This window comes from Indicator indicator, chromosome 20 (genome assembly GCF_027791375.1).
Source record: "Indicator indicator isolate 239-I01 chromosome 20, UM_Iind_1.1, whole genome shotgun sequence".
NCBI lineage: Eukaryota > Metazoa > Chordata > Aves > Piciformes > Indicatoridae > Indicator > Indicator indicator.
Window position 1 is genome coordinate 15,209,146 of NC_072029.1, and position 576,716 is coordinate 15,785,861.

At 41.0% G+C, this 576,716-nt stretch overlaps 3 protein-coding genes across 3 annotated transcripts; 1 reads left to right on the forward strand and 2 right to left on the reverse strand.

The window, feature by feature from the left end:
* Window positions 1-8,333: 8,333 nt before the first annotated feature.
* On the reverse strand, window positions 8,334-10,347 carry HTR5A (5-hydroxytryptamine receptor 5A). The gene is made up of 2 exons (XM_054390210.1): window positions 9,610-10,347; window positions 8,334-8,666 (listed from the first exon to the last, which is right to left on the reverse strand). The coding sequence occupies exons 1-2, from the start codon at window positions 10,345-10,347 to the stop codon at window positions 8,334-8,336; spliced, it is 1,071 nt and encodes a 356-aa protein (XP_054246185.1).
* A 20,764-nt stretch (window positions 10,348-31,111) lies between these two features.
* Window positions 31,112-70,274, forward strand: PAXIP1 (PAX interacting protein 1). The gene is made up of 21 exons (XM_054390101.1): window positions 31,112-31,198; window positions 34,783-34,917; window positions 36,070-36,113; window positions 39,379-39,442; window positions 40,160-40,273; window positions 42,335-42,979; window positions 45,740-46,463; window positions 47,209-47,303; window positions 48,239-48,334; window positions 48,862-48,999; window positions 50,231-50,352; window positions 50,987-51,171; window positions 51,315-51,358; window positions 52,116-52,183; window positions 52,558-52,660; window positions 53,526-53,694; window positions 54,854-54,954; window positions 55,611-55,745; window positions 55,829-55,904; window positions 56,480-56,579; window positions 69,671-70,274. Exons 1-21 carry the CDS (start codon window positions 31,112-31,114, stop codon window positions 70,272-70,274), a joined length of 3,849 nt encoding a protein of 1,282 aa, XP_054246076.1.
* Window positions 70,275-87,487: 17,213 nt separating this feature from the next.
* DPP6 (dipeptidyl peptidase like 6) lies at window positions 87,488-462,965 on the reverse strand. Its single transcript, XM_054390267.1, has 26 exons — window positions 462,765-462,965; window positions 245,229-245,343; window positions 235,237-235,335; window positions 217,297-217,391; window positions 214,562-214,636; window positions 191,752-191,804; window positions 177,359-177,440; window positions 163,465-163,585; window positions 136,352-136,506; window positions 135,197-135,294; window positions 130,362-130,485; window positions 129,481-129,519; window positions 125,627-125,734; window positions 124,960-125,051; window positions 124,635-124,682; window positions 122,619-122,737; window positions 103,324-103,371; window positions 98,939-99,037; window positions 96,584-96,653; window positions 94,456-94,650; window positions 93,549-93,603; window positions 92,524-92,629; window positions 91,657-91,715; window positions 89,290-89,362; window positions 89,117-89,190; window positions 87,488-87,634 (listed from the first exon to the last, which is right to left on the reverse strand). The coding sequence occupies exons 1-26, from the start codon at window positions 462,963-462,965 to the stop codon at window positions 87,488-87,490; spliced, it is 2,550 nt and encodes an 849-aa protein (XP_054246242.1).
* Window positions 462,966-576,716: the final 113,751 nt, after the last annotated feature.

Here is a 576,716-nt window from a genome sequence, read left to right on the forward strand (position 1 = left end):
ACAGAGCCTGTGGGAAGCCAGCCACTATCTCCTTACCCTTCTGCCTGCCTCCAGAGCTGCCTCTTTTCTTTTTGGCAGGCTCCATGCTGCATGCAGATCCACGTCGTCATGTACAGCTTGGGGTGAAAACACAGCACTGCTCATCTTCTTGCTGGTGCTGATGCTGGGAGCCTGTGATGGACAGGAGTCCTGCTGTGCTGCATGGGGTGCATGCAAGCTTCTCTGCAACAAAAAGTGAAAGGGAAAGGCCAAGGCTGAGAATTGTTAGGGTTGGAAGGGACCTCAAGGATCATCTAGTTCCAACCCCCCTGCCATGGGCAGGGACACCTCACACCACAGCAGGTTGCTCACAGCCACATCCAGCCTGGCTGCAACAAACCTCCAGGGATGAGGCTTCCATCACCTCCCTGGGCAGCCTGTTCCAGTGTCTCACCACCCTCATGGTGAAAAACTTCTTCCTAACATCCAATCTGAATCTACCCATTTCTATTTTTTTCTATTTCCCCCTAGTCCTATCACTCCCTGACACCCTAAAAAGTCCCTCCCCAGCCTTCTTGTAGCCCCCTTCAGATACTGGAAGGCCACAATAAGGTCTCCTCAGAGCCTTCTCTTCTCCAGACTGAATAGCCCCAACTCTTTCAGTCTGTCCTCATAGGAGAGGTGCTCCTGCCCTCTGGCCATGCCCTCTTTTCCTGAAGAAGTCCCTTTCTGTGAGGATCGTGTCTACTTTATGGATTTGAGTGCCTAGAGCCCAGAGCAAACATGCATTTCAGAGGCACACTGGTGCGACCCACCAGCTTTTTATTATCTCATTTGATCTGAGGCATGGCTTGTTCAGTTTATGAAGTGATTCTTTTCACTATAAGCCCTTGAGTGGAGGAGCAGCCCTGACTCCAGGAACACCACCATGGCAGCATACAGGTTCCACCAAGTCATCAAACATCTCCTCTGGGAACCTCTGAGAGAAAAAGCAGGAGAAGTATGGGGTGTGGGGTGGGAGCTGCTGCTCAGCTGGGACCGCCAGATGGAAGGATGAGGAACAGGAGGGTGTCCAAACCAGCTGCTTCATACCCAAATCAATTATCCAGTGTAACCTGAAGGCCAGGCCACGTGGAGTAGTGGCCAGTCTGTGTGGCAGAGATGTTGTCTTGACCCAAAGCTGGGGAAACAAAGGCATAGCCTTGTGTAGGACAGTCAGACATCAATGGTTCAGGAATCACCCAGGGACTGCAGTGTGGACATGGCGGGTGGGCACATGCTGTCTTGAAGTCTTGTGAATGAAAGTGGTGGAGAAGCTGATCTGAGGAGCTGCAGTAGATTTGCTGTCAAATAGGTTTCATTTAAAAGTTAGGTGCTGTGTTCTGCATGCAAACTCTGGCCACTTCTGGGGTTCCAGGAGAAATTTAAAGCGTTTGTGCTATTTATAGTCTTCTCCAGGTGTCTTAAATGCTCATTTTAATAAGAAACAGCCCTGACACTCACTTTGGTTGGCAACTATTAACAGTTTATAAAGTAGCCCTAGGGTTTTAGTCAGGGTAACGTGCTCTGAAATCTCTGCTAAGATTGGGATTTGTGCTACAAAACTGTGGGAAGCAGAAAAGTGTGGCTGAGCGCCACATCATCTCACCTCAGCACCTACCCACTTCCTTTTTAAAAGCCTCAGAAAAGCTTAGTTGCTTAACACTGTGGGCTTGCAGTTTCTGTTCAATTCCAGATATCGAGTAACCCCTTGTGCCAGTAAATGTACTTGCACTTTGCAGCTGCTCTACTTCTCCTGTCTGTTTAATATTCGCCCTGGCGCTGTGATGTGCGGGTGGAAGGTCCAAGACGCACGGCAGGGGCATCCTGCTGTAATGCACCTGCAAACTTTGGCACCAGGCGAGCAGCTGAGGGGAGAAAAAAACCATCACAGACCTGCAACTCCCAGGCAATTGTGCAAGAGGCTCCATATGCTCTGGTGCCCACCAAAAGAGCCAAGTTTGGCACTGCATCAGAATTATTTTTCCCTTTCCTTGAAAGCAGGTCTCCATTGAAACTGCAAACCTCTGTGACCCTGAGCTCTGATTTTACCTTATAAAGTCTGCCTGGCAGGAGCACAGCCAACCTGTGGGGCAGGATACAAGACTATTAGCAGATTGAGAAGGGGATTGCAAGGTGATCACATTAATTTTCACCACCATCTATTTGCCACAGACTCTTTTGAGCTGGAAATAGTCCCGCTTGGTCCAGTTGTGCCAGGTCAGGGAGATGTTACAGAGGCAGCATCCTGACCAATGCCTGAAGAGCTTCCTGATTTCCAATGCAGCATCACAGGAGAGCAGTAGGAAGGTGAGACACATGATGGACCTTAGCAAAATGAGCCAGACCAGGCATGGTTTAACCTTTGGGACTGCCCAACCAGGTGTCTTTTGAAAAGCCAGGTTGAACCATTCAAACATTGAACCATGCTAACTCAGACAGGAGGAAGCAGATCTTTGGATGTTGTGGGACCTCAGCTGTTGATTTGGCACCTTGAACACAGAGGAGAGGGTTTTTTCCTGACAATTAAAAGTGATAATTTTGAAAGGTTACCCTTCTCTGTACCAGCAGCCAAGGTGGGACCTGTGCATAACCACAATGTAGTGATGGAAAGGGACAAGGAAGAAGCACTGACATCAGGTTGCATGAGGAATAAAAAAGGCAGCATTTCACAGCAATGCTTGAACAAACTCAGAGACCTGGCCAGCAGCAGGTAATTTAGAGTGATATAGATTTCCACCCTCCACAAATAGCAGGAGGAAGGGGATTGAGCTGGGCAGGGTGGATGCCTAAGCCATGCAGAAAATGTGTCCTTTCCCAGAGAGGTAGTCAGGGCTGGGGAATTTCCCCCCTGCAATTAGGGCTGAAATGGATTGGGGAAAGTTTTTCTGCTCTGTTTTGCTTCCATGGCAGGGGCAGCCTGGCCAGGTTGGGTGTCACCAGATGCAGGGAGGGCAGGTAGAAGTAGGATTATGAACTGGTTTGCCAGCAAAAATCTGAAGTGATGACACAGGCCCTGTTTTCTTTTTCCCCATCTTAGTTGCTGTCAGAAAACAGTAGTGGGTGAGTGGGACCAACCCCTGGAGCTGCACTCAGCCCTACTTGGTCCTATCCACCAAACAGGTAGTTGCAAACCAGATGGGGGCTGGCATTGCAGAAACTGTTGTCCCCACCTCAGAAACTGATAATAACAGCAGTGCATTGAGAGATCCAGAGAAAAGGCCCATCTGTGTTGCTTTTTGGAGGGATTAGGGAAAGCATTTGACTTGGTCAGCATGGGAAATCACACAGATGAGAGAAGTGCAGTGCTGAGGCTGACTGCCTGGCAGTGGTATGGAAGGGGAACAGCAAAAATGCAATGAACTGAAATCATAGTCTCCCCTCCAGTGACCAGAATAAAATCCATATATGGACACAGCTCCTGCACACATAAGAGGCCTACTTGTCCACAGAATACAGAACAGTCCCCTGTGTTCAGCTCCTGATGCATCCAGATGCAGCCATGCCTCCTCACCTGCAGCAAGGGTCCCGTCCCGCTGCTTCTGGGTTCATGACTTTCCCTCATGCTGCAATAAAATGCCCCCAGCCTATCTGCATCCTCATTTCTCTGTACAGGTGACTTCACTTTCTGTATTTACACCTTTTGTCAGTCCAGGAGTCATCAGCAATTATTGGACAGGTTGAACCTCATATTGGTTTCTTCTTCACTTTTTCATGGAAATGTTGAATACTGTCAAGTCAGATCTGTTACTGAGGAGTGAACACTTCATAGTGCCATCAGCAATGAGCCATGCACTGCAATCAAAGACAGACATCAATGTGGTTGATTTTAATTATATTTACTTCCTGTAATTTTAAATTCATTGAGTCCTTTATCAGCTGTTCCACATTTTTGCCAAGGATCAATTTCAAGCTGCAAATCAGTAACAGCACTAGCCTTATAAATACCTGGATTTCCCAATTTGCCCTTTTAAAATACTGGCACAACTTCATCTCTCTTCCAGTCTTCTACAGCTCCCTCAGCCCTTCAGTGTTACTGAATAGAATGGTGATTTAAAGAGCTCTTTGGCCACCTCTTAAACTCCATGATTATGATGGCAGTTTCATGATGTTCAGCCAGGGTGTATCAGGGCAGTGTGTTCAGCAGTGGGGATGCAGATTTTGCCATGGATATTTCCCCCACTGTTCCCACAGGGAGCATTAATGATGCCCTTACTATGTTCACTGCGACTTCACTGGTGTTGCAGTGTGCTGCTTTACCACTGCCTGTAAAATAAGGGATCCAAGAGTGAAATGGCAACAAGTCCCTCATGAACAAAGCAGCTCAAATCACTACATTACAAAAGTCACTTTAACACTTTGTCAGTTGTATTCCACCACAGCAATCACTGGAACTAAGTCATTAATTATCTTTGCCATGTGAAGTGTCTTTAATTGCTTGCAACTTTACTTCCAGGAAACTCCCACTTTCAGCTGCTGCTGCCAGCTTAAAGGCCACGTCTCCCAGTGGCAGTTTTTTAGGAAAAGTCCAAGAAAATTAACAGGAGATGAAATCATGCATGGCCCACCTGTGGCTCTGCAGGATCACTATGCATCCTGGAGCCACCTGCCTGACCTGCCTGCATTAGAGAAGAAAGGTCAGCAGGATGGGGGGTGAAGAAGGAAAGTGATGAAGCAACCTGTCATGTAATCCAAGGGCATTCTTTTGTGACCTTTTCTTCTCCCTAAAAAATAAAAGAAATACAGTAGGAGACTGCCTAGAGAGCTGCTACTCCTTGAGCCTGGATAATGTGCATTCAGGTCTGCAAGGAGACATCCAGCAGAGAGCATTCAGCATGCACTGTAGCTGCCCTAGCTATCAAGCTCTCATACAGATGTTCATTGAACTGCCAGAGCGTTGGGAAGAAAACAAATTAATTTTAAGTGGAAGAGGGTTAGTTAAATCTTTTCTGGAAGTATTATATAGCCATTAAACTGTATAGGAAACTCAATAATAATGGGTAATGATGTCCTTCCAGGGAATTAAATAGAAGCCCAATTTGAAATTCTGCTTGGCATTCAAAGCAGAGCATTCCACCTTCCTGATAGAGGATAAACATTTACCGATCAGTCCTCTCAAAGCCTCAGTGAGGCAGATCTCTTCACACCACTGATTCTGTTTAATAAATGGTAACAAGGAGGCACAACATAACAGCCTTTGAAGCTAGGGGTCATGCATGTCTTCAAACATGATTTGGGGCCCCGGGAGCCCACTCAGCATCTGTGTTTGAATATTGAGAGGTTTGTAAAAAGCCTCAATGGCAGGATGAGAAATCAAGGGTTTTTTGTGCCCCTTCACTGTTTTTGGACCATCATGACATGGTTTGATATGATTCTTCAGCACAATCTCCAGAATACTGGTAGTTTTCCTACATGATCACATTACATTGCAGGAATGATATTTAGATAAGTCAATAGTCTTAAGTCTCAGGTAAGAGCAGTAGGAATTAGTCCATAACATAGCTGCTAATTAAGTCAGGATTTAAAGGAACAAAACTTATGACCAAGTGAAAGTTGTTATTTGCAGAAGATCAATATGGATTGCATGGGACGTGGGTTGTCAGATAAATGAGGATGTAATTTACAAGATGATGGTCTGTCCATGACTGCAGACAAATTAGATTTTAGTGCCATTTTAAGATTCTTTCCTACCTCCTTGTCATGAATAAACACAGGATATAATGAAAAGGAGCTTCATCCCCGCACTGAGCTGCAGCAAAAGCAGGGATTTTTCAGTTTAATTTTTGTCTGTTTACACAGGATCCTAATTTGCTGTTGCAGCTGATTCCTGTGTAAGGATCCCACAGAACACAGATAGAGAACCTGCAATACTCAGCAAAGTGCAAATAAAACCAGCAATGGAGACAGCCAGGACTGAAATAGGGCTGTGTAGACATGATGTTATGTGTTAAAATGATGTCCAACTTCCTGATTAATCTGTGCTTTAGTGATTAAAGTGTTACCATGGTGGTCTAAGAAGCAGTCTTCTCCTTTCAGGCATCATCAGGCTTAGCTGAAGTTCTGGCTAGGATAAAGAAGCGTTTTTTTCCAACTCATTTTTGGCTAAACAACCTTCAACACAACAAAAGTAGTAAGTTTCCAAAAATAACAATTCTGCATTGGTGATTGACTGTCCAGACAAAGCAATGCAACCTTTATACCCTCAGTTAAAAAAAAAAAAAAAAAAAAAAAAAAGTAGCTCAAAAGTTCACTACTATTTTCATTATGCCAGAGATGTCACTAATAGCACTTTAAAATATGTAACACAGAGAGAGTGCTCTTCACTATCTGTAGAAAGATTAGTCCCTGGTTAGTTCAGACACTCTTTCAGGGGAGTTAGGAGATTGCTCCCATCCCACCTATCTTCTTCTTGAATTATTTAACATTAAAACCATGCTTTTACAAGACAAGGCATGCTAGATAAAGTTCAGATTTGCTTCAAGTCACTGAAAATGTGTCGACTGCTTTCAATGAGGGCAGGATTTTACCTAATATCTCTAACAGACTTTTATAAAATTGTGTTGAAAAGGATCTCAAGGGCCATCCTGTCTCTTCTTTTGCTGCAAGGCCAGATCAGCTACAGCTCTGCCAGTCCTGACAGATGTTTGTCTAACTGGTCCTGAAAGAATTGGAATATTTGATAGCACCTTGAGCTCTGCTTCCATTTTCACCTGTCCTGAGATACAAAAAGGAAAAAAAAAAGTAAAAAAAAAAAGGACTTATTAACCAACTCTACCAGGATTTTTGATTGGTTTAATGGACCAGTGTCAATTTTAACATCTGATGTCTCACAATCTGCTAATGATGAGAACTAATCCTACTCACCCCCCAAGGGAGCTTTCCCCTGATTTATTGACCTTTTTTCCCTTTTATTTCTTCTTTTTGAGATATCTGAAATGAAATCCTGTTGTTCTAATTCCCATCTTGTCTTTTTTTTCCACCATTTGAGTTCTGGGCTGATTTCAGTGGCTGCCCCATAAAAAGCAATAGTTAAAACTAATGTTTTTTTTTTTTTCATCTGTCAGCCTTCCAGCAGGGCATCACAAAGTGCATAATTTTAATTCTAGGAGTAAAATGCCAACTACTATAACTAGGTTGGCAACATGGAAAGGCAGAGAGACAGCAGAACAATAATGACCAGGCAGGACTGACACCTTAGAGGGAAGGAAGAGAAGTAGGCAAAAGAAGAAATATTTAAGTCTGGTCCTCACTGCAAAGCACCTCTATGGTTTGGTTATGCTTCCAGAATGAAACATCACCACACATTAAAGGCCCTTTGCATACAGTCCAGTACTCACAGAAGTAAAGCAGGGTCCTTGCTTTGGTTTCAAGAAGATCTGAATTGAACTCAGAAACAGTAAAATACTGCTCCTCATTGACAGGCAATTTGAAATACCCTCCTTGCATCTGCAACATAGGAAACCCATCCCATGGCTCCTCAAAATACATTTGTGGTTCAGAATGGGAAACATAGGCACAAGATTAACATTTACAGCTGATGTTTCTGAAAGTAAAGATCAGAGGCAGATGCTTACATGTAGCAGTCAGAGACCAAGAGGTGGATTTCCCATGCATCCTCTCCCACCCGGGGTGCACCATGCATTAAACTTTCACAACAAGTATTGTTTTAAAAAACTCACTACACGGAATCCAAGAGCAAATATACAGTTCATTGTTGCCAAAGTATGTGAGAAAATGCTTTGTACTTGGAGTCTGCTCTTAGCCCTTACTGAGCATTTTATTCCCCAAATGCAAACACTGAACAATCCCTACCGGTGAAAGAGAAGACAAATAGCCTTTCCAGTCAAGCCATAAAATATTCAACTTCATATATAATCACAAAACCTTCTGACATTAAAGGGTCTCAGCTTTCACAGGGACAAAGCTGATCAATGCTGCAAGATACTAGCAGTGGCCAAAGCAGAGTTCAGCTGTGACTCTGCTAGAAGACTCCTCTGCACCATTACTGCCACCAAACATAACGTCACTAGAAAATCAGGAGGAAAGCAGTGGGACACTGGAAGAGGAATGCTGTGCTGCTGGCCAGAGGAACCTTTATGTGCTATTTGCAGTAAAAATAGCAAGTAACGTAGAGGCTGGGATGGTGAGTCCATGAAGGAACCCACCACACGGACCCACTGCTGGGACATACAGCCCATGGGAACACCTGTTTAGCATCACCTTTGTATCCGTGGCTTCCAGCATCCTCAAGATTTTGGTAGGATTCACTGAGAGTTGAAATCAGCTTCCTGGGACAGCAGGAAAGCTTGTTCTGCTCAGTGCTGTCTAAAGAATAGGTTCCTGAAGGCATTGTTATAGTTTTTGTTGAAGGCAGTGTAGATGAGTGGATTAAAAAAGGAATTGGAATAGCCTAGCCATAGAAAAATACTCTTCCAAATGGGTGGGATGTCACACGAGCAGAGGGGGTTGATGAGCTCCGTGATGAAGAAGGGGATCCAGCAGAGGACAAAGACCCCGATAAGGATGCCCACCATGAGGGCAGCTTTCTTTTCCTTCTGCTCTCTCCATGTGTCTCCATCTGTCTGGAATGTAACAGTGGCATGACGGACAGTGAAGACCATCTGTGGCTGCTGGGCAGCTTCTTTTACCTGCTGATCACAAACACAAGTTGCACAATATGTGCCTTAGTCAATTGACCCCACATGGCGGTACACAACCAATCTACACGAGTGATGGGCAGAGCTCACAGGGAAATGCCCACCATCTACATCACACTCTAATGAAGAGGAGAGCGGTTGTATGACCCTCTTCTGGATAGCAGAGACTATTTTTAAGTAAAGCTCAAGAGAGTAGTGATATATGAGCACGTGGAATTGCTCACACAGCATCACAATAAGATTATTTCCCCATTTACAATCAGATCAGGAGAACAGGCACACAACCACCTGCTGTGCACAGAAGTCTCCTTGGTTTCTCTGAACTCATTGAGTTTAAGAGTCCTCCTTAGCAGGAGAGGGAAGAAAATAAGCATACATTTCCTTCCTTCCCTCAAGAAGTCTTTCCAGTGCACGGTCACCGTGCCTGGGATGAATTGACACGATACAGACAGTTAGGAAGGATTTACAAGGATGTTATGCACCTGTGTCTTCTGTGTGGGTAAATTCACAGCCAAAGTCACAGTTGCTGGCCAGGTTATCGTCCCCAGTGGAGATGGGATCCCATCCATTCACACCCCCACGCACCTCCCCACAGAAGGAACGGTGACCCCTTACTCATGCTTGCGATCACTGATTCAGCATTCCATGGGGGGATGCCTGTGAGTCACTGCACACCCACGTGGCACCCAGGCTCACCAGCTGGCCCAAAGTTGCTTTAGCTATACCTTGTGTGCTCATAGCTGGGAACTCAAGAGTCAAAAGATCAAGCTTGCAAGCTTTGAAGTCAGCCTTCCCTTGAAAGCCTCCAGGATTCACAGGGCTTTGGTGGGCTGCAATTTGCTTGCACACTTTAGCTCTAAGTTTCCCCTACTGCTGCAAGGGCTTGGCTACTTCAAGCAGTTGACTAGAGCAAAACACAACTGAGAAGACCTACCTCCAGGGCTTCTGGTGCAATGGGGGTGATGGAGTTGCTCTTCCGAGATCCAATGCGAAACTTGGCAGCCTTGTAGATCTTCCAGTACACAAAGAGCACCACACAGAGGGGTAGGTAGAAGGCGCCAAAGGTGGAGAAGATGGTGTAGGAAGGCTCCTGGCTGACTTGGCACTCCTCACTGTTCTCTGAGTAAGTTTCTCCCCAGCCAAAGAGCAGGGGGGCCAAGGAGATGAAGGCAGAGAGTGCCCAGGTGAGGGCAATCATGATGTTGGAGATGCGGCGCCGGGTGCGGAGCGTGTACTCCAGGTGGCGGGTGATGGACCAGTAGCGGTCAAGGGCAATGGCTGTGACATTCCAGATGCTGGCGGTGCAGCACAGCACATCAAAGGAGATCCACACCTGGCAGAGCAATCGGCCCAGCCGCCACCGACGCCCTGATAACTCGTGCACCAGGCTGAGGGGCATGACCAGGGCCGCTACCATCACATCAGAGATGGCCATGGAGGCCACCAGGTTATGGGGCACCCGGTGGAAAGTGCGAACCCGAAGGATGGTGGCCAGGACCAATCCGTTCCAGAGGAACGTGGCCACCACCAGCATGGCCAACAGGGTGAGGACCAGGACGCTGAAGACAGAGAGATGCACCCGGCTGCCATCCGGGCCGCTGGAGGACCCGCTCCGGTTGCCGGCATCTGGCGTCGTCTCGGCGAAGCAAGTGAGGTTGAGCAGGCGCTCCATGCCGGGGGCTCCGGGGCAGCCGCGCTGCGCGGGGCGAGGCGGTGCTAGGCGGTGCTGGGCGCTGCGCAGTCCCCGCGCCGGGGCGAGGAAGGGACGGGGGGCGGTGCCGCCCTACCGCGGGCGCGGAGGATCGCCGGACGCCCCGAGCTCTGCGCTGGACGCCGCTGGGGTCTTCATACCCGGGAAGAAGCAGAGTCCTGCGTCAGCCGCCTTCTGCCTGCAGCCCCCGGCCCGCCCCGGCGCTTCAGCCCCGGCGGCAGGAGGCGGCGGCTCCGCGGGCGCGGCGGGGTGCGCGGCTGCGGGGCGGTGCGGAGCGGAGCGGAGCGGGGCGGTGCTGTCTGCGGCCGCGACAGCGGAACCCAGCAGAGGAGCGGCGGCCTCTGCGGAGGAGTCGGCGCTGGCGGATGGCGAGGCTTTGGGCGGGCAGGTGAGTGTGTGCGTGTGTGTCCCGCCGTGCGCTGGTGCGGAGCAGGCAGGGGCTCAGGACTGGGGCGGCTCGGGGCTGGAGACTTCGTGCTTAGTCATTTCAGTGAGCGAATTGTCCGTCGGAACCAGCGCTGGGCGCAGCGGGGCGAGGGTAGCGCCGGCAGCCCGCTTCCCGCTGTCCGCTTCCCGCAGCTCCCCGCCCGCACCGTGCAGGCTGCAGCCCCGGCTTTGTCTGCGCCGCTTGTCCTCCGGGTGGCTTCTCCCCTGCGGGGCATATTCTGTATCGAACACAGAAAGTTCTCACCCTGAGGAATTGTACCTGGGCTCTTCTGAAAATACCTCAATGAGGTGCCATGGGAATTCTACAGCTCCTTTCTCTGCTGGAGCCTGCGTCCAGTGAACCCGTTAGCAATCCTGCTTATTCTGTGTACGGGCAATGTGGCAGGGGATTCTTTCTTTGGGAACTTCTGCTCCGGCATTTCACAACTTGTTAGCAATTGGCAGGCATTTTGTTAGAAATAATCCATCACTTGGCTGTTGTTATAAATTGCTGAGTTACTAGCATTAGCCATTAAGGTTGAATGTTTGAGTGTTTCACCTGCTTATTGTGATGAGAAGTGGGATTCTGGGCCTCACAGAGGAAGGCAGAATTTAAACCCGTTGAGCAGGTTTCCCATGCACCATCTCCATGCAGGGATGCCAGCCAGCTCCAGCCTGCCAGCTCTGGACTGTGTTCAGGCAGGGCTGTGCCAGTGCTGGCACCTCATGTCTCTGAACAGTCCTGGGATAATGGGTCCAGAGAGCTTTTGGGTCGGAGCTGACACTTGCTGGTAAGCACTACCACGAGGCTCATGTCTGCATCTCCTGTGGGGAGAAGGAAGGGCGAGCATTAGTGTTAAGAATCAGTGACAATAACATTTGCCAGTGAGCTGCACTTTCACAGGCCTGAGGGAGAAAACACAAATGCAGGAGATGTTCAGGGGAGTACCTGGTGCATACTGCACTTGTGGTGTGTATAGAGAGTAAAACCAAACTGGTGCTTCTTGCTCTCTTCTGAGTCTCTCTGGACGTTTTAATGAGAAATAGCAAAGTGACATCGACAAAGGCTAATGAAACAGGATGTTTTCTAATGCTGCTACTTGTTTCTCTGCACTACCAAGTGAAACATGAAGCAAAACAGGTCTGAAAACTTGTTTTGGTGGAATGGGAATTCCCTGATCTGGACTCATGCTGTGCGATGCTGTGCTATTTGTCCTCAGAGCCAGAGAACAGAGCCTGCCTGTTGTAGTTACTAGAACAGGTGTAGCCTTGTAGACTATAACATAATACTGGAAATACACTGCCATCTTTTTGGAGGACAGATGATTATTTTATCTTTTATACACAAGAATACAGACAATTTTGGACAGAGTAGGTTTTATACTTACAACTCAAAGGACAAACAGAGTTTCCAGGACTTCCTACATCCTCCTGATTTAAAATTCCTGCTTTGCAAGGTGCCAAACGTACTTGACTGTCATTTAATTGATCAAAATACTTAGCACCTGCTAAGACTGATAGCTTTTCATTACATGGGCCTTTCCTAGAAATGCCTATGAAACCCAAAATTAACAGAATCCACCACAAATTATGGAATATATGCTCCTGAAAAGATTCTGGGGTTTGTTTACTTCAGGAACTTTTGTTTACTTTTGTTTACTTCAGATAAAACATACGTTTAAAAGGAAATTGCCACAAAGTGTATGAAATCTCAAGAAGTAAAACTGGATTATGTTCTAATGAAAAAAATATTAATATTTTCATTATCTTACTTACTGGACTTTAAAAAATATCCATTAGCAGATTCTGGAGTTGAATGGATCAGTTGAATACTAGCTGGGAATAGAAAATGTAGACAAATACATATATATATATATATATATATATATATATATAAAAAATATATTGAAATACAAGGCTCTGCACCTGGGGTGGAAGTATCCTATACAACAGGACAGGCTAAAGACTGACTGGGCAGACAGCATTTTGCAGAAGAGGACCTGGGTGGCCACTTGGGCAAGAAGTTGCACTTTGCAATATGCCATTGCACATCCTGGAGCATCCTGGCCTCTAGAAGCAAGGGCACAGCCATCAGGCTGAGTGATGTAACTGTTTCCTTCTATGCAACAAACCATGGAATTTTATGTCCAGTTTGGGGTTTCTCTGTACAAAACACTGACATACTTGTCATGCTGTGTCTGCTGTGTCCAGCTCTGGGCCCCCAGTGTAAGAAAGACATGGAACAGCTTGAAAAGGTCCAGAGGACAGCCAAAGGGCTGGAGCACCTTTTCCAGGACAGGCTGAGAGAATTAGGGTTGTTTGGACTGGACAAGGGAAGGCTCCATGGAGATTTTATTGAGGCCTTCCAGTACTTAAAGGGGTCTTCAGGAAAGGGGGAGGGACTTTTTATCTGGGAGTGTAGTGACAGGGTGAGGGACAAGGATTTCAAACTGAAAGATGTGAGACTTAGATTACATAGTAGGAAGAAATTCTTTACTGTGAGGGTGGTGAGACACTGGAACAGGTTGCCCAGAGAAGCTGTGGACATCTAAACCCTTAAAGTGTTCAAGGACAGGTTGGATGGGGCTTTGAGGACTAGCAGAAGATGGTCCTGTTAATGGCAGGGGGGGTAAAGTAGGTGATCTCCAGAGGTCTCTCTCAACCCAGATCACTCTATAGTTCTCATTGTACAATCTTTATGTACTTTGGCTGAATGCATCAGGTTCTGGGGGTGGCTGAATGTTGGCATTTTTAAAGACAAAATGCTGTTTACTTTACATAGATTAGTAAGCTCTTTGGGTTTCTCAGAACTGTTGATATTTATAAAGTGAGCGGAGGGCTGGGAGCTGTAGTGAGTGGGTAACATTTGTGGAATGATCACACCTGTGAAAGTCTCTGAGAAAAGTACAATATAGCATATGGGTTATCTCACACCTGCATTGATTCAGAGGAATTAAAAGTGTCTAGACTTCCCTAGATTTATCAGGGTTCCCTCCAGTAGAGACATTAAATGCTGCTTGCTTCTGAATACCATTTATGGGATTTACCTTCCAATTCTAAATGTACTGTAGATGATAGATGGAGGCTGGGAGGGAATTCTCAGCACAATGAGTGTCACTGCCTATGTGCACATCTATGTAGTATCTGCTCTGGTGTGCAGGGTGAATGGAGTAACACTGTAAATCTGCATGCAGATCGTTTCAACCTCTGCACTTTAACTGGCAGCAAAGGGAGAGGAGATGGCTCACAAGATGTTTTTGCTGGGCATACTTAATGAATGAATGAGATTTCAGTCTACAGGGTAGGTGGAGCTGTTAGGTTATAAAAGGATTAAAGGAACACATATACTTGCTGTATAATTCCACCAACGCTGAAAGCTCTGCTCATTTCCAGACAGGCTGCACATGTAAGTGTACATCCTGTCAAGGCAATTTCTAAAACTCAGGTAATCATCACTTAATCTCTGTTTACTGTTCATCAGCTCCAGCTCACACTTTTTACATCCAGACATGCTGTCTGAATACACTTGCAGACCACTCACTCCTCTCTTAAACAGATAAAATGCACAGATTGTAAGGTTGTTCTCACATTCTCAGAGCCCATCCACACTTCTGATCTCACTTTACTCTTCCAAACCCAAGGTTTTTAGTGATGCCCACTATCAGCAGTGTGTTACCCTTTCAGGATGCCCCCACTTCAAGTGTCCTGTGGTGTCAGGACTGTAATTTTAGGAGTGGAGAGAGTGAATGCAGAACCAGAGCTCTTCATGGCCACACACCAGCTTTTATGAAACTTATCTCTTTGCCTCATTATTGCCAAAAGCTGTCTTAGGTGCAGGGTAGTAGCTCTAACTGTGAGGAAGACTGGGTGATACCCTCCATCTCCAGTAGTCCATGAGCTTTAGCTCATGTATATTTGAGGCACAGGCAATCAAGGTCCAAGGAATCTCACTTGAGGCCACAAGTTTAAATCATGATACTTTGCATCTCATGTAAGCATTTAAAATGCCAAGTAAGTGGCTAATCTGGGCAGCTGTCTCTCAGATTTCTTATACTGAACCTGGTTAATAGTCACATATTTACTGGAGCATGAATTTACCTGAGGTTTTCTAGCATCCCAGCCAAGTGCCACAACAATGGGGGAAAATGGAGTCTGCCTTTCTCTCCCAGTAACATGTAATCACTTGCTGCAAAGTGGAGCAAATTCTACTGACTGAGAAGCAAAGACTAATCCTGCTGTGTGTTAGCAGGTCTTGTGGGAGTATGTTGGAGCAGGAATGAGGACCTGAGTCCCCCATGTTCCCACAGCGGCCCAATGATTGACCTGTCTGCTACACTGGGTTCTATTGTTGCAGCTGCTTATGAGGAACTTTGAAAAGTCTCTCTGTCTTGGGGTAGAAATTAAAACAATGAGTTGAAATACTGGGAGTTTTTTTATTTGTATGGCCGGAAAACTTTTTCTCATTCAGCTTCTAATGGCAGGTCTTACTTGGTTTAGGGCATGCAAAGCTTTCCTTTAGGAATTGCCTCAGTGACATAACTAAAATGTTTAATTCTGTGATAGGAACAAAGCAGAAGAATAAAAGCTGTTCAATAGAACAGCCTCTTTGCTATCCATCTTGCCTATAGTCCTCTCTTAGGCAAACTCCCTGGTAAGTGGTTCAGCCCTTGTGCCTCTTGAATTTGGCCACAACCTATTACAAGCCAGCCTAAAGAAAGAATAGGCTCCTTGCATTACTGTGTATATTTTGGTAAATGGACTGCTAGGAGTTTTTAGCTGTCTTCTGTCTAACATGAATTAACTTCTGCTGGAATTAAATCCTTCATTATTGCATAGCCAAAAACATATTCATGGTCAAAGGACCAGATGGAAGGTAACTTCGTAAAGTCTTAGGGCAACTCCCAGGGCAGTTAAAGTTGTACTTGGTGTAAATAAATGAAATGCAAATATCCTCTCATACCTTAAGGGACAACATTAATCATGGGTGTAATTTCAGAGTCAGTGGAGCTATGCTAGGTCTCACCCTGGCTTTTAGTCAAAGGTGCTTTGCAGAGAGTGGTTATGACAGTAATGCAATAACTTGGAGCCTGCCTCAGGGGGTACTGCCCTCATAAGACATCCACAGTTTTCATTTATTACTCCACTGACAGCAAATACTTACACATATATACACCAGCACCTGTGATCTTCTCTACCTGTTGTCAGTCCCTAAGAAAGAAGCCTTTCTCTTGACTCAGATGGACTTGGTCTCTGCAGACTGCTTATGTACCACACACACACGCAAATCCATGTCTGATATAATAACTATAATATAAACATGGTATCCTGCAGTTTTGTCAGTCATCTGGAATAGCAAGCCTGTAGAAAAATAATAAGAAACTGTGTGTGGGAAGACTAGGTAACTCTAACTTAATACTTGAGCTTTGGCAATCAAAGCTGCCAATGGAAACTATCAGGACTATGCCAAGGAGACAGATGGCATGATGACAGCAAATGGATGGGTCTCTAAAACTCAATTATCATTTCAGTTCAGACCTGTTTTCTGTATGCCAAGTTGTGGAAGAGATTTGTGTATCTTGAGCTTTATGCATTTTGGCAGATAATTTGCATAGGTGTGAAGCGACAGGAAGGCTGTGACAGTGGTAGGCTGAACACAGGTTTTTCTGATGCCATTTTCCAGATTACCTTCCTGTTACCTTGCAGGTATAAATTTCTGAACCTGCATTTATGTAAATCCATCTGTAGTCTGGAATTGTTCTTTCAGAACTCCAGAGGCAAAATGTTTTGAGATCCATTTACTACAGGAAGAGCAGAAATCGCTCTAAACAGTTTTCCAGGCCGGCAGTTCTTTAGCTTTTTTCTTTATACCTCCTTCCATCCTCATCCTGCTCCAGCTGGCTCCTTAGCAGTGTGTTCCCATGCCCATGTCTTCCTGGACTGGAGTACCTTATACCCAAATTGCCATCACCTTTAGCAATCAAAACTGGTTTTCATATTGTAACAACGTGGCAGTATGTACAAAAATGAGACCACTGATGTCCATCATCAAGGGATGTCTTTTCTTCCACTCCAATAGCCTATTTTTTTTTATAAGTCTCTGCTTGCTGATTTTTCCATGGAGATACCTGAACAGCCACAGCCACATCTCTACCTGCCAAACACAGTATTAGTAGTTGTGCAGCTTTCTCTGCTTGAGTATTGCTGATGAGTGTCTCAGATTCATATTCACATGCTGGTTCCTTCCAGCTGTGGAATGTTTTCCTCCCCCTGATTATTTGCTGTACCTGCCTCTGCCTGCCCAGGTCATACAAATCACCAAAACTGCAGTTAATTTAAGTAAATTTCCAGTATTTTCAAGCCATGCAGTGTGGCAGGTTATTAGAAGGGAAGGCTGTGGGCTTTTACTTATTTATATTTTACATCTGTGTTGCTATTTAAGCAAGTGAGAGGCTCACACAAAATGAGAGGAATTATTTACAAGTTAGAAAAAGTTGAATGGTGGGATATGACCACTCATTTTCTTTCTGTAGCTAAAATGAGGCTGTTCCCATGCCTTTACAAGAAAAGTGTTTGCAGATGTCTCCTGGAGGCTGACAAAAACCTTGCCTCTTGATCACAGGCAAGACAGCAAACTTTTCCAACTATTTGAAGAGACAGCTCTTTTTAAAGGACCCCAGATATCATTTATCCCAGAATTTGGCAGTCTCATGTTACAAATACTTTATTTTAGCCCCTTTTACTGCAGCAGACACCTGATTAAGCAGTGTCTTCTTGCTACTGCTATAAAATTCTCTGAACCCATGGGATGAAAGTGGTTGTATAAATGTGTCTAAATGCCTCCTATATTTTTCAAAAGGATTTTTATTAGTGGCATCATTATATTTTAAAACCAGTGTTCACTATTTGACAGCAAAATGTTGCCAATGTTGCCAGACCTTTTTTTTAATTGTCTGGTAATGTATTTTATTATAAAATAGCAAAATTTCCTCCTCCCTTTTTTTTTCCCTGGTGGTGGTCCAGTGGTTTGTGAGCTGCAGCAGCTCACCAGTGGTTTGTGAGCTGCAGCAGCTCACCAGTGGTTCATGTTCAGCTCTCACACTGGGGACAGGACATGTCAGTGGGAACATACTCATGCAAGAGCTGGTGGTGGGAAAGCCAATCCAACAAGAGTGGCTCAGGCCAGCATCTCAGAGTTACTTGGGGTACAGCTGTGCACCCACTCTTGCCTTGTCCTGCAGTGAAGCCACCAGGCTCAGAGAGAGCTGCTGGCATCTGTCACCAGTGAGTTTCTCCTTTCTTCTCAGAGCCCTGCCTTCCACTTTTCTTCAGATGCCTCAAAGTATATTTCTATTACAAGAAAGCTGTAGAGGGACTTTTTACAAGGGCTTGTTGCGATAGGATGAGAAGGAATGGATTTAAGCTTGAGGAGGGTAGATTTAGATATTGGATATCGGAAAGAAATAAAGGGTGGTGAGACACTGGAACAGGTTGCCCAGGGAGATTGTAGATGGCCCCTCCTTGGAGGTGTTCAAGACCAGGTTGGATGAGACCTTGAGCATCCTGGTCTAGTGGAAGGTGTCCCTGCTCGTGGCTAGGGGAGTTGGAACTAGATGATCTTTAAGGTCCCTTCCAACCCAAACCATTCTGATTACATGATTCTATATGCAATAGATCATGTAATTCTCATCCCTGAGGAGATTTTCATATGGGACCTGAAAGGCAAGGGACCTGGCTGGCCTTGTTAAGCAGACTGTCAGCATCCTTCCTCCTCCACACCTTTCATCATCTTCAATATATGCTGATGCTTCTCCTTTCTTCGAGAGGCTGAGGGAGCTGGGTCTGTTTAGCCTGGAGAAGAGGAGGCTCAGGGGTGACCTCATTGCTGTCTACAACTACCTGAAGGGAGGTTGTAGCCAGGAGGGGTTTGGTCTCTTCTCCCAGGCAACCAGCACCAGAACAAGAGGACACAGTCTCAAGCTGCGCCAGGGGAGGTTTAGGCTGGAGGTGAGGAGAAAGTTCTTCACAGAGAGAGTGGTTGGCCATTGGAATGTGCTGCCCAGGGAGGTGGTGGAGTCACCATCCCTGGAGGTGTTCAAGAGGGGATTGGACGTGGCACTTGGTGCCATGGTTTAGATAGTCATGAGGTTTAGGGTGACAGGTTGGACTCGATGATCTTTGAGGTCTCTTCCAGCCTTCTTGATTCTATGATTCTATGAATAGTTGACATGGTCAGCTTTGAAAACATGACCATTAGCAAATGACCTGGCAGTAGGGTTATAAATGCAACTTTGTAACCAAGATCAATAGTTCAATACCAAAATGAGGGGAAAAAAAAAACCCAACCACATTTAACATTTTCCGGTTTTAAAGCATTTCATCCAACATTCACACATGCACCATGTTCTATCCCTTAGTTTTGACTCCTAGCACTATTCTCAGTCTTCCAGAGCTGCCCACACACATATGGGGTCCCCATCTCTCCTGTTTTGGTCACAGTCCAGCCAGTCCGTCTGCCAGTGCTCTGTCCTCCTCCTGCCATCATCCCTTCCGCAGCAAGGCCACACCTTGATGGCAGTCTGCTGCTGGAGTCCAGGGCTTGATATGTGTGAGGAAGAGGCACAGTCTCTGTTACACTGCAGGTTCTCCATTTCAAGGAGGTTTTCTTGCAGATTTTCTGGGTTTATGACAGTTGTGACTATAAGGAATCATCAAGCCCAATGTCCTTGCCCCAGGCAATCCCTCCTGCCCAGAGAGAGGCATGCCCCATTAAATCACTGCATTGCACTCTCAGGTTCATGACAAGTGCTACAAAAGAGTACTGTGGCTTGTGGAGAACTGCAGGGGGTTCATTAGGGTGCATCTTGCAAACAATTACTGCTAAACACTCAGCTGGGGTGTTTTACATGGGTGAGGTTTAGTGCAAGGGTTGTGTAAACAGAGTTAGCCATCGACATGCCTAGCATCTGTTATAAAAGATCATGGCAGCTTCTTTCTGTGAGCATCAGTGAAACGTGAGGAAATAGATTTCCTTAAGCAATCTATGGCTCTGGATGCATCTCTACCGTTCATGGAAGGGATGAGATTTAACAAGTGCAGGGTTCTACACTTTGGGCACAACAACCCCATGCAGCACTACAGGCCGGGGACAGAGTGGCTGGAGAGCAGCCAGGCAGAAAGGGACCTGGGGGTGCTGGTTGATAGTAGGCTGAACATAAGCCAGCAGTGTGCCCAGGTGGCCAGGAAGGCCAATGGCATCCTGGCCTGGATCAGGAACAGTGTAGCCAGCAGGTCAAGGGAGGTTATTCTTCCCCTGTACTCAGCACTGGTCAGGCCACACCTTGAGTCCTGTGTCCAGTTCTGGGCTCCTCAATTTAAAAGAGATGTTGAGGTACTGGAATGTGTCCAGAGAAGGGCAACAAAGCTGGTGAGGGGTCTGGAGCACAAACCCTATGAGGAGAGGCTGAGGGAGCTGGGACTATTTAGCCTGGAGAAGAGGAGGCTCAGGGGAGACCTCATTGCTCTCTACAACTACCTGAAGGGAGGTTGTAGCCAGGTGGGGGTTGGTCTCTTCTCCCAGGCAACCAGCACCAGAACAAGAGGACACAGTCTCAAGCTGTGCCAGGGGAGGTCTAGGCTGGATATTAGGAGGAAGTTCTTCACAGAGAGGGTGATTGCCCATTGGAATGTGCTGCCCAGGGAGGTGGTGGAGTCACCATCACTGGAGATGTTCAAGAGAAGCCTGGATGAGGCACTTAGTGCCATGGTCTAGTTGATTGCTTAGGACTGGGTGATAGATTGGACTGGATGATCTTGGAGGTCTCTTCCAACCTGGTTGATTCTATGATTCTATGATTTCAGAGAGGATTATTATTGTAAAATGTAGTAACATCTTTCATACAGCTGAAATGTTTAAAATGTAGATATCTAAAGCCTCTGGAACTGCTTAGTAAATCATAGAATCATAGAATCAGTCAGGGATGGAAGGGACCACAAGGATCATCTAATTCCAACTCCCCTGCCATGGGCAGGGACACCTCACACTACATCAGGCTGCCCAGAGCCTCATCCAGCCTGGCTGAAAACACCTCCAGGGATGGGGCCTCAACCACCTCCCTGCACAACCCATTCCAGGCTCTCACCACTCTCATGGGGAAGAACTTCTTCCTCACATCCATCCTGAATCTCCCCACTCCCAGCTTTATTCCATTCCCCCAGTCCTATCACTCCCTGAGATCCTAAAAAGTCCCTCCCCAGCTTTCTTGCAGCCCCCTTCAGATATTGAAAGGCCACAATAAGGTCACCTCGGAGCCTTCTCTTCTCCAGACTGAACAGCCCCAACTCCTTTAGTCTGTCCTCATAGGAGAGGTGCTCCAGCCCTCTGCTCATCCTGGTGGCCCTTCTCTGGACACCTTCCAGCATGTCCATATCCCTCTTGTAACAGGGGCTCCAGAACTGGACACAGTACTCCAGGTGGGGTCTCACCAGAGCTGAGCAGAGGGGGAGAATCACCTCCCTTGACCTGCTGGCCACACTTCTCTTCCTGCAGCCCAGGATCTGGTTGGCTTTCTGGGCTGCAAGTGCACATTGACAGCTCATGTTGAGCTTCTCATCCACCAGCACCCCCAAGTCCCTCTCCTCAGGGCTGCTCTCTAGCCAGTCACTGCCCAAATCTCCAAAAGACATCCTTATCTGAATCAATCTTTCATCCCTTTTTCTGAATAATAATACTCCTATAGTAGCTTTTACATCCTTTATTCACCAGAGTGAAGAGAGACATGGGTGAGCTTTTTTTGCTGTACAAAAGCAAGACCAATCTCCAAGGTATGCTCAGTAAGCAATCAAGTCAGCCTATTATGAGAAATTACCCTCTGCAAATTGATACACTAAATGGTGATGTACATGTTTCTGTTCGTGTCAGCTTAATGTAAAGAGAGCTAGATGCACCTCCCTGTATAGCTCTCTTCCTTCCCTTGCCCTGAGCTAGAACAGGAATATGCACACAAACCCAGCATGGGTATGTAACCTTTTGATATTCACCAACTGGATTATTTATGGATGTGTGAGCCAACTCTCAGCGTGTAGGAGAGCCACGTGGTAGCTGTGCTCTTCTGGGGAGGGCAGATCTTCGTGTATCCTGTGAGGGACCTAAATATTTGCATTGATTAGATCCCAGTTGGGTGCTTTAATCATCTAATTGTGATGAGCACTGTATGAATCACAAGCATGTACATATAAAGCATCAAATGCGTAGAGCACTGCAACTAGATGGTGAATATGTTGGCCATTGGAACATGCTCAGTGGGACATTTTCAACACAGACCTATTTCAGGAACACATCCTCATTCATGACTGTGTTTAACTTCAAGTATGTGCTTTAGTCCTATTGAAATTAACAGGTTCTGAGGATAGGCTTAGACCTAAAAGTGTGATTTTGGAGCATCCCTGACTCAAAGGTAAAGGTTGGGAAAATTGTCACACAATACAGGAGGCAAAAAGCTTAGCTGGTAGACAAACTTAGCTATGGGAATGTCCTTTCCCTCTTACTAAAAAAAAGAAAGAGTTTCCAGTTCTATTAGTGTCACTTAGTACAAACAACACTATGGAAAATACTACACATATAGAATGAGTTAAATCAATTGACTACTATCCAGCCACAGAGAATAAGAATGTGATCATAACTGCAAGCAGCAAAATGGTTCTGCCTAATAGTTAAACATCAGTAAGAGCTGCTGTGTCTAATAGAATGCAGATCTCATTATCTGTTTGTTCTGTGCATCCTGAGATAACTGTTCTAGTTGAAAAGTATAAAAAATTGATTTAATTCCCTGACATCTTGGATACAAGAGGGTCAGGTTGGTCTCGTAACAAATAACAGCTTGAGGCACGTGGAAAGGAGTGTAATTGAAGATAAGGCTCTAGCAAGATGAGTGGAAAATGTAATAAAGAGTTCAAGGATACATTAAACAAATGTATCCTGGTCTTCACACTGTAATCACCTATGTGTGCCATAAGGCAAACAGCAAATGTAATTGACACCCTGAAGGAAGATCATTACAGCTTTGGTGCTTGCTGCCTCATGCCATGATTTCCTCCATTGGCAACATTGAGAATTCAGAGCTGGCAAATCCTGGAACTCTGTGGCTGCTCTAATTTATATAGGGAACTCAGCAAGCTCTGTAGAAACCCAGGGAAGTTTTCAGTGGCTTCTTTGAAGGTTAAACCTGCATCTGTGAGTGTCTACCACAGTGTCATAGATTAAAAATGACCAACACTGGCAAGAATATGAAGGAAGGAAGATGATGGTCCCTTAAGCACATAGGAGAGCTAACAAGTTCAAGTTGTAGTATGCCAAAAATCAAAAGAAACACTTCTTCATAGCTGGTGTCTTGGAGAGGTTCAGTGTGATCATGTTTTCTTGCATGTAGTATAGCAATTGTCCCTTTTCTCCAGTTCCTGGTCAGTTTCAGCCATATCTGACCAGGCTGTAGAAGCATCAGGGATATGGTATGTGTGAAATCCTCCAGGAAGCAAAAAAACAGAGCTAGAGCCAGGAGTGGCTTGAGAGTATAAGCAATATGTCTGCATCTGTCCTGAGCTTAGCTCTAATGAAAGAAGTCTTGACAGTGAGACCTATTGCTTGGAATCCCAACTTCTGGTAAGTACTGGGTAGTTGAGATTGTTAAAACAGACTTACTTAGATAATCTGTAATTCCAGTGGGGTTTTTCCTGCCTATAGGAGTAGTAGACAGTTAGGGGCTTAAGTAACAAATGAGTTACTTCATAATGTTTTCTGCTTGGCATACTAAATAAGCAAAAAGTTCTAGCTATCAATCTGTAATTAAAGAAGCTGGCTCTGAACTCATGCTAAAACTACTGATCAGCTACGAGCAGCAGTGGATTCTTCATCTGTTGGTGTCTTCAGATCAAGGTTCAATATATTTCAGGAAGTTCCACTTTAACGAACCAGTCACTTAATATACTCAGCTCAGAGCAAGAGTATTTTGGGTGAAATTTAAGGGCATAATAAAGATTTGACATGCATAATGCCAATTTTGTACCTTTCCAGAAAAATTCATTTTTTTAACTCCAGGTTTCTTTAACTTTTTTTGTTTTGTTTCAAGCCTGAATGAATGAAAGCCCAGGTTTAAAGGAAAATTTCCATTTTCTGGGTTTTGGCTGGTACCAGTTTACCCACCACATTTCATAAACACTTTTTCTTGAACTCAGAAAATATACAGAAATTGGTAGGTACCTTAATAGGAGCAGAAGCAGACTTCTCCTGAGATGCAAAGAACAGAGCCTATACATGATGTTATCACATTTTATTTGTGGCTATTATTTCCTTTTGCTCAGAGCACTGGGAGGACTTGCATTCTTCTTCTCTGGTGCATTACAATCAGGTCCAGAACTCATTAAGGAAGTATTATAATGTTATATATATATATGTATGTGTGTACCTAGTTATATAGGGTTATTGGTAGTCTGAGGGAAAGAGAAAAAAATCAGCCTCATTTACAGACTTAGATCAGATATTAAGGGAAGCCCTCTTAACCTTAAGGAATTTTTACAACACTAGAACAAAATATTGGGAAAGTTACATAGATGTTATCACTGGAAGTTTTAAAGGAGAAGGATTACCTAAGGGTTCCTCCTGCTCTTCCCCCATCCATGCTGGCAGCTCCTTTCCACTGTATGTGTGGAGCTGTGCATCAGTCTGCATAATTAATGCCCTTATTAGCTAAAAACTTCTGTGCAGCCCTCCCAGCAGACCTACTTCAAGCAAGCCTTGTAACAATGTGGTGTCATGGTACACTTATCATAGAGTCATAAGATGCTTTGAGTTGGAAGGGACCTTTAAAGGTCATCTAGTCCAACTGCCCTGCAGTGAGCAGGAACATCTTTAACTAGATCAGAATGCTTAGAGTGCAGTCCAACCTGACCTTGATTGTTTCCACAGATGGGGCTTCAGTGTTTCACCACTCTTACTGTAAAAATGTCATTTTATCCAGTCTAAATCTACCCTATTTTACTTTAAACCCATTACTCCTTACCCTGTCATTACAGGCTCTGCTAAAAAGAGTGTGCTCATCTTTCTTATAGGCTCTCTTTGAGTATTAGAAAGCTGCTAAATGGTCTCCCTGGAGCCTTCTCTTCTTCAGGCTGGACAACTCCCAGCCTTTCTTCCTGAGGGGTTCCATCTCTCTCATTTTTGTGGCCTTCTTCTGGACCTGCTCCAAACTGTTAGAGAAAATGTGGGCACAGAAGCAAATTTAGACATATGTAACTCCTGTCATTACCCTGTGTACCATCCCACTGGCTGTATTTTGATCAAGGTAGGTACAGTTGCAGCTCATGGCTGTTTCTTTATCCTTACAATGTGACACTACAGCTCATTCACCTTTTCCTGTGGGCAGATGTATTCCTTACCAACTGTTAGGCACATGACAAGGGATTCTTAGTGCAGCTGTGGACTGGAAGAGAATTGAAAATTAAACTATTAGTTCCAAGAGAGCCTTTTAGGATTCAATGTTGCAGCACAGATAGAAAGAAAGTTTTAAATTATAAATCATATTATAGCACTACATGTAGTCCCACTGAAGGAAAAGGAAGCATGCATAGACAGCTCAAGCCACAGAAGAGCCTTCTGTGTACCTATTTTGCATATTTTGGTTCAGATTATTAACCCAGCTTCTTCTTCACATTAAGAGATCGGTGTGGTGATAGTGCAAGAAGGGTGCTTTTTGTGACTTCTCAACTTTCCAGACACACTGAACCCAACAGCAGCTTTCTGTTAAAAACTGGGTACTCAGTGAAGATGTATTTTATTGGGAAAGTAACATTTAGAGAGCCAGCTGCTACCAAATGAGTATGTATTATTAATGAAGGACTCAGAAAGCCTTCTGTTCCATGGAGTAAAACAAATATACAATTTAATCTAAGCTCTGAATTTAATTAAATGCAAGAACAAAAAAATCAAACTGTTGTTTTTTTTTTCATAAGCAATTATGCCTAAATATGATATTGTAAGTGCATATGAATTTTTCATATAATCCTTTGTGCACACAAATAAGGCATTTATGTAACCAAAGACTAATTGTCTGCACAAATCTTGTCAACTCTCTGGGCTTTCACTAAGTGCAAGCAACACCCATTGCAAAATAAAGATCACTTTACAGCTTTCCTGGAAACATGGTCACAAACTTCTGTGTACAGAACTCTCATAGATAAGACATATTGGATGTTGTGCTTAGTGTGTTTATGGTACAGATAATGTACTATTCATAGATCACTGAAGACTAGGTGATGTGCAAAGTCTCTGTTCTGTCTATGCACCAGAGTAAGGCCAGAACTAAACTTGTATTAAGGCATAATTGATCTCTGTGAGTGTTTGCTTACATGCAACTACACTGTTGTGTCTGCCTCAGAGCAGAGACTTAAAGTAAGAGTCCAGTCTTGGATGTTTCTTGGGTAGATTAAGATTCTGCCATGTGCTCAGCACCTCTGCAAGACTTAAGTTCCATTGAACTAGTCTCATCCCTGGTTGTGATCAGACCTACCAACCGTTGCCAGGCTCGACACATAAGCATGCCACCATGACTGAGTGTCCCATGTTACATCATGGGCACAAGTCCAGTGATGTGACAGGGAAAGACTGAAAACCTTTCCGAAAAAGAGTGACGTGACTGGGGAGAACAGGTACTGTTAGAAGCAAATGTATCATTGAGGATCCTACAGCCCAAGAGAGACAAGGCTGCAGCCAGCAGAGGCTGAGCCTGTATTCCCAGCCAGCACACATACAGAGGCACATACATACACTACAGACATCATGACCAGCCACACACATCACAGACACTCAGAGCACCCACACCAACACAGACAGGACCAATGGTCTTATCCTGCTCCCTCTCTGGCTGGACAGTCTGCAAGTCTGCTAGTGAGAATATATAGAGACATATATACAAGGTGGGTCCCTCCAGAAGCTGCTCTCAGACACAGCCTGTCCAGTAGCTGGACCCTCAAACCCAGCCTCTTCAGTTGTGGGCATGTGAACATAGGGACCCCAAAGCTGCAGCCCTGCTCCAGTTGGTGGTACAGAGCATCAGACACACACAGCTGGCCAAGACTTCTCAGGTCCCATAGGTAATCACCTGTGCTCTTGCCCCTAGAGATACATAGGTGCTCTTACACCCAAAGCTGGTCCTTAGAGACCCACTGAACCCCTTTGTTTCTGGGCCATGTCACCTGTTCACTTCCTGGTCCAGCTTGATCTGGGTCTGATACCTCTACTGGGACAGCCCCAGGAGGTACCCAGATGAGGTAGTTGTACCTTGTGTTGGGTTCCCACCCCACAGTGTACTCCCGTGTTCCTCTGTCTTGTGCAGATGGGCCTCAGGGTGGTCCCTGGGTGGGGCTGAGGGCAGCCTGACAGGCTCCTCCTGCCATTGTCACTCTGAGCTGGAGCAGATGAGGTTTATCTCACAACCTACCAAATCTATACTGAGGCCAGATATAGGTGAGCACTTCATTCTACACCTTGCTATAACTCAGCAGTTGGACCAGCCCACTGATTTGGCTTAGTTCAGAAGCAGAACCCAGAATTTATTTCTGACAAATATGGGGAGTGTTTTTCTTGTTCAATAACACACTTTTTCAAACTAGTTTTCTATTCTTAATATTCATAAATTAGATCACATACATGATACAGAAATCTGAGCTATTCATTTTTTGGTTAGAAATAGTCTAATTACTAGAATTCAAATAACTTGTTGACAAGTGATTCATGAAATACAACAAGAAGTAAAAAATACAATCATTAATTTAATTCTACTGCTTACTTAGAACATAATTAAAGAGGAAGAATTTATGACTCATCAGAATAGTCTTTTCTCCTGGGATTGGTCATCTTGAAGCTAACAAAACTGTGGATAAAAAAAAAAAAAAAAGAAAAAAAAAAGATACTTCTATGTCAGAAGACTATTATCACTGCTGATGCTAGAACAGCCATTCAAAGTGACCCAGAGTGCAATACTGAGATTAACAGAAGAAGTTCTCAGGGGTCACTAAAATTATTAGGTATCTGAACTTCTACTAAGCAAGTTTTCTGTAGACCTGTTTCTGCACATTGTTTCAAGGTGCAGACAGGAATACCTTTGCTTTGGCTGTACCACATAGGTTATGTACCTGACATCTACTCAGTCACAGACAAGATTTTCCCAGTCCTTCTTTCACTGAGGACAGCTACAGAGCCCTGTTCAGAAGCTGCTTTCACAGGGCTTGACTGGCATTGCGTTACGCTTCCATACTGTGGATGGAATTAAACATGGTTTGATTTTTGTCATCATTAGTCAAAAAGAACAATTCTGGTTGACACCTTATTAGTGGATATCTTTTTGGTGGAAAATTTCAGTGTTTTAAAGCAGTGATGTGACCGTGTATGGCTAATATAAGATATACTGTGGAGAACTTTCAAATTGTGGGTATTTAAAATACTGAATTAATCTCCTATTTTTATGATTTGATTAGATGAATAAACAGAAGATCCAAAGTGGCCCAACCTTATACTGCAATAGCACAATTTCAGCTGAAGGTTTGGGAAGGGGCATTATAATTAAAAAACACGTGCTGGTTGTTTGTATCATGCTTCATTGTCAATATTAGCATAGCACCTGGTTTGAAATACTTGTAACCTTGGAGCTGTATGAATAACTAAAAGAAATGTGGCTGTGGAAAATCCAAAGGATAGGACGGCCATGGGAACTCATTAGAGCACCAAAGAAAATAGGCTGAGGAAGGAAATCAAGAGGACAAATCACTTCGGTTTTCTTTGTGTGGAGTGGGAATATGCAATAGCATAAGATGAGATATCAGGGAAGCACTATTGTGAGAAGGGGCAATTTAGAATCACACTGAGAAAGAAGATAAAGCCAAGTAATAAATGACATCATGAAGAGAAAAGAATTCAGAGGAAAATATGGAACAAAAACCTGAGAGACAGTGATATTTATGAAAGAAAAGAGGTGAGAATTACCAGTGCTGGAAGATGCAGATGATTTACAGGGACACTGAAATCCAAAAGCAAGGGACTCGGGAAGCAATGATGTTAATGATATCTGACAGATAAAGAAAAACACTTTGCTGCAGGTGAATGAAGATTTTGGTGAAAGCAGTCCTAATTTAGTGGGAAGAAGTTAAAATGGATCAAAAATGGATCAGGAGAAGTTAAATTTATGGAACAAAAAAAAGCAAGGGCTCGAGTTGGGGGTATGGACAGCAAATATAAAGGAAGGCAATACTCAGAGAAGCGTTTTTCAAAGACAGTCCTGGAATACTTGGGGCAGAACAAAATGACCCCAAACAAGAATCATTGGAAGAGATAGAAAGTGAGATGATAAAAGTATGGGATGAAAGGGCTAAATGGGTTTCAAAGCAGATGGTTATTTCTTTTTTTTTTTCTTTTTCCCCCATACTATGAAAGAAAGTGTGTAATATACAAGTTTAAGGACTCTTAAACTTGATTTTTACTTAAACAGAAAATTGTAATTGGGTGGGGAGTAATGCAATAAAACCTGCAACCAAAGGGTAAGATCTCTTTCTAGAATAGGAAAAGAACAGGTTGATAAGCTGGATATGTCATAGGTAGCTGGAGTAGAGAGGGGTCTTATGGAGATTCAGACCAGGAGAAAGGCAGATGAAGTGCTTTCCTTGACAAAGGATGAGGAGGAAGTTAGGAACTTGTATACTTTACATTTCACTTAATCTCTCCCCAAAATACTGGATGATAATAAATTGGTTATAAACAGATTAATAGTTTCTCCTAAGTATGTTTCAAGAATAACTCATGTTAAAGAAATCTAATTTTCCCCTGGGAAAGTGTGACAAGTCTTGTAGATAGGAAGCAAACAATAGGTATCCAGTAGTAAAAATTTTGATGCCCTTTCATAATATTGCTTTTAAGGGAAATATTGCCCATGTAAAGGTAGTATGAGGGATCCAAAAATCCTTTGGAAAGCATAGTGCAGTGTTTAAAATGCACCAGATATACTGGGCTCTGGAAGTATTCTATTGACTATAAAGGTGATGATGGCAGTTTATCTTTTTACCATTTTTAAAACCAATTTTTAACCAATTTTTACCTTTTTTTTTTTGTTTGTTTGTTTTGTTTTTACCAATTGTCCCCTCCAGGCTTGAATGGTTTACTGTTAACATTTTGAGGGATAATGTCTGATTTCAGCAGTCAGTAATGAACTGGATGCTGGAATATGTGTAGCACCCACTGAGCATGCAGAAACTCCCAGCTGGAAAGCCTAATGTTGTTTTTGAGAAATGATTGTATTTTGAAAGGTTCTTGAAGAATTGCAAAAATGACTTGAAATTAGACAGCACAAAATGTTGTATGTGCAGCGTGTATACTAGGTTGTCACAGCTTGCAGTGCCAAGGCACTGTTTGCCTTCCCCACCGAAAAGAGCAAGGAGCCTGAATAGTGACGAAAATGGGAGAACCACGGTCCTTGAGTCCTCGCTGTCACCGTGGTTTTGGTGCGAAGAGCGCAGCTTCAGCCTCGCTCGGGCCCCTCAAACCACACATGGCCCACGTGTGGGACTAGGTCTCTGGAAGGGACACGGAAACCTTCATCTGAGGGGGCCGATGGCCCGCCCCCACTGCTCCCCTGGGCCCTGTCAGAGCCCGTTCGCCTGCGGAGTTGCAATAAGCGAAGACAGGCCGCACCCGGAACACTCGGCGGTAGCCACCGACACTTGTAACAACTGCCGTCCTCGCCCACACGGCGGGAGCGGCGGGGCGGGGCCTGGGACGGCGGGGCGGGGCCTAGGGCGGCCCTTCGAGACGGTGCACCTCCTCCCCCGGCCCTGGCCTGTTTGCCAATGGGCGGGTCCGGGTATCCCCGCTGCCCGCCTCTGTCGGTCGGGGCGAGTCCATTGCATTCCGTACGGGGGGGAAATTCAGGTTCGGATGCTGGCTCACGATCCCGTTCAGAGAGAAGGAGAGGAGCAGAGACAGGGCCTGTGGATCAGGACCTGATACTGTCCTGCGGCAGCGGAGGCGGCTGATAGGATAGGGGAGGCTGCTTTGTGCGGGCGGCTCTCCCCACCCCCTTTTACCTCCCCTTCGTCCCGGCGGGGAATGGTGTGTCCCAAAGCGCGCGCCTTGCTCGCGCGGTTCGGCGGCTTGGTGGGGGGAGGGGACGGGACGGGAGACCCGGGCCCCGGCGGCTTTCTACAGTGAACGCGGGGTGCGCGGGGAGGGGGCGCGGGGGGGCCCGCGGCACTGTCGGCTGGGACCATGTCGGCGGACGAGGAGGAGCTGAAAGTCCCGGAGGATATGTTCAAAGATGTCAAGTTTTTCGTGGTGGGAGACATCGACCCCAAGGTACCAGGTTCACCTCGGCCCTTCCCTCTGCTCATTCCTGCCTCCCCCCTCCCCGCGGGGGTGCACTGTGGGATCGTCCAGCTTCTCCCCACCCTAGCAATTCCCGCGCGGGCTCGAGCCTCACGCGCCGTTTGGCAGCACGCGCCCTGCCGCCTTCCCGGGAACGCGCGTGGTGGGGGGTGGGCAGCGCGCGCCTTGAGGGGGTATGGGTGGATGCAGGGTAACGGCCGGTAACGTCCGCGGCCAGCGCGCTGCCACCCGCCATGGGAGCCAGCGGCCCCGGCGCGCAGGCCCCGTAGGCGCCTGAGCGGAGGAGGGGCGTGCGAAGAGACTTCCTGTTCCAGACCGGGCCGGGCGGGCAGCGTTTTCTACTTGCCGCTCCTCTGCCCGGGCTGCAGGGCGCTCCGCAGGGCCGTTTTCTTTACCCCGAGCCGGCCCTCCTGCCCTCGGTGTCCCGCCGTGCCAGACGCAGCCCCTCCCGTCCCCGCCCCGCCCCTGTATCCGGATTCAGGACGGTGACAGGCCGCTGTCTGCGTGGGGGGGTTTCAAGAGGGAAGGCTTGGCGGGGTCGCCCCGCACCACACGGACGTGGCGCCCGCTCCCCACCCGCCTATGTGTGCGCCCCACAGGATAGACACTGACCCAGGACCTTTCGGACCCTCTGGGTGCACAGAAGTGCTGATGTGGTGAAGGTGTCATCTCCATATTTTGCCTGTCCACATCCAGAGGAGGAAAGGAGCAGAAGGTGCCCATTCAGCCCTCTGGCCTAGGGCAATACCTGGATGACAAAGTTGGCCTATTATGGCCTAGGGCAATACCATGGATGATAAAGTTGGTCTTATAGTTAATAACACCCAATCATGTTGGGTGAAGGTAGTTATAAAAAGTTTCTGTGGCATGTTCACTTAGAAAGGTGTTCAAAGTGTACAACATCTAGCTTTAGGACATCACCTTCCTGCAAAAATAAAGTCTGCTTTTTCTTATGTTAAAGTTTATTTTTCTTAGTGTCATTACCTTAAGGCTTTGATTTGCTCTAAATTAGGTACACTAAATTCTCTGTTTGTGGATGGCTCACCTGGGTTGCAGGCAGAGGCCAAAGGTGGCTCTGTTAGAGTGGCTAAGGTCAGGCATGACACTGTACAGAACTACCGGCACGGCTTCCACGGTCAGGTTGTGCAGGGAGCTGTTTGGCCAGAGCCTCCTCACGAATGATGCCTGAATTTCAGAAGTCCTGTGGATAAGAGTATCTGCAGCCAGATGGCCTGTTTAAATACTGCCCCACTTGGTGCTCTGGTTTCTGAAATGTCTTGCTGACCTGACACAGTGTTACATGGAGGCCAGAGCTTGCTGCTGTCTGTGCTACTGCCTGTACTGGTGAGCTCTTGCGAGCTTGGGGGCACCAGAAAGGGCAGAGTCCTGCCTGGGTTGGGTTGTAGACCTGATTCAGTGCAAGGAAGCATGTTGTGCTGAGCTTGGGACAGCTCTTGGTGGGTGCCTTTGTCTCCTTGTCTGCAGGTGCTCTCTGTGGTACCCTTGAAGCAACTGTAACAGGAGGTGTATTTATCAGGTGTGTTTTGAACTGAGGCAGGAAGCAGAGATTCTAAACTGAACTCCACAACTACCTTTTAAAAACAATTCTTAAATGTTGTTACATTATGAATATGAAAATTACAAATACTTTTTTTTCACTCTTTTTTTTTTTTTTTTTGCTTTGTATACAAACAGGTGCTAGCTTGATTGTGAAAAGAAGTTTCCCCCTTCTTTGAGGGAGGAACACAGGTTGATCAGCTTAAATTTCCAGATGGCTTTATGGAAAACCAGTTATCTTAATAAGTAATAAAACAGGCCTAGCACAAGTGAGCACTAATCAAAACAAATCCAAGAGTAAGGAAAAAAAAGTAATATATATTCAGGTGAATAACTGTGTACCCACTACCTGTTAAAACATATGCATTACAAGCTAGAAGGGAAACAAAAGCCTGGAACTGTGCCTAGATGTTCTTTGGCAAACAAGGGAGAATTAGGTTGTTGGCACTCAACAAAATCCATTCCGTTGGGATGTGCACTTGGCTGCTCACATCTTAGAAGGGATGATGAGTAGATGTCAGCTATTATTTTTTTTCTAATAAATGCTTTTTTTCTGCTTTCCTAAAAGATGTAAACTCAAACCATCATGCTCTGGTAACACCAGTTAAATATCAGTATTTCATACAGAAAGAGATAAAAAGTAATGCAGTGCAGCATAAAGACTTTGAGCCGGATATTTGGTTTCTGCTTATCTCTTGGTTTATTATTATTTTATTTTTTTTTAATATGCCTATTGTCTTACTTCATAGTTTCGAACTATTCCTCTTGTTTCTTTCATCACATCTTACTTCATAGTTTTGAACTATTCCTCTTGTTTCTTTCATCACAGATTATAGTGGGAGAGAAAAAAGATACAATTTGTATGCCCCCAAAAAGGGAAATTTCATATGCTGGATGTATGCTAACAGCTAAAATACAGCATTTTTGCAATGATTATATTGGGGCTTTTCAGCATTTTTATTTTATAGGTATATGGTTGATACTAGTATGAGTGAAATTCATTGGTTGTGCAAATGAAACTTTTCAGTCCAGGTACTGCTTAAACCAAAGAAGTCATGTGTTGAGAGGAGTTTTGAAGCTGGCATAAGATAAATGAGTCCTCCGTCATGTCTTTTCCCAACATGTCCACACTTAATGTTTTCCTTTCTCAAGATAGTTCTTTCAATTTTTTTTTTGCTTGCTTTTTTTTTTCCTTTTCCTTCTCATACCAGTTGGGTATTAGATGGGTTTTCTCCTTGGTTTTTCTGTCTTCTTTTTTGCTTGCTTTGTTTTTTGCCTTTCCTTCTCATATCAAATGGGTATTAGATGGGTTTTCTCCTTGGTTTTTCTGTCTGGCAGCACTGTTTTGGAGCAGTTGAATGGCTTCTTCAAGGTTACTTTTATGCTGTGGGATGAGGTATATTGATTTGATCTAGAAATATTACAATCAAATGGGTTTGCTGAAGGTGGAATTCTTTTCTTAGCTGTTAAATGAACATTCTTTTTTTTTTTTTCTTTATCCAAGTAAAAGCTAGCCAAATCTGGAAGAATCCCTACTGAAGACATCATAATGTACTCTTAGGATGTTACCTTTTCTAAACTTCAAGCTTTTCTTTTAGGCAGATGCAAACATTTCCAAAGCTGCCATATACAAAACCAAACACCGAGAAGAAGGGCTCTGCAACCCTGCCTGAAAGAAAATCACTTGGAAATATTTCTTGAAGAATAAATGTTTGGGAAAAAAATTCTACATTTTCCAAATTTCTGCCCCAGCCTGAATTACTTTGGAAATTAAATCCTCCACTTGAACAATTCAAATATGGCAGAAGTGTAAAGTATTGGAAGTCCAGTTTTAAATGACTGCATTTGACAACTTCAGAAAGAGTGCTAGCCCCTTATAGGAGGACAAGCAAGAAAGTCATATGCATTTGTCTTGTGGTAGTGTATTCTGGCATTAATGCTTTTCTGAAATAAAACCTGCTAAAAATAATTGACTTCTTGTTCTGTTTTGGGTTTAGGTTATTCAACTTCTGAAAGCTGGAAAAGCAAAGGAAGTCTCTTACAATGCACTGGCTTCACATATTATTTCAGAAGATGGAGACAACCCAGAAGTTGGAGAATCTCGTGAAGTTTTTGATCTCCCTGTAGTAAAGGTGAATGGCTCATCCATATATTGTTAAAGTCCTGGCATGGCTACTTCATTATTATAATAGAAAAGACTTATGTTTAGACAATGACCAAAAGCAACATATCTTTAAAAATCTTTTTATCTTGTTACACAAATTTTTGTTCTGACTGACAGACTAATGTTACAATTCTGTTCTCTTTTTTCTCTTCTTGCTCTGTGTGGTGTGGCATTTTTTATTTTATTTTTTTCCAGATATGGTGTTCTTTTAGCTGTACTTTAGAAATGTTTGTGATGAGAAGGTTCTTAGAAGCTTCTGGCAGTGTAAAATAATTTACAATAAGTAGTAAACTGCTGAGGGTTTTTTTTTAAACACATACAATTAACATTTGCAAAATTATTTTGCCAATTATGCATATGTGTGGTATGCTAATTTTAAGTAGTAGGAATTTGTAGGAAAATATTTTCTTTTCTCTAGATTTTAGTTTTTCAAGATAGGGGTGTTGGTATTTTTTGTCTTAGTTTAGGGTTTTTTGTGTGTGGTTTTGTTGTGTTTTTTGAGATTTTTTTTTTGGTGGTTTTGGTTTTTGGTTTCCGTTACGGAGTGGTGTGGGTTTTTTTTTTTTTCTGTTTTGGTTTTTGTTTTCTTACTCTTCCTGGAATTACCAGTATTTTGTTACTATCTTGCAACACTGAGGTATTTTTCCGTTTAAAGACTCTGGGTTTCATGTTTGAAAACGTGAATTTGTCACTTTGCAAGTCATGAGTACCCAAATTTGAGGGTTTTTTGGGGTATTTTTGTGTATGCTGTTTCTTTTGTTGTTTTGGTTTTTTGTTTATTGGTTTTTAATTGCTCGTAGAGCAGGTAAAAATACAATAAGAAAAGCCAAACCCATGAATAAATACTGTAAATGGTTTTCCTGTTGCAATAAAAGGACAAGGGAAAGCAGTCTTGCTCCCATATTGTGCACAACCTTTGAGCACTTTTCATATTACCTCTTACAAATGAATCAGAGCAGTCTTTTTTTGTAAAGGCCTGAGCACCACAACTGTGAAACACTTAAGCTTTCAAAGCCGGGAGATACATGTTGAAACTAGCTGTAGTCCGGACTAGGTAGGTAGTTTGTATTTCATACAAGCAGACCAAAGTTTTTAATCTCTTGTGGGTTTTATTTTTCAGCCTTCCTGGGTGATCTTGTCTGTTCGCTGTGGAGCTCTTCTGCCGTATCCTTTAAATTCAAATTTGAATCAGTTCTATCGGAAACATGTTAAAATAGGTACCATAGCGGGATTAAAGACTGTTTCAAGTATGTACAGCTTAAATTTTTAAAGTGATAGGATGTGTACTGCCTGCCAAGATTTCAGTGTGCTTGGAGCTTCTTTAGTTTACTTCGTGTTTCCTCTCCCTCTGGCTATTTTGGATGCTTAGTAAGCACTTGTAAGAAAACCATCATCAAATGGACTTAAAACATTTTAGCTGGAAGTTGATAATTAATTGTCAGGATCCAGGAAGAACACTGAAGTAAGGGGACAAATGGTGGTTCAGAGTACAGTGGCCTATTCTGCCTTTTCTGGAGGCAGAATTAAGGGATAAATATGCAATAATTCATATCAACACCATATTATAGGTGACACTTTACAAGCAGGTAGTGTCATATTCCCATTTCTGTGGTAGTCTGTCCTTGCCTTTGGTAGATGCTTGTTCATGTTTGGCTGGATCTGTGTTTCCTAACTTGTTTAGAGCACATATTATTGCATATGGATGGGATATTGTTGCCTGTTCTTTTCAGCTATTTCTGTTTTATCTTCATGTTCACCTCTGGTTTTTTTTTTTGGAGGGGTGGACAATAGGCATGGCGACAATGCTGTTACTACAGAAGAAAGATCAGGCATGTTTTGCTCAGACCATTCACAATAAAGATTGCATGGAAAAGCTGAAGCAGTACAGAATGAGGATAGCAGGTGGCATGTCTGTAATGGAAAACAAGAGGTGTTAGATGCAAGAATCCAGGTGTTCGTGTTCAAAATTCAGGTCTTAATGTGGTTCAGTGATTGAGAATTCATGTTTTATACCTGGTATTCTAAACTATGTGCCTTTGCATCTAGCTGTGTCTCAACTGTTTTGGAAATAGTTTGTATATTCTCTGCTTCACCAAGAGAATTCAGCACAGGGAGTAAGCTGTAGAAAGGGAAGGCATTGAATTACCAGGCAAAATGTTATCCTGAGATCCTTCCAGCTGCTTTGATCACAATAATCAACATGTCAGTAGGATTCAGCAGTAGTGTGAAACACTTGACAGTCATGGATAGTCTTAACTACTGAAGCAGAAGAAAGATTTTTCCATAAATGGCTTGGCTTCCAAATAAAAAAAATGCACCGAATATTACATGGCAAAACCCAAATTAGCAGAGTTATCCCTGTGTTAAAAGTGCATTGATTATTGTGAATTGATCCAGATTGGTGATTTTTCTCTTTTGAATCTGAAGATAAATGTGTTTATTATCTTTTCATCATCAGGAAGGGAGTATCTGGTTGCTTATGGCACATCTCTGTAAACCTTCTTCCTGTTACTGAGGACTGGTTGGAAACATAGCTTGGAATTAGTGACATTTTCAGGTGTAAGTAATCTGGCATTATTTCATTAGTGTTGGTCTTTCCCATGGAGAAGTTGTACTGTTAGAAAATTAGTCTCATGTCTGAAACCAGGAGTTTTTAAAAGGGTACTTTAAGAGCTGATATTGTTGCATATCCAGAAGAGAAATCAACAGGTAAACCCACTGAGTGATGAAGCACTTTCTAACTAAATTGTAGCAATAAATGTGTGAATGTAGCCCTCAATGGCTACTGCAGAGGAAGTCTTTATTGTGGATATATAGGAATGGCAAAGTGAAAAGCCCAGGTCTCAGTAGTATCATGTTCTTGAATTCAATGTAGGAAGGAAGTTTTGTAGACCTGTCAGCAATAAATGTGCCCTTGGTCCTCTGACTTTATTCTTTCTAGCACTTCATGTCATTAGAACCTGATGGGTTTAGATTTTATTCTTAGCCTTACTCTGCTCACTAAAATGGGTCATTAAGTCTTTAACTGTCAGTCTCTTTACAACTTCTAGTGCTGTGGCATCTGGCCTTTCATTAGGGTTTTAGGTACTACCATAATGAAAAGAACACAGTAGTTAATATGAATAGCTTTCTTTTTCCAATTGATTTAGTTTAGACCCTGTTTAGGTAGAGGTTTGAGATTCCACATTTTTGTCTTACGTTTGAATTTGGAGATGTAGTACTCAAAGTGGTTAAGTAAAGGAAGGATTGTTAGTGTGTGAAAACCTCAGTTATAGTGTTGAAAGGGGGACTGCTGATTTTTAAGTCTCTTGATAGCAACAAAAGTAAGAATGTGGAAGGTTTATTTTTTCCATGGTCTTGTACATATGAAAGAAGGTCCATTTTTTTTGTTTTCCAGACCTACCTGGAATGTTGTTGTTGTTCTGCTTGTAACTGTTTTGAGAGGGTCTGTTTCACTTCTCTTACAGTGCCAGCTGCAGTGAGACTGGTGGACCTCTTAAAAGTTAGATGCTGAGCTGTGGCTGCTTTATATGCTAGGAGCAGATGTTAAGACATGGAGTAAACAACTGTACACTTCTGAAAGATCCAGTACTGTATCTACCTTGGATGAGATACTGAGCACAACACAGTGAAATTCAGGATGTTCATCAGAATTGAACTTCTTGGAGTATTCTGGATAACGGCAATAGTCTATTAAGTTTTAAAGTGCTCTGGGCTTTGTTGTCAGCTTGTTGTGTGTTGTCTCAGCTCAGAATTGAAGCATTGCTCATGCATCTCTCAACAGCATGGGGAAAAGAATGTTTCATTTCAAAAATCTCTGTGTACTTTTAACATAATACATGATGTTCCTGTAGTCATTTTTTCAACAAGATGTGCATGTACCTTAGACACAAAATTGTAAGAGAGTGTAGAAAATGAAGTTACAGGCATTGGATGGTCTTTCATTCCCAGGTCAGTTCTGTTAAGCAATTTTCTCCCCTGTTTCACAAGACTCCTCCCATAGTAGAGATACTGAGTGCTTCGCTATTGTGTTGTTAAGAGTTTAGCCCCATAACCTTGTTTTGATTTATCTGAGCCACTCTAGTAGAGAGAACAAATTACTTCTTTTTTTTCATTTGGCAGCCTTTAAAGGATTTGAGGATGTGTCCTCTTAGCTTAAACACTTCAATTCTGTTTTTTTCAGTTTCCTCTTGCAAGTCGTGTTTACTAGGTCTGTAAAAAATTCTCACTTCTCTTTTTCACATGCTATTTCATTTGTCTGTCTCCTTCATGCACCTGAAACAAATACACATCGCTCCCAGAGATTTTTTGAATGGTCAGGTACTTGATAATGACTGAGAAGTCCTATGCACACTATTTAATTTCCTTCTGATGTCCCTCAGGAAACTTTCATTTAAGTTATTTTGCATCCTTGACTCCTGCTTTCCAGTGTAAATGGCTTTTCTCCAGAATCGTGTCAGATCTTTTTTGGAGTCACTGCCTGTCTCTCTCAGGTAAGAAGTGAACCACCTTACTGCAGTGTACAATATGTGTGTGATGCTTTGTTGTCTTGAGGAGAGATGCTAGTTTTTCTGTTGTAATTGGAAAGGTAGTGGTACTTTAGTGGCTTTTGGTCATAGCCAGCTCTGTAGACCTGTGAGTGAGTGCGTGCACAGACAGAACAGCATCAGGGCTGAGGTGCTAATGGAACTTGTGCATATATATGCTTTAGACTTCTTAGAAATTATTCCTGTAATCTTGTTACTAATTTTGGATGATAATGGCTTAGATACATGTGGCTTTCTTGGCAGGGAAAGAGAGCATTGCTGTGACACGAATTGTTAGAAACAAACACTTCAGGTGTTTACACAGATGATTAATTTGGTCTATTTGTTAAAAGTCTGTTTAATGAGTTTAAACAGGTTGCCTAAGATAAATAATTTCTTGTTTGCTTGATCACTAGCTTTTTTTCTCTTGTGTATTAGTGTTGAATTTTACAGGAGTGAAAAATATTTTATCTTTCTCTGTGTTTAATTTTGTATGATTTTTATTTTTTGTGTCTCTTTGTCACTCTCTCTTCTTAGTAACTTCCATGCTAATTTTGTATTTAAAAGTGAGAGGTAATACTTTAGCCAGACTTGCAAATGGTGTGTCATGCATTGCACTAAAATTCTTCCAGCAGGAGGCAGCTGGTTGCATAGAGCTAAAAGGCTTATTTACCTTCCCTTTAGGTTTCAGATGAGGACCGAAATACACTGTGGGCTTTGATTACATTTTATGGAGGGAACTGCCGGCTGAGCCTCAATAATAAGTGTACTCATTTGATTGTGCCTGAGCCAAAGGGGGTAAGAGTTTATTATATGTACCATTCTTCTTGTTGTAGCTCTCATTTGCTTTTGAATAATCCAAAAGTCTCCACTTCCCTGAAGTTAGGATTCTTAAGGCTGTTCGTTAGTCTTGAACAGCTGAATTCAACAGGATTATGCATTGCAGCTATTCATTTCCTCTTTATTTTCTGCGTGACTTTAAGCCTGGTGAATTCAAAAGATGTCCCATTTCATATCATTATTTGTATTTCTGGTTGAATAAGGTGTTCTATTCTCTATTCTGTTCATTTTAACCTAGTTTTGACATGTCTTAATCATTTATGGTTGGGATTAGTAAATCAATAGATACAGAATCAGCAAGGAAAAATTAAGAACAACGTTGAAAAATTGTGTAAAATGCCCTTTGATGTTACAAGGGAGAAAGAAAGAGAGAGCAAATGGAGGTACAGGTTTGTTGGGTTTTGAGGTTTTTTTGGTGTGGGTTTTTTTTTCCCTAAAAAAACCTAACCTCTCAAGATCCTTCAACTCATTCCTCTTAGAGATGGTAGGATAAAAAGTGCACAGCATTCCTGTCCAACTGCTGATAAACGAGTCCTACTTCGCTCCCATCATGGCATCATAGTGTATCTTGAGTTGGAAAGGACCCATAAGGATCATCGAGTCCAACTCCCTGCTCCTCACAGGACTACCTGAAACTAAACCATATGTCTAAGATAGTTGTCCCTATGCCTTGAACTCTGACAGGCTTGGTGCCATGACTACTTCCCTGGGGCATCTGCTTCAGTGACTGACCACCTTCTCAGTGAAGAACCTTTTCCTACATCCAATCTGAACTTCGCCTGATGCAGCCTCATTCCATTTCCTCATGTCCAGTGGCTGGCACCTCCCACCTCTGCTGCCCCCCTTGAGGAAGTTGGCAATTGCCCAGCTCTCTGGTCCATTCAAATTTCTCTTGAAAGGCCTTTCTGCCCTAATGGGAGGTCCACAGCTCCTCCTAATTTGGTATCATCATTTGACATCTTTTGTCTGCATAGGAAGTCAAATGTTGCTGTATTCATGCAAATAGAAAACTGAATCAGAAAGAATGAAAACTCATATCTTCAAATAAACTTAGTTTCATCTGTAATCTCTTTATTGCCTATGAATGACAGTCTCATTGTAGGAAATAACTCTAGAGGATCATTAAATTAAATTAATTTCCTCTGAATGTGCTGGCTGTTAATTTATATTGTTTGACATACAAAGAAAATCTCAGTTCAATCACTTTTAAATATTGGATCCTGAAATTAGTTTCAAATCTTTAAAAGAAAGTAATTTTGGTTTTTTGTCCCACAGTCTTGGATGTTTGTGAGGGCTTTCCATGAAAAAGGATGTTTGAATAAATAAAGCACTGAATCTGTGCCTGATTCTTAGGAAGGGAAACAGTGAAGGTTTGCCATTTATATATACATTAAAATGATGAAATAATAAGGAAGGAGATAGTGGTAAAGTTTTCTACTTTGTCAGCATCCTGAATTCTCATTGAAATCGAGTTAGCTCGTATTTGGACAGACGTCTAACTTCCAAGTTGAGGGCAATGTAAGAGTTTGCAGCTTCTGTGGTGTATGGAAAATACTTGAACTCTTTTCTGATTTGTGTTCCTGTTGGAGTGCATTTTTTCAGTGATCACCTTGTAAATGTTTCTACTGTATGATGAAGTAGTTTTTTTTTTTTTAAACTTCTGCAATGGAGGAAATAAAAGTACAAACTGTGTTTAGACACACTTCAGCTGTGTCTTAGTATTGACTGTGATGTTTGAGCTACTGGAGTTATAAAGGCTATTTCAGAACCAGGTTTCATGATTTTCTATACCTTTGGTGATTGGGTTTGAGAAGAATTTGGGTAGTAATATTTTTGCAAGTGGAAGTGAAGTGGAAGAGGAAGTGAAGACTTCCTCTGCTGCAGTTGTGCCTTCTGAGTCTTTTATATTCTGCTTGTGGAGGAGTTTGTTTTAATCCCCTGGAATTTATGATTATGCCCTGCCCTCAGAGTTACTTGGGATTTTCTTTCCTTAAATAAAATATTTTTTTGTTTCTTCAGGAAAAGTATGAATGTGCATGTAAACGGGACAGCATTAAAATTGTGACACCTGACTGGGTACTGGATTCTATAGCTGATAAGACTAAAAAAGAAGAGATTCCTTATCATCCTCGTTTAAATATATACGAAGAGGAAGAAGAGGAGGAGGAGGAAGAGGAGGAAGAAGTAGAAAATGAAGAACAAGATTCTCAAAATGAAGCTAGTACTGATGAAAAATTATCAAGCCCGGTGTCTTCTAGAGAAGGATCACCTTTGGGTGATCAAGTTTTTTCACCAAGATCTACTACTGCTGAAAAGGCAAAAGGGGAACTGATGTTTGATGATTCTTCAGATTCCTCTCCAGAAAAGCAGGAAAGGAATCTGAATTGGACACCGGCTGAAGTCCCACAGGCGTCTGCTGCAAAGCGCAGGTTGCCTCAAGGGAAAGACTCTGGGTTAATTAATTTATGTGCCAATGTCCCACCAGTGCCAGGTAATATTTTGCCTCCAGATATGAGAGGCAATCTAATGGCTTCAGTACAAGGTGCCCAAAGTTCTGATCGTCAGGAGATGATGGCCACGTGGAGTCCAGCTGTGCGGACGTTAAGGAATATTACTAATAGTGCTGATATTCAGCAGATTAATAGACCATCAAATGTAGCACATGTAAGTGTTGGGATTTTCTCTATAAGATATTGGACTTTCTCTTAGGAACCTGTTGTATTCAAGAGCTTCAGTTTTGTATTTATTTTTCTTTAAATATACAAAGGAGTAAAAGTTCCCCATGGTACTTAGACCTTGTGGTTAAATTACTAACCTCCTAATAAGCAACTTCATTCCTAGCAGGTTCACAGAAATGGGAATGCCTTGGTTAAAAAATGCTTGGAAGAGTAAAACTGTGTTTAGCATGGTTTAGAGTTTCAGTATTTATTTCTTGGTAAGATAACAAAAGATAATAATTCAGTAGTTTAAAAGTACTTGGCTAGTTCAGGAACCCTGATTTAATACCCTTCAAGCTTTTTATTCAGCAGTGGGAATTATTTGTGCTATAAAGACATAAAACTGTGAAATTGATTGTTCTCACAGTAGGTTCAGTACTATACTGTGTTGTTCTGCTGGGCATCATTAAGTTGTTATATAGTATAGTCAGGATTATGATGCAGAAGTCCTAACTTACAAGCACTTATGCCACTTGTATAGTTGAAATAATTACAGCTTTTTTATTGAATTTATTTTCAGAAGAAATTAAAAAAGTGAGTGAGCAGGCACTGAAATAATTTCCAGCATTGACATTCTTAGTAGATGTCCATGGGAAGGAAGCAGGGAAAAGTAGGTGCTGGTAAATGTTAGACATATCTTTTACTTAATTAACCATACTGGTGCATTTATTTGGATATTCATTTGATGGTAAAGCTTTTAAAGGTGCCTGAATAATATTGAAGCTTGCATCAAGTACCTGAACAATATTGAAGCTTGCAGCTAGTACCTGAACACAAAAGGTAGAGTTCTCTCAGAACTATGCTGGGTTTGTTGTCTGACTTCTCTATATGAACTGGAAACACAGAGTTCATTTTAAAACTGAATCTTGGATTCTTCTTAGTGCTTTTGGGTAACAACTGAGCAGAACTGCCAACATCCTGGTTAGTTGGCCAGTCCTGGCAAGTTGGCTGATTGTTTCATATGTCTGAATACCACATCTTCCACAACCCAGTCACTGTACTATCAAATACTTTTTAGTGGTGTCCCTGTGGAAGTATTTTTCTATATGTAAAATTGTGCTTTGGCTAGAGTTTGTACTCCAGAAGTTTGTTAGACCAGGGACTTGACTGTGGTGTGCAAATACTGTTCCTAAGTGCCATATCAGGCTGCTGTGTAGGTTGTTGTGCCAGCTGCAGCATGTGGAGGAAAGCTTTGCATTTAGACTTGTGAATTTGCTTCCTGCAGGGAGGAATAATGCCAATTCTACCTATCTCCTTACAGCTTCCCTCTAGCTAGGTTACATTGTGCTTTATATCCTGTTTGAGTACCAGTTGTGGGTGGATTTTGTGTCTTGGAACACAGTCTTGGAAAGTTAATGTTTAATTTGAACCTCAGTTTTCTGCTGAATGGCAAGATCTGTAATATTAAGGCATTTTGCAGATACAGAGTTATTTTCTGAATACAGCCCTAAGATATTTTTGGAAGTTATGCCCTTTTATTTTTAAATGCACCCTGAAGCTTCTGCAATTTTGACTTCTGGGACTTGATGTGGAAAGTGGCATGAAGATGTCTCCTCACTCTGAGCCACAGAAACTTTTTTTTTCTATTGGTCATGTTTTAGTTACTGAATGTTTATGCTGTGGTGCTATCTAGACGTTAGTGATGGGTGATGCATTGATAGTTGTGGTTGTAAATGTCTGCTCTACCAACATCAAAAATTACTTAGATGAAACTTGAGACACTTTAAACTGCATTATTAAAAATAAAACCACTTGAGCCATCTTTGATGAAGAGTTGATTGACAGAGAGAGATGCAGTTAACTGGCTTTGTGTTTTAGTGATGCACTGTGATTCCTGTCTTGCACACACACGTCACTGAAGTTTACTCTGTGTGTGATGAAATAGTGTGGGTGAAGCTTGGCAGGAGTCACCAAAGCAAATTTCATGCTTAAAGACTTTATGAATGGCAAGTCTAGAGTTTCCTATTGCTCCTTTTAATTTTTAATGGGGAACTCATCCTCATCTATTAGGAATTTGCCTCATTTTCCTTTCTCTGATGCTCTAAAAACTCACTTGCTGTCTCGAGTTTGCTTAGACTGAAACAGTTTTTCCCTTAATAGTGAGTTATACACCCAAAAAAGAAATTAAACTGCGGATTAACTCAGCATTCTGCATAAACTTAAAAATCTGTTTTTCTTAAGTATTCATAGGTTATTTTTTCCCCAAGAAACTATAAGTTATATTTTGAGATTCAGCTTAAAAAATAGAGCTAAATATTCCTAATTTGGTTCAAAAGAAAATGTATTAAATTCCCATGTTTGAAGCAGCTAATTAGTAGAGGCATTATTACCAAATTTTAAGTTAAGGAAAACAAGGCTGTGGAGCTAAACTTTGAACTTAATGGGTCAATAGGACTGTAAAATGAATATTACACATGATCAATGTGATTATTAATACAGTCTTGGTAGTCATAATGCTATTGGAGATATTAATGATGCAGGGACAGGTTTCAATCTTAAATTTTGCTAAAATGTGCATTGCCTTATATTAGGAGCCAGGTGTAGCTCCACACTTGCCTTTTGCTATTACCAGTTACTCGTTTAGTTTACTGTGCATTTAAGCATAAGGATCATTTCTTTTGAAAAATGTGTTTTCCCAGTAGTTCTTTAAATATTTTTAAGACTGAATGGCAACAAAAAAGTCACAAAACTAATCTTTGTTTTCTAGATATTACAATCACTTTCAGCACCTACAAAAAGTTTAGAACAACAAGTAAATCATAGCCAACAGGGACATCCAAATGCGGTGCTGTTTAGTCAAGTGAAACTAACACCAGAGACACATTTATTACAGCAGTCACATCAAGCACAGCAGCAACAGCACCATCCTCTTCTACACCTTCAGCCTCAACAACTTATGCAGCTCCAACAGCAGCAGCAGCAACAACCTCAGATTTCCCAGCAGTCTTTCCAACAGCAGCAGTCTCATCAGTTTTCACAGCAGCAACAGCAAGTCCATCAGCAGCACCAGTTCGCACCACAGCAGCTTCAGTTTCCACAGCAGCAGTTACATGCTCAACAGCAGCTACACCGTCCTCAGCAACAGCTCCAATTCCAGCAGCAGCATGCTTTGCAACAGCAACTTCATCAGTTGCAGCAGCAGCAGCTACAGCAGCAACAGTTGCAACACTTACAGCAACAAAATCTGCAACAACAACAGCTGCAACATCAGCAGCAGCAACTACAGCAGCAGCAGCTGCAGCAGCAGCACTTACAGCGGTTACACCAACAGCATCAGCAACAGCAAATGCAGAATCAGGCAGCACAGCACTTAACTCAGGCACCTCAAGCACTACAGCATCAAGTTGCTGTCCAGCAGCCACCACACCACCAGCAGCAACAGCAACAACTGCAACAGCAGCCACTTTATGGACATGATCCAGCAGTGGAGAGTTAGTAATTATTGCCTTCTGATCCTGGAAAAATGTGGCTAATGATATGACATTATCTGGGTTGGAGTATCAAAAAATAAAGCTGTGTTTACAGTATAGGATTGTAAGACTTAGAAATACCATTCACAGGCAAAGAGATTTAAATTATAACTTAGGACAATCTAGAAGTCTGAAAAGCAGGAGAGCACTGAGAACATTCTCTTCTCAAATACAGACTTCATGCCACTAGCATAGAAATTATACTATGAGAGAACAGTGTTAGTCTATACATGCCATAATTGTTTATTGAGGGGAAGGAGGGGCTTTCAAGCAGCATAACAACTGGAAAGACAGCTCAGATTTTGGAAATGCTAGTAAATTAATGGAGATTTGGTATCAGAAAGTTGTCATACCTAACTTTGAATCCTGCCCATGCTTTTTGATTGTTTCGACTATTCGTAGTTAATTTGTGTAAAAGAGTGATCAGTGCCACTTCCTTTGGCACCTTTAGCCCCTCTTACTGCATGAAAAAAAAAACCTGTCCAGCGCAAAACCAAACCCTGGGCTGAACTGTGCCTTTAGATGTGGCTGTTAGCTTTCAAATTTTGAATCCTGTGTTTTCCAAGAAAAGTTTGCTTCAAAGTTGAATGACATTTGTAACCTGGTAATAGAAAAGATTAGTGTAGCAAACATGTTTTGAGATGAACTCTTCAGACTTGTAAGTATTCAATTTTTTTTTGTTCTTTTATGTGCCAAACTCCTCCAGTTCCAGAAGATTATTTCCTACTGGGCTGTGTCTTTGCAATTGCTGATTACCCAGAACAGATGTCAGACAAGCAGCTCTTAGCGACCTGGAAACGGGTAAGATTCTTCTGTATTTTAAAAAATCCCTGTGACAACATGATGCCATAGTAACTAAATTCTAAAAGGAATCATTGGAAGTATTTCAGCACTGCTTCTTTTTCTTTTGACATCCTTTTGTGTAATGTTTGAATTACAACCTAAAAAAATACAACTGACCAGAAGAAGTAAAAATGCTTTAGATGAGCAGCCTGGTTGCATCAGGTCTTAGTCAAAACATCAGCTAAGTAAGTAATAGCCTTAGCTGTTTCCCAACTATTTATGCTTTTAATCAGGCAACTGTGGTGCAGCAAATGTGATACAGCATTGCTCTCTATCTTTAACATGATTGTATAAAATGACTTTTTTTTCATATTTTTTTTCCTTATAATTTTGGCATGTAGTAGACTGTGAGGTATCCACCTGACTGAATAAGATGGAAGAACAGAGTGTTTCTATTTTTTGCCAACTTCTATTTTTCAGAGAAATCTGATTGTATCCTTTCCTAAATGAGAGGACTTTGATGTTCTTCAGAAACTTCTGATGGATTTTATAGTTGAATTTTCCCTACAATTTTACATAATCAAGTAAGCTGTTGGTATTTTTAACAGCACTTGTGTTTATTGCTGAGATAGAATGGAATAGTTCATAAAAATTTGTTTAATAGTTATACTGCAAAAATAAAAAAATGTGAGGTTTTTTTGTGTTTATATATTTTTTTTAATTCAGTCTGAAAAACAGACTCTTTATAGCTTAGGGAGAAGTGCATATTTAATTTTGTTTTCTCCAATTTTTTTTTCCTTTTCCAAGGTAACTTTTCTGAGGGGGAGGGGGGGAGGGTAACTCTTCAGTGAAATGGTGCTAATGGTGGCAGTGTCCTAAAGGCTAGACTTTCAGACTGCTCAATTTAAAAATTTATTATACGTATTTGAAGTTTGGGGTTGTTCTCTTACCAGATCATTCAAGCACATGGTGGGACAGTGGACCCTACCCTTACAAGCAGATGTACACATCTTCTTTGTGAAAGCCAAGTCAGTAACATGTATGCTCAGGTGAGTGAGCTACTAACATGCATTTGTGCATGCTTTCATGTTATTACTGGAAAAGTAGGGCTTTCCAGTATGCACTTCATGCTTAGATTGCATATATAGGCTGGATATCAGGAGGAAGTTCTTCACAGAGTGATTGCCCATTGAAATGGGCTGCCCAGAGAGGTGGTGGAGTCACTATCCCTGGAGATGTTCAGGAAAGGACTGCATGAGGCACTTAGTGCTATGGTCTAGTTGATTGGATAGGGCTGGGTGATAGGTTGGACTGGATGGTCTTGGAGGTCTCTTCCAACCTGGTTGATTCTATGGTTCTATAAAATTAAAAGTTTTTTATGATTTGTGGTTTATGGTATAACAAACTTCAGTAATGTGTGTAGTAGATTGATTGTAGAGAACACTGAGAAAGATGATGTGAAAAGAAGGATCCTGGGAAAAACGATTAAAATGGAAGCTTTTTGTGGTAGAAAAAATGTAATGTCAAATAAAGAGATATTTTGGGTTTTAAAAGCTGTTTGTGCATGTATTCATAGGCTTTAAGAGAAAGGAAGAGATGTATTACAGCACATTGGCTGAATTCAATCCTGAAGAAGAAGAAAATGGTACCGCCTCACCGAGCCCTGCATTTTCCAGTGGCATTTCCACCAGGAGGAAAGCCATGCTCTCAACATGTAAGAAAGAAAAACATACTTCTAGAGAATGCTTGCTTCCTTATATGAATAGTATTAAAATGTAGCTAGAAAATGCTTACTGGAAGCAAAATGCACGTTTCTTTTGTCTTGGAAGAAAAGCTTCTGTTAATCTGAAGGTCCTCTGTTGTTGAGGTGCATAAATACTGGGTGATTCAGAGTGCTTAGCAAGTCCTACCGAGTGCTGGGATGCAAAGATTACATGAGCTACATACAGCAAGGTGGCCAGGCCAGCATGTTTAACAGTATATTCTTCCTTTACTGTAACCAGTATTTTGAGTTGGTTTTCTTTTTGTTCTTGTTTGTTTGTTGGAGTTTTTTTGAGAGTTTTTTTTTTTTCCGGGTTGATATCTAGAAAATTCCAGAAGAGGAAGCCCTTGCTATTAGTTAGAAAGGAGGAGGTCAGTCTTGGGAAGTTGAAAGATAAACTTGCAGTTGAATCCAATGCACCGTGCAATACTCTGTGCAATATAGAACAAGATGCCAAAATATGTCTTTGTTCTGGATGTAGTCTTACAGGCTGAAGGCTTTGCTACAAGCCTGTTCTAGAAGACAGAAAAAGAAACACAGGGTTGGGTAACTTAAAATATAATCACAGCATGTGAACACAGTGGTTAGTAGTAAATGTAATATGTAACATAATAACTACGCTTTATTGTCAGCAATAAAATTGCTTTTGCCTTTTCTTGAATAAAACAAGAGAAGGGCAAAACTGAAAACTTGGCAAGGCTAAGGATAAGAATGGAAGAAGTGTAATTACTCTTCACCACTTAGGATCACCTGGCACAGTTTGTTTGGCCTCATGGCCCAGTAGAGCAGAGCGTTCAGGATTCTTAAAAGTAGAGTAGGGCAAGTAAGTGTGTTTCTCTGTCTGCTTGAATATAAACAGGAGAAAGAGAGCAGCAGGAGAAAGAGGTAAGATATATGAGAAGACTTTCTTAGTAGAACTGTAGATGAGAGAAAACCGACCAGAAGAATGTGTATTATTCTTCCCAAGTCAGCACTTGTGCTAGAAACCTCAAATTTTAAGGCATAAATTAAATCAATTTCAAATTGTCCTTTATGTATCCTGTAAGCCATGGTTTAACTGAGTGCCTACACGCCATAGTTACAGTACCACATGTTCCATTGTATTGTAAAAAAGTTAGTAAGAGAGAGACATTTCCAGCAGGAGTGTGTTTTAAGTACTATCTATGTCTCTTTCTGTCTGTAGATAATCTCTGTGACGGGATTTGTTGATAGTGACAGAGATGACCTCAAACTAATGGCCTACCTAGCAGGTGCCAAATACACAGGCTACCTGTGCCGCAGCAACACAGTTCTCATCTGCAAAGAGTAAGTGGTTTCTCTGCAGTGCTGGCTTTCACAGGTGCCTGGTGCCTGTTAGTGCTTTTCTTGATGTGAGCTTTTCATTATAAAAATGTTCATTTTAATCAATTTTGCAATTTGATAGCAGTAAGCTTACTGATGAAGTTTCTTGAACTTAAGTACTGCATGCTGTTAGATGATAAGTTGTGCATTCTGAAGACAGGCAAAGCAGAAGTAATTTTTAACTTCACAGTTTTACATTATTTATCAGTGATGCAGTGATGTTACATCTTCTATAAATAAAATATCCTTAATTGTTTTTTTTTAACTAATTGTTTTAAAACATTGAGGGAGGGGAAAAATTCGTTTAAATCCAGGTCTAACATGATTCCATTTGAGGTGAAAATTTGCCCCTGACTGACTTTTTTCTAGCATGTAAAACAAAAGTATTTTTTCAGGATACTTGTTTTGTCACAGTTGAAATAGGTAATAGGCCAACACAGAAATATTGATCTATATTCTGTTAATCTGAAGGTCCTCTGTTGTTGAGGTGCATAATACTGGGTGATTCAGAGTGCTTAGCAAGTCCATTTATTGTTAGAAGTTGCTATTTCACCTATTTCATCAACATAACCCTTTTTCTTCATCTCTGAACAATAAGGCCCAGTGGCTTGAAGTATGAGAAGGCTAAAGAGTGGAGAATCCCCTGTGTAAACGCACAGTGGCTCTGTGACATACTGCTGGGGAACTTTGAAGCCTTGCGGCAGATACAGCACAGTCGGTACACAGTGTTCAGTCTTCAAGATCCACTTTCTCCTAGTCAACATCTAGTTCTAAATCTTCTGGGTAAGAGTTTCAGTCTCAGCCCCCTATGTTGTGTAGCATTTTTATACGTACCCATTTAATCAATAAAAACACTTCTGTGTACAGAAGTTCTGTGTACACTTCTGTGTAACGGCTTCATTGTTGTTTTGTTATTCATTTCCTAGATGCTTGGAGAGTCCCGTTAAAGGTATCACCAGAACTATTAATGGTATGTTGAGTTACTGTATATATACAGCTATTTTTATAAGGTTACTCTTCAATGTTTCAATGTGTGAGCACATGTATATGGTGTGAACAGTGTGCCAGAGGGAATTACATAGGCCTGTATTGAACCTCTTGGCTGTAATTTTGCTAGGTGAAAAAGGAATAGATGTCACATGCTCATGCAACTGAGAACAGTGGTTTCAAGTTGCTCAGGCCAGCCAGAGCCTAAAAGCTACATTTCTTTAGTCCTAAGAAAATGCTCTAGTGGCTGATAGAGTGCTGGGGAAGCAGGAATGCCTATCCACTAAATACCTGAGCATCCACTGTAGCTTCTCTTTATGCTGTTAGGAAACCTGGGTGTTTAAAATACAGATGCCAGTATTTTCTGTTGATGTTTAAGCACCTGGAAGAATATTGCAGTCTATCTACCAAATGGACAGTTTCACAGTCTCTATGGGATTTCATTGATGAGTATCAGCTTTATTTGAAAGAAAAAAAGAATCCCACTGTACTTTAGTTGGTGTGCACTGACATGGTTACATAAGTTTGTGGAGATGCTTTGGTTAATGTTCAGCTTTGCCTGGAGTTGGTTGTGTAAGGTGCAGTCAGTGCACCAGTGCACACTGTAGTGTATCATTTTAATTTGTGTTTAATTTTCTTTAATATAGTTTTAGAATATCAGTGTATGGTTTTCCTCTTTCAAATATAACTTTGTTTCCCTGCTCAATGCAGATGTAAACATGTAGATGATCTGATTTCAGGGTGTGAGGTTGCCTTTGAAACCAAAGCAAAATGAGTCCAGTCTTCAGCCGTCTTCCAAAAGAGCAAGGTAAGAACAGGGAGCAGTCAGTGCCTGTAGTCCTTTAACTTTTCCACAGAAGTGTCAGCTGGCCATCAGTCTGATTCCATCCTTTCCCCTGTTAATTGAAATAACTATCAATGGTTTTATGCATAATGCCAGTTACTGAACTGGCAGGAATAAAATAGTAACTAGAGACTGAAGTACTAAGAGGACTGGGAGAGAACAAAAACAGGAGAAAATCTCTTGTTCTCAGAAAAGCAACTTTTTCTTCAGAAGAAGATTGATTATGCCTAACTCTCATTCATCTGGATACTTCTATTCCAGTATTCCTCACTGCAAGTATGCTTGTCTTGTTTAACAATAATACAACTTTGATCCCAAACTTCACATCTGTTTTGTAGGATTGAAGACCTACCACCACCTACTAAAAAACTCACCCCAGAATTGACACCACTGGTGCTTTTCACAGGATTTGAACCTATGCAAGTTCAACAGTACATTAAGGTGACTTTCATACTTAACTCCTGTGAACTACATTGAAACATCTGCTAATTTCAACATCAAGAAAAATGTTTTTTCTGCCTGAGACTTGATTAGCATGCATCTAGTGGATAAATCCCTGTACTTAATGGGGCTGCACTTAGTGTATGTTTAGGTGAAATGAGTTTTATTTGGTAATTGTTCTGGTTCAGTTAACTGCTTTATGCTTCTGTGGTACTTGAGTTTTCTTTACCTATGGTTATTTTTAAAAGCAGGAAGGCCCATCCATTTGTTTTCAATTCAACAAACTTTATGCCCAAATTTAGCTGAGAAAAGTAGTGATGGTTGTACTGGATAAGACCCAAGATTCTTCTAGTGTAGTTGCTATCCAAAGGGAAGTAGAAGTAGTTATGCTGCATCAAAAATAGATGTGAAACTAGTGCATTTAAAGAGAACATGTTTTTCATGAGCTGCTTTTCTCTTCAAAGGCTGGCAAAGTTTAGTTTGCTGTAGCTACAGTGTATATTACACCTTCCATAGAAAAGAGCAAAATTTTACTACATTTTCTGCCTACTTTAGTTGCACATTTCACTTAAGATTTTAATTTGTGTCCTATATTTCCTTGCTTAAAAAAACAACAACAAAGAACCCTAACCCAAAAAAAAAAAAACCTGCAGAAGGTGAACAGGGCTTTCAGTCATGGCAGATGAAATACCTGGATTTTCAGTGGCTCTCCTTTCATCAGCTTTGCTAAAGGACTGCCTGTGATGCAGAAATCTCCTTCTTTAGGAGCTTAGTTTTGTTTGATGGTGATGTTACAAGGTTTCATTTTTCCCTGTAGTTTTTAAAGGACTGTTTCATTCTGATGTGTGTTTTCTGCAACTTTCAGAAACTGTATATCCTTGGAGGTGAAGTAGCAGAATCTGCCCAGAAATGTACCCATCTAATTGCAAGTAAAGTGACCCGAACTGTCAAATTCCTGACAGCAATTTCTGTAGTCAAGCACATAGTAACTCCAGAGTGGTTAGAAGAGTGTTTCAAATGCCAGAAGTTTGTTGGTAAGTTAAACTAGTATCAATTACTTATGGTTACATTACTTTTGAAGCCCCAAATACTTTCGGTTTCAGTACATTTTCTGAAGTGTTACTTGTAAGGAACTGAGCCACTGTACAATACACACAAAAATGTATTAATTAGTACTGTAGTTAATTAGTATTGTAGCTATGTTGGAAGACACCAACTTTGTGTTTGCACTGCTTTTCTGTTGAGAACTGGAAAGAATAAAATAGATGGTTTTGGTCTGTTTGACAAGGGTGTTGGATCTGAAGAAAAATTTCTTAAAAGCTGATTATGTGTTTTATGATTATTTTATGCCTTTTATATAATTTATTTGTAAGGAGCAAATATGTAGCATTGCTGCTTATCATCACAAAGACTTAACTCTATGAATAATTTACCAATAAAACAGCAAACATTTTTACAAATCTGGAGAAGGCAACTTCCTTGGTTCAGCATCACTGAACTGAGAAATCAATCCATTTGAAAGCTGTTAGATAAAGAAAGTCTGGGGATTTAGAAGAATGACTCCTGATCTAGTAGTTGAAATACTTGTCTACTGAAATTTAGTCTATTTGTAGCTAATGGGCTGTCTTCACTTTTATACCTCATACAATGATGGAAAAATACAGCAGTTGTTCAGAAAAATTGTCCTGCTGGTTTTCTCTGTCTTATGGAAGGGTATTAACAGCAACTCTTGCATGTTTCTGGAGTTGTTCTTGGAAAGACCAACTTAATTTCTGTATAATTATGTGTGTGTGTCTTTAAACTTAAGTGTTTTGAATTAAATCTTGATTTGGAGATGTCCTTGACACAGCTTTTTGTGGAAAGGTGAAGTTAAGACTGGAATTCCATCCCTAATTAAATAAAACCAAAATCACAGGACAAGGGAAAGAGATGGAAAGTTTGATCTGTTAAGATTGTGTGAGGAGTTGAAGATAGATACACAAGTGTAAAATACAGAAGGGTTTTTTTTTATTCCAAGTAATCATGGTTCATCCTTGACATTCACCTGATAAAAGGCAGTATTAGAATCCTGTTAAAATTAGTGTTTGCCATTTAGTGTCACCCTCCCACCAACATTTTCTGACCAGATTACATTCTGAGTTATGTGGATGTTCATGTCTTCTGTGTGTTACCTCATCAGTCCTTCTTTTTCAGATGAGCAGAACTTTGTGCTCAGAGATGCTGAAGCTGAGGTGCTTTTCTGCTTTAGTCTAGAGGAGTCTCTAAAGAGAGCACAAGTAGCTCCGCTGTTCAAGGTATGCACTTCGAAAGGACATTTAAATACTAATGTTTGCAGCATTGGGACCATACCTTTTGTAGCTGAGGGCAATAAAACACACTAGATAGAACATGAAGCATGTTTTAAATTTTAGTTTGTCAGTTTATGCCTATTTCCTGCCTTAGAGAATTTAGAACATTGCTCCATCGTTTGTAAAATGCCACTTAGGGAAGGGACTCTTTTCAAAATCTATTTCTTGCTTTCTTATTTGATTGCTTTCCTGCTTGCTTTCTTAATTAGCAACACCAGCCTGGTAGTCAAAACACTGGGCCATAAAAATGAGGGTGAGGGAGCTTGCACTTTAGCTAAGGGAGTTCTAGTCTGATTCTCCTTGAAGACTGTTCTTGCCACTAGGCTGTTTGCTAGGATGGTGGCTCTGATTAAAATAATGTTACAGTATCCAAAGCTCATAGAGATTCTTCAGTATAACTGAATTTGGGACTTTTTCTTGAGGCAAACCACCTAAAAAGTGTATTTTTGCAACTCAGTTTAAATACTGTATTTCACTCAGTTTTGCAGTGGAAAGCTTGCTCCATGATTGTATGAGAAGAGTCACACAATAATAAAACTGAATGCGTTGTGGAAATCTATTAACAAAATTTTTTTTTCTTACTCATTCTTGTCTCCTTTTAGGGAAAATATTTTTACATTACACCTGGAATTTGTCCCAGTCTTTCCACCATGAAAGCTATTGTGGAGTGTGCAGGAGGAAAAGTGCTCTCTAAACAGCCTTCTTTTCGAAAACTCATGGAGCATAAGCAGAACAAAGTGTGTAGAACATTGCTTTTTAAAATTTACTAGCAATATCTCCCTGTGTTATTCTGAGCTTACGATTAGTTTCTTTCATTTAGAGTTTGCCAGAGATAATCTTGATTTCCTGTGAAAATGACCTTCATTTGTGCCGAGAATATTTCGCAAGAGGCATAGGTATGTATAAGCTACCAATGTATTTGGAACAGCATAGCTGGTGTTCTGGTTTTTAATTAGCAGTAGTAGTAGAAGTAGTATTTTACAAGTACAGACACTTATTGAAGCTTTCAGATAGAGGAATACATGGTCTAGCCTGCAAACCATGAAGAAGCCTGAGCCAGCTGATTGATGGGTATATCTAATAGAGGTATTTTATAGCTAAGTCACCATAAGTCCCTGAAACAAGAAGCTTAAACCTGGAGCTTCAGTCCTGTGTGAGGCAAGGTTACTATCTCAGTATTCATCAAGTTAGTTAAGGATTTGGGGTTTTTCACCTTAGCTATTTTTACTTCATTTTAGAACCCCAAAGCATGCTGTGTTTATTAACTGAGACATACATGAGCAAGTCTCATATTTGCAGTGTGAAATGTGTGATGGCTCACAGTAGGGCCCTGGGAGTGGTGTGGCAATACAGCCTTATGCCCTTGTGTGAAGAACAGAAGGATCAGAATGGCTTCTCCTGAGGCATGTACAGAATGAAGGAAAATGTCTTTGTAGGGTGCAAACTGAATGCTTGGTTTTGGTATTTCTAGATGTCCACAATGCTGAGTTTGTTCTGACTGGAGTACTCACTCAAACGCTGGATTACGAATCATATCCTTTTTGTGTAAAGACTGTCTGCTGTTTGGGGAGGTGTGGTTTACTGAAAGTTGTTGGGTTTTTTGTTTGTTTGTTTGTTTTTAATTAGGAACTAATTATTTAGAATTTCTCAGGCTGTGTAGTGTTTGCTTGATAGGAACATAATAATTTAACGTCTACGAACCTAGAGTAAATTCCAAGTGGAATTAATTCCTGAAAGGAGATCCTTTGGTGGAAGTGGGAGGTAGGGTTGTTAGAAAGTGGTAATAGTAGACTATTAAGCAACAGGAAAAAACATACCACCCAGGACAGTATTTATCATGAGTACTTGTAGATGAGGAAAATAGCTTTTTACTGAAGCAGATTATTAACCCTGTCTGTTAAATGCAGTGGAGGGACCAGTAAGGGTTCTGTGTGTTTATGCATGTTTTCCATATAACTTCTCTTTTGCAGTCATTTCCAGAAGTTGTTTTTTCTTACCTAACACACATATAAATTTACTTGATGGCTAATAAAATGCCTTACTGCTTCAGAATCCTTGGAGCTGTTCAGCCATCGTACAAACCAACTAAAACTTCCTGTGGATGCTATGTTCCAGCTGTTTTCCTAGGGATGATGAGCAGTTTAAAGCAGGAAAGCAAAAATTAAACTGCATCTTTTTTAGGATGTGTAATTTTGTTACGCTGAAACATAATTTACTATGTTTTGTATTATACTACTGTTTTGAAAGAGCCCACTTCAGGTATCAGGATTAGCCCCTTTTTAACCATTTTAATGTAAAATTATGGTACTTCAGCCAAAAGTGTCATTTGGATGTAAGAAGTCAAGGGCTTGCTATATTAAATTATGGATGTTGAAGATGAAAATGTTTTGTACTTTATTTTTATTTCTTATACTCTATTTTCTTTTATATTGATATTTTGCCCACATTTTAAATAAATGTACTTTTAAATGTTTTACTCAATTTTAGTGGTGCTTCTTCTTTTTTTTTTTTTTTTTTTTTTTTTAATACTGTGCAACAGTGGCACTCTGGTAAGAATAAATTACTCAAAATTTTTTTCCAAGCAATGTAAAATTCTTTTAAGCTTAATCAGCAGGTGTGTTTTAAGATATGAAATCCCAGTGCTTTATAGGGAAATTGTTGTAAGTGTATAGATGTGTTCTTAACTGAAACAAAGAAGCAGCTTGAAGGAAGGGAAAACTATAACCTTGCCTATCACACTGTTGTGCAAACTTTTGTTTGTATAGTGAGTTTTACTAAAATAAATACTAAAAAAACAGTCTCCTGAATCTATATTCAGTTGTATTTCTAATAATCTGACTTTACCATTTTAATCAGTTTAGATTCTAGTAGATTTAAAAAAAAAAAAAAAAAAAGAGATATCCTAAAAGCATTTATTCTATGATCAGCAAGGCATTCAGCTCTGGTAAGGGAGTGCAGATGTTCCCTTGTCTGTACCACACCTTGTGAACCATTCACAGGACATCTCCAAATGCAAGATCAACAAATACTTTAAACAAGACCTTATCCCGTTTTTTTTTTTTTTCCCAAGCATTTTATGGAAAATATTTATGCAGAATCATTTGACAGGGAAGCTTTTATAAATACACTGTCACTAAACAAAGGTAAACTGCTATTTTTTAGCTTTCTATAAAGCATTCTACAGAGATACTGCCAATTTCAAATTTCTTTTGTGCTCCGGCTCTCAGTGTAACTTCACCTGGTAATTTGCCCACTGTTTCTGTTGCCTTTCTTTCCTCTTCCTCAGTTCAGTATAATGCTCAAGTGAATTGCAAATTCAAGCTGTAAGAACACAGCAGTAGTAAATTTGAAGATATGTGAAATCCCACAGAGGTCAGTACTGTGCCTGTTAGTGCTGGCTCTGGCTTCCTCAGCAATCCTCATTTTGTGGTTTCTGTCATAAGCAGTAATGGGCTGCATGATGATAACAAGAATGGTAACATTTCTGTCATTTTTTAAGTTGAAAAAAATATAAATGAGAATGTTATGCTTTGGCTCCAGATGGTCTTGGGTGAATGGGAGGTTTAAAAGGTATGGTACAAGGTGGAAGAAGATGGTACTTTTTCCCAAGTACCATGTATTTGTGACAGCAGAGATACTTGCTTTTTCTCAGTGTGATGTTCAGCTCTCTGTAATAGTCTTCTTCATTACAAGAGAGAGATTATGAAAAAGTCTTTAACATGGAGACCTGGAAGTTGATGACATAATTTTGCACTTTATATTTTAAAAATAGTAAAAAGAGGAGGGACTGCAGTGAGAGTTAATTGTTGCGTGATGAGTTGTTGTACAAATGGCTTAAAACTGTTAAGATCTGTAGACCTGGTAGCTTTGGTGTCCCTTTACTGGCAGTGGAGGGAGAGAGTATCTCTGAAATCTGACTTCCAGACTCCTGCAGAGAGCAGATCTCAGCTGTTTGGCAAACTAGTTTAGATACCTATGTTAGAACATAGAAAATAGGTGAGCTGAATCCCACCCTGAAGAACATCAGTAGTGCATTGCATAAATACTGTTTAATGGAAAGAAAAGTAACATCTTTTTATTTTGTTGTGTCAGCTTCAATACACTTCAGAATGTATTTAAGATTTATATACACTCCAGAATGTATATAACATTTAAATTATCTAAATCCAAATGTTTGGCTTTAGACTGTCTTCATCAAACTAGTTACCAGATTGCAGAAAGTTTGGGTTTTTGTTTTGTTGGTTTTTTGTTTTTTGTTTTTTTTGGTATGCCTTTTCCTTTAAAACAGATACCAGCTATTCTAGCTTTTGGACTTTTGAAACAAATGTGATAGACAAAACATCTTAACTTGAATAAATCCTTTCTACCTGTCACACATTCAGTAGATCATCTGCATGCTTCAAGTGCTGTGTTGCCCTATCAAATGTAAATACTGCTTTCTGGAAGAGATACACAAATCAGCAGCACTGTTTAAGTGTGTTGGAAATCAAACACAAGGTGTGTGAATTTACAGGACTGGGTTCTAGAAGCTAAAAGACCTACTAAAACAGCTTTCTGCAGAATGGAACTTGGTGGGAGAGTCAGAAACCATTTCTGAACCTGTTAGCACGCTCTGCCTCAGCAGCACCAACTGTTGGACTCAAAACTGCATTTATGCCTCAACAAGAGTTCTCACCTTCTTTAGGATTAAATCCTTCATGTTTTCTTACAACAAAGCAGTGCTGAGGGATGTACAACACTTTTGACAAAGACTACTAAAGGTAAGAGACATGTGAATGCAATAGCATCTGAAAGGTAGATTTCCTCATGAAAACTATCCAAAATGCTGTCAGCACCCAGAGAAGCTTGAAGAAAACTGAATGCAATCATAGAACAAATGAACCCTGTGGGAAACGTGAGTGGTAATGCATCTGTTTCATCATCAGTGGAGACAGTGTGTTTATTCAGCCAACATACAAATATGACTGATTTGATTAACCTTTCAATTAGAGTGAAAAACAGAACCTGCCAAGAAAAAGTCATTCAGGAACCACAGGAGCTGTCCTTAGCCAACTGGCTTGCACAGATGTTACTGTGCATGTGATTAGTGCTAGAGATGAGGTATGCTGGTGCTAGATTGCTGTAATGAACATGCTTGTCCTTTAGTGGAAGGTTATAATGCTTAAGTGTCTATCTGATCCTGTTTCTTGCACTCAGGGAAAAAAAGAGTAACTTTTGTGTTCCTTAGTTGCTTGCAGAAGGGTTAGGTCCAAAACACAGGCTTGTGTTCTTCGTAGAGAATCTATCCTGATAGAGTAATTATTTAAAGATAAATATAGAACATGGCCATAACAGTGGAGACATTTCCTTAGTTATCATTTGCAAGTCAAGGAGATGATACCCACTCGTTACTCTGCAATGTTCTTTGTCATGAGACATGAAGCAGGCTTGTAGAAGAGAGTTGGAGAACTGCAGCTAGGAGAGAGTAGGTCAGGTTTTTGGTACCTGGAGGAATGGAGGCAACATAACCTCTATGGACATTTGGTTTCTGATTTTTCCACCCTCAAGGTAAATAAGCTATCCCCATACCTAATCAGAATGTCCATTGTTCTACAAGTGGCTATTGATGCTGATTGCATCACCATGTGCCTTTTATCATCTTTCCAGTCTCCTGGTAGGTAGTCAGCAGTAGCAGTGTAGGCTACAGGTGCTTCCTTCTTGTTGTTTTCTTAAACACTAGTATGGATTCTGAAGATAAAATGCTTTCTAGTTGTTAAGGTTCCCAGATGTCTCTGAGGCTAACTAGTGCTGGGGCATGTACAGGCCATGGACCAGCATTTCTAACAGCAGGGGTACTACCCAGTGCACTGCATTCTGATGCCAGTGGTGGTACTCCCACAGTCAACACTGAGCTTGCTGCCCATCCAAGCTCTTCAGAAGAGAGCACAATCTGGAGCAGGCTATGCTAGCACCGGGCACTTGGGTTAGGAAAGTGCTTGTCTTTTGTTAAAAAAAGCAATCTGGTCTTGAAATATAACAGGCCCCTCCTGAGGGAAAGGCACACTCGAAAAGCTTCCACAGTGGGATATAGGATCTTTCCCTAGAGGAATCCAAGTGGAGAGCAAGTCTGTGAGCCCTTGGGAGATGCTCAGAGCTCTGCCAAGGGAATTTTAACTTACAGAGTAAGTACATAGACAGTTGGGAAGAGACACTTGGAAAATATATCCCCACCCTTATCAATATGGTACATCCCTTTGATCCTCAAGCAGCTTTTTGGCAGAAGGAGACCAGGCTGTGTCTGCTGTGTCAGTCAGGGGGGGCACCAAAGGAGATATATCAGACCCAACTTTGAGTGAACCCAGGTTTCCTCTACAAAAAGAAAAAAGAAAATCAAACCAACAAATGAACAAAACACACCCCCAATCCTATTTTAAGCATAAGAGGGCAAATTTTATTGGCATGTCAAGGAAAACTTTTAAATTAAACATCTGCATCAAAGATGAAATGGTTTCCGTCCCTGCTCTCTATTGCTTTAAGGATCTGGTCCTTGCTTGGTTTCATTCAGCTCGGGATGCTGGAGTTATAAGAAATTGTTCAGTCCTTTGTTTCTTTCCAGATACCAAAAATATTTTAAGCAATGATAACCTCCTCACTGTTTTCATGGCTTTTGGAATTTATCATTTAAATCTGGTAAACACACATCTTTTTTTTTGGACAACAAATATGTCCTATAATCCCTCTGTGCTATACAAAGACTGTGAGAGAAGACAGAGAAATGGGTTTGTCAGAAGACATCTGCACTTCAGCTACACTTGGGAAGTGAGGGTAAACCCATGGAGCCCAAAACAATTGGGAGCCCAGAGGCCAGGTTGGAGCAGAGAAGAGGAGAAGAGCTCAGTAACAGACCAGCCAGCAGTGCAGGTGAAGGCAATTAGCCTTCCCAGGAGAAACCTTGAAGGAAAATATGTGAGTATTTCAAACCTGCTCAGACTTGTCTATGTTCTGTTAAAGCAATAAAATATTTTCAAAGGAGAAAAAATGGGAGAGAAGAATTTGATGTTTTACGTGATGGTGGCTTCTAGTCCTGCATGGGAAGAGCCAAACTGGAGCCAGTAGGCCAGCCTGGAGATAGTCTCCAGTTGGGAAGGATTACAAAGTTAGAGTGCTAGCTGAACTGGGGTTACTGTTGGCTGTGTGCATCAAGGCATTGACAGACAGGAGGTAAACCAGCTTCATTTTGCCTGCAATGAAGTGCTGCTGTTTAACTTAGGTCAAGTGCATCCACAGAGCTCTTCTATGGTAGTTCTCTGCAGTGTTAAACCTGAATATTGCTGTAGCTACAGCAGTACTACACCTGAGTGCACTTCTGTACTCTAAGCCCAGCTGGAGGAAAGCCTGCAGGAGGGACCCCACAGACATGACTGAAATGCACAGTGAGGAAAAGAGTGGAAATAAAACAGTTCTTCCACTTCCAGAATCCTTTAGCTGAGAGGCTTAATGGTTACCATTCACATCACCTAAGGGGAGAACTCAGACGAGCTGTGGTTCAAGGCACATTTAAATCACCTCTTTAACAGAGATTCAAACACTGCAAACCCATCTTTCCTATTTCTGATTCTGCCTGACCTGAATGAGAACAAGACTCCCATCTCCCTGGCAATACCAGCATCTTTGCTTCTCATGCAGTGGTTTTCAAGTCTGTGCTTACCTTCCCATTTTACGCTGCTTTTCACTCTCGCCTCTTTTTCCTTCTGTCCAGAGAAGACAGAAATGGTCATGTATTTAACTCTCATTGGGCTGAAAACTGCTTTACCTGGCCCCCCAAATGCCACCATCTTCTTGACAGAGAGCCCAAAGCAATATATAAGCCATTCAGGATATTAAAAATGCTACTGAGGACATTAGCAGTAATACACTTTGTGTCCTCCGCCTCTAAACCCTCCAGGATGCTGTCTGCAGCATGAGCAACAGCTCTCATTTCCTTCTGTGCACTTTGACTTTTTCTGTGCCTCACATGAGCATGGGGTCAGTGCACTGCTCCAGAGAGGAAATCAAGCAGTTTGCTCACTGCTAAGTTCCCCAGAGCTTTGTATTTTTTTTCCAACAGAGTTCCCAACCTATCTGTTTGATAGAGCCTTTCCCTCTCAGTCAGCAGTGTCTGATACGGCTTCATTTCCTCTCTTACCATCCCAAGAAGTTTTTTTACAGTAAATTGCATTTCTACTTCCATGGAACAGACAATATAATAACATGTAGTTATTAAAAGGAGTATCTCTCTTGATCTTGGAGACAGAAGTTAGGTAGAAGAAAACAACGTTTGTAAAACACTGATTTGGTTTGCTGTAAAGTAGCAACATGCTTGGAATACAAACTGATCAAATGCAGGCTCCACCAAACAGCTATTTGTGGTGAAATGCCAATATCAACAAACCCTTGGAAGCACTGCTGCAACGACCCAGAAATGGCAGAGAAAACTTTATGAGGGCAGATTTCTCCTCCTAGAAGAGCTAATAGAGGTGATCAAAGTGGCCAAGCTATGGATCATGTGTGCACCTGGAGAAAAGCTTTTGTTACTGAAAGCTCCTCTACTTTATCTGGTGATACCCTCTGATTAAGTGAAAGATATCATCCCTCCCAACACTTGCTCCCCTACATCTGTGTGAATCCCTGAGATCATCAGTCAGGCAGGGGCAGTGCAATGGCAGGAGAACAAAACTCGCCCATGGGCTAGAGCCACGGTGTCTTTCGGTGCAGATCATTTCAAATGACAAACTCTTTTCAGAACCATTTACGTCACATGGATGTGAGTCCCAGGGACTTTCTAAGAACCAAGAAAGGTATAACAGCTAAATGGAATACTTAGCTCAATATTTGGGTCAGTCAGAACAAGGAAATGCAAGAGATGTGATGATGGATGCTGGGATGGCTCTGAAGAACTGAGTCATCAGCCTGAAGCTGAAACACCTGAGCATCCTGTGGAGGCACAGTACTACCCTGCTTGCTTTGAAAGAGATGCAGGGATAATGCCAAGAAGAGTGGAAACTTTGTGCTAGTGCTTCTGAGCAATGCAGGAAAATGTACCCTGCAAACACCTGTGCTAGCCCTACTGAGAGAAGTTAAAGTTCCTGCCTTAAGCATCTCCTACATGAGTGGGCTAAGAGAGAGGGGAGAAGTGTAAGTGTCCTACAAAGGGCAGTCAGGAAAATTACAGCATCGATAGCACCATCCTATTAAATCATAAAGCACAGCAAAAGAAATAAAGGCAGAAACTAAGCATTTTTTTCTGCCTACAAAGAACATAGTTCCATTTCTTCACCTCTGAAAAATCCCCATGCCAAAACCTGACTTACACTGTTGTATTTTAGTTGAAAAAAGATGGTCCCTGGGCTTCTCTGCCAACTTCCCTTTCAGTGCCATGCTCTGCCAGCTTGTAATGAATCCCAATTTCAGTATGGATGAAAACTCATAATAACTCAGCAGCATTAAAGATGAATAACAATAATCTCTGCCTCACTACTTCTGTTCATAACACACAGAAAATGTGCAACTTGCTTTATTACAACAGTGAATCTGTGTAACAATGCTGTCTGCATGGAAGAAAATACTGACAGCCTGGTACAGTGTGATCTGTTGCAGTGTGCTGTTCTTTAAGTCCTGGCTGAATGTTTGTCACCTGTCCTCTTCCAAACTGCAGGTCGAGACAGATTCCTGGTGTCTGAAAAGTTCTGCAGTCATTCATCATCCACAGCTTCAGGCTCTGTGAGTGATAAATTACCAGGTAACACACAGGTGGCAGAGGTTTCCATCATAACTATTACTTGCAGCTCCTCAACATACTGTTCCTCCTACATGAACAGGTACTGCCAGCCCCTTTTAAAGACAGATGGTGATAGTGTCACCAAGTATGTATTACAGGCACAGCAACTTGCTGCTTTCTCAACAAAACTGACTGCAGGTCCAGGATCCTGTGACTTTGTCTACATGTAGCCCATACCTGGGGCTGAACTATAGCAGTTGTTCTATCACCTAATGACCCCTCCCCAGTAGAGAAGGAGGATCAGGAAAAGGAGAGAAAACCCACAGGTTGAAATGAAAATGGATTTATGAAACAGCCAAATCAATACCAACGTCAACACAAGGTAGATAAAATTATTTTCAGGCCAGCAGAGGTGCATCAGTCACACTGAACAGGAAGGCAGTCCTTGAGGAAAAAAAAAACCTAAGAAGGGAGCCCTAGCAGGAGACTCTTTTATCAGCAGAACATCTCTTCCTTTATAGTGAGTGTGATGCTCATGGTCTGGGATATACCTGTGAGCCAATTCCAGTAGGCTGTCCTGGCTGACTCAGAACTGCTGATGGCCTACAGCTGATGGCTGGCCTGGGATTCTGTCCCAGCAAAACCAGGACCAACTTCTAACAGGAAAGAGAAGATAATTTATGCTCTGTGGTCATGGCAAGGGCAAGGATGCTCCCTTCTGGAAGGAGGAAGGGAATTGCAACACATCTCCCTGCCATCTGCCACCTGCACCTCATCTCTCTTCCTGCTCTGCTCTTTATGTTTGACTTGGGGCTCCTCATGCAGAAGCACAGCCAAATCCTCAGCATTAAAGACAGCCCTGAACATGAAAGCATTTTTCTTTAGGACAGCATAAGGAAAATATGCTTGGAGGGGCCAGACTGAGCAGTGGCATCTTGCTCTGGCAAGAGCTTGCTAAGCTTGTTTATTGTGTTTCTTGAATTTCTTGGGCACTGCAGGCTGGCAGAACACTGTGTTCCTGATGTTCACCTCCTGCTACACACTTAGAACAAATCAAAAGCTGGTGAGAAGCAAGCCCAGGTTGCTTTGTTTATTAATTGAGATTTATTGTTTATATATCCACCATCACAACTTTAAATGTGTGATGTTTGCCAGACACATATGTCCCTCCTGTATGAATATATTTATTTATTTCCAATGCTAATGAGCATTAAACATTTATCTAAAGCTCTATAATCAACTCCCATAGGCTGCTGAGACATTCATATACTGAGACTCCCAAAGACAAATCCTTGTCTCTCATAAAGCTCACCTGCCATAAAGCTCTTGAGTGCAAGACCATGACTCTAGTGATGGACAAAGTCATTTTCATATTCCTCTAGGCTCTCTGTCCTCTCTGATGCTCCTGCAGCATGCAGAGTTGGTTATCTGTGTGAGGACCATCTGAAATGATGTAGTTCACTTGAGTGATGTGAACACCAGCACTCAATATTGCCACCCCAGAGGGCTTGGGATCCAGAGGCAGATTTGAGATTTATGACACTTAAGGCACATATTTGCTGTCTAATTTTGAGGAGGTTAAACTTTAAGCATATTTTCAAGCTTTTCCTATCAGAGTTAGGAATATGCTTTTAAATAGAGAATTAGATAACTAATAAGTTTGTGTTATTCTTAGAATCACTGAATGGTTTGGGTTGGCAGGCACTTTTAAACGTTATCTTGTTCCATCCCCTTGCCATGGGCAGGGACATCTTCTACTAGATCAGGTTGCTCAAAGGTCCATCCAGCCTGATGTTGAACACTTCCAGAGATGGTACATCCACAACTTCTCTGAGCAACTTGTTGCAGTGCCTTACTCTTACCATAAAATCTTTCGAACTGAATGCAGTATTCCAGGTGGAGTCTCACCAGAGTAGAAAAAAAGGAGGAGAACCTTTGAACTGCTGGCTGTGCTTCTTTTGATGCAGGCCAGGATGCAACTGGCCTTCTGTGTTGTGAGCACATATTGAGAACTCATCATAAACTTTTCATCCACTAGTGTCCCTCAGTCCTTCTCTATGCTCTCAATCCAGCAATTGCCCAGCCTTTTTATACTGCATATTGCCCCAATCCAGCTGCAGAACGTTGTGCTTGGTGACTTCAGCTGTAGTTGAAAATATAATTGCCACCACAGCCACAGTGAGCTGTGGAGGTGCCAGCTTTTGCAGTCTTAGTATCTCTTCCATGTGCCAGGCTGAAGGGAAAGCTTTGGAAATCTTACTCTCTGTGCTTAGCTGTCACTGCTGGGTGGTGAGCTCTTCATAAGACAGAGAAAGCAGGATTCATGATTGTAATTGAATCCTTTAAAAAAAAAAATCCTGTTGTATCTTGGGTATGAAATGCCTAATCAAATCATGTTTACAACTCAGCACCAGGCTGCTAATTTGCTTTGATTTAGAACTTAAAAAGATAATTGCAGATGTGTGTGCCTGCGTAGGTTGCTGTGAAAAGTCTTTCTTCCTTGTTTAACAAGCAGCCTGGTAATATGGACTGCAGTAATTTGACTTCCTTTTCTCAATATGATGGATTTTAGTCCCTCTGTTAGAGGAAGAGATGGAGACAGGAAATCTGTGTCCTCACACCAGAGGCATGGGGTAGAAGACGGGGAGCTGAGAAGCAGCTTCCTCTCATGGGATCAATGGGATTCCCCTTGCCCTAGAAAAACCCTCCTGGGAAAAGCAGGCACAGATGCTCATACTTTACAGCTCTGCTTTTAATAATCTGGGCAGCAATTTAACAAAGACACTTTCCCCCCTCCTATTTAATGTTAATAAAAGTGGAATGAGCTGAAACTTGCAGGTGACGTGGTATAATTGTAATACATAATAATTCCTGTTTATCAGAATACTTTTCTTTGGGCTTAATTCCTGACTTCAGATGGCCACAGGGATGAATCCCTGCTGCCATCTGCTTGTGCCCTGCTACTCTTTGTTGCTGACCCTTTGCAGCTTCTCACACGAGCAAAAGCTGCACAGATTGGGCTGTGACTGCAAGCCTGGAGAACAGCTCAGCTGCCATGTTTTACTGTCTATTTACTTGAGGGTAACTCCACAGATCACCTTGCCTTGTGTCCAGCTGAGACTCCCTTCCAAGTGTTTGGCACCTACCTGGTAGACACCTGTGGTTTTTGAGTCCAATTAATCAGATCAGCTTTTAGGATCTGATCAGGTGTCTGGTGAAGGAAGACTTCACACTAGGCTGCTTATCCTGGCCCCTAGGCATCCATGTTTGCAAGAAAACAGTAACTATGGACATGAAAGTTCAGCAAAAATAAGGACTTGATGGCTGCTCTCAGCAGCTCCTTCTTCCTCACTCGTAAATCAGCAGCAAAGATCATGTCAAAGGGACTGCTGAGGCAGTGCCGCGGTGGGGTTGCACCGACTGTGGGTTGTTGCAAAAAACTCAGAATGAAGCTCAGTTGGTGCTGCTTCCATGTGTGCTGAAAGCAAAGGGAGTATTGTAAAGAACATCCCTGGATTTTACTGTAACCTTTGTCTGTCCTTTCCTTCCCCTGCCAACAAAAATCTTCAGCTGTCCTTACAGGCAGCAGCACCACTGCCATCTTCCACGGGCTTAATCACATGCAGAAACATGCATTAAAATTCAGAGATCTTCCTTCTGATCTTGCTTGCAAGGAGACAAAAATCACTTTTTTCTGTTCTTCAGGGATGGAAACTTTCTCTAGAGATAGTTCTTGTTATTTTTTCCCCCCACTCATGGACATGACAGTGATTAAGTATTTCAGCTGTCCTGAAGAAGCTAAAATGACTAGTTCTGAAATAATGTTATCACATACCCAGCCCTGCTCCCTTCACTCCCACCCCAACGTCCTAGTGCATTCCAGGAGAGAAGCTGTCATCCCAAGATGGTATCTCAAAGTCTACAGTTTGTGTGCCTAAAGCAGGATGGTGAGATCCAGATGCTCTGTATAAACAGCAGGAGAGTGCTACCTGCCAGGGTCCTTCAGCTTATTTGCTGCAACACCAGGCTCCTCCTACCCCCAGCTTCAGGGTTCTTTTTTGTGGGTTTCAGATTTCCAGATGTGGATTTAGCAATATCTGATTTGTGGGGTGAATGGTTGTCCAAGTCCAGGCTTTGGTGTGACTGATCCATTTTTAGCTGTTACCTCTCCCTGTAAATGATGTTTGTTATAAACTGGTCTTGCATTATAATTTTATACGAAAGTGGTGCCAGCTGAGGAGATGCCTTGTGCTGAGTGGTTTGGCTGCTCTTGTCCCAGGAGCTGTGGAGAGCAGCCTGGGTACCATGAGACAGCCCGGGACCATGGCACAGGCAGTTGCCAACCCCAGAGCTGCCTGCAGCAATTCAGACAAGGATATAGAAAGCAGCATCCAACTTAGGCTCAGCAGGTGGAAAGCCAAATATAGGTGGCTGGGTAGAATTTGAAGTGTGAAGTTTTTTCTTTATCTGCTCTTCTGTTCAGTTGGGAACATTGGAAAACATGGAAAGCACCATTTATTGCATCCTCTGAGCCTGGAAATGAACCACTGAAACACTGGCCTCTTTGTTTATAGGGAGCATGCAGTCAAAGTGTCAACAGCTGGTGTCTGGGCCAGCCACGAGTGGCTTTGACCTGGAGCATTCACCTGCAGGACCAGGTCAACGTGTCTCTCGTGGGTCGAGCTGATGCCACCTGGCAGGGCTTTCCTTTCCTTGCACTACCCCTTCCCACAACCTGATGCCAGCCCAGAGGATAGACCATCTGCGGCCAGTAGGGGACATTCCCAGGTCACCAGACAGCAAAACTTGTTTGCTCTTAATATGAATTAGGTCAGGAGCTGAGAGACTCTTCTGCAATGTATTCAATCCCCCATTTACAGCAATATTTTCCCCTTGAAACTCTGTTTCTCATGTTTACCGGTGCAGCAATGCTTCCCAAGCACTTACAAGAGGTAGTCGGTTTCCTCTGCGAGGATGTTTTTGCACCTTCCACCAACTGGAACGGCAGCGGCAGGAGCACCGGGAAGCGGCGGCTTCGCTCAGCGCGGCCTCTGCTGCCACCTGCCGCCAGCTCCTCTCCGGTCCTGCCCTGCTGCGGAAACGACGCTGCTCCGGCCCGGCCCGGGACGCGGGGCTCCCTCCTGCCGCTGGCTTGGACTCACGGGAAAAGCAGAAAAAAGAAAAAAAATTCCTGGTGCAAATGCTACCACAGCTTCCAGGAGGTTGTTTCCAGGGAACCCCTTTCCAGGGGAGAGCTGAGGGATGCGGCAGTGTCTGCCTCTGCTCATCCTCGCCTCCTCCTGACTTTGCTCACCCCAAGGGAACGTGGACAGTGACAGGAGCTTCTCCATCAGGAAACATAAAAGCCCAGACTGCTTCTAACACCGCAATAAAACGCCAGGACATCCCGCGGATACCTCCACCAACTGATGGTGTTTCCAGTTACAGCGCTGGTAGGGTGGCATTCAGAGAAGTAGCCGTGTTTTGGAAGAGGGTCCCCACTGAACTCGACATTGAGCTGAGAAGCTGAACTGCCTTCTGAGAACTGCTGGCACAGCTACTGCCTTCGGGTGCATGAGTGTGGAGTGGGAGCCAGAGGATCTGCTCCTAGCCCCATCCCTGCCACACAAGCCCTGCTCAAGCCTCAGCTAAGGCTTCTCACCCACCTCTGTCTATCTGCAAGTTTCCCTGGTGGCAGTGCCTGGCTCCCATCACTTCCTGCAGAGTCTGACGTGAGACCTCCTTCATTATGTGTTTTTGGTTCCTTGAGGAAAGCTCTGTGGATTGTAATCACCAAGTGCAGACAGAGGTGACAGGCTGAATCATTCCTTCTGTCCTCACATAGTTCCCTGCACCACAGCTTCCTGAGGTTACAAACCTCATTCAAGGCACTGGCACCAACCTCCATGCCAGGATACTGGGCACTGCATGAGTCAGTGAATTTGAACCTTTTATGCTAAGCTTGAGCTTTACCCAGCTGTGTTGACCATCAGCTAGCAGCCCTGTATCAGTGTAAGGCCTGGGATGGAGGGGGGGAGTTTATGAATGAAACCTACTATGTCCTACAGCAATGTGAATTTGTGCCTATGGCTTTGAACTACTTGTCTGACTTCTTTTCTATTTAAAACCAGAGTGGTGGTGTTTAGGAAGGTAAAATTTCATCTCTTTGCTCATTCCATGAGAAGGAAACAGTTCCTAGAACAGCAGAACAAACACCATCTGCTTTCCAGGGACCGTATGTGCATTTCACAGCTATGCAGTAAATGTTTAGTCTTTCACTGAGGACACCTAAGGCTGTCATTCGATGCAAGTGCTGTTTTCACACAACTTGGAGCTCTCTATCTTTGCAACCATTATGTCCACTAATGCTGAGCTGTGGGTTAGGGAACTGTCAGGGCTGGGGAAGGGAGGAAAACCAACAAAGAAATCAGTCCGTGCACCTGTGAAGAACAATTGCATAAGCCTTGCTTAACTAAAAACGTGACTACCACCACCTCCTGGTTTCCCTCTCTTTCTCTTTCTTGTAGTTCTTTTTCATTTTTAATGGGATAGGCACATTTCCTGATTGTGTGGCTGAAGTGGTCTTTAACCTGTTTGACTTTGTTAGCGTGGTGAGGAGAGCTACAGAGCAGCCAGTGAGTTCTAGGCAGCCTTGTTTGACCCTGGGCTTAAAGACTTTTTCTGATTTAATTAAATATTTGTTTGTTTGTTGACACAAATCACATATTCCTCCATGAATATTCACAACATTTTAGGAGTTTTAAACAAAAATCAAAGCAAATTTGAAAATTAAAGACTAAACTTCGTAGGGAGATGCATTCTGAGAATGGGAAGAGATGGAAGGAGTGAGCACTGGAGCATGGTTGTGGAAGCTGAAGAACTTTCTACTCAAATCCTTGCCTGAACTCAAGCAAGGTATGGTTTGCAGTTTGCCTGCATTGAGGTGGACCAGGTGCACACACTTAGCAAATTTGGTGGTTTTGTGAAGACATTTAGAGCCACACAACTGGTAAGATCTTAATTCCTGCTTTGCCTGTGCCAGCTCTCCTGAGCATCGTCTCCACCTACTCAGAGCGTCAGAAATGAAGATCAGAGCTCTGCTGGCTGCATCCTTTATCCGCATCAGCAACATGAAGCCTGAGAGATGGCCTGGAGCCTTCTCTGGGACACATCCCTCGAGTTTCCCTGGTCTTGCGGGAGTCTGGGGGTTCCCAGAGGAGGCTCTTTGCTGCAGACGTCCACTAGATGGAGCGATGCCTGAGCCGCCGCAAACTCGGGGACAGGCTGGCATCTGGTTTTAAAGCCAGGGGAGGCAGCCACCTAACGCAGAAGGTTTTCTTTTCCTAAGGATTCTTTACAAAAGGAAGGCTTCACAGCTGAGGTATTTCGCCATCCTATGTCACAGGATGCTGACAGCCTCCTGCTATGTCCTTGGGCCTGCTGACTTTCCTCAGAGACCCCTTTAGGGCAGGTACCCCTGCTGTGGTGCACCATTTTTGGGGTGGTGCTGCCGTGCATCAGGGACATCCTTCCTTCCTGTTTTTTTGCTGCTGAATGTGTGCATCCATTTGCCAGGGTGCAATGACTGCACAGGGCTCTGACCTGCATGGCCCCATGCAGCAGGTCAGGGGTCCCAAGCTGGGTTCCTGCCAGGGTCCATCACCCTCATTGTTCCTTCTGGAGTGGCTAGTGGCTCTGGAGAAGGGTGCCAGCAAAAATGTCCTATGATGAAAGCAGTCTGGGAGAGCCTGCCCCTGGACTTCCTTGCCCTGCTGTTAGCTGCACATCAGCTTGCACTCTGAAGTCCTGACACGTCCATGTTCAGAGGTGTCCTGTGGTGTGGGCATATGCTTCAAGAGCTGCAGTGTCAGGCTCTTGTGGAAGGCAATGTACACCTCAGAAGTGGTCTGTTGCCAAAATGCAGACATAAGGCTGCTGAATCCCAGACCTGGAGGAGAGGTGCTGGTGTGGAGTGAGAGTGTAGATGGTGATGCTCTTGTTTGACAGAAATTCTTCTTTTCTTAGAGATGCACTGTGAGAGTGACAAATGGATGACTAAAGATGAAAAGTAAACAAATTGGGGTGAAATAGAGAGTCACATCCAGCTGCAGACCAGCAGTGAGCTGGCTTTACTGGCAGGTTTCACTGGGCAATGCTGTGTCATTTTGAGTACTACAATTCTGAATAGTGTTGTGTTTCATAAGGTAAAGGTTGTATGTGCCCAGTCCTGCAGCCAACTCTCCCCTCTGAAAATGCCAGTGGTCAAAAGATAAATTCATCTGCACAGTAAAGAGGGTGAGAGCTGTAGGTACCCTTAGCCCACATACAGAATAAGGAATAACAAGAGCTTGGGCAGCCCGAGGCAACATATTTCAGAGCTGACAAGCTGGGAGATTTGGCTTCCTTCAAACATACCTGGTCTCCCCAGTGAGTAATGATAATAGGATCCAAGCAGGGAATCAGACATCAAGAGAGGCTGAAGGTTATGGCACACTATTCAGATGAGCTGGGCCCCTGGGAGGCAGCTGCTTGCTAAATCTGCTCAAGTTTTGTCAAGTAGGTTTTGAAAACTTTAACTGACCTTGAAGGGTTGGGACTGAAGGAACATTGATCTGTGGGAAGTAGAGACCATTACTCTTGCTCTGCAGCACTTCAGCTAATCATTGGGGCAGAGCTTTGACTCATGGGCCTTGCAGTTTGATTGCATTTCAGTTCTTGTCCCAAAGACCTTTTGTGAATTTTATGGATGGGAACAGTTTCACCCACTAGGAAAACACAACACATTGAGGGTTGCAATAATTGGGTGACAAAGAAGTGACAAAACCCTCAGCAATAATTGGGTGAGAAAGAAGTGATCATTTTGGCCACAGAGAAGGACTTTTTTAGGCAATGCATACAGACAGATATAAGAACATGTCTGGGAAACTGGGATGACCTTTCCCATGGTTCATCATGGGGTCTATTCTTGAGATATACCCCCTGATGATCCCTCTCTGCAAGATATCTATTTTGTTTTGCAGGAGATGTGTGGTGAGAACAGGATTTCAAGATAGCCTCAGCTTTTTCATTGGGTTTCTGACCCAGCTGAACTTTGCTGAACCTTGAATCCTAATGTGGAGGGACAAAGATGCATGATGGAGAGCTTTTCAGTCTCGAGTTTACTGGTTATTTGTAATTTAGATGCAGAGGATGGGGGAAAAAAAAAGCCAAAAAAATTCAATTCTTCAAAACTTCAAGTATTGATTTAGAATTACATCATCTCATGAGGGATTGTGCCTGTTATCTCACTAAAATGCAGCAAAAACATAATCAAATCCCTTCTGCCTCTTAAGTTTAGAATGAGATTAAGTTTACAGTGGAATGTTTGCTGTGATTCAGCACTAATCCATGACTGAACTTCAGCATCATGACAGCGTGCTTGCTTGTCGTCTTACCATAGTGATATGGGAGAGCAGACCTGCACCAGCAGGATGTAAATGGAATGAGCCACAGGACAGTTTCCCCATCTGATTCTTGGGCCTCCTAACATGGCTCACTGCTGTCCTCTTTCTGTTTCTACTACCAGGTCTTTTGTGGGCTGTGCAGGTGATGCCAAACATCGACTTTGTGTTTCCCTCTTATAACTGCTTAAAACCTGAAGTACCTTAACTTCTTCTCTGGAGTCCATCATGCTTTTAGGCTAAAGGGGCATCCTGAGCATGGGGGTGTATGTGCACACAGAGAGAGGTGTTGGGCTATTGTTCTAGAGCTATCAGCATACAGTCATGGAGAGCTGTATCCTGTTTGATTGCAAACCTGCTTAATAACGAGTGTCCAGCCACAAAAATAGTCCTAATCAGTTAACTCTGAACCAGAAAAAGTCTGATTTGGCTTTGGTGCTCCAGCTCTTATGGGTGGGGTTAGCAGAGAAGAAGAACATTTTCCTCAGTTCACAACTGGAGCATGCCTGATCTTCAGCCATTGAAAAATCATAAATGTGACCCCCCCCCCCCCCACACCTCACCTTGTCATTTGTAGAGGCTACACATGATGGTGTTTGTGCCTACAGCACTGTGCTGGGACCAAGGGTTGTGATATCTGCCCAGGGATCACCCAGAACTGGGCTGCAGCCTCATGTGCAGCTGACCCTGTGCCTTGGCTGTCCTCCAATTCTAGCTGCACTTTGTGGTGGGTATAGTGTAAAACAAAGCTGTCTTGCTTTACCCTGGGGCATTTTTCTTGCTGTTGGTGGGAAGAGTTTTGGCTAATGCAAGTGCAGGGAAATGCCAGTTGCAACTCAGTTAATGTATGCTAAGTAAGCAGTTTCATTAGCTAGCAGTCAGTCTGCAGGATAATTTCCTTAGTTTTATGTGCATCATTACCTCTCCTTTTATTTATACAGGAATTACAAATTTCAGGTTTTCCCTTTTCTATTTCCAATGTATCCTCCCTGCTTCCTTTCACTATCATCCCTCCCCTACTTGCTAATGATATCTTAAAGTGACCTCTGAGTTGCCCTAAATCATAGCAGAGACTAGACTAGACTAGACTAGAATATTTCAGTTGGAAGGAATTTACAATGATCTTCTAGTCCAACTGCCTGACCACTACAGGGCTGGACAAATGTTAAAGCACATTGTCCAAATGCCTCTTAAACACTGGCAGGCTTGGGGCACTGATCCCCTCATATTCTTCCCTTTTGCACCTCTTTTCAAGGAATTTGGATGTTCATGTGCACAGACATGTATGTAACCATGCCAGTGCCTTGCCCTGCATAAAGTCTGTGCCAAAATATACCCTAAGCTCTTGCCTGGCTTCTTTCCCCACAGCTCAGGATGCATCTGTGATTGTGTGGTTTGAGGGTTAGATTGCTGAGATGTTCCTCTGGTGAGACCAAGCATGTGGCAGCCCAACCTCATTAAAAATTGTCTTCTCCATGTGGTTCATATTTTGCACTTTTCAGTTGAGGGTGCAGATATTATCTAAGCTCCTTAACAGGAGCTAAAGAGGTCCTGCCTTCCTTACCTCTTCTTCCCATTGCTGCTGATTAAACTTCCTGCTACTTTGAATTTGTTTGTTTGTTTTTTCCCCCTTGCTAACGAGGGGCTGCTGATGTGGGCTCATTTCCAGGCAGTGTGCTGCCTCATCTGAAGTGAAAAAGGCTGAAACCTCTCATTCAGAAAGCAAAGACTAGTTGATTGGTTGTGTTTTACCTCTCTGAAACTCAGGGTTTGCTTTATGGAGGCTTTTTCAAAAGCAATTCATGCACTGTTAGTTTGAAAATGTATTTGCAATAACTTACTTCTGGAGCTTTTCTGTTGTGCTGTCTGTGTTGGCAATTAATTATTGAGGCAGCTTATTTACAGGCAATGCTTACTATCTTCTAGCACCCTCAATGAGATGTGAATAGCAACATTTTGGTTTTTATTGCTGGCACAGAGAGGTAGATATATCCTCTTTCAGCGTATGCTTGTATCTAAACAATAACTCTGGTTCAGCCTTGGTTTTAAAAAAAAGAAAGAGTTAGAAATTCAGCCTTTGAAATCACACCTATTGGCCTTAGACTTATTTGCTGCTGCTTCTTTAAAGGTTTTGTTGTTGTTTACTCTTTAGGAGCAAGTTGTTCCCACTTCCAAAAGGAAGGGCTCTTCTCAGCTCATCCCATGCTTCAAGGCTACTCTCTCTATAGCTCCTGCATTGGAACATTTTGCTTTCAAAAATCCCAGTCCTTTCCAAAAAATCTTGCCTTGCCTTGAGAGGCAATTCAGAGCTGCTCCTGGCACTCACCTGGAGGCTGGGCTGCCCAGCCTGTGCTTTCTAACTGTCCATTTGACTTCTTTTGGATGGTGCCTTTGGTAATGACTGTCACAGCTTTTCCTGCCCTGCTCTGCTGCAGATACGTGTCCAGTTTGTGTGACTTGCTGTGAAATTTGCTCCAGTGATTTATGCCCATGGGGAGAAGTAAACCTACCTGGGAAAAGAGGCTTACCTTCATCTGTGTGTGCATGAGACATGGGGATTTAGTCTCTGCAAACCAGCAGGGGTTTCAAAGCCATGCTGGAAATGTTTAAATAAATAAGCAGCAGGGCTAGTGTTTCCCTGTCTTAACAGATCTGAGAAGGGCCTTAGCCAGTGCCTGCTGAAACCTCTGCATGCTTCCCCAGTGGCTTGGGATCTATTCCAGGCTGAAAGTGAGTGTGCTGGAGTTATCCAGCAGCTATGGGAGATCTGCAGAGCTGTAGCACAAGGGAGATGCTGACATGTTATCACAACTGATTAATGTCATCCATCAGTACCTGATTAAAATGAGCAGAAATGTTTTTGCTTCCTGTGCAGCAGAAGAGCTCTCTTGTGCAGAAAGTGCATCTCTTAATTACCCCTCTGTAAACCCTCAGCAAGGCCTTGTAGCTTCATTCCTCTCTGCTGTAATTACTTCTTAATTTCATAAGTGCATAAGGTGGGATAATAGGTGTGGCCTTTGCTGTTTGCCTTTTTTTCCCTTTCATTTATATCAGAAGCATCTTTCATCCAGTACTGGAATTGCAGAAGACAATCAGACAGCTGTTCTTACTGCCAGCAGCAGGGCCACACTCTCATCTTTGCAGGGTGGGGGACTTCAGGCTGAGATTGCAGATCCAGTGTTCACAGTTGGCTTGTTGCTATTATTGGCTCCTCTGAGCTCCCTCACTCAGATTCTGGGTTTTCACCCTGGCTTGACTGGTGTCAGTCACAAAGCTTCTGTTGGCTTCAATAAAGTCAAAATTTCATCCACTCTTTTTTATTTTTAATTTCTAGTGCCATTGCATGTTTAATTTGAATAGATACAGCTACATTTTAAAGGATTGGCAGCCTGAGTACTTCAACCACTTAAAGAAGTGTTTCATTGGGCACCTGAGAAAGTGTAACCTTGGGGCAAGAGCTGATTGTGGCAAGGAATCCCATGGGAAACAGAGATGGCTGGCATTGCATATAACAATAACAGTAAAAGGGTTAATATATATAACACGGGGGAGTGTCTGATGCTGCATGGTGAGATTTGGACAGGGTTGTGTGAGAGGCAGAAAGGCACAGACAGCTTCAATTAGAAGATGCTATGCTCCTGAAGTTTTGGCATGCACTCACCAAAAGGTATCAAGGATTTTCTTGGAAATCAAAGTTAAAAGTGAGTTTTGACTAGGACAAATTCATCTCCATTTACAAACTTAGTCCAGATCACAAATATGCTTTGGAAACCATGATCCTCATTGTCTCCACTTTCCACATTAGTTCTCATCAAAGAGGGTTCTTGGGACACAAGTGTGAATCGCATTTCGTGCCCCTTGGAAGCACAACATTAAATCCCTGTGATGTGGCAAAAAGGAATCACAGGAGTTGGAAGAGAACCTCTAGAGATCATCGAGGACAACCCCCCCTGCCAGAGCAGGATCACCTAGGGCAGGTCACACAGGACCTGGCTTATGCAGACAGCTACTGTCCTGATGTGACAGACTGAGGTTTGTTGCAAGCCAAAGTTCACCCTGACGCTCCTGTGTGAGTGAACAAATTAACAGCCCAGAAAAAAGCAAAGACCACAAATGACTTTGTCATCTTTCTGGTAAGAGCACATTTTGGTCAGCCATGCATGAGACATGAGAGGCTCATAAACCCCAGGCAGACAAAGCACATTTTATCCCCCAGAAGCACAGGCTGTTGCAGCCTGATAGGAAGCACAGCTCCTCAGGGAGATGCCCAGAGGCAGGACTATGCTCTCAGTAGTTTCTCTGGCTTACCACAGTATCAAAACATTAAGGTTGCAAAATAGTCACTTAATGGCTCCAAAGCCCAAATAAAGTGCAGTTAGTGTTCTCTGTAGGTTTTTTTTAATTGATAATTTTGATGAGCAAACCCAACCACACAGGAAATCCTACCTTAAATTCACAAGGACAGCTCTCAATTCTTGTGTGCCTTGCCCAAGACAACTTACAGTTCACAGCAATGTCTCTTCTGTCTCTCCAGTTTCTTGCTCATGCATCATTGCCACTTGAAAAATTTCCGGGGGGGGGGGGGGGGGGGGGGGGGGGAAGAAAAAAAAAAAGATTTCCCTGTCTTCCTTCCTTCACCCTCATTTCTAGACATGGTAGTTTTTTAAAACTTAATTGTCCTAATTGCCTCATTAATGCCTGTATCTTAAAGCAGGACAGTGTCCTGTGCTAACAAACTGCTGGAGCTCTGACCTGTTTACTGGGGCACAAGGGGATGGGAGGTTGCAGAAAAACTTTTGGTTTCAACACAGGTACTCCTGTTTCATGGACATGCACTTACTGACTTCTTGCACACCTTCAGTGTCTTCCCCCTCTTCAGGAGGACCAGACCTGTTCACACCCAGGAAAATGAGACCTTTGCTCTTGAACCAGCACTACTGATGCTGCCTCTCCCTTTCCATACCAGCCCCATGCAAGGGCTGAGCTCACTTGGTATGTGTGGAGTCAAGGCTGTATTCACAGCCAGACCTCTTGCTGCCACATCCAAACTGCCTGAATAGGAAAATGAGACCCTCAGCCACACTGAAATGTGATGCAGCCCCAGCTTCCTCTTATTTTATTCATGAGAAAGGAAGGAAAAGGCAGAGCTGGAAGGAGTCAGCCAGTGTAGATGTGAAGCTGCACCATTTGGGGACCACTAGCAATCCCTCTTTAAGTGATGTGCTCTTGCTCTTGTGCAGCATCGCTGGCCCTGTTTGTGGAGCTTCACAACACACAGCCCTGACTCAGAAAGGCTCCAGCTGTACAACACCCATGGGATGAGTGTTATGGGAGATGCTTGAGCTACTGGCTTTGCACAAAACCCTGGGATACATCTGTGCACAGGGCACTGACTGAGATGTTTCTCCTGCAGCTCATCAGGAAGGAGGCATGAGCCCCAGCAGCTGCTGCTGGAGGTTGTGTGCTTGAGTTGAGACCAGCCAGATCAGAGGAGATGGGGCACAAAGCAGGGCAAACAAAGCTCACCTAGTATCAGGGAGGATGATGAGAGGACCTGCAACATCATTGCTGCATGCTTTGGGGATGTGTGGGGCTGGTTTGGGCTGCTCCATGTGCATACAGAGTGCACACATCTCCATGGTATTAGATTCATCAGAGCTATACCAAGAGGCCATTTCCAGAACCCCACCCCCAACCCTCCCCCCCTTTTTTTTTGGTGCTGTAAAAAAACCTCATCCCCAGATGCATGTGCCATCATAAAAGAAAATGGCATTTCACAAAAAACTTGGAGAACACTTGTACCTAGCAAAAAAACCCCATCCAACCAAACAAAAACCAACAAAAAAAGTCCAACACATGAAAGAACTTCGCTGCTTTGGAAATGGTTTGGTAGCCTACTAAGAGCAAAAAAAAAATAAAAATCTTTCTGAAGTAGGTTCCTGAGCTGCATTCATATCTCTATTATCCCCACATTACATTGCTGTGCATGAGATTATGAGCTAATGCCTTTTTCATGTCTTCTTCAGGACAAGGTGAAGAGCAACATTTATCTCTGGTCACATCAATTCTTTGGTGAACTCAGCAGCAAAGGTGATATTTGCTGCCCTCATGCTGGAGACTCGACTAATGAGGCTGAGTGATTTATATGTTAAGAGCAGGGAAAGCTGGAGCTTCATACAAGGGGCCCTGGTGGGAAATTTGCATGAAAATTTCATGCTGTTCACTCACAGGAGCCCTGCTTGGCAGTGGGGTCCCTTCCCTGCTGTGCTGCCCTTTCCCCTTTACTGCAGGGAGCTGCCCCACTTTGCTTCAGCAAAGCCTCTAATAGAAATCAAACATGCAAAGGTGGTGGTGTTCATTTGTTTGTTTGTCGAAAGTCATGGAAACAAGAAGCTGTTGTTTATTTAAAAATAAAAAGAAATGGAGTCTGGAGACCTGGGAGGCCTTTTGACAGTTCTGCCTGTTCTGAACCACCAGGAGTTTTCTCTGCTGCCATTAAAGGCTGAAATTAACCTCCTACAGATTTTGGAGAGGCAGAAAAACAGCTTCCCAGTTCTGAAACAAAGGAGTGGACCAAGCTGGGCTAGCAGGAGTCCACTGTCTGGACATGAAAATCGTTTTGAGTTTAATTTACCAAGTTGGGCTTTAGATTCTCAAATGGGATTTGCTGAAGGTCTGGTCATACTTGTGTTTTGTCTGACTTGGTCCTGCCTGCTTGACTGGCCAGACTAAATCCTTTTCCTGGGGTACACTAACATCTATTCTAGATAATATTCTTTGTTTTGGTTCATGAATGGTGTGGGTCCAGGCTCTATATTGCTCTATGCTGGGCTGAGCCTGTGATCATTGCTGGCCCATGGTTGATGGTTGCTTTCTCCCCTTACCCTGGGTGTCCTGGAAAGGAAAGCAAGGTTTGTGGCCTGAATAGGTACTAGATCTCCACTGGGCACAGAGAAGCCAAGGGGATAATTGCACTGAGATATCTATCCACAGGCTTGCTTGTAGATGACTTAAGAACTACATTCAGGATTTCCTGGAGGTAAGCAGCCATATCCCTGACCTCAATCCACCAAGCAGTTGGCCACAGTCTCTGGGTTTGCCTTTGGCACTCGATGACCGTTAGGAGAGAGAAGTGTCTTCAGAAGTGAAAGCCCAGGATGACTTGGTTTAGTTGATTAGATGGTGTTGGGTGGTAGGTTGGACTTGATGGTCTCAAAGGTCTTTTCCAACCTGGATAATTGATTCTGTAATCCTGTGAAATGGTGGTTCCTTGCTGGAGACATGATTCCAACTGCTGGGCTTCATTGTTTAAACAAGTCTAGCTTATGTTCTGCATGGGGGGTAAATGTAGGATGGTTGATTTAATGACCATTTTGGCAGCCCCTCAGAGCGCAGTGCTGAAGCAGAGACTCCTTCCAAGAGTTGCAGGGGACCGCACATAGCCCCTCTGAGCACTGACATGGAGCTACCTGCATCCATCCCTGTGTGAGGCTCAAGGCTTTAGGCTATTTTTGAAGCAGAGGCAATTTTAGTTCTCGTTAGTGCTCCCAGTGCCAGTTGCCTTGGGGGCCTGTCCAGCAACTGCACTGCTGAAACTCCTGAGTAATTGATACCTTCTAAAATGGCACCTTCAGAGCAGTTGACTGGCTCCTGCGATGAGCTGCTGAATAATTGAAGCAATATTTGTGGGTTTTGCACTGAAGTACTAACAGCTGTGGTATGTTTTGATATTTATGAAGCCAAATAAATTATGGATTAGACAGTGCAGTGAGCCCAGCGTGATGCTTATTACTGCTGGAGTGCTGGAGCTGATGGTGTGCTATTCATCCCCTTTTGCTTCCATTGTTCAGCTGAGTATGACTGGTGTCTATTACTGGACTTAATAGAGCTTGCTCACAGGTTTAAGTTCTAGTCCCTGAGAGCCAACATCGTGTTTTAATTTGTTCTTCACTCCACAGATTTTGAGAAAGACAAGCTGGGACGAGATTTCAGGGTCACAAGGCACTGCATTAATTCACAGATGTGGAGATGGTTGTTTCTGCAGTGATGGAAAGGGGCACTAGGAGAACTAGCAGCAAGTCTTGGCATTGAACTGGAAGTGATACAAAATCCAATCTTCTCTGTGAGCTGGTCTGTGGGTAAATAGTGTGTGTCTTCTCGAGGATATCTCATTCATTGCAGGAACTTGTTCAGAACTAAGCCAGTGCTCATGAGATTAAGCTCTTCATTCCTCTTTCTATTATGCAGGACAATTTTGTTTTGTGGATTTTTGCTTTGCAGGTGATCCAACAGATCCCCCAACAGCACAAGCTGCCCGTTGAGAAGGGATGGGAAGGGAGGAAATAAGCGTTCAGAGCAGCAGATGGCATCCTACCACTCAAAAGCTTCCCTGACACTGTAGAGTACAATAAATACACAACAGCAAGTGCCTGTGTTCTGCTTATTGCAGCAGTAAGCAAGCCTATAGAAAGCTGAGGGGTTTGCTCATGTCTTAGAAGTCATTCCTTCACAAATCTAATGCTTTCTTTGCTTTCTCTATTTCCTTGAGTGAAATGAGATATCTGTAGCTGATCTATTCACTTGGGCATGCCTGGTGCACACAGCCCATGCAGTGTGTGCCTTCCCAAAGCACATATTTGGAGCTGGCTGGCTGAATTGGGCCCTTAAAAGACCTATTTGTCTTCTGCAAAGAAAGTCATAGGAAGAGCCTAGATGGAATGTCTCAGCTGCAGCAATGTTCAGTGCAAACATATACATTTAATTCCAAGAAAACAGCTGCCACATGTCCAGAAAGTATTCTGACACTCCAACTTTTTCTTAAAAGCATCTTGATACAGAAGCTCTCAGGTAACCCAAAGGCTCTGCAGGCAAAGCAAGCCTTTGGATCCAACGAAACGCTTCAGACAGAGATTTCTTCCTCTGCTTTCTTTTCTGAAGATATTGAATAGGGGAATGAAAGCTATTTTACCTTTAAAATCATACTGCAGGAAAATGCAGAGCTTTCCCACCTGTTAGTTATCCAGCTAGAGACTGCAGATGGTTATGGGGAAGATTGTGCTGAGTTTGTGGTTCCTGTCATTGTGCTGCAGGATAAAATGTTCACCTTTTCCAGCAAGGAGGAGGGCATTCCCATCAGCTTAAAGAGTTGTATGTCACTATAAAGTAACACAAAGAGTGCATTTATAGTGAAAGAAGGAAAAAAAAAATCTGGAGGAAAGTTTGCTATTCCACAGGAGTACTGGAGCACAGTTTGTGCTTTCCTGGGGCCTTGTTCCAGCTAAATTTGCTTTTTACTCTTCTCTCTTAACCATGAAAATGGACGTCCTGATTGAAGCTGCTATCCCAGTGAGGAGACAGAATGCAGTTTCATTTAATGTGAGGCTTTTAATGAATATCTTGAAGAAAGAAAAAATAATCAATTTTATACAAAATTCCTGAATCTTCCCCTTCACAGCTGCCGGCAATGCAACTGCTGCAGCAGAAATTGTTGCTTACAAAGGGCATTGATTATTGTGGCCAAATAAAGGACTCACAATCACAGGGAGGGTGGTCTTGTGCCCTTGTGGGATGGGAGAAGACAGTTCTCCTGGCCTAGGGCAAATCCAAGGCTGAAGGGTGGGAAACCTGCCCCCAGCTGCCTCATACCAGTGTGAGAATGGCGGTAGGGATGGTTTCTCCTCTCCCATTGGCCTCTGTTTCCAGACATCCTTCCACTTTCTCCCTGTTTTCTTCAGAGATGGTCAGCCAGGGTGAACACTGCTGAGGGTACTCAGTAAAAAGAATATCTTGGGCCTTCCATTTCTTGACCTATAGTAGAAAAACCAGACAGCGTTTCAGGTTGTTACCATTGCAAATACAAACCCCAAGAAAACAAACCAGCTGCAGACAGCAGCTGGCTTCTGGGGCTTGCTTTGGAGATAAAAGTCTTAGTTCTTATACACACACCACAATGTTCTAAGAACAAACACAGGGCTGCACTGATGGTGTGGCATTGAGACAGTTGAAGATTTGCCTCTGTTAGCACACACCAAAGATGTTGGCAGCAGCTCCCAAAGAGCAGGATCATCACTTACCCAGCGTTCCTGCCATGCCAGCTAGGAATTTCCTCCTTTCTCCTTGGATCTGGAGCTGAATTAGAGGAGGATGGCAAAAAGGAAGGAAGGCCAAAGCCTTGGTTTGACATACATACTTGCTCAGTGACCTGTATAGGTGAGCTCCTGGTGCCTGCTGTCGGTGACAGATGATGTCCTGCTCAGACCTGTATCAAACTGATGGATTCTTCCAACAGGAGAGGCATGAACCTCCCTGGGTTTTAATGTTCCATCTGTCTGCAGCATCTGTAGCAGGCAGTGGGATGATAGTGTAGGATCCTTCTCAACTTGAAACACCGTGTTGGTTGGCCACAGGCCTCTCTTGCTCATCCTGTCCTTTGTCAATATCTGAATATTATGATATGGTCTCCTATCCTTCCTGAACATCTTCACCCTTCCCTCTGTTAGCTACGCTGTATTTACCAAAGGAAAGGCTGAGGCTGCAAGGTGGATGATTTGCTGGCAACAAAAGATTAGAGTAAGTGTCCGTGATAGTTTCTTGGGTTTGTTGTGAAATGTTGTATTTCTCTTCCTGTGAATCTGGTTCAGCCAAGTTGGTTTCATCTGGTGGGATATCACCCTGGACATTCATGAGATACAGCAAGTCAGCAGGTGCCACTGGAAAGCATCCTTGTCACCTTTGTACCTCCAAGTGGCTGCTTAGCCTCACAGTCTTGCTGCATGATTTAGTTTTTTAGAGTTAAAAGGTCTTTCGTGTTGTTATTAGGTCTAGAGAGACAGAGATTTGTGCAGATTTAAATCTTGCATAACATTATGGCTTGAGGACAGAGTATTGCAGGGGGGTAGTGAGCAGGCTGCCAGCTGGGGCTAAACCAGCACCTGGGATGAAACCACAACACCTCCAAAGTACTTGCCACTTACCATGGTGACACCATTTACCAAGGTCACAGACAGACTAAATGGAAATGTGTTTGTATTAATAAAGCCTTGTTTTCATTTCTCTGATCTGCAGCTTGGGATCACTTCAGCCAGGAGCAGCACTTCCAGCAGCTTGGTGCTTCTTTAAGTACTTCACACTAAATAAGAGCAGTAGCAACCAGGGTGGTAAAATAATGTTTTATTCCATGAATGAACAAACACTACCATGCCACATCCTAAAAGTTCTTTCTACAAAAGATTGTGGACAGAGCAGATTTTTACATTTCTCGGGTCAAGTTCATTGCAGGCTCTTGAGCCTGTTCAGTGTAGCAAAATCTGGACACGCAGCATTCTTATTGTCTATTTGGCATTTTGCCAGATAAAGCAGATTTATATCATAGTTCTTGTTCACACAATGTTGATGCACTGTAAATTAAAGAAGATAACTAGGAAATCAAACTAGGTAAGTTCTGTAGTTTATCAATATATATATATTTTTTTTCCCATGATGGTCAAAGTACAACCAACATTCAAAGCTTGAAATAAAGATAATGATAAAAAAAGACACACTAAAGAACACAATGGAAACATCATCATTGCTGCCAGGATGTGAGTTTACCCACAGTACTATGTAAAAAGTAGAAACTGTCATTGATATTCGAGCTGTCAAAATAAGGAAAGAAATTACATTAATTGTTATAGTTCCAAGCTAGTACGTCTAAAGAGTCCTGATCAGCAAAGAAGTGGTATTGCATGCATGCTGAACACAAGACTAATATTGGATTGGGGACTTGACAAATAACTGCCTTACATTCCTTTATATACAACAAAAATGAAATATACAGTATTAATACTGGCTGTACATTTGGTCAGAGTATTTTACAAGGAGTGACACTAGTCAAAACTCTTACGACGTGGTGGGTGAGTGGAATGGAATGGAGGTTGGATTTCCCTCTGAGAGCTGAATGCTTTCACAAGAAGTTTTAAAAGTTGCTTTGCACCACCATAATGAAGTGTTAGATATTTTAAAAGGAAAAAAAATATACTCCCCTTTCTTGTTTTCTTTTATGCTTGGAAAGACTAGTGCGAGCAGAAGAGATGTTTAAATGTGTTTGAGATGTGCTAATCATTTACCTGGAATAAAATTAAGCTGCAGATGGCTTGTGCAATAAAATCTCTGCACATTGGTTCTGTTTAAATGGCTTCATGAGATGATCTGTGAATTACCTGGTACAAATTCCTGCTACCATAACCTCATCTAGATACTCCCCGACAGGATGCCAACCAATTGTTCCAATACTAAAAGAAGAAAAAGAATAATTGTGACCATCATATATTTTTCTATATCGTAATAAAAATATCGTTGTGTGCAGCTGATTTAGCTTTAGTTATGTGCATATTTTCCAAGGCTGCCAAAGAAAATACTCCATGAAGCAAAGGATACCTTGGGAACATTAATGTGAGATTTTCTTTGCTTTATTGTAACATTTTTTTTAATGTCTGAGTACCTTGACCCCATGCCCTCTTTTAGACCCCTAGGGTCTAAAGTGAGTTGGTTAATTCACTGTTTTTTCCCCATCCAGAACAAGCTGAGAAGCTAATAAGATAAGCACGAGACCCAATGAAAACAGAACTAAAAGCTATACAAAATTAAGAAATAATTCCAGGAAAGTAAAGATCAATGTAGCTATAGCACTATCTAGTACAATTGAATTTGTATGTCCTGTAGCAGTGACAAACTTTCTGAACATGGGAAAGAGCAGGCAAATATCTATGAATCAGTAATCTTGAAAATAATTGTGCTATAATCTTTTCCATGTATTAGGTTAGAGAATTTTTTTTTCTGACACAGTGTGATGCTGACTACAGTAACCTTAATATGGATTTCACTGCTACTGCTTGATTGCTTGAATGCAAAGAGACAATTAAATCTTCCAGTCCTCGAAGTGGTGTCTTGGGGTGTCCCATCACACTCAATGTCTTACCACTTTCCAGCTAGAAGTCACTTCGTGGCAAACAAAACACAAAAGGAAACAAAACAAAAACGGAAAAAAAAAAAACCCAAACACCACAAACAAACAAACAAAAAGACCAAAACAAAGAAAAAGAAGATGTTGGTTGTGATGGATTAATTTCAGACAGCAGTTTCTGCTGAGTTCCCCATGCTTAATGTTCTTCCATTTAGGAAGGAGTTGCTGTCAAGTAAAGCAGATGAGCTGCTTTCAGTTTTCTTTAAATACATGCTAACAACGTGACATCTCTTTCTTCAGGAAAAGGATCCAGTTGCATATTGTTAGAGAGATCTGCCTTGTGCTTAGCACGGACAAGTGGAGTTAATCGTCGTCCTCCTCCTCTTTCAGTGGGGCTAGTGGCAGTTTGTCCTGAACTTGGAAACACGATGCAAAGAAGTTGACGATGGAGTTGTACAAATGCTGCTCCAGTGCTGCATTGTTAAAGTAATGGCTTTCATCGGGGTAAATCTGCACAGAAACAGGCAAATGCACACTGTTAGGAGCTTCAAGTCTCAAGACTGACCAGCCATATCTGCAGCTTGAGCTGGCCTGCAAACCTACTGCTTCTCCTCAGCACCATGTGTCTTTCTGCAAATGCACATGAGGTCCAGGGTAACCCAAGCACCACAGTGCTCTGAGTGCAGGCTTGCATCTTCCTTGCAAAGGAACTTCTTTGGAAGAGGATTTTCTGTTTAACACCATTCTGAGCAAGTTCAAGCTAAGCAGAACAAGACCACACTTGCAAATAACAGTTCTTGCTCCTTGTGAAAACTGAAAAAGAACTCTAGTTAAAGTCTGTGGAGCCTGTGAATTCCGTTTTACTGACTAAAATGAGGAAGAGGAAATGCCATTAAGTAAAAATCAAGCTTGCTGGAGAAGTAATTAAATAGAAAAAAAGTGTTGGAAGATAGAAACGAAATAGTTTAAATGCAACTTTCCATTTAAATGGAATAGGTAACTTCTGTGCATGTTGAAAAAATAGGAGGGGATCATAATGGGTGGTCCAGATTGGGATATTGAAGGGGAAAAAAATTAGTTTCTAGGGCTGGAAGTTTGCAGGCAGGACTGAAGTGTCTCACTGCTGCTCTGAGTACCTCAATCCAAGATATAGATCCCTTATCTCTCCATTCAGTCCTTAACTAATCTTGGATGTGTGTCGAACCCACGGTGCCTTCAGGCTCCAACATATTAATGCTTCTGCACTGGGAAGTGTGTAGGCCTCCTCAGTCATTGTAGTACTCACCAGAGCTGTGCTGGGCTTACTGCCTAGCTCGGATGTCTGTGCTCTATCCTGCCTGCCCTTGGAGCACGGTGGAGTGAGCAAACCCATCACATGAAGCTCCTCAGAAGTGCAGCCAGAGGGAGCTGGTATTCAGTGAATCAAGCACTTGTAAGACTTGGGCCACTGCAGCACAAGGGCCGGTACTGTGAGCTGTAGCATGGTCCCTGGCACAGACTGAGCCTGGGCTAGAAGCACTAGACTGTGGATTAGGATGTAGCAGAGGGTAGGGACTATCCCCATGGGTGGTGGATGGGTTCATTTTGGAGGCTGTACTGGCTTGGGACATTCAGCAAGTCAGAGACGTAGCTCAGTGGAAAGAAGGGCTTTCTAGACCAGAGACCAGAGCATGCTGTTTGCAGTGGCATGTCAGATTTAAGAGACAACTCTTTCCCTAAAATTTCTGGTTGGTTTAATCCCGATTTTGGCCTGTTGTTCCCAAAGAAAGCCAACCGGCATCATTTCCTTAGAGATATGTCTGTAATTTAATAACTGTTCTACCACTGTCCAAACCAAAACTGCCATATACACAAGGACAAGAGTGCACAGGAGCACACTATGCACTGCTGCTATTTCTACAGCCAGGCTGTGTTTGCTTTTCAAAGCTTGCTTTTTAATACCACTTCGAGTTCAAACTATTAAATATGAGAAAAAGGAAAAACATACTTTACCTGCAAGCTGTAATTAGCCTTTTCCCTAATTAGGTGTGTGATAAGGTCTGCAGTATGCTGAAAATGGATTTTTTCTGTAAAATACAAATTACAATCATTAAAGAGGCAAATTTAATTAAGAAAAATCAAAGTCATCCCAACGCATAATGAGCTCAAATGATGGGCAAACTTACCATCAGCAGTAGCATGAATGATCAAAAATGTCTGTTCCTTCAGTGATGAGACTCTGTGTGCTAATTTGGTGATCTGTGAAGGAAAAGGTGACAAGATTAAAAATCTTGCTAGAAATTAGCCATTTACATGGAGAAAATAGAAACACTTCATTCCACTTTGTAGTTTGTCATAGGGATAACCAGCAGGCATCAACACAGGCTGTCTTCTGTTCTGATAATGTTTACCAAAAGTCTGAACTGCAGAACACATAAAAATGTCAAAGTGAATTTCCAGTGAATGCAAAACACTGATGAAAAGTGTGCCCGAGTGCCTATGCCTAAGAACTCTTCAGAGAGCTGGAGTGACTTTGGTATGGTTTGAAGGCCAACCTCAAGGAGTTTTGACAGCCAGGAGGAGGATCTGATATTAAATTCAAGTGTTCACTGATGAGAATGTCTTTGCCCCTGACTGTCTATCAGATGCATAGAGGAAATACAAAGCTGAGGGACTGGAAATGGCACTGGGGTAGAGAGATGAAGGACATCTCCACTTTTCTCTGCATTATTCAAAAGAATACAAGTCTGAAAGAGAATCCAAAAGACTACAAAATGTCTTTGAGAGGCAAAAGGAATGTATATCTCAAACCACAGATGTTACTGCTTTATAGGGACAGGGAAGAGTATCTATATCAACTTAAACTCATGTTTCCTTTTCTGTTTAAATGCACATGCCCTAGCTCTGCTTCACTTACATGAGTTAATGTATTTTTGAGTCAGGACAATTTGTATCAATCCTATCTTTTACAAGTTTTCATCTTCCTGCTGTCTTACGTGGTTTCCACATAAGACAGGCAAATGTATGCCCAACAGCAAGAGACTTTCCATGCCTGGCTATGGAGGTCCAATTAGCTGACTAAAAAATTTTGGCATGCATTATTAACACATGGTCACTATCATTTTACATTACAGGTTAATGTAAAGATTTAGAAGTTAACACCTCTGAACATTAGAAGTAGCTTTGTGTATTTCCTTGGTGCTAGAGGCAAGATTTTGGAAATTTTGGTGGATGCAAGCCAGTTCTGGCTTTCTTGCAACTCCACACTCTGCATGGACTTAGAAAGTGTTAGCATTTTTTCCAGGATGTCCTCTAATCTTCACTCTTTTGTTGGACTAATGAGTACTCTCATCCTCAGATTCCTGGCTTTGATGCCTAAGTCTTCTGATGGTGTATGCCAATATCTGGCACTTCTTCCTTTCTACTCTCTCAGCTGTAAGCTGCCACAAGAATACTCTATTGGAGTCTACATCATCTTGAATTACTTCACCTTCATAAAGTTCATATTGGGTCCATGGGTTAGGAACATTTCTTCTCCTTAAGCAATTCATGGTTTGTCTGTGATGTGTAGGAGATATGTATCAGTTAGGGTCCATACCCAGAACAGCACCATGCTCTTCAGAGAGCTCAGGTGCTGTTCCTGGCAGCTATTCCCAAGTCAACCAAAAGGACCACTCTTTGCTCAGGCCTGATTTTCAGTGCACAAAGAGTGCTCTCTTTTCTTTTCCCCTTGCCTTCACCTCTTCTGACCTGCCTTCAAGTTTCTAAAAGGACTAAAAGAGTTTGCCATGAACTAGAAATCATGAGTAAAAGTATTTAGATAGCCAGAAAAAGCTTCCAGTGCAGGGACACAGGGTACTACCTGCCTTCTCTGTAAGAACTAAGTGTCAAAACTTTGCTGCCTTCATGTCTTCAGATGAAGACAAGACTTAGTAGGCATAACAGTGTCTTCTGTGTAACAAAGTTTGGGTTTGTGACTACTCTTTATCAGGTTTTTCTTTCAAGTAACTGAAAGAAAGAAGGCATCAAATGTCATCATATGCATTAAACAGTATCTTCATTAGCTGGTGCCATGTCTCCTTTCTCATGTCCTTCTTAACTCGGGCACAGAGTTCTGCCCACCTGAAATATCACATCTGTGTTTACATTGAAAAACCCAAGAGAAGCTGTGCTTCACTTGACTTTGGGTCAAAAATTATACCTTAGAGGGGCAAGACCCTTTGGATGTACTTTAAAGGAGGTCATGACATCATGTCTCCTTGGGCACATCTGAGTCACTCAGCTTCAGTTCTTTCAATCTGTAAAACTACAATAACTGTATTTACCCAATTTAGAGAAGCAGGCATGAAGACTGATCAATAAAAAACCCCATATCCATCACTATTCTCAAGACAAGAAAAGTAGTAATCAGGATAAAGGACACCTTGCTGCCTTTTAAATATAGTGAGTCCCTCTTGTATGTTCTTTGTCCCTCCCCCAAAGGAGAAAACATTGAGGAAGAGCTACCACCCTGGTCACATTTTATCAGGGAAACACAGTGTTTGTGCAGTTACCTCGTATGCTCTGTTATCAACCCCGTGCAAGCCCAAGTATCTTTCAGAAAAGGCTGAAGCTTGAAAAGAAAAGAAGAAAAGATCATAAGCAAGTACACTGTGGCTTCTTAGTCAAATATTGCAAATGCTAAAAAATACCTTCTTTCCTAGCATTGCCTTAGTTACACAGGACACAGTTCTAAGAGTTTTTTGAAAATGCACTAAGAATATGCATGAAACTGGAGTCTGTCATTATCATTGTGTATGGTTTCCAAGTAAGTCACAGGGAGCTTTTTTCCCCCCTCTTAATGCAACTGAGATATGAGAGCAGAAGAACCCTATCATGTTGTGTCCTTTTCTCCTTTGACCTGGGGCCATCTCCATCAATAGGCTCCTACAAGCTTGTTGGTCAGAGGGATAACTGTATGGGACCTGAAGGCTGGCTTAACATCACTGAATTTCATGTCCTATGATTTTCACTGGCACTAAGTGCAAAGGGAACTGGTGTCCCTGGGAGGAAGTATGTACAGTGGAGTACTGTCAGAGAGAGGAGGAGGTGGGCAGGCTGGACTACAGCTCCCATGGATGGATGGTTGAGGAAAGAAAGAAGCGGGTTCAAGGCATTGGTGTACGTCAGTGTGAGAGGCTGGAGTGGTATACAGCCAACTTTTTATTCAAAAAGGAGTGAGCAATAAAACTGACCACCACTGGTGACTGCAACATTGCTCTTGGGCAGAGAAAAAAGGGTTTATCTCTAGTCCTAAGAAGACACGTAATACAAAACAAGCAGGATCCTGGGGAAGAAAGAGAACACAGCTGGGACAGGTTAGGGCAGAAACTTAATTTGTAGTCAGCAAGAGAGACTGTAGGCTCTGACATGGGGTTTACCATATAGTTTGAAGTCTGACAATGGGGAGAGAGCAGCTCCACAGGCAAACACCTGGTTCTCTTCAACAGCTGGAAGCATGTAAGCACTCAGGTAGCCACCATAATCCTGGAACACAAACCAGGCAGAGGTGTCAGTGGTCCTGCCATGAGGCGTTGCTGCTTTCGATACGTAAACACTGCAGCTGAGACCTTGCAGCAAACTCTCAGCCATTATACAACACTTAATATCTTGCCCCAAAAGAAAACATAAAACAAGGGACATTTCCCTGGCTTTAGCAGATGCATCTGAAGATGAGCTGTCTGCTTGTTGCAGCTTTCCAAAGGCTTGGAAGGGTTGTGTGCTTCAGAGCTTGCCTCTTTTCATCCCACATTATGGCCATGGGGCTGATCAGATATGTCACTTCTCCAAAATATTACCTTAGTCTGCCATTATTTAAAATGGACATCACAATTACAGCACCTGCCACCAGCCTCTTAACAATTCCCTGCAGAGATGCTGCTGCACAGCACAGCTCTCCTCGCCCACTCCAAGTCTGTATCTCCCACAATAAACAATTCCTCTCCCAGTCCCATTCACATTACAAGCCCTATGTGCACTTGGCAAGTGCTGTTTCCCAGCCAGACACACACTGTGGTGCCACTCAGCCCCAGAAATCAATACTGTGGTTATATATTTTTAAGACATGAGCTGGATCTACCCACATTCCCACAGGTCTTAAGGGGCAAGACAAAAATGAAATGAAGGTTTGCAGGGGCGGGGGAGAAATAATTAATTATCTGACAACATCTGTTCTGACAAATAGTCACTTTCTGCACTTGGAAGTTCATTTTAAAAAATTGACAATTACATTGATAAAATGAGAGCTTTCATCTTGAACGTCTCTCAGGGAGAAGCAGCCTGTCTCAAAAATAAATAATAATAAAAAAGTCACCACTGACACAGTCAATAAATCAGAATTTTAGCTCAGCTGCTTAGCCACATCAGCCAACTACGAGAGCACTGAGGAACAACAGGAGAACATTACCTTCCCAAACACACCCACTCGCATTTTGTCAACGTAATGCTCCTTCAGCATGGTCCTAGAACATGAGAGAGGAGAAACAATGGGTTAAAAAGATTTTTTCCCTTAGATATAGCAACATGTGATTTTTATCAGCTTGAATTAGGGGTGGCTGCAGCAAAAGGATGCAGGCAATTCTGAATTCACACTTTTACATCCTCCTTCCACATGAGTGAAAGTTTGATTTAATCTTGCAACCTGTTGTGCTGGACTTGGCCAGGAAAGGGCAACAAATGCCCTGCACTACCTTTGAGAGTCACAGAATCAGAGAATCATAGAATGGTCTGAGTTGGAAGGGACCTCCAAAGGTCATTTAGTCCATCCTCCCCTGCAGTCAGCAGGGGCATCCTCAAGTAGACCAGGTTGCCCAGAGCCCCAAGTCATAATGAAGCTGATGCTATTGCACTATGCTGATAGCATTTTCATCACGATTATGTGCTGAATAAATCTGACAATATGACAGGAGCTGACATTCAAGGTTTTGCACTGTTTGTTCTGTTTTAAAAAGGGCTTAAGGATGTTTGTTTTGCCTTGGTTTGGTTGTTTTTTTCTTTTCCCCCCAATGGCAAAAAAATTCATCTAGGAGCTGATATTCAAGCTTACTTCTCTGTAGCTGCATGACTGTACAGAGCTAAAAATAAATAAGCTTTGAACAGGTGACACAGATAAGTGTGGTCTAATTTATCTCTGTTTAAGGCTTGTTTTTCTCCTTCTGCACTGGCTGGCATGACACCTCTCTCAGATGACTCCATTGTCCTTCCCTCCCATCTCTTTGCTCTATCGTACACACTGTTAAAGCGATCAGGACTAATGACAGCCATTGGCTAATTATTATTAATGACTTAGTCTCTTCAATAACAGTGTCATTCACCGGACAGCTTCCAACTGGTCCTTCTCTTCCAAAACACCCAGCCTCCTCTTAACCTCGTGCAAGAGCTTAGTGCCTTGGAAGCCACTCCCGCGGCCGTCGAACTTCAGCAGGATGGCATTGTGCGAGCTGACCATGACGCTTTCCCACGTCACCTCGAATCTCTCTGTTACAATCTGGCTGCCAGGTGTCCCATCTCTGAAACAGAAATAGGCAGTGAGCAAAGGCAACAGCACCAAATATGGGCCAAACGCCCTTCCCCGAGCTGTGAGCTTGCCATGGCAACGTGGGCAGGCAGCTCCTACGTGCATCGTAAGGCAGGGAAGATTTCCAGAAGTGGAGACCAGACCCTGCAACAATGATGTGCAGAAGGCTGGTTGTGTGGGATGAATTTTGGGGATGGGGTGGAAGCTTCAGGTTGGTTTCTGCCTCCCTCCTTGTACACCAATTATTGCTGCGCTAAGCTGGGCTTTGAACAAACCCTCACTACCTCGGCAGATTCCTCCTGTGAGTAAACCAGAGCAGGGATACAGAGGTCAGTTGAGTTTTCCCATTTCACACCTGCTCTAATCCAGATCTATTTTCTGTGTTCCCCAAAGATGTTATTTTACTGTTGGAAGGGTTTCTGTGAAGAGCCTGGCTTTGGGGTGCACTGGCACTGCCAAAGTATGTTGGATGAAGCTTGCAGACATTGTCTTTCCTTTACCGGCAAGCACTGGGGTTTCATTTACTGCCCCCATTCACCCAGCCCAGACTTTCCCTTTCCAACACGGCTCTTGAGAGCAGCTGTAGATGGAGCTGTCAATCACTTCTATCACCACTGCTACACACAAATACAGAGGGAAAAGACACTTTTAAAGCGATGAAACTAACAGCCTAAAAATGCCCAGGTTGGCCCAAAATTGGAGGGAGGTGGGCAAGATTCCCTCTTCATCCTTCTGCTCAGGGTCTGATCCTCTGCAAGGCCACTCCTCTTGAAACATTGAGCCCATTTCAGCCAAACAGCTTGGAAAAATCAAGAGATGATGATGGTGATTACAAGTAATATTTTAGGACTGGGATTACTGTAGAGCCACTGGCACTTCCATCTACTTCTTGTATTTTTTTGGGGTTCCTGGAGACATCAGACAACTCATGGCAGGATTTGAATGTGCACATGACTTCAGGCATTTGCGTTAATTCAAGCAAGACCCAGGCACATCCAGCTTCAGAGCCAGCCTAATCAAGTGCTGTTAGCTTGATGAGTACCAATCTTCCTCAAGCACTTGTATAATGAAGTACATTTTCTCTGCAGTAATTTTGTGATGTAATGACATGCTTATTGCGGTGGTTTTGTCCTTCATGGAGGGGTGTGGTGTTCAAGCACTCATGTGGCATTCGTCACTCCTGCAGAAGGCTTCTCTTCTGTGGGGTGTTCCCTGGCAGAGAGTAAGTGAGGAAGTGGGACACAGCTAGGGCCAAACTGGTTCTTCCAAGGTCTGACTTCTCTCCTCTAGTTTCTTTTCAAATTGCCAGAAAAAACCTCAGTAATGTGTATTGTTATTACTAAATGCTGCATAAATAAATACCCATCTGCTATGCCTGCCAGAGGAAACCCTGCCTACCTAATATAAATGCTAACATCGTGGAGATCTTCAGATGTTTCCAGCTCTCTTTTTACTGGCACTTACATGGGAAGGATTGCTGCAGGAGGGCATCTGAAAATTAAGCTGTAGTAAGGCTGACTACATCCCACTCTAAAACTACTTGTGACGTTCAGGGTGACTGACCTGAGCACTGGGACAGAAAGTCAACACCCATCTTTTATTCTCCCTCATCCTGTTTCTGCCCCCAGAATTATGCAGTTACAAGTGTATGTGGAACAACTATAAAACCCTACTCTGCAGGGTTTTACTGGGACACCCTCCTGAGAGCTGAAACCTTGGCTCAGACATGGGTGAGAAGTCACCTATGGCCAGCCTCTCCCGGCTCTGAGGTAAGACGGGGGGTAGGGGTAGCAGTGCTGGATGTAGGCATTAAAGTGGTCTGACATTCATTGTACAAAACATATTTTAAAAGGCTCTGCCCATAGCTGAGGTTTCCATGCTGCCCTAGTAATATGCACAGAAAGAAAGGACAAGTGAGAACTTACACGACCAAAAGCAAGGGGTAGTGTGCAGTGTCCGAAAATGTTGCTGGCTTCAAAATCTGCATTGGCAATTCTAGGCAAAAAAACCCAAACAAATAGGAACATGTCTTTACTGTGGGAAGGATGACGTAACTCTAAAGATTTTTCAGGTGGTTTGGCCGCTTGTGAGTAGGAACAAAACAGCATTTCATCAGAAGCACTGGTAAATAACACCTTACAAACGCAGATGTTGTCAATGAAAAGACTCATATTATGATAGCCATGGTGACAAGAAATGTAAATTGAGAGTACTGTGTGAGCTGTTCACTCATGCATCATTTCTACAGTGTTCAATTAACATCTGGCAATAGCTATAATTTTCCTTTTTGGCAGCTGGGTGACTGATGCAGCCAGAAATCAATATTTCAGGCTAGCAGAGGAGCGGGAAAATCAGCGATGAAAACAGTAATTTAAAACCCAATTAAGTCTGGTGGCTGGAGGGAGAGAATAGGATTATTTTGCTGTAATGGTGTGAAGAACAGATAGAGAAAACATGTGTTTTAATCCTAACTTCCAGAGGGCTTAATTTTGCTCTAAAGCAGGAGGTAGCCATGCTGAAGCCCATAGTGGTACCAAATCAGAGCAACTGAGGGACACGCTCACCAAAGCTTCACTTAACTGCTTCCTATGGCTTTGTACCAATAGCCAAAAACCCTGCCACACAAAAGCTTTTTGCATTAAGGGGAGCACATTTATTTTCAAATGTTAACTGCAATCCAGATTAGCAAAGGCCCAGCAATTAAATCGGTATTAGGAGTGTTGTCAGTAGATTAATACACAGATTAACTGTGTGGTTTAAGAGGTTTGCTTTGCAATTATTGTCTGACACTCTGCCTAATTAGTTATTCCATCTGAATGCTAATGGCTGCAAATTGGATCAATGGCCTAGGGACAGACAGCCAAAAAGGCCATTGCTTGACTTTAAATATAACTAAGCACTACGTGCAGTGCTCCCAACGCTGTCCAGCCTGAAGCTGTTAAAATACAGGGAAGGCACAGAAGAACAGCTGCACAGAACAGCCACATGGCTGTGGCCAGCTCATATTTATTACAAACACACGTATTTTAGGTTAAATGACCAGAACTGCATTTCAGTGGTACCTGCAGATAAGAAATTTAGCATCAAGCTATCTCTAATAAGCTGCAAGTGCCACTACGAATTGGCTCAGGTTGAGAATAGATGTGATCTTTATGATAGGTCCTTTCCCCATCTTTTTCTGCCCTGGAACTACACATCTGTTCTGGTTATTTTCTGCATTGGTTTATGTTCCTAATGCCCATTTGGCAAGCAGAACATTGTAGAGCCATTATGAGCCTTTCCAAATGGCAACTGTCTCTCAGTCTTTGGTTCACATTTTATAACATTGGGTAAATCAGTACCTTGTCATCCCTCACACCTCAATAGTTTGATTTCACTGCATCTGATCTGAGAGGTACATTCCTTTCTGGCATAGGAAATACTATGAGACCAGGTTCTTCCAGTTGGATTTTGTTTGTTTGTTTTTTAGAGTTGCCACCATAGACACACACGCTGGGATTTTTGGGAGCCATTGCACCACTGTGTGGATTTTCCATATATAAGTAAGAGATTTGCTTACAGCCAGAGGAGAGGGTTTTGGGTTGTTTCAGGTAAAATTACAGATTCTGGAAGAAAATGCTTACATTTGGCTGTTTGCCACCAGGCTTTCCTCTTTCTCTCTGGCATATAGATACTTGGGGAGTGATTACACAAATAATGTACCAGCTGCATATCTAAACTGCTCCAAGTTTCTGCTTTCTTCACTCCACGTGAAATCTCTTGGCTTTTCTCATAAACCTGCTTTTTTTCCCTACCCTATCAAGTGACGTGACTTTCTCAAAGAATCCTGAATGGCTCTTGTGGTCTCTTATTCATGAGTCATCTTCATTCACTGCAGTTCAGTATTCTACAATGAAAGGTGGTCAGCAAGCACATCAAACCAATCTCAAATAATAGACCAGGCCAGCTAGGACAAATGCTCCAAACACTGAGGGCACTACATTGTGTCATTTCCCAGAGTGTTTTGTTTTGTTTTGTTTTTCAACAAAGAAAATTTTAAAAGGAAAAAACCCCACAACCCAGCCCTATCATTTTGTCTTTGTTCAGCTGCATTCTCATCAAATCCTGTCTCTGTAATAACCTCCTGGAGTAGGACATCCTAAGAGAGTGCTTTGCAAACTGTGTGAGTTTACTGAGAGCCAAAGTCATTTTTCCTCCTGCCAGTCTATCCAAGATGACTGTATCATTTTATAGCAATAGCAGTGGAAAAGAAAATCAGAGACAGGAAAGGTGTTACTTACTGTAATCATCTATCTTGATTTCCATGTATTCCACCTTCGGCATTTGCCTGTCATTTACAGCCAGCTGCACATTTTCATTTACCTCCAGCTCAAAAATTTCTGAAAGAAGGACAAGATCAGAAAAACTTTTGGCATTGTTTGTGAAAAAGCATTTTAACATTTTATAGCCACTTTAATATTCGTAACGGATAGCTAATTCAGTTAAGTCTTTGAAGACCCTTCCAGGTTCTTCTTTGGCAAAAAGCTATATTCCTGAAATCAGTCACATTCAGCTGCTTTCCAGCAAATAGGAACACAACCTTCTGTGTTGAGGCAGTACTATGGGTCCCAGTTAGATATCTACACACTATGCATACTTGCCATGCAAAGCCAGATATCAAATTAAGAAGTCCTCAAGTCCATGCCCAAGTTACATCTAATAAATGGGAAAATGGGAGGAGACCATGGAGGGCTTCAGGACAAGGTGGTGCTGCTACACAAGAGTAAATCCGTGAAAAGGAAAGCCATGGGCTTCCTTGAGAGAAGGGTGGACAAGAGAAGAGTGGAGCGGAATAGATAAAGACCATGCAAGCCTGCAAAGTTAGGTTTTGGAGAGGTCTCGGCTTTCATAGTGTTTCAAGGATTGTTTATTTTGTTTGTGTGTCCTATCCAAGGACACTCTGGGCCTGAAATAAAGGAGAGTTCCTCCTTCTCTGGATTTAACCTTTATTCTCCACATCCTGGCCATGTGCACTAACCATTGAACCTTTTCTAGAAAAAGTAGCCACTTTCAACATCAGAAAGAGTAAGTCCTTTCCAGACAGTGAGGAAAGTGCCCATCTTTGGGAGACATTTCAGCTCATATGTTCTAGGTGGTGGGAAATGTCTCCTGGTGATGGTGAGGCTCCTGAGCCCCATGAGAGAGGGATTCAAGGGCCTGGGGGATCCCATGCTAGTGGCAAAGAATTCCAGTCTGGGGAGCCCCTTACTGTGCTCATCCCCATAGCATCAGGCTGGATTTGAACAAGGGAGAGTCAGGGCATTATCTCTGCCATTTGAATCCAAGGAGAGTTTGAGGGTTTGCACCAAATTATGTGTTTCATTGACTGTAATTTCCCTTTTGAGACACACTGATAAATAGATGTGTAACTGCAGCTCCTCAAATAAAGCTCCCAGTACCTGATTATCATGCTCTCATTGCCCATCTCTGCTGAACAGGCAGGCGCAGCACAAAAACATGCCCTTCCCAGTGAATACATTTCACAGATCTTTCAGCAGTAGCATATTGGTTCAACGACTATTCACCCTGCTTCTGAAAAGCCTGGCTCCTTCTCTATTGAAACCACAACCCCCACAAAAGTGCCAAAGCAACAGCTTATTACGTTTAGTTAAATATTAAGATTCTCATTTAATTATGGCACACACAAGTAGCTTTATCAGCAGAAAGGGGCTTGCCACGTAGGGGAATTCAGTCAAGCTGGTTTATTTGTTCATATAATTGCATTCACAGAAAGCCAGGAAGACTGTGGAGGAAATAAAAAAGATTGGCATATCTCCTAAAGGACTTTCTTTTCTGATTTAGGACCACAGGGAGCTTGAGTCTGTGGAGTACAAATGGTCATTGCTTAATTAAATGTAAGCAGGCTATAATATTCAGTGCAACTCACTATTATCAGATTATTGCAGAATGCAGAGGCAAACTCCCTTTATAGAGTAATGGGCTCATATTAAATAAGTAAATTCAGTAAGATGCATGGCCTTTATTCAAAAGAAAAAGAATGGTGTGGAAAAAAAAAGGGAATCAAGGGAAATGCTAATCATATGCAGAAACTCATGAATTTCAGCAGGGGATATGTTCTCTGCATGACTAGATCAAGTTCTCTATGTAAGAACTGCTACACATATGCATCTGTCAAAAAGAAAATTAATTTTGGTGTGTTTTGTTACTTTTCCAAGCCCTTCATTTGCTGTTCCTGTTTTAGAGTATCTCTCATTCATTCACATACACATATGTTAGAGGCTGTAACACAGCTGATGAGAGAACTATCCTGCACATGCTGCTACAGCCAGTCAGCCATCTGCATGTCTATGGGAAAACTGACCTGTTGTGTTTAAGGGAGGAAAAAAGAAAGTGACTTTGGAGCTACAGGCCAGAGCTAAGGAACTCTCCTGGACCTCTGGCAACATCCTCTGTGGGCTGAAGAACCTTGTGGGCATCACCTGGGCTGCTCTGGAGTTACCCTTAGCAAGGGCCCAGGTCTTTGCTGGGAAGAAGAAGAGCTGATACAACTCTGTGCACAGAGTGAGATAGGAGTGCTCAACTGGTGCAGAAGAACTATGTGCCTGCAATTTGCTTTCAGTTACTTTGCAGTAACTTCAGTTACTTTGCAGTAACTTCGGTTACTTAGCATTTAAAGTAATTTTAAAAAGCAATTCTTGTATTTTTGTAGACTAGCTATGAGTGCCAACGTTTGCACATTTATAGCAGAAGTAAAACTACACAAGGTACCAGACCAGTACATGGAGCTATACCCTCAGCCCACTATGGTCAGCAGCCAGAACCCTGGCTCCAGTGAGAGGCCTTCTCCAGACACCAGTCAGCTCCATCACAGCACTTTCATCTGGAAATTAGAGACCAGTGGGGAAACTGAGTTATGAGGAAATGAAATATTTATCTCCTGGTCACTCTGTAAGCAAGGTGATGGCAGATGGCCTAAGGCATGGTCCAGGGTATGTTGTGTTGCTTTGCTTCGGCAAAGCAGCTGCCCTTAGAGGACAGCCATGCAGCATTGTATTGCTTTAACCTAAGTTGTTCCAAGATGCTGCTAGATTTTATGCATGTCTTTATCTGCCAATAAACATTTTAACTGGAAAAAATAGTGGAAAACGATGGGAGGAGAAGTTAGAGTTAAATGTACAATACTTCTCCTTAGCAACATTTGACACTAGATGGAACAGTACTAAATATTTCTGTTTCAGTGACAAAGGATGCAATACACCACATCTCTGATTCTAATAAAATGCAATCAGAATTTGGGATTGCACTCAACACACCCTGCTTATAGGCAGAAATGGAACAAACCAGGCAACTCACAGACACTGTATAAAGCAAGATGGATCCTGTGGGTTTTTTCTTACATGTCTTTTTGCCACAGGAGTCTTTCCTTTGACACTTACCACCTTCAGTGGGAAATGAAGCAGCTCAGCATTTCATAGAAAACCTTTAGTTTGAGAGTCAGACTCCCTGGTTTGCTGTGTTCCTGTCAGAGGCAACACCACTCAGTTGCTGTAAATCCATCTGAGCTGAGCTGACATGATTCCCAATAAACTGGCCATGAACAGATCAGCTAGAATAGAGGTGTTGCTTATCATTTAGCTCCTAACAATGCCTGAAGTCCCTAACTTAGGGACTGGGCTAAATTCTACATTCAAGTGAAAGATTAGGATCTACCATCAAAGTAACAGAAGCAGATATATCTTGGTTTCACTCAGTCCCACACCTTGCTTTGAAGTTTCCTGAGACTCAAGAGAGAGAGAAAGGAGCACCTTTAAGACCCATGTGGAGAAGAGACAGAGATGGACTCTCTATCTGAGGCTTTGTGCCACACTGACTTGGGATAAAAAAAATGATCTTTCTGGATAATTTGTTTTGCTACATGTGTGAACCCCATAAACCCCCTGGCTCTGTGGGTTCTACAGAGAGTCCTAACCAGTCTGGCAATGGCTACAGACAGTAGTAAAGATCTGGAGTAAAAAAAAAAAAAAATCCTGTATTTGTAATAATTCCAGCTTCACACTGATGGAGATGTGAATCATTAGCATGAAAAAGCCTTACCAAACAATAAGTGCTACAATCCCCATGAACAGATCAGGAAACCAGGCAGAGGTACAGCTCATGGGGCTTATTCCTCTGTGTTATCTCTTTCAACCCGACAATCCCTATCAGAATGATTTAAAAAAAAATCATAAAGCCAAATATTTGTTCTTTTTTGAGTAGGAATGAATATTTGTGAAACAGTAACAAAAAGAATCAATCATAGAATCATAGAATCAGTCAGGGTTGGAAGGGACCACAAGGATCATCTACTTCCAATCCCCCTGCCATGGGCAGGGACACCTCACACTAGATCAGGCTGCCCAGAGCCAGAGAGTGATCTGGACAATGCAGTTTTTAAGAAAGTTGATAAAAAATATCATGGCCAAACCTCTGCCTTCATAACCCAAAGAGAAAGCTTTTTGTGATAGCAGCACAAGAGCTCTGTGATTCCCTTTGACTTGCAGAAGATTTGGATTTAGGAAGAGTCTGGGCTCCCCAGTAGTTCAAGTTCACCAAAAAGCAGCTATAGCTTAGTGTCCTGCCTGGCTACTTTTCTCTGAAGAATTGCAAGGTTCAAGTCCATTCTTACTCTGTGCATCAATTGTGTTGTGAACAGTCACCATGGGGACTCGGGGACCTGGAAAAGAAGAAGAGAAGAACTCAGTTAAATATCTATCGAAGCACACACAGATGCACATGAACCTGGCTTTGAATTCCACAAAGCTGAAGACTCCTGAGACTCACTTTCCATGCAAGAGTAATCTAAAAAACAAATCACCCTGATATTAGAAAGAGTCTGTGAATAAATGACAGTCCTGTAGACTCCAAGACATGCGAGGTTTCAAAGCTCTTTCCCAACGGACCACTAAATGCATCTTTCCCTAATTTGTAAACATTAAAATTAGCACAAACACAATTAAATCACTTGCTTTAAAAATTCTAATGACATCCAAAGATCACAGCACAAAGCACTTACATTTTGTATAAGGCATTTACATTTCGTATGCTACGGATAAGTGTTGCTGTTTTGCAAATGTTTTGACTTGTTCTGCGTTTTTATTTATTTATTTTTAATGAACCTTTTTTTTTTTTTTTAAATGAATTAAATACCAGTTTGGCTTTCACACTAAGAAAAAAAAGACCACTGTCTTAAAATGCAGCATTTGAGTACTGAAATCAGGTAGTATTATAGAAAGAGGATTATCATTACTATGCAATGCACCAGTGAAACACAGAATTCATTGCCATGGGATGCTGCAGTCTTTGGGATGCTCTAAGTCTTTACCACAGGATGCTATAGCCTGCAGCACAGGATGCTTGTAGGATGCTACAAGTGGTCTGCATTCAACTTCTTGTTAAGCAAATTTGTAACTGTCTGTATAAAAGACCCATGGAGGAAAGGTGGTTAGAAACCATGATTCCTACTTGCCCTGGCCCTGACAGTCTGCTGGCATGCTACTGGTATGCAGCAGTAACCTGCTATTGGGCTACACTGAATATCAAAACTCCAAGGTTTTTTAAGCTTCAAAATTGGACAGCTTACAGAGGCTTGATATTCACTGAGATTCAAACCCCTTTAAGATGTCTTGAGTCCTTCCACTTACAAGCAAATCCTGCGTTATCACCAGTCATGTGCACCAGAAATTTGTGTAGAGCTGGCTGAGAAGTCCCTGAAATGCTGTAATTGACAGTATGCACACAACTGGCAACAAAAATGGGTTATTGTGAGTCAGTCATACTGCTTGCATCAGTGAAATAAGTCCCTGAGCACAAAAAACCAAAGAGAAAGCTATGATCATGTGAATGTTTTCCCCTTGCTGCCAAGACACAACCTGCCATTGCATGCAATCAGGAGTGTTTAATGTAGAACTTACCTACAGAGAGGAGGCAGAAAAATGTTTTAGTTATCATTAAGCTGACTGATATGGCAGCCTGACTTTTGTTTCCTAACAACTGAGAATTTTCTTCACGAACAATCAAATTCCTTTGTGCCATTTACAGTGAGGGTGGTAAGACACTGGACCAGGTTGCTCAAGGAGGTTGTGGATGCCCCCTCCCTGGAGTTGTTCAAAGCCAGGTTGGATGAGGCCTTGAGCAACCTGGTCTAGCGGAAGGTGTCAGTGACAATGTCAGGGGGGTTGGAACTAGATGATCTTCAAGGTCACTTCCAAACCAAACTATGCTACGATTCCATGATTGTCCTGGAATGCAGCTGAATATAATGCACAGAGGAAAACCTTTCTTTACTCACCAGGATTGAGCTGAGTTTACCTTTCTACTACCAATATACATTGATGTGCTGATCATACTTATTTATAAATGTGCCCTGCTTTTCCCCTGCAGTCTCAGAAGCCAGTCTACTGGAAAAACAACAAACCTAATAAACAATTCATCCTGGCCATGATAAAGATCATCACTGAAAATAAAAGCAGTCCTCCCAAATGACTTCAACCAGAGCTAGAGCAGTCCTTTAATTAACACAAAAATGCCTAACAAAAAGAAAGGAATAAAGAGAAGAATGCAATGCACAGAACCCTTTTGTTTTCTAATTTATCTTTATCTTTTTGTTCTGGCACTAGAAAAAAACTGTGAAAAACAAATAAATAAAGAAAAAAGCCAGTATGTGGTTTAGAAAATTCTATGCATTATATATTTGTTTTCTTAGTCTTTCACTACCTTACTGTCCTCTCCCCAAATCAATGTTTTAATATGAGGCCCATATAAAGATATTCAGTTTGAAGTAATGCCAAATAAAAATATTTTAAAATATGCATCAATACCCTTGAAAAAGTAGACTTCTGAGTTGCTCAGTTTTAATTTTCAACAAAGGAGACAAGAAGGTAAAGATAAAAATCTACAGAGTAGAATCACCAGGTTTGTGAGAAAGATACTCCTGATATTGAATATCCCCAAGAGTGCCATTCCAGTTAATCAATTCATTTGACTTGTAAGTGAGCTGAAAATCACTAAGAAGAGAAATAACTTATTTTAGGAATTACATAAATTGCAATTGCAATTGCAATTTTTAAAGTAAAATGACCTAGTTACCTGCCACCCTACGTCTCTTGGTACACACATGTAGAAAGTCTTTCCACACTCATGAGTCAAGTACCTCATGCCTGACAGGGATAGAACAAAGTTCTTGAAATCAGGAAGTGTCTATTCATTAGCTGCCTCCTCTACTTTATTGTTAAACCCATAACAGTGTGACAGTCCCATTACACATGCCATCTGGCAAATGCCATCCACTGTCATTTGCAGATCTGAGAGTGAAACCTAATTTGTTCAATGAACTGCTGGGAGCTGACAGAAGCAGAGCGAGGACATCCTCTGCTCCGTGCCTCCTCTCTCCAGAGCCTTTCCAAATGGGTTTTGACTGTGACTCCTGAGCCCTGGCACATTCTGCTGCTTCTGTTCTTTAATGAGTGCTGATGAACACCTGTGTCTACTTGTCCCCCTTGGAAACTTTGCAAACACTTTCACCCTTGCTTACAGAGGTCCTGAGTAGTTAGGAGCAACAGGTGCAGGCTGGACTTCAGTAAATAAAGTAGATGTTGAACTGCTTTGTCCCCAATGTGAAAAGGTAAGAGAGACTCAGAACATGTCCTTCTCTGGAGACTTTCCAAACCCACCTGGATGCATTCCTGTGCAGACTATCCTAAGTGATCCTGCTCTGGCAGGGGTGTTGGACCTGATGATCTCTTGAGGTCCCTTCCAACCTCTGATATACTGTGAGACTGTGAACCTGGGTGAGTGCACCCCAAATCAGGGGCAGATCATTTATGGCATGCTGAGGAGATGATGGTGCTGTGAATTTTTTCCCCTGGTCCTTGCTGCAGCTGGGTATTTACAAACCACTGTCATACACCCTGAGGTGTATGACCTGACATTGCTGCTCCCTACCATCTCCTCCAAAATTTTTAGGATGTTCAGTGGCACCTTATGGGCTCTGTGACCCCATTATCCCTCTCTGCATCCCTCTGGCAGGTGCAGGACAGGGTGTGCTGGAGTGCTATCAGCTGGAACTGCTTCACTCAACTTGCAAGCTCTGCTTCCCTCTTCTCAACTCCATCCTTGCACCAACTTTAGTAACTTGGCACCAGTTTTAATGCCTCTGATTTATTTATGAATCATATTCATTTTATGACCCTTTGATTTATAATTTAAGAGAAAGGAACAAAACAATTGACAGAAGAATTTTTGTATGTATAGACACACTCTATAGTGGACAGACATGCAGTTAATAAAGCAGCATAAATCTGCAGTTACAGGAATGAGATTTTCCCTTAGTACAGTTAAAAGTCTGACTTCATCCCAGGGCCTTTGACTTCAAAACCACTCCTGTCATTATCCACGCCAGAAGTAAATTAAGCCATATCACCACAATGACATGGGCAAATTTATCATCAAGGAAGCACTACCTGCTGGGATCTGAAAGTGCACAGAAAGTCTGTTCCCCAGTAATTTGACAGAAAAAAAGTATGGCCATGGCTTGTCATCAATTTTAAAAGCAGCTGTCCTTACTATTTCCAAGAGGATTCTGTTTAAACACTATCAGAAAGAATCTGCCTAAGCTATCTAAGCAGTAAGGTGTAGATTTCCAGAATAAAAACAGAAAAATCATACAACTTACAACAAAATATCTACCAGATATTTTGTTTTGTCATACTTTTAAGACAATATTCCACATTATTCCTGATGCTTCCATGATCAAAACAGTGCAAGGAATTATATCAGTTACAGCTTTGAAATTAAAATAGTGACTATAAAAAGAATATGAAGTAAAATTGCAAAAAAAAAAAAATGTGTTTAAAAAGGAAAAAAAAAAAAGAAAGAAAAGAAAAAGGAATTGTCTTATTCTTCTCATCCATATTCTCAAAGGCTTCACTGTGGCAGACAATTTCAGACCAGAAGCTAAATTCACAGTGTGTAAACAATGAAAATTCAAATGCTCTCTGCCAACGCCACCAGCATATCTCTTAAGCGCTGATGAATGATTTAAAAGAGCAGCTGCAAGCGATGGGAGCTGAGAGGTCTGGCTCTGCACAAGTGAGATAATTGGCAACAGCCATCTCTGTGTACAGATTCCAGATCTCTTTATTTGCTAATCCATGAATTATTTATACCTGCCGCACAAAGTTCATATGTTGGGGTGATATTATCAGCCTAATAAATAAAGACATGGAGAGCTCTGTGAACCACTGCTTGCAATTAAAATGTTTTCCCATTTACAGTATTTTCCAGTCCATGCTACAGATAGATGTTCGTGCTGTTTGCTTTGGCAACCTTGTTGACACAAACATCAAACAGATTTGTGCTGCTCTTCACCCTCCCCAAGGCATTTAATTTTTCAATCTCATCTTTACATCTTCAAATGTAACTTCTCTTGTAAAATAATCGATACTGGCTTGCTTGTTCTTGGGCAACAAACCACGCTGATGGTGCTGCTTGTCTCTGCCCATCTGATATTAGCAATAAATGTGCTTTATGTAGAGCAGAAATAAGTCTGGTGGTTCTGAGGCAGCGTGATGGTTTGAAACCGTCTTTTTAATTTTTCTTTGCAAAGTTGAAGCAGAGAAAGCTAAAGAATGTAAATAAGTCACTGTTGGGTGTAAGAAAGCAAAATAATGATTGTTCTAAACACTTCCATTGGATAGATAGAAATGTTTAAGAACCACTACTCAAAACAAAGTTGGGGCAGTCAGGGTCTGAGTTCACAACTTGCTGGGCTGTCTGGCTGCTGCTGCTGCTTCTCTTCTGGTTGAAGCTAACACACTGACCTTGGTGAGCTCAGTTAACAGCCTCTGCTTTTAACTCTCTCTGCTTTCTGCCAGTGGGGTCTGGGGGGAGGAGGCCCCTGGGAGAGAGGGCCCTTGGGAGGACCCCTCAGGGGAAGCAAAGAGAGCTTGGTTGTACTTTTCTGTTGATTGTATGTATTTGTAAATGTTGTGAACTGTGTATATTTGTACATATCCATTGCATTTCATCAGAGATTGTAGATTTGCTTGTAAATACAGCTTGCATTTGCTTTCCAGACTGAGCTAGCCTGGTTATTGTCGGTGTGGGGGGATTTCAGCTCTCACACTGGTACAGGCAGCTTTGGTTAGCCACACCTAGAGGGCAAATGAGCAAGAGATTTGTCCTTAACTGCACTACACAACAGAGATCTGAGTAGTTCATCAAAAGGTTGCTCACATGAAGGAGCATGGTCAGGTCCTCAGTCCATTCCACAGGATTTTGAGATGTGCCTACAAACAGTGCTGTGAGAAGCTGGGCTGACACTAACTGGCTCCATCCTGCTGTCTGTTCTTTAGCACAGAAGAATATGGGAACTGGGTCTGAGAAGCCCCTCCCTTGCTTCTTCAGGTAAATGTGTGTTATAAAAGTCTTAACAAACACTCTCTAAATGTTACTTTTTTCACTGGTGTAATGCCTGCTGGTGGCTCACTTAATTCCTACTGGTGTCTCACTTTTCTGGTAGGAGCTGCCCTCTAACTTGAAGCTATACAGGCTGTCACTTCATCTTTTTAGGATTGCTTCAATAAGCTGTTTTCTACTAACCACAACTATTCCCATTATAGTTAGTCATGTGTCCCCAAAGCTCTCACTGAGTAGGATAAACTAGATTATTTTAGCTCCCTTCTGTAAGAGGATGTTCCTTTTCCTCTCTTGTAAGAGTGTTTTATATTCAGTTTCTCCTTGGGGACATTGGAGGTTGGACTCAACGAACTTTAAAGGTCCCTTCCAACACAAAACTTTTTTTGATTCCTAAACAGAAATGACCAGAACTCTGCTGCAGAGAATGTCTTAACTGGTCCTTATATAGTGAAACTCCTACTTGCCCAATTCTACAGAACATTGTTTACCTGCATTATCCTACAAGAGCATTTGCCTTTCCCATGATCACAGCAGGCAGGCAGTTTGCAGACATCCAGTGATCAGCATTGGATACTCAGGCACCCATCTGCTCTTCTGAGGCATTTCTAACTCTTGAGCTTCAAGCGTACAAGACAAATTCTTGCCCTGAGTGACTATGTGTTTAATTTTGTCCTTTATACTATTAATTTCTCCCACTCCAGCCAGCCAGCTTCTCCAGTATTTCTCTTTGCCTTCTGATGATGCTTATCAGCTTTGTGGTCTTAATAAATTCCATTAACAGTGTCCAGCTTTGGATTCCCAGGCTTCCAGGGAACAATCTAAGCAAGGTCCTAATGAACCCTGCTGCTGATCTCCAATTAGCCTTATATTTCTCTTCATCATAATCTACTGCCTTCTTTTATTTAGCTGGTGCTTGACCTTCTTTTACAATTCTTTCACTAATCCCCATCCTCTCCTTCTTAATAAGTATCATCCAATGAGATATCAGAGGGAGCTGAGTGAAAGCATTTCCTTCCTTTCACAAGGCTTTGGCTAAGGGTTTCAAAAACAACACAATAATACATGTGGATGGTTCCTTCCAAAGAGGAGGGTAGAAAACCTACAACCTTCAAGAAACACTGCAGGTACATTCATCCATTATAGTGATAGAATCAGCAGTAAAAAGGAGGTAGGTTAGGAGAATTTGCTTGCAGAACTCCTGAACCTAGTAGTGCACCATGACTGTGTGCCTGGAGACCTAAGTACCAGAGGTAAGATGGAGTCACTCCAGGTGGTGTGGGGATCACCAACTTCCCAAAAGGCTATGATACTTTGTTGTAGTACACTGGTTCAGATCTACAGATAGAAGAATTAATCTTAACAGAGAAATCCCCACACCCAACTCTCCTTTTTCCAATGTCTGTTCTATTTCTTGCTATTTGTAATTAAATCCCTCATTAATTTGTCCCATTTCAATTCAAGTTTAATCCAGGCTTTCTGCAAACTTTGAGAAGAGATGAAAGCAAAAAGTTTAACATTTTTCCCTCTTCTTAAAATACAAATTTCCTATTGGATTAGTACATGCTAATCCTAAGAGAAATATAATGTGAAAGAACATGCCTGACATCTTCTGTATTCCCTGCCCACCTTTGACAGTCTCTGGATAATTCAGGATGCTTAGGGAGGCTACACGTGGAGGTTTTGAAGACAACACCAGACACAGCCCTGAGAAACCTAGTCTGAGCTCTTCTCTGACACTGCTTGAAGCAGGAGGTTGCACTACAGACCTTCTAAGGTTCCTTCCAACAGGAATTCTCTTATGACTTTGTGATTCCATGGTTAAAACATATCACAAATGACAATGCCATGATAGACAGACAGTGCAGCCAAGTCCTGGTTGGGCTGTGGAAGGGGAAGAAGAGTGCTGCAGTCCCTGTCACTCTTCCCAGCATCTCTAATAAACATACTGCTGATACCTTTAAGGGAAAAATATTTCCTTGTAATGGCAGCATGAAAGAAAACACTCTCCTCTCAGTGCTACTTAAAATTCACTAACACTGAGGGAATAAAACCCCACTGCATATTTTGTGTTGGTAAAAGCTTAGTATAAAGAGATTTAGGTAATCTTAGTTTATGTTTTATCACAAATAAAATTCTCTTGCATCTCAATAAAGATAACCCAGGTAGTTAAGTAATAACTAATGCTGGATATTAACTTTAAAAACCACAAAGAACTCATAAATAACCTCACTCTTCATTGTTGGGTTATGACGCTCTTTTTGTCTCATGGGTTCTCACATTCAAATATCTATCCTTAAGGTACTGATTATATTAATAAGGGACGAAACAAGCATTGTGCAAACTGAAAACAAAAGCCACTAATAAACCTTACAGCTGGTCCAGCTGGCAAAAAAAGGTGAAAGAAGCAGTTTTCCTTAGAGGAAGCTTTAAATCTTGTGGGATGGTAACATCTGTACTATCCACTGTAGAATAATGAGTTCGGTCAAGGTTGCTCATATAGCTGGAAATAACACACATGCACCCTAGGCTCAACATGCAGGAGGCCACTGCCTGATTTGTGAAGCTCCATTATTTGAAGCATTGAAGGAAGCCTGTTGTCATGGTCATTTATCTCCTACGAGTGGAGTTCAGATAAAATTTTATATATATGGAATGACCAAGTGCCAAGAGCCTTGGCTGCAGGCAGATGATAGATCACCTTCCTCTGGGCAATGTCAGACAGCTCATATTTACAAGCAAGAGTCAAAAAGAAAACAGGATCATGGCATGTAAAAGCAAGGAACATATAGTGCTTTGCAGAATTAAGTAATTTTAAAGGGAACAGGAGTTTCACTTTCATTCCACATTCTTTTTTTTTTTTTCTCCTTCCATGCACTGGAAATTGCAGGCACTCTTTATTAATTTAATTATTAAATATTAATGCATATTTTTTCCACTTGTTTTATGTCACTGAGTATTTAGGGGTACTTTACACCTCATTAAAAATGTATAGCAATACAGTGAAATATTTTATAACACAGAAGAATGGTCTACTTGAAGGAAGACAAAACATACCTGGAACATCCCCAAAAGCCATTGTGATGGTGGTGGTGGTGGGGGGGGGGAATTTCAACTCACACTGACACAGCCATCATTTAAATGAATTTTAGATTACTTTGACATGTCATTAAAAGTTGATAGAAAAGAAGTTCTGTTTCAAATTCCAAACCACTAGTGGCATTCTCTCTTTTCTTGGAGTTAATGGTCTTGTGGTACCTTCTGTTTGTGGAAAAGGGACTTTTCCATATCAGTCTGCTATTCTGAAGTCATATGAGAATGTGAGGCAGAGAGAATAGGCTCTCCCCACTCCATCCTGCTTTTACCCATGGGATTTCTGACCCATGAACTGCACACAAAGGAGCTGAGATGCAAGAGCCAACCTTGGCTGTTAAGTAAGAAAGGGAGTCAAGTGAATGCAAATGTGAATTATATAGTAATTATAATATAAATAGGGCCCAGAGATTAAGTCTGTGCATGCTTTCAAACAGCAGAAACTAATTTAAGCTTTATAAGCCTCAGGAAAAGTTCCAAAAGGTCACAGTTTGCCTGGAAGCACTAATTACAGCATCCTGCTACCCAGTATACAAAACCCCAAGTGTTGTAATCACCCTTGTATAGGAAACCATCCTGGCCACAACAGATAACAGTCACCCAGTGACCTAATCTGTCTTCTAGTCCTTGTGGACATACAGTACTGTGGTTCTCCAAGATGTGCAGAGGCAAAATACTATAAAGTGCTTTATAGGTGGTTATGGCATGTCACAGCAAGGCAAGGTGAGGCAGAGAAAGGCACCATGAGTTGGGATAGCAAGGTGAAACCACCTTCCCCTGAGCCTCCTCCTACTGGTCACCACCTGGAAACTATCACTTATGGCATCTGCAGTATGGGAAGTGTTTATAGTTGGCTCCTAGCCTTGGCTGGAGTCTTCAGAGCTATTGACATGACTACACTCAAAATGTGGTTAGCAGCTGGTGTATACCCCATTAGTAAAGTCTGGGAAGCAACCTTTCACATTTGTGTACCTATTGTGCTTCTCCATCCCTATGCTCTTGGCTTGGTCAGTAAAACTCTCCAGCACTAGTAGTTATTTCAGCATCTAATTAAGTCTCTTTAGACTACCTCCATGGCATCATTTATTATGATCCTTGCCAAAGGTCACCTGAATTGCAAAGCTCTGGCTCTCTTAGCAGGACCAGCTGCACTTAGAAAGCATTTACTTGAATTTCAGAAAGAAGTGCTCTGGAGACTCTCTAAGATGTTTTGCCATTACCATGATGGGTAGTTTTATGATATTAATAGTTGACGCTAAGTTCACATGCTGCAGAAATACTGCCAGGCAGCAGGCTTCCCATCTAAGTTTAAGGAGGGATTAAATGTAGGCATTTCTCTCCTGTACATCTAATGTTTGTATACACATCATCAAGCTTTCCTCAGATGTCCATCAGAGATATTCTAAGCCAAGTGGAGTGCTTACCTGGAGAGGTTAAATAGGAGCTTCAGCTTTGTCTCTCAAAAGCAATAAAAAGAGCTACTTATTTAACCTGGGTGTTATCAACAGAAAACCCTCCTAATGAAACACTCCCCCTGCAGCATTTAACAATCACTCTTTTCCTTCTTCAAAACCTTCTTAGAAGATCAATACCTCCATACCACTCACCAGTGCACACACATACATGTCTAAGGACCCTCCAAACAAAAAAGAGCTGTAGGATGATATTCCCCCTCACAGATGCTCTGAGTCTCCCAGGTCCTGACTCACTCACAGTGCTCTAAAATGATCTAATACATAATGATGTGCTAAAGCCACAATGGGTTATAATATTTTTCATCCCTTGTTCAGGAGACCATTGTCTCTCTAAAGGGCCTGAGCAATGCTGTGGTGGCACAGGAGGCTGATCCCATCTTGGGACATGTCATGGGCTACTCTGCTGCTCTGTGTACCTCCAGCTCCTGTTGTGGCTGGTGGGAATTAAGAGCATTCAGCACCTGGGAGGACTGTCCCCACAGTTCTTAAAGCCTGTGATGTAATTAGAGGGTAGTTATTGAATTGTTATTGAGACAGAAGTTCATGTGATGCTGTGAGCTAACAGCAAAGTGTGCAGCCATGCCTTGTTAACTCCTCACTCCACTATGATTTAATCACTTTACATGCTGGTTTTGTTACAGGAGTGCTCTCCTGCATACTAATAGCTGGGTTTCTGCTGGGAAGGTTCTTCTGCAGTGAATAGACTGAAGATTCACTGAAAGTTTCAAAACCACTTTGGAAATGTATCCATTTAAGGAGCCTCTATGCTCCTTATTGTCACTAGACATCTGAGCATTGAAGTCAGTAATGGATTTTATTATTTTCACACCACCTCTAGGAAGCTGGAATTACAAGATCTGCTTGAGTTCTCAAAAAGAGATTGTGACAGAGAAAGTCAAGCTCATGTGTCTTGCATTTTGCAGCTAGCTAGGACTTCTCAGAGCACTGTTACCAAACATGTCTTTGAACTCTCTCTGTCCAGATACAGGCTAATAAATTAAAACAACTACTATAAACCCCACTTGACTGTAGATGTATATGTCATAGGTGTCTGACTTCAACTCAGGATACACAGAATCCATAACATGATTACTTTGCTGCAGAAAGAGAAAAAGAAAGTAATCCACTTAGGTTTTGCAGATATATTTGCCTAAATATTGAGTTCTGAAGAAAGGCTGAGGGACTTGGGGCTTCCTAGCCTAAAGAAGAGAGGACTGAGGGGGAATCATAGAATCAGTCAGGGTGAATCTTATCAATGTTTACAAATACTTACAGAGTGGGTGACAGAAGAATGGGGCAGTCTCTTTTCAGTGGTGTCAAGTGATAGGACAAGAGGTAATGGCACAAAATTGAACATAAAAAGTTCTATCTAAACATGAGGAGGAACTTCTTTGAGGGTGGTAGAGCACTGGAACACGCTGGCCAGTGATGTAGTGGAGTCTCCATCTCTAGAGTCATTCAAAACCCACCTGGATGCCATCCTGTGAAACCCACTCTAGGTGAACCTAGGGGTTGGACTAGATGATTTCCAGAGGTCCCTTCCAACTCCTATCACTCTGTGATTCTGTGAGTTGCTTTATAGTTCATAAATAGCTAAATATATTCAGGGAAGAGCTAAGCTTCATACTTTCATTAATGCTTGCACTGATTTTACCTCTGCATAACAACTTAGAACAATCTGGTTGCAGGAATGCTATTGATATTGCTATTGTGACATGCAAGATTTCTGTATCATATATAAGGCCATACATGAGGAAGGTAGGTAGGTTTTGTAGACAAAAGGTTGCTTTATGAACTTGTGCTTCATGAATGTCAGAAATCTTACATCAATTTACACAGCTCCTGGTGTCTGCTTGTCCACAGCACAAAAACATTCTTGTCTCCAGGTTCTCCATTGCTTTCCAGGGATGGTAGGTCTGGCCCAAATGGCACAGGTTAAAAGGTCTGATTAAATGAAGGAATTGAGAAAGATGTAGAAAGAGGTTCATTACTCTCCTGCCTGAAGGCATGAGCCAACCTTTTATAGCAGGAGCTGGGCAGACTTGTCCCTGATGGGTACATTATTGCAAAAATCCTGAAGAGAGTAATTATGCACCATCCACCCTGACAGAGCTAGGCACATTTCTGGTCTGTTCCAGTAGCCAATGGTGCTTTTTCTTGGAGTGCTATTTTGCAATATGAGGAAGGAAATAGGGGTCATGATACTTGACTTACAATTTGGCCATAGGCAAACCATTAATTGCTGCTCCAGCTTTGCTTCCCACGTGGTAAAAGCCTGAAAATGATCATTTAGGGCAAGGTTGCAAAGGGTTTTACATATCTTTCTATAACTCAAATTTAACAGTGCAGTATTTGTTTTACCAACACTTCTACTGCATCTGCCCTGATCAATCTCAATATGGCATTATCCTGACATACTAAATAATACTAAGCTCTTCCTGTTCAAAGAGACATGGATGTACAAATTACTGCCAACAATATTTCTGTGATGATTGTCATATTAATGGAGAAACTGAATCAAAATGTGATTTGGTTCACTGACAGTGAAAGACAAATATCATGATCTTTGTAACTGAGGCAGAAAGGATTCAGAGACTTATTCAGAAAGCAAACCCCTAGCAGTAGAAGCCCCTGCTTGTTGGTTGTTTTTTGGTTGGTTTTTTTTCTCTTTGTGCTGAATAGTACAGACAAAAATTTCTCATGAGTGATATGCTAGAACTAGTACATCTTTGTAAACATATTGGGTGATTAGAAGTTCTATCTCTAGAATTTGAAGGATTTTCAGGGAAGAAAGATCTGCAAACTCAGCATGTCAGAAAGCGCAGATGAAACTGACTGAATCCATAAGAAGATGGGGAAACTACTACTGCTGTGTTATTTTGTTACAGTGAAATTCATCAAGTCCAAGCACTTTATTGGTTTAATTTAGCTTTCCTTTGGAATGCATTCAAGCCTATCCAAAGCAGCTGGCAATCCCATGAGACAATAAAATACTAGGGGATTTTTTCAAAATAAATATTCCGTAAAAAGACAAAGTCTTTATGCAGTAAATGACATCTAAGTATAGCCACAATGATAGAAACAATGCCCAGAATGTTATGTTTACTCACATTTAAGAAAAACTCATGGGTTTTAAATCCTTGAGCTGAACTATGCCATTGGTAATGGTGCTGGATGTTGGTGTTCTAAAGGATGCTGCTACCCACCCAGCTGCTGGTTGAGCTTATCTCATGCTGTACAGCACTGGGATATGCAACACATGAGGCTGCATCAATGACCTAATATTTCCACTTTCTTGACCACTTCCAGACTTCCTTAAAAGGTCTTTCTTCCCGCCGCCACCCCCCCCGCCACCTCCGCCCCAGGAATGCTGTTTAGGGTGTTTTAGTAATAAGCCCTTGCAACGTTTTGAAAAGGAAGCAGGAGAGGTTCTAGTTAGCAATCACTAACCAGGCTTGGAAAGATTGCACTGATCAAGGACATGAGCCCTGTTTTGAATCCTGCTCCCCACAAGCATAAATGCTGAGCTGATGCCTTCTCCTGAAGCAGCCCTCATTGTAAAGTAATGATTTCAGCTTATGTCTTTTGTAACTTACACTCATCTACACTCAAATATTCTATGTATCATAGAATCATAGAATCAATAAGGTTGGAAAAGACCTCAGAGATCATCAAGTCCAACCTATCATCCAGCACCCCATGACTAACTAAACCATGGCTTCAAGTGCCATGTCCAATCCTTTTTTGAACACCTCCAGGGACAGTGACTCCACCACTTCCCTGGGCAGCACATTCCAATGGCAGATCACTCTTTCTGTGAAGAACTTTCTCCTCACCTCGAGACTAAACTTCCCCTGGTGCAGCTTGAGACTGTGTCCTCTTGTTCTGCTGCTGGTTGCCTGGGAGAAGAGACCAACCCCCACCTGTCTACAACCTTCTTTCAGGTAGTTGTAGAGAGCAATGAGGTCACCCCTGAGCCTCCTCTTCTCCAGGCTAAACACCTCCAGCTCCCTCAGCCTCTCCTCATAGGGTTTGTGCTCCAGACCTCTCAGCAGCCTTGCTGCCTTTCTCTGGACATGTTCAAGTGTCTCAATACCCTTCTTATATTGAGGAGCCCAGGCACCCTTCAGAAGTGCAGACCTTTCTGTGTGGGCAGGAGCTCATGCCATGACCACATCATTGCACAGAAAAAAACTAGATCTGCAAAATTATTCCAAAATGTGGTTTTAGACTTCTCCGTCCTGGAGGGCTGAACCTTGCAAAATCATGCTTTGGACTCTGCAATGTTAAAATGAGGTTAAAAAAGAGGTTAAGGCAACGTGCCACCAAGCAGAGGCAGATGATTTCATGAAACTTGGTAGTGAAATTCTTTGCTAACAAAAATCTGGAAAATAAAAGAAATGAAGAGTAACAAAATGACTTCTTAATGCTCAGAATAAACCTAATAAGCGGAAGCAGCACGCAATGCTCCTAAGTGTTCCCATGTCCAGATGGTGTTTCCATATTCCACCAAAAGAAAGGAAAGATAATTTAATTCTCAAGAAACAGTTTAAGGAGATGAGAAGGTTATAGCCACATGCTGCCTCTATAAAGAAAAAACGTGAAGCACTTGTCTTTAAAACTCATAAATACACAGAGAGGATGAATTACATGCACAGCACTTCCAGGAGCTTGACTCAGATTGTGGCTAATTCGCTTGCATTACTTCTGTGTTAGCCTAAATCACTCCCAGAGGAGATCCTCGGCTTGCCAAGTTTCCCTACTCTGTTCTTTTGCACCACTTGTTCTCTGTATATGGGACTGAACCAGAGTTTTGTCTGGCAGGATCTAAGAGCTATAAATCCTATATTTAAAGGTTTCCCAGACCTATAGGCATCTTTCAGCACTGCAGGGCCAGGAGTGTAGCTACAGAGCTGTTGTCATCACACTGCTGGCTCAGAGGGCATACTTTGGGAAAAGCAGATGAATCTCTTTCCTGTTGGCTCTTTAGGTATTTTATCAAGCACAGCTCAGTTACAACATATCATTTTGCTCTGCAGCTACAAAATGGCCTGCTAGGAAAGACAGAAATGGCTTCATTCCTGTTACCCATGATTACTGATCCACAGCATCTAGGCTAAGCTACTGAAAACTTCAGTGCTAGAGAGGACATCTAAAGCAGGTGATAATACTTTGATATTTTTATTAGGAGAGTCCATTTTTCTTTCTTCAAAGAGAGAGACAGCGTTAAAGTCATCTGACCTGCACAATAGTGGCAGTAAAGTCTACCAGTCAGCTACAAACACAGGTTCTACAGAGACAATCTTCAAAGAGTTAGGATGAACAACTGTTTCTGGAAAAGGAGGAAGACCTGAGAGACAAATGAAAGGACAACACATAGTGCATTGGCAAATGGGCTTCTCTGTCACCAGCAACCACGCCAAATGTGACAATAACTTTCTCTTAGCCCTCATTACCTCCCTCCTCTGTGTAACTAAAAATGATTAAACTCTTCTTGTTAATGCATGATTATGGAGAATTTTAATTAGCAGGCTGGTAGGCATCCCATGAACACCCTCCCTTATCATTTTCATCATGTATTAAATGGCATGAATTGCAGCAACACATGCATGTGTCAGAGGTCTTCCTCACTATTCTGCTTACCTCACAGCTAGAAAGCATTAACCCTTTGTGGGGAACCTTTCACCTCCTCAAGTATATTGAGCTGACCAAGATCAGCTTAGGGCAGGTCAGGTGATGGAGAACAACCAACAAAAGGATGCTACAATGCCTCTGTCTGCAATAGCAGGGACTTGAACTCCAAGATCTGGAACATCTGGATTCCATTCTGTGTGGTCAAGCAAATGCCTCAGTGACTTCACACTGTAAGCAAACCCATGCTGCAGAGTGTCTCAGTACCAGTTAGCCTGCAACAGAAATTGTTGGAGGTCCTTTCTTCCCCCATGAACAACCTCACTAGGACTCAAATTCTAATAGTGCTGGCAGGTTCCACAGGGGAAGGAGGCATTCAAAATAAGGTACATCTATTTAAAATGCAAATACTAAAGCACTACTCAGGTGACTAAAATGGTAATTGCTGATTAGGCTTTATCCTTCAGATGAGAAGGAGGTACCACCTAAAAATGGACTTTAGTGCTTTATTGGCTCAGTGTCACTCAGCCTTGCACAGCACATCTCTGAGCCCCTCTAAAGAAACAGCAACAAATTGCTTCCAACAACCAAATCTTGCAATTTCTTACCCTTTTCTCTAGGCAATTGAATTTTACATCGTATTCCAGATGAGAAAACTCTGTCCTCAATTAGATTTATGTATAAAGTAACAAAACCCTTCCACCCAGATCTTCATTCTGTGTATCTTAGAGGGAATCAGTAGCAGTGCCTGTGCTGGTTTACGAGAGGAGATGGAAGTACAAGCCTATATTTTATGATGAAAATGACAGCAGGAGTGACCTTGCTCCAGCACATATTGCTTTTTCAACAGTGTCTAGAGGAGATAATTTAACAGCAGTCTGCAAAGCATCATGTTTCCTCAGATCCTGCTACAGTAATTCAATCATAAGCATATAAAATTAGATGAAAAATAAGGTAACTAGCCTTCTGGGACTGTGTGATTGCAATAAATGCTGCCTCCTGACAGTAAGCATTACATTGTCCTCTTGAAAGAGAGGTTACCTTTCATTATAGTGTACTTCTTCTCTCACTTCACTCTGTGCCAGGTGGCACTGCTGTTAAGCACAGGCTGCAGGACAGCAAAACCCCCTTTAAGGCAATTATATGCTGCATCTAAGGTAACAATTATATGCTGCATCTAAGGTAACAAAGCAACGAGTAGGAAACTTCTAACTCTTGAAATTTAGGATCAAAGAGCAATGCCAGACATTTCTTGCTCTTTGTTTGTTATTGGTTTTTTGTTTGTTTGTTTTAACATAAAATATATGTTTTCCCTTTACATTGTCTTTCATTTAAGTATCAGATCCTTAATCAAATCTTACAAACCTTGCCATGTGTCAACCAGGTTGGAAAAGACCTCAGAGATCATCAAGTCCAACCTATCACCTAACACAACCTGACAACTAAACCATGGCTCCAAGTGCCACATCCAATCTTTTTCTGAACACCTCCAGGGATGGTGACTCCATCACCTCCCCCAGGCAGCACATTCCACTGCCAATTACTCTTTCTGTGAAGAACTTTCTCCTCACCTCAAGCCTAAATGTCCCCTGGAGCAGCTTGAGACTGTGTCCTCTTGTTCTGGTGCTGGTTGTCTGGAGAAGAGACCAACCCCCACCTGTCTACAACCACCTTTCAGGTATTTATGGAGAGCAATAAGGTCTCCCCTGAGCCTCCTCTTCTCCAGGCTAAACAAACCCAGCTCCCTCAGCCTCTCCTCACAGGACTTGTGCTCCGGACCTCTCACCAGCCTCATTGCTCTTCTCTGTACACTTTCAAGTATCTCAAGAGGGGCAGTCCCTTTATTGCCAAACAGACTGCAGGCATTCAGCAGAGACTACTTATCTGCTCTGTCACAGAATACACTTTTTGTTATGTTACACACATTTATTTTCTCCTGAGCTGTTGAAATTAAGGCATTTCTTGTTGGCTTACTGCTTTTGCAACACTTGTTCTAGAGCAGCTTCAGTGATAGCAGCAGACAACCAGCATGCTTGCACCATATCTGTAATTTAGGATAATTAAGTAGAATCCAATGACATAGGATTAAATGCTACGAAGTTCCACAATTATTCTTAACAGAGCTGGAGGAAGCCAGCTTTTATGACTCTTCTTCTGAAACGTTCTCTATTCTTAGCCTTTTAGACACTCTAAGGCACTTTCAGCACAGGAACTCTCTGTTGGACCTGTAGATGACTGTGTTGAGGTAAATTTGTGATCAATGAGCAGTGAAACACCAGATATTTGTATCAGTGTGAGAGCCGAAATCCACCTCCCACACTGACAAGAACCAGGCTAGCTCAGTCTGGAAGCAAATGAAAGCTCTATTTACAAGCAAATCTACAATCTATAATGAAATGCAATGAATGTGTACAAATATACACTACTCACAACATTTACAAATATGTACAATGAACAGAAAAAATCACAATCAAGCTCCCTTTGCTTCCCTCAAGGGGCCTCCCCCCTCAGCCAGAAGGACTCCCCCCCAGACTCCCCTGGCAGAAGGCAGTCAAGAAGCAGAGAGGCTGTTAGACTTACTTAGTCAAGGTCAGTGTGTTATCTTCAGCCAGAAAAGAAGAAGCAGGCAGACAGAAGCCCAGCAAGCTGAGACTGCCCAATTCCCCAACCTTGTTTTGAGTAGAGATTCTTAAACATTTCTACCTCTCCAATGGAAGGGTTTAGAACAATCATTATTTTGCTTTCTCACACCTAATAGTGATTTATTTACATTCTTTCACTTTCTCTGCTCGAACTTTGTGAGAAGAAAAATTAAAGACAGTCTTAAAACCATCACAATATTCTCTACTCACACTGCCCATTAGGTAGCTTTCTGAAAAGTGCCTTTTCTTGGCAAGCTGTCTTTTCATTGTAATTTATGGACTTTGAATCCCCCTGTTCATGGTACTGGTATGAGTTGGGTGCATTTGGAATTCAGTCCCAGTCACCCACAGGTAATCCTACCTCTGACATTTTATGACTTCTAGGTTTTGTTCGTACTTTAACTTAAGGATGTTTGGAGTAGTCATTGACAGTCAGTATGCAGAGCAAAAGACTGCACACATCTGCTTTCTGGTTGACAGTCCAAATACACAACAGAAAAAGGAAACCAGCCAGTGTTAAGAGTAAAGCTTTAAAAGAAAAGTGACCCAGATATTTGTGGCTAGTCTTTAAAAGCTGCCCACGTTTACCCAGGGTATTTAAAGATATCAATGTCAGCTCCAAATCCCATCCTCAAGCACGACAACTGCAACAGCAGAGCTCAACATACCTTCACATGTCAGTAGGAAGTACTCCAGATTGTGACTGAAGGATGCACTGAAATAAGTGCAGTTTTCAATCAGATCACAAGACAGACACCGCCTGTTGAAGTTTCCATTCGTGCTTGCACTGAAAAAGTTAATACAAGTCCATGAAGGTCACTGAGTAAATGTTATTTGCAAGCAACATTACTTGAATCTTACTGTACTGTAGAACAAGAACATTAATATAATGTGTCCAACATTAGTAAGAGGCAAAGCATTTCCATTTGGTTGAGCTTAAATAGCAGCAATGGCTTTTTTTTTTTTTTTTTTTTTTTTTCCTGAATGGAGAATATATAAAAGGCTAGAGATGTCTTTTCAGCAAGGTCAGGTGCTCATGAAGGAAGGTATAGTTTTTAAAAGAAAATGATGGTTGCACTTGAAGAGGAAGTCATAACTTGGAGGATGAATGTATGAAACAATGAAGAAGTATTTCTACACCTACATATATTACAACAGACAACAAAGAGCTGGACTTGCTTTATATAAGTTTCTTACTGGTTGCCTCACTGGTCTGATTTGCTAGCAGCTGCCTCAGAGGCCACATCCCTTTCTGTGGGGTTAATAGTTGTTACTGTAATACCCAAATGGAAAGGAAAAATTGTATTTAGGGATTTGGTTTTGCTGATGGTAACATGACCTGTCCACAGAAATGCTTTGTGTCTACTGTATGTTGAAGATTAGATACAGAGTATTAGCAAACATTAATTTGTAACATTTTGCACTGCTATAGCATTTTTAAAATTGAAAATGCTTCAAGAATATTAACTAACAGGTCTTTCCAGATGAGTGTTTTTGATACCATTTAAAAGTAGAAAGAGATGAGGCTGAACCACCTTCTGAGGGCCACAGCGACTGAACTGAGTAGCTCTTGGGCTCTTGTTCAGGCTCAAACTGTGTCTTTGAGTTAATCCTGTTTAAAGCTACAAAATCAGACACAGAAAGCAACACCCTCAAACAGATCTTCATCTGATGCAAACTGTCAGAACTCCAGTGGAGCTCTGTTGATGAACATATGTCAAGGTTGCTGCTGAGTTGACACCCTTGGGCTGGGATGAGAGACAATCAAACTATCCAGCACCGAAAATAAAATACCTGATGTGAGGCCAAGATCACTGTGCAATCAAAGTCAGGTCAAGGACATTACCATTTTGAGCATCTCTTTCCCTGTTGCCAATGTGGGAAGGTGAGGTTAATGAGGCACCAGGGTGAGATGTATGCCAAGAGTAGCAAGGGATGGGAAGCATGAGTTGACTCATGCTAGCGGCTCTTAAGCAGCTGTGCCTAGACTTAGGTTTTAGGACAAAATGTTCTTCCCATTTTAGTAGAAATGAATCGTCAATACAAAACAAGTCATTCCAAAACAAGTATTTAAAAGTTTGGGTTTCCTCCCCTTTCTGATCTGCTTGCACAATATTTCATCATAGCACTACCAATAGCTCACTATCTATCACCCTTTTACATTTCATATAGTTAGGGAGGACACAAAAGTCATCTGGAATTGCAGGAAAACATCTGCAAACATAACACTGTTATTTCTTTTCAATCTCATGAAGAGGTGAGGTGCTATCAAATTTCCATGAAAACTGCTTTCTGGAAGTATAAAACCAGTTTACAGCATTAGCTAATGCAATTCTGAATTCTTTCTAGTGTTCTGTTGGAAAGTTTTGTGACAGTTTATCAATTTGAGACTAACTTTAAATTTGCAATAAAATGAGAAAATTGCTAAACAGAAACCATTTCCAAATGTCAAGCATTTTGTTCACCATTGTTATGCTGTTCTGCCTATCTCAATGACACATTGCAAGATCTTGCAGTGCCATTAAAGACAAACACATAGGAAACAGTTTCTATTGAAGTGGCTTATGTAGTGATTCACAGAAGACTGCAATAAGAAAGAGTTTCTATTGAAATTGCTTATGTAATGATTCACATAAGACTGAAAAAATGGGAGATTCTGTACCTGGAGTTAGTAAAGCACATACCTGTACAAATGTCGTCTCCTTGGCAAATCTTCTGTGCTGTGGAAATAACTGGGGGGGAAAAAAAATAATCAAAATGCTCTTTAGTTGAGTGTTCACAAGTGTTTCAGAAAACATCTAACTCAATACTTTTTTCCTAATGCATCAGTATTTTTTGCAGGCCAATAAAGGACTATTTCTAAAACTGGCTAAGCCAAAAGAGAGACAGGTCCCCCTGCTCTCTTATCTCCAATTCCTTAGGCTCATACATTTCAGATGCACTGCAATTAACCCTACAGCCCAGGGCTGGACAAAGGAAGGCTGATTTGCCAGACCATAGTTTACTTACATTTTATGCCTCTTTTCATCGTATGCCAATATCTTTGTCACATCCCAGTCACCAGATGTAATAGATTGCAAGTTGTCGCTGCTACTATTGGGCTGCCAGAAAGAAAAGAGCACTAGATTTCTTTATTCTTAAAAGAGATATCCCAGCAAAGCTTCTCTTCTGAAAAAGGGAGCTCTGTTGACTCCATAGCCTATTAAAAATAAAGCATGCTTCTCCAATTTCCACCCTTGCCCCTGCATAGGAATAATAGAGAGTCAAAATCATTTTAACCATAACTCCATTGAAGATAATGGGATGAATTCAGCACAGAACAGCTTCAAACTCCTTCCTCTAATCCAGTGTGCCCGTGAGCTTCTGATTAATCCTTTATGGCAGTGCAGGGATTTACTAATTTACATACAACTAAGAAGGCATCAAAAAACCTAAAACCAAGTGATGATATTGTTTGGAAAGAGACAGTGTGGTGACCTTTCGCTTCTAAGTATCTCGTGTTGAAATTCATGTTCTCTTATGCCCAATAAAGCGTCACTTGAAGGTTTCCTTTTAGGCACAAGACCCACATTCTACACTTGCACCTCCAGCTTTGCTGATACAAGCACAGATGCTACTTTGTGTTGCCTTCTGCTTCAGGTGAGACCCAAAGCAGGAGCAAGAGTGAGTGAATCACCTGTGATGACGACATGGCGATGTGGTAGAAATTCCCACGTCCTCCCTGAGGCATGGCGCGGACAAAGAAAAACTTCCGACCATCCCTGGAAAAAACTGGCTCTTCATTCTGTAAGTGGCAAATATAAGAGTTGTGTTAATGGTTCATTCGTTGTACTCAAAACTGCTCAGCACTGCAAGACCCCATGAAATGAATTCCCAGGGAGATAGAGAGTGCTTTTCAGCAGCAACCTGAAGCAAACAAAAATCCCGTGGAAAACAGGAGAAAGTTTTGAAGATTACTGCTTCCTCTCTTGGGAAAGCAGACATCGTTCAGCTGTGAGAAAACAGGGAGACAGGTAGCAAGGAGAGCTCCTTGGCTTATAAAGTCAATTTTCATTTGCAAAGCAAAAAGAACATGTGTCCAGCTGACTACTCGGGGCAGTTGGAATACAGCCTTCAGAAATGGTTTGAACCTCGCTGGCAGAAGTTTGGCAATACCCTGCTGGAAGAACTGATCTGTTCCTGTTCCTTGAGGAAACACAAGTAACAGCATCTAACTGCTCTCTCTTCCTACTTCCTTACACATGCTTATTTCAATGAATTATTGAGGAAGGGGAGGACATCCTGCAGAACTGTCTCTGATTCACGGCTCCCAGGTGACCATGATGATTGACTTTTATTGAGTGACTAGAACTTTCAACCAGAGACAGAGGAGACTCAATAGAAGGAAATCAAACACTACACATGACAAGCAAGCATTTCCTGGAAGGGTCTTTGTCTTAGTTTTGCACAGAAACCCCAAAGCACATAAGAAGCCTCCACTACAGGAGATGGTTAAAGAACAAATTACAAAGGAAAGCAGCAGGATGGTCCATATGGTGTGACACAGTAACACTGTACCAAGGGAAATGGCTAGAAGAAGCTACTTCAGAATAAAACAGGAGATGAACCTCTCCTGTGATGTCAGGCTTTTCTGGGAACTGAGTGAGTCCGGACTTCCCTGGTCTAGCTTCTTGGATTCTTCTTCTTTAAAGGCAATCAACTGGAAAAATGTTGCCCAGCCTCTTCTGGGTCATCCTTTAGTTCAGAGCTAATCACACACTCTGGCAAGCATCCAGATACCACACTGAACCAGGAAGGACTTGATTGTGCAGGGAGACTGACAGCTAATATAAAAACCTACAGCAAAGAAATGAACACTTTTATTTCTCATAAACTAATGCATTATTCTCACTGTATGCTCCTTTGCTCCCAGTTATTTACTGATTAATTATTTTCCACTATTTATCAGATTTATCAATGCTGTATTAGGTGTTCAAACAATTTGTTTTCCTTTTTTTTTTCCTCTTGCTTAGGTTTCTAGAGTATTTTAAAATATGCCCATTTACAGCTTGTTGCAGCTCTATGAAATATTGGTTTCATTTGTTTCTGACATTGTTCTGGAACCTGAAACATGAAACTGTATTATTTCCAAATGTCTTTTGTGGCAGGAGAAACCTCATTGAAAAACAACTGTGATAACTTGGGCAAACCTTCTGCTTGACAGGTTTTCCTTTACTGAAGCAAACAGCAATGAGTTCACTCTCCATTTCTGTAGCTGTACCTATTAAATTATGTATTCCAGTAATACATCTCTGCCAGTGAGAGCAGGTATGATGCAGGTTAGCTGGAGGTTCATTCAGAGTTACAGGGGAAGGAGGTACATGACATGGATGATAAATACCAGGCTTTAACACCCAGCTGGTATTATGAGACTGCTGGTTTGCATGTTCCTGTTGCTGCAAAGACAACACATTATTACAGTCAGAACTTTGTTCAGGATCTTGATAGAAGTGGTGACTTATCCCAGATGCCAGATGGGGGAATGTTAGGCTGAAAAGCTTTTGGAATAGGATTTGATACTGTAGGGAGCTACACCGGGCAGGTAATTAAAAGATTCTGCAGTTTGAGCCTTTGGTTGACCGCTGCTGACTGAACTCTATAGCACTATGTGGTGGGCTGAAATAATTTAGAATAATCATTATTTTCCTTTCTTACACCCAATAGTGCTTTATTTACATTGTTAGCACTTTCTGCTTAAGATCTGTGAAAAATTTTAAAGGCATAGCCCTAAAACCAGTACACACTACAACAGATAAGCTGTCCTTGAAATCGGTTTAATGCTGGCTAAAGAAAATACTTCTCCTATGCAGCAAGTAGGGAATTTTTCTAAGTTTTGGCCACAGAAGGCTTATGGAAGCAGCTGGTATCAGGTCCATAGAAGGATTGAACAATATGATGATTCATTAACAGATCCTATATAGACATTCTCAAATGCCTGTAATCATTTTACTGTAGATGGTTGTGAAATATGGGAGGACTGGGCTGCAGAAAGCAGCCAGCTCACACCCTGTCCTTAAATACCAGCAGCTGCTCTCCTCTAAAGACAGAACAGTGGAGCTGAGGGAGCAGTGGTGAGACTCAGCAGGACACTTCTTAAGTCTTTATGACTATTCTTGTCTTTTTGCTCAGCTAGATCTCTGTATTTAGACAAATGAATCTTCCCAAACAGTCAATGCCAGCCTCAAGAAATCCTCTGCTTTATGCAGATGAAGGACAAAGCTGTCCTCATGTCAGCTACACATAGCAATAACTCAGTGCTCTCAGACTCAAGTATAAAGGGAAAAAACAGTAGGGTAACTCTTGTGAGATTTCACAGCAGTTTGAATTGAAGCTTAAATCTGACTAAGTGTGGGTCCCTGATACCATTTGCCTTTCTGGGACCTGAGTTAGCAGTTTATTTGCAATGCTTGAAGCACAAAATCTATTTCCTCTGTAAAACAATTTTTTATCTGGATCAGACATAGCCTGTTGCTGTAGGACAGCCACTGGCATATTGTTCTTGCTGTGAACTGATGTATTGCAGTTTCTGCAGGTTCTTGGAACCTCTGAACAAGGTGTGACAAAATATGAAATGCTTTAAATCTGGACCTGGAAAAAATATAGTCCAAGATCTTTATCTGACATGCTACTACCCATCTGGTGTTCATATATCCCATGAAAAACAGTTCAGTGTTTTGGCTGAACTGGTGTCATCAGCTTCTCCTTGAAGAACAGCTTAATCAAATCCGAGGTCACATCACAAACTGAATGCTGGGGAAGTGCTGTAAATTTTCTTCCAGAGATTTACATTCTGGAAATCCAGACATTTTGAATACGCATATGTTGAAACAAACAAACAAACCAACCCACCACAACATTTTCTGGAAAAACAAAAACAAACACAAAACCAAAAACAAACAAAGAAACACACCAAAACCCACAAAACCCCCCAAACAAAACCAAACCAAACTCAAGCCAGAAACAACCCCAAACCCTCATAAATCAAAATTGCTTGGGGGTTTAAATTTTCTTTCCCCCTGCCTTTCTTTCTTTCAGGATTTATATTAATATTTCATTTGGAAGATAGGAGCACATTGCCATGCAATGTATTACACACAAGTTACAGCATCAGAAGAATAAAGTGACACAGTTGTCTGTTAAAATAGGATATTAATATCTGCATCAACAGTCACAACAAGCAGTATGAAAAACTACCTCTGAGGTTGAGGAGTCTGACACAGGTACTTTCAGTGGGGGAATTTCCAGCAGCATCAATGTTTTGGCTGTTTTACATCCAAATAAATTTCAGGCTATGAACTGTGGGACCTAGCAGAGAAGGTGACCTCTTCAGGAAGAGGAAATTATTACTGGGAAATTGTTTTCTATAATATAAACCACACCAACTTCCAAGTATCTTTCTCTGCTCTGGAAATTTGTTTTTTCTTTGGAAGAGAAACAAAGAAAGACAAAAACCTACCAAAAACCTGACCACAAAGAGAAGATCACTATTACCTGTCTGTGCAGCCAGCCTTCACTTTCATCTTCATGTTTCTAAAACAAAACAAGACCATTAAAAACCATACCTCAGATGTATTAAATTTTGCTTATCAGTGCAAGAAGCAATTGGATTGAATGGCAAAACTTGTGCAGAATCACCAGGAAACTGCTTAAAAATCCAGTAACTGCTCCCCTTGTTATTCCTCTCTGATGAATAAGAATGTACCTGTTCAAGAGAATATTTTACTCATACTCAACACATGAATGTACAAGATATATTATTCCCCACAGAAATAAAGCCTAAGAAGCAAATAAAGGCTGAATTAAAAGCAGTTAAGAAAAGATGCTGCACTGTGTGCTATGGACAGTATTGCATCATTTTTTCAAGGGACATACATATTAGAATACTTTTCTACTGTGGAAGCATCTATGTGAGTTTAAAAGATGTTATCTGCAAGTACTTACACAGATTATATCAATATGCCTTTTACATTAGTAGGTGTGTGACCTACTGTAGATGATCCTGCTTTGGCAGGGAGATTCTAGTAGATGATCTTTCAAGGTGCCTTCTAACCTCTAACATTCTCTGTGGCATTAGCAACTTTTAGCTAAATATCTATAATGCCACTTAACCAGAATGTTGCACAGATGCTCAGGTTACAAACTGTTGATGTGTGCTTGTGGATGCATACAGTTACACATAGAGAGAGTGTGCAGGGACAGACTGTTCCTGGCTTTTTAAAAGGTGTGGGGAAAAAGAAAAGGTTTATATTCTGTGTCTGCCTAAATAAATGTGTGCCAGTTGACTTGTTGCTGGCTAAGATAACTGAAATATTTTCTCCTTGCCCAGGTTATGAAAACTGATGGCAAGTGACCACTTGTTTCCTCTCTCCTACCTTTGTGCAGACTCCTGTGGTGGCATCGCAGAGCGTCAGGATAGACACATTCTGGGCCCTGTTCAGCCAGTTTACTGCCACCTTGGTGCTGGTTGCCCATTTCACCATGGTGATGTAGTAGTCCCTGCAAACACAGACAGACACATAATAAATCACAACACTGACATCCTAACGAATTGTCACATGAAACAGCAGTCAGAGGCTGCTGCAGGCAAATGGTCCAGGAGAGATCTCTGGTTATTAAGAATGCTGCATTTTGATGTCTTTAGGCTTCCTTATGTATGGATTTCAACCCCTAAAAATGACAATTTTTAGGGCTATGCAGGTGTTTTATCTGCCACTTCTGAAAATCATTTTCAAAGAAGAGAAGAATTCAGAGATAAAGAATCTTTCAAGCTATTCAGTCTTCCAAGAAGGACTGAAATGCCTGGAGCTACAAATGCATGCACAGGTGGAAAAGAAATTGCAAACAATTTCCAGTCTCAGCACACTAACTGGCTGACAGAACCATCGTTGTCAATGGTTGGATTCTTTGTTATGAAGAGTTAGTGGCCACTAAATATGCTTACTTAACATAATAACATCCTGCATTAAAAAAAAGGAAAATGGCAAGAAGAGACATACAGGGTTTGGGTAAAGCAGATGCAGTTGGTTGCCATAAAGACATCAGCAGAGATGTGACAGCTTGCATTGGCAAAATCATCATCCCACAGTCCCTGTACCATCCTCTATTGCTGGACATATTCAGGTTGTAGTAATACTTGGAGTAAACCACCAGTGTGGGTTCCACAGCCCTGTAATCAATATTCCTGTGCAATAGTGAGCAATGGAACCACTTAGACTGGTCTGGAAAATACAGAATCACAAATAAACACATCCGTGATCACCACCTCAGAGGCAGTCTGTGATGGTACTCAAAGATGTGCACCTCTGCAACAGTTCAGGGCTTCGCTTTGTCTGCAGGGTAAAACTGGCTGAGCTGACAAAGCTGGGGATGTTATAACACACTGCTGGGCTATGCAGGACAAAGACATCCTGAAATTATAGCATGACTTCTCACAGCATACAGTCTATTAAAAATGTATTAGTTCATTTGTTTGCTATAAAATATGTATAAGGAATTGTTGCTCTCTTTGGAATTAATGTGCTGTGTCACTTGAGAGTACTTTGTGTGCTGGCAAGCGCCCCTGAATATACTGAAAAGAAAGGGCAAGAGCAAGAAAAGCCCATTTGTCTAGCAAAATAACAAGTTGGAAATTGACTTTGTAGTTTCCAGTAATATTTAGTGTCTGAATCTGGCTGGGGAAAAATAACAAAAGACATAAACAATTGCATCCACTGCACTGGAAGGCAGAATGCTTCCAGGTGAGACAACAGCAGTCTGAAAATTCAGTGCTTGAAATAAAATTGTAATTTTCCTCTCTGTCAACAATGGCAGAGGCCCAAAGAGGAAAAAAAAACCAACAAAACAAAATTAAACTGTGTAACAATCTCTTCTTTCTCTCCAAATTTAACTGAGCAGATTCAGTCTCCCCAGAAAAGGGTTTAGAATTTAGTGCATGTTATAGCTTGGAGCATTTTTTTCCAGAAATACAAATTAAAGTGCGAAGGACACCTATTCAATTTTTACATCTCTATCATCATTTGAACACAGTTCTTTCTCTGGAACTTTTGATTACTACTTTAGGTCAAATGTTGTCTTCTCTACCACCCCAGAGATTGGCCCAAAGTCTCAGTTTCTCTTGGAAGCTTCTCCCAGCCATCAAACCCATGGATATCCCAGCCAGAAAAGAACTGCAGATACTTGTACAGTTGTTACTCTGGTCTCAGAGTATTATAGAGTCTTCAGTTTACTTCACATCTCTGCTGTTGGACAGCTGAGTTTTGTTTCCCATTTTGCAGAGGAAAATGTGGCGATTCATCTCAGTTCATTTTAAACCTCTAAAGCTCCAGCAGATGCACTGGTTGAGCACTAAGCGGGGAGAAGCAGGGTATTAATGCATTTCCCAAGTCTTCCTCACCTGACCTGTCCCAGATTTGATACAGAGCTGATTTAAGGAGAACACATTTCTTCCCATAGAGCAAATTCTAAACCTCCTGGTACCTGACCATTTTGTAGACATATACCTCAGGGCAGGTCACACTTACCTAAAGGAAAGCAATAACTTTTTGGAGCCCCTACAGGAACAACACAACTATGCTGAGCTTTTCAATCTATCTCCCCATCCCACTGAAGACATTGGGGGTTGGGTTTGCAATCATCTGAGACTGGTCACTGTGCAGCACCCTTATTGATATCCTAACTTTACTTAGCTATTTTCTGGAGGTAGGAACCTAAAATATGAAGTACAAAGCTACAGAATGAGTACCTGAAGTACAATACCAACAATAAAGCCATAAACAAAGACCAGACAATGATGTGGCCAAGGAACAGGAAGCAAGCCCAGCACACAGTTTGTGGGGCACAGAGATTTCCTGCCTCTGATTCAGACTTCAGTTGTCTGAGTTTCTCCATTATTTATCTCTTCATGATCTGTGCAAGCACCAGTGATGATTTCTGCACTCAGGGAGGATAACGTCTTTTGTAAGTTGCCACCTAGGGTGCAAACATGACACGAGAAATAAGCTGGATCATGGTTGGATCATCCAAATCTGACCACTTGATGTAACTCTTGGGGTCCAAATGTTTTCACTAAAATAAAAAATGTCTGTCAAGCATTAAATTTTATAATACTTCCTCCTTCCCCCCCCCGCCCCATTGTAATTTCCATTCCTTCCCTCCACATTTTTTTTTCTCACAGAAAAGCATGGCATTGGAGAAAATTTGGCAAAAATGTTCAGAATTAAAGATTTTTTTTTTTAGGGAACAGTCATCAAAATTGCACATTTTCCTAAAAAATTATGGTTTTCTGTCATCAGCTTTACTTTTTTTTTTTTTCTTAGTGAAAAATATCCCACTTCTGTGGGAAATTTCTGACTGACTTTAATTCTTAAAGAAAAAAGACCTTGGCATATCTCCACTTTATTCTCAGCTTAATTAATTGTACTCAACCACTTTGCTCCAGACAAAAAGAAGACCAAGAAGTACCATTCTGTCCATATATCATCTGTGTGAACAGATTGAGCACATTGAAATGCTTCAGACAGGATGGCTCTGCGTGAAGATCCTTATCACCAGCTTCCCCTGCTTCTTTGGAACTCCCTTCTGTAACTGTACAGTGCATCCCTCTTGTCTATTTTAATGAAATGTTATCACACTAATCCTCTCCTTTCAGAAAAACATATGCATAATGAAAATGCCCCCCTATTGCTCTAGCAGCACTACTTACAACACGCCCTAGGGATGGCAATTGCCATGGTTTTGATGAAATATACAGAGGCTAATTAATTATGACATATTTTGCATCATTTTGCAACATTGATTGAACCAAATAAATTACAGCCACCCATAACCATATAGAAAAATGTATTAGCAACACTTGGATCCTGCAGTCTGAAATTATTACTGTAATGAAAACATTTCTGAGTCTGTTTACAAAGCATACTAGCAAAAGAAGAATGATATTGTCTAGGAGCTACACTATGATGGGTATACTGGGATCCCAAATTGCTGCCTGTTGTATAGAGATCTGAAGTGGCATTTTTGAAAGGCAAGTGCATTTCTGCCCATTTGGTTTGGTCACAGGTCATACAGCTTTGGTTGCATAAATGGATGTAGGGTATTCTACAGTTATTCAGTGAAAACATGTTCTGAGGCTGACACTAGCTTTCCCAGCAAAGAAAGGCAACTCTCACCATAAAGAGTTTAGTATCCTCTCATCAGATGACTACTCAGCCTGTCCACAGGCTTTATATATTTATCATGCACAGCAAAGATCACCCCTGCACCCTCCCCTGCCCTCTAAACTGCCTTGTTTCATTACCTCTGTGCTGTACCTCTGTTTTTATTCGTGCTGGAATTACAGATCCAGAAATCTAATTGAGCAATCAGTGAAAAACAGGTGAACACACATGTTGGTTGGATACTCCTACACTAAGAAGTGATGAGCCTGGGACATCTTGCAGCATTATATTTGGAGGGGTGACTGTGGATACCTCTGATTTCTGGCCTGCTATAAATCCGTGTTGAGTTTGCATCAAGATTACTGAAATCTGGATTTGGTTCCTAATCTCTGGGCTTTCCAGGGAGGAGTGCCATGCATTATCTAAAGCTGCTTTTCTCCTCAACAATATGATCTTCCTTTCACAGACCCATAAACCTAGCTGAATCACACGCTAAAGTTCAAGTCAAATTATTAATCCATTGCTGAACACAGACTTAAGCACTTCATTAAAAAAAGATGTCTCAAGTAGCTGGCTGAATTGTGGGCCAGCTTCTAAAATCCACTTGCCCTAAACCTGGCAAAGAGCTTTTCTTTGGGCAATGCATTTGCAAAAATGAAGCACCTGGTTTCACTGCTGTGTTCATGCCATGAAGCAGTGAGCTTGTGTTTATGTGTTACGTGGCTGCCACGTGTCTGCTCACAGTCTTTCATATAGGCTGCAGACAATGTTCCTTCTGCAATGGGAATTAATGTGTTCTTATGAATTTGGGGACATGCTGGCAAGTTCTCTAAAAATACCTATACCCTGAAGTCAGTCTGATTTAAAGTAAAAAACCAATAATAGTCTAGAAAACACAACTAAGAAGACAAATAATTTGAAAAATTTTAAGCAGATTTACACAAAATGAAACTCTTCAATAGTGAGAGAGATAGGTACCATAAAATGATCTTGGAAAAAGTTAGAGTCCAAGAGATTTGTGGTCCAGTATCCCAGGGTGAGCAAACACCTACCTCATTCTCTGATCATCTGGGGGAGTCATTTCCCGGTCATGGGTAGGTCCATTCAGACCAATGACATGCAAAGAAATAGTTGGATTTTCCATTCCAGCCTGGATTTTAAAATAAGAATAAATTACTACACTTTATACAAGACAGTATGGCTTTGATTCATTACATCCTTATGAATTATAAAATGCATTTCCATTGTATGGGGTTGTGGACTGGAGTGCTGTGGTCATTCACAGGGAGACTGGAACTCTATTGATGTGGCAAGGAGCTGTGAAAAGGTTGGTAGGCACAACCAGGAGGTAGTTTTACTTGGGACAACTTTAGCCTTGGTAAAATCTCTATTTTTCATGGCAGCTAGCATCCCCTGCTGCCCAAAGCTTTTCACAAAACCTGCATGTATGTGGATAACTCTCCAGTTAAATTATGGTTCAGTTTGGACCAACATGTGAGGTCTTAGGTGACCTGACACCCATAAAATCTGACTTCAGCATGGTATACATCCTCTGCTGTCTTACAGCAGAAAACCCTGGTGACAGCAGCACAAATACTGGTAGAGGTCAGTGCTAATGCTGTGTTCCCACTGTGGGACTGTTCTACAGGCTTCTGCAATCACAGAGAGATTGGCTCTTAAGTTTTTTTTTTTGTCCTTCACTATGTTCTTCATAATGCTTAGGCACAATGTCTCCAAAACTATACTACCTCCTCTGACATCAGGCCATCCTGGATGGATGGACTTGGAAACCTATACATTGAATTTTCTTTCTGTATTAAAGAAAATACACCTAAATGTATAGGTATGGGTCCAAAGCAAGAATATTTACAGTCCATTTTATTAAAGAAAATAAAAAGAAAGAAAATATACCTAAATGTATAGGTATGGGTGCAAAGCAAGAATATTTACAGTTCATTTTCATTATTTTTAGAATGACTAATATTTAAACCAGAAAACTGCACTTTTACAAGTGCAACTAGAGTAACAAAGACCACATTCACTGTGGAACAACTGATTGTCCCTTAGATGTTTATTTTCACTGCTTAGGAATGTGCACTATTAGACAGTCTTGTGCCTGGGCTTATCAGAAAAAGAAATAGGTGTTTGTTTTTGTTTTTTTTTTTTTTTGATAGAACAACAGGACTATTTGTTTTATTTTCCCTTACCTTTGGATAATGATATGTTTTAACAGTAGGGTAAAGGCTGCCAGTGTATACTGGGATCTCCATGGTGGGGACTCGGGAGGCATTAATTGTTGCATATGCTAACCTGGTGCCATCAGGAGACCACCAATGAGCAATATGAGTCTTCAAGATCTCCTCTAATGAAAAAAGAAGACAAAAAAAAAAAATAACAGAAAAAGAGGCTATTAGACATAAATTACTAGTTAGCAGTAAATGAAACAGCATAGACCTGAAAATCCCAGTCTAATCACAGCACAGGGAGGATGCCACAGGAATACCAATGAAAAAATATTCATTAAATTACACCACATGCACAAATGAACACAACTGATAACAATTATTCTAAATATATAGGTTATTAAGCATAATTATATTGCTGAAGAAACATCAAATTATTCATATTAGTGCACATATTCATTCCAGCATAACAGGCCCTGACACCCCTGCTATGTGTCCTGTAGGATACATGAACATCTACCTGTGCATGTGTAGGCAGTGCTTGGGTTCCTACCTGCCTGTGGGTTCCTCATGGTAAGACAGAACTGCAGTGACTGAGCTTTAGTTCTCCCACAAAGAGCTCACACAGTCATACCAGACATGTATCAATGGATTCAAACAGCATTTATACTTAGATATAAGTGCTTCAGCTACAATGTACATCCTCCTAAGATCTATTGCCAGTTGGAAATAAACAAAAGTAGCAATTTTATATAAGTTATGCAATGCTGGGATTTTAAAACACTTTACAAGATACCAGGCTTTGCAGTCTGTGACTTGGATACCACCTTGACTGTTATCCCTGTTTCATTTTTCAAATCACTTTTGCAAAGCAATTTTCCATAAGTAACCAGGGTCAGAGACTGATCATTTTTAGCTCTGAATTTTGGGATTACAGATTTTTTGTTTGTTTGTTTGCTACTGTTGGAAAGGTACTCAGAAAGATGCCAATAGAAACATGTCAGAGTTCCAGTAGGTAAGGTGAAAACCAGATTGCCACAAAAAAGAAATCAGTTTCAAGATTGGCAAAACCTAATTGTCATTAAACACAATTTCAAAGAACTTTTAATTTCTAATACTTCTTCATTACAAAGATGACTTCAGCTTATAGAGATACAGAAAAGCTGTAAAATTCACTCTTTGTCCAAAGTGTCTCCAGCTACTGACATTTGGAAGACACTAGGTTGGCTTTTTAAACCTCTCATTTTGCAAAAGGCAATAATGTAATCCATTTTCATTAAGAGGGTGAATATCATATGAGTCATCCCTATTTAAACCATAGCAGAAGGGCTTACATATGCTGTACAGATTGATGGGCAGGAAGACAAGTCCCATTACTTTAATGTGAGAACAAGAATTAGAGTGGCTGCAGAGTGTTCCTAAGCCTTCACCCACCACTGAAACCCTGCTATACAAGTTCAAGCATCTCCAACTTCTGCTGTTATCATTGGTCAATGCAAAAAGGAACGAGGATTTTCAGAGTTCAGATCTACCATGTTCCCACACTACCCTGTGATGACCTCTTGATCCAACCAGCATGTCTCTCTGGTCTGAAGAGTAGAAACTCACCTGTTTTATTTCTTAAAAAAAAAAAAAATCTTGGAGGAGTGATCCTTGGAGAGCAGAGAGACAATTACATTCATCAAATGGACACTTTTGTTACACCAGATCTGCATGATGGCTTAGGATAAAATTCAAGGTGCCATTAGAGAGGGTGCAAGAGAAAATCACCCTTGATAGTTATGCCTTCTACAAATAGCACATTAATACTTCATGGAAACATCTAAGTGAGGTTTCAGAAAGATGTCTTAGGAAGTTGCAGATACTAACACAAGAAAGTACAACTCTGGCAAAATTGCTTTGCTGCATTGTGCCACCTGTTGTGTGCACATTTAAAAGATACTGCTTTTGACTTTTAGATTGGTTGCTCATTAAAGAGACAATTAAGAATACAAAGAAGAAAGGAGTAAAAAGATTTGGCAGATGAATCCTTGACATTTTAACATTAATTAGGAATGACTTTATTCAGCAAACATTTTCTCCAGGATCTCAGATTTAATGAAGCAGTTCTGATGAAAGTCACATGCCAAGAAAGGCTTTAGTGCAGGTTCTGTGGTCCTCTGTTAATGAGATTTAATTGTGGGAACCTTTGCCTTGAAACAAAGCCAGGACCTTGTCATTAAGAGAGAGAGATCAGTTAGTTTTAACAAACCAGAGAACATTCTTGTGAAGTATAAAATGTATTAACATCAGAAAGTTTCAGCTGAAACTAAAAATTTGCAGACATTTTGTTCTTGGGGACACTTTATTCTTTGTGATTGCATTTACCACATGCTCAGAACATCAGCTGCATTCAGTACTCCTGAGTCTCTCTAAAGTCACTTCAGAATCCACTTCACATACATTAGAAATTAGTGTTTTCTTAAACACCAAAGATCCCCTCCACATATATAGCTCATGACATCCTAGCTAAGAGTATGAAGTGATAATTGATCAACACTGTTGCTCTCTTCCTCAAAACCTGCAGTTGCTGGGTGCTACATGGGACATTCAGTCATCAAAAATAGTGAGAATGATGTGTGCCTTAACTTAAAAAAAGGACTGTTCAGATTCGGTGGCACATAAAACCCTTCTACAGGAGTTAGCAACCAGAGAAAGACTGGTCCTGAGAGCTTTTTTAACTGCTAATATCTTCCTAATACAGAAGGCCCAGGAAAAAATATAACAATAAATGCAAAAAACCCCTAACCTTTTCCAAGACAAAAATGACTCATGGATCCATACTGCAGTTAAACAAGAGATCTTCAGGAGAGCTGAATGGTATGTCCACCTCTGGTGAAGCTCCTTGTGTTACACAAATGAGCTGCAGTTAACAACTGCAGGTCATTAACTTCAAAAAAGTAACTTCCATTTACAACAGCTGAGCAGGTGGCCTTGGAGACCGAGCAGAAAGGGTTTTTAACTGCATCTAGAAAAGCAGAAGCTTTTTGCATCTCAAGAAGCCAAAACAAGGCTGTAATGGGTAGAGGCACTTAGGTTTCATTTATTAAATAGAACAATTTATTTTATACTGTTAACATTCCCTTCTTCTTCCAGATCTTGCATTTTCTTCTTCAGCAGGAAATCAAAACAATATTGTTAATGTTGTGCCCACAGAAGACAAAGATGGAAAATAAATTGATTCTTCTCTGAGCAGGTGCACACACACACACACACATACAAACATATCTAGTTTTCTGCCAATAGACTAATTCATTTCAGAATATTTAAATTTTTACACAATTTTTTTACACAAAGAATGATGCAAGATTTTGTCTGACAGGGGCAACTTTTCCTTCTCTGTTATTTATTGCTGATGTGGTAAAGTGTAGCAATTCCAGGAACCACAATCAAAGGAGGTTTTTTTGTGCCATGTATTGTAGATGATGCTCAAATCATTAAGTATGTGGTGTGCTGAAGAAATTTTGCTGTTTTATTAAAATTGTTAATAAAAAAGGAATCTGAAACAAAAGGAAATTAAAGCCTAGCATAAAGGCCATGGCTTACATTAGGAAAGAAAACTCAAAAGAATTTGTCAGTAGGAAGCATCAAAAGAACATAAGAGAAAGAGAGATCAGAGAACAGAAAGGGGGTCTAGGAGAGGAGAAAACAAAGACTTCTGAGGTAGAGAAACCCCAAGGGTTCTCATAGAAACATCAAATAAATACAAATGCTTATTTGACAGCTGTCATCTATTTTAAAATCAATTACTAGATCATCTCAAACCACCAACCACACATCCAAATCGATTACTATTGTATAGTTTGAAAGCAACTATTTTTATCCTGTTAGGCAAAACACATTCTTCACGTTGGCCTTCACTGACATGTGTTTCAGGGATAGCTTTAGAAGAACACCATTTCAGCTTTCATACATACCCAAGTAAATTTTTCTCTCACTTGCTGCAGTGTACATCTACACTGACTTCCATTAAGTCATTTTAATAGTTATGAAATAGGTGTAAAAGTATTGATGTGTATGCAAATAGTAGAAAACCATTTTATATTAGTGCATCCAATCCACATTTTTCTGTATTGACATTACTGATGTCAGCAACAGCCCTGCAGCACTATTGATTTCCGTGGAGTTCATCCTCTTTCTCAGTTGTGCAATGGAGACAAGTGGAAAAAAAGCCATTTTGCAGGGCCATGAAAAAATTCAACAACCTTTTGTAGAAAAATAAAACATTTCTTGGCAGATCCCAACCTTCAGGTTCAGCCTGAAGTCCCTCTGTGAGGATGACAACTGTTCTCAAGGTATTTGTGCAGTTGTCCAAAGGATCCTTAAAGAACCATGGCTTGCATTGCTCATCCCAGTGACCACTTATTTCCACTCAAAACCCACACCCACCTCTGCCCCTGACAGGCAACAAGCTCGTGAAGAATAAAATACTACTTAGTTTCATGGTGTTTTTGAGGGTGTGCTTTGGGAAGCACATTTTAAATATCAAACCCTTGATCCACAAAGCTCACCACCTGATGGCAGCAGCATCATGCAGCAGCGGAGCCAAAGAGATGCGGGCAAGGAGCTCTCATGTGTTTGGCAGCCAGGAGAAGGTGGCAGCCCCTCATCTTCAGGAAAGGAGCCCAGCCAGGAGATTTGCATCTCCTCAAGCACAGGGAAGGTGTGGGCTGAAAGTGTCATTAATTTCCCCTTAGTCATGCAGTTTAATTGCTTGAACATATGTTGTTTCCTGCCCGTGCAGCCCTGCAGCCCCTTGCTTATGCAGAACATTGTGTTGAGGCAGTGGGTGAAGGTCTGACCAGTGCTTCCTGCTTCCCCATGCCCAGAAGCTGAGGATCTGGAGAAAAGCTAATTTCAGCAGGATGGTTCACTCTAGGCACTGAGGATAACCCCATGGGATTCTTTACGTGTTCTGTGTGGTCAACAAGGTTGTGTCTTACCTCCACATCTCTTATGTGGGCCCCAGAACTGTTGCATGGCCTGAGCAAAGCCCAAGCTTGGCAAACAGGCAAACCCCACAAAATCTGAAGGCAAATAGGCTGTGGTCCATCTTTGTTTCTGCAAGGTGAAGTTGGTTCTGTGTAACAACAGCACAAGTGGCCATGCTGCAGCAGAAATGTCACCAGTGGTTGCTCTCTGATACCAAGTGAGGACCCCAGAGGGAAAAACACAAGGATGAAGAGTAAACAACGTGCAGCGGAGCTGTAGTGTACACATCAGAGGCAATACTGCCAAGCAGCCTGGCCAAGTCTAGACCACTCCAACTTGGACTCCTCATTCATATTTCCAACTACCAGCAATATCCACCATTGTTTTTTCTGAGGACAATTTTTAGGACACCTCTTCCCAAGGAGCAGGACTGAGATCATGTTAGGATGGCATCCATCTGCTGACAGACAGAAGAGAGTTTCTGAGGCTACTCATCTCACCCACAAAAAACCTGCTGGTTTAATGCTTGTGGTTTGTGTTTTTCCCCTGGTCCATTGATTCTTCTAATTTGTTCTGTTTCCAACACTAAAGGATCCTGTGGTTGTTGTACGAGTCAGGGCATTGGGGTGCTGTTTATTGACAAATTACTGCCAGATATTCTTTGCTGTCTCAGTAGGCTTGGAGGGCTTCAAAATGTTGGTGGTATTGACTACCAACCTGATCTTGTCCTCAGGTACATCCTGGCAGCTCCTACCAGAACACAGACAGAAGGCTGCAATACCTAAGAAACTATGAGTGTTTAAAATCTGCCTCACCCATCCAAGTGGATTTGTTGAAATGAAAACACCTAAGCAAACAGATGCACACTGTGTGATGTTCACAGAGAAATATAGGCAGGTTCTCACAAATAAGATAAGAATTCACCTATTTGGAAATGGCCAGAGGGGCCAGGGGCTCCTCCAGAACATTTTCCACCCTGACACACTGAGCACATTCAGCTGTACAAATCCCACTTGGATGGTAAGTGGCCAGGTAGAGGAGATGTCCATCAGGTATCACATGGATCCAGAAGCAATAAGCAGCTCCCCAGAAGGTCTACTGTCTCCTCCAGAGCAACTACAGCAGACAGGCAGGCAGAGTTACCACACGTCATACATGATGTCACACTGTCCTGAGGGTGCATCAGTATTCCAGGTCCTGTTTTGCAGTAAATATTGTTCTCTTTGGACAAACACAACAATGTCAAACTCCCTCCATATCCCCCTTCTGCTCTTCTAAGAAGTTTCATTCTCTGTGCTTCTGGCTTTTTCTTCCCTGTGCACCATCCTTAGCAATCCTTAGTTGTTTGCTTTCAAAAGCATTAATGATTAATTGCTCACAACATCTCCTAACAATTAGCAGGTTTCCTCCTCTGGTGGTGTGAGTGTTTGAGACACGGTAAAAATCTCTTGGACCGTTCTGGCTAAACTGTCATGCAGACACTTCATCAACACAGGCAAGCCTGTGATCTGTCAGGATGTCCAGATGTGATCATGAAAAGGGGGACTGAATTACGAAAGCAGAAATATTTCTCACAGATCCCATTGTCAGATATTCCTGTTCCTAACACTCCAAAGAGCAAATGTATGGAGAAAACCCAACAGCAGTGGCACACTGCTGCATGCCACTAATGCATAATAAGAATGTATTTTTCCATCATCTGGCATAAACACAGCCTGTTGTCAGCTCTCCATGAAAGCTTGTTAGCTAGAGGCACTAAATCTGTAGAAACTTTTCCTGGCAAAAGTATTCTGAGTAATTTGCACTGCATCTCATTGCTGTAGGTAAATGTTCATTGCAAGGACATATTGTACCTTTTCAATTGCTAAGGACCTAGACAAGACAGAACTCATGTTGCCCAACTGACTGAATGCAGCAGCTTTTCTTATAGTCAAATAATTTTTTCCCCCCTCTTCTGTCACTAAACAGGTTGCTATGACTGGAAATACAATTTGCTTATCTGTGCAATGCAGTGAGACAAACCAAAGCTTTCATTATATGCTGACTATTCCTCTATTCAAACCTGCTCAACTAGCTTCCACTTCACCTTTCATTTAAATTAAAATTTACAGATTCTGCCCACCTAATCTATGGGTTTTGTGACAGGAGGAAGATGGACAGCCAACCTTGACACAAGGGATCCATTTCAATAGCTACAGACACATCAAGAAAGTTAGTGATCACAAAACCCTCTGAATTTGACTATCAAAAATTCATTAGACGATTGCAACAGCTCAAGAACACAAGTGCCCAAAAGCAATCTCTTTCAATGTTTAATAAAGTAATACGAGAGATAAAAAGATTGAACAGCCTGATATTGCTATTAAAGAACTTGATTCTTCCACCCCATGGACTTCTATCAGCACTTGGTGCAACCTCTAACATGATTGATACACCCTGAGCAGCACCTGCTAGTCACCTAGCAGCAGTGTTAAGAAACCTCAGTCAATATTGCAAAATACAGCTCTGCTTTATAAAATGGGAACTATAGCACACTGAATTTAGTTCAGTTTCAAGTTTCTTACCCAGTTTAAACTGCTGCAGTCATTGAACAGCCATTACAAACCCACTCTGAGTTTATATTGCCCTTCTATGGCAATATTCCAAGAGGTTTCAACCTGAACAGGGATTCAGGATCTGGCCAAATGAGAGATTTAGCTCAATAATGACTCAGAGGATGAATCTGATTTTACAGTACTGAATAATCAGAGGAACTACTGAGATCAACGGAGTTACCCAGGAACAATAAAAAAAAAAGAGAGCAGGATGAAAACAGAATTCAAATTAGCTTATAGCAATATTTCAGAAAAAGTATTTTTATTAAATAACAGAAGCATTTATTATTAATGACAGTAATAGTGTATAATAAGGTTATGCCACTGATGAATCAGTGTGGTTTGACTGTGTTTATTAGAGTGCTGGCACTCGCATATTAAATAGGAATTCTGTTCTTCCTAGGTGCAAGTCTTGCAGGATCTTCACTGTGGACTCAGATAAGCACACAGAAAAGATAAAAATACCTTTAGCATAATGTCCACCCACCAAAATACCTCTTATCTCTACCCACCACAAAATACTGTTATTTTCCATGTTTTATAGTTTCAGATTGGTGCATAGCGATTCTCAATCTACCACCTGGAACTACTCCATCTTTCTCCAGAGAGCTGCAGACCTCAGACTAAACCCCACCAATGCTCAGAAGACAATTATGGTTGGTTTGGGTACAGGTGATGCCTCCAGCTGTATAGCAACAAGAGGAAAGCCATGTGGTACCCTCCACCCAGGGCAAGGGCATCAAATCTGTGTAACTCTGATCAACACCTACAGCCCAGAAACTCCCATAAGGAGTTTTGCACATAGAATCATGGAATCATAGAATTGTTTCAGTTGGAAAAGATCTTTAAGATCAAGTCCAACTGTCATCCTAACCCTACCACTGAACCATGTCCTGAAGTGTCATGTCTACACATTTCTTGAACACCTCCAGGGATGGTGACTCCACCACACCCCTGAGCAATGTATTCCAAAGCCTGACCACCCTTTCAGTAAAGAAATTTTTCTTAATATCCAATCTAAAACTCCCCTGGCACAATTTCAGGTAATTTCCTGTATTTCTGTCACTTGATACTAAGAAGAGACCAATCCCCACCTCAGGACGAGGTAGTAGTAGTTCAAGTTCAAGTAGTTTTAAAGAGCAACAAGGTCTCCCCTCAGCCTCCTCTTCTCCAGACTAAACAATCCCAGTTCCCTCAGCCACTTCTCATAGAACATGTTCTCTAGACCCTTCATCAGCTTTGTTCCCCTTCTCTGGACAAGCTCCAGCAACTTAGTGTCCATATGCAGACTGCCTCATAGGGAGCATTAGCAAAACACGGATCAGTTTTTGCAGCCAACAACCAGGAACCAGGTAAAAGCCCTTTTTGTAAGGCAGTAAACACATGCCCAGACAAATTCAGGAAAAATTCAGGAAACACCTTCTCTTCTAGTGAGGTGGAAAGAAAGCTATTGTGAGTGTTTCCATTCACATTTACAGAGGACTAATGGTCTGAAGACCATCAAGGGCCCTGGAGGGGCACCAGTGGGATGACCAAGGTGGTGTCACCCAGCTCTTGCTCACGAGAGGGGAACTGCAGGGGTTTGTCAGGCATGGAGGACTCTGTGCCTTGCCCAGCAAAGGCCTAGTCTGTGACGTTTCTCATCACAGGCACTACTCCCACATCTGTCTGTATTTGCTAACATTTTTATTTTTTTAATTTATGACCTTGTGATTTCCTTGGAGAATCCAAAGTTTGTGTCCCCAGCAACTGCTGGGTTTACTTTAAAGCTACAATAATTATGATTTTCTAATGAGAGTTTTAATTGGCTAGTGAATTAAATACCACATGAAGCTAACTATTCATACTGGCAGTGAAATTCCAGAGATTTCTATTTTTTTTTTTAATTTTGTTGTAATAATTTGAGTCTTCTATTCCCTGTTGCCACTTGTTTCTATTAGTTGTAGGGCAACTCCATTATTTCCAACTTTTTCATTTCAGCTGACAAAAATCTCATCCATAGACCAGCACACAAAAATTTCTGCAAAAAACCTAATACACAAATTCATAGAAATGTACAAATAAATACACACACAGAAACCCACACAGTAACAACAAAAAGAAAATCTTTGCATAATCGGCTCTAAAACTGCCAGGAAAAAAAAACCCTTATTAAAAATGAATATCATAGGAAGGCAATTAAGAATTTTAAGGGAAAAAAAAAACAAACACAAACCCAAACCCTGATTAATTAACTGCAAATTATAAGTATTACTTGGCATGGCATTGTACAGAACAGTATCAAATTACTAATTATCCTGGCCTGCTTTGTTCAAGGATCATGAATGTGCATTTTAATTTACACTGAAGTCAGCTGAATATACTGAGGACCAGCATGCAGAATTTCACAGAAATCACTGGGGATGAGGGAAACTCCCCCATTACCATACAAATGGCATGCACAGAGTTATAAATGACACACACTGGATCCAGCTTGCATTGTTCCTGAGGACAGAGCAGGCAAATACCAGAAATCATATCAAAGCTTATGACCCACCCCATAATAAATGTAACCCATACCCCCCAAATCCCCACCTACCAAAGATAATTTTGTCTGCTGGTTTTGGCTGATTAAGGGTGACTTTGGAAAAAAAACAACCTGCTCTTTTCCTTTCCCTTCTTTATCTGTTGCCTTTATTGGCAGGATGGAGATGGCTCCATTTTTATCTACCCAATGGCTCACATCACAAAACACATTCCAAGGCTCTCATACCCTGCTCTACCCTTAAACACTTCATATGTAGTATGGAGGACAATTCCCACATAAAAGAAGACTCATCATAGCAGCTCTTTTTTGCCACTGCAATATTTTTACCACAACATCCACAACATTAGCAGTTTTGCTGTGTTGAGATCACGTTGAGACCTCATTATACTCTGCAGCAGTCCTGGGATTGTGTCTGCTTTTGTGGGGTGTTTGCTTAGCATGAAGCACAACCAGGCCATAGGGCATACCAAGCTGGTAAGTACTTTCCCACCTTCAGACTATAAAACATATGCTTTGAAATGCTTCTAAACATTCAGATGTGAAATGTTATCAAATGGCAAAGGAAACACCACTGTCCTCTCTGAGTGAGCTGTACTCTCCCTGCCCTTTGCTGTTTATCACTAAAAGTAATTTTTCTAAGTCATGTTATTCCTGGAGTATTTGGATGTAGGTTACCCTCAAAGACAGCAATTTAAATGTACACTGCACTTGCTTCTAAAGCTTCCTTGGATGCTTTTCATCTTTTCATGGTAACTTTCTCCCTGGAAAACACAGGAGCTCAGGGCTGGCTGAACATCCTTTCCCACAGATGACACACAGTTGTAGCAATCCCCCACATGTGCACTCTGCCCAGCTCCTACAGGGACAGAGGCCCCATCTGTGGGAATGTCCATCAGAAAGGGAGGCTGTGATTTACTCTTTGGACTTCTTCAGAGTGATACGTCTTTGTCATTCCCTCCAACGCCTGAAGATTGTGTTCTCCACTCTGTGGCTATACATCCCAAATATGTTGTTGGCCCATTAGGTATAAGGTTTCATCATTACCAGGCTTAGCAGGAATCCACCAGTATGGAAAATGATTACACAGATCTTTAGTATTTTTCAGTGAACAGCATTTCTTACAGAGTGCTAACAGGGTGGCTGGTTTCTGTTTTGCAGCCCCTGGTATACTGCTACAAACACAACCACCTGCTTGACTAATTGCCTGTAAATTATCTTTTTGTATCTTATGTACTCAAAGAACTGGATTAGTGCAGTTTTAAGTACAAACCCATAACTGGCCTAAATAATGTATCTAGTGATACATACTAATTAAAGATCCAGGTTTTGTTTTTCAATGTAATATAAAGAAACATATCAGTGTTATGCTTGTCCACTAAGGACTATGTTCCAAGGAGCCAAATTCGCTCATGATTAATTATTTCCCACTCAAAACCAGACATCTACTCAGGAGAACTGTGCAGCCAAGAACCTATTGTATGCTTTCTTTTTCAAGTGTTCAGCAAAGCAGACTGTTTCCACTAATCTAAACTACAAGCTTAAAATAAGGTCATACAGGAGAAGTGGCTCTTGATCTTCAGGCACATTTTAGCTACTACATTGAAGGCAAAGTCTAGTTTATTTTCTCCATGAGGAGAACAGGCCAAATATGGGACAGTGCTGATCAGGGACAGCCCAGGGATGACCCAGGAAAATTATTTAGCTGGAATCAAAGTCAAATGCTTTGTGATCTGTTGTTTACTACCAAGCACTCAGTGGAGCTGCATTTGTAATATTTACACAGTCCAAGCAAATAATTCCTGCAGTAGCACACCACTTCTGGGAGGGGAACAGAAAGGTTGTCTGGTTAAATCCCTATCTACTAAGTCAGGAACAGTGCTTGGGCTTTGAGCAACATGGCTCCATGTGTCATGTCACTGTTTTCTTCCTCTCCCAGGAAAAAGAGATGTGGCAGGACTGGATCTGCAGTGGCCCTTATGAAGACTCTTTGGGGTGGAGGAAAACAAACCTCTTGGCTTCTCCACTTTTCCTGCAATTTCTCTTCAGGCTGAGGTACCATTCAGCAGAGCTCTCCTGTGTGATCTGCTCATTAAAGATAATCTTGGGCCTCAGCACTGAGTAGATCATGTACTACAATACTTTCAAATAGCAGCTCACAGTAGAAGAAAATTGCTGTTACACCTGCATTTCAGTTTTACTACTCCCACTTCTCATCTGGCACAGCATGCTGTCTGCTAACAGAGCCAGAACAATCCCATTAAAGTTATCGCTTCTCCTATTCCTATTCCAGGTTATTATTCTGTCTTGCATCATTTTAAATCTCAAAAGCACTGAAACATTTCTGACACATGCCAGGCTTTCCTGGTTCACTATTTGCCTGGTCAGCATCAGTTCAAACTCTTCAAAGGTCAAAATCAGAGGCCCCAAGTTCTTAAGTAGGCTCATAAACAAGAGATGCCCCACATGCAGGCTTGTGGTGCTCTTACTTCAACACCATAACATTTTAACTGAGTTCAGCATTCCCAAGAAAGTGGTTTTTAAAAGAACCCTGAGCTTGTGAGTGGGCAGAAGGGAACTTCTTGTTCATCTCAATATGTTGTCACTCGAGCTGCACAAGCAGAAGGATGCCAACCTCTTCTACTGCTGCTCTCAGTCTGGTATTTATCAGTGCTGCTCACGAGCCAGAGCAGTAGCTTCACTGACAGACCTGGTTAAAATGGAGAAATCCACAGGGAAATTCCCAGATCCACTCCCTGCTCCATAGCACTGGACAACAGCCACATCAACTCCCTCAACCTTTTCTTCACCCTCCCATCCCATCCATTTTTTTTCTCCTCAGTGGCTGATGAGACTTCTAGAGTCATACCAGACACCAAATATTAGAGAAAAGGGCTGAAAAGCAGGAAATTATCCTAAAACACCTAAATTTTCTGGTTTTGGAAAATGATTTCTCCAGGCTATCATTATGCATGAAACAATCTGGGAATGAAGCACTAAACACAGGGCTTTTAGATCCTTATCAAGAGACTCTACAGATATAGACCTGGTGCTGGGGAGAGAAGGGTAGAGAAGAGGGAGGGAAAAAAATCCCCAAGATAATTTGAAAGCACCATAATGAATCCTTTCCCTCATCATGTACTGTAACACTGTGGCACACCTCCAAGGGGCAGCACAGCCTCAGTTATCACATCTAAAAGCATTAAGCTACCAGGGACACAGCTCTTCCCTTCTCTCCTCACCATTTCCAGCCTGCTGGTGATGCTCCAGAATAATGCATTAAGTCTCTGGGTTAGTATAGGTCAGTTCAATAATCAAGGGAAGTTTAATTTTTTAAAAAGTGAAATCGAATCATTTAAGTCATCTCTGTGCCTACAGTCTGAGGCAGGGACTGGAAAATCAAAACAAATGCAATAAATACAATGATCTCCAGATAGTTCCCATCAAGTAAGGTCCATTTCCATGTCTGTTTTCAGGCTGTTGCCTTCAATTTTAAAAGCACAATAGCATGAAAACACAATGCTTTGCTTTTAGCAACTGTTTTTCTTCAGTTCTGTTTCTTACCAGTCTCTCCAATCTTTAATCTAACTATTGTTAAAGTCTCCTTTAAGGAACTGTTTTTGATCTAGTTTTATACATTAGTAATTGATGTTGATTTCCCCCCCGCTATTGTTAAATCAAATACAAGACAATGACTCAACTTCAGAGAAAAGCAAAACTAATGTAGGAGGCAAATGCATGTGAGTCATATGTGCAAAAAGGGAAGGACTGAGGTGATGTGTTTCTGTTTTCTGGGATTTCTAAGTTGGGTAAAAGCCCATCCACCTCTTCATGACACAGTAACAAACTGGCAAAGCTGGGGCAGCTTCAACAGCAGGCATTTGCCTTCTGCTGGTAGGGTGCCCCATGGGTTGGACAGAGTCCTGCTCCTGTTGAAATCATATGGGACCAGCCCAGCCTTTCTGCACAGTGACTCACGTAGGCACATCACTCCAGGCATGCAGCTCTCATGCCCTGTGACCAAACCTTGAGGGGAACTGCCAGGGGTCAGTACTGGAGGCAATCTCAGGAATGTGTTAAGAACAACCAGATCTGGGTTTTCCTGTAATGCTCTGCATTTTATTTGGTGTGTAGAGGCCAAACTGAGACTCTTCTCACCTCAGTTTTGTGTCCCAATTTCTCTTACCTCATCTAAAACCAGGTCAATAATTGTGCCTCGGTTTTCCTGTTTCTAAAAAGATAGTAATTCTTGTTCTACCAGGACATTATGTGAGGTTTTATTAATTGATGATTACAAAAGGCATTAAGATCAAGACAGAGTAATTGCCTTGGTGAAGGTCATAATTAGACATCTACCAAGAGACATGGCTGAACATCATCTGTGATGCTCATTTAATGTCATTCTTGTATTTTAGCTACAAGTGTGTGGGTGCTGAGGAGGAGAGCTGTTCTTACAAAGGTGATCTCTGGACTTAGCATGAAATGGGAGCACTTTGTTACACTGACACCTGAACAACCCTGTGGAAGTAATGTTACAGACATTAAAGATGAGAGAAAGATTCACATCACAGTGAAATCAAAAAATGGAGCAGGACAGACTTCTCTGAAGGGAAAGTGAGCGAGGTCATCAGCAATGCCTGGCATGGGAGGAGAGGCTCACCCAGCTCTCCTTGGCTGCGGGTCAGCTCAAGGGCCAGCATTAATCTGATCAGAAAGGGGATTGTGAAAAGCTCATCCGACTCAGGCTGTGAAATCATGCTCTGGAATCCTAATAATTTCTACAGCAACCAGTTGTCATGTCATGAAGAATGACGATCGAAAGTCGAAGAGGAAAGAACAAGCTGACACACTTTTGTGAATCCCAAATCCTGCTGTGGGCAGAACCCGAGGATTTCCTGTTTAAAAAACAATTACATTGCTGTACAACATGCTCTGGGAAGTTCTTTGTGAAACACTAAGGCTCACATTTCTAAATGTGATAGAACTTGGAAGTACTGCAGGATTATCAGAAGAGCTTGAGAAAAATCAAAATGAATGCAGAAACTCCGGAGACGATTTCAAGAAGACATGCAAAAGAATGATGGCTTTTTGTACTCATAAAAGCTTAGAAATGACCTCATTTTAAAAGGAGAACTTTGGGGTAATTCTTTTCTGCACTCTGATCACTTTTCCACTGAATATTTCATGTAACAGAGCTCTGAATTAAAAAGTAAAAAAAAACCAACCACCAAAACCAAACAAAAACCCCACCCACAAACACACCACTGAAGAACCCTCTGTGCACACTAATCAAAAGCAAAACGGGATTGCATCTCACATTGCTTCATTCTAATCAGGATGCTATTTGCATACTATATTTTTTTTTCCAGCAAATCATGCAGATTTCTGACTGCAGCTCTCCTATCGAATCCTGACAGTCAGGGTTGCTGCTTCTGCCTCTCCACGGTCTTACCACATGGTGGCAACATAACTTTCACCTCCCTGCTGAGGAGGTGAGTTGCTAGATTTCCTCCTTCATTACTTCTTACTCGCTCTAATGATTATATCTGTAGGTGGCAATTACAGTCTCCGAAGGTTCTGCTTTCCATTTCCTCTATAAATTTAATAGAGCATTGTTGGGTTTATTTTTCAAATAAACTCTGCAACATTTCCAAGGGCATTAAGCTTTGTCATGTAAGAGTTTTTTCTGTCAGCTAACACAATATTGCATGTTTCTCTGATCTCTAATGAAGTTTTGAGGACCACTCTGGAATTATTCTGTTTTGCCAGCAAGTATTCACACGTCTTTCTGTATTAACTCTTTCCCTCCAAGATAGTAAAGATAGTACCTCTCTCTTTGAGTCTATGTTTCTTTCATTGCCTTATTGGAATTGGGAGAAAAAAAAAAAAAAAAGGAATCTCAAATGATTTAAAAGTAGCTTTAGAAGTGAAGGAAAACATCTTCCATCTCTACACTGTTTTCTGGTCTCTGCAGTCCTCAGGACACCAGGACATCATTAAAAGTTTCTACCATCCACCTGGATTCAGTTCCTGCTGTCCCACACTTTATACCACTGCAGACCAGGAGCAGCTGTAGCGTTTGCAACCAACCCCACTGCAGACATGTGATGCAGGCAGGCACCTGGTGTCCCCAGCCTGGCACACAACAGCCAACACATCCCTGGCCACATGTATTTTACTACCTACCATCTGAAAGTTTTAAGATCATCTTTAAAATACACTATTTCCCTCCCCTTTCCTAATTACTGGTAACTCTGTGGAATAGCTTCTGCTGCAGACCTGTACCTACTGAAGACTGGAAAACAGCTGGTGCAGAAGCTAAGCCATATGGTAGTTACTTACAGCAACATAAACTAATTGAGTGTTGAGGGTGATATAATTCCTGAGTGCTTTATCTTTTAGAAACTGCTACTGTGTCAATCTGATCACTTTAATGATCTGTCCTGGTTCTTCAGTCCTGATCCAGAACAAAATCCATATGGAGTCACCTCCATCTCCTAGTTGGTATCAACCTTGCAGCCACAATGTGCATAACTACTTTTTCTCAATTTGAAAAATACATAGTACTGTAATGCCCACATCTGTCATGTACTACAGGTCTGAAAACCAGTGGTGAGCTGGTAGCTCAAGGCACTGGTGCAAACAACTCATCTTGTTTCCCCAGTACCAGCATCTGAGCATGCTGGCCAGGACCTGAGCTTGTGCAACATCAAGCACGTGCAAGACAGGAAGGAATATTGAAGGTCGTTTTTCACATACTGAGATTTAACCTCATGCCTGTTCTGCTGGAGGAAAAAGTGGACTTGAGTTCTGTTAGGGCATTCCTTGCCTTCAAGCCAGGCCTTGGTTGTAACTAACCCTTTGCATTTCACTCTTCCAAAGACCTGCTCCAACCTCTGTTTTCAGCTTGTACTGGGATTTGGAGTTGTAGTTTTTTAACTGCACTTCAGTTTGGTTCCTTATCTTTTTTTTTTTTTTTCATTTTCATTAGGAGAGCTGACATCCACAAAGTATGAGCTGACAGCTGTCATTATTCCTAATATTCTTTTGATTTTCCTACTAATATACAACAATGGGTAGGGCAACTCTCTAGTGAGAATCACATATCTCAGCAGAATCATCTCTTTCATGTAGCTTTCACTTGTTCTGATTTGGACAGAGCACATTTATTTTTGCCTTCTTATTTCTTACAGCAGATTTTCTTTATTCAGGCCAAGGAGCAGTGAGACAAAGAGAATAGCTATTTAAACAGTCTGTTGCCCCTGAATTTCCATAAGCAAAGCTGCATCAAGGAAGAACTGCTGCATCATAGAAAAAAAAAAAAAAGACAGAAGAGTATTTTTCAGGTAAAATGGATGGAATTATGCACTATCACAGAATCAATAAGATTGGAAAAGACCTCAAGGATCATCAAAGTCCAACCTGTCACCCAAGACCTCATGACTATCTAAACCATGTCACCAAATGCCACGTCCAATCCCCTCTTGAACACCTCCAGGGATGGTGACTCCACCACCTCCCTGGGCAGCACTATCATCCATTTTCTATGGCTGTCTTTCAATTTGGTTGTGCTTTCTGCCCTTTTAATCACTTCTTTATTGCAGCCCTTTTATAAATATTAGGCTTGGAGGTTTTTTCTTTTTCTTTTTTTTTTTTCTTTTTTGTTTAAAGCATATTTTCCGACAAAAAGTTCATGGACACTCTAAGAAGAACAAAACCACCACATTCCTTCAAAGAAACACTGAGGCAAATGTAAGTTTATCATAACAGTAGGCTCCATTCTCTATTTCTATCTTGTACAAGCACGTTGTGTGTATTTGCCCTCTTGTATATAAACCCAAATATCTGTAACTTCTGAAAGGATATTCCAAAAGCTCCTGCAGTGACTTTGTAATCTCAGAGCCACCTGTCTAACTGCAAAGAGATCAGAAAAAGCCATTGAAACTATAGATGAAATTGTATAAATATAGGTCTAGTAGGGTCTTCTAATCCTTTCCTTGCACTGAAATAGGATTGATGTTTATCTCAAAAACCTATGTAAAGAAGCTCTCTAATCCCTGGGGCTATTTAGTCTTGAGAAGAGAAGACTGAGAGAGGATCTGATCAGTGTCTATAAATATCTGAGGGGTGGGTGTCAAGTGGAGGGGGCCAGGCTCTTTTGGGTGGTTCACACTGATAAGACAAGGAACAATGGGTTCAAACTAGAACATAGATTTCACAACATGAAGAGAAACTTCTTTACAGTGAGGGTGTCAGAGCCCTGGAACAGGCTCCCCAGGGGGGTTGTGGAGTCTCCTTCTCTGGAGACTTTCAAAACCCATCTGGATGCATTCCTGTGCAGATTACCCTTAGTGATCCTGCTCTGGCAGGGGGTTGGACCTGATGATCTCTTGAGGTCCCTTCCTGCCTCTGATATACTGTGAGACTGTGATAACTGACTCTCAAAAATCCCTGAGGACAGAGATCCCTACAGCATCCCTGGGCAACATGCCCTAAAGGATATATTTTCCCCCAGTATTTGTGTACACAGTTTTCATGCAAATTAACTGAACTTCATTTAATCTTCTACAGCATTCTACAGCCTGGAAGACAGTTATGTGTGTTACAATTATACCAACACAGAAATTATGCCTTTTTCTTTTATTCACAGCGAACCTGATCCCTTAAATGCATTCTCCATCATATTAAACTAAACATAAGACCATAGGGATGGAAAACATAGCTATCACATTTCAGTGAATTTTAAATAGTCTCTAACATTATCACTATTTTTTTTTTCTGAGAATAATATCAGCTTGAAGTATTTCCTTTGTAAATCTGACAATGGACAGAAATCATTTTTTTACAGCAAGATCCTTGCATTCAGGCACCTTGATGCAGATCTTGACTACCACTATTAGCTTCTGTGGAGTTATTCCAGACCTTCCTGGCATAGGTCAAAAACTATTATGCAATATTTAAAGTGCTAGTATACTAATTAGTTATTAAAAATACCAGCATAATCAGAAAATGGGGACACACATCTCCAACAGAGTATTTAGCCTGAGGCTACTGCAATGAATTTGGTGCAGAGAAATTGAACTCATGTACAAGCAGAAACCCCTAATAGCTCTGTTACACAAGTTTTAATATATATTTTTTGGGGGAAATATTTAACTCAGTGACAGACTATTTTCAGGTACCTACCAAGTGCTACTTTCATAGTCTGATACTGTTCTATGTATTTTATTAATCATTTCTTCTTTTTTTTTTTTTTTTATTCATGTATTCTTGCTTAAGCAGAACAGTAACTAATTTGGTTTAATTTGGTTGCAAACTGGGTAGCTCTTTTCTCACATGTGGTAACTGAAGAGGTAACTGCATCCCTGACAAAGCAGTGGCAATGAAATAATAGTGGAAAAGGGAAGAGATTTTACCACAGCAGCTGGTTAAGTTTTGTGGGAAGTTGCACATCTCAACTAAATCTGCAGAGATCAAAAAACTTAGTCTGGATTTAAACTGCTGTAATTCAACACAATTTGTGCTCTCATGTTTGCTATATTGACTCAAATCTATTCACAGGAAAAGCTTCAAATACATTTCAATGTTCTCTTTAATCACATAGCCAAGCAGACCGGAGCAACTCACTCACTATTCCTTGCAATGCAGACAAGTGTTGCCTTAACTTCAAACATTAAAATACTGGCAACAGCAGAGTATGAAATTGTTACTTTTGCTATTACTGAAAGTCTATAGAAATCATCCAACAAAGAAACAATTTCATCCAGCTAAGAATGAATTGAAAGAGACTGCATGGAACTATAAAAACTACCTAAAATATTACAAAAACAGTTCAGACTTTTTAAAAGTCTTCTCTCTGGCTGTGAGCAGGCAGGCATTATATCTGGAAGCACAGTAGCTAAATCTAGAAAGGAAAATTTTCTTTTCCCTTATCAGCCTGAGTTGAGCTACTTTCATGGTTCTGCCTCCAAGCACAATGCCAAGAGAAGCAGCAAAACTTAGAGCTCTTCCTGAAGAAACGTATTTTAAAATGGGACCTCTGTGAAAGAAGAGTGCAAGCTTCAGAACAAACACAAACAACTTCACCACTGAACACAGAATCACAGAATCAATAAGGTTGGAAAAGACCTCAAGGATCATCAAAGTCCAACCTGTCACCCAAGACCTCATGACTATTAAACCATGGCACCAAGTGCCACGTCCAATCCCCTCTTGAACACCTCCAGGGATGGTGACTCCACCACCTCCCTGGGCAGCACATTCCAACGGCTAACAACTCTCTCCATGAAGAACTTTCTCCTTACCTCAAGCCTAAACTTCCCCTGGTGCAGCTTAAGACTCTGTCCTCTTGCTTTGGTGCTGGTTGCCTGGGAGAAGAGACCAACACCACTTGACTTAGAATGCTGGCAGCTGTTGGCTGACCAGCAACATTGGGACAGACAGCTAACTGGCTTCCTTCCACCACCTCAAGGAGATCACTGACCACAGTAAATAGTATTCTGTTTTTCTTCCAAAAGCCATCCCGAAGGCTGAATGGTTGTGATCCAAAAATCAGAGGATGACAGGTGTTGGGCTTGGCTGGCAGCCCCTTTCCAAACAACCTTCTGCAGAAATAGAAGGTTAAAGACTGGGCTAGAGCTGGCAAGGTTTATCATGGTGCAGTGCTGGATTTTGAAGCCAGTCCAGATAACAGCACATTTTAAAGTTTTCAGGAGCTTGCTGATTTCTAGGCAGGAATTCACAATGTGCATTGTACATGGTTCAATTTTGCCTGACATTAGCCAGCTGAGAAGGGCCAGAAGCCTGATGATGCAGCCTATAATGTGAGCTACCCTGTGATAGGAGAACCTCTGCCAAAACAAAAAGATGAGGGATTTTCTACCAAACCTTTCCTGATATGATCTGGTGAAACTTGAGGCTCTCTTTTCCTCTGCTCTAACTTGAATAAGGCAAAATAATGTTGCACCTAGTTCATCTTCCTTGCAACACAACTACATACAGTGGAAATACCTACTTCAAACATGGCTGAGGCCAAGAGCTGCTCTTCATTCTTACTTTGACTGTAACCTAAATAGCCAGATTTTACACATATTTGCTATAAATGAACATGCAAATAAAGGTGCACCAAAAAAGTCACCTACATTTTCAATAAGCAGCTGAAAAGAAGCTAACTGGGAACTGCATGACCCCAAGTGCTACACAACAGCTGCATATGCTGAATGGGCAACACTGAATGATGTTCAAAATGTGAAACAGAGGAAAGCCTTCTGTTTTACTATGGTGTCAATGTCACTGAAGCACCACACTGGCTATGCTACCTCACATGAACAGGCACAGAAATGAGCCAACAAGTTCTACACAGCTTTCCTTTTGGTACAAACTTGAGGACAGACTAATTTTTAGACTTCAGGTACATTTGTGGCACTATCTCCACAGTTCCAAATGTTTCCCTACCTCCTTTTACCCCATGGCAGTTAAGTAGAAATGCAATTTTATCTGTGTCCATGAAATATTCCTTGTGACTGAAAATATGAAAGATCTTAAAAACAAATTAACATTTACATTCTTTTTCTCAGTGATTCTTCAAAAAGGAGTAATTTGTAGTCACATTAGGGCTGGCCCCTTTTACTGTTTGAAGTCCTGGCTTTAGCATTCTTTTGTAAGAGATTTATTTATCCAGAGTATCTTAAAAAGATTCAGTGATGACTCAGTCTAATTCTTCATCTCATCCTCCCCCGACAGGTCTTGGAGCTATTAATTACTGGGAAAGGTTAGCCCTACACTGTGAAATATGAGGGTATCTGATCTCCTTCTCTGGTGACACTAAACAGGAATTAGGAGTTACTTGCTTTCAGCCTAATTATGAATGTCGCTTTTCAAATTCAGGTATAATTTGATCATCAAAGTTCCTGTTTCCAAGCAGAAGCTCAATGTTCTCATATTATACAATGAAAAATGGACCACACAGACAAATTAGGTAAGGCACTGTTTCAGAAGGCTTATCTAATGATTTCTCAGTATTAAGACCATTTCCAGAGTCCCAGAATTAACACTTCTCAACTTAAGAAACATTTCTACTTCGCTTGCAAAAGATACTGCTCAAATAACTGCTATATGATTTGGCAGCTCCTACCAGGCACTGAACCTCAGAGACCAGCCACAGATGTTCTAAATATACCTTCTGATTTTTGTGACATGTTGATTAAATTATGGATAAGATTTTTCTTTATTACTGTGTTCTCTTTCCTCCCCTTTCAAAGTCTTGAGAAGGAACAGAACCACTATTAGCATGATTCAGCCCACGGCTTTGAATGTGTGGTTCCCATAACCTCAGGATGAGTTTCAGGGAAATACATGGAGGGGAAATGGGAGCCTTTACTAGATCTTGCAGCAAAAAAAATTCTGCAGTTTCATTGTATTAATGATGATGACATCCTGGCCTCTCCCACCAGGTGTCACTGCAAAGTCACAGAAGAGGATCTGTTGGCGATAACATAAATACAGGCAGAACGGAGATTAATAAGGCATAGAAGTCATTGCTCCTCCTCTTGATCCTCAGCTAAAAATAAAGCACAGTAACGCTGCTGTGCATTAGGCTTAACAGAGCAGAGTATCAGTTTTAAAGGATGGATACATATAGCTCATGTTGTGTAAGAGTTTTAAACGTGTTGTGTGAGCTGGGGCTGGTGCCTGGATGCCAGATGTGGTTCTCGTTGACGTGAGGCTGAGACATCCAGATGACTTGTCACAGACACGGCGTCAGGACTAGGTCTGGAATTGGGATGCTCACTCGGAGATGGCCTTTAGAGACTCACATTGTTTCTGACAGTGACACGAGATGAGAGAGAATCTCACAGGCAATTATTCCTTTTGCAACCAAAGCCCCTAAATGCCAAAAATGTGATCTGCAGACCAATAGCTTCTGAAGAACTACTTGCTCATCTGATGACACATACAGCAAAACACAAAGAAAACTCTCAGTTTCATACTGTATGGATGGGATAGTCCCATCAACAGGTGAAAATCCTTCCTTCCCTTCCTGCAGTGTTGCATCCTGCTCCTCCATGATTTCTAAGCAGCTAAGATGTTAATAAGTTAAGTAGCTCTCCAGAGGCCATGTACCTCTATATGTGACCATGGACATGCTCAAAAGGCCCCTGTCCAGCTCAGTCATGTCAAGGGACCCTGAATCACCCTGCTGGGGTGTCCCTGGGTTGGCAGCAGCAATATGGAGGGAGACCCTCCTGCCCCATTCCCCAGGATTTAGCATCACACAATCCCATATTCAATGGGCTTCCAAACTTCAACACAGGGACCATACAACCTTCTCTTTGTTACTTATCAGGACCACACAGTGACCTTTGGCAAAGCCCCTCACTGCCACCTTTCTCACAGCATCTCCCTTGGTAGAAAATGAAGATAGTTTGACAGAATTAATTTCTGTTGAAGAGTTCTCTAACAAAGGGTTTAAACAAAATTAATTTTACCTGCATTTTACTTTTTAAAATGTAGATTACTTTTATTAAAGTACTATCTATCTATGTATATAAAGAACATAAATACTTTTATTCCATCACTTTGAAAGGACTCTGTGCTCTACCTCCACTTGTTTGAAAATTATCCTTAACATTCATTATTGCTAAACATAGCCTCAAACCAACAACAATCATTGAGCAAACTGAATTATAAACCACTCTTTGCTGATGCTATGCATTTAAATGCTTAGCTGGTTTCAGCTGCAGAACTTTAAACTCTCTTTTATAGGATATCACTCCATTTTAGTATAAGCATCTATCATGCATAGCTCTGAAAATGTTAAGTCAGACTATTGAAACGTTGTCAATGCTTATTTTAGTAATAAAAGCCATTTTTAATCTATGCTTTCATGTTACAGTAATCTATATATCAATCTATAACCCTCCAGCTAAATGAACTAAGTAGATTAAGCTCTGATTGATTTGAAATGTTTTTCACTGTATTATCAAAAGTCTACAGATCAGCATAAATACCTCGAAGAAATTTTTTTCCCCTTTGGCAGATTTACAAAAGCAGAGCTTAACTTGAATTGAAATGAACTTCTGTATTTTTCCAGGGTAAAAAGCCTGTCAAATCAACTCTAGATCTGCTCTGCTTCTGGACTTACTAAAAACCCATGATTAATAGTACAGTGCATCTATTCTGTCGTGACAAAAGCAACCATGTTAGGAAGAAAAGCATTCCCTCTAGGCCCACCATTCATACCAAGTGTCAGGAGCAACCCCAAACAGTGGCACTGCTGGCACTGCCACCTGCATACCGCTGTACAAACAGCTCTTGGAAAGGGTGGAGGGAGTTTTTTTGATGTGCTCTTGCTGATTGTTTTAAACTGTCTTACTCAGACAGAAAATGAAGAATTATTAGGTTTTTTTTAATTGCTTTTAGGGAAAGTGAGAAGCAGGTCATGAGCTGTCATAGAAACAGCGTGGGCACTGTGAGGAGGTTTGGCTGCCACTGCCGGAGGTGGTGAACTTCAGCAACAAAAAGAACACACGAGGGAAGAGAAGTGTGCTGAACTTGCTGTGATCCTGTGAAGCTGCCTTTCTCGCAGCTTCTTTGCAGATTATCTGCTGGAGGTAGATGCACAGATGGAACAAGATTTCTACATATGCTCAGCGTTCATCTCAGTTGCTTGCTGAGATGGCAGCAGTGCAAACAAACATGGGTCTGAGCATCCCACTCAGCTCTCTCAGGAAGGTGGAGAAGACACATCTATAAACATCATTGGGCATGGGGGAAGAGGAAAAATAGCTTTTGAGGTGGCATTGGAGGCAATTTGTGAAAATAAAGGGGTCCGTCACAGTGTGTGGGCAGAGCATCTCAGCTGCTGCTAGGGTAAAACTTCAGCTTCATCAACGCCTGAATTCCCATGGACTCCAGTGGGGAAATGTTTGTTTCCCGGTGATCCTTATCCATTTACCACCACAGAGTACTCAGATTCTTCTGAGATTCCACTTCATCCTTCCATGAATGCAGAGAGCTGACAGCTGAACACTGCAGATCCATCGGATCTCACAGCCCCTCAGCTTGTTCAAGCATCTCCCGTGAATCCTCAGTCCTGACTCCAGTTACAGATACATCTCCATGAGGACTACATGAGTGATACAGAGCAAGAGAAGGAGCTCAACTCACACAATCCACCTCTGGATTCGATTTTGGATTCTTTATTCCCTCACTTGGAAACGTTTATATCTGAACTTTTCCTGTGGGTCCATCTACACCTTGCTGGTGTAGTAAGAGAAGCTTTGATTTCAATATAAACTACACCTGGACATGAGGTGACATTTCCAAAGTGATGCTATATCCAGACTTAGTGACCTGCTTGGTATAACCAGACTGTATTTGATCATACATTCCTTATCCCAGTATGCTAACCTAAAGCTAACGAGATAGTTCCTTATAAAGGATGAACCTGAAAGTCAGTGTCAGATATTGCCTGAGCAATCCTGTAAGTGAATGAAAAACCATGTCAGCAAAATGAGGGTCAGCACAGCCTTACCAACATGCATGGAGTTCACTGGCTTGACAAACTCCTCTCAGCACAGTGCTGTGTCTGAGACTCTACAAGAAGACCTTATGCACTACATGATGTATAGCAGCAAAATACAAGTACCAGTACACACAGTTGACCTACAGGCTTGCTCACAACTTCACTAACAAATTAAAAAGTAGAGAAAAAAATTAAAGAAAATTAGCACATTATAGTTTCTTAGCCAGTCCTCTGACTACAAGGTGCTTCACTAGGAGGACAGTCACTTGCAAATATTCTGTGGCACCATGTAACAGTATATTCAGATATTAAAAATGATCTAAACCATTGTCAGATTTTTTTCACTGATGTGTTTGGTAGGTTTGTGCATTTATTTATGGGACCAACTTCTCTGAGAGTGGCAAACAAAATGAATAATTTTAATTCCCTCATATTGGAGTCCAACAGCCCCAATTTAGCTGTGATACAGAGTAATTTAAGGCATGATTCATATATTTACATCAGTTAATTCATGAGTGGCATTTTACAGCCTATTCTGTTCCATTAAGCCTCAAAGAACTAGGAGCAGCCAACAAGGCACAGTTAATAGATGTATCTGGACACTTCTTTCTATAAAGGTAAGAAAAGTTTGGGACTGTGTTGGGATCTGCAGGAGAAAGCATGACTTTAGATGGGGAATGTGTCACAGGAAAGAGACACTGTCGACTCCCAGACCCATGAGTCTTGTGAACAAAAAACTGCTGGCAGCAACAGCCAGCAACAGAGAGGGATGCATGTTGTATGCATCTTACATATATTTTTATATATATTAGATATGTATTTTTTTTTAATTTTAATTCCAATAAAGTAATAGCTTAAAAGTTAAAACATCTTCCATGAGGACTGGGGATGGCTGGGATCTTTTTCTAAGCTGATGTGCAGATGAGGTTATCTTGCAAGCAGGTTATCACAAATACCTGAAGGACCATTTGACAGCAGAAAGGACTAAAATAAAGCAGTGCCCCAGTGATGACCTTCTGCCATAGCAGGCCCATTTTCAAGAGAAATAAGCCAATTACTGTGAGGACCTGTCTGCTTTTTGAAAATTTTTAGGTAGCTAGATCTGGACAGCTTCCAGAGCCCACCTAGTGATGATGAAAATAATCATGTAAAATAGCTTCTTTGCTTCCTCCTTTAAAAGAAAACCCTTTTCCCTCCCCATTTCTGTGATTTGAAAACTGGCATGTCTATGAGTGATTGCAGGTGCCATTAAATAATGAAGCAGCTCTGTTCATTAAAGCTTGGTGATTTATTACCTTTGGACTAAGGGATAGAAAAACAGCCTGAAAACAGAATTCTTACATCATTTCACATTATTTCCAGTCCAGCACTTCAGACAATGGTTAGAACATCAACTTTTTTGCTCCATGGTCCAGCAGTCCCCCAGAACTACAATGCTGACCATCAAATTCCAGACAGTTCTGCAAATCTAGACTGCAACTTAAACTCATAACTACCTGCTGCCCTAAATGTTGTGTCCTACCTTCATACAGCCAGTCGCTGAGCCCATTGAAAATGACACCTTCCTTTCCTGTGGAGACCACTCGGATGGCTTGTTTCCCCACATGTGCACAGTAGTAGATGTTATTCTCAAAGATAAATATCTGGTTTGAAAGGAAAAAGAAAAAGGAAACAGCATTAAGCAGTGGCTGAATTACAAGATATTGCATTTTATGCGTGATAAGACAAGGAACAATGGGTTCAAACTAGAACACAGAAGATTTCACCTCAACATGAGGAGAAACTTCTTTACAGTGAGGGTGACAGAGCACTGGAACAGGCTGCCCAGGGAGGTTGTGGAGTCTCCTTCTCTGGAGACTTTCCAAACCCACCTGGATGCATTCCTGTGTGGACTACCCTAAGTGATGCTGCTCTGGCAGCGGGGTTGGACCTGATGATCTCTTGAGGTCCCTTCCAACCTCTGATATACTGTGAGACTGTGACTGTGTGCATTTTGCTTTCACAGTATTTGGCAGTACAAAACCACACATCACATTTTTATAGTGTCTTTCATAAAAAAAAAAAAAAGGATTTCTAAAGCTTGGTTCCAATGCCATCAGCTAATAGAAAGGTGCAAATGTACAACAAACTGAAGCCTCAGTTCTTTGATGCAAGCTTTATTTTTCTTGCTCCTGTCTTCATTTCAGCAATTGAACAGGGAACATGAAACGAAGAATGCCATTGCTCAGGATTTTGGGAAAGCGGTCCAGGACACAGTAGCAGTTTGCAGATCCGATGGTGGTGCCATGTGGTGAATGAACTGGCTACTGGAAACTGCTTAGTGCTTGTTCCCAGCTGCTCCTTAAAACACAGCTGGCAACCTATTACATAAATCTGAATCCAGTTTTTAATGTGGATCCAACAAGACAACACGTGCTGTCAAACGGGCTGTGACTGCAGTGTGTTGGTGTTTGGCTGAGGAGCAGGTGCACATGTTCCAAGGACACAAGTGGGTGTGGTAGACCTCCTGCTCTTTCCCAGTTCCCAAGGCACCTTCCTACAGGAACCGGGGTGGATGAGATGAAGACACACATGGGGTCTCATTCCCCTGACAGCACAGATGCAGCTGACATAATTTTCATCTTGTCTTCGGGAACTTCTCCCTTCCTGTTACAAAAATCTAGTGGATTCAGGTTGTTGAAAGATTGCATGACCAAAGTGTCATGGGACCTCACAGCTCCTCAGGAGGGCACAGATAGGCCCACACCAAGGATCTCCATCAAGTACCTAAGCCTGCCTCTGCCAATGCCTGCTCACACAAGCTGGTGCAGTCTGTAGGAAGAGAGTTCCATCTGGGAGAAGAATTTACAAATAGAAAATTCTCATCAATCATAAAAATGTCAGTTTAAGACTGTCAGGAAAGGAGTGTAACATAAGAATCCCAAAGAAGCCAACTTTTTTTTTTTTTTTTTTTTTTTTAAAGATAATTTCATGTGAGTCATTAACTCTACTGCTATTTTGGGAATCAGGCTGTTTAGGTGTTTAAGTGCTGATCAGTGATCAAAACTTTAGTCAGACACTAAAAAAGAAAAATATTATTCCATGACATCAGTCTTTCTCATCCAGTTAAATGCTTTGTTCTGCCTTTTGCTGTCACTGATGACACAGATCTGTCCTCTCCCCATCTCAAACTGAATTACATATATTTTAAACACCATTCAGACTGCAAAGATATACTGAGCAGGGTATCAGAAAGCCATCAATGACAAACTGTTAATTCAAGTTAATAGCCATTTACAGATGGGGTTTATACACTTGAAGGTATTGGAATAAATGTTAGGTATCTTTACCATGATACTAGAATGCAATTTCTCATATTATACTCATAAAAAGACAAAATTGGGAAAAATATTTTCTTTTGGCTTCTGTTTCACATCCTATTACAATACGTGTTTCACCCAAAGATGAGTTGGAGAGATTCCAGAAGAAAGTATAGATCCTAATTTAATTTTGGCAGCAGTTACAGAGAGTTTGCCTGAAGATAAAAAATATGACTGAAATTCTAGTTTACTTTTATTTCTTCTAAACTAAGAAAAGCTCCATCCAATTAATATCTTTTGAAAGTAAAACACATGTTGTGGAAGATACTACAGCCTCTTTCCTGCCTTGATATTTAGTAAGCAGAGGAGCCAGATAAGGGATACCAAGCAAAAAAGTTTATGTGTTGGCTTGTCTGCATATTGGAAGGTTGTTGAAGCTTAAATGAATATAAAAATCAGGAAGACTAAGCAGAAGATACTTTGGACCCTAACAAATCCAAATCTCTGTACCCAAGATCTAAACGTGCTTGGGGTGTTTGAGTGGGGGCAGGCATACAACCACATGGAGTTATTCAAGTGATGCAATTGTTTCTTTGCCCAGATTCTCCCAACAAACGAAGAGTTTGCAATATTTTGTACTGTATTAAATTTTAAAGGAATTTACAGGGAAAATAAAGAAGACAGATTGACAACCTGCTCCTGCCCTTTGCTTTGTAAAGCACTGCAATGTTTTCTGTCGTCACTCTTTTGTCTTTCAAAGCCTCACCGCTGGATGAGGTATCAGGTAGCTGCAATGGAAAAATAATCTAGTGCTCTGACTTCAAACTGTCTCCCATAAAATTCTGAACCAAACTGCAGCACCTCATAGAGAATTTAAAATTATCCTGCTAACTACAGCGCCTTGTACCCTAAAAATGTCACCCATCATCAAGATAAAAGATAACTGAAGCAGTGCAAGGAAGGTTTCTGTGTAATGTATCTTATAAATTAAGAAAAAGCTTTTGAACTCCTGTTATACATCAAAGAGAAATGTCTTTGGATTACTCTGCATTCTGAGTTAGAAAGTTATTTGAAGATATTATGAGTTACTTATACAATATTTTTCTACTGTTTTGGTTTTATGACATCAAAGCAGTGCTCCCTACCAAATGATCACAATCCCTTCAGTTAATTAGAGGATAAGGAGTTTTAGTAAAGATAAATAGTTTAAAAGAATATATGGACATCACTTTCACATTATTTTATGCTTGCTTTTCACAGTGCAAAATGACACTGTAAGGGGTCAAGCTCAGACCCAACATTTCTGGTGTCTTCTGTTTCAGTGTGCATATCTGAGCATGTCTTTACCCTCAATATCCCTGCAATATATATACCTTTTTTATCACAAACAGCACATCAAGTCCAACACTGAGCATGACCAGTGGCAGGGAAAATAAACCTGTGCTATGTCAGGAAGGTATCCCCATGTCTGTTTTCATTACAACACACTCAACACAGAGGAGGGAGAAGATAATCTGAAAGAAGTCAGAAGATTGGAAACATCCATACCTAGACTGAGAAACCTGAAATTGCCATGGGTAATGGAGAGGACACAGGGGAAAAAAAGGCAAAGGATGTTTTTACCCTTTCATTTCTCTAACAGTGAAACCTAAAAGAAAGTTATTTAAAAGTGGATAAAAAATATTTCCTAATGAAGTCAGGATTAATGTGTGGAACTCCTTGCCACACAATGTAACAAAAGACAAGAACTTCATTCTCTTCCTGCTGGATGTTATAAGAGATGCTCAAAAGATGAAATATTTAACAAAGATAACTGTAACTCACAGGAGAATAAAGCTAAAGTTTGAGGGTTTTTTTTAATGCATTCACTTAACACTAGGGTAACAAAAATCAATGGGCATTTTGCTGTTGGCTTTACGTGGTTCAGGATACCACCTGAAACTTTCAACACAAGAGATAACCCCTTTACACTCAGGAATCAATACACCACTAACTCGTGTGAGCTGGGAATAAAGCTCTGCCTGCTTGGAGTTTGTCTTAGAACTGATTATTTCAAACCACTTGACCTGCTTGTGTGACAGAAATAATACTGAAGAAAAAATATTGGACAAGTTGAGCCACAAACCTGAGACAGGAAGAGAACTTAAAGTCAGAGGTGAAGTATTTATATGGTAAGATAAATGTATACAGTAAGGTAATGCTTGCACTAACAGTGAAATAAACTTAATTCACTTAAACCATACATGAGCCTTAACAACGATGATTGATTTAAAGGGGATTTATTTTAAATGGTTTTGGAACACTTTAAAGGCTTCTGAAGTAATACTCTCTACCTAACTGACCCAGAGTGATATTAAATAATTATGCTGCAGTAATTAAAACATCGGTACTTTTAAATGGACTCATTGATAGACCTTTTCAGAAATCTAATGAAAATAATCTTTTTAAAACCACTGCAAAGGTCACACTGACCAAGTATTTCGAGCAGATGAATACCACACCTGCTTTTACAGTTGTTCAACCCATCTTCTTTCCAGCCAAAGAGGTAAGTTCCTATTTCTTCACAGACTAAGAAAAATAAATTCATATGCATTCATCTGCATTTTTACTGCTTCTATTTATTTTCAGCTGCAGAGTGGCATTCTGAGTTTATGTTCTCTTTACCACATCATTTCTAACACGGATAGCCTGTCAACTAAATGAGCGACATCACTCAAGCTTAGCATCTCCCAGCATAAAGTTAATGCCTGGATGCTCATTATTTTAAATTATTAGCACATTGCAGAAGCATGAATGTTTCCTACACAGCAGAAGGCATTGCAAGGCTAAGTCACAGGATTTAACTATGACAGAGTAGTTGACATGGAAAAGTCTGTCAGGTAGCACGGAGAGTGTGGTCAACAAGAACAGGCACAAAGTCTGGCCTTGACACTCTTGTGAAATCTAAATCACTCCAAACTTCCTTGGAGGCTGGAAAACACAGTCACAAAATGGAAGATTCAGTGAGTGGGGAAACCTAATTGTAAATCAATATGCCACCCTCTCTTCATCCAACATAATATACTTCATTGCTTTCTGGTCTTACTGTTAAAGCCTTATTTTATTTTTTCATTGTGCAGAAGTCTGCTTGTTTTTTGCTGCCAAACCAGTTTACCTGAGGGTATATTCTGCAGAATAAATTTAATAATAGACTGACATTATAATTCTGCATCTCTCAGAGATGCTTGTATTTATTTTTCAGAACTAGTAAAAATTATCTGTGTAAAGGTAATTGTCCATGGACTTCACTGTTATAGATGCTGAACAAATGCACAGAGCAGTCCCTAACAGATGTCAGAGAGAAGTGAGAAAATGTGAGAGAAAGCCCTGCAGACACCAAGGTCAGTGAAGAAGGAGGGGGAGGAGGTGCTTCAGGCACTGGAGCAGAGATCAGCATGGTGATGCAGGTCATTCTCCTGCAGCCTGTGGAGATGTGCAGTGAAGGAAACTGCAAGCCCTGGGGATCCCAATCTGGAGCAGGCTTCTGTCAGGACCTGTAGCCTGTGAAGAAGAATCCATGCAGGAAAAGCATTTTTTGCAGTACCTGTGGCTGGAGCTACGGGGTACCTACATGGAATCAGAAAAACTGCAGCCCATGGGAAGGGCTCACATTGGAGAAGGTCCTAAAGGACTGTCTCTTGTGAGTAGGACCCCATGTTGGAGCAGGGAAAGAGCATAAGGTGGAAAGAGTGAAGAGATGAAGTCTAATGGATGGACCACGGCCCATTTCCCATCACCCTGAGCTGCTCCGAGAGAGGACACGGAGAAATCAGGAGTGAAGAGCCTGAGAAGAAGGGAGGGATGAGGAGGATGGAAAGTGGGTTTAGTTTTGTTTCTCACTATCCCAGTCTATTACAATTAATTTGCAATAAAAGAAATTAATTTCCCCAAGCAGATTCTGCTTGCTCATGACAGTAATTGCTGAGTGATCTTCCTGTCTTTATCAGAGAGCCCTTCTAAAGCCTGTTTGTTTTTCCACTGCCATCTGAAACCTGGAAGCCAAGGGCTGTGAGGGCTGTGAAAATGAGAAACTTCAGCGAGAAAGATTCCCCATGGTTTTGTCCAAGTTAAAACTTGTCTTTACTACATAGAACTAGCATGCCCATCCTTGTTCACTCAGGATCTTGAAGCAGACATGATAACTGTGTTCTCCCTCTGGGATATCAAGGAAATCTGATGAGCACTGTACCACAAAGGTCTTGGCAGTTTGCTGTTACCATTCTTACATCAACTGCAGGCAGAAAAATGTGTGATCAATTCAATATCAGTTCTAAAGCTTGTTGCTGATTGACTATGCATTATTTAATGATTGCTCTGACAATTTCCTCTTTTGAACCTCATAAAATGCAAACTTTGATGTTCAAATAGCTTCCATTAATGCATTCTCTCATGAGTGTTGCTTTTATTGCATGTGACATGATTATGCCAACTCTTATCAGTTCTTCAAAAAAGGTAATAAACTCATATATTGCTCCTCACCAGTGAGCTTACATAATAAGAGGTAGTATTTTAATTAGATTTTTCATTGTTGCCATTTAAATGTAGCTTGATAGCAGGTGGGGAAAAAAGGCATAAGACAAAAACTTCAAAGTATTTTCATTCTCTCCATCAAATGGTTCATGCTCACAATTTAAGAAAGAGACAGGTAACAATTAGGATGGAGGAGTGAGATAAAGAGTTTTTAAATCAACCTTTTCTTCTGTACAAAACCAAAATGTCATTATTAAAGCCAGTGATGAACTGATGAAACTTCTCCACAAGGTCAACACACTGCAGAGAATAACATCTTGATAAATTATTGACAGAAAAGGCTACAGTTTCAGGTTTTCATACCAAGATTTATCTTTGCTTTAATTTAAAGTAAGAAGATAACTCCTTACCAAGCCAAGGATTTAGAAGACATGGCAGTTGCTGAAGGTATGCAACAAATAGATAAAGCTTACTTCAATTCACCTTTACCATGCCCAGAGATGGGCAGTGGTGGCATTTAGAACACAGTGAGGACTATGCCAGTTTAAAAATGATTCTGCAGGAAGGCAGAAGGTCTTCAGAGACAATCCAAAATTCACAAAATCAATACTTGAGATAAAGCCCCATAAAATGCACTGCAGGAGTAATGACTGAATTCTATGATCTGGAGACACATTCCCAAACTTTTTTTCCTTTTAAGCTAGGCACAGAGGACAGTTTTTGTCATGTCTCTCCCATCTTAAAACCTTAAGGGCCTTAATATTCTTCTCAGGTTTCTACCAGCTTCTCTACATTTTTGACATTGCATCATTACAAACACTGTGCATTTCCATTTGTATTCTCTGGGTAGGCTAGTCCACAACACATGCAGATTCTAATCACACCTAGAGTCTACTAGAGTCCAGACAAATAAGCAATAAGCATGATTCTGGAGATTTAAAATATATATATTTCAAGAAAAACAATATGCTGCCCTATTTTCTGTCATTGCAGGAAGAAAAGAGGGTTTATTTCACCTCTACAAAGAGAACCATGTCTGCTTGGATTTCCTTGCCCTGGATTTTAATGGGGTTATTTTAATTTATAACTGCCTTGTTATGTTAAAGAACGTATCAGTAAATGTACCATTCAGTATGGAAGTCTAATTCTCCTTTTAAGTTCTGCTTGATGTATTATTGTGTATTCTGTAATCTAATATCACTGCCAGTTACATAGGGCATCACTATAAATTAGATTATTTAATGTGAGAGGATACAGTGTTTCCTTTTAAATATTTTATTGTGTTTTAGAATTAATATGTGGCTAAGGAGAACACAGAAATTACTTGTCAGCATAAAGAAACTGGCACCTGGGATTTAGGGCCCCTCCAGGTACACATCTGACCTTGGACTTTGAGCTGGTCAGCATATTCCTTTTTGATAGTGTTTAGCTATAGAAATGATCAACATCTAATCCAGCAGCTGAAGAGTAGAGCTAACAGACTATTTCCTGAAGCTTTCTTATCTCTCTGATGACTGGGAGTTTGTGGGGAAGGAGAGACCACCACCAGAAATGAAGATGAGCTACCCCGCTGTTCTGATGGCACTGCTTAGTCCTGCTTGTGGTTCCTAGCAGCTGCCACATAATTGTACTCTCACTGCTGTCTATAGTAAAAGGTAACTATTTTCATGGCACAAAAGCCCTAGCAGCTTCCCAAGAACAACACTTTTCATAAGCATTTATTTCAATGGACATCATCTACCACCCATGGTTTTGTAAGATGCCAGAAACCCTCATGCATAGATCTAAAGTAGATACTTCTACCTGTTAGATCTCTGGAATGAAAAGTGCACTTAAGAGAAGATACATGTTCCATATCCCTAAAACACAACTGAAATTAAAGGAATATCAACATTGCAGATCTCTGTAAAGCAGGGAATTATTTTCAGTGGAACTGACTCTACACTAAAGCATTGCACTCTTAGGAGTTTTGCACTGTATGCAGGTGCAGTAGGGTATAACACAATGTGCTGACAGAGAAAGGAAGAAAATTCAGTACTTGCCCAAGTTCACCAAGATGGTGAATCAGCTCAGCTAGCAAGGGCATCTACAGATGCATTTCTTGGAGGTACCTCATCTGTTTTCATAATGGAGAGTGTGAATGTCTGCAACATTTAGTATATTAATTCTCTTAAGTCCACTGTAAGACAGGAATGTATTGTCATCTTCATGCTCTAACTTAACCAGAAAACAGTGACATGTATGAAGTCACAGAGGGAGCCTATGGCCCTAAACACAAGGCCATCCTGTGTCTCATATTTGGATGCAAGAGCAGTAACAGTTTTTCTGATTTATTAGTAAAATTTCTATGGTAAATAATCAATGTCATTGTTTCGTTTCTTTTTTTCCCCTCTGAAATATTTCACATCCACAAAAAGAGCAACATTTTATTTACAATAATATCACTTCTATTTTCTTCCAGTAACATTGATGGTAGCTTTTCCAGTTATCTTAAATATCTCACTATTTTGCCACCAATGAAAAATGCAGTACCAAGAATTCTGAGATGGGAAGGGACAAAACCGTTCTCAGCAGAGCTCATAACACTGACTGTGCCTCATTTGGTGAATGAGGACTGAGAATTTCAAGTTCAATGGTGCCAAAGGTTGTGCAAAATAAAATACTATTGCCACTGTATCCAAAGAAGCAGAACATCAAAGGAAAAAACCCAAACAACAACCCCCTCAAAAAAACCCAAACAACAAAACCCAACAAAACCCCCAAGCCCCTCCTCAAAAAAAAACCCAACAACCACAAACCAAACAAACAAAAAACCAAAAAAACCCAAAAAACAACCAAACAACAAACCAAACCAAAACCCAACCCAACAAAACAATAACCCTCCCCCCACCCCCCTAATTACCACGCAATATTTTTCCAGTAGAATTCCTTGAATAAAATGGGGAGATAGTGGAAGAGGAATCCCTGACCAGAGCAACCTATCCAGGTATTCAGTGTACACCTAATATATCTTACTGGGTTTCCCTAAATAAATCATATTATTACACTGGAAAAGCAGATGAGGGGGTGACAGCACATCATTATGCTGAAATTATTGTTTTCCTAGAATGCAGAGACCATGTAACAATCTGTCTGAATATCCCTCACCAGGTTTACAAAGTGCTTATGTAGACATTAGAAAGCAGGGAAAAGGGGGAGGGGGGAGGCTTTCTTCCTTGCAACTAGCAAGGTAACCAAGCCAGAATAATTGCATACAGCACACCACAGCTAAATATTGATTCAGACATAACTGCAAAAAGAAGAGGTGAGAGAACACTAGCTTGAAAATAACAATGTAAAAATCTATGAAATAATGGTGTAGACAAATATACCTACAGCAATTATACACAGAGCACTTCAAAAGCCCTGCTGGATCAGGAACAACAGGAGATGATTCAGTACCTCCTGTGAAAATGGTCCTCCTCACTTGGTATCTATGCAGCCCTTCTGCCTGGAACTAAGCTGGCATGACAAACACAAATTCAGGCAAGAAAAAACCTGCTAATTAGAAGAGTCACTCCAGTTTATTTCCAGGTGACATCACCTAAGAAGCTTTTTTCATCTAGATATCCTAACTGGCACGTCTTCACTGTGCTACAATGATAAAAAAAAATTGGTAACCATGAATGAGATGGATAGGTTTTGGCACTGTATCATTCAGATTATTCATATATGAAGGAAATCTAGCATTTCTCTCAATTGTATTGCACTTCTAAAACAGAAACATATATGACAATAAGCTCCTGACCAGCACTTGCATTGACTGTTTGAGGGCATCTGCAAACCCCTAACACAGTAGGGGCTGAAAAACTTGCTCCTTTTTCACCCCTGGCATTTGCATTTTGCCGAAGTAGAGATTTCTTAATGCAACTTCTGCACCTGCTGTGAAACATAACTTATGTTGCTTTAGGACCAATCATACACTTGATTGCTGCATAATCTACAAGAATGAAAGTTGATTCCTGCTCCAAAAATGTTGGCACTGTGAAAAGTTTATCGACTAGAATGTAGGAGACACCCATTTCGACTATTCTATAGGGTTGCAGTCCCTGCAAGGGCATACAAAACTTCCAGCAATTATATAATCCTCTTCCTGTATGTTTTTGATACTTAACCAGTGGAAATAGTAAAAGACTGAGTGGCCAGAAGAACCTCAAAAGAATATTCCTCTTTGCTGTGAAATAAATATCGTGATCTATGAAAGAGATTTTGATTTTTATTTTTAACTTGTAACTCCTGCCTCTAAACTCGTGCAGAGCTGCTTCCCCCAGCATCTGATGTGTCACCACTATCATTAGTATCTGTCAGGGCTCTTACAGATTCTTATTAACATTACAAAAAAAAAAAAAAAAAAAAAAAAGAAACTAACAGCACAGCAGAAATTCTTCTGCTTTTGAAATCAGAGCTTAACAACTTCTGTGAACTGTACTTTTGTGCTCTCAATGCAGGCAAATATTCACTGCACATGATTAGAGCAAACCTACCGCTGGATCCTTCCTTTTGACAATAGTGCCCATGTATATAACTTGCTTGTCCTTATAGGAAGCATTTTGAACCTGGATGTGCTCATCTGGGGATAACTTAGCTGAATGCTTCCTGAAAACTTCAGATTTTTTTGATTCCTTGAGCAGTTTGTCTACAGATCAGCACTACAGAGTCTCTTGCTCTTGGAGCACTCCATGATTTCATCCATGTTGCCAGGCAACCAGAAAAGAAAATCTCTTCACATTGTACTGGGTTTTTTTTTTTGTTGTTGTTTGTTTGGGTTTTTTTGTTTGTTTGTTTTAATAAGTACAGGGGTCCAAGCCTATCCGACACATAAGTTTTATGAAAACTGAGATCAGGTTCATAGTAACTATTAATCTTTACATGGGTACTCTTGGGGCACAGAACCTCACTGTAAGAGATGCAATGTGGTGAAACTGGCAAAATATTACAATAAGATCAATTAACAGAATCTTTTTGGGGGGGGGCAGAATTGAAACATCATAAACGGATAGCTGTGGAGTCATAAATGGCAACAGCAGAAAAAGAAAGGAAATCTAAGGACTGAGAGTTTTGCAAAGATAAGCACACACAGAACAGGGAGCAGGTACAGCCTAACGCTTTTTGCAGTCTATCTTGCCACCCACATCCTGATATTGCTAGAAAGTATCACACAGACTGAGGATAAAGCAGCCTGTTCACTGACAACAACCAAAATTCTTAATGAAGCCTGGTGGGCTGATGCCATCAAACACTAAGTAATTTTTTTTTCACAGAAATATTTTTTTCATAGACATTTTGCACAGACTTTTACACCCAGTAAAGGTGACTCTATTGTGCTGCTATTCCAATTTACTCATTCTATGAAGGCATAAATAAACGTTGGTGCATGTTGTAGGACAAATGAGAGGAACAAGCACTTTAATAACAGCAGATTTAGGGTATGTGTTCCCTATGGCACTGAAGTCAGTGCTTCTCTTTCTATTGAGTCAGGAGCTCACACTGGTAAGATCTCCATTCTTTGGAAGACTTAACTTCTTAAGACTTCAGCAGAGATCTGAGAAAGGCTGAAGCATTTTCCTGACGTACCAGAAGTGAAAGCATTTTTGCATTCTGATGTTCTGACACAGATTTTTCTCAGATCCAATATCTGCCATTATTTACACTGCTCTGTTGGCATGTGTGGCATTCTGCAGGCTAGTAAGAAGTCAAGAACGGTGCTCTGAGGAGTTCATCATCCAAAAAACTGGCATATAATTTAATGAGTAAAGACAAAAGAAAACAAGATAAATAGAAAATTGCTCCTGGGAAAGTTCCACTGTTTATTTTTAATCACAAAGAATGCAGATCATTCAGGCTGCTTATCTTTCTTTTTTTTTCCCCCATTTTTTTTTTTTTTGAATGATGAAACATGTAAGGAGAAAGAGGTCAGACCAGGGACCAAAAGTTCCCCCAGGAAGGATCAAATCAAAGCTACAAAGGGAATAGAAAATTTTGGAATCAAATCCTCTTACTCTTCCTGCTCTGCCTCTCCTTTGTGTTGTTGAATAACAAACCAGGAGATTTCAAGGGGAAAGCTTTTTATATCCTGAAAATTGGGCAATCTTTAAGGTGATGTAAAACCCATCCACCCTTTGCTCCCACCTCTGCTGGGAGGTGCAGCATGAAGTCAGGTGTGCACAGAGCTAGCACACGCTCAGGTACCCAGATGTAGCTTTCCTTACAGGTTGAGAGAAGCTCAGTTTCTTAGAGTTCAAACAGAAAGAGCTAGCAAACAGTGAATAAACAGTCTGGGTTTGCTTTCTTTGCCATGACCTAAAGGTAGTCTGTGGCACTGAATGTAATGTTATCAACTGATATTATCATCAGCTGGCCAGCCCAATGCTGGGACCACAGTGACCTTCACCAGTGAATATAACAGAAACAATTTGGTCATGATCAGAGCCAGACCCCTGTGGATGAGTACAAACTGCTCAGCAGTAATCTGTTGGGTAGCAGTCTAAGGAATTTGAAATGGCACATGTCAGAGGATGAAAGCAGATTTTGTACATGTGTGCAATAAAAAAAGGAACCCCTCAGAAATCATTTTGCATAGAGGTAAAGACTGCTGCATTTCAACTTGTATCAGATTTGAGCTTGATGACCCTCAAACTTGATTTTCCCAATGGAGCAGAGGAAAGACTTTCCTGTTCCTGTATCTGTTATGTCTCCTCCAACCTGATTTGTGGACTGGCAATTATAAAGTCTCCTATTGCTGTTTTTAAATCAGAAAATTCGAAAACAATCTAGTTAGGAACACAGACAAAAAAATCCCCAAGAGAGGATTTGGGACAGGAGACATTTGCCAGATATTCTCAGATAATGAGCCTTCAAAGCTCATTTCTTGATATAAAGATTCTATATCAAGAAAGAATGTGCTAGTTTTTCTTTTCTTGTTACAGTAGAAAGAGAATATTTGGAATATGAACAATTTTAATATTGAATTTACACCAGGAAATGAAGCCAAAGGATCTGGCCAGGATATGCATGCTCCAAAAAATGAGCAAGTCCAAGATGGCAATGGCTGAGGGACTAAACACCAGAGATTTCAGGACTGTTGCAGAATCAGAGGCTCCATGAAACACAATGAATCCCTGATAAACATGGGCTCTGAAAACTTTCCAGAATACACTTCTTTTGTCTGTTTTGCAAATAACTACTGGGCAAATTGGGGCAACTCTGTTCTAGAGAGGTTTACTCCAAACAGGGCTGCTAATATTAAAACACCCCCAGTGTCAAGTCTGCCAGTCTGAAGATGCCCTACTAACTAAAGCATACTATTATGTCTATAACCTGTCCTGTGTCCAACACTTGGAGAAGCAGGTGCAGCCCCTCAAAGTGCTTCTGCATTTTCAGACACAATTATTTTTCAGTAAATACACATATTTGTTGCTTTTAGAAATAAATTACATAATAAAACAACCCCCATAAAGAAGCTAGAATCTACCACACAGATTTCATGAAATTAGTTAATAAAAAGTATTTCTTTCTTCCAGAAAATAGCATAGTCTCTAAATTCATTTGCACATTTGTTCTTTCTCTTACCAGCTGTTGACCTTTTGGACCCCAACCAGCGTATTGAAGCTTTGCATTGCTGACCTCAGGGGGATACAAATTCTGGGGATCCCTGCAAATAGAGAAAATAAGATTTCAGCTTCAGAAATGTCCTTATTTGTGCTGGTGCATGGCTGTTTTGGAAATCCACCATGACCTTGTAAAGTGTCTTTCAGCTGGAATCATCTAATATTTAGTGCCAGATTTCTGTAATTTATTTTTTTTAACCTTAAGGTAAGCATGATACCATTAGCAAATGTTGGAAATACCAAGTAATTAATTGACATTTTCTGTTTCTTATTTGTACAAAGTTAAATATATTAGTTCTACTGCTGACTTGTCTAAGCCTCAAGAATTAGTCAAGGGATGGCAAAGTAATTGTATTTATCAACACTGATGATGTCCACAAGGGATAAACAATAATTATATTTTTGAACCATACTGAAAGTAGAAAAGCATGATTTTGTCTTCTTCACCCCATGGCTTTTCTGCCTAATAATTTTTCTTTGAAAATGACAGCAGAAAAGTTTAACAACTGTGTAACAAGTGATATACAGCCTGGCTTCGAAGGGGAAAAGCTCCTATAAATACCAAATATCCCATTTTTTAAAAAAGGAAATAAAATCGAAATGCTTTTCTTGTTCTTTCATCCATTACTTTCATTTTGTAGCAGGAACCAGTGAGACACAGCAAATGTAATAGAGAAAAAGGAGATTTTTTTGGTAAATGTCAGAGCAGCATACTGTCACTTAATCACAGCACAGACAGCACTGCCTTGCCTGCATTTATACACAGCACAAATAATTACATTACATACTCTGAAGTCATATTGGTACAACTCTGTGTATAGTAATATTCTTCACACAGGAACACTAATATAGCTTGTATACAATATGTCTCATTAGCAGATCTCAAACTGCTTTCAAAAGTCAGGGTATTATCATTACAGGTCTACAAACAGGAGCAGCAAGGTAATTTGAGGCCATCATCACCCAAAACCAGAGAAAGAGCCAAAGCTTGCCTAGCTGTTCAGCAAAAGGTCTTCTCTTCTTGTAAAGAGTTTATTTCTTCATTAAAGGCAATGTTTTCCAGGCTATATTTTATTTTCAAAACAGAACAAAACTGAATGCAATAATTAGACAGTAACTGAATTCTCTCTATGGCCTGTTTTGTGACCTGGTGCTGTATAACAGCTACACTCAGGCTCTGCCCTTTCAGACAAGGACTCCCTTTGTTGTACACTCCTGCTGCACTGAGACTGTTACAGCAAATCCAAAGACACAGAAAGAGGCATCTTTAGAAACTGATTTTGTGCAGTCTTTCTAGAGTGAAAGAAGCTAGCTTTTCATGTGAAATCCTGTTCAAAGGCCAGCTAGAATCAGGGCAGACCCTAGATAAGGACACCAATGTCTACACTTCTCCCTTTCTGTAACCCCTACATTGGAACACCAACTTCTGCTCCCCTGCTAGAGGGCATGAACCAGTGCACATAACCCATAATGTCTGCAAGGCCCCTGAAAGAGATCTGTGGAGCCAATTAAAATTACCATGCTCAAGGTGACATGTTTGATGCAGACAGGATCCGTTAAGAATGTGGAGCAAGAGTTGTTTTGTGGAGGCACAGCCCCTTCAAGTCTGAGCGTGTTGCAGAGTGCACGGACAGCTTTTTGGCTCTATAGACAAAATGTCATTCACAACTGCTGTCAGTGGAGCAAAATTATATCAAAGAATCATAGAATGGTTTGGGTTGAAAAGGATCTTAAGGATCATCTAGTTTCAGTCATCCTGCCCTAGGAAGGGTAAAACTGTTAGGAGAGCAGCTATCAAAACACATTCTTCAATAATGGGATCTCCTGCTGATCAGCTCCTTCTGGGAGGTTTCTTATGGCAGATAAACTACAGTTTATCCTCCATAGCTACATCCTTGCTTTTCCTCCAAAACATCCTGCTTAAAATTCCTCTGTATTTTTGCTTGAATCAATCAATATTATAGGTCATCTCTGCTTCTCCAAAGAGCCAGTGCTCCTCACAAACCCTCATAATTAAGGCATCTTTGGATCTGAGCCTTCCCCTTGTGAGCTCATTTGTGCAAGATGCTGGCTTGGAAATGGGCTGATGTGAAGGCAGCCTCTATATCTCCTGTTAGTGGTTTGCATGAAGAGCTAGGTTCACTGCATCCTCACACTATTTCCTCACAGGAAAGCACCTAAATCTTCATTTTCAAGGAAATGGCAAAGCCTCATTTAAAGGTTTGTGTCACTTCTCTTGTCTCTTAAAAGAAGTAATTTTAAAGCCTGGGAAAGAAGGAAATTATATTTTTTTTTAGACCAGACAGATGGAGCAGGTGCTATATGAACTATTTCACATTAAGATGACATTGTTTGGACCAGAGGCTGTTAAATTGTTCCAGACACGGGTGTGACTGCAGCACAATGTTACTGAAACCATAAATTTTGAAAGTGGCTCATTTAGATGAAGCTTTCTGCCAAAACATCTCTCCTCCAAACTTCTGAAGAAGGAAAATTCTTGAGTGCCATTAATATGCTGTCTGCCAAATAGTTTCTGCTTGTAATTTAGCTCAGAGAGTATATGAAGAATAAAACAAACTCACATCAGGTTGCTTGTGATTAATGAGGAACTAGTTTCAAAGATATTGTATTGTTTTGGCTGAAATTTTTACATCTATACATTCTCTCTTCTCACATTTTCTCCTATTCTAAGGACCAGTTTCCCTCACAGACTTTATAGCACTGAGTTTTTCCCCTGAGCACAAACATGACAATGTGTTCTCTCTCAAGTTCTTCAAAAGCAACCTAAAAGAAAAAAAAAAATAGAAATTTTCCACTGTCATTGAGAAAGAGAAAAATACTTAACAATTCCAGATTGAAAAATTCTGAAACTGAAAAAAAAAACCAAACATCAAAAACCAGTCAAAATCTGGGGTAAGGTACAGGCTGTTCTTAGGTTTTAATAACATCTAATTTTTATTATTAAGTGTATTATTGTTAAGATTATTATTTATTAATATTATTATTAATAATTCATTGGTATTATTTATTACTAATTTTATTATTATTGGTTATTGATTTCATCATTATTATTAATAATAATTATTAATTTAAAATACAGAACAATACCATTTGTATGGAAATTCTTTGCCCACACTGCCAAAGTGAGCAAAAATGCAACAATTTGCAGTAAAGGCTGCTCTGGCATGCCAACCCTCTAAACAAATAACCAAAACTATGTATATGAGCTGGAGTGAGTTCTTTAGAAAAACTTTGAAACCTTTGCTTAACTATGCTAGAAATTTGGAAAGCATAGAAAATATTTTAAGATTTCAGTAGGATATGCAAAGAAGTTGAAGAAATAAAGACAGTTAAAAAAATGTTAGGGAAGGCAGAAATATCCCCTCTTGTTATTTGCACCAAGCCAGCACTGAATATTATTAAGGAAAACACACCCAAACACATCAGCTCACAGTACTTTAAGCTCTACTTTTTCCTTGGTTAACTGTAAAAAATATCTCTCTATCTGTCTAAAATCTGTGCATCAGCAACAGAACTTGCTGTCTTCCCATCTATTTCTAATGGCATAAAACGAGACAACAGCTCAGACAGATTTCTTCTTCCTTAGAAAAAAGGAAAGAAAATAGAGATATAAACCACCATGTTGAAAAGAAATCTATGAGGGCTATAAAGAACTAGAAATATCATAATATTTAAGAGTTTTGGTGCATGATGAGAAAAAAAGTTCACTGGAGAAAACTTGCACAGAGAAGTAAAAATATGTAAAACAGATAAATGTTCATAAACATACACGCAAAAACAACACAGAAAGGGACTTGGAGAAAGGAATTTACCTAAGAAGCAAAAACACATTCTTAAACAACTAAATGACTTGTTTACTTCAGTATTCACCAAGGAGAAGAGGAGACAGGTGCCATTAAGAAAATTGCTTCCCAGGAGATACACAGGTCTGCAGAGACTCCCAGTGAGATACAGTAAAATAGAACACAAATGGGAATCAAAGGCTTGTCAGAACAGATAATCAAGAAATCAGATTGTCAGGAGATGCAACTAAAAGAATCCTCCTGGAGTTTTCATAAAAGTGGATAACTAGATTGGGAAAGGGTCTTCCATTCATAGGCTCCACTAGGCTATGAAATATTTATGGACACACACATATTTTACTTACAGCACTTTTCAGTGAACAAAAGTAGAAAGTGGTGATGAAAGCAATTTAAATTTATAAACTGCAGGTCACCAGATATTCAGCTGTTCTTAAGAACAAGTGAGCTCACCAAGCATTTTGTCCAAGAGGAATGAATTGCAGTCTCACAGTATATCAGAGGTTGGAAGGGACCTCAAGAGATCATCAGGTCCAACCCCCCTGCCAGAGCAGCATCACTTAGAGTAGTCTGCACAGGAATGCATCCAGGTGGGTTTGGAAACTCTCCAGAGAAGGAGACTCCACAACCCGCCCCAGGGAGCCTGTTCTAGGGCTCCATCACCCTCACTGTAAAGAAGTTTCTCCTCATGTTGAGGTGAAATCTTCTATGTTCTAGTTTAAACCCATTGTTCCTTGTCTTATCACTGTGAACCACCAAAAAGAGCCTGGCCCCCTCCACTTGATACCCACCCCTCAGATATTGATAGGCTCTCAGTCTTCTCTTCTCCAGACTAAACAGCCCCAGGGATCTCAGTCTCTCTTCACAGGGGAGATGCTCAAGAATTCTATGTATTTAGAGCATAAAAGACAAACAGCAAAGGAATCTAAAACATTTGTCCCTAATTTTGCAATCCAGTAAGCTTGAAGACAATACAAGCTCAGGGGTCTTCCTGATTATAGCATTCATCAATGTAATAGTTGGTGCTGGGCCGTCAAAATCTTGCATAATCCTAATACAGCTTTAAGAAATCAATCATTTACCATCAACTTCCATTGGGAATTACATGAAATGATGGCACAGGCTTACCTCTCTAGTGAACATCTACAAAAACTGATTGAAAAAATGCCTCAGAGACTGGTGCACAGCTAGAAGTCACGGCCTTGCTGGCTGGAGGACTCCAAGACATTGATCAAAATCTCTAGGTTTCCCTGAGTAAGCAAATGGTGGAAATGGTCCTTAGATACTGGTAGCATTATTTTAAAAATGATGACATTATCATGTTTCTCATGTGACCCCTCTAAATCATAAATGACAGAGTGAATTTTTACTGCACTTCTTAAAAAAGAACTTCTGCTCCTGGAGTCCTATTTTGTGCCCTAAGGAGACAATGGGAGGTGATAGCATTTGGGTGATAAACACAACCACCTAGAAGTAATTTCCTCTTACTCATGTAATTTTCTCTTACTCTAAAGAAGCTTCTCAGCCATCTATGATCTCAGAGCTTTTCAAAGTTTGAGGTAAGGCACTGGATTTAACAGCATTTTAAGTCTATTTATCCACAACAGAGACATGGAAAAGCAAAAATATAAAGATTTGAATGCTGTCAAGAAAGCTAGTCAGAATTACAGCTATCCAAAGATCAGCTATCCAAAATATGGGCAAAAAAAAGTACTGGTTGAAGAGAAACAGCAGCATAATCACTGAGATGTTTAAGAATTAACTTGGAAGATCTTAAAAATAATGATTCTGGGATGAATGTACATGATTCTTCAGACTGGCACTGCCAGTCTCCAGGAAAGGACGTTTGTGATGAAACTTCAGCATTTTCCATCCAGTTGACTTTGACTTCCAAATCCTAATAAAACTATTGCACCATGATGCGATGCCTGCAGAGAGCAATGTGGGACTATTAGTACATAAAATGAGATACTGCTGTGATTTCCTACTACCAGAGCCAGCAGAAGTGTCTTTATACAACGTGCTTCACTGGACACTACTTCACTACTTTAATTGAGGCAGTGATGCTAACCCAGGCCCCTTGGGAAATACATGGTTCTTGTTCTGATTTTAGTGGAACCTCCCCCAGAACCTGGTATTACAGGACAAAAATAAAACCCAAAAAAATCCCAATCCCCGCTATGAAAATCCACCTACAGAACAATTTTATTTCAGGGAAGGTAATGCATGGAAACAGTAGGGGCCATGGTTGGTTGCCTAATTGGTGCTGTGCACCATCATTTTATACATTCTCTTTCACCTACCTCTGTTTCCATTTTCTGTCAAAACTCTGTGTACTAACTCAGCCTCGTTAGGTATGAACAAGAAGGAAACCCCATGATAATGTGACAAGTTTTGGCGGTGGTCAGCACTGGAATGTGAATGTACCCTGATGTAGTGTCCATGGTTTGGAGGCTGACCAGAGCCTGAGGACCAGAGGAGGTTCATTCACACTGAGGCATACAAACATTTCCAAATCTAGATATGTTTCTCACCGGTCAAGCGTATTGTATTTAATAATAGAATTTAACAGGAGCCCTGCCCCCATTCCAGGGGGTGCTGCCTCACTTAAATACTATGGGAGAGTTTGCTTCAGACCTTTCTTCTTTCTTTTTTTTTTTTTTTTTTACCTGATAAGACCTAATCTATTGACCTTTTCAGTAACATAAGAAGTTGGTTGCTGGGCTTTACTCTGCTAAACTGCTAACATCTACCTCTAACTATTAATTACTCAAGTCTCAGCAGTCATTACTTTAATTCTTAATATCAAATCCTCCCATCAAGGGACTATTCATTATTATTATCATTATATGTGGTTTCTAAGGTGTCCACCCACATCACAACTGCTTCTGGAAGAGAGAAGCATGTGGTAAGAATTGCTTTGCCTACACAGGACAGGAAAGCGTGACATAAAATGTGCTACAAAGTGACCAACATGGGCGAGGAAATGGCAAATCCTCTGGGGAAATGATATGGTGTTGAGCTGCTGAAGTGGATTTCCTCCCACCAGCACAGCCAAGAGTCTGCCTGAACTGCCTTCCAAGGGTGAGCTGCTTTCAGCCTGCCACGGCTTGAAAGTGAGTGATGCTCAAATAACAGCTTTGCTTAATACTATGCTGGCTCTTTTTGGTACAAAGTGTGTTCACAAGCAGTGAATTGGTATGTGATTCAACCACTGCTCCTGTGATTTACTAAGTGTTTAATTCAGGTAAATACATAAAAATGCAAGAAGGCAAACAGCTCCATCAGGACTTGAGCCAAATGCCAGTGAACTCAATCAAAGATTCCTGTCCACTTCAGAGAATGTAAGGTCAGGCTCCACAATGAAGCTATCAAATCTAAGTATCCCAAGGGCCAGACTTCTGTTGTCAAAACACAACCAAAAAAGCATATAACAACATGAGGATGTTGTTTATAGAATGGCATAAAAGCCACCAGTGAGATTGCCTTAAATGACTATGTAAACTATCTCAAATAGATGATAGAAACCATGGAATGATGATTGGGAATGAAGCAGAAGAGAAAAGCAACAATAGCAGATTCCTCACAAACTGCAGAATACCTTTTTCTACTTATTTAACAAATTTCACATTGTTATTTGACTTTACATACCCTCTTAAATGGCTTTATTTCACCCTCTGTGTATCATTGTTGGGGAAAAATATTCATCTCCTCCACCTGAAAACAGACTATTAACTACAGTACCTTTTCTCCTTAAAACAAAAAGTGGGCTCTTGTACAAGTTTATAAATGTTATTTAGGAGCAAAATTGTTTATCATTCTACAATAATTATCATATATCACCTCTGTCAGGCAAGCAATATATCTCTCCTTGCTTTGATGATGTGGACACTGAGGCATGGGAATTTTCTTTAATGCTCCAACGAAGGGACATAACAGGGCAGAGCAAAATAAAATAGACATAGCCTTGGTCAAAAAGACAGATTGCAGCAGAGCCAGTTCCCTGATTTATTTTTTTTTTAACCGTGTTTTTAAATAATAAAACACATCTTCCTTTTACTGTGACCACAGCAATGGGAGCATGTTCAAGGAAAACCTTATTGCCTTGCAAAATACTATACAATAGGGTACGCACAAATCTAAGTTTTCTTTAATTAACTTCAACCTCTTTCCTGAGAGTAGTTTGTATAAAAGAAGGAGACAGGAGCATTAGTGAGAGCTCCACAGAGAGAGCTACAGACCTCACTTTGAAAATTCACTCACAGTGAAGCACAGCCTCAGTTCCTTCTCCTGATATCACTCCTGTGGATCTCCAATACATAATGTGCACTCACTCCACTCATGGGATGCCTCTTGAAGTTAGTGGGAATTCAGGGGGGTGCATGCAGTATTTTACAGACCCTCAGCAGTGTAGGCAAGAACAACTGAACTCAGGTCTGTGATTGTTCTTCTGACTACACCATATATACATCTGGGAGCAAATTCAGATTCTGCTTAGGAGTAGCTGTGCACAATTCCCTCCTTCTCATACAGAAAATCAGTGGAATAACTGCTGGTGTTCTCACTGATCCCTAGAAGCATATTTGGAAGGTCCCATTGACATTTCCCTGCTGGATGTGCTAAATCTGGGCTGAGAGCTCAGATGAGGGGGTCAGTATTAATCCCTGCCATGTAGCTGTGCTCAGCAGGACATGGCTCATACAGGACTGGAGGAGAATTAGGAGGTCTGAGGAAAGGTAGAAATGTGCATTATATGCTGGGCTTTCTTGTAGGGACACAATAGACAACTGTGTAATGTTTCTGCTGCTCCCAGCAAAATGTTACAGATGGAGGTACACCCTTGAGTATCAATCCAAGATTACTTCTTGCTCAGGACCTGCAGTGCCAGGTCAAATCAGTGGTCCAGCAGCATGCACTGGTATGAAACTGGTTGCAGGATTTCCTTCACCAATGTTAAGGGAACCCTGGTCAGTCATGCCTGAGTGTGGAAGCCCTGAACAAACTAAGCTTCCCCTCCTTGTTTCAGTGAAGGATTTGACTGAGTAAGATCACCCACACTGGGCTCAGTAGAAGTAATGTTATTAAACCTCACAAAGGAATAAACCAATTTTTGGTGGCTGCATTTCATAAGTATGTTGTTGATATTTTCTTATCTTCGAAAGTCAGGAAAAATAATACTAGGAAATAACTGCATATGGTATTTGTGTTCCACTTTTTCCCAGCACCTTGCACGAGAGCTCCCAGCTCCATGCACGGAGACCTGCAGAAGCTCTAGCAGCACCTCTGAATTATGAGCTGCAATTACGATCCAGCAAGTGCAACTGCAAGGCTCTGAGGAGCTTTGCAAAACATTTATAATGCCTGCAGCTGTAAGCAGTTACCTGCAGATAGATCTGAAAAGCAGCACCGTTCAGAGGAAAGCAGGTGGGACCGTATGGAGATATTCCTACCAAGGAGCAAGCATGAGCACAGGTTTGTTCCACTAGATGGCAGCCAGCACCTGCATCTCAGTTTGGGTGAACATCAGGAAAAAAAATGAGCGACAGGCAGGGAAGCTGAACTGAACATAACCTCCCTATACACCTTACACCAGGAAAGAAGTGCAGATCTTAGCCGGCTCTCCCTTTGAATACTGAAACCGGCGAACCACAGAAAATAGAAGGCAGCAAACCCAGAAGTTTCTACCCCGTTTCCCAAGAGGCTATGAGAAGGCTGGGGGGAAGGGGAGAAGAGGAGAGAGAGAAAGAAATTAAATCTGTGCAGTTAATTAAATCTTTCTTCTACCTCAGGCTTATTTTCAGTTTTAAATAAGATCCTTTGAGCCTATGTTGTTGGAAGATATTAGTCCTATAAAGAGCCAAATTGTGCTGCTGCTTCTCATGTAGGGAGTTTACTTCAACAACAGCTCTCATGCAAAAACATTGCAGTCCTGCACTCTGTATAAAATTCAATTTGTGAACGTATGTCCTAAGGATGTGCCCAAACTGGCTTGTCAAACTTATGGGGAGCCTGGAATGAAATCTGGAAAATGCTGCTACAAGCTCCCTTTTTACTTCAGAGACAGTCTGAATCTGATGAGTCTGTAAGAACATGGCAAAAATAATTAGAAATCACTTTAAAATGCAATTTATGCTAGCAGATTAATGTCACTTTATTTAAAAAGTGATGTCACAGATCTGATTAACTGGCTTCCTTATTAATTAGCCTCAGCAGGGGTGCAGCAAAGGCATGACTGGGTACGAAGTGTAAAACCTGTCTGGCCTTCCTGATGAGACAGAAGATGAGGAACAGGGTAGGCAGAGCACTGGCAAAGTCACATTGTCACAGCCTCCTTCCAGAAGTGTGTAATGAGCAGGAGGGGAGTGAGTTTGTTTATCAGCCCTCACTGCCTTGGCTGCTAATTTGGAGGCACGCTGAGGTGCCACTGGCACAGACCAATGGGACATAAAGCTGGTGCCTACTTGCAGAAGAGGACTAATGCATGAAACTAGCTTCTAGAAATGGCAAAGGGGTTGCTGTTCAGTGCCAAAGGCTTTTGTGACTCATCATCAACTGGAGTGCAAGAATGCTGCCAGTGGGTTGCAAATTTTGTCATCACCAAAGGACCTGGAACATCAAGCTGAACTGAGTGGTGTGTCAGCGTGCTTGGTCCTGTCCTCAACTGCCTTCTCTTTACACATCCATCAGAGCAATATTCCTGCATTAAATGTAAAACATGCACTGAAGAGATTTTTTACCTCATGCTCCAAGTGAGTCTCTACTTTCAGCTGATGTATTTCATCATCTGTTACATCATATTCACCTGGCTACACCTGTCCTCTCTCTTCATGCATTGCTCTAAGACAGATGCAAAAGTCCAAAGGAATGATAAATGCCCATGTTGCAGGGAAATGGCCATGTGCCACCCTTTCTACCACTCACATGCACTATGATCACCTGAAAGCTCAATGCAGTTGTTATTGTGCAACATGATTTGCAGTTCCTTTATACATACCTACAGCCTAAACCACTTTGTAAACCATACTTGTTCCAACATGAAATGCAGCAATCCCTCCAACCCTCCTCCTGACAGACGTCTCCTACTCCACCACTATACCATGCTGTGGGGACACCAATGTCTGACACACCTGAAAGCCTTCTGGTCCCCTTGCACAGAGGACACTTTTTCCTCTGACGCATCCAACCTCCAACTGCCTGCATGCTGCTCAACAAACACAGAAAGCTAAGTGAAACACCATTGAGCGTGCAACACTGAGGAGAACAAGAAGCTGGTTGTCAGAGATAAAGTAGTGCAGTAGTAGAAAACTGACTGGATCACTGTATGGTTAATTTTTAGCAGTTCTAATCCACGCTATGCATGATACTTCTATTTTTGCCACCTTTGTTTTGTCTGGAAAAGAACTATGCTGTCAGTCAAATGCTTTTGCTCTTAGCCAGCTTTACTGCAGATACGAAGCTTATGTGCTCATGCTGTGTGTTCATCCTGCTGCTCGATACCATTTCTGCCCTCAAGTTAATTTCAGCTAGATTGCAGAAAGATGGAGTTTTAAAAAAATTAAATGAATCCACTAAGTTTCTGGAACACAAAGAAAGAAAAGCAAAAATGAGGACTAGATTAAAGCAGGGAAGGAAATAGACTGGAGAGTTCTGAAACATGTCACACTGGGACATCAGAGCTTTGACACAGGTGATAGTGAGGAATCCCCTAATTTCCATGTTACATCTCTACATGGAAGCGACTTGACCTCAAGCTCATGATTTTTTTTTTTTTTTTGTAGGGAAGCAGGCCTCAGAAGCTCCAGGGGCTCAGATTTTAAAACATGTATGACTCTAGCACAGATCTTTTTGTACAATGTATTTTTTTCTCTGTTGATAGACAGAAGCCAAGAAAAGTTATTTCAACTTTTTGGTTGTTGATTTGTTGTTGTGGGGTTTTGTGGGTGTTTGTTTGGTTTGGTTTGGTTGTGTGGGGCTATTTTTGTTTGGTTTTTATGTTGCTGGGTTTGGGGTTTGGTGCTTTGTGTTTGTGTGTGTATAAGTGAGCAGTATCAAGTCTGTGAGGAGAAAGTTCTTCACAGAGAGAGTGGTTGGCCATTGGAATGGGCTGCCCAGGGAGGTGGTGGAGTCACCATCCCTGGAGGTGTTCAAGAGGGGATTGGACGTGGCACTTGGTGCCATGGTTTAGATAGTCATGAGGTTTAGGGTGACAGGTTGGACTCGATGATCTTTGAGGTCTCTTCCAACCTTCTTGATTCCATGATCTGAATGTAACTAGTATTTTATGGGGAAAAAGTGCTGAGAGATGTATTTGTATCTTGCCACTGAATCTACAGTTCCTTATTGTTAAATCCACTGGTTATTGTACCAAAAAACTGGACTGGAAAGAGGGCATGGGGCCTTGAAAATGTAGGTGATACAATATCTGATTTCTAGGACTTTTGCCCTTGAAACAGCTTCCTGTGTTGAAACAGTGAGGTCCCCTGAGGACTGCCTTGTGGGAAGGCTGCTCAGCCACTCTACAAAGACACGGTGGGAGCTGCCTACAAAAAGGAGCAGGAAACACTGAGCACACAGGCATGGCCAGGTTCCTGCCTTCCCCCAGAGCAGGCACCTGGCCCATGGATGCAGAAATGAACAGGACCTTAGGACCTGTCCCAGTGTTTTCCTAAGTCAGAGATACAGTAGTCCATAATATGGTGGTATGGGTGAGACAGAGGAAACTGAAAAGGCAGGGCTCAGAATGGGTATAAGGAACAGCTTTCTCCCTGTAAGGACAGTCAGGCAGTGGGACAAGTGAGGCCATGCAGTTCCCAAAAAAAAAAAAAAAAAGTGAGGCTGTGCAGAGCCTTGCAATTTTCCAGTGGATAAAGCTCCGAGTAAACTGCTCTGAGCAGGAGGTTGGACCTTGGAGAAGTCTTTCCAGCCTGAGTTATCTGGTGATCCTGTGATCACCCTGTGTATAAACCAGGCAGATATCTTTTGAAACTTTGCAGGTTTTGCCAGGTATTTCAAGGATCCAAATAATTTGCTATCTGTTTAGCCATAATACATAGAAAAGACAACTTAGTGAAGAAGCACAGAGAATACTGAAATGACATGTTTTATAACCAGTCATGTGCAATGTTCTACAGATATGGTAGAGCATAACTATATTGTCCCTTTTTACCATTCCTGCACAGTGATCAACAACAGTGATAATTAAAACTCCCAACCTGGCATTAGCTTCCTGGCTTTTGACTCTGTATTTACTGACAACAATTTAAGGAATTTTTCTGTGCAACTTAAGCATTTCCATTGGTGCTATGTGAATGTCTCTGAAACACCAGATCTAATCATATCTCTGCAGGTGTCTTATGGGTGTGAGGGCTTTCCATTCTTGACCAGTTGGTCCAATCTTTAAAATATATACAAAAAGACATATCTTTTTAGGGAAAAACAGGTTGAAATTTTTGATTAAACTTCAGAGAAATAAAATAAGCAATAATAGCTGTGGGGTGATGGAGCCACACATAATTTGCAGCATCACAAATAAAGGTGACAAAAGGGATTTAGAGAACTGCCATTAATGAAAGGGAAAGAAGGATCCTCTTGAGCTAATTGATGTCTATGTTAAAAAGTCAGCTTACCTCCAGGAGCTAGGGGGACCTAAATGAAGAGGCATTGTGTCGTGGAAGTTCATTACTAGAGCAAGGTAGATTTAAGTTACACATAAAGAGGAAGTTTTCCACCATGAGGGTAGTGAAATACTAGAACTGGTTGCCTAGAGATGTGGTGGAGGCCCCATCCCTGGAGACATTCAAAGTCAAACTTGATGGGGCCCTGAACAACCTGATCTAGTTAGAGATGTCCCTGCTCACTGCAGGAGGGGTTGGACAAGATGACTTTCAAGGGTCCTTTTCAACCTGATGCATTCTATGATACATAACCTTTCATGCTTCGTGTCTTAGATAAAGAAACAGGCTCCCACGAAGTTTTGAAAAGCTATGTAGAGCTTATGTGGCATGCCTGTCTGTCTGCACTTACCTCACACTCTCTCTTCAGACAAACTATAAACCTGAAGGCTCAGAGCTTCAGTATAATTGTGAGTGCAGCACACTCACTCCTGGTTACAGACCAGTGCTCTACCTGCCTTCAGGTGAGATGTCAGAGAGAGCATTCCTACCGAAGGAATCTGCCAAGAGACCCAATACTGAAGGGTGATGCCTCAATTCTGAAGAAATGTAAGGGTCTAAACACCCCTGGATAGATCCTCTGACAGTGCTCTGGTGAGTCTCCAACTGCAGCTCTCAGTCAGGCACCCACACATCTATATTCTAGCCAAAAACTTCCAAGATGGAATATGAAATTCACGTAGTGTGACTCTCCAGGGAAGCTGAGTACTTCTGTTTCCAGACACAGAGCTCCGTTAATGCTGCACCCGAATGTCAGACAGTTGCAAAGGGCTGTTACAGGAAACCATTTGTCACAATAGGCATTATTTTGCAGAATTCTTAATGGCTGAGTTTTTACATTAAGACATTGAAAAATTGCTTACCCATGAGGTATTTTGCTGAGGACATAATATGCCGTATATGAATGCTGATACACCTGCAAAACGACATTAAGAAACAAAACAAACAAACAACAACAACAACAAAAAAAAAGAGATTAGTAATTTTCACCTGTGTTAATAGGGCTCTTTTCCTGCAAAAACAATCTAGCATTTATGGGTAGGGAGCTCTTATAAACACTTAATCAAAAAATCTGTAGTAGAAAGGAACAATACATTAATTCACCTAACGCTGGTGTTCTTTCCATCCTGCACTTTATTACAGTGTTTGGCAAATGGTATACATCCAGATGCTCTGTGTTGTTACCATGGCTACCAGGTCTTTGATTAAACTGGGGGCACATGGGCTCTGCGAGGGCTAAATATAGAACCATCATTAATGAGGACACCTTGGTCAGCTGGAGACTTTCTCCATCGTTATAACTAGACAAAACAAGGAAATAATGCATATTTTCTTGCTTCATTCCCACACACATAAACCAGAGAGTGAGGCTGGGTGATCTCAGGGCGGGTTTTAAGCCCTCCATCAGTCAGCAAATAACATCTTATTGACTTGGGGCATAAAGCTGACCTCACATTTGTTTGACCTGCTAAGTTGCATCTTCTTATCAATTTGCACTCTTTGGGCCTTGGGGAGGAGCTTGTCAGGTCATCACAGAAGGGAGAGTGTATTACTTATTTTCTGAGTAGTAAATAATGATACCAGAGTCAAGGTCAGCAATGTAAGAGCTGGTGATTTTCTGCTACTGAGTGCAACCCTTAACAGAGATCCGTTGCTGCTCAAAGCGAGTAATGCTGAGTGACACAAAAGTCATGACATTAGCGTGAAAGATCTCTCAGATTCACAGACTGCATTGGGTTGGAAGGGACCCTCAAAGGTCATCTTGTCCAGCCCCCTCAACACCTCCAACTAGATCAGGCTGCCCAGGGCCACATCAAGTCTGATCTTGAATGTCTCCAGGGCTGGAGCCTCAATAACATCCCTGGGTAGCCTGTTCCAGCATTTTACCGCTCTCATTGTAAAGAACTTCCTCCTTATATCCAACCTAAATCTACCCTGCTCCAGTTTCAAACCACTGTCCCTTGCTACAAGCCCTTCTAAACAGTCCTTTCCCAGCCTTCCCCCTTAAGATACTGGAATGCAGCTACAAGGTCTCCCCATAGTCTTCTCTGCTGCAGACTGAACAGCCCAAATTCTTTCAGCCTATCTTAGGAGATGTGCTCCAGCCCTCTGATCATCTTAGTCTCAATAAAAATTACTTTATTCACATTTATGCAGGCTCTCACTCCTGCAATTCTATACTGTTATTGTATGCTACCAAATAAATAAGTCTCCTAACAACCATTCTGATTGACTTCTGCTTAAATCTTTAAGTCCCTTGCTCTCCAGTAGCTGTTATATGTATCACCCTGCCCCAGAGGACAAAGGAAGAACTCCTTGAATAGTTGCTTCAGTAATCACACTTGTCTGATCAAAATTATTTTTCCTAGGTACCTCTGGTTTTGGAAAGTATTTTCTTTTTGCTTATGCCAAGAATCCATGAAATGTCCTGGATGGTGCTGCCAGCCTCAGAAGTGGCCATCCCAAGCACATCACTAGCACCACAGACAAGTAAGCATCTGTCCATCAATTTCATGTGCAAGCCTGCACAGTGGCATCAAGAACAGCCTTACATCTTTTGGGTGCTCAGTAGACAGTAGGCAGATAAACACAAGGCACATCACCCTGTAGATACTAAATCAAACTTCTCTGTTGCAATTTTAATCCAAACAGTAAATCCTCACACTACTGCATGAACGCCCTGGAAAAAACTACCACCAGAGTACAGAGGTTCAAGCACTAGTTTTCTACCTATGAAATGCAGAGACTGATGCCAGATTGATGTGATTCCCTTCTTCCCCTGAACAATTTCACTCCCTTCATTAGAGGGACATCATCAGGTCATATCCCAAAATCATATCTCCTTTTAGGCATTCAGATACATAAAGACTGCTCCAGCAAGGTGTGTTGATATCAGGGAAGGTCTAAGCACACAAATGAACACTGCAGGCTAGCATCTGTTCTAGTACAGGTGTCATTTTAGATTCACCTGTTTAATGATGTCTGATAAATTCCAATTAACTCATCCACATCCAGGCATAGCAAAGAGCTCTTGAATCTTATAGTGATGGTATGGGAGACTTGGCTGATGTATGTGGCTTTAGATTTTCTTCCATCTTTGGTGAAGTTCTAAAACTTCTAAAATTCCTTAAAACAAAATGCACTTGCAGGCTACATCTTTCTACAGAAGTGAAAAATAATAATACATTGGCATCACATAATGAGCAACTTCTGTCTTTAAACATCCTGGCAATAGAATGTAGAAAATGATGTAGAGATACAAATTGTGATCTGAGGCAAGGACTGGTGTTCAAGGTAACATGTCATGATGTGTTGTAAGCTATCAGAGGCAGAGGAAGCTAGCCCCCAAAATTATGAACAGATACCTTCAGGGCAAAATGAAGAATGTGGCAGGCTGAAGGGAAAAGAAATAGCCAGGGAAGTTTTGAGCAGGACATCTGCTGATGTCCCTGCTTGTGGTACAGAGTCCTCACAATCAAGATGTAAGAATTTAAAGCTGTCTTACAGCCATTAATGGAGACTAAGGTAAAACATTTTCTCTGCAGAGAGAGCTTATGAGTGAGGAAAACAAAAGCTGCAGGACGCTCAAAGAACTCCTATATTTTCTGAACATCATTTCCATTTTAGGTCTTTGGTCAGACTCTAAAATATCTCACATCAGCTGTGCCTGTAGCATGAGGTCATCAAAAGCTTGCAGCAGAAGCAATCCTTTCTCAAATGAAACTTTAAAGTCAGTAGGTTTGCTCATGTGAAAAAGAACTACTTGTATGAGCAAAGATTTTGGGATCAGAGAGTTATTACAGTTGTTAAGGAGAGGAGTGAATGCAGCTCATCAGTACTATTTCCAACCTGTTTGCAAAACACGCTGCAAGCAACCCTCTTAAGCTGAGATGAATCCAAGAGAAAACTCACTTCATGTCTTTCTGAGAAATCAAACAGCTGCTTTCCTCTTAGACACACAACCAAATGAAGTTATTTTAACTTTCTGAGAGGATGGTTACATTGGCTTAATACCTCAACTAAAATTTCAGCTGGTGTCAAGCTGAATGATGCTGTTACCCTGCCAGCAGGAAAACCACACAACAGGGAAAACTGCAGGGAAAATATGAGCATTCTGAAATCCACAGATAAGCCTCAGAGACTGAACAATGCTTAAAAGTTAGTATTCATTTCATTTAACCTCCGTTTCTGAGGCTTAGCCAACAAAAATAACTGTGTCAACTCTATGTGCTCCTTTTCTCTATCCAAGGGGTGTGGTAAAAGCCATTGCAGTGATTTGATGCTTTTAGCCCTGATTTTTGGCTGGATCCCAGAAGCACACAGCTCCTCTCAAAGCAGAGAGGCATATTTGAAGGTAGGTGAGTTTTTGGCAACCATTTTCACAGAATCACAGAATCAGTAAAGTTGGAAAAGACCTCAAGGATCATCGAGTCCAACCTGTCACCCAAGACCTCATGACTACTAAACCATGGCACCAGGTGCCATGTCCAATCCCCTCCTGAACACCTCCGGGGACAATGACTCCACCACCTCCCTGGGCAGCACATTCCAATGGCAGATCACTCTTTCTGTGAAGAAGTTTCCCCTCACCTCGAGCCTAAACTTCCCCTGGGACAGCGTGAGACTGTGTCCTCTTGTTCTGGTTCTGGTTGCCTGGGAGAAGAGACCAAACCCCTCCTGGCCACAACCTCCCTTCAGGTAGTTGTAGACAGCAATGAGGTCACCCCTGAGCCTCCTCTTCTCCAGGCTAAACAGTCCCAGCTCCCTCAGCCTCTCCTCATAGGGCTGTGTTCCAGACCCCTCCCCAGCCTCATTGCCCTTCTCTGGACACGCTCCAGTATCTCAATGTCCTTCTTAAATTGAGGATCCCAGAACTGGACACAGCACTCAAGGTGTGGCCTGACCAGTGCTGAGTATAGGGACGGAATGACTTCCCTGCTCCTGCTGGCCACACTATTTCTGATACAGGCCAGGATGCCAGTGGCCTTCGTGGCCACCTGGGCACACTGCTGGCTCATGTTCAGCTGCTCAGTACCTCAGTACTGCTCAGTACCAGCACCCCCCAGGTCCCTTTCCACCTGGCTGCTCTCCAGCCACTCTGACCCCAGCCTGTAGCTCTGCATGGGGTCGTTGTGGCCAAAGTGCAGCACCCAGCACTTGGACTTGTTGAATGCCATCATGTTGGACTCTGCCCATCTGTCCAGCCTGGCAAGGTCCCTCTGCAGAGCCCTTCTACCTTCTAACAGATCAACACCTGCTCCCAGCTTGGTGTCATCTGCAAATTTACTGATGATGGACTCAATCCCCTCATCCAGATCATCAATAAAGATATTGAACAGGATGGGGCCCAGCACTGATCCCTGGGGGACACCACTAGTGCCTGGCTGCCAGCTGGCAGTGGCACCATTCACCACCACTCTCTGGGCTCTGCCCTCCAGCCAGTGTCCAACCCAGCACAGAGTGCTGCTGTCCAAGCCACAGGCTGCCAGCTTGGCCAGGAGTTTGCTGTGGGGGACAGTGTCAAAGGCCTTGCTGAAGTCCAGGTAGACTACATCCACAGCCTGCCCCACATCCACCAGGAGGTCACCTGAGCATAGAAGGAGATCACGTTGCTCAGGCAGGACCTGCCCTTCCTAAATCCATGTTAGCTGGACCTGATTCCTTGGCCATCCTGCAGGTGTGCAGGGATTGCCCCCAAGACGATCTGCTCCATAATCTTGCCTGGCACTCAGGTCAGGCTGACAGGCCTGGAGTTTCCAGGTTCCTCCATCCAGCCCTTCTTGTGGATGGGCATCACATTGGCCAGCTTCCAGTCATCTGGGACCTCTCCAGTGAGCCAGGACTGGTGGAAATTTTGCTCTACAGAACTTGTATGCCAAGTCATCCCAACAATGTAAATCAGAACAGGTTGGAGACTGCTCTGAAGGGTTCTAGGTATTGCCAAAATTGCATCACAAAAGTTCCCATGTCAGCTGTAACTGATGAGTGCTGTAAAAATCACTGTACTAAACCCACTGTGCCAGAAACATTCGCCCACTGGGCTTCTCATCCCAGGTCACAGCACAGATCTTGCTTAATTTCAATTCAAATTATGCTCTGGAACATGTGCATGTTTACATTGAAAACATAAAGAGTCTAAGAGACAGAGCTATCTGTTTCCACTTAAATCCTGGAAAGCCAATTATCTCTCTAAAAATTAAAAAAAAATGAAATAAATACAGGACTAATTATATGACAACACTTTGTGGTGGAGCCACTGACCTCATTTTATGTAATCAGCAAAACAATTCTGGACCAAACTAGATAAGGGTAGAAATGTGAACACTGCAGCACATACAGCAGCAAAGAAGATCATCTGTCTCCCCCCACCCCAAATTCCAAAATAGCAAGTTAAGTGTGCTTCCTACTAGCTACAGAAACAAAATGGAAGAAGCAATTTCAGTGCAAAGATGCTGCATCACTGCAGAGCAAAGCATGGTGTGAATGGGAGAGCAACATCTCTGTGAAAGCTCTCGCTCCACCTCAAAGAATACATGTCTTAGTCCAGCAGAACTTACTTAAAAGAGAAAAATCACAGTCTCACAGTATTTTAGAGGTTGGAAGGGACCTCAAGAGATCATCAGGTCCAACCCCCCTGCCAGAGCAGGATCATCCAGGATAGTCCACACAGGAATGCATCCAGGTGGGTTTGGAAAGTCTGTAGAGAAGGAGACTCCACAACCCCCTGTGTGGAGCCTGTTCCAGTGCTCTGTCACCCTCACTGTAAAGAAGTTTCTCCTCATGTTGAGGTGAAATCTTCTATGTTCTAGTTTGAACCCATTGTTCCTTGTCTTATCAGTGTGAACCACCCAAAAGAGCCTGGCCCCCTCCACTTGACACCCCCCCCCTCCCCAAATATTTATAGACATTGATCAGATCCTCTCTCAGTCTTCTCTTCTCCAGACTAAACAGCCCCAGGGATCTCAATTTCTCTTCACAGGGGAGATGCTCAAGTCCCCTAAGCATCCTCATGGCTCTCTGTTGGATTCTCTCCAGCAGGTCTCTGTCTCTCTTGAACTGGGGAGCCCAAAAGTGGACACAGTATTCCAGGTGTGGTCTCAGCAGGGCAGAGTAGAGAGGCAGAAGAACTTCCCTAGACCTGCTGGACACCTTTCTTGATACATCCCTGGATCCTATTGGCTCTCTTGGCCACAATACATGTTATTTAGGAATAGAACGGATTCAGACTCATTTATTTATTGTGATTGTTCATATACTTTAAATTAGAATCCATAGCTCTTTTTCTTGCTCTAAATCAACTGCACAGAAGCTTGACATGAGTCCAAAAACATAGGCAAGATCCTGGATACCTTCCTACATCTCACCTGGTCTGTAATATAGACACAAGCTGGACACACAGAGCCTTCACCTTTGTGTTAAAAGTTTGAAATTGTCATCGTTATTTTCAATTTGGCACTGCCTCTACAACTCACAAAGGATCAGGAAAAGGTTTTAAATGGAAATTAGGGAATTTTTAGAAGAGTTCATGCTTTCAGCATAAGTTCTGGCTGGTAGGAAAGATTACACTACTTGCTGGGGTTTTACTACTAGTATTAGAAAAAAAAACGTAGGAGCTTAGTTTACACTTCTACCTTCTATGCTGGTTTCTGCCACACTTTGTGGGTTGGTACTAGGATAGCACCAGCAGTAATCAATATTTATTGAAATGCTTTGTTTCATCACAAGCAAGAGGAACATGCAGTCTGTCTTTGAAGGAGGTTTACAAGCAAAGAAGGGGGCAAAAATCCCTTAGAAGATAACTTCCTACGTTTGGCCAACCCTCTCATCTTCCAACAGGCTGATTTAGGTTCTTAACACTTAGCACATTAAACAGTTTGTGGACCTGAGATCAAACCCAGGTGGACCAGCTGCCATCATCTCCTGATTATTACTACTTACTTGATAAATAACAGGAATAAAACATCATTTGAACCCCTTTTCTAAATGATTCCTGGTCTTCTGTGCAGTAGTTTTATGTATATTAAAGAATTATCTAGCAAACTCAGAAATATTTCATAGAACTTAGCTTGAAAGGGAACAGCTACAGAGTGCAGTGAAGCCCAGGCTGTGTTATAAAGGAGTTTGTAGGTCTTAATACAAAATTTCTAGTATTTAAATGTCTTCTTTTTCAAGAATCACACATTTCCTCCAAAGAGTCATCCCAGTACCCATGAATAAAAATGACCACTCTAGATAGTCCTTGGAAATAAAGCTGCACAACAGCTGGCTAAAGTCTGAAAGTAGCAGGAATACATTTCAATGTAATTAATCATAAACCACTCAGTAGTTATCTGGGTGAAAGGGATTGCTTTTTATTCTGTAACAATAAAGTATATCTCCAAGTAATAGATCCCCTCAGGATTCTTAACAGACCCAAATTATCTTTATAATCTATTCCGTCATGTACCCTACAGTAAAGCAGTAAAAATACAGCAGAAGGGGAACAGGAACTGCCAGATCCATTAAAAGGGTTTCCCAAGCAGAGTCTCTAAAAAGCTGTTTGCTGGAAGTGGTTTATATGGCTCATTTTCCTGCTTGTGCCATGAGCAGACCAATCCCCAAATGCACATATGAATGTCAGATCGATTGAATAATCCCAAACATTTGATATAACTACATATTCCACCTTTCAAAATGATCCTTGCACCCTTAAATGGTCACTCCTTCTGTGATTCAAAACATGCAGGCAAAAGATGATTTGTAGCTGGCCTTTAATATCTGTGATATTTAACCAGGCTTTGAAGTTGACAAATTAAGAGGGAAAAGAGAAGGAAGTAGAATGCAGGAAGGCTGTTGCTCTGCATTGGCAAACAGCTCAGGTAGCTGGTACCCTGTTATCTAAGAATGGCATGAAAGGCAGGGAAAAACAAGTTCAGAAGGAAAATCACAGGCAAATGTCAGCCTGAAGTTGTGTCTTCTTCTACTACATGCACACACAGTACACAGTAAAGGATGGCCCAAGTCTCTACCATGGCATCACATCAATTCTTCTATGGACTGGTCAGTCACCAACAAAGAAATACTGTGTTTGCTTTACAGGGTAACTATGTCATTTGTACAAATCTTCCAGCAGAGAAAAGAGAAAAGGATAATAGTCTGACTCAAAAAACCACCTCGCTGCTATTCTTCTTTATGCATTCCTTAGAGAATTAAAGCAGGTCACTGTCCCTGTTTGCAGAATTTTCTGCAGTTTTTATGAAAGTCAACATCAAAGACTCAATGTTCACTTAATGACTCAACATAATTTGCTTTGATCAACATTCTTTACAATACCATTCATTTTGCCAGAGCTGTACAACCTGAAAACTGATGAATGACTTGAACCCTCCTGTTCTTTTGAAAAGAAATCCTTCTTTTCCCATTACACATTGAACTGGCTCTCCAAAAGGATAAATAACCCATTCCTCTAACTGCCCACCAACCTCTTGGTAATGTTTGGTTCAACCCTCTCCCATGTATTTGTGATTAAAACCACAAGGGCTTACTGCTGGGTGAGGCACAGTTTCTGGGAAGTTAGGTAACAGCCTTTTTGGTTTTCTTTTTGTTTGTTTTTGTTTTTCTATCAGTGGAGACAGACTGCAGTATGCTCCCCAGCCCAACTATTTCAGTCAAGTATTACCACCGTTTTATTGCTCATAGGTGCACCACAATAACCAGCCTGGAATTAGATTCTCTGAAAAACTACATGCTATCTATTCCTTTTGTGTCACTGTAGTAAACAAACAAATAAACCAAACCAAACCAACAACAAAACCCCATCAAAACCCTCACCAAAATCCATACTGATTTTTTTGTACCCTACTCATTGAAGCTCGATTGCTTGTAAGAACCAAACAAATCAATAAAGACACATAATTTGAGGTCTTTTCAACATTCTCACCTTTGAAGTTCATTGTGATACTGACCCCTGTTTTGTTTCCTTCTGTGACAGCAAGTTATTCTTTTTGTCTCTGCATTGAATTATCCCTTTATCATTTCCTAAGTAATGTACTTCCAATACAGTCTCATGCCATGTGCCAACCTGTTTCTGCAGCCCTCCAAGGAATACTGCTCCTCTTCTTCTAATAAATGAGGAAAACCATAATGAAATCACACTATCAATCAGCATTTCCTGTGCATTGGTTCAGCTGGCAGCCAAACAACTCACAGCTGTGATCAAACACCTGATTGGGAATGCTCTTACCCACTGCACTGTGTGTAGCTGATCAGCCACATGTGTAATGTGGTCACAGCCACAGGAAACTTATGAAGAAGAAGAAGAAGGGGTCTCTGGATCAGAGCATTTAGCAACTGGTTGCATCTGCTGTAATTGTCTCTGTATTCCAGAGGAATTAAAATCAACATTTGGGCAAAAGGAGCAAGATATATACATGGGGAATGTATATATTATGGTTGATTTATGAGAGGGCATCATTTTTCTTGGGAAGAGAAGGGGAGGATCCCAACCTAGCAGCCTAACTGTGCTTGAGCAAAATGTCACAGCCAACACTAAAGTGGTCAGTGTCTCAGTGATATCAGCACCTGATCCCAGACACATTGGCATGAATAAGGAGCTGCTCCACTGCTATTCACTGTCATAAGAAATCAAGGATCAGCAACTGGGTGTCACCAGAACCAAGAAGAAATTTGAACAATTGATTTGAAAGAAAGGAATAAAATGCTATGTACAAGGGATAGAGAGCTGAAGAACACAAGAGGCAGTATCACCAAAGGAGATGCTGCTGTTGCATGGCTCTGTTTTTCAAATCTTTTAGCAATTTAATCTCCGAGACTGAGAATCAAATCGTTTCAATATGAGCCTGAAGGAGCCTCTCTCAATAAGCTTGTCCTCTCCAGTCATGCAGTACTGTCATCCACACTGGAGAGGCTTTCTTGGAGCAGCAGCAATATGACATGAAGGTGATATCAGGAAGGGACAGCACTTTCATGCCACAGGGACTTGCATTTTAGAAGCTTTTGTAACTCGGACTCAAGTCGACTGCAGTAGGGTCATGCACTGCAGGCAATGTGCCTGGTTAATATGCAAATCTCTCCCACAAACATACAGGGAGAGTGCTGGGGTGAGAAGCTGATTTTCCAACCACCAAACCAAAAGTCTCTGAACCAGCAAAGCCAAGGGGTTACTCTTTCACAAAGTGTCGCCTTTAGTTTGCAAAAGAGCCATAAATAAACTGTGATGGCAACGTTCACCACAGTAATAGATGGACTGCAGAGCTGGGAGATAATGCTGTTAGCTCACATTCCACAAACTGATTATCTACCTCAGTTGTTTCATGATAATGATTCTTTATTAAAAGATTTGTTTCCAAAATACTCTTTTGAGAGTCTTATACCGTTGATGATGCCAAAGGGGAATTTCGAGGCTGGAATTTAGGATTTATGACTTTGTGACATGGTGGAGGTAAAATGGATGCTCTTTTTGTTACAAATGCAGCTCCAGATCCAAGTTAGGCTACAGGTATTAACATACAGCTCGTGTGCCAGACCTCGCCCCTAGGAGAGCTTTAATCCAATCTGCCAACTGCTGCTGCACTCTAATACAGCTCTGCCCTGCCAAGCAATTACAAAAGCCTCCTTTTGCTCCCAAGCCACCTGGCCCTCACAGTGCTCCACTGGCACCAGCAGCACCAGCAAGTGATTGCAGTCACTGGCTTAAAGGACAACTGCTCCATTTTTAACTGGCAAATAAAATGGCAGCTACAAAACACTTGGTATGGATTTTTGCACCAGCTTCTGTGTGCTTGTTGTTGCTCAGGTTACTGAGAAGCATCTGCAAGCAAGTTATTAAGAATTACCAGAGAACCTTATGATAACAGTTGATCTTAAACTTTTATGGGTATTCACAACACATGGTATGAACTCCCAGGTTCCCCTCCCACTCTGCAGCAGGTGGGATGGAAATTCTCCAAGCACTGCACTTCTCTGGTTTTTAGTCCTGCTCAGAAACTTGGATATGAGAATTAAATTATCTCATACACAGTTAACATTGCAATTCTAACATACTAAACATTATATCTAAAGAAAATAAGTAAAAGATAAACAAACAGCATTATGACATAACAAGACCACAAAAGCAGCCTAGGGCCAAATAAAAGTTTTAGAAAGAGGCAACAATTATCCCAAACCCAGGAAACAGAAAACCTTCAATTCCACATAAAAACACAACCATGATTCTCCTGTAATATTTGTGGTCATAAAAATACCTATGTCAAGTCAGACTTAAAGTCCATCCAGGTCACTGTTCTGGCTTGGAGGGTAGCCCAAAGCTGATTCAGAAAGAAGACTAGAGTTAGCTTATTTATAGCCATCCCCACCCAAAATGTTTTCCCAGGCTGCCAGAGTTTGCAGCTTGGACTCACTCTCTTTGCAGCTGTCTACCTTGAGAGATGCCCCTGCCCTTGACATCTCCAGTCACGTCTTGCAAGCATTTACCCTTTTTGCACCTACAACCTGACATAGCAACACCTTCTTCCCATACAATGGTGCTAAAAGCCTCTTTGGGGTGGTCCCTCTGACCAGTCTTTGATGTCTATTTTAGCTTTAGATTCACACTCTGGAGTACACTGACTATGAAGACAGCCCAGAGTAGCTGATGCAGATGGGGAGTAGACATTATTCACATCTACATTCATTGACTGATGCTCACCTTCCTTGACTTTGGAGTTACAAGCCTGAGGGCTGAAGGACATCTTGAGAAATCAATGCTTAATCATCAATGCTTTTAATGAAACATTAGATAATGCCTTCTTTAAAACATTTCTTCAGTTGAGCAGACTGAATGTGGAAAGATTCCAAACTTCTTTTTTTTTTTTTGGTAAAGTTTACAATGCAAATGGTGCTGCTTTGTAGCAATTACATGAGAACCAAGCCATGAAAATGGGCTGAATACTTAGTGGATCTAATTAATTTATTCACTTTTAAATAATTCACTTAAGTGGCAGAAATTAGCAACTACAAAACCATAGCATATGTTCTTTCTATTAGAATTTACTCTTAGCATATAAAAAAATGCTTCTTCTAGTGCAGCACCTAAGAAGATGAATAATACAAAGAAGTTAACACTGTTATTGAAATATTTTATAATGGCTATAGGTTCAGGACACTCTTAGAAGACTCAGAGAAAGGAATCCAAGACAAGAAAGATGAGACCTTCGAAAAGCGTTAGGGAGCAGCAATGTAAGAGCACTAAAGTGATGTGAAAGCAAGAATGAAAGTATTCAGATACATGCCAGGGACCTTGGACCCAAATCCTCTCTCTGTTCAGTGAAACATTCATTTTCCAGTTCAATATGAGATCAGAAGGCTTTGAGATATATCTCGATCTACACATGGATCTAATTCACCAGAGCTGACATTTCTGTTTTCTAACATAAGGGAAAATAAACTGAAAACACATACAGCAGGACATCTTCAGAGTGGTAAATGGACTGTGGTGATGATAGACACTTCAGAAAGTGGGAGGAGAGCAAACAGGCCAGGAAGAAGTACAGAGCATCCCGTTCCTTGCTCAACCCTTCAGGGCACCGTCAACAGCATCGTTGTACTGGTATTTTTCCACTCTTGCATGTAAAAATCTGAGGGCTTAGGCTTTTAGAAACCTGACTAAAGCCCTATGATTTCTTTCCTTTCTCAAGAAAGAGCTTTATTTTTAAGCAGATAATAGAAGAAAAGAGAATAGAAGATTCCATTTTCAAATCTGGGCCATTAGCTGCCCAAGGAGAAACGTTAATTATTGGTTTTAACATAGCCCTGATAAAACCAGAGTTCTGTAGGCAGTGAAAGAGATAAAAGGCACTTGTTCAGGGTAAACACAGAGACACATGCCCCTTGTAGTCAGGCATGTAACTCAGCTGAAGAGAAGAACATTTGCATCTCAAGATTTGCATTTCTGAGTACAGGAGTTTCACTGGGGTACTCTGCATAGTGAGATCTAGTTTTCCAGAAGAGGGCACTAAATATATTTTTTTTTCTATTTCAGCAATGAAGAATAAATAAATAAAAGAGATTGGAAATCAGATTCAGATCATAAACTCCTGCAGGCTGGGACCGTTTCCTCGTTTCTGCATAGACATCAGAATTAAATTATTTCTGATTTTGCTTTCTAATGCCTTTTAAATCTCCGTTATTTCCCCAATTTGAATCTTATTTTTAATAGATTTATTTCCTTAACATTAAAAATAACTCTCTATACTCATCACAATCCAGCACAAAATTGCATTTCTATTGTCCCTAGACTCCAGAAGACAAAATGAAGCAAAATCAGGAACTCACCTGTAATGTAATTCTGAAGCCTCTGTATGTTGCAAGGAAGCCAGCTCTTTATTAAGTTCTAATTTCATTTCCCCCAAGAAATTTATATAGCTACATGTATTCCAAAGAAAGTTCCCCTGTGTTTCACTGAGATGGATTCTCATATGAGTGCAGAAGAGAAAACTGCACTGATTTTACTGATGACTGTCGGATTTTGACTATCCGGGAGATGTTGTACAATTACCTTACCTATGTCACATTCAAAAATAAATTGCTGGCTGTTTTTGAGATGTTTTGTGAATTCTATTAGGACATTAATCTCTCCCCATTTGTCTGTTCAAGTTAGCTCATCTATATACTCAGAAAAGGAAGAGGAATGAAAAATCTAATCGTATCCAAGCAAAGAAAAAATGGTTATTTTTGTATTATAGTGTTTTGCCTTCAGTCTTTTTATTTTCCTTTCCCTGTCTGATGAAAATCTCATTTGATAAAGAAAATATTTACAGAGGAAGACTGCTGATAACTGATACCAATACATAATTGCATGTATGTCATCTTGGATGACAGGCTAATTATTTCTCACTTTTGATATTACTCTAGTCTTCCCTGGAACTGTGGATTTGCTTTTCAGTTTACTGATACATATCTGCATCTGTGAACAAATGTGGGATGCACTTTATTGGCCTCTGCTACATGAGCAAGGCTGTCCAACTTAGTTTGAAATATTACTTTGCACTCAGTGATGTCTGTGCAATTTGTGTTGAAGTCTCCTAGATCGAATCAGGAGGCTTAAAGTTTAGTTCTAGCTTCATTTATCTGCATTATTAGAAAAACAGCAAGAGTTTAATCCTTTGTTTTTTAAGAGAAAATAGTTGAAGCACAGAAGTGGTACAGCAGCTGAAGTCGGCATACTCAGGTTTTAATGTTCTCCATCTCATGCAGTTAGTATTTTGTTGCAATAATTACACTAAACAACACTGACTCTCCATTCAAGGCTGTAAGAAATTGAGATGTGGTGCAGTTTTACTGAAACCATTGCTACAGAGGGAGCATGCATTAGCCAAACTGGAATGTGGGGACTGAGGACTGCGGGACGACTGGATAGGCAGAGATTTGCCTCTCAGCTCAGGCAAACACGTTGTATCATGTTTTATGAATACATCTAGATCACCATTTCAGAAGCACAAAGAGGAGCAACAGAGCCAAAAAAAAATGGGATCCCAATGTGGTCTTATTTTTTGTTCCAGGAAAGAGCTGCAGGCCACAAGTAACTATAGTTGCTACCCATGATAATGCAGGATCCCCACCAGTTCTTTTAATTCTGAGATGATCCCATGCATAGAGTACTGGCTGAAGATGTGATGCTGGAGTGAACAGACATTCCTTGCATTTAAGGGGTGCAAACACATTTTCCATGGATAATTATCGAAAAAAGGCTCCATCCACCCAATCCTCTCTGCTGAGATTCAGTGCCTATCCTTTCCCCTTTATGAAGAATGGAAAATAAAGAAAATGTATGCAGATTTGGGATATGTTATTTCACTTCACTTTTTTATTTTTTTTTTTTGGTTTTGCTTCTACCCAGAGTTACAATGACAAACTTTTAATTTTAATTTGGAACCTCCTGCTCCATGACCCAAGGAACTTAACTACCAAAATGTTCCTGCAGTTTATGCACTTGATTTCCTAACCTCACTCTTAACTTGTTTAAGATGGAAATTTTTCTGTAATAAACTGAGCTGTGGCAAAGCAGAAGAATTGCTGCTGAGAGCAAAAAACCATTCAGGCTACATAAGGGAACATATTTTCTAAGGGTGCTTTGTAGGGATTTGAAATCAGCCATGGGACTCCTCCAAAACACATAAAATAAATAACTAGTTTGCTCTCTTTCCTTCCCTTATGTTAGTCCAAAATTGGTCCTGAAAGTTACCGGTATGAAATTATTTTCTGTGGTTTCTCCTTCAAAGTGGATCTCTAGGATTAAACTTGTCACTAATTATTGCCCCTCCATCCTGTGTCTGTGCCCAAAAATTTCTATTCTAAACACACAATGTGACAGAAACTGGACAAAGCGATGACTGCTGAGCAGTAAGAACAAACATTCCCACCACCTGATAACATGTTTAATTGATTAAATGGAGTATCCAGCCTCCCACAGCAAGAATTGTTAATTTTGTGAGCATGTGCAGCAGAAAAAAAAAAAAATTGGCATTGAAAAGGTTCTGCTGTCGAAGGCACAACTGAGGACACCTGAGGAGACAGTGTTTGCACAATGCTGTAATAGAGTTTTGAAACCCCATAAATCCCTCTAGAGTTGTGTGGCAAACTTCCCTCTCTCTCTGTGCCACTGCATATATGAAATATTAATTAAGCTGAACCAATTACTGATACCAACACACAACAGAAAACTCAGCACGTTGGTGTGTCTGACAGAGATGTTGCTACTTCTGCCTGAGCTGAGAGGCATCATAGGAAAATCTCCCAACTGCTCAGACTTTCTTTATTAGCAGCTTTGGTTAATTTAATGCAAGGTGACCACAAAGTGGTGGTGTCCTGAGTGAGCTGCACACCTCAAGGTCTGACAGAAAAGCAAATGGATGTGCAGAAACGTTTTTGAATCAACCTTCTCTGATGCCTTTGAAAATCCTCTTTTGTCTCTCGTTGCTGTTCAGCCTGCATTGAATACAGCAGATTAGGGAATTTATTCATGGTGGTTTTGAGATTAGAAAAGATAGGCAGTCACTGACAAAGGGTATTTTAAGTAGACCAGATTTGTAATTAAAAAAACTCCACAACACTCTCCTTACAAAATAAATGATTGCCTCTAAATTTTGCCAAATAACAGCTGCTGCTTCAGCTTCAGATCCAAAGTAAACTATCACCCAGAAAATTAACCTCCTCTGTGTTCTCAGTACTGTCTCCTTAATACAATACTTCTGGACACACAAGCCTTAGCTTTTGTTATGCAAATGTAGCTGTAGCACTTCTCCTTATCACTACAAATAGGATAAAAAGCATACTGTTAAACAAGGATATTTACTCTACTGATCTTGACTCAAAGCAGGGCACAGAAATCTCTCAGGAGTAAAGGCCAGCCCCCACTCTCAGCCCTGTAGCCCCCAGAATCACATCACTAAACCTCCACACAGATGTGTTCATTGAAATGGTACCATTTTCAGAAGCTGACAGCATTTGGCTGAAATATTAAATATTAGCTGAATGGTGTTAATATTTATTCCATGGAAAGCAACTGAAAACATTTTTTTTCATGAAAAAGACCCAATATTCAGCAAATCATAATACTTGATGAGTGGATGATCTAGGTGGTTCCACTAATTCATTGAATAACTTGACTTGTGCTTATTACAGAAATACTGACTGACTACAGTCCTCTGGTGAAACAATACAATAGAAGGTATTTTGCTTGAAGATACACATAAGCACAGATGTTACAACAGAACATTTCCACCAATATAAACTTTACATTACTAAGACTAAGGGTTTTTTCCTTTTTTTTTTTATGTAGGAAGTGAAATTACAGTTATTTATCCTAATAACAGGTAAATAATCCTTGTGGGTGTTACAGCGTTTTAATCTTGAAAACATTGGGGAAATAGTTTTAGCCACTAGCATCTGTCCAGTTTTGGGCTCCCCAGTTCAAGAGAGACAGAGACCTGCTGGAGAGAATGCAACGGAGAGCCAGGAGGATGCTTAGGGGACTTGAGCATCTCCCCTCTGAAGAGAGACTGAGAGCCCTGGGGCTGTTTAGTGTGGAGAAGAGAAGACTGAGAGGGGATCTGATCAATGTCTATCAATAGCTGAGGGGTGGGTGTCAAGTGGAGGGGGCCAGGCTCTTTTGGGTGGTTCACAGTGATAAGACAAGGAACAGTGGGCTCAAACTAGAACATAGAAGATTTCACCTCAACATGAGGAGAAACTTCTTTACAGTGAGGGTGAGAGAGCACTGGAACAGGCTCCCCAGGGGGGTTGTGGAGTCTTCTTCTCTGGAGACTTTCAAAACCCACCTGGATGTGTTTCTGTGCAGACTAACCTAAGTGATCCTGCTCTGGCAGGGGGGTTGGACCTGGTGATCTCTTGAGGTCCCTTCCAGCCTCTGATATACTGTGAGACTATGATCTGGTAGTAAACACTGCCCTTGTGCACTTGTATTGTGCACTTTTGCAATAGAGGAGTTCTCCTGGTTTATGAACATCAGAGATTCAAAACTGCACTCATAAGAAAAAAGGGTATGAAAACTATAAACATTAGCTTTTCCCCTCAGAATGCTCCACTCAAACATTCCACTGGTTTACAGAAACACTGAAAATGAAGCCAATCACTAAAACAGGGAGAATTATTTTATGGTACAAATATTCTAACCATGCTCACTTTACACAGCATAATCACTATACATCCTCATTGTTCCTGAAAACAGCACTGGGAGGGAATGAAAAAAAAAGGTAGATCTGAAATATATGCATTGCCATAGAAAGCAAACAGATTCATGCAAACCAATTTGCAGTACTGGTAAATCCATTTCAATATGGTAATAAACATGATAGCTACAAGATTAGCAGTATTCCTGATGATAGCAATGACAATGTCAAATTTTCAGAGACATATTTATCATAATAGCAGTGCTCACCTAACTCAGACTGATGTTATGAGGATTCTTTAATATTTATACTCATTAGTAGTTTGGAAATAACAAGCATTCTTTTAATTTGAAAACCAGCTAATTAAAGCAGTTTGAAGTTGTAATCGGAGCCATAAGCAAAAAAAAAAACCCACGAAACCAAAAACCTGTTCCTTTCACATAACAGCTAGACTTGGACAAATAGTGAAAAATGGCAACAACAGCGATAATATGCTGCTTTCTAGACAGAATCACACAGAATCAACCAGGCTGGAAAAGACCTCATAGATCATCAAGTTCAACCTATTACCTAACACCTCCTGACAACTAAACCAGGGCTCCAAGTGCCACATCCAATCTTGTTTTGAACACCTCCAGGGACGGTGCCTCCACTACCTCCCTGGGCAGCACATTCCACTGCCAATTTCTCTTTCTGTGAAGAACTTTCTCCTCACCTTGAGCCTAAACTTCCCCTGGTGCAAAACACTTTCCCACTTCATTCACACTCTAAATACAAAGCCCAGGGTTTGGACTGGGTCTTTCTGAGGTCTCTTTGGTCCAACTACTTCTGTGAGTCTATGACAATGGGCAGGGAGAAAGAAAATACCAAACTCACCACATGCAATATGCCAAAACCCCCAACAGTTGGGCCTGTGCTAATTACAGTGATGATTAATTCCTTGCAGCTTTCAGCATCATAAAAATGCATTCTTTTAACAGCAAAATAGGTGTGATGGTTTTAAGACTGTCTTTAATTTGCATCTGTTGTATCAGGTATAGAACTCTCTAAGCTCTAATTGTTGTTCAGAAGACTTAGCAGTTTGGCCCATATTAACCAGGCAGAATTTCCTGTGTGCAATTGCTCTTAACTAGCTCAAACACAGTAATAGACTGGTAAATTGGAAATGAAGAACAAATAGCTTGAAGAAAAATCTTAGCCACTTTATTTCCTCTCTTGCATTATGTCAGCTATTCATAATAAAGGCAATTAAATATTTTCTCTTTAATGTCTTCCCATGTCACTCAAGAAAATCCCTTTTCTTCTCATTTATTTCCCTCTGTTGTTTTAATCACCATTACACAAACTCCACTGATAGACTCTGACTACTGCAGAAAGCTACACAAGCTTGTGGGGTTTGGTTACTTATCATTATTTACCCCATCACTCTCCCCAGGTGCAGAAATGCCACTGAATTTAAGAAGTGTTTTGTTGCTTGAGTGTTTAGAAAATCCCTTTTGGATACCACAGAGATCCAGAAAAGTGGTTCCAGCCCAAACACCATAAAGACCTCAGTGTACTCCTAGGAGACATGCAGGGAGCAATGTGATGGGCTAGAAGGAGCTGTGGTTTGACACCACCAGAGACAGCCTTGACACTCCCCACTCTTTCTGCTGAGGTGCTGTGGCTAACCCCTGGCTTGCCTATGTGTTTTGAGGTTACTGAACTCTAGAGCTGGCACCCCACAGTCTTGTTTTGTGGAAGGATGATTTGAAATCCTCAATGCATCCCCAAAATTTCACCTTGTGCTTTCAGCCTCATGTACACTCTAGTGTAAAGAAACAAAACCCCAAATAAACAACAGAAAAATTGCAAGACTGTTTTAAAGACAAGCCTGGCACCTTTTCTATGACCTTTCCAGAAAAAGAACAAACCTTCTATGTTCAAGGTTAGAAAAGCTCCCTATTAGCACAAGGCTTACCCAGAATATTGCTGCCTGAAAGATTAAACTTCTGTAAATATAAGCACTGCAAAAAAAGCATTTAAAATGAAAGCTGACAGCCTGACTAGCCACAATGTACCCATGTCAGTCTCACAACTGCCTTGCCAAGCTTCCTGGGAGAAATGTATTTTAAGGAACATGCTTTAATTCATCACCCTTTAAGATGATGAAGTGATACAACAGGAAAACACACATTAGTTGCCTCAATACCTTTGCAAAATAGGTGTCTGCCAGTTCAGGGCTGTGTTATTCCAATGTGGGTGTCAGTGCCATTACCCAGAGCAACACTGAACAGAAATGCTTCTGTGCAAATCAATAGAAAAATCTTAGAAGAAACCTACTGCTGGCAGGAAATGACTTTGTAGCATCTTCTCTAAAATACTTCACTTCATTGGAGTGACACACTAAGCTTTTCTGTTTTTCATTTTTATTCCTAGCTGGTGTTTAAATTAAAGGCTGAATCCATTCCTATTAAAATTCAGGTAAATGATTAATTCATATGATGTCTATTAAGATATTGTACATGTATGTAAATGCAGCACAGCTGCATAGTGGGAAAAAAAAAAAAAAGATATAAACATCTATACTCAGAAACAGAAGGCAGCATGTCACACATCTAAATGGCAAAAAAAAACCAACACTTTCTGATTCCTTTAAGTGCATCATAGTTTTAGGAAGTTTCGAGAAACTATTTGCAGACTAACTTCAAACAACCGTCCTCTAACAATACATTTCCTGAAATTTCCTTTTGACTTTGCAACAAGGACAACTGCCCAAGGCTTTGCTAATCAATTACTTGTGTGGCAGAAAACAGCATCATTTGAGTTTTGCCCAAGAATACAGTTTGAAATGCAGAAAATGTGAAAAGCTAACTAACACACAATCATTTGCAGCCACAGTCTGCATACCAAGTGAGAAGCAAGCTGAGTAAGTTAATTTAATTGTTATTGCAACTTCAGCAACTGAAGAGCCACCTGCCATGGTTTACGGATGCAATACTCAAAGAGTGGATCTTGCTACCCCTCTATTAGTACACTTTTATATATAAATATGTATATATATATATATATAATATGTATATCTATCTATATCCCCACACATATAATCTTTGTATCCTTTGTATGGCAGGAAGAGTATTACTTTTGTTTTGTTTTGTTTCAGAAAACTATGTCTTGAATTCTTCCTACCATAAGCTCCTGGATGAACACTTGAACAATTTGCAGTGCTCTCTTACACTGAATATGTTTCACATCCATAAATCTTTCCAAAGGGCATGTCTCTAGCTTGTCACCTTGGGTTTCCCTTTCTAGCAGAAGATGTGGTATGAAGCAGAGAGCACTTGACCATGTGCTGCTCTCTCTTCTCCAGCCAGGCATCTTAAGCATCACAAACTCAAAGTTTTGCTTCAAAGCCACAGCTCAGCAAACACTTAAATGCAGAGAGGAGGATGCAGAGGAAGCACATCCAGTCCATGCCTTTCCAACATCCTCCTCCATTTCCTACATCAAGCTTCTTCTGCAGACTGAACACAAAGTATGGGTTGCAAAAGACCCCATAACTTTGCTTCTTGCAGATCTTCCCAGGGTACAGTTGTTTTGGTGTTGAGAGTGAATTTCTTACTGCTGCATTTGAGGAATTAAATAGTTTCTCTCATTATATTTGTTGTTGTAATAAACATTTTTCTCTCCATCTCAGAGGATCTGAAGCAGTCCTCTCTCCTCAGGGCTCTTCTAACTTGCACAATGCACATGAGCAATGTCAGCACAGTCAAAGGCTAATATACACTAAAAGAACTGAATTTTACAAAACATCTCTAGCACACAAGACAGGGAGGCTCTTAGGCAAAGGCTTTGATTGCTCCATGGCCATTAGGCTGCCTTCTCCACATTTAGATTTAACTTAACACTTCCACACCCATCTCCATTTAGAGCTTTCCTAAGCTTTGGCTAACTGAAGTTGCACCAGCAATGACTTCCAAGCTAAAATGTCTTTAGGAGTTACCCCTAAAGTTTCTGATACTGTTTTATTTGAACTTTTTCTAGCACCAGGTGTGGTTCTCTTGACTTTTATACCATGTGAGTCAGGAATAACTCTAAAGATGACAGCAGAGAAATAAGATGAGCAACAGAGTCACAACCTCTACTACCTAAAGGACCAACAAATTTCCTTTGGCTAGCAGCTGAAACTAGATTTATTTTATGGAAGAAGAATTGCAGTCACTGGTGAATGTATTATTTTTGTTTTGAAGAATTGGAGCAATTCTAGATTATGGAAACAAAATATATAGGGCTTGCAGTTTACCCAAGTAGTACAGCACAGCTATCATTCAAACATTTGGGGTCTTATACCAGTAGAATTTAAAAAGAAAATTAACATTATTCATGCTGAAGAACTGCTTCCCACATGTTTGATTCTTTAGTCATCATTTAAAAATGACTCATTACACTTTTCTCTTTTGAAGTTTGGTTGAAAATTTGCCCTAATCTAAACACTTAGTCGTAACCCAGCAGTGATTTCTAATGAGTGATTTATACCTAATCCTCTGAAGAAAAGGATTTATAATGAAAGTGATAGCTCAACTCTAACTGCAGCACTGGGAACAGTGGCACCATAATTAATGCATTATTTCAGATGTGGGAGACACTGACAGTTGCTTTTTGTGCCGGGGAAGAAATTTATAGTGTGACTGAAAAAGGCACCATGGAAAAAAAAAAATCACAGAAGAGGAATAGAAATCCTTGTAGCAAAGACATATCCTTACACTCCCCCTCTGAAAGACTATAAAATGTTGGCAATGACAGTGTTTCCTCTATGGTGTAATTTATACCTTTCTCCTCTCCTAGATGGCAGCATGACATGCTCTCCGAATATCTAAGTGAGAGCTTTCTGTCTTTGTTTCATAGGAAGCAATTAATGTAAAATATCATCTTACTAGTGTAGAAGTGAGGAAAAGATGGGAAAGGGGAAAAAAAAAAAAAAAAAGCTTGCCACTGGCTGTGCATTGTGAAATCAAATCTATGTACTTACAGGTTCAACATTAAAAGCAAAAAGGGCATATTCCCGGTCAGGTGACACTTCATATCGAACAGCCTTTAAGGAGACCTAGAAAAGAAATCAAACATTAAAATAAATAGTTTTTGCTTTTCAAGACAATGACATCTAGAACCAATTGTTATGAACATCCTTCTAATGATAAAGCATACTAACAGACTAAGTGTCTTGAAAAATAATATATCACATCTGTTTTCAAAACACAGAAGTGTTTTGTAGGCACTTACACGATCCCATTAGAGAAAGCATAACTGCATTGTGACTCAGAGAAGGAATCTGTCCCAAAAAAACCAGAATTTTCCTTACAAACTTACTACAGAAATGCTGGAGGGGCAGTTGTGGGCAACTAGTAGTAAAAAGCTCTGATAAATGCAATATTATTAATTCCTTCTCATTCCCTGCAGCCACTGGACTAAATGCAGGAGATACCAAACAGGAAATACCTGTTGCAGCAAATTAGGATAATGAGACACCACTGCTTCTCCCAGTTAAGACAACACTGAGGAAAACTACCTCATTTTCCCCAATTAAAAAAGGTCTTTAAGTTGCTATGGTGATATACTTTTCCAGATGTACCTTGCCTGGGGTCTGTAAGTCTTACAAACTAGAAAAGATGGCAAAGCAACTCAGATCTGTCAGGAGTTGCCTTTTCCCTGCTCCACTTATCATTTGGATAGTGCAGACATTTCTTCTTTCCAGTGTGTTTCAGCCTAATACATTGCTGGCACACATGGCAACAAGGTCAGAGAGGTGCCACTTACATGTCACTCATCCATTGCCTTCTAAATCTCACCTAAGAAATTAGATGCAAGTCCTTGAGACATTCGCAGGAAGCAAAATGGAAGGACAAAATTGGGCTGCAGGAAAATGCACAGCATCCCTCTGTGAGAGTCCTCCCCAAGGCTAGCAAGGCTGGAGGTGGTGCATGGGGAAATCAGGGACAGCCACAGGCAGAGGTGACTGATCATAGCAGCACAGCATGGTTCATGTTGGAAGGGACATTTAAAGGTCATCTAGTCCAATCCCTTTCCAGTGAGCAGGGACATCTTTAACTAGATGAGGTTGCTCAGAGCCCTGTCCAACCTGACCCTGAAAATTTCCAGGGATGGGGCATCTACCATCTCTCTGGGCAACCTAATGAGCTGATGGGCCAGCATGGATTGGAATGGAGGATACCAGGGGAGTATGAGAGCCAGCAGTGTCAGCATGAAGACAGATTTTATTTTATGCTATATTAATAACATGAAGAAAGGAAAACATGCCAAGTTAGCAAAAGTTTTTCTGACCCTGGGCTGGGAAAGAAAAGAACAAAGAAAACATGCCTGGATGAGATGTGACAGGGGCTCTTTGCATCAGGACCTTTTGGATTAATGTAGAGGTGATGTTCTGCAGATTTATTTACTGAGAGGGCAAAGAAGCAAGGGTAGGACAGGCAGCAGGGAGGTCATGGCAGTAAAAAGCAGGATTCTCTGTAACATTGATTTTCTTACAAAAACTAAAAAACAGAGGAATAAACAGAGGCCAAATAGAAGAAGTTTGACTTCAACAGACCTGGATTCCTTGACCCTTAGCAGAACTGAAAAGAAAGGTGTTAGGTTCTGGTAAAAGAGGATTGCTTATGTGGTGTAGCAAAGGTTGAAGGTTAATTGGCAGCATCTTAAGTTTAAGGTAGGGTCCTGCCATAATAATTCAGTGATAAATTCTTTGTCTCATTAAAAAAGAATGAATACTATACTTAAGCTTTGTATGTATGAGTCATATACTCATACTGCAAAATAAAATCAACCTGGAATGTGGTTTAATTATTTTCTTACAGATTTACATTTACCTTTGAGTTTCTAAAGCTGTTTTCTGCAGCTCTTGAGTCATGAATAGAAGTCTGTTAGCCATCCTCTGCTTTTGTAGTTTTGCAATGATACAGTACAACAAAACCACCCCAAGTTAATCAAAATCATAGGCAGGCAATGCATAAGTGACAATTGTATCAGGATGACATGATTTATATCTCATTGTTGGAACAAACCTAAGTGTATTTTACTTTGGAAAATTAACTTCTCACAGGAAATACTGAAAACACTCTGATATTTCCTTTACCAACCTCTATAACACCAGCTTCATCTATTATAAAAATACAGTGCTGCAAAACACTTTCATCATTATAAATAATATTCTGTATCAGCTGTGAATTTAATTTCTTTTCATCCATTTTAATAGCCACCTATTAACTTACTTTCCCAATAATTTCTTAGGGTTTCTCTCCTAAGCAACTCCACTTCCATTCATCAACACTATTCATTAACAATACTGAAACTACATGTCAACCATTAGGTGAGAAAACTCAGCAAAAATAAGTATTTGCACGGAGGAATGTGGGGAAAGCTTCCAAGAGAAAGTAAATTATGTCAGTTTTCTTTTTTATTAAGCATGCAAAGAAGAGAATTATGCATCTTTCAATTGTATGTGATATGCAAGGCTAGCTTCAAGTATCTATTTGATACTATCCTGTAGCATGAAAGAAACTGAGCCTGCAGAATAATGGCAAAAGCTGGAGTTCAATTTCATGTTATCAGTTATTGAACAGCCCATAGTATTAGCACTGTATCACTTCACCTTGACAACACACAACGTTGAAACTCCAGTCATTTTCTGCTTTACTTATCCAGCTTCAAGAGAACTATGAAATTCTGCTACTCCTTACAGAAAATACTTACAATTTTTTTGTTTTCTATTAATATTGTTGAATTATTAGTTTCAACATTCCTCAGAATTACTGTGCCATTCCGGTTTCTGTAAATGAATTCTTTATCTGCAAGGAGAAAAAGAAAAGAACATTAAGGAAATATGAAACTGTCTGTTTGGTTAGAACCTAGTTATGGAATTGAACCAAAAGTACTGGTGGGAACTTCCCTCTAAAGAACACAGGTTTTTTTTTTTTTTTCAATGTAGCCATTGCTGTGATGTTAAAGTAGCTTCCAGGATAGTCATTAAACAACATGACTGGCATTTGTCACATTCCTTCTTCCACTTACCCAGAGCTGAATGCAAGAGGGTGACCTGCCTGAATGTACACACTCAGATTGCTACATTGTTAGCATAAAAAAAAAAAACCCACAAGGTCAAAAGAAAACTTTCCTTATGCTTTACATCTAAGTGTAGGAAGGAAAAAAAATCTTCTCTGAGACTGGGATGAATGAGATTCTGTGAAGCCAAACTGCTGCTGCAATGCAGATGACCCTCTCTGAATAACTAGAACAGGTTGCCCCAGAGAAGCTGTGGATGGCTCCTCCCTGAAAGTGCTCAAGGCCAGGTTGGATGGGACTTTGAGCAACCTGGTCTAGTGGAAGGTGTCCCTGCCCATGGCAGGGGGCTTGGAACTAAATGATCTTTAAGGTGCATTCCAACCCAAACCATTCTATAACTTTAAGGACTTAAGATTCTCAGTTCCAAATCACAGCGGCAACCCTTCAGAATTACAGGCAAAGTTCTCAAAGCATCTCTTTCTTTTAATTATCACAGAATCAACCAGGTTGGAAGAGACCTCCAAGATCATCAAGTCCAACCAATCACCCAACCCTAACTAATCAACTAGACCATGGCACTAAGTACCTCATCCAGTCTTTTCTTAAACACCTCCAGGGACGTCGACCCCAACACCTCCCTGGGCAGCCAATCATTCCAATGGGCAATCTCTCTTTCTCTGAAGAACTTCTTTCTAAGATCAAGCCTAAGATCTTTATGGAATAAAGGTTATCAACATCTTCTGAATTAAATTAAGACTTGCACTTGAGACCAGAATAATGAAGACAATTCCTGTTTGGTTTTGTCAGTATTAACATTTTGTCATTAGTTCCAGAGTGGTGTCTAAGGGCACGACATTTCCATAAGCATGCCTGACTATATTCAGGACTTTAAAATATTGCTTCACACAATTTCACAGAGTCACAGAATTAACCAGGTTGGAAAAGACCTTCCAGATCATCAAGTCCAACCTACCACCCAACACCATCTAATTATCTAAACCATGGCACTACGTGCCTCATCCAGTCTTATTTTAAACACTTTGAGGGACAGTGACTCCACCACCTCCCTGGGCAGCCCCTTCCAATGGCTAATCACTTCTTCTGTGAAGAATTGCTTCCTAACATCCAGCCTAAACCTCCGCTGGCACACCTTGAGACTGTGTCCTCTCCTTCTGGTTGCCTGGGAGAAGAAACCAACCCCCACCTAGCTACAGCCTCCCTTCAGGCAATTGTAGACAGCAATGAGGTCTCCCCTGAGCCTCCTCTTCTCCAGGTTAAATACCCCCAGCTCCCTCAGCCTCTCCTCATAGGGCTGTGCTCCAGACCCCTCCCCAGCTTTGTTGCCCTTCTCTGGACATGTTCAAGCATGTGAACTGAGTGGCCCAGAACTGGACACAGTACTCAAGGTGCGGTCTAACCAGTGCTGAGGTACAGGGCAGGCTGTGACTGAACAAACTAAGATTCTTAAATCTGGGAAAGAACTAATTGGATAGGACTCTAAAAAGTTATAAACAGCATGGAGAAGATAAATAATGAATTCCTGTTCCCTACCTTTTCCAAAATAAATATTAGGAGGCATTAAATGGCATACTAACTTCTAGACAGAAAAATCACATTCAAAATATGACCAGTACAGCATTTGGATGATTTTAAGCCTCTCAGGGTACTTCCTAATTACAGAAGAGAACTAGCAATGAAACTCAGCTCAAAGTTCAGTACACAGGTGAAGTAGCTTATTAATCTAATGAGCCTGTGGGGCTGTTAATATCTGGTAGCTGTTTCCTGAGAGCTGCATGAACTGATGGAAGTTACATTACTGCCCATAATGACATTGCTACTAAACTTTTATCATTCCCTATGCTCGAAAGAAAAACCATAGCATTTTCAATAAACCATGAAACTTCAAGATGATTACATAAGAGCTGTTCCATAGTTGGAAGTAGGAGAGGAAAGACTTCCCTTTGTTAAGATGTAACAAAGTTTAAAATCAGGTGCTAATCTGCTGCATATATTTCTGGGGTGAACAAGGAAGAATGAACGAAACAGTGTTCATTTGTTAGGGCTGTAAATCTTGCTATTATATTCAATACAAGCCATCAACACAACTTCTGAATTAATGAACAGAAAATCGGTCTGCTTACAAGAAGAACAGATTGATCTGCATTATATTCCAAGCAAAACACTGTGAGGTTTAGCTGGTCTGTAAGCCATATTATCTTAGTCCTCAGAAGAATCAATGAATAATATTCCTGGACTCCTGTTTTGAAGTGCATGATTTGTTCCAGTGCAAAGCATTTATTTAAGTGGGACATACCTCAATCAAGGACAAAAAGCAATGCAGCAACCTCTGTCTCTAATGAATTCTGTCCAGTGAGCTGATGAGAATTTGCAGCCTGATTTATAGTTGTCACCACAGCTGATAAAGGTCATCACTGCATCTCATTTTTTATACCTGCCTTTCTTTGGGGCTGGTGTTCAGCGTAAATGATGCTGAAAATGGTAACTTTCAGGCATGAAGCCATTTATTCCATTTCTTCAAGAGCAGAGTTCACTTGCCAACTCCTCCCCCTCTTTCAACTTCCAGGAAATTGTCTGGTCAGTAGAATATATTATGTGCCTGTGAGTGTAGACACAGATACGTAGCCACACATGGAAAAGTGACTGAATACAAAAAGCAGTGATTACTTGAAATCATGGGGCTGCTTTGCTGCTCTACAGACTCAGCACAGAGGAATGAGGGAGCATTGGCAGAGATTCCTAAAAGCCTGATAAGCAGAACGGGTGAAATCAGAGAACCCAAGACCAATGATGTGTTTGTGGTGTCAGAGTTTCCCAGCTTCTTTATACACATTTTTCTTACATTCAGATAGGAAATACACACGCAGAGAAAACAGCTCCAGTGACAGGAACTTCATGGTCCTTGCACTTGCTGAGCCCTTGCCAGGGACAGCAAACACCTGGGTTCACCTAGCCTGGCAGTTCTGCTCTCTGGCCCCTTTGTTTAGGGTGAAACCAGACAAAATGATAGTATATTCTTAAGAGAAGAATGCATCACACAGTATATCTCTAATACAGGTTTTGCATTTTCAGGCACACTAACAGGCCACCCCTTTCCAAGGTTCTGCCATGAGAAAATGCACAAGGTCTCTGGAAACTTACCCACTGGTGCTGCTGTGATGCTTAACCTAGAACTGGCAGTTGAAACAGAAGAAAGATCATGATCCTGTCACTGGCTCATTTAGGAACTCCAAGTCATCAGCTCAATATGCAGCCAGACACCATACTACAAAATGCTGGACACCATCAAGAGAGCAAGACAGCACAAACTGTTTGCCATAACATAAACCAAGGGAGTACAAAAATTCATGGGCAACTGATAAACTGAAAGATTCTAAAGGAAGTAGGCAGGATATGCCATCTATCATTCCCAATGCAGAGCTGCTTCATTATGGACCACTAAAAGGGTCAGGCTCATGTCCAACGCAGCATCAGCTCATGTCCAACATAGCATCAACTATTGCTATGGTTGCAGACCCAACACTGGGCTACAGGAGCACTTGCCTGAGCTAATATTGATTCTTTTTACTTTGCTGTGTGTCAGCCTGGGCACCAGACTAAAGAGCTCATCACAGTGGACAAGAACATCTGGGGCAATTTTACTTCTAAAAGGAATAAGTTTGAGTGCTGGCAGTATGATGAAGCTGAAGGAATTACATCCAGCTACAGGAACACATCTGCATTAGCATCAGTGAATTTAGGGCTGTACAGCTTCTCTGATGTGAATACACAGTATCAGAGATGACAGACTGGTATATAAGGTGACAGCAAGATTTGCATGCTTTTGAGAAGAATTTTCATTATTTGTCAGAGATTGTGGAAAGCAGAAAGCAGAACTATGTGATAAAGAGAGGAAAGAATAAGCTGTAAAAAATAAATTTAAATGAAATTGTAATTTTCTATCACTTTAGCAACTGATTAATGGAAAGTAGAGGGGAAAAAAAAAACCTACAAAATTCACATGCAGCAAGTCAGCAGTAAGAGTTAAAGAAAAGCAGAAGAAACTATTCACAACTGATAGGACAGCTCCAGTCATTTAGTACTTAGAGGAAAAAGCAACTTCTCAAGTTCTGTAGTTTCAGATCAACAGACGTGGAAGATAATTGAATGAGTCTCAGTCTGATGAAAGTTAGCATCAGGGGAATTATTATTCTCAATCCCTAAGATTAAGAGAGACCGGTGAATACAGGAAATGTAAGTCCTGAAGTTGTTCTGAACTATATCAAATAAATGAGCCCCCGGACACCAGCATGATCAGCAAGGCTGGAAAACAAATTATGGCATGTCAGGAGAGCAGACAGTAGCACACCCTGTGGGAGAAAGCCTGCACAGCTCCTAGGGAATCAAGGTCACATTGCACCTGGCCATGTGTGCTGCTGGGATGGAGCTCTGCATTGGCACAGCAAGTGGCAGAGGAGTGGGCACTGTGCTGTTATTTCTCATTCCCACTGCAGTAGGAAGGTTCTGATAGACATGACCTTGGGTGTGACTCACAGCATCTGACAGGCAGTTTGCATCTGATAGGCTTTACAGTGAGGTTAGAAACCCTTAAAGAATCAGGCTGAGACCCCTTTGCTGAAGCAACAGCAGCATCTGAACCAGCCAAGGGTTTCTTGGAGTCCTCCTGAGCAGTTATTGATCAAACACAACTGGTTAGCACTTACCCAAGACAAAGGGCAGGAAGACTGCAGCAGTAGGACAGATGGATTTTCACAGTTGGTGTTTTCAGACTCACAACAGCACACAGCACAATTGTATTCACTTGGAAAAATACCTGAGGGTGAGTCACTTGAATTAAAATAAACCCAAATCTGCTTGTTTAGCCCCTCAACAAGTTTTCTGAAGGTGAACCCTAACACAGTGGATGGAGACCAGAGATGGGGAAAGGAGTGAGTGTGTACCTTGGGTGGGCTTGGGCATGTCACAGCCCTCACCCCCAGCATGCACACAACATTACCATCCTTAGGGATGGTTCCTCTAGGCCTCTGGACCTCTAGCTTATCACAGCCTCCTGATACCACCCTGTTTTTTATCTTAAAGCCAACTGACCTCACCAAAAACTCCTTTTTCTTGAGCACTGCCACTCTGCAGTGCAGAAATACGTAGGAGTCTGTTATACTTTGTGATGCTGATGCAAGGGAGCAACAGGGGACAGAGAACAGCTTGCCTTTAACAATATCACTACAGCCTTTAATTCCAGGAGACAACTGAAATCCCATTTTTATCTTTCTGGCATTATAGGTCATTATCATTTACTGTTTGCAGCAGGTGGGGTTTTTTTGTTGTTTTTTTTTTTTTTTTTCACATGAGAAGCTCAGAAGGAAAACTTCTTTAAATAGGTGATTTACTGTAATTTAGCTAAATGCTGTATAACACATTATGTTGGTATATTAAATCCAGCATGATAGAATGTGCTTTATTATGCAAGAAGTGGTTTTAATTGCTCATCACCTCAATGCAGTTGCACTTGATGCATCAATATAAGCACTTTTACAGTAGTACCAGTAAAATAAAACAATTATAGCTCAGGAATATTCCCATATCAGTATGCATCTCTAGCAGGCTTCTAAGTTAACTTGTCAAAAGCTTGAAGAAGGCTGAATCCTGGGAAAACTTAAAACTAAAAAAATCAGTAATGTCAATCTGTTTCCCCTTTATGTCTAATTCTAAATCTTTCAAGATCCATACTCAAAAAAGAAAAAAAAAAAAAAACCACAAAAACCTTATTCAATCTCATTGTGAGAAAAATCTCAGCACCAAGCCTGAAATCCAAGGCAGAGCACACCTTTGAAATTTCAGTCCCAAATTTGAAACCAGGTACAATTCTGCTGCTGCCTCTCATTTGTGAGACTGAACTCCACTTCAAAGTGCCCCAATTGGGAACTCTGCAGGCTCAGATCATGGTGCAGTGGCACAGGCATGAAAAGCTGCAGCCTATGTGAGAAACAGAGAACTTGTTTCAACTTCAAATAACTCTTCTTCCCTGCTTCTGTCTGCTTTTATAACACATGGCAGGAGAGGGAAAAGAGACTCTGCAATTAGGAAAAAAATGAATGAGAAATCCTCTGGAGAAAATCCATTTTGACTCCATTCAGGACACATCATTCCAATTACAAAACTGCTGCAAATTCTTAACACAACAACAACAGTAAAAAAAAAAAAAAAAAAAAAAAAAAAAAGAAGGTGCTACTGCTTGCTGCCCTCAGTTTCTCTCTCTTCTCCCCAGACAGCAGCTGGGGACTTTCCAGCATGCTGAGCTGACTTTGGCCTGCTGCAGAGCTGAGAAATCTTCCTCAAAAATTCTCTGCCATTCTCTCTTCCTGTTCAGTTGCACTCTTGCCATGTGCTCTCCAAACCCTAGATGCTGCAGGAGGAGAAGTGCAATGACCACAGGTCTGGACCAGATTACAGCTATCTCTTGGATTCTCTGCCAGTAACTTCCTACATTCAGCACAGGCCAAAAGTAATTAAACCTTGAACAACAAATTCCCCAGGAAATGTTTCCTGATGTCTTTATCTATGTATTTTTCATGGTCTAACCATATGTCTGAACAGCAAAACAAAATGCAGACAACAGGTAGCTTATCCCAGCTCCTCAATGGGACTGGTGTGGGATACACAGCTCCAAACACACAGGGCACAGATTTTTTTTTTTTTTTGTTGAGAATAAAACCTCCAGGGCTTTTGCCATAGTAGGTGATAGCTTGTGAGAGCCCAAGCTACCATTCCTGCTTGACTGTCTCCACCCTGCCTGCTCTGTGCAGGTACATTTACTCCAAGCACTCTTTGGTTGTTCCCCAGGCCAGTGAAGCATCACTCAGCAACCTCTCTCTTCTCTGCCAAATGCACCTGGTTTTATCTGCCTCATTTAGTACAGCTTCACACAGAGGAGTGCATAACCCAGAGTGTTACAGATAAATGTAATAATCCACTTGACACTGAGGAGAAAAGGAATCCATGAATAAATTTTCATTAAAATGTGACCTCACGACTTGCTTCCTTAATTCCTCTGTGTATTTCCTTGCCTCTTCCTTTTGCCCCCAGACAAATCACACTTGTTGGCAGCTATGATGGAGAGAAAGAACACATGAAGTGGTTTTATTCCTTATTATTATCATGGGCAGAGTACTGAAGTTTCAGTACAAACTGAACAAGATAGCTGTGTATATTAGCAAGCAAATTTGCTGTGTATACAGGGTTGGATGAAGTTGCAATTACCTTTATGAGCAATGTTTCAATACACCTTTTATGTTATTCCATCATTTCAAATGTGCCTGGTGAAGTATGACCGTGCTGAACTGTAAAAGAAGTTTGGCAGAGCCATGGCCATCAAACCTTGTTTTCAGGCTTTTGAAAAGCAAGGTGGTTAAGACACGAAATCCAACATCCTACACATAAGGGTTACCCAGTGCACGACTACTGGTTTTGGACTGGTCACAAGAGGGCACCATATTACAGAGCCAATGGAAACACTTGCAAAGGACTGTTCATAAATCATCAGACGTGATGCTGGGCAGCAGATCTGGCAAGGAATGGCACTTGGAGGAGAACAGAGTCACCACATGCCCAACTGCAAAGGAGCTGCTATTAGAGGAGAAGTTTGCAATTATAACACAGTCACATTGTTTTTAAACTGATGAGGAAGGAAATGAAAAAAGTAGTGTCAGCTAAGCAAATACCTTTCCCTTATCATCTCAGAACGGTTTGCCTGCAGTGACTGGGCCAGCTCCTGCAGGGAGCCTCATTCCACACCCTGGAAATTATCCTGGAAGTACTTTCACTTGTAATTCCTGTTCCTTTCTCCATAAATGAACCCACATCGTGCATCATTCATTGCCTTGGTCATGAATCAGCAGTCCTTTGATGGCAAGAGGGCAGACAGGCTGAGGTAGGTGCTGAGGCAAAACTCCTGGTTTAAGTGCAATGGTTGAAAAATGGTTACATCAAAAGAATGACTGGTCCTTTCTTCAATCCTGGTCATTTGTTTTTCAAAACTATCTTTCAATAGGTTCTCAATGCATTAACAACCTTCAGCAGGTAGCATTAAAAGCAAAATATGGCTTTATTCAATGAAAAGAATGTTACTGCTTCATATTTTTCTTTATTTTCTATCCTTACATAATTTCTTTGTTACTCAGGACAACTCTTTTTATCAGGCATTTTCATGCTTCTCTAATGATCTTTATCCTTTTCTCGACCATGTCTATTCCCACTGCAATCTATCTCTTTTGGATGGAGTGGCCCAAACTTACTGTAGTGCTCAAGGTGATTATTCCTAAAACTGATTTTGTGATTTATTCTAAATTTTAGGCATTGAAAAATCAGGTATAAGGCTTCAAAAGCAGCTGATATTTAAAAATCACATTTTCTAAGGAAATTAAACGTTGGATTCTTTTCATTTACCTTTCAAGTACGTTTAGCTTTTGAAGGGCCATTGAGATATAATTTTAAGAATGTCTTTCAGTACTAAACATTTTAAGATGTATTTCATTCTCTTTTTGAATCAAAGTAAGTATATTTGTAAGTCACCTGTCCCCAGAAGCTGGGACTGTAAGTCAAGTAATGAAATGAAAACTTGGCACCATATCCAGCTGGCAGTGCAGAGAAGGCAAACTTCCTGCCCAGCCATACACGAATCTGGTTACTTGTTCAGCTCTTTTTCTCCTCCATCAATCAAATGTTGTAGGGAGTTGTTTCCTTCTTTTCCCCTGCATATTGCTTTTCTTCTTTCATCTCTTAATACATGTTGTCTTACCTTGAGTTCTTTTTCTGCTAAGTATGAGACTAGAAGTGGCTTTTAAGAGGTGTCATACCTTGGTAATCAAGGACTCTTTCTCAGTATGCAAGGCCACTTCTGTCCCAGGCTCACTTACAGAATCACCTTATTTTCTATCAGAGAGTATTCTTCATTACTGGCAATGGAAAGAGATGTCAGCAAAGTAATCCACTTTAAAGCTCAGGAGCATGTCAATAGACACAGCGCTGCTTTCACATAAAGCTGTGAAGGTTCTGCTGGGGATCTATATCCCAGGATTTTATGGTGCCATGATCACTCAGTGTGGTATAGATTGGTACCAGGACCTACAGATTTTAACACAGTGCAAAATCTCCTGTTGTTTTTTTTGGGGGGGGGGTTGGGGGTTTTTTTTGGCTCAAACAACTCATGTTAGATGTATGCACTTGCCTTAAAGCACCATAAAACTGAAAGAATATGAACATGTTTGAGAAACCAACTCCAATACACCAGTGTAATCCTTGTGCGTAGCTCCCATCCTCTCTAAGATGGGAGGTGGAAAACACTTGATTAGTGTTAGATATTAGAGGTGGAAAACACTTGAGAAAGGACAAGGATGATCCCAAGTAGTATTGAACACCCATCAGGCAAAGCAAATAAAAACGAGCTCCCAGGTAAAGCAAGAGGAAGCAGTTTATCATTTACAGAATCAGAATCACAGAATCACAGACTCAATACGGTTGGAAAAGACCTCAAGGATCACCAAAGCCCAACCTGTCACCCAAGACCTCATGACTACTAAACCATGTCACCAAGTGCCACATCCAATCCCCTCTTGAACACCTCCAGGGATGGTGACTCCACCACCTCCCTGGGCAGCACATTCCAATGGCTAACAACTCTCTCCGCAACAGGTATTATGCCAGTGAAACTAGCTGACCAAGGACATGGTGGATGCAAGAGTCTCTGGAAGACACTTGGCAAGTGACTTGGGAGAGAAAAACATTTGGAGTTAGTAAATAAAAAAATTACAATAGGATATAGTAATTCCCTGGCATAAAAAGCGTGTGAAGCTTGCTGCCCTCTCACTCATCCTTCTGCACATACATATTGCCTCCAATGGAAACAGGATTTTGGACTGGGCAAACTTTCGCTCTTTTCTCTTTTCTTAATTGAATTTTCCCTGATGAAGAATTTGTGTATCTACATTCTAAAGTCTAATTATATTCCCTTGATCAATGATAATTATCTCATTTGAAAGTTCTTTTAATGAATTATGTAAGTCCAGTACCATTTCTTCTAATTAAAAAAAAAAAAAAAAAACAACACAACTGCTTCTTATATGTTGAACAGCTTAATACAGTCAGGAGATCCAAACTCACCAGAGATCTTTCTTAGATAAGTAAATCTTTATCTGCAAAATTTCCAACTACAAATATCTGATATAAAGTTTAATCACCAGAAATACAGTATTTCCTATCTCCAATTTATTAAAGTATGGTATCTCCATGCATATTTACTTAATGTCCATTAAAAGGATCAAGTAGAAGAATACATACTGCTCTAATTAATCCTTGGTAAGCACTCCATGTTTAACAAGTGGCCAGGGGCAAAATCAGGGAAAGCTACAAAAATGTGCTTTGCACCTAGTAAAAAGCTTCAAGAATGAAATCAAAGTTGGGCAGGATGTTGTGCAAAATGGGAAAAAAAAAAAAAAAAAGAAGAGGCAAGTTGCCTCCTACAGAATAGAGGGTACCTAAAGATTAATTGTACTGAAAGACACAAACCTTTCTGGAACTCACTACTGAAAGCACCAGCAGTATGTAATCAGGATCAGCTGCTTAACAAGAGACCCAAACAATTAGGGCTCTCCTTTCTCCATCATCCCTTTACAAGCCTCCCTTGAATGTGTGTCTTGCCCAGCATATCCTGCAATTATGCATCTCATTTCTTCCTTCTGTTTCTTTCTGAAGTGCTTATCTCTTTCCCAAAACTTTTCTACTCTTACACTAGCCTGATTATTAGGGAAATCTTCAGCAACTTCATGCAACCCTCACTCTTGATCTTGCTCACCTACAGTTCAAAACTGAGTTCCCTCTCTCTCTGACCAGATTTTCTCAGCGGTGCTGGATTTAAATGAAATACATTTCTTGCTCCTTGCCAAAGCAACCCTCTCCTTAGTGAGACACTGTTAACCTCCTGGGCAAGGAAGAAGACCATCAAGCTCTACTGAATCCAGCTTGTTCCATCACCCAGGAGTATGGCTTGCTTTGTTTCTCTCCCTCCTCTTCCCTGTGTTATACTCTTATGAATAGGTGAGGGGAAAAAAAGCCAAACTTGATTTCAGCACAAAATCATCGTTGAGCTGTAATTATGGCCATGCTTTTAAAGGCTTATCGAGGACAATTGTCACAGCAGTTCTTCCTTCCCTGGGGGCTAGGATCTCAGCATTACCTGCTTTGCAGGAATCAACTAGGGAAGCATATCTATCAGCATCACACTATACCCTTAGTTGTTCACCTGGATTTTTAACACCCATTGAGAGAACGTCTAATCTCTTTCCCAGTTAAACCCCTGTAAAACCAGTGCTTTTCCTTTGGTTCTGAGAGCAGTGGGTTTTAATTTCAAACCACTTTGAACAAGATGAAAAAAAAAATAAAACAACAACAAAAACTCTTTTTTACCTGGATTCAAAGCATTAAGCACATAGGCAGAACTGCTGTGTGTGTTTCTTTTCTTCCAGCAGCAGAAGCATCACAGATGTGAGCTGCTTCCTCAAAAGTCCCCCATGGATGCAGCTGCTCCCCATGGCAGCATGCTGTTTCCTTGCCATTTCCATTCCTGCTCCTTTTTTTTTTTTTTTTTTTTAAATCAAAAGGCTCCCCCACTGTGAACTGGGTGCAGTTCTAGTGTGTCTGGCTGGCTGGAAGGACCCAGCACTGAATTTAGCAGCTTTGTGATTGCCACCAACAATACAGAGCATAGAAACACTGCTGTGCACCTTGGTATGACATAAAGCATGGGGAGGAGCAAAGAGGGCAGTTTCTACTTAATTGCCATGGATTTTTACTTCAAATCTGCAAACAAATATAACACAAAGAAACTCCAAGTGGTCTTAATTTTCATGCACCTGTTCTATCTTCAAATTATTCCCCAAAGCTGCTCTTCACTAGCAGACATGGTAAAGGCAAGAGGCACTGCCTTGCTTCTGAGTTTCTTTGAGAGGAAAGCTAAAATCATATTTTGGTACCTCAAGAGGACATTTGACTCAGAGGCTCAACAGCAGTCAGTGACACACAAGACAGTGGTTAGAGTACAGCAGGCTTTAGAGAAATTACATTACCTATGGAGGCACATAAGCACATAAAAGCACATAAAAAAATCTTGACCTCCTCAAGATGTTAATCTACTCAAAACCCTCACAAACCAAACCTCCTGTCTGACCATTACAGCATTACTTCTGCTTTGCTAGGGTGCAGTATTTCTCACAAGTACATTTCTCTAAATTCAGAAGTGGTCACACATGTGAAAGGACGATGTTCTCAGTCTGACAGCAGCACCCCAGCCCTGCAGAGGAGCTAGGCACCGAGGCACTGCTGAAGCCAAGGGACGGAGCTTTTCCCCAGCTTGCTCCTGCATACTGTATTAATTTTTAAAAGAGCCAAATTGATTTCTTGCTTCATTCTCTCTAGCAGTAATAAACAAAACAGCTGCATGGCAGAAATGCTCTACTCCATGGCCTACTACAGTGTGTTAAAAAGCCATTAGTTCCCAGGTTTCCTGTCTTTAGCCAATAGGTTACTGTCACTGCTGAATCTCGGCAGTTGCCCAGCAGCTGAAAGACAGGAGCAGGGCAACTTCTCATCACTGCACAGACACACAGAAATCTCTGAAAATGATAGGATAGACTCCAAAAATCAAAATTAAGGCTCAAATGGTTTAACATTCTCCTCTCTTCTTTCTCATTGTGGCAGTGCTCCATGTAACTTCCTGTGTGTCTTACGAAATGTTTCAAGAATGTTTGAGAACTCACAAAAGCACTGCAGACACAAGCTGCCATGAGGTAGGACATGAGGTTTGTCACACCAGAATTGGAGGAGGACAAGTTATCTTTAAACCATTAAGACCAGCATACCCATTCATTTAAGCCTTTTTAACATGTACTTAAAATATATTGAAATTAATTACCTGGTATCTCTTTACCTTGTATCCTTATCAAATTAATCCAATTTTCTTTACACCTTCAGCAGATTTACACTCACAAAACCACCTCTGAGCAGTTTCTAGCTTACATTCATGTAACAGAAGAACTGAGGCAAGTATGTGAGCCTCATCTGGCAGCACCTGGGTTCAAGGGTGCCTGCATGGAGATGTAGCTCCTTCCTAATGCAGTCTCCAAACATGCACAAGACTGCAAACCACACCAGCCGCAAAAGACAACTTTGTTCTTCCAATTAGAAACAGAAAGATGAGTTTTCTTTCATGTCAACAGCCAAACCTTGCCAAAGGAAAGGCTCCTGCTTCCTTACAATTCAGACAGTTGCTTGGAAGCAGTCAGTCTCTTTGGCCTGTGGATGAGCAGCCCAGAGAAGCCTGCACTCCAGCTACCCACGTTGTGGCTTTCTAGCAGAACAATTTTAGTCTTAAGGGTTGTCAAAGCAGCATCTTAAGGCAAACCTTTTTCACAATGAAAAATATTAGCACCGACAGAGTTCTTAATATCCATGCAAAGCAAACTATAAATAATTCATTTCCTCCACACATCTGCATCATTTGAAATGCATCAATGCTTTTATCAATACACACAATGGATTTGCACTGCACAGAACAGACTTGGGGCATGTAGGCTGTCCAAGTATTGTTGATCTGAGCATTATTACTAAAGGTAAACTGAAATAAATTACCTCAGTTACTACACAATGATATTTTTTTCAGCATAGCAAATAAAACTTATTAGTTCTAGGTCATTAAATTCAATATTAGACTTTGAAAGAGCCTAGAGCTTCTGTAATGTTACTAGTAAAACATGTAACAAAACATGTGCTTCAGTATTACTCTATTTTATTACTACTCTATTAGCTGTTAGTTACTAGTGCATTTTTCACAAGGACTTTTGAGATAAAAGCCTATCTACCATGCTCAGATGCAAGCTAGGCACATGGTGGTTCTGGCTTTCACCAAGTGGCAGGTTTCCAAATGCCTGAGCCATTCTGAAAACGTCATTCAGAGCCTTGGCTAATTTAGCCACTATTGCCCTTCAGGATAAGTGTTAACAAATACTATTTTGCCACTGATGCAGGGGAAGCACCTTGCAGAGCAGGGCTTGATTGTCAGATTTTTCAGTCAACTTCCTATGTGTCTTTCCAAAAATGTGTCTTTTAGTGTCCTGTATCTCAGCGTTCCTTGCTGCTTGAATATCCTGTATTCCTAATTTCAACCTTTATTCTTCTCATTTAGCCACAACCTCCCTGCTAGGACTGCCTCACCATGTCTGGCTGATGTCTAGCACTAAGAAGATGCACTCCTGATTGGGGCCTCCAGTCACTAATATACAGCCAAAAATCCTGGCAACAGCCACCTGTGCACACACTTGCAAGATGCCAACAGCAAGGTTGGAAAAGCATCCTCCAGGAAGTAAGCAATGAGAGCACATTACATCCAGTCAATCAGAATAACCATGGGCAGTATATTATAGGCTGCTCTGACGTTTTTCTAACAACAGCAGCCAAGTACTTTCAATGTGGGAAAAATGTGTTTGCCATTAAGTACATAAAAGATAAGCAGGAGTCTCAGCAAGTGGGGTGCATGATTCAATCTTTACTGCTTACTTTGACACTAGGCATGATTCTGTCTCTTTCTGAAAAAGGAGAAGTGCTCCTGAGATGTGAATCATAGAATGGTTTGGGTTGGAGGGGACCTTAAAGATCACTGAGTGCTACCCCACTGCCACAGGAAGGCACACCTTCAAATAGACTGATCAAAGCCCCATGCAACCTGGCTTCCACTTCCCAGGAGGTGGCATCCACAGCTTCTCTGGCAGCCTATTCCAGCGTCTCACCACCCTCACAGTGAAGCATTGCTGGATACAGTACTCCAGGTGAGGTCTCATCAGTGCACAGTAGAGCAGCAGAATCTTCTCAATCTGCTGGCCACACTTTCTTTGAACCATCCCAGCATGTCACTGGATTTCTGAGCTGGGGGCACACACTGCTGGCTCCTACTGAAGGGTGAGGGAACCTGAATGGGTGGTCAGATTCACAGCAGATAGGAATGATTGCATCTCCATGGGGCCACAGAGACAGCACTCACAACCTGACCAACCTCTTGGGCCAGGTAATGACTACAAATTGTAGTTTTAGGACAACTCAGATGACTACTAATATTCAGCACTAAATATCAGCACTCCTCTTTATCCCATTTTTTTGTCCAGGAACATTGTGCAGCATCCCAGTGAGATTTTCAGACACCTGAACTAAAACCTTGTGTGAGAGGGATGACAGAAAAAGCCTAGTAGTTGTGAAGCCCTAGTTACCATCTGTCATCTGTGAGAGGGCTAATGAAAGGCCAGCACAGGACACTCCAGACAGTGTGTGGAGGAGGAGACATGAATGAGGAAATGTCCAAATACAACATGTCAGATATACAGTATGAAATGAGCTGCTAATTGGAGCTCCTATGCATGCTTAACATATGGACAGTGTAATCCTGCTTGTGCAGTAAAGGAAAGCTGACAAAAGAGGATGTTAATAGAAAGGCACAGGGTGCCATACACTGAGAGGAACGCAGGGGAGGGCAGTTCAAAATGTGTCAGGGTTGGAGTGTTAATAAAATTGTATCAGGCATCAGTGTATGACCATATCTGGAAAAACATGGGAAATACTGTTTGTTCACAGAAGACTGCAGTTTTGTGGAAAATATGCCTTACATCCATGCAAAGCTATATTCACCAGAGGGAAGATGTCATACATAGCTCCACAGAAAAACTTTATTCTCTGTTCATGCCAAAGTTTACTTCATTATCATTCCCTCGTACTCTAGCAAACGAAGAAAATAGCAGTAAAGGTCTCACTAAAACATCTCTTCCTTCATCAGAGCCATTAGGGATATCAGTGCTAAAAAAAAAGGATGCTAGACAAACAATTCTGAAGTGCAGTGCAGCTAATATTTCCACTATCATTATTCCCAGAGAGTGATTATGGGCAGCACCATTCCCCCAGAGTACACAGCCTGAGAAAGATCTCCTGCCCATCAGCAGATGTGTTTGTGAAGGTGCTTTCATCTGCAATTGCTTTCCTCTGTAGCTGAATGGGTGGAAGAAGTCAGAGACAGCTGTGCTCAGGGCAGCTGGGGAACATGTTAATTCAGCACTATCCTTTAACACTTCTCTCTCTTCATTATAGGTATAAAAATTGTTCCCAATAGGCAGAGTAGACAAGAAAAGCCAAACATGAGGAAGAATTCAATCCAGTTCCTCATTAATTTCAAAAGAAAACTGGTAACTTCAGTGATAATACAGGAGCTGGACTGGAACCTACTTGTACAACATACCACAAATCAGTTCATTTTCACCAAAGCTTGTCCAGATTGCAGCAATTTCCAGTGAGAGCTGTAATCTGCCTCCCCCAAAACAGCCCTACTCCAGCAAACACTACATGCATGTGCTGATTTTGGCTGGGATAGAGTTGGGTTTTTTCATAGTGGGTAGCATGGGGTTGTGTTTTGGATTTGTGCTGGATCCAGTGTTGACAACACAGGGATGTTTTCATTCCTGCTGAGCAGCACTTACCCAGAGTCAAGGCTATTCTCCTCCTCACATCACCCTGCCAGCAAGTAGGCTGGGGGGCACAAAGACTTGGCAGGGGACACAGCTGGGACAGCTGACCCCAACTAACCAAAGGGATATCCCATACTATATGATATATGATATCATGCTCAGCCTACAAAGCTGGGGGAAGAGGGAAGGAAGGATGTTACAGTGTCTTGTCTTCCCAAGGAACTGTTAGATGTGATGGAGGCCTACTCTCCTGAAGAAGGCTGAACACCTGGTGGTGACTTAATTCCTTATTTTGCCTTTTCTTTTGCTTGTGTAGCTTTGCCCTACCCATTAAACCGTCTTTATCCGAACACAGGAGCGTTGTCACTTTTATCCTTCTGATTCTCTACTCCACCCAAGCAGGGAACAGTGAGTGAGTGGCTGGGTGGGGTTAGACCACAAGAGTGTATCAATTCAAGTATTATTTAGGTTTTCCCTTGACTAGAAAAAGTAAGGCAGCAGAGGATAAAAAGAACACATAGCTTCTGTGCAAGCACCAGCCCAGCTGCTGCTGGCCCACAGCTTGCCTACTAGTAATGCTTCATCCCTCTGGTGGAAAAAATTGTTTTGAAGGGGATTATAAATCTGATGTTTTGTTTGTGATAAAATAGTGACTGTCAGTGCTCCAGCCACCACTTCTATCCACGTGCTACTGCACTTACTGAATGCTGGTAGAACCTCAGGCAAAATCTGCAGTTTTCAATGCCTAGCTATGACAACTTGGAGATCCCTAAATAAAATAATTATACTAACAGAGCAGTGATGTCTGCATATTTATTAGAAGGAAAGCTGGAACAAGATTTTAAGGGTTGAATTTCTGGGCAACCAGCTCGAGCTGTCCTTAATTGAGCAGGGAGCTGAACAGGATGGTCTCCTGAGGTCCCTTTCCAGCCCCAAACACTCCTTGAATCTGTAGTTTCAGGAGCAAAATAAAGAACAGAAGGAATAAAGATGGAAATTAAAAAGAGATGCCCAAAGAGCAGGGAAGGAAAGCAAAGGAACTGTATCATGTTCATGCCTCACTCACCAGTTATCCACTTAGCCTCTGGGTCATGAATTTTGAAATCACTGCTGAAAAGATCTTCCACTGTTATCTTCTTCTTCTGAGACAAGCTGTTGTCTTCAACTGCAAAACATTCAAAACCAAGCTGTCATTACTTCAGCTTTGAAACACACCTGAAAGTACACTAGCTGTGACCAGTGCCCTGTCATACCTCATTCAGAAACAACCCAGATAAGACTTTCTGCCACACATAAGCCCCTTCCCATTGCTACCATTACAAATGGACTATGTAGTGAGTGCTTCACAAACAGGAACCACCTGGTTATTTGGGCCTGGACTCAGTAACTACATACATTTTCAAAGATAACCTGATCAAAAAGGCATTTAAAAGCCATCAAAACACACCTACAAATCTCACAGAGCTATATAATGCTGACTATTCCGAAGATCATTAGAGCTATTTAACCTTAAGACTATTTTAGAATCATTGGTTAAATTAAAAAAAAAAATTAAAAAATAAAAGTAACCAAGTTTTTGCAGCTTATATTTTTATTTCCTTAAAACTATCATGCAGAACCTCAGTTGGAAAGGTAGTCTCATTAAAGGCTCATACAGATTACTTCAGAAATTCATAAAAGTTTTCCATAGGAATCAGACATTTGGCTTGAGAAATATTTTGGAAAGATCTTTGAGACATAACCCTAAATCCTGAGGTGTTGCATGCTATTTCCCACACTAATTTTGATTTTTAGTGAAGATACACAGCTTCACTTGCAAGCATGGAAATCTGGATAGCTTTCGCATTGAAGAATCAGACTGACAGCTTAAGATGCTGAAAGATCAACTTGTCATGAACAATGTACTTCATTTAGCTGATTCTTTCTAACTCTGTAGCATGGAATCATAGAATCAACCAGGTTGGAAGAGACCTCCAAGATCATCCAGTCCAACCTATCACCCAGCCCTAAGCAATCAACTAGACCATGGCACCAAGTGCCTCATCCAGTCTCCTCTTGAACATCTCCAGGGTTGGTGACTCCACCACCTCCCCGGGCAGCACATTCCAATGGGCAATCACCCTCTCTGTGAAGAACTTCCTCCTAACACCCAGCCTATACCTCCCCTGGCACAGCTTGAGACTGTGTCTTCTTGTTCTGCTGCTGGTTGCCTGGGAGAAGAGACCAACCCCCACCTGGCTACAACCTCCCTTCAGGTAGTTGTAGACAGCAATGAGGTCTCCCCTGAGCCTCCTCTTCTCCAGGCTAAACAGTCCCAGCTCCCTCAGCCTCTCCCTCATAGGGCTTGTGTTCCAGGCCCCTCCCCAGCTTTGTTGCCCTTCTCTGGACACCTTCCTGTACCTCAACATTTCTCTCGAATTGAGGAGCCCAGAACTGGACACAGGACTCAAGGTGTGGCCTGACCAGGGCTGAGTACAGGACTCCACATTCCCCACAAAAACCCAGTTGTAGGTTTTACTCCACTGTCCTTCATACAGTACTCTCCACATTTCTCATGATTCAAAGGCTGCCAACAGATTTCTGATGCAAAGAAAATCTAGAACTGATTTCCTTCTGCATATATGCCATTGTTACAAGGAAATTTGTTTCATCAGGCATGTCTGCAAGACTAAACATGCAGGGGTCCAGCTGAATGGAACAAAGGGCTAATTTTAACCACTTGAAGTCTGCTGCAGCTACCATCTTCTGTGTCAAAATTATACCTTCTTATGCCTGTCATCACCTCTCTGCTATGGAACAATCCTGAGAAACAGACCACAGAGGCTCCTGAAGTGTTTATAGAATCATAGAATCAGTCAGGGTTGGAAGGGACCACAAGAATCATCCAGTTCCAACCCCCCTGCCATGGGCAGGGACACCTCACACTACATCAGGCTGGCCAGAGCCTCATCCAGCCTGGCCTTAAACACCTCCAGGGATGGGGCCTCAACCACCTCCCTGGACAACCCATTCCAGGCTCTCACCACTCTCATGGGGAAGAACTTCTTCCTTACATCCAGCCTGAATCTCCCCACTTCCAGCTTTATTCCATTCCCCCTAGTCCTGTCACTACCTGATATCCTAAAAAGTCCCTCCCCAGCTTTCTTGTAGCCCCCTTCAGATATTGAAAGGACAGTAGGTTTATGCCAGAAGGTTTATGGATTCTTGGGCCTTACAGATACTCACTATATGCACGATATCACAGAAACCTACAGTGGGTAGTTAATCAATATGAAAAGGTATTTTAATTTTCTCAAAGATTAAATACTTAGAGAAAAACTAAAGCCACCAGCTTTGATGAATATATTCCTTCTTTTTTCCCCTCAGCAGTGTTTTTTTTTCTTGTTATGATAAGCAGTCACCTTCTATGAAGTATTCGTTTCCAATATTCAATTTTGGCTGAGGAAATATTTGCATAGAAACCTTTCAGTTAGCTTTAAACACATTTGATCTTTAAAGGAACACGTGAGGCCACATTCTGAGATCTTCCACAGCAGGGATCTGCTTCAGCATCTCTCCTGACTACAGCATTCTCATGCCTGAGGTCTATTGGTGTCGTGCAGCCTAACCTATCTTTAGCATTATTTAGAACTGAACTTCTTAAACTGAACACACTGGTGATTAGAAACAGTTGAATCATACTCTAAGCAAAACACTTGAATCATACTTTAAGCCATTTATCAGAGGAAAAAAAAATCTTCTTTACTGCACTAAATTGAAGCCCCTGAGCTACCTGCAACCACTGAAAATTCCCTATGAAAATTCCCTGTGAAACACTAAAAGCTGTTTTGCTACAAACTACCATTTTTACCAAATTAAATTACAGTCACCAATTTTCACATTTTTCCAAGTCTGACCTAGGTTTCAATCACACTGCTCAGTGTGGCTTCCAAGACACATTAATGCAAGCTCTCAGCCAAATCTCTGTGTGAGTATTATGCCAAGGATTTTTTTGCATACTTTTATTTATTAAAATGGAATATTTAGTGGAACTTCTAGAAAACTGTTCCAGTGAGCTCTCACCATGGTGCAAGGCCCCATCATGGGATACCCAGGGAGATCAGAGCAGATTGGAGTCTACATACAGTTCTGGGATTACAACTGTTTCAGTCACTGCTTCCCAAATTCCACTTTGAGGAATATGGACACCCTCTTCCCTACCATGAGGGCATAAGCACAGGCATAAACAAACCTCTGTTTTGGAGACTTTGGAAAGGACAGGATGGGAATCCTTTCTCATTCCATCTTTCTGTACAGGAAAGAGACAGCTGGACTGGGAGCCACACCACCTCTAAACCTTCACAACATTTCAAACTCCTCCCAAGGGACAGGAGGAAGAGGTAGAGGCAGTAACTGATGAACGAAAGTCCAGGAGCCTCCCCAAGGCATGTTGTTGAGATTCCCTTACTGTGTCCTGCAGTTGGCTGCAATATCTGGGATTGGTCTTATAATGAACCATGGACAGCATTAATGTCAGCCATAGACCTGGGGAGGAAACAAATAACTAAATAATCAATACTTCAATGATTTTTGAGTAAAAAGTTCAGATTTACTGATGGCCTATCTAACAGATAGGTAAGTCAGAGTGCTCATTAAGGATGTCCATTCCATTCTTCTGGCCTCAGTGGAGACATTTTTGGAGGAAGAAATGCAATTGTGGGATCTCAGATAGCCCATCCTGTCCTGAACATGCCTTAGAGCATCTAAGCCAGCTGGTGGACAAAAGTTTTGCCCACAATTGACTGCAGAGACCTTGAGGCCTCCTTGGGATCACGGAAGGAGATGTCAAGCATGTGCCATCACCTTTCTTGCACTTATGTCCCCCAACAACAGCAGATGCAGAGAGCAGCTGCCAAGGGCCTGACAGCTCAGCAGCATGGCAGTAGCACAAGTGCCACAAGGATCTGTGATTTGAGTGCCAAGAAACCCACAGCCAAATATTAAGGCTACACACTGAAACAATCAAGCAAAAGCCATGTCCATTTTATTTTGATTCAACATCAAAGGCATGATGACAATTCTGTCTTGGTCAGACCTTTTGGGTTCATCTGTCTGCACCTCATCCTTGAAGTCAGCACACCTAAAAAGATGTGGGCTGCACTGCTAAAAACGTGCTCTTCAAAACACAAACAGAACAAAAAATTCAAACAGAAAAGGGCTATGAGCTGACCTCCCTGCCTGTTTTGCCTCTGCAGCACCAATCCTTTCTTTCAAGCTTCTTATCAACTCCAGCAATGCTCAGAGGCTGCTCGATGGGTAGAAGGTTTCAGTCACCTTTCTTTCCGTGATCCCTGTGGCTCAGCTACAGGTCAGTGTCAGATGTTTTTCTCACACTGCCTGGGCTATTGTGCATCACAAGCATGTGGCTGAGTGTGTGTTTGTTAATGGCCACTTCTTGGTGGCCAGCATACCAGGAGCTCCCAACCCTGCTCAATCATTGGGCAGACCAAATCCCTCTTTTGCCCTGGCAGTCTTTCTGTAACCCAAGTCAGTGGCCAGATGCAGCACACAGGCAGCCTTTCTCCTTTCTGCAAAATTCAAGTTGTGCCTGGGGAGGTATAGGCTGGATGTTAGGAGGAAGTTCTTCACAGAGAGAGAGATTGCCCATTGGAATGGGCTGCCCAGGGAGGTGGTGAAGCCACTGTCCCTGGAGATGTTCAAGAGGAGCCTGGATGAGGCACTTAGTGCTATGGTCTAGTTGATTGGATAGGGCTGGGTGATCAGTTGGACTGGATGATCTTGGAGGTCTCTTCCAACCTGGTTGATTCTATGATTCCATCTTTTTCCCCCCTTGTTTTGTTTGTTTTTTTGTTGTTGTTGTTGTTGTTGTTGTTGTTAATGGCATAGAATACACATTTCTATATAACAATTATGAACAAACTCATTACACCCTTGCACATCTGTTCACAACATATTTCTTCAGTCTTTCCAACTACCAAAAGCCATACAAAGCTTTCTAGTTTCAAACCATCACAAAGATGCATTTGTCTGTTTGACAGGGTGCTGTGCATTAATGCTGTGCAATGACTACTTTGGTACCACCTCTGAAAAACATCTCCTATGACTTCTTGTGTCGGTGTGAGCTGAAATTCCCCCCCACCGACAATAACCAGGCTAGCTCAGTCTGGAAGCAAATGAAAAGCTGTATTTACAAGCAAAGTCTAAAATCTACAATGAAATGCAATGAATATGTACAAATATACAAAATTCACAACATTCACAAATATATACAATCAACAGAAAAGCACAACCGATCTCCCTTTGCTTCCCCCCAAGGGGACCCTCCCAAAGGGGCCTCTCTCTCCCAGGAGCTTCCCCCCAGACCCTCCTGGACAGAGAAGCAGAGTTAGTTAAGCAGAAAGTTGTTAACTTAGCTGCCAAGGTCAGTGTGTGTTATCTTCAGCCAGAAGAGAAGAAGAAACAGCAGCCAGACAGCCCAGCAACTGCCCCCACTGCCGAACGCAGAATGTGCAGAGTGCCTACTTTGTTTTGGGTAATAGTTCTTAAACATTTCTATCTATCCAATGGAAGTGTTTAGAACAATCGTTATTTTGCTTTCTTACACCCAATAGTGACTTATTTACATTCTTTCACTTTCTCTGTTCTGAATTTTGCAAGGAAAAATTAAAAAGACAGTTTCAAACCATCACACTTCTGTAAGCATTTTAATGCTGAGCTAAAGGTCAGATTTGAAAGGGACAAACTTAATGTGCCACTCCAGAAAGCTTTAAGTATCAGGAACAAATGTGCAAGAAGTCCTTGTTTGTCCCCCATTTCCGAACAAGGAGGGGCTAGAAACTAAGCTTTTCCTATGCAAAACATTTAAAGGAATTTGGGGAGGTTTGGTTGTTGTTTTTATTAACCACAATTTCCATAGGATTGCACCCTCTCCTCAGCTGTGATACCTCATTGGTATCTCTAAGCTTTTGCCTGCCTTTACACAAATACACAAAACCCACTGCTATAGTGGGTCCATCCAGGTGCCATATGCTGCAACAAGTGAGCAACCACTAGTTAGGAAAGCCTCAGTCCCACGCTTTTATCATTGGTGGCAATGGCTTCAAGTCTTTCAGAGGTGGGTGGAACAGCAGGACTCACACACACACGAAACCAGAATCCCTCTGAGTAGGAAGCTGTGTGTATGTGGTGTGCTACTATGTTGTAATTCAATGCAAACTTTCACCAGTTACTGCTTCTTTTGAGAATGTTGTTCTAGAATACCAAGGGACATACAAAGCACAGAAATGCTGAAATTTTGTGAGGGTTTGACAAAATAAGAGCTAAGCATTAGGCTAACAACAAAGCACTACTACTGTAATTACAATGTCTATGGAATGTAAAGGACCCTGTTCCCAGTTCGTGAGCTGATCCTAAAGCTGGGTGAGTGACCTGCCTCTGAGAAACCCAGACCAGAATTTTAGCCTTTCTGCAACTGAATCCAGCATTAAAGCCTTCTTTAAAGGTTTGGGTTGTTTTGCAAAAGAATCTTGAAGAGGTATATAAATCCCCTTTTTTTCTCAATAATTAAATACTTTAATCACTGTATGTTTTGCAAAGCAAATCTTTGCCATTCCCCACTCTACCACTCTTGGTTTTGCAGGAGGCCACCCAGGACACTACCCCAATTTTCAAATTATTGAGAAACGTCATCATCATGATACAAGTTATGGGTCCAGTGAACCACTTATTTTTGTCTGAATGTGAACTACAAGACTGCACACTGCACCCTGTCCTATATATGTCCCAAAGTACTCTCTGTAGGCATCCCATGATGTTCAGCACTGGATTTTAAGCATCTCCACATTGGATGCCTTGGTATTGCACTGCAAAACAGGCCTTCAAACCAGCAGCAAAATACTTAGATACAAATGGTTTCCCAGTCAAAAAAAGGTCAATACAGACAGGAAAGAGCAAGGAACTCAGAGGTAAAATGTAAGAGGTCTTTTGTAGTAGTGTGAGAGAGTCAGGCTGGACTCCAGTGTTATCATTAGAAGGAAGATTTAAAAACACTTGAAGTATTCAGAAGCATTGTGCTCTGTCCATGCCAGACTGCATCACCCACTAGACACACTTTCAGGAAAGATGGGGTTTGTTTTGCTTATGATGCCACTCTCAGATTTGGCAGCAGCTTCCCAAGAACATCCACAAAATTGCTTTGCCTCCTTCCTTCACTGCTCTCTTGCCCCTTCCTTGATTCTTGTTCAAAAATCTGTCACTTCTTTTTAGTTTTGGCTACCAACACATAAATGTTTCTCTTTCCAGTGAACTATTTTATGGCAGGAAAACGCAGGCTCTGCTTCTCATTTTGGACAGGCTCCTCCATCTTCACCACTCCTGCCTTACTGGGAAGTGCTATCCCCAGTCAGAACTATCAATGTAGCACTTTCTAAATTTGTCAAGCCAGTCTCAATGTCTCACTTAGCACTGGCTGGTGGGAAATGTCTGTGAAATGAGCCTCCTGCTACCCTTTGACATAGTGAATCCTTGTAATGAGCTCCAGGGCCAGTGGCCCAAGAGAAGACTTAGCTGCTGCCAAGCCACAGCAGCAACCCAAGCTATCTGATTTTACCCTTGGCAGAGTCTCACCATGATGCAGTCTGAATCCATAATAAAAACAGTAGCATCACTGAGCTCAGAGTGTTTGTATTTGTATGTAAGACACAGTTCTGAAACATCAGCAGAATTCAAACAAACAAACAAACAAACAAAACCCAAACCAAACCAAACAAAAAGACCCCAAACCAAACCAGACCAAACAACAATCCCAGTTTACCAGCAAATCAAGCAATTGGAAATCTCAAAACACATGAACGAAAATTTTAGCACAGGAAGTGACTTTACCTATTTCTATGTTTTAAGCCCAGAGACTCTCTCAACACTGCTATGTGGTGTTGGTGCTAAGTGCAGGCCAATAACTGTATGATTTTTGTGTTCACACTTGTGTGCACACACGTCCCAACCAGAGAATGGCTTTCTGCATACATATACAAACATAAACACACAGATACACTTGGGAATTTTACTTATAATTGGATGTGGGCATTTCACATTCCCACTTCATACTACCTAAAAGAGAAAGGCATCATAATCCCCTATATTTACTTGTGTTTTCCTAAATTAGAGAATATTAACTATAGATTCTCCATGCTCCATACAGTTTTTCTGTCTGGGCACCTACCTGGACAACATCACTGCAGTATCTATAGTCATAATTTTCATTAAGGGATTTTAGGTGTGACTTTCTCTATGGAGAAGTGGGATCAAGATTCAGAAGTCCTACATGAGGTCTACATTTAGGCCCAGAATTGAAGCCACAGCTGCTAAATCCTGACCAGATATCATTCTCACTATCCCTATAAATAAACCCTTTTTTCAGATGGTCTTGTAAAAGGAAAGACTTGTGACTTCAGCTGTATTTAGGACTTTACAAGTATGTTTATACTTCTCCCCACGTATTCATCTATATGGAATCCTGCTTTTTTTTGCTGGCATTTCCATACCTAATGGATAAGGGATAATTTTCACTGCAAATATATAGTGCCTGATGTCAGCACATCCCACAGACTTTGTCCCAAAATATCCTAGAGTAGAAATGCACTGTCTAAAGGTGTTAAATCTGAGCCTTATCAAAATAAATGTTTGAAAATTATCCTTAAGCTTAACCTTAATTAATTTAATTACTTAATTACTCTGGTAAGACCAGGTGTTGTTTACATTTACTTTGAAAACTTCAGGATAGCATGAAATAAACTGAATATGGCATGATGATAAATAACCCAAAGGAAAATATGATTGTTTCACTCACTTTGACATTAACTCCATGACCTCTTGCATTTCTTGACATATCCCTGTCTCCAGTCTACCATTCAGAGAACTGGGGGATTAAAGTTTTGTCAGGGAAGATGGTCCACATCTGAACTGCTCACAGGCTACAAGGTAGAAATTTCTGCCACACAGTTTCCATCTTGTCTTTCCACTTCACTGTCTTGTTGTATTGTATTTTCTATGTTTTCTATTCTCCCTGGCCTCCATTCCTCTCCTCATCTCTGTGCTCTCTATCCTGCTACCCCCAGGAACAACTCACATGTACTCATTCAAAAAGGATCCCCTTTTCTTTTCTTTTCTTCTATGTCCTGCTGCAGAGGACCTTCTGCCTCTTCCTGCATTGTGTAGCTCCTCACTCTTTCTGACACTGAATTATCTTTTCTGTGTCTTGTCTCTCATTTGTTTGTCTTTTTGTATGCAGATCACAATCTCCTCAGAGCCACAGAAGCACCTTATTGCTGCTCTGTAAGTAGGCATGGAAATTTACAGGGCTACATAAATATGTAATAATCAATAACCATAATGACACCACATTAAAATTCAAGCCTACAATCTCAGAAGCTACTGTAAGAGAAGTAATTTACAGAGGTTACATGCACAGAACTTTATTGAAACTTGGTAAGGGGATTAACTGCAAGAACCCCTCATTGGGAATTTACTAATTACTTGCTGTGCTTAGATGCTATCTGGCACATGGTTATCTGGAATTGCTTTGTAAAGCTGTAACACTATGATCTGATCTAAAAATCAGTCTAGTTGAATGGGATGGGAATTAGGTGCCCAAGCATGGGCATCTGATGCTCTTTTAGATGTTCTATTATATGCCACCCAGCTGGCAGCTGCTGCTGCTCCATGTGGGCATGAACTTCAGGAAGTCCTGTGTCCTGACTGGCCTGTGCAGATGTCTCTGTGATGTGCCCTGGCAGGTCTAAAGTGACACTCCTGATCTCTTTAGATAACCAAGTTTCAGGCTTCTATCTTCAGCTCAGCAGCCCTGATCTTTGAATTGAAATGTACAACTCTCAAACATTCTACCTAAGAATGGCCTTGAACTCAGCCTCACATCAAGATAAAGAACCAGAAGGATTATTCCTTTGATGTTGACTTTGCAGTCAGTTTGCAATCCCTTTCCCCTTGAAAGTGTAAAATTACAGAAGGAAACCAAAATGGAAGTGAGTTAAAGGTTATAAATACCTGGTGTCAGGAGTATAACCGAGGTGACAATCAGGGAGCAGATAACGAGAATAACAAGTAAGGCAATTGCAATTCCTTTCCAGTTTCTTTGCGGAGGATTACTCCCCACCAGCTCCTAGAAACATCAAAGGAGAGCAAACATTTAGAAAAGGCTCTTACACAAGGAAACAAACAGCAGAATCCAAACAGCAGTGTATTTCTGCAGAACCACATCATGCCCCTTGCAACCATGGCAGGTGAAGCCTGTCATCCCAACACAATTTGTGCCATTATAATGAATCGTGTATTAATGGAATTGATTCCCAGTCAGATTATATAATGAACAAATGCAATGCATCCATAGGATGCTCAGTAGTGTAACCCACACCTCCCACTGCCTCCTCACATAGGAACACCAGATGCCCACACCAGCACTCATACAAACTCACTTATTAAAACCAATTTCCTACCAATCCTCATTAAGGCTGAGAATAAAGAGCTTTACAGTAACTTTCAAGAGACTCCTGTAATAAAATGCTAGAGAAGATAAATAATTCACAGGGACATGTACAGAGACACAAATCAATAAAGATATTCCCACAGTGAACTTCTCTGTCTTCCCAGAAAACATCACATCTCCTCAGGCCACCTTGCACACATATCAAGGTTGGCAGGTCTAAGGATGTGAAGACAGGATTCACATCTAGTACATACATTAAATTTAATCACATCCATATAACTTTAGATTGAAAGCTCCATCACTATTCACTGATTAGCTTTGACTTCTCTGTGGTTGTACCATATGTTCTGTCTAGGATGCATACAGCACCCCTGCTCTCCAGGCAGGTTTTTATGAAGTGCTGTGTTCGCATTCACAAGACCTTAAATATTTATTGCTCTTTATCTCTTTCATGCTTTTTTGTTGGATTCCCCTTAGCGCTGAGCATTAAAGGTGATTTCATGCATGCAGTGAAGCATCCCCAAGAGCTGCGTGAAGTATCAGTGCACTTCACTTTCCTGGAAGACTGAATTCACTCAAGTGATCTGGCCTCACAGCCAGAACAACTCTGCTGCTCCTCCTCCTTGTCACCCTCACTGGTTTAGAATTTTTGCCTCGTTTCCCTTGTTATGAGGGATGGTGAGTCTAAGACCAGTACTTCCTTAAAAGATTCTTCTGGATTTGTTTTTATTTTTTTTTTCAGGAAAATAAAAAATCTTTATAACAGACTAAGTTTTTCTGTGATCCAGAGAGTTTGTTTCACCTTTCTTTACACATAGCAACATGAGCTGAACAGAGAGGTCAGGCAAACCTCAGAGTTTTGATTTCAAAAAATGCTGGAAAATACTTTTCAGCTTTTCCATGTCATAGATCTATTTTACCAAAAAAGATAATGTTGACACTCTTTCTGTTTGGGGATCTATGCATTACAAAGGCTATAATTCTGCAACAGAAAGACAAGTTTGAGGCATTAAACCTCTCAGGTAGCATCTGTATTTTGATATTCTAGTTCTGGAAAAGATATGACGGCAAAGAGGGGTAGAGGTTAGCACACCCTCCCGTCCTTGCCTTCTCACTTGAACTTGGCTTTCTGTTTGGGAAGAACAAATGTATAGTTTATTGTTCTTACTAGAGAAACATCTGAAAAGTAGGTCAGGAGCCTTGAGAAATTCAGTTTTACCAAAAGCAAACAAAAAAATACAAATTTCTGCATTTCTATAGCATCCTCACCCTAAGCATGAATAAAAACTTTAATTAATTTACTCTTCTAACACCTTTTTCAGGAAACTGTTACAATTCCCGTTTTTCAAGTGATGCAACAGGCTCCAAAGAGTGTCTGTGACTTTCCCAGGGTCACATACAAATTGAGAAATACAGCCAGGAAAAGAATCCAGGGCTTCCAAATCAGTGGCAGAAGCATTCTTCTTTTCACAACAGGGCACAGTGGGACCTAGAGAGATGACTGGGGAGAAGTAGCTGAGAAACTCAGCCAAGCTGTAACAGTCTAAGGACAGAGGTAAGACACAGGCAGTGCTACAGGACTGATGGAAACATTCCTGAAAACATTCTAACAGCCCTCTCCCATCCTGAATGGTCAGGGGTTCTAAAATTGGGGGAAAAAAAAAAAAAAAAAAAAGAGTTGAAGGACTTGATTTAGATCTACAAGGCCAGATGCAGCTAAAAAAAAAATAATAAAACCTTGAATTAAGTGAGGTTTCCTTGTCCATGAGTCCCAGGGAGACAGAAATGCTTAAGCTTTCAGGACATCAATACTTCCACTGTATCCATTATCACACCATAATACCATTAGTTTCATTCTTCAGTCACCCATTCAATATCTGAGCAAAATCACAACCAAAACCCCTGGGAATTTCTAGTGCACCAAGAAGAGTAAAACATAAACAAAACTCTGGGATTTAATACATTCCAAGAAAGCAGAAAGTGAAGTTTTCACTTTCTTTCCAAAATTCCATCAGGAAATTTCCCCTAGGAAAAAAAAAAAAAAAAAAAAAAAAAAAGCCTGAAGAGATAAACGGCATTTCAAAGAAAGGTAAGCTTTATTCAGCACAGGTTTGGAATGCAGCTTTTTTGTTCCTCTCTGTCATTTGAAGTCTCCTTCTATGGGAGTCACAGTAAAAGAGCTGCACTCACCTTGTACCATACACACAGCAGCACTGCCGCCTCAGCTCTTCCCTATCTGCATTTCTGTTAATTTGAGAGAGATGTTCCTCTGTCACTGTGACCAACTTTTACATCCAGGAGATTACAGCCTCACCACTGGTTCATGATACTCTATGCCCTTGGCAACAAACTCCCACCCTTCAGCAGGACTTCCCACAAGCAGATGTAAGCTGCCTATTCACATTGCTCAGGAAAGCCTCTGTTCTTGGGACCAAAGCCAGGAAGGTGTTTAATTAAGCCCTAGGCAGGTACAGATTCAAGCGCATAAATAAAGCTCTTGAAGTGGCACCTCAAAGAGTTTGTTCCCAACACACAGTACAAAGCTATAATTTGCCTATGCCTGAAAGATCCCAGCTTGCCCCTGTAAACACAGAGATCTAAACCAACCAGCAGCAGATACCCTTAATGAACCATGGCTGCCAATCCTGAAGATACTGCTTTGGTTTTAACACTGAAATCTGGGTCTAGTGCACAAATGGAAATAAATCAAGCATGCACTGTGTCTGCTCTGACCAAATGATTCTAGTGAAAACAATATAAAAGGAAACAGTAAACCAAAGTCACTCATGGGTAGGAGTCACCTGCTCTCGGCTTCTCATGAATAACACAACCCCTGCACAACCTCTGAAAGCAAGCTAAAGCCCCTCAGTCTGTTTTCTCTCCTAAGTTTCCTTTGCTGTTCATTTTCCACTCTTCTTTCTCTAAAATCTCAATTGGTTTTTGGTTGGAAAAGTAAAACAGATGTTACTACAGGTTTTGAGATAAGCACACTTCACTGATGCCACATACTGAAAACTGTAAATGTTATCACCTTCATCTTAATTTATGATTGAAAAATAAGAGCATCCACCTGTGAAGTTGACTTTGAAGCCATAAATCCAGACATCTACAGCATTTCAAGACCCAAAAAGATCTGTGATGACATATTTTCCTGCCTGCAAAGGAATCACTGTACTGACATGTTATGGATGGACGCTGGATATGCTCTAAGCCAAGACACTGTCAACAAAATTCTGTTTGGCAGGATTATTTGAAATGTGTCAAAATTCTGCCAGCACAGTGCCTGTATTACAATAATTTAACAAGTTACTAAAGCCCAAATTCATCAAGCACAGGTGGTTTGGTTGTGGATTTTTTTGTTGTTTGGTTTGGTCTTCTTTAATTGTTTGTTATTTAACAAACAATATATATCCTAGATCGAGTTCTCTGAAGAATCAATATCAGGATGATCACAGTGGGCCTCTTAGTCTATTTCAACAAGGAGTTGCCACTTTCATGCAATAACAACAAAACTTAGGGGTGTTATACTGGCACACACACATTCCCCAGAGCTGTGCCATGTGTGAGGGCCCCTGCTGAAACAGGTGACACTGGGCCATGGGTACAGACAGGAGAGTGAACTCTGCTCTCAATTCCCCCAGTGTACTTTAGAAAGAAAAGGAAAGAAAAAAAATAAAAAAACAAACCTGAAACCCCCAAAAATCCATGGCATGAAACAAAAGCAGATTCAGGATGTTTTATTAGCTCAGAGGTAGCAGGATGAGGTTTATGGCATTTGTTTTGTATGGTTTCCATACCTGCCATTCCTGTTTGCTTCCAAATTTTAACTCAATAACCTGAAATACTACACTGATAAACAAGGGACATGAAAATCCTTTCAGCAAGCTTGTTGACACACAGCTAATTGAGGAGTATGGATCCTGCCTTCACCTCAGGCTTCCTTGCTCTGAATTAAAACTTTTTGCCTCATGACGTAACAGCAAATGCAGTGTCTCTAGCAAGTCAGCTCACCAATTTCAGAACACAACCCACATTAAAAACATTGCTGAGGAATTAAGTTATGGGAAAGCTGTTATCTCTGGCAAAAACACCTACGATGTTCAGTGGAAAAGTAATCTTCCTGTTAATTAGTTCTTTGCAATATGAAATTGCTGCAGATTATAACTGCTAAACAGTACAACAAATTAGATACAGAGTAACCCACGCAGTTAGATCATTAACCTTGTGTTGCAAACAAAAAGGAAGAGCAGTGACAACATCAGTAAACCAGATGCATTGTGGTGTTTACAGCAGGAGGTTTGCTGAGACTCCTGGTTATACTGCTGATCAACACTGCCTTACTGTCTCATTGTACTCCTCCATTTGTCTGGATCCTCTACTGCTCTACTGCCTTAAAATTTAGGGTGGAGGGGTTTTGTGGATAGGAATAATTTTTGGTACCCTGCCTGGCACAGTGGCAACCTCAGTCACTAAAGAACTTAAGTAGCATCATAACACAGACAAACAATAATAAGCATCCTTGTCATCTCTGAATTCAAGCTGAGTTGCTTTTGTTTGATATTTTTATTGTTGTTAGTTGGTTGTATTTTTTAAATTTTTCTTTCCTTTTCTTCTCCCCACTCACATCCCTCCCTTCCTGCTGCTGCAGACTCTCCTGAGCTGTGCTCTGGCTGAAGCGTGATGCTGAATACCAATCGGTTTGCAGATAGACTCTGAGAGCCTCAGACTGAAGCTACAGTAAACTCAGCTGTTCAGATGCTAAAGGTAGTACTTTAGAGTCAGAGGAATAAAACATTGGTCTGCTTTCACCAATGAGGCATGGCATGCATGTAGGCTTTCCTGCAAAACCCCAACACAGGCAGTCAGAAGGATAAAAGCAGCAGTCCTGCCTGTTGCAGTGGTGATAAGTTAGTTATGTCTTCCCTCATCTCCTGCTGATAATGCATTTACTAATAGGAAGCTATGACATAATAACCATTAACATCGTTGTTATCTACTCCCCAGCACTCTGAGAAAACAACTTTTTTCCCTGCACGCAATGCAATACACTATCCTGCCGTGCATTTCTGGGAGACTCTTCTGAATGCCCCAAAGCCTCTCCTTTTTTGGCCCTGTAGCTCCATCTCCACTCACAATTCTCTGCCAAGTGCACATATGCAAATGCTTTGAGGTTGGGTATTAATGGTGTATTTGAGAGTGAGCAAGGAAACCACTGTATGCATAACACTCAGCTTCTTGTAAAACCAAACCATGAATGTTTTATGCTTTGATAGAGCTTTCAGTCTTACATGTTTCTATTACAAAGCCAATAGCAGAAAACAAATGCCATCTGCCCCTTGCACCTATCTGTTAGCTCTAACAGATGATGGGTCTTCCACAAGTTTAGAGCAGAAGGCATTGACTGACACAGATCACTGGCTCAACTGAAGCAAAGCCAACCACTGTCAGCCACAAATGAAACAGTTCCACTTCTGTTAAAAAAAAAAAAACAACACTGGGAAAGTATCTAAATACAGTAATAGCTGTGATTCTTAGCTGTACTGTACTGCAGAAATGGATATCTAATCACTTCCCATCATTTTCATGAGCATTATGATGAAGCAGTTTTGGATCCCCTCCAGACCTAGCAACACTAAAAGATTAATTTAGTATCTCTATATTTTGAACTGGCATCTCACATGACTTTTGTAGTCAAACAGAGTAACCACTAAAACATCCTCCCATCCCCTTAGAACATAAATAAACAGTATTGCCATTTGAAACACTTCCAAATTACGCTTTGGGCAAAGCGGCTATGTGGAATTTCCAAAACAATTTATAAATTGGGAAAGTAGACTCTGAAATCCTGCCAGCACGCTAGTCCTGAGGTGACCAAAATTCAAGCTACAAACACCAGCTGGACCTGTTGCACTAAGCATGGCTCCAGCCAAGACCATGGCTATCTCCTGACTCACACCCCGGAGAAAGGAGATGGCAGTGCTGTGTGTGTGTATGACACAGGACATACATGATTAGAGATATTTTTAGCCAAGAACTGTGATGGTCTGGATTTAATGCAATTTTATTCATCTCCTTCACCATCTCACCATCAGTTTGATTCACTCATCTGCTGTATCCTGGAAGTCTTCTAGCACCTGGCACAGTGGGACTGAAAAACCTCACAGGGACCCTTAGCTGCTACTGTAATTGAAGTCATACTTAAAGATCCATTCCCAATGGTGACAAAGACCACAAAATAAACAGCATTTCTTTGATTTTATTTCAGTGATTGATACAAGCACACACATTCATCCACTAAGAGAGAACCAAATCATCTCCCAGGGTGACATATCTGTCACAGCACCAGGAAAACTTGGGTTGACACTTGGAATTTTATTCCATGAGTCTGTGTTATCACTGAATGTAAAAAGGCTTGGCAAGCCCAAATGCCACAGATTGTATCAGTGATCCCAGGACCTCTGTATGCCACAGCACTTGCTTGGCTCCAGCTTTTCCACTATAGTGCTCTGACAGCCTGGCTCACTCTAAACCAAGCCATAACGCACACACAAGCCTTGAAGCAGCTCATACCCATGTGGAAAGCATTGCAAAAGGTGATGTTGTCAAGCCATACCAGGATGACACCTTACTACTCTCTTGAAAAATTATGATTTTAAGAAATAAGAAATTTCTCTGCAATATCTGAGAGCATGGGGAAATCACCTCAGCTTTGTCACCTCCCATAATTGTAACAAAATGCCAATTCTGCTTACATTTGTAAAAAGGCAATTACAATTTTTAGTGAAACTATACTTCAGGAAAAAAAATAAAATACCATTCAATTTACAATCCAGAACACCAAGAAAGAATTTGTAATAAGGAAAGTGGTGAGGTGTTTAATCTCCCTGGGTAGAAATACAGCATCAGAAATTGTTCAGTATTATATTTTACTAACTCCAGGGCATTTATTTATGTATTTATTTTCTGTAATCTAGTTTGCAAATCATTTGTTTCTAAATGGTACAGGAAGGAAAACACAAGGTGAATCATATTTAATTCCTAAATAATTTGTTTGGCAACAAAGTGAGAAAGAGCCATGCAGAGAGCCGGATTTTGAGGTTGATGCACTGCAGAGACGGTGGGAAGAGGAGTACAAAAATGGAGTGTGCAGCAGGGGAGGAAGAAAACAGGTTTATCAGTTTCATTTTGCACTCTCCTGAGGTGTCCGTCAAACTCAAGATGCAGAAATTGCACTGCGTGATAAGAAAGTAAAAACTACCTTGCCAGGTTACTTGCAAACACTTCTGTGACACAGCAATTGTATGAATCCATCTGTGAATTGCAGCAGCTGGGGGCTAGGGGAGGGTTGCTCCTCCCTCAGTTGGCAAACACAACTCTCATTAACATGCAGGAAAACTTCACACATATATGGGGAAATTAAATAAAATTTAAAACCCACACAAACCAAAGTCAGAAAGACAGAAGAATCCTCAGCAGAACCTACCACGCTAACCACTATCTATCACTACTGTCTGCAATACATCTGCTTTCTGTTCACAATGCACTTCTCTGCAGAGGGTGGGTAGGGGAAGCTGGATGAGGCCCCTGGCTGTTGTGTGGGCTGCAAGGTGATGGCTCCTGAACATCCTGCAGCCAGGGAAGCAGCTAGGCAGAAGCAGGATTGACCTCTGAGTTCTGGAATCACCCAGGCAGGTAAGGGACAGTTCTGCAATTCTTAACCTTAAGGAAAATCACTTGCTTAAGCTTGGTTTACCTTTACTCACACAGAAGTAGGGAGCAAGGGACACAACAGCAAAGGGATGGATGGTTTGTCTGTTTTTATAATGTCAACAATTTCTCCCTGCCTAGCAGGAGCCTGTGATGACTTCCATGAGTGTTGCTTGGATGATGACACAATGAGCACACTGAGACACCTCAGTTCCCCAGTGGCTTTTCTCTGGTATTTTTTTTAAACCAGAAAGCACTTCATGGATATCCTGATTTGAGGGTCACAAAGTTAAGAAACCACGTCTTAATTCCTCCTGGTCCTTGCCCAGATCTAGTTTAGGAAACTGTGCTGTGAAGAATTACAGCTCTTCAAAGGGTACTCAGGCTTTGGTGTGAGATGCCAGCAGGCTGGCTCAGCACCGAGCGCTGCTGTCAGGCAAAGTGACTCCAAGGTCTCCAAAGCTTTACAAGTCTTATGCTTGGTCTGTTTTAATTGATTTCTATTTTTACTAGGGTGTTCACAACACATTAGGAACAGCTTTGCAAAGTTGTTTATTTTTATTTTCAAAACTTTGAGCAGGAGTAAACACAAGCAGGAAACTGCCATTTTTTTCCTAGGGAAAGCAGGATGCCAACTTTCTTTCCCATATTGAGCTGTATTAACTGTGGCACAACACCACAGGAGTATGACTCCTTGCATTGAAAGAACACTTTTCTTGGTCATGTTTTGCTTGAAAGAAACATCTTTAATTCAATACCATCTTGAGACTCAATAAGTGAATTACAGAATGGAACTGAGACATCCACATTTCTACTCAGAAACAAAAAGCAAACCCATCTGACACACAAATTGCAATTTTTTTCTCCTAGAAGATCTATTCCATCAGAGTCACTGCTACCCTGCAGCAAAGCCACTGCATTATCATGATCATTTTTAATCCTCTGCACAACTCATGTTAGCATCCTAACAGTACTGGCAAATGCACTTCTCCTGAATCATGCTGCTGGTTTATCTGTCTGCATTTCACTGGCTTCAAGCTGTAAAGTTTCCACTCTAAACAAAATTCTTTATTTTTGTGACTCACTTCTTATTGTCAGAAATGACACAGTGTGGACTAGAAGATCCCCTTTGTACTTGAAACTGCAGTTAAATGTAGGGATATCATATTGATTTAAACATGTAGAATCTGAAGAGTAAAGTCACCCCAGCAGACACAAAGACTTCCGTGTGGCAGTTTCATTGCGTGCCATGAAAAAATGCTCCAGAGATGGAAAAGAAAAAGGCAAGTGCCCAAGAAAGGAGATTCTTTTCCACACCTCACCAACCTGTTAATCCCTTGATAAACAGGAGTTAGCTTTTGAAATTAAGAAGTCTTAACAGACTCAGCAGAGAGAGCAAGCTATTGATGTTTCCTTACATTGCACCCTGGAGCTTCAGATCAACTCCTGATCTAAGCACTTCTAAAAAGATCCTCTATCTTCACCTCCCTGGGCACTTCACTCACTTTTAAAGACATCATAAACCATGTGATGCTACAAAAAGCCTTCCAATATCAGTTTCTCCACCAAGTACCCTGTCTAGCCCTCTCATGTGGTGTTGCAAACACCACATTGCACCATGCCCACGCCAATGTTCTCAGCGGTGTTTAGGTCCCTGTGGCTTCACCACACGTCAGGCATAGAAACACTCCTGAGGAGCTGGGTCTTTGTGCCTCTCCTCTCACTGTCTAAATTCAAGAATAAAACTCTTCCATAACTAAAACAAAAAAAAAAAATCAAAACAAAACAAACCCCAAAAAAGCCCACCAAACAATAATAATTAAAAACAAAACAAAACAAAACAAAAAAAAAAAACAAACCAACAAAAAAACCCACAAGAGTTTAGAAGTTTTCGAGTATGTGGCAGTTGGAGAAAGCAAATGACAGGGGCTGGGGCACAGGTATTTTTAAAGAGAGGGAAGAACATTAGCACAACCAGGACTTCATTTATCACATGAGAAAACTATGCAGAGCACAATGGGAACTCTACCAATTAATATACTCTATGGATGTGTCTCTCCAATAAGCAGAGTTACAAGGATCATTTTTCTTTGACACACACCATAAGGGAATGAAAAGGTTGATGTAGTATATGTGAGTACATTTTTAAAAATCAGTTTCAGGGCACTTTCTCAGCTGCAAATTAGGCACTGGCACCTGGGAAAACCACCAAACTGAAATTAACAAAAGGAACAAAAGAATTTAATTTAAAACTACATTGTGATTGTGTTGCTCATTGGTGCACACACAAAAATCAGCAGCATGCAGTTAATTTTTACCTTCTTTGATTACCTAGAGGCTATTATCAGTGAAAGATAATGTTGAATCATAATTAGAAGCAGGACTCTCCCTCCTACCAGCCTGTACAGCTTAACATTTTCTGTAATGCAATATGAAGTAACTTTGGTTAGGAATCCCACTTGTGAGCTCTCCTCATGTTCACCAGACTGACGCCTCTGCCTCTGCATGTGCTTCTGCACACTCAGAAAAGCAAGTTTTGGTTTCTGCCCTCAAGACTTCCCATTCAGCCATATCTTACCTTGTGCTAGCTCCAGCTGAAGACATAAAGAAATTACAGGGCAAAACCGATGAAGCTATTGACTTGTGGTACCACTGCAGAAGACCTGACTCAAAATTTTCAGGTTTCCACTAACTGTCTGGAGAGTGAACCTTAGCTGAAATCTTGCTTTTTCAGAAGAATTTTGTTTTTGACTAAACCAGTTCACATCACAGCATTGTCACAGGCTTTCAATTCCCCATTATTTGTCTTGCAAACTACGGGCTCCTCTTCCTCTCACAACAGTCAGACAGAGGATAACCTTTCTACATGAAGAGAAGATGACACCCAGCAGAACAGTGACATTCATACTCAAAACTACAATAAGAACATATCCTCAAAGTGACACAGTGGTTCCAAAAACTAGCACCAGTCCAAGCCCTTGAGCTGTTCTCAAGTGACATTTGCTGTCACCAGATTCAGGAATTGAAGGGTGGTGCTGAGGACAGCAGGATTTGATGACATGTTCTGTGTCAATGAGGTGAAGAAAGAATATGACACAACTGCTCATACGCTAGGGCTGCTGTGCTGGTTGCCAAGAGGTATCAGCAGCACAATGAGGGGACAGACAGGTAGTATGAGCTACTCAGGACAAATCAGCTGCATTATTTTCCTTCCACTTCATTGACATAAATACCCACATTGTTCTCCTTGTGTATTGAACAGTTGCTCATTTGGGCCAGCACTAAAACCTCCCTCTACAGAGAACAGGTAAGTATCAGTGTAAAGAATCTCAGTTATTTAACCTGACAGATGAATTTTCAACCATTGCCAAATGCTGCCTTGAGGAAAAGAGTAGGCTCTCCTACTCTTGGCAGTTTTTTTACTCCTCCAGTGTCATGCATATTGCTGATCAGGCCCTTGCACTGCCCTGTCTGTCCCTTCACAATATTGCAGGATTTTCTACCTCTTTCCAGAAATTCTTCACCTGTTGGTAAACAACATCAAGAGTATGTGATTACACATTACTGTTGTCACTTATATCTGACCAGGCTTCTACAGACCATTTATTCCCTCTTCTTACAGATGGTATGAGCTATCAATGAAGGGAATGGCAAGTGCTAACCTTTCAAAGCCACCACCTCACCTAAAATTTGAAAGGAAACAAACAAAAGAACCAAGCTAGGGTACCAAAATTTGAAAAGAAACAAACAAAAGAACCAAGCTAGGGTAGTACCAAAATATCTGTGGTCATTTTTGTCATGTACGTTTGATCAAAGGGAATGAGTGAGACAGGATCAAAACAATTAGAGTTGCACAGCTTCATTAACTGCATTTTATTTCTACAGGAGAGAAGTATTTACATGTATGTAAGTACTCTCTTATTTTTCTTCCCATTTCTTAGCATAGGTAAGCAGACATTCACCTCCTATACCTACTTAGCTCTGTATGGTAAGTCAGTTCTTTTTTTACCCATTAATTTTCACCTCCTCCAAAACGTGAAACACATTGTCCTTTTGTAAGCTGAGTGGAGCTGCACCTTGGCTCCTCTGTGGAAGCACCTTGCAAGAGCTGCAAGCCCTTCCCCGTTGGGTAGGACCAAGCAACAGTGGTAAACTGCAGCTGAGGTTCATTGCTTCAGCTAATCCCCTCCCCATATGGTGAGGGACTATGCCTGTAGTGAATAATGAATGAAAAACGTCTTCTCAGAAGTTCAAAAGAAACAGAGGAATAGCAGGAGTCAAACCTAGTATTTTTTCTTTATTTTTCCTCCTTTTCTTTCTTCTTTCTTCTCCCACAGCTCTCTTTTTCCCAAAGGACACCCCATCCAAAAGGACACCCCATCACCATGAGTGTTCCTGAGAGTATGGTGGCTGGCAGTGTGATCTATCTATCCCCTGGCTCCAGCAGCTCACTGGGCACCTTGACCCAAGCTAGATTTGAAACATGGATCTCAGTGCTACAGTAATGCTGGGGCAGTCTGTACACAAGCTTCAGGCTCTTGCAGTCACACACTCTTGGGACCTCAAGAAGCAAATTTAAAGCTAGGACTTGGGACACTGACTGCAAATCACACATGCTCTCATTCACTTATTAGAAGGAGTAGGAAGAAAAACTGCATGTGTTATGTCCTCTCCTTGTTAGCAAGAAATATGATAAGGTTGTGCCTTAGTATCCAACAATTGTTGCTGACATGAAGTAGAAAAGTAAAAGCCTTGGGGTTTTGTATGTAGCGTTTTGTCTTTGCAAAATACTGCTATCATTGCCTTATAATGTAAAATGAAAGAGTCATGTTAGAGTCAGGAAACCTCACAGCAAACTAATAGGGTGCTGTGAACCTTGGACTGTTTTCTTGGTATGAATTTAACAAAAAAATCAGAATCTAGTTCATTCTCTTACATAACCCCTTGTGAAAGACTCTTAACATTCACATCAACAGTATCTCATTTCCACTTTTCCCTTAATTTCCATTTTGTTTAATGGCTTCATCACTATTTACTTGTGATCTCAGTACGTTTTTTTCCTCTCCTGAGAGAGAGAGAAAAACTCTTCTGGGTAATGGGACAAAGAGCTGGGATCTGTCTGCTTCTGTTGGGCTTCTGTAAAAAAACATATTAACAAAAAAATTTCCCTTGCAGGGAATAAGCCCAGTCCTACTTTTCTTTCCCTGGGGTATGGTAACACAATTCCAGCAACGCTGAGAGTCTCAGTGCAAGTTATGCAGTCACACAGCACATCCCCTTAGCAGGCTGAAGACATGAAGTGTAAAATAATCAATCTTCCAAGGTCCTAATGAGTCCCTGTGTTACAAACTGTACCATGCAGTCAGCTTCTAGAACAACAAAAAAATGTCTGGCACAGACATAGAAAAGACAGCTAGAGGCTTGCATCAAATTTCTTTGTGAAATTACAGGAGGTACTTAACCTTTGTCCTAACATTTTTCATGGGAAATGAGAACATTTGCCATCCAGGCAGGAAGTCATTATCCCCCATGGGAATGAAAGATGTCTTGATATAATCCTGATCCTTTGACAGCAAGATTTCAGACCCCAGATACTCTTAAAAGAAGAGTCTACAAAACATCCATGCTTGAGTTCATGCTGAGCATGGACTTCCCAAGAGCCTCCTATATTCTATACCATCCATGCTTTGCATACCTCTTAAATTCAGCTCAACTAATTTCTTACTGACATTAAGTCTTGTATTAAGAAGTCAAAATCCTAAAGCAGCAAACACACTGGCTGCAAGACAAAATATGTGGGAAAATCCAAATGGGAGAAATGGCTGAAAAAAGTTTGATTTGTACAGACTGTTTTCATGCTTGTCCTAGTTCAATTTTCAGATTTTGAACTAAGCCCTCTTCCCATCAGTCAGTCACTCCATGGCAGAAGCAACTAAAAGTGCACTGTGGGAGCCCACAGTACAGATCCAGCTTTTGATCCAGAAATGGACAATTTATTAAACTCACTTAGAAGTGATGCTAGACCCCTAATCTGCATCTTTCTACCTCTCACTGGTTTTCCCCATAGTTTTCCTTCTCATAGTGTGAGGACATAGGAGAGCATCACTCTAGGAACAGAAACCTGTCAAAAGAATAGAGGCTGTATTAGGTCATCTCTACAAAATAGTTGTGTAACTACATTGGAAGCATGGTTAGGTTGTTAAAAGCCCTTTAGATGCCTGATTGCCCTCAGTTTCCTGGGCTCCCAAACATCTGTAAAATTGATGTTCCCATTCCTAAGCACCTCTCCATTTCAGCTAACACCCTGCTCATATACAGCTGACAAAAAAAAAAAAATAAACCAAAACACCAAACCAATAAACCAATCTCACACAAGGGTGTTTGAGGCAGGGGAGTAGCCTCTCAAAGTCAGATTAACACATGAGAGCTGTGCAGGCCAGGGCACAGAGCAGGAGTGCAGCTCCCTCTATTTCTGGTCAGCACAAGAGGCTAGAGCTCACCTGTAGCACACCAGCCTCCCTGCTCTGCACTTGTGTGCCAGCAATGTCTTCTCTGAAGCTGTGGCCAGATAAAAGACATGCTCCTGCTGGTGGTGTTGCATCCTTGCCCACAGGCAGCACATCTGTGGTGTGAGCAGTGAGGGGGGAGGAAAAGGCATCATTTCAAGTAAGAGGAGCAGGCAGGTACAGCTAACCAACTGTCTTCAGTGCTTTGTCAGGACAGGAGCAATTGAACTTGGCTTGAAGGATGCCATCAGGTGTGCTACTCCTTATCTGCTGCTCTGCACAGGGAGATGTAATCTCCTGTATTTTATTAGCTCCTGTTATGCTGCATGACTGAATTCCAGCTTGCTGCTTTCATGATAAATTATTAAAACATTTGTTGCAGAAGCAAGAACAATCCCATTTCCTTCTGCTGCTGCTGGGATCATTGTAGCAGTCACAGAAAACTGCCTGAGCATCTTTCACAGTCTGATTTGGCAAAAAACTACTGCCACAGGTGGACATGGGATCAGTAAGAGGTGGGGATTCTTGGCCTGATAATGGGGCTGCATTTGGAATCAGCTTCAGAAAAATGCTTCCCATGCCTGTTAAAGATGACATTTACCTTAGTCCAGCTGGCATTCATCACCCTCTGAACAGAATTTAAGCTCTGAGCTCAGAGAGATGGTCTCTGGTGTATTGGGAAGGTGAGTGCTCAAGTGCCATGGACTACAGTGGGATGCAGATATGAGTACTTGGGCACTTCCTAGATATTTTGGGTTGTGATTTACCAACATAAAGACTTACACTGTGGAGAAAGACTCAGGATACAACATGGGTGTCTATAACAGGAGCATCCTTTCCCTGGCAGGAGGATATCTGCCCTGTGCACAAACTCCTGCATCACCTCACTTCAGCACCCACTCTGTGCATGGTGTGAGGAGCTGAGCCCAGCTCATGGGTGTCTGTCTAAGTGGATCTGGTCCTTAATCAGGAAAAGGAATTAAATGTTATGATGTTCCACATGCTAAGGACTCAAGGATAGAAATTATACTCGACACAATATATTAAACATCTCATAAAACTTTATCAAGATGGCAGAACATACCCTGTGTTTTCCTGCTTTTTAATAACTTCAATATATCAGGTAAAAATGATGCCACATTGTAACCACTGCAAGGAAAGACTGTGAGGCATGTGAAAAAATAAGAAAAGGAGCTTGCTACAACACAAAGAAGACAAAACACAAGAAGTTTGCAAGGCTGGGTCAGAAAACAGAAATTCTAATTAAATTTCTATATGGCTGACACTGTAGATTTAACCACTCCACTATACAAGGCAAAGCAATGAAACAGCAGTTGTGTTTTCTTGTCTTGCCTTAGCCTGCATCTCAAGGGTGCTTATAAATAGTTAAGCAGCTATTTCAGAATTCATTAGTTTTTAGGGAAAAAATTAAATCTCAACACGGATATCTATGATATAATGACTTAGGCATCAGCACATAATTAATCTTGATATCAGCTGCATACCCTTGTGGTGTATGATTTATTAGGGGTTATTCATCTACCTTCCACAGATATTACTTCCTGCACATACAATTTAATAACTTTTGATGCAGTAGCAGGTGCTACTTCATGATAAAAACATTACCATTTTTGGGAAAGGTACTTTGATATCAATTGATCAAGCTCTATTTTCCATTCTCTAATGGACTTGATAGCGATTAAAAATGAAACCTCCTACTTTCCTTTTCATCCTGATTTCTTCATTGCACTTCATGCTGTGTTTTTCTTATTTCAGACCCATGCTTTGTATCTATAGTTTTCCACAGGTACAGCTTTCTCAAATGTATGCCTATGCAGGGAGGATAAAAATCCTCTACTGTTTCCTCTGTTTAGACTGGGTGTTCCCTGAGAGGTTTAAGCATTTCAAGAGGCAGCTCATTCAATGGGACCAACAAGGCTCTTCTGGACAATGCTGTAGCACCTTGTAGGATACAACCATTAGTTTTATTTTGGTTTGCAGCTATAAATTGTCTTTCCTGCTACATGAACACCAGCTCCTGCAAGACAGGTGGTTACTTGCTCATCAAGACAGCTATCAGAGATACAGCCCCTGAGATAGCCAGAGAGGTCCTTGCTTGTCTTTGAGGACTGTTTCCAGACAGAACTAAAAGAGAAAGCCTAGCACATGTCAAATAATTTGAAAAATGCTTGGAAATAAATGCGAAACTCAAACCATTCCTGCAGCAGCCAAGAAACATAAAGGGGAACAAAATGTAATGACCACAACTGACTGCAACAGAAATGTATCTACTCAGAAAGAACATTTCCTATACTATCAGTGATGCTTTACTCCTCTCTTAGATATTATTCCACATCAGACTAATCATTTATTTATAGACTCCTCTATATTCAGCCAGCCTCCCAGTGAGGTAATGGGATGACTGGATAAATTGGCAATTACTAGAAGAAATGCTACAGATTCTAAAGAAGATGGCAATGTTTAGGTTGGCATTGCATGGGGAGGGTGAGGTGCAGGCAACAGACATTCATATACCCACAACAAACAAAAGAATGTACCAGTAGTCAAAGATTCTGCTAATAACCAGATTTTCAAATTCTCAGCAGTATTTACAGCAGGCACTTAAGTGTTCCCATCAAAACTATGACCTCACTCTGTTAGAAATTGTCTTAACATTGCATGTAAAGAGCTTAATTAAAAGAAACACTTCTGACCCTGAAGCCTCTATTAAGCAAATCACTCTTGACAACCTGAAACGTTTTAACATCATTGGTGTACCCTCTGAGACAGGTAGCAGCTGAAAACCATGGTGTTCTCTGAAACTTTTAGGATGCTTCTCCCAGCCCTGTCTATGAAAAAAGTGCTTTTGGAGTCTCCCTCCACCTCTAGGTATGGGCAAAATTTCAGAGAGTTCATTTGTTACTATGAGACAAATTCATGTGAATTAGGATCTATTTGCAGTAAGTCTACCTTTTGCTACTGAATCCTGCCTCAAAACAATGTCCTGCAGCAGACTGACACCTAAAATTGCAGTATTCTGGCCACAGTAAAACCCACCTATCTTCACCATATGTTTACTGGTTAAAATAAGGTTCTTGCACAGATGTAATGGGTATCTCCTCTGAAACAGGCAACAAGCTACCACACGGACACAGAAGTACAGCACCAAAGTCCAAGGAGGTGGCACTACCTGCTGTAGCTGATGCACATTGCTCCCCAGCTTAGCAGCATGTGTTCACACACAGAAATCAGGCTCTGTGGCCCAGAGTTACTTCTTCAGGTACAAACCCAGTAGCTTTCCAAATTGCTGTAGTCATTAGCCAGCTCCATGCTAAGATAACAGCTGTTTGCACATGCTGCCCTCAGAAAGCAGCCTCCCATGCTGTCACCAAGAATAACAGAAAACTGCTTTAGTCTGGTCCTCCATAATCATTCCCAGCTATACTTCAGAGTTTAAAGATCTAATCCTGCTTGTAAAATTCAATTAGAACACACACAAAAAAATTAATTAGTCATTAAAGTTACAGATAAACAGATCTAAGCTAAGAACAAAGCTGTAGCACTCCTCCAGTGAATTTCAGGATTAAAGAAAATCAGTACACTGTGTCATATTCCTGTAAAACATTATCTGCAGTACAGCTTCTTTTCTCATTTGTGCACAAAGTTAAAATGTAAGACCAGTTTTCAATGCCTGTTATCATAGAAACATTCACCTTCCATACAAGCACCTTTCTTTTTATAGTAAGAGCCCAGGTAATGCCCTGGCTTTCTGGAATGTCTCAGGAGGTAGAAGCTCCAGGTCTGAACAGCCTCTGAAAGGAGAGGCAGCACAGCAGCACTTGCCTTTTATTAGACACCTAACATAGCAGTGCAACAACAATTTTCATTTGCAATCAAATACAAATTAGTCAAGCTGGTTTTGATTTACTAGCTTTGCTTTCCCTATTGTTTTGTTTTGTTTTGTTTTCAGGGGTATCTCAGGGGGGCAGAGAAGAAGTCTTGGCGGGGGGGGGGGGGGGGGGGGAAGGAGAGAGCATTACACTTAGCAAATGTTCCTCTGACTGGTGGCATCTTAACAAACCCCAAGTGTAGAAATGGCACAACTGGGTTTTGCTCTCTCTGATAAAGCAGAATCTTGTAAGTCTATACATGAATAAATGTTCATTTTATCCTACTGTGTCTACAAGGTGATTTTCAAATTCATGTTGATTTAATAAAGGACTGAGGTGCTCATCACTTGCAAAAACACTGCCATTTAGATAGACACCTTCAGACAGATTTAGATATTTAACCTGAAGAGTCAACATTTGCAGTTCTCCAGCAGGATTACTCAGGGCAAACTTCTACACTGTCAAATCTATTGCATTTTGTGCTAACTTGGATCTTTGCCTTGCCCCTATAGAAGTGTCTATACTAAGTAATAAAACATGGCCTGGCCTGTGCAGTGCAACTCAGTTGTCCATGCCACAGCAACTCTGTGGCACGGCTTTGATTGATGTCACAAGGGAAAAAAAAATAAAAAGGGAAAAAAATATCCCAGAGGAAAGTTTTGAGTTCAGCCCAGGAGCAACAAGTGGCAAACTTCATCTGCAGTGTAAGAGAGCTGAACAGTGAGGAGTGTCAGAGCATGTCTTGCCATCACTGAATGAGCCATTACAGTGTTTAGCTTACTGGTATAGATGTGAGGTTTCTGCAAACTCAGGAACAAATCCCTAATGAGCCAGGAAGAAAGGAAGGTATTTTATATTTATTTTGTATTGAACAGTTGCTGTCCTCTCATACATTTTTGGATGCACAACTTTCCACAATCAATGTAGAATTTTTTCCAAGAACAACCTATTAAATTCACAGAGAAATGAGAAGAAAATCTTGGGAAGGAGAAAAAAATCTTGGGAAGTAGAAGAAGAAAACCAAGCCTTTTTCTTCTCTAATATTAATAGCTGGAACCCATAAAGAACTGTTGAAGATCTGCCAACATTTCCAATGATTTTCAAAGTCATACCATTTTTAATTGCTCCAGAACTGCTGATATCAGCAAGTAGGCCCTTCTCAATAATTTATTGGTATTTTTACATAAATTAGATACTTAAAGGTGAAGATGCCGTGAACTTTGTGGAGGCTGAGTGCTCACTACATGGACTATAATCCATCAAACCAACAGACAGATTTCCAAACTGGCTTAAACCCCAGCAGGCTCACTTCTTGGAAATAGTTCAAGGACTCCAGAGACTGCAACACACCATTGAAAAGTGGGAAAGGCACATTCTACACAAAAATAAATCACCATAAGGTGTAAACCTCAGATAGCTATAAATTGATCATTTAAATCACATTTTAGTCACTTCTCACAAAAATAAGCAATGTAAAAAAATATGTTTACTCCAGATAAGGCAAATACATCATAAAAAATAGGGCAGCTTACAAGGCAGAGCCCACATCTAAAGCACATATCTGTGAGAAGTTTAAATTCTTCAGCAACATGCTTTACTCCCACCTATCAGCTTTTAAAATCACCATCAGCTCTTTTTTTCCACCCAGAAAAATCTATACAACAGCAGCTAAATGGTTTGCAGGATCTGGCCACTGTAAAATGTTATGTTGGTGTCTCACTCTGTAACTATTGTACTTACATATGATATATACTCCCTGAGAGCTAAGGAAGAAACAGTCTGAAGAAGATTAATGGTATTGCAAGCAGAGAGCTGAGGAAGAGAAACCTGCAAACAAAATCACTGCACTAGCAAGGAGCAAATCAAAATCTTAAATCTCCAAAATTTGCTTTGAGATGAAAAAGAAAAAAAAAAAAAAAAAAAAGGTATCTAAGAAGGCTCCCACCCTGGCTAAAGTATCACTAATGGATCCACTGCTTGGATGGATCCCTGTGATACATTGGTATGAAAGGGTGAGAAAAGTCAGTGAGTAAGGAAATGCTAAAGGGGATGAAATATGAAAAAACCCAGCATGTTCTCCACAACTATGACAGTGGGAGTGGTAAAGTTGCTACTTGAGATAGAACAAGATAGAACAAGACTGAAAATGGAAATAAGCAGGACCATCAGCACCAGTATCTCACAGGATTCATTTACAAAAAGTAAAAAAGAAATCATCAGAAGTTCCAAACAGTTATGAAAGCAGTGCTGATGGGCTAAAAGTTACAGAAAGCCTGAGCTACAGCAGGTGAAGGGGGAAGGAAGCTGCTGACACCAGAGGTTAAAAATTAGTGTCAGTCAAGGTCATTTTATCTCCCTGGTCTCAGTGACTAACTACAGCCCACCCAGAGATGGAGGAGCACTCAAGCCCTCTGTCCATCAATACAGGTGCAAGAATTTCTGTTTGAATACAAATCACTGTTTGCATTTATTAAAAAGACTGTTCTCATCACTGGGAATTCACAGGAATGGACACAAAGACAGACACCAGCAGAGTGAACCTTTCAGCTATAATCCAAAAAACTCTTTGCAAGAGGTTTTTGTTCTAACTCATAGCATGAACTCAAATTGTGCAAACAAAATGAGTAAACTAAATGATGATTGATGAAGCTAGGGAATTTTCAAGTGTAAACACAATTTGTGGATTCTGGTTTGGGTTTTTTTTCTATTTATTATTGAAAAGTTTAATCCATTGCTTTGATAATGGATTCAAAATGTTTCACTGCCTGTTCTTATTCAGTTACTACCAAAAAAGAAAGGGAGAGGATTAGACATTTATATACTTGCTGAAAAGTACAAGTTTTGTCTTCCTCTGCAGTGCTGTTCTTTTCATCATTTGCTCTTGACTGAAAAATCAGCTCTCTTCACACTATTCAGATTATGGTTTTGCAGCCCAATAGAACCTGAGGTATAGTATCACCTTCGATGTGAGAAGAGATGCAGCAAATCAGTTAATCAGAATTTGGTCACCACAATGATTTAAACCATGCCAGACTTCCTACCTTGCTACTTGCCATTCCTAACATTACTACTTGTTTAAGATGAGACACCCAGAGGAAATGGGGCTCTGCTCTCACATTTACACAACACCATTACTTTATTTTAATGACTTACACGCCCTATTTAATAAAGCCCTGGCATCAACTTTATTACATCCTGCACTGCTAATGATTTGGTAGTCACCTATTGCATTAATCTTGATTCACGGCTCACTTGGAATATTTATGTAGCACAAAATACTTAAGTGAAGGTCAGTTGCATACAAAAGCCTCGAAGAATAAACTGCAAGATTTTTGTCTTGCAGTCTTGTCTTAGCTCCATGTCACCAGGACAGCATGGCTCTTCCAACCACTGGACTACAAGCCTGTTGTGACAGAACAAGGGGTGATGGTTTGAAGAAACTAAAGGAGGGGAGATTTAGATTTGATATAAGGAAGAAAGTTTTTGTACTGAGGGTGGTGAAACACCAGCACAGGTTGCTTAGAGAAATCATAGAATCAGTCAGGGTTGGAAGGGACCACAAGAATCATCTAGTTCCAACCCCCCTGCCATGGGCAGGGACACCTCACACTACATCAGGCTGGCCAGAGCCTCATCCAGCCTGGCCTTAAACACCTCCAGGGATGGGGTCTCAACCACCTCCTTGGGCAACCCATTCCAGGCTCTCACCACAATTTCTTCTTCACGTCCAGCCTGAATCTCCCCACTTCCAGCTTTATTCCATCCCCCCTAGTCCTATCACTACCTGATAGCCTAAAAAGTCCCTCCCCAGCTTTCTTGTAGCCCCCTTCAGATACTGGAAGGCCACAATAAGGTCACCTCGGAGCCTTCTCTTCTCCAGACTGAGCAGCCCCAAGTCTCTCAGTCTGTCCTCATAGGAGAGGTGCTCCAGCCCTCTGCATGGTAGATGCCCCATGCCTGGAACCATTCCAGGTCAAGTGGGACTGTACTCTGAGCACCCTGCTCTAGATGCAGATGTCCCTGCTCACTGCAAGGGGTTTGGACTACATGACCAATAAAGGTTCCTTCCAACTCAAACCATTCCAGGATTCATTGATGCCTTACTCTGCATCAACCCCACATACACCAGAAGTGTCTGAGACCCTAATCTCAAGCAACTAAAATCCCCTAAATATAAAGGTACAGCCCAAGAACCAACCTCAAAAGGCCTTTGTATTACATGATGGATGAAGGAGAAACCTCTCTTACTAGAATATTAAGAAATATATGGTGACAAATAAGGTGTTGATATAGACAAATTTAGAACTGCTGATTTAGAAGCACATCAAAAGATATATGGCAACAGCTGAAAAGAACAGAATGGTACCTACAACACAGTGGGCACCACCAACAATACCAGCAGGCAGGTAGGAGCTGGGTTTAGGAGATGGTCCAGCTACTGTGAGCAGCAAAATGAGCCATAAGGCAACACACATAAGATTTTACTACTGAAGAAAGAACTTTATTTTTACTGCTTTTCATAAAGGAATATGTGCAAATGCTTTTAGCTGTTTTCATCACAAGTACGTGCCGGCCCAGGGAAATTCAAGCCATAGGATGTAATGTGGACAACATGGAATCTAGAACATAGGTAGAGATGAAATATCTGGAAAAGATAGATAAGTCTTTCTCCAAGTATAAAAAAATACACATTACTGCTCCTGCAAGCCTACTCCTAAGCCACACAAGCCAGGGCAGACAACGCAGTGCCACACAAGCCAGGGCTGACAACGCAGTGCCACACAAGCCAGGGCTGACAACGCAGTGCCACACAAGCCAGGGCTGACAATGCAGTGCCACACAAGCCAGGGCAGACAATGCAATGCCACACAAGCCAGGGCTGACAATGCAGTGCCACACAAGCCAGGGTAGACAATGCAATGCCACACAAGCCAGGATAGACAATGCAATGCTAAGCTTGCAAGCAGCCTTTTGCCACATTTCCAGTATAGGTTTCAAAGCACATAGGAAATGTCAGCATTGCTTCCAGCGATACTCATTTTATGTGCTACTTCTGCATGTGGTATGTGGTCTTCTACCAGAGCATTTCAGCATGGGTTCACAGTCTCACAGTATATCAGAGGTTGGAAGGGACCTCAAGAGATCATCAGGTCCAACCCCCCTGCCAGAGCAGGATCACCCAGGATAGTCTGCACAGGAATGCATCCAGGTGGGTTTGGAAAGTCTCCAGAGAAAGAGACTCCACAACGCCCCTGGGCAGCCTGTTCCAGTGCTCTGTCACCCTCACTGGAAAGAAGTTTCTCCTCATGTTGAGGTGAAATCTTCTATGTTCTGGTTTGAACCCATTGTTCCTTTTCCTATCACTGTGTATCACTGAAAAGAGCCTGGCCCCCTCCTCCTGACACCCACCCCTCAGATATTTATAGACATTGATCAGATCCCCTCTCAGTCTTCCCTTCTCCAGACTAAACAGCCCCAGAGCTCTCAGTGTCTCTTCATAGGGGAGATGCTCAAGTCCCCTAATCATCCTCATGGCTCTCTGTTGGATTCTCTCCAGCAGGTCTCTGTCTCTCTTGAACTGGGGAGCCCAAAACTGGACACAGTATTCCAGGTGTGGTCTCACCAGGGCAGAATAGAGAGGTAGAAGAACTTCCCTATCCCTGCTGGACACACCTTTCTTGATACATGCCAGGATCCCATTGGCTCTCTTGGCCACAAGAGCACATTGTTGTTCCATGGAGAACTTGCTGTCCACCAGCACTCCAAGGTCTTTCTCTGTGGAGCTGCTTTCCAGCAGGGCAGCCCCTAACCTGTACTGGTGCCTGTTGTTATTTCTCCCCAGATGTAGGACCCTGCACTTGTCCTTATTAAACTTCATGAGGTTTGCCTGCACCCAACTCTCCAGCCTATCCAGGTCAGGGTTGTTGGCTGCAAAATGTTGTTGAGGCTGAAAGTTAGCTGTAAAAGCAGGAGCTGGTAAGAAAGAATCCTAAACAATCCTCCTCTTCTTCCCTGCACTTTGTTCTCTTTTCAGCTGCTTTTTGTTCTCCATGCACTGTCTAGTGACATAAATTGTGGAACAGGAGGAACAGTTTAATCAATAAAGTGTTTAATTGCTAAAAATTACTCCACAACCTCAAACTCACAGCCAAGAGACCACACTATCTGTCACTGAAGATGCATTATGAGGGAGAAAGAGGTTTGAGTGTCATTAGCAAAACAATAATAAACTAACCCATAAAAATTGAAAATATGACCCAGTGAGAGTGTATAAACATAAAAGAGTGCGTTCCCCAGGATGGAATCATACTGCATTACAGATAATTCCATATAGTGTGGTTTAAATGGCAAGCTGTATTTGTATTTTAAGGTGCACAGACAATATTTATTATGTGCAGCCAGGTTACCCTACTGTTCCATGAATTCAAGGGAAAATGTAGTTTTGCAATGAATTTGCAATGAATGCAATTGAATTGCATTAAGTGGTCTACTGCTTTCAAGTGCAGGATCTACCTGGAAACATATGTGAGAGCACGAACTTCTAAATATTAGATGTTTTGTCATACAGTAATGACTAAAATGAATCTGTTGCAGTTCTGATCCTTTGTATGCAATCTTTCTTGAATACTTACTCACTTTGCTATGAAGATATATGTCAGGAGCCCAGCAAAAGAATCTGCCTCAGCACTTCTGTCACATGTTGGCACAAGTAATGACCACCATCTGCTCAAATCCATGGCTGGTCTGTCCTTCACCACAACTCACAAATTTCCACATGTCCAACAAAGTACCCATTACCAGCTGATTCTCCAAAGCACCATATGAATAATCTGAACACACAACATGTTTGCTACAGATGAATGCTAACACATCCAGCCTCTAAAAATGCTGGCCCAGTTTTGGATGCTTTAATACAAATAACATTAAATGCTTTAAAGGAAATATCCTAAATGATCTGGGTTGCAAAGTCAAGTCTTGTGAATTAGAAAAAGCCAAGACTTCTGTCACCTCTTCAGGCTGTAAGCATTTGGATGCAATACCATAGTCTGGACACAGAGGATCCTTGCCTAAGACTCTATCTCATTTATTTCATAAAGTTTATTTCACACTGTGGGTATGTTCAATGCAACTATTTCACAAATGATTTTCATTTTCTTTGTATCTCTCACTTTTTACTACTCACCACTTGAATCTCATTTCATTTAAAGATTATTAACACCCTCAAAACGTTTTCATTAGCAATTCTACACCCTTTGTGAAGCCCAGGCTCTCTCTGGTAGATTTGGAAGCACACATTCTACAGCAGACAGCCTCTGGGACAAAGCTCAGCACTTCAGCAGTGCTTCAGTCATGAAGATCATACTACAGGTGTCAGTGTTGACATCTGTGGATGTTGATGTGGCCAGCATGCCTGTGAGCCTCTTTCACCTAGCAGTATGGGCATCATCTATAATATTCATCAGCCTAAAACCCTCAAGCTTTATTCACTTCAGGAATTCCCCTTCCTAATATTATTTTTTTTCCCAAGAAACTGAGAATTGTTATGTTATCCTGTTTTCACAAATGTAGAATTAACTCCTAGACAGATGAACGTCCAAATTCACTTCTAATTTGAGATGCCTAATGTAGCATTCACTGTTTGCCTCAGCTTCTGCAACCAGTCTTGAAAAAGCTGAACTTAGTTCTTGCATTTATTTCACTACACAACCTCAGATTTATCTCTGAAATCATCCAGCCTGGAGACTGAACAGAATAGAGGGTCCAGTGAAAACAACATCTCCTCTGCAAGGATACTGGTTTACACAAGAGACATTTTATATTTGCATACAGCCTGATTCTGCTGACCAATCTACAGACAATTTTTAAGTGAACACTGATAATGAATGGGAGTGTCTCTTATGTTCCTGATTCTTCTGTTTTTTATAGACCCCTGGTAAACAGAAAAAGACTTCTTGATAATCCTTTCATGTACAGCAAAGTGCAAATGCAATGGTCATAAGTTGCAACATGGGGAATTCTTATTAGATGTTAAGGAAAAAAAAAAAATCATGATTGGGGTTGTAAAGCATTGGGGCAATGACTAGAGAGGCTGTGCCATCCCCAACTTTGAAGAGTTCCAGAGCTGGACTGCAGGATACTCTGATCAACCTGATGTAACTACAGCCTAACTATGTTTGGAGCAGGTTTGAGCTAGGTTACTGCAGCACCACCTCCAATCCAAGCTCTTCTATGAATGCCTCTACACAGCTCATGCTGCATAGTGGGGTACAGAGACTTCTCTGCAATGCCACTGAGTTCTGTACAATCATACTCATATTTGATAGGTTATTTATGAATGATCTATCTCCCCATGACAGAGTAAGCATCACACAAATGTAAATTCCCAGTGAGATGCCACAGTTTGGCTGAGGCAATTAGATTGTCATTACTGGAAATAGTAGTGGGCTACATTCTATCTGACGTAAGTAAATTCAAGGGAATGCAATACCTTGTCCCAAATTATAGTATCATCCATCTAGACTTTCTGATAGTCCTGAAAGACAGATGGTCTAGCAAATAGCTGTAATCATCATATGGGCACAGTTTAACTCCTAAGACATGTTAAAATACCAATATTTGCAGACATATTAACCTGCAGATGTGAATGGAGCCTTCTGTTTGGGCAGGTTTAGTGAAATACATTGGTTGAAATTTCAGAGGATCTTTGCTTCAATTGTTCTTCCCTTTCAAAAAGCAGCTTAACAAAAAACTTACACAGTTAACTGATCTACCATTAGTAATAATGAATATATCAAGCTCAAACCCTGGGATTCTTACTTTGTAATAACTCTTCCTTGAGACAGTTTGAAGATCTTCCAGGATATCAAAAACACAAGACCAACACATGCATCAGTAAATGATATGAGCAAAGGGGGAAGGGCTGCAGGATTAGATCCTGACCTCCAAACAAGATTTTCCTCAAAGCTAAACAATGCCTTCTGCCTTCTCAGAATTGCCAAGGCAGTAGGTGGCACAGGAAAATGTAAAACTTCATTGATAAAAAAGGTTAAGTTACACTGCTTCAGTTTTTCATTTGAAGAGAGCAGATATTTTCCTTCTCCTAGTGTTATTGGATTCAGAAAGTCACCCACAAATAGAGCATGCAGGGATGAGAGGCACAGTATCTGCAGAAAGATCCATACAGATGGGATTAATCTACTCATTCTCTAGATGTAATTGCAGTTTCACAGAAATTCTGCTAAAAACCACATTTATTTGGCAGTAAATAAGATGGCCTAATTGCAAAGGATAGCTGCACATAAATTCCAGACTGAAATTTCTGGCACATTCATAATTGTCATATAAAAGAAAATGACACATTCTCTCCACTAATTTTTCCTAATTAAATGCAAAATATGACATTATTGCTACAACTCTTATGAGTGGAAATGAGGGCTATTTCAGTTTAACTAGCAAGTGCAGCATATGGTTTCCTGATTATCAGGTTAGTGTGCAGCAGCAGAAGTCCTGGGCAGATGATCTCAGGAGAGGATCTGATCATGCCTCCTTCTAGGACTCACATAGATGCTCTCAATCCTGACTTGCAAACTATTTTCTATTGAGTTCTATGAAGGTGATATGCTCCTGAATTAATGACTACAGGATTAGGTTTGGGGGTTTGTTTTGGTTTGTTTTTTTTCCCCTAAAACTTCTCTAAACAAACAGTCACATACACTTCAAACACAATTTGTGCATGATAATCAAGGTGCAAAGAGCTGATACAAGCTGATGGCTTGCCAGCAATCTTTGCTTGCCTCTGACCTGTTTGTAGCAAAACACTATTACAAACATCCAGTACCTAAAGTCACACAGGTAATACCTGACAGAAGAAGATGAACTCAGATTTCTTTTTATGTTCCAAGCCAATGACAAAACTGTCTCTCCACATCAGACTTTTAAGACTGTAAAGAAAACTAAGAGGAACTATGTAAAAATCCTTCGCTGCCAGCTTTGACTAATGATGCAAAATTCCTTTAAAAGAGCAGACAATGTAAGATAGTCTAGTAATCAGAGCATTAAAAACCCCACAACCCCACAACAGCAGTATCTTGTAAGTCTAGCACAGAACAGACATGTTTTAGCAGTACAGTGGGAATTTATCTGCTGCCTTTATCTGTACACACAAGAAGAGCTCTGTCATTCTGTCCAAATAATAGGATGCAAAATACGTCATTTTATTAATTGCTTTACATCTACCAAACAGTACAAGATTTCCCATGTGGGAAAACACATGTTAAGAGGGAAAAAAATAGAAAAAAAAACCCAACAATCCTACAATTTAAAGTGCAACATTTCTCAGCACTGGACAGAAAAGAAATTCAATAAGAATGCAGCTGGTTGAACATTGTCACTTGCTCAGACTGTGAGCCCTTCTTTATGCATGAGGATTTTTTAAGCCTAATGAGTATGCACAGAGCATTCCCACTGATTCAACACCACAGAGAAGTGATTTGGCTGGGATTTTATTCAGAAAACAGCTGAGACATTAGCTGTTAGGTATGGGAGAAGTTCTGCTGTGCTCCAGGATTGCACCTTCCCTTTCTACAGAGTTAGTTGTGTAACTGTAGCTATCTTCTGTGCCTTGCTGTGTAGCCACTTGGCTTCTGGAGTAGGGAGATTAAGAGAAATGCCAAATATTGTGAGAACTGTGATAAAACTTGAGCTTTACAATCCAGCTAAGCCTCACCCTCCACCCATATTTTGCTAGAGGAAGCCAGCTGAGCCTCAGGTCTGCTTCTTGCCAAACCTCACTAGAAACTTGTGGAGACACTGCTGGCTATAGAATGTCCTTGATAGTGGGAGAGAATGCTGCAGTATTTGTAGTAGCTATGTGTGGTCAGGATTTTAATGAGATGAGTAAGAAACACAAGACAACAGAGAATTGGTGAGAAAGAGGCCACACTAGTGAAACTACAACTTTTTTACTCTTTTTCCATCTTGATGCGCAAATCTCAGCCTAGCAAAGTACATTTGACTCATTAGTGCCAAAGACAAAATTTAGGATCATGAGCATGGTTACAGGAACAATCCTAAGATGCTTGCTACCTCTGGAAATTTTAAAGTTAAACCTAATCTTTTTAGCTCAGAGATACTCATCTCCTTTCATTTTCTGTCACTTAAGTAGTGTCAGCACTGACAGAACTGCAGGACACAAACCTATTTAAATATATTGATTTAAGGGAAAACACCAGCAAGATATGGCAACAACATGAGCAGCTCTATCAGCCACAAACATTTTTATATCTAAGCCTTGAATCCTCTAGAGAAATATTCAGACTCAAAGAAACAGCCAACTGCCACATAATTCACCTTCGTAATCCTGATGTGTGATTTGTATTGCTGACATACAACTGCACTCCTGGCTTTTATTGTGGTCTGATTCCTATTAAAGGTGTCCATTTGGCCTTGCTGAGCTCTAATACAATAAAACCCACCCTTTCCTGTTTATTTCTTTTGGAGTCAGTGAGGGACACAACGGCTTTCTACTGGTGGGGAGCTAAAAGTTAGATCTCACCCTCATTTCAGTGGTGTAAATCTATTGCAATACTACTGATTTCAGTGGCATAATACGTTGTTACATCTAAAGAAAGCTATATTTGGTGGTGCAAGCTCTTCCCCACACAGAGGGAAAGTGTTCTGAGAAAGTACAGCTGTGCATCTGCCCTTTTTCATACTCCCCTGCAGCTGTCTGCTACTGACCACTGTCTGAAACAAGGCACTAGACTAGATGGATCATCTGTCTGCTCTCCTAAGGTTATTCTTAGGTTTTTCTGTACACCAAAAATCTCCAGAAGTGCACCCAGCCCACTCATTTAGCCTATAGAATTTCACCTCAAAATCCATTTCTTTAATTACATAAACAAGAGGATCCAAATATTTTAAGTGGAGATTGTAAATAATGCACCATTTAATGCATTTTAGAAATCATCTGGTATCGATCAAACTATTTAATCTAACTTGGTTAAGTTGGAATCAATATTATAATTAATTCTCTACTTCACCTGTCTGCTGAAGTGGTGGGACAAAATAGCTTCTACCACTCCAGGCCTGTAGAACTCTGTGAAATACTGGGGCTATATTCCTGTTTCCCCCCTACTAAGTAAGATTAATCAGCAGAAGAGTGTCTTGCTTTCAGGGATGCTTTGTAGAAGCGATTCATGTCAAAAGAAAAACAAGTTTCACAACTACATTTATCTGCTCCAGTGTCGGATTGGATTTTTACATCATCAGTCAGGCTGAACCACACTAGCTTCAGTTCAGTTAAATCATAAGGACTTACCCTCCCTGTGTTCCTGTGCAACAGTGAAGTACTCCTGGGCTACTTTGTTTGAAGGATGCTTGGGTACAGAGCCTAACACGAAAATATCACAGTCACATTGGCTCCAGAGAAGATGAGGCCAACCTGCCAGATTCCTCCAGTGTCACCCAGTACAGCACTCATGTCTCCAATTAGAATTACAACCACCAGACATAACATCCCTCAAATTTACACAGAAAAAAAAAAACCTTCTCAGATTTACAATACAGTGCATGTTTTACATGCCAGCACAGGTAGCAAGCCTACTAGAAAAGCAAGTTGTCACCAACCCTGTCACTCCCTTGTCTGCTAATGACCCAAAAGCTGAAGGATCATCAGAAATCATGCTCAGACTTAATAGGTTTTCCTAATTATTGGTCAACAAAACACACAACCAGAGGGAATAGCCATGGCTGAGAGCTCCCAAACATGTTGCAAAAAACCCAACTGCTACAGAAGTTAATTCTTTCTCCTGCAGCAGAGAGCTACTCTGCAAACCTCCAATTCCCTGCAGTGTCCAATACAAACTTGCTACAGATCATTATTTTTAAAAACCCTTTCCAAGGAAGCATTTCTGTTATCTCTCTCTTATCCCTCTTGGGGGGATCCTGTACCCAGTCAGTCTCTTCATTCGGTGTGATGCCAGGCAACATTTTAAGTGAAGATCAGTGATGAGTAAAGGGGCCAGAAGGTTGCAAATAAAATAGTTAGAAAACACATGCCCCATGGAGATATCAGAAGGATTTAATGATTTAAATCTTCCTTTCCATAGTCTTCAATTCCCACAACCCTAACTTAATTTAATAAGAGCTGTAAGCATGCAGGTTTACTCACCAGTATTACCAAACTCTTCATATTTCCTTATTACTCCTGTTCTTTTAGTCGTGCTACCATGATACTAATAAAAAGTGCTTCTTTTTGGGGAAAAGGGGGGAAAAAAAAATCTTTCATGGTGCAGAGAAAGTTTGTTAACATGATTTGAATGGTCCTGTAGAGATTCAGAAAACCAAAGGGTAACCGTTATGTTATGTTGAATTAAAAACTCATGACATCTAGGGCAATCATGAATTTCTGGGGAACTCAGGTCATCATTTCCAATGCCTGATGTCAACATCTTTGCAATGATTAAAAGCCCTGTGTTGCTGTGGCTGACTAGCACAGTAAATGTGGATTGGTACCCTCAAGGTACCTGCAGGTGAATACTCTGCTTTCTTTGGTGGGGCAACAATGTAGACAAAAAGAAACCTCTCATGCAACAATTACCAGTTCCCCGCAGCACTACTGCAATCTGTTGGTGTACTGAATGTAGCACAAGGGACAACGTTCAAACCATCTCTCACTACAAGGCATTTCTCTGATCCCTGCTTTTGGTCACCAACCCAGCAGCTGAACTTCTTTCCAGCCCTCTGGAAATTATAATGCACTGCCCATAAGCACAAGTAGGACAAGTGAAAGACAAGTGTGCATGTGAATGACTTGCAGATTTTGGAGGCTTTGTCCTTAATGTTGTGCTGCTGGCAAAGTCACACTCTCCTAATGCAAAACACCAGCAGGGTGACGAAATCAGAACAGATCCCTGATTAATACAGTTTGCCTCATTGTCCTTTAATATATCTCCAGTGACAACAACTGAATGCAGGGCTGGCACTGGGAAGCAACTCACTGTGCTGCTTTAAGATTACCCCTTCCCTTGAAATTCCTACTTGTATGGCTCAAACCCCTCTGTGATCATTTCCATCCTCCAGTAACAGATGCCCCTGTAACACATTTGCTTCTGCCTAAATAGAGGTGAGAAGTTTTGCCTTAAGAGTGAACTGGTCTATAAAAAATATCTGTGCTCAAAGCACAAAACCAGAGTTTTGTTCCTTCCTGATGTATAACCATGCAAACCTCCCTGGGGTCATTTTTGGACATCTGGTCCTTCTTGTTTGCCTTTTTAATTAGGTACGACATTTTCATCGTGCCAGATTCCTCTCTTTGGCCTTTTTTGCATGATGTGTGCTGAGAAAATATAGGGGCTTGTGAGCTCTACTGAGGCAACCAACGCAGTAGTTGGATGCCTAAAGCAGCTATAATGTATCAGGAAAGAGAAATAGCATATGCTGTTATGTGCAAAGAAAGCAACTTGCAAGGCAACACAATATTCATCCTTCCAGTAAAAAAGGGCAGTGTATGTTAACAGGTATGCACTTTCATGCTTTGGCTTTCAAGGGTCATCCAGGAGAGAAAAAAATAATAACTCTGTATGGGGAGGGCCATTTTGAAGAAGAATTTCAAACAAATTCAAAATTTTGGAAACAAAAGTGTTGAACCTGACATGATCTGGTCACTGAAACTGCCACCTCTGCAGGGAATGTGCTAATTTTGCTGAAATCATTAGAAAAGGTGGTTTATATTTAGAATGGTCTGAACACAAGAGAGACTACTAAGAGTGAAGAAAGATACAATATAATCAGGTGACCAAGTCTGGCAACTCAGAAGTAGGTCAAAAAAATTTATTTTGCCAGTTTTAGAGCTGAGAGCTGAACTTGATCACTCATGTCCCAGGTGAGTGTCTCTTTTTTTTTTTTTTTTTGCCCCCTCCACATGGCCAATCTGTTTTTCTAGACCAATTAATATTTAATTGTTTATGCAGCTGCAACAAGAAAGACTGACAGAAATCCAGCCCAGAGCAGCTAATTGATGAATGGTTAACACATTCCTTGGGGAAGTAGGAGAATGGCAAATCCCGTAATTTCTCTGCAGCTTGCTCTTCTAAGGTCTAATTTTTTTTTAGCAAGAACTTACTCAGTTCTTGGGGTTGGGTTTCATCCACACAAGAAAGGAAAAAAAAGAGCGTGTCTTAAAAAAACCACAACCACCAAACACAAACAAAACCCCCAAAGCCACAAACCTGAGTGTTTTTGTTAAGACAGTTTCACACACATAATAACAAGTAAAAAATAACAAATAACAAAAAAACTTTTGTGCACTCTCTGAGTTAATGAAGATCTCCTTATTTCCGCTTTTCAGGAAAAGATCCACTCATTGCCTCCCCTTTGAAGACATCCCACTGCAGCTTCTGCCCCAGTAACACTTACACCCAGAGCTCAGCTGGGCTTGGCACCAACATACTTTTCTGTCTAAAGATTGCAATCCAAGGTTAGTAGAAGTCATCAGATTTGTCAAAGATTATCAAATCCTAACAAAAGAAGCAAAAAAATGGAACTGAATTAAAAAAAAAAAAAGTTTTTCCTATTGGGGAAAGAAAAGGTCCATGACGAGGTCTACTTTACCAAAGCCTTTCATGTAGGTCACTCCTACCCCATCCCCTTTGACATGGGGCAACTGTTTTCTCCCCATTTGATCTCACCTGCCCTTTGGAAATCCTGCCCAAGGGCACTGTTACTGTCTGTGTCTTCCCAGCCTGGTTAAACCTCTTCTGCAGAGTGTCAGAGGTGCATATCAAAGCAGACAGCTCTCCATTGTCTGATATCCCTTGAAACAGCAACCAGGAGGTGTGATACTACCAGCTAACACAGTCCCACAGTCTCCCCTCCCTCCTTCCCATTCTTGGTTGTTTACTAGCAAATTAAATACTTGCTATGTGCCCTGGTGGAATCACTGCATTAGCTAGTCAACACATTGCATGCATTACTTATCACAAATGTTTCTCCTGCCCTTCTCATCCCTTGGTGAACCACAAGCTGAAACAGCACAACTGTGGATAATGTTTTTCAGAAGTTGTTCAACACGCCTAAGTTACAAAGGGATCTGTGGGAGCTGAATGATTCCCACATCCACCACAGTACTAAATACCAGCTGCCCATTCCTAAGGCAGCAATGGAGCAATTTCAGCTGAAGCAGCCAGTGATATTGCTGCAAGAAACACAAGCTGTGTGGGGAGCTTCCACACTGCTGAACTCAGACACTGATCTGCACCATGCAATGAAAAAAACGACTTCTCCTCTGGCACTGCAATCGTCAATGTGCAATGACCACATTTATTGACCTATCCATAGCTATGACAATTAATGGCAATTTGGTTCCAGCAAAAATGCACCTGACTGACCCTACTTCATTAGTCTGGAGGTTATTTTAAAAATGGGGAGCAAAGTGCTGTGATTTAACAGATGAACTACAACAGCTGATTCGTTTAATCTTATTTCAGCTCAGACAAACCCAGTCGCCTTTCAGAGATAATACACTAATGAAACAGCTTCTATACAAGCATTGGTCCAAGATAAAAGAAAATTACTTTTCCCTGGATTTGTATTTCAAATAGACCTCCCTGTGCTTAACTTTATTGATTCAAGCAGTAGGTATATGATTAGACAGAGAGATATATGTAGTTTTTCAACCAATCTACATTCATGACACCACAGAAAAGCATTCAAACAGCATTTTAGCTTTAATCTCAGCTATCTGACTCTGCAGTAAATTCATTTTCTAACCTAGAACATCAGTTTATGGAGCAGCTGGAATAACAACACGGAGGACTGCAGGAAACCTTTGCTGATGACAGACAGCCTAAATACCTTGTAATAGTAGGCTGTGGTGGAAAAATAAATAAGGCAGCTTTTCCAAGCCTCCTGTCCTTTTATATGGTGCAAACACAGACCAACTCTTGTACATCCTCAGTGAAGCACTGAGACTGCAATGCAGCCCTAACATTGACTGGGGTGGGCCAGAACTCCAGTCCCAAGGGGTAAGAGCAAAGTGGACCTTGAGTCAGCCAAATCTTGAGGGGCAGAACACTATATTAATTAGTAATAGCAATAACAGAAAGCATTTCTGACAAAACAATTGATTAATAGAATGTTGATCTTTTTTTTTTCTTTGTGATGCTTCCAAAAATGAGTCTGCTTTTGTCTCTTTTTAAAGGTGTACCAGCAACAAACCAAAACAGACAATAAAATTCTTTATGTGATTCCAATCTATTAACTTTTCCCCATCTCTTAGGAAGAACCATTTTTTGGTTGTTTTGGAACTCTTGTAGAAAGAAAAAAAAAAAATACCATTTGCACAGCACTATGGATGTGACAGCCTGGAGAATGGGAATGAGTAGGAGCAGATCCATGGTCCTATGGCCTTCCCATTCCTTGCAGGTGCCTCTGGATAGCATAGGGAAAGAAAAGAGCATGCAATCCACAGTGGAAGAAAAAGAACCCACTACTTATATTTGGTATTTTCAAAACATCAAAAGGAAACTAGGCAACTAATGAAATTGCCTAATTTCCCTAGGCAACCTGATAATCCCAGCTAGAGCACAGGAGTGAGACAATACACCCAGAACACCGCCTCCCTTCTGGGTCCAACTCTCAGCTGGGACAGCTCAGCATCTCCACAGAAATCAGAGCTAGTTTGTGCCTGTTGAGAATCTGGCCTAACATGAGTAACCTCAGTTAAAAATGTTCCATTTTTAACATAATCTCTATATTTTCAACCAAAGGACAATCTAGCTTGAACTACGTAGCTTATGTGCAGTAACCTGGTGATACAAATCCACTACCAGAGATGACCTGAATTAGGAAACCTGTAGTTCACCCTGACTTGCCATTGATCCCACCTCCTGGAGGAGAGGAAGAGGTTATGCTGCATAAACTACCAAAAACCCCCAACAGTGAAAAGCAGCATCAATCCTTTTGAGGCTGTTGCTCCTGTGGGGAGCAGGAGGAGGAAGAGGTTGGTACAGAGTGAAGTATGCTGCTGCTGCTGCTGCAAGGGCCACTCAGCCCTCTCGTATTTCTATCCAGGATTTGTGAAGATGCATGTTATTTCTGCCCTCAGCATTCATTCAACATACTCTGCTGGGTTGTCTTGCTATGCTGTTTGTTTTCTAGGGGATGGTTCAAGCACATGTCTAGCTCTCAGGTTATTTGAGTCAAGAAACCAAGCACATTAGAAGCTTCGAGAAATTAAGAGCAAAAAAGGCACTTGAAAATGATCATTGAAATATATTCAAGCTTGTCTCAGACCCTCACACTTCCTTCTTCTGCTGCAATAGCCAGGAGAAGATTGTTCTGCTCTTAGGAGACTAAGAGATTTATTCTCACCTGCCTTCTTGCTCAGAAATGTGTAAAGCTTGCTCAGTGTCTGTTGTTTTCTGTAGCTTCCATTTTACACTCCTGTCATACATCTTGCATGCTTGCTCAGTCTTTGCTTTTTACTTTTTTTTATTATTTTGAAGATAATCTGTTTGAGAGAAGTTCAGTCTGTGTTGACGAATTTACCAGTTACATCTCCTTTTGTTTTTCTTGTGAATTTTAAATATTTAGACTGGCTAGTCTGGAACCTGTGATGTTATCAGGATTGGTTTTTATTCTGCTGCAAGCAGTAGCCCACTGCTGATTTCCAGCAAAGAATCACCAGTCAGTTTGGTGCAGCTCAGCTTTAACAGACTGAATCATTGGCTGCTTTTGTCTCTTACATAAAAGAAGAATCAGCCTCAGTAATCAGAGCGAAATCTTAAGGCTAAGAGAAAAGAAAAAAAAAAAAAAACACAACTAAACCACTATTCTTCCCACTGCCAAAAAACCTCATATGCCCACTGCATAAAGAGAGCACTGTTAACATCTCTTTAGCCAATGCCTGATCACCAAAGGCCTGTTAATCTGGTTAGATATTTTATCAGCTCTTTGATAATGATCATCAGAAGAAAGGCATATTTCACCCTGTGAAACTACCCTGAAATTGTCCCTAGGAAATTGTCCTATGAATGGTCCCTGGCAGTTTCAGTCATTTTGCATTTTGTACTTTTTACTGCCTAAAAATGTTCAGGTACAGTTTCTCTCATGAGACAAGAGATATTTTTTCATCTGATCCTATAAAAACTATGGGTTTGCCTCACTCTCTAATCTCTCCTTTTCCATATTCAGAATAGAAACATTACCTTTAAATGACAATTCTGCTGCATTTCACTCACATTGGCATTACAAGACACACTTCTACATGACAGACAGACGTGTCCATTTGCACAGTCATCCTGGTGCAAAACATTCTGGAGCAGAGAAACTTAGAGAAACTTATTTCTCTAAGTATTACGCTGTTACAGCACCCCTAAGTTCTGCAGCAGGCTGTAGGAAAGGTATGAACCCCAGCCCCACACATAAAACACCATCCTCTCATTGGGATGGCAGCTTTTTAATGAAAGCTCATGTTATTGGACACTTGGGTCACTGATTTCTGAAATCACTGCTTTCAGCATTTAGAAAAGAAGAGAAATGAAAGCAGACTGCTTCAAAAGAAATGGTTATAGCTCGCAGTGTTAGTCAAGAGGACAATGTCCTCAGCACTTCCTACCAGAAGTGAAAAGCTCAGTTGTTCCTGGCAAGGCAAGTTACTGCTACTCATGGAGATGCTCTAAGTTCTGCTCTTGTCCAGGAGTCTTTTAAGCACCATTAACACATTCAGTTGTCATAACAGAAGAATCAGCTGAAATACAAGCTACAAGGAAGCAAGGCCAGGAATGAAGGGCTGCAGCAAACCATGGTCCAACTTGGAACTGTCACACAACTACCGGGCAGTTACATCTGTCCCAAGTGGTTCAGGTCTGCTGGAATTATTAGTTCTTCCAGTTCCTATTATAATGACAAAAACTACCTTAATTTTTGATCCTTTGTTCTCATGGGAGAGCAATTTCAGGAGAGAATTACCAGTAGCCTTGTTGTAAACATCTAAATACATCACTTTATACAGATAAGACTGGAACAATTGGAAGGTCTTACTATCTTTTACAGGGCAATTGATAGAGTTGGGACAGAAATACAGACAGAAAACTTCAATCTCAGTAGAAAAATGGGACACACTCTTCTGAGCTTCGTTTAGTTATGTTAATCAGCTAAACAACTTGAGGGAAGAGTGTCATGAAAGGCACCCAAGGGGAGAGGTGATAAAGCTCATTTCCCTATCGGTTGGACAGAGAGTGGAACAGAAAGGGTTTATCAAGAAGAAAGGCTTTAAAAAAAATTGCAACTCAAAATCAGAATGAATCTGTTACATCTGTATTTCTAATATCCAGCACAGTTATGCATTTCATCCCAAATCGCTTCCCTCAAAGGTATTTTGCACATCTCCCTTGAGAAGATGGTTCAGCAAGTCAGAGATAAAGTAGTTGCTTGCAAGAAATATTCTTCTCCGAGAAGTGGCCTTACTGTTCTTTTCCAATTACCAGTGCAGAAGTATTTTGGTGCAAAGTCACTGTTTCACTTGCATAACTCCAAGGGAGTATGTGGTATGTTACAGAAAGCACCTTCCACTCTAAAGTTTCCATGTGTGGTGATTTGGTTGTCAAGAATAGTGGGGTTTGTTGTTGTTGTTTTGTTTGTTTCCTTTCTTTTTTTTTTTTTTTTTTTGTGGAAATGTTTCCACAACTTGCAAATATTTTGGCAGCTTTTGTATTTGTTGGTCTCGCACAACCTGATTCTGTAAATCCTCTGAAAATTAGTTTGGTGAGGTTTGGGAGAGCTGTTTAGAGTATGGAAGGAAGAGGATCAGCATATATTATTTTTTCCAACACAGAAGGTACTCATGGAGTGATTTTCTGCACCCCACACAGGGCAGTGGCATAAAGCCCCTAGGCATTTTCTAGTAGTGTGCTTAAGTGTGTTCTCTCCAGGTGATTTTCTCCAGGTGATTTATTCCAAGATGTAATTATTTCCATAGAAAAGTACCTTGCTGCATGGAAGTTGTACTTAGATGGCAGAGATGGGCTATGAGCATCCTCCCTTCAGTGCAGACACAGCAATGTCCAACTACCTCACAAGCATGGGGGATGGTTTGAATAACAGCTTGTTGTGTAGCAGTGAGAGAAAAGGTTTGTGAGTTTTCTATGAAGAATACTTTATAAACTGGGGGGAGGTTTGCTGTCAAATATGTTACCTACAAAGCTTTCCTGGTATATGAATATTTTTCAGAGGATTTGATGGAGGACGGTGTACTTAATGAATTTGTGCTAATAAGACAAAGAAAAGACTTACTACCTGCCAGACTGGAGAATTACATGTCCTACTCCTTTCAATCACATTAGTAAGCACTTACATACTTGTCTGCTATCCCTACTGAAAATTCACTGTGGATGTCCAGCTGTGATTTTATGTTGCTTTGCAAAACCCTATCAGCTGTTAAAGTCTGTTGGCTCTGGGGATTTCATTATGTGAATATTTCAAAATCCATTTGTCAGTGCACAGCAGAATCACCAGTTCCTTTCTTGGGGGTCAACTCACACTGAATGTTTGTTGCCTTTCTACTGACAGCTGAATGACAAACCAGTGCAAGAAGAACTATTTGAAGTAATAGGAAATGAACCTATTTCTATGCTAATGCATTTGAATCACTGTTTCTCTGACAATATCATAATCTTGGAGTATATAAAATGTCTATACATTATTTGTTCTGCTGCTGTGTTAATAAATAAAGATTCATTATTCTAATTTTGTCCTTTGTTCTCTGTAACCTTTGCAGAAAATAAAAACCAGCTCATAAACAGTGGTGATAAATTAGCACAGAACTAGACATATTTACATGGACATACACTTCATATTGAAACACTAATTACTGCAGGCAAATTTAGTTTTCCATTTAATCAGATTTTACAGGTAATTAACAGTCAACTAAGATTAATTACAACTCATTTTGTGTTAATGTCATCTTTTGGTCACAGAAAGTTTACACAGTATTTTATTTGCCAGATGTAAAAGCTAATTATTACATAGACATATCAAGGTTACACAAACATGTTTTTAGCTCACCACACACCTCTTGCTTGTCTTAGAAATACACATTTCTGTGAGATACCTGATGGGTCTCCAGAGAGGTATACAGGATCTCTAGCAAGCCATCCAAAACTCCCCAAAACTTGCAAGATGTCCCACCCAAACAAGACTTCTGCATTATTCAGCTGTAGCCAAAAGGGTTATCAGACCTGTTAAGTTGAGCACATTCAGTGTGAGACCACATGTTGGTATCCTTCCTCATGTTTCCCTGCAGTTAGCTCTCCCAATGCTTCTTCCCTCAGTGCCAGACAGCCACTGATGAGTCCTTCAGCTGCTGCTGAGCAATACTGAACCATGAGGATAGGATCAGCCACATGTTCAGAGTAGTTCAGCTAGCTCATGGGCTCTCCAGTTGTATCTTACAGTCCTTCCAGTCAAGCAACTCAGGTATCTCACACCATGGAGAAAAAGGTGGTCCAGGCAAGCCTGGGGATATCACCCAAGAATTGCGTTCAGTGCTGGCTGGGGATATTACAGATATCAGGATAACAAAGCAAGTCACAGATTTATGGCCAAGTCTGGCTCTGAGAAAGATCACAAAATACTCAAAGGACAAAAATGCCAGGTGAGAGCTTGAGAAGTCTATAACTTTTGACATGGAATCAGGTTGCACCATGCTGAGATGCTCTTGCCTTGTTTCCTACTCACACAAGTCTATTATTCCAGTCTGTTTTACACTCTCCTATCACAATCCACATGCTGTAGCTCCTCGGAAGTTTCACACAGGAGACTCACTGCCTGAAAGGCTAATCCTCCCTGGCTGAATCAACCTGATTCATCACAATTCATTCTCAAATTAATAAATCCACCAGTTTCCATCCCTTCCCAGGCCACATTACAGAGATGCATCAAGTCCCCACCTTACTTCATGCCCTACTGTATTAAATAATTGAGCTCACATTACAGATGTTATTCTATACAGAACCAAAGCACCTCCTGACTTGTGACTGGACAGGAATGTGAAAATGGAGAGAGTAAAGGAAATTAGTTTTTAGGCCTCATCACAAATAGTCAGCAATCAGAACTGCTACTGAAACCAGAAAGCACAGAACATCACATCTTCTGAAAACCTGCTCAGAAAGTGAGTTGTAAAGATCAGGAATAAAGCTCATGAGGGGCTCATGGGCTCCAGAATCTCAGAAGACATAAAGGCTTCATTCTAGAGATCACATTTCCTGGGAGCAGGACATTTGAAAAGAATATTTTATGCATATTCCACTTATCCTGAACTGAGCAAAGATCTAGCAAATAAAGGACAAAAGCTGAAGGAGAGAAAGCATCAATAAGCAGGTCCCAGAAGAGTCACTTTGCCTCTGCACAAATGAAAAGGGTGTCCCTGAGCAAAACTCCCTGGTAAGAGATTTCTGTAAAAGGGCAGATCCCACTGTGGAGTGCCCTGGGACCAGTTCTGCAGAGACTTGATCTCATCAGATCCCAACAGTTAGAGCTTCTTTCTTGGCACCTCCTAAGCCATTCTAGGCATGGAAAATTCTGGGACATGTGTGGCATCAAGACTGCATGAATCTGGTGACTTAATGTCATGATCATATGGAGAAAGTAAGGGCAAGGAAATGCTGAATTCACCTCTCCCATCACACACAACTTGTGCTAACTTTGTGCTGGTGTCAAGTGGGAATACACTCACTGATGGGTTTTAATACTCCTCTCTAAACCAAAAAGGGATAAATGTCATAGTATGACCTCAGATAAGCAAAACCAAACAACAGATTATTGTGGGATGTCACACAGACATTTTCCTCTTTTGCTTTCCCATTTTTCTCATCTACCTCATCAATACAAAGACAAGAAGCAATCAGAAGTATATCAATCAAAAAAATGAAGAAGTGGATATAAATTTCCCATAACTGTTTACTGTATCTGGCTGTGAAACACACTGAAACTGCTTAGCCTAAGTGAGGAAATAAATCTGATCAGGAGGGAACATTTTATCACTTGAGGCAGGAAAACAAAAACATGTAAAGTGTGCTCTGTGCAATTTCCAGCTGCAGTTACAGAAAACACAGAATGTGTTTCTGTGTGTAAGACAAGAGTTTGAGGAATTGGAGGCCTTTCCCTGCAGCAGCATGGTAACCTCTGGTCTGTTATACCAATGATCCCACATTCAAGTGGAAAGTTTCTTGCAAACATCTGCCTCAGACACAAAAACCTGCAGACCTTCAGAGCAGGAGGATGCTTATCAAGTTTATTTTACAGTAAGGTGACATGGCCTTTGAGTTGACCATTCAGCTGTGATAATCGAAAAACAAGAGCCATTGGCACTCTATTTTTAACTTCTCAGGATGAGTCATTTGGCAGTGAACTAATTGAACAATACCCTACACTGATAACCTGTTTTCATCTAGTAATTTCAAAACACTTTACAATACTTGGCAAAGCTTAACCTACATTACCCCTGTGCATAATAAGCTCCTCTACAGAGTTCTTTTAGAGGAAAAAAGTGAGAGAAGGTCTAGGGTGAATAAGTGATTTTACCAAGTCTCCTGTAACAATCAGTGATTAAATTGGAAACAAGAACAGTGAGGGTCCAATTTTCATACATTAATCTTGGAAGAGTGCTTCTGTCTCTGCAGCTGTGTTGCAGAGGTGATTACAATGACTGGCTGTAGCAGTTAGGTCCCCTAATAGAAACAATTCTATTAAAATTAATTTATAATTAAAAATAATAATTTAATGAAGATTAATTCTGTCTGTACATCAGTTCCACCTTTGCATTTTTCCTAATTAGATCCTGCAAGTTCTTTCATTTACCCATCATACATCTAGAGAACTAAAGATGGAATATCATCACTGTCTAGCATCAGAGCAGTTGTCCAGGTCTACACTGGCCTCTGCAATAACCACCTGACTGCAAGGTCTACAAATATCCCAGCACTGTGCTACCACACAAGGCAGTGGGGTCCTGCAAGGCCACAGCAGACATGCCCACGAGATGTAAATGCAGAACAAGTGTTAAACAGCTCCATGCCCATCACTCTGTAAAGTTCCTTTTCTCTCACTGAACCAGACATGTATAGAGGATTGACTTTTCCTTACCAGCACTTCTGTGCTCTTTTATTAAACTGGGGAATGAGATCTCTAGCAAGACCTTAATATCTGCTTAATATTAGGAAGGTATTTTTACTGTCCCCTTCATTACACAGCATGGTGATCCATGCAGTAATAGAGAAGTGATGTAGAAAAACTAAACCTACTACCCCCACCCAGGGAAGATGAGCTGTTGAGACCAATACAGAAGGACCTGTTGACCTTATTCCTGCACAATTCACACCTGACATGGACAGACCTGACAATGGTTTTAATGGTCCCAGTTACCAACTGCCCTTGTTGCTGCTGAGCAGTAATTACGTTACCACAACATGGTTTCAAAGAAAACATTTTTAGCTGAAGCTGCTGCTTGGTGTGAAACTAAAGGATCAAGCTTGTCAAAAGAAAACTGGGGCTCATGATCACACCTGTGTTTGCACAGCACCTTGCACCAGTCCTGTCCTGGCCTTTGAGCACTATCACAATGGTAATATCAATGTTCCCTACAGATGGCAAGTTCATTAAATTCAGTCAGGAAACAAAGTGAATTCAGCAGACAATGGAAAGACCAAAAGACCAGTTAAGTGCAACCTTATACATCATTCATGGAGGCTTCTACCAGAATTCAATAAAAAAGTCCTGCTTTAAAATCAAATAATTTATCAAGAGGGCACAGGGGAAAAAAAAAATGGGGGGGGGGGAAGAGACAACTTAAGTATTTAAAAATATTTTTACAGCTCATGCAACACTTCAAGTGCTAAGAAAGGATACAGAATCTAATTTACATCAAATGGGTTCTTAATACATACTATATAAACTTCAAAATCAGCAAGAATTTCTATCAAGTGAGTTATTTCTGTCATCACAGACAAACTATTAATTCCTTTCCCTTTCAAAATTCCTTCCATCTGTACTGCTTTCTAAATTCTTTATTCTTTAAAAACTCTGAAGATCTAAGTTCATATTTCTCCAAATAGTATGTTGGAGCACACTAGCACTGGCATTTATTTATTTCACAGGCTTCTTATCTTCCATCCAGAGCATCGATACTCTTCATTGTCACACTCCATTTTCTTCCTCTGACTTAATTTGTGTCCTTCTGATGAAATATTCACATCCTTTACCAATATCTCCTTATGACAGAAATGCCTTCAGGAGCAGTCAAAATAATTTAGTCACTTATCCCTGATTCTGAGTCACTTGCATCTATTGTGAATCACTATGAAACACTGCATTAAGCTCTATACTTAGAAAATGTTTCAAATATAATGGGATTTGAAACACATTTCAACAATCAGCTCATGTCATGTATCAATATGAGCAATGAATCAGAAGTCTGCAAATGCACAACTATCTATAAGTAGAAGCAAAATCCTGATCCTTCATATAAATCAGATGAGTAGAAGAGCAAGTCAACTATCCCAAGTAACTGCAGTAACTTAGCTACCCAGCAGTGCATCCTTTGGACCACAGCTGGTCCATATCTCACCAGCAGGAAGTTTACAAAACAGCCCCATAAAAGGTAATACACATGGGCAAACAAGAACATAAAAACAAACAAACAAACAAAAAAACAACCAAAGAGATATACCAACAACAAATGCAAATTCAAAATTTAGCCTAAACTTTATTTTCTCATGTAATTCAGCACAAGGTTAGAAGTAGTTTTTTTAAGGGCAAAGACATTGATCCATGGACATACACAGAGCATTCACAGAAGCAGATGTTCACATGCTGGTCCACCTTGGTTATCAATCATTAGACTGCATTAAAAAAAAATCCACAAGAACCTACTGAGAAGCTTCACTCTCCCTATTTTTGCAAGTTTCAAACACACTAAGAGGCAGCTAGAAATACCTGCAGTGCTTTCTTAAGGCTCTTCTTCTCTGCAGGTAACAGCTTTAGCTGCTGCTTTCATGTAGTATAATCTTTAATGGAAACAGAATATGGCCATGGTACAACTTCTCTCTCATGATGTAGTTCACATTATGAAAAGTCTCCATATAACCCCTCTTGGTTCAACATTTGTAAGTAGTGCCAGTCCAACTTTCTGCAATCATTAATGAAAGTATCAGGCTAGAATCTCCTTCTTCAGCAACAATACACAGCAAGAAACCATGCAGCATGACTGCAAGTGATTAATAACATTTCCTTGAAATAGCACACTGACGAAATTCCCTTAGCACTTTCAAACTCCAGTCAAGCAAAATCAAACCGAACAGAACAACAAAGCGAACCTTGGATTCTATATTGAGGATCAGAACAATGCTCTAGGTGAGTGGGTACCCTATTTCCAAGTGTCACTGGCACTTTTAACCTCAGAAGGATGCATATGTGCTCCACAGACAGCTACAAGAAACCCAGAACAAGTAGGACTCTTTGATACCAGCACACTTCAGTATAAAGAGCTACGCCTTAGCGAGCAGGCAGGATGAGATAAGCAGAAATCCTGGCCCTGTATGGGCTAGTTTAAAACCCCCAGATTGAGCAAATACTGCAAATCATTTAGAAATATTATTTATTTCAATAAAAAGTAGGTACTGCAGGCTCACCAGAGGATCATTTCAGTACATATATAGGTTCTTAGGCCATGTCCATCATTTCAGTTCTGAATGGATGATGAAAGTTAAGGACTATCTCAGGTCAGAGATGTGTCCTTATCAATCTCCTTTCTGGGATGGAGTTTATGTGTATTTATCTTTGTGTATGAAGGTTAACTGTACAGTAATTTAAGGTTATGAGGTGTCCCCTTGTTTGCTCTTGGTAAACTAGGATAAAATTTCATCTTTCATAACGTTGATTTGCTTGATCAAGAGATAATTCAGCAAATGACAGTGATACCAGAAAATAGAGTTACTAAGAGATGACACAGGACAGTCACAACTATTTTGCAGAAGGGAAGAGTACAACGCCAGCAGTTAAAAACAAGACCATTACCTTGGATTAAACAGTAACAGCAGAAAGTCTCCTATCTCAAGTGTGCTGAACTAAATTCTGCATGCAGAGATGCAAAATATCATTCCTAACACACCTCATCACAAACCATTCGCTACCACCAGCTCAGGGAATGCCCTGTGGTCAACACCTGCTGCCTCAGTGAAAGAAACCCAAGCTACCACAGGAAGAGCTTCCCTCTTGAATCAAAATACAGCTTAAAAAGGGACCCTACACCTGGACAAACTTGTTAAACAAGCAGTAAATTAGGAGTAGAGCATTTAAAACAAATGTCCCAAGCATATATCAAAGTATTGAGAACAAGTTTAAATAATAATCTAATGTCAACATGACTGAAAAATTCGCTATGCAGAAAAAAAATTCTTGTGTGTAATACACAGGAAATTAGAGATAAGATTTCTATAATGTTCCATGCAAGACATACACATATACATTTATGTATGCACACACTGACAGAGATACATACACAATCCTGAACCCTTTCACACATCAAGGCATTTTAATTTTACCTCCACACTTCAGTTACACTTCTTCCTGAAAAACAAAGACTTAGGATGGTTGCTTTGTATTCCATTATGCTTTCTTGATACAGGTCCTTCTGGTGTTTGGTGACTATGATAAATAGCCCATGAAAATATCATGCTTTATATGGCTATATGTATTACATATTTTTCACAGACTACCTAAATTTTTCAGTAAAGGAAGATGTTGGAATAGCTCCAACAGCCTGAACTCCCTTTTTTGTAAACTGAGAGACAGCACAACTGACTTTCTGTAGTCCTTCAAAACAAGAAATCAAACCCTAGATACTTCAAGCACTTTTAAAAAACACAAGCAATGCAAGTATAGATATACCTATGCATAAAATAAATGATCTCTTGTGCTTTTAAAATAGGTTTGCTCTTCCTGCAGTGAAATGCTTCCCATGGGTTGCACACAGCAGGGAATCCTTGTACATAGAACGCAGACTGTGATATCCCAATAGTAAAGCAAGGGTTAAAAGTTCCATGATGTTATGTTTTTCTCTTTTCTCACAGAAGGAGGAAAGTCAGAGAAAACAAAATGTATTTTTATAGGTACTTCTAAAATTGAGTGAATATTGATAGACATGCTCTCAGCTGAATATCACTGCTGTATCTGTCATTGCTACATGAACAGTTTTTAATTATACCAACTCTAAACTTAATGGATCTAATTGCATGAGTCAGGTGTGCAGGATTTTCCCATAAATATGACATAAGCAGTAATATAGAGGCTTGAGAAAGTAGTAACTGCAATACCAACTCATACTTTATTCATTACAGATACATAATTAATACATTTATGTAACTAGGAATGAAAAGAAACGCAAAAGATATGGGTGAAAAAGGGGGCACAGAGCAGCTTTCTGTTTAATCAATGCATTGGTCTACAACTTAAATCATGTATATTCTTGAAAAACTAAGCTTTCTAAGTGACACTTTTATCTAGCTCTGAGGTAGCTGTGAGTTCTTTGTCTCAACTGCGTTGGGAAGAAATCTGAAGCACTGCCATGCATATGGAATCACAAGAATGCAAATGAAAACAGAAATCTCTCCTCTACCATGCTTGCCTTCTTGGAGATAGCAGCTCATCAAGATAATAATATTTGCTATTGAATAAATTCTAGCTTTAACTGGAATTATTCCATACTTGACATTAGTCTTTATTGTGCTTATATTTGTCTCATAAGTAGTTATTTGCTGCTTTTTCAGTATCTCCTAGTGCTGTTCACCTCTTCCACATGGTCCATATTTTCTTTCAGACAACAGCTCTTTGGGGGGCATGATTGTTGCTGTTATTTCCTATTTCTGCCCAGTACAATACAGCCTACATTGTTCCTAGCCCTCAGGTGGTATTTCAGTATGCATATTATTTTATAACAATAAAACATCTGTGTAGGATGGGAGTATCATGGATGCTTTATGAAAATAACAGAGAGAGATCCTCCCCTGAACTACCTAGAACACTTCCAGTTCTAGTTTGGCAGCCTCATCTCCATGACTACATCCTGGGGGTATGCATGAATAATAGAGGAGAATTAGTGGCATTTGTAATAGGTTTTGCTCAGAGACATGTTTTCCTCCATGCAGAGTCCTAGTGAAGACCAGCTGGTGCTGCATGGGCACAAACATGCAGTCTGGCAGCAGCCAGCTACAGGAGAAAGGTCTGCAGCCATGAACTCTCCTGACAAGTGATCATTAATATGCTGGCTCTGAGCACCAAGGAAGTCCTCAATTTTCAGGAGGGGAGGGAATGACACACTGACTTTTGCACACTCATTGGAAGGCCAATGTTTTCATTTTGGCTGGAAACCTTGGACACAGATGGCAATTTGACAAGTGGGTGATACAAGCAAGTATGACGTTTAACCAAAATTTTATGTATTAAAAGGAAAAAAAAAAATCCAAACAACCACCCAGAAACAAGAACAAAACAAACCCAAAAAACCACGAACAAAACAACAAACCAACCAGCAATGAAAAGCCATAACTTAGTTTTAACATAAACAAACAAACAAACAAATAAATCAATATTGGACCAAAGAGCACTGAGTACACCATTTCTCATTTCTCAGCAGCCACTGTACTATTTTTGGTGTTTTCTGCTGCTTTCTGGAATTTAAAAAAAAAAAAGTACATTCACAATCTTGAGCTCTACACTTTTTAAAACTAGATTTAGATTGGACATTAGGAAGAAGTTCTTTCCTATGAGGGTGGTAAGACACTGGATCGGGTTGCCCAAAGAAGTTGCAGATGCATCATCTGTGGAATTGTTTAAGACCAGCCTTAGTGAGGCCTTGAGCAGCCTGGTCTAGTGGGAGGTGTCCCTGCCCCTAGCAGGGGGTTGGAATTAGATATCTTTAAGATCCCTTCCAGTTCAAGCCACTTTATGAAGTTTGTTTATCAAGAGACATCAATAATGTCTTTGATACATCTAAGCTAAAAGCAGGACACTGAGAAGTGCTTTCTTAGAACTACACAGGGAAAGGCTCATAATATATACACAGGAGGAAAAGCTTCCAATGCTCTCATTTCTGTGCCACGTACAATAACTGCAGACAGGCAAATTGCAGACATTTATTTTTTTATTTTATTTTTGCAGAATTTATTTTTTTCCTCAGTGGACACAGAGGATGTCTCACCCAACATCAAAATGATGTTTGAGGAGGAAACCACATAAAGGCAATGCAGTTATTAAGAGGCCAGACATTACTAGATGCAGTAGTAGTAAATATGTAATTCAAGACTGATTGAATAATTCCTGTAATTTGGATACTCTTTGAGCAAAACTGAGCCCAGGATTCTTTGCTAATAGACATTAAGTAGAACACAGACATTTTTCCACATTGATATGACTGGCATCCTGAGCCCAAGACTGAAGCAAGGAGGGATGAAAAAAAATGAAATAACGTTAAAACAGAGCCATCTGAAAGAAGGCTCAGAGAGATGCTAGCAAAAAAAAAAAAAAAAATCTGATTTCAACTAGCTTTGCACACAGGAATCCCAGAATCCTTCTGTTTCATTGCTCACAGTATTTCTCAGACATCACATCTCTAAATAATTGGGATATCAGATGAAAAACAGTCTAGCCTGTGGCTAAATTCTGGATAAAAAATGTCATCTAGAGCAGACTGCAAAGAAATAGAATTTTGCTGAAATATCACAGATCTGCAAGAGTTCATGGAAGATAAACAACATCAGCTTTTAGCAAGCATTGTAAGTTCCTGGGAAAGCAACCAAGAGTCACAAAAGAAATCAATATAACTGAAAGGATAAGAGTGTTTCAGTAGTAGGGTTTAGTGCTTCCAAATATCACTTGCCTTCTAGGCATGTTTAAAATAATCCTAAAATTTCAGGAAGCCTGATGTACAGTTACTAGTTACACTACTTTCTATTTATAAATAGTAATTCCAGTTCCCAGAATTAAAAATTGGGTTTGTTTGTATGATTTGGAGAAGGCTGCAACTGGAATATTTATACTGATGCCTATAGATACAGCAACTATCTTGTTCATCTTATCAAAGCAATCCCAATAATGGACCCATTTGTAATGGTTTATACAGACAAACAGGTACTCTGCAAAGAGCAGCATGGTCCAGGTCCTTCAAGTGGACCAACCTGCAGAAACCTTCTAGCAGTTGACAAAGGCTATTTCCTGTAAGCTTCTCCCAAAAGCTATCTTGCCAGAGTGATGATAAATACGGTTCCTTTTCAGATGAGGAACAGCTTCTCTATCCAGTTCTAGAGAGACAGCTGACATCTCAGAGGAAATGCAATATGAAAATACATTAATCATTAACTTCACTATTAAATGGAGCTTTGTAGTGCACACCATAACTCAATTTCTCATGAAAATATTATTTTCATGTTCTCTTTATCATACAAAATTTTACTGGGATCAAAGTTTTTACTCTCTCTTGCTAAATCAGCTCAGCTAGAACAAGGGACTGAATTTTTTTTTTTTTTTCCCCTCCCTTCAGAGCAGATGTCCACAAAAAAACCCACATAGGCATGCACTAGAGGACAGAATTTGGTCTCAGTCTTTCAGCAATATAGTCTTGATCCTTGTAAGAATGGATCTTGAAGTGTGGTAGACAAAGGAGTGAGCTTGCAAGCTACTAATTACAGAGACTTGTGGAAGTTGACACATCTCACAACTAGACTTACATGAATGCACACCCCCAACTGCTCTTAATATATTTAACAACAATATTAGAGACTTAGTGATACACTCCTGTTGTGTAAGGGAATGAAATCTTGTTATTCCTAAGACTAATTTACATGTAAAATTTTTACTTTTTACATTTACTTTTAAAATATATTCATCATTGTGACTGCTACTATCCCATTAGAGTTGTTAGAAATATTCTCCCCAATCATAAACACACACACACAAAAAATACAGAAATGAATTTTTAAAACAAATTTAAAATGGAGAGTTCAGTAGTCATGAAACTGAAAGAGATGAGATACTAGGAGAGAAGGAATAATGAAATGACTTTGTTGAAATTCCCCTCTGACTTGTGTTGCCAGAAGCACTGCAAGCAATGAGCACTGCAGAATCTTTTTTCTGTGCCACCATTCAGCCAGGCTTGTTGAGCTGCAGGTTGGATTTCCCTCTTGAATACAACAATGGGAAAAGGGATTATGTATTCCATTTTGAAAGTGATTTTTCCCCTCCTTTTCCAGGTTCCACTGAAGAAAACACTGATTTTCCAAAAGCCATGCTCTTTGGGCTAAGGCCATCGTTGGCTTGTATTCATTGACCCAAGGTATTACAATGTGCTCAGTGCACAACCCTGGACTTTAGGATCCTTATTTAAAAGGCCTAGGATGAAAATGGCCTTTCCATTGCCTTCCAATGTCATTTTAGTTCCCTCTTTGTGCTCATCATCAATCTGATCTCTTGCTTTACACTTGGATCTCAATTTCTTCGAAATAGAGACCATCATAATGACCAAAGCAATTAGACATTATAACAAGATGAATAAATACCTAATAACTTAAAAATAGGAATTTGATTTGGTGGCCAAAGGAGAATCAAGAATGTTGGAAAGTCAACTGAATTAAAAAAAAAAAAGTTAGAGAAAAATTTAGACTGATTTCCCAGAAAGGATAATTTGTATCTTCATGTAATCTAGCCACCTCTAGTGTGATAGTGGTTGTGGTGGATAATAGTTGTGATAGTGACTCTGATGTGGAATCAGCATTCAGCATGACAGAGCCTTTCTTTTCAGCACAATAAAGAGACATTCTTCCATGATGTGCTTGGCCATAACGTGATGTGCTACCCAAAACATCATTATTCCTATTTGATATCACAGCTCATCACAGTAGATGAAACAATGGAAAAAAGATAGTGCTATACCAGTGGGCTTCCATGGCAGAGGAAGCTGACAAATGTTTTCCTGAGTGCTCCCTTGGTTTGTGAAAGTGGACAGCTTCCTGAAGTGAAGGCAAGAATTTCAGTCCAATTGCTAACTTACTTGAAGTCTCACTGTAAAGAATACTCCTGTTTGCTTCTGCAACTCCTAAGAAAATCATGTTTTCCCTCTAAGGTCCTGTAAATAGTAGCAGTTAAAAACATTTCTTCTTTAGTGCTGAGGAAATGCACAGGATCAGGGAGTCTGTGCCAAGGGTATGGTTAGAAAATTATGCTGGGGGTGGGGGAGAAATGCACTGTGCTGTTGAGTTCACTACACTCTGATTTCCAAAGTCCAAAAGACATTGCATATGTAAGGGATAGAAAAAGTCTTGAAAGGCTGGAGAAGAAAAAAAAATGCAAAATCTCAGCATGCAAACTAGAAGACTGTGTCTGCAGAGGAGAAGAGGAATGAATTAATGCTGCTAAAATTACAGTTCTGACCCAATAGCTCTGGATTTTGTTAGTGGCTGCTAGAGATTTTGTGTCTGAGTTTGAGGAATTCTCTCTTTCAATGAGTGCAAAACAAGTTCTGCTCTCTGCAGCCTAGATTCTGCCTCCTGTTTGTGAAATAGTGATGGGAAAACGCCCATCTGTCAGTTTATACTGCCAGATCTTCATGGCAATGTCGGATAAGGACCTGGTACAATAGGGTTGTGATCTCTGATGTTGTTGTGATACAAATAATACTAAAACTTGACTCTGGGTCATTTAAATACCACTAAGTGAATCACAGAATTTTAGAGGTGGGAAGGGACCTCCAGAGATCATCGAGTCCAACCCCCCTGCCAAAAGCATGAATATCAGATGAAAACCTCTGTAGGTTACCTCAAGGTTTCTGATGTTCAGAATTAGGTCAGTGAAATTCTCTATTCAAGGTTAATAGGAGAAATTGTACATACTGATGTTATGCACTAGCAAAGAACAATAAACCCTGCCAATACCTAATTTTAGTATCTCACATACAAGGTTGTTCTAAACAGAGAAAGCTAACAGCCCTTAGGAATGTCAAGAGCTTCACTGAGTTCAAGCACTAAGTACTGCATTTTCCCCAGTCTACTTTTCAAGCAATTTGCATCATAAATCATGGTTTATAACTTGAAAGTATTCAATGCAGGTCTAACTCTGCTCCCATTAAAGTGAACCATACAGTTCTGTTATCATTACTGGCAAAAGAGACAAGTGCCTTTGAAAATTTCACCTGTATACAACAACAACAGAAACAAACCCCAACCCTACCTTAAGGTAAAGGTTCATACACAGGCAGTAAATTGGGAAATGTCAGATTTAAGCCTCAGGGTCCATAAGGTGTAACTCAGCCCCCTGTGCATATGTATTGTGCTGGAGGCTGGTTACACACCTCACACGCTTTTAGTCAGCTCATACTGCACCAAGCTGCTGCTGCTGCTCACACGTAATGAGGCCTCTTCAATATTTCATCTGGTCCTCACCACTGTGTCTGTGAATTTACTTGGTGTGCAGAATCCCAGCATGCTTTAAAGACAAAGTGATCAGTTTTCTCACAGGGGTTTTTATGGAGCTGATGACTACAATAAATCAGTGCTTCAAATATTCTTTACTCCCCTTGAACAGCACCTTTTTGTGGTGAGGAGAAGACAACATCCCATTGCATAGACAGGGAGTTGAATCAGGGAGTGATTAAGGTCAAACCTTTTGCTAATTTCAGATGTCCAACTTCAGATGCTTGAGATCAGATTTTTTCTTTTGAGAGTAATTATCATAACATAGTTAAGTATAGCTCCTATGTAGTTCAATTGCAGCAAGAAATGTATACCACTTCTCAAAGTCAGAAAAAAATAAATTAAAAAAATCTAAAACTCAGAGCTGTACTGAGAAAATACATCCAGCTGAGCTTTGTTTAAAAATGGGACAAAGGACAACTATAGAACCTATAAAAAAAATTGGCTAAGGGGATCACTCAGCATCATAGAGAAACTTTCTTTCTCAGTCCTTACACCTCTTTTGATACCTTCAACAACTGAAACCAAGTCCTAGATAGCAAACTCATCAGTATTACACTCCAAAATCATCCTCACCCATAATTCACCATAATATCAGAGACTGCTTTACTGCAACCCTTTTTTTTCCTCAAGTGTTCTACCAATCTGACCCTCGGTTGTTTCTTTGGACAGGACAGCTTGGTTTTAGGGGAGTGTGTATGTCTACTCATGTGGGCATGTTTGTATGTATTGATTGACAATACATAGATGAAAACGAAAGGATATCTGGTATACTTTTTGTATGATGAACCTCTATGGAGTCAAAGTTAGTCAACAAAAAACAACACCATAGGTACATTTAAAATTGAACTGTTAAGCCAAGAAAGAAGAATCATTGAAGCAAAGGATTATCTTACTTAACTGGAAAACAGCCAAATGCCAGAATCCTTGTCTTTTGGAAATGGCAGGACTGTCCAGCCAGCTCTATGCTGTTAACACTGCTAGAGCCACAGGGGAGGGGAAAACCCCCTTGGAGTATTTCAGGATAGAAGCTGTCTATGATTTCAGATGCAAAATTGCCAGAAAGAACAAGAAACAGAGGATGATGATGATTTATTTTTCTAGTGATTTTTCCTCTTCCCCACACATACATTTTTAACACACTACATCTGTTTTCAAGGGAAGGTTCTCTTTCCTCCAGCCTCCACACTTTCTCTAGGCCCTCCTTGTTCTCATTAGTTGCAGCTTATGGAAAATGCAGTTGCTTTGCCATGCTCTGAAGGCCAGAAAGAGAAGAAATGTCAGGGATTTTCCTGAAAGCCTCCTCATATATCTTTTTCCCAGACCAGTGACCCGTGGCTGCAGAATTATCTGTCTAGTAGAACAACTAAAAGTAGCCCTGCTCACATGTGCCTATTTGCCCACTAAGGAATGACATATATTCTCTGCCCCTCAAGGCAAGCAAATACATTTGTAGGTTATAAAATACTCCTGTCCCTCCTGGCTGAGGGCAGGAGAGACTGAATTTTCTAGGAGGAAGACTAGTTCCATGGTGAAAGCATTGAAGACCTGGGAGGCAAGGGTTAAGCACTGTGTCTGAGACAGAGCTGGATCATTTCTTTGTGCCTCCATCCTCTCTCTGTGAAAGGAGAATCACAAATTAGAGGTAAGTGTGCAGCCTGTGATAGTTAGGAAGACTAAGCAAGCTTCATAAGCTATGCCAGCATCCCTGCTGCTGAGGTTAAATGCATTAAGGGTTGTGAGGCACTCAGGTATGAGAGGAGGTTAGATCAGTGCATCCAATCAGCAGTTCTGGGGCTCATTTCCTCCTGTCACTGCACAGCATTCATCTATGGCACTTGGAATTTTTTTGACACAAACCAGCAGACATCATGAAATTCTTCTTTCAGGAACAAATAACAAACCACTTCCAATTTAAACCCATCTGCAGGGGAAAGGCACTACTCTTGACTCTAGAGGTAAGACATATTTTGAGAGTGCTGCACCAGTCTGCCTTTTTTGTTTTATTTTACTTTATTTTTTCCCAAGACAGTTATTACCTAAGCCAGTAGAAATCCAATGGAAGGTGAAAAATTTTGCTTCTCAAAGGGGAAAGATACTGCCCAACACCTTTCTGGGAGCATCCTGGCCTTAAGGCAGTGATTTCTTGCTTTCAAGGTTCAGAATTCAAGGAGTGCTGGCAGGCACAAGGATTCCTATGGTGATTTTGATGATGGAGTTGTAAGTCTGTGTATCTGTAAGTGTATGCATGAACATATCTGATCATAGTGTGCATAGTGTTCTTCTGATGGAGTGCTAATACCCACAGTTACTTGTTAGAGACTTGTCTAGGAGGAGTTTCCTTAAATGGCTGCAAATCTCTAGAGGTGCACATATAAAGACCCAAAGACCCAAGGGGGTCTGATCTTATTTAAAAGAATCAAAACCTGTGTAATTGAAGGAATTAACAAACCACTGTTAACATCTTCACAATGCTTGATCAATGCAGGACACATATAGACCTTGCAACAGATTGCCTGAAGCCAGTGCTGACCCAAACTGAGAGTTCCCACAGCACCCAACAACGTTGCACTGCTAGGGCTCAGGGGCTGAAGAACAGCAGCTATTTAGCCCTAGGTTGGCCACTTCAGTCTCAAACTAAGCTTCCCCCTCTGCCACATGTGGGTAATACATTTTACCTACATCACTGAGACATCAGGAAGAATATTTTTAAAAGCAAGTTGAAGACAAAGCCCAAAGAACACATTAGGTATTAATATTACACGTGGCTTCAGCAACACACACCTTTCTGCAAGGAGGATATATTTAAATAGGAAAACCCTACAATTACATTGCATTACTCTTAATAGTATAAATGGCTACTTTAGAGTATCTCCTGTCCTAAGGTCTTTCAGAGTCTGTTAGATTCCAATTATAAAAGAAACCAAACTATATATGGCAATTCAGCTTCATTATAATCTCTTGAATGGGAATAAAAAGGCAACACTCAACAGGATTATCTAGTGCCCTAAAAGCCAAGAAACTGCTACCTCCTTCTTAATAGTGACCAGCAGACCACCTTCAGTTTCCTGAAATTAAAAGCCATAATTAGACTACACAGCAGTTCAAATGTGTTTGTTTCAAGTATGCTGCCTTTTTAGGTGTTTTCAGAAGAAAACAGAGGGGATAAACAAAGGGCTAGTAACAGGAGAAAGCTTTCAAAAAAACATCATTTTCAATACAGAAGGAAAATGAGCCTTCAAAGCCTGTGCATAAGCACCTACATAATTGGCTGGATTTTCAAGAGCACTGAGCTTTCAGTGGTCCCCAGCGAGACCAACAATAGCTTTTGGATGCACAACAATTTATCATGACTCAACAATTTCCCCCCTGGGCATTATTTACCAACTCTGTGGTATAAAGAAAGCTAAAACATTTGAGACTGTCATTTTCATTTGGACTTGGACATTGAACTCTATTAGGCTCCCCTAAAACACCCACAAATATTTCGACATCTTATTCCTGGATTTCACAGAAAAAACAAACAAACAACAACAAAAAAAAAAAAAACACCCACAAAAGAACGACAAGCCAACAAAAGCCAACCAAAAAACCCCCACAAAACCCCAGATCTAATTTAAATGAACACTGCACACCAGGATTCAAATGTCAGAGCTGTATCATGCTGGTAGAGGTTACATAAAGTAATGATTAATTAGCCTTTTTTTTCCTATTCAGGTTTTACTTGCCTGTCAAGAAAAGACAGCAAATGATTGTCTGTGCAAAATACACATTCTTTCCAGCTCTCTAATATCACTGAAAAGCAGGCAGCCATTCCATTTGCCAGCAATAATTTATTGTGTAGAATCAAAATTCTGCAGACAACTTCTTCTCATCTGTTACTTTCAACATCTCCCACAACTATTTGATTTTCTTCCTGGCTTTTCATGTTGACTGGTCATCTCTTGCCAAATCCCAGCTATTTAAATAAGAATCTGCAGCTTGTTCAGTAGTTATAGCTGTGTTCCATGCATGCAGAGTACATCTCACAAGGAACAGCTTTCAGTGGCATTACAGAGACAAAACTCGGGAGGATGTTTGTCCCAAAAGCTCTAAAAAGGAGCAACTCACTAAAAAAAAAAAAAAAAAAAAAAAAAAAAAAAAAGAAAAGAAAAAGAAAAAATGAAAGAAAACAACCCCAAAAAAGAAATACCACCCTCTTCCTCCACAGGAGCTACCCCAGGTTTTTTAAAAGCTGAATATGTGTCAAAAGTTTGAAGCATTGCCCAAGTGATGAGAAGAGTAAGTGGCCTCTGCAAAAAATGGATGGGAGCCTTCAGTGCCACCCTGGGCTACCTGCTTCTGTGGTGGGGTCAGAGAGCTGCCACCAAGGCAGGCACCAGGAGGACAAACATGGCAGCCTGGCAGCAGGGATTGGCTGCCTCCTGACTGCCAACTCCTTCACAAACCACCTCCCTTTACAGAGACTGCCCACAGATTCACAAATCAGACACCAATGATTTTATTGGCCTGTTTGCTCAAGCTAATAATCTGGTTTAATGCACATTTTATATGTATGCCCTGGTTTGAAGTTAATGGCACGTTTTTGTAGACAGTGTCTGCTTCCAGCAATGACAATGCTTGATGTTTATAGTTACTACCAAGGATCAGTGTGCAGAAAGGCTCTTGCTTATAGTTGCTCCTGTGGAGACCAAGGTCAGTGCTAAATCTTGTGAACCATGTTGGGGGTGCAGAAAATAAGAGACCACAGCTGCCAGGAGGAGTGGGCAGGACAGATGACCCTAAAGTGGCCAACAAGGGATTCCATTCCATTCAGTGTAAAGCTGAGGGACCATGAGCAGCAAGTCCTCTTCTTCAACAGCCAGTATCTGTAGGAGACTCTGTATATTCTGCCTTGGATCCAAATCCTTACATTCCTGAATCCATTTCCTGTCTGCCAGTGAGTCCAGTCTGGGACTTCTCCAGTTCCTGCCCACAACAACACTGGTGTTTGATGGTGACTTACTTTTCATCAGGGGGGTTGGGTTTGAATGTTGCTTTTGTACATGTATAATGTTATTGTTATTATTTTCAAAGTAGGTTTAGTTTTCTTTTCCAATCCATGAAGCTCCATTATTCCCTTTCCCTTTGAGAAGGCAAAGGGATTAATAAAGAACATCTGTCACATATTTAGTGGCCAGTCCAGGCCTGACCCTTGTCAATGTATCCTCTCATCTCTCCCAGATTATGAAAGCAAAAGGAAAGTGCAGTGACAGTTAACATTTCCAAAGATAATTAGCACAGCTGGACAAGGAAATGCCACACCTTTTCCAAACAGATTTAAATCCCCACTTTTGCACACTGCCAGCACAACCAGTCTTGAAGAATTCCTTAACTGAAGTTGATCTATTCTTGAGTTAGTTGTATTATACATACCGACGAATAATACAAAAAATGCTGTTCAATGTTTTTTTGGCTTGGGGCCATGGACTAAGCTTCATTTGGTAATTGAAGGCTGATATGATGGGAAAAGAAACTCTATGGAAACTGTCAAGACAATGGGAAGTAATGAAGTATAAACATTCAAGTGTCATGTAAATTCAGTCTCCTTAGAGAAACTGTCACCTCTTGTTTTGTCAGCAGTTTCAGCAATAAAAATAAACAAAAGTTATGAATTACTCCTAAGGCACAGCCAGCCCCATGCCAAAGTACACACTGTTTGCTGAAGAACTTGCAACAAGTTAATTTCTTTCTCTTCACCTAACCAGTTTCTCTTTGACTGACACAAAGCATTTAGTCATGAAGCGGGCCAAGGAAAGACAAAACCTAGGCTCAGGGTATATTGGAGGATATGCTTTGTGCAACCCAGAGGCATTTGGCAATGAAAAATACAAAAGCCTGGGTAGAATGGAATGAAACATAATCTGGAACATGATTTGAAAAATATATGTCACTGTCTTCCCACACAGCAACTCCCCAGAGAAAGAGCAGACTTGTGTAGCTTCATTACATGCTCCCATTAACTGCCTCCCCAAAGCTCTGCCACCTCTATTCTTCTTCTCTGCAGGACTGCACACAACTTGTTTATTACAGCAGATCATGCCAGAGCAACATAGATGAAGAAAGAATTGATTCTTGCTCAAACTTTCTTTTTATAGAGGTCAAGGAAAAAGGACAAAGCAGCTATTTTGGAAACAAAATAAAGAGAAATAAACTCTAGTTTCAGTGACAGGACTAGAAGAAGCATGAGCACCAAGCATCCCACTAGGATTCATTTAGGCTTGTATTTTTAGCCTCCAATACATGTGTTATTTCTCATGTGTATTTTACATGGCCTGTTGAGCTCAATTACTTCCTATCTTTGTGTACATAAAACAGTGTTTCCAGAATATTACTTATTACAGAAGTAGCAACCAGACAAGTCTTCTTTTCCTTCCTAGAGTAAGATGGGAAAGAGCTTTCTGATATTTATTGGGGGAGTAACTAACTCCAGTTGTATCACAAATTGGGACAAAAAGGTTCAGTTTTCAGACATTTTAAACCCTTAAGAATTAAATCAGAAGCTTATTGCATATTTTAGCAGCAGAAACAATTTTTAGAACAATGATATTGTTTTGTAATTCTCCATCCCATAAAATCTTGATTTAAATCTTCCCGTTGTTGTTTTCTATTTTAATGTAGATGCACATAAAGTAACTAAAAGTACATTTATGGTATGTTCATCATCTCCCCCAAATCTTTGGAGCTAGATGATTTAGTGGGAATATTCCTGCATGAATGAATTGCATTTTACAGGGAAAAAAAAAAAAAAGCCTATGCATCATAGTTTCAAACAGCTCAAATTTACAGCAGAGTGAACACTGAAAACTTCAAATCTGAGCTTAGCTTTTGACAGTCACTCTTTGCTACTGATCACTGCAGTCTCTAGAATTCACATTAGGATGCTGAAGAGCAAAAACCAAAATTGCTCCTTTCTGGCATGAGGTACAAGATGACAATATCTTCACTTAGATGCTAAGAGCATTGTAACTGACTGGGAAAGTTCTAAAGTTAGAGGAACTTACAGGAATTTATAGGAAGCTAGAGGAATTTACAGAAAACCTATAGCATGTATAGGTTTGGCACTGGACTTACTTGGACCCAAGTGCATTCTAGTCACCCCTCCCACCTCAAGGTCAGGACAAAACCAGTGTGAACAGTATTACCTCACAACCAAGAGGATGGAAGCCAGTTGGCATAAAAATGAATACTTTGAAACAAATTGTGAGGAAACCAGCTCTGCAACCTTACTCCAGCATGTAAACATGGCCTGATTTATAATGTGGTCCTAATCCTGAAGTCCATTCTCAAGCAGACCTCCATTGGAGTTCTTAAGCCCACATCTGAGGACCTAAGAGAAATATGACTTCTGAAACAAGCATTTCTCCCAACCATGTCCAAAAAGGGCAGAGGAAACCCACTTACAATATCAGCTTTTTCTATCCTAAAACCCACATAAAACCAGAATAGGCCACCTGGAATAAAACTTAATGACAAGTTTGTTGCTCTTGTAGCAACAAACATAAAGGTTTTCAGATTAGTGAAAGATAGTACGGGAGCAAGTTCAAAGCTTTGCAGTTTGACCATTTGTTCTTCATCACCTTTCAGATACCTGCACTTTCCAGAATTACATAATGTGCTTGGCTCCGCACACATCTGAGTGAAAGATGCCTTTCAGCCTCCTAATCTCCCAGAGGGGCATTGGAAAGCCCAGGCTGTAAACATGGAACAAAAATAAATGAAGACATCATCCATGTAATCACTATAACCCTAAAGGAACATTTCTCAAGTACCAAGAGATATCATATTTGAACAAGACAGAAAAGCCTTCAGCAAGGAAAGTCAAAACATTTCCTGATCAATATGCATTTTATTAATGGACAAATCTTATGTGCTAATTACTTCCCAGGGCTGTTTTAATCAATTTATCCTTGGCTTTTCCTGCCCCATACATTCACAACTGCTCTTTGTTTTACTTGGTTGGTTTAGCTTGGATTATTGGAATAAAACTTCTAATTATAGCATGACTTGCAACAGCAAAGTCAAGCCCTGATATAACCTATGTAAAACTATGTGTTGTCTTTTATGAGGAAAAGACTATGGAAAATAATTCAATTATATGCAACTGAAGACTCCAATGATTAAGCTCACAAAGATTAACTTCAAATGCTCATTAGAGTCAATAGATCAGCATTCTCAGCAACATTTGCAAAGTAACTTTTACATCAAAGATATTTGGAGATTAAAATGATTCTTTAAAGGCTGCTAGTGTTATCAGATTCTACTAAATTGTGAAGTGCCAGGGTTTCTTAAGTAGAAGAAACAAAGTTTAGATACAAATTCCCTGCTACAAGGAGCAGTCAATGCTTATTATACTCAGGGCAATCTACAGAACCTGAAAATTTGGCAATAAAAATAAAAAGTTTCATTATCCTTCCCTACCTTGAATAACTTCTTCTTATCTCATACTACTGTCTCAGAATAGTGAAAACTAAGTTTTTGCTTATTATGTCCTTCAAGCTTTAGCATCTGCTTTGTGCAATTAAAAACTCATGACTTTGTGCCTCTTTTCTCTCTCATTTTAACATCAGCTAAGTTGCAATACATTTTCTCTGTCCATCCCTGAGCTTCTCTCTACCAGTGGTCACAAAAAGTTGTATATACATTTGAAAATAACCATTTGATCCTGGCCACGAAAGCAGAAAGAGAAAAGTGTAAGGCTGTCAGCACACTTAAGGATGGCTATAATTTAGTGTGCCATTCATTAATTCCTACAACCACATTAAGATTAAGTATCAGACCCCTTTAAACCCTACACAAAAAGAGTTGAGAGGTTGGTCATGGTGTGTGATTCAGCTAAATTAAAGACCCAAATGCTTTCCACGTAATGTGCTACTGTATACATTTCACCTCCAGTCAATTATATGTTTATTATGGCACCTCTGACAAGCTACATTAACAATACTTTAATGTCTAAGTTGTGATTTCACTTTTGACAATAATATATAATATACTATAACTAAGTCTTAAATACCTGCATTAACTATTCAGCTACAGACATAAGTGAAGGTAATGGAGTCAAAAACTGCAGACTAATTGCTTCAGATGAAGGCTTATTATCTCTTCCAATTTCAAGCTCTGCAGCAGTTCAACAGCAATATAAATTACTTTAGTCAAAGCATGGTGAATCTTTATATAAAACTGACTTTTATTCTTATCTCTTAGTTTTCATAAACAATAAAAGCAACAGCAATTTGTTTTCAGACTGACAAAGGTAAGGCAATAAGCTGGAGGGTTAAAAAAAAAAAAGCAATGCAACCAGCAGTCCAGGCTTTGGACTTGTTTTGGTTTTGTTTTTTTTATTATATCACTTAAAATCTTCCTCTTCCCTTTTCTAACAGGTTTCTGTACATGTAAGTGTCACTCTTCTTAAGTAAGTGCTTCAGCTTGTATCATCCACCTTCACGATAAGACCTACTCAACACCTGACTCCCCACTCAGCTTAGACTTGTCAATTCACACCTATAAAAGCAGATGCAGAAGGGCACAAGGCTTCCCCACACAGGGGTGTTGGCAGTGTGTATGCCCATCAAAGAGGTCTAAGGGGCACACCAAGTTGGAGGCAACAGCAGAGAGACAATGCCTAGGTGCTTCTGTTCCCTTGGTGACAGACCAGGATCACATCAATTGAGTCTCTGGATCCCAGCACAGAATCTAGCCTATCCTCTACACAAGATCATCTGCAATTCAGCTTTTTTAAGGTGGTCATGGAGACAGAGAAAGGCCTTCCAAGAGCACTCCTCACTCACATAGATGTGGGAAGATTGTCCCATCCTTTAGGCAAGCTCTTCTGTCAAGGCTGCAGAGCCTGGAGGCACTAAGTCCCTGTTACATCTCTGTGCCCAGATTTTGCCCAGCAGAATGGGACAAATTCTGCTCTGAGAAATTATGGTCTATCTGGCACTTCTCACTTGTAGATTCCTTCAAAAAATAACATCTCCTAATTGAAGCAGCTATGCCTTGCAAGAGACATAGATCATGTGTACAGCACACAGGCTGTCTCTCAAAGAGGGGCAATCAGGGCACTGATGGCTGGGTAATATAATGGACAATGAGGGAAGCAGAGCTTCCTGGGCAAGAAGAGGACCTTAACCTTTTTTTTCCTTCTCCTTGTTCTTCTGAGAAGCTTCTCCCCTAGCAAAGACAGCTGCTGTTTCTTTCCCACTGCACACCACATGACAGAAGTCAATGTCTTTAGTTAATGCATTATTTAAGCACCTATCTTGAAGACAAGGTATTTCTGAAGAGATGCAGCATATCTGTCTGCTGGCAATAACAGTCATCTTCACTGCTTCCCTCAAGGCAGGCAGGTGGAACAGTCACCAGTGTGTAGCAGATTGGAGATACTGAGATAATGCACTGCCCAAGGCCACAGCATGAATGCCCAGCAAAGGCAAGAGAAGAGGCAATGCTCTGAGCTCCCTTTGCCACACAAGACTTGCAGCTAGTCCTCACCTTGCTCCTCATTTCTCTGTTGGTGCCACTGCATCGCCCACATGCTGCATGGAGAGCAGCCACTCTCTCACTATGAGCCCTCAGGAAGTTGGCAAAACCTTCTGAGATGTTCCCCTGAATGCATTCCTGGGACTGACAAGCATCATTGCTTGGCTGTTGCACAGAGGATCATCACACTAACCATAACCCTGTAAACACGTCCACAGCTGATCTTCCTCCTTCCCCTGCCTCACTGTTCCTGCTGCTATCTCCCTCTGGGATAAGGAAGGGTGGTGCCATGTCTCTCTGCTTCCTTATGCCTGCCTGCCTTCCTTGCCTATCTGCAGATTCTTCCTCCATACACAAGCACCTTTCACCACTAAATCTGTTCATACTTCTGCTGTAATTCCCATAACTTCTCCAGATTGCTAAATTACTATCCCACTCTCCTCTCACATTCCTTAATCTGTGAAGGATTTTTGCAAATATCTGTGGGAAACAGCCACATCCTCTCCAGTTCCATCATACTTAAGAGCTCTCTCCACTGCTTTTGTCAGGGCTTTCTCTCCACAAGTAGCAGGCACTTGTCTTCAGCCTTGGCTCAGAGCCTCCATCCTGATTTTCAGGAAGATGTTCTTCATCAACCTCATGGGCCCTGAACTTCAGCATCTGGCTTGCACTTTTGAAAGGTTTTGTTTCTACCCTTGACCACACCTATTCCTGCCTCATCATTCCCCCATTTATTTTGCTCTTTCATCTCTACGGCTCCTTATTACACTATAGCATTCCTACTGGGGGAAAAAAAAAAAAAAAAAAAAAAACCTCTTTCTCAGAAAAGGTCTTTTTGCATTGAGCAAGAGAGATGAAAGATGTATTTCTTACCTCAAAATATAAAATTGCTTCAAGTTCCCAAAACCTTAGAATCAGATAAAATCCCAATATTCTACAGATTATCTCCCTCTCATTTGCAAGTTTGCTTATAACTATGTGAAGTCCTGCCAGGATTTACCTGTATCTTGATCTTTTTTTTTCCTGCTGAAATTCTTATTCATATCTAAGTCTTCAGAATGAGTTTTAACTTTCAGGTTTTCCCCTGCAACCCTTTCCCTACATTCTCTTAACGCCAAGCAGTACATCTCTCTGATATCTCAGGCACTTGTGCAGCTTGAATTACCACAGTATCTCAGAACTTCATATTTCATGCACTTGTCCTCAGGAGGCCACCAGCTTTCCCTGCCCAACTTGAGGTGACAAGGGCTACCTCAGCAGAAAAGCAGCTGCAGAGGATCCAAGTCTAACACTCTTGCTCAAAGCCACAACAGAAGTTGCATGCTCCAGCCACTGAACCCTCACTCAAACCCACCTGCTAATCCTGCTCAGACTTTCCTCTTAAATCAGAAATTCATACTCATTCACATTTCCATTCTTAATCATGTTCATTACTTTCAAGTATAGGTCACTCTCCAAATTTGTTTAATAAAGGAACCTGCCCAATGCACCCCTCTCACTTCTGCAGTGAGGAGTTCTCCACATTTGCAGCACCCTTTCAGAGAAGGAGCACACTCAGCTTTCCTCTTCTGTTGCTTCTGGCACTGTCTTTTCTCTTAATTTATTTCACTTAAATTCCACTTCAGAATCAGAGAAGGCAGAACAAAAGGAAAAAAAGAAAGGATGAAATGAAGGAAAAAAGGAAGGGCAAAAGAACAAAAGACTTGAACACAAAACACAGCAAATAAACTACATAAGTAATAAATATTACTGCACTCTACAATGTTTAAAAAGTGCTGACTTCTCTCATATCATCTAAAGACAATGATTCACCACAGCTTACTGCATGATAAAGATCACAGAGAAGCAGCATTAAAGGCATAAGAACTGAAAGCAGGTAAAAGCATTGTTCACAAAGTGGCTGGAGCAATGCATAGCACTGCTAATGGACCACAATACAGTGAAGTATCAGATGCTTTAAGAGGTCTTTTTCTTAATAAAATAAAAACAAAACAAAACAACAAAAAAGACAAAACAAACAAACAAAGAATAAAGAAGATCTTTTTCTTGCTGAGTTCAAACACACTCATGACTACCAGATAACTGGTACACTTCAGAGACAGACTATTCTGTCTTAATCCAACAAAGAAGAAAGACTTGACAAGAAAGATGGAAGAATAAAGTACCTCTGCTAGGAATGGAGGGAGCAGCAGTCAATTAAAATTGTGGCAGAGCACATCCTACTTGACCAGTCAAGGTATAGCCAAAGAGTAAAGGATACATAACCCCAAGAGGCATCCTGTTGAAGTATACCTACTCTTAGAAGCAGTGTGCTTAGAAGACCACCAACCATTATGTGGTCTCAACATGTCTGAAGCCTTACAGAAGCACTTCCATTCCAGAACTGAACATCAAAACGAATTTTTCTGCAGTCTGCTCCTTTTGAGACTCCAGTTTTATGCTGCACATGCTCCTTTCCATCTTTGTATCACCCCTTCCCATTGCTTAGCTGCCTACATTCCTCATGGCAAATTAGCAGTTGGAAAAGACTGACAGTTTGATGCAATTTCATGTTCTTGAATACAGTGTTCTCAGGAGCACTATTAAGGAAATGTAATCTCTTGAGAAATAGATCAGATACCATTAACAGAATGAAACACAAACATTCTCTATGACTTCCTGGAGAAAGCCTGTGTTGAGTCTACAATAAGTTATGTGGTAAGTCTACAATAAGATATGTAATTTAGAGAGCTGCCATCAAGAAAAAGCAGCACTGCCTTGTGTGAACAATTTTAATAACAAAAATAATTATGCACTTAAATAATTAACACTAAACAGTTCCATGAAAATTAGTAAGCCTCCTTTGTTTTCTATTCAAGTCAAGAGTTGGATTTCTCCTCTTGCCCTTCTTTGGGAGACACCTTTCAAAAGTGGACATTGCTCCCTGGTCTCTGCAGAGCTGTAATGATCAGAGCCAGAAGAGTGCTGCAAATCAGGGAGAATGAGGGATTCTCACCAGCAGAGACTCACCTTTGGGATATGACAGCTCTCAACCCCAGCCAAGACCGTAGGAGCTCTGCCATCACAAGTCACTGAGCTAATAAGCTAAATTAGCTCATCTCCAGGGAGACTCACTCCCACCTGTTCAACAGCTCCAGGCCAAGCTCCTTTCAGCCCACTGCTCAATCTGAGTGCTGCAGAGGTATGACACAATGCTCTTCAATTCCTCTGTGTGGATTTTATGCCACAGGGGTGCTGCAGTGGGGGAGAATGACTGTACCAGCTAATGGCACCATACATCAAGGATTTGTTTGTAACACATTCACAGCTCAATCTGCTTCTGAACATAAAACTCCAAAGCATCATCTTGAACCTTGCTACAAAAACATAGAGTAGAGGCTCTTTGTGGTCAAGCATACACCAGGGATGGTACTGACAAACAAAGGCCCTTCCCTATTTCAACAGATACAATTCACAACTTATAATATGCACCCGAACCCACTGTACACCACAGCCTGTTCACAACATGAAGGGATCCTGCACTACTTGGAGCCAATCTGTAATGCTCATGTGATGTAAGTAGGCTTTAGTGTCACAGGGAATCACTCTTGTTGCAGTCTTTCAGGTAAAGCATGTTGAACTAAACCAAGACATCTGGCACATAGAGATGATGATTTTCTGGACAGCACTCAGGTAAACAGAGCAGATCAGAAATTACTTTAAGTCACATGTTACAGGATTAAAAACTTAAAAAAAAAAAAAAAAAAGAAGAGGGAAAACATTTAAGAACCTCTTCAGGTACAGGAACATAGCCTGCACTAAGTTACATTTATTTAACTGCCTCTCCCTTGTCCTACTGAAGAGGAGTGATGCACATGTAGTACTTCTGTTCAATTCAGAAGTGCACTACTGACCAAATCTCTCAGTTGCACCTATCTACCATGCTCTAACTCATGTTTCACAGTATCCTCAGAGCACACAAACTGGCTTCCTTTTGGATGAAGATAAGGGAAGATGCTGCTCAACCACTAATAGACATTTACACCAATCTAGAATCAGCTTGAAATAACTCTCTTCAAAATGTGTATTTAGGACCTCAATACCATCTCACCCTTGTGGGGTGGGACCACACTACTTCCCAATGTAAGCACATCCATATTTTTTAGTTTGATCTCCTCTGGGATGAAATAACAGCATAGGACTCAGCTCACAGTGATTGAGGATATTTATGACCCTGAAGAAAGACAGCAAAGAGCACAGGGATTGATGTGCCTGGCTACAGGAATCCCAGAATTACCAGAATTATACCTGTGTAGGGGAAAAGTCTGCATAATAAACCTAAAGTGCATCCTTTTTTTTTTTCTTATTTGGATACATTTAATCAAATAGAGGCACATTTCCATATAGTATATTAGATACTCCAACTGTACTCACTCTTCAAAGTACTACAGGCTATTTCTGTAAAGTAGAGTGGCAGAGGAACATTAGGAGCATGAAATATTAATCTTTCCATCATTTTTTTCCTGAGTCCAGCCTAGGTTTTCCAAGTCAAATGTCTTCTTTCTCCACTTGAAGACACCTATTATTTGGAATTCCATCTGTTCTGTAAAATTCAAAATTTATTACCTTAATGATAGCTAAAGGTGGAGCTGTCCTGGTGCTTTGACTCTACTCCTCCACAAAGCCCACCTGAATAAACAGCAGCCCTTGAGCTATTTTTGCCTCCTTATTTAATTTTTGGTCTTTTCATGGAGCTGCATGCAAAAAAATCCCTAAAAACCTTGTCTAGGACACGTGTACATTTCACACTCTGTAAGTCCATGACAGTTCTTTTCTACACAGCAAAAGAAACAGGAACAATCATGTATTCTAAGTGTTCAAGTACCCAATTAACCAATCAACCCTTTAAATATGTTGTATAAGAGGTGTTCTTTGAGAATCAGTGATCCTGCTGTCCTTGATATGCTGAGTCATGTTTTAGAATAGCTAAAAGTCTCATTTTGGTATTATGCCTATTACATAAAAAAAAAAAAAAACCAGCCTCCTTATTTTTATGTATGACTGCAGAGCTATTTGCAATTCAAAGGCCATTAAAAGTAAGAATAATTGGGCTAAACTAAGATACCAAATTTACAGGCATATGTTAAAACACATAGATATTCAGCCAGTGTAAATTCCTAAAGCACACTGACCCAGCACTTGACCTAGTGCTTCTATTTTCTTCTCCTTTTTTAGTGGAAAAATGGGTTTAATGGTATATTGACACATTCAGCTAGCAATCCCCAAGGCAGAGGAGAAGATTCACTACCTCTCTTCAGTTAGATCCCAAGTCTAATAGGGTCTCCAAGCTTTTCTACAGCGTTCTGAGCCTTGAGTCTAGCAAAAAGACAACCTTAATCCTTGTTGACTGCACGATATCCAACTCCAACCATTTGAACAAGAAACCACAGGTGTGTCAAAAGCAGCTAAAGTGTACAGAGGCAACCACATTCAACTTACATCTTGATCAAGCAGCCACAACTTCACAGTAAGAGATAGTATTATGCATCACTTACAGCCCGTTTTCTGTACTGAAAGCTCAGACCCATGAAACAGATAAGCAAAGAGATAAATGATTAAAATCCAGAATAGTTTAACTGGCACGGAGGTCAACGTTGCACATCAGAAAGAAACTGCTGAGAAACATTTTTTACAAGGGAAGAAAGGGATGCTTATTGCCTGGCTTCAAGCAGATAGGGCAGTGAATTGCTTATCTGCACGTCCCAATCATTTCCTAATGATAATTTTTGTAAGTCTCAAGATGGAACACGCCTTCATTTGCTTCTTCAATTCACTTCAGACACAGGGTTCTGAATTAGATTTTTAAATTTATGCTCACAAAGCTGCTGCAGATGTTTTCAAACTTTCCCCACCCTGTTCCTGCAGTGCCTTTTTGTGCCCAGCTTCTGTTTGGGTTAGCATGGTAGGAGGCAGCATAGACTTAAGCCAACTGTGTCACTTGCCTGCCTCTGGATCCAGGAATGTCACAGGAAGGAACACAGAAAAGGAACGGTCACAATCTCTTACGACAGTAGCAGCTGCTGCTTCTGAAAAAGACTCAGTCTTCCACAGACGGACTAGCACTTCTACTTCAATGTTCACCCAAATACAATTTTCAGTTTCTTGATCAGTTTTAAGCAAGAAAAAAAAAAAAATCTCAGCAATTCGTAATATGCACAAGCCTGGAAAGAGAAATTCAGCTAGAAACAGAATTTGGATGGAGTCCTTCATTCACTAACTGTTTTAAATAAGGGTTTAGATCTGCTTTTGGTGTTGGAAGACAAAAGTGCACTCAAATCCATGGACTGGATTCAACCCTCCAGTGTCAAGCCATTTTACTAATAATGCATTGTGAAAACAAAACAAAAAAATTATGGGAGTGAGCAAAATTCCTTACAGACTCAAATATTAATATTCATCAATATCATTGATATTTATATATGCTTGATATTTCTGTTTCATGGTCACACTAGAGCAGAGCTGAGAGAGCATGCACTTGGAGAATATTTAAGCATACCACATGGGTATAACTGCAACTCCATCAGTTAGAGAATACATTCAGTCAAGACTCTGCATCATATTAAAAGAGATATTCTGGGCATTTTGTACTTCATATGGGAAGAGCAAAACAGCAAAGACAGAGTATGCCAGTAGCAAAATGGCACTAGGCAGGTAGCACTACTTGAAACAAACCCACTGCTCCTCTGTGAAAGGCAACTGACTTACACCTCTTGACTTGCAAAACCCAACACTTCTACACAGCTTTAAGAAGAATGAGAGAGCTCCACATCTCTCTTTGTTCAAAAAAGGCACTTACACACCCCTGCTGCCCAGAAACAAAGCTAGACTAATTTTAACCTGCAGCAAACTGTGACAAAAAAACATTCCAAAAGCAATGGATAAAGAATCATAGAAGCCCAGCAGATGTAAGGTTAGATGAAGGCACAGTTCCTTTACCCTCAGCGTCAAAGTTGTTTTCCTCTTGTTTTCACTGAACCACTGAGCTTATTTTAGCCATTAGTAAAATGTCACCCTGAAAATGCAAATTCTTTGATGCTACTTGTGGTGCCTGGTGTCTTCCCACGCTTTTCCCTTCCCCAATTCTCTAAAATAAAGCACCAAGGAGGAAAAAAAAAAAAAAGAAAAAAAAAAAGATAAACAAGGTGTGAGGCTCTCAGCCTACCAAGCCAGGAAAAACTATTTTAAGAATTAATTTGTGTCCTGAGAGATCTGTTTAAATTATCCTCCTGTGCTGTCCTAACCAAAGACTGAAGTGGTGAACTTCCAATGTCTTCAGGAGATGATGAAAATTGAAGAACTGGAGCGTAGGGGCTGCTCCGTGGTTCCCCCAGGCACGGGACGAGCACAGAGAGGAGAAGCTGGTGCTGAGGAGGATGGAGCTGCTGATTTGCCAGTGCCAGAAGCCCAGGAGCCTTTGGCATCAGCTGGAGCTCAGAGGTTGCAACCAGACTTCCCTTCTGCCATCCTTTTTTACCTATGCCTATCCTTTACAGCTGAGGACATGCCCCTTCTCTCCCCCTCCCCTTTTTTTCTTCTTTTCTTTCTGCCACCCACTGCTTTTTCAGCAGGGAAAGTTTTGACTTCATTCTGTCCTGGTAAGTGCACTCAGACAGGAATAGCCTCCAAAACCCAGGAAAGACAGAGAAAATTAACTCTTTAACTTTCCACCTCTATTGAAACACATAAAGCACTTACCAAGAGAAATAAATGAGTCAAGTTCAGATATGCAATTTCCCCCAAAGTCAGTGGGAGTCACAAATACTTACAGATGCTTTTTGCCCACCTGCCCACCACCCTATCACTGCTTGCACATGCACAGCCTGAGCACACCCTGTTCCAGAAAGTGTCCCTCCAAGAAAATGTCAGACCAAAAACATCTCTGAAAAGTGCATTTCAAGAATAAGAAGCTGAAACCCACTTCTGCAATTTTATATCCATCTGCAGAGGGGCTGTGAAAGAGCCTTACCCTCTTCTTCTAGCAAGAAGGGGCCTCTGTCCCAACATCTTCTCCCCACTCCACCACCATATACATAAGGAACAAGTTACAGAACGAACCTCTGTAGCCTTCAGCATGAGGTGCAGGCTGTTAAAAATAGCACAATTTCAGCTTCCCCTTCCAGCCTCCACACACACAGAGAAAGCAGACCTTGAACCCAGCTACACAGTACTTTCCTCCTGCCACTGACTGGTGACTCAGTTGACAATTTTAGGAATGCACACCAAGATTAAAAAAAAAAAAAAAAAATTATACAAGAAACACAGAGCTATACAATGCAAATTTGTATTTGTTTGAAATTGAGGAAAATAAACATTACCTGTTCTTGTTGTTGGACTTGTTTCCCTGATGCATTTTGCTCCTTGGCTGTAGTCATGCTCACCTATTTGTGCCCACTGCAGTGGCAAACAGGATTTTACTCTGTGTGTGTGTGTAAGCTTGTCTGTGTGTGTTCAGACATACACACACACACAAAGACTAAAGGGATAAGGATGAGTAACTAGTCCATCACTTAATCATCAGCTGAGAAATTTCCCACCCCCACAGAAAGAAATAAATAAAAAAGCAATGTAAAAAAGCACTAGTCTAGCTGTCTTCCTGCTTGAGCCTCTAAAATAAAAGCAGAAGCAGGAGCAGAGAGAAGGATGCTGTGGGGGCTTCTTCAATTAGCAACAGCCTCTGCAATCGTCACAGAAACAATGATAACTGCTTGGCAACCAGCAACTGGCAGCTCAGAGCCGGGAGGCAGCGATGTGGTCCTCGCTCCCCACCTCCACGGCGGCAGCCCGTGCGCTGCGCATGCCCCGGCCGCGCCGGAGCACAATGTGCTGCTGGCTGCCGATGTGCAGAGCAGGAGCTCGCAGTCATCTCCCCTCCCGCAGCCGAGGGAGAAGGGCCGCAGGCACGCAAGGCTCAGGAATGAAAGCCTGCGTCCCCTGCGATGTCAGCGCGGGGAGTCCCGCGGATGCCGCGTTTCTGGCAGACGTGTATTTGTTGCCTTCCAACTCGCGGAGGTTTCGATGCCCTGGCAGTCCCCAGCTATGAAGGAAGGCTGTGCCAAGGGCAGCCTCTGCTCTGCTGCCAGGGCAGTTCTGGAGGATGCCCTGTGCAATCCAAAGGAAACGGAGTCCCAGTGATGGGACACGGAGGGCATTGATGCTCCCCAGGGAGCTGCTTGCCTCAGTGCAAAGGGTGGCACATTCACTGGGGTAAAAAACGCCTCCAGCCTCCCCCAGTTCTCTCTGTGTCCCTGATGTGACAGAGACCACTTTGCAGTTCTGGTGTCGTGGCTGCCTCCTGCACGCTTGCAGCTGCCACGTAGGCCACGTTGCAGGGTGACATACCAGTGAGCGCTGTCTGTTCCAACATGATGTATCTCACTCCCAGTAGACTCCCTGCTGTAATGGAGATCTCTCAAATACAGCAGAGCTGTCAAATAGACCTTCCTAGCCCACTCATCCACCCTGCTGTCAGTATGGGGGAGCATGGAGTGCATCTGAGTGCGAGGTATAAAGCAAGTACCACTCTCTATTAACCCTCAGGGGACCTCACGTAGTTAGACAAAACTTAGAGCAGCATGAAGGTGGTTCACTATTTGCTCAGAATTGATTCAAGCCCTAGCTCACCTCAACATCAGGCAACATAAAGCTGTCACATTGATGCTTTTCCACACCTCAGCTCCCTCCCAGTGCACCCAACATACTGGGCTGGATTGAGCTCACCTCAGTTCTGTAGAGCTGCATAATGCTACACGTTTCCTCAGCCTTATGACACCAGGATCTCTGCTGAGACTGCAGATACCCAGTTACAGAAAGGGAACATCTGAGTATTTATTTGGCATGGAAGTGATTACACCCCATTTGATCCTTGATTTTACAGCACAGATTTATTACGAAGATCAGGTTCACCAGGAACACATCTCCGCTATAGGCAACTCCTCCTTATACCTGGGATAATTTTATCCTTGGTTCAGGAGCAGCTCAACAGCAGGTCAAGTCTTCACAGCAATTCCTTACTAGCCACCACTCAGACCTCCTAAGTATTTCTGCGTTTTTGCCATTACATATCCCATCAGGCCATGGAAACTGTAACTTAAAAGATCTGTAACACCAAATTGTGCTGGTAGGAAACTGGGCAACCTTGCCTTGACCCAGGTGCCAAGATCCAGGAAACAGCTCATTAAAAACAAGTGAATAGCACCTTTCTAACAAGAAGCAATAATTAACATTTAAATCTAACAGCCTGTGTTAACTTCTTGCTGGGTTATACTATGATACAGTCCTAGCTTACACTGCAATTTCGCCTCTTTAATCCCAATAGTTTTAGTCACAATATTTTGTGTATGTTTATGGTGATGTTATTCTTGCTCACACATTTCTTGCCCAGCCATCAGAACAGAATTGTTCTCATGGTCTTGCATAGGTGGATCAGTCTGAATTTTCCAATTGGCTTGGTTTCATTTTCTACCTGTTGTGGGTAGTAATGAAGGCTTGCTTTTACTCCACACTTCTGCTGCTTTTGTGTGCAAGAGGGATTCAAATGAAACAAAATTGGGTTTGATTTTATTGGGGATTTTTGGGTTTTTTTGGTGGGCTTGTGTGTGTCACTGTTTTGTTTGTTGTCTTCTGCATGGTTTTATTGTTGTGGTGGTTTGGTTGGTTTGTTTGTTTGTTTTTTTCCTCAGGGAGTTTTGTTGTTGTTTTTTTTCACTTCCTGGAATTGTTTGTAAAGCTGATCCCTTTCACTCTGTCCACTGTGTCTATCCCCATTCACTCAGTGACTCCTCAGTCACTGAATTTAACTGAATTGTTCTTGAAAATAAACATATTTGTATCTCTCTGGTTACCCTTGCATGCCCTCCCCATTCAGTTCTTTCACAGTAAACAATTTAAGAGACAGTTTCCACTAGCTGTGGAAACGGACCCTACTCTTTCTTACAGTGCAGAGTTTTCCAAGCAGCTTGATGCTGGACACATGAAGTCAATTGCAAATGCACATGGCTTGGCCTCATTACAAGGTGAATCATGATACTGACTGTTCTCATTGCACCTCCCCATGTTTTGGTACAGTCATTCTGATGTCACTGAAATACCCAGAAGTACTCCTTTGTCACCCCTTACCTGTGCAATGGGGTTCAGCCCATCAGATGGCCATGATGAGCTGCAGCTCACTGCCAGTAGGATGTGGAAGAGGAGGACAGCCATGTCCTCCAGCTCTCTACCACCACCCTTCCTTGATTCAAGGGGTTCAGAGGTTTCAAAAACACAAAACAAACAAACAAAAAAACCCCCCAAAAACCCAACCCAGAGATGCTAGAGGAGGAAACAGTGGCCATTGCCATTCAGAAATACTCATTAGTAACAGGCACAGAATAATCTGCTCCCCTATTAGGAGAGCTGAGACCATCCATCCTGAAATCTGTACTATGCTAGGGTACCAACTTGATTGCTTGGCTGAGTCATCACTTATGATAGATTAATACATCCCTATCACAGGACATGGATAAGTATCTGCCAATCCAAGCAGCCACCCAGGCAGAAGAATTTATACAGAAAGTGTCATTTAGGACATTGCAGGAGGCACTGGCAGATAAGGACCCTGGCAATATGACCTTGGCACCCATTTCAGCCAGTTATAGGGATACAGGCAGCACATTGTTCCTCTCTGCCAGGCTTGAAGATGCATCAAGCTATTGATCCCCTGCCACTCATTATTTGCAACAGGTTTGTTTCCACTGGCTGGCTGGGCTGTGTGCAGGGTCTGTCTCAGGCTTTCACCCTGCCAGACAAGCCGCACTCCCATCATAAATATCCTCCATTCATCCATGTAGTCCACACCATGCCACCACTGAAACAGTTCATGAGCACTGCTATGAACACAGACAGCTCTCCCTGTTAACTAAGATGCATGTTTAAAACGCCAGCCACAACCATGTGAATGGCATCTCCACACTTGACATCAATTAGCTCCCTGAGCACCATGGCAAGACAGACAGACACCTCCTTCCCATCAGGAGAGGAACTGGTGACAGTTGAAAGGAATTGTTCCCAGCTTCTCAATTCATCTTCACCCAGAATGCTTGTTTCAGCAAAATCATGCAGTGCTTCAGTAGGACAGATAATTTTTAATTACCTCATAACAAATTAGTCATACATGTCCTAAGGCATTTCCTGTTAGAAAGGAAGTGCTTCATTTTCCAGAGCCTGGCAGGAACAGGATTGTCATCTGGGATCATTCTCAAAGCAGACTCTAGCATTCTTGGAGAGCATCTCTACCACCACCACAAAGCTCTGGGAGGCAAGGTGAACTAAAACCTTAATGAAACGTTGCCATAAAGACCTGTCAATTCTTAGGAGCTAAAGCACAATAACTCTTGTTTTTGACCTTGCATTACATGCTGGGGAAAGAGGCAATTTGTTATTGCTTCCAAATATTTTTAAGCAGATGAATTTAACAAGATTGCCCTTGATTCTGTTTCTCCATGTAGACAAACAGAGATCTCTCCTGCCTATAGATGCAGAGCAGCCCCTTCATGGGCAGCATCTATGAGCTCTCATGAGTCAGGGAAGATCATTCCCATCTCCTCCATGTTACAGAGGCCAGATCAAACAGCAGGCTATGCTCACAGGGAGCCTTCCAGCTGCATGCATCTGTTCAAGAGAGTATAGACTAAGCAAGGACAATGAAAAGCCTACAGCAGCAGGTAGAGTTATTGGATGCAGAACCCTTCTGCTCCTTTGAAAGCTGGAGTTCTGGCTGTACTACAGTGGGCTATTAATTCCCCCTTCATTACCACATCAAGGAAGTTGAAGCCAGTGGGCAAAGCAGGTAGAATTAATTCTACTTGATTAACTTTGCTTTTGCACAGTCTGCTAATGTTCTCCTCTCTCCAGATAAGGACCAGATCCCATGGAGAGCTACATATCTCAACTTTTTAGTGGGTCTAACCATTGGTACCTGGAGTGCTGTTATGTGCTCCCTCCAGCAGAACACACCACACCATCTGCATTGGTACAACCAGTCCTTCTGAGCTTCCCATTCACTACAGTTCCCATTGGTTTGGCTGCTTTGCTGTCAGTTCAGGGACAACACAAGGCACAGGCAAGCATGTACTCTGGCAAGCTATGACAACAGAAAAAAACCTCTTCCCAGGTAGGTTACAAAGGAAAAGTTCCAAGGGCTACATTTTTTTAGGACACATTGTTATGGAGATAGTACATCTTAGAAAGGTAACTCAGGAAAACAGCCTACCAACAGACATCCACTATAAGAAAGGTGAGAGGAGCTGGTAAAAATGTCATAGCTTTCAGCATTCAAGTCATTTGAAAGGCGACTGATGCTTGGATCAAAAGAGCCTGACAGGATACAAGTCTACCAGTGCTCAGTATGCACTGCTGCTGCCCTTCCAGGGTGGGGACACAAGGCTGACAGCTTCTGTAGCAGCTGAGAAGAAAGTCTACCTGACCCATGCCTTTCTAAGACCAGTGGCATACTCCCAAAAAGGTAAATTCATTTAATCCCCAACTCAGATTTAACACATTTGCAGCTACCCCATTTCCCCACTGTAGCAGCTTTCCTAGCAAAATTCAGAGAGAAACAAAAGGGAAGGGTTTATACAGAGCAGGCTGTTCATGGCACCATCATTGTCCTGCAGAGGTGTCAAGGTGTGCTGGTACCTCATTCACTCTTCTCAGTCCCAGTACCACACAAAAAGTAATGGCACAGCATCTCTTCACCCTAGGCCCCTCTGGCCTATATCCAGTGAGTGAATCTGTGCTCCTCCACTGCAGATCCTGCTGAAAGTCAAGTACTTCTGATACAGGGGATGGCAGAGCAGAACAGAGAGCTGTAAAACTGTGAGGGCTGCATGGTTAAAAACTCTCTTTATAGGAGTTTATGATTCTTGATGCTGAAAAAGCAGCCAGACATCCTGGCTGTTCATCTTGCAGATCTCTGTTGTATGCTCATCTGAATGAGCTTTGGAGAGGGAGAATTTAATTTTGTTTTGTTCTGAAAGCACAGTTTGTGTCCTGCCCCTTTCCAAGTATGTGTCAACAGTAATATCACACAGCAATGTCCCCAGTTGGAAATGGGAATACTTGGATGGTAGATCAGCTGACATCAGCCCTACAAAGGCTGCAGAGCATCTCCATTGCTTACATACCACTCCCAGTACTGCTTTTCAACCCTACTCTTCCTATTAGGAGTTCACAAAAATACTTAATCTTGTTCCACATTAATCCCTATCATTGACAAGACTTCTCAGCTTGTCAAACAGCATCCCTAAAATAATTTTATTGTAAAGGGTAAAAAGCTTTCAGGGAACGTATTAGCTAGCTTGATCTTGCACCACCCTGATACTGTTGCCCCTATCTGGTTGTCTCCACCATGCTGGCTCTGCCAAGGATCAGGCACAGAGGAGTCTCTATGTCCAGATTAATTTTTTGGTGGCTCCACTGAGGACTTCAGTGGCTTAGGGATCCACTGAGATGATTTTTCCATATTTCAAAGGTTCTGTGAACATGCTAGAGGCAATAATAGATTATGAATATAGATACTGATAAAAATATATCACATTTCCATTGCCTATGACCAAGATCATTAGGAAAGCAATTTGGTGTGGTATTTTCATTTAACAGATCAAATCCAGTTTATTTAATCAATGTCATTAATTAGTTATTTGCATTAATATCTGTTCCTGCAGGGGATATGCTTCAAAATGTTCCTACAGGCTTGAGAATTCCTGCTATCTGACACAGCAGGTGTGTGCAGTGGAAGACACACACATTGCAAGAACCACTTGCAGCTCTCTCCAACAGCCCCACGGTGTTGCTGCTATTCATGCACTCCCCCAAGCCTCACGAAGTTGTCTTGTTGTTTTTTATTTTACAACTTGAGCATGAGAAGGGGGTTCAAAGTGATTTTAATAGTTCTGTTTGAAGCACTATATTCACTGCAACAGTGTTTCTTACTGTTGTGTCAAGCTCCAGGACCCAGCAAGTGATGGTAAACAAGTAAGACAACAGTGGGCTGCAAGCTGTGAAGAAGTCTGCTCGCTCATGCGCAGCTAGACCTACTTTGCATAGCTCTTCCCTGCCTAAATTGGAGCGTGACTCTGGGGAACACAGAAGGTACTTGTGCCCTTCTCACTTCTGGATTATGTATCCACTTTGGTTTGCTCATCCTAAAGATCAAGTGTGTGTGCTGATAAAGTCCTTCCTATTTAAGTGGATTATATTTTTCAAAAACATGACTTTCGATCCACTGTGGGTTTGGTTTTTTTTTTTTTTTTTTCCAGTCAGTAAATCTGTATTTTAATAGACCATTCTAGCCTCACAGGCACATGATTAGCAGTGCCATCGTTGTTTGGCACTGTGCTATCCCTGCAAGGAATACAGACCATACCGCTGGCATTTCTCCCCGCCTCTGCCTGTTCCTGCTGGTGTGACCTTGGCAGCTGTAACGCAACAGATGCCTCTTTCTTGCTTGTTTATCTGTGCAAGAGAGACTTCTGAGGCCCCAGCTTCACTGCCAGCTGTGAATCGTCTCCAAATTGGTTTTGCAAAGTTTGCTTCCTCACAGTCTGGCTTAGTATTTCTGCTCCCTGCAGTCTCAGGGATCACTGATATTTCCCCCCTCTGCCTCTGGCTATTTCTGAGTAGCAGCCCAATCCCTTCCTCACTGGTTCCATATGGGATCCTTTTGACTGTTGCTTTAGGAGTGGAAGGATTTCTTTGCTTCCTCCTTTTTTTCTTTATTTAAACATAAGTTTCAGAAAGTAGCCACAATATATGTTTTGTAACTCGAGTATCCAGGTCAGAAAACATAAAAGAGACCACCAGGGATGAGAAAACAAAGATAACAAAATAATCCCCACAAATTAATGTCAAACAGAGAATTCCCACCTTCAAAACAGCTGCAAACATATTAGGCTATTAAGCAGCCTACTGCTTGGAAAAGGGAGAGCCTCATCTTCATTTTTAGCTGTAACGGTGATTTATAGGGTGAGTAAATGATCTGCATATAAGATGATGACTGGTTTGAATGTAAATGGTGTGAAAGACTTGTGTAAGCACATACAATTGCCTGAGAGATTCTTGTACATAAAAGCCACAGCTGGAGCAAGTGGATTTTTAAGTATTTGTTTTATGAAGTACGCTTTTCTTTGCAACGGAGGTTATTTTTCATGTACTTTTATATCAGCTTTAGCAAAAAAACAAACAAACAAACAAACAAAAAAACCCACAACATCCCCAAAAATCCTTGAATTTACAACATGGTCTGTACACTTTCCATAGTGAGGTTACACAAAATGCTAACACTTTTAAAGGAGATAGATGAACACAACATAAATTCATCTTAAAGATGTCACATTTAGATGGTAGATATACCTGACGAGGTCTCACAAGTGACACAGGTGTAAAGACCAAATGTCCTCAATTTATGACTGTAAAACCTCACAGGTGGCTCCATTGGACTGTGTAGGCTGGGCAGGAGTGATCCCAGCTTTACACAATGGAGAGGATCTTCATGGGACTGCTCCCACCTGCAGCAGAAGGTGTGAGAGCCCCGTAAGCAGCGGCACATCGGACACCATGGCAGTCTTATGATAACATCTCAGAAGTGCTCCCAAATGCTACCAAGATGGGCAAAAGTGTCAGCTCTGGCACCTGCACTAGTGCTTTCACTGGTGTTTACTGCCTCCCCAAAACGTTCACTAGAGGTTGAAGGCTTGTGGTGGTCATTGCCCTCAATTATGCAGGGGGCCGCGATGGCTGCATGTGTTTGGCTCAAGGCTTTCTAGATCTCTTGAGATTACCTCTGTTAAGGTAAACATGTTGCTACATGCTTACCAGCTCTGTGACAGATAAGCTTTTCCATTGGCCTAAAATAGCCTTTTTGAAAGCCTGAACAGTGAAAACACTGCAGACGCTTGTCTTCTCTAAAAGAGGCACAAAGGGATCCAAAGCCCTTCCTGTCTGCTCCACATGCTTATTTTTGGAGAAGGCAAACCCAAGATACTTCCAGATCCCCATATTCGAGTCTCTGAAGGTATAAGGGAGAGGAAGAATACAACACTTGGGCATAACTGCACTGGACAGATGAAGCAAATGGTGCACAGATACACATTCCTCCACTCATTCTCTCCCTCTCAGCACCTGCCCAGCATACACCTTTCTGGACTGCAGGTCTTCCACAATACAGGTACCAAAGAAGAGGACAGCTAAAACTTGTCACCAACTTTTTTGTATGTCCTTTAGTGGAAATGCTATTTATGGAAAACAGGCCAACTGGAAAAACCTCCTGCACCAAACTGGATTCCTAACTTACTTGAAACCAGAGGACACAGTAAAGAAAGTGCATGATGTGCAAACACATACAACACATAACTGTCTGAATACAAACTTAAATAGCATAAGTAATTCAATAATGTAGCAGCAAGGTCCTGATCCCATCCATTTATTTGACCTGCTTGTAACACAGGTGAATTGATGCAGAAGATCTATACATTTTACTGTAACCTTCAGTAGGGCTCTGAGCACAGCATAAGACATAGAGAAGGTGATAAGACATCCTTTACTTAGCATTGATAATGTTCATTAATTACAGAGATATAGCAGGCATTCAGCAATGCCACCTCAGGCACTCAGGCAGAGCTGGAACAAGGACAGTTTGCACAGCACCTGATGTGCTGCAAGCAGAGAAGGTGTGAAAGACCTCATAACACTGCTTGGAATGACAGAGTGCCTCAACTTTGCCCCCACCTGTTCCTACTGGAAGCAATAACAAGGTTTTAAAAGGCTGCAACTGCCAGCAGCAAAAGTGCAGCAGCAGCAGTGGGATGTCCAAAATGTACAGGGAGCATAAAAAGTCTCTTGCCAGGGTTCAAGGCTACTCCCTGTGTCTCTCCATCTGAAATGTTTGTTCCTTTGAGGCACAGGGAGGGTGAAGCAGTCACAGTAAGCAGCAGGGATATGGGCACATGTAATTGCTCTGGGTGTCTAAGTGCTGCCATAGGGTTCCAAGAGTGATGAGCAGTACTCACTAAGAGACCAAGGACCTCTACATAACAGTGACTCAGTATGACTTTGAGATCATCCCACTACAGTTTGCAGGGCTTCACTGGTTTTTGTGATTATGAATAAAATACATTCCAGCCTCCCAAAAAACATTACACAGATCCTTACTGTGATGCACTTGATCATACCTTCCCCCACACAATCCAAATCAACAAACACTTCCTTTCCACAGCACTCACAAATTTGTCTTCAATACCATGACTTTCACCATATTTTTGTTTGATATCTGTGACATTTCCAATTTACTATGAAATAATGACATACAATAAAGACATAATGACATATTTCAAAGAAGTCTGACACGTCCACACATTTCTTGAACACCCTCAGAGACAATGACTCCACTACCTCCCTGAGCAACCTGTTCCAATGTCTGACCACTCCTTCAGTAAGGAAATTTTTCCTAACATCCAACCTAAACCTCTCTTGGCACAATTTCAGGCTATTTCCTCTTGTTCTATTACCTGATAAAAAGAGACTGACCCTCACCTCACTACAACCTCCTTTCAGGTGGTTGTAGCAGGCAATGAGGTCTTCCCTCAGCCCCCTCATCTCCAGCCTAATGTTAGGCTGTCTGTTTAGGGACAAACTGACAGCAATGGCAACACGAAACAGGCAAAGCTATACTCACTCAGACCAGCAAATGTATGGCACTCACAGTAAATGGACAGGCAGGATCAGGAGGTCCTCCTATTCTCAGCAAACTCTCCTCCTTACACTGAGCCTGATATTTATGATACAAGGCACACCTGTGAGCCAGCCCTGGGCAGCTGCCCTGGCTGACTCCAAACTGCTAACAGCCTGCAGACCAAGGTTGGTTTGTGATTCTGTCCCAGTGAAACACGTTCCTGTTGTCAGCAAAACCTTCTGTCACCCCAACCTTGGGACTAGTTACAAGAAAAGCAGAAGGATTTCAACCCCATTGGCTAAATGTCATCAGTAGGAGGCAATATCACATCAATACCACATGCTTGGATCAGGCTTTGCTCTAAACAATGTGTTCTGAAAAGCCCTAGGTCATTGCCCAGCTCAATCTGTGAAATATCTGCAGCTGCAATGTGTTGCATTTGAAAGCTTCCAAAGTTTCACCTTCATACACGAGCTCACACAGGAAAAAAATGGCAACATCCATCATTTCATGCTCTGTTGAGCAAATCAGACCTTTTAAAACAAGAAGGGGCACATTTCATCACGCTTGAGAACACTATCAGCCTGTTACTGTAAATATTACTCAGAGACAGTCTTTTGGACATATTTTCCAGGGATAATAAGGCAGCTTAGGGCTTATATTTATTCATGGAATCAGCAGCCTTCATTTCCACTGTTCTCCTCTAGAGATCAAGACTTCTGCAGGTGTGGGAAGTGGCTGCAGAACAGGACATTCAGAGGCTTAAGCTGCGAGATTGGAAATAGAAGTTGGCCAGTGAGAAAGTAAAATAAAATAAAATAAAATAAAATAAAATAAAATAAAATAAAATAAAACAAAATAAAATAAAGATACAATTAAAAAAAAAATCCATTCCATCTGCTTTATAAAGCAATCCAGGGCACTGAATAGTTAGTTAACTACTTTTCACCTTGTGTTGTAGTTTGGTGATATCAGAACAAACAACAGCTGCTCTGAGAGTATTTTCCAACCTGAATGTTTCTGTGAAAAGATTAATATGAGGAGAAAGCAGAGCAGACTGATGGGGAAAGTATACACATCCACGCTTGCCATTAAATCTGAGCTCAGGATGAAAGGGAAACTATTGCATAAGGCTTTAATGGTCAGGATTCTTCAGCAGCATTTCACCTGATGGATTTGGCCCTTCCAGTAGTCAAAGTAGATTAGAAAATTCTAGCCAACAGAGCGGGCTTTTAATTATGTCCGGAAATGAATTCAGGAGACAAGCTTTCCAAAACATTAATCTGTTTTTTTTTCCCCTTTGATAGATGCCAGAGACAGGCTGCATGTGCTTAAAAGTTACAAAAATAGTGAAATAGTGAAGAGATACTTGGTATTTTCTTCAAGCTGATTTCACTTCAGACAGTATTGGCATCACACTAACATACACCTGCCACCTGGGTATTAGCCTGAGGTTGCTGGTTTACCCACGTGATAGTTGTAGAAGGCAACTGAATATTCATTTATTGTCTATCCCTCATCATATTTTAATGCTTCTTCATCCATTAGGATGACATGAATTCTAATACAAATGAACTCAGCTCACTGAGATACAACTCCTTTGTATCTCAGTGATAAACAAACTCTCTAATATGATTTTCTTTGGTAGAGATTAATTCTTTAGTAACACAGTTAGAGGATTCAAGCAATTCCCTTAGAGAAACCTATTTTAAAGACAATTTTCTCCCCAGTAAGAATACAGCATATTAACAGAAGTGAGCACAAACACAGATGGTAGAATAAATCCTTAGGATGCATGATGGTCTCTGCTGAAAGAGTGGAGCTCACACTGTGTTGTGGAGCATGGTACTAGAATGCTTCTTCACTTTGACTTTCCTTCCATGAGGAAGAAGGGGTAGTTAATTTACCTGGGACAAATCCTTTAAGGGGAATCAGAAACATCAGTATATTCATCAGATTTTGCACTCTATGTTAGGTTTAAATTTCTATAATCAAAGATACTAAATTGCTTTAAAAAGCTGATAGAGCTTCCATCCTGGCAAAATCCTGTGCATCTTCTTCTCCCAGGCATTAAAGCTCCTTGACATTACTCTGGCTCTGTAAAGTGCCTATAAGTGGCTGTAAGTGCAATGCACATCAATTTTAAAGCCTCCTTACACAGTCACAGAAGACTGATGCAGGCACAGTATAAATGAAAATCCATTTTTGTGTGCTAAAGTCAAAACCAAACCCCATCTATTCATAAAATAGCCCTCTAGTATAGCTGCATGCAGTCAATATAGTCAATATATTAGGAATTCATTGTAATGAAACTGGATTAAAAAAATATATATATTTATAATTATTTGTATTACACCAACTCCCAGGAGCTGCACAGCAGAGTTCCTTCCACTTTGGGCTAGAGATGCCTCCAACAGAACAAAAGGCCCTGCTGAAAATAAGATACAGTCCCAAGAATACTCTGCCTGCCATCTGCCCAGCACACTGCTGTCTACTCCTAAAGAGATCATTTTTACTATTAGTGAGGTTCTCTGTCCTCACAGGACAGACATTTCCTTTTCCAGTACTCACTTCTAAGGCACCCTGTTAAAAGGCTCTTTTTCTGTATGTGCAGTATTGCATTACTCCCCATCATTTCACAGACTATTTCAAAGTATCCTTCCTACACACAGAAAGCTGGAATTGTTCACATCACCATTCAGTAGCTTTCGTTGATGTTACCCCCATTTGGATTGAGCAATGATTTCAAAGGTGCATTTCCCCATACACGTTTCCAGCCTCTGTTAGTCCTTCCTTGGCAGCAGAGGTTTGAGGCACTCTCCACTGAACTCAATGTCACGTTTCTGCTTGCAGCACTGGGTTTGGACACCAAGACCACAGCCTTGCTGGGGGATGGGCCCTGTATTTTACCCTGCATCTGAGTGTTACAGAAATGTACAGCTTGGTGTGAACTACCAGGAGACTATTCAAAAACACAGGGCTTTTGTTTTGCTTTCATGCAACGCACATCTGAAGAGTTCTTCATGAGTAAGACTCCTGATGCATACACAGTGGGACAGGATAGCATATTTACAGTCCAGAATCCATTACAGCTAATATTGCAGCATTTACACTCATCTGCCATAAATCTAATACTGTTGTTATGGCTGTCCCATTTAATGCACTCTAGGAATGCTCTTCAAGCCAGTGTCAATTACACTTGCAAATAAACTAATGCTTTGTGTTAAACAAAGTGAAAACATTCTTCCTCTGAGAAATTTAGTACTTTGTATCTGCATCTATTTAAAGTGAATCCTGTTTTATTCAATTAAGTACCACAGAAGATTACAATGATCCAGTAAACACTAAATGAAAACATTGATTCTACAATAATAATGTTGGATGAGCCATGAACTGCTACCAGTAACACAATCATGATGCATCAAACCTGATTACAGCTTCAAACCAGTCTTTTAATTTCACAATAATTATTTAATGTTATTTTCAACTCATCTCCTCTGCCACTGACATTTGCACAAAGCTGTCACTAACTCAAAAGCTGATACTTGGCAATCTCAATCTAGATACCTGGTGTATTAACTACTAGATAGCACAGATCTTCTAGAGCATTAAGTGTTCGCATTCTCTTCCTCTTCAGCATTACTTGTTTGCAAGACTAGATCCTACATAGGCTTTTTACCAAACCTAGACATTTGTATGTTTTTGTATTTTGGAGCCCTGCATGTCCCTGATGCTGATGTGGGTTGGCCAGGCTAAGACTGAACCAGGGAAAGGTTTCAAAGGGAATGACTCTGACTCCATTCCCTTCCATACTAAAAACACGACCGAAACAAAACCCAATGGAAGCCCAGACCCAGAGGTTTTTAAATTAGATAGAAGGAAAAAGAATTTCCAGCCTAATTCATTGTGCCATTATGGGCATTTGATGTGTCAAGAACTTTTTGCAGCATAGTGTCAGATAATGGGCATGACTCTATCAGACACATCATCCCAGTCTCAGTGTGATGGTTTAAAAGGCAATACCAATTCTCATCAGATCCCCAGCACAGCTCTTAAAATGTCACTTTTCCCTTACAGATCAGGAGTCTTTCCAGCAGTCTTCTTTATAATTATGTTTATTATCAGCATCAGTTTTCATTTCACCATTCACCTCGGAGGAACAGCAGATGCCTTTCAACATTTACAAGACAAACTGACAATAATTGCTTTACCCACTACAGAAACACAGTCAGTGGTGGGGTGAAGTGAGGCAGCTCTTCCTAAATCACAGCAGCCCCTAATGACAAGCTAGTCAGCAACTAAGGAATGGCACTGGGCAGTTTTTTTTCCAGGATTTCCTTCAGCTATCAGCCTTTTACTCAGGGCTAAAATACATTTGCAAAGAGAGAAGGTATTCTGATAAAGGATAGTGCAGACTGGCACGTTTGGAGAGGTCAACAAAAGGTGCAACTAAATCTTCAGGGAAGAATGATGTATGGAGATTTCTTTAAACTCCTCACTCCGTGAAGCATGTGAGAGGCCCAAATTCCATTAAAAAGAAGAAAACAACCAATTTCTGGCCTTCCTGAAGAAAGGGAAAAGCTTGACTTCACTGACACAAAAAGTGCAACACCCAGAATAGAGATAAAGAGGCCCCCAAATACATTCTTTTAAAAAAATGTCAGTACTCCTTTTCTTTATTTTAAATGCCAATACTTTTTCTTTTTAGTACAGATTATTACTTCTTGAACACCCAACTCTGACAGCAGAGCAGCTCATCCACCCAGACGTTTAGCAAACTTGACAATACTCAGTTCTAATAACTTCAAAGCCCAAGAAAGCACAAGAACATCATCATTTAATGCATCAGAACATTCATGCAGCCAGAACAGAAACAATATTGTCCCAGCAATAAAACCATGGGATGGAAAAATCACAGAAATATTTTCAAGTTTCATGGAAAAAGCAATCAAAACTGAACATGATTTTGATCATGCTGTCCTCAGTGAAGAAACTCTAAAGGAAAAATAACACTGTGTAATGGAATGATACACTCTCACTTTATCTTGAAGAAGGCCATCTGGCCATAAATGAATTTAAGCTAGTCTTCAATATGTAAAATTGAAAGAACTCTTTTTTCTGGTTCTGTAGCTAGTTTTACTATTGTTATCTGTCATACAGAAATCCTATCTGTGAAATATTGTAATAAAACTGGAGCCTGCAAGTACAGCAACCTTACAGGTAGGGCCATGTCTGAATGAAGGCTATCTTTCCATCAGCAGGAAAGTTAAAAACCACAAAATATATTACACTGGATCAAACTGATGATCAGTTTAGTTCAGCTCATAGTATGACAGCTAGAATCAGAGTAAAGTGCAAAAAGACTTTCACAAACCTGCTTAAAGGCATATATTTTCTCTTGCTAAGAGATATTAATATTCCTTCCAAAAGCTCTTTTTGTAACTTTCTACTCTGTGCTTCTGATTGTGAATCCTTTTTTGTTCATGTAAACACAGGAACAGAGAGATGACCTGACTAGAGAGTACAAGTAGGTGAATTAATTCTGTAGCAAGCATAATTAATTTCAGAAAGCATAAAACCCAGGAAGAATGTTGTGCCTCCAGCTTAGCTTTTATCTTCATCTCTAATACTTAAAATTTGACTTAAGTCGTGGAGTTTGACTATCCCTCCTAATCTGTGCTACTGCTAATCAAAACAACAGCAGAACAGAAACAGTTTTGATGCAAGTTTCCATATTCTTCCCAAACCTGGAGGGATTCTCTTGATATCTTCTCATGGCACTAAGCTCTGTGTGTGAAAATGTCCTTGTATTCAGTTTGAACTCAACCATTGGAAATGTCAGACTTTCCACTTATTCCAAAGCTCTTAGTTTGATTTCTCTGCATCATGCCCTGCAGCAGAACTTCAAGTGATACAAAGAAGTATTTGGGGGGGAGTGGGTGAGAAGCAAAGTCTGGGTGGGAAATCTCGTTGCTCTGGTTTCTGCTACCCTGGTGGCTACCCTGTAGCTTCTTATGTATCTGTTCAACAATGCATGGCCATTTGTCCATCTGCATGTGAGAAGTGGAAAAGATATCCCAATGTTTGGTCCCATCCCCTTCCTTTGTCCTCTTCTACTGTGAGAGAAAATGGCTCCACGCTTCCAAGATGCCTTGTTCCCATGTCCCACACACATCCATTCCCTCTCCTACCCTAAGGTTACTTTGTACACCATCAGTCAGAAACACACCTATTATTGACTGCTGAATGACTTCAGTTTTACTTGTTCAACAGTCTACCACCTCCTCCTACAGGACACCCCTCATTTCTGCCCAACTCCTTCAGACCTCAGCTCCTCTCAAACATTCACTCCAGTCCCCCATCCCAGGACCCTCCTATCCCCCAGCCATGCCACAGAGATCCATTTACAGCATCCCTCTTCTACAATCAGCCTCTGTGCTCCAGGTTTCCTCACCACCCAAGGGACAGGCAGCGGTACAACGTATCTCCCCTTTCCACCGTGCCCTCAGCTCCTCATCCACCTTTTTTTATTCTCCTCATACATGGGGTAAAACTGCAGATGGCAGTTCCTGGCATGACACTTGCCTTTTCCTGGACCAGATCTGACCCACAGGTTGACAACTGTGAGAGCACCATGTTGCACATTGCTGTCATCTTTGTGGATTCTCTTTCCAAAACTAAACAGCACCAAAATTTAACAATTTCCCTGTGTGCCAGATTTGCTCAAGCCTCAAAACATACTCCTTAGGCATTTCTGAGCCCCTCTGAGCCCCTCCTGCATGTAGCATTCCCTCCCAATGAAGCTACAGTGCCTACATATATAATTATATTTGTATAATTACATTATCATTTCCCACTGTATTATCCTCCATCCTATTTTTTATGCATTTTAAAATCTTGTTTGCATTTTGTGAATTCTTTTTTTCCTGAATCCTGTTAAGCTCCTGGCCTCAGTGATGTATGGTGGTGATGCAGCTCCAGAGGTGCACTGTCATCCAAGCAATTACTGTTGTCCATTATCAACTAATTTCCATTGTCTACAGAAAAACTCAAGGTCACACTATTCCACTGCAGCTTTAGGCTGATCACCCCAAAGAATATGCCACTAATAATTACTATTTAAATGCTAGAACAGAAGAATAGTAAACACATTAATAGTGGTTCAGCTGTGAAGATTATGCCAGAGGAGAAGATTACCACAACACCAGCTCCCTGAAGGTGCTGAGTACTTATAACTCCTATTTGTATTCCTCCTGGGTCAGTGCAAGAGGACTATTCTGGCATGGCAGAGTGCAACACAGCATTGCAGATTGCAGCAGGGGCACGCAGGAAAAGTGTGCTCCCTTTACACCGTGGGACAGATCCTACACTGTAGTCATCTGACTAGAGTTCCATCTGCTTTGAATAAAAATCTCATCTACAAAAAAAAAAAAAAAACCAAACCAAAACAAAACTTCTACAGCTTTTTCAGTCTGCAAAAGAAAATGAAATGCCTCAAGAAAGAAATGCACATAGCCAAAAGTGGAGGGTAGGGGGGAAGACTGTCCCTCCAGTCCATTTCTGCTGCCTCAGAACACGGCAGGATTGATGTAACACAGACTTATATCACTTTGAAGCATGAGGGCAGAAGCAGAACATCACACACAAGGTGGGGATGGACCACTGCTCATTGCTGTTGTCTCGGAATTCTCCTGTTTCCTAACACCTGGGAATCCTCCCCAGGGAAGCAGTCCAATGCAGAGAGAAAGGTTGAAACTATCATGCTGCACTCTTCATCTACTGTTAAATATTTCCTGACATCCCATTCAGCTGTGCTTGGAACAATCTAGTTTGCCATCATTAATACTTATAAGGCAAATCATCACTCCCGACAGAGCTGAGCTCCCTCGAATACGGAATCGTGCCTGAAGGGCAGCCTCTGTCAATGGCAGACAGCAGCTTTTACACAGACTAAAGGTTAGCATGCACAGCCTTGATTGGCTTGTCATGGTCCTGCCCCTTATCCAGCCTGAACTGCAGCACAGGGAAGGACAAAACTGCCTTTCTTCCTCTACAAAATTTTAAGCCTACTGCTCAAAACAATGCAAGTTTTGCACAAGGCCATACAAAAGCCCGTCTAAGACTAGTAGATAGTACACCATCCATGTTGGCTCTCCAGCTCTGTTATCCCTCTGCAATGTTGCTGACACTATTTGCTCTTCCTGAGCTAATTTTTAATCATTTTCAGGAGATAATATGTGTTTATTAAGCAGATCAATACTTTGCATGCTATGCTTTCAGGAAAGTCAGATAAATTATAGACTCTACTTGACATTTGTCTTGTGGTGCAATAATGTGTTTCAGAAACTCAAGTAAATTTACAAGCCAAGAACTCCCCTTTGTTGAGACCAAGCAAACAATCCTCTATCATGTGCTTGCAGAAGTGAAACATATTTCTTCTTTATCAGTTATATTCTTACCAAAGAATTGCACTGACAACAGATCTTTTTTCATGAACATTGCTTATATATAGGCACTGCATTAGCCCCCCTCTGTCCAACTCTGTTGAACCGCCCTGTTCTTGGAGATGGATCAAAAAAATATCTGCCAAAGCTTTCATTTCCACTTGCTACTCCCATCTCAGTTCTCAGATGTAACTCATCTGGACCCAGTGCCTTGTCAAATTTTAACAGCTCTAATTGCCTAACTATCTGCTCTGGCACAATCATAAAACCTTTTAGCAACTCGTGCTGCCCCCAGGAAAATGTATTCTAGTCTCTGATACGACCTTCAGCTTTTTCTGTTAACACTAATAGCAAAGAACTTGTGGAGGCTCTTTGTACTGACAACTTCATCTGTCACTCCCTGCTCAGGTTTCTTAGTGTCCTTACTGACATCTGCATTGCTACCTTGTTTCTGTGATAGTTAAGGACACTGCTGCTGTTTATCCATGATCCAGTTACTGTCTAACTGGCCCAGCTTATTTTTGAACGACTTTTTCTTTCACCTGTAGATACCTTTGCACAATGATGAGAGAAGACTGACAGCTGCATTGAACAGAGGGCCACAATGGGATTTTTTAAATTATTTGTTGTTGTTGTTGTTGAAGGAAAGCCCTAATTAAACATTCACTCTCTTTATAGACATGCACACACACACATTTGTTTGGGCATCTGTTTCCAATGTGTTCTAGTTTGGACAGGTAGTTCTTTTTAGGCAAACCTCCAGCACATTGGGACAGCCACAAAGGGAAGAAAGGACATCATCTGAAACAAAGACCTTTGAGCCTTTACATTTAAATCTTTGAATTCCTAATGTGTCTGATCATCATGTTCATGTCTGTTTGCAGAAGGGACTGCAGAGCTGAAATGCTGGAGGGAGTCTGCTCTCAGCAGAGACTCCTTGAGACAGACTCTCATTCACAGAAAGCTTCCTCCTGTGATACTCTTGTCAGAGCAACATGAAAGGGAGTTAAAATAAATTAAGAGTGAGGCTGACACCCCTTATCCTCTATGCTGTGTTTACCAGCAATTCAGCTTTTCCCTGTTGTTTTTGCCAGTTCCCCCTTCACCTTCCCCACTCTTTTTTGTGTATAGCCAAACATCTCCTTGGTGGACAGACCTGCAGTTGTCAAATGAGACCGTCCCTCATCCCACATGTGTGACCTGCTCCTTGAATAGTTCAAACAGGCATTCAGCTTTTTGGGAGTAATATCACAAGGCAAGCCCTCTTCTCATAAAGGGCTTTCAACCAGGCCAGGGTTTTTCCATATTCTTAGAATCACAGAACAGTTTAGGCTGGAAGAGACCTTAGAGATTGTTTAATCCAACCTCCCTACCATGGGCAGGGATGCCTCTCAATTAGACCAGATATTCCTGTTCTCCACCCAAACACATTAATTTCTGTTACACAGAGATGAAATTAACTCCAGTATCTCTGAGTGTTTATCATCTCTATGTCCTTTTGTAGTCTTTTTCTCTTCTGCCTATTACTCAGAGCTCCTCCCTATATAGCTTCACACACAACTTCATTAACAGGCTGTTTACTCCCTCTTCAGGATCATTAAATGAAAATGCTAAATGGGACCTGACCTAACACAGACAGCTGCAATAAGTGTTTCCTTGTACACAGAGTCTTTGCCATTTATCAAAAACTTTGTACTAATGTTTGGTCCATTCGAAGCTGTTTACATTGAGGCAATTTCTACAAGTTTTCAAACTGAGGCTTGGCCCACTATTCTACCTGCACAGAAGTTAGGGAAAAAACACAACCCCAAAACCACAAACATCAAGACATTAAACTGATCTCTACAGACACTCCCTCCAAACTGTTAAGAAAAGCTGAATACATCGATTTGAATGCCATGAAGCAAATGGTGATGGTCGGTTCTCCCCTGTGTTGGAGAGGCTGTGTGTAAAGGACCAGCTGCACTCAACCCTGGGCTGTTGAAGGACGCAAATCAACTGGAAAGAGTCCAAAAGAGGCTCACAGACTTACAAAAATACATCATATCTGAGGACAAATTTGAAAGAATTCAGATGGCTTAATTTGGAGAGGCAGAGGCTGAGGAGATGTAACATCTCTCAGGAACAGCGTGAGTATAATTAACTTGCCTTCAGACAAAAGGGTGAACTAGCTGACCTTTAGAGAGCCTTTCAATTTCTACTCTCTCTGATGCTTTGATTGCACAGGTCGCCTGCCCAAACTTCTCTTGCAGGCAGCAGCCGTCACAGCCAGAAGCCCTGCAGCCCTGAGCCTCACATTTGAGACCCAAAACGCATCCAGCACTGCTTGAAGATTGCATCTCCCCTTGGATCTGGTGGCTGAGGCAGCCGGTGCTCAGTTCCCTGCCAAATCTGCACTTCAAGGGCAGGAAATTCAGCAAGCACTGTAATAAGGACAAGGTGAAAGTCCTCCCACTAAGCATCAGAGAGCACCACTGACACACCCATACCAGGGATGGGAGATGTTTCTGGAAAGGCAGGTCTCAGTGGCCCACTAATGACAGGGAAATTCCTTACAGAGGTGATGCCTGTTACAGGCTTCAGTCTGCCCTTGGCTAAAGCAGGATATTCCTCAAGTCCTGCTGCAGTTATGTTACTGCCAGTTTTTACACTTCTAACCATTCTTTTGACCTCTCTAATGAAGAAGTGTCATGATACTCACCACAATTTATTACCAGAGATCACTTGCCTCCAGTCTTTATTTCTGCTAATACTTACAGATATTCTCTCTCTTTTTTTCCCTTTTCTTTAACAAATGGGGTCATGCACCATTCTCCCCTCACCCTTCCCTAACTATCACACAGGTCCCACAAACACTTCTGCACCACTGCCAGGATGCCAGTGAAGGAATGTCCACCTCCCTACATCTACCCCACTTCCAAACCAGCTGCTTTTTATGCTCTCTTGAATTTATGAATTTGTATAATTTATTTACAGATAAAAATAACTTAACTGTAATCAGTGTGATACGTTTTCTTTCATAGCCATATCCACAAACCTCAGATTAAATGTGCTGCTTAATTGATGTGCACTCAGAATGCCCATCTCTCCTTTCCTTGGAGCAAGGCTTCTGCTCTGCTTTGTACTCCCTGCTGCACTCATTGCCTTCTCTTCTGCTTCTCTGCCAATAGTCATTGCTCCTTTTTCTCAGGTATAGCTCTGTCTGTATGGGCTGCATACAGCTGGACAAAGCTTCCCATATCTAGAAACAATCGTCATCAATGGCATTTGGAAGGAATAATATTTGGTTTTAATCAGACATTGTAGGTGACTTGGTGCATCTCTCCTCTTTGACCTTCGGAAGGGATTTGCTTTAGAAATCCAGAACTAGTTGTGTATTCCAGCCCAGAAAGGAGATACAACTTTTGGTGAAGCAGGAACAGAAAATCCTTTTCTTCGCTCACAGTTTTCCCCCATTCCCTCTGCTCATTTACCTAGAAAACATCACATCTCATTCCATCCCCTTTAGCTCTTGCAGCTCTCCTCCTGGCCTTTGCTCTCTGCAGGATCTGGTTCCCACAGAGTCCCCTGGCCGGGCAGGTTCCCTCACATTTCCATGGAATATGGGAGATTATTACCAGTTCACCTTTCTTCCCAACAGCTCAACTTCTGCCAACCCAGACATCCCAGTGCTCCCTTCACTTCCTGCACCTGGGAAAGCACCAGGGAAGTTGAATTCACTGTGAAACCCCATCTCCTATGACACTCTGCTGTCTGGTAACAACTCCATAGCTCCCCTCCACCACCAAAAGACAGAGGAAAGGAAAAGTTGACTGTGTCAAGTCTCAAAAAGAGCCATGCTGTCTCCTGTCCCACCTGCAGGCAGATATTACAGGCTCTGAGAGCTAGTGGGGCATCAGGAAGTCAGATTAGCAATTAGCACCTGTAAGCAGTGACCCACATATAGGAAAACACTAGCAATGAATAATTACAGACATACAGTAATGGATGTAGTATTCTGTGCTAGTTTGCCAGAGAGCAAGAAGAAGCTGAGGTAGATATTGCCTCTTGCTTGAAAAAAAAATGAAAAATAAAGAAATGATCTTTCTTTTTATTTCCAGGAAAGAAAAAAATATGTAAATATGTGATATGCGAAAGAATGTAAAATGTGTAAATGTAATATGCCAAATAATGACCATTCCTATTCTAATCAATTGTTTCCTTCTGGAGAAACAGGGATCCTGGACACTGCCAGACTGCATTGCTAAGGTCCATGGAGAGCAGGATGAGTTCCCACAAACCACAGGTTGGACAGTGCCTGACCAGACTTCCCATGGCTTTGAAAGCTGCCAATTCTCTCTTGCCAGAGCCTCACACAATGCCTAAAAGCTGCCCAGAACTCACATTTGGTTTGCAAAGGAACCATTAAGAAAGGAATCACATTTGGTATCCAAAGGCAACGCTAAGACCACTATGGAGACTGGCAATTGTCCTTATCCCATGCTTTATAAATGTATAAACACACACACATATTTATTTGTGAAAATTTCTGTAGTGGTTGCTTGATTTCCACTGCAAACTGCTTGTAAATCTACACACAGCAGCTTCTCTAAGCAGCTCAGTGTGCCATCTGCATACATTTCTACTGCATCCCTGGCTACAGCCTGGCTGTTCTCTGCACCAGGTATTACTTCAATAAAATGCTTATACTCAGAAACTGCTGAACAAGTGTCTGAGCAATCAAGCAGCAAAAAACAAGCAATGGGGTAGAGAATGGATTATCTAGATCCCACCATCCAGAAAACTATTTGCTGGATCTTTTTCCTCAGTAAAAATATTGCACTTTGTTAATCTCTTTAAGTTAAAGGGAATTAAACAGATAAGAAGAATACTCCAACCTTGAATATAGTCAGGCAATATCTTAGACAAAATCAATTTGCACAGACTGTGAGAAATGAAGAACAGGATTATAGTGGATTATTTTAGTACAGGATTTTGATGTTCTGTGTAAATGTTTTTGGTATTTTTTTTTCCCCAAGAGAGATGTTTAATGACAACTGCTGAAAATCTATAAAATGCAGTACTTATGAGCACTGTGTGCTGCCTTGAAGTTGCAAGTGAAATTGCATGCAGAGGATAAATATATGTTCAGCAGCAGGAGAACTACTAACAGAAGAAACAGTATTAAAGTATTTCCATTCTAACCATTTAACACTGCAAATCCCAGGTGAAATTTACTATAGCAGGCATAAAACTCACATAATATGCAACCCAGTAGAAAGAGATTTATGGAGGCAAAAAGAAAGTATGCTGCCATATTATTAACATGTTAATCATGTCCAACAGAGTACTACAGACAGAAATACTCAACCCTGTAAATCCTGGAAAATATCATTATCACTCTGAAAATGTCATTACCCCTTACATCTGCCCAGCATCTTTGTCTTCAACCACCTCTGAGTTTTGTCGAGTGCACTGACAAATCCATCTACATCCAGAATGCAAACAGGGAAGGAAACACCCACAATTTTTACATTAACAGAATAACTGCCTCCTCTTTCTCAGCAACGTCCAGGAGAAGTCTCTTCCTGAATCAAGCAGCTCACAGCAGACTGAAACCTCTCCAAGTTCATGATAACCTCAACCTGATCCTATCAACCCAGCCTCTAGAGAGTCTGTTCAAAGATAAAAATGAGCTACATACTGCATCTTTTCTAAGGCAAACTAAATGAAAACTTAAAGCAAAATCCAGGTGATATGATGGGGACAGAGCCCTTAAACACTCCAAGACTGTCGTTCAATATATGAAAGAGAGAAAGATGCAGTACTTGCTTGCTTTGTAACCTCAGCTTGAGTGTCCTTCATTTAAAATCTCATCAGCATAATTATAACCCTTTTAAAGAGAAAAGAACTAGTGCCCAGTGATGACTTGTGGTTACTAGAAATCATTAACTGTGACTATAGTTGTCACTATATCAATTGCACAGACCAATTAGGCTATTCACAGTACTGAGGTGTGACAGCTCATGATACAACTATTGCTTCAGCTCCTAATGATACCTCTGCTATGGGTTCTGTGGAAGCACTTGTCTTATTAGGGGATGATGGTGGCTTCTGGAGTTTGGTTTCTATATAAAAACTAAACATATGAACAGGGCAAAGAAAAATGTTATTTATAATCCTAAATATCATCCCATTCCCCAAAGTGACAAGATCAATATTGCGGCTTGGCACTTGCTACTCTGGCAGATGGTGCTATTAAAATACTGAACATATCTTTTCTGCAGGAAAAACAAAACAAAAAAATCATCATAAGTGAAGACATTATATGTTGTCCTCACCCAATCTGCATTTTAGGTTACTAAAGAATGGTGAAAAACTGCAGAAAATACTTACGGGTTCCTCTTTCAAATATAACAAAACCCTAAAAAGGACTATCATATCCTTTTTGGAACAAAGAAGTGAGGGATGCTTGCAGCAGTCTAAAGACTGTCAGAAAAGAATTTTCATTATGTTCCCAACTGTATTTTGCATTAATTTCACCACAGCTCTTTCATTTTTAATACAAGTCTGTATGAGAACAGATGAGGCTGGGAAGATTACTGATGTCTTTGTGAGCAGCTCCCTTCTGTCTGCTGGGAGCCTTTTGCAAAACACGCCTGAGAAAAGCTGGGGTAAAAGTCTGTTGTTTCCTAATTCCCCAGTTATTTTAAATGAAGATTAGTTTAGATACTTACTACAGGTCAGCACTCACCCAGCTCATTGTACTGCTGAAGATCCTCCCAGCTGAAATCCTCTAGGCTGAAAGCCATCTGCAAGCACTTTGGCAACTGAGATTACTCATTGATAGGAAGTTCCCTGTTTTTATTTCTACCTATTAAGATTTCCAATTTGTTTTAATTACCTCCCCTCAACCCCAGCTCTAGTTTTTTAATTCTCCATTGTGAATTTCTTAGAGTTTCAACAACTGGCTTTGCTCTAGTTATTTATTTATCTGCTCATTTAGATACCCAGAAGAAGAAGAGGCACTGGATGTTGAATCTGGAATTTTTTTGTATTAATCGGAGCCTTGCAGAAGATTTTCTCTCTAAATCCATGCCTGACATTTCCCTTCTCATACTCTTTTTAAAATGGTAACTTTTCTCAAGCAAGTTCTGTTCATTATGTTCTTTTCACTTCCAAGGAATTCTGGGCATCTAGGTGATTCAGAAATAGTTTTTTCTTTTTGTTCTTAATGAGAATTGGCTGGGAAAGTTAGACATTTCTAGTGGGAGAAAATCAAAGATCTTCCAATTGTGAATTGTTTATCTTTTGCAAGAATCTTCTAAGTGACAAGTCTTTGAAGCAAAGCAGGGCAAATTCAATGCAGAGCTTTCAACATTCACATTAGCAAGTAAAAATACTTCTTTCCCACCTGCTGCTGGTTCCTAGATGCTACAGCCCTTACTTTGTAGCCCCATCTACACTACCCAATTTCTGTTGCAGTGCCCCCACATGTTTATGCTGACCCAGAGGGGTTTTGCTGATGGGGTTCCACCATTCCTGAGCTGTGGGCACCAGCCCCAGATTAAAGCCAGTGCCTCCACACAAGGAATCTTGTATTAGCTATGCTCCTAGTGGTAAAATGAAACAACTTCTGTATTTGGACAAGGCCACAGTCTCAGTGTTGCCCTTCTATTCTGTCTCAAACAATACAAGAACACCTCCCATGTCAGGTGCCTGTTTGTGATAGGAAGATATCTTGACCAAAGGGAAGGCTTTTGGAGGACAAAGACAACACAACTGGACAATTTAATGTACTATCTACAGGACATGTGCCAGTTACTGGTTGTTCTCCACAGTGAGTCCACTCCTTCAAATGCTGGATTCTTTAAGAAAAAGGCTTTCTGTGCTCCCTCAGTAGTGCTAGACAGGTCTGGGTAGTGACACAGAAGTTTAGAGGTGGTTGCTGATGGCAGTTTGCTTGGTTTCCCCCCAAGAGAAACTAGATGAAGATGAGTTTAAGGCTTGGAAACTGGGCAATGAATGCTGGTAATTGGTGCTGGTCTTAATGCTGTATTCTATCTGCTTCACTGGCAGGGGAAACTCCAAATTGCCGTGGTTTAAAAAGGTTTAAAACAGATGTAGTTACGTAAAATAAAACAAACCAAAAAGCAACAAATCAACAAAAACCCCCACCTTATTTGTATTGTCTTTTTGTCTCTGCCCTGGTGAGACCACACCTGGAATACTGTGTCCAGTTTTGGGCTCCCCAGTTCAAGAGAGACAGAGACCTGCTGGAGAGAATCCAATGGAGAGCCATGAGGATGATTAGGGGAACTTGAGCATCTCCCCTATGAAGAGACACTGAGAGCCCTGGGGCTGTTTAGTGTGGAGAAGAGAAGACTGAGAGGGATCTGATCAATGTCTATAAATATCTGAGGGGTGGGTGTCAAGTGGAGGGGGCCAGGCTCTTTTGGGTGGTGCACAGTGATAAGACAAGGAACAATGGGTTCAAACTAGAACATAAAAAATTTCACCTCAACATGAGGAGAAACTTCTTTACAGTGAGGGTGACAGAGCCTTGGAACAGGCTGCCCAGGGGGATTGTGGAGTCTCCTTCTCTGGAGACTTTCAAAACCTACCTGGATACATTCCTGTGTGGACTACCCTAAGTGATCCTGCTCTGGCAGGGGGGTTGGACCTGATGATCTCTTGAGGTCCCTTCCAACCTCTGATACACTGTGAGACTGTGAGACTGTGATTGTGTTAAGGACATGACTGAGCAAAATAACAGTGGTTAATGGTTAACTTAAAACAGGAAACAGGAACTTTTTGAGGATGGAGCCTACTAAGGCTTGATTTACATACCAGACAAAAAAATTTATGCATGATGTTGATAATGAAAATAAATAATATCTAAGCAACTGGTAGAAGAGATTTGGTAAGTGGGGGAAAGGAAGCCAAAAGGTGCTTTGGAAGAATCATGTCAGAAGATTAATCCTGCAAGGAGCAGAGTATGTATTTATAGGGATCAGATAATGGTGGTTTAGATATTGGCAGGGAGGACTAAGAAATGATAGTCTAACAAGGACAAATCTGAGAAACCTGATAAGAAAAGTGAACCCTGGTTCTGCTAAATACAATGCAGTTGATCCTGATGTCTAAATCTTGGAACAAATGAGATGTCTAATTTAAATCAGAAACTGCTCCATGTCTATAAATACCCATTTTTTCTGAATTGGAAAGTAGGGAAGAGCTGGGAGTTTTGGTGCCAAGAATAGAATGTAAAATGAGAATAAATAAAAATCTGTAAAGCAAAAATGAGGAAATTACATAAATTCCAGTATTACACAAGCACTGCCTCTGCAATTAGAGATGACTGAGTCAACAAGTCAAAGCAGCCATGTTTGAAAGAGATTAATCTTGAAGTTAGATTCTGCTAGAAGCAGCAGAAATAGTGCTTTTGATATAATCCACTCTTTTGTCTGGGAAAGGAGGGGAAAGCAAAACAGCCCTGGAGCAGGCAGGTGGTGAATATCAGAGCCCTCCATCCACTGCTCAGGAGAGGGGAAGCCCTGCAAATACCCTTCTTTTCCAAGTGGTTTAAAGCCACAGACTTCAGTGGATGGACCATTACTTCATATGCACAATGTCTGCTTTTGTTTATCCACTTGACAACCCTCCAGGAACTCCAGCAAGGTGTTTCTTACCTAGTGCCATGCTGATTTAAGACACTTATTGTTATTCTCTTAAATTTTCCTTTTAAGGTCCTTCTAAATAACAAAGAAAGTCACAGTAAATTATTTCAAATCCTTTTTCTTTCTTTTCCCTCCTCAGACACCCTTAAAATACAAAATCTGTGTGCAGTTGAATGATGCCCAGCTTGGAAGAATCCTGAAAAGTCCACAATAAAATCAGAGAAGCAAATTACCAGGGAGCTCACCTTTTTTCCTTCAAATGCAATTATCCAGCAAGACAGATGAGATCAGGCCAGAAGAACATTCAGGCAAAGAGAGGCAAGTAATAAAGTCAACTCACATATGTACACACCTTTATCTTCCAGGTCTACTGCAAACCTCCTACTAAAGAGGGGCTGATAGGGAGGTGAAGATGAATTAACTAAGACAAGGAAGATGAGGAATAACCCAGTTCCCAGTTTGCTAGCAGCAGGAAGCCCACACAAAAGTTCGTTAGCAGCAGCACCATGGTGTAAAAGTGTCGATCAAAGAGAATGAGAAGGTAAATGATTCCATCCAGGAGCACAGAAACTAAATGGATTTCTTTTAGTTTCTTTTTCACTTCAGAAAGTGAAGGGGAAATATCCATCCCAAGGTGACAATTTACAGGTAATGAAGCTGAGACACTTGCAAAGGCAGATGTATTGAGAAAAGAGGTGAAAGAACAGTTCAATAAATTAAAATGCAGTAAATCACTCAGCCTGGTTGGTATCATTCCAAGACTGTAGAAGAAATGAAGGTGAAGGACTAATGTAAACATATGTTATAGTATTAAACCATTTGAACCACAGCTTCAGAGTGAGAAGGGGGTAGTTAAAGCAAATTCTATCAAAAAGGATGCTAGAGTGTGAGAGGGGGCTTGGTGCTACACATTATCCAGCCTTGCCTCAGCAACAGGAAAAGGCAGAGGGGACACTGAATGAGAAAGGAAAGGATGGAAAAAAGCAATTCAGTGCTTATTGTAAAGAACAGACAGATATGGCCAAATCCATAAACCACTGTAGTAACTGCTAGAGCAACTGAGCCAAGTAAGATGAGAAGGGGAAGCTGGGGTCAAGCCTCCAAATGTGTTGCTCTTTCTCAGAACAGGCATTACAAAAAAAAGCTGAAGAATAACAGTGGATTTCCAAAAACACTTTCCAAACAGACTGCCCTCAGGCCGATATTTAGGTAATAACCCTGGGATGGAGGGGAGCAGACTTCTGTCACACTTTCAGAAAGAAAGCAAAATATTAGATGCACATTCATTCTTGGCACACTGCAGGATGATGGCAAAGATCCTAAAATGAGAGGGCTGCTTCAGCTCCTAGGCTTGGGCTGCATCTTACTGCAGGAAGATACCCAACACCTGAGTTCTCTGTATGATTAAAAGCTTTCTTGTCAACAGCTATCTGCCAGTATATTCCATGGGAAGACTGGAGTCAGAAATCTCATTCTTAAAGTGTCATTTTCTTTTCTGTGACAATAAAGAGAGCCTGGAGTGCCTGGAGTATCTTATCCAGATATTTTTCCTGGTATTTAAACTTTAGAGAGAGATATCCTGTACAGGCTGACATCATCGTGTTAAGGCACCTTTCTTCTTGTTGCCTTTTTTTTTTTTTTGCTTTCCCTTCCCACTTCAAATGTGTATCAAACTTGTATAGAGCATGCCAGCTGGGCTCACAGCAAAACAAGGTCCTGCCTGCAGCACATTAAGTGCTCTGCTGTATTCAGGGATGTCAAGTGAACACTACAGACCAGTTGATTCAAAGGCATTCCACACTCAAAAGGAGAATCAAATCTTCTTGTGCTCCACAGTACAGGATCAACTGCTAAATGCTGACTCTTACCCTCCTCACCTCCTTATGGAAGAGCAGCAAGTAGGTTTTGCAGGGAAGGCTGAGAACACCAGATGACTGGAGTGCTTTCCTACAGAGCTATTATCTGCTCAGCCAGGGATGAAGCTCCAAGGAGGGCCCCAAAACCTTCTAACCTACTTTTCTCGTCAGTCAGACACTAAAATGAAGCAGCTGCTTCCCCATGAAAGACAGTGCTGTGAAGATGGCTGGATTTTCACTCCATAGATGAATCCTGCTAAGACCAACCTGCCATGGAAGGGAATGGATTCTCATGCAGAGGTCAGCCTAGCTCAGAAGGTATCAAGCCTCCACGCAAGCTGACTGTTAGGTTCTGTGCTTGTTATTTGCTTGCCATAAAGCAAAGCAAGCAACCAACCAAAACCATCCAAAAACTCCACCCAAACAACACAACCCCCCCCCAAAATCCAACCAAACAAAACCAACCCTGATTATTTTTTTTAAATCTTATTCACTCTTGCTTTCACCTGAAAGTTCACCTTTTAATGAGCCTTTTTTTCTTCAGATGTGAACAATCCTATCAAAACAATAGATGATGCGGTGACCTCCCTGTGCATTGTGAGGCTGTTTTAGGTGACTTGGGTTTGGAGCTGGCAGAGTAAACCACAGTAGCCCAGTGACAGGTGTAGACCATATGTTCTATCCTTTTAGACCTCAAAGTGGATGATAACAATTTCAACATCCATCGTGCTACAATTTCACAGACATCTAAATTTACCATTCTCTTCCCACTCAACTCTCCTTCTAAATTTAGGATTCAGACAAACTAAGGTAATAAGATTTTTGAGAGACAACTGCCTTCTATCCATAGTTTCTCTCCTAAATTTCTGATCAAGCAAAGCTTGTACTCCCATGGTTTCTGGCTGCCAGATCTCTTATGTTAGGTAAACAGTTTTAATAAGCCAGGCCAAAATTCAGATTAATTTAGATGGTAGTCTGAGACCTATTAAATTTCAGAGGTGAAGTTCACAACTTGCTGTGCTGCTCTTAGAAATTTTGGTCTTAGCATTTCAGGAATACAATCTCAGATCCAGGGAACCATTGAGATCAAATGCTGGATAGGACTCTGGGATGTGTAACCTTCGCATGCACCTTTCAGGGCCGTTAGGTCTTGAACGCCATTCCCCAAAACACTCTGTGCTGAGCAGATCCCAGAGGCTACAGGTACTTGACAGGTTTCTTTGAGGTCCCACTGCAATATCTTGTGAGTCTGAAGGCACCAACACAACCTGCTGACAGCTGTCCTTCTGCCCTCAGGGAAGAAAAGATACCCCCAGGATGCTGAGATACCCCCAGGATGCTGAGATGTCCCCAGGATGCTGAGATGCCAGAAAGTGCCACCTGGGGCAGATCTGTCTGGACCTCTGCACAGGTATTTTACTTACACTATTGAATCATATATCATTTAATTACATCATCCCTGCAGCAGGCCAAGCTTGATGAGGTTTGGGTGATAGTTTCTCCTATTCAGTGCAGCTGAGAGCCCTCGCATTGCGAATGCAGGAGACTACCCAACTCTTTGCCTCGCTCCTGTGGAATTCTCTGGCCATCCTCACACAAGTATTGTGGATTCCATTTTCAATCCTCAGGCCTCAAGAATGTCTGTGTGGGCACCAAGTACCAGGGGGATACATTTTAGAGAATTCCCAACACTTCTAAGCTGCAACCAAGCCTGCCTCACAGAAATATATTTATAAAATCTCTTCTTAATCCAACACATTTATCACACAAACATCTACAGAAACCCAAAACCATGCAAAACCTAGAGCTGCTTGACATCTGGAGTCAAACTCAGTTATACCAGTGCCAGAGGGAGTTTAGTCATACCAAGCATTGTATAAATTAAGTACATTTATAGGCAAACCTATACAATTATGATATGGTTGTATAATTTATTTTTTTATTCTATTCTTTTTTACTGTATGTAGTTATTAGAAGTATCTTTTCAGACACTGAAAAGTCTGAAGTACTTCCACACTTGACATTGATAATCTTTCTTGCACATATCCAAAAGCAACCTAAAGCAACAAGTTTCTCTCACAGCACCACTATAAGCTCCATATAACCATTTCCATTTCAGCCACTGGGGATGGTAACAAGTGACCTGCCTAAAATGAAGGGGCAGAAGAACCTGGAATAGAAATCTGGAGCTCGGATCTAACCATTAAATATTCTAGCTCTTATGTGGATTCAATAAATTTTGAGCCTACGAGACCCAGATTCATTCTTGGTCTTCCACAATTATTCTGAGCAAGCCACAGTTTCCGTGGCCCTTTCCTACTGCTGTATTGAGCAAGTGCATTGTTGAAATTAACCCATTGCTTTAGGTGGTAGATTGCTGCAGATTAAGTACTATTGAACATCTGTGTGCCAGGACGAAGTTAAAATTAGCCTTTCCTTCAGTTGAAGTTATCTCAATTTATCAGCCACTGCTTCTTGAAGCTTTCCCTCTGCAGAGCTTTTTTCCTCAGCACTCTGCAGCTCTGCACTTATGCTTAAGTGAAATGATTGTATCCCACCAGCTCTTTTGAGCAGGATAATTGGCAATTACTTATTTTTGACATACTCAGGAAATTTAGTAAAGCATAATTCAAATTGTGTTACCAGCGATGAAGTCCTTTTGCAGAACAGTGCATTACAGTGCTCATCTCCACTGCCAATATCCCTGGCAGTTTTAATTCAAATCTCAGAAGTATTATGTGCAGCACATTGTTTCTTATCTGCAAGTTCCATGCTAGAGAAATTCTTTTGTGTGTGCAACTTTGAAACCTTTCCCCACGCTTTCTGAAACTCCTGCAACACTTGACTACTTAAAAAGAAAACAGAATTGATTTTATCTTGCTCCTCTTGGTGTTCATGGCTAAAATTTTCGGTATAAAGTGTATTAATTATCTCTTGCTGCTGTTATAAACAAATATATCAGGCTGTGTAAATTGCCAAACAGCAGCTAATCTTACTAAGAGGCTTTTTAATGAGAGTATGAACAAAACTGCCCACAGACATGCCTGGTGGAACTCTACCTAGAAACCAGAGTAATAGGCTCATTACAAAAAGATTACACATTAGATATGTTGTTCCCTCAGCAGGCATATGTGAGGGTCCATTATCTGTGTGCATTTAGAAAAAATAATTTTACCACTGGTAAATTACACCTTAGGCCACTGGATGTAAGGAGTATGCAGCATATTATTGTATTGTAGCTGCATCCAAAGTCTGATGGATTATTCCAACTATGAAATCATGCAGTGGCTAAATAAAAATTCATTAGTAGGTGTTTTACTTTTGTAAAACTGAAGCTGGTTTGGAGACTGTGGAACAGAGGGAACCCTGGATAAAATTTTATAATTAGGGCCTGTCTCCAGTGAATAGAAGGGTTCTTAGTTTTGTTTCTTTCTGGAAAAATCGAAAGGAAAATACTAAAAGTTATATTGAAGAGATTTGGATTTTTCTACTATTTCATAGAATCATAGAATCAGTCAGGGTTGGAAGGGACCACAAGGATCATCTACTTCCAACCCCCCTGCCATGGGCAGGGACACCTCACACTAGAGGTTTCTTCAAGTCCCAGCTGAAAAAAATCCAATTCATGCAAATCTAAGTAACATTTGTAGGGAGAAGCTGTTGCACAGGATCAGAAAACTATTCCACCCAACTCCAGCTGAGGACAAATAAGTAAGGCTAAGTAGAGAAGACTTTGTCCTCAGTGGAATGTGTGAAGAGAGATCCTCACTATTCAGAAGCATCAGGGCAACTTCTAGGAGTACATATGGCACAAGATAACACATAATTTATTTTAAAATAGAGTACCACTTTTCTAGCATTAGTGTTTATTGAGAATTTAGTTATGTGGTGTGTGCAGTTATTGATCCAGTAGTTTAAACACTTTAAAAAAAAAATTCACTCAGTTATAAGCTATTGGCTTTTGTAATGATGTCATTCTTAAGGCTTACCATTATCACTGCAATAAAAGAGAAGCCATTTCTAATTAGATTTTCTTAATGTGATACTGTTCATTATGGATTGATTTTCTCTTTCCCTCTGCTCTTTCTGAAGGAGTTAGGCGACGTTTCGTTTCGGTGGAAGTAGAGGTTAATTCTCACTGGCAAAGCAGCGGAGACATCGTACCAAAGGTTTATGGAAACCTCCTTAGGCGACTTTGTCAGATCACCTCAGTGTTAACTTCCAGTACCATTAGTGTTCAAGCCCCAAGCTTCAGCCCTAATTGATGTTGAAAGATTTGCAATATTACACAAACCTGTGAGGAGTCTGAGACTTTTCTCTTTAACGAACATAGATTGCACTACAGCCAAGCAGTGCCGTTCAGCAGTGGTACTGCTGCAATAAGGTGATTAATAAATTAATTAAATAAATTACTGACAGCTACTACTACCAAAGTGATTTGCAATAGGGATTTTAGTGCTGGTAAGTAGAGGCAAAGGAAGGACCTTGGTTGGCAGGACCTTCATGAGGTTACGTTGGGAAGACAAGCAGCATGCGCACCCTGTCTCTGCACACTTGACATCCCCCTCAGTCATTCACAACTCCATTTGGGAGCACGGAAACATCATGAGAGGTGAGGTCTCAGTTTGGTCTGAATTTTGAAATTTCAGATGAATTTTCCAAGTTGCATGTGCTCAGCAAGTGCCAGTTGTTCCTCTCCCACTGGCTTTGATTACAGTGTTCTAAATGCCATGTATGGTTTGAGATGGGACAGCCAACAAGCACGTGAATTCCTAAGACCAGGGATACAAACAGCACCCTTCCAACAGCAACTGGGTTGAGTCAAATTCCCCAATGCTGTTGAAATGAATGTCTATATGATTAAAAAATTAGATCCAAAGCAAAATATGAGTTTTCTTGTCATTCATGTAACTGGGTTTGAACATAAATGCACAGACATACAAAAATGAATTAAACAAAGACCCAAGCTCATTTCTGCCATGATCTGAGACAAAAGTCAGTTCACTAAATACAGCAACTTGGGCATGAGTCATTACACAACTGATAAGTACCTTCTTTCACCTTGTTAACTCTTATGTACCTCAAAAATCAATGACACTATATTTTCCTTTACTTAGCTTGCTGAGATTGAATTAGGTCCATTAAATCCATCTAAGCCCTTATTTTTTTTAGAAAAGCATAGGGAAAGCTTTCACAGAGAGTTTCATTACCAATTTTCCTCTCCACATGAGAACACCTTTCCTGCTGTCGCATTGCACGTGTATCATGTGTGGCAGGAATCAGGAACGGGTGAGGACTTGTTGCACCATGGAGATGTATTGTCTACCTAGCAGTCTATAACAAGCTGAAAGTCTTCAATTTCAGACTGTTGTTGGATTGGGTATCACAAACTCAATAGCCTTGCAGAGAAGCATGTTCTAAGGTAAACTTCAGTAAAAACATAGGACTTATTGGACACTTGATAAAGCACAAACAATCCCATCCCTAAGAAGCGCAAGGTAAAAGAAGGAGAATAAGTTTCATGTCATTGCATTGGCATTGCAAATTGATCCACCCCATTTAGCCAAGTCAGTTTGTTGGAGCTCTCTGGCCTGCCCTGCTTTGTTCAAAGAACAGTGAAAGAGCAGTATTGATTAAATTGCAGCAGAACCTGCTGTGCAAACACATCCTGGTGGCATCCTGGCATGCATGGGAATTTGGAAGGGTTAAATGTAAAGCAAGCAGCTCTGGGCAGTTGCTAGGAGACAGTGTCTTGTCATGACACCACACATCAGCCTATGACAGGCTGTGCCAGCAGCACAGCAATCTTACAACTCACTGGTTGTGTGTGCCTTCTCCTGGGGAGAGAAAACAGCTTTCACCTTCAGGTGAAGCACTCTCCAGCCCTTTTAACATGGTTTCTTGGATGAATTATTATTTTTTTTAATAAAAAAGTTATAGAATGTGTTTTCCCTCAGGCTTCAGTAAATTCTACAAAACCCAGCACAGGTTATGCAAAAAGGGCAGTACTGATGCAGCACTCATAGCAGTCTGGAGGACGATTACTCTGAGCACAAGTGTTAGATTGAACTGACTGGCTGTGTTTCTGGTCTAAAGATTTTGAAGTCAAAATTCCAAAGGAATGCCAGGCAATAGGAGGAAGCCATATAAAGATCGGTAACATATGGATTATTAATAACAATGCCTCCACAGCACAAATCAAGCCACCCTTTGAGAAAGACATCAGTGTGTACAAGGTTGTGGCTGAACAGAAGATGGGAGAATCTACTTGGCTATTGGGTCAGTCCTGTTAATTTTAAAATACTTGCTCCCATCTTCAATAAAGTCCAAACTTGACTCCATCTTCAATAAAGTCCAAACTGAGTGGCTGCAGGTTGTACTATGCCTACCAAAGCTGGCAGGAAAAAATGACTTCCTGTGAAGAAACACAGACAGAAATCGAAATATTGGTGTTCACTTATGCTAAAAGAGGAAGTGTAGCCTTGTCTTTAAGGAATACCCAACAACTCTGGGTGTTAGTCTCAGTCCTGCTTTAACACATCTGACAAATCACTTCTCCTTGCAGCTCTGCTGTTCATCTGTAAGGCAAGGATATTGATGATTCCTCTCACATTCTTTGTCTGACCTTTATAGATTACAAATTCTGCAGGGCCAGGACATTTCTTTATCTTTATCATTAATGTAATACGCTAGCACTTCAAAAGCATTAATGGATTATACTTTCACTGCACCTTTCATGATAAAAACTAATAATAATAAACTCAATTTTGGAAATGGAGAGTTGAAACAGCTCAAACTAACTGATGCACACAAGGTCACACAAGAAGACTACAGCTGAGCCAAGGCATTGACCCCAAGTTTTGCCCTACACTTTTACCAAAAAAACCCACAGAAAACAGGTGTGGAAGAATCTGGGAAAGGTTATTTGGTCTAATTCTCCTTTTACAAAAAACTAAGCAAACTCCCCCTAGGCCATTCCTAAGAGATGTTTATCCAGGATATCCTGAAATACCTCCAGTAATGGCAAACCCACACTTCTAAAAGTGCTTTGCTTAGCATTACCACTATTTCCTCTGATTTCTATCATACAGTACTGAAGCCTTTAAATTCTTGTCCTAATCACAACAAAACACCACGTGAAGACATAATGCACAGGGATTTAAACACACTTCTACAGCAACTCAGTAATTTCTGCTGCTGTAACCTGTGTCCCAGCTTTGTCATCCTTTCACCTGTGCACCTCCAAGAGGTGTTGAGCCCAGCTCTTCTCCAGCCTGGACAAAGCCCTCAGCTTCTCTTTATGCAGCCCATTCCCCAGCCCTTTACTATCACTGGACTCACTCAGTTTATTGGTATCTTCCTTTTTCCAGGGATCTAAGACTGGACACAGTACCCCAGATGAGGTCTCACAAGTGGTGAAGAAAGAGGAAAGAGCAGTTATAAAGCACAAAGAAGGAGTTGCACAGAAATGGCAGTGGAGGAACAAAATCTGCATCTGGCCTAGCTGGAGGAGTCTGTTAGATAAATAATCAACATTGTCTTGATGAGAAGCTGTTTTCAACACAATGGAAATGTTCTTAATGGGTTTTCAATTTTTGCAGCAAATCATATAATCATAGAATCATAGAATCAGTCAGGGCTGGAAGGGACCACGAGGATCATCCAGTTCCAACCCCCCTGCCATGGGCAGGGACACCTCACACTACATCAGGCTGGCCAGAGCCTCATCCAGCCTGGCTGAAAACACCTCCAGGGATGGGGCCTCAACCACCTCCCTGGACAACCCATTCCAGGCTCTCACCACTCTCATGGGGAAGAACTTCTTCCTCACCTCCAGCCTGAATCTCCCCACTTCCAGCTTTATTCCATTCCCCCTAGTCCTATCACTACCTGATAGCCTAAAAAAGTCCCTCCCCTGCTTTCTTGTTGCCCCCTTCAGATACTGGAAGGCCACAATAAGGTCACCTTGGAGCCTTCTTTTCTCCAGACTGAACAGTTATGTTGATTTCAAACCCAAATAACTGCAAGAAAAAAATGCTGGTTTGACTAATGGAGGATTGGTGATTTACCTATGGGTGACCCAGACTACCCACAGCAACCAGTGATTTATTTTGTGATGGACAGGACCAGAGGTGCCCTTGAGTCCAAGACAGAAAACAATATGCAGTTCTACCAAGGAAAAAGGAACATATATCTCAAGAGCTATGTCTCCCATGAAGAATTACAACAACAATTCTAAATGCATATTTTGGGTTTCATTAAAAAATGCATGAAAATGCACTCCCCACCCTTCACATACCAAAAGACAAAATCAGATTGCACAGATTTTCTTTCTAGCTCATCTTTTTAGAGAGTGTTAGGCAAATACAATGTCAGGCTAGTTTTGCTGATGAATGCTTAATGGTTTTGGCTCATGATTACTCCCCCAATGTCAGATGTAGTCAATAGGATTAGGCCCATTATGTCTCTCTCATCTCTGTTCTGCACGCTTCAACTTCAATAAAATATGTTTAAAAGATATTTACCTGTCTCTGAGGTGCAGTGTGAGGATAAATTCAGCAGTATTTCCACAGTACACTGAAAATATACTTGAAATTTTCAAAGCCACCTAGTGGATTTTGATCTACCATTCCCATTAATGTCAATGGGAAGCATGGAACTCAGAAATCTCAGCTGTAAAGCACTGTGATACATGAAGAATAATGACAAACACAAAATTTAAGTAGGGAACATAAGAATATATCCCTAAATCAGTATTCCACATAGACATTTTGTTAATAATTTTTTTATGGCCTTATGCAGGCTACAGGAAATGAAATCAGTAAGTCATGGGTAGTTTTCTTCTAATTGCCCTGTTAAAATAAAAACTAAGCACAGATTTTTGGAGATCAGATCCTATGACTGCCTCATTAATATTCTCTATTCTCCTCAGGATGACCACACTTTGTGACTTTATTAAATTAGGGGATTCTAGACCAAATTGTATCAATTGGTCTAATCAATTGGTGGGGATTGGTTTCTTCTCCCAGGCAACCAGCACCAGAACAAGAGGACACAGTCTCAAGTTGTGCCATGGGAGGTATAGGCTGGATATTAGGAGGAAGTTCTTCACAGAGGGAGTGATTGCCCATTGGAATGGGCTGCCCAGGGAGGTGGTGGAGTCACTGACCCTGGAGATGTTCAAGAGGAGACTGGATGAGGCACTTAGTACCATGCTCTAGTTGATTGCTTAGGGCTGGGTGATAGGTTGGACTGGATGGTCTTGGAGGTCTCTTCCAGCCTGGTTGATTCTATGATTAATCTCCTTAACAATGATTCTCTACACTATATTTAGGAGATTCTTTAATTTATATCCTGACAGGAAAGAACTTGTGAAGAGATTAGATTAGATTTGCTGTGTTATGTTTAAAATAAATTGGAGAGTTGAAATCTAGAACTCCTGGCTTCTGTAATTTGTTTTCCTGACAAGGAAAGTGGAGAATAAAGAAGCAGCAAACAGAAAAAAATAGTATTCTACAAAGTATTTTCTTTTGGATGAGCTTATTTAATCAGGAATCAAGCCAAGAAAATTCTAAACCAGATCTCCAAAGTGTTAAGCCTATTGCTATGTATTCACAAGGTAAAGGAGAAACACGTTCCTAAGATAGAGTTGAAGCAGTAATCCTTATTAGTATGTCCTACTGCACCTGGCAATATTTTGTAGACTAATAAGCATAAAGATTAAGTAATATAGAAACAAGGCTCCCATTATATTAAGGATTAATTGAATAATGATATGCTTTAATAAGTCCTCATATCCTATTTCACAATGTTTACGAAGATTTGGATCCCCTCCAAAGTTGCTCATCCATCTAACTCTTAATTCAAAAGAGTTTAATAAATACAGTCTGATGACTTTTAACCAATGGCTGCCCTGGAAATTCAGAAAAGCTCTGAAATTCTCAGATAAAAAAACAAACAAACAAACCAACAAAAATAATCAACCAAAACCAACAACAACATCAACAAACAAAAAGCCAAACCCAAACCAAAACAACATTTTAGTATTTTTTTCAAAAGTACATTTCATTTTTTTCCTGCTAAGCATAACTCCCTTGAACAAATCTGCTCAAATGGCTATGAGTTAAGTTATCAGATGCAATAAAAATCCATAACAAAAGTAAGATAATGCAGTGGCGAAGGAAAACATTTTCAGGTTGTTTTGAAGTAATAACTACTCATCTAACTCTTGAAATGTTAATACATTCATGGTTTTTCAATTGCTTAAAAGCTTAATTTACAGGTAAGGATAACCAGGGATCCTTAAGAATGGTATGACCCCATTAATGGGATTCTTCTAGTTTATATCAGAGTGGAAAGTATGGGATCCATACAAGAGAAATGGGAAAAAATAGCAAATGAAGCTGCAGAGTGCCAACAGAATAAGAATTCTCATGGTCTGGAACTTGAAGAAATATGCACCGCAAATCCTCTTTGGCTTTTTAGTTGTTTTTTGGACTTCTCCTTTAAAAAAAAAAAAAAAAAAAAAAAAACTAAGTAAAAGCAGCTCTGAGTTAATTAAGATAGGCTGCTTTGAATTCAGATGATAAAAATGTTCATTAGCAAGTAATTATTTTTTATTCATGCAACCTGAGGCCAGACTCAGTTTAGGCTGGAGAATTCACAAAAATGCTTATGCAGCACTGAGAACGAATTAATAGTGTTGTACAACTGGTTTAGTACAAAATGTTTTTTTTTTTCCCCCATTTAGTCTCTTTTATGAAACATTACATATTGATCATTGCCAGGGGCAAGGCAAAAACCCTGATAGATGAACGCTTTTCTGAATGGAATCAGCAAACCAAACTAAGCAGGACTCAGGCTGGGCTTGGAACATGGATCTGGGGCCAGGCTCAAGCCGAACACAACCTGTGTAAAATTGCAAATGGTGACTGTTTTCCCCTGCAATTCAATTACTACACATTCAACAGGACAGACATCCATGTGCTCCAGTGCCTCTCAACAGCATGGTGCCAGCACTGAAAGGGGCTCAGATAGCTGTGTATCTTACAAGCACCAGAAAAGCATGACCTAATGATCCAAATGGTTATGTAAATGTCCAATAGGCTGGGCTAGAGTCATAACTGTAAGTTCCATACAAAAGGTAATCTCACTAACTTAGAAGATGCTTTGTGCTCCTACCTCCATTGTTAACTTAGGGATTTTTGTACCTGCTACTTGTTTCGCTGTCTCTGCTGAAATATCCTTTTCCAGTAAAATATGTCTTCAGCATACCTGAGGGATACCTATGTGCCACAGCAGTCACCTTTTGATAATACGAACTTTCACTATGATGATGTTGTGGTCCCAAAGTGTTTAAATCCACAGGGAACCACATTATACACTGGGGCAGTTAGCACTGCCAAGTGTACAGGAAGACTGCAGTAGGGTTTAAGTCACTCTACAGTTCTTTTGGATGCTGACCTTTGAGGGGAGAGATATGCTCAATCTAGCTGTGCAAACCTAGAATTCAAGAGCAATCCTAGATCAAGATGGCCAGTAGAGAGGAGATAAATCTTAATAAAGATTTTGAGAGATTGCAGAAATCTATTAAGAAGACCTTACTCATCAAAAATGACCCATGAACAATGTTAATTCTTTGACAATTGTTTCCAAGGACAGCATGAGCAACCCAAAACAAAGGACTTAACCCTGCCTCACAGCCATGGAGATCCAACACTGCAAAGTGCCCCAGATTGTGACTGGGGAAAAGCATGAGGGAGCTGCTACTTCAGAGAATGTCAAGAGGTAGCTGGAGCCAGCTACTGTCACCTTCACATCAGTAAGACTCTTTGTGTTTGCAGACCCCTCCCTAAATCACCTTAACTTGTTCATGCTGTGAACATCAGGAAAGCAATGGGTGGGCTTTGCCCAGCAGGAACCACCTTTTGTGCTTGTAACTGATGCCAGCAAAATGGAGCTCTGGTCTACTTAGCAGCCTCAAGGAAGCATATTGACCTGGAAGATTCACTATGGAATGCAATGGAAGACTTTTATAGATGTCGCCTTGGCAATATTTTCATCCATAAGAAATATTTTGTGATAGAAAAGGAAGAAATGTTTGTAGTCCTTCAGATCTTGTGTCATTTGGGGTAAAAAATTAAGGAAGTTTTCCTCTTCTCTTTATTTTTTTTTTCTCCTTTGTGAAAGAAGGACATTAGTTTAGCTAGAGGCTCACATTTACACACAAGCACTCAAAATTACCCTCAGTTATTCTGTTTGGATGAGAACTATCAATTGTGTTTGTTCATATTACAAATTTAAGAAGCCCCAAATGAGTGCTGGGTACTATACTGAAGCTTCCAGATTAGATATTTAAGTTTTCATTGCTTTAACAAATTGGTCAACAATCCCAGTTCTGTATCAACATACAAAGCAACAGTTCAGCAGCAGTGTATTTTTGATGAGTTAGATGACAGTTTCACCGTATCAATTACCTTTAGATTTGTGAAGTAGAACAGAGGAAAAATGATGAAGCACACTGTACTAGCTCTTAATGCAGGACTACAGAATGTATAATTTAGCATACATCTCATTGCCAGCATTGCCTATATAAAGTGTGAGTGCACAAAATAGCCTATCAAACGCATTAGCAAACAAAAGCTATATAAAGACTCCGAGAACCAAAAGCAATGTATGAATAATTCACATTCCCATGCATTAGAAATCATCCAGATAAAACATATAAAGTGCACTTAACTTGTCCCAAAGAAAACTTACAAATGATCTGAATAACTGCATATAATATCAGCATGATATTTCAGCTACTTTGAAGGATAAAGTTGCTTTCTTGGATGACTCTGAAGACAATTTGCCAGCTTGCTCAATTCATGCTGACGGTAATTGCTGCACAGCTGCCTGATTTAGACAGAAGGAATAACCAGGATGCACTGTGCAGCTTACAACTACAGAAGAAAAGCTGCCTGGTTTCCTTTTGTGGTACCTTTTGTACTCATTGACAGGACTATTGCCAGCTGTTCAATTATCTGTCCAGAACACACTCTGTTTTATTGGCAACTCTGCTCTAAGCCCCCCACCAAAAAAAACTACTTTAGATTCACATACTATTTAGCACTAGATAAAGTAAACACACATTTATTAGATTAACATGGATGATTTTGGAAGCATCCCAAAATTATACTTACAGAAGAAATTATATGTTTCATGCCCAGAAATATAGAAGTTATGAAGGATGTTATGGAGTGCTCTCCATTTGATGAGTCATGCCTTTACCTATTTTTGGGTCATTACTGTTAATGGAATAACATCAAACTCTGTGTACCAAGTCTGTACATATACAAACACAAGAAGCTTCACTCTTGCACAGAATCAACTGTACACATTCAATTTTTGAGGTGGTTTTCATTTCCACACTAAAACCTCACTTCCACACTAAAACCCATCCCTAAACTGCAGCAGCCACAATTCACAGCATTGCTTCTGTTTTGCTGAGAAACCTTCAAGCAAGAGCCACACTGCCACAGTTAACAACTACCAACGACAGAAATACCAAGTCATCAATGGAAATGGAGGGCAATGAGGTGGACAACTGTGGTTACATGATTAAACCTTATGATGGAGTTCACACAGCCAGTTATGCTTTTTCTAATTATTAACTCTTGGAGAAAGTGTGAAGTATGATCCAAGATGTAAAATGGGGAAGAATCTTTGCATTTATTTGGCTCAGATGACAAGTAGTCAGCATGTAGCAAGGACTGAGCACTCTGGTACAGACACACATCCTCCCAGACACATAAAGGACAGAAAAGCATTGACATGCTTTTAGTTAATCACTGCTGGGTACATATATTTCTTCAGGAAATACTGCCATTATCCTCAGCTTATTCTCTTCCTTAGGATTGCAGCTGACTAATTACCACAAAATAACTTAGAAACAATTAAAGCATTTCTCATTGCTTGTCATTTGACTAAGAGCAAGCTCCTTGATGGAGTAATGAGCAACTGTGTACGCTAATCACCCATTAACTGGTGGCTTAAACATCATTTCATCTTGTTCTAGAAGAGGTTGTGTGATGCTTAATTTAGTGCCAGTGGTTTGCAGGTTGGCTCACAAGTTGAAGGCTGCTCAATACAGGATTCATCTCTCTAGAATCTCAGATGATCTAGAGAACGTTTTCTTTTAACTGCTAAGATTCACTGGCTGCTTATTTTTAGTATGATTTTGTAAATCTGCTTTTCTAAGGACTATGCTTTGTGTGTGTGTGCCCTGCTCACTTTTGGACTTGTGGCTACTCAACAAAATTTTGCCAAGAGGTAAAGTTCAACAAACATATTAAAAGTCTCAGAGGTTTTGTGGAAATGGGAAGTTAAGTGGGGAAGACAGATGAGAGTTAACATTTGTATGGAACAAAGTGATAGATGAACACTACCATGTTAGTAGGCACCAGAGAACCTAACCCAGAGACCTTCCACAGCAGTCAGGATTTAGAAAATTCACCAACTACAGAACTATGGCTTTTGAATAAAGAAAACTCATTTTCACAAGGTCCTTCAGATACCCAAAACTTTTCTGGGAAGATATGCAATCCTCTATTGAAAATAAAATATGCACTTAACCTTTACAGAAGACATTTCATTTACCTTTACTTTTTCTTTGCCAGTGAATCAGACTTTTAGTTAGCAGATCAATTTTACAAATTGCATAGCCACAGACTAATTGCTTGGTATTTATTATAGAGTGCAGAAAACAAGACACAACCAGAGTGACTCCCTGATATATTTCAGTGAGACAGTCAGTGAGGGCTCTAGGTTTTGATGAAGGTGCAGCATTTGGAAGATGGTGGAAAATTCTAGCTTTGCAAAAGTAAAAGCCACGTGCATATTTCAGAATATCAGTTAAAAGATATGCTTAAATCCTTAGTTAGTCTAGGAGCTTTCTAATGAGCATTTATAAATAATTGGTAGGTATGAATACCACATGTGAGCCAGTCAGAAAATTGAATGCCAGAGGCAGTGGGTTTTTTTAAAACAAAATTCCTTCTGCTAGTCCTGCTGTTACTGATGTGGTACACACAGGTTGGGGTTATTTTACAGCCCTCTCCCAGTGACCCTCATTGAAAGGACAGTGGGACAGATGCTGTATTCCTTTTGTACCACAACCTATTATGGAAATTCCTTTAGCCCCCAAGCCCTGAAACTCTTAATTTCCCTCATGTTTGTGTAGAAAAAGTAGCCCTACTGCACACAGTTTTCAGTGGAGGACTTAGAGGATCCCTTGAGATTTTCATAACCTTTTAGTCACCCAACAAGACAAAATGAGATCATTAGGCAAGTCAAATTTTGCTTCGAGGCAGAGATTATTCAAGAGTGTTTCACTGCCATTGATCTATGCACAAATCCAACCCTAATCACTGCTGTATCTGAAGTCTTCTCCCTCCTCAGCAGATATTATCTTCCCAGTACACTTGTATAGTGTGGAAATATTATTTTAACCATTAAAAAAAAATAGGGATAATCAATTTAAAAGGTAAAGTAAATTCTTGTCAAAGCATCTGTGACCATGGAGAAAACTAGGTCTGTCTCTCCAGTCATAGCCTGTCCAGGGGACTTTCCTTCTTGCCCACTTCTTACAGAGCCTTAGGTTTGAGGCAAGGAAGACACTGCAGATAACACACCTGAAGAGAAGCAAGGGGGTGGAAGAGGCACCATTTTTATCAGAGGGCAGTAAACTCCAAGTAGCTGCCCCCCAGAGCCTCAGAATAAAGATAGGGTGTAACTAATTCCTGACGATATTGTAAGGATTCAGCAAGGCCCATTGGTCTGGGAATATGGTCAGAGATTACAAGACTATGCAAGAAGGTGGTGATGACTGCAATGCAATCTTAACCCAAATACTTCAAGAGTAGGCTTGACCCAGCAATGACCTGCTTTTCTTGACAAAGATTTGCAACAGTAAGACCAAACAGAATTGCAGCTCTGAAGGCAGCTGCCAGGGAAATGAAGCCTTGGTATGGATTTCAGTGAGGCTGTAGCTGAAGCAGGAGTTTTAAAATATTTATGGATCATTCACAACTCAGAAGTTATAGGATATTCAACCACTCACATTGTCAAACTCTCTGAACAGCCATCATAATGTGTGTTCCATTCTATACATATGCAGTGCTTGCTTTATAGCAAGAGTTAAAGCCTGAGGGTATTGTAAAAAAAAGGAAAAGGAAGGGAAGGGAAGGGAAGGGAAGGGAAGGGAAGGGAAGGGAAGGGAAGGGAAGGGAAGGGAAGGGAAGGGAAGGGAAGGGAAGGGAAGGGAAGGGAAGGGAAGGGAAGGGAAGGAGAAAGCAAAGAAAAGAAAAGAGAAAAGAAGAAAAAAGGAAAGGAAAGGAAAGGAAAGGAAAGGAAAGGAAAGGAAAGGAAAGGAAAGGAAAGGAAAGGAAAGGAAAGGAAAGGAAAGGAAAGGAAAGGAAAGGAAAGGAAAGGAAAGGAAAGGAAAGGAAAGGAAAGGAAAGGAAAGGAAAGGAAAGGAAAGGAAAGGAAAGGAAAGGAAAGGAAAGGAAAGGAAAGGAAAGGGAAAAGGAAAGGAAAAGAAAAGAAAGAGAAAAAGAAAGAAAAAGAAAAGAAAAGAAAAGAAAAGAAAGAAAAGAAAAGGAAAGAAAAGAAAAGAAAAGAAAAGAAAAGAAAAGAAAAGAAAAGAAAAGAAAAGAAAAGAAAAGAAAAGAAAAGAAAAAGAAAAGAAAAAGAAAAGAAAAGAAAAGAAAAGAAAAGAAAAGAAAAGAAAAGAAAAGAAAAGAAAAGAAAAGAAAAGAAAAGAAAAGAAAAGAAAAGAAAAGAAAAGAAAAAAGAAAGAAAAGAAAAGAAAAGAAAAGAAAAGAAAAGAAAAGAAAAGAAAAGAAAGAAAAGAAAAGAAAAGAAAAGAAAAGAAAAGAAAAGAAAAGAAAAGAAAAGAAAAGAAAAGAAAAGAAAAGAAAAGAAAAAAGAAAAGAAAAGAAAAGAAAAGAAAAGAAAAGAAAAGAAAAGAAAAGAAAAGAAAAGAAAAGAAAAGAAAAGAAAAGAAAAGAAAAGAAAAGAAAAGAAAAGAAAAGAAAAGAAAAGAAAAGAAAAGAAAAGAAAAGAAAAGAAAAAGAAAAGAGAAATATTAAAAAAAAATAAAGGATTATTTTATTCCTACAGAAAAAAAAAAGTGTGTCTACCACAACTGCTTAACAGTACCTTTACCCAAGTGTTACTTCACTGTCTTCTCAAGTATCACACAACTCAAGCAGCCTGCCACCATCCTTTCATCTTGATTAGATTTTCTGAAATCTAGCTTGTGACTGCAGATAAAATACTGAGGCAAACCCCGGTCACAAGAGCAGGTTTGCACAATCCTAGCAAATGTGGCCTTAGGTCCCAAGCACAATCTTAGTGCTTTTGGAATAGAACTCTTCTAAGTGCCCTTTACCTATGGAGATGGGACTAAGAAGCTGCTGGTCCCTTGGTTGAAGGGATTGCAGGGGCCCAACTCTACTGAAGAACAGAACAAGAGGACTTCTCTCCCTTAAGCTAAAAACCAGGAAATCTTCACTTGAGTGAATTTTTCTTCCCAGTTAAGTTCCCTATAAATTTTGCCCTTCTCAGGCAACCCAAACCAGAATGTCCCATCTCTGCTCATTGCAAGACTTTTCTTTGCATCCCTCTGAAGCTTTTTATCCTCTTACCCTGTTTCAGCCCACCAGCAAAGCTTACTGCTCCAGTTTTAAGTCCTGCAGCCCTTTACATTATTAGGATGGCCTTGTGAGATGGCATTTGATAGGCAACTCCACAGTGCGACACCATTAGCTGTAGACTGACATTGGGACTGGAGAAATGCACACTACAAAAAGAGATCAGCACACAGCAATGGCTCGTGTTATATAGTCCCACTGATCCATGCCGGTGGGTATCCTTTATAGGCTTCTCATGGACAGGTGGCTTTGCACACTTCAATCATTCCTTCACAACGTGCAGATTTCCACTTCAAAGACTTGACAGTGCTGAAAAGAGGTTTTCCAACCTACATAGAGTTCATTTAAGTTAGGAGAGGTTCATCTTCCTCAAGTTTGTACTGCTGGAATGGTTTTACCACTAGACCTCAAAGTTCTCTCTAAATACCTTTTGGTGAAGCAATACAGCTCTCCTTCCTGAGGAGTTTTGTAGGTGTACATCCACAACCATGTGTAATGTGACCACAACACACATGGAGTTTTCATGTCTGTGTTTATTTGCAAGTATTATATATGTAGAAAGGTAAAACCAGAACATTAAGATATGGAGAATCTGCTTCTGAATTCTTTCGAATCACATTTGCTATCAAGAACTCCATATCCAGGTGAAACTGCCATTTTGGTTCTGTGTGTGATTTCTTTTCTTTTTTTTTTTTTTTTTTGCCTACTTTTCCTTTGTATTTAGTGGTGAAGATAAGAGGGATTTTTGCTGCTGGCACTGTGCTTGCAGACGAGAGGATTTTGCCAGTTATGAAAAGCTCTTTTGCACGAAGCATCCTTCAGCCAGCATTCAGCTGAGTCCCAGACAGGCTGCTATTGCAGCTGCACTCCACTGTAGGGAGGCCAGAGAAGGGATTACAGTTGGTAAGTAAGTAATGGACTTTGATACTGAGTCGAGCCATGTAAGAAAGTTATCTGAGCATGCCAGGAGCTTATAAATGAAAGAGCCCCCTCATGAACCACTTCAGAGACAGGGGAAGAAGAGACCTGTGAGACTTAATGATTCAAAGCAAACCTCTCTGCTCATTAGGAGATGAATCCTTAGATGACTGACCTAAATCCTAAGTAGCACTGAAGAATGTCGGAAAGACTGAGCTGAGTGAGATCCTGTCATTCAATCTTGAGTCTTTCTGCAGTCTTATGGCATTACTTAGCAAAAGATAATACAAGGAAAAATTGCAAAATAACCAGAATGATGTAGCAATGCATGAAGGAGCTCAGCATAGACAATAATAACTGTAGGCTTAATCTGTTCTGTTTAGTTATGCTACAAAAAATAATTCTAGAAAACAATAGAAGTAAAGACACTCAAAAGAAGTGGCCTGGAGCTTTCTATAGGCAGAAGTCAGAAAGCAGCTGAGTTCCAGAGTGAATAAACATATTCATTACCTTACAAAGTAAAATAGCTTCATATAACCTCTCTGGATATTTGTTTACCATGTTTGTATTAAGATAATTTAATAATACCATATTTAGTTGCCTTAGAGAAATTAATTTCATTTCATACAAGTTATAGGATAATAAAAGGCAGATTGGTTTCATACCAAGATGGTGTTTCTTGGCACTGAACCTGCTTTACGTTAGCAAATGGCCTGAAACCTCCCCTGAATCTTAACATATATCTCTGAACTAAGACAGGGAAGATTTTCTTCCCAGTTAGGTTACCTGCCTGTTACTGTGCTTTTTCTGTGCTGATTTGAACAAATTCTCTTCATTTTAAGATTTCTTTTCTTCATCACTTCCTGTCCACATAATCACACATCCATTTGGTGTGACTGTAATGCATAAATGCCACATTATCTCAGTATAGCCTTTTACTAAGTGTCTCAAGTCAGAGTAAAAGGAGTTGTATTTAGTACTGTAAGAGCTCCATCTCTTTGGAAAATGCTCTTCACTTGAGACATGTGGTTCCCAACTCACATCCTAAGTCTACACAGCAAACTGTACCCAAGTGTGTTATCTCAAATGCTACATCTTCTTGTCCTGTGAAATTTCTAAATATCATGGAAGGGCTGAGGAATAAATTTGCAGTCTAACAGATTGTTTTCTCTGGACCCATATCAACCACACTGCACAAACACTACTTCTACTAGAACAACTTTAGCATTCTCACTTTGAGCATTGCTGGCGCAAAAAAGAAATAAGAAACTTTTATTTTTCCCCCTAAGCAGCATCAAGCTAAAACATAACATAGTCTGCAGAGCAATTAGATTCAATAGCATCATAGCCTCATGAAGTCTCATTGCAGCAGTTCCTGTTTATCCTCACTGCATAGCACAAAAACTAGAAACTGCATCTCTGAGATTGTTTACCCTCTGCAGATCTTGTCAAAGTCAATGATTGGATCTGGGGAATTAGTGATGGAAAACAACCCCAACTATTAGATCATTCAGACCACCATCTTTACTGATGCAAGACTGCTCTCCTAAATCAATATTTTAGTGCTTCCTCTAGGTCAGTTGAAAATTTTCATGTAATGGCAAAGGGATTTAGCTGCATCCCTGGGAACTATTCCATAGCTGAAGAAATGTTGCAGGCAGGAAGCTTTGCTTTATATTCAGCATACATTATTCCATTTAAAATTTCATTCCTTACATGTAAACTCCAACGTGTCATGACAAATATTTTCTCATTTTCCTCTTGTTTACATCTTTCATAAATATGTAGGCTGTTGTAAATTCATCTCCACATTACTCATCATTGAATCAAAGCATTTTTATACATGTTTTAACATTAGTTCTTACACTAATTCTTCCAATCCTTTAAGCTTTTCCTCTCGCTTTATGAAAGAGTGCTGAAGGAGACAATCAAATTCACAGCAGAAAGCAAAACAAACAAGGGGAAGGCAAATATGATTTCTGGATTTGGTATGGTAGGGAGAGGTTAAGAGGACCTCTTGAAGATAATTTAGAAATATTTTTTGTCACCAAAAAAAAAAAAAAAAAGGAGGTAGAGTCTCTTTTACACTGTCCTGGTGTACAACAAGCAGACATGAAATTAGGTGAGGAGAATGAGGAAGGAAAAATAGGCACAGTTTGCACAGATCTGAAAGATACCAACAACAACACACCCACATGAAGCAGAGAACCCTGGGCATGAGGTTGTGCCCAGACTTGCTGCATCCCCTGGCAAAGAGCAAACTCCTCAGGGGACCTTTGCAGGACCCTGCACTCTCAGTGATGGGGAAGCAGGAACAGGCTCACCAGCAGCAGCAGCAGGTGAAAGAAAGAACCGAATAGTTTTTAATGATGGCTTGCACACAGCTCACTCTCTCTCAAAACCTCTGCAAGCCATGTCTGGCTACTCAGCCATGGTCCTTGGAACAGATCAGTGCTTTTAAGGTGCTTATAAACAGAAATATTAAAAACATTATCCCTTTATACAGAGGCATAGTTAGAAGTGGGGAGAAGAAATGAGTACAAGAAGAGGACCTTCCACAGAACCTATTAGCTGGCCTGAGGAGCAGACTGAGCCTGGCTGAAAGGACTTTAATTCCTGAATTTTGAGTAGCTCTGTCAGCAGGGCATAGCTTCTGCAAGAGTTGCACCTAAAATTCAGGTACTAGAGTCTAATTAAGGTTGTCACCCAGAGGACCTCTAGGCACAGAACATCTAGAGCAACCTGCACAGGCTTTGAACCTGTGCTCAGTGGACACCCTGCATGCAACCCCACTGCAAAAAGAAGTCTGTAATCTGCAATGGTCAGAATTAACATGCATACACACATAAAATGCAAATTATGAGGCAATTATCAAGTCTTAGAGGGGTGGACTGGGAAAGCAGAGGCATTTGCCATACTTAATATCTACAGTATTCATATATAATCTTTTGCAGTATCAAAATGACTAAACAAAAGTTATAAATCAACAAAAGCTAGTTCGTATATGAAATGCAGAAGGCTGTTGAAGAAGAATCCATAAAGAATTTATGAGTCACCACAAATTCTATGATTTCTGAGGAGACTTCTACGTGTCTTTCAAAAAAGATCTCAGCCTCACTTTATTAACTTATTACTTTTAAAATAAGCTAAATTTATTCTCAGTAATATATGCCACTACTGCTTCATTTGCTGATCAAACAAATGATTCTGGCAGAGCTGACAGGGAACACAATTGAAGCTGAGCACTGGAAATCTGTCACAGTTCTACGCAGTACCTATGTGAAGAAAAAAGTGGCAAAAAACCTTCAGTCTGTGGCTTTTACTTGCAGCCTTCTATCAGTCTCAATAGGCTCCAGGAGGGATTGCTCTTCACCAAAAGAAAGGCAGAGGAATGATAGGTCCTTCTGCAAGAGGACTTCTTGCCCTATCAATTGCTATACGTGGCCTGAAACTGTAGCAGCTGTTGAAGAGAGTAATATTACATCTACTTATTGTCAATCAAGTTAGCATTTGAGAGATACTTAGTTCTCAGGAACAGTTCCACAGAAGCAATAAAAGCAGTGAACTGCAGGAAGGAACTATAAACCTGCTTCGCTCATGTGTTCCAGCAAGTGCTTGCTCCGAGCTTTAAGGGGAGCAACAACTGGACACCAGAAGGAATGGCAAGAAATGCTCACTGGAAATCCTGACTACACTCTGTAGAGATCAGATCCCTGCTTCAAGACAAAGAATAATAAATTCTATCATATCATTAACTTTCCAGATAGGAGTCTGGCCATATTCCCAAAGGGCCAACCAAGTCACCTCCAAAGCCAGAGCACTGAACAAGTCCAAAGCCTGGATGTAAGTACCATCCTGGGGTAAACCAGTGCACCCTCTTCTGAGTCACTACACCTCTTTATTCTGTGAGAACATCTGTGGGATGCAGCTTTACTATGCTTAATGTAGCTCAGCTACTTCAGTACCTTAACACAACAGAGATGTTCAAAACAAATGGGTACTTCGAATGATAGAGAGCTCTCGATATTAAAAATGGCTTTCCCAGGTGGTTCAGACAGTCAGCATATCAAGAAAGACCTTTTTCCTCCCCTTCTCAATCTCTGAGGCTGAATGAATTATGCTACATTTTCTCAAATGTGCCCTAGCAAATATCCATCCATCCTCTGGTTAAATATGCCCTCAGGCTTTCTACCAACACAAGGGTGCCTGCTGGCATCATTCAGTTCCCAATGTTGTCCTTTCCTTTGTGCAAAAAACGGAAAGGGTAATTCCTTTTCAACAACGAGCAATGACAAAATAAAGGCTGACCTCAGAAGAGTGCAAGAGCCCCTACTTCCCCATTGTAGGCACCTATCAGAGAACTGAGTCAACACACAGAAATAGTTCTCCCCTTTGCCTCACACAAGAGTTATTTGAAAGCCAAGAGTAACAAAAGGAAACCATAATGGGAGAAAAATGGCCATAAATACAATGGTATGTCTGAAGCATCTGCTTGCCCTGGTAGTGAGATGGAATAACCTGTGGTAAAGCTGTCTGAAATTCCCTGGAGAGGAAGGAGGTGACCACCTTCATGATCAATCTTCCATTTTAGGATGCCTTTAGCCTAGGCTGGAGACCACTCTTTTCCTCATATGATATGAAGCATGGGCAAAAGCCAGTCTTCCTGCCTGAAGATATGAACTTTTGCAAGCAAAAAAAAAAAAAAAAGAGTGCCCAGTAAAACACTTCATAGCAAAGGGAGCAAGCCATTAGAGTTCAGTAAACTCCAGAGCTGCATAAACAAAATCTTTATGAACTGAAAAACTTGCCATTTTGTTTACTGCCATCAGAAATCATTACTTTTACATGGCTTTTACACTCACCAAATTTGTGTAGTTATGCAAACTCCTGCATTTGCAGAGGCATTCTGAGCTATTAACACCATTTCTCTAATGTGTGCAATTTTACTGTTTGTGGTTTGTTTTTGTTTTTTTTTTTCCCAGAAGGACACCATACCATTAATCCTGTACCCTCTCTAAATGCACCAATTATCTACCAAGCAGATATTCTGCACCACACTTCAAGGATACTTTCACCTTCCTGCCCTCCAGTGCTGTTGCTGAGCAAAGAAGTCACTATTATCCTCTAAGGAGACAGGGTCAAGAGGAGTACTAGTACAAGCTCAACAAACCCAAACAAAATGCAGCATAGATGATTACAAGTAGGCCTTCACTGACTGTATTGCCATTAAATTCTGCACATTAGTTTGCATGAGTATAAAATTTTCAGATTATACATTCAGTTGAGCACAGGGCACACGCAAGATTAACCAGCAGTGCTGTTCCTCAGGTGCTGGCTTGGACCAGGCTCACACACTTCCTTGATTAGGAAAACTCCCTCATATCAAAGATGCATGAGCCCTTGGGTAATAAACACTTGCCCTCCTCTTGGAGGAAGCAAACTGTAACTGAGTTATACAGCAAAGCCTCTGTAAAAAAGGCATGTCTCAACAGAGATGCCAGCAAAAGAGAAAGGTCTTCTCCCTGCTCAGTGTTTTGTATGGGAGAGGGCACCAGTTGCACTTGAGCAGAGTATTTGGAGCTACCTAACCCTACAAGCAATGTAGCTAAGACCCTGTGCCTTGTTAAATTAGATGCTTTCACCAAGAAGACCCTCAGCATCTAATTCTTGACCTACCAAAGGTGATGGAGGTCTTCCAAAGACATTAAAGGGGCCAAGATTTTACTCCAGAAACCACAGATCTCATCTTTCATGATGCAAATGACAACTAGAAATGCTAAAGTGAATTCTGTACAGCATGTTGTCATTGCTAACAGTGATGACAAAGAGCCTTTAGCACAGCATCAGCAAGACTGACTTCCAGGGGTGCAGCCAACCCCTTAGCATGTTCTGTCCTGAAGTGAGGGTCACAGGTGAAAAGTGGTTGTCCAAAAAAGCAAACAAAAAGAAGTTTTAAGTGCACATTTTTGTTTGCTTGCTGTTTCTTCTCTTTTAGCTGCATGTTGCTGAAGTGCTTGAACTGCAGTGTGATATTTTGAGAGCATTATTTCTTCTGTTAAATTTTGTTTAAAATGCTACCCCTGTTCTAAAGAGATTCTGATGTCATCCCTGGGACGACTGTAACTCAAACTGAAGTGAAGCTAATAAGCTCTCCTATATCCTCAGACAAAATAAGCTCCAAATGAAAAGAAATTGCAAAGAGAGTTAAAATGTTGGGATGGGACACTTCTCCATAGGAAGGTCTCTTTGGCAGTTTATTGCCAGGGTTGTCCATCCCACAGGCAGAGTAGATGAATACAGAGTCCATCAGCAGAGCACTTGTATGTTGCTGATCTGTGTAACTTCAGCTTAGCTACCATTACCATCAAGTCTATACAAAACCCCCACAACATCACCAGGATAGCAAACACCTAACATCACTCATATTTTAACAATGTAATTAATTAATTTTGCTTGGTGGTGCACTAAACATTTATAGATATGTTTAATTTTATGGCCAGCCTCCACAGAAACTCAAAAGGGCCATTGCCATGAGTTAAATCACTTCTGTGAATAAGGGTTTGCAGGAGCAGTGTGTTAAATTTCAATATGGCTTTTTAGCCATAGGGGTTTGCAAAATTCAAATGGGAAGCAGAAGCAGCATTTTAAAACAGAACCTGTGATTTCACTTGGTCTACTTTTTCATCTAAAGCTGCAGTGGGATATATTTGTAGATTGCTTAACAAAGTCCATTAGAAAAATTAAATCAAGTAATTTAAAGCTTGGTCGACGAGATTGGTAAATGTGTGTAAATTCTCTAATCCAGTTTACATTTAACAGCTTTACCATACTTGGGAGTCCCTTACTGATCTTGGGGAACAAGCAGTGATAGACATATATGTAGTAAATTAAGCAGTTCCCATTTTGAACCAGTACACCAGATATTTAACAGTTAAGTGCAATTAGAAGCACTACAAGAGTTATAGAAGGAGCAATCGACAGCAATATCTGTAATCTACATTTCTACTGATTTATAGTTTGTTTCACTAGTTTCACAACACAAAGGACAGGCCCACAAGAACTAAGATGAGTTAAGGAAGACCTCTGTAGCACTAATTGCCACACTCAAGTACCCATTAAAATGTTTTCCATTATTCTGAATCAATCGATGTAGTTTTCAGCCATCCTCAGCAGCAAAATACATCACTAAGAGAGCAGCAGGACCAAATGACCTCCTGAACATGAACATTTGGACATTTTCAGTTTCATAACTGCAAGTAATGTGATTGATTCCATTTACATGCAGTTGGGTGTTTAATCGTTCTCCTAGATGTTTAATAGTTCTGGTTCAGTTGTCAGAGCCCTTTCCAAGCAAGTCCTTTCAGCGAGACCTGGGCCAGGGCACAAACCATCAGTCTTGAGGGAAGAACAGCAGAGCCTCCTGACTCAGACATAGGATGTCCTTGAAAGGAGACTTCAAGGGGAAATAGGGACTATAAGATGCATAAATCACTGGTGCTCCTTACCTGAGAATAAAGGAACCTGAGGGACAGGAGTTAGTCCCAGCTGAAGTAGTGATCTTGTGAGCTGCTGCATCCAAATTCCTCCTTCCTAATTTCCTCCACCAGCTGGTCACAAAGCCATCAAAGGTGAGAAGAGGAGAAAGCAAAGGGAGGACAACAAAACTAGAGACCCTGTGCCAACTCAGTATGCATTTCTCCCAAGTCACCTCCTACCTCTGTACCTCAGACTCCGGGGGGTCCCTGTCACCCTTGTGCCTCTCAGACCCCCATTCCTACCTGCCAGCACTAACCAGATCATCATCAGGCAGGTCCCCACTGCTCATATTTCGGGAGGGCTGCTCCAACTCCGCCTGAGTAGGCACCCATGGGTGCTGCAGGCTCATTCTTCACTGCAGGAAAGGAGGTGTTCAGCCAGAAGCCAGAGGCTGCTCAAACCCTTCCTTGCCTGCCTGTGCCGAAGGTCATCTGAAGACTTTCGTATGCCTCCTCCCTCTTTCCCACTCTTCTCCCAGTCATCCTTCTCCCATTAGTGTTGGCAGCACAGGATGAGAGGCATCCTTGAAAATGAAAGGGTGGAAGGGATGCTGATTGATGGGCTTTTGCACTCAATCTCCTGTTAAAAGCTACTAGAAGGAGAGGCAGAAAAGAAGCCATAGAGCAATTTTGTGAGATGCATACTCCCTTCCAAAATCCATCTTCACTCATTCAGGTCTTGTGCCATCAGCATTTGCCCCTGCAGGTTGCTATGACACAGCATGACCCAGAGTTTCCATCCTGCACACTGCAAAAAAGAATTGGCATTCTCCAAAAAAGCTTTAAAGCTACACCATACTGCTGCCTGATGGACGTATTATGGAGAGCGATGAGAATGTATGGGGCCACATTGGCTTGAACTTGCATTCATAGCACTGAAACTGCCACTCAAGAGAGGGTGAAAGCTTTACTAGATAAAAGTTCAGACTGGAAGAGTGGATATACATCCTGTTAACAAGTTTAAACATGAAACCCTTGCTGCTTTGGGGGTTGGGAGGTCAGGCTACAATTCCTCAGAATTATAATGTATTTTACAAGCACTACAATGCCACATTCTTTTTACACCTCAGCCTCTATACATACTAACACAAGCCACCTAAAACAATATTTATTAAGGTATGTTTCTAAGAAGTGGCAAGGCACAGAAATTGCTCCAGAATCAGTGTTTTTGTACCAATTTAAAGCTTAAAATACACAAGTTATGAAGCGGGAAAGTACAGCCTCCTGATGGAATCAGCCAAAATTTCAGTTGTTGCTCCCAAAGAGAACAAATTGCTTCAGCCCACCCTCATAAGCATTTTTCAGAGTAAATTACAGAGATCTTTTGAAAAGGCATATTTACTCCATACATCCCTTCAAATACTTGTCATGGAAGGCCACAATAGGGTTTTACAGTTGTCATAGTCTATTGGGCCAAAAAGCCATTAAAAATATATGATGCTTAAATACTTATAGGTATGATGGATCACAGCGGGGTGTACTATTGGGTAAATAATGCATGCTCTAAGTATTTTCTAAATAAAGCTTTACACAAGAGACTGGGTAGACTAGAAGTAGCCATTACACACTTTCAGATCAATTTTCATGTTTCCATGACGATTGCTTTACTTTTTTATTACTCACAAAACCTGGCACAGTGTTCCTTCCAAGCTTGGTGCAAGCGTTAACCAAATATCTCTGCATCATTAACAAACATTAGTAATGAGCTCTCAAAACAGCTCAGTCCCCAGATGCCCATTAAATATTGTAAATATCTCTCATCTTCTTTTTAATGACTGTAGGGAGAATGTTTTTTGGGTTTTTTTTTAAGTAAATGTACTTAGAATTGAGTACTGAAGGACTGAATGCCTATTGCTAGTGCTGGGTTTGACCCTATAGTTAATTTTCCTGGTCTGTGTTTCTTGGGGTGTTGGGATTTTCAGTAAGTTTGGCTTTTTGTCATTGAGTTGGCCATATTCCCATGAGTGTCTAGTTACCAGCCACTTCACCAGCAGGAGTGAATACTTGCTGAACACCTTGGCAGATTTAACAGTCAGTGATATATGCCATAACTTGGGAGATCTGCATGAAGCATAGGCCAGATCAAGAATTAATTAAAAACAATGAGAGATTTCCCATGGATGTCAGAAACCACTGGAGAAACAAAAGTGGTTTCCCTGCCTTTTGCTGAAGGACATTCCATTTTGTATTAAAAAAAAATACTGATACTTTTCAAGCCATGCTATCTTCAAATGTGTACAATATTTCAAAAAGATCTTGAAAGCTTCATATTTTAATAAACAGTTCCTACAGCCAGTTTTTATTAATATGTTTTTAAAAGAGGAGTAGATAATTAACGGTATGAGTCAGATCCTTAAGCAGGCATATATCATCATAGCTCCACTGGTTTCAATTTATACTGCCTGTGAAAAAGGCTCTCTATACCTTCCTGGAATCACACAGCGAATTCATCATCCCCAAATAATTAAGGATTTAATTTAATTATCTGTTAATCTCTTCATTTTATGACTGGATTCTGAAGGATGGCAAGAACTATGGAGAGCTATTGCAAGGGGTGTTAATGATAAGTATAGTGTAAATCATAATTTTGATATATCCATAAATACTGAGCAAGTTAATGCTGAGAGTTAAGTGGAGGAAGGGAGTGTGTGCCATATCATGGACATATAATCTCCTGCATAAATATATTATGGCTTATTATAAATGCACACACTGCACAATAAAAGGTCTACCCTTTTTGTTTTAATTCCAGTCATAAAAGCCCTCTTCGAGATTTTGACATCCTTCTGTCCAGAATAGTTTGAAGTGGGGAAAAAAAAGAAACAGCAGCATTTAAAGCTGACATTTGCTTGTGCAGAAATTTAATTTTGAGCTATATTACCCTGAAATATCAGGTACCCAAATGATGGAATAGAGACAAATGCTTTAGGGATAAGAACAGAAAATGCGTCAATTAAAGGATGCTTAATAGCCTGCAGTTTAATAGCTTTTACAAATAGGAGGTAAAGGACAAAATGTTCAGCTGCACAGTGAAGTACACAGCTATATGCAAATAAAATATTTCTATCCAAGAAGGACATTTTGCTTCTTGCTTCTTAAAATTAAACTGCTCCCTGTGTCCATTTAAGTATCATGCTTTGGCGGTGGTGATTATCTCACATCACTTAATGTGATAGAATATCTACTTATACCTAATGGATATGTTTTAATTTCTAAGGAAATGCTGCCTGTTTGCATAAATGAAACTTGTATGATGATTAAAATACAATTTTCACTCAGGCAATAATGTTTCTCAACAAACAAAACCGTAAATAGAGACATTACCTCTGTCTGAAGACAGACTCAAAAACATGGAAATCCTCTACTGCTCAATGTCCTGACTATAAATTGCTGTGTATTACAGAAATCAACCATTTCTCATCACTGATGCAATCTCAGCTCAAAGCTACTTTTAAATACTCAAATCAATACTATCAGGAATCAAGTCAAAAGATTTTTTTCAGATGAGGGAAACCCACACATTATTTAACTAATAATACAAAACAATCTACATAGCTTAATTAACTGATGTCAAAGCCCCATTTTCTGAAAGCATGCAGACAAATTTATGTAATAACTTTAAAATTACCTCTGAAATGACTATCATCAGTATCATATGATGTTGGAGACAACTGACCCTAAACTTCTCAAGAAAACCCATAAAAAAACAGTTTATGAGACATCAGAGGGATGCTCATTTTACTTGTTGCACCGAATTAATGTCATGTGTGGTAAAGAATCATCTGTTCAGTTTCTCTGTGGTCACATTTCCAACCTATAACATAGTTATTTATGAAGTAAATGTGCCCTTCTATTACTGTTTAATTCATTTGACCACCACACTAGATTCCAATGCTATATGGGCTTTAGGCAAGTCCCATATAAATCAGCTCTACAATATATCATAGCTCTAAAATACAGCCTAAGGGGACAAGAGGGTTGTTGGTTTTTTTAATACTTTTTATGTTCATCCACCATTAAACAGCATTTTAGAAGGCCACAGAGGAAATCAGTTTAGCTTAGTTTCCTCAAGAGTTTTTACTGTATAATTGTTGTTCTTCTCTCAAATTCCCTAAAACTTTTCTCAAAAGTCAAATTAACCTGAATGTTTAATATCTCTAGAAATCTGCAAAGATACAACTAATATACAAGACAACAAACACACAATCAAATCCTGCAATGAAAACTCAGATCAAATACCAGACATGCAGCAGGGCAGCTTGTCCTCAAACATCAACATTATCTGCTTGTAATTTATTTGTTAGAGCATAGACTAATGCAGATTTTTTCACTCACCCTCCACAATTTTTTTAATCTCTTCACTGTGGACAATTTGGATTTGTTCATCACTGATGTCTGCAGGTCAAATACGTATCCTGTGTGGCTGTAAATGTATTCTACAACCAGTCCAGTGCCTAAAACAGTGGAGTCATAGATATTCTTGAAAACAGAGGCACTCGCTGGCTTTTAACGCTGCTCCCAATAACCACACAGTTCACAGCTCAGCATAAAGTAACCAATAGCTGAACATGACATTAAAAAAAAAAAAAAACCCAACAAAATCCCTCCTTTGAGATCATAGAGGAAGAAGTCTTGAGCCATCCAATACTTGATTTAGGTCAACAAAAAAAAAAAAAAAAAAAAAAAGGATGATATTATGTCAGCCATCCAACTTTAAGAAGACTTGTGAGCTGACAGCCATGGCACTTTAAAGCACTGTCATGATGAGTCTGTACAACAGGATTGTTCTAATCCTATACCACAAAAACTGGCAGCTACTTAGGATGCATGGAAATTGAATGACATTACAAAAATGTCTGCAATGGAATGATGCTGAGAAATACCTCCTGCAGTTTTTTTCTACTTTATTTTTTGTGCTTTCCTAAGGATATGAGGTTTATATGATGGTGGCAGCGTGCATACCTGTCACTCCCCCTACATTATTTTTCACCCTTTGTCCCTTCCACAATAAGTTTAATAAATCATATAAAATAAAATTCTCTAATTTTTAAGTTTACTGAAAATCAATGAATGACTCAGGAAATTGTTCTGATTCTTATTTTAAGGGAAAGTGGAAGTGAGAGAATCTATCCAGGAGGGAAATCCCACAGAAACTTCCAACCACAAAAACCATTTTGACCACAGTTCATATTAGCCAGGGAGAAGAACCCTTTGGGTTTATTGTTCATACATCTGGGCTTCTTACATTCTCTTTTTTAATTTCAGGAAATGGAAAAGAAAGCTGGAAGCCTGTGAAATATCTCTCTGGTAAGACATAAAACCCCCCATCATATTTCAAGTCCATTTCTGGAATGAGAAAATAAGTTTGTCTGACAGACACTATGATTTATTATGGGCAGCTACAACTTCAAAGCTGATCTCCTGTGGTACTGTGGTACACAATGAGCCATCTCTAAAGAAGTGACTATGTTGAGGACACCCTTTTTAATTGTCAGCTCTAATTGTCAGCCTGGTAGTGTAACAACCCAGGTGGCTGGAGGAAGGTGTTCAGCAGTGATACATGAAGGGGTTTTGCTTTGAATATCTCCTATACCAAGTGGTTCTCTCCACAACAAGAAAGGGCTGACCACCATTTTTTCATGTGAACAATACCATTTACTTTGCCACACTGTGCTACCCTAGATCTTTATCTTGGTGTTATGGCACCACAGAAACCTTCTCTTCCCATCTTAAAGCACAGTGTAGGCTTGATCAAATTACCCTGTAGATAAGGGTGTCACTAACCAATACTTTTGCAGCCCTCATGAAACTTCCCCTCTTTTTCTCTGCAAGGAAAGGTCCAGACAGAAGTGCTGTGGGTCTGAAGCTGCAAGGTTCTGCTTGTGCAATGTGTCATTGCTTACACAGTATAGCAAAATCTTTCTGGGTATGTGCACTGACCAGTAACTCAGCAGTTGACCCAAGCTTTCTAACGGTTATGAGATGTTCAGGAAATGTAAAGTTGTCCACCAGGAGCATTTCCATTTATTTTAATTGCAGTAGAATCTGTCCTTTGTTTAATAAAGAAAAAAAAAAGTGACTCATGTCTTGTTTTTATCTAAAAGGACTGGCTATACCTCATTAGATTTCTGCAAGCACTTCATCCTCCCTTATTAGTCAGCTTCTCAATTAACTAACAACAGTACTCCAAACTTTAATTTTTCAGACTTAATTTTAAGTCTGACAAAGGGCCCTTAATCTGCCTGCCACCGAAAAGACAGAGAAGAATATTTCAATTTCTTAGTGTTTATTGTTAGGTAGGTTAGTTTATGATTAGCCAAATGTAAGAGAATGTCTAGAAACATTTCTTGATGTTATGCTGAATTAGTACTGAGGCACCAAGCACTTGTAGTTAAGCTAAATGAGGACAAGTGCTGTTAGGGGAGCAAATGCAGGTGCCATGAAGGTGCAGTTTTGTGGCTTCCCACACAGCTGTGCCTCTGACCAAAGCAAGACTGAGAGCCTTAGGCTGACACATGCCTGCCCAGTAAGTGCTGGGTCAGTACCTTAGTGCTATTCTCCTTTTTCCTGTCTTTGTTTATGCACCTACATCTGAAGGTGCATTTTCCCAGTGATTCCCAAAATGAAATGGAGTCATTCCTTGAAATGGTTCCTCTAAGCTGTAGAAGAATCTGATTTATATTTCTTTGCCCCCCAAAAATGGACATGAGCTTCTGACTATGCATACTATGATAAGTGAAACTGTTCAGGACACTCCTTTTGCTTGGCATGATCAGGGCTTATAAATAATACTGCACGTCCAGGCCAAGGTCAAGCCAAACACACCTCTACCTTGTGGCTGCCTTCTTTGTGGTTTCAATGTCATGGTTAGAAGCCAATTCATCTGAATTAAACTCACTTTAGAATAAATCAAGTTGCTATTACTAATTTAAGGGCTTCTGACATTATAATGTGCTTAAAAGTGTCTCCCAGCACATTTTTACTAAGGTTTCAGGATAAAATCCCAATCTGTAAATAAATTGGTTACTTTTTTACCAGGTTATCTTCAAGGCAGGTCAGTTCACTTACCAGCACATTGATCTGGCTCACCGCATGGCTGTGCAAGCAGTTATGTTGGCAAGCTGAGCTCCATTTGCTGGCATTACCTTCTAGCTCCTCATGCTGGGATCTGCAGTGAACTTCTAAACTTTTGCCCTGCTCTGTGGAAACTCTAACCCTCAAAGGGTGAGAATCAGCCATTCACAAGCAAAAGGCAGAGTGCAGCAGTGTGAAAGTACTGAGGATTGTTGGTAGTAGGAGATAGTGTATATAGAATGGTCTCTACTATTTGCTTACACATTAACTCGAATACTTCAGCCACATTCACACACTGTACTACAGAAATATGAAAGGAAAAAAAAAAAAGTCCTTCCTCATATATGAGTGTGCACACTTGCAGGCAGGGAGCTTTTGCAAGAAGCAGCACCTATCATTTAGTTATTCAAAGCTGCACTCAGTGGCTGATTTCCAACCTGCAGGAGATGTGGGAGAGAAGCCTTGAAAGCAACATGTGCTCCAGGTGGAAGAAAATACTCTGAGACAGCCTGCCATCATCACTGTCTGTCACAAAATGCCCCATTTGTTATAGATTTTAGACCTTGTTTTTGCAAGCACTGTCTTCATCAAAGCAGCTTGATAGGGTGTCCTTCCTTCCTCAGCATATATAACTCAGCATATATAAAGGCTGTTGAACTCAGAGAGGAAAAAGCAACAATATTTTCACATCTCTATCAATATGTTTAGACCATTGTGTCCAAGACACCCAATGCTGTCATGAAATTCAGTCCAAAGGGGCAAAACCTTCTTACTCCTATTTAAGGTAAATGCAGTTAGTAATTAATCAACATTCAATTTGGTTTTCTAAATAAATCACTTGAAAACTTTCATTCTTGTTCATGTGTCAGTTTTACAGCAACAGCTACTCCTGATATGCACTACTGGCTTCACTGAGAAGGAAGTCTCAGCTCCTTCACCAGCAGCACCAGTGTATGTTGACATGCTATTGCTTTCAGAAGCCCCATATCTTGAACTTCTGGACTGCAGAAAGGACTGGGAGCAACAGAGACTAAGGACTGGAGGTCTGCTGTCCTGTTTGAGAGACATCTTGGGAGCAAGAAGGCTAAGAAAGTGACTAGGAGAGAAAAGTGGATAGACAGAAGTACAGACAGAAACGCAAACCTCAACTACCCTTAAAGTATCCTAAGAGGCTAAATTTATTACAAATTGTCAAAAATGCACAAAGAAGAAATCTGGAGTTTGTGGTAAGATGCATTTATCTCATCTCTTCAAGCACCTCAGCTTTACATGTGCTCTGCAGCTAGGGTTGCCCAGTCAGCACTAACTTTCAGGACAACCAGCTCCTGTTTGGAGATAAATAAAAGCTGTCACTGTGTGTCCTTGTGAGGGAAGGCATTAACCAATATCTTTTACACCTCACAAATTAATTTTCCATTCATGGTGTAATATTCATTCTCAGACCTCATAATATGTCCTTTTATAGAGGCAGTTTCAGTTTCTCTCCCTTCTAAAGTACAGATAAAAAATTTCTACGTGGGATTTAATGGAGTGTTTCTCTTTGGGGGGAGTGTGCTTTGTCTTTCTATATTGCATTGCTCTCTGACATTGACTGGTGATACAACACTGTGCCTTGCAGTTTTCTGCTTTTGTTTATATATGCCATGTAGAGCCAGGTTGTTAGGAACCATAATGGGTTTTCAGCCCTGGTATTATTTCCATTAGAGTTGCTAAGCCACCCAAAGCCAGGTAGTCTCCAACTATTGAAGACAACAATTTACAAAATGAAATATCAATACGAGTAGAAGAAAATACACAGCAAGCTAGTTTCTACCCCTAAAAATATAACCTGTATTTTAGATAACCAAATATTGAATTATAAACATGAAATAGAAAGCAATTAGGACAGACACAGATGTAGCAACTTTGTCAGATACAATATTTGGAGAAGGCACATAACCCTCTGTACATCTACTGGTTGTGCAACCAGCCCTTCAGGGCTTTTCTACCTTCTGTAAAGGACAAACACTATTTCTGTTCAGATAGATTTTTCATCTGAAGTCTCCACCAAGGTGACCAATTAATGTTAATCCAGAGGGCATTTTGTGTGATCAACCATTAGTCATGCAATCAACCTATTCATGGCCATCTACTGCTAACACATTTTGGTCATTATGAAGACAGATTATTTTGAGCTGCTAGTTAAAAGCAAAAAGCTCCTTATCCCACTCCCATAATCACCCAGACTCTGTTAGATGCAATTACTGCCAGGTGATAAGGGAGACTAAGGAGAGGGACAGACTGAAATATGTCCTCAAGTGCCTTAACTGGTTTGGATGTTAGTTCTTGAGCACCCCTTATCATTCTAAAAATATTAGCTTTGCTACCAAAGGAGGGACTCATCTGGCAAACACAGACATCAGCCATGTTGATGTCTTCATCTGAGCTGGCCAACCTGGACTCCTTTTGCAGTCAGTGCAGTTCAGTCAGTGGAGCCACTATCTCCTAATGCAATCTCCGGTCAGATGAGTCATGATGTTGAAGTGCTGGTATTGAGCTTTGATTGTGAAGGAAGCTTAGGCTTACTAGGTCAGATGGAAATGTCTCAGCTTGATTAAAACAAATTCTGCCCCATGAGTCACCTGAGCAACTTTTCACCTCTGGTAAAGTCTTTTGTGCTGCAACCTTTGCACATATTTTTGCACTTAGAGTTTGTGTGTGTATCTGGATGAACATGAGGTTAGGTGGAATGATAAATGGACACAGGGCTGGGTATAGCTGATACTGATATCCCACAGGGAAGTGCAGTTCTTAGCACTACTTACTAGAAAAGCAAAAAAAAGCTGGCAAACTCCCTCTGCCACTAGATTTCCTAGCAGCTACCCAATAACCATGTTAGTGGTTGGTTAGAGCACTTACAGCACTCCAGATGTTTAATATTTTATTCCTCCCTTGAACCAGCTGGTGTAAGTCACTTCCAGAAACAGAACACTGGACCAGATGGAGCATTAGTCTGTGACATTCTTATCTGTTAATTCCTATGATAATTTTTACAACAATTATGATGGGCATTGGCCACATAGCCCAAACTGAGTCAATTTTATTATACAATAAAGGACACCTTTCTTTCCTCTTCCCTTCCTGTTGTGAAGCATTTTATTTTTTTTAATGGAGATTTTCACAGCACAGCACCTGGGGAGAAGAAAGGGGCACTGCAGATTGCAGGAGTCAAGAGCTGGGCTCCCACTGCTGCTTCAGACACACAACAAAGCAGGGAACATTTTCCACCATTGTTATCTGCAGATTCAGCAGATGTCTTTTAGACTTCTTATAATCTTCAGTAAATGTAGTGTTTAGCAGTGTTACAGTCAGTATCATACAGGTGCTTGAAGGTTCCCTTATGAACCCTATCACTGTATTACAACATGCAATAAGGCTACATTTTTGAAGGTATCAGAGTCCAAAAAGGTCCAGCACAAGCCATTATAAAGGGAACTGAATTTCATCACATTTCTGAGTACCAGACTTCTTTCCATGCTACACTTAAGAATAAAGGCATTTCAAACTAAATCAGGCACCACTGAAATGCCATTCTGCAATATCAAACTACACCCTGGACTGCAGGAACACAGTCAAAAGGTTAGGCAGTGCCCCTACTTGAAGACAGTTTGATTGACCAAGGTCAGCTATGTATAATAGTAACAATTTTATAGCCACATAAATTTCTTTAATTAAAACTCCAGCTCCTATCTAGGTACTTTTGTCTTACATTATTTTTGCTTATGCATCCTTATGATGCCAAGCTGTGAAAAATTAGATGGGTCATATAATCTTGTCATTATTCTGTTTTTACATTAACATAGCAATTCCAAACAACTTAGAACAAAAATATGAACAAAAAAAAAGCCATGACTGAAGTAGTGTAGTTAGCTGTGAGACCTTATAGGCATTTTAGAGATTAGCAGTCTAACAAATTGCTAGTTTCTCTAAATATCTGGATCTGGCTAAGAAACTAATCATATAAAACTGAATCATTAGCCTTTGGCAAACTGCCTCAGTCTCTGTTAGAACAGGCTGGTACAAGTTGAGAAAATGAATGAGGGATATTGTTTTGTTGTTTAAAAAAAAAAAAAAAAAAAAAAAAAGAACACAGGAAAGTCGACAATTCTCCCCTGTTAATTTTTCCAAACTGAATAAGGCCTGAAAACATCCAGGGGAAAGAGATTTGTTGTCTTCCAGTTGAGTTCACATGGTTTCCTTGTTGCTGCATGGCCTCTTAAAATATGTAATATGACTGCACTCAGAGGTTGATAAGAAAACTCAAATGCCCTTTTTAGGCCTGTTTTTGTTCCTTTAAGTTACAGTCATGAACTGTCAAAGTTTCACAGGGATGCACCAGCTATGATGTACTCATCACTGGCTAAATGGAGCTTGCTGCATGAATTTAGTTTGGGGTGGGTTTATACCAATAAGGCATTGCACTGAGTAGAGAGACACAAAGCTGCTAGTGATTATCAGTGCCACCAGACAGGCAGCTGTCCTTCCCAGGTGATGCTGTAGAGGCACAGCAGAGCACTCTGGAGCAATTAGAGGCAAATCCTACTCTTGTAACTGATAACCAGAGCCCAGAGATGCCAAGTTTCAGAGGCAAGAGGGTCCTGCCATTTCTGTACACCTTATGAAAGAGGGACTCATTACCCAGAGAGCTCAGAGCGAGCACATTATCCTGTTGAAATGCCTCTTTTCCAGCTCAACCCTCACATCTGTGTGGCCTCTCTTCCAGAACAAGCATTTGCCAGAATTGTTTTTCTGCTTCACAATAGAAACCAGTTGGATTAAACCCAGTCTTGTGTGAGTGCATCTGCACAGGCAGTCCTGGGCAGGGGAATGGGGTCCAAGAGACTGTTTATCTCAGAAATGTCACTTGGAGAATTTTTGTGTGTTACCTGAATAGCCAAGTGTCTGATTTGCACTCAATTGAATATTTTGACTGCATTTTTTCACACAAAGAATGAAAGCAGCTTGAGATAAAGGCCTGAACAAATGGCCTCACACAGTTGGTGCACAGACTCCATAGCAAGCCCACAAATCAGCTGGTGCAACAGCAGAAGTGCCTGGGGATGGGGAAGGGGGAGAGAATGCACACATGGAGCCTGTATTGGGCAAAAAGAAACATCCACATTGAGTGATATGTAAAATTCAGTTATAGGACTTTCTTCAAAATATGACAAAGTTTCTGGTTCCCTTGCCATGCCACCCCACATCTCCCCCAAATCACCTTTGCAGCAGCAGCAAATTGCCAACACAAGGAAGGACAACTGGGGCAGTGGCGTGGGACTGCTGTGCCCAAGAGCAGAAGGTAACCTGCCAGAAGTGCTGCTTCTGAGACCAAAAATGTCTAGGTTGGGATGTGCTGGGTACCCCCTGAAGGAAGAGGACAGTGAATGGTCCTCTACACAAGCTTTCCCACAGAGTGGGGAGGGAATGGAGACTGAGTGAAAAGGAACTTATAAGGAGGAATAGGTAGGCAAGCCTGGAGTTGAAAGATATGGGATAAGAAAGATCCTCTTAGAGCACATCTGAGGAGATTGAAGGCCAGGGTAGAAAGAAATACAGAATCTCAAGGAAGCAGTGATAAAGCAGCCTGATGAGAAGAATCTGAATAAGCAAAGGTTAGAGGAGGGGGAGGTTGTTGAAAAGCAAAGAGAGGTGCCAAGAGGAAAGATACCCAGTCCTGACAAAGTGAGGACACACAGAAGAAATGTTGTTATCTGGGACAGAGTAGCTCCCAAAATAGAACATAATCTTCTCCCCTATTTAGAGTAGGAAATGGCGATTCCTATCTACAGATATGTTTCAACAATTTCCACAATTTTCCCCTTTCCCCCCCTGCTGCCTCCATCAAAACCTTCACCTGTTTGAAGTTGCAATAAGCAACTCCAAGACTATGCTAATAATCACTTGGAAAAAGTCATCATCTGCCAGGGGGTGATGCACATTTGTAACTGCCTTCCCCTGCACACTGGGTTCAATGGTTTTGTGGGATGAGAGCTGTCTTCTCTGAGCTGCAGTGCTTGTGAAGGTCCTCAAAGATCAAGCAGCAATCCATTTGTTAGAAGGGCCTGTTTTGGAAGACTTCTGACTGTTATGCCAAGACAGATTATTTCTCTAAACTGATTTATGAAAGGAATAAGCCTTAGAGAAAATCATTAATTCCATCCCAAATGCAACTAAAAATGAGGGGAACAAAGAAAAAAGCAATGTCCTGCTGAATTTTATGAAAGAATATAGATTTTTTTTTTTTCTTGAAACATAGTATCAGAAGCATTGCTGGGCAATTTTTACCATTTCTGTAGTTTGTTTTTTTTTTTTTCACAAGTGTCAAAAGATGGATGCAATCTATTCTGTATGTAATTGGGATGATTAAAAAAAAGTTTCCTTATTGGATCTTGGATCTCTTGGCCAGTTTGTTTCTTTGAAACTGACACTCTTCTGCTACCACTGGAATTTAGTGAAATTGTACAAGATTTTGGCAGCCTCTTATGTGTCCATCAGAGATGAAATTGAAGTGATATCACTAATCCAAGCAACTTCCAGTGAGAAAGAGGATCCTAAGAGTTCATTTTTGTCATTGGAAACAACAGCTCCCACTGCTCTCTCCCCACAAGAGATGAGTTTGGGAATGGCTCAGAAAAAGATGCAAGACCTTTATGCTCTATTTAAACTCCAATTCATACTGCATACAAACCACTGGACAAGCAAATATGTGCTCAGACTGGATGCAGTTAGGTAAGTCCTGGAGTCTGTTAGGAGAAAGTCACATGGGCTTCTCCAAAGAGCTTTTTCACCTGCAGAAAGTGAATACCTGGAGCCAACATCAGCTGGCAATGTTAGCCAGACAAGCCGACTCCCTTTCTAGAAGAGCTCAACATCAGAAATTTGCAGAGGGTTGAGATATAGTCATTTGCCTTGTAGCAATGTGGCCTTGGGAAGGCTGGAGGTGGGGCACTGGGATCTCCCAAGCTCATCTCAGCGCAATGGCAGGAAACAGTGTAAGGTCTAGATTTGAAAAATGGGGAGTCAGAAGAATTTCTAGGTCTGGCTACATTTGGCATACCCCATTGGCAGCTACCATAGCTGATGTGTTTTTCCCACCCATTGAGAACAAAATATAAGTCTTGTCACTACAATGGGCTGATGAACAAAATAAACTTTTTTGAAAATATGGACAGTCAGGAGGAAAATCAGTCCAAAAAAATGTATTTCTTCAGAATCACTGTACTAATATAATACTTTATAGAAGCAAAACTTTACAGAAGCAATACTTTATAGAAGCAATACTTAAAAGAAGTAAAATACAACAGAGCAGCCAATTTTGATAAGCTGATATGAATGGCCTTGCCTCTTGTAATGATCAGGGGAGGAACTGTCTTAACCAAGAGATTCATTAAGTCTTTGAGAATAAGCAATATCTCTGTGAGAGCAAGAGGTTCAATTAAATAATCTGAATGAGTTTTTGAAAGTTTGGGCAAGGTATCTTATCTAAGGGAGACTGCATCTGAAATGAGCCTCCAGGCCCCAGTGGAATGTGCTTGGCTAAAAGGTAGCAGATCCCATCAAAATCACAGTATTATCATTAATGATGTTACTTTCTGAATTCTGGAGAACAGAGAATAGCTCAGGAGGACCAGTGGTGAGATTAGCTGAAAAATTACCAGGTCTGTCAGAATAGTCAAGCTTCTAAAAATAACACTCAATGTTTTATTCATATGGGTAAATTACTTAATTTCAAGTCCCTTCATAATGTTCAGCTTCCAGTAAGGCTGGAATTTGCCTTCTGCTATACAAATGATAATCCCCTTGTCTTTACTCATTCACACATGCCTCAGAAGGACCCAGTGAGAAGGTAGAGCTGAATGGAAACTGAGGCTCAGCTGACTGCAAAAGAGTGATAGCAGAGGGTGCAGAATAACCATTCACAGAGAATCGTCATGGTTGGAAAAAGCCTCTAAGATCATCATATTCAAGTCCCTTCAACACCCTCTCTTGAGCACACTTATTTATTCTAAAAACTGGTAATTCAGTCAAAGTTTGTTGATCCCTTCCTTCTCCTCCTCCTCCTCTCCTCCTGAGGTTCTGATATGAATTTTCTGTGTCTAACTGATGCATGAGTTAGATACATTTAGTAAATGACATTTTTAACCTACTTTGGGAGGTATATACACACATCCCTAGTCAACCTTTGTACCCAGGAATCCTGTATTATCAGTTACTTCTGTATTTCACCTGACTGCTCACTTAAGCCAAATGCTAAAAATTGGTTGGCAGAATGACAGATCATCATGTATTTCTGATTAGTTACATTTTATATGAGGGGAGACCATGAGATCTCATTACACATGCCACACTATCACCTGTTAATACATCTTAGATATTAGCTATAGTTTCCTCTGTTTATTTTCTGCTCCTGTGGTGCAGCTTTTATAAAGCTTTTCCAATATTATTCTCCAAGCCTGGACAGGTGAAACACAGTAGGGGGTATAGTTTTATTTTGTCTGTGTTTTTGCTTCTAAACAACTCCTTTTTGCCCTATGAAATTCTTCTTCTGACATGAAGATGCTATGAAATTAGGGGCAGCAGAGAATCACTTTGAGTTTGCAGTTTCAAAGTTCACCAGATCTACTGTGCTCATTATTTGCCTTTTTTCCCATCAATTACAGACTGAAAAAGTTGGGGCTATTCAGTCTGGAGAAGAGAAGGCTCCTTCCAGCATCTGAAGGGGGCTTACAGGAAAGCTGGTGAGGGACTTTTTAGGGTGTCAGGTAGTGATATGACTAGGGGGAATGGAGCAAAAATAGAAATGGGTAGATTCAGATTGGATGTTAGGAAGAAATTCTTCACCATGAGGGTGGTGAGACACTGGAACAGGTTGCCCAGGGAGGTGGTAGAAGCCTCATCCCTGGCGGTTTTTAAGGCCAGGCTGGATGTGGCTCTGGGCAACCTGATCTAGTGTGAGGTGTCCCTGCCCATGGCAGGGGTGGCTGGAACTAGATGATCCTTGAGGTCATTTCCAATCCTGTGAGTCTATGATTCTTATGATTATTGCACAAAGATTTGGTGAAAAAATGAACAGTCTCATATTTTCTTCAATATAAGAGAAGCAGTCACATACATCAACAAAAATGATTCCCTTTTGATACTCTTGGAAAAGAACGAAAGCAGTGAAGAAGAGTGAGTTAGTAAAACCATTTTAAAGGAGGAGAAGCACACAAAAAATGCAATCAGTAGAAATTATGTGGAAGTAACCCTGCATCTCAACTCATCAGAGGCAAGAATGTCCCCATGGTTAAGAACAGCCAGTATTTCAGGCTGTAGAATTACCTTCCAGTGCATTTCACAAAAAAAAAAAAAAAAAAAAAACCAAAAAAAAAAAACCACCACAAAAAACACTTGAAGATGTTTACAGCAGAAGGGGACAAGACACTGTGCATCAGAGGACACAAAACCCAGATAATCTAATAGATCCCTTCCAATTCCAATGCTTGATGGTTTTGGTAGAGGAAAAAACCTAATTGTTTCAGTAAATACAATAAATCTCTTACAATAAAAAGCAATAATGCAGCAATTACTAAAGGCCATGAGTGTAATTAAACAGCATTATTTATTTTATTACTAGTGCCTCATTTTCTATTAAGTTAGATGCTAACCCAGCCAAGCTAATGGCCACCCTTACCTCTAAAAAACTCTTTCAGAAACTTTATTGCTGGAGATTTTAGCCTCTTTTGCTCATGCAACGATTAGAATTTGCACCCTTTCACAGAAATACAACAATACATAATAGCTAACATTTTCTGCCATCTCAAGGTTAAAATTATTTCTCCATGCTTGCCTTCTCGTATTTCTAGCTGCATCCATTCGTAGTTTCAGTGCAGGCACACTCCTCTGAATCCTACTCACCTGTCAAGTCCTCTAGATTACATTTTGTTAATGTGTCTCATCTGTTACTGAAAGTACAGAACAAAATCGTGATGCTAATTTCTTCCATCTAAATTATTTCTTTATAAATGTTGAAACGGGGACTATTTTCCATCTGATGAGGTGTGAATAGACATTAGTAGACTCTACTGCAGTATTTTGTCAACTGCTACTTCTGACAATCACATTTGTGCTACTACTGTCCAGCCTCTTGATTTGCAACTCTGTACCTTTTTTTAACTCTTTGTTTCCCTAATGTTTACTTACAGATGTGCCAAGAGTTTTGCCCCAGTGCTACAAAGGTAATTTCTGGATATGAAATTCGTGTCCTCAGCTTCCCACTAAGGGCTGATGAAGAGAAATGTCAATAAAAAATCCCTGTGCAGAAAAGCACCAGCAAGTATGGAAAACACCAAGCAAAGGAGCAGAATGGATAGAACCTGCAAGTCCTACAATGTGAGATACATAAACCACATAGCTTCACACCACCAAGATGTCAATCACTCTACTCATGCCCAGCAGCTGGGCTTCGAAGGAGGCTGTCAGAGGGCTGTTCCTACTCTACATTTTGGACTTTGGAGCTTATCTCAGTCTTCCTTGTGAATTTAACCGGGAGCTACTTACAAGTGGAACTGATCCAAAGTGAGGATCAAATACCTGCTCTGAACAAGCAGTTCCTTGCTCAGTTTAACAGCCAGCACTTTGGGTGCTGAGCAAGCAGAGATTTCCTACACGCATTAAGGATCAAACTCTTCCCAGAACTGCAGTCCTGAGCGAAACTCTTAGGCACAGCATGACCCTGTGGTCTTTGCCCTGAAATACATCTTCTAACTTTCCTCACAATCATACTACTCAAAATGTTTTCTAAGTGGCCCCCAGCCACAATGTATTTTTGGTTTAAAATCTCCATGTGTTAAACATAATTCTGCACAGCCAGAGAGGCTGAAACCCTGAATTCTCAGGCACTTGGCTGCAGAGACAGAAAGTCAGCAGAGATCATTGAGGAAGAGAGCCAGTAATGTCAGAGATTATGAGATAAGGAAAGAGAGGAGGTTGGAGAGACTGCAGAAACCACTCAAGTAGTGCAGTCTTACTGTACTTACTGGGAATGGAGGGTCCTGGGTTACTGCTCTCTGGCATACCTTGTCAGCCTGACTTTAGACAGGTTTCCATTTATTTCAGGAAAAAAACCCTCTGCTGCCATGGATTTGGTGTGCATAAGGTACTGTGACACTCCTGAGCTGAGCAGCACCCCAGACACTGCAGTTCAGAGAACCTGGGAGCTGTGACCTGCCCTTCTTCTGGCCAAGAGAATAATTGCTCACTCGCTGGCTCTACAGAGCTGGCAGCACTGCATAGCTTTTAGTTACATTGAGTACTGAAAATATTATTTTTATTATTCTAAGCTATAGAAATGCCTCCCCTGTTTCAAATGTTTATCTCAGCTAAAACGAACGCTTTGAAGTCTTTGAATCCCTGTTTGTCAGCTAAACTATGCAGACCTTCAAAGACATCCATGGACTCAGGAAAGGGGAGAAAATGACAGATCGCAGTTCCTGCTTTGCTTTTCAACATTCAACTTGTGCAATAGATTTAAACAAATTGCAGGATCCAGGACAGCTCAGGATTTCACATTCTGCAACTTGAAATTCCAATGCATCCCTTTTCTATCTCATATCTGCATTTCAAATTGTATTTACCAAGTACTTCAATTTTTTCTTTATAACAGGTTATTAATCTGACACAGGATTTTGCAGTACTTGTGCATTCAAATCCCTGCATAGTTTAGCAGATACATCTGACCTTGCTATTATCCTTCCTTTAGGAGATTTATACAGCATTCCTTCTTTGGAAAGATCATTAATTAGCATGCCAATAGAAAAAATGAAATAGCCTGCCATCTCCTATGTAAATGCTTCCCCATCTGTTCCTTTCTCATTTTCTCTGCACACACTCTACTGAAGGTAGCTTTAATTTTTATACTGCTCTTAGAAAATAGTACATTCTTTGTTGTGCAATTTAAATCTGTTAAATTGTGTTGCATTGTGAAATGTGGCCCTATTAAAGTAATGTATAGTCTCAGGCAGTCTCTCAGAATCCGAGACAGCTTCCAGTGAAGTTGGTGGCTCGGCTTTCCTTAATACCTAGGGATTCAGTTTAAGGTCTAAAGAATCAGATTTTGATATTTTGGCATCTAATACTGCTAGCAATAACAATAATCCTTTTAAAATCTGTATTTAGCAATTAACAATTTACAGTAGAATTCCAGTAACAACCCAGTGAACTCCACTGGGGTTTCCACTGGGCACAGTGACACTCCCCCATAGCTCTTTCTTCTATGTTAAGAGAATCATGGGTTCTGTCTTAGTCTGAACAGTATCTATATGGAAAGGGTGTTGGGGTTTGGTTGTTGGTTTGTTTTAAATATTTTCAAAGTGACTACTGTTAGTTTAGTAAATGCTTTACAAAAAGTGGCAACTTTGTGTAGCAAAAGTGTAAATGGCCATCTTTTCCTTGACATGTAATAGCTCAGCAGCAAATGGTTTAAGGTGAAACTAAATTAGTTATACTTGGCACTATGGCTAAGAGGTCAATGGAGGCATGTTCACCTACTGCCTACCACAGATGTTTTGGACTACCCCATGGAAGAACACAGCTTCTCTCACAGTAAAGTAAGGATGCAAAGACTACAGATGAATCTGTCTGCAGCTTGAAAAGGTGCCAATATTCCTTTTGAATCTGAGACTGGAATAATGTAAATCACGGATCTTTTGAAGTTCTTCTGGGAAAGTTCTCTGAGAAGGCTGTAGGTCTAGCACTTGCCTGAATTACATGGAACACTGGGGAGCAATTTCTACCCCAAAATTAATTTGATTGGTTTTCAATCAGAATTTCTTACTTGGATATCCTTTAAAAAGTAGACATAATTTTCAGGGCCACAGAAGGGAAAATACCAACCCATGAATGGCAACACCCATTACCCTTCAAACCAATTATTTTCAACTAGAACATTATCATAAAAGTTTCTGATTTGAGAGCCCAAAATGTTGCCTACTTGACTGCTCGTCACTTCCCACCTGGGAACTGAAGCCTTGCATGATCAACCCAACATGTCACAGAGAAGAGCCTTCCTCTGCAGTGTGGTTGTGTGCTGTATCTTTACTTTAGATTCCTTCTTTATTTCAGGTTGAAAGCAATTTTCTGTTCACTTCTGTTCAACAAAGTTTTGCACCACATTTCCCATGAATTTTCTGGACATGGAATTTTAAAAAGTAATTAGGCAAATATATTACTAAGTTGTCTTACTCATAAATATCAAATAGTAACATAAAAGAAGCATATGCTGTTTTGGTTCTCCAACTGGGTGCCAGATGGCAATACTAAGATTTAGACAGACTCTGTGTTAGAGTGGGTTGGGAATACAACACTCAACTTTTTTTTTTTCTTTTCTTCTTCTTTTTTTTTTTTTCTGCAGTAGGAAACATGATTTCCAGAAAAATCAACATTTTTCCACACAAGACTTCTGCTCACATATTTCAGACTTTTGTACCAGCATTGCTGAAAAACAAGTTTGTGTTTGGCAAAATGCAAACAGCTTCATCTGGGTTAGCTACACCATTGTTTGCCTTCACCCTGTGAGCTGCTGGAGTGCTCTGTTTCACAGAATCACAGAACTATTTGTCATAGCTCAGATGCCTGGCAGCCCTATTTTCATTACAGACATGTTTTTCAGGTGTCACATTCCTGGCTGTGGTTGATATGAGTACAACAGTCTGTGGCAGTTCAGGCTGGGTGCCTCCTGTTACTGCCATATAAGTTACACCTCTGGTGTCCCCAGTGTCCAACCCAGTAAGGTGGACACAGGAAGCAGTGTATTTCTGCCCAGGAATCCTGTGCACTATCAATCCATCTGCAAAGTCATTCCCTGCCTCTTTCTTCCCTCTCTGCTCCCGTGGGAAATGCTCTCTTATCGGGTAACGGTGGGGGAGTATCTCAAGGCCTCTTAGCCCTGTCTATGCCTAATGCCAGGAGGAGAAAGGAAGTGACAGTCTCAGACCTGGCCAGCCTGAGACCAGCCTAGCAGTGGGGGGGGGAAAGAAAGAGCCCTGGGCGTTTTGGGTATGCCCTCAAGTGGGGAGAAGGGAAGAGTTGGGAGGTCTTTGGGTGTTGTGTAAGGTACTCTGTATGCTTTGGGATATCTTTGCCACTATGCTTGTAGTTTCTGTAGTTTCACCAATTGCTTTTCCATTTAAACTTTCCATCACTCTTCAATCCATTTGCGTGAGTGTCATTCTTTTGTCCCTCTTGGAGCAAGAGAGGATCTGTCTGGCCACAAACCAGCACACAGTCACCTAGTACAACACCCATGCATGCATCCTCTGTGCATCATGGATGTGCCTCAGCACATGATGAAGCCACATGGCCTCTGAACAACACAGAATCATAGAATCATAGAATCAGTCAGGGTTGGAAGGGACCACAAGGATCATCCAGTTCCAACCCCCCTGCCATGGGCAGGGACACCTCACACTACAGCAGGCTGCCCAGAGCCTCATCCAGCCTGGCTGCAAACACCTCCAGGGATGGGGTCCCAACTACCTCCCTTGGACAACCCATTCCAGGCTCTCACCACTCTCATGGGGAAGAACTTCTTCCTCACATCCAGCCTGAATCTCCCCACTTCCAGCTTTATTCCATTCCCCCTAGTCCTATCACTACCTGACAGACTAAAAAGTCCCTCCCCAGCTTTCTTGTAGCCCCCTTCAGATATTGAAAGGCCACAATAAGGTCACCTCAGAGCCTTCTCTTCTCCAGACTGAACAGCCCTAACTCTTTCAGTCTGTCCTCATAGGAGAGGTGCTTCAGCCCTCTGCTCATCCTGGTGGCCCTTCTCTGGACACCTTCCAGCATGTCCATATCCCTCTTGTAATAGGAGCTCCAGAACTGGACGCAGTACTCCAGGTGGGGTCAATGCACACATCATAATTCACTGCAGCATCTGAAATAAAACTGAGATTATTTCCCTTCAGCAAAACAAAATGCCTTGCATGTCAAATCAGAGATATCAGAGATTCTGATTTACCAGCCAGGTGTACATTACTGCTGAAAGAATGGGAAGATTCTCCAGTGTTTATACCTCCAGGTAAGACAGGATGTCTTCCCGGATGACAAATTGTACAAATTGCAGGGTTTGACCCAGAGACAGGTGAATTTTAATTTTTTTTTGGTTTTTTTTTTAAACATGACATGATGCCACAGTCTTTTATGAATTCAAATCCTATTAAAAAAACCAGGAACTTGAGAAGCACAGCACATATAAAATAAGGACAAATTGTGAATTGCAAATAACCTGTGAAGGAAACACTCTTTATGTTAGGGGTTTTTAACGAGGTTCACAATGTAACAGTCTGCTCCAGGGTGACATGTTGCAGACACAGCAACAAGACTTCCAACCTCTGATGACAGCTAGCTTACCTTGTCTGGTACCTGCTCATTAGGCTGTTTACTATCATACCCTCCAACCAGAAATTTCTCATAAAATTACCAAGCAGTGTGGATTTACCACCAAATTGTAAGAAATACAGTGCTCCTGGTCCAGCCAGGTTCACCACAATGAGCTAAGATACAGGCTGGGAGACCAGTTGTGAGGAGGTGACCACTGGCCACAGGGTGGGCGAAGTGGCCCAGGCCTGCAGAGCTGGTGGCTATTTATTGACATGTACATGAATGTTACAGTTCCACTTTGCTACCACCTGCCTCATTAAGCTCACTGATTTATCTTTATTTAACAGGTGTCCTTCTCCTCAATTGCCTTCCCATCCCTTTCAAAGATGCAATACTGTTACTTTTAGCTCCCATCCTTTACCCACATGATTTCAATCTACCACATTTCTTATCACCTCCAGGGCCTCACAGACGTGAAGACCATCTAAACATTCCCTTATCACCTCCCTTTTTTGGATTCCCACACAAAGTAAGGGATTGGGATTGCTTCATCATTGCACCATGGCATGATCTCTTAATTTATTGACAACAGTTCAATGATTTTGAGTTTCTGGTCATTTCAAAGCCTGATGCAGCATTTGTGCACTGCTTTGTCTGCCTTTCCCCATGCAATCTCTGCCTCTTCTCGCAGGCAGCATTTTTCTCAAAGTTTGAGACCTAATTCATCTTCATTTCTAAGTTCTTGCAAGCTCTGTCTTTCCAGACTGAGGAGGGGAGCTCTGTCAGCTCCATACACAAACAATGCCACACCAAGCTTCTCTTTTTTATCAATGCTACAAGCAAGGTACTTTCTCCTGCTATTCATTGCTATTGTCAGCAGCTTATTTGAAAGCTTAGAACTTTCCTCGAGTTTTTAACCACTTCCATTTTCTTTTCTCCCGTCCACAGACACAGTGTTTCATTTTGAATAAGACAGACCAGCACAGAGTCTTTGTGAATTCAAAAACATTTCATAAAAAGGCCTTATATTTCAACTTCAGCCCCCCTTGCCAAAAGCAATGCTTGAAACTTCAAGGAAGGAGCTCTTATTTAAGTTAAGAACAACTTGAGCTTGATGTTACCTCCCATTTCTCCCTATCAAAGCAAAGAAGAAAAGGTTTCATTTTGCAGTGAACAAGTGATATTTTTCTAAAAGGCTCAACAGAGAATGAGTCTGCATTTCTAGCATAGTTTTATTCCATATATCTTTTACTTGTAGAACAGAGAAAGTCTGACCTTCCCACCCCTCTCATCTGGCTGCAGCCATGACACACCACTGAGGGTCTACACCACACAACGCAGCTGTGAACATGCCTTCTGCAGGCAGGTGTGGAAATGTCTTGGGATACTGTTCTTTAACCTATCCATGTAAATCTCCAATTTCCTTTTTCCTCTCAAAAACAGGAGCCCTCAGTAGCTTTGGACCCTGGAATCATATACAGCATAAAGCAGCCTGCTTTCAACAGCTTGCTCTCAACAAATAAAACAAATAGGGATGGAGTCACTGAACTGTACGCCTTCTCACATAAGTAGAAATGGTTTAGTCTGATTTGATGAAGAACAGGGAACATCAAGTAATCTCAGATGATGTCAACAGACTCTCCAGAATATCTCTAGAATCACAGCAGTGGCAATCACAATGCATCACATCTTGCCATGAACCCATCCGTTCAGTTCTCGTGAGAAACTGCAGTAGCTCTGGAGGGAGAGATCAGATCTGTACTGATACTACATCAGAATAAGAATGTTCTGTGGTGTTTTGTGCCATCTGTTCTCCCAGGTTGTTCTCAGAGTGTCTCATGAGATACAGCAAAGTATTCAAAGATACTGGAGTAGTACAGTGTCATCTCTCCTTTATAACTGCACACTGGTTTCTTTCCTTTGCACCCTGGGGACAGGATTCTGGGATGGGAGCTGACCCCTTTCCTTGGCAGCTGCCTTTGCTCCAGCCCTCACTCTGGGTCCTTGTCCGAGTGATGCTGCAGCTATGACTGAACCTGGCCATGTGCCCTGCTGGTCTTTACTTGATGACTGGAATTCTGGATTGACTGTAGACCTACCTCATCCTACAGACATATCAGGAAACTTCCCTGGACCAGGTCTGCTCTCCTTGCCATCCTTGCTGGCTTACCTTCCCTCACTGAGAAGACTCACTTAGGATCCTCCCCAACATACCCTAACAGCTTTCCACAGCCACCTCTTGCTTAAAGCAAAGCATGCACCACTTTAGGATGGATTCAGATATTATCTAAGAAGGTATGAAAACATCTTCTATACCTCTAAAGAGCATTTCTAGAATGCCCCGGCACCTAAGACTTCAAACAGCTGTTTACATAAATGCCACATGGCAGTGTGACATAAAACCACTTCCATTTATTTCCTGCATTCAGAACTACCTCAGAGACTTTAGAAATTCATCTGCTTACTTCACATTCAAACAACCCCACAGGTCTAATTGTTGTATTTAAACTGAACATTTTGCTTTATTTCCCATTTCAAAAGAAACAACAGATGCCAGAGGAAGGAGAATGCCAATGTGACATGGCAAAACCTCCTATTGCCTGCATTTCAAGGACAACTAAAAGCAGACTGCTCTGTCACTTTTTTTTTTTTTATTATTTTAATGGTCATATGCAAATCACAACTCTTTGATAATCAGTGATACTTAATTTCACTTAAGCACTTTGACCATTAGATTTCAAGTTGTATGAGTGGGAAATACCAAAAAGGTGTTCAGCATCAACCTCAGAGTTCCTGAAATCCTTACACATTTGGCTAGACTCACTGTCCACTTTATTGAAGGGATGCAATGAATTGAGGGTGAGTGGGATCAGTATCACCATGAATATCATAGAAAAAGCTGCAAGTTTGAAATTGAAGCAAGTTCAGGACATATTGTTGTATTTTCACTTGAGTCAATAGTGCCTTAAAAAAGTAGAAATAGCAATACAGAACTAGGAGGGTGTTACATTAGCTACTGTATCCTTCAGATGCTCCAGGGCAGAGACATTTCTTGTTCTTTAAATTTGTTAATATGCAAAGGTGCTATTATTATCAGACTGATAGTTCTGCAAACAAGCTACTCATCCAAAAAAGCACAATTACTTACAGAAAAGGAAAATTAATGATGCTTATAATTTTGCCCACAGCCCTTTCTGAAATTAGAGCCTGTGGACTAGTTGTCATATAAATATCTACCAGGAGACACTCCTTGCCCTTAAGCACTACCATTAAAAAACAAAGGACTAGAGAAGAACAAAGGGACATGGAATGAAGTGACTTCCCAAGGATAGCTGCAGACCACATGACTCCTGCAACCCAAATGCTCATCTTCACCAAATCCTTTCTTCTTACCCTATGTAAATACACATTCTGGATTTTGAGCAGTTCTTGCTTTCTAACATCATTTTTGTTAACTGTTGAGAAGCTTAAAGTACAGTCTGTTCCTACAGAACTTTCCTTAATTGTCACTAGATGTACTCTTAATGGATTGCCCCAGAGTGTCAGCAAAAATGAGAGAAAGGACTGTGGTTCAATGAGGTTGAACTTAAATTAAAAGCTGAGCTCTTACAAAGGATCTGAGAAAGAAAGAAGTGTTCATTCTTTCCTGGTTGCACACTTTTTAATTAAGCATAGCTTGAAAAGCATCTTGCACCACCTCTGAGTTTCTCAATCACTTGCTCTCCAGGCTGAATTGACTTCTCACGAGAGGCAGTGGACAGTTTAGGACACAGCAGAAAGCCAGTTGCCACTTACCAAGGGAATTTAAGGATAAGCAAAAATTTCCCCTTTCTCCAGAAACCCCTCAAGCCTCAAATGAAAAGTCTCAGAGGCAGCTGTAACAATGAGGTGCACTGAGCAGCAGGATGGCAGCACCCATTTGGTTGTAAAAGATGGGGAGGAAAGGATGAAGAAACAAGGCTTCCTAGGTGAAGCAGACCTGTGACTAACAGAGGGTGAGATTCAAAACACTGAGTCGTTCTGTGAAGTCAGTCATTCTCAATTACCTGTAGACATTTTAAGAGCTAGAAAAATACATCCTAAGCAGGTGAAGCTACCCACTGTGATAAAAGGAAGCTCTGTTTGAAACAGGGATGGCTCATTTTCTCTCTTGTACTTGTGTCTTCCACTGGAGTCTAAATCAGTATTTAATACTCTAGCAAACAGGGCAGAATAACATTCTTCTGCCTCATACTCCTGGGCTGAGCTGCGATTAGCGACGTTTTCAGGTTGCTGTCACATTCATTTCATGAACATGAAATAGCATTGCCTCTCCCACTGGGAAGTGATGTTTCTAGCCACAAGGGCTGTGAAGACAACCTGAAATGTGTGAGCTAAGCAAAAGCACTGAATTCCTCCTCAATCTACAACTGTGAAACAACAGAGAGCATGTGGAAAAAGCATTATCTGTTCTGGGCTCCACAACAGATTTTCAGTCATGAACTTTAAATAAACCCTGAACTGGGACAATCATTTCATTAACTGTTTCCCTTTTAGAGGTGGACTTGGCAGTGTTGACTAGATGATCATAAAGGTATCAAGAATCAAGAAGGTTGGAAGAGACCTCAAAGATCATCGAGTCCAACCTGTCACCCTACACCTCATGACTATCTAAACCATGGCACCAAGTGCCACGTCCAATCCCCTCTTGAACACCTCCAGGGATGGTGACTCCACCACCTCCCTGGGCAGCACATTCCAATGGCCAACCACTCTCTCTGTGAAGAACTTTCTCCTCACCTCAAGCCTAAACTTCCCCTGGTGCAGCTTGAGACTGTGTCCTCTTGTTCTGGTGCTGGTTGCCTGGGAGAAGAGACCAAACCCCTCCTGGCTACAACCTCCCTTCAGGGAGTTTTCCAATCTAAATGATTCTATTAATCTATGCTTTTTATATGAAAATGGCAATTATCATAGAGCACTTAAATCCCTTCCAGCTATTTTTTGGACCAAATGTCCTGCTTATTTTATATTCAGACTTGCCATTTCCACTCCTTGCTATGTTTTCCCATCAACCAAGGGAGAGAACCAAGTTTTCTTAAAGATCTGGATTTCTATAAATACTGCTCTGCATCAAGAGCTAGGTAGCATGGTAACCTCAATGTTCAAGGAAAATTCAGAGAATAAGAAGTGACTGATTGTGCACCTCAAAAAAGGCAGGTACATCAAAAGGCCTATTGAAAGACTGTCAGGAATAGTATCTACCCACAGAATGATGAGTTTATGCTGAGTTTTATTGTTTTAACTGGACTCTCTAAGTAATGCTGTGGTCAGATGCAGCTGTTTGAAACACCTGTAGATAAATCACATTTTATCTGGCTGAAGTGACATTGCTGATCTCTGCCTCTCTGTTTTATCTGGAGATGTGCCCAAGAAATGTCACCACATCATTTGCAATGACACATGGCCACATAAACTCCAGTGTCCTGAAGCCTATCCTTTACAGCAGTACATGCAGTCATTAAAGACTCCTGAAAGAAACAACAGAGTCAGTGCCTATGTTTTTTGACAAACAGGCATTGTTCATTGGTTAACCAACAGCTTGAATTGAGCTTGGTACTTCTGAAAAAAAATAATATTGAGCTTCAGCATCTCTCATAGAGCCTCTGAATCAGAGGTTGTTTTGGAAGCCACTCATTCTTGTCCTGGAAGAGAACAAGGAACTGTGCCTTCACGTATTGGCTTCATCAGGGTGTCAGGATCAAGTTCTTTAATGAATGGAAAGACTCATCTCTTTTTTCTAATAACAGGGAGAAAAAGTAAACTGCTGGACAAACTGGAAGAAAATGTAAATTTCCCAGCCAATGGGTTGATTTTTGTTTACAGTTCTGCTGTCAATGGCTGCAGCCTGTAAGTTATTTTCTTCTTCTGAGTGACTTCCTGGATGAGAAACTACCACTTGGGTGGAAGCAGGCAGTCAGCTCACACCACTGGTAACTGGCAGGGTCTGAATTAGCTTCAGCATGTTCTGCATTATTCCATTGTATTAAGAATATGCTGGTATCTCATAAATCAGTATCTATATAAAGGAATGTAATAAAAACATTCTCCACCACTAGCAAGAGTGTAGTTATCCTTTAGGTTTGTCTTAGAGTCATCACTTTGAAAAAGAGGAAGATTCTAATGAAGTCAATAAAATAAAAAAATCAGAACATAGCAATCACTTTGAGAGTAGCAATTTTATATTCTAACAAACAAGCCCACCAAGAAAGGCATCATTTGAAAGCAGATGAAAGTATGATGACTATCTTTGGCTTTCTCAGGAATTTTATGTTAGTAAAGTGCCACAACTGTCAACAAAATATTTTACAAAACTGTTCTTCCCATTAAGTTTAATTATATGCCTAACATTACTGAAAGAAAGCACTGCTTAGTTCCAGAGAGTATGTGAAATGTATTGACTTTTTTATTAGAAAGAGGGTTTGTTAAACTCCACTGATTTTTAATAAATCTCTCAGACATGTAAAACACTTCAAAAATAATAGTTAGTGACGTTGGCACTATAAACAAAAATTTAATTCACACGGGAAAAGAATAAATCCAAGAATCTAAAAGCAACTGAATCAAAATTTTGCAAATAGAAATAAAAGCTTAATAGATTATGTTTCCCTGTGGGTTCAGCTGAGGTTATAACTCCTTAGAGTAAGCAACTGAGATAACAGCTACTTCCCTCCAACCACGGCATTGATGAATGGTGATTTCAAAAACCCTTGTTGGCCTTCAAGATGACTGTGGACAGACAGGCTGGCTGAGTCCAGGCTGAGGACCAGCAGCTTGACACAGTTAGAACAAGCTTATTTCATGGTCTTCAACCACAAGGAAAACATGTGCTACAATGATATTTAGTTAGGACTACATAGGAAGCTATTGAAAGTGAAGACTGATTATTTCACATCTGGAAAACACCAGGCACGCTCTGGAGAGCTGTAAAATAACACTGAAATTGCTGCAAGGACAGGATGTTTCTTCAATTCCTTTCTTCTCCTCTGTAAACACAACAACAGAGTTGCTGTGTTACTTAAATATGGATTAGCCCCTTCTGACCTTAACATCCATAAATGGGATTGTATTCACGCTGAATCCTATGATCACCTACAGCCTGAGGAAGCACAGCTGGAGACTTTCAATGCCACTTGACTTTGATGTTACTTTTCTTATATGTAATTGGATCTGGGGTGTTTTATCTTATCAGGAAGAAGTTCTTCACTATGAGGGTGGTGGACCACTGGAACAGGTTGCACAGGTGGGTGGTTGAGGCCCCTTCCCTGGAGATATTCAAGGTAAGACTCAATGAGGCCCTGGGCAGCCTGATCTAGTTGGGGATGTCCCTGCTGACTGCAGGGAGGTTGGACTGGATGACCATTGGAGGGCCCTTCTGGCCTGGACCATTCTATGATTCTATCTTCAAAAACCTCTCAGTTTACTTCCAGGACAATCTACATCTGCAAGCAGCAAAATGGATTTGATGCTTACATACCATTTTTAATGGAAAATCTCCTGTCCCACTTTTCAGGCATTCTTACAGAAATGTAAAAAGAATATTCAGAGAATGCCTTAAGTCAACAGGATTAAGAACTGTCAAGTACATTGCTTAGAAGATGTAAGTCCTATCTACAGGCTAAGGATTTTATTGTGCTTTTATGAGAATATTTGCACTGGCAGTTAGGGTTTAGCTTTTCTTAATGATAGCTAGGGAGGTAAAATAACTGCCAGTTGGGATAAGAAATTGAACCATTGCTTCCCCAGTTCTCTGCTGTCATTTTAATTGCATTCACTGCTTAACCTTGAATCTGACATCTTTTACACTTAACACTGCATTATTTTACTAACTCTTTAATTATCAGTGTGTACAAGGGCTGATGACTTGAATGCCATGGCTGTGATTCATACCGCTCCCTGGGGAAGGCCACCACAGCACAGAGAGATCTGTAACTTAGAAAGGCTGGAAGGAAAGATGGGAAGGTGAAGCAGGGAAGGAACTTGTCTTCTGGGAATAGATGAATCAAAGGAGGCAGTAGATACTAGGAGAGCACAAAAAAAGAGAGCAGACAGAGGAAAACTAAGCACTTGGGAAAACGGGGAGTGTTGGAGCAAAAGACAGGCAATAGGGAAAGATGGAGGAGATGCAAAAGTTCAGAAAAGCAACAAGCTAATGAACAAAAAGACTGACAAGCACCAGCCTGGCTTGAATGCATCCCATTGTGTTGGGTGAGATACAAAATGAATTAAATGATGCAGCCCCTGTGCCAGTGAAATGACTCTGTGTTTAATTCAAACACACGTACATGAGTGTGGAATGTTCTTTCTGCAGTTTGGTTCTCTACAGTCTACTAAGAGTGAATAGGGAACTAAGACTCAGGGGTGTCTGTTGGAAAGAGGCTCTCAAGGCTCAGGGCTGGGCTAGCCACAAGAGGAATGACAGATGATATTAATCCTTCTATCCTTCTCCTTCCCAAAGGGGAAGAGAAAGGGAATAAGGGATACAGACTTATGAACTGGAAAAGAAAACTAAACCAGCCTTAATAAATAATAAAAATAATTAAATACATACATACATATATATATATAAAGAAGATGGCTTAACTCTTGCGATCCTTCAGCTTTGTACTGAATATGATGCATATGGAATGGAATCCCTTGTTGGCCAGTGCAGGGTCACCTGTCCTGTCTCTTCCCTTCAGGTTCAACCTCTTACTTTATGGTACCCCAACATGAAGCACAAAATTCAGCAGTGACCTTGGTCTCCGTAGGAGCAAGTATAAACAAGAACCTTTCTGCACACCAATCCTTGGTCGTAACTATAAAGATCAAGTGTTATTACTGCTAGAAGCAGACACTGTCTGCAAAGATCTGCTGTTAGCTTCAGAAAGTGCAGTTACTTAGAAGAGACTGAGCTGAGCAAAATCACGAAACAGAGAATCGGTTCTGTTCTGGCTCAAACCAAGACAGAGACATATTAGATTAATCTTGGAACACCTCAACAGATAAAAAGAAAAATAGAAAGGAAAATTAAAGTCATAAAAACAACAACAGAGCTCAGAAAATAAATTCACTAAACCAATTCCAACATAGGTGCTGGGGTGTGGGGTTTTTGTTTGGTTGGGTTTCGGTTTTATATTTTCTGTGTTAATTTTTCAGAGAAAAAAAAATATAAAATATCTACAAAAGTCCCAGTGAAAAAGAGTTATTTTCCACTCTCTTCTCTAATCTTCCCCTGTTTCTTCTGTCTTCCATTTTTCCTCTACCTCCTTCTCTTGTAGTAAATCTGAAGGCACAAACCCATCCTTCTTTTCCCACCATTGGAGAGGTGGTGGCAGAGAGAAAGGAAAGATGATCAGAATTGTGTAATAAAAATGTTGTGGGAAGTTTTGAAAAGGCAAAAGACTTTATGGCCAAATCAAATATAAATTATGAGAAAAGGATGGAAAGAGGAAATTCCTTCTCCACAACATGTCCAAATAAGAGAAAATAAGGAAAAAGGAGAAATGCAAGGTTTGAGAGTTCAGCTTTCCAGGACAGGGACCATCTGTCTGTGCTGTGTTTGTGCAGAACCAAGATGAGTGGAGTCTAAAAAAAAAAATCTTTCAAAATACCATTGGCTTTTCAGTTGAAGAGAACTTAGAGACTGTATTTTGGGAATATAGATAGGCAAGCAATGGCATTGACTGCTTGAAATTACCAGGCCAATGAACTATGAGTTAATGGTCTTGGCAGACAGGATTTTTCTGTTCTGGAAACATCTGCATTTAACCAAAAGAAGTGCCATTTACCAGGACTTTAATTTTCTATAATAATACAATCCAAAGCACAATGGTGTTATTGTCTTTTTTAATTCTAATTAAACTACCAGTGCCTAAGTATCTTGATTGACCATGAACAAATTGCAGATTTCATCCTTCTCAGCTGAGGTGGAAAGAGGTGGAAAGAGCAAGAAGAAAATCATCAAAGGAACAAGATCTGACACCCATGAACCACAGAAGAAAAACCAAAGGGTGGTATAGTCTGAGATGCTTTTATCTACTTTGCAGCTTCTTTGATGAACTCACTCAGAGCATTTACACAGAACTGGGACTAAAGGTTTTTGTCTCTTAAACATCCCCTTCACTAAAGACAGACTTTTGCAGTGAAGTTCCCACTTGTGCCCTGTGGCATAAGGGACATAATCATTACCAAAAGAAGAGGGAAGGAAAGAAAAAACCTCCCACTGTCCCAATCTGACCCATTGCTCTTCTTCAGCATGCAACTGCCAGAAATGCTGTAAAGTTTATCTCATTCTCCTCCCATACAGACAGACGCTGACCATCACTTCCTGCATTCAAAGGCATTAAAAACAATAGGCACTATCTTAGAATTGGACTAGAATTAAAATCTCCAAATAAGGAAGAGTTCATCCTTCTCTTGCAAATGGCCTGTTCTGATGCTGTGTTGAATGTGATCAAGTACCTTCAGGGCTTTGGAAATCAGAAACCAAAAAATATATTGACCAACAATATAACATGGATTCTAAACACTTTAGGAGAAGATCCTCTAGTCTTCTCTTAAGGTGTTTATGGCCAGCCCCCAGCACAGTAAAGCTGTTTCTCGTGGCTTCAAAAAGCTCTAAAAAGAGCTTTCCAATGGCTCTTTTGGTTACAGATCCCCTGCCCAGCACAGCCTTACCTGCACTGAAGCTGATCTCTGCAGCAAAATGTCCCTCAGCAACACATCCATACATCTTTTAAATACTCCCAGGGGTGATGACTCCACCACAACCCTGGGCAGCCTTGTCCAGTGCTTGACAACCTTTTCTGTGAAGAAAATATTCCTGACATCCAACCTAAACACCCTCTGGTGCAACTTGAGGCCACTTCCTCTTGCCCTATCACTTGTAACCTGGGAGAAGAGACCCAGCCCTACCTCACTCCAACCTCCTTTTTAAAATGGATTAACAGTTTAAGGAACAAACAAGTCTAACAGAAAGGACCAGCTAATCCAAATGACAAAAATTCAGTCTGGCAGACAAGTCAAATTAAGATAGCTGAGTTTTTCCCATGCAGTTCAAAGGCTGTACTGCAGAGATCTGCATGGTGTGCTGCAAGACAATGGAGCTGCCTAAGTGGAGCAGATACAAACATCCAAAATTCTGCTGTTTGGCAAATCTCTCAGAAGACCAGGTAGGAATCAAGAGGGGTCAGATCCTCCTCTGAGCAGCTGCCCAGGGACAGCCCAGGTTTCTCTGGCACACACAAAAACGCCTTCCACACCTCAAACGAGCTGCCTACACAGGGTGAAATCAGAGGTTCATTTTTTCGCTTCCAAGTTCTTCCTCTTCAGATATTCCTTTCATGCTGTTAGAGGAAATCTGGTAAGTGGGACTTTCTGCCCGTGGGTCCAGAGGTTTGTGCAATTCTGGTTTCACATTCTTTGCACCTTTTAAACTCGAGGAAGACTGAATAATAAGCTGTCAGCAATGGCAGGCTTAAAACAGCACAACATCTTTCTCTCAGTGTAATTATTTCATCAGATGGAGGGAGGCTAACTGAACTGATAGGTGGTTAGTGCATGAAGATGAGCCTATCACATGTATTTTGACCACATTTTACCCACAGAAGCACCTGCTGTACAAGTTTTTGAAGCTTTTCTGAATGCCTGCTTCTCTGAAGTTAAATCTGCTGTAGTTTGTTGTGGCTTTCCCAGTTGTTTTCTTCTCACAGAAGGAATTATTTATATTAGTGCTGCAATCACTTCAGTATGTTGACTATTAAGTGTCATATAAAATGATCTAAGAATGTGTCAAACAGACTTTATGTTTAGATATCTACAGGGCCAAAATCTGTATTATTGTTTTTACTACTACTACTATTATTATTATTACTATTATTATTATTAAAACAGGCATAAAAGTTAAGAGCTTTGTTGTGCCCAAAATCTGCATTATTGTTTTTACTATTACTACTACTACTACTACTATTATTATTATTACAATTATTATTATTAAAACAGGCATAAAAATTAAAAGCTTTGTTGTGTTTTGTTTGTTTTGTTTGTTTTTTTAAGAAATGGGAATCCAAAAGCTTAACCTGTGTGCATTAATAATAATCCAAAAGCTTAACCTGTGTGCATTAAAAATAATCAAGAACTTTTCTTAGATATCAAAACATAAATATTAAACCATAGCTAGCATTCAGGAAAATTAAAGCACAAGCCTAACATAATTCAGCATAAGCTTTAATACCGTGGATTTCAATGGGATGAAAGCCCATTTTCAGAAATAGGTAATTGACTTAATTGGGCTTATGATTACAAATATATGTTACAATTTGATGATGTACCAAACTCAAACCATGCTTGGGAATGGCACAACTGTCTGAGTTTCAGCATATTCAATTTCTTAAGTATCAATTTCACTTGATGTGCATGGAATATATTTAGCAGGCTGAGAACTTCATCTGCTCAATGATGAGCATGCAGAAAATCAGCAGATCAATCAAAGATACCAAGAGAAGCCCCTTCTATAATGAGTCTTTATGGAGATTTCTGTTTAGTGATTTATATCTCAGTATCAAATTTTGACAAAAGTAGGGAGTTTAGATCCAGGCTTTAATGCATAAAGAACTAAGGGTGTTTCTTTTAGCTATGCTTAAGTTTAGAAGAAATGATTGAGTGCATGACCCAAATCCATAGAGGCTTTCTGCTTTCAGTGCTCTGAATCATTTGTCCTTCAAGGGTATTAAATTTTATTTGTTAAAGTTTACTAGTCAGCGAATGAAAAGATCTAATTTATTTCCACATTGCCAAGCTCATATTTAACTTTTCAGAACAGCATACAATTCTTGAAATGGAATGCATTTCAATTTCAGACACAACTGCACCATACACAGACCTATGTTACATTATGCATTTGTTTTCTCATAAACAGGACTGGTAAAAAAGTGACATTCTACAAATTGAATTTGGTTTCTTTCTTTAAAATGCCTAAACCTCCCTCACTTTCTCAAAGTTCACTCAATATTGTAGACTGCAGCTAGGGCCAATGAAAAGAAAGAACTGATTTAATTTTTTTTTTCCCATTTACTGATCAAATCAATATTTTTGATCAAAACCAATTTTGGATCAGAATAGCTTTTTTATTTCTTTTTCCCCAAAAAAAAGTCTCTGTTTCAGTGCATGATACATTCACCAGGACTAGTGATGCACCCTTCCCACAAAATTTTCTAAGACATTTGTTTAGATGCAAATGATATTTATTCTTAATAATTGTTAATAGTATATTACCTACTAAGATAATAATATCTTAAAATACCTTACTAAGATAATAAATATATAGTACATTTCTTTAGATTTAGCCCAAAACCTTTATTTTATATATATATGGGGGGGGGGGGGTGGTTATGTGTGTGTGTATATATATATATATATATATAAAAGAACTTCTGTCCCTGAGTGTGAGTGAGAGGTCAGATCTTTAGCTTCACTGAAATATTGCCTGTGACCTCTACACATTTCAGCAGGCAAGGACTGCAAGTGCTGATCATTCTTCAACACCCTTCAAATGTCTGACTCTGAAGGACAGTTAACTCCTCCTGTCTGTGACAGGGAAAAAAGACCTGCATTGTCTCATCACAGTACATTCCTGCATCCCCAGGCTTGACAAACATAGGTGCTCAGGCTGGGCATCTGTTCTTGGGACTCCAGGCATAGCTGTTGTGACACTGCAATTTCTAACTTTCAAATTGGTTGCATTTCGTTTCTTCTCTCTACTGCTTTTGGTACAATTTTCCTTTCATAGAAGGCACCAGAAATATGACTGTTGATATCAGTGGGACCAGGATTCCATTCCCCATTTCTGGCACACAGTTCTCCTCATGCACATCCACCCTACTGCTCAGAGGCAAAAGGTCCTCAACAGAGCTAATTATCATCTGGAAACCTGCAGCACAGATTTGAGGATGGACAAAAAGTGAGTGACAGGAAATGGAAGGAAGGTGCCTTGGTCGATAGCTTGCCTTTACATTGTAGCTCCTGCGACTGCCAGAATTCTTGGGTGGTGAATACCCAAAAAAATTAGTAAGTTTCTCCAGTGCTTTGAAAGAACATCACCAGTTTGAGCATAATATCCTTAATTAGAGAAGGTCATATTTCCTGTTTCTGGCATTAACCATTTTAACCTTGTTCCAACACATAATTATTCTTAGAAACATAAAGGTTTTTTTCTGCTAATAAACTTATATCTTTCTTACTGAAAATTAAGTCCATTCACTCTCACTATGTCTCTGACTCACTGCTCTCCATTTCCTAAGAAGCTCCTCTGCACTGGAAATGACTTGAAATCCTCCCATCTTAAATCAAACTCAGCCTTTCAACAGAGTTATTTTATATTACTTTATTTTTTAAATCTTGCCATTCTTCCTGCTTTTCCCTGGATTCTTTTGGATTTGAGTATATCTTTCTTAAAGTATGACTGAAAGATTAAAAATGTGTATGTATGGCAGAATAACTATTTCCTGCATCCTGCTTGCATTGCTCCTATTAATACATCCCCAGAAGAAATCCCCTTACGTATTTATAACAGCATCAACAGTGTCTGCCTAGTTTATGATCCACTCTAACAGCAAGTCCCTATGTGAACTGCCGCTGCCCAGTGAAATATTCATTTGATTTCTCTTCCTTCACTCTTGCATTTGTGTTTATTTAGCTTCATTTTAACGATTTTAGGCTGTTTGGCAAGCACATCCATAGCCCTCTGCATTCTAATCCACTTTGAAGTGTCTGTAACCTATCCCAGCCTGGCACCAACAGGAAATGTTTAGAAGGGTAGATTATCCTCCATCATCCAAGTCACTGACAATATTGACAACAGCAAGGCCCAGTGCAAGATGCCTGGGTGAATTCCAGCTAAATGCTGAATTCCAGCTCAACAGCAAACCATCAATAGGTGATTCTACTGCTTTTCAAGACAGCCATACCCTCATGCATTTTCCTCTACACAACTTGGGAAACGACATTAGGGATGGCATCAAAAGCCTTACTGATGCCACGATATATCACATCTACTACTTACTTTTTATCTACTTGGCAGTTGTTATCCTATTACAGGGATGACAATTTATACTTGATAAATCCACATGGTCTATTTTTATCTCCTTATTATGCTCTATAGGATCATTAATGGATAGATCCATTCTCCTTTGGGCTACAGAGGTAGGCTGACTGGTTGACCATTCTCCCAGGCTTCTTTTCCCCTTCTTGTGGTTCATTCTTCTAGCACTCAGAGGCAGTTTTAGTCAGGCAGTTTTGAACTAAATGTGTTTGTTTTATCTATGTATTTTGTAGCCATTTTCTTTTCTTTTCTTTTTTCTCTTTTTTTCTTTTATTTTTTCTTTTCTTTTTCTTTTTCTTTTTCTTTTTCTTTTTTTTTTTCTTTTCTCTTTTTCTTTTTTCTTTTTCTTTTTGTTTTTCTTTTTTCTTTTCTTTTCTCTTTTTCTTTTTTCTTTTTGTTTTTCTTTTTTCTTTTTTCTTTTTGTTTTTCTTTTCTTTTCTCTTTTTCTTTTTTCTTTTTTTCTTTTTTCTTTTCTTTTCTCTTTTTCTTTTTTCTTTTTGTTTTTCTTTTTCTTTTCTTTTCTCTTTTTCTTTTTTCTTTTTGTTTTTCTTTTCTTTCTTTTCTTTTTTCTTTTTGTTTTTCTTTTCTTTTCTCTTTTTCTTTTTTCTTTTCTTTTTTCTTTTTTCTTTTCTTTTCTCTTTTCCTTTTTTCTTTTCTTTTCTCTTTTTCTTTTTTCTTTTCTTTTCTCTTTTCTCTTTTCATATTAAGCCATTACCTTTTACTCTCTTTTACCTTTCCTTATTGTCTTTTAAGTGACTTGCTTATTTGAAGTTATTCTGTCCCTCAGCTCTATTTCCTTTCTTTCCAACTTCTTGTGCTATTCCTTCATGTCTGGCTTTCTAAACTGCTTTTTGCAACAGTATTGCCAGCTGCCTGCTTGGCTGCACAAACACCTATGGCCACAGAAATGCCCCACATGTGAACCTGCCCGACCAGACCACACAAAAAAGAAGAGTTAACTCATTTAAAAACCTGGTCCAAAATGCATGCATTCTTTTTCCTGGTGTTCCCACTTGTCCAGTTTCCAAGTCTTTTGTAAGTTGAAAACCCATGGTGTGCCAAAGCCAGGAGGAAAGCACTAAATGAGCTGTCATTTCTGGCTTTCACATACCATTCTTTATTTCAATAATACAATTTTAAATGATAGTGACGAACACGTATAAATGTCAAATGGAATAGCGTTTAGTAGAGAAATAAAACAGAAATGGGCAATCTAATTGTTAGGCTGCACACTGAAGTCCTGTCCTACCTTTTCTCTATTCAGCTTATACAGCTTTAGCAAGAGGCTGCCTGTCAATACAGTCGTGTATTATTCTCGACCTATTTGTCCTTTCGATCACATTGACAGCAATTGAGCCTGATTGCTATGCAGCTGGAGTCATCTGGGTCCTGCTTTCCCAGATGCTTTCATGGCAGCTGCATTTCCAAGGCTTAATGCAGCACACCTGCAGAAGGACTGTACTCCAGTGGCTGCAGTGCAACAAAATACCAGATTTATGGCTGAAGTGGAGGAGCTTAATTACAAGTGAGTTAGGATTGAGCATTCATGGAAAGTTGGGATGTTACCTGACACAACAAGATGAGTGTTGCTACTTCAAATGAAAAGAAATAATTCTGACCACTTCAAGCAGTTATGGTTTTCACTCTGTCATGTCTACATGATCCAACTAAAAAACTCAGTCTGAAACAGAAATTGAAATTCAAAACTCCCTCCAAGTATCTCTGTGCTTCACTGCACCTGCATGTACCCATCAGAGACAGAAAGTGTTTGATTGCCAGGGAAAATCCTGTGCTTGTGTGCTATTTCCCAGCCTTTGGTATCAGAGCAATAGCACCAAGGAGTGCTGTGAATCAGTGCCTAATTTACCACCCACTGCTTAATGTAAGCTATTGCCTACAATTGCTTTCAAGGGTAGCATTTGCTTTTTAGCTGGGCTTTCAAACAACTCAGTGTGGTCAGTCAAGGGCACTGGCACCTTGCAGGGCATCTCCTACCTTTAAAATTTCTCCTGGGTTCCATTAGTTTTGAACAATAAGAAGAAAAATAAACCACACAACCTGGGCCTTCAATCACAAGAAAGGAGATGGAAGCCTATTCAGTGAGAAGTCCAGAGGAACAGCATGAAGAAGTAATTTCCCCAAAATGACAAACATCCACTGGTTTCACAGGTCAAAATCACTGGTTTACAATTCACAACCATAACATAAGATACTTTGTTTTTAATAAATACTCTTGCCCTACACAAAACAAAAGCTGAACCTGAAAGTGGCTCAAAGAAACAGTTTGTGAACACCAAAGATTGGTTTATTCCCCATATCAGTGGAATAAGAAACTGCAAGAAACAGCAGCCTGGTATCAGTGCTCTTTACCTTGTTTGGCCAATTCACATATCGCTACACTTTTAAGACCACTATTCCTTCATGGGGTTTTACTCTGCTCAGTGATAAATCCCTGAATGTAGGAAATCTGAGAAAGAAGAAGATCAAGGAGTAAATAACTGGCTTTGATTTTCCAGCCCAAACATTTCTAGGTAACAGGTTAAAAAGAAAGAAGGGGACCTGTAATTATTTGATGTGGTGCACGTTTAATAGGCTTTGAGGAAATTATTAAAGAAAATTCAGCTGACCAGAGTTCATTTCCCATGCAAAGTTCCCCCTCCCCTGAGATTGCAGGCAACTGGGCTATGTAGCCCCAAGCACAAACCTCAATAACAGAATCCCTGGAGATTTCAACCCATTTGATCACTTTAATAGAAAAAGTGATGTGACACCTGTTTGTAATCGCAGGGGTTTCCTTATATAAGCCACTTGCTGCCATATCCAGGTGTGACCCCACATATTGTTCCAGTTTGTGTCTCACAATGGGACCGCTGATACTTATTACGGGCCTGATCTTCTAAGAAACTTCTCAACTTTGACTCTCAGTATATCCCCCGGATTTAAATAATAAAGAACAAAATAGCACATTTCAGGAGAAAGCCTTTGATGCACAAACACATATCATAAACTTTCTGCTCCCTAGTTTTACTCCAGTACCTTAGACCTGAGCACAGATCTGAGAGAGAGCAGCTGGAGCAGTAACACTGAGTATTTGCAATGTCTTTTTGGGCTCTACATCCTTTACATCCTTTCCCATTTTAACTGGCTTCAAGAAGGAGCCTGGAGGAAAGGTAGGTGCGGGCTTGGCAGAGTTATACTAACAACTAACACAGGCTTGTTTAAAACAGAAATTACCCCAGAAATGGCAGTCCAAGAGAAGCTATCCCAAATAACTCACCATGTGCATAGTCTTATACATATAAAGTGTGTCTCAAGGTGAAGTTCCTGGACCAAGGTTGAAAGTGAACAGCACCACCTAACCGTACAATAAGCAGAAAAAAGAACTGACTGATTCCAACTCATCTCTTCCTTCTTAAAAAAAAAAAAAATCCATAAACAGAATTTAAACTATGCCCTGCAGCCCAACAAAAGTCACTGCCACAATGTGCTGGACTCACAAATACACAAATTTAGACTTAGTATCTACTGCCTGGCAAGAGAAACTCAGAGCTCCAGCACTGCAACTGCTAGCATGTGTGTGTCCTGCTAGGAGCCTGGCAGGTTCCTCCTGCTTTCATATATACATGGTCAGCTGCAGGTTAAGAAGCTTGAACTCAGCCTACCTGAGAAGTAAAGGGTTGGGAAAGGCAACAGAGAGGCCCACTACTGTGATGAGAACATCAAGACCCAGGAACAGAACTTCAGCCATTGTCTGTTCATATCTGAGCACCTTCTCTCTTACGCCAGTGTGCCTGCCCAGACGACACTGACAAGAGCTTGCCTGCACAGCATATTCATGTAAGGCTGTCGGCACTTCATAGCTGACAGGAAACTAAACTGCTTCTGCCACTTCTTCATTTAATTTTCCAGCAGCCTTCCACCAGTGTGTGTGGAAATTTAAGAGTGACAAACTCATTTTGAGTCTGTGCTGCAAACCTGTTCAGCTGGGGCTTTGTTCAGATAGCACTCCTGCCTAAAGAGATTTGCCAGAGACTCAAATCCAGCTGAAGCTGGATGGAGCTGGGCTGAGTGATGCACTTTTCAATCAACCTTATAAACTGGCAATCCTGACTGTTACATATTGTCTAATTTATAAAAACTGCCAGACAGTTCAAAGGAATCTTAATATCTGGCTTTCTGGAGCCCAGTTCTACAGGTACCTAATTTTCCACCTGGATTCTTCTTCATGAAATGTCACACTTCTCTATACCAAAAGCCACCAGGATTACAAACTGGTAACTGTTAAGAGAGAGAAATAATTTGAGACTAGTTTCCATAACAGAATAGAGGAAACACAACTGTAAATGGAGCAAACACTTCTCTTCAGTCCTGTATTCCATTCCTTTGCAAGGAGGGCGACTCCTCTTTTCCCCAGAACATTTTTGGAAAGCATGACTGATATGAATCAATATTATTAAAGACTTTATCTCTAAATATTTCTACCATTGATTTTAGTTTTCCTGTCTGCTACACATAGATAATTTTCTGTCTGTTTTTCACAGTTCTTCCATCTTTCCTCTTGCCTACAGACTTAATTCCTTCCTGTATTTCTGTCCTGTCTTTATTTCTTCATTTATTTCTTCCCTCTCTAGATGTAACCTCTAAAACTCAGCTCTTTGCATTTCTTGCCATCTTAGAGTCACACAGAAAACAGCAGAAGTTCGAGGAGTTTATTTCAGAGTTTCAGTAGAGCTATTTGGAAATATTCTCTTTTTTTTTTCTTTTAATTTTTTTCTGATAAAACTGTAATACATTGTCACCTCACACTTCACACATTGGCACACAACCTCCAGTGACAGTTGCTCAAGGGAAGGCTTAGGAATAAATGTATGATTTAAGGAGAATGAAAAAAAACACTGGCAAGGACAATCCTCCAGGTCATGGCTCACCTCCTAGTAGCTATCTGACCAGTAACCTAGTTTCCCATGGTGGCAACTTCACTGCCACCTGGTCTGAAGGGATGATCAAAACAACAAAGATTTACATTCTATAACCTGTCACAACACCAGGCAACTTCTGGACTTTAAGACATAGAAAACCATGCAACTTTAAGATGACTTCCATGTGATACACATTCCAGGAGGCATAAGGCAATGAGGAACTAAGTGAAAACATTGACACTGAGCACAAGGACTAATCTACTCATAACAGATTTAACTAGCAGTTGCCTAGCCCCCAGGGGTACCTCTGTTCATTCACATTTGAGCTGTGAGGCTCTTCTTGCAGGAAGGGTTCCTGAACAGACCATTCCTTTGAGGCTCAGTACCTGTTTCCTCTCCTTGTCCCTTTCAGCTAGACATCCTTCCAACAGGCACACTGGAAAAGCCTTGAATGTGCACACTTGTTGGAAAAGAAGCAGACACCTCAGAGAAGAAAAGACATGCAAGGGAGCAATGATTTTGTGTAGCTTTGATTTATTGCCTAGTAGAGGTTGTGTATGTATAGTGTACACATATATATATATATAAAATGCCATTGGCCAGCTAAGCAAATTTGTTACCTAGTTCACAGTGCTCTGTGCTGCTGAATGGCCATTATGCTGCTGTAGGTTTAACTACCTGGTGGGTGGTCTATAGTTTTTAATATAAATGGAAGCTTTTTTTTTTTTAGTTTTTAAGAAGAAAATGTTTCATTATTTGCACACTCTCAGTATTAGCTATAAAACGTCTCAGGGGACACACACACTGAAATCTTCCTGCTGTGGTCTTTTTTATTAAAAGTCATTTTATTTTCCTACACTATTCAAAAATATTCCACCCAAAGTCCTGGCCAGGCATACTTAAAAAAAGATGTAATTTTATATGCATTTAGGTCATCAGAGCCTTCCACATTTATATTTAGTTGGTACCTTTCAAGATTTGCACTGAGCTGATGATTTGATGGTGGATCAGTCTAGCCAACAGACACTGCTCCAGATGGGTCCTAGGGCATATTTAGTACAAGTGAGGTGATAAGCTTGATGAGTTGACAGCCCTCTTTGATTTCCAATGTCAATGTTTCTATTTAAGTATGTGACTCAAAACTGTAATATTTCCACAATGACCCATGTCCCTGTGACATTTAAGGGACAGTCACTCAGACTGCAGGTGCTCTGTGATTTATGTCAGAACAAATGGAGCTATTCAATTTATCCTACATCCAGGACTTCATTACATAAATCCTGAACTAATCTTCTCTCTGTCAGAAATTAGACTCAGAACTATCTACCTGGAGAACATTTGCCTTGGTAGCAGTGGAAATCATCTACTCGGATGAAACCTTTTAGCTGCTAAGGTGGAAGATCCTAGGAAACAGCTCAAGGAATCTTTCTTCCTCAAAGAGGCAGGCACAAATATGTCTTGATGCAGAGTCCCTGCAGGTGATGACCATTGGTGCCAAGTTTCTCAGAACATCACTAACTGACACACAGTAGCTATGAGGAATCATGGAACGATAGCGGTTGGAAGAAACCTCTGGGGATCATCTAGTGCAAACCCCCGGCTAAAGCAGGTTCACCTAGAGCAGGTTGCACAGGAACACCTCCAGGTGGGTGTTGAAAGTTTCGAGAGGAGCAGACTCCATGCTTCACTGGGCAGCCTGTTCAAGTGCTCCATCACCCTCAAAGCGAAGAAGTTTTTCCTTTTGTTTACATAGAATATCCTGTGTTGCTAGTTTGTGCCTATTGCTCCATGTCCTACCATTCGGAAACACTGGAAAGAGTCTGGCTGCATCCTCTTGACACCCACCTTTTAGATATTTACAAGCACCGAGAAGATCCCCTCTCACTCTGCTCTTCTCCAGGCTAAACAGCCTCACGTCTCAGCCTTTCCATCTCAGTGAGATGCTTCAGTCCCCTCATCATCTTTGTGGCCTTCAATTGGGCTTTCCCCAGGAGTTTCCTGTCTGTCTTGAACCAGGGAACCCAGAACTGGACACAATACTCCAGATGTGGGCTCACTAGGGCAGAGTACAGGGGAAGGAGAACCTCCCTTGACCTGCTGGTCACACTCTTCTCAGTGCACCTCAGGATACCATTGACCTTCTTGGCCACAAGAGCACACTGCTGGCTCACAGTTCACTTGTCCATCAGGACTCCCACATCCTTCTCCATGGAACTTTTCAGCATGTCAACCCTATGTTGTACTGGTGCATGGGAAGGCTCATGGTATGTGAATAATTGCCTTTTTGTAACCCAGGGACATCCCTCATCATAACCCTGATGATAAGATCACTCTGTAAAGGTAAGAGATGCTATAAAAGCCAACTGCATCGCCTTGCTGCAACAATTAGGAGACAAAAGCATGTCCTCTTAAACTCCCCTCATGGGAGAGCAGAAAGCAAAGGGACCATCACTATCTTCCCCAAGGCTGGCCTCTGGAGGACAGCAGGAATTACCACAACATGCACACCAGAGGCACAGCACCAAGACATGAGAAGTCCAGCTTCTCCACTAAATTAATCTGCTCACTACTGCCTTTGGATTGGCTCCACACCAGCCCTCTTCACTGGGCTCTGCTCCAGTGGGTCTCAGTTCAATGTGTGGCTCCTAACTGGCCAAGTGAGCACTAAAATCTCATAAAGAGATTTGAGAAAACACTGGTTCTTTTTCTGCAGTGTCACTTCATTTATTATCATGCAGTATGTATTTACCACTACTGCATTCAGTGGCAATTACTTTGCTACTGTAGGCATTTTCCATTACCTGCTTCTCAGTGCAAGCCACTCAACAGCACAAAAAGTGTCAATGAATCTGAGTTCTGACCCATAGGAGGTTTCTTGGGAAGCACTGAAGTGGTTAATTTATACAGCTCTGGTAAGAACCAAAGTGCTTTATTACAAGAACATCACATAAACTCTCCCAAATGCAGGTATTTAATTGAGTCTTGAAAATTCTACTTGCCCACTCAGCTGGGACGAGTAATTATTTTTGATGGACGAATAAAATGTCATTAGTATTTCCATCCTGCTAAAGCTGGAAGATTAGTCTTTGTGGTGGGGCTGATAAATTTTCATGACAGTTTTGCAAAGCTGAATGAATAAATAGATGTAGCTGTGCTTTTAGGACTACAAAGTCTGTCCTGACAGGTACAGCCACAACTCATACTCAAGCGTGAATCCTATGGAAACACCTATCCAGCTCGAGGTCTTGCTTGGTCTTTGCTGTTTAATAAGGAACAGTCATTATCTGAAAGGCCACCCCAGAGTTGAGTTGCATACCATGAGTACAGTGGGACATTATTGTGTACCTAAAACTCCTATTTACCTCGTTCCCACATGAGTCTTGATCACTTGAATCACTCCTCCTTAAGCTAAGAGGTATACATTGTCTCTTGAAACCACTCAGATCATCCCTACTCTATCCTGGGTTCAGTTTTAACTGCTACAGGAACCCAACACCCAGATGAATCCTTGTACACAATGGAGACAAGACACAGCCTTGCCACATGCTGCAGAGTCTGTGCTAGGCTAATGGAGGACATTCAGGCAAGGACAGGCAGGAGGTCATTGGCAAGGAACTGATTGCAGGAGAAAGATTTGAAGATTGCATTAGTCTTCACAAGTCTTTAAAAAAAGTCTCATCAAAGGAAACCTTTGGCTTGTGAAATAGTCATAAGCACCAGTTCCCAGGATTAAATTGAGACTTGAAAGGGAAAGGGTGTCACAGCAGGGACAGTATGAAATGGATTGAAGAGCTCACAGTAGCTGTCTGAATTTGATTACAGCACGTGTAATCAACCAGCCTAAGACAGACATGAACTTGTTCTACTGGGTCCAGAGGAGGAACACAAAGATGATCAAGGGGCTGGAGCATCTTTCCTATTAGGACAGGTTGAGAAAGTTGGAAAGACAGAGAATGACTCTTTATTAGGGTGTGTAGTGATAGGATGAGGGGTGACAGTTTCAGACTGAAAAAGGGCAGATGTAGGTTAGATATAAAGAAAAAAAAAAAACTTGTGAGGATGATGAGATGCTGGAACAGGTTGCCAGAAAGGTTGTGGATGTCTCCTCCATGGAAGTGTTCAAGGTCAAGTTGGATGGGTTTTGAGCAATTTGGTCTAGTGGAAGGTGTCCCTGCCCATGGCAGGGATGTTGGAACTAAATCCCAAGGGCTCCAATCTCTTCCCATCCAATTCCTTCTGCAGTTCTATCATTCTATGATACATGCCCTCACTGAGACACACCCTCCTGCAGCCTCACACCATGAAGAAGTCTGCTTTGAGCCTTTGACATTTCCACCAGCATTCACATGCACTGAAGAAAGCTTTAAATAAATTACACGGTCACATCTGTGCCTTGTGCATCAGAGGTCACACCCCAATCCTTTACTAAGGCAAAGGTATACACTGGCAAAGGTGGTTGTTTGCACAGCAAGGCAAGATGAGGGAGTTACCACCTTTCCCCTCATGGTGACTTTCTCACCCCTCCTGCTGGCATACCTACACCCACAAGTCCATGTGCTTTCTGTAAGGACTCAATATATCCTCTGCTAGTGGAAAGGTCAGCTACCTACACTGACATAAAACCCTTGCTGCATTTTAATGTGTCTTATGCTGGAGACTCTTCAGGAGACCTTTGTTATAAAGCCCTTCTAGTATGGAAGTGCTCCAAGATGCCAGAGAAAACAATGTCCTTTCACACACTCTGCATTTCTCTGTTTTTCTTTGGAAATAAGGACTAAGGAAACAACAGCAAGGTTTCTTATACCCTAATTAACAAGTGGACACTGTTTAATTGCTAAATAAACCTACAGTCTGCATGTAACTGGAGATACAGGAAGACAAACCCACGTGCAACACATTTACCAGATGCACCAAAAGAATGGCCTGAAGATCTGCCTAGAAGATAAAAAAAATATGATAGAAAAATGTGGATATTAACCTGACTTTTTAAACCATTTTGCTGACATTAATAGATACAGTAGAGAAAACATTCTTCAGAAAGCACTTAAAATATGAATTGTAAAGCACTTCATTTGGGGAGAAAATTAGCAGTAGTTTTCAGCAGCTCCAACTCATCTACAGAAAAATATAAAATAAAATAAAATAAATATAAAGTAAAATAAAACAAAAGGTAATGTCTTGTGGCTGCTACCAACATGCTCTGTTTCTCTCTTCCCTTTCTGTAGCCTTATTTCATTGCAGCTTCTTACCCACTACAATACTATCCTACTAACTTATAGAAAGAAGCAGGCTCACAAGCTTACATATCAATGTCCTGGCAGATAAAGCACAATATGGGGCATTAATGCTCAAAGGAGGAAATGAACCTTTCATTTGAAGCTAGAAGGCTCAAAAGAGGAAACGAACCTTTCATTTGAAGCTAGAAGGAATTTGGTTTCACATGTAGAGTGACAGTGTGCTGCTCCCAAAGCACAGTGGTGCAAACCCAGAAACAGGTACAGCACCATAAGCTTTTTTTTTGGGTCTAGGATTATATGGGGCAAAAAACCCCTGCTATTTCTGCTGCCTTTCAAAGTCCGTTAGGCACCTGACTGCTTGCTGTGCTTCTGAAAATTCTCCCTTATTTTTTAATCTTAGCAAGGCATTCTACAGGGGTGCCGTATTGATTAGCAGCAAGATCTAGTGAGTAATAAGTGTTAATGCAACTTGCATCAAATACACACACATAAAGCAACACAGCTACTGCCTGAAGTTACTGAGTTACTCTTAAAAGACAGGGAGCTTTCTTGGGTTCTTCTTATCAAGAAATAAATCTGCGTTCACATCACATCCCAGATGCAACCTAAACAAGTGTGAAGGGTTCCAAGCTTTGAAAGCATATGCACTCAGCCACCTTCATTTCATTTCCTAAAGCCATTAACTTTCATCTTCCTTTCACCTTGTGAATTCTCCAACCAACCACTCACACATCTTTATTTTGACTTACCAAGGTAAAAACTCATCCAGCCACACCTGACCTAGTGAATTTATCAGCTGGCGGAAGGCTGCAACTCAAGACATAAAAACACAGCAATATTTTACCTGACACCTTTCCCAGCAATCTATGCAAATATACACATTGCTCTTTGGGTATTTTTTTTATTGCAGCCAGGCATAGGAGGCTATCACAGTGGCATCAACAGCATGAAGAGATACAATCCAATGAATGTGCCGGATCAGAATTGCTCTGACAAGATTCAGGATAATAAACATATGATGAAAATGACACCTTGTTAATCACCAAAGCACATTCCCTTACAGGCACTAAGGCTTAGATGGGCTTATGGGCGGCATACTAGGCTTTGACAAAGTGCTGAAAAAAGGAGATCATTAGTTTGCCAGAGCCATAAATCTAGCATGTCCAATTTTCAAGCCACTGACAAATTATCCCAATAGAGGGTCTAAATTTTTCAGGCAGTATAATCTCCTGCGGTCTAATGGTGAAACTGCGAGAATCATAAGATGAACCCCAAAATGCCAGTTTATTTTATGATTTATTATATAACCTGTAAGAAAATTATCATCTTCCTGACCAAAAATGACTGCATCTCTGATCATGCTGCCAGGAAGAAAATGAATACTATCAACTACTAAACCCAACCAACAGGTAAGAGACCCCACAAGGAAAGGGAACTTTACCTGGCATGTGCAGGACACACATCTCTCCCAGTGACATCCCTGTGAATGTATCCACCAGCTTCAGTGAAATCAGGATCAATGTAAATTATTGTCTCTAATAATGAGACAGAAGAACCAACATGTCACAGGCAGTAAGTGGGATAGGAATAACACTAAGATTTGCTCAAGTGACTATCAAGTATCTTGAGATCAATTCTCACTGGTGATTGAGCGATGAAATGACCAACAAGCCCAATATAAATACATGTAAAGTCAGTAACAAAGGAGAAGCAATCGTCAAGCAGAGACAGTGATGGGTTTTCAGCAATTAGGAGCAGTCAAGAATGCAAATCAAATACTGAGAATTATTAGGAAAGAAATAGGGAACAAAACAGAAAAAAAACCCCACAATATACAATTGTATAAATCTATGGGGTGTGCTCATCCTGAAGTCTGTGTGGTGACCCCAGGCTGCTCCCTGCCTCTAAAAGGATGTCACAGAAATAAATAACACACAGACAAGGATAAGAGAGGTGACTGAAGACAGATACTGGCTTCTATACAAAGAATCAGTATATAAACTCAGACTCTTTAGCCTTGTCACTATAACAAGGTGTGGAATGGAGAGGTTGAGCAGCAAATGCTTGTTTATTCTATATTCCAATATAACAACTATGCAACATCACATAAAATGCCCTAAAAAGATTCAAAAGGTATTGAATAAATTCATAGAAATAAATTCATTTAGGACTACTAAATGCACTGAGAGCTCTGGCACATTAGATTGCTGGAGGCTAAAAAGATGTTCCCGAATCCTGAAAATCTATGAATTTCAAGATGTTTGGTTAGCTAAACAACCAAATCAGAAAAAGACTGTGTTGGTTTTGCATTATCCTCTTTAAAATTTATTAGTTATTTAGCGTATAGAACAGGAAAAACACTATGACCAGAATTTGCAGAGGATTAAGATGCTGAAATGAGTTTTGTCCTCAAACAGAAAAGCCAAATACACAGGAGACAAGGCTGATTTGCAAACAGCTTGAGAACAGATGAAAGGGTCAAGTTAATTGGATAAATTTATTTTAATTACTCATCGATCCAGCTCTGGTGATACTAAAATACAGCATTCCCTATTTCCTCATACTTTATTGTAGAAACTCAAACAGTCTGATGTACTGCCTTCATCATCCAGAAAACAAATTGTTGATAAGATTGGGGTTTTTTTCAGGAAAAGAAGTTTGCTGGGTATATTCTAATAGCTTAGACTTTTTCATGCCTTATACTGGAGTTTGGATTGTCACAGCAACAGATAATCCAGAAGAAGTCCATCAAAGTGATCAAAACATGCATGACTTATCATTAAAATGTCAGTTATCTCTGTTAAATCATACTTAAGCTGTAACAACCTCCCTTCACAGCAGACAGCACTGAGTTGTTCATGTTTTGCATTATAACCTTGGTAAATATCACCAGACTTAGAAATCCAAGCATATCAAGCTATCAGCAGCATCCTCATTTACTTATTTTCATTTAATGATTTTGCTAGATACAGACTCACCACCAGAAAAATCTTTTGGCTGCTGCAGAAGGGCTACAGATCTTCTCCTAGAATTGGCTGGGCAGATAACTCTTGATCTCTCATTTTGTTTACTGGAACCCATAAGGAAAACATTTTCTGTTTAGGTCTTCCTCTGCTAGCCAAGCAGTAAATGGGACCTCTTCTGGGAAAGCAATCATAGCAGCTACCACCAAAGCTTTCTGTGACTCACCCTCTTATTCTTGTGTCCCCCACATTAACATAAAACACAGTGAAATATCCTCCTTTTAGTCAAAAGCTGGGAAAGCTATAAAATAACAATCATCTCGACAAGCACCCTTGTAGGGAATTCTGCAGTAGGGAGAAGTTGTTATGATGATAGAGCATGGTGCCAAGCAATGTAGAATAAATGGCTTGTATCATTTAAAGAACCAGAATTGGACGTTTACAAACTCATGTTTTGTTGGTAAGCTGTTTGTCTGCAGTAGAATGCCTCCTTGGCACTTGACCCAAAGGGTTTCTGAGAAACAGTAGCAACAGTTAAGGATGCTGTGCCCTGGAACTGACTCCATGGGAACTTATCAGTAGTATGTAGATAGGTCTTGCTACAAAAGTCTGTTGTTTTGTTTTTTTATCATGGCACATGGCACGTATTTTCCATAGCAATAAAATCTACAGCAAGACAGTTGAAGAAAGCCCCGGAGAATTTTCAGTCCCTTCCAGCACTGACTGTTCCCCAACTACCACTGACAGATGTTTGTCTTCTCTGTCATGAATCATTCTCTTTATAACAAAGCACTCCATAATCTTTCCTAAACTCATCTATTATTATAATGTTTCTCCTAAAATCTAACCAAAATCTCATTTTTTGGAAATTAAGAATTTCCAGAAGAAAGTTTTATTGCAAAGAAAAGTGATTGCATAGCTAAACTTTTTCCAGGTTCCCCAATTTTCCACCAAGCATTAGGGCCAGCACTCAATTTCTGACTTCTCTGATACCAAAGAGATCTGAATAATTACTTCCCATAACTTAAACACAACATATCCATTAATACACCCTGGAATGGGTATTACCACTACTGCAACTGCACACATTTTGGATCTATATTTAACTTGTCATCCACTGTATGTATAAGCCACAAATTCCCTTTTCTTTAGAGCTGCTTATCCAATTATTTCTCCATTTCATCCTGGCATCATAGGAATTTCCTTCCTAACTACCATACTTAGCACTTTTTAAATTGACTTTTATCTTATTGATTTCACACTGTCACTCAAATTAATCATGATCATCTGAAATTCTATGCCTGTTCTCATAGAAAGTGCTTGCAATTACCAGTTTTGCAAACTTTAACAGTGCTCCTTACTCCATTATGCAAAATGCTTCCAAAATATGGAACTATAGCACAAACTCTCTCCTCCTCCTGTTATATTATCAGCCTTTTTAAAAGGAAAGCAAGCACATGGAAATCTATAGTAAGTTATAATTATTCTAAGTAAGGCCTTTCTATTAAAAGAAACACAGAAAAACTTCATCAGTTCTGAATTTGACCAATTCAAAGGCATTCTTCCCCAGCACCTGCTTCCAGGAGTTCTCCTAAAACAAATGGCTGAACATTATCCTTTGTAGGGGTCCTACAGTGCCCTTTACATGCCAACACACCACTCCCAGGGGAAAGAGGCAATTAAACAGGGCACTTGCAAAGTTATAAATTCCAGATTGACACTACCATTAAGCTAGAGTCCTGCTCTGCTTGGCAGCCAAACATCTCCATCAATGCAGATGAAAACAAGCTGATCAGCACAAGAGAATTGCCCATACAGAGTGAGTTATGAGCTCATAGCTAAATCACTCAAATAAATCTGCTTAAAGAAGTGGTAGCCTATTACTGATGTGCCTATTTCATTATTTAACACGGGAATATAACTCCTCACTCTTCTCACAGATACCATCAGCTATGCATAAAGAAAAATTGCCAAACTCAATGTACATTTACTTGCCAAATTAGTTCAGAAACAATGGGCTTTCACTTCAAAGAAGAGTCAGGAAACATGGCATGACTCTGAAAAACATTAATCTTCCACTTCGAAATATTATCATTGGATTCTGAACATTTCTTCTGAAGCTACTGAGTAGGCTTGAATTCTTCGGTTTCTCTAATCAGAGACACAGATCTCATTGGGTTCAGAACACCACTTTAGGCATGAAGTGAACATAATCTACCCACTTAAGGCCCCCTTACATAGCTACAATCCCACAGTATCTGGGAGATTTGTGAAGTATTTATCCTCACCACATGCGTGAGTTGGTAAGGAACCCTATTATCATTCTTTCATAGTGAAGGACTGAAAGCCCAACGGATGAATAACTTTCTATCCATGCAGTAGAGTTCAGAATAATGAGTTCCTAAGCTTGAGCACCCTGAGTCTGCCCAGGAGTCAGCTGAGAAATGTATTTCGGGGTCAATCATCACTTGAGCACAGTGTCCTGCTTTGATAACCAGGCCTTGCACCACCATAGCATGCACCAGTAACACTGGACCCAGTGACTCCCATCCACTGTACAGATTTCCTCTGTACTTACAGATTGATCTGTCAGTGCAGAATATGGCATGCTCTCAGCTAGTATTTCCTCCATGCTATCTTCTGGATTAGGATTACTGGAAAAGTGAAACGAGTTCTGATATTGCTAACACAGACAAGATTTTTAGGAGTTATTCAAATATCAGCAAAACTCAGACCACATTCCCAGTGTGGTCAAAGAGAATCACTCATTTCAAAGTATGCCCATCAGTTAAAAAGCCAGTTGAAATAATTAACATTTATTCGACTTTATTTTCCACCTTGAAAATGTCAGTTACACCTTAGACAACCCAGATCAGTGCTAATGTGCAAACACTACAAACACTACAGCATCACTATAGTGGAAAGAGAGAAGGAAAACGGGTAACTTCTGCAATGTTATTTCTCCTGATGAAGAAAATGTTGTAAAGATCAAGTTTGACCTAAGGAACCTGCAGCAGTGGCAAATTAACTGCTGCACTGCATCCTTCTGGTCAAACTCCATGACATTAATCAGCTTCGAATTTCTTCCCCACACAACAATCACTATAAATCATTTTGTCCAAGGGTACCCCTTGCCCAGGAACACACTCATCCACAGCATGGCTGAAGCAACCGTCTTAGCAGAGCTGTACATAGTGAAAGAGTAACCAACACACCATAAAGACAAGAAGAAAACAATCACCTAGGAAGAAAACATTCCAGGTCAATGTAAGGCAGAAAGGGCAAATCAGGTCCTGATAACTCAGTACAGTAACCTGTGCTGCAACAGTCCCCCCAGTTATCCAGCTCCAACACAACATGAAATGGAAAAGACAGAGAAGCAATAATGGTGCCAACTGACCTGTCTGAGCAGGGAGCACGGAAACACCTGTCACACCCAGGCCTGTGCAGGAAAACCCCAGCATGCTCTCCTTTCCCAGTCCCACAAGACTTCAGAGATTCCTTGCTCAGCACTATTCCTGCTGAATTCCCACCTCCCTGGAAGAGAGAGCTCTGCCTACAGCAGTACCCACCCTATGAGTAAAACATAGAGGTTTCTGGTCACCTGGGGAAGTTTTTTATCTTCTCCTGGCAGACACTAGGGCATCTTCAGCAAGGATCAGAGGCTGCTCTCAGCTACACCTGATGTGTCTCCAAGAGATTTTATCATCCCTGCCTCCTCACAGGTAGCAAGAGCTTGCAAACTGGTTGGAGCCTAGGTCTGCTGGCTTCAAATACTGCCAGCCACAGCAGCATGCTCAGGGTGCTGAGCACCCACCCCAGCCCGCCTACCTGTTCCACTGGAGCTGCCTCCTCTACAAAGAAGTCTTCCATTGCTGCAGCTGCTCACGTCTGTGCACGGAACCGGGGCGAGGGGCGGGGATGGGGGTGGAGGGGAATCCTGGAAACTGGCACAACCTAGATACACAGACTGGCAGAGCAACCAACGTTTAAAAAAATCTTAATTAATTACACAGAATCCAGCAAAATTCTGAACCACTGAGCTGACTCTCGGGTTGGTTTTGTCTGTGTGTGTGTGTGTCTGTGTGTGTTTTTTCCAAGCGCTCATTACTCTGATGAGGCAGAAGGTACTTTCAAAGGGGTTTTGCTCTCTGCAGAGAAGTAAGCAAGGATGGCAGCCATCCTTTGAAGGAGACACACCAGCAGCAGCTAGCGACATGCCTTGGCATGAAGCTAATACATGACCAGAAGGTGCTTTGTATTAGGAGTGGTACTGAAAAAGGGGCTGTTATTTAACCATTGCAATGCTTTAGTGGCATTTAGAAGAGTTGTTGGGAGAGCAAACGTTCCTCTGGAGCAACAGGAAATGGGAGAAGACAGAGGCATCCTTACACTGAACGAGGACAGGCTTTGCAAAGGCTGATCCTGTGTCAGCAGTTGTCACCATGCACAACTCAATGGCTTTGACTAGTAAGAAATTCCTACCAGAACACCTCAGGCACTGCCTCATCTTCATCTGCATAAACACTATAGGCTAAGCTGGGATATATCTCCATAGTGTTACAGAATCACAGAAACACAGAACTGCTTTGGATGAAAAAGACTTCAATGATCCTTGAGTCCAACCATTGACCTAACACCACCATGGCCATTAAACCATGTCCTAAAGCAAACTGAATTTTTTACTGGCAAAATTCCCTACTGATTCATACGCATCAGGATCAGGCCTGCAGGCATGGGTTAAAACAATTCTCTGGGGAAGATCAGGTCTTTCTGTAGTATCTAGAGGTTTTCATAACTCATAAGGAAAGTATTTAAAATAATGCAAGTAGTTGTAAAAAGCAGCAGAGGATTCCTGAAGTAATAAAAATATGTTCCCCAAAGAGCATGGAACTGGAAAAAAAATTGCTAATTGAACAGTAAGTGGTATGGAATGGAGAGTCATATAACCAATGAAGAGTAAATACACTTAGATCTTCACAGAAACAAAATGAGTTGAAATCTTTTTCAGCTTTCTCATCACAGATTTGTACCCAGCAATCATGCAAGACGTATTTTATTAACATAAGTAGAGAAAATAAGACTTTCAAAGTTCAAGAAACTCCCAACGAACTCTGCAGAAAAGAAAACAGAAATTTGGTTTTAAGCCTACTACAGGAAAATAAGACACCTTTTGGGTTCATTACTAAAGAAATGACCTTAAAAATCTGCATTTTCACTAAAATGCCACAGGAGAAACAATGTATTATTTTATTTAGTAATATCAAAAGCTGTCATTTTGTGCAACAACCTAGGGCTAGAACAAAGCACATTCCCATGAATAATTAGCATTTGGCATTAAGAAACATTTTATCAAGAAAGCTGCCACAGCTCAAATAGCACAACTAGAAGCACTGGAGATATAGTAATGAAAGGTTAAGGTGGCTGCTGGTCTTGCCTATTAATTTGTCTTTTTGGAGTCAAAACCAGAACCTTTTCATTATTGTCAAATTTTCTTTGAATATTAAGGAAAGTAAAGCCATGTAAAAAAATTCTGTACAAGAAGAAAAACAGATGGAAAATACCAGCATATAAACAATTACTTGCAATGCTCTGACTTGAAAATGGCACTCTTCCCTGTTAATAAATAGCAGAGTTCAGGAAATCACACAAGCAAAAGGATACAAGCCTTCTGGTACCACACTTGATGCTTCAGAATCTATATTTTAAAGGGCAGATTTTACCACATTTTAGTATCTATAAAAATTTTCACTGTAAAAGCAAAATCTTGTGATCTTCATGGCTTTTTTTCACCTGTTTGCAAGTATTAAAGATTTCCTTTCTATTTTTGGAAGTTGGATGCAGAAAAAAAGAACACAGCTTACAACCCATTACTTCTGCTGGCATTTCTAAAGGACTTGAGCACAGGCAATTATTAGATACCAGTTTCTCTGCAATAACTATGCACATATCCACCTTTATGACCTGGCACTCAGAGGTAAATGTAAAGCAAGCTGAGCTAATCAATCCTGGACTGATTGAATGATACCTTGAGTAAAAGGAGGACAAGTCACCTCAAGGAGCTGATGGTGGAGTAAGACAGATGCAGCTGTCCTGAAGCAATTCCTGTACTGCAATAATAGGTTCATGTCACAAAGCTTTCACAAATTGGAGAAATTAACAGAGCAATCAACTACAAAGGCCATTTATAGTCATTTATCCAGAAATTCTGAGAGCTGCAGGTCTTCTCTGAATTTTAATTGTTTTGATTAGATGGTTAATTAGTCCTGACTAAAATCTTTCCCAAGATGAAGTTCATCATAAATAACTCATGGCCAGTTTTTCAGCTGCCAGGCTACAATTACCTGGCTCATTTGGAAACCTTTTCCTACCTTCAATTTCCTTTACTATGCTCTGTTTGCCACTTTTTCAAGCAGATCAGAGAGATGCTATAGATCCCTGAACTTTCACTTCAACAAACTAAACCCTTCAAACTCACTCAGCTCAGCCAGGCACATTTTCCCTTCATTTATTTAACATCAGAGCTCCTCTGGATCCTCTTCATGGTGTTCAGCATTTTTTCTGAAACATAAGCACTAATCAATTGTCTAATTTTTAATTAAGGATCCCATCAGGGTCACTCACAGATCTACCTTAACTTTGTCCTTCTTCCTGAAGAACCATTTTTGGACACACCTATGCATAGAGAGATTGTCCTTCACTTGATACTCCTCAATGACACCAAGTCCTTTTTTCATAGACATAACCTCCATCAACCTTCAAATATGACCCGTATTTTTTGTTGCCATATGTAGCTTTCTTCAAATAGATGGCTTTTGTGTTCTTCCAGCTTGTCAGTAGATCCCAGCCATCCTGGATCTGTCCCGTTATTTTTAGTATTGACACAAAGATCAGTTTAACATAATCAGAAAACTTTGTCTGCCTTTGCTTCAAGTATTCCTATGGGTGATTTACACACAGTTTGAGATGATGGATCAGGATCAGGAACCAACCACATTTACTCTGTGATGATTCTCCATGTGTAATTATCCTATGATACTGTCAGTGGCCAGAGGATAGTCTTACCAGGCTGCACATGTTGATCTAATGTGCTTGCAGTTTTTTGAATGCAATGTGAGGTGTGGAAGAGAGCCAAGAAACTCTCAGATGTTACATCCATTACCCCAATTTAGATGGTTCTTGGGGGGAAAAAAGTAATGTCTGATGAGATCTGATCTTCAGGATACCATCATCTTTGTCTTTCCTTAACAAATGTCTAATATTAGTAGTAATCTAATATTAGTAATCTAATATTAATAATCTAATATGAGTAGTAATCTAATGAGTACTATTACTGTAATGATTACTACTAATATTTTTTTCTTTGATCCCATCCTGAATTAGTATTTTTATATTTCTAATCCCCTAAAACAGATAGCTTAGAAAAGCAAACCAGTACTTTTCTCTCTAGACTGAGGCACAAGGTCACATAGAGTGGGGTCAGGTACGTAGCAGAACACATAGTGAGAGATCCTCTTGACAAAATTAGGGTGTCTAAAAATTTCTTGAGCTTCAGTTGCTGAGGTTCATGGTCTTCAGCAGTTGTTGGGAATTCTGGATTCACACTGGCATTGAAAAACCACAGCAAACCTCTGCCAAAGTTGTATGCTGTTGGTCGGACTTTCTCGTTTGAGACTATGTCACTTCTACTTCATTTCTGATTTATGTGAAACTATAAATTAATCCAGCCTTGCTTGAAGAAACCACAACCCTTAGACAGCCTTCAGAGGAACCTAACCTCACTTTTGAGAACTTACAGCCAAGAGAGTTTGACTTTTCATTGGCCTTTTGCATACACATTCGGCATAGGTCCAATGATGAGCAACATCATGCGTGGTGGCGTTGTCAAACACCATGACGCTCAGTCAGGAAGTAACAGCAGCAGTCTCCCAATCCTACCAAACTCAACCAGGGAACAGGGCCATGAGAAGATGCTGAAAACTTCAAATACTTTTGTCTTTGTTCAAGGTACAGTACGGACAGGAAAGAATCATAATCTTTTCCAGTCCACTTTTCAGCAATATTTCTCACTTTGTTTCCTTCTTCCGAGTGTTTGTATGAAAGTTATAATAATTTATAAGTGATTTACTGATTGTTGCATTTGTAAACAGAGAGTTTAGGAGGGAGGAATATTTTTTAGAATCCACATAGCACAGCTCAGTTTTATTCCTTCTTTGATACTGTTCTTCTTTATGTTGCTACGTATGTGTGCTCCATGTGAAAGTGAGGTTGCTATGGAAACTACTCATTATTTTTCAATAGTAGGCTAGCTACTTAAAAAAAAAATCCTACATCTTTTTAATCCCTAGAGAGTCCTAATTTATCCCATACACAGACTTTGCTTCTTGACAGTTCCTTTAATATTCAGAGCACTGCAGTGCACATTAATCTGAACATGTCTAACAAATCCACAACTTACTTCTGAAATCAACTTTCCTGCAAAGTTTAGTTCTAAAAAAAAAATATTTTTTTAGCTCAGCTTTTGCCTACTTATATTTCTCTGAAATGTTATGGGTATGGACAGCAAAGCCAAGAGCAGATCTCTGCAAGAGTCTCATTGCTTAGAGAGCCTGGCAGGGAATAAAAAAACCAAAACAACTTTATCTGTAATAAAAGGTAAATTTGTAACAAATGGGAAAAGCTGCAGGAAAGAAGGATCGACCATGGTCAGGAAGTGTTAGCCTGAATTTGGGATTAATTCCTTCCATGGCCACAGGTTTCCACACCCAGCAAAGGCAAAGCTCTCAGTCTCCTCTTCCCTCAATTCACCACCTATACAATGGTACTTGGAGCACTCCCTATTTGACAGACTAATTTCACCAATGGTCTTCCCAAGCATTAAGGTAACAAACCACATCAGGGCAGTTGGTGGGGAAGAGTTGTGGGACTTTTCAGAACTCCAGACTGTCACCATGTGGCACATCTGACTACTTCTCTGCTTAGACATCACATTGTCCTTTTTTTCTTTTCCAAAGAAGCAAAAGAAGCAACTATTAATAACAAGTTCATTAACATCTTCCTACCCAAATCCTTCTATATTATTGGGTTGAGTGAAAGAATGTTGTTGGTTGAAGGTCTCTTTGAAAAGGACTAGCCTCTTGCAGAAAAAACATTCATTCCTCCTGAGGATGTGACTGTTCCTGAGTACTTATTCTTTTCCAAGGATCTGACTATTCCCACATGTCTTGATATTTATTTGAAAGTGAGCAGTGGCATCTCAGTGGAGCAGCTCTTATCAGAACCAGAGAGAAAACTGAGAGAGCACCAGTAGCTAATTCTCTCATCCCTCATGTATTAGGCATGCCTGAAGCATTGGTAGCACTTCCTTAGATTGCTGCAGAATTTAACTGCTTCGATGAATGGCAAAAGTCATTTGAGCAGCAACAGGAACTCCAGAGTGCAATGAAGGTAGAATTAGGCTAACACAAAAACAAACCCTCTCAATTATCTCAGAGATTACAAACAACATTTTCATGGTTGTCACTGTGACTCCTTTTTTTCCCAGTGACATTTTCCTCTAAATAACCCTGCACACATTTCATATGTGCAACTGCATGTAAAGCTGATCAAAACTCAGCCACAGATGAGAGCAGCTAAAGGGAAACTTTTAAAGCTCACAGGTCCAGATCTAAGTCTTCTCATATATAATCAGCTTTTCTTTCTGGAATTTTTAAAAGGATCAGTTTTCTTATTCAGTGCCTATGAGTCCTTGCATTGCGCTGCTTATTTTAATTTTAAAAAGAAGGGAAAACATTGGCAGCTTTTATGCAGTTCAACAAACTTTCCCACTAGAACACTGCTCACAGATATTCCATATTAATATCAGATCAAACAAATAGTTCAGTAATTTGCCACACACAGTCTAGAAATTTTAAAGCCTCAAATGTCTTTATCATTGATTCAGGTAAAAGACTGCCAGCAAAGACTCCCTAGCCTTCTTTGTCTGCTACTTATTACAATGCTAGGACAAGAAACTCCAGAATTTATTCTTGATCACTCAACTGAAACTCCTTCCTGCAAGAGTTTTTACAGCTCAGGAAAAAAGTTCCCTGTAGTTTTCTGTATTTCAGTTTCACTGTGTTGAGCTCAACCACATTTTTACTACTTCCCAAAAGAGAGAATACGGCCAGCAATGATTTATCAAAACTATATTTTTGAAAACTAAAACATAGTCCCAAGCCCCACAATGCTTAGAAGTATATCCTAAATAGCTTAACTGAAGCAGAGTTAGTGGTATGTGGTAGGTGGAAACAGAAGTATTTTTTTTTTCCCAAGGAAAATCAAATAAGAAAGCCAAAGGTGAAACTGAGAATGGCTGAATTAAAATGGGGAGGGCCGAGTGACAGTAGTGTAAGTATGATGCACTGACATCTTCAAAATATCTCCTCTGTAGGCTTTCCCGGGTCTTATTTCTCTTAGAAAGAATTTCTGCTCAGCAAACCCTGCCCTCTGCTGACTAAATGCCATTAGTGCCATACATATATGCACATTAGGGTTCTTGCCTATTTGCACATAGATTGCAATGAAAAATGCAAGTAAAAAACCATTCAGCTGCATGCTTTGAATTTTATTTATTCCCTCCTGGTGTCTGTTAAAAAAAAAAAAAAAAAAAAAAAACACATTTTATTTTTTTTTTACTTTTGTTTCAGAGAAATGATCATGCTACCTACCCTAAGGAGCACTGTGCATTATGTATGCAAACAATTCATATCATATTCACTTCTCTCCTGAGGAAACAAGCAGTCTTTCCAGACTGATCACACAGTTCTACAGAACTATTGTCCAGCCTCATCCTTCTGCCACCTAAAGAACTAACATCTCAGCCAGTCAGGCTGATGTATAGAAGAATATCCTTGAGCCCATCTCTGACCCCACATCTGCAAAGCTGAGATACACATGTCACTCTCTGGGCTGTGCTACTTTGAAGTCATCATGACACCAGGCAATACTGGCAAAAAAACCCAAAGTTATGGGGAGAATAATTGATTGGCATAATCAGGATCCTAAACTTACCACATTTGTACAACTGAAATCTTCCTCAGACAATGGGAAAACTGTGAAATCCAGACACACACATGATCTTTAGCAACAGTCTTTTTTTAAGCCTTCATATTCAACAGCTACACTTAAAGCCATTTTTCTAAAGAGGTTAGCACAAAAAAATCAGTTTCTATCTGAACCATATAAACAGTGCATGCCTCCCTCCCACTGTGCAAACATTCACATGGTTGTGGCATATATACCTTTACAATTGCTATAAAACAAAACCCAAGCATTCACCAAAACCAAAATAGCACTGGAAGGGCAGACATCAGAAGGCCACCAGATTTTTAGAGTGGTGGCCAGAATTTGCTGATGTGCTGGCAACACTGCTGAGAGCTGCCAGGTGCACACACTGCATTTCTCTTTCAAAACTGAGGAGTTACCAGAATTTGCAATGGGTTGATTTTTTGGTTGTGTTGGGTTTTTTTTCCCTGCAGATTGCTAGGCAGCAGTAAGGCTTGGCACAAAGCTTGTCACGCTGAGGCACATCTGCACAGGCAGGTAGAAAGGTAGAGGAGAGGCCCATAAATCACCATTTTTTCCCTGCCCAATGACTCCACACCACAAGCTGCCAGTCCCAAGCTGGAAGCTGCACCATGGAGGCAGAGTTGGGCACAAAGTTGCAGAGGAGTCTTAAATACAGGCTCCCTGTGACCCACAGAGCACACATTAGCTGGGGCTAGATGATAGCTAAAGGCCTGGAAGCAGCTAGAAAAACTGCATTTCCTTTGTTCTCATTACAGCAGGACCCACTTGCCCCAAGGTGTTCCAAAGATGGCTTGAGAGGTATTAAGCTGATATACAGTCAAACCATGGCCTGCCTTCTCCATCCTCCGCCAGTGACACAAATGTCTGTGGGGCCACATGGCGATACACAGTGGGGAACCCAGAAATAGCCCCACTTGATAGTTGGGCTCTATGATCTTGGAGGTCTTTTCCAACTGAAACAATCCTATGATTCTATGAAAGACAAGTTTTACCCTGCCCCAGAACTCGCCCTCTGCTCCCAGGCCAGAACCAGAGCTGACAGTTTATTAATTTTGGTTCCCCATTATTGCCATGAAAGATACAAAAAAATTTAAAGCATCTCTTAATCCCCATCCAGTGGATGAGCTACATAGAGAAAAGCACTACTGCTCAGTGAAATGAAAGCTGCCTGCTCCATCCTGAGCCCTATCAACACAAGTCAGCAAGACTGTTTCTCTGCCCACTGAGAATTCACCGGGAAATGAGACAGCTGCAGAAACCCAATGCTGCAAGAGCAGCGTGAGTCCTCCTGCTGCTGCTTGGGGATGTGACTCTGCACAGCCTCAGGCAAAGAGTATGCCACAAGTAAGAACAGGGCCATCTTGGTAGTGCACCCGGCGAAGGCAAAGCAGGCACAAAAACCACCAAACAAAGCAGTAAGAACAACAGAGCTCAAAGCACAATCAAGAGAACAATTATCAACCCAAGAGGAGAGACATTTTATGCTCTGCTACTTTCTCTCAGTCACAGGGCTACTGCTAATTAGAACAGATACAATTTTCAGGCAGAGTGTGATTTTCAAGCTGATGATGTCCTTAAAAATCCTTTCTAGCTTTCATTGTAATTCATGGCACAACAGTTTGCTCTCATTTTCCCTGACTCAGCAAAGCCCTAATATGTGCTCGGTTTTAAGCACGTTTAAACCATTATGTTATGAGAATATGGATCTTTTGCTGAGCCAAGAGTCCCATGAAGAATGACCAGAGCTCCTGCCCCTGAGCCTGGGGGACAGACTGTGTAAGCTGATTGCCAGCAGCTGTACATCAAACACCAAGGTCAGGTGGATCTCTGGGAGCACATATGATGCATGCTTAAGGTAGATGTGGGCACAGACTCAAGTCAGTGTGACACTGAAGAGGCATAGATCTGCTATGCAGTTGAAGAGGTGTCATCACTTAACAGGTACCAGAGAAATAGCAAATGTGGTGCACAACTAGCACTTGGAGCAGCAGGAGAATCCAGAGCACCCTGCCACCTGTCCAGTCAGAACTACAAGCTTGGCAATTAAGTCCAGCACAGTTTGTGACAGAAAGATCCCACAGCAAAAGAAAAAAATCAGTCAGGGGGATGAGCTCTGTCACTGTCAAATGCCTTGAGGATGACGAATCATCAGGAGAAAACTCATAAAACAAGGATCTTCTAAAATCTTTTTTTTTTTTTTTTTTTTTTTTGAGGCACTAGTCTCCTAGCATTAGGACTGAAATTATGCAGCAAAAGGGCCAAAGCAGCCAATGTAGAGAGTATCTTGGGCCCTAAGTTTGCAGTTAAGAGTATAAACAGCATGGCTTCATCAGTCCACGTAACCCACTGCTGTGGAGGGCAGTGCTAATGCAAAGCAGGACTTCTGATGCTGCAACAGTCACCAAATTGCTGACTGACTGAAGACATGCTGAATGGCTTGGAGACACAGAGAACATTTGTTTACTGACAGTGCTGAGCCCTGTTCTTAGTATCAAAGTAATGGAAAATGAGGGAGAAAAAAAAAGAAACAGGTAGTTTACTTGTAATTGTCTTGCCTGCAGTTCTGTCACTTGCTTTATACTCTTCATTTTGTCTCCTTATCTGCTCCTGCCATAAATTTCTGGCTATGCTTGTAAGGCCTTTTACCTGCCCATCAGTGCCCAAGGGATACAACCTGTACTCAGGGCTTACCTTCTGTCACTGGGCCTCTGGAGGCCACAACTGGAGGCTCTGAGGGAACACTCTGATCCTCATTTCAGTGACACAGCCTGTTCATGCTATTTTAATTGTGGTTTAGTGGCTTACAGCCAAGGTGAGGAGTGAATTTCAGGGCAGAAGGCAGACAGCTTTTTTGCTTTCACTTCGTCTCCAGTAGCAGACATGGTTTCAAATCACCATACAGCTCGAAAAATGCATTGCAGTGCACAAGCATGCCAGCCTGGTGGCAAAGCCACTTGGATGAAAAGCAATGACACACATCTATTTGTTTATCCTTTTCCTGTCACTTACTCTCTCTTTCTCAGTTTGTGCTCCCTTTCCTTTATCTTCCCCTCTTTTCCTGGAAATTTGGAGAACCCCTACAGCAACTTTAAACTCAAACGAGTTTTACACAATTCCTATCTGGGAGTTAAAAATCAAAGTCAAGTCTGTCTCACACTGCTTTGATGCTTTCTCTCTCCACTCCAGCAGAAACTCACAGCACGAGGGCAAGAGAAGCAGCAAAGCTGGGTTCACATACACAGTCCAGGGATGCAGCACCTTAACTTCACAGTAATCTCATCTGCCCTCCCCATCTCTACTTCTCAAGACAAGTATCTCAGGTACACTGCTAATGCAAGCCAGACTTCCAGAATATCCAGACTTTTGCTGCTCACCCTCATTCAGGGAAACAGACTGAGTTCTTCACCTCACTACTAAATAATAATACACTTCTTGCTCACGGATTGCTCTGACTGGACACAAGGTCAGCCTCTGCCAAACCCAGTTTCTCCTACCTTGCTTGGCAGTAATTTAGAATGCAGAGGGGAGCACTGAGACAGGACATAAGGGACACTATTCCACTGTGTCAAAAGAAAAAAAAAAAAAAAGAAGAAGGAAAGACAGAGGATAGGGACTGATCAGGTCCTGTGTGGAATTACAGAACTAATGCCTTCTCAGCAGGGGTAAGGCAAGCAGTGACAGGGGATGCCAGGGCTCAAGTGTGAAGGAACAGCAATGCTACTGTTACCTTCTCCTCTTCTTATAAGGAAAGCTCTTTATTTTCTTCTTTTCCCTTCCTAACAGCAGATAGCTAAGCTGTGAAGCTCACTGCCCCAGGATACTATGTATGCCACAGGTTTGTGTGAAAAGTCCAGAACAAATCCTTGAGCACAGAAATGTCCTCAGCCACAGGCTGCTGGGAGACATGAGGGAGGAGCTACCCAATCTGCTCACACTCCAATACTCTTTCTCTAAGCAACTGCTGTTGACAATTGTCAAAGAGATGATAAAAAGAATCTACTTTGACCTTTGGTGTGATCCATCTTTCTTTTAGAAGCCGAATGTCTAAAATCAAAGAAGCAAATCTCAAAAGGCCTTAATGACACTTTGAATTTTTTCATCTCCTGATTATCTTCAGCAAATCTCAAATTGTTGAATCTTGAGTTTACAGATGCTTGGAATCAGCAGGTGCTGCACATTTGTTTCAATACTTACCTGTTTCATTTCTCCAGGACAGTGCATTGCTCAACTCTTAAAAGCTGTTTTCTTCTGCTGTCCTGTGCCAGGGAGAATCTGGAGGCCTTGGCAACAGAGGAGTTTGGCTGTTCTATGATTCCATGCATTGCTCTGAATGCTCCTTCCAGCCCATGTGTTTGTGATATGTATAACAGAACAGCACATGCACATCCTGCCACATGACATACTACCTGGTCTTGTGGTGCAGCAAGGATCATGATGTGACTCTTCCCAGTGCCTCCATAAACTGTTCACCTTCCCGGCAGCAACACATAAGCAGAAAAGTAAAATTTGGCAAAGTTCAGCCACACTTCATGCTCACTCCCAAGAAGGAAAGAAAGATAGGAAGGAAAGAACTCTAGGAAGGAAAGAAAACTGGGAAGGAAAGCTGTTCCTGGTGGTAAAGCAGACATGCACAGCTGAATCTGCAAAAGCAGCCCTGATGACCTGTTACCACTAACTGATCCATGTTGAGTCCAATACTTCTTTGGGGATTTCCATTGACTTAGCTCCTTAAAGGAGGGAGTTCACTACTCTGTACAGTGATCTGGAAACTGGCATTTGAGAGGAATGGTAGAGAAATGTCAAATCACAGATCATGCATAATCCCATTAATAGCATCTAGATAGAGCAGCTATAAGCCACACTTCACTGAAACCATTCCTCCCCGTGGCCCTCACAGAATGGTACTTCAAAACACAGACAGAGATTAACACACACATCATCAGCTGGTTTTATTCCATGAATTGAGGACTCATGGAGATTCTGGTTACAAAACTGGGATACCTCAGGGATCCCCACAGTCTGAATAATTTAAAGTCAAACTGGACAAACAGAAGACTGTATTATGGAGAAAAGCCTGCTCTGGAAAGATAGGAGATAGCCTCCTTAGTCTCATTTCTCTCTTCATCAATTCAACTATGTAAAGAATTTAGGATGGAAACCATTTTGCCCAGTGGAATAACATTTGGGCCATCCTGTGATGTGTCTGTTTAAAAAGCAGACCTAAGCACACCAGGAAATACAACTTGGCTGAAGTGCTGAGGACCTGAAGGTGAAGAACCAGATCTCTGCAAATCAACTTCTCCAGCAGCTGTGAATTTAAATTTAACTACACACAAAGCTATTCAGGTTAGTTTACCATCTACCCTCATAACCCCTCACCATGAAGGAGAAATTATTCTCCCCCTGCATCACTAGTGACTCCAGTCAGTTTTTTCTGTATATACTCCCAGACTATTCTCCTTGCCCTTTTGCCACCATTATTGTACTTTTGCTTCTGTTTTTAATCTCAATAGGCTGTTGTGTTTCATCACACTTCTATACTATATTCTAGGCAAGAGAATTGTCTGTTGCCCTCCTTACTTATTCTTCTCCCCATTTTTCTTCCTTTTATCCTTGAATTTCAGTTTGAGTCTGCACACAGAAGCCATGAATCCATCATTTTGGTGCCCAAGGTACAGGATTCTAGGCCAGCTCCACAGAGATACTTAAATGCCAAAGCCCTGCAGAGCTCAGTTCATTCACATAACCAGACTCTAATGTTCCTATTTTTTTTCTAAAGTTTTATTATGATTTTGAAGAGCAGTGCATTCTAAACCTTTGTTTTCTGTTAAAACTACGACAGGCACTACTGTGAGTGAGCTCATTTATTCAAACTTCACTAATATCATTTCACAGAATTTCCATTCTGATCTGTTCCATAGACAATAAACAGGCAATTTGCTGACTCCTAAGTGTAAGAATTAATTTGAATTGCATGGCAAGAGATACGGAACAGGGAAAAATAAATTAAGAAGCACAATATATCTTCATAGCTGGTGATCAGAGACTGCAGCCCACACTTGCTTTGTTCTAGCATGTTCAGATCCCTGGAGCAATTCAGTCCCCACAGCAAGTTCAGCAAGGTCAGCCATGCAAACACAAACTTGCTGTCTCTGACAGCCACGGAGCACACAGTGAGGTTTTGTGCTGCCAAGACTAAATTCCTAATGGCACCTGGTCAATACAGCCTTTTATCAGACGTGGCTACACCTACAGGAGCTGCACTTCTACCTCCACAGCAGCAGTAATTCCATTCCAAACCTCTGCAGTAGGAGGTCAGAATTTTTTTCTGACATTAAATGTCAAAGGTAGGAAAAGTGGAAAAAAAGGAAATGACATTAGCAGAGACCTGTATTTATCAAGCACTAGTTTCTCCCCCTACCATATATTTTAAATGATAGAACATTTTTCAGCCTTCCAGCAGAGATCAATGCTTGGGATCTGATGCCAGACAAATTCAGGTGAAAAATGAGGCACACAGTTTAGAGCAAAGTGATCAACGACTGCATGGCTTAAACCCCTTGATGGATTCTCTGTCACTGGGGCATGCTCAGCTCAGACTGGGTATTTTTCTTGGATTACACTCTATCTCAAACAATTCCTCAGCTCAAAGCAAGTATAATTCATAGAAGCTCATGACCTGCAGGAGGAAGGTGTCAGCCAGGTAACTTCAAAACAATTCAACCTCATGTAGCACTTTGCAGTTTGAAAGATGCCTTTCAGCCACAACCAGTACCAACATTCCATGCACTGCTGGACCATGGCTGGACAGGATGAGACATGGCTTTGGCTCCATCAACATCTGCCACAGCCCTGGCAGCAGCATTTCCTCTCCCTAAACTCTGATTCTTTTTTTTAGCTTCTTCTTCTTTGTTGCATACGTCAGGCATGCAAGCTGCCCTTATCTACATTAAATATGACAGAACTGTTCCAGCAGTGCAGCAAACTCCTGTTCTTGCCCATACAGGAGCTCAGGGTGACTGGGAAATACTCAATGTTGTCTGATGCTCTCAGAGCTACAAACTCTTTGCTGGTTCATTATCCACACCCAAACCCACAGGTCTAATCCAGCAGAATCTTGGAACCTGAAGATCTGAAGAACTGAATGAAATTATTGAAAACAGTGTTTAGATCTAACTTATTTCTCCAGGTAGTCAGAACTACTCTTGTTAGCATAGGGTATAGCACCAAGTATTGCTCTCCTTGATCTTAAATCTATAATTTATTGTTCTGAACACAAACTACTATATATTTACAGGCCACAAACTGAAATTGAACATTCTTGCCAGAAAGACTTCTTAAAATTCTCAGAAAACTCACCCTTACTGAGCTTTCTTCCAAAACAAATGAGACTTCAAACTTGTTTTCCTCTTTGTGGCCCACTCTTTCTTCCTAAAAGATGTTTATGTCCTCAGAGCACCCACAGGAATAATTTATTCTGCATTCATACATAAACCTGCATTTGTTTCTTTTAATTTTCCTCCTCAAATTCAGTCCTTTAAGGAGGATAATTTCTATTTTCAAGGTACATGGAGTTTCTACAGCCTCAGAGAACTTGGAAGCAGGTCTTTTGTCATATAAAGCAATGGAAAAAAAAATCCTGTGGTGCTGCATTTCTCTCTTAGCAGGAGGACTACTGTTTTCCATTAAGCAATGATGAACACTTCTTTCTATTGACTCCTCCAGGAACAGTTCTAAAACCCTAAGGATGCTCTCTTTTATTAAAAGTAGGAAAATCCTCCAGGTATGTTACATCAGCTCTGAAGTTCTGCCTAAATTTAACTCAGACATGATATCCCACAGAGCAGGAAGATGAATAGGAGACAGATTTCAATTAGTCTTTCTCAGGAATAAAAACCACTGAAGGCACAGAAGATCAACGTCTTTTGCAGTGCTTCAGTAGAAACAAACTGTGTGCAGCAACAATCAGAATAATCTAACAGTCCAGAAGAACATGCATGAGAACAAGAAAGATCATGACAAAAATAGTTGAACCTTATGTTTTTGTGGACACTGCTTCTTTCAGTTTAGTTGTTTTCTGCTCCTGAATTTGTATCTTTGTATACCCCAGGCTAAAGACTTTGGAAACATACTGGGAGAGGATACTGCCATTCTTTTCTGTGTAAGCAGATCCACTTGCATGGAATACTTAAATGATTATGCAGCTCAGAGAACAGTAACAGTTCTCTACCATGGGGTCTTACACAGTCTCTTGAGAAATTGGATACTTGAGTTTAAAACTTTGGTCCTGGGAATGTTTAATCATCTCTACCTGATGGTGTGTCTTCTATACCAAAACAGGCAAGTTTTGAAAGTCTCCAGAGAAGGAGACTCCACAATCTCTCTAGGCAGCCTGCTCCAGTGCTCCATCCACCTCAAAGGAAAGAAATTTTTCCTTATGTTTAGGTGAAACATTACCATCTCTGTTGGACACTCTTGAGTACTTCTCTGTCTCTCTCAATGTTATCTCTTGTTTTCTTGCTTGCTTTTTTAAGAGGGGACTGCTTCTGCAGACTTGGTGGTCTGGGGACACAAAACCCCACGGTTTTGTAGGAGGAAGTATTGTTAAGTCAATTGATATAAGAGGAAAGGCTTCAAATCTGAAGGGCTCATGAACTTGAGTTTGTTTACCCACAAGGTCAGTTAGCTTAATCAATGCTATTACCTCTCTTGGTGAGTTCTGCTTTCAAACTAAGCATGGCTCAATATCAATATAGAAGTGACAGAGACTCATGTAACATTAACTTAGCCTTGTCTTCAAGCACACAGGGATTTCCACTACAGAAGCCTCATGAGGGGGCAGTTAGCAGAGCCCATGGTGATGTGCACAGCTGGGAAGAAACAGAATGCAGTATGTGGAGCACTGAGCTGGAAAGAAAGAGGAAAGGCAATTGCACGACTAAGAAAGTGCACTGACACACTGAAGACAGGTATTTTCCTGTCTCTCATATGACCAGATGCTGTGAAATTTAAGCAGAATTCTGCTAAGTGAGCATTTCCATGTTATTTCCTTCACAAAAGTTCACCTCTGGGACCTTTGATACTATTTGCAGAAGTGTTAAAGGTCAGCATTGTCACTGAGATCATGGATTTGTGTTTTGGACTCAATTTTCTATCTATAGAATGGGAATGAATCCCTCCTCATGCTCAGCAGATGTCCTGTGAAAACAAATTCAGTAGGTTTTGAGATGCACTCAAATACCGTGGCAGTAAATGCTAGTGAAGAGCCCATGAGAAAATTAAATAGCATCTGAAGAAGGTGCAGATGAAGGCCTAGGGCCACACATTAAACAATGGTGGGAAAACAAAACATTGAAGAGCTTTTCATTAGATCACTGTGAGAATGGGAAGAAGGGTCCTGGGGAAAATCAAGACCAAAAAAAAAAAAACCCAAAAAAAGTAAGAAAAAAAAATCCCAATCAAACCAACCCCAACAATGACATGAAATCATTTAGTTAAACACTAACATAAGACATATGGAGAAACCAGAGTAATGAAAACAAGAAAAGGGATGCACTGGCAACTTTAAGTCTGTAAGTCCATCACTTTTTCCATTTTTGGAGTGCTTGATATGGTGATAATTTCTCTGATGTGTATTTTAATACTGTGCAGAGACACCTAAAGGAGCTCTGAACAACCTCTATCAGTGACTGAAAGTTTACAGCCATGTAAGTAATCAGTAGATAAATTAGTTCTGAGTAATATGACTGAGCAGCAGCTGAAAGCTGGCACTGCATCAGTACAACACAGGGCTTGCAATGCCCTCAGCTTTGGGCCATGAGCATATAGGCTTGGCACAAGGGAAGTTCATCCCTTGGGCAGATATGGCCCTGGGGAGGTACCAATTTAGATCAACTGTGTGTTCGGTGGCATGTGAAATTCCAGCTCAAACAACCATGAAAACCCTGACACTTCAATGTATATTAGCAATTTCAAGGAGTATAAACTGCACTGCTTGATCTTCGCTGTGTTGAGAAGCAGAAAAAAAGGCAGGAGTTTTAGTGCCTCATGGTCTGGACATTTTTTTGGGGTGAATAATTTTTATCACTATGCCTTTTAGCCTAGGGCTTAGAAAAGCTATCAAGAATAAAAAGCACATGTAAGATTATAGGATATAATAAGAAAGCTTCATTTTAACAGCAGTGTAGAAACAATATAAGATGGCTTTTGTTGCATAACCAAGATCTGGAAAACCTGCCCAATACTGCACAGGGATTTAAAAGCTCCTGAAAAATTAAACAGTATATAGGAACAGAAGCCAGCTTTCTACCTCACAATCACATGTTAGAGCCATAGTGTTTGCTGACTTACTGCTCACATGCAGCATGCTTTCCCTCTGTTACTGGCATAAGACAACTGGAGATAGCTTTGGCAGTTCTCACCACATAAGATACCCATTGTCCTCTTCACACTTGTGAGAAGCTGCCATCTGCAACCCTTGCCTCTAACCATACTGATACAGCATCACTACTTCTCTCTCAACACCCATTTCTGAAAGCACCAATTCTGCTCTCCCCCTCCTGCATTGTCCAGAAAGGGAGAGAGCCTTTCTCCCCTGCCAGTGTTGGAATAATTTGCTGCTATAGTCTTGCTACACTAAATCTCTCCACATGTATGCCTCATTACCGTAGGTGAAGAAGTGGCTGCAGTAGTTTTAAGCAAGCCTGTGCCATGGGTCAGGTTTTCAAAAGTGCTCAGGGCCAAACACAATAAAGGACATAGCTGCTTACAAGCTAGGCACTGCCCTTCCTACACCCTTAACATTTTGAGCCCACTATGAGGTTGAAAAATCAGCATTAGGGGTACTGAGAGGAAGAAACCAACAATATCTTCCTGATGTGTCATAACTCTTCTTGGGCATTTTTTTGCACTCACCTTCTGCTGAGGAGCAGAGCCCTACATCCCAGACCTCTTCCTACCAACACATGGCCATGCTCACATTCCCTCAGTCTCATTTCCAATCCATCCACCTCTCCTGTATTTTGAAAGGCCAAGACAGAAGAGAGCCCTTCTGAATCTGCAGCAACAGCCGAGAGCTCATGCTGGGAAGACAAAGTTTGGAACAAAGCTGAGAAACAAAGCCAGACTTTTTACTAGATGAATACCTCAGCTGCCAAAGCATCATGTAGCAAGTGGACAACTTTGCCTCCTGCAGGCAGTTTCTAAAAATGTTTTAAAATGGACTCAAACTTTCTAATGCATGTTAAACCCATGCTGAACCCATACAGTGAAACGAGCCACTGAAGAGCACCAGGTGTGCTCCTAGATGAAGTGAACTCTTGCTCTGCCTGTTTCTGATTCAGAGAGACTTTGATGGACTTGGATGCTTACAGCTGGACAATTTAGATTTACCCACACCAACCATTTGTAACTTATATGCCTATAGATGCTGCTGCCTAGAGGAGAGGTAGCTAGAAATCTTCTGAGAATTACCATCTACCTGGTACATCTGACACTTTTTTTTTTTTTTTGCAAATACTGAGTGCAATAACCTTTAACCCTTCTGAAGATTCTCTGGAAAGATGTTTAGCCTGCATAATTAAAACTGAAGTTCCTGCTATCTCGCTGGAGGCAGAGACTGCATGTAACATTTCAATAGATTTAGTTGTAAAAAAGGTCCTTATATTTACTCTGTTTCCAAGGGCAGGTATATAATCCCATTAAATAGAGTTATTGAGATCTATCTTAAAGCTGGATGTGACTTTTATCTTTCCTACTCTTACCAGAAGACTCTTCCAATACTTCAATGCTCAAGATCTTAGAATTCTTTTATTTTTCAACCTAAAGCAATTTATGGCCAGGTTACAGCATCCTTCATCTAAAAAAAAACTTCACTGTCCCCTAGAGAATGGTCCATTGACATGAATAAATGAGAAGCAATGATTATTGAAAAGAAAAATGCTGGGAATACCTGGGTCTGATAGTGAAACTTTCTCCCAGATAAATATCCTGAGGATGAACAGATTCTCCATTTCTACCATTACCAAAGGGGAGAGAGCAACTCATAGAAAATTCTAGTCTCCTGCTTTGATAAGAGTTGTTAAATATAAATAGTATATTTGCCTCCTAGCAAGCCCATGGATTTACATTTAGAAACTCTGAAGATTATATCACTGAGAAGTAAAGAACAGATTTTTGGTACTGTACCTTGCTGGAGTGCTCTGAGCTCCAGGGGAAGAAGAGAAGTAAACACTAAATATGACAGAGCTAATGTTACAAGGCTCGGTCTCCAAATATCTGTCACTCCTTTAAAAGCCTCTGCCTGGCATTCAAGAAAACAAATGGAACAGGAAAAAAAATAAATAGAAATAGTCACATAGTCTTTTCTGCCTGGAAAGCCAAAGCCAGCCTGTATGAAAGGGGAGAGGGAGACAGTAATGCCCAGTACATATTTTGTAGTGAGTTGATCGATCATTTTTCTGTTTGTAGAAATGCCTTGAACAAAACAAGATGGTCCTAAAATGGTTCATCAATCACAAACATTTGATGAAAGTGGATTCAGTTTTTGGTTTGGGATAGAGCATGCTGGAGAAGATGAGTTTTCTAGACAAGATATAGGCAGCACACATAAACCAACCTACTTCTTTCTTCTTTCCAGTACTGTCCAAGGCACTGGGTTAAAGAAAACACAGGAGTGGGCTACTGCCAAAATCAGCTGCACAGATCTCATTTATCACTGCTAGAGACATTCATTCTTGTACAGCTCATGTACAAGTTATGGGCAACTTGTCACTGTGGCAAACCAGAAAAACCCATCAGACATGTGCACTACCATTTGCTCTTTGAGTTACTCTAAGCATGAAGCTTTGCATTTTATTAGTCTTCCCCTCCATTCATATCTATCTCAGCAATCTGCCATTCAGCAGCTCAATGTCCAGATGAAGACTTGTGACATATTGGGACCAACATTGTCTCATTTTATCAATGTCATAGTGGGACTGAATGCACCCTCAGGAATACTGCAGATAACAATGGTGCAACTGACATGCTAGTGGGAAGTGATGCCATTCAGAGAGACCTGCACAAGCTAGAGAAGTGGGCCCAGATGAACCTCATGAGGTTCAACAAAACCAAGTGCAAGGTCCTGCACCTGAATCAGGGCAGTCCCCCAAATTAATACAGGCTGGAGGTTGCAGGGATTGAGAGTAGCCCTGCAGAAAAGGACATAGGGGTATTGGTGGATGAAAAGCTGGACAAAAGCAAGCAATGTTTGCTTGCAGCCCAGAAGGCCAACCATATCCTGGGCTGCATCTAAAGAGGTGTGACCCAGCATATCAAGGGAGGTGGTTCTGCCTCTCTACTTCACTCTGGCAAGACCTCACCTGGAGTACTGTGCGAAGTACTCTGCTCTGGATTCCTCAGCACAAGAAGGACACAGAGTTGGAGTGAGCCTGGAGGAGCACCACAAAAATGATCAGGGAGATGGAACATACATGTGTTCCTATGAGGAAAGGCTGAGAGTGCTGGAGCTGTTCAACCTGGAGAAGCCTCCAGAGAGCCCTTACAGTATTTAAAAGGGGCCTATTAGAAAGTTGGGGACAATCTTTTTAGCAGGGGTAGGGGGTAATAGTTTTGAACTAAAAGAGGGTAAATTTAGACTAGTTATAAGGAAGAAGTTTTTTAGTATGAAGATGATGAAACATTGGCACAGATTATTCAGAGAGGTAGTAGATGCCCCATCCCTGGAAACATTCATAGTCAGGCTGAATGAGACTGAGCAACCTGATCTAGTTGAAGATGTTGCTGCTCCTGCAGGAAAGGTGGACTAGATGACCTTTATAAGTCTCTTCTAACTCAAACTACTCTGTGATTGTATGACTCAAACAATGCTCAACAAGCCTTTCATAAAGGCACCTGAATTAAGCTGTCTTCCAGAAGCCTTGCTAATAATATACATCTGGAGTGCTTCTAATCATTTTATGAAGTTAGGAAATTCTCATCTATCGAACTCCAGTGGACCACAGAGAAATTTTATGGCTTGTCACCATTTGAGATCAGGTGAAAGGAATGCAGAACAGTGCTTTTAAATTAAATTACAGTTTTTCAGGTTGGACTGGCACAATCTGTCTTCAGCGAAAGAGGAGCCTATTGTGAAACTTTTAGAGCAAATTCAGTCCTCTGATTCACACTGCTGCTCATTTTATACTAAATTGCACAGTTAAAAAGCTGACTGTGGCATTCTCACATATCTTTCCAGCCCAATAACATTGTGCTATCTGCCAAAAGCCCTCTTCCAGAAGAGCTTCAGCTTAGCACAGACAGGAAGAAACAGTGAAGGAACATGGTTGTAATTGGAGGGATTTCACAGGCAGATTTACAAAGCAGGATTTAACTGGCTTTCACCTTGCTCTTAACCTTCACCTTCTCTCTCTAGTGCCATGAGGCACTTCTTTCTAGCTCATCCAAAGAGGAAAGAGCCACAACAGAGCTCTGCAGTTATGAGCATCCTTGTAACCAGGAGAGAGAATGAGTATTCCCTCACGTCCTAACAGGAGAGAAGAGATCTGATTTCCTCTGTTCTCCCTCTCTTCTAACGTGAAGCTTGCCCAGTGCCTGGAGAAGAACAGCTTATTGAGGAGCATATAATTTGCTATTGGCTGATCTGTAAAACCAACCACAAAACTAATCCTTTTGGCCATGTTCACACATGCTTTGAATTTACATCCTGGAAATGTGCTAGGTGACCTTTCATAAACATTCATAGGAAGAGAGTTTCAACTGACCCTGAACTTAAATGCTCACAGACAGTAAACATTTCACTAACGTTTTCAGAAAGCTTTCTTACCAGAAACTTGCTCCAAGTCCATACTATGAACTCCATTCTTGTGAACCCACATTACTAGATCTGGATAAGAGCAGCACAGAAAGAAGTACAGATAAAGTGTTTGCAATGACAGATCTCCTAGCTGAGCAGACATGCATTATGGTGAAGGGCCAGGAAAGATCAGGACTCAGCCTGAAAAGCCACATAACTGCAATCATGTCACAAGATGTAAGAGTACAAACTGCACTGGGTGGTTATGGTATGGGAACCTCAGCTCCTATTTGTAAGTGAAAGCCTGAGGATATAAGGAGATTCTCCTTCACACCTCTCCAAATATATGTATCAAATAAATGCTTGTATGCAACTCTGTAATGCAAACAATCTAGGCTGAAGTTATACCAAAAAGGGATATATTCTGGCGTAAATTGAAATGGAAAAGGGAAATGTTTTGCAAGTGCCAAAATATACCTTGGATTTGTTAGCCACAATGCAAACATTTCATAACGATAATATTTTTTTCTCAGATTGCAGACGTAAAACTACATAATTGGTCACTAATTAAGTACTTACAGAATATCTGCCTTCTGCATTACAGAAGAGGAGAGGAAAAGAACTATGCACAAGTAGCTTTTCTGTTTGGTAATTTTATAAAGAGGTGAAATATTTGGTACATTATAAAGAGGGTGAAAAAAATGCATTGGTAAAAGTTATCATAGAACCCAAATATGGGAGAAATGGCTTCCAACATCTCCCCTCTGGGGACATCAGAGCACTTCAACAGAGATGGGATAAGGATGGGAAAGGCACTTCTGGAAAAATATGAGACAAAAAATCCTCTTCTCCCAGATTAGGAAAAATCTGTTCTCCTGCCCAGAGCTAGTTCCTGGATTAGGCTAAGTAGGAGAAAATGGCAAATTTGAAATATTCTCTCAGCCACAGAAATATTTTGCCCTAAAGGAAAAATATTTTAGAAGCAGAATTCCTTGGTTTTCAGTCTCAGAGCTGCCATCCAGTTCTGTGCATAACAGCTGTCCTCTTTCTTCTTTCCTTTCATTGTCCCTTGTCTGGTTTTCATCCTCTTGCTTTTGGAGTCTGCCTCATTGTTTCCCCTAGTGGCAAATTAAACTGAGGACACTGTTTGAAAATTCAGATTCAGCCTCTTAATCAGTGTATTGTGGCTGTATCTCCCTTTGGCCAAAGAAGTTGTCTAAGAAAGGTTTTAACACACCAAAACAGATGGAATAGCCCAGAGATCACACATGTAAGACAGAGTCTTTGAAAAGAGGAAAAAAGAAACCTTAGGGACAGCAACCACAAATGATTCCATTCTGCCCCTCTTCCTTTCCACATTTGCTTCCCTTTTTTTTTTTTTTTTCCCTCAATGGCCTCTCCCACCTTCCCAACTACATGACTTTTAACCCAGACAACCCTTCCTTCTTTCAAGATCCTAACATGCATGCTTATACTCCCCCAGGACTAACCTTGTCACTTCCCAACAGTGGCTCATGTTTCCACCTCTGACAACTTGTGGCATGTTTTCCCTCAACCAAAAATCACTTTCCTTTGCATGACACACAGCACTTTAGCAGCCAAGACACAGTACTGCTCATCCAGCATCATGTATCTTCCTATTATGTGCTACATTATCCTTATCTAATTGCATGCACTTTGGCTCAATCTGACATTTTCAAAACTACAGATGCTTATTAGCTTTTCTTAGCTAAAAGAAAAATGTGCATTATAGTGATTATCAGCTCCTGGAGCTGCCTGCAAAACATTGTAATGAGAGAGACCTTTAGCCCACCACAAACAAGCACAATCAGGTCTGTTTGGGTTATTAGCAATGCTCACACAAATGTTACCAATGTCAGAACTAATGACCGCATTGCTAATTATTAATAATCTCATGTTTCTATGGGTTCTTTTTAGCCCAGAGCTTTAGGCCAAGAGCAGGAATTATTTGGTTCTGTACCATGACAGTGAAGCCTCAAATGAAGTCATGGCCTTGATTTCACTATGGTATCCAACAGCTACAGGTCCTGCCCTACAGAGATAACAACTAGCTGAAAGTCACAAGCAGCAGGTCATTGGGAGACCCAAGAATGGCAAGACTTCCCTCATGGTCTCTCTAATGCTCTACCACAGATCCCTGCCACCTCAAATAGAAGACAAATGTGTCCAGAAATCAGTGAGAATTACGCACTCTTTGAAGAAGCCTCTTCCAAACACATTGAACTCAAACACAGAGAGTATAAACAAGGCAAGTACAATAGATCAGGCTATTGTGATCTTCAACCTCAGCTATGTCACTCTTCATTAATTACTCTTGTTTGTGCATGTTTTGACAAGTGTTGTTGGTGCAGCAATTCACAATAGAACAAGGAAGCAGCTTTAACATCACCCAGGTTATCAGAGACACTATTGTGAAGCACTAAAATACCTTCAGTGTTCTCCCCAAAGTGCCTCCTCTTGTATCTGGGATTACAAACACCCAAATTAAACAAAGAGACACAACAACAACAAAATCATGTTACCATAGTGCTACAATAAAGTGCCTAGCAGGAAGACTAGTAAAAGGGGAAATCTTTGGTTCACTAAGAAGTATTTATGTCTCTATAGCAACATTGTTGTTGATTTCTACAGCTTCCCTATCAACAGTGTGGTAGATGTTTGCTCTTTTAAATATCACCTTTCTTTTCTAGCACCTAAAGGAAATAGGAACAACAAAACCAAAGACAAACTCTCTTTGATATAGATTATCCAGAAACATGAGGAGGGATTTAGCAATAAATGACAAACAAATAAAGACAGGATTCGATAGTCACATGAAACATAATCCCATGAGCAATCTGTGCAAATCTCAGAGCTGTGTATGCAATAAACATATCTTGGGACAATCAGTCTCTTATGCAAGAGGTCAAGCACTATTTAAAGCAGATCCCAACATCCTCTTTCCTTTCTGCTCAAGGCTCCTTGTGTTCCTCTGGGATACAAGATAACCAGACCTGCCTGTCCTGAGAGGAGAGCAGGGGAGACAGGCAGCAGCTAAAACTTGCATTTTGTAATGCCAGAGGGCATGTCACTGTGGAGCAGCTGGAGAGGAGCCACTTGAGGTTTTGCTGGGAGATCCATCTTTAGACACGAGGCAGAGGGATGATGTTGCCAGCAGCCACCTGTTAGACAGGGAGGAAAACCTGACTCACGGCTTCCCGGCAGCACAAATGAAACTGATTTTTTCTCCCATGAGGTAGAGATGAGGAAATAAGGGAGGAACAACTGAGCTGTGCTTGCAGCTTCTGCTCCTTTTAAGGTACTGGAAGATCTTGGAAGCAAATAGGAAGAGTCACCCAACGCGGAGCCACCTCCCATACCACCCTATCTGCCAAGAGCAGCAGCAGATGCCACCAGCCTGCTTTTCTATGACCCTAGCACAAGCACAAATGTCTGGTTTGCCACTATCAGCAGTTCTTTTTTTTTTTCTCTCTTTTGCCAAAGACTGTCCTTATAAACAAAAGTGAGTTTTAGTTCATCTTAGCAAGACATTGCATGACACAAATTCATCTTCACAGACACAAGCTCTACATGACTGGGCTCTGCAAACCACTTGAGAAGGGACAACAGGCAGTAACAACCCTGCTATTGCTGCCCAGATGTTGGACATTATCCTCTGACAGGATGAGAGGAAAGCAGCAGGCACAAGGATCCTCTGTGTAAACCTGCTACTGGCTATGCTCACCAAGTGTCTTCAGATCTACATCTTGGACACTGCAGTAACATCTGTAATTACTCAGTCTCCATGGGTTTCATTTCTCCTCTGACCAAAATACCACAGCTACTTCCTTTTATAGAGAACTGGAGCTCATTTTAATGGAAAATAGAGAACACACACAGAGTTTTGTCATAAACACTTTAAAATTAATGACTGTGGTATAACTAGAGCTGAGGTTACCAGGCATTTCCCACTGCTGCTTTTCCATTTCATGTAGTTCTGTACATCCAAGATAGCAAGCCTCAGGAGAAATTTGCATTGCTTTTGAGGTCCACCTAGAGTGAAATGTACTTGAAGTGCTGCAGCAGACACTATTGACAGAAGACAAAAAAGAAAATAAACCACCCCACCACATCACTAAAATAATATAGAATGGAAGTTTTAAGATGCTCCTTTCTTGTTCATGCTTTAAATCTCCCTTCTCTCCAAGCAAACTCCAAACCCTTCAGCAGCTACAGAAAAACATCAGACATCTGAAATGTCACATGAAAACTATCAGCAATGAGTGCTAGATACAGCAAAAACTTAAATGTGCCAGACTTCACAATTAGTTTTACACCTCTAAGAATATCCTTGGTGATAACAGGAATATTTTTCAGTCTTGAAGTCCCTGCAGCCCAGGACCAGAAATTGCTACAACTTACGGGGCCATAGCACTGAGATGCACCTTCTATGGGACAATGTGTAGCTCAGCCTCTAATTTTCCTCCTGCACAGTGAAGATAACTGTAAATGCAGTTTTAGAAGGCACAGAGATAGCAACTCATTGAAGAATTTATATAATAGCTGAATTCAAGGAACCAGCACCTTGTTTAGAGGAAAATAATTTATACAATGCGAGTGATAAACAATTAAAAAATACATTCAGTAGAAACCAGGTAAGATTTCACCAGGAAAGACTCAGAATATCAGCCTTTTTCACCTTACCTCACACACTCCATTAGGTTGGCTTAAACTTACTGCTCACAATGTGGATTGTGTCAGACCTTTCTCTTCCTTTCTCCCTACCTCCACATTGCAAGTTCCCTAAGGCTTAAAGCTGCGTTAATCCTTGCTGTGATCTTTGGGAAGACTTTCAAGTGCTAATGTAATGAAACAAAGTATGAAACATCTCTACATTAAAGTGCTTCAAAGCTGAGAAGTAACTAAAGCTCTGGTTGAATGTGGGAAATGAAGGTTCCCAAACACTCTACAAATGGAAAAGCTGAGAAGGCTTTGTGTTTCCACTATGCAAAACTCACAGTCCATTTACCCTTCAAAACACCTCACTGGACTGTACCACTGCACTCTTCCTCTGTTCCCTTCTGCAGTGCTCTCTGCTGCAAAGCATACCCGTGCCTAATGCCTTCATTTTTAGTGAAGTATTGGCAGTAAAAGGCTATGGCACACTAGATCTCTTCATGTACACTAATGCACAGGCTCAAGATGTTTTTAACTCAGTTAACCCACCCACACAGAATCTCATCATTACCACACACCCGCAGTTTAATGAATACAGATAACATTTTCAGAGGCACATGAGTAAGAACATGATCCAAAATGAGTATTTATGCACCTAACTAGGAAATCAATTTCAATACAAATTTCTGCGTTTGACCACAAATCTCTTTGCAAAGAGCCCTAAATTTACAAACCTAAATTATCTGTGTGCACTTTTGCAAATCTACACTGTACCACAACCCAGTAGGAGTACAAAAGGATCTGGGGAAAAGGCTTTTTTCTGCCTTCCTTTGAGAGAAAGGAGAATAACATTCCTATACAAGAAAGATTCTCTTCTCCACTCCTTCCCCATGCCTGAATATGGAATTGTTTAAAACCGTTGTTGAACCTTTTTTTTTTAAATGAGCTTTGACAAGTGTTTCTCCTTGATGGTGCAAAAGAGAGGTATAAAACCATCCTCAAGTCAATCAAACCTTGAAGAGCAGTAAGAAATTGAACGTATCCCTGATGTGTAGGTATAAGGATGTCAACAAATGGTTGGTTGGTGCTTTACTATTAAAGCCATGAAATGCCAAGGACTCTATAGCAACAGTGTAATCAAGACACGCTGCCACCCCTTGGCCACAGGATGAAAACGCATGTACACCAAGGCAATGTGCTGGGAATCATCCAGCACATCAGGCAAAAATCCCAGGAAAATCAACTTGCAGTTAAGGAACTTTAATGGGAGATTTTGCTGGACAATCACAAGCATACACATATTAGCCTGAATTAATGCAGGGGGGTTTATTTCAAGGGACAAAATCCCCTGACTCCCAAAGAGCATTTTCAAAGCTGTGATGGACACCCTGAGAACTGTCTTCCTTCTGATCTTTTCTGAAACAAAAATACACAGACAAATAGAGCACAACAAATACTCCTAGATGTTTTTCCCACCTCCTGTGTCTTCAAAAGTCCCTTGGAAACCAACATAAGCTTCTCTGACGTGGGCTCAGTGTCTTCTTTCTGTGCCTGAGCTGTTAGCTCAAGAGAAATAACATGAGCTGGGTACTCTACATGTGGTATCCCAACTTATGGCACAATTCACTACTATCTGAAAGATGATTCAGCCTCTTCACACTGTTATTCCTGAATACTTAAAAATACATTTTCTCTGGCAGATTTTTTTTTAGTTCATGCATCATCATCATGGCTAGTAAAGACTGCAGAAACAGAGGCTGATTTTAGACTGGCAGCAAATATCACAAGGTAGGTTAATCCTAAATATAGTTATAAAGTACAAAAAATATATCATCTCCAGATCAGTGTCCATTATTCAGTAATCATGAAATACAGGAGGGGCTTCTTAGAAGGTTTATAACTATTTCTTTTGAAGGAAGTAAGCTGCAGTTTTATTAATTTTAAAAGGTGAACTCACAGAATGTCAGTAGGGTCTAACTATTTCCATTGATGAAAGAGCTAGTCCCAGCTCTTCACATCTTAATGGCTGTGGGATAACTGGGTTCAGCATCCAAGAACTCACCATGAAGAGGCAGAAGAATAGATTCTTACAGACTTAAACAATAGTTTCTGTCAATAAGCACAGTAGTTCCTATCTGTAGACAGACTTCTGGTTACAGTCCAAATTACTATACATCTTGCAATAATGTTAAGATTTCTGAAGTCCTACAAACCCTCCCACACAATCAGATCACTCATTTCCTGAAGAAAAGACTAACACCACTTCTGAAATGCTTGTTGTCTGCAGCTCAGGCCTCAACCTTTCTGAAACATTGTCCTTGACATACATTTCTGGGAGGCAATATCTCTTCCCATTAGACAAATAATGAACTGAAAATTAACACTTTCAATTACATGCAACAGCAATTTTGACATCTCATATAATCTTTTTTTTTTTTTTTTTTTACTACTTATGGCTTTAATTCTCGCTTTCTCAGACTCATCAATTAACAACTAATATTTGATTTACTTAATCCTTCTTTTCTTCAGGCAGGAAATGCAGTTTTACTGAAGCATTTCAAAATTATTGCTGTTTATATCCAAATAAAAAACTTCTCAAAATGTAAATCAGTCTGAATAATCAATTGCAAAACTAGTAAAGTATAAAGCAGGGCCAAGTACAGCTTGAAGTAAATACAGGAAAGAAATATTCACAATTCAGTTATGGGAAATGACATTCACAATAATTAAAGCTCTTGTACTTTAAGTCTGGCCATTTCCACATGGTTAAGTTTCCTATTAAAGCAAATAGAGTTTTGGCTAAGTAATGAACCTGTAAGAATGCAGCCTATGGCTTTTTGTAGACAAAAGTTCTATAATGTTTCAGGGGATGTTCAATACTTTTAACACATAACTTATTATATAAAATTTAATTTTCAAAGGAAGTCTGTGATCATCATTTTATGGTTAGTGCCTTATAAAATAGATCAATATTCTGTGTTACAACAAAAATGCTGAATTTTGTATGTACCTGATTAATGCATTGTTATCGTCCCAGTAATTAAAAGGAGCAGGGTTATACACAATCAGCATGATACATCTTACTCAGCATCTCCTGGCAGTTGCTTGCAAAAATTAATCCCATTAATCACTGTGATGCCAAAGAAGAAAAAGCTTGGAAAAGATGAAGAAGCATTATTTCATGGGGAAAAAATACTCTCAAGTCAAAATCTAGGAGAAAATCCCTTCCACAGGACAATACAGAACACATTAACCTCACCCATCTAAAAAAGGAGAATTATTATCAAAATTCTTGATAATCTGCCATACCACCACATTAGACTTCACTAAGAGTTTTCACACATATTTCCTCATATCTAAATGGATGTAGTGAAAAGGTAATCCCATAACAAAGCAAAAATGTCACCAGAGTTTTGCTTACAACTTTTGTAATAATTAACTTTGTTATCTATACTTCTGCAGAGCTGATTGGGAAGTGGTTTTCTGGGGTCATTTATACAGGACATAGTTTTCTCATTACTCCTCCCATAAAGAACATGGCTGCTTCACTAACATGAAAAATTTGCAATATTTAACCCAACTTTTGTTCACACATATATATTCTTATGTAGACATCATGATTTAAAACATAGTAAGTTGTTCAAATGCTAAAGAACATTGTGACTTCTGCTTTGCTATACTTTCATGTTGCAAGAAAAATGTTAAGGCCATCCCAGTGGCAGCTGTAAAGTGAAGTGAGCACTTATCATATTACATTTGTTGTTGCTTTAAATGCCATTTATTACCAAATTACTTCTTTTTCTCTTTAGCTTCATATAGGTTTTACCTATTATTTTTCCACCAGTAGTACTTTCAGGGGACAAAATGCTTACTAACAATACTCTGACCTTCAAAGGCAAGATCCTCTCTTTCCTTCTGTTTTGTACTGCATTGAGGTCTGCACTGGTGCTTAATATAATACAGAATGCAGCACACATTTCAACAGGGAAAGTAATCATCAGTAATCTATTGGAAAATAAATAAATAAATAAAAGTTATCTTCTGATTACTAATCAGATGACAAAGTTAGGAACAGAACAGTCTCATTCTTTGCTTTGTTTTGGTATTTCTAAGTGCATCCAGACAACAAAACTTTGTTTAAACTCTGGCTTTTCGTAGTACATCTCTGCTGTAGGGCAGAAAATAACATGAATGCCTCACTGCAGTATCTGTGCAAAACAGAAACCAGAAGTCTAATCATTTTAGAAGGGGCTTCCAATGCTGTCTAGTTAAGCCCTTCCCCATGATAAACAACAGCACATGCTCCTGGCATCCTGAAAGAACAGACCGCCTTCCTTGCACTTCTCCCACAGTCCTTGCCGGCTGCCTGCCTCGCTTTTTCCTTTGCCTCGGACATTTCATGCCCAGGGCTGCATTTTCGCGTCCCGGGCAAGCCTGACTGCTGCCAGCGGGGGCAGGACTGAAATCCCCATCTCCCCACCGCGATGTCGCCATGGTCGAGGGCAAGACGCCACCGCCAACTCGTCACGGTGCTGGTACTGGGCGGATTCAGCACCGCGGACAGCCCCACCCTGGTCCGAGATAAACGGCGTCCAGCATGGCGGACAGCTCCCCCATGCACCGGGATAAGTGTGGGTTCGGTGCCGCGGACAGCACCTCTGTGTTATCCTCCCTGAGGTTCAGCACCGCAGACAGTTGCACCAATCCCGCCTCTCTTGTCCTCTGTCTCCGCCCTCCCCACGGGCAGGACCCTTCCTCCTGCAACCCACGATTTAAAGGCCGTTTCCACTGGCTTCCTCACAGCTTCATCCCTCTGACCCGAAGGATCCTCCACCAGAGACCCCCAGCACAGACTGCCCAGATTCTGTCAGATAATATCACCTTTTGAACCACCCGTCCTGATCCACTGCACTTTCTCAGACATGTTGCCACCTTTAAAAATAAATCTATACGAAGCGCCCATGTGCCTTTAGAAGTCACCCCAAATCTGGCCATGCTGTTTACGCTTCATTGCAGGAGATACCTAAACAGGCACCTTTCCCTCTGCAGATGGCATTGCCCAAAAAGGCTCTCCACCCACACACAAATCCTGAGGGCAGTAAAGAGAATAAAGAGGGAAACGAAAAGAAAATAACTCCTCTCCTTTCAGCAGTTTAATATTACTAATATTATTTTGGAGCCTGTCAGCACAAATCACTCGAATATGCTAAAGTGTGCCCTTTGCTTTCGGCCTGAATGCTTCTGGTGATCAGAGAAGCGGCTCCAGACATCTGCCGTCTCCAAATCCAGGAAAGTGAAATTAAGCCACTCAAATAATGGGGGAAAAGTGCCTGAGCGCAGCCCCGGCGGCTCTCCGCTGGCCCGCAGCGACACCTAGAGCCCAGCACGCCGCCAGGAAGGGCCCCGTGTCCCCAGCCACGCCGGGGGTGGGTCACGGGTGGATGCAGGCAACTGGGCGCGGGTACAGATCCTCTCCCGCAATTGTTCAGAGCCAAGGCGGAGCAGCACCGAGACCGTTGACTGTGAGCCGGTCACAAGGAAGAGTTAATTCAGGGTCCTGTCACTGCCGGACCCTGGGCACTGCCAGAGTGACAGTCACCTCGGGGACGTTTACGTCAATTTGCCTCTCCGCTGACCAAAGTGCACTTGGCACTTGCTCTACAGGCCATAAAGGTTCTTTATGAAAGGTCGGGAAAAGAGGTAATGAATTAAAAGACAACTCGAGAAAGTTTCCCTTTGTGTGAACGAACACAACTCCCTCCGCCGACTGAGGCAGACCTGCTGCCTCGGCTTGAAGCAGTGCCTTTCCTGAGAAGCTCCCAGAGCCAGAGCTGACTGCCGCAAAGCTCCCGCGTCCCAGCCGGGCAAGAAGTATTTTTAACTGACACAACCATTATTCCCAACTGCAGCCATTTGCTTCCCCTTGTGTCTGGTTCCACAGAGGCAAAACACGCTCAAATCCTTCTGCAAACCTCACATCACTCAGCGAGGAGCAGCCACCCGGTTTGATTTATCGCCGAGCCTCCTTCGTCTCCCTTGCTCTCCAGTTCCTCTCTTCCACCCCCCGCACCCCGGCTCCCACACGAAAGAACCAGTCTCGATCGACCCAAGCTGGTTTAACTCCATCAGGCGCAGCAGAGCCGCGGGCCTCGATGAGTCACTCGTTACTACGGCAATATGCAGATGCACCCTTTGAAGTCGCTGCTCTCGGAGGCAGCGAGGGAGCGAAAGGTGCGGGGTCCAAAGTTTGCTACTTCACCGCAGGGGCTCGCCTGGGGGCGGCGGAGAGGGAAGAGAGAGAGAGATCCAGAAACAGTTGCTCAGGAGTTAAAAAGTTTCCCCGCTGCTAGGCTGGGGGGAGGCTGGCGGGAAGGCAAGGAGGGAGGGACAAGGTGAAGACTTCTGCCCTGCGGAGTGTTGAAGGGTAAAACACAGTATAACAGTAAGAATAGACAATAAAGAAAGGTGGGGGGAAGCCTTTTGCCTCGCTTGGAGGAAGACAATCGGAGCTTGCACTTGATGTTTCCGTACGTGCTGTCCCAGCTCCCCTCAGCCCTGCTCCGCGAGCAGCGCAGAGCCGCGCAAGGAGCCAGGTAACGGGGAGAGGTGCGGGGACAGCGCGGGGGCGGCCGAGTGCTCGGCTCCGTGCGGACTCCATCCCGTCCTGTCCCTGACACCTCGGGGGAAGAAGAGGACAGCAACGACCCGCTTTGAAGATCAGACAAACCGCAAGAAATAGCCGCCAGCACAGAGGGGCACAGAGGCATCCGCCGGAGGGGGGGAAGGGAGCGGGGGGGGGGGGGGCGCAACGAAGGAGGGGGGCACCCAAAACCCAACCCAACGCGAAAAGCACGGCGCTTACATCCTCCTCCTCGCAGTCACTTCGCGGCTGGTACTGGAAGCGGGGCCGGCTGTTTTCCTGTTGCAATGGACGCGAGGTCTTGCCGGCAGCTCCGTCCTCCTCGCTGGTCTGGGCGCCCAGGAGGTGACTCGCTTCGGGGGGAACCGGGAAAGACCGGGAGGTGTTGATCTTCCCGCTGAACCGCTGGTACAGTGAAGCCATGAAGTCAATCCGCGGGAAACGAGGGGGAGGGAGGGAAAGAGAGATGCTTCTCCCTCTCTTTTTTATTCCCTCTCCTCTCTTCTCTCTTGGCTACAGCATGCTACACGCGGATCAGGCTCAGTCCCACATCAGAAGAAGGGAGAGCGAGGGATCCGGCTTGCCGCTCCTCTGCACCGGCACCGGGAGAGAAGCAGGGGGGGATCGAGAGAGCAGACGGGGGGAGTGGTGGGGGGGAAGGAAAGAAGACAGATAAATAAATAATAAAACGCAATCGAGCCGTAACACCGCAGGCCCCGGGAATGCTGCACCATCCAGTGTTAGAAAGGGTAAAAAAGGGAAAAAAAAGAAAAAAGGAAAAAAAACCCACAAACACACACACACGCAAAAAAACCAAAAACAAAACCCCAAACCAAAACACTCCACGAAGACGTACCCCCGATAATGGCGCCTCAATGGATCAGCATTAAATGTTCTTTTGGGGGTTGTGTGTGTGTGTTTGCAAAAGCAGCGGGGGGAAATGAAAGAAGGAAAGGGGGTGTAGCTCAGTTGCTGGCTGTCAGCGGCTCCCCAGGCAGAGGTGGTGGAGCAGTCGCCTCCGAGGTCGCATACCAACAGTGTGCACAAGCGAGAGCAGAGTGATAGAGTGTGTGAGACTGAGTGGAAGAGGCTGGGAAGCCTCATTCAAAGCACGTTGCTCTTCTGGGGAGGGAGGGCTCTTCTACAATCATCTCCTTCTCTGTGCCTTCTTTTTCTTCTTCCCAGTATTTTTAAATTTTTTGTCCCGGGGAAAAAAACTTAAAAATTAAAAAAAAAAAAAAAAAAGAAAGAAAGAAAGAAAAAGAGGAAGAAGAAGAAACAGACACCTGATCGCCAGCCGGGAAAGAGAAAGAGAGGTGGGGAGGGGAAAGGAGAGGCGGGGAGGAGAGAGGCGGGACCGCCACTGGAGGGGTGCCTGGAGGCCGGTGTGCTCAGAGAAGCTTGGTCCCGGGGAAGGGGCAAGGGGAGGGAGGGAGAAGCTTCCTCGCCGCCCTGCCCTGCCCTGGCCCAGCCAGTCGCGGTCACGGCTTTGCCCTGCCTCCCGCCCCCGACCAGCGGGAAGTGCCTGGTCCCCCGTCCCCTGCTCATCGTCCTCCTTCTTTTCCTGCCTCCTTATGGCTGGGGAGAAGGGAGGGGGTTCTGGGTTTTTGGATATTGTTGTTGTCGCTTTTTAAAAGAATACGGTAAATTCTCTCTCTTCCTATTTTTATATTAATTCATTTTTGCTGCATTAAAACGTGCTCCAGCGCCCCTCCGTGGAAATCCGCCCGAAGTGGCTCCCGGTAGCACCGGCCGCGGATAAACAAACGCGTTCTCGGTTTCGGGGGTGGCCGGTCGGGTTGGGCCGAAACCGGAGTCAGACCCGGTCCGGGACCGTGCCCGGGGCCTACTCACCGCCTTTGAGTGGCCTTTGCCCAGCGGGCTGGGCGGGCCGCGCTTCCTCGGCCCGGAGACCCACGGCCGCTAATTCCCGCTCCCGGGGGAGAACACGGGCGTGTGTTCGGGGAGGCACCGGGGTAGGTGGTAGCGGGTGAGCAGCAATTCCCAGCAGCACTGTATTGGGACAGAGGGGTACGATTCCTGTTGCTCCAGCATCAAGTTGCGGGGTTTCCATAGCAACAGATGCTTAGGTTTAAATGAAAGTGACAGAGTTGCTGTCCCCTCTTCTGTTCCCCGAAACTGTCGTCTTCTTTGACCTCTAAGTTTGCCAGAGCTATCAGAATTATCCAACATTCTCTTATGGCAAACACACCAAGCATGTACCAGAGTTTGCCTGTTCCCATTGAGGGACTTGCTGAAGAGCACGAACTTGATTCTACTTTAGGAAGTGGATTTCATGCACTGAGATGTTTCTAAACACAGTTCTTTCTTGAAGTTTCAACTGTTAAGAAAATACCATCTTTGATATATGTAATTTCATCAGTCTTAAAAAAAGAAAAAAAAAAACCTCAGCAGATCATGTATATATTCTAAAGCACAGCTATTCCCCACTCCATGATTTCAATAACTGCCTGATCAAAAATCTCTTTATATCTGAATAGTTTCATCTGCTGCTTTTTATTTGTGTCTTCAAAGTCAGGGATGAAAAGTCTTAACTCTGAGATGAAAAGGGAATCTTATCTCACCAAGACAGAAAACAAAAACAAATGCTCTGCCCCCTTCCTGAAGGAACTTGAAAGAAGGAATCATTTTGATCTTCACAACTGAGATCCTGACATTTAATTAAAAAATGAGATGAGCACACGATGTGCTGAGGCAAAGGTCTAGCTTCCAAGTCACAGCAACATACTTCATAAGAGAGGCAGCTTTCCAGAAGCTACTTGGACCCCTCATAAGTCACGTTTTGAATACAAACTGACCACACATAACCAAAACTCCAGACAGGTAGCTTAGCTAATTTCAGTCTTGAACTGCATTGAGAGTGACTTTATGATTGTTTGGAATTGGTGAAAACTAGCACTAGGAAAAAAAGAATAAAATTAAAGAAATAATACATTTTAAAATTCTAAGAAAAACTAGGACACAAAGGAATAATCAAAGAAAGCTAAAAAAAAGGCAATACAAAACCATGAGGCAGAAAACCCACCAAAGACTAAATGTCTGATTTTAAAAGTCTCAAAGAAAGTACAGAGACAAACAAACAAAAAATTTGCTCAGTTCAAAACTGAAAGAGCCACCAAGGATCAATTCAGTTCCAAATATACTCAGTTTGTGGTTTTAATTCTTAAGAACCAAGATTTCACATAATCAGGTTTGTCCAGTCATGCACACACACGTGCATGTGTGTGTGTGTGTGCACAAATTCATGGAATATTTTATTAAGGGAACATAAAACTGCAATGTCAAATACTTCAAAAGCTCAGTGAAAACCAACCAGCCAAATGGTCCTCATCCACCAAAAATCCCTGATCATGCAGCTTCAGACTGTGATTCATTTGCCCTGAAATAAATAATTACAGCTATTTAAAGGCTGCCTGGATTCCAGCTCTTTACTCCATGACAGACCAGGGACAACAGAAACAAAGTCATGTCATGCTCTAGGTACCACAGTGGGTGAAGGAAGATGGCTTGTACCAGTTAGGAACTGCAAGGCACATTTCTGTAACCACAGTGAGAGTGACCTTCTGTAGAAAGGCTGATCAGGCAGCTGGAGGCAGAAATACCTTGCATACTCATCTGCAATAAGATTCACCAGAGTCAGTTTGTTGATGCCGTTACTGAAAGCAGGAGGATTTTTCAGAGTCATAGGGGACCCAGGTGATTTTATTAGGGGTTACGGAGAGTACGTCAGTCTGCCTGGGCACAAGTTATCTCAGAAAGTAGCTTGTCCCCTACAAGCCTATATTAGGGTAGTCCTGTCTGCCTCTCAGGGAGGGACACAACCCAGTGCTCCTAAGTCACAGCTCAATGCTGGAAAATCCTCTACTCTCTGCTTGCAATCCCATGGTTAATTTGCTGTTCACCCGTGCAAGGCTTGGAGCTTAGAGTCCTCTAGAATATCCTAGTTATATGTTCAGATGCTGTCATACAGTGTGCACAGAAAATAGGAAAAAAGCCAAAAAAAAAAAAGGAATCTCTGAGACATGATAGTAAATTGGCAATAAACAAACACTGCTATCAGTAACTGGGGTTTCATTATAGCAAAAGACCTTTCCAGCCTACAGCAAGATCTGAGGTGCAAAAAGCGACCTGCATTACAAGATATGTTTAATGAGGCAAAATATTTCAGAAATACAAATGTAAGATTCTTGTCTTTAAACACATAATCTTATATGTAAGAAAGAACCTTTCCTTAAGTCCTGCAAACAGATCCCAAGATAAAAATCAAGGCATTTCAAAACAAACAGTGTCCTCAAGCATCTCTTAGTTGTATATTTAATTCAGTACCCAAAGTTTCACAAGGAAGTGACATTTCAATAAAAAAAAAAAAGTATGTTAGCTTAAGATATTTTCCCTGCAGCAGCAAAGTAATTATGTTTTACTGACATTTTTAAAGCATACAGATAAAAATGACACTTGGTTTTTCCATGCTGTATAAATAAACAGCATCCCCACACTTCAGCACTATTAATACACCACCACCAAAAGCAGGTCGAACTCAAGCCCTACTGCCTTTAAAACTATACATCAAAGGTTTCTTTTTGGACAAGACTTCTTAGAGTAACACTGGCAAAGAAACCATCCAGCAATATTTCTCTTGGATTTACTTCCCTCTGTCAGGGAATTCATGCATTGTTATTCATGTTCCATTCTTCTGTTCTGACTAAGCAATTTATGTTTGCCTAAACTTTGAGCTTGTCATCTAAATAACAGGGAGTTTGTTGTAGAGCTATGCATGTTTCTATTTTTCATGTGGTGACAATTCCAAGCAGCTGATGAGTGAATTTTTTTAACTAAAACCTACATTTTTCAATACTCCACGTATACTTCTCATTGTTTAAAACAATGGATTTTCCTTTTCCAATGAACCGCTAAAAGAGTTTTTAAAATTTCTGGTTATCTTTTCATATTACTCCACAAAATCCCAAATTAATATTTGCTCTTATAACATCTGCAGTTAACATAATATTTTTTATAATAGTCACTCTCTAGGATTTGCAGAAACAAAGATACACTTTTTGAACTCCTATTCCTATTGTTAGCCAAGATAAAAACATCCAGCTCATCAGTCTCCAGTGGCCCTGGGGTTACACCACCCATACATCTGCTGCCTGGTGTCATCTAAAAACTCAATAAACCCAAAGAGAAGAGAAATTCTCTTTCCTGTGTCAAATGCACCAATTCAGCAGTCCCTGAGGATACACTTGATCGTTCATTTTGATCTAATGTGTGTGTTGTGGGGAGCATAACCACTGTGTCAAGATAAGAGACACTAGGGCTGCTGAGGACTGAGGGGCATTATATACTATGGAATTGGTACACCAACCTGTTCACTTTCTTATGTCATTATTTGTGCTAACAGCATCTCAGAGCAGATTCTGTAGAAATGCAGCAATGGACAGTGAGTGAGCATGGGACCAAAAGAGACATATTTCTCTTTGGCATCACACATATCATTGAAACAAACAAACAAACAAAAACCACAAGAAGAAATCTTGCAGGCTTTACAATGATTCAAAAAAAAAAAAAAAACAACAATAAAAAAACCCAAAACCAAACCAAAGAAACCCAAACCTCTAAACCAAACAAGCTAGCTTACTCAGCTTGACTAACAGAGGCATCAGAAAAATTAGTTTCCTGAGCACTGCAAGAATAATTTAGCCTTCCATAACGGTTGAATGAAGGGTTTTTGTGAGGAAAAGAAAACACTGATACTTAAGTACTGGAACAACAGGCAAAGGCAGAAGAATTTTGAGTAAAAAGAAAACAGTTTGAAAGTAAAGTTTCTTCAGGGGAAGAAATGGACCTGAAGGAGGAAGTGAAAACAAACAAACAAACAAATAAATAAATAATAGAAGAGGTAGAGACACAGTGAAGTATCGGAGAGTTGAGAGAAAGAGGAGATGAAGGCAAGTGAGGTCAAAAAGGCAGAGAAGAAATGGACCAAAACTGGCAGAGCTGGAAAGCACCAAAACACCTGGAAAGAGGGGAGACAAGCTGGAGTGGTACAAGGTTAATTGGAGCCACACACAGGAAGGAATTTCAAAGCCAGGGAGGTCAGCATCTCCAGAAGATACTTCCCACACTTGGTGGATAAATGCTCCCTCAGTGGTTAGCAGACAGGTGATTTTATCACCCCAGTCTTGATACACACCTAGATCTAATTAAATGAAATCAGGAACACGCAGCTGCATATCGGCAAGTACTTCCCAGTAGTTTGAACAGGGCTCTTTCCAAAGGAAATGGGTGAAAGTCCTAATGTTGAGGACATTTATAAATAGCCTGTATGAAGCACTAGAAATTGTGCTGTAAGGCATAATCCTGCCAACTGGCAAAAGGAGAGACCATGTGACCAAGAAGGTCTTTCCCATATAATTTTTTTTGTGATTTTGCAGCCAGCACAGGGGTGATTGAAAGCAGGAAAAAACAACACAGACGACAGCACTCAGGAACAATGGTTGTGCAAGTTTGCTGCCAGAAAAGGTCACTTCAAAGCCTAAGTAAAAGAAGGTACAGATGCACATGTGTTTGTACAGCTGTATACCACACAGGGTCCTGGCCTACCACTGTACCTAGTAGTGCCATACACGTCAATAGGAATTTGCACTGAAGACTGTCTTTATTGCCTTAATTAATATTCTGTATTTGGAAGCTTTATCTGAGAGAAGTTAGGATGAGATCCCAATTCCATGTCTTCAAGAGAAGCCAGGAAGTTAAGCATTAGAGTTACAGATAAATAATTTTTTCCTTGGATGCCAAGAGCTGTTGGCAGCCATGTAAGACTTGGCTAATGCTGCTAAACTATTCTCCACTACGCACACTCTTCTCTGCTTTGTAACCTGCCAGTATGTGATGCTCGAGTCAGACATGCCATGACAACAACCAGTTTGCCTGATTAGTATGATCTCTCAAGGGGGTTTTCAGTAAGAAGAGGAAATAAATTCTTCTTCAGAAAGGCCAAGAAGGCTGTTTCAGGTCTATTGAAAAAGCTACCATCTTGCAAAGGGATCCACTGGCACTTTAGTCAGCTGCTTCAGATGGACTCTGTCTTGAGGCAAGAGATTATGCTCATCTCTGTATGTGAAAGGGATGTGCAAGGTTCCTGCACATTCTCAGTGTCTGAGCCACAACTGCACATCCTTAACTGCCCACACTGAGAGAAGCTGATGCCATTTCTTTCTCCCTCAGCATCAGAAAATTGGTAGCACACAGAGGCAGCATACCCTGGAGAAATTCTGAATTTCCACTTGCTGAAAAGATTTTGCTCATGAAGAACGTTAGAGAAGCAGAAGGGATTTAACCAGTCAGCATTCCAAACACATGCCACAGATTTCACAGGGAGCAGACAAGATGAAATAGTTTCATTTAAGGATTTCTTTATAATATAGAGGCTTTCTTTAAACAACTCTGTGACTCCTTGGACTGGCTGTCACTAAATTGACATCTTTCATGTTGCTTGTAAGAGAACTAAAACCTAGATTTAATAAAAGACCCAGGGGATGTAATGACACAATTTTAGGTTTTGGAACCCTGCAGCTGAAGGAAAACTCTAGAGAGAATATGAATAAGCAGAGAAAAAAACACGGATAGAGAGATGGACATCTAGAAAACGCTAGCTACCATCAGGGTAACAAAATATCCTTCTACTCCTTTGCTCTCATTCTGGCCCTGCCAAACACACAGTTCATCCAATTTGACACAGCCTCAGCATGTTTAAATATTCTTCATTTGTAGCCTTTTACAAAGAAAGGAGTGATGATGGAGGTTTGTAAAATAACCTACCTTGTGAGAGAGCATGTTGGGTAATCTCTAGAAATAAATACTGCATCTGGAAATCTTGGAGGCCGTAGGTATAATTTGGTCCAGTTTCAGTCTCCCACCAGAACTACAGATAGATGAGGAGCTGTTTTAAGATGTCCTCTCAGGGTAGTTTTGGATGCACAGAAATGCCACTGTAGCTACTTCAGAAAGTTTTAGGCTAAACAGAAAAGCATCTAATGAGTTCCAGTCATCTAGAGGTAAGTGGGCTGTAAACAGGGACTTGATGGAAGACAGTTCTAGATTATCTGTCTGAAGTCCCTGAAATCATCTGAAAGTAAATAATTCCTTTTTGGATTGGGCACTAATTTGAATTGGTAGATGTTTCCACTGCATCACTATTAGTGCTGGTGCATGCTCTTTCCTGCTCATTTGTCTTCATAAACTGATTAGAAAAAAAGCTTACCAGTTCACTTACAGTTTTCTAAGTGCAAATTACCCCATTCATCCAATTCACCTGTCTTAGTTAAGATAAAGCCTAAAACGACTTAGACTTTGGGAAGCTATTTTAAAGGTTTGGTAATGCTTTCAGTCAATTGTCACTACGTAAGAGCAAATACATAGGATTATAAATGCCTGTCCAGACAGAGTATTCATTTTTCAAGAGGTGGGAAACACAAAAGACAAGAATGGAATACAGATAGGAGATGAATAAATTATGGTTTTAACGATTTAACAGAGGTTCAGGAGCACAGTAATTTAGGGTCAAACAAGCCAACCAAAGAGATTTCCATTTTAAATGCCTCTTAAGATGTGCCTTGATTGAAGTCATCAACATATGTGTTTCCTTGTAACCTTACCCACACTTTCAAACCATGCCAAACAGAAGCACTAAGGTCAGATTTGCAAAGGCATTTGACAGTGTGAGGTACTGAAATACACTCTGGAATTATAAGAATCAGATCAGGGATGGCATAATCTGTGTAAGCTGTTGCTTTGGAAAATTCCAGTGGATATTCACAAGCATATTGACACATTCACTGTATTTACCTGAATTTAAGGGCATTTGATTTCTAGTTACCAGTTAAGGCAATATAGATCTTATTGGCTTGCTAAGTAGTATCTTTCAAACACAAATAAACCCAAAGCATTGTGAGACAAAGACATGCATATTTCTAGTCTATCTTGACTTAGGGGTGTATGTTCATTTGCCTATGCCAAGGAATCATAAAAACATGCCAAGTGAATGGCACAAAAGAAAGTCTGAAAACTACCTTTAGGGTGTTCAATAATTTCACCACAAAGACAGAAGCAATCCAATACTCTGCTAAGCAAGGAAATGCAAGCTGCTTTATTGTGATCTGAATACAGCATCAACAAAGGCAATCCTGTGAAATCTTGACTGCAACTGATAATTTCAAATCTCTGAAAGAAGTCTGATTTGCTCTTCCAGAGAAAAAGAATCTAATTCCCCTCCAAGTTATGCAAGCACACAGCAGTATTCAGATGCTCTTGTTCCTCTCCACAAAGCAGGCAAGCAGCAACCAAGCAGCTAAAAATGTCACAACAGGACTCTAAAAGTCAACCTTTGAGTCCATCACAGTTTCTGCAACGATGACATAAACAAAACTTGAGCAACACAGCCAGAGCTGCATTTTGTAAAAGCACCAGCACTGAAAGCAATTGTTGAAAAAATGAAGCCATCTTGACTTAAGGCAGGAAGAATTTCTTATGAAACACCTCTTGTTACAATAGCTGATGCCTCCCCTCTAGGAACACTATCAGCAACGAGGAAACAGAAAGCACCACAATTTATCTGGAATTTAAGGTTCTGGATAATCATTAAATTGTTTCTCAACACTACATCTTCAACGATTTCATATAAATAACTGCACTAAACCCTTCTTCAATTTCATGAGACCAAGCAAAGTTTACCATTTTTCCGTGGGAATTGTTTATTTTAGCCATTATTCACCAATTTAAAGATGTCTTTGCCTATCCAGTAACTCAGTAAAACAGAATTCACTACCGATTCTGGGGATAATAAATTTATTGAGAATATCCTCTCCTGAGAAAAGAGTTTCCCCATCCAAAGGAACATATCCTTGTGTTGGTATGACTTGGTATTTTTGAAAGTGGATGACATCTTGGAATCAATTAGCACAGCCTAGTTGTGTCACCTAGAAATGTAGGGCTCCTTCAAGATAAAGCACATGCAGTACTGACATTTGCAGCACATTATGACAAATGAAGGTAACAAGTTGATAGAGGTGGGAACACGTGCAGGATAAACAGACATGACATAACTAGAAAGTGGGACACTTATCCCAAAAAGGGGCAACACTGTTTTGGCTAGAATGTGACATACCATATTGGACTTGCAAGAATTGGAACAGCCTGGGATTCTCCAACAGGAAGCATCTGCCTCCTCTTGAAACACACAGAGCTTTCTTTGTATGAAAGAATTCACAAGGAAGTACTACAGTGTGGCTTGTATCAGAAATGGTGTGGCCAGCAGGACCAGGGAAGTGACTGTCTCCCTGTTCTTGGCACCTCAAATACAAGTTTCAGTTTTGGGCCCCTCACCACAAGATGGACACTGAGATGCTGTAATGTATCCAAAGAGGAAAGAATACACTTGGAAGACACTCAAACTTTTGGAAATTGCTAGTCTCTTAAGCCTGAAATCATGTTACTTTCAGAACTACTTCTAAATAAATCCACTGGCAATGACTTCATCTTTGGCCTGCTCTCTCCAGGGAGCTATGCAGAAGCACTGATGTCTCTGTAATGTACCTGTGTCTTGAGTGTATGATCCCGGGCTGAGGGGCTCCCTGTTCTCATGGCTGACTCTTGGTTGGGATTCTCCTGCTGAGCTGCACCACTTTTCATGCCTGCCTCCATCACAGGCAATTCTCTAACCAGGCCACCTAGTTTAAGAGAGAGCAGAAGCTGCACGTCCTGCCACCTCACAAGCCCCACATGTGCCCCAAAATATTTTGAAGTAGGTTTGTGGGTCAGCTGTAGTGTGGGCTGCCAGCACATCCCAGCTTAGTGCTGCAGCCATGGTGGGAGAGTTCTGATTGCACCTTTCTGCTTATTTTAGGAGCAGCCTAAGGCAAGTTTACAGAGTAATCTCTCTGTCTTTTGTGTTACTGATAGTGCTTTTCCTACTGCTATGTTCACAGTGTGATTTCTAGGCTGTCAGGAGGCCTTTAAGATGAGAGCATAGCCATTATGTTTAATATGCTCCATCACACATGATTTTTGCCTATTATCTAGTTCATATTAGAAAATAGTTGTCATTTTTTTATCAGATCCCTTTGGAAGCTGACTACTGTAGGACCCTGCCCTCTACTGACATGCTTCTCTTCTGAACACAATGCAGTCTGTTATATACATGACAACCAAAATGGCATACTTCAAATAAGAGGAGTCTTTTATGGAAAGAGAGGCAAAAAGGAAAAGAATGATGTGAGGACAAAGCCTAAAATGCTCGTGATTTCTATTTCCTATGTCAAACAACTGGGAAAGAGGATAAAAAGAAAAAACTAAAAAAAAAATAAAATCAGGTTTTCTTAATAATTCATTTTTTAATAATAACCTGAAGATAATTGATTATAATCAATACAATTTCATAAATAAGAGCCTGGAGCAGCTTCTATCCTTCAGAAATAAAATTGTTCTGTTGCATCTGTCAAGCCTGTTTTCTGCATGTGGTACAGAAAACATGTTGGCCCTGCTAGAAGTTGTGGTGGTAAACAAGCAGCTGTGCCATTCAGCTAACCTACAGCATTAGCACACACAGCACAAAGCAGTGCTTGTGGTGAGAAAGCACTTCCACTCCCACCAGCCTGTGCCCTCTGCCCAGCACATGCTATTAGACATGACAAGAGACTAAGCATTTTTATACCTGTTGTCACTTAAAGCTTTTAAGCGGAAACAACATCCATTAAGACTTACAGTAAAGATCTGAAATAAAACTCCTTGTTGGTGTTTTACAGATGAGACCAGTAGAGCTAAGTGATTTGTTCATGCAGGTCTGTACTGGGGGCAGAAGAGTGCACAGATTTCATTCTATGGCCATTTATTCTACAGGTAACAATTCTCTTTGCATCAAGTACTGGGAAAGCTCAGCCGAATTAGAAGAAGGAGCATTGGGACAAACGCCACTTGCTGATTTTGGAAGCAACAGGCCCCAAAATATGGCCATTCATGTGGTCCAGTACACAGCTTCTTGCTTAAAATAGGCAGCTAACAGGAAGAAAAAAAAGCTAAAGTCAGAGAACTACACCACAAAGGCAGTAAAACTTCCCTGAGAAACAACATTCTTCCTAAGTCATTACTAAGGGTGTCACTGGGTGTGTGTTCACTCAAGCAATTGTGTTTCTTATGCCACTGCTGTTTACACAGCTGCAGTCCTGAGAAAAACCCTAACATGCTGGGTTCACTTTCTGTAAGGTTCTCAGGTTATTTATTCCAGCTCAGCTGATAGAAAAGCCAAAGTTACTGTGGGCATGGAGAATGCTTTATGCCCTCCATAAAATCATTTGACAATCCAAGGAAAACTTTCCTGAGTCTGTTGTTCAGATTCCACTGTGATTAATTGTATTCAGTGAGAGCTTTACCTGAGTAAGGACTGCAAGATCTGACAATATCTGAGCAGGTCAACCCAAACCATTAAAATTATTCATAACCTTAGGAAAAAAGAAAAAAACCCAACATTGAAAAAAACCTTGTAAATACAGATCAACATCACCACTTGAGGGTGCTGCAGTAGTTCTTAAATATTGACTCAAAGATGTGCTATCAGGCAGGTATTGTACACAGAGCTACACAGCAATGATTCACCTAATTACTTCCATGGAGGCTCTCAGAACATTCAGAGCTAAAGCCACAAAAAAATTACATCAGAACAGGAGATCTTCATCTGTTTAAATCCTAAAACTTTCCTAGATAACTAAGGTGATACAGTAAGATTCTCCTTAAAAAGAGACAGAAAAAGAAAAAAAGTAGAACAAAAGAGGACTCTCAATTATGCAAGCACATGCATTTCCAACTTCAAGAAGTTCATTACAAGTGTAAATTCTCGGCTCTGCACACAGATTTGCTTTGATTGTAGTACCAGCAAACGTTTTCCAAGGCATATCAAATTGATTTTGCTATAAACTGTTACAGGATTAGAGTCCATTTGAATAGTCTTCACTACAGGAAACACACAGAACTAGTCTCTGTGGGAAATATATATTGAATAGTCATTAAAACACAAAGCAATACCAAGATACAATAAAAAAAGTTTCCAAAAAGCCACAGCAACCTAACTGGGGAGTCTGAGTCAAACATCATCTAGGATTTGTCTATTTTGTAGAAGCTCCCTTTTATCATAAAAACATTATTTGCTCATAGAATCATGACTACAAAAAAAAAAAAAAAAAAAAAAAGAAAGATAATGAAGTTGAAAGAAACTTACAGGATCACTAGATATGAGAAAGCTCAGTGAACAGCACATAAAATGAGCTCATTTGGAAAGCATGTCCAGTTCCAGTTCTTTATCTGATTCTTATCAGATACTCAAGAGAGAGCTGGTCAGGAACTGTTTGAGGATACTCCTGGAAAATGCTGATCCATCAGACTTAAAACTGCTAGTGGATAAAGGGCTTGTTTGAAAGAAAACTTTCAGTTCAAAGATATTTGTGGAGGGGGATTTATTGCTTAAGGTTAGAAGATATAAACTGACCCCATTCAGAATGAAAATAAAACAAATTTATTTCCAAAAATGAAGGGATTTTGAAGAACAAAAGAAGGTCTGAAATGGAAAATAAATCCTTTCAGCTGATCCCAACTAATTTTGTATCTTTGGCTTGTCACAGAATAAACATTACCAAGACTGATCAGCCATCCCAATTCAGAGTGGCAAAATTTTGAATCTTTGAAACCTGAATCATTCTCAGCTCTAATCTCTTTGCTGGATATCCACTAGAATGTAGTAGGTTGAAAGGCTTTCTAACACTACTGAAAAACCATGATGATTACCTGGACCTTGGTCTTGAAGTCAAAGTGCTGCAATCAGCTAGAAGAGTAAGACTGTCCTGGTGAAAGGCTGAGTACAATCTATGAACAAGTACTAGGAATAGTCCTTTGCAGTGAGAGGTAGAGTCTTACCCTCTTCCCATGTCTTGTCCCTTAGGTGAGTGTTCAACAATATGATGTTGCTCAAGTTGATACCACCCATGATCCACAAGGTGCATTTCCCAGAGTGGTACTCCCATAGATAAGGAAGTGACATGATTTTAAAAGAGGATGGATTTAACCCAAATGAACAACTTTTATGCAATATATATGCACAGCTCAGCAGAAGCTTGCACTCACTTTCCTAGCAAAAGATGACAACGGGAAAGCAATGAAATGAGGGTGAAAGCTCCAAAAGATGTGTGCGCAAGCCAGAAATTAATTTTGCAAATTATTTGATTAACCACACACTTCTTCATTGGCTTTAGCCTTCTAAAAGATTGACTCATTTGGCTCCTGTATTGCAATACTCTGCATCAGACAGTAAAAGCTCCTGTAGATTCTTTACAGAGACAGGGGCAATCCCTGAGTGTATGTAGCAAAACATCATTGTAATTAAGGCATCTGAAATTAAAGCCTGTAAGTCAATATTCCCTTTCTTTATATAAAGTGTGTTAGGAATAGGCAGACAATCTTGACATCATGTGGGGTTTTCTACAGCCTATTCATTTCTACATCACATTGTTCAACTAGTTATTTTTAAATTTTCATTATTTTGCAGACAGTGGCCTGATTATTCCTCTGAGAATGGTAACCTTTTAAACACCTTTGTAAATGTCCTTACACGTGATTGACGTTAGCCCAAGACCTACCAGCTTCTCTATACCAAGGTCACAAATACCCAAAGAACAATTCCAGTGAGCAAAATAAAAGACAGGTATAACTTTTACAAGTTAGAGAACTGCTGTGAGGAAATTTTTTTTAAGACAAAAATAGCAGAAGAAGGTAGAACACCATCTTGGCCTCATTTAAAACATGAGTCCATCTCACACAGGTTTATGCAGAGCTCCAGATTGGGCTGTACATATGGGAAGATTCAAACAGGCCACAGGCAAGTGATTTGGATGTTAGATGCACAGACAGGAGATCCTGATTATTGACTTGGTCATTTATTATATGGTAGTTATACCTCCAGCAAAGTGATGCATTTACTTCCTGTTAACTTCAGTCTGACTAGGAACAAATTCCAGGCAAGATGCTCTGATTCTGTTTAAGTTGCCCCAGGAATAAAATGTGTGCATAGTAACCTCCATCTACCCCAGAGGGAGCTGTTGAAGATTAATGGTAGGAAAGTACCTGGATGCCAAGGACAGACATTTGTCCTAGTTATGTCTACATATGAAAAATGATCAGACTCTTTTGTCTCTCAGAAAATGGTTACATTTACTTTAAAATACATATTCAAGGTAAGAGTTGTGAACTCAAACTGAATAGTGGGAATTATTAACAAGTAGCATGTAATACTAGGAATGTCTTTCACTGGGGAAAGGTCAGCATTAGAGATGTGAGACAGCCTTTTACATTAGAATAACTCATATCCCCTTCTCTTCATCAGTCATGGATTTCCATAGCTCTGTGCTTCCTTTCTGTCATCTCATTTAGCAAGAAGGATTTATGTTTTGTGGAAAACACCACTATGGAACAGGCATATTTATTAAGCCTGCCATTGCAAAATCTTTTGTATTACATAAGTGCTAGCTGCACTTAAGTGTTTTCAATAAATAACTAATATTATTTATTGCACCCTCCTACCTTATATTTCATTCTGTTTAATTACACCAGCAACACTCTGGCTAACATTTCTAATTTTCCTCCTGTAAATAACTGGTATCATAGCAAATGCCTATAAGCACTCATTACAAACGAGGAGTGCTTGTCACTCTCATCAAACCACTGTGGTTTGCTCTGCACAAAGGTTTTTAAAACATTCAAATCTTTGGGCTGAAGTATTTCACTCAAAGGAGCATGTGCTTGCTTTGTGTCAGTGTACACAGGAGACAGTGACAGCTGTGTGAACACCGAATTATGGCATACTGCAAAACACACCCAATTTCTCCATAGAAGCATTTCAAAACATCTGCCCTCCTACAGGCAGGTCTCCAGCTCAGCATTTCGTGCATAGGGGGGGGGTCAGGATTTACCATGGTTTTACTCCTGTGCAGCATGCATAGAAAAGGGACAACAAAGTGATTTCGTTATTCTTGTTTTGCATTCTCCCTTCATGACTTCAGTAGATGAGTAGGAATACTGCTGCTGTTGAGATAATTAGCACAGGCAATTAGTAAGAGATTGTTAATGTTTCACTGAAACACAAATAGCAAAAGATAAATAATTCCTCCCTTAAGATCTAAGCCAGAAGAATAATTAACAGCTGGAGGGGAGGGGAAGCAAGAGGCTAGAACACACTCCAGAACTGCAATCTCCTTTCCAATTTTTGCAGGAAAACGTGTTCATGCATTATATCCTTTACTCAAGCATCTACCTTACATGAGGAAAGACATCAGGTCTGCACATAGAATTTGAAATGCTCATTCTTAGAAATGACTGATCCTAATAATGTGATCAGATGACCCAGTCCTGTGAGACACATTGTTTGGCCTGCACAGAAATCTTTGCAAGATCAGGGCTACAGCTTTATATTATGGTGGCAACACTCTGGACTATCACCTCCTGAACCAGAACCCTCACCTTTACTCTGCAAAAAGCAACAATACTTCTTCACTTCCTGCTTTCTCCAGCTCTATTATTTGCCTTCCTGTTAAGAATAAAGCTTGACTGCTTCTCATCATTTAGTAACTTCTGTTGCTCCTCAGGGGGAGTGAAAAGCATGCAAAATAGAATTAAGACTTATCAGCAACCCTGTGTTTAATTCAGGACCTCTAGAAAACACAGCTGAAACAAAGCCATCCTTCCTTTCTTGCTGCCCCAGGTAGTACCCCTACATCATCTTTCTTTCCATCTCATTTAGCATCTTTCCATGCTAGGGAGGGATTTTCCCTGAGCTCCCATGTTTAGACACGAGGCCTTATTTATGCTTTGAGACAGTTTGTTTCTAAGATTGTGGTTTGCGATGTCAGAGAATGCTGCTTGCTGGGCAAGAAGCTACACACTGATGATGCTGTGTGAAGAAAGTGCTGCCCATCATTGCCTGCCAGAGCTGTGCCTAGCTTCAGGGCACAGCAGAGGAAGATGCCTGTACTTCACCTTTACACATAGTGCTTCTGATTTACCATGTATCAATCAGCACAAGGATAGAGGGAAGGCAGGCTCTTCCCTTCTTCTCTGGGTCTTTAGGCAGCAGATGAGCAGGTTCTGTAGCTAATAGCATGTGACACACCTCTCATTTCCCTCCTACAAGAAGCATCACATGCTCTTGCTTCCACACTGTCTCTGCACACAGGCAATGTAGCACGAAGGCAGTAGCCCAGCAGCAGTGTTTCTATGCCCAGTTTCTTTCATGTTTCTAGGACTACTAGTGAGCTGAGGAAGGGTAGAATGATTCAGAGCCAGTTTTTAAAATCCTCACATCAATGTGACTCTTTCAGTCTGCAGCACTGAGCAAAGGGGAGCTCTGTGGGAAAAGCTAATTTATAAAGACCAGAACAGAAATACTACACATGCTATGACAACTTGTTTGTTTAGTTAGATTTTAAACAATAAACAAATTTACCTCTCCATGAATCTCAGTGCCACTCAATAAAATTTCAACATCTTTAAAGTAATTAGTTTTACAGAAACCCAATAGCCAGCCACTTGCACAGCTGTCACTGGCTTCAGTGAAGACATAAGAAAACCAAAGTTCTCTCTGCCTTTTGCAACATAGTCCAGTTTTTAAATACAGGCTATTTCAGATCTGTGATGAGAAACACATTCCAATATCCTGGAGAACATTCTGCTAACTGCCTTCAACAAGCATGCAGGTCAGGCTCCCTTCTGATCTCAGCTCGATGATGCAAGCATGATCCTTGGACTGGACTGCCTCCAAGCACAACAGATCATAGCTAGCATCTTATGCACCACCTGTGGCCTGAAAATGGCCAGCAGGGATTCTGGGCTGGCCAGGACAAAAAAAAAAAAAAAAGTTTCCCTTTGAAGGAAAATCTCTACAGTTGGCCTGTGACAGTGTGACAATAGCTTGGCTACAGATAACCAAGCATGGACAAGATAGCTGAAAATAAAGGTCAGCAGACATGGTCCAAGGGGGTTTAGATGCAATTTCTTTCCAAGGCACAGGTAATACCTGGTTTCTCATCCTGCCTTCCAGACCTCCATTATTGCTGTAGATGAAGTTCAGGTGACTCACCTTCATGCACACCCAGACATGACTGGGGAGAGACACTAACTTCCAGCACTATAGATTCCCATTTGAAAATGCAAGCAAATATATGAGTGCTTACATATGCATATGTGGGGACACACACACACATATACACACAAAGCACTGGCATTGCAACTCAGACAGGAGGCATGCAAGCTCTTGACTGTCTGAAGCTGGAACCCAAGCTTGATGCAAAGCCTACTGAAGACAATGGCAGTCTTTTCTCAGTATTTAGACATTAGGTCTTTATTTCATGAAGAAGAATTGAATTCTTCCAAGACATGGCAAATTAACTCCAGACAGGTACTGGTTAGGGAAGCAGAACATTTATGAGCTGCTACGTTCATCCCTGGGAATATTTATGTGTGAGGAACCAGGTTTCTTGTTTGTTTATGCAGAAAGTACAGGCACAGTGTGCTCTTTGAATGAGCAGTCTTGATACTTCAGTAAGTTTTTCTATTTATACAACGAAGCTATACTCCATTCTCCTCCTGCACTGAGTTTTACCTGTGATGTCCTTGTCAGCACACATTTTTCATGACTCTAGCAGAAATGGGTGCCACAGACATTTCAAAGCACCACGAGTCATTTCACTAGTGTACTACAATGCAGTAAAATATGAGGTATATTGCAACTGCAAAATACATTTTAATCTTTCGAGAAACTGCTTCCTGTTGATGAGCCATAAAAGGGAGAGAAGTCCAGAATACTATCTCATTGCTTAGTTTCCCTGCCCAAGCTCCTGCATCACAAGTTGAGAAATGTTATGAGTCTGAATGAACTGACCATCTGCAATAACCAAAATTTTTCCTACTATTTGAAAAGCAAATGTGCACAGGAAAAGCAATAACCTTCTATACATGCCAAAAGGGTAGAAGAATTCTTAAATTCAGTGGCCTATTCATATAATATAAATGTCACAAACTTGTATTAAGTGGGCACTATTTTTTTTCCAGTTGGAATTACACTGGTTTCCTTTCAGCAAAGCAATAAAAAAAAAAACTAATGCAGCACAAAAAGAGTTGTATGAAAGCAATTTGTGATACCACTTACTCTGCCCATTTCCTTACTGCAGATTTCCTCCCTATTTCTTACTGCCTCAAATCAGAACAGCAACCCCTGCTTTCTTAGATTAGCTCAATGACTTAATGCAGGCATTTTACATTCACCATCACCATGATTAATGGAAATAGATTTGTCCTTACTGCTTAATGTTGAGGAGTTGAGGTCAGGTTGTATGGTAATTTAAACTTCAGGCAATCCTACTGGTGTCAGTGGGATCATGTATGGAGCAAAATGTTGCTTCAGTTGCACTTGTCTCCTGAAGCCTTCCTTTGCATCTTAACATCAGTCTTTTGTGATGTTCTAATGGCCCTTCACAGCAGATGGTATTTTGCACTGCTGCTTGCAGATTGCAGTACTTGGATTCGTCAGTCATGTAACAAACAACTGGCCTAAAAGCAGCAATAAAAGCAGGGGATAAAAATCCAACATGTATTTTTGTGGAGCATCAGAGCTAGCAAAGCAAACTTTTCTGTTGAGGCATAGCTAATGGTTGGATTCCTAATGAGGTATCAGTTCCAACTGAAATTTGTCCTGCAGGTGGGGCATTTCAAGACAGCTCTTCTTTCAAAAAGCCTCTAGTGCTTGATAAGACTAAAAGTTACACCATGTTCTCCCTTCAAGCCTCTATGAACTGTCTACCTATTTTTAAAGAAAATTGTAGCAATATAGGCTTCTACCCTCACACAGCTTTGCCACAGCTGGTTACAAAATTACTGGAAAAAGAGAAAATAAAACAGCAACACACAAGCACGACTGGGAATGCCTCACCTTTGGAAAAAGAAACAACAAACCAAAACCAAGAGAGTGCATTAGAAAAAAAACTTGCTTACTATCTACCATAGGGTCCTTCAGTCAATGTAATTAAGCATGCTTAAAACTTCCAAGTAATAATTTACACTCTGGGAAGACATCCTTCTCTCCACTGACTATAGAGAGCCCAGGTTTCTCCCTAAGACACCTAAACAGTATGCCCAGAATGACTATGTCTTAAGTTGGTAAATTTGAGACAAAAAGCTCTGTGGATCTAGTGAATGTCCCAAAACATTCCACCCCCGTGAATCAGTGGAGCTTCCTTTGAATTGTGATTGTCAAGTTGCAGTGGTCTCTAGATATTAGTCTATGAGCAGCCCCACAAGCACTATGTGGTGAAGCTCATTCTGCAGGACTTCTAGAGAAAGAAGTAACTGGGTTGTTTATGCTGAAGCACAGCTGGCATTAAAGGAGAGGCAAGATTTCAAAGGTGTGGAGTTTTATGAGACTGTTCTGGAATAGATAAGATACAGTCTCTGGGATATTTGTGAATATTAAGATGTGGTGTAATGGGAGTACTGTTTCAGCAAGAGAAGAAAGCTGCATTTGGCCAAAACAGTTTCCCCCTACATCAGTTCTGTGAGCACAAAAAACAAATTACATCATATCTACAGAAAAGTCATCACCATTGCTGCTCATGTCACCCCTGGAAGGCCATTTGGGACCATATCTTCTACTTTATTTCTGGTAATGCTCCTTCCCAAGCTCAGCTGCAGTCACTGGAGTTCAGTTCTGACATCAGTAGGATAAATGGTAAGCAAGGACTGTGTGCATTCCCTGAAATGTCTCAGCAATCTTGTCAAATAACTGAGCACAACTGAGGAAATATCAAGAGATGCAGAGCTAGAATTAGTGAAAGAGAGGAGGTTTATTATTTATACTACAGTACCATGCAGAAACCCCAACTGTGATCTGAGTCACAGTGTGCCTAACAACATATAAACATAGAGTGGAAGCCAATTTTGGCTCCGAAGAGCTTACAGTCTTCAGAGGCAAGACAGGCAGAAGGTGAGAAAAGAAACAGAACTAACACACACACAACAAAAATCAGTCACAAAGCTAAGAGTACAACTGTCTCCCTCCAATAACAGAAGCCTCTTCCCTGTCCAGTCTGTCATACTGCCTTCTAATCAAAACAGTTTGACATCTTGGATGCATTCATTTTCCATAGGATCCCTGGAAGCTAAGCAATGAGGAGCCCCAAGCAGAAAGCAAGCTGAATTGCACCTCCAGAAACCAAAATGATCAGTTTATTCTGCTATAATTCTTCACAAATCCACACTAGGTTATTGCTCCTTTGTCCTTTACTTCTCATTTACTGCTTTTTTTTTTTTCTGTTTCCTAAGTAGGTCACCTCATCTCCTGAAGTATGAAGCCATAACACTATGAAAGCATAAAGGAGATTTATTCCTCTGTGTGTATGATCTTCTCCACTGAAAGAAGTATGGGAATGACGACAAGGTTCATCATCGACTCCCAGGAATAGACAAATGCCTTTATTAGGCTTCTGTGGCATATCTCAAACACAAGCAGGATGAAATCTGCAGTGAAGACAGAAGAACTCTTGCCATCGAGTTGTCCACTTAAACATTTGAGCACAGTCCAAAGGTGGTAAAAGGTCAGAGACTAATTTAATTTAAGAACTTTAATTCACCAGACTGAACATAAGGCCATTAATGTGGCTTTCTACCTGCCTCAGACCTTTGTCTGCTCTTAGATACACATTTATGTCAAATTTATGATTTACAAGCACTGTGACAGACTGCCCTTTGCTAATCTCTTAAAGGGCTCTCAGTCACAATGATTCTTCACATATGATGCTTAATTACATTTTAATAAGTTGCTCTTGAGAAAATAAAATCCCCAACTAGTGAACCTGTCAGAAATTTAAACCTTGCACATGCCTACAATAAAAGGCTTTTGCAGAAAACAATATGAAGCACTTTTTCTTTTCCTCCATCAGCACTGTTATTTTGTATCTTTTTAACTGATTTGTGTTTGTAATGATTTCAGACATCTCAGTTCACCCTGCATCTATCCACTCTCCCAAGTGGGTACATCTTTCAACTAAGAGCAGCCCTGCTTCCTGAGCATTCTGTATCAGTATTTCCTTACAGCTTCTGACAAAACAGAACAAAATATTCAAAGCAAGAAAGTTTTTGCACGTAAATAAATCAATGAAATTCACAAGATGAATTAGGTACCTAGCTATGCTGAGATCTGAATCCAAAGAAATCAAAGGTAACTATATTAGTGTAGGGTCTGCTGATCTGGAGTTTTCACTAGATCCACAGGAAATTTTAAGCTCTTGTTAATAATGCCAGGTGACACAGTTATGCAATCATCTGACCCATTAGTTTTGCAGTTTACAACAACTGGGAAATGGTTTTTCCACACTGAGAACTTTGATGAAAAACAGAACTTACAATAGAGTAAGTGCTGATATCAGGAACTCTGCTCAAGTCCCTACTTCAATTATATCTAGGACTGGAACACAGTTTCTCATCTCAGGGTTAGGGGAAGAGGTTAAGGTCCTCTCTTGGTGTAGTACCTGAGAGCTCCTAATGACACCAGCAACTGTCAGCACAGGTTCCTCATGTCTTTGAAGCCACATTATTTGAAGAAGCAGATTTTCCACACAATTTAGTTGTTGCAGTGTGCTACATACAGAAAAACTGTGAGCAGAATCACTGACAGAGAAAGGACACACTGCACATCTACTAAATTCTGAGACTTCATTTGATCTACAAGAGCAGGGAGCTTAACAGTGCTCCATCATTAGTATTGCTGGCCAAGGCTGCTCAATAAAGGCTTTACGATGAAAGCATAACAATCACAGCAGGCATAATTCTTAGTGTTCTTGTGGACAATGACTAAATCAATACTGAGTACCAGCCTCAGAGTTTCCAGGTAGCAACACAGTAAGTCTTCCTTCTTCATATAACTTCGCTAAGGCCATGCAATAAACCATTCAGCAAGCAGAGAATTCCTACAATTCAATACAGCAGCACAATTTTTCCCCTTCTAGATTGTCCTCTGTTGTGGAAACAGGTTAGACAGGCCACTGTAAAGCATGCTACCTAGACATGCACTCTTCCGTGGATTTGCTCCTGGATGGCAAAAATTCTCTTTTGTGGTATTTAGAGGAGTGCACAGAGTTACACAGTACCAATGCACCATTTTCAGCCTTCCTCTTCAGTTACATCTGCAATGACCACAACGATAGAGAAGGTTCTCAAGCTAACAGTGTGTCAGACTTTCCCTAGAACCCAAAGATGGTTATCTACTGTTTTATTACCTGAGCTGTTGGCCATTCTGTACCCTCACTGTGTAAGCCGAGCTTTCTTTCACACCTTTAAGCACCTTCAATTTAAATATTTATAGCTAAGCTCTAGTTAAATAAACTCCCTTTATAAGTAATAATCACTTTAGGTTAGGAACCGTTTATTTCAGCATCTATTTCATACAGCAACGAGCTCTGCACAAGCTCAGTTAAGTACACTCACTAGATCCCCACAAATTTCAGGAGGGAAATGGGATGACTAGCTCAGATGTAATATGTCTACCCTGCATATGTCTACACTTAATCAAGAATCCTGAATCAATCATGAATTAATCCTGCCTTGTGTCTGTCTGTCTCCTAAGTGGACCATAACACTGCCCTCTGATGAAGATACAGTGAAGGAAAAGGTATTCAAGACTGTTATATGTGGCTACTATGGCAGTGGGGCCACAGAAGGGCAAGGCAGAGCTGAGACTAAATGGCCCTCATTAACCATGTAGTCTGATAACTTTTTGGGGAGAATTTAGGTAAAGAAGATGAGCTTTCTAAATCTTAGGGCACAGCAAAGGAGACACCACAGCTGTTAAACAAGGGCTATGCTTGGGCCCTAACCTGGGCTGAACCTAGCCAGTACTCTGTGCAGCATTTCTACGTGTGTGAAAACATTTTAAAATCCACCAAAATCAGAATAAACCAAGTAAGGTTTCTTAACTGTATGCATAAATGCTTCTGTGGTATATATGTAAATTCCATAAATAAAGGGCACTGCAAACACCTAAGAATGTGAACAAATACTAATTTTTAATTTCTGCAAAGCCCCAAGCTACCTACCTAGGATGCCTAGCCTCAGTTCAAATTCTGACTTGAGAGCACAAATGCCTTTGGTTTTCAACCATTAACTCACTTTTGAAACTGGGATGTACTGTCCAATTGACTTGAGGGTGGTGAAAACTGCAAAGACCCTTAAAGAATATAAAGAATACTTGTGAGTAGGCATGTGCTGCTTCCTAGTTTAATCCCTTTTGCAGTGGATTAAGGTAATATAGAAAAAGCCATGAAGAACAGTCTCTGTACACCTATGTCCACACTGCACTCCATGCACAGGCAAGCATTGATGTACTTAAAACTCCCACTGACAGCCCACTGAAAAACACTTGGCAGTGTCTGCTCAACTCAGAATCGAGTGCATGGGGAAGGACTAAATCTAGAGATACTCAGATGTGGAATCTCTCTTCTGTCAGATGTGGATATGTCCCCATGTATCACAGCCTGATGAAAGAAAAGACCTGTGAAGCCAGGCTGCTGTTGGAGAGCTTGCATCCTACAGAGTCATGGCACAGAGAAGACACCATACATATTTCAAATGCAAGATGCACAAGCCAAGTGACTTGGAATGTGAGGTGGAAGCCAAATGTATGATCTACTTTGTGTGAGACTTGTCAGGTCTGCCTACAGCCTTGAAAAACACTTACAAACCAATACTCAGCCAGCTGGTAACTATTTTCTTTGTATTTCCTAGAGGCAGAAAACAGTCTGCTCACAAACTGCATTCATATTCTCCTCAGGTAAATTATATTTTTCAGCGTAGATATGATGGGTTTAATTTCACCTTGATTTCTGTGGAGAGTAAAAACACTACAGAAAAAACTACATTTCTTCTGCTTTGTTTTCAGCTTGAGAATGACAGCAACAAGAAACTGGTAATGCTGCAGTGATTTTTATCACTAGCACTCACATCTCCTGGATATTAATAGATGTTTGGAAAATACTGTAGTATCTCATTATTTATAAAATATAACTGGAGATAATTCTGCAAAGTGATGAATACCTCTACATCAGGAGCTGAGCAGATTGCTTGTCTTACTCTGCAGTTTACATTAATGGGCCACTAAGATTTGGCTTGGAAAGGAGATGTTAACATCACAGAGCAGGCAGATCTACAGTCTTTATGCAATCAGTGTCTTCTTTGTCATGACAAGGGTACAATTGCACTCCTACCCACTACAAAGTCAACAATATGAGTGCATTGTCCATAACATATACCTCCCCAGTTTACTCCAGTGTACAGCTATGTCTTACTTTGGAATAAGATGACCAACATGCAATTGTGTTAGTCAACACCAGAGTTACCAGAATTCAGACAGATTTTAAACTGCAAAAATAAATAAAACGCAATAAGGACAAGAAACTACATTTCTGTGACAATAATGAAGAACACTAATATGGGTTGGGGAAATTGCAGATGGAAGTTCTGAGGGAAAGGATCTTGTATTAAAATGAACCTTAAACTCAGTATGAGACAATAGCATCAAGCTTTTAGGTAATACAAATATTATGCCGGGAGCAATGAAGGATAGAAAAGATTTTAATATACTTCCAGTACGATTTTTACTTGCCTCAACATTTGGGGTTCTGAACTCATTTTGAGGGGGGGTGGGGGGGGAAAGAATTAAAAAAAAGGATCAGTTTGACAAGAGCATGGAGGAAAACCAAGGAGAAACTGACACACAAGGAAAAGCAGCTCTTTAATTGAGAGAGGTTAATACAAGAGCCTAACACATTTTTAACAGCCAGTTATAAAAGAAGTGGCAAAAATTTCTGTATCTGTGGTAGACACAGAAGATAGTACAAGGTAGGAAAGGAAAAGTTTTGTAAAGATAGGCAAGTGCTGAGTCATCACTCAGGAAGATTGTGAAACCTATCCCATTATAGTTTTCATAAAGTCAGACTCATTCCAAGAGGGACTAAAGCAGAGCTGACATTTACTTGGAGCTGGGCAATGAACTAGCTAAAAAACTAATATTCCTTTTTAGCCCTATGTTTCTTATTTGTTGTTCTTGTTGTGCATGGTGAGCTTTGTTTCTTGTCTGTTTTGGTTCTCCTGTGGATGAACAAGATAGAATGCCCACAGTATGGGTTTCAAAGCCTCATGGGAGATTTCAGGACTTAAATCCATGGAAGAAAATCTTTGGATTCTAAGGAAACTCAGCACATTTGAAATGACACTGCAAAAAACCTTCAGAGCCTTCAAACCATTATGTCAGAGTGGTTATTTTTAAGATGATGTTCATTATATTACATATTTCTCACTTGATTATATTCTGATTCTATTCTTGCTTTAGCAGGCATCACTCCTGCTGACTTCAGTAGTATTATTCCTCCTATTTAAACACTACACTAAATGAGAATAGACCCAGCCCTCAAGTAGTAAAATATATTTGGGATTACAAGATCTGAATGTTCTGGGGCTTTTTTGCCATTTACTACTGTCCTTGAGGCTTGGTTTATGCCTACAAGTTGTCCCTTTGATGGCAGTGGCACGAATCTATCTGTTTAAGACATCACTTGCTTCCGTAAGCACTAAAAGACAGTTGAACCCCTGCAGAAGCCTGCAGCTGGGGCCTGATTGATTTGTAACTCAATCCAGCAGCTCTTAAGTACAGGTAACACAAAAAGCTCTTCAGCAAGTTGCTGAATACAGCAGTCTCTGCTTAAAAAACAATAGAAGAAGTGACTGAGTATATTCATCTCGTTGTAAGAAAATGATCATAGAATAAGACAAACTTCCTCCAACAGCCCTGTTTTCCACTTAGTTGCTGTGACCGTGTGTGCCAGCAAGTTGCATTTCTGAATTCATGAATATTGAGAATCTGGGGCTCTTTCCAGACCTCTGTGTCCACCTCTAGAAAAAAGCTTTAGTGACTCAGTATTATATACACAGGTTGGATCTGGAGAAATGCTCACAGAAGAATTACCCCAACAAAAAAATGTAACAACCTACAAGTTAAACTAAACTGCAAATACATTGTACTATGTATTCCAAAAGTACATTCAATATTATAATGCTAGATATGCTCAGCAGTTCCACATCATTGCTCAAGTGGGCATGTGCTACACATACATTTAATTTTTGCAGTCATAAAGCTTCTCCATCCTCAGAATGATAAATTGGAACTCGCAAGATTTGAACACAAAACTCATATACTTGCCTTTGTATAGATCATAGAACTCTCTGAAGAAGCCTGTATTCAAAATAGGGCCATACTACTCAATACCTAAACCACCCAACTGCCAAACAGCTTTCCTGAGAGTACCCATTCTGGACCTCCTCCATGAATAAGTAGTCCTGATATCCAAGAAGATGCTCCACCTCTAAAGAAAAGTCACAGTCAATAATTTTTAGTTTTGTTTTTATCCAAACACAGTTGTCTTTTAAAAAATCAAAAGGGTGCTTGCTAAACTCTTCTATGAAGGTCAGACCAGAGGAAATCCAGTCTTGATAATCACCAGGATTATCTTCCCTTGCATACATAAACAGATATGGTAAAAGCATTTTCAGGTGGTAAAGTTGCCTGCCTAACCACACCTCTAATGCCTTTCTCGTAAGAAAAGGCCTTATGGTGACCTTTATAAAGAAGACTTTCTGATTTCTGCACACAATATAAGCAGAAGATCCTGGAATCTTAATTGAGAAATAGAAAGAAAGTGCCTAAAAAGGATGCAAGCCTATAAACCCTAGCATTTGGAAACCAATCTCAGCTCCAGAGCTGAGGTTAACTGGGGAGCCATGAACACTTCTGTGGATCATCAATCAAGATAAGCACACCAAAGAAAATGCTGTGCTTCTCTTCCCTGTGAAAGAGTTCCTGCTGTTCCTGACACAGTGCACCCTTGATGGGAAGCCATTTCAAGAGAACTCTTCCCCTGATTGTGCAGACAGTCAACAGCTGAGAAGACCTCTCATCAGCTAGTCACAGAAGATTTCTTGATCATTGTCCTGTCTCAGATCTGGATAATTCTGCAGGTCAAAGATCAAACCTTCTGGCAATTAGTGGAATAAATTATTTTGTTAATCACCTTAGAGGAACAAGTACCTAATTAATGGGGAGGTGTCCTACACGCCTGACTAAAGATATTCACATAATTACATAGCTAGAACAACCTGGGTTTGAGTGACACGTCCTACTCATAACAGCCTGGAGCAAGAGAAGTGCTGTTGACAAGTGGTTGTTGAGTAAACCTGTTTGGGTATGCAAGAACAGTATGCTGCCTTAAGCAGTGTAAGTGGATCTGTGTGTGCAGCAAAACTGCATCTTTGAAACTATTTCCAAGTTACAGCTGCAAGAAGCTGTTCAGAAAAGAATGGAAAAACCAGGTCTGGAGGCATTGATCAGAAGTTCATAACCCTTCCACTGCATAGAAAATTGGGAAAAACTGCACAGGACTTAAATTGAGAGAGCCAAGCCACAGAGAAATCAACTGACAGAAATAAAATTGCCTATTGGCTATGTCTGGGAACTAAACTTCTCCTTAATATCACTGTATGCTTTGGTTAGGTAGGTGTTCACCATTTACTAGCACTAATAAAATTGTGTCCCAAATGCTGGACTCAGGGTGTGCTCAAAGCTGTTCAAGCAGCAGACCTGGAATTTACTCCTATTTCAAGATGAAATGCTACAATCCATTCAGCTTTTTAACTTGATCCCTGCTAACCCAAACCATTCTATGATTCTGTAAACTTACTGCATTTAGTTCTGGACACGTAGCTTGCTTTGAGATCCAAAGAAAGACACTGTAATTCTAGGCAGTTTCTGTGAATCAAAGTACTTACCCAAGGAAGCTATGGGCTATCTCAAAGGAAGGACTATATGCACTCTCTCTTACCAACAGCTTTTAAGAGAACCCAGTGTGCCCCAATTACAAAAGCCAAGCTTTCCACCTGTTTTACTTTCCCCCTCTCTGTCAAGACTGTTCTTTCTACTATTTCCAAATTAATTATTCAGTTTCCTAAATGTGCAACTTCAGTCCAGAATCCAAGCCATTTGTTATAATTTTATTCAATCAAAATATTGATAAAATTTCAAGTTCTCTATTCGTAGTGTTTCTTTTTCTTTGAGTTTTCTAGGGTTAGCCTCCTGACTTCCTACAGAAGGTCAAAATGACTCTCCAGTATAACAAACAAACGGGCACAAACTCAAGCAAAAAATGAAACAAACCTTCCAGATTTCTCTTTCTTTATCAGATTCTCTGAGACACTGGAATGGATAAGGAGCTTGTCATATATTGGAGCCCAGGTCAGGCACAGAGCAGAAAAGTGGTCAGAAAACATTCCAGTCTTATGTAAGGTAAGAGACATTAACCTCTGCAAGTAAAGCCTGCCAGCCAAAATAGCACAGAAGCTCTACTGGGTCCCCTGTGGACTTCTATTGCTTGGAAGCTCTGATTAGGTTACCATAATGATCCCTTTTAGGCTACAAAATCTACAGTTCTTTCCATAGTCTGAATTAGCACATTATCAGATATAATTTTGTGAACTGATGTTAACACTAGGGAAACTCAGATTACTTTTCAATCAATACTCTCAACATTACAATAAATTCCTAAGAGTCCTGATGTGTACCTACTGCATCAGTAACAGGCTGTAGTATTTGCAGAACTCTGGGAAAGTATCAAGTCTATTTGCTTAGTCAAACAGCTGAATTCCTGGTAGATTTCTTTGGTCTGATTGCCATTAGCTAACAATTGCACTTAGAAAACCTTACTGCTTTTATTAACAAATCCAAGAATAAGACTCTAGGATATATTGACAGGGTCAATATTCCCTAACCTCCTCCAATGCAGGAGTAGATTTTTTTCAATAACTTTTCAAAGAAGTTAGAAGGTCTGCCTTGGAAACAAAGCAGTAGACATGACAGTTGGCAAGACAGCAACTTTCCCTGATCCATTCCTGTTATCAACTAATTTAATGATATATTTTAATCTTCATCTCAGTTTTATTCTTAGATTATTGTAAACATCCATCTATAAGGACCCTTAGCAAGGACAAACAGATAATCTCTTGACTCACTCCATCACATCAGGCTTGGAAGTGAAATGAGGGTGAAGCCCTGCATATTGCTGTCTTTTTGGCCAAAGCATCCATCAAGCAAAGAAGAGCCAGGAAAGAAGAGTCACCTCTTTATTTACACCAGTGGAAAAAAAGGAGAAGCTAGAGCTCCTTCCCCTTCTCATCAATACACAAGGAGCAGTAAAAATCAAGCATCTAGTCTCAGTCTGACAACCTACTCTCAGCACACTTCACTGGCACAGCACCCAAGTCCCTCTTCTAGCTTAGCACAAGCAGAAGCTCTCAGCCCTAGTTGCTCTTACCTACAGAAGGACAAAGGCAAACACACTCAGGGTTCCAGTGGGCAGTAAGCACTGCTGACACAAAAAAACAAGCCATTGAAACTAACCTTGGTTTACAAAATAGCCCATGTTGCTCTGGATACCTCTGGCTAACTGAAAGATCTGGTGAATAAAAAACAATATTTCCCACACGTTCTGGAAAACTGTAACATGTAGGATCAGTGTCTAATGAGTTTTTAATTCTGCACTCTTATCTATAGTTCATTGACCATACTGGGCACCAGAGGTGAAAATGCCACCCAGTCAGATGACTTCTCAACCAACATGGTTAACTCTCTCACTGATACTTAGGTGAAAATGCTCTGTTAAACAATTTCATCATTCCCAATGGCTTTATAAACACCGATTTTCCAACTCCAAACTCCAAAGAGGTTTCTTTCCTGGGATTTTTCAACAGAAAATCCTCTAGTTTGCCCACACAGAAGAAAATCCTACAGGGCTTTGAGTGTGGGGACACTCCAGCTATGGCTATGGCTATGGCTATGGCTATGCTCCGGCGCACCCGAGGCCCCGCGGAGGAAGCAGTGGGGAAGAGCTTTAGTTACGCCAACTGGAGTCGCGTTAAACACAGCCGCCGACAGCGCCCGTCGCGAACTGGCGGGGATAAATTAATCTCCACGGTGCAACTTCACTGTTTCAGCGAGCTACAAATGACTATGGAAATTGCATTCCTCGGCTCCACCTCCCCCAGTTCTCCACGGGCGGGAAAGCGGAGTCCGGGGAAAGCGGAGTCAGCGGAAAGCGGCAGGGTGGGCTGCGTGAGCTGCGCGAGCTGCGCCATCAGCACGCAGCAGCGACCCAGCCCCGCCACTGCCGCACGGAGCTGGCAGGGCTGGCGCCGCTGCCCTTTAAAACTGTGTGAAAACGAAAAGAAAGGCTTGAGTCTGGGCTAGAGTGCTCCTCTAAAACTTGTGAAGGAGGGGCGGGGGGCAGTTTTATTCCCAGGCAGTGATCTGGAGCTGTGCACAGCGCAAGGCAAGGTCGGCTAGTTCTTTATTTGCTTGATGGATCTTCGTTTTGGCTTCCACTCCTTTTCACCCATCCCATACTGTTGACAGATTTTGGCTCAGTGCGTTTCAATTAGTATATGTGCATGGTTTTTTATTATTAAAAGAAGAACTGTTAGGCAGCACACCTCATATTTCTTGCCAACACTCTTCTGTGAGAGATGTGAAGACCACTGAACCAAAAGTTAGTCCCAAGATAAGATTTATCACCTGCACAGCTCTAAGATCGATTACCTGAATGCCCTTAAGAGAAAGGCAAATCTATTCTGAGGATTAGGCTGAAAGTAGGGGGGGAAAGCATTTCCCAGAATAATGCTTCAGTCATGCTTCACTCAGGTTAAAATGCTGTTGTTTTTCATCCCTTAAACACTTGGCTAAGAGAAGGTAATAATTGAGTTGATTATAACGTTGAGTTTTGTTTGTTGGCTTATTCTGTTTCCTACTGTGAGAAAAGCATTTAAGATGGCTTTAGACTTTCATTTTGTGGCTTGAAATCAAAATTAATCATAAGGCTCTTTTTAATATAATGAAGTGTTTCAAATTGTAAGCTACAGCTTGCATTGTACACCATCTAATACAAGCTGCATGCTTCACTGAGTTAAATAACAGAGTCAGGGCTTTTAATCATAAGTAATGGCAAAGGCAGAAGCAAATTAAGAGCTGCAGGCAAGAGCAGAATAATGTGTCCTGGTGAGATTGAGAACTGATGTGTTTATGTGTTTATACTCCAGGAGCACCTGTGGGCTTTGTATGCAGAAGAAGGGGTCCAGTGTGGTAAACACATGTTGCACAAGACATTCCTGATGGACAAGAAGAGGCAAAAGGCAGATGAAATACACAGATGGAGCAGAGGATGATGCCACAGAAATATGCCCAGTTACATTTTTAGGAGAGTGACTGCAGGCATGATAAAGCTTTGTGGATGTTACAGTCATTTGGCAGCAGCAGCAGTAGAAGAGGTCCAGTCATGGTTCCTTGGGGGAGTTGGATTAGTGTGTAGAAGCACAAAGAGCAGTGCTCACCAAGTGGTTCCAGGGCAAAAGTGCTGCAGAGGAAAAGGTGTATAAAGTTACAGTTTCCAAGTGATATGAAGAGATGGCAAGTAATATCATTCTAGGTAAGAAAAACTCATCACAGATGTGATGTCATACCAAATCTGTATTTTAAAATAAATAAAAAAGCTTTTAGTGATATTGCAGAAAATACCAGCTCTTGCCCAGGAGCTGAGCACACAATTACCAAGCCTGAAGAACAGACTCACCAGCTGAACCTTGCTGAGATGTTCAGATTTCTGAAAATCAGTGTATGCAAACTGAATTGATAGAATTTAAAATACTAAAAACTTATATTAATATTTATAAATGTGCACGTCTATCACAATATGCTAATTCATTGCAGTTGGATCATCATAGCTTTTAATATGTTTGGCTGATCACTTAACTCATTATCATTTCCAACTTGTCTTTGCAGTGCTTGAGGCAGTCATTAACAGTTTGGGCAAGGAGGAATAACCCTCTGCCACAACAGAATTGTTGTGATTTACTCTCACTTTGCATGACTGAAAATCATTTCACATGCTAGGAAATAACCTGAGAGGATTTAGGAGTCTTTAAAGTAAAAAGGCCTTAGGTTAAGGGAACTTTTTTACTCTGATGTGACAGTTTTGACTGATACGCAGTCTAGAGATGAAAAGAAAATAATTCCTGCTGCTCCTCTAAAGTTTTCCTGCTGCTACTTGTGCACCACCTTGCAAGTTCCATGCAGCGTCCTATGTAATTCTTGCATCTTTCATGGTTTGCAGTGCATTTCTGGATGTTGCTGTCAACAGCAAACTCTTTGGATGACCTGCACCTTGCGCTCTTGTAGATGCTGATCAGTCATTTCCTCTTATATGTGTTGTAGAGGACTATGTTGTTGGCTGACACTAGTGATCCTTAAGCTTGAGTTCTGCCCCTTCAAGAAAAGAAGCAAGCAGAAGACTCTCTTCACTTGGCCTGAGCACCCCTTTTGGTCTGCTTCTCTGCATTTAATCCATAGTTACCTTCCCTAATGTTTCGTTAGCTGCTGTCCCCAAACCCAATTCCCCAAGTCTGTAGCTGCCTAGTACAATGTGTTTACTACTTCAAGTTTATCTGCTTTTCCTTTGTAAGGCTGTTTTTGAGCTGGAAACAGCCCACTTCATCTGTTTGCAATGGCTTTAGGTTCTTGGATTTTTTGATTCAGTAGGATGTCCCTTGTCTCCTTGGCCTGGATTTTTAGCTGCTTGCTTGGCTTGACAGCTGTTTTACTGAACCATATGGGATGGTTGTCTCTAGCTCTAACTTGCCATATTTTAGTCCCTTCCCTCAAAATATGTTTTTTGACTGTAATACAATTCAGCATGAAGCCTATGGTAACAGTTCTCCTTCCTGTGTCACATTAAGATTTCCTGATTTTGAACTGTCATTAAATCCACAGCTTCTGCTTACCAGCAACAGTTGACTCTTCTTCATGCTACTTGCATGCTACAAGCTACTTGCTCTTGTTTTTGTGGATCTCTTACCAACATCCTGCATTTGTCCATTGCCCTAAACATGGTTTTCTCATGAGCTCTTGCTCATGAGTATTACAGTCTGCCATTACTGCCTTGTCAGTGTTGTAGGGACAACATTGCAGCTGACTTAATCCTGCTGGAACAGAATTGGTCATTGACCTAATAGTGTAGCTGCCAATGTGGTGATTGAATTGTTGGCAGTTTTTTCCTATAGTGGGTGCATATTGATAGCCCTTGCATTTGCTGAAGTCACATGGTATAGCTCTGCTTAATTGGAAATCTCTACCTCTTCAATCACTGCATGCATTGCCTCTTTGTTCCCTGAATGGTTCTGAGTTTAAAATTAAAAGATAGAGGGATGGCATGTGCTGACAACCATTCTTTTCTCCACTCCCTCCAGGTATCCTGGACTCAAATGCCTGAATATTGGTTCTGCTTCTTGTTTTCTTTTTAACTTGAGCTTCAGTATTTGTTCTGACTGTTTTCACCTTTTCCTGTCAGTACCTGTATTACTGTTTTCACCTTTTCCCTGTCTGATCACTTACCCTTACCACTTGCAACCATTGCTCTAAGGGCAGGTTCCAGTCAAGCTTCTCTTCCATTTGATAGCATCGATTGTCCCCAACATTTCACTGATAAGGAGGCTCTGATGCCTGCAGTTACATGGCTGATTGCAGAAAGGTCCTACTTACTACAAGACATGACCCCTCAGTGCTGTACTGCTCAGCAGTGCTTGGTCAGCAAAGAACAATCACTCTGATTCCCTTTCTTGGGTTTAGCTATATGAAGAAAAGTATTTTTCTCCAGGCTTCACCCCTCCTTTTTTCTTTTTTTCCCTTGAATGTTGGTACTTAACCAGACACTGTTAATGGGTTTGAGGCAGCATTCCTGGCAAGTCGATCTCATGGACCTTTCATTTTATCCACAAGTGCACTGTAAAAGTTCTCATCTTTATTCCAAATAGTTGCCTGTTAATACAAATTATTCTTTCCTTGATTGTCTGCATTTTTGTGCAAAGGTTGTGTATATAATACTGCTTAAATCTGAATCCCTATATGTCTGCCTTAGTTTCTAGTAAATGATCTTCTGTCCTGTTACTCTCACTCAGCTACATTTCTGTGGTTTTATATAAATCAATACACTATAATTCCTATTTTTAAACTAATTTCACCTTTTTTTTTTTTTGAGAAAAATGCTTGCAAAAATACTATATGTAATATGAAAGCCATGTAAAAATGTATTGATTACCTTACATTTTCACCAAATTCTTTCCAAGATCTGTTTTATTGTCTTCTGCTTTCATGGTGTTTGGCCAATGTGGTAGACAAATGATTCAGCCATATATGAGGCAATGGAAAACTTAATTAATTAATTTTCACTCCAGAAATTAAATAAAGATTATCCACCATTACATGTCTGTGTTTTGTGGGTATTTATCTCTCTAATATTTTGCTGTTGGCCCTCTCACAAGTTTTTAATGTCTATTTTTTTTTTCTTTTCACACATGGCCTGAATAATAATTTCACAGTAATCTGGATCTCTGGTTCTCCTCAAACTCGTATGTTATTTTTTGCAGGGACATGTTTGATGTAGGAGTTGAGAGCTTAATCCAAACTCAGGATTAATCACCAAACTCAGGTAATTAAAGCTGAAGCTGTCATGAATTTAGGCATGTAAATCTAGAATTACAGTCCTGGGCACCTTGGCTCAGCTACAGGATACCTACATGACCTTAATATCTTGCTCTTTCAGTTTAGTCTGCCAAGTGCCTGGACAGCCTCCCTTTGTATGCCAAGGTTTGTTTCTATTTTCCATAGTGGAACAGCTTCCTACCTGTCCTGTGTCAGGAGAAAGTGTCCAATCCCAGCAAAGCTGTTTGAGTAGGTGCAACCACTATTTGCTTATGACGCATTCATCAAATGTTACTGACCAAAACCCCACTTAGAGCTGCTCCTTCAGGAGGTGCACAGAGGAAGAGAAGGGGTAGTTATCTTTTTTTTTTTCTGTACAACCTTGTGGTTAGAGCTTTCACCTATGTGAAACATGCTCCTTCCTGCATGTAGAATAATATTTTCCATTATTCTTTAAAATCATAGAATCATAGAATCAACAAGGTTGGAAAAGACCTCAGAGATCATCAAATCCAACCTATCACCCAGCACCCCATGACTAACTAAACCATGGCTTCAAATGCCATGTCCAATCCTTTTTGAACACCTCCAGGGACAGTGACTCCACCACCTCCCTGGGCAGCACATTCCAATGGCAGATCACTCTTGCTGTGAAGAACTTTCTCCTCACCTCGAGCCTAAACTTCCCCTGGTGCAGCTTGAGACTGTGTCCTCTTGTTCTGGTGCTGGTTGCCTGGGAGAAGAGACCAACCCCCACCTGGCTACAACCTCCCTTCAGGTAGTTGTAGAGAGCAATAAGGTCACCCCTGAGCCTCCTCTTCTCCAGGCTAAACAACCCCAGCTCCCTCAGCCTCTCCTCATGGGTCTCTTGCATGCAATTTAGGATCCACAGGACAAGACCCAATGGCCAGTCTTGGGTTCACATTGCTGCTTCTGTGCCTGGTTATGTATTTTAAATTCAACAGTTATCACTTATAACTCTGAGTCCTTCAAACTGACACTGGGTGGCTTGTTTCATTGTATTTTTAAATAGCATACCTGCCCTAAAGAACCAGGTGACAAACTGTGTTTGTCAGAACAAAAACTAAATAAATATAAGTAACACTTAGGCCATGGAAATTCTTAGTTTACCTGAGCTATTTTTGCATCAATAAAAACACTCAGAAAAAAAATCAGCACCTCAACTTCAAGAGGAGTTTTATACAGGAGAAAAATGAACTTGGGACAAAAGTGCAAAACCAATTTACTCCTTTCAGTGGCTCTCTAAAATCCTCCTTTGTTTAACCTTTATCCACAACACAGGTTTTAAAAGCCATCTCTCCACACCTGATCTAACTTAAGAATCCTTAATGATATTTCTATCACTTTAGGCTGTTGCAAATAGGAATTGGAAAGAAATCACAAATTCAGCATTCTTTTTAAAATAGCAAATAACCTCTAATGAAGTGCTTTGATTTCTCTATTCTGGCAGTGATCTCGGTGACCTTGTGCAAATCCTGGAGGCTTTGTGCATCCCTTGCTTCTTGTAAAGCAGAAAGAGCCCACTTTGTAAAGGGTGTTGAGATATATCTTCTGCAATTACTAGTTGGGTTCCATAGCCTCTTCATTTCTGAAAGGCAATCCAGGCTCGGTACCCCACCTAAGCTACAAAGTGAAGGAGGTGCTACATCTATATAGCAACAGACACTGTCTCTCCTTTTGCTGTTTTGGGTTTTTTTTTTTTTTTTTATGAATACTGGTTAGTTCTCATACAGCTGCACCAAGCTTATGTCTGACCATCACCATTGCTAAATTTTCTCGCTCTAGGATCCTTAACTCCAGTGATTACTTTTTGTAACTATTGGCACAGTAGTTGGTGGACAGGGGGACTTCCTCCAGAAATATGTATGAGGATTGGCCTGTAACCAGTCTTAAGAAGCACCCTCACAAGACCAGCTCTATCTAGGCCCTGTACTTCACAAGTGGCAGATTAGGTTGGTATTAGAGTATAGACGCACTCCATCTTCTGTGATTAGACAGCAGTCCCTTGCCCTTAAGACAAGGGATAAACATCCATTGTTACCAAGCATTGGAAAACTCAAGTGCCACTCTCAAGAGTCTGTTACCTATATGCATGCAGGCACAAGTATTAAACAACAAGAGGAAATGCATATAAGATATTTGTAGTTTACTGCAGATGCCAATGGCAAGTGAACCCCTGAATGCAGTGCACTTCCTAACCTCACTGCTCAGGCTGTCAGCAGTGACTTCACACCTCAGAAGTTAGTAGGACTTCACTTGCTATTTTTTCTAAGAGACTGACCACAGAAAGCATAAAGAACCCTTAGAGAGGATAAACAGTTATTTTCTTGAGGCTTTGAGATTTACTCTGTGTTTGACTTCGACAAAGCATTTCACTTGATTGTGATAGTTTAAGTAAAGTCTTTTGCTAAATACTTTTTTTTAAGAACCACTAAATTATTGTAATAGCCTGGGCTGACACTGCTTGTCTAAGTAACAGAGGCTCAGCTGTGCCAAGCAAGATGCCTCTCTTTAACTTGACAACTTCAGTAAGTTTTTGAAACTGGGTAGTTGAGTGAATAGTAAACCCTATCTTAATTCTGCTGATCTGATGTAATAGACATGTACTTGGTGAGGATCTACTTTGTCACTAGACAAGATTTAATAATTAAAACAAATAAAACAAATGTAGGCATTTACTGCCAAAATGAGCTTAAAATATTTTCACTGAGTAGGCTTCTATGTTTTGTTCTAAGTCCATACATCAGTAAATGAGCTCTCACAATAAACATTTGGCACTAGCAGATTAATTCTCCATGAGTAAATTCCCTTAAATTTATAGCCCTAGCATCACATGTGAGATGAGGTATCCATGCAGTGTTGGCAGGCTCATCAGAATTGCCTTGACAGTTTACATAACATCTTTTGTCAAACTTTGCACCTTTGCTCCTAGCCCTTGTTCCTTGAAGCCAGGAGGAGATTTGTATCAGGAATGCAAACATTCCACTTTGCTGCAAATTTTTCTGTGACATTTTTTATGGCTATTTGCTTTCATTTATAATTGCTGCTGCTGTTGTGCTTTTATAATTGGATCTTCTTTCCTGGATTTGGCTTGTCCCAATTGCACAACAGTACAAAGTTGGGTAATGTGTATATTTTTTTTCCATAATCCATATTTAATATTTTGTTTGCTTCTGAAATTTCCTTTATGATTAGAGTCAAGAAATAGAGCCTGTGAAAAAATCCATCTTTTTTTTTTTCTAAAAATCATTACAAATATCAGGTTCCTAGCCCTCATCTCACACCAAAGATCAAACTGGAGGTATTGTGGATACATCTGGATCAAACTGTCAAGGCATTGTGATCTTGCCCCCTCTGGCACCTGATCTACACAGGGATGTCATCCCAGTCCTACCTAGGAGAAAAAGCTGAATGATATGCAGCATTCAAGAAAGTAACCTCACAGCTTTAGGGTTCTTCCAAACTTCCTGGCAGTTTTTTTGCTTGTAGTTACAATATATAGTAACAGATATATTGCACAGCTCTCAGAACAGGGGAAATTAGCATGGAGCTTCTCAAAGGAGACCTTATTCAAAGGAGGTCCTGGATATACTTTTCATAAGTTAAGCATATATATAATATTACTGGCTACAGTTTATTGATTTTCTTATCTGCTTCTAGAGGTCAATTGCTTACCAAGCACATTACTTATGTCTTATGTCACCACTCCAGATCTTTGCCACAGATTATTTATGCAGACTAGTAACTTAGGTACTAATGCATGCCATGGACAATCATTTCTTGAACATGCATTGCTTCTTCTCTGCCATACTGGTCTGTTTGGCTTTCCTTTGAAGACAGTTAAAAGTGAAAAAGTGTAGCTTTTTCTCCATGCTACAGAGGGGTTTCCATCAAGAGATCTCAAAATGACCAAGCATCAATTTATTCCTGCTGCCTCATTTGCTAGTCCATGCAATTTACAGTCAGTCTATTGTGTTACACTAATAAGCACAAGCTCCTATCACACTGTGGTCTCTCATCTTATTAAGCAACGCAACCCATGCTGACTCTTCACAGGGGTCAGCCCTTACCAGGAAGAGGATTATTATCCATCAGCTCTTGATTACTGACCTAATTATTCCATTCAGCACCTGTGTAACTCTAAGGAACTGTTGAGCTCTACAAGTTCAAACCATTTTTGTTGTAACACCCCAGGCATGCCAGACCAGTATATATGTGTTTTAATAAGCATTGCATTCTGTTAGAGGAACCATTACACAATTTTACCCTGTGGCTTTAGCTGATGATCTGCTTACACCAGGAAACAGATAAACTAATAGTTCATTATAAAAGTTCTAATTTTGGTATGGAGATAACTCCTTTTCCCAACTTGCCTAAAGAAAATTCATGAAGTTAAAAGTCACAACTGGTTTTCATTGGCACAGGTATTTTGTAGTTGAAGAAGCAGAACTCAGACAATCATAATTTGGCTAATATGTACTAATTTAAAAGAAATATATAAATCACCAATAAAAGTGAGGAATTGCTCTTTGTGAAGCCTTCTCAGCACACAGTTTATTTAAGCATGCTCTCAGAGTAAACTACAGAAGTAATTTACATATTCATTTACAATCCCTTGCAATTACCAGCTAATGTCTATATAAACCCCAAACTCCATAATTAACAATAAATTTGCAGGTCTATCATCTCTGAATTTGCCTCGAGAAATTACATAGTTTAATAAGAAACTTTAAGGTAGTGGTAGAAGGCTGTGCTAATCAAATGTTTGCTTCCTTCTCAATATACTCTTCTAAAAGAGATCCTTCATAACAGCAAAGAGGTTTTTTCACTGAGAGGTCTGTTTCATTAAAAGACTAAATATTCGACCATTGCAATATTTTCAGATACACTTTCTCAAACAAATGCTAAAACCCAACCCCAGTCAAACACCCTTCAGCAAAGAAGCACCTGTATAGAGGAACACCAAACATCTCTTCTGTATCGTAGACTCCAGAGAATAACAAAGCCTTTTGCTAGATGCCTGTCAGAAGCTGCTTTTAATAGTGAGGTAACACCTAAGTAGAGGCATTATCAACTACCTCCCTGGTTACAATAGGCAGGGAGAATGAAAGCTCACATCAGTTAAGGTTTGTTTCACATTCCAAAGATTTAAAGTGATATCTGCAGTTTGCTTTATTCTTAAGGGACACATCATTTTGAAACAGTATTGCCAAACAAGAGGGATCCTTTGTGGTGACAGTCATTGGCATAAAACTGCATTGCATTTTAGCTACCAGCAAATTCCTCCTCAACTAAATATAGCCCTAGCTGTTGGTATTCATAATTTTTGCCACGGCCAGACCTACTATGTCTCACCAAGCATTCATTCACATTTCATAGAAAAGAATGAACAACTGTCCCTTCTCCCAGAACAGAGTTTTCCTGTGCACAATTGTACATGGACCAGTATCAATATAGATTTTATTATCTGCATTGATATCAAGGTCCTGAAGCAATATATCTACTGCCACAGATCTGTCTAATAACTTCCATTCTTATTCCTCTGCTGATGCATTGGGAACAGGGATAAAGAGGTTAATGAGCATGCCTTGGTTTTGTTTTTTTTTTTTTTTTCCCTGAAGTGATGATTTAAATGGGGGTGGCACCAATCAGCTTTTTCAGGCTGACAAAATGTCACACGTAAAACCCCTCCCTTGCAGCACAGGACTTTAGTATTTAGAGCTAACAGTAGTTAAGTGCTACGATCCATGGTTGGGCATGGGACAGTGTGTGGCTGTTGGGAGTTGCACACTGCTCTGGAATGAGGCAAATGTGGCAGGCCAGGAATCACCCTCTGGGTCACTGGGAACAGCTGTCTGAACTGAGATTCAGGCTTAGCATTTCTTGCTTTGCAATCTTATCCTAAAATCAGCTCTGGTTCTGCTGCATGTTTTGTGGCACATGTTTTCAGCTGGACTGCATAAAGTGTCATGTCAATCTGAATTAAAAAAGAAGAATGCTGTCATTTTTGATTGCAACACCTCAGCGATTGCCTTGATTCCACTTCACTTTTACAGGTCTGTTTTCCTAAGTCCTTTCGCCTGCTATCCCTGTAAAGAGGATGCTACCCACAGAACCAATATTGTCAACACTACCAATGTCTTTATATTCCATAAAATCCCTGCAACAACTAGTGAAAGCTGACATGGCAGAAATACTGCTGTAGTGAACAAGAGGCAAATGTCTATTTTACATTATGCCATCAGCAATGCTACTTGAGATTTTCTAACTATTATCAGGTGGGGAATTGGTTTAGAGAAGAACACAGACAGTAACGTGATGTCCAGTGAGGACAAATTCTCTGTCCTCTGATCCAGAAACTGAGCAGAGGATGGTTTATTTGCTGTGCAGTCCTTCCAAGGTCCATGCTCCAGCAGAGAGCATGCAGAAAAGCTGCAGAGAGTCTCCCAGACACCCCAGAAAACAGAAACAATTGTGGGAGCAAATACATGAGGAGCCTTTGACCTTACAGAAACACTCCCAGTGGTGCCTGGACTTCCTCAACAGTGTATTGATACACTCTGCGCTCAAGCTCTCTCCACCTCTGCCTCTCACATCTTGTGACCCCAGGCTTCACTTCACACCTGCTCCATTGCTTTGCTTTTAGCTGAGTCCCAGCTGAACAAGCAGCACCACTGTAAAATGTCCCAGAAGCTATTATGAAAGGGTACTGCCTTGCTCTGTGCACATAAGCCTATCTTAATGCTTGCATGGTCTAAAATGTGGACTCCTGACCTATTCCCCACCACTCTAGCTCATACAGACCACATGCTTTTAGGAAAAGAGCTGCCTATTCTCTTAAGATAGAAGGGCTCTCTCCTTGGTTACTTGGTAATAAATGCAACTTTATTACTTGCTAACAGATGAAACTGATAATAATAAAGTTCTTCCCCAGAGACAAAATACGTATTAAATCTACTAGGAAAAAATAAACAGCCTCATTTTAAAATCTTTGTATATTGAAAGACCTCCTTAATCAGCATGAAGCTTAAAATGAGGTACTTGCTTAGCAGGCACACCTACACAGGAACTGATTTTCAGCAAATTGAGATGGCCCTCTACTCTGGATAATTTTCAGTGTGATTACTCCATTATGCCCAAGGCTGAGAAGCAGGACATTACAGGTACTAACAGGTACCTGTGTCCTCTACATTACAAGCTGTAACATTCAGATCAATTTTCACACTGCATTGCATCTCACTTACAGCTGAATTTAGGCTTCAAATATCCAGCTACATGGGGAAATTAACTGCTGTGGATACAAAGCAGGAAAAAAAATAAAAATACATGGCTGTTCCAGTGCATGCACTCTAATCTAGAATAAAATATTCTGAAATAATATTTATTTTGAAATTAAGTCCTACATAGCAACAGAAGTATAATGAATTTTATATTCAGATTGCTTTTCATTTGCAGAAAATGAAAGTTCTTGCAGCCTTGATTATTACCCTGCATTGCTTACACTGACTAATTAAAAATTGATACATGTGCCAGAGTTCACCGTGGTTGCTTCCAGGGTAGCCACACCACTCACGAATTTGGCAGGTCCTGCTTTATTTTTGATTCTTCTATTGAACACCCTTTATCTGAGAAACAGGCAGGAAATGGAGGCCTGTGCACAGGTAGTGCACACACAGCTCTCCAGGCTGTTGCCACACTGCAGCATTCTGCATCACACCTATAGTGTGAGCTACCATGAGCTGCACCAGTTCTGTCTGTTTATATTATCACTGCTAATTTTGCCTGGCAAGTACAACTACTAGTTCATTAATCAAGTAAGTGTCCAGATGAAAACCAACCCCAAATTTATCTTTAAACCCATAAGATTTCCCTCTCCTTCTGGTAAGCCATGTTTAATCTCACACTGACGTTAAATAGAGAAGTCCTTTCTCCAGCCCCTTTGCTGCATGCTCCTTGTGGGCCCAGATGTCATGCTATGGCTCAGGAAATCAGATCAGCTTGTTCAACCAGCCAGACCCAGCAAAAGAAAAGAAGATCCAGTTTCAACTGGATCAAATGAGCTGATCTCACCAGGCATAAACACTACTGCTGAGTAAGGGAAGGCAAAGGGACATGCATCCACAGGAGCAGGAGCATAGGTGATAGTTTTTGAGAGACTTGGACTGCAGAACTCCCCGCTGAGAGTGCAGTCATCCAAACAGCTTCTCAGGAAGCAGAAACTTCACGTGTGGGATGGAGGAGGGAAGGAAAGTACCATGGGTGTACCATAAATGGAGAATGCAGCTGGCCAGTCAGTCACTATTAGCCCCTCTATTTCTCCCACCATTCCCCATCTTGTGCCAAACACTGAATAAAAACTTGAAGAAGGATCTGAAACAAAGATGGTCATGTACTTCTTCAGGGAATGAGAACTTCTTACAAGTATGAAAATGGCAAGTGATGACTGCATGTGAAAATGATGATTGATAAACCAACTACTGCCTAACACTCTTAGCATGGACCTCCTGCCAGAGAGACACCTTAAGATTCACGTAGTCATCAGCTGTACCACAGTTGTGTGATACAGCTGAGGGTAGCAGAGACACGGTAGAACTATTCCCCACCTTAGAGATAAATGGCAGATACCTATTCACTACATTTTATTTTCATTTTTTTTCCACATGAGATTTTTTCCACATGAGATGTGCCTTGGATAAGCGCTCACTATTCATGACAGAAAACTAAGACACTGCAACAAACCACTCCAGAGAATTAAATACTTAAGGATGAGAATCATCTGATGAAATGTAGATAATGGAGACTTCCAAGCTGGTCATTCTCAGCATCCTTGGCAGCCAATAGGCTGTGAGGCAGGATTCCACTCTTCCTAACATAGATATCTAAAACAGATCAGAAGAATTGTACCCTAAGCATGCCACTGTCTCACCACTGACTATAAAGGAAGCCAAGAACAACACAAATTGAGACATTCATACTGCAGATGACTTGTTGGTATTTGTCTTGCTCAGGTCACCTCTTTGGCAACTTGGCTTCCCTGTTTAATAACTGGAATGAAGTTATTTATTCTCCTTTGAAAAGCAGTTTTATCTCTATGGACAAGAAATATCACAGAAGCTAAAAGCTTTTAAGAAATTATCTTTTATGGTTTACTAAATGGGCTAAAATAAATTGTATCTACGTAGAAGAAATTAATTTTGTGAAATCTAAGCTGAATTCCTCACAGAAATGATTTAAATTATTTTCATAAATTGGTAGTCTGGCAACCTTTTGCCCACAGCACATTTCAAAGTTGTTTCTAACATAATCAGCATACTGTAAGAGCTGAGTAACTCCTGTTGGAAAGGAGCAAAGTTCAAAATAGACATCTGAATTGCTGAAATCACAAAGGGAAGTCTGATGACCTTTTAGCCACTTCTGATGTAAAAATAAAATCCAGATTTATGTTTCTCCCCTAAATTCCACAGCTTCTAAAGAACAACGATACCAGGCTTAAGAAGTCTAGTTCATAAAAGAATATGGAAATCAGTTGTCACTCACTCTGCTGGGGACAGGCTTTTATTAGACACAGATAGTGTCCTGCCCCAGGAGACCTGTGCTGGAGAGCCTCAGGAATCTTTCTGTAATTTATATTTGAGATGACAGCCTGGGATTTCTTTGCTACACTCTGAGCAGCACCACCAGCTTCAACCACGTTGGGCTCAGACACTCTCTCTCTGTGCTCCTCCACCTGAGCGCTCTTAACGCTGCAGAAGTAACTGCATGTGACATCTCGACGCTCCTTCGCTCAAGGGATAGCTGAACAGCACGTTGATTAAAGCGACTCTAGGACTTCAGCACAAAGCATTATTTAATCAGACCTCTAAAAGGAGCAGAGTACATAGAGTAAAAGAGGAAAGTAGTTAAAAATTCCTGAGTCTTACTCACATTTATTCACCTTGTTTAGTCTTTTTTTAAGTTCCCCTTAACTTAGCTAACTAATTCAAGCTTGCAGCAGCAGACTATCCTGCTTCCAATGTCCTCCTTATGAATTTGCCAGTCTTGGTTCACTCAAATCTGTCCTAGCCTCTCTTACTACATTGGAACTTTCTCTCTTACTGGGTCAAGAGGACCATGGCATTCATTTCTAAAACCCACACAATGGTAATGGAATAGGATTAGCCATGCAGAGCTGGACTGCATAACAGTAAGTAAGGTTTACATCTACTCTATAGTAACTGCTTTGTAAACAAGTTCTGTGTTTTGTCCTTCATTACCAATTCACATAATTGCCTGCAGTGCTAGGACTGGGCCTGAGAAATTAGTCCTTCAGGGTTATAGAACTAGATATTTTGTTCTGGGTGTCTTCTTTATACCAACCTCCTGCACAAGTTATGTTACATCAATTTCTAATTTCAGTAACTTACAAAATACAAATACTGACATTTCCAAGTTAGAAGAAACATTTTCAAAGCTGGATTGCTGGAATTATTCAGATCCTCATCCTCCCCTTTTTTTGGCTAAAGCTGCAAGCATCTTTAGAGAACCTAGATTACAGCATTGAATAAAGTTAGTACCGTAACTATAAACCAAGTCCCCAAGCCCAAAGAAAATAAAACTGAAGCAGTGATAGTCCTAAAAAACACAATGAGAGAGTACCACTTAACCTTTAGTTTTGACTACACGTGAGAAACTTCATCACCTCTGGGTCATTACTGCTGTGCCGATCAGACTGACTCTCAGCAGGTTTACTCAGGTTTGTGGATTAAAACACTAGTGCCAGCTGATAGTTCATCACTTGAAGAGGAACGAGTGGGACACTTCTAGATTTCCCAGTGGAGGCCAGGCCCTTAAAGCTGCTTTATACCGTATCAGGAAGGAGAAGAAAAATAAAAACCCCACTTTGTTTTGATAACTACCTCCAGAGATACAGCTCTCTACTCCCCAGCAGGAGGCTCAACCTTGTAAAACAGATTGTACTGAAAAAACCCACCATTCAACTGTCACTCAAAAACACTGAAAATTAGACATTAATAGTGTGTTACAGAAATTATGTATTTCTTCAGCATTGTGTTTACATGAGACTTAAGTTGAGAGCAACTGAGAAACTGAAAGCTCTTTTTGAAATACTGAAATGGCTTCATTTTGAGATGTTTCTTAATGGACTCTATAAATGTCATACATGGACATCTCGCTATACACACTTAGCAATCAATAGTTAAACTTTTTTAAGAGAAGGGAAAGTAATTCTCAGCATTTTTCCTTTATGAAAGTAGATCTAGATATGAACATGCTGGAAGTAAGTCATTAGTACTAATTTTGATAATAGCCCAACAACTACTTTCAAACTCATAGATTCCTTGTTAGATTCGGATGTGCTTAACTCTCGTCTGTCTTCAGAGGGATGATTTCCCATTTCCTCATGAATTTTTCTGACATCATAATAATGTTGAAGACTAGTTTTTGCTACCAGTTGGAACGTAAATCTCAAGTTATGACTTTTTTGGGGCAGTTTTCATGTTTTCATTATGCTCTGAGCACCATGGGAGTCCTGGTCTGTAACATAGGGCTCACAGGCACTAAAGTGATACAAAGTCATTCATAATTGAAGACAATGATTATATCATGTCCCACATATCACAACATCTTTACTTTAGCTGTTCAGTCAGGCTCACTGGTTAAGAGAATTCTGCTGAGCTCAAAACAAGAGCTCTCCCAGCAGTATCCAGCAGCTCCTCAAGACTCTGCAGCCCCTGATGCCTTGTGCTGTGTGGTGGATCATATCTTTCACCATCATGCTGCACAATGTGCCAATTCCTCCAGAACAAGCAGTGGAGGTGAGCAAGGACCTGTGGTTGAATAACTCAACAAATTCTGAAACCAAAACACAAAAACGGACAAATGAGGAACTAGATGGACCTTAACCCATAACACTATGGACAGATTGGAGGAGACAGACAAAGGAATAATTCTGGACAGTCATCAAGGGAATAAAGATTCACAGGGAATTGGTTCTTGGGAAGGATAAGATGTTAATTTGTATACCTAGCCCTATACCTTTTCCCAGATAACAATTAGACTCAGGTCCATTTTTGTTTTAACAGCAGTATGTGGTTCTTGGGATAAAGCAGACAAGGACAGATTAATTCTCCATCCACAAGGAAGTCTTTTCTGATCTTCATCCTTAAACATCTTTAAAAGCCTTTCCTTATTCCTACTCCTCTCTCCTGGAAAAACTTTCATTCAAAGAGAAACTTCCAACACATAAATTTACACCAACCTCACTTCCTTTCCATCAAAGCTAGTTCTCAATATAAAAAGCTTGGTGAAAACTGGTAACGTTGTGTAGCACTGAAATACCTGCTTTATTCTCCTTCCTCAAGGTTTTGTTCTTGTACTTGCTACTGTTTGAAAATGGAAGAGTATTTTTGAGCCACTCTGTGTGAATGTGCTCTTCAGCTTAACATCTCTCTCAGATACGGCAGCAGGAAGAAGGCTACAGTAGCCACTGTTGGGTTGGGACATCTGAGGGCCTCTCTTACGTTTGTGTCCCACTGTGTTGGACACTCTACATCCCCTGTCAAACTAGCAAACAACTGCCAATAGGAACAAATAGTCATGTTAACACTTTGGGGACACTTGCCACTAGTCAAGCAGTGGAATAGCATGGCACATGCTTATTTTACCTCCTCTCAGATGCAGATTACTGAAATTTGGCAGAAAATAAACTTTTTAAACCATGGTGGTGCTTAGAAGCAAATTAACCAATTGTTGAGTTTGAGGGGTTTTGTTTTTCTAAGAACACACAGTTAACAAAACCTGCTCACATCAATGAAGTAGCTAGCTTGTTTCACCCAGACCTTACACTTCACAGAGCTCTGACATTGCTTTCCTGTGAAACTGAAGCGGTGCTAAAAGAGAGTTTGGATCCTAGCATAGAAGTCAAATCAATACATCAGAGTGGTAAGACCTAAGAGCAGTGAATAAGCTTCTGCAGTGATCTCATAAATCTATCCTGTAGGCAAACTCTGCTCTACTTTCAAAAGTCTATTGTAGCAGTACAGAATGTGGAAATTTGGAAACAAACCACAAGGCCTGTGCCCTTATTTGCATGTTAATCACTAGAATGATTTTCCATGTCACAGCTCTTTCACAGCTTGCAGATATTAGACTCAACTCTGACTTTAGAGTGAAAGTTCAAGGCCTTTGCTTAGTGTGCGCTCAACTCTTCCTAATGTGCAAAAATAAAGGTACTATTTCTTTCCCCACATTTAACTTCTTTGGCAACACACTTTGAATTACAGTGCCAAAACATGGCATTAGTTTCACATCTCAAAAACATAAAAAAATAACCCACACTAAATTCTGTCATGGTGAAACAGAGTAAATCAAAACCACCTTTCTCTGAACAGTGCACAAAATATACAAAGCCCAAAAACACAAACGAAATCACATTTGTTATGAGCCTTCTCAATACAGGTTAAAAGCAAGAATCTTTCATTGCATAACATACTGGAAGAGGCTCAAACTTTTTGCTTTCTCTTTCTTGGAGAACTTTTTTTCTCTCAGACTGAGTAAGCAGGCAATAACAGGGTGTTGTGCTTCCCTTCTACTGTCTTTTAGCTTTTATTTGCTCTAGCAAACTTGGGTTGGTGATCTGGCCTCCCACTCCCAGTAGCAGCTCCATAATCTTAGGTGAGGGTGATGCTATGCCTTAATAACCTCAAAGGGCAGCATGCTTCTATTTTCAAAGTCCCAAGGGTCTCATTAGAGGTTCTGCTAAATCAGGCTTGTACAGTCTGTCATCAACTGTAGAATTTAATTAGTCTACGTTTGTGCTGATTTGCATTTAGGAAAGACTGAAGCTTGCTGAGCTGTTGCTGTTATCATTCATGCTGTGTTTATATTTTCCTGTTTTCTAAGGCTTTTTTTTTTTTTTTTTTTTGAAGTACATAAAGGTCAGGGGGAAAAAACATTCTTGGTGCAAAGTCACTCCTGAAGATGCAGTCATACTGGGGACTTAAATAAATGCTTACTAGTGCCAAAACAGACTTAGTAGCAATATTAGAGTACACCTACCCCACATATTAGAACGGCCAACATTAGCGCAGCATTATGAGAAGGCCAAGATGATGAAGCTCATGAAATGAGATTCTGAAATGCACCCATGGGAACATGCATTTGCAAACTGCTTATTTAAAACATATGAGTTCCCCACAGTCACAATGTCATTGAGAAAATGCCCGCTGACTTCAACAAGAGCACTGCTAAGCCTGACACTTTGGTAATTGCATCTGTAACGCTGAACTGCTGATCAGGCTTTTTGCTGTCTTTTAACTACATCAGTCTGGATGAAGACCTGATAAAAAACATCCCAAATTCATTTCTCACTTGTAGAGTTTCAGCAATCTTGCCTGCAGTATTAATGTGGTTTATATTCTGAGTGTTGGCAAAAAGTAGCTATTTCCTTCAGAGTTCTTACACTAGCACTGGAGAACAGGACAAACTGCTAGAGCAGAATTTCCCATCTCACAGGGTCTCTACCACGACGAGTTCCTACTTCAGTTCTTTACATATCATCATGGACCTGAGAAGCCCTGTGAAAAGATTTTCCTATTCTCATTCTAAACACAGCCAAACATAATCACTGTGCCAAAAGGAAAAGTCTGCAGCTGGTAAGGAAATTAAATTTACTCCAGATCTTCCAGTAATGCATTATAGCATAAATGATGGAGGGATAACAATCAAGACATGCATAAAAATGTCTCAGAGAAAGCTTTAAAATCTAGGGCTTTACCTGAAAGAGCAAAAACTCACCAAATAACTGTATTTTTTTTTCCTTGTGGATGCATTAATAAGACAAACAATGTATTAATAGCACAAATACACATTTATTCTTCTGATATTCATTTATCACACAGCTCTTTTGAATCCCAGTAAATGCTAAATCTTCTGCCAATGTATTTATTTATTTTCTAATGGAATATTGCAATTCCAAAGACCAAGGCTTCCATACAGCTCATAATTTTTTTTCCCCAGTACAATGGACCCTTTACTGGGTCCTATTTCCCCGAAGTGCAGAGATTCTCCAGCAAGAAACTTTAAAATGGCCTTTAGAACACTGGAAAAACAAAAGCCTCCTACAGAAATCACTCCTACCATTCTTGCTCTCACATCATTATAGTAAAAAGTCATCTATTAGAACATAAAAGAATTATGTCTTAATTTTTTTCTCAGCTTTAAAAAAAAAAAAAAAGGGCTTTCAACAGAATTTCTCAACTGAACCTGCATTAAAATTCTCTATCAAAAATCCAGAAAATCCAAATTACTTCACTGTCTTTGCACTCAAATAGCTAAATTCATACTCAAAAACATTTTGATGTGTCCTGTTAGCTGAATATTATGTCTACTGGAGAAACTGAGACAAATTCTAATGTATGAACAATTTGTGGAAATTTTTTTCACCCTCTCTAAAATTGCTTTCAAGCACCTGGAATTCATTGCTGAGGACTATACAGAAATTATCCTGTTTAATGTATTAAAATTCAATTTACACAGGAAAAAAAACACACATTTGTGAAGTATTTATATACACAAAGAAGCATAACATTAACTACTCTGTGGAGATGTTATCACAGCCACTGAGAGCCTCAACTGCAAATTAGAGGATAATTAATTTAAAATATTCCTACACTAAAACACAGAATAAAATAGTTAAAGGAAAAAGCTGTAACAGTTCCCACGGTAGAATTTCCTTTATAGGAAGAACATGAATGTTTCTTCAATTTACTTAACAGAATACTGGAAGAGGTTGTAGGGTAGGGTTGACCTTACAGGGCCTTAAGTAAAATTTAGAGGCACAACTCTACATTAATCCCAAATTTGCCTCCACCTCACCTCAAGTTCCTGCCTCACCTCCATCTTTACTGCCTTATTTCCTGCTTCTTGACATCCATAAGTGAAGTCACTAGCTCCACTTTTACAAGGTTACAATTAAAAGTGATTTGATAAATGCTATGGGGTAAGAGCTTGAACACAAGCAGTTGTGGCAGATCCACAACCCCTGAAGTTTGAAAAGGGGAGGGTTGGACTAGTCTGGCTCCGAACACCAACTGCAAGAGCTTCTCTGGTGGACTGCAAGTGCTTACCCACTTGAGCTCCTCTGAACATGACACACTCTCCAGTGAGTTCCAAGTGCCAAACACAGATGTAGGTTGCTCATGCACTTAAGCATTTACAGATTCAATGCCCTGGCTTTCATCTAGGCCTCAGATGAGGAAAAATGTCTGGTCAGGGCCAAATTCTTTCAATTGCATAACTAATTTTTCAGTAAGCAAGCGAATTGTTTCTTATAGAATATATTTATATATATTTCCTAAAATTTTCTTGATACATCTGTGCAGAAAAACGTTGCAAGTACAATCAAAAGATAACATTTTGCCTGGAAAGATATTTATTCCTTTTCAAGCTCATTTTTGTGATTTGTTTCAAGAGATACTAACACAAGTTTGTTTTAGCTAATTAACTTTGGGCTATTAAGGTTTTTCATCATATACAAATATATCTGTGACCACAGACCACAAACTTGGAAAAAAACTGTATCAGTAATGAATAATGTATTTGCATTAAATAAAATGTTTCCTTCTTGGAGTGTATTTCATGTTTCCTAAAGCCCCACTGACAGATCACTCATATCTCAGGTAACTGTGCTCTTCACAGCTGCTTTACAGTGCTTTGTTGGAATTATAGTGGTACAAACCAGATGTCTTCTGTGCTAGTCCAATGGCACTGAAGAAAAACAGTCATTCATATTAGACATTTTCATCTGATGAGGTAACTCCTTACAGTTATTCATTCAGTTATTTTTTATTTTTAAGATGTTCTTTTTAATTTTAAAATGTTATTTTGAGCTGTAAAATGAAAAAGAGGATTAGATGTGGAAGATTCCTTTACAGTGGCAAAACTGTGTGAATTTCATAGCAGTTACAAGGTACTGCATGATTTCCCATAGCCTTGTCCAATGATTCCTTTTGTATCATTATTTTCCCCAGGAAATACTAATCTCTGACTGTAGTAAAATTCATCCATAGCTTTACATTATGTCATCACAGTGTTAATGATAATGTTTTGCACCTCCTAATGATGAAGAATGACTTTCTGTAGTAAAAGCAGTCCATAGATAAATGTAACTAAAATAAAATTGCTGGAAAGCATACCACCAGCTTTCCCAGGAAACTTAAAAATAGTTTTAAAATAGCCTTAATAAAATAAAAACTTAATAAATAGCCTTAATTGAAAGAGAGGTTACAGCCCAATGCTCCTGCTACCTGTAATAAAGCTGTAACCAGAAAGCTACTTCCTGCAAACAAGTCCTTACACAGCCAGGAGTCAGATTTGCAAAATGATTGCACCATCCAGACTGATATTAATTCGGAAGAAAAATTGGGACTTTTGAATTATTAAGGAAGACTGTCATTGAAGTTTTCATTGACCATCCATATCCTGAAGCCATATAAATGTCACAAAAGCCATAGCACTTTGGCTCCAATTCAGCACAATTCTTAGCCAGTCAATCAAACTATCTCGGTATTTAAAGCTAAGAACGAGCACGCTGCTCCCTGCAGAATCAGGCCTCAGATTCCAACTTCACTTGATGAATCTGTGATTATCACGTTTCTAATTAGAATCTAGGGTCATAAATTCCATAGGAAAATGCTTATAGACCTCAACAGAGCCTGCCTTGGCTATACAGAGAGAAAAGTACTGCAAATTGAACTAGAATGTGAATTTACAGTCTACTTGCTGTTAATTGCCAGTTTCCCAGGTGAACACTTGGTGCCCTTGTTCATGATAATTTTAAACATTTCCAAAGTATATTATTTAACAGCAAATAAAGGTTTGCTTGGAAAGGACTAAGGACCTGTTTACACTAAGATTCTCAGAAAGATACATGTAGATTTACTTTGTAGATGGATGGCTTATGCCTCATTAAAGATCTGAGAGTATAGTCCCATATGGAATTAAGATAGCTTTAATTTAATTTAGCTTAAACCACTTCATGAGTAAAATAAATAAAATTAAATGAAGGCCACTTCAGTTCTGAATGAGAGTTCCATGGGACTTAAATAGCCAGCTGACAACTATTTACTTAATTCAGAGGAACCTTGCTGAGGATTCCCAAATAAAGAACTTCCAAATAGATGAGCTCTGACAATCTCCAAACAGAAACAAGAAGGGGTGGGTGGTCTTGTACAAATGTTCCCCTTATCTTCAACACACTGGTATAAGACAAAGAAGGTTCTCCTCCCCCTCTACTTTGCCCTAGTGAGACCACACCTGGAGTATTCTGTCCAGTTCCAGGCTCCCCAGTTCAAGAGGGACAGGGATATACTAGAGAGTGCTGAACAGAAGGCTATGAGGATGATTAAGAGACTGTCTGATGATGAGAAAGACTCAGAGGCCTGAGGCTGTTTGGTCTGGAAAACAGAAGACCTGGAGGAGATCTCATTAATGTTTACAAATATCTGAAGGGTGGGTGTCAAAAAGGAGGTGCTAGTCTCTTTTCAGTGGTGTCCTTTCATAAGACAAGAGACAACAAATACAAACTGGAACACAGACAATTCCACCTCAACATGAGGAAAAACTTTGCTGTATGGGTGAAGGAGCACTGGAACAGGCTGCTCAGACTGGTTGCGGAGTCTTCTTCTCTAGAGACTGTCTGGATGTGTTCCACCTGCCCTAGCTAATCCTGCTTTGGCAGGTGGATTGGACTCAATCTCCAGAGGTCCCTTCCAACCCCTACCATTCTATGACTCTAAGGCAAAGAACAGCAGTGCTGCATTTTCAGACTGGCTCCTGAATGGCTAACTGTGACCACATTTGAAGCAGAGGCCATTCTTATTCCCCACCTTTTAACAATCCCGTGTTAGAGACAACTGAACACAGCGTTCAGCACCACGGACACCTCCAGCCGCAGGCAGCTTCAGCCTGCTCCTTCTGCTATCAATGTCAAGCTCCGCAAAAAGCCCACCCACAGACACCCCTCCGAACCGAGTTCTAGAAGCTAGAGTTAACAAAGCACAGGGCATTAGGCAAGGGCAGTCCTCAGAGTGGGCTTTTCGAGCCACCTGGAGGATTGTTCCCCGAGAACCAGGCATTCAAAACTCATCAAGGCTTTTGGAAAATGTCCACTTTCAGCAAGATGGGTGTTGGTCTCTTCTCCCAAGTAACAAGAAACAGGACAAGAGGAAATGGCCTCAAATCGTGCCAGAGGAACCTCAGACTGGACATTAGAAAAAATTTCTTCACCAAGAGGGTTGCAAAGCACTGAAACAGGCTGCCCCAGTGAAGTGGGTGAGTCACTGTCCCTGGAGGTGTTTAAAAGATGTGTAGATGTGGGACTTAGGGATGTGATTTAGTGGTGAACATGGCAGTGTTAGATTTATGGTTAGACTCAATGATCTCAAAGATCTTTTCCAACTTAAACAATTCTATGAGTCTGTGATTCTAACTTTTATCCTTTAAGAAGGATGCTCATAACATCACGCAAAGCTCACTTGAGTAAATAGTTAATTCTGTGATTCCAAATGACCAGGCCTGAAGGAAACTAGGGACTCTGTTTTCTTCTTAAGGTCCATAACTAGAGCCTGCTGAGGAATTCTGGCAACATTCAACCTGAATGAAGAAGCACTTTCCTGGTAGGCCCTGCTGTGAGTAAAATCAACTTGGAATTAGGTGGCTTTACTGTAATTTCTAAAGGCATTGTGTGTGCATGCATGAGGAATACAAATACCACTTCTCAATAAAAACTGTGAGCAAACCTGCTTTTGTAGAGAAGGGCACTGAAACACTGGTGTAAGTGCTGAGCTGGACTTCAAATGGAAAAAAAGGAGCAGTAAAATAGTGCAAATACCATGGCTAGAAAGACATAGTCCTTATACACTGCAGCTATGAGTGAAGTACTGGTTTTGCTTTTAAAAAGCTGCATCACCTCATTCTCAATAGCACTTGGCACCCAAACTCCATGACAGCTTTTGTGAAAAGAAATATGCAAGTATTTCACTATCAGTTAAACTCAGTGCTTAGGATTCAATATTTATCAATTACATTTTGGAAGAATATATAAATAAAGTAAAATATAAATAAAAAGTGCTCTTTGCTGAGTGAAAACACAGTAAGAAATTACACTGCAGTGTAACATCCAAATTCACTCCTGCTGAAGTTCAAATACTGTCTGCCTTTCCTGTATATCACAGCAAAATAAGATCATGACCCAGATATACATCATAACTTTGTAAAGGTACAGAGGAATAAACCCTGAGGAGGGTATGACTTTCATCACACCATACACATGGCAATCACAGGAAAAGCCTGAAAGTGGGAGAGGGTGGTAGCTAGCTCTTCCAGGCTGGAAAGAGCATCAACCAGGTTAGGACTTTTGTTACTGATGCTTTCAAGTTTTTTTAGACAGTGATACAGAAGCATGCAATCCATGGAAAGAGTAACAACACTGTTAAAACTATGTATTGAATAATTTTTTGCAAATTAGCTCCAAAGAACTCATTAAGTGCCGTGCTTTGGCAGTTTCCTTCTTTAACTTCCTTCAAAACAAGCTCACAGGACTTTCAGCTTAAACGCTGAGGTAAAAAAACAACAAACCACTGAGCCAGCTTTTGTGCATAACTTTTCATTTAGCACCATTCCTGTAAATAGCTGCCAGCTACTCTGGGACACTGGGATCTCTTGCCAGAGGCTCACACTCCTGAGAATACACTACACTCTACCAGCTGTGCAAACCTGCTATGTAACAAGGATTACCTTACGAGATAACATTTCTTTAGGAGATATTTGTCTAAAGCCAACACAAACATCTCAAAAAATTTGGCAAGGCAAACAAGGACAGAATAAACTGTACTTGGAACAAACGAATGGAGGTGGGATTGTGATCAAGGGCAAGTTTAAGTGCAGGCAGGGTGTGACAGCAGCTCTGATGTATCTGTACAACCAGATCTGGGATGATATTACACTAATGGGAACATGGTGCTCAGAGCAGCTGCCTCACCCAGATCGACTGTCAGTACCTGACTACTTGAAAACAGGATGAAAAGTGTCTTAATGTCTTGTGGTTTCACCCTAAGCATAATTTCTTTTTTTGGTGTTCCTCTTGAAAGACACAATTGCATGTGATATGCACCGGGAACCAAGATCTAAATGGTTAGATTTAGATGGTTGAGGGATTTTCATTTGAGATCTTAGAATGGTCTGCTTGGAACCAACCCATATACGAAGCACTTAGGGATGCCCTCTAATATTATCAGTGCACTTGCATGGCCTTGAAAGTACATTTTACAGGAATATTCATGGCTGCAAAGGAGCTACTGCATTCTTATTGCAACAGCTGTTAACGTCTCCTGTAGAATCATCTTGTATCCAGTGGGGCATCCAGGCAAAGCAAACCACACACCCATTACAGATCTCCAACAGCAGATGCCTTTCTGATGAAGACAGAGAAACAAGATACTCCTCAACATAACATTTCCATCCTGTAACCAGTTCTAGACCAAATCCTACTCAACTTATACCAACAACCTAAGTTCAGTCAATTCATGTTTGAAATACCATACTGGACATTACAGGGAGTTGTGCATGGAAGTTGTGGTCTTGCAGAAGCAAAGTATGAATTAAGCACTGACTAATAGTTGTGTCTAAATATGCCTTCTCAGTCAGTTCAATTTACAATACATTTTTAATGGTATTGATAGGCTGTAGATGGATGGGGAAATTATGTGCTAAAAAGCAAAACAGAAGTGAGGAAAGGAAATTAAACCTCCATTTGGCAGAAAAATTATTTCAATATTTGTTTTCCTTCCCAAGCAAGATGAAAACAAGGAGTGTTGAAAACTTCCCAGTAAACAAAATTTCAGTTCCCATCAATCAAAATGTCTAATTTTATTGAAAGAGAGGTAATTATTATTTATATATCATAAAAGCAAGCAACCATCAAGCATTACACTTCACATTTTTTTCCAGATGTCAGACTTTGGCAGAGTACTTCAATTCCTCTTTTACTAAATAAAACACTATCGAAATCCATGAAATTTTACATGAGGTTAATGATGCAAATACAGAAAGAAATATTTGATCTGAAAATTTTATACCAGATTGCACTACCTGTAAGAATTTTCTCATCAACTGAAATGTTACCAATTTGCAATATACAGGATATTGCCTGATTCAGTAAAAAAGTTACTTGCTGTGCACCATCCACAACAAATACTGCTTAAATTCATAATAAAACCTTGATTAAAACACAAATAGGAGACATTGCAAAGAAAGATGAGGATAACTTAGAGTCAACCTGTTCGACAAGTGCACCTCAACTGCTATTGTACAGATTTAAACTCTCCTTACGGATTGTTGTATCTTCAACAGATTGATGACATTTGTATCATGTAATATCATGCCAATTATAGACAAATACTTGAACACAGAACAGTAAGAAACAGTTTATGTACCAAACAAATACAGGTGAATAGTACAGGAGCTTAAAATACCTCAATTAAAACATACAAAGAAAGGGAATGGAAGAGATTATCATCCTATTTTTACAAGCAGAGAACAGAGGTAAAAAGCAGTGAGGAGCTCCACACAGAGTGTGGTTACTGCAAGAGGAGGTGGTAGAGCTGTCCTGAACTGATATAGCTATCCTGTATTATGAGATTTGCCAAAGGCCATGCAGGAAATCAGTATCATATTCCCTCTAAATTCAAGTCTGTGGCACGTCAATCCAAGTGTGTTCACTGCCGGACAGCGTTTCCTCTCAGAAACCACACAACCTGTCAAAGCCTGCGCGAAGGAGATAAGATGAGGCTACTACAACAGCCACTGCTCAGCATGGGCTCATGTGAACATTACACTTACCGGCCTTGTAATGCAGGTTTTGTTTTAAATTTCCTTTTCTGACAAGATCAGCTACAATACCCACTGGTTAACTATCACACTCTCCCCATCACATGCAAAGGCCCTACAATTTCCATTTTAACAAATCACAGCTGTCTTATCCATTCTGGATTCTCCAGTAGCCAGAAAGCCTACAAAACCATTTGACTCCATGCAGTTCCAGCAGGTAAATGAAGCGACAACAGTGGAACGTTACTGCAGTCTGCAATCAAAATGGACATCAAGGGCAACACATACTGCAAGAAGAAAACCTCATAGACTGGGGGGCTCAAGTGACACATCCATATAAAAGATTTACTCTTCAGATTAACATGCTGAATTTTGATCAGACACTTTGCATTTCATTACCATAGGTTAGCCCTTCCTCTCGTTTACAGTCAAATCTCTAGACTTGCTTTTTTCCCCATGGCAGGACACATTTGCATTAACAACTGCTTAAGTTGCTCCATATCATAGCAATGTGGCATAGACTTTTCAGTCAGATTGCATGACACATGCTGCCACTCCAGCACAGCATACACAGAACTGCATCAGTATTCTTCTGCTTCTCGCCTCAGTCTGTCCTCATTATAGCTGAGGATTGTTAGTGCCTTTCTTTTCATCATAAAGTTGTTTCTCTACAAAATCATCCATATCAATTTTGCCTCTCCTCACACCTTCAGCATACATTTTACTGATGCCACAGAACCTTGAATGGACCCTCTTGCTAATGGTGCTTTGTCTTGCCTTGCATCACAAGGATGCTCCCTGTATCTCCTTTCCCCACTTGCTGATTGAACTCTTGTGAATTACAGCATTTACAACCAGCATTTCCAAAACTCATGTCTTATTTGCCCTCAGAAATGGCACAGCTTGGCTAGTCTCCCTTTGAAAGGCCTCCTTTGAAGAATGGAAAAGTAGTAAAGCTGATATGAGAGTCAATTAACAAAGACCTAAAGGATAGGAGTATAGTTAATTAGCCCATATATGTTTCTGGAAATAGGTCTTGTCCAACCTCATTTCTTGATGAACTTACAGATTTGATTGATAAAGATGGTTGTGTAGGTATAATAGACATTTGGAAATGCACGTGGCTTCATTATTTGAACACATTCTATCACTAGACTCTGACAGTCCCCAGCCCCTCTGCCAACATCTTTTCCATTCATGTCATTCACTAGCACAGTTGCCATCACAGGGTTGGAGAGGTCAGAAGATACAACCTTCCCCCAGTCTCATGTCACATGTGACCTACCACAACACAGAGATTCTTGCTGTTAGAATGCAGCAAATGAAAGACAAATTCATGAGTACACAGGAAATTAGGGTAACAAGTCCTGGTGAAAGAAAGAAAATGATACCTTAAGACAGAAATTGATACTTGCTAACAAAATCTAAACATGCTGGTTTTATCCACTTACACACCATGGCACGTGCACCAACATGTGTGAGTTCAGGTGGCCTGCACTTCATGTGCAACAGTCAACAAGGGATATCAACTATTAAGTTCTAACAGCAATACAAGACATTACCTTTTTTTCTTGACTAGCAATAACAAACTAAGTTTTTTGCTGGTCTCTCACAAGCCACAATTGAGAAAGAGTGCTCTTTTGCTTCAGAATCTACTTAGGCCTTCATAAGTAATAGCAAGGTTTCAGCTCATTATCTGACTTTTCCTTTATGGGGTAGGTCTAAAAAAATGACACATTTATGTGGCTGCAGTGTAGCTCCGTGTTGGCCTAAAAGGAGAAGGAATTGTGCTAGCGTGCACGATGTGCTAGTATCTTGTGGCCTTTTTGTGTCCTTAGAAAGCAGGGTCTTGCACTGGAGAGATGCCTGTACTGTGGCTTTTAGCAAAGTCATGGCCTTCTGGGCTTGACAGTACAGCACATTCCTCAATTTTATTACTGAAAACAATGTTCCTTACTATCAGTACATGGCATTCTTCTCACACTTATTTCACTGTTTTCAGAGACACATTTGCATCTGTACTTCATACCAACATTAATATTTCTGTTGTGAGCCTCTACATGTTTAGTTAGGTGTGAGGAAAAGTGGCTTACTATAAGAAGCTCCAAAAGAAGAAAGCACAAGATGCTGCATCTTAGCAGAGTGGATGTGCCAGTCTGGCAGATTACAAGGCAAAAGAGAAATGACTGAATTCACTTTTCAGATAGTAAATGTGTTTACTGGGCTCAGCTTATGTGATCCAATATATGCTAGCAGCCTCGAGAGCAATTGCTCCTACATACACCAACAACAGAGCCCCTGTGCTACAATTGCTTCAAATAGCTGGGAACTAGACTCTATTCTCCAGCCCACTACTTCCTATACAATGCAACTTCTTGAAGTGTCTGTGCATGAACTCACCATCTGCAGCATTCTTTGACCTAGGGTCTCCATCCGTAAAGTGGAGAGCGTGTCTCCTGCCTACACATTTAGCTTGCTCTTTATTTCACTCCAGGAACCAGGACTTGAGTTCCAATGCTTCATACATGGGAGCTTATCTCTAATCTGTTTTCCAAGCAATGTTGCTGGCTCCCTGCAAAAGGCACATTTCATAAACTCCATTTTGGAGCCTGCCCTACAGACGGTGCATTTAGGCCACATTGCTTCCTGCAGCACTCACAGAATCACAGAATGGTTTGGGTTGGAAGGGACATGGAAGAGCTTCTTTACATCTAACCTCTGTCTATCCTCTTTCATTTTAAAGCCATTAACCCTTGTCCTATCACTACATACCCATGTAAAAAGTCCCTCTCCAGCTTTCTTCTAGGCCTCCTTTAATGTACCTCAAAGCTGCTATAAGTTTTCCTCAGGGCCCTCTCTTCTCCAGACTGAGCAACCCCAAGTCTCTCAGCCTGTCTTCATCTACCTGACCGTCTTCATGTCCCTCTTCTGGACTCACTCCAACACATCTCTTCCAGCCTTGTCTCAGTAGGTCTTACACTTTCAGTCTCTCCATGCACACACTTGCACATCACAGAACAAAAACATCATTCAGAAGGACTGAATCCTGCCCTTTGAACTGAAAACACACATTTTATTTTAATTCCAGTAACAATGAGGCCATCTGGGGACCAGGGATGTTTCTGCCAAATGATGTGCAATGCAGACTCCATCAGTCACCTCCAGAGAGTATCTGAGCAGTGTGGCCACAAACTGGTTCACAGCAATTATTCATGCAGCTGGGGTTTTCTTCCTCCCACAGTACACAAAGATTAGCAGGCAGGCAATGGATGTTAACAGCTATCAATAACTATCAAGTTAGGATAGATTCAAACTGTGACTGAAGATTGAAAGCTTCCCCATGCCCAAATGCAGATTGCCCAGAGCCTTCTGGTCTCTCCATTGTTCTGTCCTTCCTTCGTAACACCTACTCACAACAGGTCCTTTTTAATATCACAGAAAGCAGAGAGCTCAGGATGGCACTACAGTCACTTGCCACCATTTTGCAGATTAGCCCACTTTGCCTCAATGTTTTCTGTGATCCCACTTTCCAACACAAAGCTTCACAAGGATGTAATTCCTTAAAATTGAAGAGGTTAAGTTAAATCAGCTCAGCAAACCGGAACATGAAAATTAAATTCTAGGGAACGATTCAGAAACCAGAGATTCAAGTGTTATAGAACTATGTAAACAGGGAATCTTCAGAGGAAACCAAGGCAGCCTCTCCCTGAAAATACTGGGAAGCTAAATTTTGTGCCAGTGAATCCAGACAGAATGATCATACTTCTCCTCATCTATCTAATCTCTCCCTAATAGTGTGTACTTTTCCTCCTCATTTTGACTCATCAAAGACCTGAATGGCTAGCACGCTTCTCAATGCTGTGTTCTTACACTTCAGCAAGTTGCTCCCAGGCATACTGTGGGGTCATTTTCGTTTCTTCATTTGGTAAATAATAACCCCCTTATTTCTACAATGGGACCCATCTCATTTCACTTGCTTTAGCTTTAGTGAATAGATGGATAGATCACCTCTGACTCCATGTTATTCTGCCTTTTCTTGCAAAACTTCAGAGCATCAAGCTTGCTCTTTTTCTTTTTTCTGTACTGAATTAGAATTCTTTTGATTCCTTTTTTTTTTTTTTATTGCAGATACAAGCATGATGGACTCTGACTAATATTGAGGGGGAAAAAAAACCTTGTAAGGACATTCTATTTTATGAAAAATACCTGCAATTCATACTTGCAGGCAGCTTCAAATCTTAAACACCCCAAACCACACTCAGGTGAGGTTTAGGGACAAACACATGCATTATTCATGAAAGCACTGCCATTACTGGTAGCTCTATAGAATAAATAGTCCTTGGTAGACACTGTGCATTTGAAGGATGCACCATATTCACGCTAGCAGTATGGAGCCAAATTGATATTTATGGTGTACTCACAATCCATTCAATTCTCTTTCCATTTGAACACGCTGGTGAAATACAGTGCAATATTCTGTTTCAGTTACCAACAAAAGATACACATCCTCCAGCAGAGCTCCCCACAGTCAGAGAGTGCAGAAGAGCTGATGACTGCAGAGTCCGCCAGGGATCTCGTTATGCCAGTCTAATTAACCTGGAAAATGCTCAGCTAGCACCATGCTCTGGGCTCACACACAGATGGAAAACAGGCTGTTTACTGTGTGTGCAAGGCAGACTTCTCATAACTCCCAAGTCAGCTGAAACATTTAAGCATATGCTTACCATTAATGTTAAACAGGTGCTTAAGTACGCTGCTGAACAGGGAACAGAACAAGGAGCACACCTCTGGAGTATGCGATTCTTGCTTTAATTGCTATTGCATACGTACAGGTTTTATTTATTTGTTGCCCTCAGATGTTACCAACCATCTCCTTTTCCTACCAAGGCCCATAGTTCTGTTAAAATCTGAGTAAGAGATGATGATATCTGTGAGAGATTATATCTTTATAAAAAGCCAAGGTGTATATTCATAGAATTCATAGAATACCAGGCTGGAAGGGAGCTCAAGGATCATCTAGTCCAACCTTTGTAAGACCCAAGATACTGAAACAAAAAACGGAGACAAGTAAGTTTTCTAAATTTATGGAATATTTTCTAGATTGATTTCTAAAATAATGTCCAAATCCAACTGATCAGCACCTTCTTTAGTGAAGTTTTAATAAACATGACTGCACATGGTTAATGCAAATGAAATAAAATGAAGAGAGTAATACAAAAGCAACAAGGCATGCAGCATGAGCCTTCCTTTCCCTTTGAAAAACTCTCAAACAGTGAGACCAGGAAAGGTTCAGTCATACTGATAGGAACTACAATTAATTTCTAAATTACTGCTCTACCCACAGCACTTTACATATCCTTCATGTGAACCACAAATCCGGTTTTTAACAGAGTCAATGAACTCAGAGCTCATGAATAGTAACACTCCTGCATTACAATCATTCACTTTACAAACTAGATCTTCATAAGAGGTACTTTCAGCCCCCTCACAGCCAGATGAGAAGGCATTAATATGAGCTTGTTTCTCACATCCTTGTAATTAGGCATGAGAAAAGAGCAATACAAGCTTATTTCTAGGTTGCTTTGGTTATATCATATGCTGCAGAAGAACAACTCAGTATTTACAGAAAACATGCCAAACTATCATTTCTTTTTTTCTCCTCATTTTTAGTAACTTCAGTCCCAAGTGATATACAGAAAAATGTTATTTCCAGCATGTTTTCCAGTTTCCCACCATCAGTGAAAACAAACATAAGCAAAAGTGTAGGCATGTATCATGCTGTGTGAAACATCTGATAGAGGAGTCAATGGGTCACTCTATGGGGGACAACTTAAAAAATGAGAGGAAGTAACAACTCCAGAGTACTTAACCTTTAGCATCCTCTGGGATAGCCACTCTGCTTCTGCTTGCTTTCTTACCCTGCCCTTTTTTTTTTTCCTTCAAGCCCTTAGTGACACAGAACATGGTGGGTTTTTTTGTTGAGACTCAGGTCTGAAGGCACCTGAGCCTCAAACAAATTTCTTACTCATTTCAGCAGCCATAGTAAACCTGTTAATTTCAGCAAAAGTTTTGCTTGAGTAAGTGCTGAATAATGACTACAGAATGAGGCCACCTAATGTGTGACTGGAATTCATGCCAAGTCTAACTGTCTGCACATGCCTGAGTTGGCAAAATCTCTGGCCACTATTCCCTGTAACTTGAAGGATTCTTCATAGCATCGACCACTCTTGCTTACCCTCCAGTGTTTCCCCTGGGCGTGCAACATTCAGCAATACAGCTAATCCCATTGTCTTGAAGGGCTGGTTTTCTCTTGCTTGCTTTGGGTGCATCACAGAGTAACCTCTAAAGTAATTATTCAGTAGTAATTAAGGATGAGATGGTGGAAATACTTCATAGTTGGTAACAAAGTCAATAAACATTGAGTCACACATTGAAAGAGGACTTAGAAAAATCCTGTACTGGTTGCTGAACATGCACTGATTTCTCAGTTCCTCTAGTGTGCCTTGTCAGTGTACAAGCTGGTAAGCACTTATTTGCAGCTGTGTTGAATCCAGATTCAGCTACACATGCAATAATTCTCCCTCCAACCAAAATATCACAGGCAATTCCACTGCTCCTGGCCCCACCTGTTACTTCTGTGGTAATGAAGAGGACATCACTGGACATATAGATCCTAGAGGGAACATTTTGTGCTTGGAAACTATCTGTAAGACACACTCTTCTTCCCAGTGTGTAGCATAAGTACTACAACACAGGTGCTCCAAGAATTCCCAAGACCTTACCCATATCACCACAGACACACAAAGCCAGTTTTTGCAAAAGCAGAATTTTAACATAACTTTGATAAGCCACTTCAAGGACAACTAGGACACTACAAATGCAAACTCTGCATGCTACAGTGTCCTTAAGAGGGTAGAAAATCCACAGCATCTAGAGAGCAGTCTATAGTTGGGGGACAGTTATCAGTGTTTTGTGAGCATTCAGGCTCTAAGGGTTTAGATTTATTCTGTAATCAGATTTATTTTTTACATTTTATTCTCAACTGCAGCCTTTTTAAAATGAGTACTATGGGAATCTGCTAAATGTGATGCTCCTTTGGGAAGGAATGCCAAGATTCCTAAATGATAGAATTATGCATTAGTGGATTACACAAGGTTTACAGCACATAATTTAATAACAGGCTTTGCCTGTTAATCTCACATGGGTCACTGTTAGGTACAATACTGTAGAGACAACACACATGCAAACACACAGAACTAGATGAGTAAATGCATATACTGCACTTGTGATGACATTCAACCATTTGGATTAAATCCTTTTAAAGCCAAAGGTGCATTGTAATGTTCTGGGGCAGCTCTGCATACACGCAAAGCGTGGACCAAGGGATTTCTGCAGCAAGATGGCACCTAGTCAAGATGGAGCTCCTCTCCTTCTACAAATGGACTGTGATGCTAAGAGACCAAACCTGCTTCTGCACAAGCATGCTGGGACCAGGAAAGAGTAAAGCTGCAAACATGCAGTTCATGTATCTTCACATCCCGCTGTAGATGTGGTTGACAAACCCTGGATAGATGTGCAGAGCAGTATTTGCCTCTCATGATGGCAGAGGCCCAGTGGGGTGCCTAGTGTCATATGAAATGCTCTGGAATATCTGTGACTATGTTTAGGCAATAGACTCAAAACTTAGATATGTGCAGGGTAGATGTTTATGGTTCAGCTAGTATCCCATATTTCCTTAAGTTAAAAGAAATTAAGAGAAATTGGCATTCATAAGTGCAGGTCCTCTGGCCCATTTTACACATCGACATTAGGATGGGATCAATCATGCCCCAGACTCCACTGGCTATATTATGAAGAGCACACAGGCTAGCTAATTTAGATTGAAGAAGACAACTGGATTCTACCTTGAAGAAGCCAATATTTTGTCAGAGCGATCCCCATCTTGTTCTAATGAAGAACTTTAAGACCCAGAGAAACTACCACACTCCCACAGACAGCTCCAGTAGCTCCTCACCTTCAGTGCCAAAACCGAGCACTTTATCTTCTAGTCCCAAACACTTTGACTCCAACCTCCAGTTTTGAATTTTGTACTGCCTTTGTCAGCTACATTAAAGACCCTGATGTTAGTAGAGATTTTGTACCAGCTGCAGGTGTTCTTAAGCATGATTCTCTACTGCCTTCCCCTTTATAGTCAGCTGGACCAATAGTGAGTGAGTGTGAAGCTCTGCCAAGAAACACAACCTCCAAGATGCACAGAACTGACACCTAGTGCAAAGGAATATGCTACGAACTACCTTCCATCACTGGAAAGACTCATTCTACAGTGCAGAGAGGGGAACTCTCTTCATCATGGTCTCAGGCCATCACCATCTTCAAACTTACATTTTAGGCATTTCTCTTCAGAAAGCATAAGCAAATCCAGACTTCATTAATGAATAAAAGTAACCTCTCAAATGCTGCAATGCTGTCCTCCTGACTGCACAAACTCTGCATCTCCATTGCTGCTCAGGGCTCTACTGAAGGACAGTTGAGTGCGTAGCAAGAAATCATGATAGCACCTTCAACTCATCTCTTACTGTCTGGGAAAGCAGTGAAGACATTGAGAAAGAAGGGAGGGGATAGACTACCCTGTGAACAGTCAGACAACTTAGAGGAGGGAGAAACGAACACAAAAATGTTCCTTTATCTTTGCAAGCAAGAGGAAGCAGAGGAACTGCAGGGAAATGCTGGAGATGCAGATGGGAGACCACCAGAGATAAGATTTTGAACATTATGAGCACTAAAGTTAGACCACATGACCCTTTTCATTCCCACATTGTTAAACAGTGAGCCAAGCGATGTGGACTACTTCACATGACTGCCAAAGTTATTCTGAGGCAGCCTGGCCCCATGTATTTCTCATGAGACCTAGAATCATAGAATCAGTCAGGGTTGGAAGGGACCACAAGGATCAGCCAGTTCCAACCTCCCTGCCATGGGCAGGGACACCTCACACTAGATCAGGCTGGCCAGAGCCTCATCCAGCCTGGCCTTAAACACCTCCAGGGATGGGGCCCCAACCAGCTCCCTGGACAACCCATTCCAGGCTCTCACCACTCTCATGGTGAAGAACTTCTTCCCTGCAACTTCAGCTTCAGTGGGTTCCTTATCATTTTCCAATAGACTGTGGGCAGACTCTGCACTTCTATGCCCCAAGTAAGGATGCATCTAAAGAGACACTGCACTAAATGGAAAATGCTGAGATTCTACAAGATACTGCCTTCTTGTACTCTAGCTCTCTGCCATCCCACCTTAAATATGCAAAAACTCCTTAATTCTATCACTTGCAACATGACATTCAGAACAGCCCCAGCACATCCTAACAGCTTCTCCACTGAGTGCCAACGCAGCAATTTCATTACTTACGATGGATTGTGCACCCCCTACTACATACACTATCTTAACAAAGGGCAACTCTTCTACCTTTCTGACCCAGAAAGGACACCAGACTGTTGAAATCCTTAAGAGACAGCTTGCCTCTCACTAAGCAGCAGCAGACTAAAGATCTACTGCAGTTCTTGCTATAGTTTGGCAACAGAATATCTGCCTGGCTTTAAATTGCAGTTGGAGTCATGATAGCTCTTCTGGGAACTACTACCACAGCTCCCCTACCTTCAGCTCCAAAGATCCCTGTGTTTCAGCAGAGGCATTAGACAACTAATGAATAGCATACAAAAACTGGGCTACATTTGGCTTCTAAGTCAAGTGGAATCTGAGACACAGGCAAAAATAAAGTAGCAGGAAGCCTACACTGGATGAGAAACTCCATCACCTACTTTGGTGTGAGAGTTTCAAGAAAAATGAATCCTTATGCAGCTTCTTTATCCCACAGTAGGATAGCTGCATTCTTGGGTGAGCAGCATTACACCAAGCTTCAGGGCAATGTGATTGATCACTGCAAGCAAAAAGAACTGTAGGTAAAATAAGGCAAATTACAATGGAACTTCAAAGTCTTTTATGGCTTTAGTATGAAGTTACTGCTCATGAGAGGCACCAGAAATACAAAATGGGCAGGAGCAAGGATGGACTTTCTATCTGGCTGCACCAGTGTGCCTCTAGGAAGAGCTGGAACACACCAAGGACAACAGAGTAGCTTAAGCTTCATTCCATTTGTACCCTTGAGGTCTCTGAGGTCTCAGAAGTGCCAGTAGGCTTCCTAAGGGACAACACTTGCTACTGGTCCTATTTTCAGTTGTGTTTTTATATGTACATCTAAACTGCAGCTATCAGAGCTAAGATTTTTATGGTGATATTAAACACCTAACTCCTTCCAATGAACCAGAACTGCCTCTTGCCCCATTCATAAATTATTCATCAGAGTAAAGCAGAAAAGTAACACATGCAGCACAACTTCTCTTGGTAGTTTCCAGACATCAGAGCAGCTGCTGGCTATACTGAAATTCAAAACAAGAGTTTCACAGCAGTATCTGTCTACCAGAGATGGCTTACAGCACAGTGCTTGCTCTTTTCACTGACAACTACATGTGCCAAAATAACAGCATGCTCACATACAGCACATTAAATTTTGCCTACAATAGCCATATGCCTTCTTACTAAGCCCACTGCTTCCACTCACCTAATTGCCTACATATGAAGGTAATACCTCCTTTTTGTCTTTATTGTGTCTGTATCTCTACCAAATTGGGTTCTGAGGATTTGCATGGGTGTACATAAGAGAAGAATCTGGCCCTACTCTAAAGGCCTTCTTCAAAGTCAGCTATTTTTGATGTATTTACCTGAAAATCCATCAACAACAAAATCCCAACCAACCAACCAAACGCAAACATGTACATGATAGATTAGTCCCTGGGAAGACACAGGGAAGAGCAGAATAAAACAAGTGTAGCTGGTATTATGTCCTTGACCTGACAACTGAATGTGTAAAGGAAAAGACACCAATGTTTTAATGAAATAAATTAGATAGCTGTCCCTAAGGTTAGAATCAAGTGTGAGCGCATTAAATTTATCTCCAAAAGTGATAAACATCTATCTCCACACCCTACTGTTGCTTATTAACCTGAAAAAGCCTAGAAAGCTCATGGGGTATGTCAGTTCTTACTAGAAGAAACCACTGTTTATTAATCACTCCCTACAGTATTTATGTAGAACCAGGAGAAATCCTATTGTAAGAGCTTGAACTATTTCTCTAAGTTACATTCCCTCAGCTCACATGATGAATGGGAAATAGAGCAGTAAAACAAAACCAGGCACCTTTCCAGGTAAATGTTGTTGTTTAAAAAAGCCAAAACAAAGCCCCAGTGAAATACTGTTACAGGGATAAAAACATTTATCTCAGTGTCACAAGAATGGCTTTGGTTTTGCTGGTCTAATTAGGTGTTGAAAAAATCATAGGTGTAGTGACTCCATGAGCTATCACTGCACTTAAAAAGCACCCACTGCATGGCCAGGGACCAGCGTGTCAATATTATCACTTGCTGTCATGTTATCTTAAGAATGAAACAGCTCAATTTAAAGAAGCTTTTTAAAGAGAAGAAAAATCAATGTATAGTTAGAAGCTTGTCAGGATTCTAAGCAACAGCAAAACTGCCAGGAAATCAACAAATAATAAAATAAATAAATAAAAAACCCACACTGGGGCTTTGAATTTTCAATGATCTTTCAAATTCTGCCAGCAAATTAATGTACAGTACACTGTAGGGCACCTCTTGGGACTCCACACACCACCAGGCCTGAATTCTCCATGGTTGCCAGGTATGTGAGAGAGGACACTCACAGCATTAGCTTTTGATGTGACTATTTCAGTATTCTAATTTTAACTGTAACAAAAGTCATAAGTAAACAAAAATATGATTTTTGTTTTAAGCAACAGATAAAGGAAAGGATTGAGAAAGCACTAGTCTTAACTTGCTAGAACTTCCATCAAAAGGGTATCCAAGACCACAGGACTATGTTCACTAATTATCTTGAAGAAATATAAAATATATCCAAATATCATAAAGCTCAAATATTCACCTAATATAAATAAACTGCAGATCCAGTTGCAATCACAGGGCAGATTAACACAGAAATCAGCTGTGTGTGGTTTAAGTGCCCCATAAAAACACAAATGCTAATTAAAGAAATCACCTGTGCTAGCATAACAGTTTCCTTGTCTTGAAATTTCATCAGCAGGGTCTCAAAAAGAGTCCTTCAAAGAAAGACTTTGCATTCAGGTCCAGGGAGACTGCCCCAAGTGACAATAAGAAATAACTGTGACTTAGCAGCCTGGGAGGCTGGATTCTGCTCCCATTGAATCAGAGGCAAAAACTATTGTCTCTGGCAGAAGGTTTTGAATTGTGGACAGCCCCTGCTACACAGCTCTGTGTGCAGATCGATCACTCCAGCCTTTGCTCATCTCGCAGAGGTGTGGATATGCGGATCCATTCTGCCACGCTCAGAAGCGCTGTACAAAAATCCCAGCCCAGCTCTAGCCCTTTGCTGAGTGGCAGTGGGGGAATCCTTGCCCACTCATCATCCCTAGACTTCAGAGATCAGCAAGGAAATTGTACAAGAGGGCTTTATTAAACCTGTGACACTGTGTATGTAAATTAGTTTAAATCCCATACTTTAATCGACCAATGTCATCTCAGGCAGTTAATTATTTTTTTCTTATTGATAGAGAACATCTTAATCAAAGATTATACTGACCTCAAGGATCAGTAGCTTAAGCAAATAATCTAATTTTCCCCATGTTATAAAAGTTCTAGCAGCAGATATTTCTCAGGTATTTAAAAGGCAGAATGAAAGGAGTATGATGCAGTCACATAGGCTGTGCAGTTCTCCTGGAAACATGTTTGCAGAAGTTCCTGTTCAGTTCCCTTAGTTGAATTCACAGGTCACATAGCATTGCACCTTTCTCTTAAAAACTACTGCTGGAAAAAACAGTTATTACTGGAGTTGGAAAAGGAAGCATTCCCTAAAAAGCCACCAAAGCATTTTACTATGGAACTTAATTAAAGGATTGAGAATGCTTTGGCTGCTTCTTGAACACAGCAACACAAGGTGTGAGAGAAACGGGTCTTTGCAGTCAATATTGGCATTTCCCCTCACAGGGGAGGCAAAGCATAGATACACGAGCGCTTCCCTTGAGAAGAGGGAGGGGACAGGAGACCAACAGGTACCCGTTACCAGCTTCAGGTTACCTGAAATAAGTTGTTTCTAAAGCAAAGAGCCCTGAAGCCATCACGTTTCCCAGCCCATGGTGCACACCCGCCCTCTTCCAGCGCGGAGCTGCCTCCCAGCTCCTGGAGCAGCCGCATGCGGGGCACCCCGCACCCAGCAGCCCCACCGGGTCAAGACAACAGAAAAACCACACAAATATATTTCCATCAGCACAAGATGGCAACCAGCACTTCTTCCGGGAAAGCAGCTTTTTGGTCCTTTTTTTCTTCAGGGGGGTGATGCAAAAGGCATCCCGAGTAGGCTTTTTTGGGTTTATCTTATTTTTAAAAAAGCATCAAGGCAAACATTTCCACTATTCACAGCTGATGAAAGGCAAGGCAACCCCCCACCCCACCCCGCAGATCACGCACACATACATCGTGGTCATCAACTTGGCGAAGTTAGCCGTGCCAGAGCGCGGTGCCCGCCCCAGCGCCACCGAGCCCGAGCCCCAGCCCCAGCGCCCCCCGCCCCCGCTGCGCCTCAGCTCCCCTTGGAAAAGGGGACGCCCCAGCAGCCTCCGCACCACAGGCGACCCTTTCAAGAGATGGGGGACACAGACGCTAAACAAAGATGCAGCCTCGCCTGGCTCTCCGAGCAGTTCAACCCCAGCAATAGGGGCTCCGCACCGACCGTGCGGGTGCTAAGCGGGGTCTGGGAGCACCGAGCCCGAGAGGGGAGCCCCGCACTTACTCACGGTCACTGGAGGCGCCAGCAGCAGCCACTTACCATCACGTTCCCTTGCATTTTAGCCGTTTGAAACATTGCCTTTTCCTTCATTTTTGCGGTGTGTGTGCGTGTGCTGCTCTCCCAGGAGTTACTTAATCCAGCAGCTGGATCACTTTGGTGAAGAACCGGCGTGCACTTGCGATGGCTCTTTTTGGTGTGGAGTGGAGGGAACTACGAGCAGCAGAGGGGGAGGGTGCCTGCTTTTCTTTTTTTTTTTTTTTTCCCTCCCTTCCCCACCCTTTCACTGTATAATTTTCCTTTTGCCCCCCAAGAAAACCAAAACCTCAAACCCTAAGAGCCAATAAAGGAGCCCCTGTCAAAGGGTGGGGGGGAAGCAGGGGCAGCCAAGCTCAGTCACTACCCAGATTCATTTTTTTGCCCTGCAGAAGCCGGGGGAAGGTGGGACGGGCAGGAGGGAGCCGCACACACGCCCCCCGCCCCGGCCATCTCTGGCCACCACCCCGGGCCCGGACGGTCCCGCCGAGCTGAAGCCACCCCGAGAGACCAGTCGCTAAATACGGGGGGTGTGGGGTGACAAGGACCGTAATAAATAAAGACAGCTGGAGAAGGCGGAGGGGTGGTCGTTGCTGCCGCCCCCTGCCTTGGCTGTGCTTTCCTTGCGGCTCTCCCAAGGGGCTGCACACGCTTTTCACAAACGAGAGCCAGGCAGGGTGGGGGCAGAGGAGCCGCCCCTCCCGGCGTTAACCGTTCACCGGCTAGAGCCGGCGCGGCCCCAGCCAGGCCACGTCTGATGCAGGGAGGGTGGGGAATAGGAATCACGCTGCCGCGGGAGCGGGGCCGCACGCCGCGTTTCCATGGCTGCGCCCCGGCCCCACTGCTCCCTCTGTCTCCAGCCCTGCCTCCCCTATTCCCCGACCCTGCTGCCTGCAGGATGCGTGGGGTGATGTCGCGGTGAGGGGGCACTTCCAGAGCTCTGCCCCAAAGTCAGGATTTTGGGATGAAGCCCTCTGCATGCCGCAGGAACGGGCAGGTGAATGCTGGAGCTCGGCCCCACCACTGGGAAAGGCACAGGCTGTGTCTGCGGCTCAGCTCCGGCCATGCCCTGGGTTCCTTTCCAGCGGTGTCCCCACTTTATCTGTGAGGTCTTGCAGCACTGTGAGCTCCAGGCCCCCAGCTGAGCTGCCCCACAGGTGGCTGGAGCAGCTGCTGGAATATGGTCCTCTCCTGCTGATCCTTCGAGAATGTAGCCAGCCCCTCCTCACCTTGGTGCAGCTTTCCAGGAATACAGCCTTGTCACCCATCCCAAAGCTTTACACCTCAGCCTGCACATATGAGGAAAAATCCTTGCAGTGAGTTTGCCCTTTTGTCTCTCTCTGATGCACCAGAAGTGATTACAGCTATCTCCAGGAGAACTAGGTGCTCATCGATTTTATTTGGCATGAACAGGGCTGCTTCAGATGTTTCCTACTCAAAGGGAGAGAAAAAATAGTAATTTGCTTAATAGCTGGGAAAGGAAACCAAGAAGTAAAGGTAGAAACTCTTCTTGTCATCCAAGGTTTGACCAAGCCAATCGCTAGAGCAAAAGCTCTCTCTTTTTCAGTGGGGGAACTGTAGACACTTCCATGGATCCTTTTCTTAGGTCTGTCTGTAGCACCTTGAACTCTGGTTCACCTTCACAGCTTTGCAGCATCTTCATTTCATAGGCAACGGCTGCTCACTGATAATAGGACACAACAACGTGTCATCCCATAGTTCTGCTCACACTATATTTTTCTATTGAAAGCTATTGAAAGATACTCAGACAAAACTCTCACCTAAACATGTATCTTGAAAACAACAGTAATGGGGAAGCAAGACCCCCAAGACACTTGTGGGAAGCGCCAAAACCAGGTGATGTTGATGCCCCTGAGGATTGCCTATGGGAGCTTTTGTCCTATAAAAAATGTCACTCCTCACTTGCAGGTCTCGATTATTTTCTCCCTTGCCTTTAGCTGGGAACTGCTCACACATCATTAAGCAAGAAATCCTTCATTATGTTCCTCGAACTCTCATCTCTTGCTTTCTTTACTTCAGTTTTGATATTTTATCAGGCCATTCCTGTTGCATTGCAGTATTTTACCCTCAGGTGTTTTAATTGTGTATGGATGCAAAATATTTGTTATCTACTTCACCATTAGTAGTCCCATTTGCCTCCTGCATTACTTTATGCACTGATGGAATATCATATACTGAACTCTGGCAATAGTGGGGTTCTGGATTTTTTTTCCCCCTCAGCTTTGTCATGATGCAGTTACTTGGTTTGTGCGCTTATATTTATTTAATGTTTATTTGATGTGCTGTTGGCATAACTGTGGCAACTGCCATGATTCAAACAGCTTTGTTTAAAGTTGAGACTACAGGCAAAATGCTTAGCTTCACCTTTGACAGTATCCAGTTGTTTTCATTATTATTAAACACCAACCAGGGTCTATTTGTACATTACTGTGCTTCCACTTCTGCCATGAACTACGCTCCCGTCATCATAATTCAAAGATTTTGAGACAAAAAGGAAATAAAAGTCAATGTTTTGCAATGCTGTGCAAAATGATGACATTGGGGCAAAAATAATCCCATTATGCTGGGTTTTCTTGATGGTTTGGGGCTTGGGGATTTTTTTACACATTTGACACTTTGAGAAAAGACATAGTGAATTATTTATCTCTGAACATTTTATTACCAGAGTCCACCCTTGAACATTTCCAAAAGCCACCTTGGTAAAGCCCTGGTCAACCTGGTCTGATTTCAAAGCTCATCCTGATCTAAGCAAGACTTTGGGCTACAAACCTCCTGAGATCTCTTCCAGTCTACATTATCCTGTGACCACAACACTCTGAACTGAGTGACCTTTTTTGTTACAGATAACAGAAGATAAAAAATTACTGTTGTGTCACCCTCACAGTAAAGAATTCCTTCCTAATATCTAAATTTATGCTCTTCCAGTCTGAAACTGTTACCTTACATCCTATCAAGACACTCTCTGAGAGAGTCCATCTCTATCTTTGCTGTAGGCCCCCTTCAGCTACTGGAAGGCTGCTCTAACATCTCCCCAGAGCTTTCTTTTCTCCAGGATGAACAACCCCAACTCTCTCAGATGTGGAAGGACAGACCATTACCCTGGGACCCAAGAAAGCAGTATAATGTAACTAAAAAGCTTGCTGGTGGTTATGCTGTATTTCAGAACAAAGATCTGTCCAGAAAACCTCACTAAACCATCAAAATATTTCTTCATCATGTCAGGCTTTTTATCAGACTTGTCAAACTTTTGCATTCACTGGTTTAGTCTTAAGTGCACCTCCTTTGCCAGTAGAGTTACTTTTGGTATAAATATGGGAAACTTCAGCCCAGATTCAACTACATTTTAATAGCAAGATGTATCAGTGTGAGAGCTGAAATCCCCCCACACCAACAATAACCAGGCTAGCTCAGTCTGGAAAGCAAATGCAAGCTGTATTTACAAGCAAATCTACAATCTCTGATGAAATGCAATGGATATGTACAAATATACACAGTTCACAACATTTACAAATATATACAATCAACAGAAAAGCACAACCAAGCTCCCTTTGCTTCCCCCCAAAAGGGACTTTCCCAAGGGGCCTCCTCCCCCCAGACCTCACTGGCAGAAAGCAGAGTTAGTTAAAAGCAGAGAGGCTGTTAACTGAGCTCACCAAGGTCTGTGTGTTAGCTTCAACCAGAAGAGAAGAAGCAGCAGCAGCCAGACAGCCCAGCAAGTTGTGAACTCAGACCCGGACTGCCCCAACTATGTTTTGAGTAGTGGTTGTTAAACATTTCTATCTATCCAATGGAAGTGTTTAGAACAATCATTATTTTGCTTTCTCACACCCAATAGTGACTTATTTACATTCTTTAGCTTTCTCTGCTTGAATTTTGAGAAGGAAAATTCAAAAGACAGTTTTAAACCATCACACAAGATCTTAAGTGGAACCTTTGTATAAGGAAGTTTTTTTCCTGCAGTCTCTCCATTTGTATCCAAGGTGCACACCAGGAGGAAAACTCAGACGGGCTTCATTTTATATCAGATCTAGAGATACTCTCCATATCTCAGATACTATGACAAAACCAGCACGGCATCTTCATCCAACATTTTTATAGGCCATTTTAAGGAAATGTACATTTCTCACATCCCTCACAGAATGAGAGATATGGGGAAAAAAAAAAAAAAAAAAGGAAGCCTTCTAGATATTGTATTCTTTGTGGGTTTCAGTACTCTGAGGCTGACTTTCTTTATCTGTAAAGGAACACAGGCTACAATGCTTACATCCTATTCACAATACTTTATTTAAAGCTATGATGATAAGAGAGTGGGAGAATTTATTTTATCAAATAAAACCCATTCAATGCATTTGGTGCTGGCTCTCCTTCTCACTAGCCAAACAAGCCTGGGAACAGTCCTTCTGAATAGAAGGAAAGAATTAATTTCACATAGTATTAACTGCCTGCACAGAGACTTATTTATTTAGTATCTTTAAAGAAAAATATTTTAAGGGTGTAAGACCACAAACAAATTTCACACCTGTTGTACTAAAAGCCAGTTCTAAGAGTATCAGGATTTCACTTCCTCTCCTTGATTTAAGGTTACATTTTATTCTCCCCAGTAAAAGAGTTTGTTTTCAAAATATAATAAATGGATTTTTCTTCTCAGTCAGACTCTAATGTGAGGATCTCATCTTTTTTTTGCTGTTAGCCTAATGCCACAGCCTGTGTTCAGGCTTCTCTCCAGCCTAATTTTGACTGTGTTCTCAAATATCAGGCCAAGTCATACTACATCTTCACCCCGAATTCTCCCCATAACTTACATCCCATTAAACCAAAGTCCACAGCACCTTGTTTTGCCATGTAATCCAGGTCTTCTTCCTTTCACTGGGTCATTGGGTTGAACTGAGCACCAGGGAGCTCTGATTTGCAGTTTCTGGCAAGCAACCAGGAAGACTAATGCTTTTCAATAGAAATGCCGAGGAGAAGCCCAACCCAAATGCTTGAGATCAGATCATTCACGTTGGGAGGACCTCTATCCCAACCTCCTGCTCAAGCAGGGTCAGCTCCAATGTCAGAGCAAATTACTTAGGGCTTTGTCAAGCCATGTCTTGAAATCCTCCAAGAATGGGAATCACACAGCCACAGCCTGTCCTGCTCATTGACTGTTCTCACAAGGAACAATCTTGTACCAGGGACCCAAAACTGGACCACAAATGTGGTCTAATGAGTACCAAGAAAAGAAGATGATTGCTGAGAGAGTTACTATCTGTAGTACTCACTTTGCTATTAATTTATAACATTCAAGAGGAATGGATTTGGTGATAGCCCAAATTAAATTGTTGAGTGTTGTATTGTGTACACCTAAGGGAAGTCAGGAACAGAGCTTTAGTAGCAGCGAATATATTCCATAATGGAATTTAATAATACAACAGACACACAGAAAAAAAAAGTTACAACATGCAACCTTTCTTTTCTTTCTTCCTAAGAAGTGGATGGATTTTGAGAATTCTGTTACTAAAGCCATGATACATGGCTATTCTGAAAAATCTACAACTACAGTGAGTCATCCTAGTCTTGTCTTCCAGAGAAGTCTAGGTTTGTCTTCTAGAGAACAAAATTGGAGAGATAAAGTCAATACACTGTTGAACAGATTTAGAATTACTTCTGAGGAACACCAATTTGTCAAGAAATTATCATAAAACAGAGCAGTGCTGTTTAAAAGTTAATATTTGCTATCTCTTATTGCATGAGGGTACTTAAACCAAGGAAACAATATCTCAGACAATGTCTTCTGTTTCCTGAGAAAAAAAGGAATATGACAGGAACCACTGCATTTTAGATTTATTTGTCTTGGGACCATTCTTTTTTTTTTTTTTTTTTTTTAATTCTTACCTATATTTTGGTGGGTTTCTGTCAACAATGTCGCTTCATGATCTCCATGTTCTCCACCTTTTTACCTTACAAGCATGGTGGTTCACTTCTCAGTCAGATGCAGGACTTACCAACTTTACACACTCAGGGAATTTGTGATGGCATGGCTGAAAACTTTTGCCTTTGAGAAAGGCCTTGCTGATGTGTTCCTATTATGCCAATAGGCCCAAAGGTATAATAGGACAATTTGTCATGCACCAGCTCACCCTGTGGAGGAAGGGGAAGAAAACAGTGGGATCTCAATACATCTGATTTCTCCTGATATTGCTTAGTCACTGAATGCCCATATATGTGCTTTGACACTGAGTTCTTTAAAAACAGTGGTTTGTTGGATTCGTCAGGGATTTGGCTTGAGACTCATCACCTCTGGACAGCTACCTGGAATGCAGTCAAGTCCCCATTATCTGTGAGTGAATTATTCAGCTGCAAATAGACCATAAGATTAATAGAGATTCCCAGAATATTTCCTGTAGCCAATGTGAAATCCAAGAGCTTACGGGCTCACAAAGGGCACTGGCTTCATGTTATGCAGGCATCTCAACTAGTCTGGACAGAAACTTCCAATGTGCTCTCATAAAAGCTGATCAGATGGGAGGTCTCATACCAAGATCCATAGCACTACAGTATGTGCTGTATTTTCACTCTGAAGGTAGAATGTTCAAATTCTGGGAGTCATATGAGTCTCTGTCCACACCAAATACATGAGGTTTCTTCATAAAACAGGTAGCAGATATATTCCACAGTGAAGTCTGGCATGGCCAGGCAGGACAGGAGGGTAAAATCTGGAGGACTTCTACCAGAAGTATAGTTTCCTCCTTAAAGCTTCTGGCTTACTACATCGTAATCTTCTAGTCTCCATTAATAAAAGATAAAAATATACAGAATTCAAATAATTATTTTTCCATTAATGAAATAGTTGAGGTTGCTAAGGCACTCGCTGTAGGAGGAAAAGCACTGAGACTATAATTTCAGCATAATGGTTGGGTGTATGACATTTAGATATACATGAATGTTAGGAAAATCTGGGGCAAGCCACTAGACTCACTATTGGCAACAGCAAAACGCTAATAGGAAGCATTACCAGACCTTACTTTTCAGGCAGGTACCACTTCTGGTTAGTAAGAACTAGTGGTTTTTTATACTTGAAAAAACCACAGGTCCTGTAGTAGAAATGACATACAGCTCATTAATCTCTTCTAGCAAGACTCCTCACCCTTAATTGTGCTTTCTGTTTCCCGCTGGACTTCACCAATTCCAGCACCTAACCAACGGATTGCATTGTCTTTGCTAGACTGAGTATCCTGTGCTACCCAGCTTCTCCCAGTAGAAGTGGGTACTGCAGAGTTTACAGAAACTCTCAGAAAGATATAAAAATACACAAAAGCATAACTAAATTATAGCACACTAAAAGCAACGTATGTGCTAAGTGTTTTTCATTAACACTGAATTGAAAATACAGACAGACTTGTGTTAAATATTTGAAAGTTTGTTATGCAACAGATTTTATCCTCTAAAGTAATTTTCATTTTATTTCAGTGTCATTCTGACAGTTACATTTTTAAACAACAATTATGTTGAGAAAGCAAAAAAACCGTCAAAGTCCCCTTCACTCAAGTGTTCACTCCTGACAGTGATTTCAGCCAAGTTGGAAAGAGATCAAAACCACAAGTCCTAGAACCAAGAAGAATCTCACACAGTGCCAAGAAAATGCCAGGTGTTATGAGCCAAGCAACTCATCCCATCGAACTCAGAAGTCCTGCCATTGAATCCTACAGCTACAGCCAGGGTCTAGCAATGCCACCATGAGTCAAGCTCACTATAGGGTATAAACCAGTACAGTTCCACTTCAGCCAGGTAGACAATCTGAACTCATGAATGCACCTTCTTTTTAATCCATGCCCTAGTGATGGTGCATTGCTCAGAAGGCGTTCTGCCCTTCCTATCTGTTATTTCACTATTGCAGATAACTTATTCTGTGAATATCAATGTATTTCTATTTAACTTACTAAATTGTATAGGCTCTTTTAGGTAGATAATTTAATGCTTGCCAACTTCCATTAATTTTTAACTAGACTTGCTAGTCTGGAAGACATACTGAAATATTCTAATTTCAGATCAAGTGGGTCTATGTTTTGATTAAGGAGCCAATTTTTTTCCTTTCATTGTGATACGGATGATTAAATTTGCCTGCTAATTATCTGTATCACCTCAGAACACTCTGGGCCTGACAAAAATATTTCAACAAAATAAGACTATGTTAATTGCATTATTTTATATATATATATATATATATATATATATATATATATATATATACGTATGTAATGGGCAACCTCTTCCAGTGTCCCACCACCCTTACAGTAAAATCCTCTTCATCTAAATCTACCTTCTTTCAGTTTGAAACCATTATCTCCCATCCTACCACTATACATCTTATTAATTTGTTTTCTAATGCATCCTATTGTTTTTAATTTAGACACAGTCATTTAAATGTGGAAAAACAGCTAAGTTAAATAAAAAAAATAAATAAAAGTCATGTTCATTGCAACAAATGCCTATAAAGCAGCAAAGAACAAGCTCTGGAAGTCCCATCAAGAAGAATAAGGATTATACTGTCCTTCACTCACAGAGATGTAAATATAAATGGGTAAACCAAATCATTGACTGTAATGGGGTTTGGGAAATTCAGCTTCTGATGCTCATTACAGGGACATGAGTGGGGCCTCTGCTTCCCAAAGCAGCAGTGAGCAAGGGATTCTGGCCAAGGCTGTTGGAAGGACAAGACTTTGAGCTGTGGACTTGGTGAACAAGTGATGAAAAGCAGGAGGCTTGTCTGGTATGCAGTGCAGAGTCTCCCTGCCATTTCAGTAGGCTTTAATTATCTATTTTCTTTTCTATTTCAGTCATAGCTGTTTTCTTTTTTTTCTGAGAGAGGAACAGAGTTCAGTGGTTGGTTTGGCAAGGGGATATTTACACATAATTTTTGTTTGTTTGTACTTTGTAACAAAATATAATTAGAAAATGTAACTATAGCTTAACTCCATTATTGCATTGAACAATAAGATGACCACAACACAGGCTACTATGTCTCTCTGATAATTTATCATCTAAATTATACACTATATCTCCATTAGACAATTCTTTTCCTCAAAATTCATCTTTCCTTTTCATGGCTGGGAAACAAAACTAATTCGTTGAGTATCAGTGAAACCATGAAGTTCAATGTTTGGAATACAGCATTTGTGCCATTAACTCTTTCCATAAGCCTGGATCCTATATGATTATTTGCTTTCAGCTGCTGTATTTTTTACCATCCTGGATACAGACAATGTGACTTTATCAGGGAATCTTAACCAGAAACAACAAGAATCATAGAGTGAATCATAGAATGGTTTGAGTTGGAAGGGACCTTTAAAGTTCAGCTAGTCCAACACCTCTGCAGCAAGCAGGTTCAACTCCCACTAGATCAGGTTTCTCAGAGCTCTGTCCAACCTGATCTTGCATGTTTCAAAGGACTTCTATTACCTCTCTGGCAACTTGTGCCAGTGTTTCACCACCCTTGGTGTAAAAAATATCTAGGCTAAATCTACCCTCTTAGTTTAAAACCACTATTCCTTCTCCTATCATAACAGGCCCTACTAAAAAGTCTGTTCCAAACTTCCTTATAGGCCCCATTTAAGTATTGAGAGGCTGCAACAAGGTCTCCCTGGAGCAATCTCTTTTCCAGGATGAACAATCCCAGTTTCTTTAGCTTTGTGATCTGTGAACGTAGCCTGGGCTCATATACCCCTGGGCTCCTACACACAAGTGTCATCGTTTTGAGAAGCCACAGTGCTCCAAGGCTTGCCTGTATGCTTGGGTTGCCTGCAAACCAACATCCAGCAACCACTCTACAGCTTTTGAGGCAAGGAGTCCTCTCCTCAGCCCTTTCTACAAAGAAATACCTGGGTCCCAAAGTCATCTAGGGACAAGAGCACCCTGGCAGACACATGCATATACCCTGAAAAGCTGAGGAGGGAGAGAGCTTGGAAGCAGGTTTTAGAGAAACCATGACATTCTTTTCTCAAAACTTTACTGAGGGACAAAATATATCTTCTTACATCTGATCCTGCATTTAAAAGTGGATTGAAATCCTTACCATAGGCAGCCCCTCCCTCTTCTGTCTTCCATTCGCTTCTACACAAATGCTTGCTACAATTAAACTCTTACATGCAAAGAATGCAAAGAAAATAACTTCTCAACTGCAAACAGGTCTTACAAATCTGGGCCGAAGTCAGGGCAGAGCAATTTGCTGTAATTCCAAATACTGCATGAGATTTTACCATGACAGTTGTTATGCCTTCCTCCCTCTTAAAATCACTGCCATTTTTTTAAATTAAATAAAAAGCAGGCACATTTTAGTACAAGAGGTGAAACTGTTCCCTAGTCAGCTGCAACATAAAAGCTGTTAAAGCAGTTGTTCTGGTACTATTTTCCTCTTTGTAAGAGAATTTGAAATCAAAGGTGCTGAGAGATAGGAGTTCAGAGCATATATTTTGGTGTTCTCTTTTTCCTGATGTTCCTCAGGCTGATTTTGCCTGTGCAATAAATACTCCATGTACTCCGTTTTCAGCTGAGTCTGACTTCTGTGTGAATTTATGCATCTATGAAGTGAATAAATTAGATATGAGCTGAGATGACGGAAAGTAAGGGAAATTGTTTTCCTTTTCTTTATAACTCCCACAGGTTCATTCTAATGCCAAAACTATTGTTTTTGAAAAATAAAAATGGAAGACTACCAGCTGAGTTAGCATGGTTGGTTGCTGATACCTAGAGAACTGAGTTTGGAGCCAGACTCCTGCATAAATAAAATTAATATAGGTTTTTCTCCTCCTTTCACACAGATTACAGAAAAATGAGTGGTTCTGAGCCCTGTATGAGAGGTACTGGATAACCCCTTGACCATTTCTGTGCATTGTGCTCATGATCCAGGTGCCCTTCTCTTTTCTCTCTCATCCTCTACTCCAAACCACTTTTAAATGGCTTGTGTTTGAAAATCTCAGCCTATCCTTCAGATTTTCTTTTAATTTCCCAAATTCTTTTCCATTGCTTGTCTCTCTTTTCTGTATCAAAAGTATGTTATTATTAAAATAACCTGTGGTTATTTGCTCAGTGGTAAGTGCTCAGGCCTAAGCTTACAACAAAGACCTTCAGATCTTTATCTACCCGGTTTATATTACACCAACATGGAAATCTGCATGTTGCCACACAGATCACATAGTTCTAGCCTCTAAGTGGAAAAGGAACTAAAATGCTGTGATATTTTTATGAATACAGAAGCCATTAAGTAGTGAACATAAGTTTGTAAATCTTACTAATTACTGAGTATTGCTGCAGCACAAAAGAAAGATGGTTCAATGAAGCCTTCTCATCTCTGGTGCTATTGCTCCATGGCCTCAGCAAGACACAGGCTAGATCCTGAAATGTTTATAAACGGCTCGCTGACTTCAGCATGGCTGAGTGCCAGGGAGCAAGCAAAAGCATGGCTGCTCCATGAGGGAGGTTGAGCCAGGGGCTGAGGGTGACATGACACAAGCACTCACTGACAAGGCAGTTCTACTTCAGCACAGAGGGGCTAGTTGGGAATGACTAAATGAAAAAAAAACCACAGTCCCTAAATCCCAGAGACTCCTTACTCAGCAGAGGTATTCTCTGTGCAGTTACACCTCTTAATTTGAAGAGTTTGACCTGATTTCTGCTTTCAGATACATTTTCCAGTGCAATTAGAATTTGTCCAGTCTAAGAAATCACAGCAGAAAGTTCCCAGAGATCCTGAGAGTTTGGTTGCAAACAATGAAACCTGAATTACTGGGACAAATGCCAAGGTTTGACTTTTCCTAAGAAGATTCAGAAATCAAAGGCTGATGTGGTTGACCCTCCCTAGCGTCTGAGATGCCTCCCTGGTCAGAGCAATTACTGATATGGTGGTCCTCCTTTTCCACCTACAGGGAATCCAAATATTGAAATGCATTTTTTTTTTCTTTCTTCCCCCAAACAAGCAGCTGACTCAACTCTGCCTGCTTTGGAGATACTGCCCCTGAGATGAACTGCAGAGCCGCAAGCACGTTAATTTATCATACACCTTTCACCACTGATCATTTTTTGCCTACCTCATTTTCCCAGGGACTTAAAGTTAAGTCCAAAATTGATGGTGAAATAAATAGACAAATAAATCAGCCAGCCAGAAATATCTCCCCTTCTATTACCCGATGCTCTAAGATATGCTGGTTTCCTCCTCACCTCCAGATTTAGTCTTGACTGGTAGGAGGCTTGGATAATATTAAATCTCCATGACTCTTTCAGGTTACCAATATATAAAACTCTCATGACAAAAAAAAAGTGCAACCTGCTGGTTCTGGAAATCTATAGTGCTATTGGAAAGAGCTTTATCAGTTTCAGGGCTTTTCACCATAACCTTCTAGCATACTAGGGTGCAGATCCACAACTTCATAGCAGAAATACCTGAGCTATGTCAACACAACAGCTCTTATCATGGCTTTCTGGTTCACACTCCTGCTGGGGGCTTGAAGGAAAGCAAAGTTTCACTACTGTGAAACTTTAAAAGGAGCCCTACAACCTGTCATGAGCTACTCATACCATGTTATTGGCACTGCCCCAGAGAGTGACAGTAGTGCCCTACTGTGCTGGACAGTGCTTGTCAGTGCCAATAAAATCTGGACACAGGGTCAGCACAAAGATCTACTGAGCATTGTCCAATCAGTTATTGCTTTTCTTTTTGAAATTATTATATGTTTGACATATCATTTCTGGTAGTAAACAGAACCTGACAGACCGAAAAATTATGTGCAAGGACAGAAATATGAAGTGGCATGATGTGGCCAATAAACCTTCATTGCAAGCCCATCCAACAGAGCAAAACAGCAAATGAGAAATGACATTAAAAATGAGACAAATCTTCAGCCAGAGCAAGTGAACACAACGCTGTTCAGGTCAGAGAACTTACACCAGTTTATGTTAGATGAGCCTCTGGTCTCATACACCTTGTGATTCATTACAGCTTTCATGGGTAGGACCTCATAACTCTGGCATCAGTTTTGCAGAGCTGGGGTCAAAATACAGCCTGTCACAGGTGTATATTTTTCTTGCTATTATTAAAAGCAAAAAATTAAATGAACCTCAAAATCCCACTAGCTACTTAGAAATAAGATGCAGCATCATTTCATGCCTTGACTGCAAGTGGCTATATCCAGACTTAAAGGGTTCAGTAAATCTGTGGCAGGCAGCCTGACTGGCAGAGAAAGAGCAGGAGCTGCAGACCCTCAGGGTTTATTCACTGGCTGTTAATACAGCTTGCTGGAGACCCCAGGCCTTGCTAGAAACAAGCTGTCAAGTCTGTTCATGCAGATGGCTCCTGTCAATCAGTTGTTAGTTTATTCCTGATGTTCAGAATTTACTCCCACTGCAGAAATTTTTCATCCAAAGCAAAAAAAAATCAACCAAACAAAAACCCCACCATGACAAAACCCAACACTATTCAAAAGTAGCACTGTGTTTAAAGGATTTAACAAAATCATTCACAGAACAGCTTACACAGCAAAGGTAACTGACTGGAAAGATGACATAAGAAATGATATAGTCTTGAGGTGGAAGCACATATGCATTATGTCACCTAAGGGAAGGCTTCCTTGGGCCTAACAAGAACAGAACATCTCTACCTGGTCATAAAGTCAGTGATGTAATTTTGCAATCCAGTAGAGGGCAAACTTAGCCTATATATTCTCAAAATGTTTCTAAGACAGTCAAGGCAGATGTTCAGACATGTTTATCTTTCATTCGATAACTCATAAAGATATGTAGCAACCTACAGCACCAGAACTTACAAGATGAAACAGCATCAATCATGTATCACCCAGTGGCTCTTCAGCCCAATCAATATTTATTACAAAAGCAACAACCTGATAAGGAACAATATAAATTTTGAATATTTTCCATTAATGCACTGTTTTATCCCATTAACTCCAATATTTGATTAATCAGTAATTACACACCTATATACATGGGCAAGCTCCAGAAAATATTACAGAGAAATGAAGAACTCACCTCCCTGCTCTTAATAATACATAGCAGCACAATGGCTTCAAGCAGTTTGGTTTGCACTTGACTGCTGTTTAAAAATTAACTCTCTGCTTGAAATGTGGGGCTCTGGGTTATCTGAACACAAGCATTTTTGGAGAATATTTTCTTGAAGAATCTCTTACCTCTAGCAAAAAATCACGCTGCTCCTACTGGCCATGCACAGTAACACAACTTTCCCAGCAATAACTTACATGATCCTGGTCAGGTGAATTGAATAGGTACTTTTTTTTTTTTTTTTTTTTTGCTTTTAAGAGAAATGTTTCACATGTATGCTCTGCTCCTCTCACAGAACTCAGGCTTGTGAATTCTTGCTCACAGGCAACAGGTAGAAGTGCAAGAAGTTCAGATCCAGCTCAAACAATTCTCTTTCTACAAGATAAGCGACAAAACACCTAATGGTTGGTGGTGCTTATTCCAGCTGGACACTTGAAGGACATAGATGTGCAAGGATCCTGATCCCTACTGAAAAAGGTGTAGGAACATCATCTCACACAGTGACTAAAATAAGGAATCCTGCTTATTCTTTACATCACCCTATACTCTTACCTTGCACAGTGACTTCATGTGGTGGTAAAGCCAAAGCAACCACAGCTGCAGTGTGTTAGGCACCATCATATGTGATAGTGTATCCTCAGGGACACGCAGCTGAACTTACTCCCAAAACAGGCCCTTGATTCAAGACACTGATGATTGGGTGAGGCAAAACAACAGCCTGTATAAAGTGTCCAGATGTAAAGCACCATCCTGTCTGAATTCTGGGAAATGCCACTATTACTGTGAGCAGTCTTGGTCACTGCAGTCTCCACCTGTCTCAGATCAGCCAGATGTTACTCACCCACTTTGAGCTGCAGTGACTATCCCCATGCTAAAACACACTAGTTACACTCAAGCAAATCCTTCTAGAGCACAATCAATGAGGCTGGTGCAGGCATGATCACCTGAAGAACTCATTTCTGCAAGAACAAACACAACACAACCAGTTTCAGCTGTGGTGTTCTTTCAGTCAATGCATCTCATAGGCTATCCAGCTGATTTTCCCCCTAATGTAAGTGAGCCTTTAATTAACCTCTCACACTGATTTTGTTGAGGACACCAACCTGGCTGAGTTTGCCATCCAATCCATCAGCACCTTCAAATGACACCAGTAAGAGATACTTTTCCGTCCCCAGAGCCATCAACAGCTGCCTTGCCTTATATCTCCCATGAAACAAACACTTTTCTCTGATGATGGCTGGTATAGGCATAAAAAAAAAAAAAAAAAAAAAAAAAGAGACATGAGAGAAAAGAGACACAAAGAAATGTAAACAGCACAAATATTGTGCTGATCTATGTTTCCCTTTTCAGGGAAAGAAAAGGCTGCTGTAGGCTTCAGAATCAGCTGTGAATACTTAATGAGGAAGTTAACTTCCTAGAGACCAACATGACCTAATATTTGTCTCTCCATTTTGAAAAGGCATATGATCTAACCCAGAACAAATGTTGCAGTGGAGCAGTAGCTATACAGCAACAGCAAGGTACTCCAGGTTTCAGTTGTACTCCCACAGTGATAGCTACCACCTCTTACAGCTTCTTTTGATACTCCAGTTAAGGTTACAATCCACTTTTCCATCATAAAAAAACCCCTCAACTTCAGCCTCTGCTGCCTGCCCCCTTAAAACCACAGGTGCTCTTGGTTTTTGGACTGTCCAGTTCCATCCTTCATTGTGGATGAGTTTTCTGCAGAACAGAGGACCTAAACCCCTCATTTTTACATAAATTAAAAGTAAAGCTTCACTCTTATTTCACTGTGTGTAGGAAAATTACAGAAGATATGGCTCTAGGAAAGACATTGTATTGAGTCATGAGCCAGTGGTGAACACAGTTCACAGGTGGCATCTGTACTGGTTTGAGGCTAGACAGATCCTCTCTTGCCCCAAGAGGGACAAAAGAACAACACTCACACAAATAGATTGGAGAGTGATGGAAAGTTTAAATGGAAAAAGCAACTGGTGAAACTACAAAAAGCTACAAGCATAGTGGCAAAGAATCCCAAAGCGTACAGAATCCCTCACAGGGCACCCAAAGGCTTCCCAACTCTTCCCTTCTCCCCACCTGAGGGTCTACCCAAAACCCCCAGGGCTCTTTCTTCCCCCCCCCCCCCCCCTCCCCCCACTGCTAGGCTGGTCTCAGGCTGGCCAGGTCTGAGACTGCTACCCCCCTTCTCCTCCTGGCATTAAGCATAGACAGACCTAAGAGGCCTTGAGATACTCTCCCACCGTTACCTGATAGGGAGCATCTCCCACGGGAGCAAAGAGGGAAGAAAGAGGCAGGGAATGACTTTGCAGATGGATTGATAGTGCACAGGATTCCTGGGCAGAAATACACTGCTTCCTGTGTCCACCTTGGACACTGGGGACACTGGAGGTGTAGCTTATGTGGCAGTAACAGGAGGCACCCAGCCTGAACTGCCACAGCATCATAAAAGGAAAGGACCAAGAAAAGATCCTATGCAAGTAGACACTATCAGGCAAACACCCTCTAGGTCTGCTGAGGGCTCTGCAGGATGCAGCTGAACTTGATCAGTTCATAGCAGTGGCAACACTGATCAGGAGCAAAAGTCCTCATAGCCAGAGACTGGACCAATGGTTGTAACTGGTACAGGCAGTAGTATGTATCTCATGAAGAAAATTTAGTTCCTAAAGTAATATGAATTCCTAGAGATGCTGGTTATCAAATACTGCTAGTGGCTGGGTTTTATGCAACATCAAAGGGAATAATATTTTTGGTTTCATGTACGCACTGAAAAACCCCCAACACTTTAGATGGGGTTTGCACAACTTAATACAGTTTCTTATGAAGCTGGAGTCAGCTTTCTTTCTTTTTTAAACTTAGTCTGTTTAATCCTTCCTGTGCCTCAAACCATTCTAGACAACCATCTCAATCCCCTTCTGTATTATTTTACATACATAAGCAATTTTTCCTGTAAAAACTATGGTCAAGGGAGATAATACTGAGGAATTAGAAAGTCATTTTAGCATTGGACTCAGTTAGCAAAGATCCCAGTTTAGTAACATCAGAGCACGTCTCAAGGGGTCATGTAAAAGCTCTCCATGAAGACCACCACCCACATAAATCACTACAGAATTCTCTGTCCATCTCAGCAGAAAAGCTTACCTACCTACAGATGTTGTCCCATCACTGGTGGAAAGGATTCCACATCAGGCACCACACACCAGAGAACATCCAACTGCTCCACTATGTATTCTCTGGATATCATGGTTTCATTGCTGAACCCAAGAATACTGTTTCTTCTAGGATGTCTGTTTTACTTCTGATACAGGGCAAAATGAAATAGTCTTCTCAGTACCAACTTCTCCAGCTGAAAATACTACACTAGAAACTAAAGAAAGTATACTTTGAGAATAGAGGAAAGGATGATGGGAGCCTCTTCCTTGGAAGCCAAGACACACATCCCTAACACACCACTTCTACAGTCACTTTCAAAGGTGACTTTCCCAGGATTAAGGGGCTGGGGATATTTCACTGTCAAAGATTTTAACATTTTAATACATTTATTTAATTTATGAACTTCAGAGGCACACATGACAGCATGATGCTTTCCAAGAAGGCAAGCACAGGATGAATAAAACAGCTGTTATAGTGAACTCTGGCTGTGAATTTAGTTCTTCTGTTTGACACAGGTGTACTAGCTGAAGAGTCTGTGCCAGAAATTCATGTTTTAACAGGGCATTAAATCAATATTTACCATAATTTTGAAAGATGTCTGAGCACAGCCTGGGAACAAGGCAACACTTGATGCATAGCTATTCACTGAATTACAGGACTCTAAGGCTTTTCAGATAGTAAACTGCTCACAGGGCACTGGGTAGCAAAGACAGCTAAATCCATGTTATAAGTACCCAGACCTGGGTAGTTCCATTCCAGCCTTCCATGTTGTGGTCTTAACTACAAAACTTGTGATCTACAATAACTCATTTTTCTTGTTAAATTCACTGTCTGATGGCTTGTGACCCTTCTAAGTTCCTTCAGCATGCCTTCCTCCAGGCTTTCTACCCCTTGCTTCTTAGAGAGAATCTTCGAACTGCCTGTCCCAAAACGCTCTGCTGTCCTTCACACAGTGAATCCTCTCCTGGAGAAAGGCATATCTGTAACTGCCAAGCCAGTTCTTAGTACTCAGTGAGATCTGGATGAACCCTCTGGTGGAAAAAGCTGTCTGAGCAGGACTGATCTGGATCATTCTGTAATAAAATCAAAATCTAGGGAAGCTTTATTCCCCACACAGCGTAAGAAATATAATGAAAGGGCTCACTGCAAGTTCATTGCTGGAAGTAGGAAATACTGAATCTGAAAGAAAAATTCTCCATCTACATTTCTCATCAGCACAAGGCTCTAAAGGAGAAATAAAAAAAGCGCCCAGCACAATGGAGGAAAGCTCCAACTCAAAATAATTTAATTAAACAGTAAATATAAATAGGTACACAATATAAACAGTATTTTGACTGGCAGAATGACAGCTGAAACAAAGTGAATCAAAACAGTAAAGTAAAAATGAAATATTTCATATCTTTAAATGAAACAAAGCTGACATGATTCATTTATATACATTCTCCATTTAAAATTGTATCAAAACTGAAACCAATTTGTTCCTGAAAAATGTGTCTGCTTTGATTAAGCTGCATTTCTGACGGTTGCTAAATTTGAAATTGTTTTGATCACCTCTAATTGAGAGGCTTCTTAAAGTCTAGAAACTGCTCAAAACAGAAAGTATTTTAGAGGAGAAACAGAGATGTGTCTAGATGCTGGGTATGAGAAATGGCCATGTGGTGATGGCATGTGTGAGGAGTATGAAAAGAGAAAGGAATAACGCATGTATATGCATCCTCACTAGCTCCTACACATTAAATGATCTCTCACCCCTGAAGCACCAGGTTTTAAGTCTCTATTTATAGAGTCCTATTTCACCAGTGAGACCCTTAAATATCACATTTCTTACTATAAAGAGAAGAGCATGTGGAGTTTGTGTAACTCTGTTAATAACTCTGTGTTGGTACCTTTTCTGCATCTCCCAGATCACCTCAGCCTCTTTTAGACTGACTCTTCAAAGGCTTTCATAGTTGCTTAACCTGCAGCAGATGAACATATATTCCTAAATGTTACATGTATTCTTAAAATACTTGTTGTTTTTATTTTTTAAAGTGAAATAGACACCTAAATCTCTGCAATACTGAAACACCACTGTGTTTGTTTTAAGGCAAGAACCAAAGCTGTTGACAGCAGTGAAACAAACACGTGAAAATAATTTCCAGGAAGTTTGTATTCTGAAGTTGCAGCACTGCACAAAAAGAAGCAGCCAGTCTCCAGCACTGGATTTACTCAAGGGACCAAAGTGACCTCCATGCCCTGTGTGACCCTTTGCGGGCACACCACATGTCCCAAGCCATGTATCACATTTTTTCACAGTTCCTCAATGCTTCTGAGCAAACAGCTGTGTTCAGGCCACCAACCTGTGCACCAGGACAGAAGGAAACTGTAATGTTAGCTGTAATGACACAACATGCTTCAGAACTACATTGCATCTCATTCTCTGGCATACAATTGCATAAAGAGGGGGGGAAAAGGAGAAGAATCCTTTCAAAATCTACTCAAGTTTCCCCAATCTTCTCTTTGCATCTATCCCAAACATTAGACAGAAATGTGCCTGGGAGGAAAAAAATCATTAGTCACATGTAGCAAAAAAACCCCATACTATTAGAAGCAGACAGTGGAGGAAAGCAAAATGTAAAGTTCCTAGAGCATGGAATAGGTTTTCTTTTGTGTTTGAAATGAGCTCAGAATTTTCTAAACACTACCAAAAATAAGAAATAAAGCCACCTTGTCTACTGCAGCTATCATGTCCTGTTTTTATGCAGATTGTTTCTCCTTTATTGAACCTGAAATGGAGATGACTGGTCTTATTATCAGTGATTTTTACTTGCTATTAAACACACAGAGGTGAAACAAATTCACATAAGATCAGGTGCTGAAGAGAGTGATGAGGATGATCACAGCAACATAGAGCTTGTCTTGTTCAGCCTAGTAAAACAAAATCTCAGAGGGGACATGAATGTTGTCTATAAATACATCAAGGAATACAAGCAAAGAGGAAGGAGAACTATTTAAGCTAAAGGACAACATTGGCACAAGAACAAATGGATATAAACTGTCCATGAATAAATTGAGGCTGAAAATTAGAAGAATGCTTCAAAGCAACAAGCAAGTGAGGCTCTGGAACAGTTTCCCGGTGGGAGTAATGACCTAATTTGTTCTAAGATGGATCCATTAAGAGTGGGACAGAAGGTAACACCATGGAATAGAAACTGGTTAAAAATAAGCCAGTAAAAATACATGTCACTGTTCAACATAGTGAGGATAGGAAGAGGTTTTACCTACGATCTCTGTTTATAGAATCTGGGGGTAACGTTCTCAGAAGTGGAAACACTTTCACACATGACAAAGTTCTTTAGCTGTAGTCAGGCTAGAAAGCACTGGAAGAAATGTATTTACCTATTAACAAGGCAAATGACAGGTTGATGAGCTCAAATTTAGTATTTTGTCAAATGACCACCATGTGTGAGGCAGAACCTGACAAAATCATGTACCTTCACCTGTTTTCATTTGGGTGCCAAGGTAACGCAGCAAGTGAAGCTAAGCACATTAAAAAGCATCAGCCATTAAGGACAGTTTGTCAATTACTATAAATTGCTCCTAAAGCCAGTAGACATAAATTATCTTAGGTTACTTTGGCTACAGTGTTGAGACAGCTGTGATGCCCCCAAAAAAATCTGAAAGCAATCATGGATGAATTTGAATTCCTGTAGCATGAAAGGGCACTTACAAAATTTGTTCCACAGAGAGAAGGAGTACCAATAGTCTGTGAAAAAAACATACAATATTGGTACATTCACACCCCCAAGAAAATGAATTACAGGGGCATCACTGTATAGAAAAGGTTCTGAAAATAGATTAAACTCCTGAATCTGCATGGATACAGACCAAATGCTATTGCAATAGTAAAATACTGATATTATTCTACTCTCTGTAAAGTAAGGACATGTTATACTGAGGCCATAGCTTTGGAGACTGACAAATGAACTAAGGGGCCCAAGTTTTCTCAACAGGGCAGTAAGTACTTCATCTGTACACACATAAATTGATCATATATTAAAAATAAGCCTAAGGAATAAATTCTTGATGCTGTAGGTGAAATGTGTTCTGAAACAGCTTCTTTTAGATAACACAAAAGCATGAGCTGGTTTTTTCCCACTTACTTTCAAGTAACAGAGTGACTGGTGCATGAAATGAATGAAGCTGAGTTGTTACACTAGGACCTATCACCTGATTTTCAAGTTCAACAATCCAGGAAGACAAATGACAGGAATACAGAAGATGGAAATTTAGTTAAAAACTATCAAAACCATCAGAAACCAATTAGAAAAGTTTTAAGGTCAAACCCAAAGCAATTAAAAATTCTTTTTGATCCAATTATTCAGACAATCTCTGATTGGTTTTGTTGAGATTTTTTTGGTTGGTTGGTTGGTTGGCGGGGGGGTTGTTTGGGTTTTGTTTTATTTTACTTTTTTGTATGACAGGTATTTTCCTGATATTATTCTGCTTAGTCATAGATAAACCATCACTAAAATCCTTTTTTTTTTTTTTTCCCCACATTTTCCCTGGAACACAGTGGAAAGGTAATGTCCTGAAATACAACTCAAAGGAAGAGTTTTCTGCTCACAATACTGAACCTCCCCTTTCGGCAAAAAACTTTATGAAAGAACTTGATTTTTTGGTTTTGTTAGGGCCGTGCTGTAGTCTCTTATCCTGTTCTGTGCCTGCTTCTGGACACTGGACAGAACCTGCATCAGCAGCTATGCCCAAACTCTTGTCTCTGTGTTCAGTCTATTTGCCTGACTGCTTCCACCTTTTCAGCCTTTGCTAAATCAGAATCCCACTTTGGCCAGCTTGGCTGCAGGGCAGGCAGCTCATACATCACCTGCAACACACTGTGTCAGTCCCACAATGTGAAAACATCTTCTGAAGGAGGTCCTCTAGCACAGCATTATGGTGGCATCCAAAGAAAATAAGAAGGAAGAGGAAAAGTATGAGAAAAACTGTAGGGATGAATAGTGAGGTTTACAGGTTACTGGAGTTTAGCTAAGTGTTCTTGCAAAAATGAACCTGGCTTGAATAAAGTCCATAGAAAGCAGCATGAATTACAGCATGAAAGTTCATAATTATAACATATTGATGGCTAAGATGAAATATGAAGGCTGATGTTAGCATTCATCTCATTTCCTCTGACAACCTAACCACAGCCATCAATGTTGGATATTGTCAATGGAGAGGAATGGGCATTTCCAGCAGTTTTCATCTAAATGTCTCAGGTAGTGATAAGTAGTGCTTAAGAGGTGTCTTTCTCTTCCTGAATATCATCCCTTTGGTAACTAGTTTGCTCATAGAAATTCATTCTCATGGCTCTCAAGAGAAATGAATCGCACCCCAAACAATCAAAGAAACTGGAAAAAAACAAGATACTTAGAGTGTTTCATGTGTTTCTATGGGTCACATAAAAAGCTAATCTTTGTTTTAATCTTGACTACTTCCACTTATTTATTTTAGTGTTTTTTTCTTTCACACAGTATTGGAACACAACTTACAAAATTGGCAATGGCAAAACTCTTAACAAACACCACTTCTCTCTTTGTTGACAAAACGTTGGGGTTTTGTTTTTTTTTGTTTTTTGTTTGTTTGGGGTTTTGGTGGGGGTTTTTTGTTGTTTTTTAATGCAGGAATTCACATTTTATTTTAACATGGCATTGATTTCCTTTTTTTTTTCTTTCTTTTTTTTTTTTTTTGTAGTTATGGGAAGGGTTGTTGGGGGAGATGCTTGGAAAAATTGCCAGGATTTCCCAGTGTACAAGGTGGCCTTGCTAAATCTTCCTTGAGATAGTCTGGGTCCCTCAGACTGCACATACAACACTGCAGAAATAATACAAAAGTACAATTCTCTCCTATAAACTCAAAGTTTTCAGTGATCAAGACTGTCAAAAGGGCATGATTAATTATCTAAGCTACCTTTGCACAAATCCTCTCTGTTTTTTCTTTTTTCCCCTACGCAAGTCAATGTATCTCTGCTATTGCAAACTGATTTAAAAGCCAAGGGTTGCAGTACCTTGTGCAATAAAGGACTTTTCTCCTGCAGTATTTAACTACAGCTGTTGTCACATCAATCTTTCTTCAAAGTTTCAGTATCCCCTTCCATGCATTTCTTTTCAGCCTGATGCAGTTTTGTGACACCCTCTATTTTCTCCATCTCTTGTGATTTTATGCATCTCATCCAGATCTCCTCACAGTCAGTTCTTTCACCCTTAACAGAAGTGAATTTTCCTTAAGCTGTCTTTTTAATACATACACCGTCACAGCACAAAGCTCACTCATACTTTTAATGCCTCCTGCCTTCCCTCATATTTTTATATTTTTTCATTCTTCCACAAAACAGATATTTCAAAGCAATAAAGTAAGCAATGGGAAGTACACAATAGCAGGGCATTCTTGGAGACAGGAGCTAAAGGTGCCCAATTCCACAAGAAAACAAGCCAATTCCCAATCACGTTAACAGAGAGCAGTGCATTAAATATAGCCCCATGTCAGTGTTTTACAGATCTGCTGTGCACAATAGACAGTAATGGCTCTATAGAAGCTCTTAGGGGCTTTTATGAGAACTCTCAACATGAGGGAGTCCTTTATTCTTTTTGACAAGTTGATCCTTTAAACTACTCTAGTAAAGGGAAGAATGGAACAAGGCAAAGATAAAATTCTAGCTTTTGCTTAGTGCGTCCAGATCAATGCTAATTAAGACAAACTATAAAAGAGACTCTGTTAGGGATTTCAAGTCTAAAAGTAATTCTGTGCAATGTAACTACTACAAACAGATCAGAAAGCTTGATGCTTGATACAGAGTTTTAATGAATCTCCATTTTTCTCAGACTGAAAGACCTGGAGGTGTATAGAGAGCTATCTGAAAAACATTCACAACAACCCAAATTTAAACCAGACTCACCTGATTTTGGGTCTTGTTATGACAACTAATCTATTAGACAGTTGCATAATCCTTTTGCTGCTCTATAGAGGCAGTCAGTGGAGTGAGCAGAGCACAGAGGTGATGTGATTTCAGTAATCCATGTTGTTGAGGAGGCTTACAGCTCCATTCTGAAGCAGATGACTTTTTTTTTCCTGACCTTAAAAGCACAATTCTTTTGAAGGTCAGATAAAGTATGTTGCAGCGAAAGAGGTGAGAAGTACTGAATACATCAAGCCTGCATTAGTTCCAGCAAAGATGGCACATACTTCCCAAGGGATGTGAAAGGCTGTCTTTTCTTTTTTTTTTCTTTTCCTTTCATTTTTTTTTAAAGGAGGGGGTTTTGGATGCCTGTCATAAATTGCTATGCCCTATTCACAGCTGGCAAAATGTTTAGAAAGGAAAAAGTCAAAATTGCAGACTGTTCACAGTTTGCCATAGACAGAAGACTACCTTCTATTTACAAGCCTCCACCCAAACTTTTCCTTTCTGGCTCTATGTTTGCAGAGAAAGAGGTTATCTTTTAGTAGACCAGTTGATAAAGTTGGAAAAACTGTCAGGTTTTTGGACACACAAAGACCTTTTCCAAGTCTGACACAGAAGCAGCAATCTTCAAAAGCAAATGCAAGCTAAGAACAACTGTTCAAATGAATTCAAGTGAATTATCTTACTCAGTTAGACCATCTGAGAGAAAAAGCAGTCTGCACCTGTGAAGCAGAAGGGAATGTTCTGCAGAGGTCACAGTGATAAGGTGGTTTCTCCTACGGGAAATGGAGAGGAAGACAGGTAATTCATCAGCACTGCAACATGGAAGAGTTCCCAAGGAAAACAGAAAGTTTCTCACAGATCTAATTTTCACCAGGCTGCTACCTGAGTTCAGCCAGCTCCCAAACTGCAGACAGAGATCAGAGGTGACATCAAAGCTGCAAATGGAAAGGGCAGCCTCCTCATGGGGCAACTGAGTTGAGTTTTGCAGGGAAAGGATGAGAGCACTGCACTGTGGAAATCCAGAGTGGGCTGGGGCAGTCTGTGCACAGTACTCAAAGAAAATCATCAATCATTCCAAAGTATTTTCTTGGCATGCTGCCACCATCCTCCAGTAGGACAGCAGGACAGCACTGTCAGTTCTGCTGAGCATTTCAGAAGGTTCTGGAAGTGGGAATAAGTCTGCTCCTTTGCAGAGAAGGAGGTGAGGGTGCATCCATCATTGCTCCTTCCAGTCTGCCTCCTGACTTGAAGTCCGACTGGGTAATTTATACAGTAAATGTGACTAACTCAAACTTTCCTTCAAGTATATGCTTGAAACCTCACAGTACCACTCACCAAGCACAACTGTCACAAACTTGTCAAATTTAATGAAATCATCCAAACACAGAAATTATAAAGATAAATATGAAAAATGCATGCTACCACAGATTACCTGTGGTTTATAATATTCAGGGTTATTTTTATCTGCCTATGACAGTGACACCTGAAGGCTATGTCTTGTACAGACAGAGGGTGGGATTTTCAAAAGTACCATTGATGTGACCTGGCTCTTGCCAAAGGCAAACTCACTTCAGTTAACTAATAGTCACTGCCTTGCTAACGTATCACCCTGAGTTATCATCCTTCCACTGTACCAGGACATAGCATGAGTTAAAAAGCCCTGAAGACTTCTGGGCCTTGAAAGACATTGAGTTACCCTGGAGATGAATACAACTAAATGCTTTAGAAATCCATATTTTTTCCTGATGACTGAAGAGAAGGGCAGCAGAAATGGCTAAGTGGGTAGAAGATAGAAAAGCATCCTTGTACCTGAACATCTGATCTTCTTCTTCATCCTAGTTTTAATCTCTCTAATCTGAGCTGTGAAATTAAGGATCAGTAGTTAATGGGAAATAACCAAGATAGTGGGATAGATGTTTGCTCAAGAGTAGTGAAGTGATACTAGATCTTACTCCACACCTACACTGAAATTGTGTGGGCTGAACGAAGACAGTCATCAGCCAGCACACAGAAGCTAAGAGTGAGTTCCTGCAATACACAGAAACACCCATTGGAAAGGGTATCACCAAGGAAATGATCTACAAATCAAAGCTGTGAGATTTTCAGGGCCATTCACACTGTCAGGTTGTTGCACTGTCTCCTAAAGACCTTGCTACTACTGGTTAATTCACATTTGTGGCACCTGATCCAAAGGTTTTCTGTAACATGGTTTCAAAGCTTATTCTGGATAGAAGCACAGGAAATATTTCCAAATAAATTTCCAATCCATGTGAGATTTCTTCTGTAAGATTTTAAGATGGAATGCCTAACACCATCACTGAGTTGAAATCTCTTCCATGCCCATCTTTCACAAGTATGTTCTCTGCTAATACATTTTATATGAAACAATAATTAATATTAGGCTAGAAATTGCCCAAAGTTTTTATACAGGTTTCATTTTTCTTTCTTGGTATATAAATCAGAACATTCTCACCATAATCATGTTGCTTGAACCAAGATGACAGGATCAAATATCCTGGGGCACTGTCTGAGGAGCCAAGGTCACAGGAGAAGAGTATCTCCCTGAACAATAAGGGTAATGGTTGGTCTTTTGAATTTAGTGTAATGTAGATTGAGTTTTAATTGAAATTCAGCAAAATTACTGCAAAAGCTTTTCTTGGTCCTGATAGTAGAAACGCCATCAATTATAAGCAGATGAGTAGTGTGAAAAGGAAATTATTGATTTTGAGAGACATGCAAATAGGAGGAAATGGGACCAGTCTGCCTGTCCCATTCATAGCCATCGTGTCACATACCCATGTGGTGGTACAAAAGTTCAAAAGCTATCAGTTTTCTTACATTGCAGAGACATTTTTCTGTGTCTCCCTCCTATAGCGTTAACATTACATTTTACTGGTTGATTTCACTGTTTTATTGCAGCCTGTCTTTGAATTCATCCAAAGCACCTGTAAAAATCAGAACAGTCACAGTCTAAAACATGCAGAGTAAGAGAATATGCTTCTAAAATCCTGTGCTGGATAAATGAAAGCAAGGAGTAAGCTCTGAGTTTGTGATTAGTATATACTTACAAGAGGACCCTGGGCTGGCCTCTCTATCACCTGTGATTAGATCATTAAAATAATGACAAAATGAAGTTCAGGTTTAACTCACACATAGACACTTGCTCTTATTACCCTTCCAATGCCCCTGCAGGTCTAGTATCTGGCAAAATATTGTCACAATGGAGCCTTTGGGTTTGAGCCCATGGACATTAACTACAGCACGCAGAGGACTGGAAGAAATGTCTTTAGAGCAATTCATGTGAGAAAACTGCTCCCATGTTAACAATAGCCTGGCTGCATCTCAGCACTCACTGGGTCCTGCCTGTGGGTGCTCCCCCACCTGCCTTCATACTGACTATGGATGAAGTGATAGCTGTGATCTTGAAATAGAAACAGAAATAAAGAAATTAAATTAGAATCAATCCCCTACAGATGGCTCTGTCACTATAAAAGCCACCTGCTCTCAAATTAATATTTGTTTATACATAAATTTAGAACATCATAATAAATTAACACCCACCCAACAGAAATGAACTCTTTGAGGGGTTCTTCTCTTCCCAGTGGATAGCAGGAGCAGAGGGGAAATGTTATTTTCCCTTGAAGGCATTCACAGCAGAAATTCAACACCAGCACAAACAGTGGAGGTTTTCTGGATGGAAGAAATGCTTCCCAGTTTCACAAAAGACTTAGATAGGGTTGGTAAGATTGCAAAATACCAACTTGGAGCAGACATAGATTACCTTTACCAGCCTCTCAAATCTAAAAGAAAATGTCCAGGCAGATATTAAATCACTAAAGCATTCAAGCTTAAAGCTGATGCAAAAAATGAAGAATGTGACAGGTCATGGGGAAAAAAAACACAACAAAACAGTAGCAATAATAAAAGAAAAACTATGATATAATTGGGAAGTTTTAGCACACTGAGTGGGAAAGTGATTTGGAACTGTTTAAGAGATTAAGGATTTTCTACTGTGAGAAGAAAATCCCAAAGCTTTTAGTCCTATATGCAGCTGAAATGAAGATGGGAAACAAAATGTGTGGTTGCTAGGGGAATATAATATAAATCAAAAGCACTACTGTAATTGCTGTACACTGTAAGGAAGTGATAAGACCTCTCTGGGTATATTATACCTACGCTTGGTTATCATATCGAGGAAAGCTCCCACACCTTTTCAAGGAATGCAGTACAGAGCAGCAAGCCTGCAAAATCTAAATTATTAACTATAAAAAGTGTTTGGATGAGAAATCCACAAACAGTAGAAGACCTAATCTGATAGATATGAGTCTGAACATTGGGTGTTATTCATCCAAAAACAATCTGTTGAGGCCTGTCAGCCCCAAAGTTTCGTTATTTATGCATCCTTGCCCATTCTTGAAATCAATGAAGAAAGTGTGGAAGTCCTTATCTGAAGATCTAGGCAAACGGCACTCTCATGTACAATCACCTCTTGTGAGTGTGGCTTAAGCTGCTAGTTAGCTTTCTTTATTCCTTTTTTGTCTTTTAATTCTTGCACACATAACCACAGTACTGAAAGGCACCAAAGGATGCTAAGTCTGGACACAGATATTTTTTAATTTTCTCTTTTTTTTTTTTCCCCAACTGCTCCAACAGAAACTGCATTCCTTCTCTTTCCACTTCTGCTGTCACTGGTGTCAACAGGTGTTAGCTCAACCCCACCATTGACACCAGGAACCCCATGCACCTGGGTCGTTTGCCCAAGGAATCCCACTCCCCATAGCAAATCATTAGACAATACAAATAACCTGCTCAGTCCCAAAATGAGTAAGGCTTGCTGAAAACGCCATACTTGCCTTTTACCTGCTGATCCTGGAGGCACAAGCCACAGGCTGTGTTAGAAAAGGTCCATAACTCTGTCATGGCACAGCTGATTCTCACAGCAATAGCTGTCCCTGACTGACAAAGGGCCTAATCTTTCCTTATAGCAGGAATGCCCAGAAGTTCAAAGGAAGATGTAGATCTGATGCTTCACCGCCACATCGTTGCCTCAGAAGGCAGCATGCCCTAGCTGACAGTTGTTTGCTGCTTTCCAGAAGTCTTAAGCAGGACCCATAGCTCTTAAAATAGCATTATATTGGTGGCTGGAAGACCAGAGAGAAAGAAAAATAAGGGGAAAAAGAAAAATTAGCTCCCTGGACAATGGAGCCACTGAAGTCTGGTCTTTCATGGCTATGTGGCTTGTGGTTAGATTCTCTGATGTCTAACAAGGTATCAAATCCTGCTGATGCTCTTGAGCGGAGCATCCCTATTAATCCTGCTTTGCGAAGCACCCCCAGTGACCCAGTGAGTAAATCCATACTGCAGCATGAAATGGTGGAGACACACAAAAAAGTCTCTCTCCTCAATGAGCTCCCTGATTTTCATGAAGCTTGTCAGGCCTTTCATCTGCTCTGGTTGATATTGGCCAGTGGAATCAAAAAACTACTGGGGAGGAACAGGAGACGCAAGTGTGCGTCCACACACACATTGGGATCATGTAACACCTCCTTGCCCCAGGAAGCTGGACTAAAGGCCATTGAGCAGCCATTTCCACCAGAAGGAAGTTATTCAGACAGTATCACAGAGGCAAGTTCTTAAGACACACGCTGTGCTAACTATGCTGGGTCGATGCAGAATCCACCAGCTCCAGGCTCTGAATTAACATGCAGACCAGCAATACAAAACCCCAGTCTTTTTTTGCAGTTTCAATTCATCAGTTCAAGCAGGGATGAACATACTTTACTTTTCTCCCCAGATGGTTGGAAGCTGCAAAGTAATTTAGCAGCCTATGTTCTTCTAAAAAAATTATCATGCTTTTTTCTTTCCTGGGTGACTTCTACATCCCCTGCTGATTGGTTTAATGGTACTGAGAGTTATGGAATGATATTGTTTTTATTGTGTGCCTTTTTTATTTTTAAATTGCATTTTGACACATTCATGGGCCTTTAAAGAGGAGGCTGTGCCCAAGTGCCTCCAATGTCTAAGTAACAGAATGGCTACTTTGAAAACACACTGAAAACAAGCCAAGGTGCCTTTGGGATGCCAGTGTTCCTTTTCTGCCCTTTTATTTTGCCATTTTCTAAAGATGCCATGAAACTACTTACTGACTTGTGAGAGTAAGTGAAACATTTCAGGGGAGTCTTTCCTCTGGATTTTAGTCCTAGCTTGGAGCCACGTAAAGAAATCAAGAAATGGCATGATTTCCTGAAAGGATTGAAAAGACTGTTCTCTTCAATAAGGCTCACAATGTTGGCATCTTCCTGCCTCTTGTGCACCCAGGAGCCCTGGGCATGCCTGTGGGACTAGTCCCCTGAAACCAAGAAGGGAAAGGGCCAGGTGTCACTGTGATATGTCAAGGAGATGGAGGACAAGGACCATTCATGGTCACTGATATGGCCTTCATATGTTAAACTGCTAACATAGTTAGACATGGGGTTTTGGCCCTTGCCACTTAGTGCTTCCCCAAGCAACTCCTGGGTGCAGTTTTGGAACTCATACAGCTGCTGGCACATTGCTGAGAAGCAACTGGCATCTTTCCAGGGAAGCTCAAAGGGGTTAGCAATAGAGATGCCAGATGGCTTCAGTGTCTGTGAAGTGTCCCAGGCACATTTAATCTACTGGACTCACAGCAGCCCATCATTCTAAGGGAACAGAAATGTGCAGGCTGTTCTGCACAGGGACATCACATACCCTCCTCCTGCTGCCACTCCATAAGACTAGGCATTGCAGAAGAGACCGCATAGGGAAGCTGTGGCAAAGAAGAGAGCACTGTGCCTGATGATACCAGGGACAATTAAGTCACTCCTACCAGTACTCAGTCCAAAAGCTGCTGCTGGCAGATTATGGAGTAGCAATTTGAAGAGTGCTTTAACGTGACAAATGCAGCAAGGAAAGGAACAAGTTGTACCATGGTGGTACAGGACTTCCAGCCAGTTGCTGGCACCCAAGTTTCAGGCCACACCAGACAATTCAATTTTCTGTTGGCAGAATGAGAAGACTTGGTCCAGAAGAGATCAGAACTCATTTAAGGTGATGATCATCCTCTTGCCTAATAAATACATTGAAGTCTTCAAGCAGGACCCTCCACCTTACTGGCCCATGCCAGAACCCACAGTTGCACCAGTGCTGAGAGCAGAACCCATGTTTCTCCAGAGCTCAGCTGAAATCTGTTCTGCACATTCAGGTGGACTTCCCCCCCTGCAGTTCATGGTCAGCTGGAGACAGTCCTCTTCCGGCACAGAAAAACCTCCTACCACAATTAGCAAGCAACTGCATAGGACCTCCCCTAACAAGCTGTTTCAAGCTTGTGCTCCAGGGTACAAAGCACATGTACATTCCTCACAACAGAAGGCTTGAATGCTCCAAGCTACATATCCCTGCCATTTCTGAGCTCAGACACAGCAGCCAGAGACACATGGGTCATCCCTGCCATCTACTGGCAGGAGCTCTCAGGATCAAAACCACCCCAGGAAAGCCATCTGGGGCTCTGACTGCCTGCTTCCAGACAGCAGCTACTGAGAAGAGCCAGTCATATCTAAGCAGTGAGAACTGGGGATCTAGGACTCTCCCTTTACCTAGTGCCTTCTTCATGAGATAGTGAGCAAAACACTTCACCACTCTCATGCCTCATTTCACATGTTATTTGTTGTTTATTCAGGGGGATGATGAACCACAGAATCATAGGATGGTGGGGGTTGGAAGGGACCTCTGGAGATCATCTAGTCCAACCCTCCTGCCAAAGCAGGATCACTTAGGGCTGGTTGCACAGGAACAGGTCCAGACAGGTTTTGAGTCTCATGAGGAAAGTCCACAACTTCTCTAAGAAGCACACTCAGAGTGAAGAAGTTTTTCCTCAAGTGGAGGTGGAACTACTTGTGTTCCAGTTTGGATTAACAGCAGGGACGTTCTCTTAGAGAGGTTCAAAAAGCAACTAGCACACATCTCTATCAAAAGGATCTCTGTGGTTAAACTGCAGAGTCCATGAGAGATGTTCTCAAAAGATATTTCATTTTTTGTTCCTTTCTCACCATCACCATTTTTTCCTTTGTGCCTCTCTTATTTTGTCCATTTGCCTTAACTGATGAAGCCAGAATAAGGTGGGCTTTGGCAAAGGTGTCAGAATTATTTAAAGACTTATCCCTGCTGTAACAAAATCTCTTCATGCTTCTGATTGCTAATTACAAGCAGATACTTTGACAGATGTGGAAATCAGTTAACTATCCTTCCACCTCTCAAGGCATTGTGTCAAACTTGTCACTGCACAGGAATGTCTTAATCCAGTTTGATCACAACCTGGAATGAATAAATTAAGAATAGGCTCATGAAAGTTGAAAACATTTGCTTGCTATTTGGGAATCCATTTCTGTTTGAATTAAGGAGCATGGTGCTATAAATATCTAATTTTCATGAATGTCACATAATGTGGGAAGCATATCTGGGATGACAGAGTTGAAAAAAAAGCATATTTGCTTCTTTAATGCAGCAAACCCATGATGTTTCCATTTCAACTTGAGGCCCCAGCCAGGTATCTGTGGGAACTGTGACTTCTTCCTGCCAACACTTAACCCTCTTTGCAGGATTTTCATCCAGAGACCACTTGTGGTGGGAGAAATGCTGCAGAAAGTGGCAAACCCCCATAAACTCTAAACTGCTTAATTAACTGTGTTAGAAATACTATTGACATGCACAGGTAAGAAGAATGGAATGGAGCCAATAATCCAAATACAGTGCTGCTGTTAGAAGTGTAAGAAAGTATACTTCCATGATTTAATTTAGTTCATGCAATCCTAATATATATATATATATATATATATATCAAGATGGGTTTTTTTTCCCTTTTTATTTTTCTTTTTCTGGAAACTATTGCCTCTCTGAATGTTTGCTATGAATGTTCTGCCTTCCACAGTGTTTTCTCTTTACCTGACAGCACTCCCTGATAGTAGGCTTTGCATCTTGAGTTTGAATATGCCTCTGTCACACCCTTTCAGCTTTCCATCACATGCAAAAAAATGTATTTTACTTAACTTTACATTTTCTTTTCTGTAGTTTTGTCCAATGCTTTGTTTGCCCCAGAAATATGCATGTGGCTTCAAACAGCTAAAACTGTTTTCCCAGAAATAACTATTAGTGCTCAGCAATTTTGCTCCAACTGAGAGCTAAACTGGAGATGGATGTTAAGTCCCAGAACAGCAGTTCCTCCTGTTGTTATTGTGGATCTTGTAATTCTTTATTTTTTTTTAACTGCCTCATTCCTCAGTCACAGCAGTTTTAGGATCCATATGTTCTTCAACAAGACCTGGCAGAAGATTTCCACTGGAACAGATTTCCATTAGGAAAAGCCAGATTGAGAAAACCAGCACTGTTTACACATTCAAAGGAATTAAAAATTTTGGAGGAAAGGGAAATTCTGGTTTTAATCAGTCTCAGCACTTGACTCAAGCACCAAAAATAAAAGTGCAGAATTGAAACCTCAACCCTTACAGATTTGCATATATTCTGGCTCCTTGCATAAAAAACATGAATGAGTAGAAAAAAGAGCTGAATCCAATTAACAACCTTAAACACTTCTGTAGTCTGCTTGTAGGAGACTTGAAGTGAGTCTTATTGATATTAAGAGGGCAAAAATCCTTCTGTGTTACTACTGCACTACATTTATGTGTATGCCAGGGGCATGGGTTGCTTGCATGCATATCAGTCTGCTGGAGGCAAGAGTAGTGCTGGAGAAAAAGTTTAAGATTAGTCAACAGAGCTCTGCCTTCAAACATTTCAAGCAAAACTGTGACATCTTAGTCAACATTGTACCACAGGGTACATGTAATAATGCCTTGCATTATTACTGTCTCTATTCTTGGACAGCCTGTATTACAGGTTCAGATGCCACAATGCTTGACTTTAATCTGTGGCTTTCAAGCGGGTACTGAAATTGTTCTATTATGAGTGACATCTATCTAAATCTCTGAATAGAACACGATAGAAACTAGAGAAGCTTCTATAAAAGGTGGCACTGAAACCACAGCCTTTAGTTCTCAAAGAACAGACCCCATCTCTAGAAACAAAGAGGTCAAGTTGGTTAATAGAACCAGTAGAAGTAGGCTTGAACCTGTCAGCAGTCCACACTTCATACAGAGTAGATTAAAAGGGAGCTGTCAAAAAATTAAAAAGCTCAGTCTCTACCAATTAAGTTTCCAGGTCAACAACTACTGAGCAAGTAACCCACATAATTAACAGCCACAAATCTCTGTAATTAACCTGCAAAACCACACTAATTAGGGAAGTGAGAAGAGAGAGTACTCAGAACACCAGATATTGATTTTCAGTAGAGGATATACATCATGACAAATGACAGAGAAGCCCAAATTTTCTCTGTGGTTTGGAGGGCAGTAACAGAGCTTTACTCTAAGTTTACCTGTGGAGATGACCACTCTGATCTTGACTCAGAGGCATTCTGTAGGGCAACAGACAACCTTTATGTAAGAGACTTCTGGGCTGCTTTTATCCAGCATGGAGCAAAATTACCCCATAGCTATCAGTCTGAGGATGGAGGAAACCAAGGCCCTCATCTCCATTTGCAGTAAGGAAACTAGGACTAAGGTTCAAATCACTACACCCTTAGCCTGTTCTGCTGCAGCAGGAGTCTTTCAAGCTCTGCCTGTTAACCAGACTTTCAAAGACCAACCTTCAGATCACATGTCCTGGTTCTCTTGTACGAGCTGTACAACACCAGTTAATTGCCTCTGTCTGAAGTAGCCTCCTTAACATATAAAGTCCCTCCTCTTATGAAGAGGAAGTTGGTTTTTAATATCTAAAGAGATGAATTTCACAGTGAAAAAAATATATGCATGCATACTCTGATTAGAATTTTTCAAAAGGGATCTGCAGCTACCTAGATTTGCTGCATAAATGACCTTATTCTTCTCCTGTGGGAGGCTAAAGCCCTCCTGTAAACACAAGGGGAATCTCAGACTGGGAATCCAAGCCCCTCAGATGTCAAGACAGCAGTCGATGGGTGAAAATATTGGTCACCCAACTTATCAAAGAAAAGCCAAGATCTGAGTTGAAAAGCTGGAGAGAATTAAAAAAAAAAATGATAGCTTGACACCAGTTCTTATCTCGCTAAATGTACCAGCACAAACCAAACTGAAACTACAGCACAGCCTACAAATCAAGGGACAGACAAAAAGGGAGTAGTCAGGATCAACAAGGTTTATTTTCCCTAGGGGAAAAAAATCATGTAGGTTCTCCATAACATAGCAGAAATTTAAGATGTTAAACAGAAAGACATGGAATTCAGTATTCAACTTACTACTGTATCTGGGGTTTATTGTAAAACAGGTAATGTGATACAGCTAAAAGATAAAACCAAATTAGACAGCATAGTCCTGATTCTCAGCCAGGCTTGAGATTTGCTCAGAGCAGGTGGAAAGAAGGAGCTTTAAAAGTAGCATAGGAGGTGGAAGAAGTGCTAAATATTGCACGTCATGCAACAGCCTCTACTTGCCACTGGCATGTGAAGACTTCTTGACTCGACCCCCTGGAGATCAGGATCTCCATCACTAGAGTGGTGAGAAGGGCAAAGAGCACAAGGGATCTTGCTAAACTGGAAATGCAGAGACATGCATTGTGGGATGTGTTGTGGCAGAAGGGGACTGCAATGTTTGGCAGCCACCCAGAGAGCAAGAAGAAGGGTCCTGCTCAGAAGAGCCGTGTTGGCTGCAAAAACACAGTGCTGCAATTCATCTTTAGCCTCAAGGTTTTACACACAAATGTCACCCCAGAGGAGAGGAGAAAAGATAGCTGTCTCTTGGGAATGGCATGCCAGAGTTAAATTCCCTGTGTCCTAACTCAGACATGTCAGCATCATGACAGTGGTGGGACTTTACTGGTCTATTACTGCTGCTGCAGTAGTTTTTTGGGATGCTGGAAGTTAGTGCCTGCTTGAGCAGCCTAAAAGCCATTTCTGTCCTCTGTGCTTTCCTGAATTCTCCTTGTGGTATTTGGCTACATCCAAAGATCAAAGTCAAAATATACTGTAACTGCTCATATAACACTCACATTTGCTTGTTAAACTTGGTCCTCAAGCACAGGGCATAATCTTTAACTAGCAACCAACGATTTCCAGCTATCCATCCACAAGTGCAACCAATGCACAAGTGAAGATGATGCACAGCAACAGTACATCACTGCAGCCCCCTTGTTCTGGTTAATAAAACATGCTATTGCTTCCTCAACAGTGTGGCTGTCTCAGTCTGCTTTCTTTCTGATCTTTATTTGAAGGAAAAGGCAGCTTTGCAGAAGCACTGTGCCTGGTTAGACAGCAAGACTCTTTAATGGTGTGTATCACTGCTCTAAAAAATCTAAAATTCATTTCAAGCCACTGCAAGGCAGGCTACAAGTCATCTTACAGAAAATTAAGCAAGAATGTATTCCAAAAACTTTCACTGCCCTTTTTCCTTCATGTAATGGGAAGGAAATGGGAAAACAGAGATGCTTAAAAAAAAAAGGCAAAAAAATGCCAAAGTCTCATGGCCAAAATATTTTAAGGAGCAGCAGAGCAATCTAGTGATTGGCACAGTGTTTATGAGTCCAAGTGAACAAAAACCTAGGCTTGAATGAGGAAACCTCAAAGCTTCATTCAAAACAGGTATCTCTGCTTCCTCACCCATAAACAGTGCTGGCAACAGAGGTCTTTTGTGGAAAGAAGACAAGTAATATTCAGCAAAAAACCCATAGCTTAAAACACTATACAGTCGCTACACAGTCCTCTGCTCCTGATCTCTGCATGCAGCAAACACAGGAAAAAAGTGAAGGAGCAAGATTCTCAGTGCCTTTTGCTCAAGGCTTTGCAAACTGAAGCTAATTAAATGCCATGGAGGAGGTTTGCTCAGCAGAAGCCCAGTGAAGGATGTGCATCTTTTCACATATCAGGCACGCCATGCAGAAAGCCACCAGACCTGACCAGATGAAAGAGAAGATCCCAGAAAGCACTTGTAGGATTGCCACCTTACAAATAACAAACAATTAGTAGTATGTATTCAACCCAGAGGAGTTCTGTGCAGCAGTACTCCTTACCTGTGTGATATATAGTATTTTACAATACTCAGTGAGAACAGGATGACTGTTTATAATTCCAACCTCAACTAGTCTATGCTTCTATGAATCTCTGATTATAAAGTTCTGAGTACTATTGAAGTCATGTAAGTCATTGGTGATGAACCTTAGTTATTTCCAGACTTTGTGGCAGGGAAACTAATGGTAATTTTGGACTTGGCTTGCAAAATTTCACCTCAATACCACTGTGGAGCATCCTCCCATTACCCTATATGGTCCCAAATTCTGACTACAACAAATTAACATTTACAAATGCCATCCATTGACCTGAGTTAATTAAAAAACAATTCAAAGGCCAAATATAAACTTACCTGAAACCATGGTCTAAGTGTTTCATTTGCCCAAATTTGTTTTTAGTAGTTAGAAGATGAAAGCAGACTAAATGATCTCTAGAGGGCCCTTCCAATGCCTACCATTCTGTGACTCTGTGTAACAGCACATGAAACTTTTTCCTGATGGCAGTGGATACTCCTAAATCAAAACCATCTGGGAGCAGTTTTTAAGGGCTAGAGTAATTGAAGTGTTTAGACATGTGAGCCTGCTGAAATCAATGCAAGATAGGAACCTACATTTCCAGAGGTACACAGGCCACCAGCAATGATCAGTTGTCTCCAGGGATGCCATTAAACCACCTGAGTACAAACACCTTCCTGCTGCCAGGTAAAGTAATTGGATGGTTGGATTATTGATAGACAACAGTGAAGCCTTGACTCTTTTCTTTGCTCTTCCATAGATTGCCCCCAGCAACCCAGGTAGGCTTCAAAATTACATGACCTAAGTTTCAAGAAAGCACTCCAGGGATGCCCAAAGTAGAAAGAAACAACAGCAGAAAAGAAAAACTCTCCAAGCAGCTGCCACTTCTCATGTAATGGCAGACAGTTGCGCAGAGACAACCAAATGCAATGTTTTAATACATAAGTGACTAAATATCTTTTAAAATCCAGTCTCTGCTGTCCTTACTTCTCAGTTCTGCTGTCTGTAAAACTGGAGTAACACTAATCTCCTGTAATCCAATCCCATCTAAGAGCACTCAGTAGTTATCTGAAGAAAATCTCATTAGAGGTTTCGAGGAGCTGAAACACTACAGCAATGGAGTCCACAGAAATATCCTATCTGATGACTGCCTCTTCCTTCACTGCTAATCTCCTCCCCTCTGAGGGTAATGTCTCTAAAATACAGTTTACTAAATTCTGGCAAGTTTTGAAAATAACTTTCTAACATGTCTGTGGTTTTCCCTAGGAGATGATGTTTTCCTGGCTGATTTTTGCAAATTATTCTGTCACTTAGCCACAGAGTTATTTCTAAATGAAAAATACTTCTTCTTTAGAAGCACAACTAAATAACTCTCCCCCCAAACGTAACAAGCCAAAGCTGCCTACCAGAAAAAAACCCAAACAAACTAAAAACAGCTGTATTTCCCAAAAAGTAATCTTCTAAATATTTGCTCATCTCAAAGGTCTAAATAATTCAGATTTTATTTCCTAAATATGTAAGAACCAGGTTGTGAATGTGACAAGAGCTATTAGCTATACTGACACAGCTTGGTTTTTCTTTACCATCAGCCATGTGCTGTATTAAGTTCACTGAGGCTGTGACAAGACTAAGGAAAATGTCACCATGCTAGCATTAAATCCATGTTAAGAGAGTGGAGAACGAGCCTTGGCCCTCATTTTGAGCACTGAAGCAAATACCTCTTCTTTAGTTCTTAGAGCAGTAAGAGGTGGAGAATCTATTGTGCCAAAAAATGATGGTATGAACAGAAAATAGTGTATTTTTCAATACAAGAACTCGTTATTGATTAAATTTATTTAAAGCAACATCTACAAAATAATGCATGTCCTGAGTAGTAGCTGACCAGCTAATGTTTGTACTGTGCCTTACAGTGCTCCCCTAGGGCTTGGCAGTCAAAGACACTGATGTTGACATCACACTCACAATTACAGGCAAAGCATGACTTAATCTTGCCTGCTTTATCTGCATTTGCCTTCCGCTCTACAAAGAGATTCATAAATCTTCTGCACACTGATATCAGCATTTTTGCAACCCTTATTCATCTGTTTCAAAAGGATTGGTTTGGCTGGACTAACCTTGGAAAAAGAAAGAAGAAAGATATCGTCCAATTCATGCAAGCATCCTTTTCCTCTTGATCCAGATACCAGGCTGCCTCCCTGAGGATTCATCAAGACTGATTCATCAACCTAAGTTTGCTGCCACAATTACCCTGATCAGAATAACCCAAGCTTTTCTGAAATCTGAATCTTAGGAAAATAAAACTGGTCATTTTTCCCCAAGCTCTGACTGCTGTGCCTTGTATTATTACAGATAAAGCAATCTCAGGTATAGTGATTACACTCTAGTATTCAGTCATCTGTCTTGACCCATAAGAAATGCCCTGTCTCTTGGGAGATGGCAGGCAAGAATTTAATCCCATAACTCTTCCTTGCTTTTCTTACCTGCACTGACAACTAATAACACAGTAGAGAAGGCTGTAAAAGGATGCAATTTGAGATTAGGATGCCTACACTTGGGTGTTTTTATGAGTGCCAGGTGTCTAGTCAACAGGGGGGGAAGAAAATAAAAGAAAAGCCAGTGGAACACAAGCAGCAAATCAGGGGAAACCAACTGGTTTCATTCACTAGAAGTAAATTAATTTATTTGCAAAGTGGAATATTCAGTGTCCTCCTCTGACATAAAAACCCCAAAAGAGTAGAAGCAGAAGTATAGGAAGGAAGCAGGAGTAAATCCTAAATCGGTGAGTGCAAGACATGGACAAGGTTGCAGATACACTCTGTAACACTACTGCAGACACAGAGAGTTTTAGCATTATCAAGATATTCAAGTGACTGAAGTTGGAATAAATCAGAAAATATGGAGGTGCAAAAAACTTGCAAAGAGAAGAACCTCAGAAATTCAGAGATAATCCTGACCTGATGGAGATTAATAACAATGAAGAGTAGCTGAAGTTGGAGTAAGCCACTGAAAAACTGGTGGCCTCTCTGCTGGTAGATTAGTTGTGCAATGGGTGGTCAGATAAGAGGTCTGGCAGTGAGGCAATCAGTGTGTCAAGGAAAATGTTATTATATTGTCTACTTTCACTGGATCCACATGCAATCCTGATCCATGTTCAGCAGTGTAAGAGAAACCCCATGGCAATCAATGGGATTGCATGTAGATATCAATGCTAAGTAGCCAGAATATGAAGTGAAGAACAAAATCCTATCGTCTGAGGGACAACCATAGACCAAAGGAAAAATGTAAAATCTAAGTTCTTTGATGTAGGAAGCAGTATTATGCTCTCTGGCTGGAAAGCCTCTTGTTCAATTAAATCCCAATATGTAACTAGTGTTCCTACAGAGTGCAGCAATAGAAATAACACTGATGTGAGCCCCTGCTGCTGGACCTTTCCTGGACTTGTTAGTTATGAAAAACTATCTGATCCTCTGCTTAGGAGAACAGAGATAAAGCAGCAGCAAAGGCTCTGTGTGAAGTCGTTATCCAGCAAAAACTGACTTGAATACAAACTGCACTAAAAATCTGCAAAACACTAGGATGTTGGGATGCTAAGGAAGTCTAAGGGAAGTCAAAAGTCTAAAAGCATAAACTATTACTAAAAGAAAAAGTTAGCTGACCTCAGAGTGTTGCTGTTGTGCCTTGTGCTGGTTTGAGGCCAGCCAGAACATCTCTTGCCCCGAAAGGGACAAAAGAATGACACACGCAAACGGATTGGAGAGTGATGGAAAAAGTTTAAATGGAAAAACGAATTGGTGAAGCTACAGAAAACTACAAACTACAAAGCATAGTGGAAAAGAACATCCTAAAGCATACAGAATCCCCTCACAGGATTCCCAAAAGCTTCCCAGTCCTCCCTTCCTCCCACCTGAGGGTCTACCCAACCCGTCAGGGCTCTTCCTTCCCCCCCCCTCCTACTGCTAGGCAAGTCTCAGGCTGGCCAGGTCTGAGACTGCCCCCCCCTCCATTCTCCTCCTGGCATTAGGCCTAGACAGGCCTAAGAGGCCTTGAGGATACTCCCCCGGCATTACCCCATAAGAGAGGACATCTCCCATGGGAGCAGAGGGAAGAAAGAGGAAGAGAATGACTCTGCAGATGGCCTTATAGGGCGTAGGATTTATGGGTAGAAATACGCCATTTCCTGTGTCCACCCCTCTGGGTGGGCACCCAGGACACCAGAGGTGTATCTCATGTAGCAGTGGCAGGGGGCATCCAGCCTAAACTGCCACATGCCTCTTTTCAACTTGCCAGCAGAGCTGAGAGGAGTTCAGCACCTGCCACCTTTGGCAGCCCCCGG

Coding starts and splice junctions, on each gene's coding strand:
- DPP6 (XM_054390267.1), bottom strand. CDS start 462,965: ATGGCTTCACTGTACCAGCGGTTCAGCGGGAAGATCAACACCTCCCGG. Junction 122,738..124,634: donor AGGAGACGACATTTGTACAG/GTATGTGCTTTA, acceptor TAACTTTTTCAG/TGCAAGCACGAATGGAAACT. Junction 91,716..92,523: donor GTCAGACTTCAAACTATATG/GTAAACCCCATG, acceptor TTTCTTTTCAAG/CTTCAGCCTTTTCTGAAAGA.
- PAXIP1 (XM_054390101.1), top strand. CDS start 31,112: ATGTCGGCGGACGAGGAGGAGCTGAAAGTCCCGGAGGATATGTTCAAA. Junction 55,746..55,828: donor TGGAGCATAAGCAGAACAAA/GTGTGTAGAACA, acceptor TCTTTCATTTAG/AGTTTGCCAGAGATAATCTT. Junction 55,905..56,479: donor ATATTTCGCAAGAGGCATAG/GTATGTATAAGC, acceptor TGGTATTTCTAG/ATGTCCACAATGCTGAGTTT.
- HTR5A (XM_054390210.1), bottom strand. CDS start 10,347: ATGGAGCGCCTGCTCAACCTCACTTGCTTCGCCGAGACGACGCCAGAT. Junction 8,667..9,609: donor TTGCACCAGAAGCCCTGGAG/GTAGGTCTTCTC, acceptor TGTGATCAGCAG/GTAAAAGAAGCTGCCCAGCA.